At 39.7% G+C, this 474798-nt stretch overlaps 2 protein-coding genes and 1 non-coding gene across 6 annotated transcripts; 1 reads left to right on the top strand and 2 right to left on the bottom strand.

Moving 5' to 3' along the window:
• The first annotated feature begins 15041 nt into the window (after positions 1–15041).
• abca4b (ATP-binding cassette, sub-family A (ABC1), member 4b) lies at positions 15042–340061 on the top strand. 2 transcript variants are annotated; one of them, XM_051933274.1, is made up of 51 exons: positions 15042–15150; positions 19442–19540; positions 34132–34225; positions 49427–49568; positions 55343–55482; positions 56289–56416; positions 91900–92097; positions 106365–106454; positions 142509–142749; positions 143435–143574; positions 155331–155447; positions 161391–161588; positions 166750–166955; positions 171510–171686; positions 180179–180401; positions 185630–185851; positions 190647–190851; positions 195112–195204; positions 195305–195487; positions 205862–206039; positions 210903–211034; positions 211186–211325; positions 220281–220418; positions 222422–222612; positions 230077–230188; positions 240056–240261; positions 241924–241978; positions 244882–244968; positions 251291–251466; positions 257726–257850; positions 261908–262006; positions 269050–269239; positions 270239–270333; positions 275287–275319; positions 282454–282559; positions 284770–284844; positions 287316–287485; positions 287588–287765; positions 292840–292955; positions 296287–296434; positions 299999–300122; positions 303360–303489; positions 306425–306545; positions 307227–307289; positions 307369–307475; positions 312968–313109; positions 323415–323549; positions 324442–324545; positions 330892–330984; positions 332651–332900; positions 339723–340061. In XM_051933274.1, the coding sequence occupies exons 2-51, from the start codon at positions 19475–19477 to the stop codon at positions 339879–339881; spliced, it is 7041 nt and encodes a 2346-aa protein (XP_051789234.1). In that variant the 5' UTR covers positions 15042–15150; positions 19442–19474; the 3' UTR covers positions 339882–340061. The 2 variants fall into 2 exon arrangements, with proteins under 2 accessions (XP_051789234.1, XP_051789235.1); XM_051933275.1 differs by lacking the exon at positions 244882–244968.
• trnal-uaa (transfer RNA leucine (anticodon UAA)) lies at positions 115912–115994 on the bottom strand. Its single transcript has one exon. It is a non-coding gene; the product is annotated as a tRNA-Leu (tRNA).
• Positions 340062–354526: 14465 nt separating the features above from the next.
• On the bottom strand, positions 354527–474351 carry tecrl2a (trans-2,3-enoyl-CoA reductase-like 2a). Of its 3 annotated transcripts, XM_028811108.2 has the most exons (13): positions 474071–474351; positions 426915–426965; positions 403737–403788; positions 398609–398653; positions 393677–393780; positions 391082–391197; positions 390883–390988; positions 375661–375733; positions 371660–371703; positions 362522–362579; positions 360719–360807; positions 354915–354960; positions 354527–354803 (listed from the first exon to the last, which is right to left on the bottom strand). In XM_028811108.2, exons 1-13 carry the CDS (start codon positions 474092–474094, stop codon positions 354676–354678), a joined length of 936 nt encoding a protein of 311 aa, XP_028666941.1. In that variant the 5' UTR covers positions 474095–474351; the 3' UTR covers positions 354527–354675. The 3 variants fall into 3 exon arrangements, with proteins under 3 accessions (XP_028666941.1, XP_028666939.1, XP_028666938.1); XM_028811106.2 differs by lacking the exon at positions 474071–474351 and having other exon boundaries at positions 362528–362579; positions 426915–427177; XM_028811105.2 differs by lacking the exon at positions 474071–474351 and having other exon boundaries at positions 426915–427176.
• Positions 474352–474798: the final 447 nt, after the last annotated feature.

Below are 474798 nucleotides of genomic sequence, written 5' to 3'. Positions count from 1 at the left end.
GTTTATGGCGAAGGAAACTCTGCTCTATATATGCAGTTACTCCTTGCGGTTCATGGGGGTTAGGGAAGCAAGACCCCTGCAAATGTGAAAATCCACAAACGCATGTTGGGCCCATAATTAACTCTATGTTTCAACTTTATTGCATAGAGATGCAAAAAGGTTGCAAGAAACACGAGACAGAATGATCGTTGCTCAAGCAAATTAGGTGTGTGAGGCTGGCAGTTGAGATAAAGATGCGTGGCGCCCCTCAGACAAAGTGCGTAATTCAGCAGTTCTTTGACGTTCTGTAACTTTTTGCAAAGTTTAGCTTCTTAATAAGATACGAAAGAAATCCAAGAAAACACTAAGCACAAAATGATACACGATAAACATGACTCAATCTCCTGTGAACAGCCTCCTGAATGTTATGTAAAGTTTTGTCCTACCATGATGCCGATGTATGTGGGAATCTGTAGAAGTTGTGAGCGATCCTCAGATGAAGTCGTTTTCCGACCCAGATGAAATCCCAAAAGCAAGTGAGCACAGGAGAAGAACAGAAATCAGGAGAAATCTGTAATCTGATGGGTGTAATTGTAATCCAGTTGCTCAGTAAAGTGTTAAAAAAGTGCCAAATGCAATCCTGACAGCTTCTTGTGGCTTACTTTTAAGTCTAGTGACCTCATCTTTCACCCAGCAGCCTTTGCGGCAACTGCTTAAGCTTCCCAGTGACATAGTACTCCTGGGGTTGCTGGGATCTTAGTAGTGTTGCTACAGTGTCATCTGTGGTTTTCTGCAAAACTTGCAAAATAATTTCCACTTAATTATTGATGACAAACCCATTAATAGGCGAATTATAAACCTGAAAATTACTAGCTGTCTAAGCCCGGGGTCCTAGAAACTATTGAAATCGTCAGAAAAAGAATTGGAGGTTTTGTTTTGTCGACGTGCTGACATCACTTCTGCATTAGCAGCTAAACGACTTTGTCTTTCTTCTGTGGTTTCGCTTTGCCAACATGCTTGCATCACTTGTGTATCCTCGGAGGTGGAGCCCTTACCCCAACTACACCTCTCACTTCCAGGCCAGACAGACACACACACTTCCACACGTAGACGTTTATATACAAAATATATATATATATGTATATATAAAATTGTGTGTATATGTGTATATATATATATATATATATATATATATATATATACATATTAATTACATTCATGATATTTGTAGTCTAAATCACAATCTGATTGTATGGGTGGTTACCTACCAGGTAATGCTTGTGGTTGGTCTGCAAGTCAGCAAACATCCGCCACAGTGCCCTCTTCAGTTGCGAGAAGCAGATCATAGAATGTTGCATAGTTTACTGTCAAATAATGCAAAGAGTGCGTGACACGTGTTTCGCCCAAATTCTGTGCTCATTAGGCGTACACACTCCCCGCAGACCAACCACAAGTGTTACCTGGTAGGTAACCACCCATACAATCAGATTGTGATTCAGACTGCAAATGTCATGAATGTAACTACCCTGATCTACATGCTGTCAAAGAAACGAACCACATGCTATGGCACAACATAAAGAGGCTTCGCCTCTGATGCTGACGTCCAAGGTTCGATCCCCGAGAGGGGGTGCAGTGAGTGTGTACGCCTGATGAGCCCAGAGTTAGGGTGAAACGTGTCACGTACTCTTTGCATTATTTGACAGTAAACTATGCAACATATATATATATATATATAATATAATATAAAATTGTGAATAAAAAATGCATAATTTCATAAGTTATTAAATGAAATACAATGTCATCATATTATTGTGGTTCAACAATATAGATAAATGTAGTCATTGTGGGTTTTATTTCAAAATGCCTAATTTTTAAAAAACCTCTATTTAACAAAAGGAACTTTTCTAAATGGCACATTTCCATATGTCTCTTTTATTGTTTATTTCAGAATGCCTCTTCTCCATGATGGTTCAGTCATTTCACAGTCAAGACTAACTGGCAGATCCTATTCCTATTGGTTAGTCATTTATTGCTAAGTGCTTTTTTCCTGAGGATAGCATGGTGGTGCAGTGGTAGCACGTGGTAAGACGTGTTAGTGCTTTGGAATGCCTCTAGACGGGCCACATGGTTATTAGAGGGCAGGAAGATGAGGCTTGGGTAGGTCCCTTTAATATTCCCCTAGACAAGCTGGCAGACGGGTAATAAAGCAGATGCAGGAATGTCAGTAGAGGAGGGTCATAGAGAGCTCAAAAGGTCAAAAGACCTCCAGCACAACAGGGGGCAGCACTTGGCCTTGCATTGGTGAGAGCAGAGGCTGGTGCCCAAATGTATCAAGTGTTTTAGAATTATTCCTAGTAATTGCACTAAAAGTCTAACTAGGATAAGAATTACTTCTACTCCAGCATTAGACATGAGAAGTAGTTATGAAACGTCCTTCACTCACTCCCAGAGAGGAGTAGGAGTTTAATAATTGAGAATGAGTGACGTCATGATTCTATGTTACCATATTGACCCCATGAAGTTTTGTGGTGTTCTGATACTAACACTAAGGATTCACCACCAAGGTAATAATAATATTTAAAATAACAGGAGAAGAATTGGGAGGAGCACACATTAAAGTACGATAGAGCACCAAGGTGCCACTGTGCAACAACATCAAGAATAACTCCATTTACATGCATGACCACCTGTTTATTGATACTGTGATATCACTTGTGATTCTCATATGTGTGCTTATCCACACTTGGGGCAGTGATCTTCTGTGTGTGCCCATTTACATGAATGCAACTTGTTTCAAAATTACCTCCCATTAAGTGGTGTCCAAATGTATAATCCGAGTGTTACCAAATCATCACTTTTGCAAGGTTGCATATTCCCCATGGCCAAAAAAAAGGTAATGTTACCAGACAGTGCATGGCTACTTCATATAGATGGAATGACCACATAATGTATATGATTTGTTACAAATATTTATTGTCAACTCGATATCTTTTTATGAGTTTGTCACTGTCCAGCATTTTCAAAACATTCCATCTTTCCAGGGATGTGCGTGTCGATTTCTTGACTGTCTTCGTCTTCTGGCGGCTCCTAGCGTGTTACAACAGCTTACAAGCTCTCCTAAATCCTGCTGAAGTTAAGAATAGTTTCCTAAATTAGGAAAACCAATAAAATGCTTTTACTCCGACTTGTAAGAGTAGGGTCATATTTAGGGCTGCCAATTCTCTTTCTCTGGAAATGAGGACATTTGGCTTGCAAAATGAGGACTTTTGAGGACGCCTTTCTCTATGACGCCATAATACGCCCTTATACTGTTTTATGGTTTTTTAAAACGATATAAACCTTTAGTAGCCATTTATCACTATAATTATGATATAATGGCCACAGTCACTGGCAAACTAATAACCCATTAAATATTCTGAATACGTCAAGCCTCTTAAATTAACAGACTTCATTCCTTCTATTCTGATTTGGACAGCTTAACTGTCGTAAAAAATGATACACATGGTAAATTCACATCTAGTAAAATAAAAATAATTTGTACTCTTTTCAATTTAGTTTATTTGCTTTTATCTACACTCTTGTATATTTTTCTACTGAAGCTATTTTCCTCAGTAAATCTGGGTTCTTGGATAAATATGAATGGAAATCTTTACATAGCCTGCTACTGAAATTGAGTCATGTGAGCATTAGCCCCTTAACACTAGAATTACCAGAGCCTACGAAAAAACTCGTAGATCCATCCCACCTTAAATCGCTTCGCACCTCTCCATCAGCGTCTTTTGTCCTGTAATTGTGTCGATAAGCAGCAAGCAGCCTGCGATCACATCCCCCACCGCCGCACAGTTTTCTCAGCTCAAGTCTGTTTACCTGCATGTCAGTTGCTTGGAGTTGTATAGAGTGAGAAGTCAAGCAAAATGACACCTTTTATAAATACTATATCGTTATTTGAAACGCATGCATTTCACGTGTGTTCCATGTCTACAACAATCTATGTACAGTAAACACATCGTTACAACAGAAATGTTTTTCATGTTTTAGTAATAATTGACAAAATGTAGACATGAAGTGTACTGTATGTGTTAAGCCTGAAATCCAAATATCAAATAAACACTTTCACAAAAGGTACAAATATAACCGAACAAGTGCGCTTCTATTCAAGAATATAACTGCAGAAAATGAACACACGGTAGGGTGTGACATTGACACGCATTTGCTACGACCGCTTCGGTGGCACAACTGTATCAACTGTTGAATGGTAATAAAAAATTCACAGGTTCGATCCCGGACAAGTCTGTTTTGAGAAGTCAGCTGCTCTTATTCTTACTATTTTAGAGTAAAAACTTACATTTGATTTCAGTCTGTAACAGCCGGTGTAAATGTATGATACTTGTAAAGGTTAGCTTTGGTTTTTTTTTGTTTTTTTAATTCAGTTTTATTCTCTCACTCGCATTCACGATCCCCCCCATCTGACACATACAGACGCGCTATAACAGAGGTGAACTCAGATGATGACGATGCTTCTACATCGGATCAAGAATGCACGTCGTACTTTGTATATGTACACGGGAAGCTCTGCAGTCTACTTGTGACTTTACGCTGTAAGAAGTAAGTAAATAAATAAAAGTAAATAACATTCGATCTGGCTCTTATATACAAAGTACAGCAATGGGAATTCTAGTGTTAATTGAATCTGTTCTGCCCTTTTGAAAACAAGTATATTTGTCATTCAAGCAGTCTGTGAACTTGCACTTTCTTTTCTGCATTATGGGTATTCCTGAATTTATATGAATGAATTATGAAAATATTATTAAATTTCTTGAAGAAGTGACTTATTACTTGATCAACTGATAACTAAAAAGATATGGCATTTATATGAGTAAATGTCTGATTTTTTTTTTTAAATAAATGAAACTTTAATAGTTGACTCATTCATTTACAATAATCCATTTTGGAACAACAGGTGGTAATGAAAGTGTTTTCCATTAAAATATTACAAAGCAGTACTTACTTGCACGTAAATATGATGGGCTGTACCTGGATGTATAAAATTTCTTGTTTAACCAAGCTGCTGAAAGAAGAATCGAAAATAAGATCTCACATAGAAAATTGTAGAAATTGTAATTTCGATTTTGAATAAATTCACTTAGTTATGGCGAATTAGGATGACAAATAATGAAGGAAAGGAACAACATTTATAATGAACTGTCTACTCGCCAAGAAGATAAAGCTGAATTCAAAAGATGAAGTGAAAAATCCACGTTGGACAGACATTGATTATTCTGGTCAATATCTGCATCGTTTACTACTGGAATGGAAGTGAAGATTCTGGGAAAAAAAATGTGTGCACTGCTTCTGCAAATGCTGATTGGTGTACGGCTTTTGATTTTTACCAATGATAAGGACATGGAAATTTTCAAAGTTTAGGAGGCAAAATTCCAGACATTTTCAAAATTTTATAAATTCCTCCCGGACAGTTCCTTGGCACATTAAAAAAACGAGGACATGTCCGGGAAAATGAGGACAGTGAGATACTTAAACTCTTCTCCTACGGATCCGGTCACCTCACCTGGAAAAGGAAAACTAGAGCCAGGCCTTGGGGGAGCTCATAGGTGAGCACATGGTGGTCGAATCTTTACTCATGTGACCCGGCTGGGCACATCCCACTGGAACAAGGACATGCTGTCATCATAACAAATAAAGAAACTAATAATGATAACATAAAATAAATTTGTCCACTGGTCTGTGCTTTAAATTTGTTTTCTGTATGATTCCAATAATTTTGATAATTCTTAGTCAAAATTGCTACATTTGCACATTTCCTGTTCAAATTCATGGGAGAAACGTGAGGTGCGATAGTGACGAGCCTCACTTCACCCTGGACTGCGCTCTCACTCACACACTGGGTTGATGCATGCAATTGGCGCGTGCCTATTGCTGTCTCTCTGTATGTCGTCAATATAATGTTTGCAGACACATTTATTATACACCCTGACTTTCCACAGTCTGGCTAATATCTTTAATGAATTGGACATTAAACTGCAGTGACAAGGCACAAGGTGAGGCAGACAGTACCGTGCCGTACCGAAGGGGGTGGATGTGATCCGAATTGGTGCTCGTTGCTGCTGTTTTTCTACGCAGAGGCTCTCTGCGCCAATAAGTTATTAGAAAGTCAAGTGCACTGCAGCAGTCCGTTTATTTTTATTTTTTGTTCCAACTGACTGCCAAAATGATTAAGACTTTTAAAACTAAAGGAAAATAAGGAGAATTTTTACAAGAAAGTGATGGAGATTTTCATGGAAAATGGACCAAATAAAAGATAAGACCATAAACAGTTTTCAGTTTATAAAAAATTGGGATCGGACAATCCAATATTTAAAAACAAAATTTTGACCTTAAATAAAAACATTTTTTGTTTGTTTTGCTATCCTTTTGTTGAACAGTCTGTATAATTTTTTTTTTTAAAAACAACTAAATATTTCAATTAAGGTCAAAGTTGAAATCCGTTTTTTGTACACCCCTCTATACTTTCGTTTGTATTGAATAAGTATTGTGAATTGTGGAATTGCAATGGCAAATTTAGAACAGGTGGAAGGTGCCGAGCAAATGCGCCCTCTCCGCTCTCTCTCATCGCTATAAAAGTAACGTTCTTTCTTTGCCAGACAGGCACCTTACCTATGTGTGTGTAAAGAATGCGGATGAGATATGAAACATAACCAGTAGTCAATATGTATGCTGCCAATTGAATAGTGAATAAGCTATGTGTTCATATATTTGTGAATCTCACCCTGAAGGAGTCGGCGCCTCACTAGCCATGAACCTCACTGCACGTCACTCCACTGGAACAATGTGGATCCACCACCTGCAGTTGTGCATTGTGGCTTGGCGGACCAATCTCTGGCTACTGAAACCAACTCTAGGGTCAAAAACACAACTGGCAAGAGGAAGACAGAAGCCAGGACAGAGAGAGAAAGAGCGGGTGAGTAAGGGAATATTTGTGTGTACCGCGAGGATGGGAAAGGAGTCAAGGCAACCCCCATGGGTAGGAAGGTGTTCAAACGTGTTAACGCAGGCCCAAAGATACAGGGGGTTTTTTGTTTGTCTTTTAGTGTTCTTGATATTTTTGTTGTTCCCTTCACTCTCCTTTCTCTTGTTACTTTTATATACAAAGGTGTGTTCTTTATTTACCTTTGGCCTTCACCCTTCTCTCCTTTTCGGGTTTGGTGGTCAGCTTTAGCCTTAATGCTGCTGTCCATGCCTCTATGTGTGTTGCTGTCTCTGAGGTATCTTCTTGATGCAGTCCGACCATCTTTCTCTTGGTTTCCTGTTGCTCTTACCTTTGGCCTTGTTGGTGTTATTCTTGGCACAGAAAGTCATCCTATCACACTATTTATGTGTGTTTGTGTATGCACACTCTCCCTGCTGAGAATAATGTCTGCTGTATATATTACACACATACACACTCCTACGTAAAGTCTTAGGCCACCAAAGAATTTAAGTTAATTATTATTATTTGATTTACAATAATTTGATTATTATTATTTGAAGGCAACTTGCAATTTTTGAAGTAATTGGTTGAATTTCTCCAATTAGAGCACATTTGAGACTTTCTCATAGTCACATATACTTAGCATCAGTAGTTGGATTTGAAGCCACAACCTCAGGGTTAAGCCTTGTATTAAGGATTTATTTGTTTGTGTGTAACAACGTCTTATGTTTTTAAGCATGTCAGCGTTGTGGTTTCTGTTAGATTTCTAAGCAGAAGTACTTCACTTCGGTACGCTGCTGTAATGTTTTCTTTTCAAGGAATCTGGTTGTATTTTCTTCCAGGCTTTTTATAGGATTTGCTCTCCTTTTTTTCTTTTCTGTCTCCAAATGATCCCACACATCTTCACTTCTTTTGGGGTGGTCGTTCTCTATTTTCTCTGTTATTCTCTAATATTGTTTATTTATATTTTCTATGTTTCTCTCTTTAGCCATTCACTCCAAGGGGGGGCCGGATTGTGTTTGGGTTTGTTATCATTCAGAGAAAACATTTTGTTTGCAAATCGCTTTCTTGAGGGTCCAGCATGGCAAATCAAAGCCTGAGTATATTTCTCTGCAGTCATCACTCCTTCAATTTTGGTCAGATCCCCTACAGCAGGGGTGCCCAGTCTGAGACCCGGGGGACCCCCCTCTGCCTGCAGGTTTTGATTCTGGTGAGTTTTTTAATCAGTGAGTCATTTAACCTCTAATTGATCTCATTGTTTAATTTGCTGAACTTCATTCTTCTCTTATTCCGCATTTGCAAAAGAGCAGTGATGTAAGATTTATTTTCATAAAAAAAATTTTGTAACACTTTAGTTTAGGTACCACAAAAATGACCCTATTACTCAATTACTCTTATGCAACAAGGCCTTAGCAAAGGCTTCATCTGGCCTTCATCACACTTACAAAACATCAGTAGCTCGATTATTCATCTCTGTGCAGTGTCGAGTATTGACCTCATGGTAAAATTACTCGATAATATGATGGATTCACAGGTCTCAAGAAAAATGTGTCTCAGTGGGTCACATCACAGAGATGCTTTGTAAATGTTATGAAGACCCAGAGAAGTGTTTGTTAAGGTCTGTGACTGTGTAGGTTAGTTGCATGTGTCTTGGGAGTCTCTTGAACCCGCTACCACCGATAACGTACCTGAGGGATGAGCCTAGCAGACGAGGGCACAACACACAAACATAGCAAGGGGTAGGTGCAAAGCGCCAGTGCTTTTATTATTAAACAGTCCAAATCACAGTGTCCAAAGTGCAGTGCTGTATCTCCAATAATTAATCCATAAAAACAGTGAATATCCATGAGATTAAAATCCAGAATTTAAAACAAGAATAAAACCATCAACACAGTCATCAGGTCAATGTTCCTTCCTGTTTTAGACAACACCCTCTTCTTCACCCCAGCTCACCCATTACTCACTCAGCTGGCTGAGACACTTGAGTCCTCACTAACCTGACCTCCATCATGGCTGCCACGAGTGACATCAGCCAGACCGCTCAGGGTCGGTTGTCCTGTCATTTCTCAATGTAGTCTCCATCCTTCTCAATGCACCTGTGCCACCTGCCTGGAAGTGCCTGGATTAATTAGGGGACATTGTAGTGACTGTAGTTCTACCCCCTAGTAGAGAGGGGGCGCTGTTATTCTCTTCTTAATCTGCAGACCAGAAGCTCCAAAAGTCGAGGACAGGTGACATCACTTCCAGTTCCTCCTCTTAAGTCCTGCCCTCATCTGGTCTAAAAGCCTTATAAGCCCAGCCTATTCAATATGGAGTCAGTCAGCTTATGGACTTACGTCTAAGAAGACAACGTAACTATCTTGTTTTTTCAAACCTTTTTGCAAACATGCCTACAATATATATGGCTTACTGTTGGTGCCCCAAACCTTTTTCCACTTTCTTGTGTTTATTTTAAAAATATACTGTGATCATCAAATCAGAGTAGATGACTCTGAGGGTTCAGATGTTAAGTTCATACTTCTCACTAGCTGGTGGATCCATCCATGGAGGAAGCTATCTTGAGAAAAATATATGAATGCCGCATATTTCCTGATTCAACTGAGATGAACCAACAGACCACAGCAATCATTGTTGCTGACATAAAACTTTGGACTTTCTATGATTTGGGGAAAGTGTGGAGGAAATGTTTCTGGCCATGTTTCAGAGTGGAATTTCTTTTACAGCTATGACTCAGTTGATCAAGCTGGCCTGTGGAACATTGAATCTTCATGGGATCCCCTCAAGGTTGCTGGAGATCATGGCCGGCCCTTAACACTGGTACTGTGAGTGCTGTGCCGAGTGGAGGCAGGACTTCTGTGTTCTTCCTAGTTCTGGGTTTTGTCAGTGATGTGTTCTTGCTCCTACTCTGTTCAGTGCTTACATGGACTGGGTGTTAGTCAAGGTCGTGTGGTGCAGCAGCTGTGGGGCATCTGTTGGTGAAGAAAGATTCGTGGATCTTAGCTTTCCCGACAATTCTGTGATCTTCACAGAGTCAATGGAGGCTCTGATTGGAGCTCTGAAGAGACTGAGTAAAGAGTCTGAGTGTCTGGGCTTGGGAATGTCCTCGATGAAAACCAAGATCCAGGCCTTTAATGGGCTCTTGGGCACAGCCATCAGCAGTGTGTCTCTCTGCGAAGAGAATGTTGACCGCATTGACCTCAGCACAGCATTCATGTCTCTGGTGACTCTTCCTATGAAGTCAGTAGATGGATTGGGAGAGCATGGGGGGGGGGGGGGGGGGTTATGAGGTCACTGGAAAGGGGTGTGTGGTGCTCCCAATATCTCTGCCAAAGGACGAATCCCCATCTCTTTAGAGTGCTGGTGCTTCCTGTCTTGCTACATGGTTGCAAGACATGGACGCTATCCAGTGACCCAAGATGAAGAATGAACTCCTTCAGTACTGTGTCTCTTTGGAGAATCCTTGGATACCACTGGTTTAGCTTTGAGTTGAAAGAGCAGCTGCTCATGGAGTCCCAAATGAGGCACATTACCTGCATCAGTTACGCCACTACGGCCAAATGGCGCGATTCTCCAAGGATGATCCGGTTCGCAGGATCCTCATTGTTGAGAACCCAAGTGGCTGGACCAGGCCAAGGGGACGTCCACGTAATACCTGGCTGTGACAGATCGAGTGTAATTTCCGGAGGGTGGGATTGGACCGCGTGTCTGCGTGGGAAATGACAGAGAGAATCCAGTCCAGTGAGTATCAATTCTAGTGCATCTCAGATTCTCAGAATGGAAGCTGACATTTTTGAAGTTACCACCACTCAGTACGCTCTGTGTTATGTGACTCATTATATTCAGCAATTTGTGCCAAAATGTATCAAAGTGACTGTTGACACAGATGGCTGAAGATGGAGTAGGTTACAAGATAAATGACTGTACATGGATGTTACATACTGTAAATAAATTTTACTTGAAGAAATATTTACTGGCATGGCCCAGAAGATCTAGAAGTGATCATTTCAGCAACCCCTAAGAAAAATGAAAAAGTCCAGCACTCGTGCTTCTAAATCATCTCCTTTGTTTCCACAGACTGTTTCCTTGCACCTTTGAGGTAAACTTCACGTGACATGTCTAGGATCCATGACATGTGTGGGAAGTGGTGAATGTGTTCTTAGCACATGTCCTGCCCCTTTGTATCAAACGGGTACCAGTGAAGTATATTTTTCTGACCATGTGCATACAATTTTTTGGAATAGACACTTCTAGCAGGACCATGTCCCATGTCACAAACCACACATTGAAATATTACGACAATCTTGATAAGAACAGGGGCCACTCAGGCCAGCAATCTCGATAATTTGTTCTTGGTAAAGACCCTCAGGTGGTTGGAGTACTACCTCTTACCATATGGAGGAGAGATGCCAAGGGTTCACCAGGCAAACACAAGGGGAGCCCCAAGGATCAGTGCTGGACCCTCTCCTCTTTTTTCTTTACCCCTCCTCACTAGGTCCTCTCATCCAGTCCTATGGTTTCTCCTGTCAGTGCTATGCTGATGATGCACAGCTGTTCCTCCCAAGCACCAGCTCACAACATCTCACTGAGATTCCAACCTGAATGAAGGAACGCCATCTCCGGCTAAACTTGGTAAAGATGGACTTTCTTGTTATCCCAGCTCCTTTGTCCATTCAGCACCTCGTCTTTGTTCAGCTTGACTCACCCCACAAGTCTGTAGGTAACCCTGAGGTGGTGATTGATGACCAGCTGTCCTTCACTGCCGATGTCCCAACAGTCTCTTGGTCTTTGTGGTGTGGCGGGTCCACAGCTCACATCAAAAAGGCCACTTTTTTAATAAAAAATCGCCACACTTGCGGCTTAGAGAGGGGGCATGGTAGTGTGGCGGAAGCGGTTCCCAGGGGAGTTCGTGATGCGGGCGGGTCCTTGCTTAAGTGCCCAGGTGAGGAGTCGTCTGCATCCATAATTGTTCACGGGAGCTGCTAATTGCCACATCTGATCCATGTCCCCGTGATAAATAGAAGCGCGAGGCGGCTAGGGAGGAGAAAAGAAGAAATGAAAGCAACGGAGGTTGCAGGAGAGGAAGGTGGCAGGAAGCAGGGAGAGGAAAGCCGGTGCAAGAGAGAAAGAAGAACGGCTATCGCAGGCTCGCGGGCAGCTGTGCAGTGAGCCTGGGTGTTTGGCTGGCGCCCGAGGAGCAACCGATTGTGGTCGCACCCGCTGAGCATTTTATGAAGAGCCGGAGTGACCGGAAGAAGGATGGCCCTCCGCGTAAGGCCAAGAAGGCAGTGGGAGTCGGGACTTGGGATGTGAAAGCCCCAGCATGAGCGCCCTGGTCGCTGGTGAGCCCAAGTCATGGTCTGGTTAAGCCTACTGGAGCCAGGGATCGGTGAGGCGAACAGACCAGCAGGAAAGTGCAGAGAGAAGGTCAGCTGCAGGTAGGGTGGCTCCCCTGGTGCATAGCCTGGACGGGAGAAGCGGGGGAGTCACCAGTAGAAAGGCACCGGGCTTTGTGTTAAAGGGACAGCTTCCAGACATTGTTTTAACCTCATTGTTTTTAAAAGATTTTTTTTTCTATTGGATTTTAACCTCCACGATTTCACCTTGTTTTTATTGGATTATTTATTTAAGGATTGTGATGCACTGCACTATTTATTTGGAGACTGTTTTGTTGATTTTAATATAAAAGCACTTTGCACTTTTTGCACCATCCCCTTGCTTTATTGTGCCTCATTGTCTAGCTCATCGGTGACATTACTGACGGTGTTGGGTTCAAAGCTCCCAGGAGCTAAATGGGAGCATGGAGCGAACCCGCATCGTTACAGTCTTGCAGATACTCTGTACCATAAGTACTCAACGCCGGTCCTGGAGGTCTGTGGTGGCTGAAGGCTTTTGCGTTAACTATATTTTTAATGAGAAGCCATTTATGTACTACTAAAGCAATAGGTTTCTTTTTTAGTTTTAGTTACGATTCATGATTTACTTATGCTTTTAGTTACATTTCAGAACCCTTAATTGAGCGTTTTAGTTTTAAACTCTGCTGCATTATGGTTTAACTATTGTCTGTTTTCTTAACTAACCATCAGTTAATAATGAGGTGCAGATGACAAAGGAACCACCAGCTCTCCAGCTGACGCACCTCCATTTAAACCTGTGTACGTCCATCATGAAGTCTCTGTGTTAATACAATGTTTTGAAAAAAATGAGGGAGAAGGAAAGGACCAAGAGGCACAAATCGGTTCTGGAGTACAAAACATGGGGATAATGTTCTCAGAAATTGCAAACATCTGCAAATGTGGTAAAGATTTGCCTTGGAAGAATGAAAGCACTAATAAGCCATATAATTTAATATGCAAGTTTCATCATCTACTTTTAATTATGAAACTGGTTGGAATGAAAACCTGCAGCCACTGCAGACCTCCATGACCGGAGTTGAGTACCCCTCCTCTATACAACATCTACAAGATCAAATGTACCTGATGGAGTATGCAGCATAACTACTGGTCCAGGCTTTGGGCTCTCTATCAGAATGTGTCACCAAGTCACTGCAGATGACTCACAATGCAGTGGCAGGTCTGCTGTTCAACCAGCTGAGGTGGGCACATGTCACCCTTCTTTTCAGATCACTACATCGGCCCCTTCCAGCAGCACACATTAAGTACAGAGTAGTCAGTGGGTCGGCACTTACATAAATATGGTGACACTTGTGTGGTCCTAGGCTAGTTCTTGCCCACTCTTGTCTGCATGGTGTCTAGTGATGTGTAGCCCCTAGCTAGTGGAATGACCTGCCCACCTCCATTTGAACTTCTGAGTCCCTCACTGAGCTTAAGAACTGTTAAAGACCCTCTTGTTTGGTGGATTTCTGCCTAACTGATACTGGCTTTTTGTAACCTAGGAAGTTTAACTCGCTTGTGTTTTATTCTGTGCTTTTCACTCGTGATGATTCATTTTGTAACCTTGTCATGTAAAACAGTCCTGAGACAGATGTTTACTCGATTATGTTGACCTCTTTTGTTAGTCACTTTAGAAAAAAGCACCTGCTAAGTAAATATTTTTCTTTAAAGTAACAGCTATGATCATAATTTAAAAAAAATAATTCAATCAAGTCCCTTCCTAATCCCAGTTTATTTATAGTAAAAAAAAAAACTTCCAATCATTCCTCATAGTTGACAGCCCTGGAATCGTCTCCTGTCTTTCAGGTTCCATGAACGTGAAGCGTTTGCTCAGATGGTCCGCGCGGTTCAGTTCAGCTGAGTACCTTTGGGACGAGGGGGAGCACACGAGGTGCACTGCAGAATATGCAGACCAGTGAGCTGCTGTTGAGCAGGCGAGGAGCAAAACCCCGAGGGCTGTTTCCAGCCCCTTGCTGAGCTCCGGCTGTTCTGCTGACCAAAGAGGGCCCTACCTGGTCCTTGACAGATGCATCTAAGACGCTGGCACATCTGCTTTTGCTGCCACACATACCAAAGCCACTTGGCAATGGAAAAAAAAAAAGTTTCCTTTCGCTTTTCTATCCTGTAATATTTTTCTTTTCCACATTATTATGCAAACCTCCTAGTGCTAAAAGCACACAGTTCACTACGTGGGATACTGCAAAAACAAAACGTCCAGCATTTTTCACATTCCTCTTTTCCCCTCAGAAGAAAAACAAGAGACACACTCTTCAAATTTCATCTTTTCTTCGGCTGATTAACATGCACAGACCACTTGAGGAGTTCTGCTCGCTCTTTTTTTTTTTTTTCGGGGGCACAAAGATTTGCTGAGTGATTAAAATTCTGCAAAGGCAAGACGATTTTAGCTGGCAGACCTAATTAGCTGTGACAGTTGTATGTGCGACACAGCGCTGAATAAGGACACACACACACCTTCTGATGTGATTAAGGGAAGACTAACCTCATCATCGCGGACATTAAAGACACCACAAAACAGCCCAAAAAGTGTGTCCCGGCTACGGCCCGGTGTCATCATGCTCATCACGAGCTTTGTCTTTCATTAATGAAACGTACAAGAGTGTTATTGTTTAAACATAGTTGTCCATATTGTAGAAGGAGATTAGCACAATCTGATTACAAGGGAAATCTGCTGTAGCTGAGGCAGGAGCTTTGTAAGCAGTGTGTGCCTCTTGGCTAACGCTCTCACACTTCTGGCCAACGCTCATTGCCTTTCAGCTTGCTCAGATTTGCTTGTGGGTAAGAAATTTTGTTATTTCTTGTTTTGTTTTGCTTTTTTTGGTTTATACAGATTGACTGAAGACGTCTTTATTTCACTTCGATTATGGAGTAAAGTCTGTTTCTAAAATTAAAGGCTTAATCTAAAACTTCAGGCCATTCATCTGCTGAAGCAAATAGTCCAGTTGTAATGTTTTGTTGTGCTACAGCGATAAGCGGGATAACAGTGAATACTTTGGCAAAAGAGTAATGGGAATGGAAGTACTGAGGAAAAGAAAGTGAGGGAGGCCAAACTGGAGGTGAATGGACAAAGTAAAAGATCTGAAGGAAGAGGGTCTGAGTGGGGAGGAGGTGGATCAAGCACATTGACCCCACATACTGTAGAAGTATGAAAAGAAAGATGAAGACTGGGGTAGGCCTCAACTCCCGCAACCATGAACTGAATTAAGCACACTCAATGATGGACGCATGTATGGAATCAAAATTTAGCTTGCATAGAATACAGATATGAGTCTAGGTTATGGTGCTGCTGCTTCACAGCTTCAAGCAGGATAGGTAAAGTGTGCATGTTTGTGCTAAAATTACTTAGTAGTTTAAATAATAAAGAGTAGTCTTTTTTTTTTATTTTACTGTTTATGTTAGTATTGTATGAAATTATTTAGGTGTAGCACATTGGCTCAAAGATAGGTGATGTTGCTCCATGGATTCTGGGTTTGAGTCTCATGACTGCTCATTGTCAGTGTGGGGTTTGCAAGTCCTCTCTGTGTTTGTGTAGGTTTTCTACTAGGCAGGTCAGCTCTCATTTTATATCATCAGGTTCAATGGAAATTCTAAACTGGCCCCTGACTGGGTGTGTGCATGAGTGGTCCTTGCGGTGGATGGGTGCCCAGATATTTCCTGCCTTGTGCTTAGACTACTAGGATAGGTTCTAACTACCTTGACCCTAAATTTAAGAAACAGATCCATCCATCCATCCATTTTCCAACCCGCTGAATCCTAACACAGGGTCACAGAGGTCTGCTGGAGCCAATCCCAGTCAACACAGGGCACAAGGCAGGAACCAATCCACCGCAGGACACACACAAACACACCCACACACCAAACACACACTAGGGCCAATTTAGCATCGCCAATCCACCTACCCTGCATGTCTTTGGACTGTGGGAGGAAACCGGAGCACCCGGAGGAAACCCACACAGACACGGGGAGAACATGCAAACTCCACGCAGGGAGGACCCGGGAAGCGAACCCAGGTCTCCTAACTGTGAGGCAGCAGCGCTACCACTGCACCACCGTGCCTCCCTAAGAAAGATATAATATAATATAATATAATATAATATAATATAATATAATATAATATAATATAATATAATATAGGTAGCGCTGCTGCCTCACAGTTAGGAGACCTGGGTTCGCTTCCCGGGTCCTCCCTGCGTGGAGTTTGCATGTTCTCCCCGTGTCTGTGTGGGTTTCCTCCGGGTGCTCCGGTTTCCTCCCACAGTCCAAAGACATGCAGGGTAGGTGGATTGGCGATGCTAAATTGTCCCTAGTGTGTGCTTGGTGTGTGTGTCCTGCGGTAGGCTGGCACCCTGCCCGGGGTTTGTTTCCTGCCTTGCGCCCTGTGTTGGCTGGGATTGGCTCCAGCAGACCCCCATGACCCTGTATTCGGATTCAGCGGGTTGGAAAATGGATGGATGGATTATTATTATATTAGTTGTCCATTGCGGCTCTGCCCACATAGTAGTGAAACAGGACAAACTATAAAAATCAATTAAAAAAAAATGTATTTATATAGACAACATATTTGCATCCTTTGAACAATTACGTTCCAAATTCAACCTCCCAGCTACACATTTCTTTCACTATCTTCAAATTAGAAACTTTGTTAAACAGAAACTGCCCGATTTTCCTCACCTCGTACCCTTGACCATGCTGGAAAAAATACTGCTTAATTTCGAGGAATTAGACACCATTTCCGCATTATATAAAATCCTGCGCCATAAACCGCAGAATATAATATAATATAATATAATATAAAGACTAGCCAACCTGCCTGAGGGACCTAGTTTGAAGTCTTAGCCCACCGAGGATGTTCTGTATGTGGAGTTGCACTTTCACCAAGTGCCCGATTTCCACTCACATCCCAAAGACACGGGCGCTCAGTTAAGAGGAGGCTCTGTGCTGGCACGGTTGGGTTTTGGTTTGTGTGTCTGCCCCATATTTCAATGGGAAGGTTAGATCTGTTTGAAAATGTATGCAATATGTTCTGTTATATTTTGTTCTTATCACTGTAGATTTATTATAAGATAATTAGAAAATTATGAATATTCTAGCTATGCTTACCTTTCAGAAGCAGGTAATAGAATAAATGTAAAAATCTTTGATTTTTGATATCTTTTGCGGCACTTGTACCCTCTGTGCTCCTCCTATGCCTTTCCTCAGTATCAGTATTTCTCATCCTGTCTCTCCCGTCTCTTCTCCTCTCAATCGCGTTTCTGTAAAGGCCTTCTTTTCTGACTCTGTCATTTGGAGGCACCTTGTTCACCTCCTGTTGACTTTTTGACTACCACGATTGGTAGACAGGCCCCCATTACCTGCTGTGAAAACATCATTTGTATTCTTGCAAATTCCTCCCATCTTTGAAGGCAATTCGGATTGCACCTCTTTAGTATTTAGCGACCCAATGTTGTTCAATAAGTTATTCTTTCAATTGTTTTTGAAATGTTCCATTTTAAATCCTTTTTCATTTTAAATTAAAAAATCAGTAATTGAAATTGAATCACCTAAATAGGCTGACCAACCTACAATACGATGACTTGTTAATCGAGTGATCATAGAAGATGTACTATATATGAAATCAAACAGCAGAGGTTGGTTCCTTGGTGTTTTGTGTGCATTGTTAGATGCCCAGTAGATGAAGGTTGGGCCTTGGAGTTTCATACGTGTAGAAACTGATAATTTTGTTAAATTTAAATTTTTTAGCAGGATACAGAGCAGAAAAACAAGGCTGTTCTGGGAAGAACGTGACATCTGGTCACCCTAACCCTAAAGTATTGTGCCATCGTGTGTCATCTCTACCGAAACCACACTGACCAATCAGATTGCTTAGGGGTACATAACTCACACGCACACACACACACAGAGTAGTGTTTTATTATATATTGTTGTAGATTGTATATATGTATACAATATTTTTCAGGTATTTAAAAATGGCATGGGAGTTTATTCAAGACATTATGAAAATTAGTAAAGACTTTGCGAAATGCTTTTGATCTTCATGTTTGCTCACATTGGAGATATCTACAATACAAGATTATATGTACAGCTTGCATACTGTATATCCTTTCTTAGAGAGATTTCAAGATATTTTCCATGTCATTTAAAGATATCTGAAATGCATTTTCAGATATGTTTCAAAAGAAAGGAAGCACTCTGAATCTTTTGGAACATCATTTTGAGCTCTCTGAAACCCAGTCATACATATCTGACATGCTTTTCCAATTATCTCAAAATAGTTTCCTCCTTATCTGACCAACATTTTCTGACATAACTTAAAACAGACAGCAAATTCAGCTAAAAGACAGGCATTTTTACAGTAAGGGACTCAAAGGTGCCTTGTAATGCATTTGATATGGAGGACAAAGTAGGACAATGTGAGACATCTCCATGGTTGAATTTAGTTACCTTGAAAGGCAGAGGGGGCCTAGGAAGTTCAATGTGTCTTCATTCTGATTGTGGGGGTCGGTGTGAGTGTGGTGGCTGCATTAGAACTGCCATATCGTGGCTCTACTAGACTGAGCCAGAAGTCCAGTCTCGTCCGGTCCGGTCCGGACTGGTCATGTTCTCCTGTTTAAGAGGGTTTTTTTCTTGCATATCCTCAAGTTATGTCGGTTGATTGTGAACTTCAGTCTGTGAGTGTGCATGTCCTGCAATGGGCTGGCTTGCCCAAAGTTGCTTTCTGCAATCCTAAATTGCATTGGACATGTTTGGAAATGGATGGGGGGGTGGTGGTGATTGGGGGGTCAGTGTTCCTGGTGTCCCTTCCTGTGCTTATTCCTCCAATGTGCTTGCCCCTGAAATTGGGTATTGAATTAGACAAGTTACTATTAATTATTGATCAATTTCACCACAATTCATTGGAAACAATTAATTAACGTGACCAAGCATGACACTAATTAACAGCAATAAGTTTGGTTCAATTAATCCTTTAGTTTGGAGTTTTAAACTTCAGTTTGGTATAGATAAAACATTCTTACAGTGAAGGTGACGTCAAAGAGAAATGATCTAATTAACTGCTACTATTGCCTTTCAGCACACTAATTCATTTAATAAAGACGGAGGAAAGATGACCACTGGAGGTCAGGTCACCCTGCTTTTGTGGAAAAATTGGACCCTTAGGAAGCGGCAAAAGGTAAGAGATGAACTGCATTGTGGGGCCGGATTTCCACAGATAGAGGCCATGGTGGATATTAGACTCCTTACTCACACTCAGATTTAAAGGGTCAGTTAGGGAGAATGGGAAACGGTCAAAGATGAACATTGTTAATGAAGGGGAGTGGACACTGAGGCGAGTGTGAGTTGACTGGTCACTACGTAACAAAATGGAAAGGCCTGTCTATGGCCTGGCGTTGTTTCACAGGGCAGAATTTGAGTGTGGCTGCTGAGCTCTTACAGTGACCGAGGCTTTTAGTGAATTCAAATATCCACAGTTGCTATCTCAATCTTTTAAGAAATGCTGGGTGTCTCACGCGCTCCTAACATAATCCAGAAGTGTCTCATGATACAAAACCTGTCTTTCTAAATTACATTTACAATTATCGTCAGGCAAGCTTTATGGCATCCACCACAAGAAAGGAGGCATTTTCCAAGTGGCCTGTTTCTTGTAGAAGTTCTTAAAAGTATGCAGGGGTCAGCTGATCACGTTTAAAGTCGGTGTCTGCACAAGAAGGAGGATCTCCACACTGTAAACACATTAAAAACGTTTAGTCATCAAATCCCCTTACCTACACTCCCCCCTTAATTCTTGGAAAGGGAATTCATTTTAAATACTCCCAAAAGTGGGCTTCATGCTGGGAAATTTGAAAAACTGAGTCAGGCTTAAGAATCTTTAATGCATTTCTGACTGCACAAGTGAAACGCGTTTTGATTTCAAGGACAATTCACTGCTCAGGTCTGCTCACTGCGGAGGGTAGCATGTTCTCCCCGTGTCCATGAAGGATCAGTCAGGGTATTGTCCTATTTGTGACAATAAATTGGGTCTAAATGTGTGAGTGGACCCACAGGGTGGGTTCCTATCTTATGCCAAAATGTTGCGGTGATAGGCTTCAGCCCGTGTGACCATGTATTGAGCTTGGAAATGAGATGTATTCTCTGGAAAAGAAATCAAAATAATAAAATGACCTGGGGATTGTGAGAGACGGGGAAATGGAATCAGCTTCTTTACAGCGAGTGTTGGTGAGTGGTACTGAAAAGGACCCTTGGCATCTTCAGTGGCCTCTTCAGTGGCCCCACTGCTCAGGTGTTCTGCGGTTCCATGTGTTCTCAGCTTATTATATTTTTTGGGTTTTGTTTCATTCTGATGGCCGTCTTCTGTGGTTCTGAGGGCGCTGCAGTGTTGCTCCCATTGCCTTTTCTCTCGTTACGGTCCATGTCTCCCAAGGTCATAACCTACGGGTAATTGCAGCGATGGGTTTAAAAGGTCACCCATTTCACTGCGTCTTCATCCAACTTTGTTTAAAAGCTCTTCGAGAATTCCTTGCTTCCAAATTGATTTTTGAGCTTACTGACTGCTGCTTCGTTCTTCTGACCTCGAGTTTTGTCCTTCGTTTCGGCCACATTGTTATGTTTCTCCTTGATCTTCTGGTTTTGACCTTTTTTTCTGTTTTGTGTGTGTCTCTCTCTCCCTATTTGCCCTTTAAATGTTTTGTTGGTTCATTGGCACTACACAGCTGATTTGTCCTTTTCCCTGATTATACACACCGCACAGCTCCACCTCACTCTGCTCACCCTGGAGTCTTAGGCCATCTGTAGGACACCCTGACAGGCCAGGGTCCATGTCTTAGGCTCAATGCTGGGAGACCGGATCAAGTGCGTTCTAAGGTCTGTGTCTGTGCCCCCTCAACATGGCTCACGGAGCTGCTTTCATACCAGCTTCTCCAGTTTTTCCCACCCTCTCAGACAGGTCCTGGTCACCTGATGAGTGTGTCCCTCTCAGGTCTGCACTACTTGATATGTTAAAAGAGTAATTTAAAATGCAGTACTTTTCTGCTAAAAATTCATCAAGTAAACTGTGTAAAGCTCAAAGGATTAATTTCTTCTATGTTTTAATTTAAAATCCCGTCAGGTCAGGTTGGGGAGCATGCACTGGTACACGACAAAACAGGATCCTGGTTGGCAAACCCCCCAGGCAGACATACAATCCAGTCCCACCCTCCAGAAGAGACCCTCTGTCTGCCACAGCCAGGTGTTACGTGGACTTCCCACTGACCTGGCCCAGACACTCGGGATCTCAACGATAAGGATCCTGTGAGCCAGATCACCCTCACATGGCCGTAGTGCTGTAACTGACGCTCCTTCACAGTGCAGGTAATGTGCCTCATTCGGGACTCCATGAGCAACACAAAGTCAAACCAGCGTAACCTGAGGATTCTCTGAAGAGACATAGTACCAAAGGTGTCCAGTCTTCATCTCAGGTCACTGGGTAGCATCCATGTCTCACAACCATACAGCAAAACAGGAAGCAAATGGACTCTAAAGACTTGGACCTTCGCCCTTTTCCCGAGATATTGGAAGTATCACACACCCCTTTCCAGTGACCCCCATGCTCTCCCAATCTGTCCACTGACCTCATAGGAAGAATCACCAGAGGCATGAATGTCGCTACCGAGGTAAGTAAACCTCTCAACGAGGTCGACACTCTCTCCGCAGACAGACACACTGCCTGCTGATGGCCATGCCCAAGAGGTCATCACTATGAAAATTACAAATTTCTCAGTAATGTAAAAAATGTCCTAGTGGTATTTTTATGTACCAACCAAAAATCGCTGATACATTGTAATGTAGTACTGGCACAATACTGTAAATCTTAGAAAGTTAATGTTAAATTCATTTAAGTCTTTTCTTACTTTCTATACAACATCAATATCTTATAGCTGCCTAGAATATGGTTTAGCCTTTATTTAACATGGAACAGAACATTCTTGGCTAAATCTGTAGAACAGAGTGGGGAAACAGTCCTGCTGCTGGCATGGACTGTTAGATATGATTGTAAATAGACTAGGAGATGGCATACGGCATTCTGACCGTGTTTAACGTTTCTAATGTGTTCAACTTGCTTAACGTGCCTCAAGCACGACTGTATGACCAAACTTAAGGAATAAAACAAGACATATAAGCCTTAAACTGAACATTTCTTTTCTTTAATACCAAATTTTTCTCAATTTTTAGTCTGTGAAATAATTTGAACACTCGTCACACTGGTTCTTGAATCATCCTATGAAGCAAACTGAGAGCTGCAGAACTTTGGCAAATTTGTAAAAGGCAGCTACAGGCACATCCACCATGTGCGAAGCATCTGTAAAAGAGACTGCGCCCTCTGCAGGCGGAGGCTCTAACAATATTAAATCCAAGTAAGATGACCAAAGTGGTGGCATTTCCAGTTACAGACCATACAATCATCCTGTGAGAAGAACCTAAGCAAACTGGAGAGGAACGTTAGTCAGAAGCTTTTGGTTTCAGTTTACAGTCCAACCAATCCTTTCCTCACTGTCTTGGTGGTCCTGAGCCTATCCCAAGAAGCATGATGTAAATCAACCATGGAGGGTCCACCACCCCATTACAGGGCATGTAGCTTCATTTATTTAAAATTTCCAAAATTCTGCAGTTTCACGGAATGATTCAGGCAATAAGTGTTATGTGCATGAAAATAATTCCACAGTCCAAGTATCTCTGTTTAAAATGTTTTAGTAAATTTCAAAGCAGAAAACGTTCACAAAAGGAAAGTTCTTGTATCGGATGTTTCCGTTTAATGACTGGATGTCTTTTTACATGTCATTAAGTTCCTGTCCTACACTTGCAGGGCATACGCCAGGGCATACATGCATATGTTCAGAAAGCCGGATGCCATTGTTCTGTTTGTAAGCAAATCTAACAATCCAGACTCCTTCCTAACTGGATTATTAACAGTCTCTTAATACAGAAAGAGCTGAGAAAGTTCTGTTACATGTCAGCTTGCAGGGCCTAAAGATTATACCATTATCTAAGTATCTATGTAGGCCATGTAACTCCATTCAAATGAAGCCAGCACAACACGTATGCGAATTCCCACATTAATATGAACTTTCTAAGGTTGGCTCTTACAGGGCGCTCTCCCACACAACCCTAGATTTACTCTCAAAGTGCTTGCTTAGAGCTGCCATTGCCATAAGATGCACGTCTGAGGCATGTCGGATTAAGCCCCCTTGATTCATCTGGTCAGACTGGCTGGGTGGTCTTTTTAATGTCATTACTTAGGTTTTTTTGCATGTGCACAGTTTTGGTAATCTATGTTAATAGTTACAGTGGGAAAGGAGTGCAAATAAAATAAGCTGAACACCTGAGAAACAGGCTGGCACATTTGTAGCACTCCTGCCTCGCAATATGGCATCCCAGATACTCCCTGCGTGGAGTTTGCATGTTCCCCCTGGGTCTCCAATACTCCACTTTTCTCCTACTGTCCAAAGACATGCAGGTTAGGTGGACGGACGTTGCTAAACTGGCCCCAGTGTGTGGTTGGGGTGTGTGTGTGCGTGTGTGTGTTAGCCCTGTGATGGAATGGTGCCCTGTCCAGGGTTTGTTCCTGTCCTGTGCCCTCTGTTAGCCTGGACAGGCTCCAACACCCCTGCGACCTTGCTCTGGATTAGATGGGATAGAAAATTAAATGACCTGAGAAACAAATTCTAAAATGCTCAAAATGATTAAGTAAGCACAAAATCTAAATTGGGAAAAATGATGAGAAATTAAAAGCAAGTGTTTGAAAAACAGAAAAAAATTAAGAGGTCAAATAAAAAAAAATCAATCATGTTAAAATAAAATGCCCAGAACTTTATAAAATAATATATGAAATGTTAAAGGTATCAACTTTTAAGTCAAAAGGCTGAGAAAAATCTAAAAAAAACACTTCTTGGAAATGGCAAGTACAAGCTGAAAAATAAGAAGTAATAGTGATTGGATGTTAAACCTGTCAATCAACATTATGCTAGTTACAATAGAGAAAGAAAAAATAATTAAAAACAGGCTGTTAAAACATTAACTGTCTTCATAAACTCATTGACTTGACTTTCACTCGGTTCATCCTAATAAGATTTATGGTGATAACATGCCATGCTGGACACTCCAGGCCTCTCCATCCTCTGCATTTATTCCTGGGGGATTCCCTGGCATCCAAGTTGAGATGAAAAATATCCAGGTGTGCACCACTTGAGGTCCACAATGCATTCTGTGAAACAGGACATTATGGGATGTGGATGTTGTGCAAACACCATGTTATATTATAGAGTACTTAGCAAAGCTTTTTGAGATACTGTAGTACTGTATGCCGATTTTGATTAAATACAGAGAGATAACGTAACAACACTCCAGATACGTGCGATACACCAGATTGGGTGCTGCTACCTACTAGTCGAAGTGTATGCTGTTATATGGTAAAATTTTTATTTGTAAGTAGGGAAAGTTCACATAAAAATAACAATAGAGAGTACAATACAGTGCTGGCAGAGCAGTCACTTTGCATACAAGAGACATGAGATACACGTGTTGTGTGTGGACTGCTGTTGTATTTGCTACGTCCAGTTACGTCTGATACGTCCCATTCTCCGATTGGGATTTCTGAACTCCGTTATGACATTATGGAATCAAAGATGTATACACGATTGGACAGCGGAGCATAGCTGTAATCTCTCCAACCTGTCCACCCACCGGGATGTGCTTTGTACATGTCCCTTGGGAAGCATTCCCAAGTACATACATAAGAAAATCACCTCAACCAGCTCCTCTTGATCTGGTAAAACAGATATTCTGTTATGAGGGTCTCTCATATTGTTGAGCTCCTTATCTCGTGAAGGTTCGTGATCTTAGCAACCTTGAAGATGAACCTCATTTTGGCCGTTCTACTCACACTCTCATGTTTTCAGTTGCTACCGAGTGGGCCACATATTTTGAGGGAATGGATCATAAAGTCCCACTATAGAAAATAAAAATAATCATCAAAAAATAAAGTTTTATTTGTATATATCGGTAATAATAGACACATTTAGTAAGTGTATTTTCATTTTTTGTATATTTTTTGCCATATAGATTACTCCCTTGCTTTCTAACTTTAATTTTGGTATTGTTTTTACTTGTTTATGCAGCCCCGTAGGTTTGCTATTGTTTTTTGTGACATTGTGATCATTACATTATACATTCATGTTGATGTTAGTCTGCCTTATCCCTCAGTGGATTCACAACGTCTGGTTTCATCTAGCATAGTTAGTTGATCTTCCAGGAAGGCCCTAACGGTAGGTTGTTTTTTGGCCTTTGAGTCTTTGATGAACGTCCTACCCCTTGATTCCTGGGTTTTCAACCCCTTTATGTCCCTGACTTTCATACAATCTCCTGGTCTTTTCTCACAATAATTCTCATACACTTACACGTCTCATAAGAATTCCAAACGTATCTCATACTGTGTATGTTTATAACACACTGGTGAGGCCTCATCTGGAGTACTGTGTGCAGTTTTGGTCTCCAGGCTACAAAAAGGACATAGCAGCACTAGAAAAGGTCCAGAGAAGAGCAACTAGGCTGATTCCAGGGCTACAGGGGATGAATTATGAGGAAAAATTAAAAGAGCTGAGCCTTTACAGTTTAAGCAAAAGAAGATTAAGAGGTGACATGATTGAAGTGTTTAAAATTATGAAGGGAATTAGTCCAGTGGATCGAGACTGTTATTTTAAAATGAGTTCATCAAGAACTCGGGGACAAATTTCACACATATTGGGAAGTTTTCCTTTACACAAAGAACCACTGACACTTGGAATAAGCTGCCAAGTAGTGTGGTAGGCAGCAGGATTTTATGGACTTTTAAAACTCCACTTGATATTATTTTGGAGGATTTAAGTGGATAGGACTGACGAGCTTTGTTGGCTGAATGGCCTGTTCTCATCCTGATTGTTCTAATGTAACAGATGTTATTGAATATAGGAAAAAATATTAGATTATTTCCATGCAGAAAAGGAAAGAAGAATGAAGACATAATGGTTTGGGCTGATTAGCCTTTTAACAGGTACGCAAATGAGAAGAAAAAGGCAGGTAGCATATAAAGGAGAAGGACAAGTCTAGCGCAGATGAAAGGAGAAGGTGAGAATAGGTGTGAAAAGCTGCTATTAGTGTTGATGAAGAGAGAGATTAAAAAGCTGGTCACTAAGACCTGGAGAAATATGTGATACCAGGCTGAGAATGGGCTTAGCTTCTGTTGTTTTACTTTTGACGAGTCTTTGAAGCCCCCTGAATGAACACAAACAGAGAGAGCAGAGTGGCTATGATCAAGAAATGTGAAGTGATCTACATTTTGCCTTTGTAATGTCTTCTTATAACAGCTGAAATGTGTGCTCTGAGATGGTTGGGCACTTTCTTCAACAAATGCAGTGTAAATGATTACATCTTGCCTGAAGAAGGGGCATGAGTTGCCTCGAAAGCTTGTAAATTGCAATCTTTTTAGTTAGCCAATAAAAGTTGTCATTTTGCTTGATTTGACAGGCGAGAGGCCTGTTGATAATTCTGAATTTAACAGAGGGACCGGATACAAAGGGTATTGTTGGTGACATATTTACAAGTGACATAATGGTTCCTGTTAACAGCTCAAAGTGCCTGGTTGGGAATGTGGCTCTCCTATGTAAACTGAATTTGCTCAGATTAGATTTCCCTGTGGAAAGACTGATCTGCAAAATTGGGAAATTGAATTTGGGTGACCTGTGGGAGAGAGATGGTGTTAGGGTTAAATGAGGGGACCAGCAAGATGTTGGTTTAATTACTGGAGTTCTTAGAGTGGAGGCTACACAGTCTGCTCCTGGCTTGAGTGAGGGTCCTGTCCACATGAGAAGAGTATACTCTATCAATGAAGAGACCACTCATTCTGAGTGCTTCATTACAGACGTCAATCTTAGCACTACACAGGTGGTGGAGTCCAAGGAACTGTCAAAGAGGAAGAGTTTTTAGTATGCCATGGTGTGGAGAAGGTAACTGCGGGAGTCAATTGCCTTGTAGATAGGCAGAGGTTTTAAGTCCTGGAAAGCTGATAGAATGAGTGATATCAAAAATGGTAGAGTTGTGGTGAAAACACCGATTTTAAACAGAGAGATGGATGGAGACTAGTCAAATCATTCATTAATTCTTGTAGCTGGCAGCACCAACACGATTGTCAGTATATCTGCTGTACAGGTCTGGTACAAAGCCTAGGTAGGATGAAAAAAAAAATTCAGCACCACCGTGATGCCCAGGGTGCCCACATTCTCGGCATCTTCCAATTCCAGGGACATCGATAGTCATAACTGAGGATGGACTAAGGCGAGTGAAGACACAACAACAGTTGTCAGTGAACGTTCAGAGTGCAAGTATATTCAAATCCATGAAAACAGTGCAAACCCAATAAATACGTTAGAACGAAGAATAAAATCAAAGTCAGAATCGGCTTTCCTCCGTGCAAATCTCCAGTACAACTCTCTGTCTCCTCTCCCCTGCTCACCCTGAAACTGGCCCACCATCTGGCTCTCATCCCAACCACCTTCTATCACTGTCTGTTGGGACCCACCAAGCCTGGCTCACTTGCCCTGCTACCTGCATTAGTGTCCGCAGGATACCTGGGGCCCTCCACTACTCCTGCTCCAAAGCTCAACGGGAAAAATCCACAACTATGAGCACTGATCCCCTCACTCCAACATGGGGCCTCGCTAACGACTTTGCCTCTTCACATCCACAGTGGCTCAACCAGCAGATTCTGTGCTCCATCTCTCTTTCTGTTTGCCTCATTTTGTTTTCTTCCTTTACCTGTCCTACGTAGATCTTTAATGCTTCCAAGAGTGTAGGTTGAATTAAATAATCCACAGAGCACTAATGAGGGCTGACCATTCACACGCATGTGAATAAGTAAGCCGCCAATTCCCCCATTAAGCACTCCACGGCTGCTCATCTGTTCTGTGCAAACTCATGGAATCTGAGCTATTTTGATAAATACCAAGCATCTGCACTGGTTCTCTGGTCACAGCATGGTCCACTAGACACATTTCATCCCATCCACCCAGCCAATGGAGATGTTAGCAAAGTTGGGTTCAGAGTTAGGTTTGAGAGAGCTAGAGCTATCAAAAGAGAAGGCATGGAGGGTAAGAAGCAGTCCTGCCAGTCTGTTGAGGGGGGCTTATGAGAAGGTCCTGGACTTGGATGTCTGTTGAATGCAAATATGTATGTTATAATGGAAGGTCCCTGCTACCCCAGGAGGACTGGGAAGTGAAAAGGACAGGAAAGCCATACAATATATGTATCAACTGCAAACACAACTCTTTGCGTTGGACTCACGTAGCTAACAGTAAATGGCACACATGTCATCTGCAGCTCTGTTCACCTCGCCTCCATCTCACATCTCTGGGACTTACAGGACAGGTTACGTTAGAGGAACACACATGAGTGCGTGTGAGTGCAGCTGTGCCCTGTGATGGACTGGCACCCAGCCCAGGGTTTACTCCTGCTTTTTACCTGACGCCGCAACCCAGAAGTGCCTGACGTGGATTTCTGAATAGATGGGTGGTGGTGCCCCCACATTATATTCCTCAGTAGATGCAGTTTTCTGACACACATCAGACCTAAGAAGAACAGAAACATGTTACATCACCTTCCAAATAAAGACATTGTGTTGCAGGATTTGTACTATAATGAAATGACTTTGCTATAATGCTGTACTGATTATGAATGATTAATATTAATTAAATTACTAATGCTGTGCTTGATCAAGATGCTCCTTACATTCAATGCAAACTCAGTGACCTTTATGGAAAGATCATTTTTCTGTTTAAAGATCTTATCTGCAGTTGCAAATTTTCTCCATTCTTTTTCAGGTCATAGTATTAATTTAAACCAGCTATCTTTTTTTATATATTTAATACTACATTAATAATATACTCTATATACACAATTGAAAGCCATACCAATTATTCAGAGTTCAGAACTTGGGCACATTTGGTTTTTATAGCCCTATAAACACTTTCAGGAGTTTTCTGTTTCATATTTCACTAATTTATATGCCACACTCCCTAAGGCCGTACCTTTCAACAGATCTTTGTACTCACGGAGGACAGTTGGAATTTATACATATCGCAGGATGCACTTGTGAGATGTCTCCAAGCCCCGAGTAACTTCAAGGAGACCAAAGTGGATCTGAAGAGGAGTTTTATGAACAAATTAATATGTAAAGAGAAAGGAAGATTACAAGGAGAACTCAAAGTAAAAAATAATAAATAGCAATAAGCTTCCTGGCCCTCTAGGTATCTACTAAAGAGTATAGGCCCACTGTGTACAGGACGAGGGGCCTAAAGCACTGGAATGGCACAATACAGATCCACAGGACTCCATTCTCACCTCCCACACCTATTTTCCATTATCTCTGGCCTCTCGTCTTCCTGTTATCTGAACCCTTGTCCAACTCTGCTGCTGAGTCAAAGTGCGGTAGATTTATGGCAGCAAGGGCTTTTAACTTCTACCCTCAAACCTCATCTGAATTCTCTTATGGCTACTTGGAATTTCTGGGATGAGGCCAGTCTGCATGTAGACCAAGGGCTGGAAGCTAGAGCTCCACCTAGTGGCACCCTACATGTCTGCAACTCCAGACCAAAAGTTGGTTTTAAAAGGCCAGAACACCATGACATTCCTTCCAATATAGATTAAGATCCCCTGGGACAGCAGTGTCATTGTCACTTCTTATAGCCTTGACTGAAATCTCTTGCAATTTTCAATGAACTAATCCACTAAATATATATATATGAACATTTTATGTAATTGAAATATTAATTAATAACATCTTCAATGTGATTTCCATCATTTGTGATGCAAAGTTTGATGCACTTTGCAGGATTCACATGAACCCAAAGCATTAACTCTGCCTGTTTCTTTAAATGTTCTAACCACCTTCACAACGGTGGAATGTCATTTGGGGTCCTTCTGGGATGACATGCATTAAAATCAGCTGCTATCTTTCAATTTGACCATCCTTCAAGTCCACTGAGAAGTACCAGTTCAATTCTTTCTTTTTTCTGTGGGGCAAAAAAAATATAGTTAGTTATAAATAGTGCTATTTTCTATGTGTCTAGACTTTAGGGACATCCTGTATATATATTGTGGACCACAGAGGCGCATACAGCCGCCCTAACCCGACACAGGCAGGCAGACACAAGTTCTAGTCCAGCACACACGTTTATTTACAGCTGGGGGGCTCTTGTCTCTGCTCCCCAGTACACTAAAGCCCAGTTCTTTTCTTCTCTTTCTTTTTCTCTCTCTCTCTTTTCACCTCCTCCACTCCTCTCCCAGCAAGCTTCACCTACCTCCTCCCGACTCTGACTCCTTTAATGATGGCCCTGGGAGTGTTCCAGGTGGCTCATTAATTGGACCTGCAATCACTCCCAGGTGTGGTGAGAGCCCAATGAAGGGCTCTGCTGCTCCCCATGGTGGCCCCCATGAAACCCAACAGGGCTGAGCCAAACTCCAATTCCCAGCATACCCTGTAGTAATCCATGATACCACAGCTGCCCAGGAGAGCTATCCTTTAGCCTACCGGGGAAGGTCTCCCCCTGGTCCTTCCATACAGTTGGCATCCTGGCCAGGTAATGGCCATCTGTCACAAAATATATATTGTTGGGAACAGCATGGACACAGACAGATGGACACCGATGGTTCACCAACCAACCCATGTTTATTCATTTTAACACAAATAAACAGCACACACACCCCAGTGCTGCAGCACCAATCACCCCAAAGCCCAGGCCTCACAATGCCTTTTCTCTCTTCTGACCACCTCCACTCCTCTCCTCTGAGCTCCGACTCGACTCAAGCCATCGAATGGAGGGAGGCGGCCCCTTTTAAACCCACCCGGATGTGCTCCAGGTGCCTCCCAATGAGCGACTGCTGGCACTCCCTGGTGTGGCGGAAGTGCCAGCTGTGCACCCGGAAGCACTCCGGGTGTCAATGGTCTTCTTCCCCACAGCACTTCCGGGTGTGGCGGAAGTGCTGAGGGCCAGGTATCCTTAGGCATCTGGGCTCCCCCTGGTGGTGACCACGGGCCCCTATAGGGTTGCGCTTCTAAGCTCTGTTCCTGTGGTCCCCAAAGCCACCAGGGCGGTCGCTACCTCATGGTCTGGAGAAGGCGTAACCCCTCCTCTGGTCCTTCTGGGCATCCCGGCTGGGTACAACTCCCAGCCACTTGCCACAATATATATATATATATATATATATATATATGTACAGTATATATACCAAGAACTTCATCTGCTGGGCGGAAGAGTTTTTTTTTTCATCCTACCTAAGTTTTGCACCAGACTTTTATAAAAGATATATTGACAAACATGCTGGTGTCAGAAGCCAGCTACAGGAATTCATTAATGATTTTCCTTGTTCTCATCCACCTCTCTCAGGTTCACAGTACACATTTCCACGACAACCATTTTCAGATCTCAGTCTTCCTATCAGTTTTCCAGAACTATTTCAAGCCAACCAACTCACACAGTTATCTTCTCCATAGCTTCTTCATCAATGGCATATTCTTTCTCATTGCTTAGACTCTGCCGCCTCTGCAGTGACACGTTTGTGTTCTGTAGTACTCAGAGTGAGCAGATTCTTCACTGATAGAGGATACCCTTCTCATATTGTGAATGGGGCCTTTAATCAGGCTAGGAGTAGATCTTCTAACATCCACTCTAAAAGGAACCCAAATAATGAAACCCGCATTCTGCTGGTCCTCTCATTCCTCCCTAACAGGTTATCAGACAAAGTTTCCCAATTTTGCAGAGTAATCCTTCTACGGAAGCCTTTTTCCCTAACCCTCCCTTGCTCTCCTTCCGTTGACCCTCCTAACCTACGCACACTTCTCGTCCCACAGCTCAGTTCCCACAGGAAGAGATACATTCCTCACTGGGCACTTTGAGCTGTAGCAGGAGCCGCTGTATCACTTACAAATATGTCACCAACAATACCCTTTGTATCTGGTCCCTCTGGTAAATTCAATATTAAACAACAGGCCTCCTGCCAGTCTAAAAATCATATTGACTGTGTTTCTGGGACAGTTTTAAATTGAAATCAATCATCTTAAACTTTCTCAGCCTTCATTGATGGACTAGTCTAGGTAACATGGGGAGGTAAATGCGATTAAGTTAAAAATAACACATTATACTTTTGAATAAATCATAAGCATTAATGCTTAAACATTGACAGCTGGAATATGTGCAGTATATCCACCTTAATAAAAGGACAAGTGTGTGTGTGTGTGTGTGTGTGTGTGTGTGTGTGTGTGTGTGTGTAGCTGTGTGTCTGTCTGATTGCTATGTCTCTGCTATGGGATTCTTAAAAGAAGTTCTAATGTCTGTGATGTGCCATATGTTGGAATGAAAAATGCATGCATTCTATTACTATATACATTGTAAAAATCCATTCCATTAGATGGTGCACTGCAAATCTTAATGCTGAATATGCTGAGGTCTATGCTGACTACGAAGATTCCAACCTGGGTAGCACACGGTATGCTGCTCTCTCTCTCGCCATATATATATATATATATATATATATATATATATATATATATATATATATATATATATATATATATATAATAGTTTTAGGGTGAAGCACGTGTTGCATACTCTTTGCATTATTTCACAGTAAACTATTCAAACATTCTATGATCTGCTTCTCACAACTGAAAGAGGGCACCGTGGCGGATGTTTGCCGACTTGCAGACCAACCACAAGTGTTACCTGGTAGGTAAGCACCCATACAATCAGATTGTGAATCAGACTACGAATGCCATAAATATATATATACTGTGTATATATATATATATATATAGTCATGCACTGATTTATGCCTGACTTAGCTGAGGCTATTCATACTTATGGCCAGTGTTCCCTCTAATATATATACACTGTATAATATATATACACTATACACTCATGTATATATACTGTATATACAGTATATATATGTTTTTTTTTTTTTATTAATGAGCGGATGTGAACAATAGATTAGGTGGTACTATCCTTTAACAACCAATTTCTTCAGTCCTTCAACACTACATGAACTTTCCCCCGTTATGTATCCTCCAATCACCATGAACTAAGCACCAATAAATGAACCATAAGTTTTCCCTGTGATGTAACCAACACCATGAAGCTCCAATATGTGAACAACTGAGACGGGTCTCCCATTGAGTATCCGCGAAGCATCGACATATAAATGAAGAGCTCCATGACACCTTAAAAAAAAATCGGCAAGACTCTAATATCTATTTCTGTTTGCCATCTGTTAAAGTATTCATATCAATGAGCACACCAAACCCACAGAGCCTCAGTTGAAATGGCCTGTACACTTTGTGAACGACATTTAGAATATGAGTGTACAGTAATGTGGGGTGGCTTTGTGGCTAAGGATCTGCGCTGGTATCTGGAAGGTTGCTGCTTCAAATCCTGTTACTGCCAGAAGGCATCCTACTCAGTTGGACCGTTGAACAAGGCTCTTAACCTGAAAACTGCTTCAGGGTCCTAGACAATGGCTGACACTGCAATCTGACTCCCAAAGCTCATGTTAAATGACAGTTTCTCCTTGGGGATTAACAAAGTACATCAAATCAAACATATACTGTTATTTTAATGTTTTCAAATAATTGTATAGAGCACTGGGCTTAAGGGTGGAAGTGCACTGAGTTGAATTCTTAATGTTTCCTTTCCTCTCCCTGAACAGCTTCGGTTCCTTATTGAGCTCTGCTGGCCAATCTCTCTCTTCCTCGTCTTGGTCTGGCTGAGGAAGGCTAATCCACTTTATCGCCAACATGAATGTAAGTCACTTTTTAGCTGAAATCATTTTTATGGTTTATTTTTAATTATCATTTCCTTTGTCATTGGCATTTGTGTGGTTTAAATGAGGTTTGATTACAACTGTTTCTTCTAGGAAACAGCAAGAAAGAAATTTGTGTCATGCATTTCATAGCTCAAGTGTTACAAAGTATAACTCTGCAGAGTCACTCAGACTAACAGATCTATTGAAACCCTGTTGGCTTTATGTCATAGGTTTGTAACACAAAAATGATTATTCAGCCCAGGTTCTTGGCCTGAGTCCTTCCTGCGTGGAGCTTGCGTGTTCTCCGTGTGTCCTTTGGGAACTCGGGTTTTCTCTCACTGTCCAAAGACATGTAGGTTAGGTGAATGGGTGATGCTAAATTGGCCCAGGTATGTGTTTGTGTGTGTTGGCTCTGCCCAGGGTCGGTTCCTGCCTTGTGCCCTATGCTGGCTGGGATAGGTTCCACAACCGTGACATGACATGATTGATGGTTGTACTGGTGAATCCAAATCTCAAGAAGAGATCAAAGCAATATACCCAAGCACCTTCCGAAGAATGTGTGCAGCGCCCATAAGTGTGATCTCCTGCACTTCACTCTCCAACAGATGGCCCAGGAGCATTCTTAGATTTTGATCAAATCCTTTCTTAAGTGTACCTAATGCTCCTGCTATCCTTAGTGCAGTTCTTATCTTACAATTCTAAGGATTTCCAGGTCCTTATGTTGACTGATCTTTTCAGTTTCCTTCAACATGATGTTTAAACCATATGGAACAGCTATATTGATCACCAATATTATTATCATTATTATAGCAGAATTCTCTATTCGATGTGGCCTACAAGAACAAAATATGGATACATACAATTTGAATGAGCTTAAATAGTTTGAAAATGCAAAGTTAACAAGCAAAAGAGAACAAAACTCAAAGTCAAGCAAATGTAGTGCAGTGTGACATTTAGCCCAAGGCTATGTGAAGAACTGGAACTCAAAGAAAACCAAAGTCACTTGATGCCGGATTGAGTGAGTACAGCTGCAGATATGTCAGAGGAAAGCAGAGAGGCAGAGGGTCTAAACTTCCCATGATGCTTTGTAAAGAGGTGAGCGTCAAAGAGATGCCTGAACATCGGTAGACTGTACTGTAAGCAGTTTGGATGGTGAGGTGCGCTCATTCCTCCTGTGTTTGATTCCAGAGAGGCTTCAGATTGGTGCTACGCATAGCAACAACTTTTACAGCTTGGAAAGTTTCTTTTAATTTGCACTGGAGGATCTGCTTCATTTAATTAGAAGACACATGCCTAATCATAATCAATTCATCTATCCATCTCTCCATTTTCCAAACCTGCTTTTCCACATCTGCAGGGAAGGTGGACCCTATCCCAGTAATTGAGGGAAAAACATGGAAACAAATTAATTTTGTGAAATTAAAATCGACAGGACATTGAGGTCTTGGACCCAAGTTCTACCCATTGTAATGGAAGTGTTTGAAAGCATGAACATCAGTTTTAACAAAAATGTTGAGTTGCTTCAAGGGAAGCAGTACATTACAAAACTGCCAGAGACTGCAGATAATCCTAATCACTTTCATCACTAGTAAAGCAATGGGGATTCCCAAATACCCTGGACCACAAAGATTTGGTTTTCTAATCACTTTTGAGGGTATCTTATGGATTTCGGCCTGCTGATCATAAAAATCACCCTATTTTATGATTTTCTCTCATGATATAAGTATACATATACAGTACAAGTGCAACTGGAACATCTGTGGTGGTCTACAAGTAGAGTCACTCCTACTAGGAATGCCCCTCAGACATTCCAAGTACTGCCCCAGGGACAGCCACGCTGATGATCTTCATTACATTGAACAGAACGTGCTGCCCTGGAAGCATTTGGTTCCATGGCAGAAAATGTACGGCACATGAACCACTTGTCCACCAAACAAAGATAGTTTTGCTGCCTCTTCATAATAAACTTGGACTAATGAAAAAACATTTGTGAAAGCGATGAACAAGCAAGGTGAAGGATTTTGATACCTGAGACAGATGTTTCCACTAATATATGAAGTCAAGATTAAGGAAGGTATTTTTGTTGGTTCTCGTCATCAATGGCAAGCAGTTCAAAGATCTGCTAGTGGGATCGGAGGAAATCATGTGGAAGGCATTCAGGGATGTTGTTGAGAATTTTGTAGGTAACTACTGGGCATAGAACTCCATCCAGCTGGTTGTGAACGTCAAGCGTCAAGCATACAAAACCATGAAGTACAACATGTCAGTAAAGATTCATTTTCTGCTTTCATGCTCAGACTTCTTCCTTGGTAATCTCAGTGCAGTCAGTGATTAAATGGTGAACGGTTTCACCGGGTCATTGAAATAATGGAAAAGCGGTATGAGGCTAAGTGGAACCCATCAATGCTGGTCGTCAGTTGCTGAACTCTGCAATGGGGCAGCTTCAGATACCGAGGACAAACGACAATCGGCAGCAAAACTTTTTATCTCATTTGAACTAATGCAACGTGTCAGCATCATGAAGTGATCGAACACGTTAAATTCAATAGAAATTACTTTCATGTTTCTCCAAGTTCTTCCAGTCAAGCCTAATGCTGTCTATTGTAATCACCATAAATATTTCAGAAAGCAAAACATTTAAAAAAATGTGTTCTCTGGTGTTTTTATAGGTCAGTCAGTCATTTTCCAACCCGCTATATCCTAACACAGGGTCATGGGGGTCTGCTGGAGCCAATCCCAGCCAACACAGGGTGCAAGGCAGGAACAAACCCCGGGCAGGGCGCCAGCCCACTGCAGAACACACACACACACACACACACACACACACCAAGCACACACTGGGGACAATTTAGGATCACCAATGCACCTAACCTGCATGTCTTTGAACTGTGGGAGGAAACCCACGCAGACACGGGGAGAACATGCAAACTCCATGCAGGGAGGACCCGGGAAGTGAACCCGGGTCTCCTAACTGCGAGGCAGCAGCACTACCACTGTGCCACCCTTTTTATAAGTGAGCATGTTCATTTTTATATTTGGAAAACATGACTGTCAAGGCTTCTGAGAGCTGGATTACAACATTGCCAATGAGCGGCCACTCAGGCTACTTTACCGTGTAGAGTATGCTGAGCTGTTTTATTGTGCGACTCTCAGCTGGTCCACGTTGAGCCAGTCTGGAGGGGTGTTCATGAGTGATCCATTGATTGTAGGGGGCAGAGTTTTATGTAATAAAAAACACGATGGAAAGAAATGTGATCCTGCCAGAAAACCTAAAGGTTTCTGAATTGAAAGTGGCAAATAAAAGAGTAAATCCTACTTCTCTTAAGGCTCTAATAACACAATAAAAGCCTACTTTGACTAAGCCTCTTTCTCAGGAATGAAAAAAAAAACGCCTCTCTGCCAACACACAGAAAATACGGGGTCAAAGCAAGATGATACAGCCTCATGAGTGCAACTCCGCGCCTCTCACTTCTGACACTTGCCAGAATCCGCCACTCCTCTTTTATATTACTTCACTCTCAGCACCATTGAGGACTTCTACTCGCCTCTCACCTCAAGTCCTGAAGTGGCAGGGGGGTGGTGGGCTGTGATCTTCCATAATGGCTGGAGGTCAGATCAGAGGGGAGGGGTCAATAAGTGTCTGAAAAGCCCTTAAGGCTGGTGCCAGACAAAGCCCCGAGCACTCACCTAACAGCGCTGCGAGAAAACAGAGGATCACAAGGGTGGCACTTACCTGAAGTACACTTGTGGATGGAAAAGCATCTTCTTGACGGGATCATCCTTACAAATGTGTGTGGGGTTTGGAGAAAATATATAGTTACACGACACTTACATGCATTGAGTATCCAAATTGGCACGACTGGTGTTTGACTTTGGATGTCTGCTCTGCAGTCACCAGGTTTCTCCATGCTTGGTGCTAAAGCTGCCAGGATTGGCTTCAGCCTACGGTGAACTTGATTAGAGAAGTTATATGTTATATAGATGATTTATTCACTGTTATTTTACTTCACTTGACCAAGAATAATTCATGATTTTTCATTATATTCTTCATTTAATGACCACGTCAAAGGTGATCTCAGGACAAAGAACTTCCCAAATGCTTACGCTGCAACCAGGAAAAAAAAGTCAAAAAATCCGAGTCTGTATCTAAAGAAGCTTCTCAAAATAAATTATCTCGGCTTATGTAAGCACTGCATCAATCCTAAGTCTCTTTGTGGTTTAGGGAGCTGTTTACATTTAATATCTTAAACAAATGTTGTAATTTCCAGGTCCAATATCTGCTTAGTTCTGCAAAAAAGCAGGTTTTTATTAAATAGTGATTATGCTGCACTCCTTTATAAGGGCAATAGCTTTAGACTTGAATTTAGGATGTATTAATAAACTAAATGTAGTATTCGTATATATATATATATATATATATATATATATATATATATATATATATATACAGTACTGTGCAAAAGTTTTAGGCAGGTGTGAAAAAATGCTGTAAACAAAGAATGCTTTCAGAAATATTAAATAATGATTGTTTATTGTTATCAATTTACAAAATGCAAAGTGAGCGAACAAAAGAAAAATCTAAATCAAATCCACATTTGGTGTTACTACCTTTTGCCTTCAAACCAGCATCAATTCTTATAGGTACACTTGCACAAAGTCAGGAATTTTGTAGGATTCTAGTCAGGTGTCTGATCAACCAATTCTACCAAACAGGTGATCATCAATGTCACACGTAGGTTGAAACACAGTCATTAACTGAAACAGAAACAGCTGTGTAGGAGGCTTAAAACTGGGTGAGGAACAACCAAACTCTGCTACCAAGGTGAGGCTGTGGAAGACAGTTTCATGTCATGGCAAGACTGAGCACAGCAACAAGACACAAGGTAGTTATACTGCATCAGCAAGGTCTCTCCCAGACAAAGATTTCAAAGCAGACTGGGGTTTCAAGATGTGCTGTTCAAGCTCTTTTGAAGAAGCACAAAGAAACGGGCAATGTTGAGGACTGTAGACGCAGTGGTCAGCCAAGGAAACAGTGCAGCAGATGAAAGACACATCAAGCTTATTACCCTTCGAAATCGGAAGATGTCCAGCAGTGCCATCAGCTCAGAAATGGCAGAAACCAGTGGGACCCAGGTACACCCATCTACTGTTTGGAGAAGTCTGGCCAGAAGTGGTCTTCATGGAAGAGTTGCAGCCAAAAAGCCATACCTCCGACGTGGAAACAAGGCCAAGTGACTCAAGTATGCACGAAAACATAGGAACTGGAGTGCAGAAAAATGGCAGCAGGTGCTCTGGACTGATGAGTCAAAATTTGAAATATTTGGGTGTAGCAGAAGGCAGTTTGTTCGTCGAAGGGCTGGACAGTGGTACAATAATGAGTGTCTGCAGGCAACAGTGAAGCATGGTGGAGGTTCCTTGAACATTTGGGGCTGCATTTCTGCAAATGGAGTTAGAGATTTGGTCAGGATTAATGGTGTTCTCAATGCTGAGAAATACAGGCAGATACTTATCCATCATGCAATACCATCAGGGAGGCCTATGATTGGCCCCACATTTATTCAGCAGCAGGACAACGACCCCAAACATACAGCCAAAGTCATTAAGAACTATCTTCAGCGTAAAGAAGAACAAGAAGTCCTGGAAGTGATGGTATGGCCCCCACAGAGCCCTGATCTCAACATCATCGAGTGTGCCTGGGATTACATGAAGAGACAGAAGGATGTGAGGAAGCCTACATCCACAGAAGATCTGTGGTTAGTTCTCCAAGATGTTTGGAACAACCTACCAGCCGAGTTCCTAGAAGAGTACCTAGTGTACCTAGAAGAATTGATGCTGTTTTGAAGGCAAAGGGTGGTCACACCAAATATTGATTTGATTTAGATTTCCCTTTTGTTCATTCACTGCATTTTCTTGATTGATGAAAATAAATGATTAACACTTCCATTTTTGAAAGCATTCTTTGTTTACAGCATTTTTTCACACCTGCATAAAACTTTTGCACAGTACTGTATGCATATGTATATGTGTGTATATATATATATATATATATATATATATATATATATATATATATATATATATATATATATATATATATATGGTTGAAATAGTTTACTGTCAAATAAATGCAAAGAGTACACGACACGTGTTTCGCCCTCATTCTGGGCTCATCAGGTGTACACACTCCACTGCACTCCCACTCGGGAATCGAACCTCGGACATCAGCGTCAGAGGCGATGCCCCTAACGTTGCGCCACGGCGTGTGGTTCGTTTATTTGACAGCATGTAGATCGGGGTAATTACATTCACGGCATTCATAGTCTGTGTCACAATCTGATTGTATGGGTGGTTACCTACCAGGTAACGCTTGTGGTTGGCCAGCAATCTGCTAACATCTGCCACGGTGCCCTCAGTTTGTGAGGAGCAGATCATAGAATGGTTGAAATAGTTTACTGTCAAATAAATGCAAAGAGTACACGACACGTGTTTCGCCCTCATTCTGGGCTCATCAGGTGTATACACTCCACTGCTATATATATATATATATATATATATATATATATATATATATATATATATATATATATATTGTGGCTCCCGGCTGGGGTTCATACCCGGCTGGGACACCCAGGAAGACAGGAGGAGAGCTTATGCCTCCTCCAGACCACGAGGGGGCGACTGCCCTAGTTGTATTGGTGGCCACGGGTACAGGGCTTGGAAGCTCAACCCTGTAGGGGCCCGTGGTCACCGCCAGGGGGTGTCCCCGTGCCTGGAGGACCCTGGACCCCAACACTTCCACCACACCAGAAGAGAGGGGACACCTGGAGTGCTTCCAGGGAGACAGCCGGCACTTCCGCCACCCTGGGGCGTGTCCGTGGGAGAATGCCAGTGCACACCTGGAGTACATCTGGGTGGAGATAAAAGGGGCCGCCTCCCTTTTTATTCAAGGCTGGAGTCGGGTTGAAGAAGGACCTGGTTAGAGAAGAGAGAGAAGGAGGCAGTCCGAAGAAGTGGCATAGTGTGGTTGGCCTGGACTTTGGGGGAGATTGGGGTATTGTGGCACAAGAATTGTAAATAGGACTGTGTAAATAAATGTGTGGTGGTGCTTAAAAACATGTCTGCCTGTCTGTGTCCGGGGCTCTTTCCACACTGGCGTAGTCGGTAGGATGCTCTACCTGATACAAGGTGGGGACCTGTTTCTAAAAAGAATGTTGTGGATGGCCCGGTGCAGCAGGAGAGGCCCAGGGATTGTTATTTGCACCATAACCCGGTAGTGCGTCTTAATCACAGCGACACAAGGAATGACGTGCTTCCAGGGTGAAGAAAAAGGATTTTTATCTGACCCGGAAGTGTCCCATGTCACGTGGACAGAGAAGGCGCAACACTTCCAGGTCAAGGACTATAAAAGGACGATGGGAAATCCCAGACGCTGAGCTGAGTTGGGAAGCAGGGTGGCTAAGCGTCTGTGAGTGGAGGATTGTTTATTATTGTAGTGATTATTGTTTATTGGAGTGGTGTGTAGTAGTGGTGCTTTGTGCACTTATTTATAATAATAAATATTATTATTATTGGACTTTTATCTGGTGTCTGACGTCTGGTCTGAGGGTTCAAGGAGTCGATAGGGCCTCTATTGTCACAATATATATATATATATATATATATATATATATATATATATATATATATATATATATATATATATATTTATTATGCTGTATATATATATATTGTAAATGTCGCAGGAAATGGACAGGCCACATTAAAAGAAACTGGAAGGTCAGGCTCTCTGACCAGATGGGAACAAGAATCCTTATCCGGCAGGGAGGCCAGTATATTGGAAGGACCAGGGGAGACAACAATATCTGGGTACTGCATTCCCCAATACACAAGAGGGATTCAGGTCCTCTTCGCATACTCACAGGGCATCATAGGAGCTGGAGTTGCAGAATACAGCCCTGTTGGGTTCTGTGGGTGCCACCAGGGGGCATTGCAGGGGGATATGGTCCCTACTTTGTGTCACTCCCATGTGAATTGGAGGTGCTTCCGAAGGACCCTGTCCTAGCCCCAGAAGTACTCCCAGGTCAAAGATCAAATTAGCCGCTTCACCTTGATCAGGAAGTCAGAGTCAGGAGGTGGTAGACGAGGCTTGACTGGAGAAGTGTGAAGGAAGAGGAATGTCTTCTGTGCTTCTTATACTTTGATTGTCTTAAACTGCGTGTTAAGGTAATGTTTATTAATATAAGGGACTTTATTGAACCCATGATTAATTTGGGTGTGATTTTGTCTGGGGCTTGGGGCTGAGTGGCAACCCTTACTGGTTACTATACAGTTTATATATATATAGTGATGTGTGGGTCACAGATTTGCACAAGAGAGAAGGAGGTCAGTCCAGGTTTCTGAAAAAATCATCTTTATTGTTGTGAAGACAGGAGCATTCTCAAAGCATTTATTCAAATGAAGTCTGTCACTTAATCACACGCAGCATAGAAGAGGTGATGGTGTCGTCATCCTGCATTTGCTCCCTTCTCACATAAAAAGAACATATAGCCTTCCAGCATAAGAGAGAAGACAGAAAGAAGGGAGCAAGTCCAGATAAGTGACCAGTTTTAAATATTCCTTGCATCAACTGTCATGCAGTTGCACCCACCCAAACACACACACACACACACACACACACACACTGTAAGTACCTGAGTGGATGGACTGGCTTTCGCAACTGGGGTTGAGGATAATTGCCTACCCGTCCGAGAGGTTGCAATGTAAGGATCACAGAAATAGAGGCGCAACCCGACCAGGATGATCTTCAGTTTCTATCCCAGTTGTTATGTACAAATAATGGATGGATAGTGAGGGACAACTGGATATTGTAGTTTGTCCTCCAGCACGAGAGGTGGCAGTGCTCCTCTGAGTGAGTCTCAGTTCAGACACCCTCAGATTTGCCTGGGACATGTTCTGCAGAAGAGCGATCTGGGTCTTTAGGTGCCAAAAGGGGACGCTGTGAGGAATGGACCTCCCTATTTTGGGGATTGTCTGTATGACCCAGAAGGGCTTCCACCAAGCAATGCCGTGACAATAGGAGCTCTCCTGAGTCTAACATCACACCTCACTCAAAGAGTCAGAATCAGGAGGAAGAGAACATTGCTTGCAGGGGAGTAGTTGAAAGAGATGCAAGAACTTACAGTATTTGTGTGAGTATACTGTGCTGGTCTGACTTAAACCTGTTAAGGCATTTTGTAAATAAATGTAACTTTAACCTGAAATTGCATTTGGTTGAGTTGTTTCTGGTGTTTGGGGCTGTGGAGCGCACCCTTGTAGCCACAACACGTACGCGATGGATTCGAAAAGTATTCACACCCCTTCACCTTCAGCAAACTTTATTGTGTTGTAGGTTTAATTTAAAATGGATACATTTGCCATCAGTCAACAATAACAGTAACAGTAACTCATAATGACAAAGTGAAAACCTCTTTTCAGTGTGAGATGTAGTCCGAACACCATCAGACAGACACCGACAGTTCTATAAAACACACGGTTTATTTACAGTTTAAACCCTACACACACACAGTGCCCCGCACCAGTCACCCTTACACGGGCCTTTAAACGTCCGTGGGCTGCCTTTCTTCCTCTCTCTGGAGCTTCGTCCTCCTCCTGCACCCGACTCTGGCTCCCTGACTGTAGAAAGGCGGCCTCTTTTATGCTCACCCGGATGTGCTCCAGGTGCTCTCTGACGTCCTTTCGTCCTTTCACTTGTTCCGCATGAGCACCCGGAAGCACTCCGGGCATCCCTGGAAGGTCCTCTGCCAACCCTCCCAGGTGGCCACGGGCTCCAGTGGGTTTGAGTCTCCACGCTCCGTCCCTGTGGTCCCCACACTACCCAGGGCGGTTGCCCCCTCGTGGCCCGGGGGATGTATAGTCCGCCTCCCTGTCCTTCCAGGCGTCCCAGCTGGGTTTGACCCCCAGCCGCCTGCCACATCAGAAAGGTCTGCAAATACTGTATATACTCAAGTATAAGTTGGGTCTTGAAACCCGAAAAATCGATCATAAAATCAGACCCCGTCTTATACTCCCGTTCAAAAATGTGACACACATTTTTTTTTTTTACATCTTCTTTCCTCCTCCAATCTTGCATCAGTTTCTCAGTTTCTTTTGTTGCAGCAGTGCACTTATCAGTTTCTTTTACTAATTCAACACCATTTAATTTAGATCCAGCTTCATATTTTCTTCTGATCGAGTGCTCCATCGTAGATAAGGGATGCTTTGACAATAAAGGTGTATGAGGGTGTGAGATACAAAAAACACAAAACAGTGCAAACGTTGCTTCAGAATAGTTTGGATATAACTGTGTGGTCACGTAGGCACAATAGAGAGAGCTTAGGAGCACACGCTGATACAGCGCATTGCTGCACCCGCATAGAAAAAAGAGACGGTGTGCTCCGTGGTTACTCTGTCAGGTGGGCGTTAGCATATCATAATCTCTTGGACCAATAGCGTGAGTTTCCTGCATTCAACTTATATGACCGACATTATAAAATGCCAGAAATTATACGTTAAAATCAAGTCCCGACTTACCTGTGAGTATATACAGTATTTTAAAATTCAAAAACTGAAATCTCTTATTCATATAAGTATTCAGACCCTTTGCTGTGGCACTTGAAATTGTTCTCAGGTTCTTCCTGTTTGCTTTAATTTTTAATTTTCTTGGAGATGTGTCAAGATTTGGAGTCCATCTCAGGCAAACTGCCTTGATTAGGCATCATTTAGAAAGACACACCACTGTGTATAGAAGGTCACACAATTCACACTGTATGACAAAAGCCTTGCCATGAAGTCCAAGGAGCTCACTGTAGACCTCAGTGGTAAAACTGGGGTATACAGTAGATCAGGGCAAGGTGGCAAAGCATTTCTAAAGCTCTGAGTGTTCCCAGGAACACAGTGGCCTCAAGAATTGTGAAATGGTGAACATTTGGTATGACCAGGATACTGATCATGGAGGTTACTATAATAGAGCATCAGAAGTCCTCTGCTGAGATGGGAAAACCTGTCAGAAGGACAACCATATTAGCAGAACTCCAACAGTCAGATGCTTACGGTAGATTGGCTAACTCCTGCTTGGAATTTGACAAACAGACTATAAAGGACTCTGAATGCATGTGAAAAAATAATCTCTGGTCTGATGAGAAAAAAATTGAACTCTTTGGGCAGAACTCCAGCACTACGCCAAGTAAAGACCAGGCATTGCTCATCACCTTTCTAATATCATCCATGTGGTGAAGCATGGTGGTGGCAGCATCATCTTATGGGGGTGCTTTTAATTGGTTAGAGACGGGGAGACTGGGGAGGAATGATGGAATGGAGAATGCAGCCAAATATAGAGAGATCCTTGAAGAAAACCTGCTTCAGAGTGCATGCCACCTCAGACTGGGGCGACGGTTCATACAGACAAGACAAGATTGGAGTGACTTCAGGTCAAGTCTCTGGCTGTCTTTGAGTATCCCAGCTAAAGCCCAGACATAAAGCTCACAGAACATGTGTGGACAGACCTGAAGATGGCAGTTTATAGATGCTTCCTATCCAATCTAACAAAGCATTAGAGGACCTGCCAGGAAGAATCAGATAACCTGCCCAAATCCAGGTGTGCAAAACGTGTCAAGACACCCCGAAGAAGGCTCAAAGCTACCAAAGGGGCTTCTACAAAGCTCTGAACTAAGGGTCTGAATACTCGTATGAATGAAAGATTTCAGTTTATGATTTTTTTTTTTAATAAATTTGCAAACCTTTCTGAAAACATGTCATTATGGGTTATTGGGCATGGACTGATATGAAGAAATGGCAAATGTATCCATTTAAATTTAAATCTGTAACACCATAAAGTGTGCAGAAAATGAAGGGGTCTCATACTTCTTGAATTCACTGTATTCTACACACACACACACACACACACATGCACACACACACACACACACACAGATGCATATTGTCTTATATAATACGCTACCATGCCAGTCCGTTTGTCTGTCCAGGATTTTAAATCATCTGTAGCCCGCAAACTGTTTGACCCATTGACCTGAAATCTGGTACACATATACTACGTGACGTCTACTGTACACTTTCGGGTTGATGATTGACCTCCAAGGTTATTCCTCTTTTTATTTTTATTTTATTTCTATTGTAGATTCAACTCGTAGCAGCGGCCAGCAGGCCATTCTCATCCCTACCACCTTCGCCATCACTTCCCCTACCACTTCATATCTTAAATCATTCTTGAGGTAGAATGAAGCTTAAGTGAACAATTAAAGAAAACGTACTCAGTAATTGCAACACAAACACTGACTTAATCAGTTTTAATGTGAAAAGATGGCAACGAAAGAAGTTAAGAAGCGGGCCGCTAAGGTGGAGAAAAGAAGAGCTGCTCAGGAAGCAGCAAGCGCATCAACCTCTGAGCAAATGAATGTTAAACGTACAGAGAAAGAGGATGAAAACTAGGAATGCTCAAGTCAAGTGTTTTCAGTCCACGTTATCGTGCAGTGCGCTGTTACTGGTATATATATAAGTTACTGAATACTGACAATACTGGCAGAATGTGTTTGTTGTGTATCAAATTAGGGGATTTATGGAAAAGACTATTTGACAGTCAAGAATGGCACATCATTTTTCCATTGTACAATTTGATTTTCAGTTAAATGCCATATCTCTAATTCTTCGCATAGCATCTTATGATGATGTGGACTAGGAATGACACTTTGTAAAATACTCAGCGCTGCTTGCTCACAGTCCCAGGGTTCTGCCTTTAAGTCCCACGAGGTCACTGTCTGGGTGCAGTCTCCATGTTCTCCCTGGGTCACTGTGTGTCGTTTCTCCAGGTATTTCCACTTCCCTCATAAATCTCAAACCAGTTCAGTTTTGGTAAACTGGTGACTGACCAATCATGACTACTGGTGAGTGTGTATCTGTGGTGTCCTGTCAGGTCCTGTGCAGGGCTGGTTATTCCATCTAATGTTTTTAGGGCACTTCAGTTGAATTAGTGGGGGAAATTTGGAAAATGGATAGAGAGATGGTTGTTTAAGATGTAAAGTCTTAGATGACTCCACTTGCTTTTTCACTGCAGATGATAATAATAGATAATAGATAATAAAAAAGAAGGTTGTAAAAGCACATAAGTGCCCAGATTTCCTTCCGAACGATTTCATGTGAAGAATTTTTTAATGCTTGGCAATGTTTGTCTTTACAGGCAATGAAAATAGTAATGGCAATATTTTATAATATGTTAGTATATACAGCATGTATAAATATTTATAAATAATAATTTAAATATAAAACAATCAAAGAGACACATTTTACCTTGGGCATTCATTTAAAGACACTTGTGGTTTCATGTAATAAAAGGCCAGTGTCTGCCTGCATAGCCTATGTAGGTGTTCAAAAAATGTTAAAATTGTGTGATGCTGTGAATGCGGTGAACGGGTCCTCACTGCTGGACGTGGGGTGAGGCGGAAGGCCGCAATGGTCTGGGGCTTTGGTGTTAGTAGGAGTTCTGCACGAGAAGGAACTCCAGCTGGATGATAGGATCTGCATGTGGCAGAGCAGATGACAAATAAGGAGTCAAGAGCCCCGATGGTTCACATGTGGGAAAGGCAGACGTGTGAAGGAAAATGGCCAGCGATCATCCCGAGTGTGTGAGCAGTGAGAACAAAGAGAGATAAGGCCCAGCTTGTCTTGGTGTTTGTTAGCAGTGTATTTGTTTGTTTTTGTCTTTTTGGTGGCATTCCCCATGGCCCCTAACAATAACAAAATTGCTATTTGTGCCACTGGTGTTAAGAGATTTGCCAGTTGAATGTTATGATGGTAAACAGTAAATACAACCAGCTGTCTGAAAATGTGATGTCTGTGTTATGTTATGTTACGTTTGTTTGTCTCCTTCATTCCCATGCTTATTACTAGCAAATAAGTTAAAATGAATGGGACCGCTCACATCTAATGGTGAGCCTCTCTCATATGCTAAGAGTCAGATATCTGTCCCCACCCCACCCCATCCCATTCCGTGCCATGGGTGAATACGGGTGCATTATGCTCTCTTTTCCAGGTGCCCCGAATGTAATGTTTTGGATTAAAGAATTTTAGATGGCCATCTTCTAGGATTAATGCAATCACGTAAGAATAGATAGATGTGTTTCATCCAGGATGGTGTACATCTGTGGCACAAGTTGCCCTAAACGTTACATGTTCTTCTTTATTCCTAGATTATTTGGAAACTTGAAATACCTGGGCATCTTTCTCTCAAATGGCCTTGCACACTGACTTGAAATGTCTCTCCCACAATTCTGTACTCAGTGCAAGTTGCCAGTTTGTGACTTTGCAGCATTTCAAGTATTAATCTTGCCATAGGAGGAGGAGGAGGTTGGGATAACCCATTACTGCAACCACCACACGATGAACCACGTGGATTGGGACACCTCAGTGCCACGGTAGAACAGTGTGAGGCTTTTTTTAAAGTGGCCATAGTGCCACTCATGCCACCTTCCCCCCTGTTTTCCCTGTGGAGGACCTCAATGCAGGGCTGGATGCAGATTAACGTCATATCCAGGACAAAGCAATTGCAGGTTAAGGGCCTTGCTCAAGGGTGCAATGGAGTGGAGTCACTTCTTGCATTTTACAGGATTTAAACCAGCAACCTTCCAATTGCCGACTCAGATCCGTAGCCTCAGAACCACCACTCTGCCTGTGCATAGGCTTTCATTAAAACCTTTCTCAGCTATAACTTACCACCCAGAACTTTCTGATGTTTGGCCTTTCCCATGTATTTGGCTTTGTGCACATCCTTATAGGCCTATCATGTGAGAAATTGCATCATTTCAGCACTGTCATATTTAGATGTTTCTGGCTGTAGAGCGTCAATACATATGGAAAGCTACACTCATAGCAGTGTTTCCAGAAGTCTCTTCTATAATGCATTGCCAATATAAAAACATCAATGGACCCTTCAGGCAGCATTCTGCAATATCAGCGCTCTCTGTAAAACTGGAAAGTGCAGGGTGGAAAGAATGAAGCGGTGCTTTTCAGATGACTCATGAGTGCTGGCATGAAAAAGCATGTCATGGATGGTTTATCTCTACAATGTACTGCTGACCATGTAGACTTCTGAGGAGTAAAAACAAATCAAGCTGTGTCAGCTGAATATGATTTTCTTCTCTGTCTTCTGCAGGTCATTTTCCCAACAAAGCCCTGCCTTCTGCTGGAGCCTTGCCCTGGTTACAGGGAATGTTTTGCAATTTTAATAATCCTTGTTTCAAATATGCGACCCGTGGTGAATCTCCTGGTGTGGTTTCCAACTACAACAATTCCATGTAAGTGTTCTTTTGGTTTTTTTCCCAGATACTTACCTCACTTTCATATTCTGCTGTACCCACATGCGTTTGTCTTCTCTCACATTGGGGTTGTGTTATTAAGGCAATGGGGACACCAGTACATCAATGATGAAAGCCAAAGGGAACATCTTCAGGTGTCTTTCAGGTTTCTGAAGTATGACATTCAGTGCAATAGTGCGCCACCTATAGGTCATTACTGGATAGGAAAACACTTTGGTGCTCAGTTAAGCACAAGCTAAACCGTTATTTGAAAGAGTGACTTTTCAGTTCAAGGATTGTCTTCCTGACACAAATGCAGTGTAATTAATGGGAATCTCACAGATGGCTCTGCTATCTTTGGCAAATACCACAAGTGGTCTGGTGGCTTAGGATTTGATCTAAAAACCACAAGCATGCAAGTGGAGTTCTCACCGCTTATTTGCTTCATGACTCAGAGCTCCATCTGTTCACATATGGAAACACATAAGTTACTTGGGTAGAAGCATCAGTTACATAAATAAATACACACATGGAGCAGATTATTAGGAACATCTGCTTATTCATGCAATTATTTAATCAGCCAATCATGTGGCAGCAGCGCAAAACATTAATAATAATAATAATAATTCATTACATTTATGTTAGAAGTTTCAGTTAAATGTGACGTCAGTGATTTTGACCGTGGCTTGATTGTTGGCGCCAGACAGGCTGGTTTGAGTATTTCTGTAACTGCTGATCTCCTAGGATTTTCACGCACAACAGCTTCTAGAGTTTACTCAGGTTAGGGGCACGCGCTGATACAGCGCATTGCCACACCCACCACATGACAAACCACGTCAGGATCCCAGATTAGGACCCAAGTGCAGCCGTGCAATGTTAGGTTTTTTATGGTGGCTGGACTGCCAATTTTGCCACCAACCCCCAGGTTTTTCCCTGCAGGTTGGAGGGCCTACATGCAAGGCTGGATGCAGATTAACTTCATAACCAGTACAGAACCCAGGACTCAACTTTTGGCGTTTACGGGATTTGAACCGGCAACATTCCGATTGCCAGTGAAGATCCCTAGCCTCAGAGCTACCACTCCGCCCCAAGAATAATACAAAAATATAGAAAATATCTTGTTGATGAGAGAGGTTAGTGGAGAATGACCAGACTGGTTCAAGCTGACCGAAAGGCTACAGTAACTCCGATAACCACTCTGTACAACTGTGGTGTGCAGAAAAGCATCTCAGAATGCACTGCATGTTGAACCTTGAGACAGATGGGCTACAACAGCAGAAGACCATGTTCAGTTCCACTTCTGTCAGACAAGACCACAAAGCTGAGGCTGTAGTGGGCATGGGCTCACCAAAACTGGACAGTTGAAGAATTGAAAAACGTACCTTTGGTTTGATGAACCTCGATGTTTGGCGATAGGATCTCACAAATGATAGGACCAGAATTTGGCACCAATAGCATGAATCCATGCACTCATCCTGCTTTGTGTTAACAATCCAGGGTGGTGCTGGTGGTATAATTGTGTGGGGAATGTTTTCTTGGAACATTGTGGACCCATTAATACCAGTGAATCATCATTTGAATGCTACACCCTATTTGAGTATTGCTGCTGACCGCATGCATCCCCTTCATGGCCACAATTTACTTATCTTCTAAATGGCTACTTCCAGCATGATAATGCATCATGCAACAAAGAAAAAGATGACTCAAATTGCTGTCATGAACATGATATTGAGTTCAGTGTTCTTCAGTGGCCTTCCCAGTCACTGGATCTGAATCCAATAGACCATCTTTGGGATGGGGAAGAATGGGAGATTTACAGCATGAATGTGCAGGTGACAAATCTGCAGAAATTACATGATCATGTCAACATGGACAAGAATCTCAAAGGAATGTTTTCAAAATCTTGGGGAATCCTAGTCATGAATAATTGAGGCTGTTTTGAGAGCAAAAGTAGGCCCTACCTAGCATTAATCTAGTGGTCCTAAGAGTCTGCTTAGTGAGTGTATAATGCCAATGTGAATGTGGTTTGACATTATTGCTCAGAGAGTTGTCGATTCATCTTCAACTTCCAGAAACCTGGGTTCAGTTCTCAGCCACATTCTGTGTAGAGTTTCATTGGAGTACAAAATTAATGAATTATGGGAGGTACGCTAGTAGTGCTAATAGTGTTGTCTCATGTACTTTTTCACAATACAGTGAAATTCCAACTTGTGTATGTCTGACCAACGTGCTGTTATGAATTGCAGACTTCACAAAACTCCAAAACTAGTCATCAAAACTCCAGTAAGGCCTAAAATGAAACATTATGCCTCCAAAACACAAAGTAAGCCTGGACTCCCAACCTAAAGAATGAGGCTTGCGGCCTACACACCAAAAAGTGGGAAAAGCGTATATTTTCAGTAGAAGTATGTCAGAAAAACGCTACTGGGGCTCCTTTATACCGACAGCAATACATCTTGTGGAAAACAGCCCGGACACAGAGATGTAGACATGGTTTTAAATCACCCAACACACGTTTATTTATACAATAACTATTATTTACAAGGTGCACACACAACCCCCAAACTCCCCTAAAGTCCAGGCCCTCTCACAGTGCAATGCCTCTCTTTGCCGCCTCCACTCCTTTCCTCCAAGACTCGGTGCACTTCCTCCCGACTCCAGCCATCGAATGGAGGAAGGCGGCCCCTTTTATCTCCACCCGGACGTGCTCCAGGTGTCTCCCAATTAGCTTCCGCCGGCACTCCCCAGTGTGGCGGAAGTACAGGCTGCACACCCAGAAGCACTCCGGGTGTCCCTGGTCTTCTTCCCCCCAGCACTTCCGGGTGTGGCAGAAGTGCTGAGGGCCAGGGCTCCTCAGGCATTGGGGCCCCCCCTGTTGGTGACCACGGGCCCCTATAGGATTGACCTTCCAAGCTCAGTTTCCCGTGGTCCCCAAAGCCACCAGGGCGGTCGCCCCCCCGTGGTCTGAAGGAGGCGTAAGCCCTCCTCCGGTCCTTCTGGGAGTCCCGGCTGGGTTCCACCCCCAGTCACCTTTGACAATCTGTATAATGACTCACTGTGACTGCCAAGTTAAAAATTTTCTTTCTTTTTAATTTTTTTACTTTACAATTATTCTGGTGTGTACTCAGACCAAAGTGTGTATATTTATTTACTTACTTACTTATTCACCTATTTATGTATTTATTTATCTACAGAGCTTCTGTAAAGCTAAATTCCCTCTGGGGACAAATAAAGTTTGTTCTATCTATCTATCTATCTATCTATCTATCTATCTATCTATCTATCTATCTATCTATCTATCTATCTATCTATCTATCTATCTATCTATCTATCTATCTATCTATCTATCTATCTAAGAGAGGAGGGAACCATGAAAACCCATGGACAGTGTTATGAAAGAACTGTTTAACATTTTTTTTCTAGTTATGTACAGTATTTGGATACATTGAGACTCTAGTTTAGGTTTTGCTGAGTCAAGGAATCTACTTGATAAGTTTATTCCTTACTGCAACCTCTAGTTTAAGGTTTTTCATTTTAATGTGGGCTGTTTTATCCATTATTTTGTTTATGTTATGATTGCCACCATTTTGTTTACCTATCACTAACATGCTAATGTGGTTACTAGGGACAGGGTCAAGGAGGTTGAGATCCTTATGCTAACTGTGCGACGAGTTACAAGGCCCCCCTTCAATTCACTTAGTTATTCAACTTTGTGGATCTAATCTAACCTTTTCCATTCCTTCTTTGCTGAAATCTATTTTCAGTTAAAGTACCAAGCTCAGACCCTTGTTATATATTTTTTTTGATTCACTGTTTGGCTCCGTGGCCACATCCATTTAATTTCCTGGTTTAGACCTTCATTTCATTTTAACTATGTCTCTTCTTCTTATCTGCCTTGAAAAAAATCTTCTAGCGGTTTTTAAAGGCATAACAGCCAAATATATAAAAACCAATGTTTTGATAAAAATAATAGCATTTATTCCCAAGAAATACTCAATAGTCAAAATATAGAATGTTTCTTCTAAGGAGGCAACTCACAAAACAATCCAAAAAAACAAAGTAAAGTCTTAAATGCAAGCAGAGAGTCTGAAATCAGAAAATCAAAATCAGAACCCACAAAGCACAAAGGGAATCCAAGAAAATGAGCTGAACAAAAGTCAACAGGTAAACAAATGTCTCATCATCGAAATGCAGCCCGTTCAGGGTTTATAAAGGCCAAGGTTCATCTCCACAGCTGCAACATCAGGGGGCCCTACCCCTTAGGCTCAGCATATAAAAGATAAGGAACATCACAAGCACAATAACTAACAAATTAGCTGAAAATGCAAAATTATTAATAAACAAGTGTGATAAGTGCTCCATGACACAGAACAGATTTCACATAAATAATCAATTTCCAAGAGTGTGCAGGCTCAGACTGGGTGCATGTGTGGGCATGACTGAGCTGCTCCAAGGTTGATTACAGTGCTTGGCCATGGTGCCGAAGCAGGAGCTGAGTCTGTAGACAAAATTTTTGGTGTACCGGTCTATCTAACTCCCTGTCCTCATCAATGAGTTGTGGATAATGGCTGAAGGAATGAGATCACAAGTTCAAGCAACAGAAATGAGGTTTCTTCAATGGGCTGCTCGGAGCTGACACTCAGTAATAAGTTGAGAAGCTCATTGTTTTAGGAGAACCGAGAGTAGAGTTGCTGCTCCTCCAGGAGCCATTTGACGTAGTTTGGACATGTTGTAAGAGTGACCCCCTGGAAGGCTGCCCTTAGAGGTTCGTCACACTGGGTGGAGACCCTACAGCAGACTCAGGACACGCTGATGGGATTATGCCTGTGTAATGGAAGAAATTAGATATACTATATTTTTATAAAATGCAAAGTTGACTGACTGACCAATTCACTCATCAACAAAAGCACTTTTTCGCTTTTAGTTAAAAAGTGGAAATTTGGCAGAATTATGCATCTATGTCAGTAGGTATCCACTAGCAAAGGACATTTCAATATGTAAATATTTAGGGGTAAACCCAGCTACAATAGAAAAACTAAATACACTTTGACTGCTTTGTTTGAAATTTGGTAATGTTAAAACAAAAAAAATAATTAGCTAACCCGAGTTTTTTTATATGTTGATAATAAAGTTTGAGTGAGTATTCTTAGCAACTATATCCTCTTTCTGCTGAGTGCCAAGAAGGAAGAGAAGAAATCACACAGAGAAGGAGGGCTGCTGCTTTGTGCAAATTAAGACCACTATCAGTAGCAAAGTGGAAGGACGAAAGTTCATCAAAGCTCAGGTTGCACCCTTGGACACACGCAGAACTCCTTATTCTGTTGCCTTCTTCTTACATCTCGCAAAATTAAAATTTGATGGAGTGGGGTAATGTTGTCCCCTTTGGATTGTCAAGCATACTTATTTTAATATACAGTACTTTGAAGAATGGGGTGGGGGATGAGGGATCCATGATGGTGACATGCATGCAATATTGTGGAGAACTGGTGTGTCCCCTTGGACATCAGACCACGATGTGGTACTACGCTGCAGTTCACAAAGCCGAAGGAAAGTGCCAGTATGGTGTACCAGCCCACTTCAAGCCCTGGGTACAAAAAGCCTGGGTAAGATAGAGCCAAACTCTCCACAGAATTCTATTCTATTGCACTGTTGTGCACTCTCATGGTCACTCATACTGGGCAATAAATGATTTGTACTATTATCATTCACTGTAGGTACTTGATATTGAAAGTACCATTTAATCTTTGCTGTGTCTACTCTGTTTTTTGTTGCAGACTGGCCAGAGTCTATGCGGATTCCCAAGAACTTCTTTTTGGAAACCCAGAACTTCAACAGCTTGGAAGGGTGTGGCAGGAACTGCGCATCATGACAGATTTTATGGAAACAATCAGAACCAATCCATCACGGATCTCAGGCCAGATTCTTTTTTCATTTTTTAAAGCATTTCCCTCTTACTTCTTAATTCTTTAGTTCCCAAATATATCAACATTTCAAAACACAAGTAGTGGCTGTGTATAGCGGCAGAAGTTATCTTCATATTCATTTGTAAGATGTTTGGCATGAGGACAGCGGGGTGTCACAAGGGATAGTACTATTGTCATAAAGTTTCAGGGGTCTGAGTTTGAATCCTGACACAGTCATTGTCTCTTCTCCTTGAGTCTGTCTTTTTTCTGTGTACTCCAGTTAGATGAACTGGTGAATTTCATTTGGTTTGCACAGTAGTGCTGGTGCCTTTTAATAGACAAACATACCATGCAAGTCTCATTCCTGCCTTGCACATAATGCAGCTGAAATAGGCTATGGCGTCCCAATACTATTAACTTTTTGAATTGAAAATGAGGCTCTTGACCAATGAATGAGGAGGAGAGGCGGGTCTTCAATGGAGAAAGTCAATCCCATGTGACTTAGTATGTTTAATAATTACAAGTTTTAATAATGCCACTTAACATTACGTTAGCTTATTTTTTTATGAAAACTGCTGAGTATACAGTATTCACAAAAATGGTGTTATTGTAGCATTAATGTATTTTTAAATTCATTTTTACTTTTATTAATGTGAGCAGCACTAAGCAGAAATTGCTATTATTTCCATACTTGTCTATGTTTAGTAAATTTATTTTTTTATGTGGGAAAACCACTGTGTAAAAATACATTGTCCATGTTTTTGTAGTAGTATATGTTTAGTAAAGGTAATTTTATTTTTTTCTACAAATCTTCCAGGGCGAGGAGTGAGAATACGAGATATTCTGAAGGATGATGAAACTCTGACTGGATTCTTGCTGAAGGACGCAGGCCTCTCTGACTCTGTGGTCAATCAGCTCATCAACGCTCAAGTGCGCACTGAACAGGTGGGTGCTCCAGAGGGCTTCACTGCTAGTCACTAAGCTAGAGATAATTATCAGTGTTGTCAAAAGATAAAGAAAACTGGAATAAGTTTTTCATTCCCAGGTGTCTAATACATCAGGAATACCCAGGAACCCCTTTTCAGTAAAATGTTAAGGATAATGTAATGATTTAGAGTTTCTAACCAATTTAGTTCCCATTTTTTGAACAATTCCATATGTATTTTGACCTTTTCTTGCTGTTGTAATTTTTTGTATGTTAAATTTGTTTATTTTTTTGCCGTCATCTTGTTTATCATGGGTGCCACCAATTTTGTGGTGATTTTGGGTCTGTCAGTCATTTTGTTGAGAGCAGTACAGTCCCGTTGCCACTGCACGAGGCCTTGAGAGGAGGTATGTCGTGACGTCATAACACAGCAGGTGCTGGCACGCTTCTTCTGTTGTCCAAGATTTTGGATTCCAAAGCAAAAACCGCAGCAGTGCACATTATTGTGGGAAGAACATTTTGTGAGCTAGGACTCAGTAAAAGTTTAAAGTTTTGCTTAACGAATTTGGCTTTGGTACTTTCAAATATTTTTGTCCTCTGAGTTGTAGGCTCAGTCCATTTTGGATTCTGAGTTTGCCCTTTTCACCTCGTGATAATTACTCCATTTTCCCTCTGATGTTTTCGTACGCGAATATAAACAAGTTATTTTTGCATGTATCCTCAGACCTTAAATGTCTGCTAGTATTTTCATCCATCAAAAACAGTATCTTTCACTTAAAGGAGTACTCCATCCAAAAACTCTATTTTAAGTATGTTACTTACCTCGAAGTCTGATATAATGGTGACCAATGCAGCACTAAACGATGTGAAATATGTCCATGAGATTAACAAAAAAAAAAATCTCCTCTTACTCACGTCGCATAATCCACATGTCTGTTATCCAGTCGTATGCACAAAATGTGCAAAACAAGTTTTTTTTTGCTAAAATATTGTTAAATGTTTACTTCTGGAATAAGCAGCACAAATAATAACCAGGCAAGTAAGGCGTCATTGGAAAGACTTCTTGAACTGAAGACCTGCCTCCCACACTCATTCGTTGGTCAAGAGTCCTGTCTTTGGTCCAAAACATCTTTCCCATGAAGCTTTACTTTCCTGTTTATTTTTTTTTTCTTTTAATTTAATGTACGTATATTTTAAACATAGTTTGCCATTGGTCTCTTATATCATAAACTTATTCTTCTCCATTTTGCATGAAAGAATGAGATTAAAATTTTTTTTGAGTCTCTTTGCACAGTACATTGGGGTCAGTAATTTATATTAAAAAAATGTCATTTTTGGGTGGTGTACTCCTTGAAGTGAAGCTGTGAGGTAGCCTCCTTAGCCACTGTCCCATTGTGATTTCCATACAAGCAGCTATGTTTGTTAATCTAATTAAGGAAAGTAATGGAAATAAAATGCAGTGTTTGAGGCAGATATCATCAGTCTGAAGAGCACACATTTAAGTTTATAATGTTTTTAAATTATAGGCCTCCAACCAGGGCTTAGTAGAATTTGTCAAGCTTACATAAGAAAGTAAAATTAATGTGACCTTTTCCTTTGGTACATCTGCCTTTAAAACACACAGCCAGAGGTGAACACCACTGAGTCTTCACGTCTTGAACATTTTCAGTCTCACGCACTGTAAACTGAAGCCGCTGTTTGAAGGTATTAAACGACTGCGGTGACCGTCAGTGGCATTGCTTTAGCAAACGGCTCATTGCACATTCACAAAAAACTAATAGCAATGGAACGTCGACAAGATTTGAAACTCTCCTCCCATCTGCCACTCTAGCTAAATGCCCAGTTTTATGTAGCAATTTCCTTCATCAGCCTGAAATCTGTGACATGCAGTAAGTGGTCAACAATTAAAATTAAAAATAAAAAAATGATAAAAGGTATGCTCAGTGTTCTCGATGACTGATTATGTCATTTGAGTTCCAGTGTTACTATGAAGAAACACTTTTGGTTACCACTGATTTATGATGAGGGATATTCTGATGGCCCTGCATGATGTGCTGTCACTGAAAATTGACGAGGTGGAGCAAGTTCTCTTAAAAAGAGTAAAAATATATGTGGTTACCTGCACAAGCCTTTCTTCCTTAATGATCATAACACATTCACTTTTTTTTCATCAAACTAATTACATTCTGCCTATAAACCCTTTAACCCTTTCATAGCAGGTGTAATAATAAGACAAAACAAGGTCAGAGTGTTGGGGGCACCTTTCGTCAAACCCGGCATAATTGAAGGATGATAAAAAACTTACATGTAAAATGCAAAAAAGTCTTTTCAGACAAGAGTCTCTTTCAACAACCCACAAAGATGGCGGTTATTCTGGTTATGATAAAACCGGGCAGGAAGAGGTGGGTCCAGGTGGGTCGGACCCTGGAAGTGACATCAAGGAAGGAGAGCTGTCAATCTTCCAGTCTGCAGAAGAAGGAAAAGAGAGACTGTTATCCCACAGCGCCAACCACTGTCTTGGCGGAGAATGACCATCACCCAAGCCCTTAAACTGTCTCCTATGCGCACGTGTGTGACACACAGCAGAGGTAGCAAGGAGATTTGTCAGAGGGAAGAGGATGTCCTAAATTGGCTTTAAAATAGGTTTTCTCTGGATGACTGGTGTTTATGTGTGTGTGTGTGTGTGTGTGTGTGTGTGTGGATGTGCTCAGTGATGGACTGACATCCAAAAAATGGATGGTAGATGTCTTACATATGATGCTGCCAAAGGAGGCTATCCAAAAGTGACTTGGAAAATTGAGATACAGTATGGACGACATCACATGTAAAGTTTGAATAGAATGCTGTGCATATGCGAAGGGCTGGTGCTCTTTAATGAGACCATTCATCAATGAAAATAAGCTTATATTATTAAATTCCCTTATTAACATTCATAACATTAAGGTAAATGTATCAATAATTTTTCTTAAACATATATATTATATATCTATTAGGGTGTCAGGATGGTGCAGTGGTTAGTGCTGCTACCATGAATCTTATTTGATCCTGCAGTGTCATAGGTTTAAATGACACCCATGTCTGCATGCTGAATGGCGTGAGTGAGTAAGTGGACCCAGAGAGCAACTGGCACCCCATCCAAAGTTGTTTCTAGTCTTGTACTTAATTCTGCAGCCCCCCACATTCCATAATTGGGTATAGCAATTTCTGAGAGAGTATATATAGTACAGTATGTAAGTCTCACAGATATACTAATTCGAGGTCTACTGTCTAACACTGCACAGTTCCAAAGACTCAGGTTCAACATCTGGCCTACTTAATAATACATTGTCACGCTTGGGTTACAAAATTGCACAGAAGACCAGTAGAAGTTGAAGAGACTGGAATTTTATTCGAAACACTGCAAACAAACATTTATCTTTCTTTTTTAAAAAAAAGGTATTTCACACGTGCTCCTTGCAAAGACTTAAAACCTCCGCTTGTCAATTAAAAGCGACCAAGGATTTCTTCTTCTTCGGAGGAATATGTGTCAGGAGCAGGAGGGGTCTGAGAGAGAGAAAGAAGCAGAAAATCAATTTAAGCAACTGAGAGAAGCCCGTACAGGCTTTTTGACAAGGCGGAGTACCGCGCGGGAGGCAGATAGAGTCGGCCAGAATGGAAAGGAGAAATGTGAAGGTAGACTGTTTATGTTTCCTAGGGGTTTCCTAGGTTTCCTGTGTCTTTTTTGGGGGTACGATTAGCTTTGCAGCTCACACCCCCTCCCTCAGCTTTATTCACGTTTTCGTGAATCGAGCGATTCTCTACACCAGGTTCAAACAGACGAGACAGCACATCAGCATTAATGTGTTGAGAGCTAGGTCGATGTCTGACTTCAAAACTGTAAGGTTGCAATCCTAGGAACCACCTCATAAGACGAGAGTTTGTATCTTTCTGACGGTATAACCACTGAATTGGAGCATGATCACTTACTAATGTGAACTTACGTCCCCATAAGTAATAGCCTAGTGCTTCTATAGCCCATTTAATTGCCAAACATTCTTTCTCAATAGTTGAATAATTGCGTTCTCTTGGGAGTAATTTCCTACTCAAGTATGTGATAGGGTGTTCTTCATGTAATAATAATGCATTTTATTTACTCTATAGAGCACCTTTTCCATACTTACTCTTTGCGTGGCACTATGGTTCTTCTGAGATCTGTGGGGACGTTTCTTTAGGTAGTCACATTTTTTTAAATTTCCAGCTCTAAACTAGCTCAGTATGAATGAATATGGGAATGTGAACATGTGTGCCCTACAACAGACTGTCCGACTGTCCATCCTGCCACATACAAGATGCTACAGGGATTGGCATAGGCCTATTTGGGTGTGGGGATACAAAATGATATGATATAAAATGATATTATATACTGTATACTCACTGAGCAAATTCTTAGGAACACTATACTAATACTGACCAGCATCTCCTTTTGCTCTCAAAACAGCCTCACTTCTTCATGGCATGGATTCTCCAAGGTATTGGAAACATTCCTTTGAGATTCTGGAACATGTTGACATGATTGCATTTTGCAGTTTTTGCAGATTTGTCGGCTACATATTCCTGCTGTGAATCTCCCGTTCTGCCACATCCCAAAGGTGTTTTGCTGGATTCTGATCTGTAACTGGGGAGGCCAACTCCAGAACACTGAACTCATTGTCATGTTCATGAAGTCAGTCTGGGACAACTTTTGCTTTGTGACATGGTTTATTATCATGCTGGAAGTAGCCATTAGAAGGTGGGTAAATTGTGAGCTTAATGAGAGGCATGTGGTCAGCAACAATGCTTCAATGGCATTCATGCAATGATTGATAAATGTTAATGTGCCCAAAGTGTGCTAGGAAAACATTCCCCATACCATTTCGCCACCAGCACCAGCCTGGACTGTTAACACATAGCAGGTTGAGTGCATGGATTCATGCTGTTGGCACAAAATTTTGACCCTAGCATCTGTGTGCCGATTCATTAGTCCAGGCTACATGTTTTCAGTCTTCACCTGTCAAGTTTTGGTGAGTGGGTGTCCACTGCAGTCTCAGGTTTCTACTCTGTTTAAGATTGGAACCCGACATTGTCCTCAGCTGTTGTGGCTCATCTGCCTTAATGGGTGACATGCTGTGCATTCTGAGATGTTTTTTCTGCTCACCACTGTTGCACTGAGTGGTTATCTGAGTTACTGTAAAAACCAGTCTAGTCGTTGTCTTCTGACCTCTCTCGTCAACAAGATGTTTCCATCCACAGAACTGGCGTTCACTGGTTGTTTTTTGCACAATTCTGAGTAAATTGTAGACTGCTGTGTGTGAAAATTCCCAGAGATCAGCAGTTATAGAAATACACAAACCTGCCCATCTGGCTCCAAGAATCCAGCCATGGTTGAAATTTCTGAAGTCACATTTTTTCTCATTATGGTTGTTTGATGTGAGCATTAACACTTCTGATCGGTATCTGCAGGATTTTATGCATTGAGCTCCTAGCACATGATTGGCTGACTAGATAACTGCATGGTGTACAGGTGTTCATAATAATTTGCTCAGTACGTGTATAATGTAATGTAATATAACACAAAATATTACCAGATCCAGTATCTTGAGTTCAAATTATGCAACAAAATGTTTTCTGTGAGGAATCTGCAGCTTTTTCTCTAGGTATACTAGTTTGCCTCCTATGTTCCCAAACACATGCCGGTTATTTTATTTGTCAACTCTGAATCGGCCCTGTGTGAGTGTGAGTGAGGGTGTGTGATCCCAGTGAATGACTGATGCCCCATTCAGGGCAATTTCCTTGCACCCAGTGCTGCTCAGGTTTTGAATCCCACAACTCTGAAATTAATGAAGTGGGTTTGAGAGTTTTTCAGAGAGATGAGACGAGACATTTTCAGAGAGATAATTTCAAGTCCCGCGAGACGGTTACTCGGTGAAATAACTGAACAGTGAAAAGAGATTGAATATATGGACATAGGTGATATGACAGAAGTATCTAGATATTGTTTGGCTTTAAAGTTTAAGTCAGAGACTTGTAGATCGTCTAATTCGTGTTGCCATCAGGGAAAAGTTGTGTTTCTTCCCAATGAAGAGGCATATCTGCAAGAAATAAAAGATTTGTTATTTGGTGAAAGTGAAATCAACAAACACTACAGGCAAAATATCTGAATCTACAATAATCTGTTCGTGTTCACGTCATTCAATGCTCAAAACATAGATTTACATAATTCAGGACCATACGCTATGAGAATCTGTGGTCCCACAACAATTAAAGCTACTTCAAGTTTAATTTCAAAGAAACCATAATTCGGTCAGGTTTATATTTATGATCACGGAGAAGCAATGTAACATAATAATACATTTTAATAATAATAATACATTTTATTTATATAGCACCTTTCCCATGCTCAAGGCACTTAGCATAGAGTTAAACAATTGGACATATTAGAAATTCTACAGTCAATAATGGATACAAATCCATACGTCCAAAAGTATTGCACTTTACACGAAATTTATCTGAAAAACACAGACAAAGAAGTTTTCTTGGAATTCTATATACAATACAATGCAATACAATATATTTTTGTATAGCCCAAAATCACACAAGAAGTGCCGCAATGGGCTTTAACAGGCCCTGCCTCTTGACAGCCCCCCCAGCCTTGACTCTCTAAGAAGACAAGGAAAAACTCCCAAAAAAAACCTAGTATGGAAAAATGGAAGAAACCTTGGGAAAGGCAGTTCAAAGAGAGACCCCTTTCCAGGTAGGCTGGGCGTGCAGTGGGTGTCAAAAGAAGGGGGTCAATACAATACAATATAATACACAGAATAGAACAAATCCTCAGTACAGTATAAAAATAAAAATTTTAGAAGTACGGAGCTGAATTTAACAGTAGATGATATCACATAATAAGATTTGGATATATTTAGAGTCCTGGAGACCTCATCCATCATGCGGCCTCCCCCATTTGACCATTCCACAGCTGAAACAGTGCTGGGACAGCCAATCTGATGAAAAGACCCCTCTTTCCCACGATTACTGTGATCCTTCATCATTAAGTAATGGTTTAATGACTGACAATTTTAGTGCTTCAGGTACTGTGCCATGCAATAATGAACTACTGATAATGTTTAGACTAGGCGCTGCAAGAACATCCAATGCACTTTTTACTAGTTTTGTTAGCACTGGATCTAGAGAACAAGTAGTGGGCTTCATTTTAGAAATTAAAGTTAAGACTTCCTGCTCAGTTACAGGATTAAAATTATTAAAGTGCTGAATGCAATGTGAGACAGGGTCTGCTAAGCTAGTATTTGGTTTGTACTGTGATGCAGATATCTGGGATCTTATATTTTTAATTTTCTCATTGAAGAAGTTCATAAAGTCTGTACTGCTAATATCTGTTGGAATTTTGCACTGTTGATCTGAATTTCATTTGTTAATTTAGCCACTGTTCTAAACAGTACCCGAGGATTTTTATTATTGCTATCTATTATTGTAGAATAGTATTCTGAGCGAGCTTTAAAGAGAGCTTTTTTTATATTTATATTTATACTCTCTGTCCATGCAATTTGAAAGACATGTAGCTTTGTTGTTCTCCATTTGCGCTCCAGTTTTCGACACTCTAATTTAAGAGCTTGAGTGTTTTCATTAAACCAGGGAGAGTTTTTATGTGCTTTGATCACTTTTGTTTTAATGGGAACCACTGTGTCCAGAGCATCTCTCAAGGTCACATTATAATGTGATGTTAGCTCATCTAAATTGTTTTCTGTGTTTACATTTGATGTTAACTGATCTAAATGGTTTTCCACAATTACACTGTACTTACTCAAAGTATCTATAAATTTTGAAGCAGAATTACAATCTAGATGTCGCACTGTCTTTGTTTTAATCTGTGAGTGTGTTGGCAAGGGCAGGACTAAATCAAATGTAATTAAGCAGTGATCAGAAATAACTTCATTTAATGGAGTAATATTTAAATTTTGAATTTCAACTTTGTAAGTTATAATTAAATCTAATGTGTGGTTATGATTATGAGTTGGACCTTTGACAATCTGACAAAATCCTACTGAATTTAACAAATAAGTAAAACATTTGCTAAAAGTGTCAGTTTCCACATCAATGTGTACATTAAAATCCCCCATCAGTACTACGTGATCATAATTTATAGCCAAATCAGATAGAAGGTTGCTCAATTCAGTCATGAATAATGAATATGGCCCTGGTGGTCTGTAGACTAGTACTATAATTGTGTTGGAATCTGTTTTAATATTTAAAATGAATGCCTCAAAGGATGTAAAGTTGCCTAAATTTTTAGAAGTGATTTGCATTTTGTTACAATGAATTATTCCAAGGCCCCCTCCTCGACCAGAATCTCTAGACTTATGAAGGAACGAGTAACCATCTGGTGACGCCTCAGCTAGGGGTACAGTGTCACATTTACTAAGCCAGGTTTCAGTGAGAAGACACAGATCAGATTTTGTACTTAATATAATATCATTTACCAAAACAGCTTTAGTGCCAAGAGAGCGAATGTTCAATAAGCAGCATTTAAAACTGCATGGTTCTTTCTGAGCTGGTGATATATTTTTTGTTTTAATTTGAAGTAAATTTCTATTACAGATGCCCCTGGTGAAGGGTCTGGTTTTATCCCTTGGTCTAATTATACACCTTATTTTTTGGTTATCAATTAATTTAAGGTTTGTATCAAGACTAAATTTACTGGATGCCCCACGACAAGGATTATGGGTAACAGCTTCAGGAAAGTAACAGGTGGGATAAACAACAGCCTGTGATTTAAGATCACATGACTGTGGCCTGGATGGTGCTCTAATCAGTCAACCAGGCAGTTTTGCTGCCATATTTTGGGATAATACATAAGATCCCTCCAGTTAGGATGAAGACCATCTCTTTTGAAAAATCCAGGCCTTTCCCAAAAATCATCCCAATTGTTCACAAACGCTTTGCTTTTATAGCTTTTATATGAATCCGAAAGATCATGCTCGCATATATAATAAACCAACATGTAATGAATTGTCAGCGACAATAGTTTCAAAAGACGGAGATATCAAAGACAGAGTTGATATTTGTGTTTATCCAAAAACAATGATATTTCAAAAGATGATCCACTGTGGCAACTCTAACAGGAGCAGCCAAAAGAAAAAAAAAAGAAGATCCAAAAGCACAGCATGATTCATTGCAAGTGGCAGATCCGGGAAAGCGAGTAGGTCCCCATGGGGGTTGGCGAGTGAAGCAAGCAGGGGGCAGAGCCCCCTAGTAATAATATAATATAGTCAAGCTCTGAAAATAAAAGGCATACATCAGGCACCAAAAAGGCTTTATGACCATTTTGTGCATGCCAGGATTCCATTATTAATCCTCCATCCATGCATCTGTTTTCAAACATCCCCAACTACTTTGAATTCTACGAATCCAGAACCTAACCTTCAGCAACGGGTGCAAATGAAGGAGCCAACCTGACACTTACTTACCAGCCACACCAAAACAAAGTAATCCACTCCCTCCCTCACACTGCAGCCATAAGCAGCCTATTCAAAGCTAGATAATGCACATTCTCAATAGAATGAGCTCCCACCAGGGTCAGTGCTAGAAATCAGGAGCTGTGAGGTGACAACATCACTACCTGTTGTGTTTCCACTGATCAAACTCGAAATTATAAAGTGTCTTTTGTTTGCTAGTGTGCTCCGTCACAAAATACCGTATGAAACGCTTAACCACACAGGATGGTAAATTCAACAGCAGGACGTGAATAAAACTCAAAGTGAACTGCATATAATGGACCTGGAGCACGCTGTGAATTCAGCCTCAGTCAGAATGTTAAGATCACTGGGACTTCTGTGACAAACAGAGGCATTTAAGCGTGCTTTTTCACTTTCTAGATTGTGGTTTGTTAGTGCTGTGTCATTATGAATTTTTTTCTTTCTTTCTCATTCTTAAGGTTTTCTCCCGTGGAGTTAAACACAAGTGAAAGGTTTCTATTAACCCCAAGAGTTCCTTATTCAGTTTCATGTTGCGTTAAACAAACAGAGTGTGTTCTGCCAGCTAAATTATTAATGCAGTCCTCTCTGATTTTGTATGGGAAGGCGGCCCGGCGGCAGTTTAAATAATTGTATCCTCTCGGTCAGATGCAGTGGTTTCCTTGATCTAAAAGCAGCCTGCCTCACCGGTGTGGAAGACATCCTGTGTGGGAAGGAAAGACACGCAGTGCTGGTCGTCTTCAAAACAAAGTCTTGGAATGACATCAGTATGTGAATAGATTTCAACGTGCTTTCATATGTAAATGCGTAAAAACAAGTCCAAACCGTCCAACCTTTCATTGACTTGGCCTTTCTCAGGCCTAATTGATTCCCAAAAAATGGCTTTCTGAAGAATATGCAAGCTGGGTAATTCCTTAGCAACTAATCACAGGACTGTTTCACAGCTTCTTGAACACCTTATCCTTTTTTGTGATAATGATGACACATAGCAATGCACATAAAAAAAGAGATAATAAATCAAACCTAAGCTTTTGCAAGCTGTCCATGTAGTGGGCCCTGTTTAACCTCAGATAAAGGTTTGCTGGCCAGTGACATTTCTCCTTTCTTGATTCAGGGCTATGAACTCAGCACTAATCATATTTATACTTTTTACACAGCACAACAACTGAACTTTGTAATCCCATTCCAATTCTGCTTTTATAAACTTCTATGGCAAGGAGTCATGCCAGGCTTCAGTTTGAAACATTGCGAAACATTCTTGTTTAGCGGAAAAGCAGGGGCTTGAGACTGAGAATGGATTTGAAAGATTATGCTATCAGTGGAGGATGCGTTTCTCGAGACATTTTAAATATTCCTGATTTGACTTTTTAGAGATAATTTGAAAAAATCTTTACATATGTATAAAACTGAGGAAATCCATATATACTTGAACCCTCCTAACCTAATTCAAGATCATGGGAACCTGGAAGAAAACACAAGCAGGCACAAGGAGAACATGCAGACCACCTAGACAACATCCAAGGGTGGGATTCAAACCCCAGATGCTGTGCCACCATGCCATTTCTAAAACTGAGAAACTATTAATTAGATACATATACTGTAGGGGGACCAGATATTCTGTAATTTCCCCTGTATTAAACCTAATTTAGGTGTCCACCTTTAGAAGGTGCTATCACCACCAGTAAGGGGATTAATGCCATAACCATACCATATTTAAAGTCAAACCAATATTTTAATTCACCTCTGGAAGAGACTGATATCCTATAAGACTTCTTACATTACAATCGTGCTCTTGTAGGTTCGTTCAAAGACATTTCTCTTTTGGAAAGCCCATCTTTCAGTTGGTTCTCTCTGTGTATGTTGTCTCAATTGAACTGCACAGTGCACCCATCAAAGGGTGGCTTCCCTCCTTTGGCTACACCTGGGGGGTATTTTTCGTACGTGGATTACTCGCTTAGCCGGATGTAATTGTTGACGATTTGGCCTGATCCTGGATCTGTCGGTTTTTTGAAACTCTTGCTGGAAGTGTTGTCATAGCAACACATCCAAATCCGCAAACCTGCTCGGAGCAGGTTTGTTCTGCGTAAACAAGGATTAGTTTACACACGTGATCAGTGACGGTGCGTGGAAGTCATCCAGTCATGGCTTCGCCGTTCATGAATGAGCGACCAATTGATATTGGTGCGCAAATTATATGAAGAGAATTTCATATAAAGAGGGTTTTGTGCGATCGGCAAGATCCTTTATTGCCCCCGGAGGAAATTCTGTACGAAAGATACCGCTTTAGCCGAGGGGGAATATTGTACCTCAAAGATTTATTAGCTCCGTATATTCGAAGTCAAACTCGGCGAAGTCGGGCTCTCACAACCACACAGACAGTAGGCATTGCTTTGAGGTTTCTTGCAAGCGGCACTTTTTTATATACTGTAGGCGATGCGGAACATCTATCGAAAAGTGCAGTTTGCCAGGCAATTCGTAAAGTCTGTTTGGCTCTGAAACATTACCTTCAGGTTTTCATTGTGTTTCCTGGACACCTGCGTGTGCAGACAATAAAAGAGGCGTTTCATGTCATTGCAGGTAGGTAATACACAGGCTAAAACACCCACAGTTCCATAAAGAATCCCACAATCAGCCTAACATTCTCATTACCAGGATTTCCAAATGTGATTGGGACACATGGAACTGATCAGAGTGGAGTTTGATCAAACATTATTTGGAAAATGTACCTCTCCTCCTGATGAATAATCAGACACAGTGTCTTCATCAAATATTTGACCTTCGTTAATATCTCGTTGGTCAGACACAGGTTCAAGGGATATGACATTCCCTGCAACTGACCCAACAAAAAAGAGGGCTATATGGAACATACCTATAGCACACATGGAGGACAAATATGCAATGACCATCCTTTACCTGAAATGAAATGACCACTGCATCCTGCCACTGGTTCTGAGGAGGAGCTTCCCCCTGGAATGCCCTCAGAAACAGGGCGATGGGCATTTTGCTGGAGAGCCAACTCTTCTGCAGGGATTAGGTCTGGACCGCGTGGACCTCCACCTGTTTTTTGCTTGTCTGCCTCCTTATTAGCTTTAAAATTAATGTTTTTTATATTATATATGATTCTTTATATCAACAATTCTTTAAATAGTTATATACCAATATTTACCAGTTTGAAGTATATTCTTGTACTTCACTTTAACCTGTTCCCATGTTCTCCTTGTGCTCACATTTGATCTGGAATTATGACATATTAAATAATAATTAATCTGACACATAGGAAATGAAACGCTGCATTCAGTAAGTACAATGCACACTACTTAGCGTTTAATTTTTTCGGCCACCTTTTGCCAGCCGTCTTTTCTGGTCTGGGCTGCTTTTGCAGTGTTACCCCTTGTGTATATTAAATCTTGAAATTCTTCGTGTCCTTCGAATAAAAGGTCTTGCGCTGCGTGTGTGAAAAAAAAAAAATGCACCTGTTCTTTCGTCATTTTGTTGCAGCCTATCAAAGACTTGCTGATCATGTTTTCTAGACTCAATATATATGGGCTTTTCACTCAGCGCGGGCGCGCGCATTCATCTCGTATGATTAGATCCAGCTAGACTAATCTAATACACGGCTGCATTTGAAAAAGCGACTTATCTGGATGAGTTTCACTGGCATTAACTCATTCAAGATGAGGCACCTGATCTCGGATGGTTTAAGCGACATCCGAAAAATACCCCCCTTGATATGAACTAATGCTCCCTCTTCTAGTGGGTCTTTCTAGAGACCTGTCTTGGGTCATGTGGCCAGAGGAGGTACATCTGGGTATCATTCTGCTGACCTCAATATACTATCATTGTTTGAGAGGATAATGTTTTAAGGAGAAGAACCAGGAACTGAAACATTGAAAAACAAAACACTCACATGGTCATAGGTGGAAAGTCAAAATGCTCTCTAGTCTAGTCCAAAAACAGAACATTAGAATTAAAGTCAAAAATTAGTAGCTAAAAGTTTGTTACCAAAAGATATAAAAGAAATCATGAGATTATCCAAAAACTCAGAAACAAAAACAGCTGCCGAGATAATCTTTTAGTTTCTCAACCTTACCTAACCTAACATGACCTTTGAAACCACGCTCCAGAAACCTCCAGAAGACTCACATCAGAGCAATGAAATCCACAACATGGTGTCAGAAATGGTGCAAAATTACTTTGGCATCTTTAAATAAGGATCAGATATAAAAAATAAACCAGATAAATGGAATCCCTTTAGTTCAAAACTCCTCAATAATCACAGAAAGGGGTGAAAAAGACTACATAGATCACACTCTTTGAGGTGGAGGGAACTGCAGCACTTGACTTATTATTGAAAAACTCCTTTGTTGTGTTTTTAGACATGACCAATGTCTCAGTGTTGGAGCTCGATCAAAAAAACTGCTTTGACTGAAAATACAGTCTTCACGTGGTGAACCGCCAACGGAACTAACACAGAACATGTCTGTAAATTATACTGCACCTGTTAGTGATGCTGTTAGTGACATGACTAACTGGTTTGGTGTAATATTTTAGTGGTTTTCATTCTGTGAAGTGGTCTGCTTCCTTTTTCAGTTGGCTTTGATGCTCTGATCTTTGTCATTTACAGTGCGGTTATAACAGCCACTCCAATCAAAGTGTCTGTGTGGGACTGCCTTGTAGTTCTGTGCAGTTACTTTGTGCAAGGAGTGTTAACATGGGGTGAACATTATGGATTTATAGCAGAGACTTTTAAAACATGAGAATTCAAAATATGTAAAGACATAGAAAATGTACTAAATCAAACCCCTGCCTCCTCAACCATGCCAAGCACTAGATCACCTCACCACACCCCACGTGTCCAGTAGTGTTTCATAAAGAATCTAGTCATCCTATAACCCCTCAAGATCACATGAAATTTTTGAAACAATCACTTTTAGCTTGGTTTAGACTTTTGTAGGGCAATATTTATAAAACATAGAAAATGCAGATCGATAGACAGATAATAATAATACATTTTATATATACAAGGTGCCTTTCAGAGAACTCAAGGACACCAAACAAACAATAAATAAATAAATAATTAAAAGACACAATTATAAACAACTTAAAACATCAGAAAATCTAAAAATTTAAACCAAACAAAAGCACTATAATCAGAAGGAAAAAGAAAAAGCCATTTTAAACAGATGTGTTTTAAGTTTACATTTGAAAAATGAATATGATTTGATGTTTCGGAGCTCCGCAGGTAATGAATTCCAGAGCTTGGGAGCAGAACGGCTGAAAGCTCTGCTCCCCATGGTGGTTAGACGGGCGGGAGGGACGGTTAGATGGGTGGAGGAAGAAGATCTAAGGTTATGGGATGGAATGGCAACATGAAGAAGGTCAGACAGATATGGAGGGGCGAGGTTATGGATGGCCTTAAATGTTAATAGCAGAATCTTAAAATCAGTACGAAACTTGATCGGGAGCCAATGAAGCTGCTGCAAGACTGGAGTAATATGGTGAATAGATGGGGTTAGAGTGATGATACGTGCTGCAGAATTCTGGACTAACTTATGAAGAGATTTATTAGGGAGACCAAAGAGGAGTGAATTGCAGTAGTCCAGCTGAGAAGTGACAAGACTATGAACAAGAATGGCAGTGGTATGAGGAGTGAGGGAGGGGCGAATGCGATTAATATTACGTAGGTGGAAGTAAGCAGACCGGGTGATGTTATTAATGTGACATTGGAAAGATAGAGTACTGTCGAGGATGACACCCAGACTCTTGACCTGAGATGATGGGGAAACGACAGAGTTATCAATAATAAGAGAAAGAGGAAAAGAGGAAGTGGGTTTACTAGCAAGGTAGAGCTGGGTGTCATCAGCATAACAGTGAAAATTAATGTTATATTTGCAAAAAAATATTGCCAAGGGGAAGAAGGTAAATAATAAAAAGAAGAGGCCCCAGGACAGAGCCCTGGGGCACACCAGAAGTAACAGCGATGGGTTGGGATGTGAAGGTTTTAAGCTGTATGAACTGAGTGCGGCCTGAGAGGTAGGATCTAAACCAATCAAGTGGAGATAGATAGATAGATAGATAGATAGATAGATAGATAGATAGATAGATAGATAGATAGATAGATAGATAGATAGATAGATAGATAGATAGATCTTTATTTTCTTATTTTCCCCAGGGGGAAATTTTCCCTATTAGAGAAGCTCAAATAAATATATATGTATTACAATATTATGAAATACATAAAAACCCTATCAAATATACACCAGAATGGATAAAAAGAAAGAAAAAATAATAAATAAATAAAACTTCTAACTTGACGGTCACAGTCCCATTGCCATTGCGATAAAGAAGCCCCTGTAGTGTTTCTTGACACACCTGTGCTGAATAATTTGTTGACAGAAAATCCTCAGTGTTCGTGTGTCAGAGAGAGGATGTGCAGCTTTGTTCATAATGGCACTCGGTTTTGTTTTCATTCTCTCCTTTACTACGACCTCCAGGGGGTCCACAGTGCGTCCCATAACTCAGCCTGTCTATTACATTAAGTGGGTTTCTCTTCAAATGATGTTACTGGTTCAGCCCTTTCTTATTTAGTTTCTCTGTGTTGTGAGACCAGTCCATCCTGTCAACCCTCGAGTACTTGTAAGAACACACCACCTCTACATCCACTCCTTGAATAGTGACCGGGCACAGAGGATCTTTGGTGCAGTGAAAGTCAATAACCAGTTCCTTGGTTTTGGTGAAGTTAAGTTGCAGACAGTTGTTTTTGCACCAAGAAACAGAGTTCTCCACCTGACTGCCGTACTCTGTCTGTTCCCCCTTATTGATACACCTTATAAGTGCAGAATCATTTGAGGATTTCTGCAAGTGACATGAACTGGTGTTATATTTAGAGTTGGAGGAGTACAGAGTGAAGATAAAACCCTGGTGCTCCAGTGTTGCTCACATCCACATCAGAGACATACGCCTTGAATCTCACATATTGCGGCCTGCAGTACAGGTAGTCCATTATCCAGGACACCATGGGCTCATCCACCAGCACATCTTTGAGTTTAACCCTTAACAGGGATGGCTGGATGGCATTGAAGGTACTGGAGAAATCAAACAACAGAAACCTCATAATTCTTCCAGCTTTGTTCAGGTGAGAATAAGCCTTGTGGAGTAGACAGATCATTGCATCCTGCACTCCAACCTTTGTTCAATTAGAACTTAAAAAAACAAACAGCAAAAAAACAGAGCAAAATAAGCACTATCAATCCAAGGAACTACGTTGTGGACGTTTTTGCTTTGTTTTACTTGGATGCACATAATGTGACTATAAAAGTTATTCCTCCCCTTAGACCTTTCATATCTCTGTGTTATAATATTATAAAGTAACAGCGCACTGCACAATAACGTGCAGCAAATCCACTTGACTTGAGCATTCCTAGTTTTCATGCTGTTTCTCTGCATATTTAGCATTCGTTTGCTCAGAAGTTGATGCGCTTGCTGCTTTGTAAGCAGCTCTTCTTTTCTTCACCCTCCGCCCACTTCTTCTCTTCTTTCGTCGGCATCTTTTCATGTTAAAACTGATTAAATCAGTGTTTGTGTTGTAATTACTTAGTTCATTTTCTTTTATTTTTTCACTCAATCTGCTTCAAGAATGATTTAAGATATGAAGAGGTAGGGGAAGTGACAGTGACGGTGGTAGGGATGAGAACAGCGCTCATACGCATGTGCCGTACGGCCGCCCTGCTGGCCGCTGCCAAGAGTTGGTTCTACAATAAAATAAAATAAAAATAAAAAGAGGAATAACCTTGGAGGTCAATCATCACCCTGAAAGCAGATAGTAGACGTCACGTAGTATATGTTTACCAAATTGCAGGTCAATAGGTGAAACGGTTTGCGAGCTACATGTGATTTAAAATCCTGGATAGACAAACGGACAGCCACAGTAGTGTATAAATATTAGGATAAAGTAAAATTATGATATCTTTACCTGGAACATTACAACCAATGACCGACACTAAACTCATATTTGATTCCTATATTTATCTGCATTATCTCCAGGCTCTCTAGATACTCCCAAATTCCAAAGATGTACGGGCTCATTTGATTAGTGGCTAAGAAAGGGTGTGACTTGCAATATATTGGTACCTCGTCCAGGATCTCAGATTAGCTCTGTCACCCTAAGGAGAATGGAAAACTGTGTGAAATACTGAATGAACACACATAGCAAATTTGTATAAAAAGCTCCTTGACAAATAATTTATAAATAGTGAAAGTATTCGCCTGCTTTGTTATTACACACATAAAGAGTTCATGGTGTAATCAAGCTTTTAAAAGGTGTAAGACATTTCACTAGCAAGAGAAGTTCATTGAGTCTGTTGAAGCTTATTTAATAAACTAATAATCTATGCTCTCACAGTATATCGTCCAGACATTTGTATCTGCTTTAGCTACATGACTCTGAGTTTCACTTGACCCAATGTGTAAAAATTCCTAATAACCCTTGAGGCCCAAACACAAATGCACCGACACACTCCTGGGTTTAAAACATAAACTTTTATTCAACAGAATTCCTTAGCACAGCAATATAATTCTGTCTTCTTCTTTCTCTTCTCCACTACTCATCCCAGATGAGTGTTACTCATCTCCTTTCCCAGGTCTGACTCACTTGGATAAGGCAGTGCGGTTCCTGTTTATTGAAGACCTGAGAGGGCAACTGGGTCATACGGAAGTCCCCGTAAAGTAGAAAGTGCAACTCCCTTCAGTACCCACAGACCACCACAGGGCTGCCCCTATGGACTGCAGTTCACAACATACCCTGTAGGTGTCCGATTGGGTTCCAAATCCCAGGGGTACTGCCATCTAGCTGGTTGGGGGACAGTTAAATGAATAGAGCTAATCCCAGCAGGGACACCAGCCCATGCGCACCGTCCATTACACCCTTTATATAAGGGATTCTTAACCTTTTTTGAGCCACGGACCCCTTTAAGAATCTGATGAAAGGTATGGACCCCCTTCCCCAGAAATATTCACATAAACAGTTTTGCATGCAAAGAACATAATGTACTTTATTTATCGAGATTTGATTGTCTCATATGACATTCACAAAGTATTATTAAACTTTAAAGTAAACAATCTAAAAAAACACTCCTTTTTTATGCAAAAAGTAATGGCCACTCATTATAATTGTGAAATATAATCCTATTACTACTACGTTTTCTACTACCATTACTACTACTATTACTACATTTACTCTAAATCAGCAGTATTGTGAATATAAATGTTAATTTTTATCTGACCCTCACAGACGCCTTCATACCCATCCACAGACCTCAGGTTAAGATCCCTTGCTTTATATCATAACATTTCACTCCTCACCTTTAAGTGCATGAATCTTCAGTCTACAAGAATAGTTTGTAGCTTCAGGTAATTGAGACTATCTCAAAGTTATTCTTGTCTCAGCTCTGGATTTTCTTGGATGAAAGTTAGAAACTCACTTGAGGTAAAAAGTCAAAGCTAAGACTAAGCAAACATGAAATCGCAAGCAAGAGAAAACTAAGGGACAGTTGTGGTTAATGAGTAGTCAATGGACAAAGAGACTGGCATACCATATATTCATTCAGGGGATTCTAAATTTACTGGAGTCAGTTTTTTTTTTTTTTTTAATTATAGTCAAGTTATTAACATCTGGAGAAGTCTGTTTTCACCTTGTGGTTATGTACTGTAAATTTTGTGTTCTATTCAAAAGCAAAAACTGAAGTTAATTAACAGGCAGTAAAGTCCATTGAGTGAATTTGCACCATCGCCACTGTGTATTGTTGGGTCATTCCAGCTAGAGTCCAGTTCAGAGTTTACCGGACCACAGCACTCAAAAGAACTCAAATCTACCCTTTTAGGAAGTGAGAATGTGGTATAGAAGGTCCACGGCTCAGAAGAAAAGCCCAGTTTTTAAAAAAATAATCACCTCACTTGCGACTTAAAGAGGGAGCATGTTAGTGTGGCCGGAGCGGTTCCTGGATGCTATGTGAGGCAGGCATTTCCTCGCTTATATGCACAGGTGAGGAAGCGTCCACATCTGTAATTGAAGCCGGGAGCTGCTAACCGCCACACCTGAGCCATGTCCCCGTAATAGGAGAAGCGCGAGGCGGAAGGGGGAAAACGGTAAAAGAAAGGAAGAGGCAGAGAGCGAGAGCGCAGCAATGGAGAAAGAGAATGGATGAGCCAGCCCGATGTGAAAGAGAGAGGTCAGCGCAGTCAGGGGTCCCAGATGGAGCGAGTGATCGATGTTCGTGGGACAGGATTGTGCCCACTAAGTTAATAGAGTGGGTACGATCGGGGAAAAGTCTGCCCTAGAGATCCAAGGGATGTCTTTGAGTGCGAGAAGGAAAACAGGAGGACAACCGACCCCGAGCGGTCAGGCAGACACCTGCGGAGGCAGCCATGATGGGGGTTGGTAGAATGAGGGCCGCGGTGGCTGAAATCTCTCCCGCTGAATATACCTTAGATGAGCTGGAGAGACTGGGAAGGAGCAGAGCTTGGCTGGTGTGACCCCAATGTTGTCAGCAGGATTTTAATGCCGTTTTAACCTTGTTTTAAACGTCTGGGATTTTTTACCTGGTTTTATTGGATTATTTATTTCTTTGAAGCACTGCACTATTTCTTTGAACACTTTGTTTTGACTGTTTTTAAATAAAAGCACTCTTGCACTTTTTTGTACCATCACCTTTGCTAAGTGATGTCTTCACTGTCCAGCTCATTCGGTGACATTACCCGACAGTTTTGGGTTCGAGAGCTCCTGAAAAGGAGATGGGAGCATGTAGTGGGACCAGCATTGTCACAAGGCGACTTTATTATCAGACTGCAGCACTCAAATTTACCCTTTCAGGAAGTGAGATGACTTTATTACCAGTTCGTTTTAGGCCAGTTCAGTGATGCTGTGTCCCTTAGTTTTATTTTCAAACAGAGTTTTTCTCTCTGCTGGCTCTTACTCACCTTTGTCTTATGTCTGTCGCAGCTTACGGTGAGGATGGCGTGCAGAGTTTGAGGTGCATCACACACTCGAGTTAAAATATTTCAGCGAAGCCTTATCAAATTTAAAGACTTTCCAAAGTATTTGTTTACTACTTATTATATGGCTCATACGTTTATCCAAGGCGACTTAGAACATTTTAGATACCATTAGTTGTATTTCTATTGTTTTTTCCCCCAATCAGAGCACAAGCAGATGAAGCGACTTGCTCATTGTCACACAGTGTCAGTACAGCTATCCCTTGCAATACATTGGGATTACAGGCATGGGACCCCCACAAATATGTTTTGGACCCTCGATTACTGTGTATTCTAAGTTTATTGTGCTAAATAAGATGCAAAAATTTGCTGTAAATATGAGACAGAATGCTTACTGTGCAAGCAAATCACGTATTTGTGAGACTGGCTGCCGAGACAAAGATGTGTGTGTGCCCCAGACAAAGTGTGCAGTTCTGCAGTTTTTAAAGGAAGTATATCTTTTTAAAAAATGTAACTTATTATAATAAAGCTGTGTGTGTATTTATGGTAATAAAATTGTTAATATTACAGAACGCTATTACAAAACGATAAACGCTCACAACATGGTCCAGATGCAGATGATGGTGGTGTGGTTATGAAATCAAACCGCCTGTGAAAAGCCTCCTGAAAGTTAAATCAAGTTTTGTCCTACCATGATGCTGATGTAAGTCAAGATTTGTAGAAGTCGGGAGTGCTCCTCAGACAAAGACCCAAATGATATCACATGAACAAGTAGGCACAGGACATGAACGTAGTTTACATCCAGAGGAATCCATAATCCAATTGTGCAGTGAAGTGCACTGAAATAAAAAGACTCCACCGATCCTGTCCACGTCTTATGGCTTCCTTTTAAAACTAGTGCCCTCATCTTTCACCCAGCAGCCTCTTGCTGCAAACACTGAAGCCACCTAATGATGTGGTACTCCTGGGGTTGCTGGGATTTGCAGTCCATTTAATTACTGCTACAGACTTATCTGTGGAATTCTGCAATAGATTGTAAAACTATTTCATTTTAATTATTGATGACAAAACAGCAAATAGGCAGATCCATGAATCTAATGGGCCAACCAGTACTTGGATTTGAACCCCCAACCTCAGGGTTTGAGGTCCAAACTCTTAACCACCACCCCACACTGCAGTTCTGTCTTGGTGATGTTTTGCATATACCTTGCCTTTGGGTTTGGGGGGGTGCAGGACATATCAAAATTTTTGTCCACTGTCCATTAAGGCCCATCTAAAGGACACAGTGAATCCATGGCCGTGTTCTTTAATTGTAGCTGTTGACATTTAACATCCAGATTCCAAACTGGTGTTTCAGTAGCTTCTCTATGGGTTACCCTTGGTTTTGTTGGACAGCCAGTTTCAATTTTTTTCACTTCTCTATAGTAGACTTTCTAAATACCAAGGCCTCTACTGTAAAATGTTTTCTATTCTTCTATCATGACCACAACAATGTGCCAGGGAACAGAAAAGAAGATGACTGATGAAGTGAAATGCATAATTCAAAAGAGTAATCTTAAAACAAATGCAATAATCTGTTAACAAAGGCAGAAGCAAGTCTAGAGAAAAACTTGAAAAGGAAATTAAATCAAAGTCAACACCAGAATCCAGAGCAAGAGCAGTAAAGGGTTTTTAATAAAGTTGTTAATTTGTTTAATTTTTTTTGTGGATCTCCTGGTACTTAGTAATTGCACAGCATCACACAACTGGACACATGTAATAGCAGCGCCCATGAAAGAACACACTCACAAAGTGCTGATGTGGTAACGTCATAAAGATAATAAGAAAAATGTCAACAATAAAAAAAATAAAAATCCGTTGCACACAACACAAAGTGAAATTGATACAAAACTGTTAGAAATACATTCTGAATACTTACTTGAAATGTTCTTTTGTCTTTTTCTGGCATTTTCTTTTTGTAATTCTGGGAGGTGGGTTGGTGCCGTGTGTCCCAACATAAAATTCAAAGCTCAGGTTACTTTACCATAAAGTAAAAATTAACTTTTGGTTAATAATGGTTCGGTCTCCTGTGCCCCCACGTAAGCCTTTATTTTTGTCACTTGTAAAATGAAACCAAAGCAATTCAGACATGTTTTTTTTCAACACTTAATCAGACGTTTCTATGCAATGTTAAAATAAATTGCAAGTATGTGAGAGACAAAGCAGGGGTTGGTTAGGCTGATCTCATCTGGTCAAGACAGTCTGCCTAGGGTGCGATGACTTCCAACTGTTTTCCACAAGGCTGATGCACCACTTGCTTCCTGTGTGGTCTAACAGCTGAATTTGGAATTAGTCATGCCAGGATTTAAAATGAAACCTTAACGGCCAGTGTGATTCACTCTAAAACCTGGCAGGGTCGTCTATATTATCTGGCCTCCTACTGACCAGTGGTCATTAACCAGTGGGGTTGGCATTTGCAGCTTGCACCTGTGTGGGTATTGTGCTGCTGATCTTTCATGCCATGAGTGTGAGGACTATTCATAATGACTTGCAAAATAATCATGATTAAAGAAATCCTATTTTATTCTGGGTGTTTGCAGCAAGCAGTTCTTTCCAGCAGTACTTTCTGCCCAGAATGTTTATTTACCCAAGGCCTGCTGGAATGCTAAACGTTTTAAAAGCTGTGTAATAATTAGTCTGGGGTATATGCTGTTTATCTGTTGTTTAAACACGTTTGTTGAACTGAGATAATGCTGACACCACTAACCTTGACTCACTGTTTTAGAAGATTAGATGACCTGGCTTTTCTCTTGTGAAATTTCAGATGACATTGTATCCTTTGTCATGAAGGCCAACACTGAAAATTTTCTCATTGCATATCAGAGGAAAAAAATAAAACTTTACACTTTATTGTACTAGTGACATAGAGTCCAACCGTTCTCCATTCCAGCAATGGTCCAACTGTTTTCTTGTTAGGGTCATGGGTGCCAGACAATGTCCCAGGAGCCAAGTGTTTAAAGTTGTCCTTCCAGTACACAGCAATTGTCTCTCATTGTGTTTGAATGAATAGTGTAATAGTGTAAGTGCTAAGCATGTTTGGGCCCTGCCTGTAACATGGGAAACAAACTAGGGAAAACCATCAGGGGTGTGTTGATCCCAATGTCCCAAAGCAGCGACAAGGATAATGGATTGTAAAGACTGGTCCCATCCTTCTTATGAGATGTAAAGCCAACGTCCTGACTCACTGTGATCATAAAACATTTCAGGGGCATTTTTCAAAAAGAGTAGCTTGTTCCACGATGCTCTGGCTAAACTGCCCATCACAGCCTGATCATTCTGGCCGCCAAATCGTCATCTTTCCATTATTGGATGAGTATCTCTCTCTTTCATCTCTCTAGTGAGTGTACTGGCATAAAATGGCTGCGGTCACATCATCCAGATGGATGCCGCATATTGGTTGCTATTTTGTGCATGTAAAGCACTTTGAAAAGCGCTTTGTAAGTTTAATTATCTCCAATGAATCTGTGGTTTGGGCATTTTATACTTATTCTGCCAAGGAAGGATTGACAGAAATTGTGCTAAAATAAGGGGCCTAAAGAAGAGGCGTGAGCCAAAAGACAAACAAGATTTGTAACTGGGAAGTCAAACATACATAGGCTGCAGTCAAGGCAAAGATAAAAACCCTAAATCATTGCCAAAAACACACATAAGTCATTCACCAGGAACAATAACTAAATAAACACATGCTATTTTTTTGGTATATCTCACAAACTTAGATGAATAGGAAGTGTTCGTGTTGACCTTTATAACCCTTCAACCTGAGATGTCACAGATGGTCACTAACTGGTTGATTACCTAGCAACACAAGAAAAAAATGCTTCATAAAATTGTGTCAAAGAAAATTTAAATGATTTAATAATACCTTTTGAATGAAAACTAAAGTCAGAATCCTTGAGTATGCTTCAGTTGAAAAAAATACATTAACTATAGACATTGTGAAATGAAACAAATACAGGGAGATGTCAAAGGGTGGGAGACCAGCTGGGACCCCACTTACTGTGCACAAAAGTAAAAAGAGATATTGGACGTAGGTATCCTTCAGTGCTTCTCCTTGAGGCTCGGGATATGAATTAGACTCTGCTGCAGAACTTCATTTGGTTCTGTTGTTAACCCCTTAACCGCCCTCTGCCGGATATATCCGGCATCGTAGCTTTATTGCTGACGCCTTACTGCCGGAATTATCCGGCACATTTGCCTGTGGTTATGTGAATGCCTGGCGCGTAGTATAACTGACAGTTTGGCGTGGGCATTATTACTACGTTGTATTTCGACAACTCTGCGGTTGTATTGGCCGCTCACATGATGTGATTCGAAAGTGAAAGCTGTGAATATGGCGAAACGTAAACTGACTTCAAGTGAGGTTTTGCAGGCGATTTTGGACAGTAATTCTGATCATGATTGTAGCAGTTCTGAAGAAGATTTTAGCGACAATGATGATCAGCAACGTGCGCTGCATGATACTGTGAATGACGACGCATCGGATGATGGCGATGAGTGGGTGTATCCCCAGCATCTCAACTGGACTGCTGCCCGTTATCTGAGCCAGATATGAAAGATCCAAACCGTGACCGCTTGTTCAAGCTACGTCCTTTGATTGACCATTTATTTGAAACATTTCAGCAGGTATTTCAGCAGGTAAATACTGCTTGAATAAATGTAAAGTAAAAAAACGAAAATTGTTCAGATTTCTCCTGGCATGGGGAATATTTAGGGAGTTGGTGGTTAAAGGGTTAATCCAGAAATTATGCTGAATTCTGACATTGTTGTTCTTTAAAAAGCTCTCAGAGCAGGAGTGGTGGAACTTCCAGAGCGAAAATGGAAGTGACGTTAACAGTTGCTGTGAGACTCGTTCTCTTGTCTGTGGGTGAGAGAAGAGAAGTTGTTAATAACCACATTTCCCTCCCAACACTAGTGTCACTAGTGTTGTGTGGATGCTCCTAATGCGGGCGTGTGCATAAGGCAATATAAATATTCTGAAAACAACTCAGAAAAGGCACAAAAAGTGAAACAATGCGAATCATAACAGTGTTCTGTATGATTCATTTTTGGACTTTTTAGACTTGTTTTTCTTGTTGTTCATTATTTTTTATTATTATTGTGGTTATACTATTTTGTTTCGTACCTCTCTTTGCATGACTGTGGCTATATTGTTTATGGTTCCTGGACCTGTTGCCATTCAAGTGAGATTGTGTCTCACCTATATAAGATGGTGGCACACAATTTCTTAAAATGAACAGTAAAAATTAGAGTTGGAGTCAATTAAAATGAGCTGGTATGAAGACTGTGCAATATTTCTTTTTGACTACTATTTTTGGTTAAATGCAGTGATTCTTAAATGTTTTTTTATCACCCAATTTTGATGTTTTTGTGTCTTTATGACCTAAAATTAACCTGAGGAGGAGAATCGCCGCCAACAATCATCCCAGGAAGGTTCTCCTCGGAGAATCCCAGACACATGTTGTAGCGGTGGAATGGCATCTATCTGCAGCAGACCCATCATAATACATTCTGCAAACCATACGTGACCCCATCCCATTGATTTCAATTGTGACTCAAGACTCTGCGTGACTAAAAATCAGACAACATGCGTCCCAGAGTTTAAGAACCTATAGTTTAGTGCTTTGGCTTTGACAATTGGTGTTGACAGGTTCTTCTGGTCTTCTGCTTGTACCCAGTCAACAATTGTGCTAGCTTCTTTTTGTTCTAACCCCCTTCTGGTCATTCTTTTATTGCTCATATTATTCAAAGTACAGCATGTGTTTGCATGGACATCATAACAAATAGCAAACAAGAAGAGTGCTGAATTGATCACTTGGTCATTTTTTTCCCACAATTCATTTACAGTAATATTACCTCTTTATATGTAATAAATCCAAAAGTAAAATAGTCAACATTGAAGGTAGCAAACAAGAAATTGAGAAGTTTATAAAATATATGTAATAAGGAAAAGTAATTCAAAATAAAATTAATGCCACAAAAAAATCTTAGTGAATTTCTTGGACGAGTAGCTGTACCATCCATCTTCCAGCAGTTGAGAACAAAACTAAGCAGGAGTGCAATTATCTGCAGCAGGGTGTCTCTGATTAAGTACTTAAAAAGAAAGCCAGCAGTCATAATGACACTTAAAACTCAGGGTTAAAAACCCCCCTCAGTCAAACTTAATGTGATGCGTAGAGGAACACTGGCACACTTTGGCTCAGATATCCAGCTGGAGGTTTCACAGACAAATTAGGTATGGCTATAACAAACGGTTGGGGGTGCCATAAATTTTTCTTTTTTAAGAAACACAGGCAGACAGCCAGAGACTGCCTGAGAAGTTGTAACAATATGCATTCCCCAGTCAGAGACACTTATCCACAAAAAGCTTAGATTATGAACACCCTGAAAATGCTAAATTTACGACAATGTTTCTCATGCTGTTCCAAGAGCCTTGCCGGTTAGTGTAACCTGTTTCTATGCTCATGTCACTCCTCCACTTCTCATCTACCCAAATTAACTGTAGTCACTCACAACCTCTAACTATTATCTTCATTTAGTTTGCATCTTACGGAAAAATAGTCAGTAAATTTTCTAAATGTTTATTATTTGCTTGTTGTTCAGGTTGGCTTCTTTGTTTTGATTGATGTACTCTTTGTTTTTTAACAGAGGAAGCCATTCTCGCCTTATCAAGTATTCTCAATACTTGGCAATAAAGTAGAGATCAAGTTAAGCCTGTGTCACATTAGACAGCTTTTCCCTTGATTCTCAGTCTTAGCCTTCATTTACATCATTTTATCCATTTGGAGGCCGTTGGTGGCACTTTCTCATTAAACCAATCGCCTAATGTGACGTGCCTAATGACTGAGACCAACAAATCTGTGCCTGGCTAGGCTAAAAACAAGCATGTCTGATTTTGTCTTTGGTCACAATGGTGGGCTCTTCGTGTGTGAGAGCTGAGAACTAATGAGCATTCAGCTGGCAATGTATAGAATATAGTGACAAGGAGGCTGAACACACCATAGCTATTAACGCTTCACAAATCACCGGTATGGCACTGTCTCTGTCAGGTCAAACAGGTCCTGTGGACCTCACAGATAGAAGAGGTGCTCATCTGTTTGATATCTTGTATTTAACATACCATAGCAGAATGGAAAAAAGAACCCACTACAGCTATTTACACTTCGTAAAGCATCGGTTTTATCAGGCAGCGCGCTATTTGCTGTCAGAAAAAAGGGTGCTGAAAAACTTCTAGAAGATTGATGCTTATTTGTTAAATGTGACATGAGTTATGATTTTTCAGTTGTGTAATTTGAGATGGCACAACAAAGAATCATTGACAACAATCGGCAAATCTGACATAGATTAGGTCAGGTCAGGTTGAGGAGCATGCACTTGTACAGCTCGTTGCCGCACCCACCACACAATGAAACAGCTTGGGATCCTGGTTGGGAACCCCCAGGTAGATACGAGGTCCAGTCCCATCCTTGGGAAATGACCATCTATCTGCTGTAGTAAGGTGTTATGTGGGCGTTCCTTTGCCCTTGTCCAGCCACTCGGGTCCTTGGCAATGAGGATCCTGTGAGCCTGATCACCCTCGGAGAATCGCGTCACATGGCCGTAGTGCAGGTAATGTGCCTTATTCGGGATTCCATGAGCAACCACTCATTTGACACAAAGTCAAATCGGTGTTACCCAAGGATTCTCTGAAGAGATACACTTATGAAGGAGTCCAATGTGGAGTACTAAATGAGTCCAATTTGACACAGTCCATGACATAAAGTCGCATAATGTGACATTGACTTTAGATTTCTGAATCACAAATTAAAAAGCTGAGAGGTCTAATACAAAAAGCAGAGCAACTCACTGGCTATTAGTTACTGATGGTGTGGAAGAGCTTAAGGAATATTAATATTAATATTTACTCTTTAATTTAATATTTTTTTGCTGCTGGAGTATGTGAATTTCCCCCTGGGATTAATAAAGTATCTATCTATCTATCTATCTATCTATCTATCTATCTATCTATCTATCTATCTATCTATCTATCTATCTATCTATCTATCTATCTAATAAAAAGTGTTTGTTTAATTAAACTTATCCCACATAAGGTTACATGGAAATTATCAAGACACAAGATATTAAAAACGATTAATGAAATGCAGAAACATAACAGTCAAGGTGGCCAGTCACTCACAAGACCCCATCATCAACACACCCAGACTCAACAGAAATGAAACGATGCAAATAATTTTACAACCTTATTGCAAGATTGGGATATTATTTCATTTTTGGTATTTTTGACCATTTTTCACTCTTTTAATTTCATTGTTTGGATCTTGACATTATCATGATGTCATCTTAGATTTTTTTTTTCATAGCTACAGCCATGTTGATGGTGATGATGTTTGTGGCTGTAGAAACATTTGAAAGATTTCCTTCACACAGAGAATTATACAGACATGGAATAAGTTACCAAGTACTGTGATAGAGAGTAGGACTTTAGGGACGTTCAGAACTTGATTTGATGCTATTTTGGAGGAGTTTATTAGATTGATGTGTTTTGTTGGGCTGAATGGCTTGTTCTCATCTAGATTACTCTGATGTTTTAATTAGCAGACCAGAGTGTGTGAGAAGAAGCACACAAGCTCACAAGTGTCTTCATTTACATTGATACTGGCCCAACTGTCTACTCTGTAGGCAAACATCAAGGTTCTGAACTTAATGAGTGCTGCAACAGCAAGCCAGAGGAGTGACCTGACCTATTTATAATAATAGTAGTAATAGTAATAATAATAATAATAATAATGATAATAATAATTTTTATTTATCTAGCACCTTTCCCTAACTCACGGTGCTTCACAGAGTCTCATAAAGAAACAGCAGGTACATGTCACATTGTATACAGATGTGTTCTCAATACCACATTAAAACTGATAGATACAAGATATACAGGCATTAGAAAGAATAAAAGACAATAAACCAGAGTAAAATACTAAATTTAATATGAAAACAAAAGCCTAGCAAATAACATCATTTGTTATATAACACATAAAAATTAAACTGAGCATCTGGACAGAGAGGAAGACTGGAAGAGGAAGCAGAATATCAGGTTAAATTAAAAGCCTTCCTGAACAGATTAGTTTAAAAAGTTGTTTTTTAAAAGAATGAATGGAGTCAGCTGATCTCATTAAAATCGGGAGGACATTCCAAAGTCTGGGAGCAATACAGCTGAAGGCCTTGTCATCCATAGAGTTCAGGTTAATGTGATGCACAACAAGATTACCAGAATCAAAGGACCTTAGTGGGCAAACAGTAGTATAGTGATAGAGAAGGTCACTGATGTAGTCTGGTACAAGGTCTTTTGAAGCTTTGTACATTATTAATAGAATTTTATATTCAATCCTGTAAGACACAGGGAGCCAGTGAAAGCGAAGTAGGGTGGATGTGATGTGCTCACTGTTTCTGGTTTGTGTAAGGACTCTTTCAGCAGAGGTTTGAATCTACCATTATGGAGTTACAATAATCGATGCATGACATGATAAAAGCATAGACAAGTTTACCAGCTTTAGAAAAGAAGGGGAATGAGCGAATACAGGATATGTTATGGAGGTGAAAATATGAAAGTTTTTTAATTGGTTTATGTAAATAAGAAAGGGAGGGATCAAAAATGATACCAAAATTCTTTGCGTCAGAAGAAGGTCTGATGAGATCACCATCAAGAGTGACTGAAAAGGAGCTCATTTCCTTAAGTTGCGCTTTAGTGCCAATTTGCAGTAGTTCAGTTTTGTTGCAATTTAATTTTAAAGAGTTCTGCTCCATGCAGGTTTTAATTTCACTGAGGCAAGTTGTGAGCTGAGAAAACTCTGATGAAGTTGCACTTTTGACAGTGAAATAGAATTGAGTGTCATCTGCATAAAAATGATAACCCAGTCCAAAGTTATGAATGATATGGCCAAGTAGAAGCATACAGATACAGAAGGACAGAGGGCCGAGGACAGAACCCTGAGGAGCTCCTTGTGTGACTGGCACTGAGCTGGATCTGCTGTTGTCAACACTAACAAACTCTGGATTATCAGTCAGACAGGACTTAAACCACCAGAGGGCAGTGCTAGAGATACCCGGCACGTTCTCCTTTTTGGACAGTAGAATGTCATGTCTGACAGTGTCAAATGTTGGTGATGTACAGCATGTTGTTATCTGAGCATTGGATTATTTTCAAACCAAATGTTAAATTTAGTAAAGGTCAAGAATAAGAAAATAATAAGACCTGTTACAGTGTTTTTTTGGCTATGAGATTTTGGTTTAGCATTTTGACAATCAGTTTTGATGGTTTCTTTTTGTTTTTTGACCAAATTGCCTGGATAATTCTGCCAGCTCCCTTTCAAGCTCCCAGTCAATTTCTATCACTTCTTCCATTCCCATTACCCTGGTTCTTTGCCTGAGAATCATTATAACTGCTTATTATAGTGACCAAAAATTAAAATTTATTGCTGACATCTATAATAGCGTGGAATAAAACAATAAAAGGAAAAAAGGAAGAAATTTCACCGGAAGCAGTGCACTTACAGAGTGTAGATCTGTAATAAAAGTTGTATTTTCTTAGCTGGAATGCAATGACGTCTTAGAAAGAACAGCTGCATTAAGGAGCTCTGACATCTGTTGTACAGGGAGAGACATTCTAGCACCAGATCGTGTTTCTAAACCACTGAGCTTACTTTGTACATTTCTCAATTTCATTTATACAGTGAAAATATATTATCTTAAATTTTAAAGTTGTCAAGCTTGGGACATTTGAAACTGCTTATTTGGTTCAATGAAAATCCCCCTGCTGCAAATGCATTCCTGAATGTCTTAAGCTGTCATTTATGACTAATGTAAGGATAATGTTTCTGCATTATTTATATTTCAATTTAACCTTACATACACCATTATCACCATGCAGTGATATAAATATGGTGCATGTCAAGCTTTCCATGGTATTTTAAGAGAAAAAGTGAAGCCAGATACTTTTTCTCCTGTATCTAAACTTTCACCTAACATTTCATTGAAGGGATCTCAGATTAAGTTGTTGTTGAAAGAAAGACATTCCAAACTTAAATGCTGAAAAGCCTTTATGTTGATTGAAAAAATACACCAAAGAGGATATTCCTTGAGAATTTACATTTCTGAACTGTTTCCTGAAATGGATTCCTTCTGCATCGTCTTCCTTTAATTCTTGACCATTTTTGTTATATGATGGATTCAGAGCATATTCACAATCTTCGCTTTCTGCACACTTTATTGTGTTGTGGATTTAATTTTAACATGGATACATTTACCATTTTTGATCATCCATTTAAATTCAATAACCAACAAAGTAAAAACATGTATTCAGACAGCTTTGAACAGTGAGCAGACACAGAGGTGAGGTGAAAGTCAATAAGCAGTTCCTTGGTTTTGCTGATGTTAAGATGCAGACAATTAGAAACTAAGTTCTCCATCTGACTCCTATACTCTGTATCATTCCCCTTATCAATACACCCTATAAGGGCAGAATAGTCTGAGAATTTCTGCAAGTAACGTAACCCGGTGTTATATTTATAGTCAGATGTCAGCGGAGTAAAGAGAAAGGCAGACAGGCCTGTTCCTTGTGGTGCTCCAGTGTTCCTCACATCCACATCAGAGACACAGTCCTTGAGCCTCACAAACTGTGGTCTGCCCAACAGATAGCCCTTTATCCAGGACATCATAGACTCATCCACCAGAACATCTCTGAGTTTACCCCTTAACAGGGATGACTGGATGGTATTGAAAGCACTAGAGAAATCAAAAACATAGTCTTCACAGTGCTGCCAACTTTGCCCAGGTGAGAATAAGCCTTGTGGAGCAGACAGATAATCTCATCCTCCACTCCAATCTTTCTCCGATTGGCAAGGTGCCTATTTGTTTAGTTACATGAGGGTTTCTAGTACTATGTTACCATTTTGACAATTATGACAACAATCTTGGTGATCACAATCCTAAAGAAGCATTGGAGACAGAAAAGAAACTTGAAAGTTGAAGCTTCACTGTGCTTGGAGAAAGCATGTTATCAATTTCTTCTGTTGGAATCAAGAAACAGGAAAGACCGTTTGCTAGGTTTCTTCCTGTGGAGAAAATCCAGAACTGTGCAGAAATGGGGTGTTTTAGTTTGTCTTTATGTAAAATATAAGCAGCATGACACACTTACACAGCAGTAGAAAAAAACACAGGAGAACACGAAAGGCTTTATCTTCTTATATAATACGCTACCGTGGCGTTCTGTTTGTCTGTTCAGGATTTTAAATCACCTGTAGCTTGCAAACCGTTTCACCTATTGACCTGAAATTTGGTACACATATACTATGTGACCTCTACTATCCGCTTTCGGGGTGATGATGGCGCCCACAGTGAAACATCACATGCTCAGGTTGGATGTGTGATAATTGTCTAAAAGTATTTTCAACAGTATGTGCTAAAATGGAGGCGGTGGTGTTTATCACATTTCAAACTTATTTGTTTTAAACAGTAAGAATCTTCCTGTTTTTCGAAAATTTTAATTATATATGGCATAAGGTGCTCGATTAATGACCCTTCTACACAAGCTGTTCTAAAGATCTCAATATGATATATATTCTGTTTTGTAATTAAAGTCTTGATTTTTAAGTTGTCTTGCGTAAAGGCATCAGCTAAACATGGTAATACTGTATTTTGAAGTTACATTAATGAAGGTTCTGCAAATGTTTTTTTAGCTGCTTGGCTCAATTTCTTTTTGGCTGTTAACTTGTTTAAGAATTTTGTAAGAACTGATATTCTGGACTTAGGACATTCAGTGAAAACTAAGTAAAGAAAAAAGTAAACAGTACAGCTTCTCTGGTGCTAGTCCTAACTCTCTGGAACTCTTTTGCTTTCCTCTGGGCACTCATCCAGTTACCTTTTGCTCAATATCTTTGCTCTTTTTGGGTTAGCTCCAGATGATTTCCTTCCATTCCCTCCAGTGTTGCCTCATTCTTTTCATTCCTCCCATGTGTCTTTCTCATGGGTTACCTCTGAACAACAATCCCACCTTTGAGAATGATTATTGATTTAGTTCACCCCATCTCTCTGTCAACTCCCTGTGGTGGCCTTTAAATACCTTTAAATAAAAATAATACAAGGCCACACCAGCACTCCTATTCCTGCTCAACTCATAAGGTTTGACAGATAAGGATGCTGCTATTGCTATATGTGTTATCATATACAGAGGGATGGGACAGATGTGGGGTCCTGGAATTAAATTCTGAGCCCAGTTGTCATCTGTACGGAGTTTGCATGTTTGCCCTGTGTCTGCATTGAGTGTCCTTGGGGTACTCTAGTGTTCCTCTCACATCCCCAAATATATGTGTGTCACACCCTCAGTAAGTGACCCTGAGTAAGCTGGAGTGAACCCTGAAACCCTGAACTGGATTAAGTGGTCTGAGGATTTTTTTTATATTATTTAACGTGATATGGTGTGTGTGTATATATATATATACATATATATAATATATATATATTTATATCTTATATATAAACGTCTACGCATGGAAGTGTGTGTGTCTGTCCAGCCCGGAAGTGAGAAGTGAGTTGGGGTAAGGGCTCCACCTCTGAGGAAACAGAAAACTCACTTAGCCGCTAATAACACAAGCGAGGCGAGCACATCAGCAATCGAAACCTCCGAAGAAAAAAACAAAGTCGCTTAGCCGCTAACATCGGGAAAACGGTATCCCTTTTACTTTTCCTCCCGCCGCTAATACACAAGCGAGGCGAGCATGTTGGCAAAACGAAACCTCCTAGGACAAAGATGCACAAAGAAGTTCCTTTCAGTTACCTGACATCTCTACATTTCAATTTTTCTTTTGACGATTTCAATAGTTTCTAGGACCTCGGGCATTTTACAGCATGGGCTTACACAGCTAGTATATATATATATATATTATAGATTAGGTCATTTTCTGAATATAAAGAGCCACATGTAAAATATAAGGAGTGAATTTTGAAGACATAAGGTGAAGTCTGATATTTGATGATACATGTGAAGTGAAACCTGAATATATAAAATCAAATTTTATATATTAACTAAAATATATATTGACCACAACAGGGCACTCCTAGGTACAAGCAGAGTTTATTTATTAATTAGTTTAAAGGGAGTAGAACAAGAGGAACAACCAGATCTAATTAATATATATAAAAAATATATATACATATATTGTGGCAGGTGGCAGGGTGTGGTCATCAGCTGCCTCCCCTCATTAAGGACTGGAGTCGGGTGAGGAGAAGGATGAGGTCTGGGAGGAGGCAAAGGAGAGGCCCGAGACGTGTGAGAGAAGGCTGAGAGAGAGAAGCCTGAACTTTGGGGGAGCCTTGGGGTTTGTTTGTGTGGCACAAGACTTTTGTATATAGTTGTAAATAAACGTGTGGTGGTGCAAATTAACATGTCTGCTTGTCTGTGTCCGGGGCTCGTTCCACAATATATATAATATGCATCTACATTTTACCTAGGCATATGTACATTGCAACCCATTGAGTAAAAACAGTTTGATGTTACTAAAGTTAATGAAAACAAAAAACTCCAATGATGAGCCATAAGTGAAAATAAACCTCAGGAGGGTCACAGTCTGTAGACGGTAGCAATCACATATAATGGTCAGGTCTGGTGGTAATCAATTTCTGCATTAAAATGCCAGAATGACCTAGGCCAGCTGGTTGCCCTCCCGCAGCTGGCCACACAGTTAGCACAGTTGATAATAAAGGTATCCAAGCTCTCCACGTTTCCACCACCAGTTTCCACAGTAGCCCAGGTTGCCGGAGAATAGGCGAAGACATTCTTCTCTTTTAGGCAAGATAAAAATGTGGTTTTCACAATCACTCTCTGGACAAGGAGCAAGTTTTAAAGTCTGAAGTTCAAGTGAAGCAACAATGGCATTCAGTTGTATTTTCATCTTAACTATGTCATTGTGTTTTCTTTTTTTGTCCAGTTCGCATATGGAGTCCCAGACTTGACCCTGAAGGATATCGCCTGCAGCCAGAATCTTCTTGAACGCTTCATCATTTTCCCAAGTCGCCGTGGGCTCTATACAGTGCGAAACGCCATGTGTGCCATGAGCCAGGCACAGCTCCAGAAGATTGAGGATGTGCTCTATGCAAACTTTGACTTTTTCAAGCTCTTTCGTGTCGTAAGTTCTTTTTGCTTCTCCTTTTTAAAAATACAAGATGGGAAGATGTTTGATGGGATTAGCATTAAACAATCTCTATAACAAAATAGTTGCTTACTTTTTATTTTTAGGATGATTCTTGAATGAGATGCAAAGAATGCTACTAGTATTTAATGATAGATTGTTCTTTTCATTTCAATCCAGTTCATATATAGCACTGTTCTCTGAAGATGGGCTTAGATTACATGTACAGATCTAATATATAAACTGAGTGTGTGCTTGTGTTTGTGTGGTATATAAATCCACAATATTAATCTTGTACCTGCCAACTTTTCCACAGACTAACCCATTTGTATGCGGGAAACCACAGTCTATGTTTCGTTCCAAAATGTCTTCCTTTGGAGTACTTTATTTTGTGACCACACCTGCCCCTGTCCCTGTGAGACATTTTTGAGATTTGGCACTGGTAGGCAAAGATGTTCCCCCCAATGGGTTTAGTCAGTGAATTTTGATTGGGGGCCAACATCTGTCCTCTAGGAAATGTATTTAAGTGATTTCACCTGCAATTTATTCTACTCTGGGCAGTGCCGGGTATGCCCGCTAGTTCAAAAATAAAAGATGGCATTGTAGGTCACCATGCAAGTGACATAGCAAGGGCACTAGACATGCTCTGAGTGCAGGCAAGGAAACTGGCATACATGTGAATGAGAATCAGCCTGGAGGGGTAGGCATGTAATTTGGGTTGGCACTCCAGCAGTTGTTAAGGTTAACTGACTTGACAAGAGAGAAGAAGCAAACCCTGGACAGGCAAGAGTACACAATGCCAGAATTTGATAGGAAAAATTGCAATATCTTGTATATAACAATCACAACCGGAAAAGAGGGCAAGACTCACTTGTGACCTCACATAAAATGCCAGCCATCCATCCATCCATTATCCAACCCGCTATATCCTAACTACAGGGTCACAGGGGTCTGCTGGAGCCAATCTCAGCCAACACAGGGCGCAAGGCAGGAAACAAACCCCAGGTAGGCCTCCAGCCCACCACAGTCACATAAAATGGAATCGACTTAATGCAAAGGGAGCACACACAAACCTTTTCACTTCAAATATAAGAGATTGTACGCCACACAGCAGTCGCCTAAGAACAACAACACTGACATGAATTTCTGTTGCACATTTTCATACAAAATACGTAGCTCAAAATGTTTTACAAGATGTTAAAGAAAAAGAAATTACACATAAAAATGAATAAGAAGTATGCAGAAATAAATAAAGAATAATTAATGAATAAATTAATGAAACAATAAATCAATAAACACTTACATAATACAGAGGAACAAGTAACAGATAAAACCTTCTTTGTGGATTAAATTGCTAAATTAATTTATAAAGTCTCTTAATGATTATAATGATAAGCCAGATGGCTAAAAACCCAACACTCTTTGATGCCTTCCACAAGCCTGGCACTTGTAACAGAGAGAGAAAGAGAAGCATGACCAGGAAGAATAAAAAAGAAGAGCGGGTCAGGCACTCCATCTTGTAGAAGGGTAGTTTTGCTTCTGATTGGCTTTTGCATTTGTGTTTTCCCTGTAATCATCCCACATTGTGTTTGTTTTGGCCTCCTTGGCATTTTTATGGTTCAGGGACAGGTTCAGAAGCACCCTTTGTCTTCATGCTTTTTAATGGAATTGGTAGTTTCAGAGGAAATTTGGCCAAATGGATAGATGATAATGGAGATCAGTCTGTTTATTTGTCTGTAATATGCAGCTTGTTCTTTCTTAAAAAATGACACAGACAGTATCAGTGGTGGCTTGTAAAATAATTTGGGCGAGGTTCAGTTTTTGGTGGGGAAAACTGAAGTGGCACTTATCTATTATACATATACTGCCTTTCACATCTATTTATTATATAGTTTATTTTCTATCTATCTATCTATCTATCTATCTATCTATCTATCTATCTATCTATCTATCTATCTATCTATCTATCTATCTATCTATCTATCTATCTATCTATCTATCCACATGCTCTTGTGGTTCTCATCATAGTGTCAATGCATATCTTGGCCTGTTCAGTACCAGACCCATAGGACAAATCCGGGCTGAAACGTATTATATCCTTTCCACCATGCTGCCCAATCTGATGCCAGCTTTTCCATTTTTACTGTTTTCCAAAACTTCAGTCCATGACATCCACAGTCCCCTTATTCTTCTCAGAACTTGCCCTATAGATGTAGAAATTAACAGGTGCACCTGACACCCAAATTTTATACTACACCTGTCTGTAAATCATATGCCAACTTGCCCAGTTTCCCATTCTGCCAATACCCACACCATAATGCCTGCACCTCCACCTCTGTAATTTTCCAATAATGTGGACTTCCATCTATCGTATTACACATCCATAGCATAAATCCAATCCAAACCTTATTCTGCCTCTGCTAATAGAGTGCCCGGTCCTTGACCATTCCCACTGTATTCCATAAATCCACATCATACAATCACCAGTTGTAAGAGCCAATCTTAGAAAGTTAAAGTTTTCAGTTAAACTCATATAAATGTTTGCTTAATTTGAATAGAATATAAATTTCTTCCATGGTCATAGACAGTGGTATAGTCTTTTCCCCCTATAAGTTAGTAAGAGATAGACCTTTCTTGCTATAACTGAGAAGCAGTGTGAGAATTGAGTCAGTTGTGTTTAGAACAGGTCCCAGTAAGCAGGGATTTGAAAGACCTATTTTCAACTCAGAAATGGGATAGGCTTACAGTTTTCTGACCATCATCATTTTGAAATGGTTCAGAAATGTCTGAAGTGATTTGCAACGATCTGAAATGTAACAAGATTTAAGCTTTGAACAGAACTTTTTCCTTTTTTTTTTGCCGTTTTAATTTTCTTTATTGTGTGAACTGTTTTACATTGAATTTTAACTAAAACTTTTAAAAACGAAGATATTTTGTCTGCGGAATCATTTCGGCACATCAGGCTTTTGTTGAATCTCATTTTTAAGTTAGATTTGCTGAACTTTGACAATTTTGGGAAGACGCAGCTACACCAGTCCTCTGATTTTTCTCAAGTCCTGCTTCTCAGTTTATCATTTATCATACCCATAGAGTCATTCCTATCCTACTTTTATTCTACACTTGCTGCCAGTCTGCCCACTCCTATGCAAGTTTGTCAGGCTTAACTCACCTGGGCACAAGTTCACATTGTAAGATCCACAGACCCCCACATCTTAAAGCACAACTCATCCCTCAATGTGTCTTGTACTACACCTACAGGACAAGTACAACCTAAATCTTATTCTGTGTTTATGGTCAGGATACCTAAATTTCTTTGAACATAAATTTTGCCCTCCTTTCCTTCAGGCCTGAAAATTTCTCAGTTACTTTCTGCCAAAATTGAGTCATTTCACCAAGCTGGCCAAAAAAGTTAGCCTCATGCTATTATCTAGATTAGTGTTTCCCAACTGTTTTTCTTGTAGTGGCATAATTTTTGTAACCAAAATCAACCCAAGGCATACCATTATTTTACCAACCATAAACACATATACAGTGTATCACATACACTCGCTCAACTGCCCGAATAAAACCGAAAAAAAAGGAGCTCTGAGATGAGCATTCACAGACATGGCACTTACTGAGCACTTTGGTGGCATCTCCAAGCTACTTTGCCCCTTTGCCTGCTCCTATCTGCCTCAGAGGCAACTCATATGCCCATTATCCACCAGCCTTGTGAGGCTCACTGCTGACCACACATCGAGGGCAGATGGACTCTAGCAGCCAGGAGACACGTCCACAGTGCTCTAACATGGCAAATGCGGATCTGCTTTTATGCCAGCTTCTCCAGTTAGACCTATCCTCCACAGGCATGTCTTGATCAACCTGCGGAGTCAGAGTGTAAGCTCTTCCTCGATCACTTGCCTGCTGCTGAATTCTTAAGTCAGGGTGGTCCAATACAAGCTCCTTTATCTTCTTTTGTTCTTCAAGTGAACAATTTATGAAGGAGAGTTTCATTAAAGAAATAATTGAATTTCTGAAATTCCACTTAAAGTTGCCATCTCCCTAGTCAAACTCGCTCATCTGTAGTTATGTTACTGGCAAGTGTGAACTGTGAACCACTAACATGAATATGACATAGTGTGTTGGCGATTGTCCAATCACATTAGAATGTCCCTGTCATGGTAAGTAAACCTCTCGACAACGTCGACACTCTCTCTGCAGACAGACACCATGCTGATGGCCGTGCCTAAGAGGTCATTAAAGGCCTGGATCTTGTTTTTTTTCCAGGTTACTCAGAAGTCCAGACACTCCGACTCCTCACTCAGCCTCTCGAGAGCCCTGATCAGAGCCTCCATTGACTCCGCGAAGATCACAGCATCATCAGCAACATCAAGATCAGTGAATCTCTCTCCCCCAATAGATGCCCCACAGCCGCTGGACCCCATGACCCTGCCGAACACTTAAGTCCATGCATGCATTGAATAGAGTAGGAGCAAGAACACACCTGTGATGAACCCCAGAATCAACTGGGAGAAATACAGAGGTTCTGCCTCCACTCTGCACAGCACTCACAGTACCAGTGTACAAGCCGGCCATGATATCCAGCAACTTGGGGGGGACCCTGCAAAGTCTCAGGATGTCCCACAGTTGATTACCTGATGCAATACAACACATTTGTGATGGCTTATGGGTACTTTGAACACACACAGCCCACCGCTCTGCCGTTAGTCTCGTTGAAGCCAAGATCAAATGAACGTGGACGCTCTGCTGTGGGATTACACCATACTGTAGTTGAACAACACAGCACAGTGACATTTCTTTGAACAGAGAGAGTGAAGCCCGCTGAAATGATTATTGATTGGCCGTGGGTGTGGGTGTGGGTCGTGAATGGACCCTGCAATGGGATTGGGACCCTACAATAAGAATTTCATGCTGTAATGAAATAAAATTTTGTAAAAGAAGAAAACACGTAAACAAAATATAATAGAAACAACAATTCAGTATTTCAATTTTTGGATGTGTTGTAATTCTTCTGGGCGGCACGGTGGTGCAGTGGTAGCGGTGCTGCCTTGCAGTAAGGAGACCCAGGTGTGCTTCCCGGGTCCTCCCTGCGTGGAGTTTGCATGTTCTCCCCGTGTCTGTGTGGGTTTCCTCCCACAGTCCAAAGACATGCAGGTTAGGTGGTTTGGCGATTCTAAATTGGCCGTAGTGTGTTTGTGTGTGTCCTGCGGTGGGTTGGCGCCCTGCCCGGGATTGGTTCCTGCCTTGTGCCCTGTGTTGGCTGGGATTGGCTCCAGCAGACCCCCGTGACCCTGTGTTTGGATTCAGCAGGTTGGAAAATGGATGGATGGATGTAATCCTTCCACTGACATGTTTTTCTTAAACAGTCTTTAAGTTATAATGATAAAGGTTTTCCTATAGAAAGAATTTCAAAACCATTCCATAACTTTTATCTCATAAAGCAGAGTTCAAAATGTCAACCAACTTGTCTTTGGAATATGACTGCTACTGTAAGTTGAAACTGAAAAAGGTTATCGATCTTTAGTGACTGTGTAGAAAATGAGAAAAGCTCACTTTTTCCATATTTTAGTCAATTTTATCCTGACATTCTCTTCATACTCAAAGATGGAAAAATATCAATAGACTCTTTTCTAAAGCCAGCATCAATACACTTCAAACCAAATCTAAAAACAAAATTTTACAGTCATTTTATCCTTTTAAAGACCCCGTAGGATTGTTCATTTGATTTAGGTTTTCTTTATTTTTTACACAAAAGCCTTCTTCCTGTACTTGGATTGCAGGTTTTCATTTTTTCCAGTTGTCTGATTTCAAAGACAAAAGAACACACTCACTCGCTCGGTTTCGCTATTGTTATCCACAAATCAAAAGGGACGGCTTGATACACAATAGGTTTGCATGTGGCTGACGCTGCTGGCTCACTTCTATAAACCACTGACAAATATTTCCGGTTAACTGTTTCCTTTACTGCAATTTAATATGCTTGTGACCCAGCTTATGCTGCTCTCATGATATCTGTGACAAGTGTTACTTTGTTTTTTTTACTTATTATTAAATGCAGAGATATCAGAGTCTGGTTAATTAATGGCTTCATAATGTGTCCATTTGAGTGAGAGTGGGTGTACAAGTGACTGTCACCTGTGATGGACTGGCATCCCATCCAGGACCCACTCCTCCTTTACACTCAATGCTGCTTAAACGGGTTCTCCCCACCTTGAACTGGATTAAGCTGGTTTGATAATTTCTCTTTAACATTTCGAAAAACAACCTAATGATCTCATAAATGGAGTAATACAAGACTTTAACTGACATTTACACTTACAGTGGATGTAGAAAGTAGTCAGACCCCTTTACCTTTTTCACATTTTGTTTGGCTAAAATCATTTAAATTCATTTTCTCCACACATCAAGCAACACTCAATACTCCAGAAAGGCAAAGTGACAACAGGATTTTAGAAATTTTTGCAGATTTATTTAAAATGTAAAACTGAAATCTCATAATGACACACAGATTCAGCCCCTTTTCTTAGTATTTAATAATTGATTACACTTCTGGCAACGATTACAGCCTGGGGTCTTGTTGAGTATGACGAGCTTTACACACCTGGACTTGGGGATGTCCTCATGGCCTTCTATTCTTCTGTACAGATTCTCTGAAGCTCTGCCAGGTTGGATGGAGACCATCAATGGATGGCTATTTTCAGGTTTCTCTAGGGGTGTTCACTTGGGTTCAGGTCTGGGCTCTTACTGGCCCACTCAAGGGCATTCATAGAGTTGCCCTTAAAACACTCCTGTGTTGTCTTTGCTTTGTGCTTATTATCATTGTTCCATGTTGGAAGATAAACTTTTGGCCCAGTTTGACGTCCAGAGCGCTCTGGGGCAGGTTTTCGTTAAGGATATTTTTGCGCTTTACTCTTTTCAGCCACTGAAAAATACCCCAGGGCATGATGCTGCCACCACAATGCTTTAATTTTTGGAAAGGTCATGAGCAGCCCCCAATTTCCTCCAGACATGATGCTAATCTTGGTTTCATCAGACCAGAGAATATTGTTTCTCACAGTCTAAGAGTTCTTTAAGTGCCTTGTAACAAACTCCAATTAGGCTTCCATGTGCCTTTGACTTTCTGTCTGGCCAGTCTGTCATAAAGCTCTAACCTGTGGAGCGTTGCTGTGATGATTGTCCTTCTGGAAGTTTCTTCCATCTCCTCACATGTTCTCTGAAGCTCAGCCAGAGTGACCATTAGGTTCTTGTTCACCTCTCTTACCATGACCCTTCCTCACATAATTGCTTAGTTTTACCAGGTAGCCAGTTGTGGCTGTTCCTAACATCTTCAGTTTTAGAATTATGAAGGCCAATGTGCTCTTGAAAACCTACAGTGCTGCAAGAATTTCTTTGTAGCCTTCCCCAGATCTGTGGCTCAGCACAGTCCTGTCTCTAAGCTCTGCAGGCGGTTCCTTTAACCTTATGGCCACCTGGGTTTTATTCAAGTGTGGGACCTTCTATAGACAGGTGTGTACCATTCCTAATCACGTGCAATCAACTGAATTGACTACACGTGGACTACGAACAAGGTGTATGAACATCTCAATGATGATCATTAGAATGGGACGCTCCTGACCCAAATCTCAAGTGTGAAAGCAAAGGGTCTGAATATTTGTATCAATGTGATAATTCAGTTGTTTTAATCTTTAATAAATTTGCACATTTTTGTAACATTCTGTTTTAACTTTTTTAGTCTGGAATATTGTGTGTTGGTTTGCGTAGGGAAAAAATGAATTTAAATGATTTTATTGCAAGGCTGCAACATAACTAAACATGAAGAAAGTAAAGGGGTCTGAAAACATTTTGAATCCACTGTAGTCCGCCTAAAGACAAAACCAGTATGTCGTACTGAACTCTTTAGTAGCTGCTGAACTGAATTGTATGGCTACTTGGACTGGATGTATTATTACCTACCCTAAAACCAGTCTATGAGACAACAATGGCAGTTTATAAAGGAGTACAATTGTACTATTCTGCCATAAAATTGAAAGTCAGAGGACAAAGTGCATTAAAGAGTCGAGTGAAATTGAATTTCTGGGAAATGATATTGGAGTTTAGCTGAAACTGCTTTCGCATGAGGTAAGCAGCTCCACATCATTGCACTTTAATAACAGTTAACGTACAGGACTCTTTCAGAGCTGTGCTTTTACTAACATTCAAGTGATGTTATCCACCTGAATAAAGTTGAGGTCACATTACACGACATTTTGTCTTGGACTATGCTTGATTTGCCGATCACAGTCGCTGATCTCATCAATATGTCATGTCAAATTACACTATTGAAAAATCCCAACCCATGTCATATTTACCAACTGAGCGTCGATCTTCCAGCACAGTCATGTTTTGCCCCTTTTTCTGACAACCAATAGCATGTTGCCTGACAGAGCTGGAACTTTACAAAGTGTTAACCGCAGCAGCGTCTCTGCCATTTTTCTTTCTTCCATTGTGTTATGATATGTAAAATACAGTATGAGACATCAAGCAGATGAGCTCCTCTTCTGTTTGTGAGGCCCACAGCTGCCTGACAGAGTTGACGCTGTTCCAATGCTTTATGAAGGGTTAATAGCTGTGGTTTATTCAGCCTCATCGTTGGGACATTCTGTGCATTATGCTGCCTGCTGAATGCTTATTGGTTCTCAACTCTTGTATGGATAGAGGCGGCCCTGCGACCACAGACAAAATCAAACATATTTGTTATTATTCTAGCCAGAAGCAGACGAGTTGGTCTCAGTCGTTAGATGTATCACATTATGCGATTGACTTCAAGGGAGTATGGCATCAACTGCCTCCGACTGGCTAAGATTATGTAGATGAAAATCGCAGGAAAAGTCGTCTAATGTGACATAGGCTTTAGAGAACATACAGTCGCTTAGGTCATCTGAAAAAGTGTGTCCAGACAACAGGGGAGTTTTTAGGGGTCAGTTGTGTCAGCTGTTGAGGCCAAACCTAATCTCAGTTACAATACTTAAACAAGGTCCATGGTTCTGGGTGGTCTTTAAATGACAGCTGCACAAGTTTGAGGAAGCAGCCTCCATTCATCTTAACCCATCCAGTGTAATACAAGGGTACACAAGACAACAGCCTACTCACTCACACACCCACACTCACTCTAATCAGCAATTAGTCTTACAGTATATGGATACTGAGTAAGCAGAAAACCATCGCATCATGTTCTCTTAGTTATTTCATTCACTTTAAGGTTCATGAGGGCCTAAGCCTATGCAGACTACACAGGGGGAAAAGCAGAAAATACCCAGGCCATGGTACCATCTGTGATCTTTGCGAAGTCAATGGAGGCTCTGATCAGAGCTTCCGATCGACTGAGCGAGGAATCTGAGTGTCTGGGCTTGCGAGTGTCCTGGAGAAAAACCAACATCCAGGCCTTTAATGACCTCTTGGACACAACCAACAGCAGTGTGTCTGTCTGCAGAGAGACTGTCGACCTTGTCGAGAGGTTTAATTAGTTCAGCAAGACATTCATGCCTATGGTGACTCTTCCTATGAAGTCAGTAGATGGATTAGGAGAGCATGGGGGGTCATGAAGTCGCTGGAAAGAGGTGTGTGACACTCTCAATATCTCTGCAAAGGGATGAAGGTCCAAGTCTTTAGAGAACTGGTGCTTCCTGTCTTGCTATATGACGACAAGACATGGACGCTATCAGTGACCTGAGGTGAAGACTGGACTCCTTTGGTACTGTGTCACTTCGGAGAATCCTTGGGTACTGTTGTTTTGACTTTGTATCGATTGAGCAGTTGCTCATGGAGCCCTGAATGAAGCACATTACCTGCATTGTGTGGCGAGCGTCAGTTACAGCACTACGGCCATGTGGTGCGATTCCCAGAGGTTGATCCGGTTCGTAGGATCCTCATTGTTGAGGACAGGAGTGTCTGGACAAGGCTAAGGGGACACCCACGTAACACCTGGCTGTGGCAGATAGAGGGTTATTTACAGAGGGTGTGACAGGCCGTGTGTCTGTCTGAGGGGGTTTCCAACCAAGATCCTGAGCTGTTTCATCAATTGATGGGTGCAGCAATGCGCTGTACCAGTGCATGCTCCCCAACCTGACCTGACCTGATGGTACTAGTCCACTACGGTACAATGAGATGCAAAACTTACAAGCATTTTGTCATCCCTTTGGACAGGGAGCATTTAGAAGAGTTGTGACAAGAGTGGGCCTTTCAGCCCAACAAGCTTCACCATCCTGTTCAACCAAGCTTGTCCACAATAACATCAACTTGAGATTTGAAGGTCCCTAAAATGTGGTGATTTATTCCATGATTCTATGGTTCTTTATGTGAAGGAAAATTGACATTTGTGTGAAATTTGGTCTTAACAAGTTTTCAGCTGTGTCCCTCCGTGCCTTTTGCAGAATTTATTTTAAAGTGATAGCCTGTACTGACTCCCTTCATAACTTTAAATACTTCAGTCATATCACCTCTTAATCTCCACTTACTTAAACCGAAAAGGTTCAGCTTCTTCAGTCTCTCCTCATTGCTCATACCTTTTAGTCCTGAAATCAGCATAGTCTGTCTTCAAAGGAAGAAAGAGCAACTGGAAGGACTTGGGGTCTTCGCGCCATTTTTTTCACACAATAAATTAATTGTAACATTTTTTATGTAATAATTGAAAAAATGTAAAATCAAGCCCCAAACTTCAGACTCAATTACACCAACTCAGTCATGGGTTCAAATCAAGAGTGCTTTTATTTTGCATGGCTCCTTTTACAGCCTCTTATAATCAAACAACCGTAATAATGTCTGTCCATTTGTCCTTCCCTCTTCCTTCACTCTTCCTCGTCTCCTCCAGAGAGTGTTGTCCTCTTCTACCCAACTCTGACCTCTCGAGTGAGGTAAGGTGACCTCTTTTATACTCGACCCAGGAGAATCTCCGGTGCCTTACCAGGCCAGTTTGAAGTTCCACAGAACATGAAACCCTTGAGGAACACGAAAAGGCTCTGTTTCCGAAATATGTGCCCTATGTAGTCCTGTGAGTGTCCAAACTGGGGGTAGATCAGGGGAACACTGCCACTTATACTGAGAGACTGACTGTTCTTTATATGCCGTGTCCCTAATCCATCCATTATTTCCTCACCCTGGCTAGGGAAGGGAACAGGAACCATCCCATGTGAGATGCACTTCCAACCAAACCATCTTTCCCTAACGTTTTGTCAGCTGGGTAAGGATTCATCCTCAATCCCACTCTGGATGCCAGTCCCTCCACTCTGGCATTTACAATAATCGAACAAACAACAAGGAGCTATGCACACTGCCTTCCATTTGCACCTTTTATCAAGCCTGCTATGCCATCTTTAATTCGTCAGAAGGAACATTCATTTCCAGGCATCAGCCCTTCCTCTTTAGTCTGAAGTCTTTAAATCAAATAACATTTATTTTACGTCAGACTGATGACAAACTCCAGACAGACACACTACAAGTGGACTTGACGCCATACTCTAAATTCTCCTAAATCATTTTAACATCCCCTCCAGCTTTGCTCGATGTGCATACAATAACAGACTCACAAATTGGACAAAAGGTATTTCTGCACCCCCAAGGGAGCCCAGCAATATGAGGGCCATTGTTTCAAAGCTGGCTGGCCTTCTGCCCTTTCAACAGACTTTCGAAAGCTTCCTCGCCCCCCTCCTCCCCACTGGTGCTCCTGATGCTTGTCAGTTCTTTCCTCATGTTGTACGACAAAGAGACGCTTGTCCTATTTCTCTAATGGGATTAGTTCATACACACCTCTCACATGTTAGAAAACTTCCTAAAATAACAGCCATCTTGTCACTCTGAATGAAATGATTCTCAAAAATGAATAAAGGAGAGATTTGCCCCTTTTTCAATGTAGCACAGTTTCAACTTGACTGACTATTCCCTCCCCACTGTGCCTGTTTGATGGAAACTTGACCCGTTTCGAAGAATCTAAATGTGGCGAGAAAATGTGGAATGTCACAGGAAGGATGTGATATTTTGGAGTTTTTGTTAACAAAAAGCGCTTCCTGAATGTTCACCATTACATTTGGTGGAAGTTATAAGGCAAGCATTAGTAAGAAGATGTGGTGGGAGGGGTGCCAGAATTAACAAAGGCATTAAAAGTAAAACTGTAGCTTTATATGATAACATGGTAAGGTGCGTGTGCATTTGAAATGTTACATGTGGCATCGACATTGTCTCTTTCAGTGAAACTTAGTGAGAAAATGGACAACTGGGTTCTGTGACTAGACTGCTGTTTTGTTCACGTATTTGTCATTTGGATGCTTTGAAAGTATAATTAGAAAAGTAAGGTCATTAGTATTAACCATTAGGCATAATATGGGACAAAGTCACAAAGGATAAAATGACTGTTCCTTTAGCTCAGTCAGATAATCCACCAGAGACACAGCGCAGGCTTAGCTTGAAACCAGCAGACAATTTTACAGTAGGGAACAATGGTGTCACTGCTGGCATAAGCAAGGCTTGTCAGCTTCGATGGTGAATTGGGCGGGGGGTGAGGGGTCATGTTTGGGTGCACCCAGTTTTATAAGCAGTAACAAGCAACTGGTAAAAGGAGCTTTCCTTTGGCTCATCTGGTTAAGTTCTTGAGGCATATTGTCTTATGAAGTTCCTTGGACAAAGCCAGGTAACACAGCTAATAATAATAATAATTCATTTTATTTATATAGAACCTTACCCATGCTCAAGGTGCTTATTTAAACAGCAGGGTATATGTAACATTGTGTAAGAATATTCTCTGCATAGAACACTAAACCGATAAATACAGGATAAATACAGGTGGTGTAATGGGAGCGCTGGAGTCTCGCAATAAGGAGATTATGGGTTTGCATCCTGGGTCCCTGGGTTCTATATTCCAAATCACCTTCTCAATCATTTGGACTGTGTTGTTTGCTGTAAGAAAGATGCAAAACCTGTTAACTTTGTGGAGGCTGCCGCCAGCCACATGTCATGAGTATAAGTTGACTGCTCGCACCCAATGCTGAACCCATCATTTTTTGGTCTTCATATCACATAATTGCCATCTGCAGCTTGCTTCACACTCAGCAGATGCTGCTGCCTTTCTTTTTCTTTCTGTTCTGTTCAGTCTTATATATCCATTAGCAATATCAGTAATACTACAAGTTTTTTTCTTTTTTTTAACGCATGGTAAATTGAAATCTGGCAATCTTTGTGGCCACAAGACACATTTTTACCTTTTGAAGTTCACCGATGACCCATATACAGCAATCGAAGAGCCCTGGCAATTGAAATGACTACAAGTGGAAGAAACAAGTTTGGTTAGAGACTGGGTAAAATATCACTCAGCAGGGTTCATTGGATGGGTGGAAGGGTTTCAGTTAAAATGGCATTTTTTTTTCCTTCATGTTCTTGCGACATAGCGACGGCCATGTCAGCAATGATCTTACAGTAGGCATGCATGAAAGTTCTGCACATGTCTGCTACAGCTCTGTGATGTCATGTTGGCCTCACAAAGCATCATGGGGCACTTAGTAAAACTGTCTGCCTTAGCCGGCCACACTGTGAATTTCCAGGAAGAGCATATTCACTGCGAAAAACGCTTTTGCAAATGTTGCTGATCAAAACTAATTAAGACCAAAATCAAGATCAACATCCTATCTCCAGTGGTTTGTGACTAATAACTTGGCAGAGGGACATAGCCCTTTGCATTTTATATCTATAGATTTATGTATATTGTACATACATTATACAATTTATACATATATTTATATATATTAAAATTGTACTGTATGCATCCATTTCTAGCTAAATTCTGTAAATGGCATTAAGTGTTTTGTGCATCAATTTTATGTATTGTTGTGTACTATTTTCAACATATTCTCTGTTGTTCAGTGTGGGGATTGTATGTTCTCCTTGTTTCTCTGTCAGTGTTTCTCTTGGTACTCCAGTTTTTTTTCCCATGATCCTTAGACATGCAGAATAGGTTAACTTCTGTCCCTTATGAGTGAGTGGACCCTGTGATAAACTGGGACCCTAACAAGGGCTGGTTGCTTCTGTATCCCTGAGGCAGATATGATCATAAACTTTATTATGTGGATGGACTGATGGGTGAATTTGCCAAAGAATGTTATTAGCCAACGATAGGTTAGCATTCTGGTAGGATTAGTTCCAAGTTCATGACAGCATTTTTGAAACCTGCAGCTTTTGAATGGATGGATATTTTATGTTTATTTTTCTATGTGTTATAATAACTTATTGCCATTTTTTTACAGCTGCCAACTGTGTTAGATCACCGCTCACCTGGAGTAGATTTATACTTCTGGGGCAGGGTCCTGTCTAACATGTCTGACGTACTCCGAGAGGTAAGAAATACTGGCATCTTATGGATTATCTGCATGGCACCACGCCCAGTTCTTAAACCTTGAGACTTTCATTTCTAATTAAATATGATAAATGACTGCGGCTGAGAGTGGGCAATGTGGCCACCTAACAGTTATTGGTTCCTGGTTCACTTCTTATATAGGACGCCATTTGACATTTATTTACATTTCTGTACAGCTTTTAGGTCCTTTCCATTCTTTTCCTGCCTATGGCTGCATTTGCTGTTTGCTTTTTGCCATCAGCTTAGGTGTTGATCTCTCTTGACCATGACTGGGAAAATGTCAGTCCGAAAAATGGATGGTTTGCCATAGAAAACTCATAGGACTATATGCCATTTTAGTTTTGAGTATGTACAGTAAATATGTAAGAGGCATATCAGCAGCCATTTCAGACTTTTATTTACAAACTGGGTGTGGTGACCAACAGCATTCCATTGTGATCCAGAATGAGGCTTTTCTCCTCACTGACACTGTGACAAATAATTGTGCAACAGTATACAGGAAACAGACCCTCCAAATCACTGGGGTGAGAAGTGCGGAAAGGAGAGCAAAAATGACACATCGGGTATGCATGTCGGAGAGGGAGATGAGATATTAATGCAAAGAGAAGAAAACAATATCATATACACCATGGGGTAAACAGTATTGTGCTAAGAGCAAGCTCCTTGTCTGCTGTAAATTCCTCATGTACTAATACAGCATTGTGCTGTGGGGTCAATCAACCAGCTTGCGACAACAATTCTGAATTTGCAATAAAGGAGGCAACTGAAGTAACTGTGGAGGAATTTTGGAAACATTCAAACTCCTCAAACAAAATGGCTGAAGTGAGATTTGAGCCTGTAACTCCAATTGATACTTCAAGGCAGTGACTTTGTTTTCGTGTAGTATGGAGGTCTCACTCCTACACTCAGTCATCCAAGAGCTTCAAAAACACAGGGCAGGAGAGTGCTTCCATTCAGTTAGAAGATCAAAAAATATACTTGAAATTCATTAAAGACTGGCATCCCATCAAGGGTAGTTTCCTGCCTTTTATGTGTAACCTCCAGGGCAGCGTGCAGCTCTCCATGACCCTGTAATGAAAATGCAGGTTCAGGAATTACATTTGAACCAGCAAATAAACTACATCAGCCAGGGATACTCTTGAAGGTGCATCATGAAATGACTTTGAAATTACTAAGCTCTCTTTCTTTTAAGTATTTACTTCTTAAAAATGTGCAGATTGTCTGATTTGGGGCATCAAGAGGAATCATGGAATAGAAAGCATCAGACTGGTACTGATGACACTGTATTTCAGTACTAGCATGTAATTGAGTATTTGAAAAATATTTACGAGTGCTTTTTAATAATGTATAATTATGAAAATTAACAATGGCAAGAGTATAATATGACAAAATGTACTACCTATCTAAAACAGGTTGAAATCTAAAGGATCAATGTAGACCTCATTGTTAACATCTGTAGTGCACCATGCAATTCATATGTCTCTGTTAGATGCCATTTGATGTGGGATTTGTAAAAGAAGTGTTAATGTGTGTGATGTGCCATCTGTTGGAATGACAAATGCAATGCATTTTACAATAACAACAACATTTATTTATATAGCACATTTTCATACAAAAAGTAGCTCAAAGTGCTTTACATAATGAAGAGAAGAAAAATAAAAGACAAAATAAGAAATTAAAATAAGACAACATTAGTTAACATAGAAAGGAGTAAGGTCCGATGGCCAGGGTGGACAGAAAAAACAAAAAAAAACTCCAGAAGGCTGGAGAAAAAAATAAAATCTGTAGGGGTTCCAGGCCACGAGACCGCCCAGTCCCCTTTGGGCATTCTACCTAACATAAATGAAATAGTCCTCTTTGTAGTTCGGGTTTTTCACGGAGTCACTTGATGCTGATGGTCATACAGACTTCTGGCTTTTAATCCATCCATCATTGTTGGAACATCATGGAGCTTTGGGTAGATGGTGGTGGCGCACGCCACCACCAACAGGACACTGGAAAAGGAAACAGAAGAGAGAGTAGGGGTTAGTACAGTTTTTGAATGAATAGTTATTATAATGAATTGGATATACAGAGTATCAGGATTAATTTTATTACTAAAAATGTTTGTGATGCTCCCTCTTTTGGAATGACAGAGATATAACAACCGGGCAGATGCAAAGACAGACACTTTTACTGAGGTGAACAAACGCATTTTGATATTCATGCCAATGCAGTGTTTGCCTGGGCAGACACATTTGCAGGGCTGTTTGATTAAAGTCATGAAGAGCATGGGGGTTTGTCAGTTTTTCTCTGCCTACATTCAAAACTATTCACAATACATTTACATGCCATAATCATACCAGTACAGATATTAAGGACAGCAGGTCATTTTAACTATACGTATTTTCTACTGTCATAAATTTGAATTGTGAAGATGTAAATTGAGCATCATTAGCTCCACATCTTCATATGCACTGAAGATGCTTTTTTAATTTTGATTTGACATCCTTTGTTAATCCCTGTGGGGATATTGTCTTTTCACATGAACTTTAAGGCTCAGCCATTGTTCAGCGCCCTGCAGCAATCTGAGCCTCGCTCAAGGGCCCAACAGAGAAGGATCCTTTCCGGGATTTGAACCGGCAACCTTCCAGATACCAGCGCAGATCCTTAGCTTGTAGGTCGTTATAGAGGTACTGGTTACTTTTTCAACATCCGCCATGATGTTATATACAAATGTGTATGTCATTATGCAATCCCCAATCATTTTTTTTTAAGTTTAGCATAAGGAGGAACTGATTTCTGGAATATGCAGATGCTTTGTTCATCAATGTCTATAAATGATGACACATTTTATGATTATCACTCCCATTCAAAGGCAGCAACAATATCCTTCCCAAAGCATGCCAGCATAAAAAACATCAATGGATATTTTTTGAATTGCTAAATAGATAAAGGTTTAAATTCCACTTTTTTGTCCATTGCAAATGACCTTATCTTAAAAAGTTACTTTGGAAAAAAATAAACATTAGTGTTTAACAGGCAAGATAGTCCAAGAAATCTACCCCTGTGTTAATACTGACATTAATAATTAACTGTTGATCAATTAACTTGTATATTTAAACTTACTAATCTTATCTATTACATGATTAATTTCAATTTGGGTTTGAAAGTTTGTTGTTCAGCTCTTGTCTAATAGATAGACATTTTAAGACATTTTGCCCATTTAATTAAATGCATTAGGGTAGTGAATCAGCTACCAGTCAGATCATTGTACTTTCAAGAACAGAACAGATGCCTGCTCATGAAGCTGTCCAAATGTGGATTGGATTAGGAGCATATCAAGCAAAAGGGTGATGGCATTTGTTCTAATCTGTGTAATATGGTGCCGAAGTACAAAAGCAGCATATACTGCATACAATGGAGTGCCACATTGAAAATAAAATCGGGAGCAATCTCTGGAAGACTTTCTCATATACTCGGATATGGGGATGGATATATATTATGTTCATTAAATAACCATCAACAACAAAAAGTAAAAAATAAGTCTCTCATACATCACTCGTAAAATAAAAGGTGGGCGCTTTTGCTAAGATTTGAAGAAGTGTTTTTTGAATGTTGATTGATGAAAAGCGCCCACGCTTTTATTTTATGAGTGATGTATGAGAGACTTATTTTTTACTTTTGAGTACACTTTTTAACTTAATATAAGCGTGGTTTGTAAAAAGTATTTTTTTTATATATATATATATATATATATATATATATATATATATATATATTATTTTCAACTTTTTAGTCTTGGGTTTGTTTTAGTATAATTTTGTAAATAATATTTTAACACTTGGGGTGGCGCAGTGGGTAGCGCTGCTGCCTCGCAGTTGGGAGACCTGGGGACCCGGGTTCGCTTCCCGGGCCCTCCCTGCGTGGAGTTTGCATGTTCTCCCCGTGTCTGTGTGGGTTTCCTCCGGGCGCTCCGGTTTCCTCCCACAGTCCAAAGACATGCAGGTTAGGTGGATTGGCGATTCTAAATTGGCTCTAGTGTGTGCTTGGTGTGTGGGTGTGTTTGTGTGTGTCCTGCGGTGGGTTGGCACCCTGCCCAGGATTGGTTCCTGCCTTGTGCCCTGTGTTGGCTGGGATTGGCTCCAGCAGACTCCCGTGACTCTGTGTTCGGATTCAGCGGGTTGGACAATGGATGGATGGATATTTTAACACTTCCTTTAGTATTTCTGTCTGTTACTAGCGCCATCTATTGGTGAAATCCTGAACTATTCTTCATATGAAAATTTCATTTCTTAATTAACATGGATTAATTGATCAATTAGTGAAACGGATTATTGATTCATGTATTGTCATCGGAAGTGAGTACGTGTGTAAAATTTCAAGTCATTTGGACAATAGGAAGTGGGTTAAATATCGATTACAAGATTTGTACCTGATAACAAACAGGTGAAGTTACAATAAGCGTGGTAAAAAGATCAGAGTGCAGCAACCTAATATATTGGCAACATTAGCAAGGAAAAGCTTTCTGTAGCTAATTCATTATATTGAGCCGGGGTAACTGTTAGAATGGAGAGCACATAAAATAGCAAAAGGGTGTGAGGCCTCCAAAAGATCCACAAAACCTAAAGATAGGCCTCACGCCAAACAGGCTTCAGGCTCTGGTTCCGGCTCAAAAACTGGGAATGGTCTTTGAAAGATCAGAATACTTTAAGTGTCCTAAAATACACCAAAATGCCTCTCAAGAGAAAGGTGAACTGTCAAAACTTTGACTTGAGGAACCACTGTCTTTATTTGAATATAATCAAAACAGGGCAAAAATGGCAAAACATCAAGAAAAAAGGCAAAATGTTTGCCTAAAAAGGCAACTCAGTACAAACTAATCCAAATCTGAAATCTAGTAACTGTAAGCACAAGAGAGAAGCAAGAAGTGAAAAGCCAGAAAAAGATAATACAGTGGAACCTTGGGATACGAATGCCCCAATGTATGAGTTTTTTGAGATACAAGCCATCACTAGGTCTATTTTTTGCCTTGAGTTACGAGCCAAAATTTGAAATACGAGCCATCAAAGAGCATTCCGAGGAACTGACGACGGAGGAGTTGATGGAACTACAGACGTGGCAACATACGGAGGTTCTGCAGGAGATCGGTATGGTGGAGGAGGTTATCTCTTAAAGTGAGATAAAGGAAGTGTTTGCAATGTGGGAAAAAGTTTCAAACTTTAAAGAAAAGAAACACCCTGAAAAAGTTACAACTGATCGTGCAGCGGCGCTATTTAATGACACTTGCCTAATGCTTGCCTTTATTGAAAAGAAACACCAGTTACAACTGATGGTGCAGTGGCGCTATTTAATGACACTTGCCTAATGCTTGCCTTTATTGAAAAGAAACACCAGTTACAACTGATCGTGCAGCGGCGCTATTTAATGACACTTGCCTAATGCTTGCCTTTATTGAAAAGAAACACCAGTTACAACTGATGGTGCAGTGGCGCTATTTAATTACACTTGCCTAACTCATAAAGGGGAGGACTAAACAAAGCTCCTTGGACAGGTTTCTATTGAAACGCTTTGAGAATGAAAGTGACGAAAGCATGGCAAAAAGAAAAAAACTAGTGAAGAAGAAAATTAAGTTAAGCAAAAGTGAAGTGAAAGAAAAAAGCATTACAATATGCTAATCGGCTTCGCCAACATCTGTTTATTTCTTTAGATTCTCTGGCTGGCACGAATTAATCTCATTTCAATTAATTTCAATGGGGAAAATTGATTTGAGATACAAGCATTTTGACTTACGAGCTTGAGATACGAGTTTAATTCGTTCTGTGACTGAGTACTCACAGGGAATACTCACTCACTCGCAATATACAGGCTGAGGGCAGTCCTTCAGTGGTGATGCCATTGGGACCCCGCCTCTTTTTTTTTTTGTTCTTTATTTCGCCTTATACAATTTCTTGTATTATTTTCGCATACCCCTTGGGGTCAGAGCGCAGGGTTAGCCATTGTACAGCGCCCCTGGAGCAATTACATGTTAAGGGCCTTGCTCAAGGGCCCAGCAGAGCAGTGGCCTTTTTTGGCAGTGACGGGGATTCGAACCGGCAACCTTTGGGATACCAGCGCAGCTCCTTAGCCTCAGAGCCACCACTCCGCCCTTTTGTGGGCTTCACCCACAAAACACAAGGAATATAAGAGAAAACGTCATACATCGATTGATACGACATCTTAAATAAACAGAATGATACTTACACACTTTATGATAAATACATACTACTTTAGAACAAATAAGACACGAAAAAACAAAATAAACATAAGTCAAGGAAAACGCCCTGACTGTCCATCTAGAGACGTATCGCCAGTGATATTCAAAGATAATTTACCAAAAACACGTAAGAGCTGAAAACCCAGCTAGGCCCTGCCACTAATGCTGCTTTCACGTGCAATGGGAATGTTTGGAGTCACCACTTGGGACGTCTCTCATTCTCACCTCATTATGTTCACCTGAATTTCTAGGTAGTGTTTTCAGAGAAACAGGCCCAATTTAGACTCACCAATTGACCTGACCCGTTTCCCACAGATGGCATCTTTTATGGTTGCAAATGTGATAAAAATCTAAGGGAGCAAGATCAGGGTTGTAGGGCTCATGGGAAAGAACAGTCTTCAACTTCATAAGTAGTTAGATTTGTGAGGATTTCAACAACATTTTTATGAAACTGAGCACCTCCTAAACACTTCAGCAGCCTATTAAGAATGTGAATGTACAGATCTGAGTTAACAGGTTTGACCATGTGTGGCATGATGCTTCCCCAAATCACTTTTTTTCATCTCAAAAACATTGTCCATGACTTTCCCTGCTGAAGGGGTTACTTTTTTTTCTGAATAGAAGTTTGATAATGCCATTCTCTCACCGACTTTTATTTCTCATTTCAAAATGATAGATCCGTGGTTCACATTGAGTAGAAATTTGTGACCAAAAATGTTCACCCTTTGCTTCATAAAACACAGCTTTATGATAAATGGTTAGGCTTTGTGAAACTCAACACTTCTGAAATATTTAAGGCATCAGTAACATTTTTTGCACTTCCAATAGATACTTGGACCTTATCTTTAAGCTTTCTTTGTCATAATCCTTCAGTCCTCTTTAATAAGTTCATAAGAGATGGCTCTTGTTGGCTGTCCAGAATAAAGCCTGTCAGGGAGCTCCATTTGGCTTTTCTCAAATCTTCCAATTCATGAAACCCAATAACTAAGCATCTTTTATCCACATCATCTCCATATACATTTTAGCTATTGTTGAATCATAGTTATTGATTCTTTTGTCTTCCATAGAAAATTCAGTAACAACCTGCTGTTTAAAATGCATATTACCACATCATGCCATTCAAAGTGCCACTTTATGCTTTTTCCATAATGATCATGGCATTTTAAATCAATTACTTAAGCTGCAGAAGTATCTGTTCATTTTGATTGAAGAGTACAAAGTGTTGCAAATTTTTGGGTGGTCCTCATACACTGATCATCCGCAACATTAAAATTGTGTAGGCCCCCCTTGTGCTGCCAAAAGAGCTCTGACCTGTTAAGGCATGGACTCTGAAAGACCTCTGAAGATATCCTGTGGTATCTGGCACCAAGATGTCAGCAGCAGATCCTTTAAGTACTATAAGGTGTGAGGTAGGGCCTCCATGGGTCAGACTTTTTATTATTATTATTATTATTATTATTTCCAAGCTTATTTAAACTTCACCTGTTTGTTATCTGGTACAAATCTTGTAATCAATACTGTATTTAACCCACTTCCTATTGTCCAAATGACTTGAAATTTTGCACACTTACTCACTTCCAATGACAATACATATAATCAGTTTCACTAATTGATCAATTAATCCATGTTAATTAAGAAATGAAATTTTCATATGAAAAATAGTTCAAAATTTCACCAATAGATGGCGGTAGTAACAGATAGAAATATTAAAGGAAGTGTTACAATATTTTATTACAAAATTATATTTAAACAAACCCAAGACTAAAAAATTGAAAATAATATATATATGTTGCATAGTTTACTGTCAAATAAAGCAAAGAGTACGCAACACGTGTTTCGCCCTCATTTTGGGCTCATCAGGCGTACACACTCTACTGCTCCCCTCTCGGGGAATCAAACCTCGGACATCAGCGTCAGAGAAAAAGCCCCTTTACTCTGCGCCACGGCGTGTGGTTTGTTTATTTGACAGCATGTAGGTCTGGAGTAATTACATTCATTGCATTCGTAGTCTGAGTCTCGACGACCTGAATTGTGTGGGTGGTTACCGCAAAACACATGTTGCATACTCTTTGCTTTATTTGACAGTAAACTATGCAACATTCCATGATCTGCTTCTCGCAACTGAAAGAGAGCACCGTGGCGGATGTTTGACTTGATCGTCCCGCCCCCTTTCCTCTGATTGGTGGATTTAAATGATTCACCCTGCCCCCTGTCCTGTGATTGGTGCATTCCAACCTGCCCCCCAGCCCCACCCAGACCCCGCCTTAATCCCACCCCAACCGCCTGATTGGTTCAGGGTTTGTGTCAAGAGCTGTTTGATGGATGCTGCCTCTGCATTGCTCCCCAGTCTGTCAACACCTGTTTGTTGGCTGGCACCCCCTCCCTGCCCCTTCTCCTGACGCCCTTTACTGTATATCAAAAGAACGACCTTGCCATGAACCCAAGGCCTGATCGACATGTCCAGACATGTTCCTGCTCATACCCAGCTGGTCAGGTATCCCTTATAGCCGCTCCTGCATATCCTCCCAATGGTGCTGTAACATGCCCCTGCATCTATCTATTATTTTAATATTATCACGAGATTAAAATATCTATCTAATCTTTGCTTTATAATTTGTAAAAAAGGAAAGCCTGTTCTATCTAAACTGCTTTTAATTGCTCTCTGTAAGCCGCAGTTCGAGCGAAACAGCCTTCCCCACCTCACAGAAAGCTATCTTGCAGAAAGGCACAGGTTGACAGGTCCTGCGGTGAAACACCTTCACCATCTAACAAAAAGAAACGCTAACAGGCACTGCACGTTCATGGCTCAGTGTGTAGAGAGAGCAGCCTCATTTCTATTGCTTGAAGCTGACAGTCCATCCTTTGCTGAGAAAACAGACTCTCGTTTTGTGGTTTTTAACTTTTGAAGGTAAAGGATTTTAAGTATTGCATATAAAGCACGAGATAACTAGTTCGACATAAGCCCTTTTAAAAATCACACAGAGGTAAATAGTATACAGCAATTCCCTTTTAAATCATGTTTGATACGTATAAAAATCTATCTGTCTAAAACAAACCCTTTTCTATCAAATACACCACATTTTACATAATCAAGTACATTTATGTATGTATTTTCAGCAGATTTAAGGAGCCACACTGCAGAAACATTTCGCTTAACTTTCTGAAGGTGAGAGCTGTACCCAGACACACTTGTATAACAAGCTACCAGAAGTGGGGATTGAACCCACGTGTGTATTTGCCCATTGAATCTTAAGTCCAATGCCTTAACCACTCGGCCATTCTGGTGGTAGAAAAAGGTGGATTAAGCACTCTTCGCCACTCCAGGAAAACGGTGATCATTCTTTCAGCTCCTTCAAGATCAGGTGGAGACTCATCTTCTCTTCCGAAGCGGGAGGTCAGAAGGGTCGACTTCCACTTCAGCAGCACACAGCTGTGTGCCCTACTCAAACATTATGTGAAATATGTGGGGAGGCAAAATGGAGGGGTGGGGGGATAAAGGGGGGAGAGAAGGAGAGCAGGTTATATCTAATCTATTCTTATAATCCTTATAATTATAAATATCAATGCAGCAACAGGCTAACATGCAACAACTCCTGGGGAATCTTGAAACTAAGATTAAAACTGCCATATTACCAATTAAAACTATAAAATGACATTAAAAACTCAGAATCAATGTCTCCATGATGGGACAGTTAACTTTGTGAGCTGGAATGTTAAAGGCCTGAATCACGAATTAAAGAGAAAGAAAGTATGCTCTCACCTAACAGGCTTAAACGCTAAAATAGTATTTTTACAGGAGACCCACTTACTAACCAAGGATCAGTTCAGATTACAAAAAGACTGGACTGGCCAAATGTTCCATTCTAGCTTTATAAAGAAAACTAGAGGGGTGGGAATTCTCATACATAGAACAGTTCCATTTGTAGCATCAGAGGTAGTGTCGGACCCAGAAGGGAGATATGTGATGGTCATGGGCAACTTATATAACAGTAAAATGATTTTGATAAATGTTTATGCACCCAATGTTGATGATAAGGAATTCATGCAAAATCTATTTGCATCCATTCCCAATGTGAACACTCATAAAATTATAATGGCTGGGGACTTTAATTGTGTTTTAAATCCACTCTTAGATAGGACTCCTGTGACAGGGGGGACGACATCTAATACTGCAAAGATAATTACACAGTTTTTAAATGATCACAACTTATCAGACCCCTGGAGGTTTCTTAACCCAAACTCAAGAACATATTCGTTCTACTCACCAGTGCATTATAGCTACTCAAGAATTGATTATTTTTTTATAGATAATAATTTCCTGCCTACAATTAAATCATGCAAATATGACACAATTGCTGTCTCTGACCATGCCCCTCTAGTCTTGGAGCTAAAATCAATAAGCCCCTCGTACTCACCTCGCAGATGGCGTCTTAACCCTCTTTTATTGGCAGACGAGAACTGCACAGAATTTATATCCAAACAAATCAGCTTCTTCCTAGAGACAAACACGTCTACAGAGGTTTCTGCAGGAACACTCTGGGAAACTCTAAAGGCCTTCCTAAGAGGCCAGATTATTTCATATCTTTCCCATAGAAATAAATTAGAAACCAAGAAAGTGTCAGAGCTAAGAAATGAAATTACTAGAATAGATGAAGAACAAGCCAGGCGTCCAAGTGAAGCTCTTCACAGGAAAAGGCAGGCCCTGCATACAGAACTTAACATCTTAACAACTAAAGAAACTGAACAACTTATTTATAAGTCTAGACAGCATTACTATGAACACGGAGAAAAAGCTAATAAGCTTTTAGCTCAACAAATTCATAAACAAGAAGTTCACAATGCAATACCAGTAATCACCAACAAGAATGGAGAAGAAATCATCGACCATAATAAAATAATGCACACATTTAGAGATTACTATAAGTCTTTATATTCCACTGAGCCCAAAGAAGACAACACGCAATCTAATGCATTTCTGGATAATTCACAAATACCACAAATAGATGCTTTAAGTGCTGAGGAACTAGATAAACCTCTAACGCTAACAGAATTACTAGACGCTATAAAGTCACTACAAAGCGGGAAATCATCAGGCCCTGATGGTTACCCCGTAGAGTTTTATAAGAAATTCTCCACTCAGCTAGCTCCACTCTTATTGGTAACATTTACAGAAGCTAAAGACCACCAAATACTACCTCAAACATTTCGACAAGCATTAATCACCGTCTTTCCTAAACAAAATAAGGACTTGTTACAATGTGCATCATATAGACCAATTTCACTCCTGAATAATGATGTTAAGATACTCTCAAAAATCCTAGCTAGAAGGATGGAGAAAGTGCTGCCCTCGGTAATATCACAAGATCAAACTGAATTTATTAAAGGCCGACATCTATCTTCAAATCTCCGACGCTTGTTTAATGTTATATATTCACCAGCAAAATCAAACACCCCAGAGATATTACTATCATTAGACGCAGAAAAGGCATTTGACATGATCGAATGGAATTACCTTTTCACTGCATTGGAGAAATTTGGGTTTGGCCCGAATATTTGTGCTTGGATTAAACTACTGTATACCAGTCCAGAAGCTTCAGTTTGTATTAATAAAATTTGCTCAGACTACTTTAAACTAGAACGTGGTACCAGACAAGGATGTCCCTTGTCGCCACTGTTGTTTGCAATCGCTATTGAACCACTGGCGGTTCACTGCCGAAATTCTCATCAGATAAAGGGGATTGTCAGAGAAGGACTGGAACGGAAAATTTCTCTATATGCAGATGATATGGTCTTATATATATCGGACCCAGAAAACACTGTCCCTGCTGTTTTAACAGCACTAACAGAATTTCAAAAGATATCTGGTCTTAGAATTAATCTGAATAAAAGTATACTCTTTCCAGTGAACTCACAAGCATATAATATTAAATTAGACACCCTACCTTTTACCATAGCAGATCAGTTTAAATACCTAGGGGTAAATATCACAAGTAAACATAAAGCTCTTTATCAACAAAATTTTGGCGTCTGTATGGAAAAAATTAAGCAAGACTTGCATAGATGGTCAACCCTTCATCTCACTCTAGCCGGAAGAATTAACATTGTTAAGATGAATATCCTTCCTAAACTTCTCTTTTTATTTCAAAACATTTCAATATATATCAATAAATCGTTTTTTAAACAGTTAGATTCAATAATAACCTCATTCATTTGGAACTCAAAACACCCACGTATCCGAAGAGCGACCCTACAAAGACCTCAGGCAGAAGGTGGCATGGCTTTACCTAATTTTCAGTTTTATTACTGGGCAGCAAACATACAAGCCATAAAAACCTGGACACAAATAAATGCACATACACAGGCTTGGTCTGCAATAGAAGTAAAATCCTGTAGTACTTCTTTATATTCCCTGCTCTGCTCTCCAATAAATGAAAGTTATCGCAGATATACTAATAACCCAATTGTGCTTTACTCACTCAGAATATGGAACCAAATTAGGAAGCATTTTAAGATGGAAAATCTTTTATCAGTGGCACCTTTGCAAGGGAACCACCTCTTTCAACCTTCGCAAGTATATCCAGTTTTTAATACCTGGAAAAGTTTTGGGATTAAAATGCTCAGAGATCTTTATATAGACAACATATTTACATCTTTTGAACAATTACGTTCAAAATTTAACCTCCCAGCTACACATTTCTTTTACTATCTTCAAATTAGAAATTTTGTTAAACAGAAATTGCCCGATTTCCCCCACCTTGCACCCTCCACAATGCTGGAAAAAATACTGCTCAATTCCGAGGAAACAAACACTATTTCCGCAATATATAAAATCTTATTAGAGTCCCTACCTTTCAAAGATCCAGAGGACATTGGGAAGAAGATCTCTTAATCAATATATCAGAAAAGGAGTGGAAGGTAGCAAAGCAGAGAATTCACTCGAGTTCTATATGCGCAAAGCATAGAATTATTCAACTAAAAATTATATATCGAGCTCATCTGTCTCGCTTAAAACTGTCCAAAATGTTTCCAGGCCAGGATCCAACCTGCGAGCGCTGCAACCAAGCTGCTGCCTCACTGGGTCACATGTTCTGGGCCTGCACCAAACTAACATCATTTTGGACAAAAATTTTTAAGTGCCTCTCAGACAGCCTTAGTATCACAATCCCTCCTAACCCACTAACAGCTGTGTTTGGTGTCCTTCCAGATGGACTTGAATTGGAGAAGGACAAGCAAACGGTGATTGCATTCACTACACTCTTGGCACGCAGACTTATTTTGTTAAATTGGAAGAATCCTAATTCTCCTCTTATAAGTCAGTGGGAAACTGATGTTTTATATTATTTGAAATTGGAAAAAATCAAATTTTCAGTTAGAAGATCTGTACAAAATTTTTTCAAAACTTGGCAGGATTTAATCAATATTATTTTAGAATAAGAGAATTAACTATTATTGTATTTAACTCCCTTCTCCATCTCTTATTTATATAAATATTTACTTCTCCCCTTCTTTTGTCTAATGTTGCCTTATTAAAAAGCTTAAAGAAATTTTCCTTTAGCTAAGCTCTCCTTCTCAGGGGTGGGGTTTGATTTGTTTTCAAATTTGTTGGGTTATAAATGGATCTGTTTGTATGGAATGATTACAATGAAAATTAATAAAATAAAAATATAAAAAAAAAAACATTATGTGAAATACTTTATGTAAGATTAACTTTACTTTTGCTGATATGTGTAATTGGGCAGCTGACACAAGAAACAGGTTCACACATACAGGTCTTTAACATAAGTTCATATCTTCCTGTTGTAAATATAAAGCAGTCTTAAAATGGTTCAAAGGGCACACAACTGCTAAAAGAAATCACTCTCCTTATTATAAAGACTACTTTAAAAAAATCCTTCTCTTTTCGGTATACAGTCATATGAAAAGGTTTGGGAACCCCTCTCAGCCTGCTTAATAATTTACTCTACTTTCAACAAAAAAGATAACAGTGGTATGTATGTGTTACCGGCTTCACAGTCTAGGGGAACCTGGGCCAGGTACAAGCCACTGTTGCTGCAGGGTGTAGGCACAGTGATATGGTGAAAAGCATAAAAGAAACAGGCAGCAGTCCCGAGTCTCCGACCATACTTCTCTGTTCTCTTTATTCTCCTTTTCTCAGAAATATATACAGTATATATGCTTCAATTTCTGCATAGATCAACATGGCAATCAGTGAACACAATGGTGCAAGCCAATTTCCTCTGCATAACAAATAGTGTAAACACATTTACTTTGAGTACTTGATTAGAAACCAATGTCCCCAGAACTTGTTAATTTTCCAAGAAAGCAGACAGTTCTGTATCCCCACATTGTGTGTAGATGAGATACTAAATCAAAGCAATCTGACTATTCAAAGCAGGTGACTCTTTAACAAGACAGGTAAATATTTATGTCCTGTAGATAGCCATAAGCAATAACCTGTAGCAGAATTTTCCAGAAATTCTGCCTTTTCTTTAAAACACAGGTTTATAGCCCATTACACTAAGCAACACACAGAAATGTCATTTTCTTTAGAATACTGAATTCTAGCCCATTACACATGTCTTTCATTTCCTAGGAACATCTGAGTACTGGGGTGTTTTCCAAAAAAGATTTTTAGTGAAGCAGTATTTAGTTGTATGAAATTAAATCAAATGTGAAAAACTGGCTGTGCAAAAATTTGGGTCCTCTTGTAATTTTGCTGATTTGAATGCATGACACTGCTCAATGCTGATTACTTGCAACACCAAATTGGTTGGATTAGCTCGTTAAGCCTTGAACTTCATACAGGTGTGTCCATTCATGAGATATAAAGGTATTTAAGGTGGTCAATTGCAAGTTGTGCTTCCCTTTGACTCTCCTCTGAAGAGTGACAGCATGGGATCCTCAAAGCAACTCTCAAAAGATCTGAAAACAAAGATTGTTCAGTATCATGGTTTAGGGGAAGGCTACAAAAAGCTATCTCAGAGGTTTGAACTGTCAATTTCAACTGTAAGGACTGTAATCAGGAAATGGAAGGCCACAGGCACAGTTGCTGTTAAACCCAGCATGTCTGGCAGGCCAAGAAAAATACAGGAGCGGCATATGCACAGGATTGTGAGAATGGTTACAGACAACCCACAGATCACCTCCAAAGACCTACAAGAACATTTTGCTGCAGATGGTGTATCTGTACATCGTTCTACAGTTCAGCGCAATTTGCACAAAGAACATCTGTATGGCAGGGTGATGAGAAAGAAGCCCTTTCTGCACTCATGCCACAAACAGAGTCACTTGTTGTATGCAAATGCTCATTTAGACAAGCCAGATTAATTTTGGAACAAAGTGCTTTGGACTGATGAGACAAAAATTGAGTTATCTGGTCATAACAAAAAGCGCTTTGCATGGTGGAAGAAGAACACTGCATTCCAAGAAAAACACCTGCTACCTACTGTCAAATTTGGTGGAGGTCCCATCATGCTGTTGGGCTGTCTGGCTAGTTCAGGGACTGGGGCCCTTGTTAAAGTCGAGGGTCGGATGAATTCGACCCAGTATCAACAAATTCTTAAGGATAATGTTCAAGCATCAGTCACAAAGTTGAAGTTACGCAGGGGATGGATATTCCAACAAGACAATGACCCAAAACACAGTTCGAAATCTACAAAGGCATTCATGCAGAGGGAGAAGTAGAATGTTCCGGAATGGCCGTCACAGTCCCCTGACTTGAATATCATCGAAAATCTATGGGATGATTTGAAGCAGGCTGTCCATGCTTGGCAGCCATCAAATTTAACTGGAGAGATTTTGTATGGAAGAATGGTCAAAAATACCTCCATCCAGAATCCAGACACTCATCAAAGGCTATAGGAGGACAGCGTCTAGAGGCTGTTATATTTGCAAAAGGAGGCTCAACTAAGTATTGATGGAATATCTCTGTTGGGGTGCCCAAATTTATGCACCTGTCTAATTTTGTTATGATGCATATTGCATATTTTCTGTTAATCCAATAAACTTAATGTCACTGCTGAAATACTACTGTTTCCATAAGGCATGTCATATATTAAAAGGAAGTTGCTACTTTGAAAGCTCAGCCAATGATAAACAAAAATCCAAAGAATTTTTCATATGACTGTAAATTAGTGTTCAGCCTGACACTAACCCATTACTCAGCTTTCCGCTTAAAATGGGTCAAAGGGTACACAACTGCTAAAATAAATCACTCTTCTTATTATAAAGGCTGCTTTCAAAAACTCCTGCTCTTTTCGTGTATATACAGTGTGGCACCCGGCTGGGTTTGTCGCCCGGCCGGGATGCCCAGGAGGAGCGGAGGAGGGTTTGTGCCTCCTCCAGGATACGAGGGGGTGTCCTCCCTGGTTGCTTTGGGGGCCATGGGTACAGAGCTTGGAAGCTCTACCCTGTAGGGGCCCGTGGTCACCGCCAGGGGGCGCCCCGATGCCTTGGGAGCCCTGGACCTCAGTATTTCCGCCACACCGGGAAGTGCTGGGGGGAAGAGTATTGGGGACACCCGGTGGACTTCCGGATACACCAACAGAGCTTCCGCCACACAGGGGTGTGGCTACAGAAGCCCTTAGGATGCACCTGGAGCGCATCCGGGGTGTATAAAAGGGGCCGCCTCCCTCCAGTCAGGGGCAAGAGTCGGGTGGAAGAGAACGAAGCTTGGTGGAGAGGAGTGGAGGCGGACCAGAGACTGTGAAAGGCATTGTGAGTGTGACCAGGACTTAAGGGGTGATTGGTGCTGAGGCACTGAGTTTGTGCGCACTAATTGTATAATAGTTGTAAATAAACGTGTGTGGTGAAGAAACAACATGTCTACCTGTCTGTGTCCAGGCTGTTCCTCACAACAGTATAAAAAAGAGTTCAGACCTGTCCATTACACAGCTTGCCGTTAATACTGAAAGATGACTCCGAATCTCATCGAAAGACAAAAAGGTGCGTCTTCAATATCTTATTAGAACAATGTTTTCTATTTATTTATTTTTATGGAAAGGACTAAATGAAATATAATTATTGTTAATACAGTCTATTCTCCTGAGATTCCCTGCAGTCAAGATCACGTTATGGCATATTATTGATTATTATACACATCAAACAAGTATGTTTTTAAAAAACCTATTGCTGAATCCTTAAATTTTATCCTTAGGTCAATATTTCCAAGTTGATTCTCCGATCTATTACTACTTTAAAACGAGAGGGGCTGGGGATTTAAAATCCAAAATGACGTTGATCAGAGGTTATCGTTAATTATTATGCTCGATACCATCTCTCTGTGTGTAGGCGCGTGAGCACGCTTATGTGTGTATAATATAAGTTGTAGCATTTTATATTTACTTATTATGAACAAAGCTGCACATCCTCTCTCTGACACACGAACACTGAGGACTTTCTGCCAAAAATGTATTCAGCACAGGTGTGTCAAACACTACAGGGGCTTCTTTATTGCAATGGCAATGGGACTGTGACCGGCAAGTTAGTTTTATTATTTTCTTTTTCTTTCTTTTTATCCATTCTGGTGTGTATTTGATAGGGTTTTTTTTGTTTTTCATAATATAGTAATACATATATATTGAGCTTTTGTAAAAGGGCAATTTTCCCCTGGGGAAAATAAGAAAATAAAGATCTATCTATAATCATAATTCTTTGCATTTATATAGCACTTTTTCTTACTACTTAAAGCGCTCAGCAATTGCAGGTTAAGGGCTTTGCTCAAGGGCCCAACAGAGCAGAGTCTCTTTTGGCATTTACGGGATTTGAACCAGCAACCTTCCAATTGCCAGTGCAGATCCCTACCCTCAGAGCTATCTATGTGTATGATGATTAATGTACAAATATAATGTTCATATTACTGAAGCAAGCAATATTAGTTTTTTCTGTTACCGAAACGGGTATTCCAATCAATTAGTTTTTGTCTCGGCGTCTGAAAATTCAGTCAGGGCCTCTCCTCTGAGAATATTCAGGAGTGGTTTAAAAGCACAGGCAGGTTGTGCATTAGCTCTGACATAACAAGATGTCAGTACAGTATTTTGAACTACTTACAGAATGGGCCGCTTGTGAAATACGTACTCGTTCGAAATGGGCTCACACAGTAGCAGGTGATTTTTTGCAGGGGGCCACCTTAAAAAAAAAATGAAACATTTTTGCTTTGTAAACACTCATCTGGACAGCCGGTTGGAGACAGACTGCCTGAACCCTGAACAGGGCCCAGGAGCTTATATCGATGCAAGTGCTTAATAGAAATACTGCAATGGTGTTTTCATTCATTTCGCTAAATGAAATGAAATTATTTTAATACAGACTAGTCGCCCGAAAGTCCGGATGATTTTTAGAATAATTGTAGATTATCTATCTATCTATCTATCTATCTATCTATCTATCTATCTATCTATCTATCTATCTATCTATCTATCTATCTATCTATCTATCTATCTATCTATCTATCTATCTATCTATCTATAATAATACTTTGCATTTATATAGCGCTTTTCTCACTACTCAAAGCGCTCAGCAATTGCAGGTTAAGGGCCTTGCTTAAGGGCCCAACAGAGCAGAGTCTCTATTGGCATTTACGGGATTCGAACCGGCAACCTTCTGATTGCCAGTGCTATCTATCTATCTATCTATCAAATGGAATTTTTATATTTAGGCCCTACATGCTTCTATTTATCCATCTGAACCAGTCATGAAATGGGGTGATGAGGATTAAAATGTGCAGGGGATTAATTAAGCGTATGAACGGAGTGTGAGGTTATTTGTGTATATGGACGGTTGTATAATGGAAAATTTGTTGTCACACATTAATAAAGGTTGTTTTAAAAACAAAAATCTATATATCTATCATATAAATAGATGTTGCAAGCCATTTATTTGCGTATGTACCGTTGCAGTGACATCCAGCCAGAGCTGCTATAAGACTCACGGTGGTGAGAGGGTTACCCTTGAAACTAATATCAGATCATTTTGTTTGAGCTTCTGTGTGCATTTGAAGGGGAAATGTTGTTTTAAAGAGCGCATGCATTTTGTTTTCTAGATGACAACCCTTTACAATCTGAAACAGCTTCTCAAAGGGCTTCCCCTCATCTGTCCACTCGCAGTAAATGTCATTGTAGGTTTCAGTTTATCGAAGAAACACAGGTTGTATACATAAAGCCAGATTTTGTGAAAAGATGTATTTAACTGAGAAGGCCAAACTTTATTTCCAGATCCCAGTCCACCGGGTGTTTTAACACAAGTGCTGGACGGTTTAGAAAATCTATCAATCCACAAAACTGGCAGAACCTACAGATCACTCTGAGAGCAGCTTTCAGAATTCTCCTCTACCATCTGAGTTCAGCCTTCGTTCAAGTTTTCTGCATTCTCCTCCGTTATCACCGACGCCCTCTGATTGCAGCTGCAGTTCAGCCCTCCTGCAATCCCCTTTGCCATCAACACCTCACTCCGACTATGGGCCTCAGCGTAGAATTCATCATTCACCCCGATATTCCCTTCATCAGTACAACGAGCGGAGCCTCCAAGAAAGACTGGAGTGGGCGCAGGTGACTGCAGACCTTCACCAGTTGCTGGTTCGAAATGTAGAATCAGAGTCTCCTATGTACATTTCTAGACCCGAATTGAGGTTATATATGATACATATGTATGCTTTTTACATGGTTCTGAACCAAAATTAAAGGATAGGTTTTATATTCCTTTTTCATTAAAATAACATTGACTGCAAATTGTTATATTCTGTGTTCATAACTGCAACCTTTGATTAAATTTAGGTCATGCCTGAAAACAGGTATAGCGGCAGCAGCAGCGGCACCGACAGTGACCCTGAAAAGCCTGGAGGGGCTAAAGGTAGGAAAAGACCGTCCGGTGGAAACCTGAGACTATTACAACTATGTCTGATAACCCTGAATATTCTATAACGCCCCCTAAAATCCCCACACCGTCGCAATCTCCTCAAATTTTTCAAGCACCATCCATCCCCAGTTACACAACCAGTCAACAATTTTGACATCATTAATAATTTGCTCCAGGTTCTAAATTTTGATCAAATAGCCATCTTGAACACTCTGCTGGAGCTATTGAGGAAAGCCTATTCTGACGCCAGAACGTCTTCAGATCCAGGTCCTTCACAACAGCCTAGCACCCTGGACACGATTGTAGAATTCCCACAACCTTCTGTCTCAGGTACAAGTAGATCCCCACTGCAACACTTACCTGTTGATGACTTAACAGTGTCAGATAATTCAGTCTTACATCCTCAGACCGCAGCCGGAGTGACTAGTCTGTCTGGGGCAAACTTGAGTGTTGACGCTAACTCTCCACAGCCATCTACCTCGCATACGGTGAATCCTTCGTCTCCAGAGCCGTCAGTAATCTCCCCGCAGCCCTCTACCTCTAGATTAAATGATTTGTCTATAACTGAGTGTCCAAAATTTAACAATATCGAGATTAGACACCGTTTCAAGTTTTCAGAGGCCTACAAATTTAATTCATTTGCCGAAGTTTTTAATCATATACACAAGACCCTTCAGCAAATATTAGACCGTTTTGCGAGCACTTTGAATCCTAAGGGTCTAGTCCTGCTAGAATTACATGCCGATTCTCTCAATCCTAGTGTTTTTTCCCTAATCACCGCTGGTACACTTTCTGTTGAAGACTTTTTTAACCAAATTGAATTACTTCTCCAAAGTCATGCTACTATTTTAGCCGATTCAAGTCTGATGCTAATCGTTCAGGTTGTGAGGGCCCCATCTGGTGGTGGGGGGCCTAGGCGTAAAGCATGTACCATTTTCAATGATATACTCGTTAATGGATCTAGTGCATAGTTTTGTAAACCGCAGTCTCGCGAAAGAAATAACGGTTCATAGCGCTCAGATTCATAGGAACAAAAAGAACCTGACATTGCAAAATCACCCACTCAGAAAAAGAGTCAGAGTGGTGTACAACAAAAGGGTTCTATTGCCTGATTTCACAACTCTCCCCTATGGATACTAAAGAGGGTTTTGATGTTAGATTTCAGCACCCATACTCAAAAATTGTCTCTGGGCCCTCCTGTTCTGGCAAATCACATTATGTGAAAAAGCTTTTGGAGCATGCGAACCATGTGCTTTCTCGCCGCCCTGACAATATAATCTGGTTTTACAGCTGTTGCAGCCTCTGTACGATGAACTGTTAGCACGTTTTCCAAAAACAAAATTTTTTTTGGAGGGGATACCTTCTTCCTTAAGCAATGATGAACTACTGCCACCTGACAGAGTTAACTTGGTGATCATCGACGATTTGATGGAACAGGCGAGCCGTAGCGAAGAGATAGAGTGGGCCTTCACAAAATATACTCATCACAGGAATTTGTCCGTCATTTACTTGGTCCAAAATTAATTTTTTCAAGGCAAGAAAAATAGAACAATAAATATGAATACCAATTACATCACCCTCTTTAAAAACCCTCGAGATAAGCTGCACATTACCAATTTAGCGCGCCAAATATACCCTGGGAGGGTTAAATTTTTCTTGGAGGCCTTTGAGGACTCTACGAGGGCCCCTTACGGTTATCTGTTGGTGGATCTGAAAGCCCATATGCCTGACGAATTTCGTTTACATACCAGATTGTTTCCTTCCGACTGGCCTGCGGTTTACATCGTGTAAAGATAAAGACGTACGATTTTCCAAGTATTTGAGAAAGAGCTGGGATGTCGTGCAGAATAAAAAGAAATCTCCCTCTGCTCAAGACCCTGCATAGGGTTTCCTGTCGCTGAAGAAAAGCGGTGGTGAGCGAGGCTCCGGACAATTTAATTTACGCTCTGGCCAAAATAGCTCTCAATATTTAATAGGCAATGTACCACTGACGTCCAGACAGTTCAAACTGCTGAAGAAGCATCATTGTGCCGTTAAAAAACTCAGCGATGAAAAACTTACCGTTAAAAAGAAAAAAAACCCTTTTAAATCAGAAAGGAGGGTTTCTCGGAGCCCTATTAAGCGTGGCCATTCCTTTCATTACTAGTTTAATAGGTTCGAGAGTATAAATATGGAATGCACTTGCAAGATGTACCTGGTACCTCAACAACAAATGGCTCAATTGCAACAGTAGGCCCCTGCTTCCGGCATCCATTTAAGCTCTATGGAAAGTGAACTGGATAAACAAATGAAATGCATACTTGAACACAGTGACTTGAGTGCCGATGCAAAAGTAAAACTTTATACGACCATCTTGCAAAGATACCTTACCTTTGTGAAAAAAGTGGATAAAGAAACCGGTGCTCTGATACTATTGCTGCCTGCAGAGAGCAAGGAGGAACCACCGGGTAAGATCAAAGAGTCTCCTAGTACCCCAGAAGATCGGGTGTACGATGAGATTTTGAAAAGTGCGCAGGATAAATCAAAGAAATATTCCATACTTATTTTACAGAAAATGTCACATTGCACTAATATAGCTTACAGGAATGGCTTGGGAGAGTTTGTGTTTCATGGAGAGCCATTAGCCGGTACGAATATGGTCGATCTAATGAGGAACTTGACCACCCATCACAACATACCATCCTATCGGAGACGTAGGGGATGGAAGGAATTTGTCAAGGCCATGGCCGGTTTGAACATTCCAACATCCGCCGTGCCAAACGCTGACACGAGAGAACTTCTGGAGAGCTTCAAAACTTCTGCCACGGACGGTGTCACTGCCGCTGCTTACGATATACCTGTTGGCAAGAAAACCAGATCTCGCAAAAAGAATGAATGGACTCCTTATTGAAATGTAAATATATTTGTGTTTAATAAAAAATTAAATTTGATTACAGAGTCTGCCTATTCTTTATTAAGATAATTACAGGTCATAGAACTTTGCATACAGGGGTGATCCTGAAAACCTCTGGACAAGGTTCTGACAAATTTTTGAACCATATAATCGTTCTTGGTGACTTCATTAAAATACAGGTTCATGACATGTTTATAAGAGCATCCTTTCCTTCTGTGATGCAGGAAAAAAATACAGTGCTGCCCGCAGACGGTGGAAAACCAGCTTTGAAGCTGTCGAGTATGGTGAATAATTTCTTTACAGTTTCTGTTTAAAAAGCTGTATATTTCCTCAAGAAAATAGATAAAGTCTGGTGGGCCGCTGTAGGAATCGAAAAATTCTCCAGGGCCGTCTTCTCTGAGATTATTGCCAACCAGTGTTCTCCGGGTTGATTTTGATGGTGAGTATTGACGATGATCATGGCTGGGAGATCCGTAAGTATTTTTTCAGGCAGTTCGTCTCACGGCAACACCCTGTAAAATAGATTTTCTGCGTTCGGGTTACAGGAGATAAGTTCGGTGATCTGCAGGGTGTTCATGATTTTTAGTAATCATAAAGTATGTTTCGTCTGTGGTTTATTTCAATAATACTGTCAAAGACGGTGTAGGCTATTAGATTCACAGTGTGGGGTAGTGGTACCCGAAAGTGGACTTCAAATCTCCGTTCCCAGTTTTCACCAATGAGAAATGGTCTCCGCATTCTTGATCGGGCGTCAAATCAAAGGCTAACAGGGTGTAGCCCCGGGAGAAGTCAGTACGGCTAATGGATTAGTTCCATCGGCAGGTCTTTCAAATGCTTTCCGGAGGACAACATGAGGTTGTAATATTCTCAAGTTGTGTTGTCATTAGCAAAATTGGGCTGAAATGGCTTAGCAGGAATCTGCTCTCCGTCCAAATACAAGGCGAGAAAACTCCACATTGTTATGCTTGAAATTGAAGGGGTTTCTGGCGTAATCCCCTGAAAAGGCATCATTATCCACCAAGCCTATGACCACGTACTTGGGCAGCTGACCCAAGAACAGGTTCCCCTGATTGCACACTCGTATCCCAGCCGGCATACTGAGAACTTTCATATTCACTCTTTCCATGGGGTACTTGGCATTGGCGGACGTGAGAGCATGGGCGTGCATCTTTGGACATCAGACAGAATTCATTTTTGCTCCGCATCATTTTAATTCTGACATACACACCGTTTCAAATTAATTTTTCTTGAAAAAATAGGTCGCAATGAATATGTCTAAGGAGTTCTACTGTTTTACCCTGGGATGTATAACCGCTTCTTTTTTGAATCCCTCATTCGGACCGTCCAAGGCCATGTCTTCATGTTCGTTGACTGCGTCTTTGTAAAAATAGACCCACCGCAAATTGAGAAATGAGAGTTTCATTGCTGTAATTTAGCAGCCCCTCGAAAATGTCCCTGTACGGGTAAAGGCTGGAACTCTGTGATATTAAGCGATCTCCCAAGGTCACATCCACTTGGGAAAATAAACCGGCTATCGGATAATTAACAAAGGCTACCTTGGCAGCAGCTGCAGGATTAGTTCCATCGGCCTTGGCAATTTTGCATCTGATGTGTAGAAGCGTGTTATTCAGGTCCAAGTAGTCTTCACCGATTCCAAGTAATCAGAAACTCTAGTGGCGCAGCTTCAGATAGAGCTGAGAGAGGAGGTACCTTGACGTAGATGCCTTTTCCTATGCTAGTCTGCGTATAGGGCACAGTAAAGAAGTCCGGTTCGGATTTCACACACTCTTGAGACAATCGACGAAAGAAAGACATCTTGAGTTAAAAAATGCTTATCGATTAATTTTTTCTGTGGGCACCGGACTTATCCTTGTGGCAGAGAGAAGAAAATGATGTAAAAACTGAACGGCGCGTCTTTTTGATGATCGGTTCTGCGTGTGACCCGGGAGGTCTCTTACTCTTAGTTTTCCTCATCACCTTCAGCCCCGAACCCTCTTGATTTCCTTTGCTTCCTCGAGTCATCGCTCCGGACATGGATCCCTCCACCATGTCTTTGACAATATTCTTAGCGGCTGATTTAATGTGTGGTTTGACAATTTTGAATCCTGTTTTCAAGAGAGGCAAAGCTGTACTAAACAGCCCGCAAAATATCCCACCAATCCCAGAACTGTACATCACGGGGAGTCCGTTGCCAGCTTGGGATTCATAATAATACACATAAGGGCTAGGGTCCTGGTAAGTTCTCATCTCTGTATTAGTTGTGCATACATCGCTTAGCGGGTCTGATGTAACTTGACTATGACCTTGCCAAACTGAAATGGAACCGATTTGTTCTGATCCATCTTTATTTGAATGGTCAAAGTATCAAACTGAGTTTTGCTGACCGGAACGTAGTGCGACTTGTCATAGGTGATTGTGGTGATCTTGTTCATCTCATCCTCAATATGTACGCATCTCAAGAGAGGTACGTACCTGTCTCCAACTCTATGGTGAGACACAATGTTTCTGTAGTCGTACAAGGTATAAAACCCTGCTCTATCCACGGGGTAAGGAGCCTCATTCACAATGCCTAAAGTTATGTCCAAATGAGCTCCTAGAATCATCTCCAACTGCCCCCTGACATGAACATGAGTTTCATCCTTCACAGAGTTTACGACGTAGAATCTTCGCTCCAGCGCGCTGTAGCGGAATCTCTTTGTGTTTTCCGGTATTGTAGTGACTGCTGAACCGGCCTTGATGGATATCGGTTCTTTTGTAGCAATGTCATTCATCTTGGATGTAACATTCTTGATGCTAGAGTAATAGCCTACAGGAATAGTGTAAAATCTGGTTATTCGCGGAGACACACCAATAAATTCATTATCCGGTTTGTCTAGGGTGTTCCAGGTGCGCGGATACTGAATTTTGGCCAGTCCAACTTCCCAGTTGCCCTGTAGTTCAATTGGGGTGGCTAATTTGATGGTAAAATTGGCGATGGTATTATTAGGGAAAACATCCCAGGAAGAATTACTAGGGAGAAGAAAGCTTTTTCTCTCCATTGTAAACACACAGTCAATGAAATACTATTTTTGATTCTCAGTATGTAACGTCTTGCGCGTAGCTTTCAGGGATCCAACTGTTAAACTTGTCGAGCCATCTGAACCATTTCACCAAAATATGCTTTTTTCTATTGATATTTTTTTTTTCCAAAATTTTTTCAATCCTGAAGATGTCTGTACCTCGAATCTTTTGTAACTCAGTGTCGTAAAAGGACCCTATAATGTCTTCACTATCATAATCTTTGAGCTTGTAGACAGGCGGATCCCTCAGTACTAGTTCAGAAACTGTAAATACCTCATCTGAAAATGTTTGTTCATATCCCTTTGTAAAAGTACTCCGGGATTTCGACACTCTCACCATATCTCTGACTTTGAATTTATATTTTGGGGTTCTTCTTTATTTAGTTAGATCGTATAATGTTTTAAAGACTTTCCAAGAATTGGAACTATTGACCTCGGCAGGGGCCATTTTTATGCCGCGGTGATAGCTCAGATTATAAGATTTCACCAGTTCCTGTAGTTCTTGCAGATAGGACCAGGTATTGCGGGAGCTGAAATATCTCCACATTTTGGTCTTCAGAGTTCGATTGAATCTCTCAACCACCGAAGCCTTTAATTCACTAGTGGTGGTGAAATGTTTTATCCCGTGTTTATTTAGCAAGCTTTGAAATTCCCAGTTGAGAAACTCTTTACCGCTATTGGTCTGAAGTTTAACAAGAACTCTACCTTCCTCCGAAATGTCTCAAAAAGTCCTCGTCACTTCTTTACCCGTTTTGTTTTTCAGAACCCAGACCTAGGCATATTTAGAAAGAATATCTACACAAGTCAATAAATACTTGAAACCTTGGTTATAGTCGGCCAGGTCTGTCATATCCACAAGATCAATCTGCCATTGTCCGTCTATATTGGAAACATACACCTTATTCCTTTTAAAATGGATTCTGGCCGGTTTATGTATCGTGTAGGTGTATTGCCCAGATAACCACTCGGACACCTCTTGATCTCTAATATTGTGACCCAATTGCAAGAGAGGTCTTTTCAAGGATTCTTTAACCCCCAAGGACCCAGCCTTCTCAGAGTTATATGTTTTTTCCAAGACCTGGTCCACCACTGGTGATAAACCAGACACTGACACAACTTATCAACTTAGAAAACATTTATTTAGCAGTCTGAGTTATTCTTTGAGCTTTAAAAGCTTCAAAGAGTTCTGAAATTGCAGGGTCTTTGATCTGGCCCCAGTTGATAACAGGCTGAGTATTTATTATAAAATGGGAGGGGCGTGGCTTAGAATAAAGGCAGGGTTTTCATTTTGTCATCGCTCAATTCTGTCAATGTTTCAGAAAACTTAGTCTGGTACTTGAACGTCGCTTCAGCTTTCAGAAATTCCTGCATTGAATACTAAAGGTGGTGGGCGGTTTCCCTTTTCATCATTGCCTGATTCTGACCATGTTTTGGACGACTTAGTCTGGCCCTTGTCTGATGCTTCAACTTGAAGAAACGCAAATGTCTTTTAACACCTTTCATCTGGTCATTCAAATAGAGCCTGCGGATCCGATGCTTCACTGGGGCATTGGTAATAGATTTAATTTCTTCACAGAGTCTTTGGAGCCGAAGAAGATGAATTGCTTTTTATATACACAACTTTTAGAAGGGAAGGGCTTATTTGAGTGTGTTCTTTTGACCTATCAGAGGCGGATAATTCATGTCTGGACATATCGATTAGGCCTTGGGTTAATGGCAAGGTCGTTCTTTTGATATAAAGGGCCTCAGGAGAAGGGGCAGGGAGGGGGATGCCAGCCAACAAACCGGTGTTGACAGACAATACAGAGGCAGAATCCATCAAACAGCTCTTGACACAAACCCTGAACCAATCAGGCGGGTGGGGTGGGGTTAAGGTGGGGTCTAGGCAGGATCAACACCCATCAAACTGCTCTTGACACAAACCATGAACCAATTAGGTGGATGGGGTGGGATTAAGGTGCCGTGTGGGCAGAAACAACACCCATCAAACTGCTCTTGACACAAACCCTGACCAATCTGGTGGATGGGGTAGGATTAAGGTGGGGTCTGGGCGGGGTTAGGGAGGGGTAGGTTGGAATTCACCAATCAGAGGACAGGGGGAGGGGCGATTAAGTCATCAATCATTTTTGATTGACATTGTGATAGAAGCACCCTGCCTTAATACTACTGATGTACATGTTTTGCAACAATCTTTACGAAAGTGATATTTGTCAACATAGCATCCACATGAATGCCAAGTCCCAAGGTTTCCCAGCAGAACATTGCCCAGAGCATCACACTGCCTCTGTCATCTTGACTTCTTCCCATAGTGCATCCTGCTGACATCTCTTCCCCTTGTAAACACACCCATCCATCCAACATGATCTAAAAGAAAAAGTAATTCACTAGACACGGACACCTTCTTCCATTGCTCCATGGTCCAGTTCTGACACGTTTGTGCCTATTACAGAGACTTTAGATGGTGGACAGGTGTCAATATGGGCACTCTGATGGTCTGTGAATATGCCACCCCACACACAGCAAGCCGTGAAGCACTGTGTATTCTGACACTCATAACCAGCATTATGTTTTTCCACAATTTATGCTATATTAGCTCTTCTGTGGTATCATACCAGATGGGCTAGCCTTCTATCCCCAAATGCATCAATGAGCCTTTGGTGCCAATGACCCTGTTGCCTGTCTTTTCTCGGACCACTTTTGGTAGGCACTAACTAATGCATACCTGAAACACTCCACCAGACCTGCCATTTTGGAGACGTTCTGACTCAGTCATCTAACCATCACAATTTGGCCCTTGTCAAACTCGCTCAAAACTTTGCCCAGTTTTCTGCTTCCAACCCACCACCTTCAAGAACTGGCTGTTCACTTAATATGTAATCTCACACTTGACAGATGTCATTGTAACAAGATAATCAATGCTATTCACTTCATCTATCAGTGGATTTAATGCTACAGCTGATGTCATATGCAGTCTTAAGTTAGAAACCATAAGATGACCTTAAAAACTCATTAAATTTGTATTATGGACTTTTTGTCCTACCAGCCTCTGATATTTTAATTTTCTGCCATAATAATAGATAATTCTTAAGTCAGTGTGTGATATTTCTGCTCTGCTGTAATTATTGTGAAGTGGAAGCATCAACAACTCAACCGTGAAGTGGTAGATCATGCAAACTCCCACTGAGGGGCTGCTGAATGCTGAAGAGCATAAAAATTGCCAATCTTCTGTTGCATCACTCACAACAGAGTTCCATCCTGCTTATGAAACAAGTTTAGCATAAGAACTGTGCTTCAGGAGCTTCATGATGTGGGTTTTCATGACCAAGCCGCTGTAAAAAAGCCTAAGATCACTACGCCCGATGTCAGGAATAGGCTGGAGTGGTATAATGTACATGACAACTGGATTTTGGAGCAGTGGACATGTGTTGTGTGGAATGATTAAACAAGCCTCACTATCTGGCGGTATGATGGACAAATCTGGGCGTGGTGGATAACACTACCCTCCGAACTGTATAGGTCCTACTGTGACGTTTGATGGAGGAAGGACAATGGTCTTGGGCTGTTTTTCAGGGTTACTGTTAGACATTTTTGTTCAAGTAATGTTACAGAATATAATGATATTTTAGGCAATTATGCACTTCAACTTTATGGCAACAGTTTGGGAAGCCCCTTTATCTCTTCCATGGTTTGATATGTTTGGTGTGGAGTAGCTCAAGTGGCCTGTGCTGAGCCTTGACCACAATCCTATTGAACACCTTTGGAATGAAATGGAACACTGATTTTGAGTTAGTTCTTCTGATCCAACATCAGTACCTGACTCACAAATGCTCTTTGACCGAATGGGCACAATTCCTACAGGCACATTCCATAATCTTAAAGAAAGCCTTCCCAGAAGAGTGGAGGCTGTTATAGCTGCAAAGATGGTGTCAAATCCATATTAATGCCCATGCTTTTGGAATGGGATGTCCCAAGATGAGGCCTATAGGTGTGATGGTCACTTGTCCACAATATTTGACAATGTAGTGTGGATAGATATATTGTACTTTATTTGACCCTAAGGGGAAATTGTGTATATATAATGTTGTGGGGAACAGCCCAGACACAGACAGGTAGACAAGATGTTATCACCCAACACACGTTTATTTACATTATTCTCATCCATTACAGTGCACATTCCCAGTGCCACAGCACCAATCACCCCTTAAGTCCTGGCCACAACACAATGCCTTCTCCAAGTCTCTGGTCTGCCTCCACTCCTCTTCACCAAGCTTCATCCTCTTCCACCCGACTCTTGCCCCTGACTGGAGGGAGGCAGCCCCTTTTATACACCCCGGATGGACTCCAGGTGCATCCTAAGGGCTTCTGTAGCCACACCCCTGTGTGGCGGAAGCTCTGTCGGTGTATCCGGAAGTCCTCCGGGTGTCCCCAATCCTCTTCCTCCCAGTACTTCCGGGTGTGGCGGAAGTGCTGAGGTCCAGGGCTCCCAAGGCATCAGGGCGCCCCCTGGCGGTGACCACGGGCCCCTACAGGGTTGAGCTTCCAAGCTCTGTACCCGTGGCCCCCACAGCAACCAGGGAGGATGCACCCTCGTGTTCTGGAGGAGGCTCAAGCCCTCCTCCGGTCCTCCTGGGCATCCCGGCCGGGCATGAACCCCTGCCGGGCTCCACAATGTACAATATATAATACACCATATATTACCACTTCAGATAAGGATGAAATACAAGAGAAAATGTAGCTTTTAAAAGTTCAAACAAATCACTGCTTGTGAATCTTGACTTTAACAGTTGATAAAAATTTGCATTCCAGGGAAATTCAGAGTATGACTCTTTTTCTTGGACACCTGAGCCAGCAGATCCCTTGGGTGTCTTTCAAAGCTTGTTTCACTTTGTGGCGGGTTCTTTAACATTTTATCAGGCAAGGGGTGATGAAGAGCAAATTAATCTAATTATTCCTACTAGCCATATATTAGGTTGCAGAGAGAGTCATAAATAACAGGTTCTGGTATTTCTGTGGTGCCAGCCTTATCACATTCATTCAGTATATCATTTTCCAAGCAACTGAAAAAATAAAAAAAAATCAAATTCTCTGGAAGTTTCAAGATCTCATGAGAAAATGGCCCCTCTTTTCAGTATAAAACTAACTTCTTTGGGATGATATGAATGAGAGCCTGAGCCAGCTAGAGTTAGGACGGTATGGGATGGGACTAGTGATGGGCCAACTGGGGAAAGGTGACATGAAGGCAGTTAATTTCATGTGTAGGCCATATTTAAACCTTGAGCCATTATTCACTCGTTTTTTTGTACTCATTTATTCATTTTCAGACTTGCATAATGCAGATTGGGATCATGGAGGCCAAAAGCCTATTTCAGCAGGATCAAATGCAACGCAGGAGCCAGCCTCAGATGGAATACAAGACCATTCACATACACATCCACTACTACTTCCTCATACCCATCAGCGCAGAACAGCCAACAAATCTATTGTGTCCGTGTTTGAGATGTGAAAGGAAAACCAGAATACTGACAGCCAAACCTCTTGTAGATATGGGGGAGAACATGAAAGCTCTCCAGAGTGACCACACCAAGAACTGAACCCAGTGTAAAAGCCAGCCCTGACACAGACAGACATAGGACACAAGTTCAAAGCACACAGGGCTTTTATTTTCATTTATACCTTGTGGGCAATGCCTTCCCCATTCCCACAAACTCAACAGAGTCCAGCACAGCACAATGCAATACAATAAGTCTTCCTTCTTCTCTCTTTCTTGCTCCTCCACTCTCACTCCAGCAAGCTTCATCTTCCTCCTCCCGACTCTGGCTCCCGGACTAGTGGCTGCTCGCTCCTTTTATAACGCACTTGGAAGTGCTCCAGGTACTTGATGACCTATTTCTGGCAGTACTTCCGGGTGTGGCAGAAGAGCTGCTGTGTAGGGCTGAGCAGCAGCTACAACACCCCCTGGTGGCAGCCACGGATCACTAAAAGGCTGCACCAAACTTCAACTCCAATGAAGCCCTGTGGGAGTCCTAGGCACTGCTGCAACCCAGGGAGGCTACCATCTAGCGTCCTGGGGGAGGTACTGCCCTGACCAGGCTTGCTCCCCTGGTCCATGCAAGGGAGAGGTGTCCCGGCAGGGCAAGGGCCCTGGCCGTCAGCCACACCAGACATTGTGAGATGTGAGGCAACACAGTTAACACTGTGTCACCCTAAATAATATAATCCATCTATGAAGCCTGTAACATTCTTAATCCATCTCAGGGTGCCCAACAGTGAGTACCTATCCTAGTAACATTGATGGGCACCTCTCCATCACTCTTACTCATTGTAAAAAAGATTAAAATCAGAAAACTGGCCATCATCATCACTTTTGCTGTACAGTACAGATATAATTCAGTTTAATGTTCTTAGTCCCACATTGCTCAAGCAGTGGGTTTGATTAAACTTAAATTTTAACCACAAGTGTGCACAATAAGCTGGCACCATTCTTCCTTACCTTGTGACTTCTTGTTTTACAATCAATACCCATCATAAATTCAGGTATTATCCATATTTTCATATATTGAACCTACTAAGAAAAGTGCTATTTAAATAAAATGTATTATTATTATTATAATAAAAATGTATTATTATTATAATATTATTATTATTATTATTATAAATCTAGTTTTAGGATTTGTGGGGAGTCAAAACCCATTGTTAGGAAAAATATAGTGTTGATAAAAAGTAGGCATGAATCACTGTGATGAAAGCCTGATGGAGCCTGTCACTGTGCACTGTGGCAAGACTGACAAATCTGAGAAGCCGGGGTCTTAAATAAGTTAGGTTAATTTGCATAAGTCAGTCAAGAAGTATTTCAGTTTACACCAGTCAGCATACAGATAAATGGTATAGTCTTTTAATATACCTAGGTCTTAGTGCTATCTGAAGGTCCCAAAAACTGTTAAACACATGAATAGTTATGGGAAATTTATGGCTCATTGAATAGGACTTCCTACATAAGTAAGTTATAACAAAAAACATATATATACAGTATATATTCATTGCATTCGTAGTCTGAGTCTCGACGACCTGAATTGTGTGGGTGGTTACCTACCAGGTAACACTTGTGGTTGATCCCTGAGAGGGGAGCAGTAGAGTGTGTATGCCTGATGAGCCCAAATGAGGGCGAAACACGTGTCGCGTAACTCTTTGCTTTATTTGACAGTAAAACTATGCAACATTCCATGATCTGCTTCTTGCAACTGAAAGAGGGCACCGTGGCGGATGTTTGCCGAATGGCAGAGCAAGCACAAGCGTTACCTGGTAGGTAACTACCCACGCAATGCAGGTCATCGAGACTCAGACTACAAATGCAATGAATGTAATTACTCCGGACCTACAGGCTGTCAAATAAATGAACCACACGTGTCGCGTACTCTTTGCATTATTGGACAGTAAACTATGCATTATATATATATATATATATATATATATATATATATATATATATACACATATATATATACAGTACTGTGCCAAAGTTTTAGGCAGGTGTGAAAAAATGCTATAAACAAAGAATGCTTTCAAAAATGGAAGTGTTAATCATTTATTTTCATCAATCAACAAAATGCAGTGAATGAACAAAAGAACAAATCAAATGAGAACAGCATCAATTCTTCTAGGTACACTTGCACACAGTTTTTGAAGGAACTCGGCTGGTAGGTTGTTCCAAACATCTTGGAGAACTAACCACAGATCTTTTGTGGATGTAGGCTTCCTCACATCCTTCTGTCTCTTCCTGTAATCCCAGACACACTCGATGATGTTGAGATCAGGGCTCTGTGGGGGCCATACCATCACTTCCAGGACTTCTTGTTCTTGTTTACGCTGAAGATAGTTCTTAATGACTTTGGCTGTATGTTTGGGGTCGTTGTCCTGCTGCAGAATAAATTTGGGGCCAATCATACGCCTCCCTGATGGTACTGCATGATGGATAAGTATCTGCCTGTATTTCTCAACATTGAGAACACCATTAATCCTGACCAAATCTCCAACTCCATTTGCAGAAATGCAGCCCCAAACGTTCAAGGAACCTCCACCATGCTTCACTGCTGCCTGCAGACACTCGTTATTGTACCGCTCTCCAGCCCTCTCGACGAACAAATTGCCTTCTGCTACAGTCAAATATTTCAAATTTGGACTCATCAGTCCAGAGCACCTGCTGCCATTTTTCTGCACCCCTGTTCCTATGTTTTCGTGCATACTTCAGTTGCTTGGCCTTGTTTCCACGTCGGAGGTATGGCTTTTTGGCTGCTACTCTTCCATGAAGACCACTTCTGGCCAGACTTCTCCGGACAGTAGATGGGTGTACTTGGGTCCCACTGGTTTCTGCCAGTTCTGAGCTGATGGAACTACTAGACATCTTCCGATTCCGAAGGGTAATAAGCTTGATGTGTCCTTCATCTGTTGCACTAAGTTTCCTTGGCCGACCACGGCGTCTACGATCCTCAACGTTGCCCGTTTCTTTGTGCTGCTTCAAAAGAGCTTGAACAGCATATCTTGAAACCTCAGTCTGCTTTGAAATCTTTGTCTGGGAGAGACCTTGCTGATGCAGTATAACTACCTTGTGTCTTGTTGCTGTGCTCAATCTTGCCATGACATGAAACTGTCTTCCACAACCTCACCTTGGTAGCAGAGTTTGGCTGTTCCTCACCCAGTTTTAAGCCTCCTACACAGCTGTTTCTGTTTCAGTTAATGACTGTGTTTCAACCTACGTGTGATATTGATGATCATTAGCACCTGTTTGGTAGAACTGGTTGATCAGACACCTGACTAGAATCCTACAAAATCCCTGACTTCGTGCAAGTGTACCTATAAGAATTGACGCTGGTTTGAAGGCAAAAGGTAGTAACACCAAATATTGATTTGATTTAGATTTTTGTTTTGTTCACTCACTTTGCATTTTTGATAACAATAAACAATCATTATTTCTATTTCTGAAAGCATTCTTTGTTTACAGCATTTTTTCACACCTGCCTAAAACTTTTGCACAGTACTGTATATATATATTCGTTATTTTGTGTTAGAGAGCCTGCAGAATGGATTGTGAAGGCCTCCGGGCAGACTTCTTTGACTTTGACCCTGCCTGGCAACAAATGATGGCTGAAATGTGATTGGTTAAATGCTTTAATATCAAAATACATGTCTGGAAGCAGCACAACCATCGGAAAAGCTATGAAAGGAAGCGGACAGACTATTTGGAATTATTTAATAAGTATTTATGGACAAAATATAATTAACATCAGTTTGTGATTCAGATATTTTTTTAGGGGAGCAGAGAAGGCCTTGCAGGCCCTGACGGCCCACCACTGTAAGAATCCTATTCTAGCAACGCAAACCTTATTGCACTAATTTACATTTACTAAATTATTCAACACTCTTAACTTGGGTACACCAGAAAAAAAACGAGAATCTGGAAAACACACTTGAACATGAGGCTAAATCCACAAAGACAGTGATGAAGTTGTGGACCCAGTTCTTAGACGTTGAGAGGAAGGACCGTTACCACTTGGGAACCCTAAGCAAGCTGTAACAACAGCAGTATCTTTGGTTACCAACTTTTCAGTAATTATTTTACTTCTTCACGTTTACCTAAACACAGTGGGGCAGTGGTGGCACTGCTGCCTTGCCGTAAGGAGATCAGGATTCACATTCTGAGTCCTCCCTGTGTGGAGTTTGCATTTTCTCCCTGTGTCTGCATGGATTTGCTCTGGTTTCCTCCCACAGTCCAATGACTACAAGATGTGTGGCTTGGTGATGATAATTTGGCCCTAGTGTGTGGCTGGGTGTGTGTCTAGAAATGATGTTAAAGGCCTGATAATAGCATGTCTACCGGTACAAAAAAGTGAATTTATTAAGCTGACTTCAAACTCAGTGTGTTAAAGGTGTGCACTGTTAGGACCTCTTCCTTAGAATAGGAGTTTTCTTTACATTGTTTAAAGCTTCTCTATCTTCTTGCAGCTGGCTAAGAGGAAGAGTGTCCAAGACCTGTTCCAGGTGCTACAGCCTCTTATTCAGGATGGTGGTCCTTCGTCTTTTACACAAATCATGAACTCTTTGTCCAGCCTTTTCTGTGGCTACCCTGAAGGTGGAGGATCGAGAGTGTTCTCCTTCAATTGGTATGAAGACAACAACTACAAGACCTTCTTGGGAATCAACACTACGAATAAACGTTCTGATTATATCTACGATGATACTGCATGTAAGTTCTTGTTCTTTTGTACATTAAGGTTAAAGGGACTGTATGTAAAACCAAAATTGTAATAAAATGCTGCAAAAAAAGTATTTTGACGCTTAGTATCACAATGTTCTTTAGAGTCCCCTCAGTGATCAATTAGGCACATTTGCCAATTTATTTTGCCTCTTTCTCTGTGTGAATTATTCAAATCCTGAATTTGAATGCATACATTCAGGTCCTGCATGTTAATGTTGCCTCCAACGCCCCCATAGATATCCTTTGCTCAGCATGAGTCGATGTGCTAAATATAAAAATAAAATATGTATTACAATACAATACTCCCACGATACAAAATAATATTTAAATAATATTATTTAGTTAGCGGAACACTGAAGGTGTTTTTTGACTTTTAATTTGAAAATGTGCCAGGCTATCAGATAATATAAAGTGAATGGGCAGTTAAAATTTAACACATTTGGAACATTTGTCAGCCTTCCACAGAAAGCTCAGTTACAGTTTGCTAAAAAATAAAAGGGTGGGGGTATCCACTTCAAAAGTTCATTTTGAAAAATAAGAGGAACCTTTTTTTTTTTTGTTTTGTTTTTGAAATATTTCCCCCCTTATGCCATTGTGTGTCCGTGTTTGATGTGTGCAGAAAGGAAGCCTCGGCCATTGTGTTTTACTTTTCATGCCTTGTTTTGTCTTCCAGCCCCATTCTGCAATGCACTCATGCAGAACCTGGAGTCTAACCCTATCACAAAAATAGCCTGGAATACCATGAAGCCCCTACTAATGGGGAAGGTCTTATATGCCCCCGAATCTCCAGCTGTGCGCACGATTTTAAAAAAAGTAAGACATCTCTTTTCTTTCTTTCTTTTCTTTTTTTTTTTTTTTTTTGCTGTGTATTGATTATCCCAAAATGAAGGGCATGCTGAGTGGAATTTGTTCAGTTGACCTTTGGTTTCTTCCTTATTTCAGTTTTTCTTTTCTCATTTTCTTTGATAAGGAGGTTTGCAGTTCAAGGTGAGTTGGCCTTTTGTCAGACACTTCAGAAAAGGCCTGTGACCTTCAATGAGATAAACAGGATAAAAATAGAATGGATGGAAAATGTGGATATTTGGATACTATTTACATGATTAATAAAGTGTACTGTGAAGACCAGGGCCGGCAAGAGGAATGTTCTTCTATGTATGGGTGGGGGGCAAACATCAACACACCACAACCCAAGCGTGTATCCCCTTTAATTTAGAGACGAGGCTCTGTGGTAATTGCTGAAAAAGGACTAAAAAGTTAAAAAGAGTTTGAAGCAGTATGATATTCATTCAGCATCAGAAATTAGGGTGAGCTTGTTTCTTAGAATGTTTGATATAAAAATCACTTTGCTTTCTTAATGAAATAGATGTGCACACTCATCCGCCCACCAGCTTTAGAGCCAAGCTCATAACTCTGGATGTCTTACTGTACAATCCCACATGCAGTGATTAATCTTCTGTGTCGGACTCCAGCACTTCCCCTACGCTGCATCTCTGTTCCTTAAATTATTTATGGTCACTTCTATCTCAGCTTGTGGCTTATTTAAAACACATTGAGCCTGAATGTGAGGACTAGTCATCAAGTTAAACTTGACAAGCAAAAAGCTCCACAAAATGGACTCTGACCTGCAGCCACAAATAAAAGATCAGAGTAGTATACAATCAGTCATGTCAGAACTTGGTAGAAAGTGTTGAAACAAACATTTGCTTTTGAATGGGAGTGCTCTTGTTGCTCTGATATTGTTTAGTTGGTTAATCAAAGGCTATGTCCTTCTGGCATTGGGATGTTTTCTTACATATTTTTTTTGGTTAAAACTTCAAATTATCTAACCATCCATCCACCACCAGCGAGTTAGAATCTACACCAACAGCAATGCAGGCATGCGCCCTAAAGCAAACAGCAGTCCATTGTAGAGCACACACACTGCATTTCCTTATAATAAGCTGCCAGTATGCCTAATTGTTTTAGAATAATGTCGAGGAAATCAGTGATAACTTCTTTCAAAACCGCAGATACGTGCAGGTCTGGTCAGTTGGCGGCTCTAATCTGACCCAAGTGGGAATGTCTATGACAGCATTACCCACAATACACTGATTTCTTATTATGCCTTGCACCATATACTATTGCAATCCATTGCAATGTAAAGCTATAATATAATATAATATAATATAATATAATATAATATAATATAATATAATATAATAAGCTGCGGTGGGTTGGCACCCTGCCTGGGATTGGTTCCTGCCTTGTGCCCTGTGTTGGCTGAGACCCCCGTGACCCTGTGTTTGGATTCAGCGGGTTGGAAAATGGATGGATGGATAATATACTAAGGACGGCACGGTGGCGCAGGGGGTAGCACTGCTGCATCGCAGTAAGGAGACCTGGGTTCGCTTCCCGGGTCCTCCCTGTGTGGAGTTTGCATGTTCTCCCCGTGTCCGCATGGGTCTCCTCCCGGTACTCCAGCTTCCTCCCACAGTCCAAAGACATGCGGGTTAGGTGCATTGGCGATTCTAAATTGTCCCTAGTGTGTGTGGTTGTGTGTGTGTGCGTGCGCGCCTTGTAGTGGGCTGGCGCCCTGCCCGGGGTTTGTTTCCTGCCTTGCACCCTGTGTTGGCTGGGACTGGCTCCAGCAGACCCCCGGCCGTGACCCTGTAGTTAGGATATAGCAGGATGGATAATATGATAAGACAGCATAGTAATGCAGAAGTGAGTGCTACTACCTCACAGTTTGAGACTCCTTGACTTGAATTTTGCCCAAGGCCATTCTGTGTGGAGCTCTTGTGGTCCCCTGCCACATTCCAAACATGTACAGTTCATGTTAGATCAACCGGCATTTCTAAATTGGTCCTTGTGTTGGAACACATCTCCCAGTTAGGGTGTTTGGATTGTGCTTTGTAAAAAATACTATTCAGTTCAATTTTATTGTCCCAAAAGGAAAATTTTGGTCTGTCAGCAGGTTTTTCCAGAGAGACCATGACATAACATTAAAAACACATCACAAAGAATTCTGACTATTAGAGTAGGTTTAGCTTGGGTCGAAATATGCACCTTCAAAGGATAATTAATGAATCATATTTTATCATATCATTCAGCAAATTGGCCTGGTGGTTAGCTTTCAAAGTGTAGTAATTCACTCATTGGAAATGGCTAAAGTGGTGTGAGGCCTCCAAAATGGTCAGGAATCTCCACTGGTCTGCCCAGAGAAAGTGCACACAGAGACAGCCTGACATCCACCCAGACTGGGTGGCTTTGGCCTACACTTGGGCCAAAATGCACTTCTGAATGAAAGTTCAAAAATGTCCCGATAATACTGAAAATATCCAAATAGAGAAGGGATGACCTTAAACCCTTGGCTAGGAGAAAAAAAGAGCAAACAAATAATCTTTTAAACTAAAATATTTATTTCAAAATTGCTCTGTTTAACAAAAGAAGACTCAAACAGCAAAAAAGTCACAAAAATTGTGACTTGGAAACAAAAAGCATATTCCAGCTGTGCCTAGAGCCCCAGCTTCAGACAATAGGACAAGCCAGGCCCACACAGCTGCTTCATGGCATGGCCAGTGGTGCTCAGTATATATTGTGGACACCAGGGGGCACACTAGCTCCCCAAACCAAGCATAACACAGGCTTTTATTCCGCTGTGGGAAACTATTTACTTTGTTCCCACAGCTGCTCAGCTAACAGAGTACAAAGCGCAATAATTAAAAAAGCCTTTTTCTTCTTCTTCTTGTCAATTTCTTTCTCTGTCTCCTTCCACCTCCACTCCTCCTCCAGGAGTCTTCATCTCTCTTCCTCCCCATTCTGGATCCTCGAACAGTAGTAGCAAGGTTACTTTTATCTTGCACCTGGGAGTACCTCTGGTGGCCTATTAGTGCGGTCTGGAATCACTTCTGGGTGAGGCAAAAGCCCAACAAAGTAGGGATCCACAGTCCCTGCAGCACATCCTGGTAGCACCCACAGGACCCAATAGGGCTGTGCTGAACTCAGACTCCCATAGACAGAGCCCTGTGGGAGTCTGAGGCATCGCTGCAGCCCAGTGGGTGCTGCCATCTAGCTCTCTGGGGGAGATATTACTCTGTATTTGCTCTATTTCCCCGGCCCTTCCAGTACATGGGAGACCCAGCTATCCACCACTATATACATGTGTATATATATATATATATATATATACAGTATGTGATATGTGAGTCCCTGTCTTTCTCCCCAAAACACGAGGCTGAGTCTCGGTACTTTAGCAAAACCAACTTTATTCAGCTTGAAACAGGAGCAGCACCTTTTTTTATTGTAGCGGGATCTACCACACTCCTAATCACAGACACAGCAATCAGGCAGGGTTGTGGCCAGGTTAGTGGCCAAGTTATACTGTTCCCTGTAGTTATAATGTTCCTTGCATCACCCATCGATGACAAGTGCATATGGTGTGACCGTGGTTGGCTCGGATTTGCTATCGCGGCTAGCTGCTACAGTGTTGCGAACCTGCAGTTGCCCTGGCAACCAATAGGCTGTCTTCTACAGACGCACCGATCGCGCTTCGGGACATTCTTTGGCATGTCGTCCGATTGGGGGCAGTCCCAAAAGAGTTTAGAAACCTTATATATATATATATATATATATATATATATATATATATATATATATCCATCTTACTAAACCACAGTTAATTTATGCACGGCAGACGCACCGAGGCGCATGCATACTGCACCGTGACGCCCGCCCCAGAGTCAAACGCAGCGGCTTCCCAAAACGCGGCGGCTTCCCAGAGTCAGTAGATGGCGCCTAAACACCACAACCTGTGAGCGCCCAAACAACACAACCTGTAGGGTCAAACGCAGCGGCTTCCCAGAACGCAACAGATTCCCAGAGTCAGTGGGTGGCGCCCAAACAACACCACCTGTAAACTAGAATTAATGAACGAAGGCGCCCACACAAAGAAACCGCTTTAGTTCAAATAGGGTTATTGAATTAAATGGAAACTGCCCACACCACCGCATATACCCTCCATGATATTTCATCACGCAGAAACTGATTGCCATTCTTGGATTTCCGATTCGCTAGCAAATCGTGGGCTTACTTGTATATGTATAATTTGTGGCCATTTGTTGTACTTTGTTTTGTTTGAGGTTATCATTCCATTTTCATCTTTTGTTGTTTGAGGAACAGTGACTCAGTGATCCACAATAATCAGCCCAGCATACGTGTCAGACACTTCCCTAGCCCTCTGAGATGCTTAAAAGACCATTGCACTCCTTCCCCATTGACTTCAGTGCAATTTGTGGAGTTCAGCGAAGTTTCTAAACATTTATGAGATTTCGTAGAACTCACGGTGAAGCAAACTCTGTTGTGTTCGCTCATCACTAATCAGCAGCAATTTCCACAGCAGATATTGCAAGTGTGTCACTAAGGTCATGCCAGTGTGTGTACCACCCAGTATAATCCAATCCTTGAGACGAGTGTGCCATACTGGGTAAGGCTTTGAGCTTTGCTACTGACACCATGAGCAAGTCACTTCACCTGCTTGTGCTCCAATTGAGAAAAACAAAAGAAATGTAACCATTAGTATCTCAGATGTTGTAAGTCACCTTGGATAAAGGCGTCAGTTAAATAATAAATTATAATAATGAGCTGGATTTCCCTTCATGGTTGTTTCCAGCCTTGTGCTTGATGCTGCTAATACGTCTTTGTCTTTGCGCCACCTTGTTCTTAAATTGTATTAAGTGGATTGAATAATGGATAGATAATCTAATTGAATTGAATCTCATCTAATCCACATGTTTGATAGGAATTGAGAATAAATTCATCCGAAGTGCTCAGTGTTATTTACATTTAGCAATAGTGCATATGAAAGAAGAGCTTTGAAATGCAGACACACTCCCACTCAATTTGCATTTAAATAAAAGAAATAAAAACATAAACATTAAGATGCTATTTTATTTCGTTCCCTGAAATGTATATGTAAGTAACTTTTTATTTGCCTTTGCTTGTCATTATTCCTTCTTCAGTTTGCTAGGATGGGATGTAAAGGTTCTCCTGATTTACTCTGTCGTTTCCATGGCTTCAAAATGCACAAGGGCTTTTTTCTTTACTTATTGGTTTTAAGTGTTTATCGCTTTGTAACAGCATACACTGTTTCACAATAAATAAAACTGATAGATTGAGTCTGCAAAGTTCATTCAAGTGTTTTTGAATTCACAGAACTTGCCCCCAGTGAAAACAGCACTGCTGCCATAAGTTTCAATAGAGTGAGCACTCTCATTTTCAAAAGATGAGGCATGTGAGTTTTTCGTGCAAGAACGCTTTCCGTTCAAAGTGTTTTCCTGCTTTTCAAAAGGGAATGTAAACAGAAAACATACAGCTGGCTGGAAATGGTCACTGCTTGCTGTGCTGGATGTTCAGAGCCCACAGCTGTGCAGACTGGCAGGCCCACACGGAAACATGAAATGGGAGTCGATGTTTTGTCAGATTAGGGGATGCTTTAGCTTTAACTAACTTCAGTAATTAGCTTTCAGATCCCAGATTGAATGGAGACTCAGAGGAATGTCTTTTTCTTTGGGGACATTTCAACACTTTTTGTTCTGCATTTCCTGCTATTTGAATCTGCATTTTTTCACAGACAGTGGTGCTGCACCGAGGCTTGACGTAAGCCAAAAGACATAAAAAGGCGGAGTTAGAGAAGTTGCACTAACTTTGCTGATGATATAAACAGCATCCAAAACCCCAGTGAATGCATACACAGTCTGTTCAGTGTAGTCCAAGCCCTAGATCACCTGCTGGGATTCAACTAAAAGCTCCTTCATTGGTAGTCTGCTCCATTTTTACTTTCAGTGGGTGTCTCGCCAGCATTGTAACAGTTCAGTGTCCATGTTTCAGTTGAATTAGTGTGCACTAATCACACATTTCAAGATCTTCTGATTATTTTGAATTAATCTGATTTGGCTTTCCATGCACTTAATATTGAAAATTGTGTAAAAAATAAAAGGTTAACAGCAGTAGCTGAAGTGTCAAAACATACATGGTGGGACTCAGGTTGCTGAATTGTGGATGATCAGGAGTCCTCCCTGCAGATACATTAGTTAAATAATTAGGTCATTTGCTCTGTATTTTCCATTCATCTTCACAATATACAGAAAGAGCTATACGGCATGACATAATGAAAGGGGGTCCCAAAGGGGACACAATATGAAACTGAATTTCTTCAATTTTTCTAAAGTATTTAAATAAAAAGAAAGGAAGAGCTTCACATGTTGACATGCATGTCAGCTGGTACCACCCAATCAAAATCATACTACATTTTGAATTTGTTCTATGAACAAAAGAGGTGAGTAAGAATGGCACTGTACTCTGTATATGTGACAATATTGACAATATTAATGAAGGTGCACAAATTCCGATTCATTTAAATGAAGATCTGTCTACAACTTTGGTGTATAATGATATCAAAATTAATCTTACCCCAGATTTTTTTTCTCAAACGATTAGCCACGCATTCTATGAACAAAACATCTCCTTTATCCATCAGTCTAGCCATTCCTCAACGCTGATATTTTTGCTATCATTAGCTGCACTAGCACCTGCTTGCTGAGACTGCTGATGCTGCTGACTGTCAGTTTGTGTCTCGACTCGATTGTTAAGTGATGATTTTTTTTCTGCCCTATTCTGTTGTTGCCCTTTAGTAACCAGGCAAACATAATCACAGACATTTCTTATCCTACTTGTCACCAGTAGGACAAGAGAGCAGCTGGAGAAACACAATAATGAAACCTTTGCGTAACTTAGTGCACTCTGGGTAATGAAGTTTAGTGAGGACTACACTTCCAGCATACAGTACCTAGAGAGAGTTGCAGAGCAACACAGCTGGCATAATATTGCGATGAGCTTGTGAGAAACGTTGGAGTGAAAGAAAAGGTGATGATACGCCATATAGTAAAACCTAGACGTGGCAGTGCTGCATACTGGAGAGTACCTGCTGACTTCAAAATACTGCTGGAACACAAGGAAAACTCCCAGGACTCCAAAGAACAAATCACAGAAGTGCCATTACAGAGTACCGGCCCACTTCAAGCACTAGTTAACAGCAGATATGCTTATTCTAGTCTGCTAATTTCTAAATGCAATGCTTTATCACTACAGGGTCTCTTACAGCCCCCCTTCCCTTCCCAAACAAATTTGTATAATATGATTCCTGGGCATTTGGAACAGAGACTGGCCTCATTGTATTGGATTTTTCATGCAATTGTGGGTTGCTCGGGACAGAAGGATTAGATGCTTGTCAAGGATCAATCCTGCCAGTTTATGGCAGGCCCGCCCTCACACACACATACACACACGTACATTCTCTTGTTTATCATTGATACACACAGAGGTGATGTGTTGTATGTTCGTCAGACGTGCAAGTAAGAATTTCTCTGTCCTCTTCACTTGTGCTGTTATTACTACTAGTAATAATAATAATACGAATACTACAATCAAGTTGGGCAAATTTAGAACATTCAATTAATGTCTTTGGAGATGGAAAACTAAACTGCAGAGTCCCCAGAGAAAAACCCATGTAGACACAGGGAGAACATACAAATTAAACACAGACAAAGTCCTCATTTCCAATCAAGAGTGTTGGATGTGTGGTGCAGCGGCACTAAATACTGGGTCACCATGCCACGTGGTACCCCTTAACATCAATGAAAAAGCTATCCGTCCATCTTCTGAACTCACCTATTCCAGTAAAATTCAATGGTGGACCAGAGCATTGGGTACATCAGTCTGTCGCAAGAAATGAATCACTTTTATCAGGAAACTGTATAGTCACCAACGCATTTGAAGCTATAAGGAGAGATTGAAGGAGTTGAACCTTTTCAGTTTAAGCAAATGGAGAAATGGCTGGAAAGTTTATAATTATTACCATATTGGACAAAGCAAGTCTGCAGAATTAATGCATAATCCAGCTTACCACTCTCAAACCAAATCATTGGGGGCAAGCAGAAACCAGCCCTGAGTAAGGCACCAGTCCATTGCAGGACTAACACACAAACACATACAGTTTGAAATTAGAAATTAGTACATAGTACATAGGATCCCAGCTGTTACTTTAAAATACATTTTTTGAAAAGAACACAAGGACAATGTTGGGAACTTGTAAAGGGCAAATTTTGCATAATTGTAAAAACTGAACCATAGATACATGGAATAAATTACCAAGTAATGTGGTGGAGAGCAGGTCTTTAGGGACCTTCAAATCTGTTATTTTGGACAATTGAGATGAGCAGGATGGGAAGCTGGTTTCACTAAATGACCTGTTCTTGTCACAATTGTTCTAATATTCTAATATCTCTCTGTCTATAAAGTGATAAGCCGTCTATTCACCTGGCATCCATGTCCCGGCCTGGGAATTATCTCAGAGTCAGTCAATCCACAAGAGGAGAGGTTGGCATGCACTGATTTAGCGTGTTGCCACATCCACCACATGACGAACCACCTAAGGACCCCAAATTAGGACCTGCTGCTGCTGTGCAACAGGTGACACTTCATCTCCACACTAGTTTGAATGAAATGGGACAGTGTGAGGTTATATTTAAAGTGGCTGGAGTGTCAATCCTACAACCAACCCCAGAGTTCTCCCTGCAAGTTGGAAGACCTGCTTGCAGGGCTGGACACACGTCATACCCATGACGGAGCAATTGCAGGTTAAGGCCCAACAAAGTGGAATCACTTCTGGCATTTACAGGATTCAAACCGGCAACCTTCCAATTGCCAGCACAGATCCGTAGCCTGAGAGCCACCACTCCCTCAGGAGTGTGTGCTCCACACACCGACGTAGAATGTATGATAGTAATGGCTACAGTGTTTGTGTTTCTGAAGGCACGCACCCCCACCCTGTCGTCAAGCTATGATGATATTGAGTGGCAGCCGTTACCCATTTATGAAAGTAAGAGTGTGAACGCTCCTTAAAGCCTGTAGTATCTGCACAAAGGGGCACCATTTTTGCTATTGAAGAGGCGCACGCTCAAGTCATTGAGCCACACAGGTCGCCAAAGTCTAATAAAACTGACTAACCGCTACAGACAATGAAGGGCGATGTTCGTCAATCCCGCCTAAGGCTCCAAATGGGTTTCTGTGTAATGTCTTCTGGTGTCTACAAGAGGGCCGGAATGTCCAATGAACAAAGGCAAATAGCCAGCATAATAGTAAACCGTGTGACGTATGTCCGTGCATCACAGCATCCACAACAAGGCTGGAATGTGTGATGAAGAAAGGCAACAAAAAGCACAAAGAAAGAGAGATGTGAGGGCTAGGTGGAAAAAAATGTAACAAGACACAGAAAGAATGCAGAATTTATGGAAAATGTGGTGAACAGAGGTTTATAAATGCACGATGTGTTTGAAGCAGAAAGACTCACCATTGTAGCATTAAGCCTGTTTCAATAAATGGATGTTTCGCTATGCTAGTACTGTATTCTGATATTCTTTAGACTGAGGGGGAAATGGAGTCCCCATACTCAGTTTGCGATCTGCAGCAAGTATCTCCATGTGCTCCTATTCTCATTTAATGTGGGTCTTAAAGTGAAAGATTACATTTATACCAAACTTTAGGATTGTTGTGTATTTGCCAGGAAAGTTGCTATATAGAAGAAGTATGGAAAACTGCAAGTTATAAATAATGTGAACCTTGTTTATAGTGAACACAATCAAAAATGGTAAAGGGAGAATCAGGGTGGCACGCGTTTCTAGATTACTGGGTTTGAATTCTGTGCCCATTTGCTGTTGTTTGTGGAATTTCACATTGTCAGTGTCTGAGGGTTTATCTGAATACTCTGGTCTTCCACTGATGACCTAAAGATATGCAAGTTGGTCAATTTTAAATCCACACAGTATGAGTGAGTATGGACATCTGTGTGAGTAGGCCCCATGATGAACTGGTGTCCTGTCCAAATATGGTTTGGGCCCACACAATTGTGAACTGCATTAGTTAAGTTTAAGAAGATCTAAGAGTTTTAATGCATATTATGTACATAAAGCAGCAGTAGGAAATTTGGGTTATACATTTTGTACAATGGATTCAGAAAGTATTCACATTTATTCTGTTTATTGGCTTAATTTTAAGTCAATCGATCTACACTCAGTAAACCATAATGACAACTTGAAAATGTGTTTTCAGAAAATTTGCAAATGCATTAAAATCAACATAAGTATTCAAACCCTTTGCTTTGGCACTCCAAATTGTGGTCAAGTGCATCCTGTTTGCTTTTACTGCCCTTGAGATGTGTCTAGAACTTGATGGTAGTCAACCTGTGGCAAACTGAATTGATCTGACATCATTTAGAGAGACACACACCTGTGTATGTAAGGTGCCACAATTCACACTGCATGTCAGTTTAAAAACCAAGCCATGAAGTCCAAGGAACTCTCTGTAGACCTTCTTGATCAAATTGTGGAGAGGCACAGATCAGGGCACCGGGATAAAACCATTTCTAAAGCTCTGAGTGCTCCCAGGAGTACAGTGGCCTCAATAACTGTAAAATGGAAGAAGTTTGGAATCACCAGGACTCTTCCTAGAGTTTTTCATTTGTCCAGACTGAGTAACTGGGCAAGATCAGCCTTGGTCAGGGAGGGAAGTATGAACCCAATGGTCTCTCTGGCAGAGCGTCAGAAGTCCTCTGCTGAGATGGGGGAACATGTTGAAAGGATGAACATCTCAGAAGCACTTCATCAGTCAGTCGTTTATGGAAGAGTGGCTAAATGGAAGTCACTCTTGAGCAAAAGGCATATAACTGCATTTAAATGACTCTGAGAACATGAAGAAAAAGAATCTCTGGTCTGATGGGATAAAAGTTGAATTGCACTTTCTAATACCATCACACCAGTGAGGTATGGTGTTAGCAGCATCATGCTAAGGAGATGCTTTTCAGTGGCAGGGATAGGGAGACAGGTCAGAATTAATGGAAGGATGAAAGCCCAAATACAGAGAGGTCCTTGAAGAAAACCTGCTCCAGATAGCATGCAACCTCAGACTGGAGCAGCGGTTCATCTTTCAGTGTAACAACAAACCAAAGAATGAAGCCAAGATATCACTGGAGTGACTCTCGGGGCAAGTATTTGAGGGTCCTAGAGTGGCCACTTCACTTAAACCCCACAGAACATCTGTGCAGAGACTTGAAGATGGCAGTTCACAGAATCTTTCCATCCAGTCTAATATAGCTTGATAGGATCTGCCAGGAAGAATGGGATAAAGTGTGCAGATCCTGGTGTGCAAAGCTGGTAGAGACTTACCCAAGAAAACTCAAACTTGTGATTTCAGCCAAAAGAACTTCTAAAAAGTATTGAATTAAGGGTCTCAATATTTGTATGAATGAGAGATTTCAGTTTTTGATGTTTAATACATTTGCAAACCTTTCTGAAAACAAGCTTGACAAGTCATGTTGTCATTATGGGATACTGAGTGTAGATTGATTGGAAAAAATTAAACCTACTGCAAAATAATGTGCGTAGAAATTTTGAATTTTCTCTGAATCCAAAGTAATTTTATATTATTGATAAACCATAAAAGGCAGAAATAATCATTAATAATAATATTTTATTTTATAGGCAAACACCACATTTGAAGAGCTGGAAAGGCTGAGGAACATGGGGAGAGCCTGGGAAGAAGTAGGACCTCAACTGTGGGCCTTCTTTCAAAGTAGCGTGCAAATGAACATGATCCGAGTGAGTTCCTCTGTCATTTAAAATGAATGCATCATCGATGGGGATTGCTGAGATTACTTTTTTGAATGTCTTCATTGAAAAATATTCCGGAAAAATAACTTGGCAAAACAGTGGAGGTTCAATATTTGTTTAACGTGTGCTTTCTTATTGGTCTTCAGACACCAAAATAAAAAAGAGGAAAGGAGAACAATTTAAAAAGGGTTCGGCTCAGTTACTGAGTGCTTACGTGCAGATCTTAAAACACTGATTTTGCTTCAGGAAGAACAATGCATTGAAAGGCCAGCATGGAAGAGTGGAGAGAAAAATCTGCATCAATGCAGGAAGGAAGTGGTTAGCAGGCAGAGCAAGTTGGGGATGGGGGTTACTAAATTAACAGGAAAGTTTACAGACCTAAAGGAAGGCATAAGATGTGAATTTTCTGTCCTTTTTTCAGAGATTTTGTCATTTTGTGTAAACTATCAATTCATTATGTTGTCATTATACCTTATCACTCAGCATCAGAAATGGAGTGGCAGTATGTTACATGATAAAACAGCATTGTGTACCAAACACTTGTTACGTTACGTTGTAGAGGACTGTAAGCCTGACACAGAAGATCACTGGCTGGGGTCTCAGTGTGCAGGTCATGAATACTGAACTGTGTATTGTATTGTAAGAAACTTGTTACTATTTTGTATTAATATATGAGTAACAATTCTATTGTGGCAGTAGCTGTACTAGCAACATATAGTAATAAACACCTTTATCTTCAATAAATATCAATAAATATGCAATAATGTAAAATACCATATGTATCAACAATAAAAGTAATAAATCTATGGAATAGTTTACTTTGAATTAGTAGTGTATGTGCTTACCAGTGGCTTCACTGCATTAAGGACAAATAAGGCACTGCCCCTCATCACCCAGCAGATGGCGCTGTTGCAAAAACTTCAATAAATAGTATGTTTCCCTCAATAATTGAACTTTACATGTTAGAGTTAAAATATCTCTTAATACTGTTCTCTGATTGTTTAACTATATGACAAAACTTTAATAGATTGTCATCTTGTATGATATTTTTACAGCCTTATTTGGCTGACATATTATCATAATTGATGCTGGCAGGCTAATACAGTATACACTGTGAGATGCCGTGTTTCTCCCACACTCAGTCATGCAAGGTTTAATTGATGACGTCTCCTTCCTCGGCTGCCTTCCAACACAGTTTCTGTTTCGATTTTTCTATGGCTCCTTCCATATTCAAGTGCTTTTTTTCCTGCTGCGTTCCCTGCCTGCACATTTGCACTTAATTTCCCCAAATTTTTCAGCCAGTTCAAGCCAGGATCCATCCAGAGACTCACTGGCAGCAACGTACCCAGGCCAATGGATTTAAGCTCTGCTTTTTAAGTACTTCATCATTTCTTTCTCATTATCACTCGCTCAACAACACACACATTGTGTGGCTTCTTAGGATGGCTCTGCTCCATCTGACAGCATCTCCTTCCCAGGTTTGTGTGGCCCCACCAGAATTTTCATTGCAAAAATACGTAATGGAGTCATGGCCGCAGGTTAGATAGGTGTACACAAGTTCATAATTCATTAGCTTGGGGATGAAAGCTGCACTTCTGGTGGAGCCGAATAGATCGTGATGGTATTGTTTCTAGAATTTCTTCATCCTGTAAAGCACTTTGAGCTACATCATTTGTATGAAAACATGCTATATAAGTAAATGTTGATGTTGTTGTTGGAGGACAGCAAGCAGTTTGTGCCTGAGGTGTGAGGGCCATTGCTTTCATCAGGCATTTGTTGTAAATGTTGCATATGGAGGGGAACACAAGTTATTTTAACAAGTTAAAAAATCATAAATCCATATCAGTGATGAGATTTAATAGAGTCAGTGTAGATAAACATAATTACATTGCAATAGAAATAGGCAAGTCAAATCTTAAAGAGAAAAAAACTAGGGCTACATCCACAATAACACATTTTCATTCAAAAACAATCTCCGTCCATGCTTTGCATTTTTTTCCCTGTCCATACTGAAATTCCACAAAAACACATATGATGGTGTTCTTCACCTTAACTGGTCCTGTACACATCAGTGGCTAAATTCTTGAAGGGACTGTGTAGTGAAAAAATGTAGAGGCCAATGTACTTTATGTGTTTTGAAAACTAACAACACAGGCAGGAGTCTGAATGTGTGTTTATAGCAAAGAAAAATAAATTCTTTAAGGAGCCGCAGTGAATTCTCTTTGTGTCCTATTAATGTGCTGATTACAGCTGAAAATGACTGTCTTTGGAACTGGTGACAGTCATCTTGTTAAAGTGACAATAATAAAAGTGTTTAGCTCTATGTTCAAGCACGAGATGATTGATTATAAGCAGTGCACAGCAATCAGAGCAAATCTTGTAACAAACAACATTTGTAAAACTAACTAATAGAGAAAATAAGTGTGTGCATACATCCATCCATCCATCCATTTTCCAACCCGCTGAATCCGAACACAGGGTCACGGGGGTCTGCTGGAGCCAATCCCAGCCAACACAGGGCACAAGGCAGGGAACCAATCCCGGGCAGGGTGCCAACCCACCGCAGGACACACACAAACACACACACACACCAAGCACACACTAGGGCCAATTTAGAATCGCCAATGTGTCTGTATCTTCACTTTATTGCATTGTGCTTTTGTGGCTCTCTCTGTCCTGTAATATTATGAGCTCGGCTGCATTCCACACCCACTCACTTCAGTAGGTGCACAACAAGCCGTGACGTCACTTCCGGTCCCTGCACAGTGATGGCACTTTCCGGCCATCTCTGATGACATCACTTCTGGTGCTATCATAATGACATCACTTCCAGCCAGCTCTAATGTCATCACTCCCGGTGCTGCCATAATGACGTCACTTCCGGTCATTGCAGATGATGTCAGTTCCTCCATGTCATATCCTTCCTCCATTTTGTATATAAAAATGCCTTCAACTGAATGTACGATGTCTCCTGTGATCTTTACTTCATTTCACCACATTCTTTTTTCATCTTTGTCCATCTGACAATATACGGGGTCATTCCCCAACTCTTTTTGAGTTTTTTGCGAGTGATTATTTATCACAGTATGCTATTTTAAATGAAAACGCGTTAGTGTGGAAGGGGCCTAACATTCTGGTAAAGGAGAGTGGAGATAATATGTGGGACAGAACCATAGGTGCTTCCAAAGGCAACTGTCATAAATTTGGGTTTTATTCTTTCTAGTATCCTCTTTATTTTGTTCTTTATGAATATTGCTTTGTTTTCAGATAACATTATTCATTTTTAATATAATTTTATTTCACTCCCATTTTGGTCACCTGGCCATGGATGTTGCCACTTTATACTTCTTTGTTGATGAAGATTATGGGCTTTCATGGTTCCCGGGAGTACAGTGTACAACATCCCAGATTACAAAGGAGAGTTTGTGAGCTTAGTGATTCTAAATCTATCATGTAAATGCTTTCAGAGAGGACTAACCAGCTTTTCTTATTGTATCAAAGGCATGAATTTCACTGGAAGCTAATCGGCATCTGTTTCACAAACATTTTGCTGAGTGAAGCACTGAGTTTTACCACAAAGTCAGTTTCACGTGAATCATTTTGCTCACCACAAGTGCCAAATCCACTGTCTTTTGAAGTTCTTTGCATAGATGGAGACATCCTAAAGGACTTCTTTAGAATAACAGAATGAGCTACTATACATGCAGCATATATCTGACACATTTCTTCCATACTATATTGTAGAGCTGGTATCGAGTTCCAGAATAGATATTTTGCTCTTTATATAGCTCTTTTAGGTGTCTTGCTATCCTTAAAGGGACTGCTCACCATTACTGCACTAGATGGAATTCTGTTTGTGACATTGCTGGTTTGCCGTTTTTACAGGCACATGTTTCCTAGCGCTTAATGGGATGCCAGCTCATTCTGTGGGTGACTCATCCCTGGCTTGTTCAAAGTTGCTGTCCCCAGTAAAAACTTCCAACTTCTTGAAATGTCAAACAACTTGTCAAAATGGCAGGGTGGTCTTCATTTCTGCTCTTGTCATGCAACTTGTGACACAATTACATCAGCAAAGATCTAGAGCGCTTCACTGTCAGATGGCACAGGATGTTGAGTGTTGCACTGCAGGGAGGTGTTACTTCATATTTTACAATTATCTGGTTTGGTTCATAATGCCAGGGTAGGCTCTGGCTCCTTGCAACCCAAAACTGGTGTAAGAGGGTTCATTGAATAAATGCTTCGGAATGGGCAGAAGGATGGGACTCATGGTTCATAGTAAGTAATGCTGCTTATTTCCATTAGAACATTAGAACAATCTAGACAAGAACAGGCTATTCAACCCAACAAAGCTTGCCAGTCCTATCCACTTAATTCTTCTAAAAAAACATCAAGTCGAGTTTTGAAAGTCCCTAAAGTCTTACTGTCTACCACACTACTTGGTAGCTTATTCCAAGTGTCTATCGTTCTTTGTGTAAAGGAAAACTTCCTAATTCAAAGACACAAGAAGACAGAGCAGATAGTATAGATTTAAGTAAGAAATAAATGAGGGTTGTTTAAAGCGTTTCATAAAACCATTGCTAGGATAGTCGGTGCAGTTAATGATTCTGGAATTGGTATTATGTTCCAGTTGGAAAATTGTATGAACAATCTTTTGATAAGTATGTGAAAGGTAAAGAGGATATAAATCAACATAATACTGAAGAATCTGCTTACCCTTTCACTTGGTTTTGATATTTTTTCCTCCATACCCTCTGTGGAATTATTACAAGGCATGCCTTGTTCTGTAGCCTGGCTATTAATTAATCTGTCAATTCTTGTTTTACATGGCAGACAGTATAACAAACCAATTACTGTACAGGATGAAAGCATGCATGACAGAGATAGAATAGAGAGGAAAATACAGAGTCTGCATGACAGCACGCCAAACCAGAAAACAAAGAAAGATAAAATGAAAAGTCACACCTTAAAGAATGTCACTTTCAGAATGCAATAGAAAATAAGGTACAGATGGAACTGGTAAGACCTAAAGGTAAGTTACAGTTAGGGGAGCGATATGAGCCACGCAAGCCTTCATGTTTTAATGTCAGATTCAAGCTGATCCTTGTATTGTTCAATTTTGTTTCACATTTTTTCTGGAGTATTATCAAGTATAACTGCTGTTTTAAACCATCTGAGAAAAACTGCTTTTGTTATCAGTTAAACGTTTATGAACAGTATGGTACTGTAGTGGTTAACATTGCTGCTTCCCAGATCCAGCACTTTGGATTTGAGTCCTGTGCCTGGTCTTTGTCTGTGTGGAACTTGCATGCTCTTCATGTGTCTAGGATTTTTCACGCTTATTCCAGGAGAAATGTTGCTTAGGTGAATTGGTAATTCCAAATTGGACTTGCATTAATCAACAACAACAATAATAATAATAATAATAATAATAATAATAATAATAATAATAATAATAATTGTTAGTGTCTTTGTGAAGTCTACACCTGTTCTCATATTTCTATGGGAGTTCCTCACTAATTTTGGAAAAGATTGTTGATTATATTATTTGGCAATTCCAAATTGGCCCTGAGTGAGTGTGGGTGTGTGCACGAGTGGGCCCGTGATGTACTAGCATCTTGTTTTTCACCTTGTGCCTGATAGGAAATGAATAAAAGTTTTCTTTCACATTTTTAATTATTTACTGGTTTGGGTTATGTCATGTGCGCAATGCTGCCAGGATAAGCTCCCATCTAATCCATACATAACCTGAATTGGATTAAGCATATTTAAGAATGCAGAGAGATGTGTAAGGTTTGAAAGTGAATGGATAGATGGACAGACAGACTTAGACATCTTCATTTTCATAGACAAGTCATTTTAGGTGAATGAAGATCAAATCATTTTATTTTAAAATAATTAATTCAAGACTGCCCATCACTTCCTCTTTTCCAGGACACTATTAGAAACCCAACCGTGGCAGACTTCATTGACAGACATCTTAAGGATACAAACTTTTCATCCAAAGATGTTATTAATTTTCTCCACAATGGACCATCAAGCAGCCGACCTGCCAACATGCCAAATTTTGACTGGAGGAACATATTTAATTTGACTGACCGGGCTATCCGTTGGTTCAATCAGTATGGTGAGGTAAGATGCTATTTGTTCATTGTTACATAATTTTGTAGACCTTTTATGTTAAATAAGAATTAAAAGTAAATAAAGTTTGGTGGGTTGGTGAGGTAGATACTGTTTTGTCATTGTTAAAAAATTACATTATGTAGACCTTTTATATTAAATATAATGATTTTATTTTTAATAAACCTGTATTATATTGTTTAATAATGATATTCATAAACATTTTATTTAAATAATTCACTTCCTTCCATAGTATATCAAAACTTGTTGTGGCCACCTAACAAACAAAGAACAAGAAAGGGAGCAACATTAAAAATCATTCCAAAAGGCCTCACCCTAGGCAGCCTAAGCTCTATAGATGCACATATTCCCTTGGCAGTCACAGTTATTGGGTACATTATATGAAGCATTCAGGGTGGCATGTGTTCCTTGTTTGTTATCACTAGTGTTGTGGATTTCTTTTCAATAAAATTCTAAAGTCACTCAACAAAGGGTTTGGTGTGTGTGTATAATATATATAATTTTAAATCAATATTTGTACTGGAGAGCAGCAAGTGAACAAGTTTATAAGGGCATTGACAAGAAAGACAGCTAAAACGTACTCAGTCATTCAATAAACTGTGGAAGGTTACTAGAAAAGTATATATCTTATCTCATAATCAAAGTTAAGTGGGACTAAAGGAGATCTTTGTTCGATAGATAGATAGATAGATAGATAGATAGATAGATAGATAGATAGATAGATAGATAGATAGATAGATAGATAGATAGATAGATAGATAGATAGATAGATAGATAGATAGATAGATAGATAGATAGAATTACAAATATAAATAAAATTTCATACTGTTCTTACTCACGTGGACAAGGGTAACTATTAAATGAGGTTGCTGTTTATTGATTACAGTTCAGCCTTCAACATTATTTTTCCCTCAAAACTTATATTTTAGCTTTAGGACATTTAGCTAGGCAAAAACCAGAAGGTCAAAGTTGGGAACCGTACTTTATCTACACTGACTCTGAGTACAGGTGCGCCACAGGGTTGCATTTTCATCCCCCTCTTATATTCCTTGTAAACCCATGACAGCACAGCTCCACTTCCATCATCGGGTTCACTGATGATACATCCATTTTTGGTCTCATCAACACCAACGATGAGATGTCATAGTGAGGAAGTGAGAACCCTGTAGAGGTGATGCCAGGATACTAACATATCTCTTAATGTCAATAAAACCAAAGAGATGATTGGGAATAACAGGAAGCAGAGGAGGAATGCCTGCACTCTCCTCTACATTCATAGCATAGAGGTAGAAAGGGTGAACTGCTTTAACTTTCTTGGAGTACACATTACTGACAAATTCACCTGGTCCTTACACATACACAAAATTATCAGGGCTGTAGACCAGCATCTCTGCTTCCTCAGGATGCTAAACAAATCTGTCTCGAACCAAGTTTTTCCTACAAACTTTTACAAGTGTACTATTCCAAGCATTCTGTTCTCCTGCATTAGGGTATGGTTTGGCAACCGCTTGCTTCAGGACTGCAAGGCTCTTCAAAGGGTGGTGAAGACTGTGGAACACAATACTGGCAGGGAGCTGTCAGCCATGCAGGACATTTACCATACACACCACTGAAGGAAGGCTCTCAGGATCCTTAATGACACCAGCCAACCGGCATCCAATCTGTTCAACCTGATTCCATCTATTAGGCACTTCCAGATCATCAGAGCATGTTCCATTAAATGAATTGAAAGTAGCATCTGCAATTTCTCCAAATTTTCTATCATCTTTGAATTTTACAAATATACTAACTATTCCAAAATCAATGTTATTAATATAAATCTGAAAACGTAAGAGTCCCAGGATAGACTCTTGAGGGACTCCACAGATGACCTCTGTCATGTGGAGCATTCCCCTCTTATCTGTACTCTTTGTCTCCTGTTGGCTAACCAACTTGAGGTCCAGCTTTGTAGGTTACCTCTGATGCCACCAGCCTCTAGTTTTATAATTAACCTTCAGTGTTCGGCCTTATGCAAGGATTTTTGAACAAATAAGCAAATGATGTTTTTTGCTTTGCGTTTGTCAGCACCTGATGAAGCCAGTGATGTATGAAGATTTACCAGCAGCAGTGAATTCAGTGTAATCTCTGCCCTTTATTTCTTTTTCCCATTCTGTTCTGTTTTCAACTTTACTGTATGAGGAATCAGATAGAAGAGTTTCTTATCTGTTTGTGGGGTTCAAAGACCCCATGCTGCCTGACAGAGCAGCGGTGTGAGAAGTTTTAATAGCTGTGGTGCATTCAGCTGCATCTCAGCCATTTTTTATTTTTTCCATTCTGTTTTAGTACATGAAACACGAGACATCAGACAGAGAAGCTTCTATTTGTGATGTTCAAAATATGTGTGTTCCTTATTCCACATGGCTACATTCAATGCATTGTACATCCGGATTAGCATTCATTGGTTGTCAGATCTCCTGCATATACAGCCTATCCCACTGACTAAAGAGAAAATCAAATGGGTTTGACTTTATCTTAAAAAGTCACAGACTAGTTGGTCTCAGTTATTAGGTATGTCACATTAGATGATTTTCTTCATGGGACTGCTTTGCTGACTGCTTCCAACTTGGGCTTAAGAAAAAAACATGACCTTGGTTAAGTGTATGAATGAAATTGGGCTTTCCTTTACTACAAGTGTATATAATGTGTAACCATTAGAAATTTGTTAAATGGTGAGAAATAAATAAGAGTTGTACAGGATATGTACGAAGGAAGTGTGACTGTGGTGAAGTCTGCGGTAGGAGTGACGGATGCATTCAAGGTGAAGGTGGGGTTACATCAGGGATCGGCTCTGAGCCTTTTCTTATTGGCAATGGTGATGGACAGGTTGACAGATGAGATTAGACAGGAGTCCCCATGGACTATGATGTTTCTGATGACATTGTGATCTGCAGCAAGAGTAGGGAGTAGGTTGAGGAGACCCTGGAGAGGTGGAGATACGCTCTAGAAATGAGAGGAATGAAGGTCAGTAGGAACAAGACAGAATACATGTGTGTAAATGAGAGGGAGGTCAGTGGGATGGTGAGGATGCAGGGAGTAGAGTTGACGAAGGTGGATGAGTTTAAATACTTGGGATCAACAGTACAGAGTAATGGGGATTGTGGAAGAGAGGTGAAAAAGAGAGTGCAGGCAGGGTGGAATGGGTGGAGAAGTGTCAGGAGTGATTTGAGACAGACAGGTATCAGCAAGAGTGAAAGGGAAGGTCTACAGCAGTGCTCCGCAACCGGTGTGCCGCGGCACACTGGTGTGCCTTGAGCTGATACAGGTGTGACGCGGTCAAATAAGACAATTTTCTAACTAAATAATATTTTAACGGTCCTCCTTAGAAACACAAAAACGAGAATACGTGCAATGAAATATTCGCGTAAATAGCCTTTTAAAGGTTTCATAATTTTATGTGTCATTTCTCTGAAATAATAAATCCCATCGCCTGGCGCCTGTCGCCTACGACGTAGGCCCTACGTAGTCGCCAGACAACTCCGTAGTATGCTTTGATAGGCAGATCGCTCCGTGTCCTCACCTAGATTCAATTCAAGCCGACGTATTAGTCGTGCTACGTCGCATTCACTCGTCTTGCGACAGTAGTTATCATTCATTACTATTAGTTGTGTTGCTGAATTGTGTATGGTTAACGTTCTTCGTGTGATTCATATTTAGTTTTATACCCCTTTAAATATGGATAAATTTTTACGTGGAAAAGATTCGTCTTCACGTACAGATGATGAAGAACCCAGCACAAGTGTTGCAAAAAAACAAAAAACAAAGAAGATTGTGAAAAGGAAGTACAACGAAGACTACATTCGATACGGATTCTCGTGGTGTGGTGACGAAACGGCTCCAAAGCCACAATGCATCATTTGCGGCGATCAGCTATCAAACGAGGCAATGGCACCCAGTAAACTAAATCGCCATCTAAATTCAAACCATCTCAGTTACGCCAAAAAAGACAAACAACTCTTGTGTTAATTAAAAATGATAAGCGGTCATGCTTAAAAGATCTTGACCAAGAACTTCGGGTTGCGCTGTCAAATATTGAGCCGAATGTAAAACTTTTGTGTTCATTGAAACAAGCGCAGGTATCACATTAATCAGTCATTATGTTATAATAATTATTAAGATTGCATAAAAGTTAATATAGTATAGTTTTTATGTATGTATACTTATAATAAATGTATACTTATAATAAAAAATGAAAATTTATTGTAAAATTTGTGTATTAAATTCATATCTATATATCAGTGGCGTAGCTGGAGATCATGTTGCCCGGGGCGGTGAAAAATTTGACGCCCCAAAGCTGAAAGAAATTTTTTTTTTTTGCGCCTCCTCAAGGAACAAAAAAAAAAGAAAGTACCGTAGTTTGGAAGCCCCTAAACAGCTGACGCTCGGAGCGGACCTCCCCCCCAGCTATAGCGACGCCACATATATATATTTTAGCTTTTGACGTGCCGCGGAATTCTAGGAAGAACTTTGGTGTGTCGTAGGTGAGAAAAGGTTGCGGAGCACTTGTCTACAGGACGGTAGTGAGACCAGCTATGTTATATGGGTTGGAGACGGTGGCACTGACCAGAAAGCAGCAGACAGAGCTGGAGGTAGCAGAGTTAAAAATGCTAAGATTTGCACTGGGTGTGACGAGGATGGATAGGATTAGAAATGAGGACATTTGAAGGTTAGCTCAAGTTGGACAGTTGGGAGACAAATTCAGAGAGGCGAGATTGCATTGGTTTGGACATGTGCAGAGGAGAGATGCTGAGTATATTGGGAGAAGGATGCTAAGGATAGAGCTGCGAGGCAAGAGGGTAAGAGGAAGGCCTAAGAGAAGGTTTATGGATGTGGTGAGAGAAGACATGCAGGTGATGGGTGTAACAGAGCAAGATGCAGAGGACAGAAAGATATGGAAGAAGATGATCCGCTGTGGTGACCACTAACGGAAGCAGCCAAAAGAAGAAGAAGAAGAAGTCAAAACTAAATGAAAAGATTTGCTATGTAAAGGAAAGCAAAATTGTGTACTCTTGTTGATGATGACAGTCTAGAGTTATTTATGCTCTTTCTACATGTCAGCTGACTTCATCACTCACATTCATAACCGCCTCCTCCTCCTTCTTTTTGTCACCTCTAGTGTCTTAACCTCAATAAGTTTGAAGGCCTTCCTGATGAGGGACAGTTAATTCACCAAGCTCTCTATTTACTGGAGGAAAATAAATTTTGGGCAGGAATTGTGTTTCTTGACATGTATCCTTGGACGAACAAACTGCCACCGCATGTGAAATTTAAAATCCGCATGGACATTGATGCCGTGGAGAGAACAAATAAAATCAAAGACAGGTAGGTTGATATTACCTTTCCTCTATCAAACTGGATAAGCAGAAGCACGGACAACAAGGATCTTTTTTTTTTTCAATCTTTTAAAATTTTACCAGGGTGTAATCATTAAGTGGATAACAATCTCATCAATTCTTTCTTACTATGCAGAATATTATACTAAAATAAACAATTTGGCTCAGATCTCTACCTATCACTGAGCTCTTTCTGTTTGGGATTTCTCTGAGTGCTTCACTTTTGTAACACATGCTATTGGCGCCTTTAAATTGGCTCCGTGTGAGCGTTCCTTGTGATGGACTGATGTTCAATCCAGTGCTTGTGTTTGTGGTAACCTGTGGCTCCCTTTGACGCCATAATGGACTATACTGGTACAGAAGGTTAACGGACTGGCAACCCTGTGCAATTTTAAATTTAACTTATCCAGTTAAGGCTTTATTTCCATGGGTAGCAAGTTGGCCCAATAGTCAGTGCTGCTGCCTCAAAGATTCAAAGTTCTGAGTTTTAATCCAGCATCCAGTTGCCTTCTTTGGGGAGGTCTCAACATTTCATCGTGGATTCTCTCTGGGATCTCTGGATTTCCTCTTGCACCCCAGACATGTCTGCGTAATTGTAATTAGCAGTTCTAAATTGGCCTGACGTCCATGAGTTTGCTCTGCTTTCCAAGGCTGGCTCCTGCCTTCAACTTGATGCTGCAGGGAAAGCTCCAACCTTCAACAACCCAGAATTAGATTAAGCATATTTGGCAATATTATGCTACGTACCTTACTATATCCAACCATCCATCCATTTTCCAACCCGCTGAATCCGAACACAGGGTCACAGGGGTCTGCTGGAGCCAATCCCAGCCAACACAGGGCACAAGGCAGGAACCAATCCTGGGCAGGGTGCCAACCCACCGCAGACCTTACTATATTACATTTGCTTTTTACTGTGTCCACCATTTATTTTGTATGACCCTGCATTGTGTCTGCTATGTGACTCAGTCAGTTTACTAAGTTGATGTTATTTCTTTTCATTCGACAAAGAAGGAAAGAATGGTGGTGCAGCGGGTAATACTGCTGCCACACAACTCTCTTATTTTGGGTTCAAATATTGAACATAGTCACTGTCTAGGTGGAATTTGCCTGACCTCCCTGTATCTACATGAGGTTTTGTTCCCACATACCAAAGGCATAGTGTCCATTGGTGTCTCTGTATTGGCTTTGTGTGAGTAAGTGTGGAGGTGCTCCATCCCTGATAATGGAATGTAACTCCATCACCCAATGACACCAATACAAAAAAAAATTGCAATGTCCTGTACTCTGTCTGACTTTGTGCACACTTTGGATGAAACCTTGTCTTCTTTATTTCATTTTTAGTAGACTACAGTATATTCATCATCTGCATGACTACAGAACTTCACATCCGAATCCCAACACAATCTGGGGTTTCTAGTTTAGCCTCCAAAGGTCTGTTGTTAGTGTAATTGTTGACTAGGGCCAGCACCACCGTTAAGGCGAATCAGGCATAGGACACAGAGCATGGTTTCTGGGGGGTCCCAGCCACATGGTTTAGCTACCAAATAGTCGGTTGGCGCAATAATAAACTTGGCCTAGGGTGAAAAATAACCTAGCACCGCCACTGTTGGTGACTCTACGCCGGACCATTGTTAATACTGATACCCCACCCAGATCAGGTTCCTTACATTGCAACCATTGCTGCCTTGCTTGGCTCTGGTTCTCCATTATCTTGAGTAGAAGAAAAGAGTTTGTGAAAATGAATTGATTGGGTTGGATCAAATTCAATCAAGAAATACCTTCCCATAAATAGAATAATTGAAAGCAGAAAGCAAGCAAGGAAAATCTCAAGTTTATTAATAATATGTGCTTAAGTGACTGCTTATGTGGCAAAACTTGCCTGGTAGCAGGATATGCATGAGGATAGCATAAGACAGATGAAGTCTTGCCATAGGCTTCATACCGATGCAGAGCTGGAAACCCACAGAGGGAAAGATTCATCTGTGTGCTTGTAAGAGCACAAAACAGAAGTATCCTCTGTTCATGCAAAAGTGATCTAAGTAAGGGATATCATCTGAGCAAAAGAGTGAGAGAAATCTGAAATGGCAGATTGGGGGATTCCTTAGTGCTAACCAGTGGCAGTGATGGGGCAGCAAGAGAACCTATAAGGGCCTGACTTCTTGCTTTCAAGGATAGACAACCTTGGCACAATGCTGTGCCACTATTCCATTACTGGACTGGAGTTAAGTATAAAGACTCTTTGTAAGATTAGCCAAAATCAAACACAATTCTTCTTAGGAACGTGGATGGCAGCAGGCAAGCTCAGGAAGGAATTAGTAACATTCTACTAAGTCCATGGGGTGATCATGCAGTGGGACCTTATATATACAGGTGTGTGCCTTTCTGAAGGATGTCTCATGAATTCAGTCTGCCACTCCAATTAAACTCTAGAAACGTCTCAAAGAGAATTAGAGTGCCACAACAAAAGGTCTGAATACTTACATGAAGATAGATAGATAGATAGATAGATAGATAGATAGATAGATAGATAGATAGATAGATAGATAGATAGATAGATAGATAGATAGATAGATAGATAGATAGATAGATAGATAGATAGATAGATAGATAGATAGATAGATAGATAGATAGATTCTTTATTAATCCCAAGGGGAAATTCACATACACCAGCAGCCGCATACTGATAAAGAACAATATTAAATTAAAGAGTGATAACAATGCAGGTATACAGACAGACAGTAACTTTGTATAATTTTAACGTTTACCCCCCCGGGTGGTATTGAAGAGTCGCATAGTGTGGGGGAGGAACGATCTCCTCAGTCTGTCAGTGGAGCAGGACAGTGACAGCAGTCTGTCACTGAAGCTGCTCCTCTGTCTGGAGATGACACTGTTTAGTGGATGCAGTGGATTCTCCATAATTGACAGGAGCCTGCTGAGCACCCATCGCTCCGCCACAGATGTCAGACTGTCCAGCTCCATGCCTATAATAGAGCCTGCCTTCCTCACCAGTTTGTCCAGGCATGAGGTGTCCCTCTTCTTTATGCTGCTTCCCCAGCACACCACTGCGTAGAAGAGGGTGCTCGCCACAACCGTTTGATAGAACATCTGCAGCATCTTATTGCAGATGCTGAAGGATGCCAGCCTTCTAAGGAAGTATAGTCGGCTCTGTCCTTTCTTACACAGAGCATCAGTATTGGCAGTCTAGTCCAATTTATCATCCAGCTGCACTCCCAGTTATTTACAGGTCTGCACCCTCTGCACACAGTCACCTCTGATGATCACAGGGTCCATGAGGGGTCTGGGCCTCCTAAAATCCACCACCAGCTCCTTGGTTTTGCTGGTGTTCAGTTGTAGGTGGTTTGAGTCACATCATTTAACAAAGTCTTTGATTAGGTTCCTATACTCCTCTTCCTGCCCATTCCTGATGCAGCCCACGATAGCAGTGTCGTCAGCGAACTTTTGCACGTGGCAGGACTCCGTGACAGACATGAATGACAGATTTCAGTTTTCTGATTTTTAATCTTTTCGAAAACATGTTCCCTTTGTCATTACAAATTATTGAGTGTAGATTAATGGACAAAAATGGCAAATTTACACATTTAAAATTTAAATCTACAACACAATAAAGTGTGCAGAAAGTGAACGGGTCTGAATAGTTTATGAATCCACTGTGTTTTGGAATGTGAGAGAAAAAGTTCGAGGAAAAACTCCAGACAGAAATTAAGGAGAAAACGCAAACTCCACACAGACAGCAGCCAGGCTGGAATTCAAACCAAGGACACTGGAGCTGTGAGGCGGCAGTACCAACTGACCAATATGTACATAAATATATACAAAAGACATTTTAAATGAATAAACAATATAAGGAGAAAACTTTTTAAATGAATAAACAGGGTAATTTTACTCTGGTATGTCTGAAAAGAAAGTTAAGGTTATAAGTGGCTTTTTTTGGTGTTTTAGGGAACTGCAATTGCCAACTGCTGTTAAAACAAAGAGAACATGTCCTGGCCTTATATTGTATTGTTAGGTGTTATCAAAAGAGCATACTGGGGCAGGGCAAGGCAAGGGGTCTTAAAAAAATCAATGATAATATGGTTGGATTCTGCAAGCAAGAAAATTCAGGTAACATAACTGATATGACAATGACAGAGTGTGGCAGGCAATCAATTATCTCTTGACAAAATTCAATAGTTGAAGAAGGAGAGTGACATTGTGTGGGAAAATATTAAAAATCAATCTTTTTATTTATTAAGGTTTGAATAATATACAGTGGGCAGTTAATCAGATATGACATAAAAACAATAGTGTGGCTTTCTTGAATTTCTACATCTTAAATGGGGACCCCTGTTTAGATAATGCTTTGCTATTTTCCATTTAAAAGGATGTGGTGAAAGTATCAGCTAGAGTCATAAAAACAAAAGTATGGGACTCCAATGACATAAAAGATGTCAAGTCATGTCCTCTGCTCTGTTTGCTTGTAGCAGAGCAGACTGTCACACTTTTGCTGTTGTCGTGATTTTTGCAACTTTTCCCTCTGTAGATATTGGGACCCTGGGCCACGAGCTGATCCCATGGATGACCTGCGCTACATTTGGGGAGGGTTTGCGTACCTGCAGGACATGATTGAGCATGGCATTATCAGGAGCCAGACTGATAAAGATGTGACCTTGGGAGTGTATGTGCAGCAAATGCCCTACCCTTGCTATGTGGATGACCTGTGAGTAAGCTGGACAAAACTGTCCTGTTGGATGTGCTTCTTGTAAGAGGGAGAGTTCTTGAAAATAATTAAATCGAGTATGCTTCATTATCAAGAAGCAGCTTTACCTTGACATCTGTTACTCTACAATGGACTCTCACATTTTCAACATAGTTACAGTACTTACTGTACCTTAATATTTGTAGCTGTGTTCATTTAAAGCAAATGATATTACCTAGTAATTTTACAATATTCTAAAGATAAATTACAGTATGTTATGATTGGTATTCATTATTATTGTTCATTGCATGTTATTCTGAACCTATTTTGATCTTCTTGTTATGCAAATGTGTTTTTTTTTTTGGTTTGTAAAATTCAACTGTTTACTTGCTTGTCATTTTAAGATAGTTATTCATTTTTTGCATCTTTTTCCTATGCCATTTTGGTTTTCTTGCCAGACCATTTTGAGAAGCAGTTGCTATGATGTTGCTGCTCAGCTTCACCATGACAGGATAAAACATCAGTGCCATGCATTTCCTTGTCATCCAAGTTTGCAGAAAAATCAAAAGAAATACGTGTGGTTATTATTTGTACTTAATATTAGTTATAAGAGGTTCTGACTTTTGATTTTTGATTGGCATTTAGGTTTTGATATAATAATAATCCATCCATCCATTATCCAACTTGCTATATCCTAACTACAGGGTCACGGGAGTCTGCTGGAGCCAATCCCAGCCAACACAGGGCACAAGGCAGGGAACAAATCCCGGGCAGGGCGCTAGCCCACTGCAGTATAATAATAATAATAATAATAATAATAATAATAATAATTCATTACATTTATATAGTGGTATTTTCACTACTTGAAGCGCTACCACACTTGGAATACATGGGATGCTAACCCACAATCTCCTTACTGCAACCACTGCGCTACCTGTGTGGATTCTTAAGATAGGACAGATAGGACAAGATAGGACAGATTCTTGGTAACAATCTTTTACTTATATGTTTCACGCTTCTTGTGCCGATCAGTTCCATTATTTCGACGTTTGCTTCTTTTTCATAACAAGTTGCTTTGAGAGAATGCAGATTTTGTGAACTGGATCATTGCAAGCAAATCCAAAAAGATGTTCCTGATGTTCTCTACAGTAGATGATAGGCTATGAGCCAGGATAAGTAGGCTTTAGACTTTTTAAGCCACTCTGTGTACATAATATTTAGTGATTTAATGATTCCTGTTAAGTCCCTGACACAATTCTGGTCTCAAATGGCCAATTCCAAGTTAATATTCTTTAGCAATGGTTCTCAACCTCTTTGGTCTTGTGTCCCAGTTTTATCTATTTTTGTTCATTGATGATCCTGTACAACTTTTAATGTAAACTAAGCAACATTTTACAGTGAATGGCACATTTTTAAAAAATAACAATAAATGCATATCCAACATTTAAATATAGTACATATAATAGAGGCAATATGCACAGTATTCATCCAAAAATAACTTGACACATGGGTGTTTAATACTGAAGCAAATGTAGTGTCCATTTGTCATGTTAATGGGTGCCCTGAGCTTGTCTGATTTTTCACAAGATTATCAAAATCTGTGGTAAGTAAAGAGAGTGTGGAGAGGAAGATGTTAATTTGCTTTAGGATGACTTGTCTAGAATTTTATTGCACGGGGTTGCACAAGCAAAGATGAGCTTTTCTGCAGTGTGCGCTTTCTCGTATTTAGCAATTAGATGTGCAACAACATGATGCCTGGAGTGTCTGCTGGCTTGTTATAGAAACACGCTAGAAAGATTTTTAACAAAGTCTAAAGATTTTCAGTTTTTCATTTACTTCTGAAAGTCATGCTTTGTTTCCAAATGTATATCAGAAGGCTTCATGCTTCATTTGGTAATACCACAAAACAGAAAACACACAGCAGCCATTGTTTGCAATGGTTCACTAATCTATACCTCTGAAAATCTGGGTTGTATCCTCTTTTAACATACCTGTTTGGTTCCAATTTTTGAGATGAATCTTGTAAGGCTGATTCAGAATTGGAAGAGTTCAAAATAGGTGGTGCTATGGACATCTGAAGGACTCGTCCATTTTCGTTGTCTTTCTTAATGAAGCGTGCAGTGCATTGCAGGTTGTCATCTGGTCATAACTGCACTTATGTCAGTCGTTTCAATTCCCCAGAAAACATGAGCAACATGTTCCTTTAGGTGCAGAACTGAAATATGGAATCAGTAGCACCCTAAAACACTAAAGCAATGTTTGATTTATTATTTTCTTTAAGGGAAGCTAAAAACCCATCTAGGACATCCAGTGACCCACGGGCTGAGAAACACTGTTCTATAGTCTCTTTCCTGATGTGTCTTTAGAGACACTAGTATTTGAAGAGATTTCTCACTTTAAACCTAACACACTGTAGAGCCATAAGATAATAAGATGAGGCAATTTAATCAATATTATTTGTCAATTCTTATTCACCATACACTTCCAAATTAATACTGTATATACTTGCGGATAAGTTCTCTCGCGGATAAGTTGGGACTTGATTTTACCGTATAATTTCTAGTATTTTATAATGTTGGTCGTATAAGTCGAATGCGGAAAACTCACACTATTGGTCCAAGAAATTATGATATGCTAACGCATATATCGCATGAGAGAGCAACCACAGAACACACTGCCTTTTTTTTTCTATTTATTGTGCATACGTGACCACACGGTAATACCCAAACTATTCCGAAGCAACGTTTGCACTGATCTGTGTTTTTTGTATCTCACACCCTCATACACCTTTATCGTAAGAGCATCCCTTATCTATGATGGAGCATTCAATCAGAAGAAAATATGTAGCTGGTTTTAAATTAAAAGTCATTGAAGTGGAAAAAGAAATTGGTAACTGCGCTGCTGCAACAAAATTCAATGCGTCTGAGAAACTGAAGTGAGATTGGAGGAGGCAAGAAGATGTAAAAAAAAAATGTAAGTGTCACATTTTTGAACAGTCGTACAAGTCGGGGTCTGATTTCATGATCGATTTTTCAGGTTTCAAGACCCGATTTATACAAGAGTATATACAGTAACAGTTCTATATTTGAATGAACCTGGGGTGTTTCTTTCAAATTAGATCATTATAACAATCTAGATGAGAACAGGCCATTCTGCTCAACAAAGCTCACCATTACTATCCACTTAATTCTTCCAAAATAACATCGAGTTTTGAAAGTCCCTAAAGTCTTACTGTTTACCACACCACTTTGTAGCTTATTGCAAGGGTCTATAGTTCTCTGTGTAAAGAGACACTTCCTAATGTTTGTGCAAAATTTACCTTGAACAAGTTTTCAGCTGTGTCCCCAACAGTTTTATAACTTATACCATTTATGTATTATTTTATTTGTAAAGCAGTACTTCCTCTCATTTGTGCAAAATTTACCCCTAACTCACTTCTATCTGTATGCTAATGTTCTCGTGAAAGAACTCGTTTAAAGCAATGCAGGCCCCTTCCGCACTTAGCTCCCTTCATAAAATTGAACACTTCTGTCATATCACCTGTTCACCTTCATTTTTGCAAATCCAAGTCCTTCAGTCATTTCCCAAAGCTTAAACTCCGCAGACTTTGAGTTAATAAAGTGGCTCATCTTGTGACGTTGTCTAGTGTTGATCCAGCCCTAATATGATAAGAAGATTTTAGCTGAACACAGTATGGCAGATGTGACCTCACACTACTTAAGGATAACCCCTCTCCATTTGAACTCCACAAGTTGTGTCTGGTAACCCCTTATCCTATTACGCTGTGCAGTTGAAGGTAAAGTTGAATCTACCAGGACACCCAAGCCATTATTGTAAGAGGCACTTTCTGTCTGTGTCATAACTGCTGGTATGTTCACTTCAAATTTGTAAAACTTTTTATATATTTACATTCAACCTATTTTACCACACACCTGCCATAATCTGTATTTTGGGTGGAAGGACTAAGACACACATTAAACATTCAGTTCAATAGCATACTCTATTTTGAAAAAAGGCAACATCATACTCTAAGAGTGAAAAACAACTTATTTGTTTTCCATGCCTTCAGAACAAAATTTTAGAATTAGAACCGAGCATGACTAGCTTCTTGCTGCCAGGTGGGCCACACTTCCCTTTCTTTCTAGGTGGGTGCTCCCATTATAAATTTGAACACTTCAGACAAATTACCTGTAAACCTCTATTTGTATAAATCCAAGTCCTTCAATCATTTCCTACAGCTTGAACTCCACAGCCTTTGAATCATTATAGTGGCTCATCTTGTGACGTTATCTAGCATTGGCCATTCTCTAATATTGCATATTTATTATGATGATTACAACCAAGTCTTGGAGTCTCCCAACCCAGAAAGTGGAATAACAAGACAGACATAACAGTTGCAGCTTCTTCAGCTGCTTCCCCAGTGGCCTTTTCTGTTTTCATAATAGCTAGTTTTGGGGTTACAGGACACATCTAGAGAGTCAGCACCCATGAGAGAGTGAGAAACCATACTGTTTAGGCAGGAGGCAGTGCTGGTCTTAGGATCCATTCCTGCCTTGTGCCCAATCCTGCCTATTGCAGGTTCTGGCCAATCATGACTCTGAGCTGAATTAGACAGACCGGATAAGGAATCGCAATACTAGGCATGGCTACACTCCACCCCATTGTGAAAAATGTTAATGCATGTAATATTTAACATCACTTATGAGTTAGCAAATCAATATTTATTTTATATCATTCCTTTCATAGTTCTCACTATGGCACACACGCAAGAATTTAACCCATGAGTGTTCTAGGCATTTTCTTTATATATTTAGCACCCTTTGTGTAGCTGGTTCTCCTATCAGGATGACTTGTGTGAACACCCTGAGACCCTCTTCACAAAGGGGTCTTCACATATGCAAGAGAAAAAAATGCCTAATAATAAGAAAAGTCCAAATTTTCACCAACAGTGCTGTTACTCATTGCAATCCTGTATCCAGCAAACACCAAAATCCTCTTTGATTTCTCTTGATTATAAATGTCTATCCAATCAGACCTAAATATAAAGCTTTTAAGAAAAGAAAAATGAGACCTGATTGTCTGATAGTGTAATAGGCCACTTTTATGAGACTTGATGTGTTACTGTGCCACTATAAAGATATAGTCCATGTGGACAGTCATTCCAAATGAAAGCTTAGTGAACAGAATGAGGTGTAGTGATCACAAAATTTTAAAAAGAGAGAAACAAAAGGCGCTGTTGAAAGATTTGAACAAGCATGTTGAACAAGACTTAAAAACTACAGTTGAGACTAACAAGAGTGTCCTTACAGATAGTCAGGAGAGGGCTGATGTCACCACTTCTAGCAGGTTTAGTATGAACAAGCAGTCCAATTCTGTAAAGTCAGCAACAAAGACGTGAACAACAATGTGGCAGACAAAGAGGCCACTGCAGGAGAGGAGAAGAACTGAAAAGTGCCAAACCCGAACAAAGAAATCCTCCTTTCTGGTCTTTTAGTTCATTTGGTGTAAATATATGACCCTAAAATGCTTAGCTACCTTCTTGACACAAAGTGGCATAAGCCTTTTAAAAATGTTTCATTGATGTTCATTAACCGCACTATCTGAAGAAAGATGATTTCCCAGAGATGTGATGTTGCACTCAGGAATTTAATTGTCACATTCATTGAAATGGGGTGTCACAGTTGTTGTGTCTTACAACATTCTACCTTATATAAAATTGAGAAACGTTGTGTGATAACCGCTTTCTATGTTTTTCTTTTTATTGTAACTTGTATTACAAAGAGCACTTATATCAATGTGCTTTCGCACTCATAATGGTTAACAGTATACATACACCACAAAAAAGTAGATCCATTAACACAATATATTTAACAACAATGGCATAGTGCTAGTGTTGCTGCCTCTTAGTAAGGAGACCAGGGTTTGCATCCCAGGTCATTCCTGGTTCTCCGGTATCCTCCTACAGTCCAAAGACATTCAGTGTTGGGTGGATGGGCAACATTAGAATTGATCGTTTAGTGTGTGAGTGTGAGTGTGAGTGTGTGTGTTCACCCTGTGATGGACTGACACCTTGTCCAGGGTTTGTTCCTGCCTTGCGCCTTATGCTAGCTGGAAAAGGCTCCAGCAGCCACAAACTCCCCCCCCCCCCACCCCATTTAGGACTAAGCAGATTGGAAAATGACTAACGTTCATTGAAATACAATAATGAACATTACTATAATAATGATAATCTCTCTATTATATAAAAAAAATCCTGCAACACTACAAGACTCTTTGGAAGATTTTTTCAAGGCCCGTGAGATGAGACTTTGGCCATGAGATTTTTTCAAGTCCTGCCCTCCTCTCAACCACGCACACGGCCCTGTCACCTCGTTTGACAGACTCAGTTTCTGTTCTCTCAGCTCTTATAAATTTTAACGTTTTCCTCACTTTAAGTTCCCAATTAAAGAAGACTTATTATGTCGAAATCTTATTGAAGAATTTCATCACAAAGGGTTATCAACATAAAAATGAGTACATGGGCAATCCTAGCACTGAGAAACGATGAAGTCAAATGAATTAACGCCAAAAATGACAATCGGTTATACAGCAAATTGGTTAAATGCGTATCAATAGGCTATACTGAAACAGTTGGTGGTGATGGTGTGGAAAATGAAAACATCAACTTACAATATCCCAAAGAATATCTACAACCGTTAACACCGTACGGTCTTCCATTACCCGAATTACTGTAGAAAGAAGGATGTATCTAAGAAAGATAATGTAATACATCTTCCGCGGATAACATTACACAACAAAGGAGATCTTGATATGCCATTCATATTAAAATGTTAACAGTTTCCCATTAGAATAACTTGCAAAGACAATTAACAAATAGAAATTAATAGAGGGAAGAAACAAAATCACAGGCAGTTATATGTTGTGTTGTCACGATGAAAGTCCAAACACAGAATCAAAATATAATGTAATTAAAAAAATTGTTTTACTGAACTGCGGTGGGTTGGCACCCTGCCTGGAATTGGTTCGTGCCTTGTGCCCTGTGTTGGCTGGGATTGGCTCCAGCAGACCCCCATGACCCTGTGTTCGGATTCAACGGGTTGGATAATGGATGGATGGATGTTTTACTGAAGTTTTGCAGTAAAAGTGTAAGTTTAAAAAGTATTTGCATGTTAATTTCAAAGCCAAACTGAACAAAATCGTATTTCGCAATGAATAACGCTAACACAACATGAAACATAATTTATTTTCAAATTATTACGTTTTACTCTTTTTTAATGTGGTTAATTACTCGCTGTGATGTAAAATAGCTCTATTATGCATATGTAACAATTCCCATGAAAATAATAATCTGTTTAAATTGTACATCTGCATCCCCATACACGAGTGACAGAACCACAAAGAAGCTTGTGTGTAGCACAGGCACGGGGGTTGGCAAGCGAAGCGAGCAGGGGGACAAAGCCCACTAGTACAATAATAATGAAAATACAATGATGAACAAAACAGGACAGTGAAGCTGATGCGATGTGACATTTTGGATTTTCTTTCCTACTTCAATCCAGTACCTGCTTTATTATTGACATAGGTGATTTTTATAGTATATGATATGGGTGTAACAAGTGGCGGTAGTGGGGTGAGGTGGCAGTGGGGGGCATGCTGAGGCCCGTGGGGGTTTTAATCCGGCCTTGGCATCATTTCATGTATACAGCCGAAATGCAATTAATTACACGTATTTCTTTTTTTTTTTTTACATTTGGGGCCAAGCTCAGGGTCACATCATTTGTCAAAAGTAGGTATTGAACTGCTGCGGTGGGTTGACACCCTGCCCGGGATTGGTTCGTGCCTTGTGCCCTGTGTTGGCTGGGATTGGCTCCAGCAGACCCCCGTGACCCTGTGTTTGGATTCAGCGGGTTGGAAAATGGATTGATGGATGGATGGTATTGAACTGATAACCCTGTGATTTAAAGTCAAGGACACACTGTAGTCCTCTGTTGGTCTGTTGATGTCAAAAACTCTTAGCTGTCTGTGAAAAGGATGGCAAACCAAGCTGTTAAAAGCTATACAGCCGCAGAAGTTATGATTATGGGAAATTAAATGTTTCATCTGACAATCAAAAATACTACTATTAATTAATTTGGCTGACACCTTCATGCAAGGTGACTTACAAAATTTGAGATGCAATTGGTTACATGTCTTTTGCTTTTCCAATTGGAGCACAGGCAGGTCAAGTGACTTGCTTATGGTCACACAGGGCCGTTACCACTAAGCCACACTGCCTGCAAAGAATACCACTGACAGCTCTTCTGTAGATCTCCATTCAGATCTTGTATTTTTTTTTCAAATGAAGTTATGCAGTGGACAATCCCCTGGACAGTCTCTCTCTGTGAAGCCGGAGAGGTTGCAAATCATTTTTTGAGTAAATGCTAGCTAGCCAGGCCTTCTAGTGGCCATGTCATTGTATGTTCATTTATGTTTCTCTTCTTTGGCTTTTATCTTTTTTCTGTTTCACACTGCAGCTTCATGCTGACTTTGAACCGCTGCTTCCCAATTTTCATGGTTTTAGCCTGGATATACTCTGTGTCTATGACAGTGAAGAGCATTGTTCTGGAGAAAGAACTGCGTCTGAAGGAAACACTAAAGGCCATGGGAGTCACCAATGGGGTCATCTGGTATACTTGGTTCCTTGACAGTTTCCTTGTGATGGCTACTAGCACCGCTCTGCTCACCTTGGTCATTATGGTAAGACAAGTGAAAAACAGGAATTACTGGCTCTCCGTAACTTTATCCCTACGGGCTGGAGTGATCAACAATGGTGGGATTGCGTGAGGTTCTCATTTCCTCGCTAGTGAACCATTCACCCTTTTGAACGTTTTCTCTTACAAGCATTTGGTGCAAAGGCTTCTGACTATACAGGAATATTTAAAGACTGGAGTACGTTTAGCATAGCAGCCATTTAGTTTTTTTTCCCTTAGCTGTATGATACTCATATTCTCTTGCTTATTTGTATCTTCACACTGTCCCATTTAGATTTCAGTGACACAGATATATTCACACTCTCCAGTACAATTCTTTTTGGGATCACTACCAAAGTGTGTGAAAAGCTGGCAAAGGCATGAGGAGGGGTGGCCAGAGGGCAACTTCCTCACAAAGAGAGAGGAAGAAAGCAGGTTCCTGGAGCTATGGGGTGGTAGTACCAACCACAATGCTACTAACCTTCCTGGCAGTTTTGAATACTTCCCTTTTTGACACTGAGGGCCTTTTTAATCTCCCTTGTTCTTTACTGTTGAACCTTCTCGTGGAACACAACACAATTACTGTCTTCAAAAACGGACTTCTCTGTATGCTTCAGTTATGAACACCAGCATCCGCATTTCTGTTCGAGGTCAGGGCTGGCAGTTGTCTCTTGACTATAGCATCCTGCATTTGCATCTCAAGTCCTGTTAACTTCCTTGTTGAGTCTGCATGTTTTCCAGAGTCATCATGAGATTTTTCTAATGATATTCTGGCTCTCCTCTCATATGTTGAAAATGCATGCCTGAAGTTAACCTGGTGACTCTAAACTGAAATTTGTGGGAGTGCGATTGACTTGGTCTTACAATGTACTTACAGCACATCCCACCCAGAACTGTTCTTGCTTTGTAATCAGCGCTGCATGAAATCGGCTCTGGGCATCTCCCATGACCCTACACTGTATCAAGAAAATCTGAGAATGTTTTATTATTTTCCTACTCTTACTTTAAAGTTTTTTTGCCTGTTAACACTTTATTATTAATTATTTTTTAATATTCTTGATTGCTTTATGACAGCGCTCACAAAAAAAAGACATTTTATTTATTTATTTTTGCCTAATTAATTTTTCCAATTAAGGTTAAAATATTCTTACTTCAACAAACACAAATTTTCAGAAAGGCATTCATACAATTCATTCCATATACAATAGTGCCCTCTTGTGGTAACAGCATGTTACGTCCTCTCATCTTTAAAGCTTCCCTTTTTGAAGAAGTCAAGTAATCAATTTCCGAACCACTCCCTAAAAATGAACTTGCATGGCTTAGTTTATAGACGATGATACAAATGTGGATATATAAATATATTGTAACTGTTAAAGCCAGAGTTCACAAAAATCAATCTTGTATCTCAGGCATAAATCACAAACTGCCATTTTTACCTCAGCTGAAGACAACACTGAGCTGCTCCACATCTTGAGATGTAAACTCACCTCCTGCTGTCTCCATAAAAAGTGAAAGGGCGACTTTCAGCCAGTTGAGGTCTATCTGGTTTCCTTCATAACACACTCTTTGCACAGGCCAGGATGGTGACCACCAGTCAGCACACAGCTGTTCATATTGTTGTTCACATTGCTCACCTATAGGCGATGGTGGAAGTACCTTCATGCATCAAGGTAGCACAAGTGTAAATCATGCCATACTTGTCTACAAGCTCTGTTTTACATGTTTGCTTTCTTAAAAGAGTTAGGACCGCTTTTTATATTCTCTTGAATGGAGGCATAATGTCTGAATGGGTTGTTGTTGTTTCACATCTCATTTGTTTTCTTCCTCTTTATTAAGGTGAGGACAACCTGTTGACTTAGTACAGGTCAAATCACAGGCTACACTTTTAAAAAAAGAAACGTCTCCCGTGCCTTGCGAGTTTTTTAAATTGACATAAGAGAGGATATTGTCAGCTGCACACTTTACACTTGGAATGTCACAATGTGGCAGAGATATTTTCAGCATTTCACAATCCAGTTGGTGACAGTGTCTGAAATCCTCTCCCTTCAATACATTTGCCCACAGCTTTGAGTTATAAACACTATGGTGATTATTTTATTTTTCCAATGGTGTGTATATGTCTTTCCTTATCATGTGAAATCAAATGAGCTGACCGCAGATGATGTAGAAACATCTCAACTATGGTCAATAGAACAGGACACACCTGAGCCAAATATCAAGTGTCCTAGCAAAGGGTTTGAAAATGTGTGTTAATGTGATATTTTAGTTTTTATATTTTTAGTTAATATGCAAGAATTCCTAAAATCTTTTTCTCGTGTTGTCATTCTGAGTATTGGGTGTGGTTTGAGAAGGTAAGAAACTAATTTAAATGATTTTATTAAAAAGGCTGCAACATTTTGCACGAAGGGGCCTGAATACTTTCTGAGGGCACTGTATATAAGTAGAGCACAATGCAAACTGTACATAATTAAATATTTTACTGATATACATTTATATCATAACCAAAAATTTATTAAGGCCTTTATAAAAACACATGATCATGTTGACAGCTATTTGGTGAACGCTGGGTTACACAACACGACACATTACACCAAGTAATTTAAAATTTTGTGTCTGCCACATTAGTTTGTGTTAACAATGCATTACCCAAACTACTTCCATGGAGAATGACACTGCCACGTCTGGATGGTCAGTGGTGTGGTGGTATAGCAATTATCCTAGCCATGTTCCCATCTGTATGCCTAACAAAAAAGTGAGAAATTACACTAAATATGTGTGGTGGGTGCATGTGCAGTCCCTGTCTGCTTGGAAGATTCTCTAGTAATTAATTTGTGCAAGTGTGGCATGGTGGTGCAGTGCTTGGCGCTGCTGCCTCATGGATTAGGCAGGCTATGTTTGTTGTTTTTTGTGGAGTCTGCACTTGTTCCCATATCTGAGTGGGCTTCATCCCACTCTCTAAAGATATGAAGTTTCTATTAGGTAGTGAGTGAGTGATTGACAGGCTGTATATAGTGATAGATTATCTCACTCAGTCATTCTTTAGCCTGCTATATCCTAACACAGGGTCACGGGGGTCTGCTGGAGCCAATCCCAACCAGCACAGGGCGCAAGGCAGGAATAAATCCCAGGCAGGGCGCCAGCCCACCACAGTGCACACACACACAGACACACACCCACACACCAAGCCCACACTAGGGACAATTTAGGATTGCCAATGCACCTAACCTGCATGTCTTTGGACTGTGGGAGGAAACCGGACCACCCGGAGGAAACCCACACAGACATGGGGAGAACATGCAAACTCCACGCAGAGAGGACCTGGGAAGTGATCCCAGGTCTCCTTACTGCGAGGCATCAGCGCTACCACTGTGCCACCGTGCCGCCCAAAAAGATAGATAGATCTTCATATTTCTGGTGTCACGGCTGGAAATTGAAACAGAAATTCCTCACTCAATCTACTTTATTGTGGTGTCCCTGCTGTGGGTGTCTTCTTAATTGTTTTAATTAATCACCAGCACTGTCAAAGGAAAAAGAGATAATTAATTAAATGAGTAATCAAACATCATCCTACACTGGGTTCAGAGTAAATTTCCTGTAGTACACCCAAAAATTGATCCCTAAATAAATGTTCACAAAATGTATAAATGTTGTGAGGAGAAAAGAGGCTATACAGGGTGAAGTGTAGGGGTCCCCAGTGACAACCCTGTTTAAAGGTGACAACTCTAATTTGAAAAAGAAAAGAAAAGAAGGAATGAACTCCAAACACACACGGATGATTAACAATCATTTTCCCTCTGCAGCTCTGAGAAGATGCAACTTTTGCCCTCCTTCCTCTGAGACACCTTGCTCATTCCAGTCTGAACCATATAAAGGCTACAGTTCCTGGAACGTGGTGTCTCAGTCTTGACCCAAACCTCCTGCAGGATGGAGCTCCATACACAGATCCTTCACAAAGAGCTATCAGTGGCTTAGGACCTATATTGTTCTGTGTTTGTTCCATCTTCTACCCATATTTACTTTGAAGAAGTACTCAACTTTTCCATTGTGTGATCACGGGCAATCTTTTTTAAAGAACTCATTCATTCTCAGAAATATTTGTGAATTTCAACCATCTGTATTTTGACAAAGGCATATCGATCGATTAGATAGATAGATAGATAGATAGATAGATAGATAGATAGATAGATAGATAGATAGATAGATAGATAGATAGATAGATAGATAGATCTGTTTTCTCAATGGGTAATTTAGTTTACAAAAGCTCAAGAAATATATAAACATTATAACAACCAACAACAATAACTGCCCTCAAATGTATGAAATATTCCAAATGAACAATACAAAGAGATAGGAGAAAGATAAGAAAACAGCTGCAGTGAGGTTTTTATCAAGGCATATTGCCATAGGTAATAAAGGAGTGGCAGTAGTACTTCTTGACACACTTTCTCTGAATAATTTACTTAGTAAACATGTTCAGTTATGGTGTGTCATTGAGGGGATGCACAGCTTTGTTCATAATGGCCATTGGTTTTATTTTAATTCTCTCCTCTCCAAAAGGTCAGAAGTGCGTCGCTTAACTGTGTCGGCCCTTTTAATCAGTTTGTTGGTTCAGTGGGCTTCTCTTGAAGTGATGTTACTGGTTCAGCACACCACAGTGTAGGAAATCACACTGGTCATCACAAAGTTATCAGATATGTAAGGAACAAAGAGCCTGCACTGCCCTTTCTTATATGGCTCCTCTGTGTTCCAAGACCAATCCAGGCATTATAATTTGATCATTCCACAGTGGTGCTGTGTGAGAGATGGTGTGTGTCCTGTGATGACTGTTTCCTGATTTGAACTCAAAGCTACTCTAATAGGTTCTGATCCTACAAGTCCATGACTTGAATTAAGAGGGTCTTTTTGAGGTTTTGATAATTTGTGCATAAAAACTGCATACTCAGCACATGTTCAAATCAGACAGATCCAAGTCCAGAATTGCCTTATAAGTACTTAGAGGGTATGCTCAATTGAATTATTGTGAAAATGGCTCAGTTGATGGATGGACAGATACATGAAGATAATTAAGGTTTATTTTTAGTTACAGTGTACTTCTAAAGCTGAATTGGCACTCAAAATTGAAACATCTAATCAGGCATAAATGGTATTCCTGGATTTCTGTATGATATTTGGTAATATAAGCTGTACCGTTCCTGTTTACCTAATCTTTATTCTTTCTGTCTTTCTGTACTTCAGGGTGGAAGAGTTCTGAACTACAGTAATCCTGCCCTTCTGTTCCTTTTCTTGTTAACATTCACAGTAGCAACCATCATGCAATGCTTTCTAATGAGTATATTTTTCAATAAAGCCAACCTGGCAGCTGCTTGCAGTGGAATCATCTACTTCACGCTTTACCTGCCGCACATCCTGTGCTTTGCCTGGCAGGACCGCCTTACAAAGAACATCAAGATACTGGCTGTAAGCACTTTTCATGTTGTTTCATTCTTATGCTGTGTTGTCTAGAGGTCAAAAAAAGTACACTACCTCAGATCAGTTTATCCTGATTAAGCAATATTGAAAAATTCTGAAACTCTTAGCAAGTTGCTTTATCGTTTTCTTTCAGGCGTTTTGATTAAGTATTCTCAGTCAATGTTTTTATACATGTACAAGTGCGCTGTAAATTTGGACACTATTTCACAATCTTATGAGCCAGCACCGGCGACTCAACACGACACAGATAAGTGTGGGACACAAGTTCAAGGCACATACAATTCATTTTTTTCTTTTTCCTCATGGGAAATGCCTTCCCTGTTTCCCACAAGTCCCAGCACAATCTCACAAGCACAATACACAACTCTTCCTTCTGTTCCTACTTTCCTTCTTTTCTTTCTCCTCCACTCCTCTGGTCAAGCTTCATCTTCCTCCTCCTGAATCTGGCTCCCTGAGTAGTTGTTGCTTGTCCTTTTATTCTGCACCCAGAAGTGCTCCAGGTGATTGATAACCTAGTTTCCTGCGGCACTTCCGGGTGTGGCAGAAGAACTGCCTAAAAGGGCTCAGCAGTTCCTACTGCAGAACCCCCTGGCGGCGCCCATGGATCCCACCAGGACTGCACCAAACTCCAACTCCCATGGAGCCCTGAGGGAGTCTGAGGCACCACTGCAACCCAGGGGGGCTGCCATTTAGCGTCCCGGGGGAGGTAACTCTCTGGCCACGTTTGTTCTCCCACTCTTCCCAGCGTGGAGGCGTCTCGGAAGGACAAGGGCCCCGTCCGCATGCTACAATATATATTTATATACAGTATATTATACAGTAATCCCTCCTCCATCGCGGGGGTTGCGTTCCAGAGCCACCCGCGAAATAGGAAAATCCGCGAAGTAGAAACCATATGTTTATATGGTTATTTTTAGAATGTCATGCTTGGGTCACAGATTTGCGCAGAAACACAGGAGGTAATAGAGAGACAGGAACGTTATTCAAACACTGCAAACAAACATTTGTCTCTTTTTCAAAAGTTTAAACTGTGCTCCATGACAAGACAGAGATGACAGTTCTGTCTCACAATTAAAAGAATGCAAACATATCTTCCTTTTCAAAGGAGTGCAAAGCAAGCAGTCAAAAAAAAAATCAATAGGGCTTTTTGGCTTTTAAGTATGCGAAGCACCGCCGGTACAAAGCTGTTGAAGGCGGCAGCTCACACCCCCTCTGTCAGGAGCAGGAAGAGAGAGAGAGAGAGACAGATAAAAAAAATCACTACGTGCCCTTTGAGCTTTTAAGTATGGGAAGCTCCGTTCAGCATGTCCTTCAGGAAGCAGCTGCACACAGCCCCCCTGCTCACACCTCCCTACGTCAGCGCAAGAGAGAGAGAGAGAGAGAGAGAAAGTAAGTTGGGTAGCTTCTCAGCCATCTGCCAATAGCGTCCCTTGTATGAAATCAACTCGGCAAACCAACTGAGGAAGCATGTACCAGAAATTAAAAGACCTATTGTCCGCAGAAACCCGCGAAGCAGCGAAAAATCCGCGATATATATTTAAATATGCTTACATATAAAATCCGCGATGGAGTGAAGCCGCGAAAGGCGAAGCGCGATATAGCGAGGGATCACTGTATATACACTCATAGGACAAATCATTAGGTACACCTACAAGCCTGCTTATCAATGTAATTATCTAATGAGCCAATCATGTTCACCACCACAATGCATAAAAGTGCACATCAAACACCGGAATGGGGAAAAAAATGTGATCTCAGTGATTTTTCCCTTGACCATGATAGTTGGTGCCAGATGGGCTGGTCTGAGTATTTCTGTAACTGCTAATCTCCTTGGATTTTGTTGTAAAATGGTCTCTAGAGTTTAATGAGAATTGTGCAAACAACAAAGCCCATCAAGTGAGTGGAAATTCTACGGATGGAAACACCTTGTTGATGATATGAAGTCAAAGGACAATGGCCAGACTAGTTTGAGCTGACATAAAGGCTTTGGTAACTCAGATAAACAATTCGTACACATGTGGTGAGAAGAACAGCATCTCAGATTACACAACATGTGAAACCTTGAGGTAGATGGGCTACAACAGCAGAAGACCACATCAGGTTCCAATCCTGTCAGCTAAGAACAGAAAGCTAAGGGTGCAGCGGGCACAGGCTCACCAAAACCAGACAGCTGAAGGCTGGAAAAATGTAGCCTGGTCCGTTAAATATTGATTTCTGCTTAGGCACACTGAAGCTAGGGTCAGAATTTGATGCTAACAGCATAAAACCATGCACCCAACCTGCCTTTTGTCAACAGTCTAGGCTGGTGGTGGTGTAATGTTGTGGGGATGTTGTTTTGATACACTTTGGGCCTGTTAATACCAATCAATCATAGCTTGAATGGTCTGGCATATTTGAGTATTGTTTCTGACCATGCGCATCCCTTCATGGCCTCAATTTACCCATCTTCTAACGGCTACTTCCAACAAGATAATACACCATGTCACAAAGAAAGTCATCTCAAACTGGTTTCATGAATATGACAATGAGATCAGAGTTCTTCAGTCATCGGATCTGAATCTAATAGAACACCCCTATCATGTGGCAGAACGGGAGATTCTCAGCAGGGATGGGCAGCTGACAAAAATCGTGTGATTTGCAGTAATTGGGTGATGCAATCATGTCAGCTTGGACCAGAATATCAACTGAATGTTTCCAACACCATGTGGAATCCATGCCGTGAAAAGTTGTGGCTGTTTTGAGAGCAAAAGGAGGCCCTACCCAGTAATAGTGCAGTGTTCCTAAAATTTACTCAATGAGTATTTATATATCTATTGATTACCAACAAGGTAGAAACTGGTTGTAAAGCAGTGGCTGCCATATTTAAGATCTGAAGTATCTATCTATCTATCTATCTATCTATCTATCTATCTATCTATCTATCTATCTATCTATCTGTCTGTCTGTCTGTCTGTCTGTCTGTCTGTCTGTCTGTCTGTCTGTCTGTCTGTCTGTCTGTCTGTCTGTCTGTCTGTCTGTTGTGCAATTATTTGTGAAGTAGTAGGGATTAAACCTTGGTCATGGTCCTAATAAAAACTTTATGAACAAACTTGTTCTGGAAAATCAAAAATATTTAGGTAGTGGTAAATTAGGCAAAGTGACCTTCGGTCATGTGTTTATTATACAGGGTGACCCATGAAAAAGTGGCCCACCTCCACCGAGACGACTCCCGTTTCATCTGCTGCCAGATAGGTGGCTGCAGTCGTATTGCCTGCCTTGCTTCCTTGCTGTCTGACCCCTGGAAACCACTTTTGTGGTAGAAACACAACCATTGTTACTTCCAGCAAGATGGTGCGACTTGCCATTCTTCCTGCATATCTATGGCTAGTATTCAGGAGCATTTCCCTGATGAAAGGATTATTAGCAAGGGTTTATGGACACCACGATCGCCTGACTTAACAACGTGAGATTATTTCTTGTGGGGTCATTTAAAAGGCTCTTGTATGAGACAAATCCGCGGACTGTAAATGAACATTGAAAATGCGATACAGAGAATCAATCCTATGACGTTGCAATGAGTGTACATGAACATGCTGAAATGGGCACAGAGATGTATTGATGCAGAAGGAGATCACTTTCAGCATCTTCTGTAAATGTGAGTACCAAATTTGATCATTTTTCTCTTCACCACGTAATGCAGTCGTCTCGGTGGAGGTGGGCCACTTTTTCATGGGCCAACCTGTGGCAAAGTGAACCAAATAATATGACAGAATCAAAAGCATCAGAACCATCAAGCAAATTGTAGAAGGTGATTAAGTGATGAAGGAAATAATAAAAGAAAACAAGATGCTGAAGCACATAGACAAACAAGAAGTAATCTTGAATATAGCCTAATATGTTCTGGAAATTCAAAAAAATTTGCCACTTGAATGGTGACCAGAAAAGTTTATTGTAATAAACAATAGTCTCCACAAGTCCATCGATTGATTATGCCCAGGACAGTACATACATGATCAGAATTTGCTATCAAGTGTAGTATTGTGTTTATTGATCATCGAACATCAAACTTACTTACACATAAATAAAGGACAGCAAAGTGACCTGTGGCCATGTTTTTACGGCAAACTCATTTCAAAAAGCAAATGATAACCACCATAAAGGCAGAAAGAAAAAGAAGACCAGCAACATCTGCTGAGCATCAATGAGACAAATGTGAAAGAAAAGGCAAAAAGGATGCTGAACCTCACTAACAAGCAGGATGTAACCCTGAATATAGAGCAGTTGTGCAGGAGATTAACACAATGGCTCATAGGCATGCAAGGATACACACTTCAAGAACACTCCAGAGACAGAAATACATGGCAACAATCAAGAAGGTTGTCAAATATGCGAAACTTTCAGCAATAAGAAAGCATGTCTTTTAAGTCCTTATTTTGAGGTTTATTTGAAGGCCACTACTTGTTAAAGTTAGACCAGCGATGTGCTTTATCTCATGCTGAACATATCCATGTTGAAAACAAAAGAATGTGCCGCTAAAACAGGAAATTCCCACTTGCTCCAGATGAGCCACCAGAGGTAATAAAATACATTAAGACTTCACGAGGAACTGAAAAAAGTAACTAGAATGTATAAGACAGCTCCTTACCTTTAACTTTGTTTTTATTTGCATTTTAGTTTATGACTGAAGGTCTACATGTTTCACCATTATATATACTGTAAATACTGAAGCCATTCTTTGTCTGCAAGTCCAATTTAAAATAACGTAGATTATAATTTCTTGTTTGTGCCTTACTGTTCATTGCAGAGTCTACTATCTCCTGTTGCCTTTGGCTTCGGAACAGAGTATTTATCCCGCTATGAAGAACAGGGACTTGGATTACAGTGGGATAATATCCGTTCTAGTCCACTGGAAGGGGATAACTACAGTTTCTTCCTCTCCATCAGAATGATGATATTTGATGCCATTTTATATGGGGCTCTAGCATGGTATCTTGATAATGTTTTTCCAGGTGCGTACAAAAAAGTATTTATTTTCAAGATTTTGCCAAAAAGCAGAGAAATATAGTAATAATTTGACTCTATAAATGACATTAAATAAATTTTTGGACAGCTAAGTTTTCAATCATCTTTTTGTTTGTACTTCTGAAACCATTGTGTCTAATTAGTAAAAAAAATATATTATTTCTATGACCTTAATTTAGCTTAAACCGGTTTTAGCATTTAGTTTATTGCGTTTATGTATAACTTAATAAAATATTTCTATGCATTCCGCGAAGCAACTTCAGCAGCTTGGACCCTGCAAATTTTGGAATGAAACTCTTATTTAGGGCGGCACGGTGGCGCAGTGGGTAGCGCTGCTGCCTCACAGTTGGGAGACCTGGGGACCTGGGTTCGCTTCCCGGGTCCTCCCTGTGTGGAGTTTGCATGTTCTCCCCGTGTCTGCGTGGGTTTCCTCCGGGCGCTTCGGTTTCCTCCCACAGTCCAAAGACATGCAGGTTAGGTGGATTGGCGATTCTAAATTGGCCCTGGTGTGTGTTTGTGTGTGTCCTGCGGTGGGTTGGCACCCTGCCCAGGATTGGTTCCTACCTTGTGCCCTGTGTTGGCTGGGATTGGCTCCGGCAGACGCCCGTGACCCTGTGTTCGGATTCAGCGGGTTGGAAAATGGATGGATGGAACTCTTATTTAGTAGGCATTATCTGGGTAGTGGGCTTAAAAATGAGGGCATCTAAAGGTTTTTGCATCCCAATGGCCGCTTCATAGATTATTCTCTGATTTAATCTTGGATGGAAAATACAGACGGAAGTAGTAAGAATTTTGCCAATCTTAAATAAGGAATTGAGGAGTTTACTACTACTTAATATGCAGTAGACAGAAATCAAATTGCAGCAAAGTGTCAGAGTCCTATGCTTATGTGGCGCTTGTTCATTCTCCTCATGACTATGTGGTTTTCTCTTGAGCTTTGAGTTTAAATGCACAGGTCTGTGTCAGCTTTGCACATCTGGACACTTCCATTTTTCTCCCATTCTTCTTTGCCAACCTGCTCAAGCTCTGTCAAGTTTCATAGGGATTGTCAGTGAACAGGCTTTGTCAAGTCCAGACACATATTCTCAATTAAATTGAGATCTGTACTCTAATTTGGTCACATCAGGGTATTAAAACTGTTGTTTTGAAGCTGTTCCTGTGTAGCTTTTGGGTATATGCTTGGGGTCGCTGTCTTGCTGGAAAACAATTCTTCTCCCAAGGAGTAGGTCTCTTGCAGACAGCATCAGATTTTTTTGCAGGATTTCTGTGTATATTGCAGCATTCATTTTATCCTTACAAGCCTTGCAGGGCCTGCTGGAGAGAAGCATCCTCACAACATGATGCTCCCACCACCATTCAACACAGTGGAAATAGTATGTTTTTTGATAATCTGCAGCGTTTTGATTTCATCAAACGTGGCATTTAGTCTGATGGCCAACAAGCTTAGGTTTGGTCTCATCAGACCACAAAACCTTCATCCACCAAACTTCAGAGTCTCCCATGTGTCTTCTGGCAAACTCTCCGTGTTTTTCTGTTAACAGAGGTTTTCGCTTTGCAACTCTCCCATAAAGCCGTGACTGGGCTACAGCTGTGTGCAATTTCAGTCACTGTAGCTTGTAACTTCTTCACAGTTATCAGAGGTCTCTTGGTGGTCTCCCTCACTAGTCTTTTTCATGCACAATCACTCAGTTTTTATGGAGGAGTTACTCTAGACATATTTTCAACTGTACCATACTTTTAACATTTCTTGATGATGGATTTAACTGGACTCCAGGGGATATTCAGTGACTTGCATATTTTCTTGTCTCCGTCCCCGACTTGGGTTTTTCAATCACGTTTTTATTGAGTTGCTTGGAGTGTTCTGTTGTCTCCATTGTGTAGGGTTAGGTCACTATACTTCCTCACCACTTGTGGGACCTTCCAGATAAGGTGCAATTATAATACAGTCAAATGAGACCTCAGACAAATGATTCACATTGTACAAATTATGTGACTTCAAAAACCAATGGGCTGCAACACTAATAATTTATTTCAATCATATTAAAGGTTTGAATACATATTGTATTTGATCGATTGCATTGTGTTTTATTTTTGTAAGTAATTTAGACCACTTTGCAGAGATCTGTTTTCACTTTGGCATTAAAGAGTCTTTTTTGGTTGATCAGTGTCAAAAAAGCTAAATTGAATCCATTGTGATTGAACGGTGTACAGTGATCCCTCGTTATATCGCGCTTCGCCTTTCGCGGCTTCACTCCATCGCGGATTTTATATGTAAGCATATTTAAATATATATCGCGGATTTTTTACTGGTTCGCGGATTTCTGCGGATAATGGGTCTTTTAATTTCTGGTACATGCTTCCTCATTTGGTTTGCCCAGTTGATTTCATACAAGGGACGCTATTGGCAGATGGCTGAGAAGCTACCCAACTTACTTTCACTCTCTCTCTCTTGCGCTGACTGTCTCTGATCCTGACGTAGGGGGTGTGAGCAGGGGGGCTGTTCGCACACCTAGACGATACAGACGCTCGTCTAAAAATGCTGAAAGATTATCTTCACGTTGCTACCTTCTGTGTGCAGCTGCTTCGTGAAGCGACATGCTGCAAGGTGCTTCACATACTTAAAAGCTCAAAGGGCACCTATTGATTTTTGACTTTGTCTCTCTCTCTCTCTCTCTCTCTCTCTCTCTCTCTCTCTCTCCCTGCTCCTGACAGAGGGGGTGTGAGCTGCCACCTTCAAACCAATAAATCAATGGTGTAACCGGTAGGAGGCACCACCAAACCCTAAACCCCAGACCTAATAATGCCCATCACAGTCACAGGTTCAAATAATGATTTAAACCACCAGACATAATATAATATAGCACATCCAATATTCATACAAATCAATGAAACGCTTTCCTGTCCTTTTGTCTCCACTCGAGTGTTGCCCACTGACTCCTTTAAGGCAATCGGTTCCATTTATGCTAGACCTGCTAAGGCTTCCGGTGACCTGTCATGAAGTATGGGGAGCACTTCCAGGTTGTTTAGGAAGCAGAGCAATCCTTTACTGGCAGTGCCCCCATGTGGCACCCCAGAACTCCAACAGGGCTGCACTTCTGGAACTCCATTTCCCATGAACCCTTGTAGGTGTCTAAGCTGGGATGCCTACCGAAGACCACTGCCACCTAATATAGGGGATGTAACTGCTTTTGGGTTCCAGCTTTTGTTTACCCATCCCCTGGCACCTTCCATCTTGGCAAGAGGGCATGCTATTGTTCAGCCAGGTTGCCTTTCTGTCCTCAATGGCACTCACATCTCCAGTTATTTGGCAATATAATCCAGTAACAGACAAGGGTTTGTTTTTCTAATATATTGGCCATAACATAATAGTCAGCAGTATATCGATGTGTTGCTTTCTCTTATTATTTGCCAGTTTTCATTTAAAGATATGTGCATTCGGGGTGGCACGTGGCGCAGTGGGTAGCGCTGCTGCCTCGCAGTTAGGAGACCCGGGTTCGCTTCCCGGGTCCTCCCTGCGTGGAGTTTGCATGTTCTCCCCGTGTCTGCGTGGGTTTCCTCTGGGTACTCCGGTTTCCTCCCACAGCCCAAAGACATGCAGGTTAGGTGCATTGGCGATCCTAAATTGTCCCTAGTGTGTGCTTGGTGTGTGTGTGTGTGCCCTGCAGTGGGCTGGCACCCTGCCCAGGCTTTGTTTCCTGCCTTGCACCCTGTGTTGGCTGGGATTGGCTCCAGCAAACTCTCGTGACCCTGTAGTTAGGATATAGCGGGTTGGATAATGGATGGATGGATATGTGCATTCGTTCAAGTGTGTACATTGCGCCATGATTAAGCTGGTAATAAAAGTCCATGCTGAGGTTACCTTTTAGGTATGCTTTTTGGTTGTCAAAAGGAGAAGCTTATTGAGCAATTTTGTTTTGCCTGTTACAAGGCTTCATTAATCTAAGTTTATTATTCTGATTATATTCTGTCAGCTCTCTACTCACAAATAAATAATCTACCTCACTCTGCATGATCGCTCCTTGGACCATCTTACAAGCACAAAAATAATATGCAGTGTAGCCAAAGCAGACACTCCTTCACAGAGAAAAGAAAGACCCCGTAGCTTAGCGTAGCTAATGCATTAACTAGGTGGAGGAAAGCCAAAGTTTGTCAGCGTGTTGGTGACGGGACTGAATAAAGTGACTCCACTCTGTAACCTCATCTGTACTCGACTGTGAATTATAGCAGATATTTTCTTTCATTTTTAGGACAATATGGAATAGGAAAGCCTTGGTACTTTCCTGTTCAGCGTTCATACTGGAGAACAGTTGGAAATCCTGCACATGAAAAGCCAGCAAAGGGTGAGTAAGTGGGTTTAATTTACATATCTGTCCTATTGTGGACTTATAACTTGTAAAAAAGAAACAAAAACATATTTTATGAATGTCTGTTGGTCTCTAGAAGAAAAAATGGAAGAGAAAAATGAAAATGAAGAGAAAAATGGAAGAATCTCTGGAGCAGATGACAAAAAGGAACTAGAGAAAAAGATCTGCAAACACAAAGAAAGGCAAGAAAAATTGGAAAGAGAGAATGAAGAAAAGCAGCTGAAAAACCAGACTGAAGAAAATGGAGAAAGTCAAGATGGTAACTTAAATCCAGGTACATTATCAAATGTTTAATGTTTAATACTTTCTTCTGATTCATTCGTTGTTTTGTTTTAATAACTTTAACTTTATGACAGCCCTCTCTATGTTTATAGGATTATAGGGTCATTATTGTTTCATGCACAGAATGCAGTGAAATTCTCACTGGCATGTGCTGATCAGCATGCAATGCACCGTCCCTCTTTGATATCAGGATTAATGTGTGATGTGACATTTATTGTCTTACATGGATAAACAGAGTGAATAGTTCCAGAATTAGGCAATAATTTGCACACTGGGTTTCTTTTGTAATAATGTATAATTCTTTACAGTATATAATTATTTTTATTTAATATAGTAATAATTAATGGAAATGCCACCTACTCTGGAATTTGTTTTCACTTCAATAACATTTATTTTCCAACCAATCTTATTCTAATATCTTGTCACTTAGGCAGATGAAGAATACATGGCAGCATTAAGAGTCATGTTACAATTTTTTTAGTTTATTTTGACCCAAGTTGACATGAAATTCATCTTCTGCACTGTAGTTGACTGTTTATCTTAAATTTACAGTTTTCTCTCTTCTTCTAGTAGTGATTTCTTTCAGTTTTCATTCAAATACAGTTTTCTGAAGTAAGAGTCACTAAATTTCTTAATATCCTGCTCCATAAGCAGTCATCTTCAAAGCTGTAAAGTTAGCACTGTGATTTGTGGTCGTACTAAATACTCAACATCGTCAAAGAATTACATCATGAAAAACAAAACAGCAGGAATGACAGCGAAGTGTATGGGATAAAGGAGTTCTAGGAAAATGTGTTACATCTAATGTACAAAGAGTTTGAAAATGCCCTGCCAGAACCCATGGTTGATGAGCAATTTGAAGTACAGGAGTCGTCATCAAGTCAATGCTCTTGCCATCTGAAGGATGCTTGCATTGCCGCAAACAGCATAGTAGAAGTGTGCTTCTCAAGTCATTTCCATTATAAAAATGAAGAAAAGGCTAACAAAAGGGTATCTCAAAAAATACAAATGAAGGAAGTCCATCCATCCATCCATTGTCCAACCCGCTGAATCTGAACACAGGGTCATGGGGGTCTGCTGGAGCCAATCTCAGCCAACACAGGGCACAAGGCAGGAAACAATCCTGGGCAGGGTGCCAACCCACCGCAGGACACACACAAACACACACACACACCAAGCACACACTAGGGCCAATTTAGAATCGCCAATCCACCTAACCTGCATGTCTTTGGACTGTGGGAGGAAACCCACGCAGACACGGGGAGAACATGCAAACTCCACGCAGGGAGGACCCGGGAATCAAACCCAGGTCCTCAGATCTCCCAACTGCGAGGCAGCAGCGCTACCCACTGCGCCACCGTGCCGCCCCAAATGAAGGAAGTGTGAAATGCAATTGCTGTGATTACCAATGTAGCCAGAGCTAAAGTTAACAAATACAAAGAAATAATTAGCAAATTTAAAGAATTTAAATTAGAATAAAGAATTTTTTGCTTGTAATGATAATGGGGCTAATTCCTTAAATAAAATAGAAATCTCACAGTTTAATGTGCTATATACAGTACTGAGGAGCTGAATAAACAACTGAGGCTTTTGGAAATCCAAGATGGTATACATTTTTTACAGACTGGGAAAGCCAGCCGACTATCCAGCAGACTTCTAATGTTAGACATGTTTAAAGAAGCCAGATGAAATATTACATTAACTTTTTGGCATTGTAATAACAAAAATGTGACGATTTTTGGCTTAAGTTACTGTTTCCAAAAAAGAATGAAAGCCACTTAGAGTGTGAATCCTACAGACCAATTTTTCTGCTGATCATCAATGTCAAGATCCTGGTAAATGTTTCAGACATCACTATCATACCTTCAATGATTGTTAAGTGTAATATATAATTCCTAGGATCTGAGCTTTGCTCATAAATTGTACAGATCTCTTCATATTTCTGGTGTCACGGCTGGAAATTGAAACAGAAATTCCTCACTCAATCTACTTTATTGGGGTGTCCCTGCTGTGGGTGTCTTCTTAATTGTTTTAATTAATCACCAGCACTGTCAAAGGAAAAAGAGATAATTAATTAAATGAGTAATCAAACATCATCCTACACTGGGTTCAGAGTAAACTTCCTGTAGTACACCCAAAAATTGATCCCTAAATAAATGTTCACAAAATGCATAAATGTTGTGAGGAGAAAAGAGGCTATACAGGGTGAAGTGTAGGGGTCCCCAGTGACAACCCTGTTTAAAGGTGACAACTCTAATTTGAAAAAGAAAAGAAAAGAAGGAATGAACTCCAAACACACACGGATGATTAACAATCATTTTCCCTCTGCAGCTCTGAGAAGATGCAACTTTTGCCCTCCTTCCTCTGAGACACCTTGCTCATTCCAGTCTGAACCATATAAAGGCTACAGTTCCTGGAACGTGGTGTCTCAGTCTTGACCCAAACCTCCTGCAGGATGGAGCTCCATAGACAAATCCTTTACAAAGAGCTATTTGTGAATTTCCCATTGGGATTAATAAAGTATCTATCTATCTATCTATCTATCTATCTATCTATCTATCTATCTATCTATCTATCTATCTATCTATCTATCTATCTATCTATCTATCTATCTATCTATCTATCTATCTATCTATCTATCTATCTATCTATCTATCTATCTATCTATCTATCTATCTATCTATCTATCTATCTATCTATCTATCTATCTATCTATCAGTGGCTTAGGACCTGTATTGTTGTGTGTTTGTTCCATCTTCCACCCATATTTACTTTGAAGAAGTACTCAACTTTTCCATTGTGTGATCACGGGCAATCTTTTTTAAAGAACTCATTCATTCTCAGAAATATTTGTGAATTTCAACCATCTTTATTTTGACAAAGGCATATCGATAGATTAGATAGATAGATAGATAGATAGATAGATAGATAGATAGATAGATAGATAGATAGATAGATAGATAGATAGATAGATAGATAGATAGATAGATAGATAGATAGATAGATAGATAGATAGATAGATAGATAGATAGATAGATAGATACTTTATTAACAGCCATTTCTGTTATATTTCTGCTTAATTTTTAACTTTGGGCCACAACATTGCAAATACCAATCTCATCTCACTTACCCCCACTTCCTCTTGCCAAAATACAACAATTGCATATTGGAACAAAAGTTCCAGATAAAAAGCCCCTAAAACATATAAGGAAACTGCCATACCCATGCTAATTCTTGTGGATGAAAAAGGCACACTGACAACAGGCAGATAATATTTCTTTAGTTCTCTTTATTATTCATCTGGAGTCACAGTAAGTAGAGATTCAAAGAGCATAACTTATTGCCGCAAAGCTCAATTTGAACCCTGATCAAAAGTCAGGAGGGGTTTTTTATACTTCAGCATCTCATGATTAATAAGACAGAAAAACATCCTTATCATCTAAGTAGAGTTAAACAATATGTCTGTTGAGCTAAGCATTATCTGTGTTCTCAAAGCTAAGCACAGGAGAGACGCCTTTGCATAAACTACATGTACTTTCTGCAGCCTTGTGACCTTGTCCCTGAGACATTCACTCTGAGAAAGGGAAAACAAGAAACAGCTTAGATTTTATTCATGTGGACACTATTTCTCCTGAATCCTGGAATAACATATTTTTGTTAGTTCATAAGCCAAAGCGTCTCTCACTGGCAAGTTACAAAATAGTTATTATAAAAATTCTAATTTACTAAACACACAAAATACATGGTGCTGAGGAGAACATTCTTCTTCTACATTCTTTACAGAATATGAACATCAGAGGCTTAAAGTGACTAAATTCATGATTCCAATAATCTTGAGGAAATCAGATCTTATGTGCTACGAATTGTAAGACTTCAAATTCTGTTGAGCATACAGTACTTTTTAGATAAATACAGCTGTTGAATTAGGTTAATGGAATCTTGGGACACAATTGGCAAATTGTTGACTTTAGAAAATTTCTAACAGATATCAGTATTTTTTATGAACATGACATTCACAGGTTGTGGTCATTTCAAAATATTTCTTCACAGTGTGAACAATTAAAGTCTCCATTTCAGAACTACATGGGTTAGACTGCTTCATTATTGTTAGATAAATAGCTAGCTGCTTGAGATAATTAAAATGTATGGATTATGTACAGCAGACATGAAAAATAATGAGACAAAGGCAGAATAGCTGATTGAGATAGGAGAAGACTGTAGTGTGGGTGCAATAACCTTTGGTGGTGTAATTTGTTCTTGGCAGAGATGTTCTATTTTGATTTAAAGCATGCTTTAATATTTTTTCTGCATTCCCAGGTAGTACCATTAATGTAATGAGTTGATTATTCATCAGGAATTTAATGTCACCCAGCTAGATGACAAGGCAAATGAGGCCCAGGCAATTCTGCTATTGAATTAAATCTACGCCTAAAGCTGTCGACAAATAAATGAATTTCAGGAAGTGTTGTGAGCGTTTAAGAGTGCAACTTTGTCTATATAGGCAATATGGGGACAATTGAAATACATTAATCCTGATGCGGGTTGTGTAATTTAGGTGTGTCATGCATTCTTTTTTTATTTTTAATCCTTGGAAGTATGCTTGGAGACATTTACAGGGGCGTTCAATATACAATTTTGAAAGCAAAGAAAAAACAAATTAAATGTGCTTAATTGTTGAGCAGTTGATATCTCAGGTTGCTGTAGGCCTTTTAATAAAAAAATGTCCTGGGTTGTGTTATATCAGTATTTCAAGATTTTTTATTTTTATTGTTACATTAAATTCTTTCACTGCAGTTGCAAGGAGGGAAAGTATACAATAGTGCATGGCAAAATATACAGAAAACAGAAAGGACATAAATAATGAGAAAGGCAGATGTTAAGTAGTGCAATATTTATAATATGCAAATATTAAATAAATGTAACAAGCACCAACAGTACAGTATGAGAGTTTCAGTGCAATATGTGAATTTCAGACAGTGAGGACAGGTAATTATTTATAACCTGTGGTGATAAAAGAGAACACAAACTATATAAAAAGATTTGGGATAGCCACCCCTTATACTTGGAACAAATATTTGGCAAAAAACAGGTCTTTACAGACTGGTGTCCAAAACAGAACTGTGAAACAAAATGAAAATGGCGGTTATATAGGTGAGCCAGAGGAGGTGACGTCAGAATGGACGGAACAGGAAGTGACATCAGAATGGCCGGAAGCAGAAGTGATTTTGCTAGACCCAAGCTGGATTTCTTTTGTCTGGTCTGCAGAGGAAAGAGAGGAAGGATGATGCCCACTCAAGCCCTTTAGCCTCCTCCCATTCACATGTGTGACAGAACTTGAGATGGGATGTATAACAAGGAATGCACTGATATCGGTTACCAGAGGGCCGAGCTTAAAGGAATACTCCACCAAAATGATATTTTTTTTAATATGTTACTTTCCCCATGCACTTTGTAGTGATAGATGAGAAAATATGTAATCTGTTTTGTCGTAGAAAATACATAAGGGAGATTCTCATAAATGAGATAAATACATGACTAACTCTAGACAGTGGAAAATGTTGTGAAAAACATCCATGTAAAACAAATATTTGACATAACTCTTGTTGCTTAATCCACATGTCTTTTATCCATTTGTTAGCTGAACATGTACAAAATGTAATGTATACATTTTCGCTAAAATATTCTTAAATGAGTACTTCTGCAAATCTCAGCTCATGCAAAAACAGTAAACTTAATGACTTTTGGGAGGGACTTTTAGACTGTTGGTCAAGAGTCCTGTCTTCAGTTTAAAAAATCTCTCCCATGAGTTTTTGAGTTTCCAGTTGACATTCAGGCTGCTAATTCAGGAAGTAACTATTTAACAACATTTTAGCAAAAATGCATTCCTTTAACGTTTTGAACTAGTGACTGCATAAATGACATGTGGTTTATGTGGCATGAGTAACGATTTTTATTTTAACATGGACATCTTTCACAGTGTTTGCCAATGTCTATTGTGGGTCACCTATCAGTCCTATTAATGAGAGTCTCTCTTATGTATTTTCTCCAAGATAACATGAGATTAAAAAGTTTTCTCAGAACCAGTGCAAAGTTCATGGGGTAAGCCATTGAGATATGACATGTGGGTCGGCCCCTCGCTACCAGGTCCTTCCGAGGAGTTTCTTATAAAAAAAATGTTTTGGGTCGAATTATTGCTTTAAAAGAGTTGATGAGCTAGATGGCTTGCATCTGACATAACAGTGGATGGTAGAAACAGTCTGTGGCTGATGCTGATCTGCTCCGATGATTTTAGAGGTAACTTAAACAATTCTCTGAAGTAGTTTTTGATCTTGGGACATCAGGTTCCCACAGTCATGCAACTTGTCAGAGTATTAAAGGTTAGGGTTGCCAGATTAGAAAATTAGAAATACGGGCACTCTTAAAATCTCTGTCAATATTACTATATATATAAATTTATATATGCCCCCTACACACCCAGACCAATATATTATATAAAAGTAGAGACATAAGTTAAAAACATAAAGCAATGGTTTTAATGGGTTATGAGGAAAACAAAAGTAAAATCATTTGAAAATTATTTACTGAAAGTGCAATTACATACACCACACTTTGTTGACACTGTGTACAGTATTGCAATGCTGATACAGAACTGCACGGCTGGAGCGCAAAACGGTAAGAGCGTCGCTGTCCTCTGCCAACCATAGCAACTGAACAAGTTGCAAACAGGCAGCAAACACTAGTTACCTTGTTACATTTGGGTTATTGTCATCAAGAGAATCTGAGAAAAGAAAGTATAATTACTTATAAAGTTACAACTAAGTACCGTAAGAAGGTAGTAAAAATATATTTTTATTACGAAATTTGAAAATGAACTAAATACGGGACATTTGGGTGCCCCTGAAAGGTCAGTACTGGACAGGGGACAAAATTATCAAATATGGGACATGTCTCGTATATATGGGACGTCTGGCAACCCTATTAAAGGTTCACCAGTGATTTAATTCCTTTCTCAAAACTCTTTATTCGCTTCAGGAAGAAAAGCCTCTGCTGTGCCATCCTGAGGTTGTAGGCTGTGTGGAAAAGCAATGAGAGGGATTTGGTGAGGTGGACTTCCAAGAATCTGAAGCTATGGAATGCCTCAATAGGAGAATTATTCATGTAAAGTGGAGTGTGAATGACTTTGCTTTTCCTAAAGTCTGCATTAGTTGTCTTTGCCTTTTCGATTTTCAGGAAGAGAGTTTTGTCACAGTACGACATAAACATTTTCTGAACTTCTATCCTGTAAGCAATCTTATCATCATTTCTAATGAGGACAATCAAGGTGGTATCACCCACAAACTTGAGGCTGTTACTCTCTTATTTTGCACAAAATCATAGGTAAGGAAGGTGCAGAGCAATGGGCTGAGACATCAGCCTTGTAGGATGTCAGTGTTGGAAACCACAATACCTGTTTTCAGATTTCAATGTCTGGAGCCTGATTGTTAGGAAGTCTGATATCTATCTTCAAATGGAACTGCTCAGGCTGAGAACTCTAAGCTCTAGCAGCAGATTAAATGGCATAATGGTGTGAAAAACAGATCTGTAGATGTTTCCTAACATAGATATTTTCCTTTTCCAGCTGTGTCAGAGCAATGCACAGGGCAAGGGATATGGGAACATTCACAGATCTGTCTTGCCGGTATGCAAACTGTAATCAAACTAATGTTTGATTAATGTACAGCATGATCAATATTTCCAGTCATTTATTCACTGTGGTGGGCCAGTGGTCATTAAGGCAGAACAGAACAGATGTTTTTGGTACACAAACCTTTGCAGTTTTCTTAAAACACAACAGGACCGTGGTCACATTTGTGACAACTGGATGGCACATGGCTTAATGACTTGCCATGTGATTCCTTATGGTGTGTACTTTATTTTAGACTAACATTAACAAGAGTTTAGTGATCTTTAGCTATCAAGTGACAGATGAAAAGTGCTTACTAGAATTAGATGGTAAGGGAGTGTTTACTTCCTCCATAAGTAGTATATAAAAAAGTGTTGGAACGAAATTGAAATTTCAACAGATTTAGACATTATAGTCAGTGTGTGGATAGTATTTCTGTAGCATAAGTAACTTGTGGAAAGGTCCAAAGAAATCAGCCAAATCAGTCACTTTTAATACAGGCCTAAAATACTAGAACTTTATTGAGTTTGAACCATATTTGGCCACTTAATCTTTAGAACAGTTGGCTTCCAGATCTCAATCAACACATTTTGAGATGTTGTCAACTATTTCTCAGTCTGATATCATGTACATTTTTTTACTGAAAAAAGTTTCAGACAATGTTAGCAGGGGTCAAAAATATACACAATATTTGCTTTGAAACTATTTTGAAAACCTATTTGAGGAATGAAAGAAATCATCAACTTGATGACTAGAAGACCTCAACTGTAAAGATGGCAACACCCTATTTGTTTCCAATCTTCTAAATTTGACTGATGTCTATACAGTATTTACTTCTGTGAAGTGAGCACTGATGCTGAATTTACTAATTATGAATCTGAACCGTTGATGTGCAGCCATTGAGATGTGATGTGGGTCAGCCCTCGCTGCTGGGTCCTTCCGAGGAGCCTCTTAAACCCTTTACCACATGTAATGTAATCAAGGGATGAGCCTAGCAAATGAGGACACGCATGCACATAGCAAGGGGTAGATATGAAAAAATGCCTTGGTGCTTTTATTAAAACCATCAAAAAAACAAAAAGTGTCCAAAACAGTGCAGATCTTCAGTCAAAATATAAATAATCCAATAAAACAGTGAAAAACCATGAGTTTAAAAGCAAAACTTAAAATGAGAATAAAAATCAACAGTCATCGGGTCAATATGCCTTCTACTCAGATAAGCCCAGCACAATGCACTCTTCATCTCCCCAGCTCACCCATTATTCTCTCAGCTGGTGGAGACTTTAGCAGCCGTGGTCCTCACCAACCTGACTCCCATCTTGGCTGCCACAAGTGGCATCAGCTAGACCGCTCAGGGTCGATTGTCCTCCTGTCTTCCTTCTTACAGCCCTGGCATACCTAAGATCACTGGGGTAGGACTCCACTCTGATTCTTCCCACTCCACAACAATAAATCAGTGAAGACAATCCACCCCCAGAGTGACAATCCTTCAATCCATTGTGAGAACATTCACTGTGCTGAGTTTCACACCCTGACTGTTTTTCTCACGGTTCTGCTTCTGTCTTTCACTTCTCCCCTTCTGTCCCATGCAGGCTCCTCTTATACTAATGCTCCTAACAGCACACAGGTGCAAACGCACCACATCCTCCGAGGAATTAATGAGGCACCTGCCTGACGTGTTCACTCACACACGTCTTCGTGATCAGGCAGGCGTCCCCCAGCCAACCACAGAGCAAAGCGCACTCACGTGCGATTAGAGCCTGCACTCTTGCACGGCGCGATTATTTTTTTAAATTCAGCACAGCGCCACAGGCCACTTATCACATGAGAGTGAGCTAATAATGGAGGAGGTTGTGTGACGGTTATTATTGTGTGACAAATATTATTTCTCAGTGTGTTGGAGGACATGGGCAGAAGTGCTTGCCTCCACCTTTTAGTTTAGTTTTAGTTTAGTTAGGTCTGGTGGAGTTAGTAAACCTTTCATTTGTTCCTTTTTTGTTGCTGGTGTTTGTTTTGTGTGTGTGTGTGTGTTTTTTATTTCCTATTTATTCCATACGAATGTTCTTATTTTCTGTGAAACCAACATAGAAACAAAACAATGAAAAAGTGATGAGTTTTCCCTTGCATTACATACAGTAGCTCTGGCACATACAGCCTACCTATGTTTAAAGTAATATTTAAAAGATTATTGTGATACTAGAATTTATCAAGAAAACACCCCTCCAACTGTGCTTTATATGCTCATCATTTACCAGTTTTGATGTTTTATCATGAAGACAGGAGGAAACAAATCATTTTTTGATCTTTTTCTAGAGATACATTTATTATTTCAGTTCAGCACCCTATTCATCATGCTGTAGCAGTAGGCAAATAAAAAAGCGATGAAGCCTTTGATCATTGAACACATAACTAATCAAATAAACCATGGGTGTGCACTGCAGTAGAAAATAATTAGAGGTAGAAAAGAAAACAAATGTTTTGTTGTCAACATATTTTATTGTTTGGGTCTTACTGAGCCCATAAATAACATTATATGTGAGCAGATTTCAGCTCTGATTGCTGCTTCCAGCTTCTTTGATTTTGCCTGTGAGCTTCTTTTCTGTCTTTTAATATCTCATCAGCTAGAAAAGTGTTATACACCAGAATTTTTCACTTTGGCTTTTTTCATATTTCTTGTGTTCTTCACAGCTAACCCTTTTTTTGAAACTGACCCCTTGGGCCTAGTAGTAGGTGTGTCAGTTCAGAATTTAGTGAAGAGCTTCCGCGGTGCCAGCCGGCCAGCAGTGGACGGCCTGAACATCACCTTCTATGAAGGGCAGATCACATCTTTCTTAGGACACAATGGAGCTGGAAAAACAACAACTATGTAAGTCTAATGGTTAGAACCATGCAGAATATTTATACTGATCTGAAAGTGATGGTTAATTGTATCACAAGGGTATGATAGGGAAATGTGAAAAAAACATTTAAACTTGTAAAAATACAAGAAAATTGTTTCAAAGTCTTACCTTATTTCCTAACTATTGTGCAGAGAAATTTTTAAAAATAAGAAACTTATTAATTTTTCATTTAAAATGAAAATGAAAATATAGTGCCTATAAAAATATTCCACCCCTTACCAGTATTATACCACATTTAATCATGTTGGACTTGCATAGTTTTTTTTGACACTCATCAACATTGAAACAGTCTTTAATGTGAAGGTGGAGACAGATCTCTCCAAAGTGGTCTAAATTAATTACAAATATACAATACCAAATGACTGACTGTATAAGTATTCACCCCCTTCAAGTCTGAATTTAGTTGATGCACCTTTGTCAGCCATGACAGCCTTCAGTCTGTGTGCATAGGCCTGTGTCAGCTATGAACATCCAGGCACTGCCATTTTCCCCATTCTTCTTTGCTCAAGCTCTGTCAGGCTGCGTGGAGGTCATGAGTCAACAGTCTTTTTCAAGTCCAGGCACAAATTCATAGTTGGACTCAGACTCGGCCAGTCCAGGACATTAACATTGTTATGTTTAATCCATTCTTGTGTAGCTGTGGCTTAATGTTTGGGGTTGTTGTGTTGATGGAAACTGTGTCTTCTACCAAGGTGCAGATTTTTTGCAGACTGCATCAGGTTTTCCACCAGGATTTCCCTGCATTTTGCTGTATTCACTTCTCCCTCTACCTTCACAAGCCTCCAAGTGTCTGCTGCAGAGAAGCAGCCCCATAGCATGATTCTGCCACCACCCTGTTTCACAGTGGTGATGGTGTGTTTCTGATATTGTGCAGTGTTTGGCTTACAGCAAACACTGAATTTAATCTGAGAGGCAAATAACTCCATTTTGGTCTCATCTGACCATAGAACCTTCTTCCAGTTGACTTCTCCCATGTGTTTTCTGGCAAACTCTAGCTGAGATATCATGTATTTTTTTATTAATGGCTTTATCTTTGATGTTTTCCCATAACGTTGCAATTGGTAAAGCACACAGGTAACAGCTGTTGTCTGCACAGCCTCCTCGGTCTCAGCCACTGGAGGTTGTAACTTTTTCAGAGTTGTCATAAGTGTCTTGGTGGCCTCCCTAACTAGTCTTCTTCTTGTACGATTATTCAGTTTTTGTAGATGGCCTGCTCTAGTCTCATTTAATGCTGTGCCATACTCTTTCCATTTCTTAAAGACCAATTTAACTGGACTTCAAGCGATATTCAGTGACTTGGATATTTTCTTGGAATTGCTTGGAGTGTTCTTTGGTCTTCATTGTGTAAGTTAGGCCACCATAGTGACTCACCACAAGTTGGCCCTTCCATTTAAGGTGCATTTATACTGCAATCATTGGAAAGCCCAGACAGGTGATCTCCATTGCACTCTTAACCTCACTTTCTGCCCACAGCTATGAGAGGGATTCTTCTCCAGACATCCTGGACTGAATACTTATACTCTTCAAGTCTTTTAGCTATTTCTTTATGATATATATCCATGTATTTATTTATTTAATTCCGTCTACCTATTGATTCATTGTATTATATGTCCTGTGAGTCTGTATCTTTTTTTTGTTTGTTTCTGCAACCTTAAAATGTCCCCTTAAAATGAATAATGTTTATCTAAACTAATCTAATTATGCAAGTTCTTAAGTCAATCGGCTCCACCACTAATGCTTTAGGTGTCATATTAAAGGGGGTGAGTACTTAAGTTGTCAATTATGTTGCGTTTTATATTTGTATAATTAATTTTGTCCACTTTTCAGAGATCTGTTTTCACTTTCACTTTAAAGACTCTTTTTCAGTTGACCAGTGTCAAGAAAGCCAAATTAAATCAATTGTAATTTAATATGTTACAACCATAAAATGTGAAATATTTTTATAAGCACTTCTAAGTACCTGATATCAAAAAGAACAAAAAATAAGGCAAACATACATTCACATATGTCTTTAATCATGTTTTATTGCAATTTTTTAGAAAAAAAAAGTAATGTTTGGCAGTCAGTCATTTGAATGGTTTGTTCTCAACATGTGTAGATAGATAGATAGATAGATAGATAGATAGATAGATAGATAGATAGATAGATAGATAGATAGATAGATAGATAGATAGATAGATAGATAGATAGATAGATAGATAGATAGATTATTAATTCCAAGGGGAAATTCACATATATACACATATATAAAGCATAAAATTACTTTGTATAAAGCAAGTTATTTTGATGTAATATTCATTAAATGTATAATACTTGGCTCTTATTATATGCGTGAATGCTTCTGTTAATACATACTAATAGCAACATATTTTAATAATACAATGTAGTAGATATTATCAACATTTGACAAATTAAGGGATAATAAATAAAATAACATTGCGAAACCTGAGTTCATAGAGGAATCTCCATGCAGACAGAGGCAAAAGGAGCTAACTGCACACCAACAATGACCCGGCGCAGAGTATGAACCAAAGACACTGGTTCTATGAAGCGTCAGCACTACCTACTGCCTCACCAAAAATAATTCATAAGGATAAAACTAAACCAGTCAGAGTTAATCAAATAGTGCAGTATTAAGTTGGAATTCATGCAAGTGACAACTGCTGTAAGCTCTCTTTGCTTGACGTGTTTTACTTTAATATTTTAAGAAAATGCTCACTTTAAATGTTGTAATACATTATAACATACTGTATATAAATATAAAGCTCTGCTACCTTGCAATTGAAGTTATAAAATTAATTGCTAAGTGGACATGCTTAAGTAGATGGACATAAGGATATAATGCAACATTGGCAGGGCTGCTGGCCCAAGAAGCGGCTCTCAAGAACTAATGCTGGGCAGAGTTAAAGTCTCAGTCCAATGAGAAAAATATAGATAGAGTGCTAATTAACTCAACAAGCATGCCTTTAGAGTATTGGAGGAAAAAAAAATAATTTCTGAAGAAAAATGGCATCATACTGAACACAGGTTGTGTGTAGACTAGGATTCAAACCAAAGACTCTGGAGTAGTGAGACAGCAGTGCCAGCACTGCATCAGCCATAATCTATTAGCTGTTGACCCATTCAAGGATGATTCCAGCTTTGTGTCTTTGTTTTTTTATTTATATAGGACTTAAAAACAACAGTTGCTGACCAAAGTGCCATACAATAAACAAATTACAACACACACAATAACTATTAAACAAAGATACAGAAACCACAATAAAATACAGTATGGTATTAATAGCAAGACAAATCACATACTCAAGTGAAAGCCAGGGAATAAAAATAGATAGATAGATAGATAGATAGATAGATAGATAGATAGATAGATAGATAGATAGATAGATAGATAGATAGATAGATAGATAGATAGATAGATAGATAGATAGATAGATAGATAGATAGATAGATAGATAGATAGATAGATAGATACTTTATTAATCCCAATGGGAAATTCACATTCTTCAGCAGCAGCATACTGATACAATAAATAATATTAAATTAAAGAATGATAATAATGCAGGTGAAAAACAGACAATAACTTTGTATAATGTTGAATGTTAACGTTTACCCCCCCCGGGTGGAATTAAAGAGTCGCATAGTTTGGGGGAGAAATCTCCACAATCTGTCAGTGGAGCAGGACAGTGACAGCAGTCTGTCGCTGAAGCTGCTCCTCTGTCTGGAGATGATACTATTTAGTGGATGCAGTGGATTCTCCATAATTGATAGGAGCCTGCTGAGCACCCTTCGCTCTGCCACAGATGTTAAACTGTCCAGCTCCATGCCAACAATAGAGCTTGCCTTCCTCACCAGTTTGTCCAGACGTGAGGCGTCTTTCCTCTTAATGCTGCCTCCCCAGCACACCACCGCATAGAAGAGGGCGCTCGCCACAACTGTCTGATAGAACATCTGCAGCATCTTATTGCAGATGTTGAAGGACGCCAGCCTTCTAAGACAGTATAAAATAAGCTTTAAGGTTAAATTTAAAATTGGCCAGTGTTCAGGCTGACCTAACATGAAAGGTCAGAGAATCCCAAAATCTTGGAGGTGACCACTGAAGACCCACAGTCTCCCCTGGGCTTCAGTCTAGATGTCGGTTCAACTAGAATAAACTGAACTGAGGATCTGAGTGATCCAGACAGCCTCTGAAGGTGTAAAAGATCTGTGAGATATGGTGGTGCTAGTCCAGCTAAGGGTTTGAACACAAATAAAAGAATCTTATAGTCAATTCTAAACTTAACTTTAAGTCAATGGTGAGAGGCCAGTATTGGAGATATATGATCATACTTGTGTTGGCCTGTTCACAGGCAGGCAGCAGCAGCATTTTGGACCATCTGCAAGTTGGAGAGAGATGCCTGACTAACTCCAGTGTAGAGCAAATTGCAGCAGTCAAGTTATGGCGATATAAAAGCATGTATTACTCTAAAAAATTCATTAAAAGATAAAACCTGCTTAAATTATTCAAGATTCCTAACTGTAAGAATTACTGCTTTAACAAACTAATTTATTTACTTATCAATTTTAAAAACATTGAGGGGGTTATGTGGAGTTTTATGTAACTAGCCAAAGGCCCATGACCCATATGAGAGTTAATGTAACCAAATAATAGGATTTCAGTTTTTGCCTCCTCATGATTCTGGAAAATTAAGGACATTCGTAGCTTGATGTCCTCGATGCAGTTTAATCAGTGTTCCATAGAAATTATCATTATTATGTTTTAGGGAATAAAATTTGATTATCATATGCATAGTAGAGAAATTAACAACAAAACGGTGTTCTCTTTTCAGGTCAGTGCTCACAGGTTTGTACCCCCCAACATCAGGCACTGCCTACATCAACGGGAAAGACATTTGCACTGAAATAGACACCATCCGGCAGTCAATGGGCATGTGTCCACAATACAACATTCTTTTCCACCAGTAAGTAAAGTGTTTCCATTATTAGTTCATAAATGTTTAAAAATCACTTTGAACTTTTAAATAATAAAGTTGTTTCCTGGAAGGACTGACTCAACTTTAACAAACAATGGAAAGACATTTTTTTTCTTTAATATTGTGTTTATCTTTACAGCTTGACTGTCACTGAACATATTTACTTTTACTCCCGGCTGAAAGGAAAAAACAAGGAAGAAGCTGAGAAGGAGGTGGAAGATATGATAAGAGACATTGGGCTTCCACACAAACGGAATGAAGAAGCTCAGAATTTGTCAGGTATCCAGTTAGCTTTTTTTCAGAAATTAAAAATGTGGTTCCATCATTAGCCTGTAAGACAGCATGTTAAGAGATTCATTCAGTCATTCAAATCACTTTTATTCTCCGGGATCACACCTCCCCATATACAACGAGAAACTAGTTCAAGAGTAGAAAGGTTCAAGCAACTGATGGACTCCAGACACCCACTTCACCATCACCAGGAGGTAAACTACACCTTCTCGTCGGAGCTTCACCGCAGTGGAACCCTTTAATCCAAAGAAATCTAAAACACATAGGCTCGAGAGGTGGTGAGAGACTGACCATAGCCCTCCCAATGAAGCTCTTCCTACACCTCAAGAGCATCTACCCAATGGAACATCCCTCTCTAGGAAAGACTGGGTCATGCTTAACCGAGCTAGGTCAAAGGTGGGCAAAACCTATTTAGATGGGGTCTCGCAACAAGTGCTGAATGTCCTTGTCGTGAGCCCACCCAAACAATGGACCACATTCTCCATGAATGTTCCCGAGGCCCCTTCATGCACCGATGAAGATCTTAAGGATGCTAATGATGCCACTCTTACCTGGATACGACAGTGGCGTGATAAGATATGATGATGATTCTCCTAAAACTAGGGTGGGCAATGTCGGTCCTGGAGGGCCGCAGTGGCTGCAGGTTTTTGTTCCCTCCCAGTTTCTTAATGAGAAGTCAATTATTGCTGATGAAGCACTTATTGCTCAAGTAACATTTTGATGCTTCATTTCAGTGGTCTCGCTTGATAAGGTTCCCCACCCTTAATTGCTCATTTCAGTCTTAAACAGCTGCATTCACTGTTTTTAATAGCTTCTTATTAGTAAACAGATGCAAATGACAATAGAGCCTGCAGTTCTCCATCGAACTTGTTTCAATTTACGTCTGTGTGGATTCATCAGGCATTATTTGGTTTAGCAGAACGCTTAATAGAAAAATACCTAACATTGCAGACTAACAAGCCATAAAATGAAATAAGGTCTGAAATTGGCAAGGATTGCTTTCTAATGAACTAATTGGGTTGAAATAAAAATCTTCAGCCACTGTGGACCTCCAGGGCCGACGTTGCCCACCTCTGTATTTAAAGAATAGAATAGAATACAATACAATACAGTTTATTTTTGTATACAGTAATCCCTCCTCCATCGCGGGGGTTGCGTTCCAGAGCCACCCGCGAAATAAGAAAATCCGTGAAGTAGAAAACATATGTTTATATGGTTATTTTTATATTGTCATGCTTGGGTCACAGATTTGCGCAGAAACACAGGAGGTTGTAGTGAGACAGGAACGTTATTCAAACACTGCAAACAAACATTTGTCTCTTTTTCAAAAGTTTAACCTGTGCTCCATGACAAGACAGAGATGACAGTTCCGTCTCACAATTAAAAGAATGCAAACATATTTTCCTCTTCAAAGGAGTGCGCGTCAGGAGCAGAGTCTGTCAGAAAGACAGAGGAAAGCAAACAAATCAATAGGGCTGTTTGCTTTTATGTATGCGAAGCACCGCGGTACAAAGCTGTTGAAGGCGGCAGCTCACACCCCCTCCGTCAGGAGCAGAGAGAGAGAGAGAGAGAGACAGAGAAAAACAAAGTCAAAAATCAATACGTGCCCTTTGAGCTTTTAAGTATGCGAAGCACCGTGCAGCATGTCCTTCAGGAAGCAGCTGCACACAGAAGGTAGCAACGTCCCTATCGTCTAGGCGAACAGCCCCCCTGCTCACACCCCCCTACGTCAGCGCAAGAGAGAGAGAGAGAGAGAGAAAGTAAGTTGGGTAGCTTCTCAGCCATCTGCCAATAGCGTCCCTTGTATGAAATCAACTGGGCAAACCAACTGAGGAAGCATGTACCAGAAATTAAAAGACCCATTGTCCGCAGAAACCCGCGAAGCAGCGAAAAATCCGCAATATATATTTAAATATGCTTACATATAAAATCCGCGATGGAGTGAAGCCGCGAAAGGCGAAGCGCGATATAGCGAGGGATCACTGTAGCCCAAAATCACACAGGAAGTGCCGCAATGGGCTTTAACAGGCCCTGCCGCTTGACAGCCCCCCAACCTTGACTCTCTAAGAAGACAAGGAAAAACTCCCAAAAAAACCTTGTAGGGAAAAATAGAAGAAACCTTGGGAAAGGCAGTTCAAAGAGAGACCCCTTTCCAGGTAGGCTGGGCGTGCAGTGGGTGTCAAAAGAAGGGGGTCAATACAATACAATGCAGTTCACAGAACAGAACAATTCCTCAATATAGTAAGAAATAAAAAATATAAATTTTAGAAGTACAGAGCAGAATTTAACAGTAGATGATATATCCCATAATAAGATTTGGATTTGTGTAGAGTCCTGGAGACCTCATCCTTCAAGCTACCTCCCCCATTTGGCCATTCCACAGCTGAAACAGTGTTGGGCCAGCCAATCCGATGAAAGGACCCCTCTTTCCCACGATTCCTGCGATCCTCCATCTGGGATGACTTTTCCTTAGGCAGGCAAAACAACTTGGCAGGTGGGCCGTGGCACCAAGTGCCACATTTGAGTACCGAGAAGAAAAACAGAATAAGTGAGGGTTAGTATACAATTATAACTGTCATGTTACTTATGTTTAAGTGCTAATGACTAACAACAGAGATGCAGTCTGTACAGTTAATCAGCAGCTCTAGTCAGGATATGCTAAACTGAAGTAGTGAGTCTTCAGCCGGGATTTAAAAGCTGAGACCGAAGGTGCATCTCTTATAGTTGCAGGCAGACCATTCCACAGTTTAGGGGCCCTGTAACTAAAAGCTCGACCTCCCACTGTTATTTTATTAATCCTTGGAATCATAAGCAGACCGGCATCTTGAGATCTTAATGTGCGCTCAGGTTTGTAAGTCATGATAAGTTCAGACAAGTAAGCCGGACCTCGACCATTTAATGCTTTATATGTTAAAAGAAGGATTTTGAAATCTGCCCTAAACTTAACCGGGAGCCAGTGTAGGGATTTAAGAACTGGAGTTATGTGTTCGTATTTTCTTGTTCTTGTAATAATTCTCGCAGCCGCATTTTGGATTAACTGGAGGCTGTATAAAGAATAGTTTGAACATCCAGTGAACACCGCATTGCAGTAGTCAATCCTACTAGAGATAAATGCATGAATTAGTTTCTCAGAATCCTGTTTATTTAAAAAGTGCCTTAATTTCCTAACATTTTTAAGATGCAATAGAAGAAACTAGAAGGATAAAATACTAACCAAATCAGACCATGAACTAAAAGTAGTAAATATAAGTGAACTGAGTAGTGGCCATTGTCAAAACTAAATTTGTTTTGGCTGTCTGGATATACTGACCTTTATGGCGTGAGGCAGGATGGACTGAATAAGGCAGCAGAAGATGAGATGTAGTCAAGAGTGCAGATAAGTCGAAACCAGAAGATCAATCTTATTTGCTGTCAGTCTCTAAACTAAACCTTTATATGGAAAATATCAGAACACTAAATGGTTTACCTGCAATCACCAAACAAAAAAAGATCACTAAGGTTTGAAAGTTCTGTCCATGATTTCTAATACTTAGCAAGTGCACAGCAACAGTCTTTATGTGGCCACATATGAAGTCATTTGCTGCACACTCATGGCACTCCAGTATAGCAACAGCATAGAAAGTGTACATGAAACCACACAGCAGTATAGTAAGGTAGTAAATAATTCCAACCTATAGAATAACACTCTGATTGTGAAAATTAGATTTGGGTTCTTCAGTGCTTAAAAAAAACAATGGAACCCAAACTAACCACAGAAAGTGCAAAAATAGTCAAAACACGACAAAAACAAATTGGGATTCTATTTTTGCACAAATTTTACCTTATTATGCCAGGGACTGGTGCCCTGTCCAGTGATTGGTCCTGCCCTTTCTCCCTATGCTTGCTGGGTAAGGCTCCAGCTTCCTCACGACCCTTCTTAGGATACAGTGAGTTTGGAAAATGAATGTAATTAATTATTAATTTTTGTGCACTTGTTCATTTTTTATCGCTGTGGCAGTGATGTTATCACACTACAATTTTAATGCATTTTAATGATGGTGGCTATTTGTGTTTTTAACTCCGCCATTTGCCAACCTTGTGCTCACCAGTGTTGTTTCACATGTTATCATTACTGGGTTTCTTTAATAGAGGGTGGTAGGGTGACATGTACATTAATATATTGGAATCAATTTTTAAAACAAAGCAAATCTATGCTTTGTTATTTAGGGGGGATAAAATCCAGATTGTGAAAGGACTTTCTGCTTGTTTATTCCTGACTTTGATTTTATGCTGTTAACAATTATTATTTTTACTGTTCTTTGGCATTCTTACCCTTTTTCTGGTCATTGACTTTTTTTCTGCACTGTTCTGCTTTTTTGCTATACCTCTTGTCATTAAAAAGAGCAGAAAGGTACTTCCAAGTAGAATTTAGTGTTAATATGATACTTATTTCTTTCTCTACTTGTTTGGTTTGTGTTCTTGAAAGGTCAGTGCATGTTCTCCTGTCTCCCATTATAAAGAATGATGCCTGCCTCCTTGACTTTAGTTTTTGCCTCTCCTGTTGATGTCATTCGCATCACCTTATTCAACCTCCAAGGGATTATAACAGCAATAGGCTGAGGACTTCCTCTTATTCTGTAACCCAACCTGCTACATAATGTCATACAGTTAAAGCTTAATAGATCCACTGGAGTCAGTCAAATAAAGGCCTCAAAGACATGGTCCTGGGAGGAGCTCTTCCTAAAATGAGATGATATTCTATAACAACCAGGCTGTGTGTCACACCAGACACATACATTTACTTGTGTGAGAGTATTCAAGTTGTGACCATTATTCCACTTTCCACTTAGGCCAGGGACCAGAATCAGGCTAATGAGAAGGATTCCATCTGTTCAATATTTCAAGCAATGATGTTCAGTACAGATTTTAATTGAACATTAATTATGTCAGACAAATACCAATCCACACCAGCAAACATACATTAGAAAACACATATTTTTTATTCATGTAATACTTCTTTCCATACTAAAATGGCATTTTTAACCACTGAAACTGTATCATTTTGAAAATGATCTCCAAAATGTGTACGCTTGAAAACAGCAGGTCTCGCATAGCAGTACTGACCGGGAAAACAGATATTTTTTGAATGCATTGTTCTGATAATTCCCTTTTTGAGCTCAACTTTGCTTTCAGGATTGGCCTTTCCTAATGTCTTGGCTTTAGCTGATGAGTACTGCATCTTGAAATACTCATATACAGTATTTATTTTAGCAGGCCTCTCAGTCTATATTTTCCAAGGTTTTGGCAACCTTATGCTCTCTCGTAACCTTTAGAAGCAGTTGCACTTCATCGTCTGACTAGTCAAAGAAGTCCATTTTGATTTACAGTACACTTTATATACAGATGAGTGCTGGGCTTTATAAAAATGCAGATGACACAGACGTGGCGGGGTTTTTAGGGGATGGCACTCTGTCCAGTCAGCATTTTAACAAAGATGTGGAAGGCTACCAAATGGTGCTCTAAAAATGTCCTTTGTAACGGACAACCAGGACTCCCACCCGGCCGGAATTGTCTTCATAATGTAAGGACTGGGTTGAAGGAGCTTGCATGGGGCAATACCTCCCACAGGATGACAGAAGGCAGCCCCACTGGCTTGCTATGGTGCCACAGGTTTGGAGCATGGAAGCTCAACCCTGCTGAGGCTCATGGCCACTGCTAGAGGGCACATGGAGAATGGCAGAGCCTTCCTCTGTTGGGCTGCCACCACACCCAGAAGTGCGGCTGGAAGGAGATTATGGAACATCTGGAAGCACTTCTGGGTGCTCTATAAAGGGCGCTGCCTCACTTCATTCAGACATCTAAAGGAGGTGAACAAAGCATGCTGGAGGAGTGGAGGTGATGAGAGAGACAAAAGAGAAAGGAGAAAAAGAAGGAGAAAAAATAGACTGTGTATTTATTATGCTTGGTGCTTTGTACTGTGCTGCTGTGGGAAAAGCACTTCTCTACTGAATTAAATGTGTGCTGTTCTGAACTTCGGCTCTGTGTTTGATGGGTCAGGGATTTGGGGAGCTGTACGCCCCCTGGTGTCCACACATTGTAATAAAAAATATGATTATTGATTTTAGGAAAGACAGAGTTTCAATTTTTGGAAATAAATGGCAAACTTGTGAAATGTGTTACGTCCTGCAAATATTTAGAGGTGGAGATTGATAACCAATTATGATGCAATCAAAATGCTTTGGATACTGCTAATAATTTCCAGAAAAGTTTGTTTTTCTTGTGTAGATTGAAATACTTTTGGGTGAACTGCCAAATTCTCTGCATGTTTTACTTATTCATTCTGTGGAATGTTCTTTTCTTTAGCTAAATCTGTGTCTTTGAAAACATCAAGCAGGGCCATCTTAATGTATGGGCACAATGGGCACTGGCTGTGGGCTCCAGGAGCATAGGGGCCCACAATGTTTCTGACGCCTATGTATGTTTTTGTTTTGCTATAAAAACAGGAGCCCCAGCACACTACATTGCACATGGGCCTATGATGCTTGTAAGATGGCCCTGGCAACATGCAAGTTCAAGACAAAGTCAAACTCCAGTGTCTGATTAAAGCAACAAGTAGGGACACTGGGAAGAAACAAAAATTAGTGCAACAGCTACATGAGGACCTGGTTCTTAAAAAATTCCATCAAATCCTCAACAATCTCACACACCCAACAACACTGTAAATTGAATTTTAGCTCTGTGTGTTAAACAGACTCTTACAGTATCGAATCAGAACATCCAGATATAAGAGATCATTTATACCCTCAGCAATTATATTGTTTAATGAGAACAGGTAACTAAATGAAATACACGTCCAGCTCTGACATGGCAGAGTCATATAAGCCATTATATAAATGGGTATAAAGTGGTGTGTTTGTATATGTATGTATGACTGTTTAATATATGCATGCATGTCGGTGTTCAGATACGAGGTAAGACACAAAAATAACCGGATTAGTAAAAAAAAAAAAAAAAATTCTTGATGAATTACAGCATTCTAAACATTGTCCCCTTCTATATACTTCCCGTCCCGATCTCTACCCCGCTCCATACATATCTTCTATTGATTGAAACAGTGCTGGAAGTCTTCTTGCTTGAGGCTCTTCAACAGGCTTGCCATTTTTGTCTTCACATCACCCATTGAAGAAAAATGTGTTTTCTTCAGGTCGCTTTTGATTTTCGGGAACAAGTAAAAATCACAGGGAGCTCAATCGGGCGAATAGGGAGGATGATCGAGGACAGGAATGTTTTTGTCAATCAAAAACTGCTTTATGGAAAAAGAGAAAATTTGTGAGAAATTTGATATTGATTCACTGTTCAATTTTTTCACACAACATTATCGCAGCAACTCGTGTAGTGATTGTTGTACAAACACTGACTGGGCTATTCACATGGTGTACCTAGCCGGTCGGCGGTTTAAGAGGGTGTGTAGGAGGGGATATAGTTCTATGATTCACGTCCGGCCGGCCTCCAGATGGTTTTCATGGAAAGCCGCAAGCCCAGTCCGTTATTTTTGTGTCTCACCTCATATATGTGGTTCTTTATACTGCATTTCTTCTTCCTTGTCTTTTTGTATTCAGAACCAATGTCTATGTAATTTTATTGTTGATGCACAAACTAAATGAATTCCCCTATATGGGAAAATAAACTTTAAGTTGAGTTAAATTGAGTTCAGGCTGACTGATGGGCCATGAATTCCCAATAGGCAAGATTTAGGTGTGTTTGGTATTTCAGTGTACATGAAAAACTTTTAGGGTCTTCTTCTTCTTTTGGATGCTTCCATTAGGGTTTGCCACAGCAGACCATCTTCTTCCATCTCCCCCTGTCCTCCGCATCCTGCCTTGCCACAACCCACCACCCTCATGTCCTCACCCACCACATCCACAAACCCTTTCCCAGGCCCTCCTCCACTCCCCCTACCTGGCAGCTCCAACCCCAGCATCCTCCTCCCAACATACCCAGCATCTCCCCTCTTCATACTGATCAGAAAATGCGAGTGTGGATGGAAAACGTTTAAAATGAAAATAGCATGTTCACATTTATCCATGATAGTGTGGACTAAACCTTAGAGAACTGCAGCCATTTCTGGCTACAAGAGAGCTTTCCAGAGTGACATGATTGCTTTGGTATCAATGCCAACTGCAATTCACAAAGGAGGATCAATTCCTCAGTATGCTTCCTTACATTCAGGACCCCGTGTGGATCTACTTTCAAGTATAAATGGAGGCATTGTCCCCAATAGCTTTGAAATGGAAATAATGTGACTAACACCCCGGTTGTCCTTTCCTTTCTTAAGTGTACTGTAATTTTGGACTGTGATAGCTTAGAATCTTTTCTTAGCTGCCGATATACAGTATTCATAACACACAGTGATGTGAAAATCCCAGCACAGCCTCTTCCTTCTTTGAGGTGTAGAGTTTTACAAACTAGTCCTCGCCAAGGCCTTGGTGTAAATAAATCTAATTGCAGGTTGCCAACAACACATTTCACTTTTCCATTATTTATTCAGCAAAAATGTAAAAAAACAACCATGTATGGAAAAGTAAATACACCCTTACAGCTTCCATATCAGTTAAGAAGGCAACTAACAAAGGTGTTGCTAGTCAAGTGCACTTGATCAGCTGATGGCCAGGAAGGGCTACAGTATATCCTCTATAAAAAGACTGGTTCTTTGGCAGTTCAGTCTGGTGTTCAGGTTTGTGGTAACAGTATGGCAAGGACCAAAGGCACTTACAGTGATCTCTGAGAAACTGATGCTGTTCATCAGTCGGAGGGTTTATCAGGCCTCGTGTTGGGTGCCACAAATACTGAAGTGTCTGCTTTTCATTCCCACTGCTTATCAAAGACTTATTTGAAACATTATTATTGCTTAATGGATTTTAAATATAACTGCATGTGCTTTAATTTAAACTGAAATTGTTTCAGGTGGTATGCAAAGGAAGTTATCTGTTGCTATGGCCTTTGTTGGAGGCTCAAAGGTGGTCATTTTGGATGAACCCACTTCTGGTGTTGATCCCTATTCAAGGCGATCCATCTGGGACCTGCTACTTAAATACCGATCAGGTAATTCCATCTTCTTCAGTATAGCATGTCACTGATGCTACATTGTTTCTATTATTTATAAATTATATGTTGATATTCATTTATGCATAGTGTAAACATTCAGGAAATATTGTGGGCGGCACGGTGGCGCAGTGGGTAGCGCTGCTGCCTCGCAGTTGGGAGACCTGGGAGACCTACCTGCGTGGAGTTTGCATGTTCTCCCTGTGTCTCCATGGGTTTCCTCCGGGCGCTCCGGTTTCGTCCCACAGTCCAAAGACATGCAGGTTAGGTGGATTGGCGATTCTAAATTGGCCCTAGTGTGTGCTTGATGTGTGGGTGTGTTTGTGTGTGTCCTGTGGTGGGTTGGCACCCTGCCCGGGATTGGTTCCTGCCTTGTGCCCTGTGTTGGCTGGGATTGGCTCCAGCAGACCCCCGTGACCCTGTGTTCGGATTCAGCGGGTTGGAAAATGGATGGATGGATGGAAATATTGCATTATTTGCAAAGTATTTTATGCACATCTACCAAAGCATGGAGGTGCATCAGTTATGCTCATGTACTTTTACACTTTATGGCATTTTGAGGATGTCCTAAAAGTCATGTTATATTAAAATGAACATTTTATTGGAGAATACGCTGGGTGCTGCAGCTATAACATTGCCTCAGGCAGTATGTCTGTATTATATTATTTTTGAAAACTATATTCTGTCTGAAGCATGAATGAACTTAGACCAGCATGTCAAACTTAGTGCCTCGTGTGAGAAAATAATGCAGCCTGGAAGAGATGTTAATGAATTTTTATCAAGATGATTTGATTACACATTTCCTAATTTGTAGAAACATGTCCAGTATGATTAATTCACGCAGATTACAAAATTTATAGAAATATTAGGTGGCATTACATTTTTGTTCAGCAATATTGTTGCAAGATTATTAGCAATATTTCAGAGCCCTGAGTTGAACTCCAGTGCCTAGGCAACATATGTAAGCAGTCTGCACATTCCCTCTGTCTCCATGTTTTGTTTTTTTTCTCATTTCCCTGTGTTCAGGTCAGTAAACCAGGCCTTCAACCTCTTGGTCACAGTCATCAGCAGTGTGTCTGTCTGCGGAGAGAGTGTCCACCTTGTCAAGAGGTTTACTTACCTCAGCAATGACATTCATGCCTCTGGTTACTCTTCCTATGAAGTCAGTAGATGGACTGGGAGAGCATGGGGGGTCATGAGGTTGCTGGAAAGGGGTGTGTGGCACTCCTGATATCTATGCAAAAGGACGAAGGTCCAAGTCTTTAGAGTCCTAGTACTTCCTGTCTTACTATATGACTGCGAAACATGGACGCTATCCAGTAGCCTGAGTCAAAGACTGGACTCCTTTGGTACTGTGTCTCTTATGACAATCCTTGGATACCGCTGGTTTAACTTTGAGTCAAATGAGTGGTTGCTCACAGAGTCCTGAATGAGGCACATTACCTGCATTGTGAGGGGGTGTCAGTTACGGCATTACAGACATGTGACGCAATTTCCCGAGGGTGATCCGGTTTGCAGGATCCTCATTGTTGAGGGCCCGTGCAGGTGGACTAGGCCAAGGGGATGCCCACGTAACACCTGGCTGCAGCAGATAGAGGGTCATTTCTGGAAGGTGGGACAGGACTGGACTGCATATCTGCCTGTGGGTTGCCAACCAGGATTCTGAGCTGTTTCGTCATGTGGTGGGTGCGGCAACGCACTGTACCAGTGAATGCTCCCCAACCTGACCTTACCTGTGTTCGGTGCATAGATTAAAGACATGAAGGTTTGGTTCCTATCATTTTTAGATTAACCTGGTTTGACTGAGTGAGTGAATAAGTATGTAATACATTGGAAAGGAGGATCATTCAGGGTTGGCTCCTGCCTTGAACCAAGTGCTGCCTGCATAGCCTGTGGCAGCGTTTAACAAAAATGGAGTGAATGGGTCAGAAAAGGGATGAAATAGTGGATTCGAGCCTAATAAGCATTTATCACAATAAATTCTCATTTATTTTCATTTCCAGGGAGAACGATCATTCTGTCAACGCACCACATGGATGAAGCAGATCTCCTTGGGGATCGAGTGGCCATTATCTCCAAAGGGAAATTACTTTGTTGTGGGTCTCCATTGTTCCTGAAAAACTGCTTCGGTATTGGATTCTATCTCACTCTTGTTCGCAAAATGAAGACTGTCAAAAAGAAGACTGCATATGAGGTAGCTTTAAAGCAGTTTGTTATGACTAATATAAATGTTTTATGTATTCAACAATTAATTCTACATTGAGGGGGTTAATTCAAACAGGTCTGATGAAATTCTTCTGTATTTAAAGTCAGAATGATTCAGTTCTGGGGATTTCATAATTTTAGGTGTAGTGATGTCCCATTTTTACATTTTGTGTTAGAACGTAAGAAATTTGATAAACGAGAGGAAGCCATTCAGTCCATCAGGCTTGTGAGTTTAGCTAATAGCTAATATGTCCCAATATCTCACCTCTACATGTCTAAGCAGTTTGTCCAGATTCCCACAACTCTATGTGTAAAGATGTGTGGCTTCAGTCCAAAATGCACTTGCCATTCATTTCCACTGGTATCCTAGAGTATGTGGTTCAAGTTGAAAGAATGCTGCTGATCCTGCTTTATCAGTGCCTTTGAGGATTTTGAAGATCTGTATTAGGTCCCCACTGGGTCTCCTCTGCTCGAGACTAAACAGATTTAATTCCCTGAGTCTGTCAGAGTAGGACATGTCCTTAACTTCTGGAATGCATCGAGTTGTCTCCTCTTCACAGCTTCAAGTGCTGCTATGTCTTTCCTGTACTGTTGTGGCCAGAACTGCACACAATAGTTCAGGTACAGCATCACTAGTGTGTTATATATTCTGAACATGATGTCACTTGATTTATATTCAGTTTTTACTATTTAACCTAACATTTAATTTGCTTTTTTAATCACTTCTGATGAAAATTTTGTAGGAACATAAACCCATAAATGCTTTTCAGAGTTTTCTTTTTTAAGACAAATAAAAAAATGATAATCATGTGATATGAACCAAACATTTTTATGTTCTGAAGGTAATTAAAATGATCTATTTAACTTCATATTATAAAATAATTGCATTTAGTAAATGTCATTAGGATATATTGCGAAAAAGCAAATGCAAATTGTCAAGCAAAATTAAATAATTATTAAAATGCAATTACATTATGTAATAAAATGCTTTTTTAGGGATGTATAGCACTGCAGTAGCTGGCATTTGCACCTCATGGTACTCAGATGGAGGTCTCATATTTTTTCCTGTGTTCACATCACTTTTCTGACAGTATCCAAAAACAGGCAAAGACTGAATTGCCCAGGTGTTTGCTAGCATGGCCTACACAAACTGATCGCCTGTTCAAGGGCCTGTCCTGCCTTGTGACCCTTTTTTCTTTTCAGAGACACTATGTTGGATAAAGTAGGTTCAGAAAATGAATAGATATATATTAGTGGCCATCCATCCAGCCAGACTTGTGCTGGACCTTAAGTCTATCCCAGCTACATGTTTATTAAGAAAAATGAAAGGTAAAAAATATGCACAAAGAGACGGGATAAAACATAAATGAAGTAGTAAGTGGAATACAAAGCTTAGAATTCAGGTCAGTCAAGTTATGGATGTCTTGTGGTTGTGTGATGAGTAGGAGTCTGTGTGGTTTGCATTAGTCAGCGTTTTTTTGTTTTATGGAGAAATAACTGGCAGTACTAAAATGAAGGGGGCAGTGAAGATTATGCCAGGAAAACAAATGGTGAAAGTGTAAAAAAAAAAAGAGTGGGAAATAAAAACTTGGAGCGAGATCAGTCACTCTTAAAGCAACTTTGCTGTGAATGCATTTGCTTTAGAGGTTCAAAGTATTTGTTTTAGGCTCCATTATTAGTTTGTGTGTATCTACCTATTTGAATAAGGCAATGCAGTTAATGAGTACAAAAAGAAGAAATGTGTTCCACTATATTTATCAGTCCGATACAAATCAATCATAAAGAACATAATAAAAAGTAGACCTATACCCTCAGATCAAAATAAAGTCATCAGTTATAAGCAAACAGTGTGAAATGTTAATCATTATCCAAAAAACATGTTATAAACAATACAAATAACTCAGTCTCAAGGTATTTATTGACTGTCTGTATTAATCTTTAGGTAATTAACTTATGGTATGCAGAAGGAAGTCATTCATATGTTCCTGTACTTTCAATAGCAATCCCTATAAAAAGGGTGTTTTCCAATTTAGTTGACACATCCTGAGCTGGACGTTTTATGAAGGCTTCTAATGAGGCCTTTTAAGCAGAGCAGTTCAGGACATACAGCTCTTGTAAAAAATATTAATATGTAAGCACACAGCTGGATATTGAACAGGAAGTACAATATATAAAGAAAAAGGTACAGGTTAGCTAAAAAACTGTCCATTCATCCATCTACCCATCCATTTGCCAAACCCACTTATCCAGAGCAGAACTGTGGGAAACCTGAAGCCTGTTCCAATAAGCATCAAGTGTAAGACAGGAACAATGCCCAATCACAGAGCCAGCATATCATCACAGATACAATAACAATACAATAAACCCATTTTGTTATATAGTGCTGTTCATTGATTGCAGGCACAGAGCTCTGTGAGCAATTCTCAGTTTAAATATAAGAATAGATTATACAAATTATTTAATACACAACTGGTACACATATAAATACAGATTTGTTAATACACACAAAGATCAAGGTGGAAACTGATTTAACATAAATGGTATCCAACACTATCCATCAGTTAATGAATTGATGAAATATGGCCATTTGACAATGGTGGAGATTAAAATTGTAAAAGAGAAAGTCAAAAATAAAGTCACAGTACTGGAGACCTCAGCCAACTGGCTGCCTACCTGCACCTGGGTTTTCTATAGTGGAGGCTGTGCTGGCCATTCAATCTGATGAAAGAATCTTTCCATCCGATGATTCCAACGCTCCTTTATTTAAGGATGACTTTTCCCTATGCAAGAACGCAGCCTGGTAATAGAGCAGTGGCACCAAGTGCCACATCCAGATATCAGAAAGAGAAACAGAATAGGGGAGGGTTAGCAACGATTTAAAAATATTGTGATACTTATATTTCATTACAAATGACAAACAGAAATGCAGTATGCAGGGCTAATCAGCAGCTCTAGTCAGGGTATGCTACACTAATGTAGTAGGCCTTCAGCTTGGCTTTAAAAGCTGAGACTGAAGGGGCACCTCTTATGATAGCAGGCAGATCATTTTACAGCTTCGGAGCCCTGTAACTAAAAGCTTGACCTCTCACAGTTATTTTATTATTTCTTGGAATCATAGATTCTGCTCTTTTCAAAATCTCATTTGACATAGCAGCTGTACTGTCTTTGTAAATAGCTCTTTTTTTGTTCATCAGATCACTTGCTTCTCAAAGGTTAAATATATCTGTAACAATTTCATTACGTTTTTAATTTGAAAAATGGTATATGTATTTATGTTGTCCACCTGACTAAATGTAATGTACATAACAAGAATAATGAATGAGTTGAGCCAACAAAATGTAAAGAATGTTTGATTTATTAGTATGAGACTACCAAGGTATTACTGATCCAGTCCTAGTACTAATGGATGAGTGAATGAACATGAAAGCTGCTGCAAAGGAGAGCAATATGCAGTTGGAGAACAGTACACTGTGTGGTGTAGTGGTTAAAGCTTTGGACTGCAAACCCTGAGGTTGTGGGTTCAAATCCTGCTACTGACCCTGTGTGACCCTAAGCAAGTAACTTGACCTCCCTGTGCTCCAATTGGAAAACCAAAAGAAACGTCACCAATTGTATCATAAATGTTGTAAGTAAATGTACCTGCTGGTCTTATGCCGAACATACACATAATTTTAAGCCCAGTTTGTAGTAGCCGAGTCGGCCCAAATTTCATCTTCTTTGGTCATCGTTTCACATCCAGTATGGTTGCATTTGCGATGCCTAATTGCCTCTCACGACTGGAATGTTGTAGGATCAGAAGGATTTTTGTTAAGTCAGAAATTTCATTCAGCTCTCTTGTAATGGGAACTTCCCATGATCTGATTTTCAGATGTCACTATCAAATTTCATTGTACATTGCTCACAGTATAATATTCTATATTGGGTATTGCTGCTGTCATGAAATCACATTTTTTGATTTTAAAATGTCAATATCAAATAGCAGCACACAAACAACTAAATGGCCAATGACAAAGGCATCTTAGGAACTGGAAGAATCCAAAATAAATACACACAACGGTGAATTGCATAGACCATGCAACTCTAATTCTCACTATAAAAAAGCAGGCTGATATTTGTCCATGCCTCAACCACCCACATGTCTGGTTTCTCCTGTTTCCTTTATTTTTACATTCATGGCACAGTACGGCAAAATTCAGGAACACAGCTCTTTTCTTTGTTGACATTTTAATAAGCCTGTGGCCATCATTTTTTTTAACCTGATAAAAACTGTCCAACCATTGTGAGACTTGCCCGGACACCATCAGACAGACACCACATCTTTGTAAAATGTACGTTTATTTCTTGCTCTTTCATTGCACACAGTCCTGCACAGCACACTGTGCTCCTCGCCCCAATCACCTTTCTCCTGGGCCTTTCTCTCACTGTCCCTGGGCCACCTTTTCCTATCTCCACGGGAGCTTCATCCTGCTCCCACTCCCGACTCCAGCTCACTGATTGGAGGGAGGCGGCCCCTTTTATTCTTACCCAGATGAGCTCCAGGTGCTCTGCTTGACGACACTTCCTTGTGTGGCAGAAATGACGTAAGAGCACCCAGAATCACTCTGGGTGTCCCTGGAAGGATTGTCGTCCATGGGTCTGGTGGAAGTAGATGTGTCCCGGGCTCTCTGAGGCTCGGGGCGTCCCCTGGTGGTGGGCACGGGCCCCAACAGGCTTGAGCCTCCCTGCTCCCCTTCCGTGGCCCTCTTCTGATCCAGGGCGGTTGCCCTCATGGCCCGGAGGACAAATGTGCCACCTCTCGGTCCTTCCAGGCATCCCGGCCGGGTCTGACCCCCAGCCTCCTGCAACACCATGTACATATCTTGTCTGGGCACCCAAGTGGCATGTCAGTCAAACTGAACAAGTTGGTACAGTTTGTGCCCCTGTACAACTGACGACTATTGTGCAGTGTGAATAGTCGCTTGCTCATGACTTCTAAAAATCACACAGTGTACGCCCAGCATTATACAGATATTCTGTAACCTCTCAAAAACAAGACTGGAATGAACTGCTGCTAATGAAATCTTGGGAAAATTAATCTGATTGATTGTAAGATACTAGTAAACTTTAACTTATCCTGCCCCATTAGGTACAGATGAATGAGCTGGTGGTAAAAACTTAGTGAAATGAAAACACTGCAGAGTAAGAGAACAGTAAGCAGCAAAACTCTTCATTTAAATGTTTGTTGAATGTAGCAATAACATGAGCCAGAGGCTCACATTTTAAAGTACCTTTGATTGATATCAGTATAAAATTAGCAAAGTCTGGTACACTGCTAGCAGTTGAGAATGAGTAAGCTGTTGGTACAATACTACTGTGAAAAAGGTAAAATATTCCAATGACACAAGTATTCAGATCCTTTCCTCTGTACTTAGATGAAGCCCTTTTGGTGGAGATTACTGCCTGGAGTCTTCTTGGGTATGATGAGATAAGCTTTGTACTTCTAGATTTTGGGGGTTTATGTCATTCTTCTGCAGATCCTCTCAAGTCCTGTCAAGTTGGATGCAGACTGTTAGTGTACAGCTATTTTCAAGTCTCTCCAGAGATGTTCAATAAGATTCAAAACCTGGCTCTGACTGTGCACCTCATGGACATTCATAGAGTTGAGCCTAAGTTACTTCTGGGTTGTCTTTGCTCTGTACTTGGGGCCATTGCCCTGCTTAAAGGTGAACATTCTGCTCAGTCTGAGGTCCAGAGTGCTCTTGAGCAGGTTTTTATTAAGGATAATGTATTTCTGTACTTTGCTTCACTCAACTTTTTCTCAGCCCTGTCTATTCTTTGAGTCCCGGCCACTGAGAAACAACTCCACATCAGCATGCTTCACCCCTCGAATGGTATTGCACAGGTGATGAGCCGTGCCTTGTTTCCACCAGACATGACACTAATCTTGGTTTCATTATACCACATTCTGAGACTCTTTAAGGTACCTTTTTGCAAACTCCAAGTGGGCTTTAATTTGTCTTTTACTAAGAAGAGGCTTCTGTCTGGCCACTCTGTCATAAAACTCAGATTTGTGGAGCGTTACAGTGATGACTGGCTTTCTGGAAGTTTCCCCACACAGGTTCTCTGCAGTTCAGCCAGAACTCTTGTCTTGGTTATCTCTTTGGATGGATATACTGTGTGGTCATTGGGACTGAACATGGATGATGTCTGCACTTGCCATTTACAAGAAGGCTGGTGGCATCACTGGGGACCCAACACACCATGGACACTGTATGTTTGCTCTTTTACCTTCTGGAAAACATTACAGAACAATTTGCACTCACACAAAATGATTATGGGAAGGCTTCCTTTCAAAGAGCTGTAGCCTTCCTCAGTTCCAGTCTACACTCTCAAAACCTTAAAGAGCTCTGAGTATAGTAAGTGCCTTATACTATACATACTGTATCATTATCCTTCTTCCTAGTGCTCTTAAGGATTGCTTAAACTTTGAACATTTTAAAGTAATGATAGTGAAATAAGACTACAGTGTTTTATTATTTTCTTCCTATATCAGGTGTCCAGGAGTGACAGACCACAAGGTGAGAGTCTTTCCTTTGTTTATTAGAAGGGGCTCACCCGGATAGTGCCCCTTCTAATAAACAAAGGAAAGACGATAACAGTTGCACTAAGACACAACAATAATGTTGGGTGCAGCAGCCCAATGTTACATTTTCAATAAGCAGTTAAGTAATTTGCATAGGAGCTCTGTCACTGTCAAAGGCCATGTCCAAATGATTTGCCACCTTCTGGGGGCCGTCCTGATTCAGAGTGCTGCGCCTGGAATGGGTGGAGCTTGTTCTGGACATTGTAGGTGGGACTAGGCATCCTCACTGGGCAGCTTCTTAGAGCTGCAGGTGAAAGAGAAGAAAATGTGAACATTAGCACAACCTCTTGATCCCAGAGTGGTATTACTTACCTCAGTCGAGCGTCGAAGGTGGTCACCAGGTGCACATGTGTGACAATGGTTATAAGTATTTTACTATATTGGTATCAATTTTTAAGTTTCTATTGTATTTTGTATTTAGCATTTTACAACCCTGTATTACCTGTTACAGTGTATTTTGTATTGTTTTATGTTATATTGTGTATTTTATTATTCTATTAGAGCACTGTTGCCTTGCAAATGTCCATTGTTTGCATTACAATGACAATAAAAAGTATCTCTAAGAGAAGTAACAGCAATAAACTGTTATGATTGGGAAGTTAACAAATTAAAATATAGGAAATTGAGTTCAGAGATGAAGCCCTGGCAATATCATGGCAGTAGGTAGAAAAACTGAAGAAAAACGCACATGATGCAGGAGAGAACGTACAAACTCTGCACAATGAATGAGTGAGCACAGTGTTAACCACTGCACTGCAATTTTACAGTTACTTCCACACTTGCATCATTTCAGTTCTGTCTTTCTTTTCTTTTAATTCTCTCATAAACTAGAATGACTGTGGTTGTGACTCCGAATGTTCCTGCACTTGTTCTACTTGCACTAAGTTCAAAGAGGTCCAGCAGGCAAATGGTCAAGATCCAAGTTTTGAACAGGAGCTAGATGGTAAGCTAAAGAAGAGCTAATGTATTGCATAATGTTCTGAATATATAAATTGTAGTATCAATGTGTATAAAAAATGAAAATTTATTTCTGGGATGATAAACAATTAAGCAACACTAATGAATGGTGGTTACAAGTAGTGCTGTCAGTTCACAAATTGTGCTTGAACGTCTGTTTGAGCACTAGTGGTACGCTCATGTTAATGGACTGCTTCCTCAGGTACTGTAGTTTGTAGGGTCTGCATGGCACTCTGTAGCCAATTCATGTGACAAAGAAGCCAAACCTTTAAAGTTTATTTAAAAGGTAATTTGAGATGGACATACGAAGAAAGAACCATTATAAAACAAGGGTTAATCAAAAAATGTAATATGGTTAAGGAAGCTGGCCCACATGTCTAGAGACCTGGGTACTAGTCCTGTTCTGGTTATTGTATATGTGAAGTTTACATGTTCTCTCTGTATCTCCTTGGGCTTTTCTATGGATGCTCATCAAAGGCTGATCTAAAACATGCATACTGTGTTAACTGGTGTCTCTTAACTGTACTGATATGAGTGATGTAAGTGTGCTTGAGTTTATCCAATATGGACTGGCACTGATTTCAGGGTTGTTTCCAGGTTGTTTCCTACCTTGTACTCAAAGCTGCTGATTTTGGAGCAAAAGCTGATGGATGGATGGAATATTATGCACTATATGGATACATTTCTCTACTGTGGTGTACAGTAATCCCTCGCTATATCGCGCTTTGAGTTTCGCGGCTTCACTCTATCGCGGATTTTATATGTAAGAATATCTAAATATATACCGCGGATTTTTCGCTGGTTCACGGATTTCTGCGGATGATTGATCTTTTTATTTCTGGTACATGCTTCCTCAGTGTGTTTACATTGTGGCGAGTGGCTGGGGGTGGTATTCAGCTGGGACGCCCAGAAGGACCGGAGTGGGGCTTGTGCCTCCTCCAGACCTCAAGGGGGCGACCACCCTGGTGGTTTTGGGGACCACGGGAACGGAGCTTAGAAGCTCAACCCTATAGGGGCCCGTGCCTGTGGAGCCCTGGCCCTCAGCACTTCCGCCACACCCGGAAGTGCTGGGGGGAAGAAGACCAGGTACACCCGGAGTGCTTCCGGGTGCGCAGCCAGTACTTCCGCCACACCAGGAAGGGGTGATGGAAGTTCATCAGGAAGCACCTGGAGCACGTCCGGGGTGTATAAAAGGGGCCGCCTCCCTCCATTCGATGGCTGGAGTCGGGAGGAAGAAGGCAAGAGCTCGGTGGAGAGAAGTGGAGGCGGCGAAGAGAGGCATTGTGTAAAGAGGCCTGGGGCCTCATGCATAACGCCGTGCGTAGAATTCGCACTATAACATGATGTAAGCACAAAAGCCGAAATGTGCTTACGCACAGAAAAATCCAGATGCAGGAATCTGTGCGTTCGCTAACTTCCGCGTTCTTCCGCTACATAAATCCCGCTCAGCGTGGAAATAAACACACGTTTATGCACTTGCTGTCCCGCCCCAACTCCTCACAGAATTATGCCTCTTTGAATATGCAAATCAATATAAATAGCCCTAAAGCCCAGCGTTCTGTGAAAAGGCAATGGCAAAAGTACGAGGAAAAATAGAAGAATTTCAGCAAATACCAAGTGAAGGAAAGGAAAAACGTACTATTTGTTGGTTTAAACAGTTATATAAGCAACAAAAGGAAGTTGATCGAGTGACATAGCGTGTCGGAGAAACTCGAAAGCTCAAGTTCACAAAGTCGCACAGTGCCCGAAATAAAAAAGTTGCCACATATCAAAGTCGGCATGAAAAGGCGACTCGTAGCCCACTGTCTGAGTGTCATATGAAAGCTTATTAGGGTACAGTGAAAAAAAAAAGGCACACAGTGTGAAAAAAGCACGAAATGTCAACTTTAATCTCGAAATTTCCACTTTAATCACGTAGTTTATTTTGTCATTAAAGTAGAACATCATAAACTTCATCTTAAAATAATTTAATTTACTAGTTTCTCAAATCCCATCGTAACTAAAGTAGCACGTTAAATGCTTTGTTTTGTATTTGATCTTATATGTGCTCTATGTGCCTGAATCACTACATGCTCTTCCTCCGACAGGACACAGAATCCATTACGTTCGTAATATTACAGCTCTTTGAGTAATTAAAATACTAAGAAGGATACGTGATATCATTTTCATGATGATATGAGTTAAAGCATGTTATTAAACATGGGAACACGGTGGCGCAGTGATTGTTCATGTCTTACGCAAGATGCTTGCTACGCCATGCGCGACTTTCAATGAAATGCTTTATTACAGAAGTACTGTCTTTTTCAAACATACTAACCTCCAATTCCTGTCCTTACTTTTCTTTCTCCAAATACCCAATCGCCACACAATCAGCTCTGTAATAGACGTTAAGCCATCTGTAAGCTTAGAACGCTGATTCTTCAAAAGTTTTAAGGAACATCGAAATATCTTCATAATGTTTAATTATTCTATCCATCTATCCTTCCAGTGTCGCGCCAGCCACAGCATGAATACAGCGCGAGGCAGGAACAAACCGTGAACGAAGCTCAAGCTCGCTAGTGGTGCGGTGCCATGTAGTTAAAGTTAAAGTTTTATCTGTATAATATAATCAACTTATTTTGCTGCATTTCATCTTGAAAATGATATTGTCATCATATGTAAATACGCACTTTATAAAGTGGCTCAGGTTGTGCAATATTATAACTGTATCATAAGTACAATTACCACACGGTAACTTGCAAGTACAAACAGTTCTACAAGGAGCACTTGAGCCGCCGTCGTGGATGTGGATCTAAGAAAGAGTAACCACACAGGAACAGTAACACTGCTTTGACGCTGGGTGCCGCCAGTCTGCAAAACCTAATGGAGAACTTGCGTACGACAGGGTATGAGGTACCGTGGAAAAATGCGTGGCTTTATGCCAAGTATAGGTTTTATACATTGCGATTTGAACATGGAGACGTTCTTACGCAACATTTCTGTGCGTACGCACCGTTTATACATGAGGCTCCTGAGCTTTGGGGTGAAGGGGGTTGTGTGCACTTGTAAATAGTCATGTAGATAAACGTGTTGTGGTGCTTAAAATGATGTCTGCCTGTCTGTGTCCGGGCTGTTCCCCACAACATACATAATTTCAATGAATCCTTACCTAATATCTAAGAGAATATAAAAGGTTTATGCTGTATAACTGTGCAGGAAATGTTTATAAGAGTGTGGGAGAGTTTATAAGGGCTTAAAATATATAAAAATAACCATATAAACATATGGTTTTTACTTCAAGGGGGGATCACTGTAAATCATTCTTATGTTCTAAACTTCCGGTCATACAATTCTTACAGTTAATTCTACTCAATGCTGCCAACAGATGAGTAGGGCCAGGGGTCAGCAGTACTTGGAGGGAGAGCCTGTGGTGGGGCACAAACATTTAATTGACACTTGGGTGACACTTCTCATATTAGTAGGTTCTCATGCCTTCCTTAGATGGTTCTCCACATGTGACCCTGCCTTTCCTTTCAAACTCCATAGATGAGCTGTTAGGTTAGCAGTGACTGTAAATTGACTTGGTGTGCATGTGTGTATATATAATAATAGTAGTAATAATTCATTACATTTATAAAGCGCTTTTCAAGGTACTCAAAGCACTTTACTCAGTGAGCGGGGAGCCACTTCAACCACCACTAATATGCAGCATCCACCTGGATGATGCAACAGCAGCAATTTTGCACCAGTGCATTCACCACACATTAGCTGTTTGGTGGTGAAGGGGTGAGAGGTAGTTAGCCAACCAGAGACAGGGGATGATTAAGGAACCAGAATGACCAGGCCGTGGTGAACAATTTAGCTAGGACATCAGGATACACCCTACTCTTTACAAAGGATGCCCAGGGATCATTAATGACCACAGTGGTTTTACGTCTTGTCCGAAGGATGTCAACATTTTTACATGTCTCTGTCACTGCACTGGGGCATTGGGATCCACATTCAGACCACAGGGTAGGCACCCCCTGCTGGCCTCACCAACACCTCTTCCAGCAGCAACCCAAGCTTTTTCCTGATTGGTCTCCTACCAAGTACTGGCTGGGCCTGAGCATGCTTAGCTTCAGATGGATGACCTGTTATGAAGTGTATGCGGTATGACTGCTGACATATGGGTACCTTCAAAGGTTTGGCTCCTGCGTTACTCCAATTGTTTCTGGATTAAGATACGATACTCCTCAATTCTGTCTATTTAGAAAATATGTCCATGAAGGGATGTACAAAATTATTCCACTAGTTTTTCATTTTTTAAAGGCTTCAGTGACAGTGTAATTATATTACATAATCAAAAAAACACTGTCATAGTTTTATTGGTTGTTGTTATTATTGACTCTTTATAGAATATAAAATGAAAAATTAATCAATGCTCATGTCATTACTGTAGATACTGGTATTATTTAATCGTCATTGTGCTATTGCCAGCCCTTTGAGACACCTGCCTGTGTAGCACACTTCTATTCACGTGTCCTGTCTGCATTCTGACTATGGCCACACATTCCATATTCAGTTTGATTTACTTGTGTGTCATTGGTCTCAGGCCATGACTCCCACATACATTTGATCTCTGACCATTCTTCCAATAAGAAACAGAGAAATAGATGAGAAATAGCCTTCTCCCTAGAGCTGTGATTTTCATCACACCTCTCCAAACTCAATACTCCTCCTGCTTATAATAACTGTAATATAAACATTAAATATGCAATATAGAAACACACATATAGACACATTTTACCTTCACATCTGTCACACATGCAAGGAACTTAATGGTACTTTGTATATAGTAATTTAATATATGCTGCTTTCTTCATTACCTGTACAATTGTCTTATTGCAGTGTTTTATTGGTAGCTTTTTCTTTGAAAGTTGTCATCAGAATTTTGTTTATATGAGAGTATAATGACAATAATCTAAATTAGACTAAATATGCAGTTTTAATGCCAATTGCAATCACCACACAAACCTTAGCTATTTTTGGCATATTTAAATATACTTTCATATTTATATTATAGTTGTGTTGCCCACCTTCACCCAGGAAATTTCCCTTGGGCCTTGATTACAGTGTTAGTCGTTAATTGCTCTGTGCTTCTTAAATGGGCTTTCTCTTACGCCGACAGAAGCATGCAGGCACTATTCTCCACATAGAATACATTACATTCATGATATTACAGGTCTCTGAACATTTTAAAATACTAAGATGTACACTTGATATCATTTTCACAATGAAATGCATTACATACAAATACATTTCAATTTTTTTTTCTGACGATTTCAATAGTTTCTAGGACCCTGGGCTTTTTACAGCACAGGCTTACACAGCTAGTGTACTATAAATGTTCTCCAGGGCTGGAAGCTGTATCCCGATAATCCTCTGTGCATTTAACACAATCCGCTGTAGAGCTTTCCGATCAGCTGCTGTGTAGCTGTGATACCACTCACAGATACAATGGGTTAACATACTCTCAGTGGTGCACTGAAAGTAACAACGCTAAAGTAGCTATGGTATTTGGAACAGTTTGTTCATTATTTAGTTATAGAGTGATTACAATCAAGTGCCTTAAATTTGTAAATGATAAGCAATTAATTTCAGTCTATATGATACAGCCCGTGTCATGGATGTGAATCTAAAAAAGAAAGGGAGACCACAGAAACAGTAACACTGCTTTGACACTTTGTGCCACGTGTTTGCAAAAGCGAGCAGATAAGTGTGTACTCATGGTGTGAGTTCAAGTTCAAGTTGGGAAGCATGCACTGGTACAGTGCGTTGCCGCACCCACTACACGTCGAAACAGCTCGGGATCCCAGTTGGCAACCCTCAGGCAGACACGCGGTCCAGTCCTACCCTCCGGAAATGACCCTCTATCTGCCGCAGCCAGATGTTACATGGGCGACCCCTTGGCCTGGTCCAGCCACTTGGGTCCCCAACAATGAGGATCCTACGAGCCGGATCACCCTCTGGGAAATGCGCCACATGGCCGTAGGGCCGTAACTGATGCTCCCTCACAATGCAGGTAATGTGCCTCATTCGGGAATCCATGAGCAACCGCTCATTCGACACAAAGTCAAACCAATGGTACCCAAGGATTTTCTGGAGAGACACAGTACAAAAGGTGTCCAGTCTTTGTCTCAGGTCACTTGATAGCGTCCATGTCTCACAACCATATAGTAAGAAAGGAAGCACCAGGACTCTAAAGACTTGGACCTTCGTCCTTTTGTATAGCTATTGGGAGTGCCACACACCCCTTTCCAGCGACCTCATGACCCCCCATGCTCTCCCAATTCGTCTACTGACTTTACAGGAAGAATCACCAGAGACATGAATGTCATTGCCAAGGCAAATAAACTTCTCAACAAGGTCAACACTCTCTCCGCAAACAGACACACTGCTGATGGCTGTGCCCAAGAGGTCATTAAAGGCCTGGATCTTGATTTTTATCCAGGACACTCGCAAGCCCAGACACTCAGACTCCTCACTCAGTCTCTCGAGTGCCCCGATCAGAACCTCCATTGACTCCGTAAAGATCACAGCATTGTCAGCAAAGTCAAGATCCGTGAATCTTTCTTCACCAACAGATGCCCCACAGCCATTGGACCCCATGACCTTGCCCAACACCCAGTCCATACAAGCATTGAACAGAGTAGGAGCAAGAACACATCCCTGACGAACCCCAGAATCAACTGGGAAAAACACAGAGGTCCTGCCACCACTCTGCACAGCATTCACGGTACCAGTGTACAGGCCAGCCATGATATCCAGCAACCTCGGGGGGGATCCCACAAACCCTCAGGATGTCCCACAGGGCAGCTCGATCAACTGAGTTGATTGCTTTGCGAAAATCGACAAAGGCTGCAAAGAAACTCTGCCGATATTTGCGTTTGCGCTCCATTAGAACCCTCAGTACCAGGATGTGGTCGATGGTAGACTTCTTAGGCGTAAAACCAGACTGTTCCTGTCGCTGGTAGGTGAGAAAGTGATCAGAAATCCTATTGAGGATGACCCTATCAAGGACTTTACCCGGCACAGAGAGCAGTGTTATCCCCCTGTAGTTGCTGCAATCCAGGCGATCACCCTTCCCTTTCCAGATAGGGATGACAAGTACCATTTTCCAGTCAGTTGGAATGATGCCAGTCTCCCAAATGGAAGCAAAGATTGCATGCAATGCCAGGAGGACAGCCTTACCACCAGCCTGGAGAAGTTCACTCCGGATACCATAGATCCCTGCAGCCTTTCCCCGCCTCAGCTGGTTCACCACCTGTGCAATCTCAGTGAGACTGGGTGGTTCACAGCTAATTGGAGGATCAGCCTCAAGAACCGTGGACCCAGAGATATCCAACGTCCTAGGCGTAGGATCAGCTATGAACAACTGCTCAAAGTAGCCAGCCCAGTGGGTCACAACTGCAGTGTCATCTGTAAGGACCGTTTCATCAGCTGCCCTGACTGCGACTCTCTGAGGAACAGATTTAGATGTGCGTAATGCTTCGATTCCTCTCAAAGCAGGACGTGGGTTGCTAGATCACAGATGGTGTGTCACTTGCTCATAGATTCCTCTAACAAACGCCTCTTTATCTGCCCTCAGAGCCCTTGCAGCCATTCTTCTCAGTTCCCAGTACACACCAGAGTTGCCATTGAGCCATGTGCTGTGACTCCTTTCGATGATATCCAGGGTGCCCTGTGAGATGAAACACCTCCTTCTAGGAACACCAGTAACACCAACACAACCCTCAGCAACCTTCAGGGTCTTGTCACGGAAGGTCTCCCACATCACATTAGGATCGGCAGTCGTACCCAAATCTACAAGTTCCTCACACAAACTGCGTGCAAACACATTAGAAACAGCCTGGTCTTGGAGTCTGGCCAAGTCCAGGCTCATTTTCCTAGTAGGTGGTAACCTACTGGACCTAAGCTGGATCCTAAGAGTAGCAACAACAAGTTTATGGTCAGAATTCACAAACTGGGTACTTCTGTAGACCCTACAGTTTTGCAAGAGCATCCAGCATCTGCCCACGAGGATGTGATCGATCTCCTTCACTGCACCACCAGTATTGGAGTACCAAGTCCAACAATGCGGTTCAGGGTGCTGGAACCAGGACTCAGCGATTCACAGCCCCTGACCTTTTGCAAAGTCAAAGAACATGGAGCCACTTTCACCACGGTCACCAGACCCATGGGGACTGAGACAATCCTCATAGCCAGCCCAGTGTCAGTGCCAGTGGCTGCATTGAAGTCGCCCATGACCAGAGGAGTGTCACCCCATGGGCACCCATCAACCACTGAGCGAAGCTGCGAATAAAATGTCTCCCTCATCGAGACATCACTAACCACGGTCGGAGTATACACTAAGACAACAGACAAGGCACCCAGAGAGTGCTGTAATCTGAGTCCCATAATACGCTCGTTGAAAGGAGTGACATCGGACACCATCGGAAGAAGCAAATCCACTACAGCAACAGCTACTCCCTGAGTATGACAGCCATCAGCCTGACCAGACCAATAAAAGGTGTATCCACCTACAGAGATCTGGCCAGTCCCCAGTCTGCGCACCTCAGAGAGTGTCGCCACTGAAATGCGGAGTTTACGCAGCTCCTCCGACAGCAGAGGAAGATGATCATCTTGCCGGAGAGACAAGACGTTCCATGCGTCCACCTGTATGGGCCTCCTCAAATTGGGACCCGAGTGCTGCCATGCAGCGAGTGACGCCTCAGCATCACACCAGTTCCGATCCCCAACAGACCTGACCCTATTGGCTCTCCAACGGTTTCGACTCTTCTGGGGATGGGGCTCCCAAGGGCTCTCCCCCATCCCCTTCATGATGCGAGCAGCCTTCTTATGGGTGGCTGCAGCAGAGCTACTACCGTGGAGAGCAAAAAGGAGTCCTTTCTGTCGTCTCGGAGCTTTGTAAAGTTTTTTTACGGTGGCCGGAGTGCTAATCCTGCCACCAACCGCCATGATTTCCCTGCAAGTTGGAGGACCGCTTGCAGGGCCTGATGCAGTTTAACATCATACCCAGGACACCCATGGTGTGAGGCTGCTGTTAAAATCTGCATAGCTTTACACTAAGTTTAGCTTTAATACATCTCAAAGTGAGCATGAAAACAGGCGTATGCAACATTTTTCTGTGTGCATACTGTTTATACATGAAGCTCAAGTACACTAGCAAAACGCAAAACTAGAGAAGACTCAGTCAGGATGGATAAGGAGAGAGCAGTTGTCTTTGACCACCACCTGTAAAGCCATTTCCTTTTAGGGGTTTGTCTTGCTGTTGTCTCCCCAGTCCACCTGTTGTCACTTTCATTTGCACCAAAGCAGGTGAAGTTGAATCACAAGCTCTTATGCTTCCTAACTGGACAGACTGATATCCCTGAAGCTTAAATGACTTGGTCTAAGACTTGATGATTAAGTGTTCCCTTAATTTATTTTGAGCTGTGCATTTTATATTATTAATACATAATAATAAAATACATTAAAGATCATGAACTATTTTTTGTTTTATTTTTCTGTTCTGTTCCTTATTGTAAACTTTGGATTGGCGTTTATTCTGAATTAATAAAGTGAATGTGATGTTTTTATATTGTTTATCTCTATTATAACTGAAGGTTTATGTATATTTTGTATTGCACTTTACCTTGTTGCTTTGAATTATATTCATGTGTGTTTTGTAAAACACTGCATTTAGGCACACTTTATAAATGGTGCTATTTACAGTAATGAAAAAGTATAATGTTACTTTGTGTGCTTTCATCTGCTGCCAAGCTCTGCATATGTCACAAATATTATCAGAGTAAAAGCTTTGTTAGTGCTTTCTAACTTCTTTTTATTGCAGGTGACATTGACAGCATAACCAGCTTGATTCATCACCATGTTCCAGAGGCAAAACTCATTGAGATGATTGGTCAAGAAATTACATTTTTGCTACCAAATAAGGACTTTAAACATCGGGCGTATGCAAGCTTGTTTCGGGAGCTAGAGGAAACTCTCAGTGATCTGGGATTGAGCAGCTTTGGAATATCTGACACTTCCCTTGAGGAGGTAAGCACTTTGGACGTCACAGTTCAGCTGTTCAATTCAAAACGTTCTAAAAAAAAAGACAAGATCAACTTGAATAAGATACATGTCTCACATAAATGTGGAAGATAATCTACTTATTGACTGACTCTTTCAAAGCTCACAAGTGTCCGTGTGGATTTCCTCCAGGTTCTCAAGTTTCTTTCACATGACAGAACGTGCAGCAGCTTAAGTGCTGACCCCAAAATGGCTTAGTATGAATGATGTGTCCTCTGACAAACTTCTGCTTAAAACCCAGGATTGCTTTCTGACTTGAGTGTGTCCCGTCTGCAGATGGCTTCTATCCCCACTCTGATGCTACTGGATCTGGCTTTGTGTGCCACTTAAAAAACAGTTAAGAGAAAACAGAAAAATAGTGCACAAAAGGTGGTATTAATGTAAAATGTGCAAACTTAAACGATTAGAAATACAGGACCCTAAATAGCAGAAATTCTGAAGTAGCTTTTCCAGTTCTTATGGAGCACACTGTACTTATAAATTTCTTGCTCTAACTCCTATTGTCTAAAAAGCAACATAAGCAACAGTTTACACTTTAATTTCTATCTACTGAGTTTTTTGAACAATGACAACAATCTAATAATGTACATTGTAGCAGTTTGAGGCCCTTATCGTCCTCTTGAACCTTCTGACTCGACTCCAGACACCAGGTAAAAGTCCAAATACTACCTTTATTTGAACAATAACGTGCACAAAGCACCCTCCACTCCACAACATTCATAAATCAATAAACAATACACTAATCAATCCTCCACACTCCCAGACACCTTGCCACCCTTCCTCCCAGCTCAGCTCAGCGTACTGGTTTCCCAGAGTCCTTTATATAGTCCATGACCCGGAAGTGTTTCTCCCTTCTGTCCATGTGATCTTGAACACTTCCGGGTCAGATAAAAAGCTCCTTTCTTCAACCCGGAAGCACGTCGTTTCCTCTTGTCATGTGATCATGACGCACCTCCGGGTTATAGGGCAAGTAAGAGTCCGGCAACCTCCCCACAGCGACTCCTGGTGGTCCCCATGGTATCCAGCAGGGCTGTGCATATAAACTACAAAGTCCATGAGGCCCTGCTGGAATTCGGGGAATGTCCACGCTGTTGGGAGAGCTCCACCTGGCGGCCTGGGGGTGAGGGCCGGAATATTTAGTCGGCCACCCACCACAACATATATAAGATTAATAAGTGATCAAACATCCATCCATCCATTTTCCAACCTGCTGAATCCGAACACAGGGTCACAGGGGTCTGCTGGAGCCAATCCCAGCCAACACAGGGCACAAGGCAGGAACCAATCCCGGGCAGGGTGCCAACCCTGTATACTGCATGTATAAGTACTGTACATGCAGAACTTATATAATACTGATATAATAAATTTAATATATTATAAGGTGTTACAGTGGCACAATGGGAAGTGCTGACACCTCACGGTTTCAAGAATCTGGGTTTAAATCCAAGATCAGTTACTGTCTCTATGAAGTCCACATTGGTTTTCGTGTCTTGTGTTCAGGGCTTATATGCAGAAGGCTCCAGAATTGTATAATTGGATTTAGAAATTTAAACATTTTAAGTCGTTCACTATATTGGGGCACAGAAATTATTTAAATCCTAATATTGTTTTCTTGTTTCCCTCTTGCAGATTTTTATTAAAGTTACTACAGATGCAGAAACATCCACTGCTTCGAACAGTGCAGGTAATCTTAACTAATTAAGTGTGTTATCAGATACTGTATTAAAATGAATAGTTTAGAAATGCGTACAGTAAAAGTCATGGCAAATTTTTTTTTTCCAATCACTGAGGCTTTGTCTCGCTGCATTTTATATCACTCTCTGCACTCTTGACATTTGGTTTCAGGAGTATAAAAGCCAATGACTTACCCATCTGAGCTAAACTAGCAAACAGAAAAGCCCCAATAAATGTAGTCAATGAAAGTCAACACTTGCGTCAGGCATGGATTTTGGGTATCTTAATTTAATTGCTTTTAAAAAGACACTACAACTTAGTAATTTCCTGTAAAATGTTTTATTTATGTCTATGCTCATAAATGTTTATTTTAATATTAAATGAATACTTGTTGTAAAATGTCTCGTTACAGTACTGTAGAGGGTTTTTATCCCTTTTTGTTTAGAAGAGGAGCACCCCACCATGCTCAATATTCAGTTGCTTATACAGCCTGTTAAGTTTCATGCCAGTAGCCAAACTCTCTCTGATTGCACTAATGCTCAGTAGCATCTCACTATAATTAAGCAACTTGTTCAGTCCATCATTGACTGCAGCTTGTAGTGCACAAACAGAACATGCTGCCAATGCCTGATTCATGTATTGGGTGAATTAGCAGCCACAATGTTTCATGTCTTATCATGAACAAACACGTAGCACTTTTCCTGTTAGTCAATACTGCAGCAGTTAGCTTCTCAGCAAGGTGGTCAACAGGTTTCACCCATCAGTCTTAACCAGTGGGCTGGCACATTATTGCGATATACTTCTTAGTTGTTCGCCCAGTCATTAAGTAAGTTATGAATGTGAGTTTATTGACTTTGGCTAGCATCTTGGTACAATGTTTTTCTGTGTTACTGATTATAGTGCATCTGTGTTAAATGTGGCACCCTGCCTCAAGAAGAATGATTAGCTGCCTTAACCTCGTTTATTAATCACGTCTTGTTCTGTCATCTATTAATCACATGTCTTGTTCACGCAATGTACACTTCCTCTTTGCTAGTCCTGCCAATATGAAAGGTTGCTGTAGTGTCAGCTCAAAAGTACCATTCTAGTTTTGTATATATAATACATTGTAGTTGTGCTGCTTTTGGTTTTCTGCACATTGTTATAGAGTCTGCAGAAAAATTAATCACACTTTCACTCAAAGTGCTCTTCAATCTGAGCTACATTTTGCATGGTTAATTTCTGCTGTAAGCATCCATTTTATTATCAGATTTTTAAATAATCATATCTTAAATACTCCACTTGTGTCTCTATGCAAAGTAAGTCTGTATCAGGTAATTTAATTTTGCAAGGCAAATTTCAATTAATTGCATAGTCAATAAGATTGTTTACTTTAAATTTGGTTTATTAAACAGTGGTTACTCTCTAACATCTCTAATATGCAAAAGTGTGTGTATGTGAATATATACAGCGGATTCAGAAAGCTTTCAGAATTTCTTCTCATTTTGGTTAAATAATTTATTAAATCATTTAAATTCATTATATATGGGAGAGCAAGGGACCAGGAGAAGGGCAATTCATACCCCAGGATATGAGAGGACGGCCCCCTGGGTTGCATCGGGGCCATGGGCTTGGGGCTTAGAAGCTCAAACATGTTGGGGTCCATGGCCACCGCCAGGGGGTGCCTCGACAGCTCCTGTCTCTTTTGTCTGCCTGGTACATTTCTTTACATATATTGGCATTTCCTTTGTCTCCTTTTGGGCTCACATATGTCATTCAGTATCTTCTTTTATTATTTTTAAGCATTTAGATATTACATCAAACCTTCTTTCAGATCTCTTCATGCTACTGCTTAACTGCGACAAACACAATGTAATCTGTCTCAGTGTTCTAGTATTTAAACCCATTCTCACTTCTAACAGGAAACTCCTAAGCACCATGTTGTGGACAACTGGCGTTTCTCATTACATCCATTTTCCAACCCGCTATATCCTAACACAGGGTCACGGGGGTCTGCTGGAGCCAATCCCAGCCAACACAGGGCACAAGGCAGGAACCAATCCCGGGCAGGGTGCCAACCCACTGCCGGACACACACGAACACACCCACATACCAAGCACACACTAGGGCCAATTTAGAATCGCCAATCCACCTAACCTGCATGTCTTTGGACTGTGGGAGGAAACCGGAGCACCCGGAGGAAACCCACACAGACACGGGAAGAACATGCAAACTCCACGCAGGGAGAACCCGGGAAGCAAACCCAGGTCTCCTAACTGTGAGGCAGCAGTGCTACTACTGCGCTACCGTGCCGCCCCTTCCGCATTACATTGACCTTCAATTGCCCGTGTCACAGATTAATGGTGAATCCAGCAATTTATTTGAAATGTGGATACATCTGCTTGGTAGTTTAAATCCTGTTTTTCTGCTGGCCCCAATACTTTCTTTAACCAATGTTCCTTTTCCCTTTTCCGTGTAGTTAAATTGTAGTCCATCCTTTTCTCAAGGGATTGGGTTATCCCTTAATTTTGTTCCATGGCTCATGTTGGGATGGAGCACAATGAAATAAATTAGAATAGGCTGGGTTGTTTTTTCTTTCATAGATGTTTCATTTTCTACATTTCTTTTTGTTATTGTGTTCTTCATTTAATTAAAAATTAATAACAAAAAGTTCTGTCTGTGACATATCTGTGCTTTAATAGATATTACTTCCCAAAGGTTTGATAATCCAAGCACCCAATAAAATAAAACCAACCCCAAACTTCCAGGATGATTAAACGAAACATAGTTTTTTGAACTCATATCAGAATCCAGCTCAGTTTGCGATGGTAGTAAATCTTTCTTCCAAAATTGTTAAAAAGAAAACTTTTAATCCTTTTGGTTGACTCGTTTTTTATTTTTATATTGTATGTATTTAACTAACCCAAACTCCAGAAGAGTGGATGTTACAGCAGAGGAGAGCTCGAACAAGTATTTCCAGAGACAGCAACGCTGCAGTTGTTAGTTCTCAAGTTGCTGAAGGTGAATAAAAACCCTGCAAAGCTTTGATGCGGCTGGCAGTGCCAAAGGCAAAGCGCTAGCAGGATCATAGATCTAGAGTTTGAATCTTCCAGCTTCCTCTAGTGTAGTGTTAATTACTAGTCAAACCACTGCTACTGCTGCTGCTTATTTATAATATATGTTTATGGGCTGCTGTTCTGCAAGATAAGCTTGCTTGGGTTTGCTATGCTGTATTGCTGATTTATTTAAGTATAACCATTAAGGCTTTAGAGGTTCCATATCTTACTCATGATGCCACTGTTTGTTCATTTTGAAGTGCCACAGCCAAATTATTATGAAATTAGCAACAGTGCATAGACTCTGAAAACCCATGCCCTTGAATTGAATTCAGCAGGTTTGAGAATGTTATACTGGTAATAAATAATACTTTCTCTTTTTGATTATTTACCATTGTCGAGAAATGGCTTCTTTTTAATATTTGGTAAAGCCCTACAACCTCGTTTATGACATACAAATCAGTTTGACAGTATGAATATGCTTAAACGTGTGTGGGGAGGTTTAGTGTTTTAGACTAATTCACTACTGATTCAGGATATAATTTGTTTTTTTAACCTTTTTTTATAAAAGCAACTCTGAGACTTTTGAAGTTTTTTATCCTGAAAACTGTTGTATTACCATGAAAGGCTCTATACTGGCCTTCTAGGTTCTGGTTTATTGGTGAACAAGAAGAAATGCCTTTAAATTGCACCCTAGCTTATTAACCTTGTGTTACATTCTGACCTATGGATACCAGGAAGCTGGAGCCTGTCCCAGCCAATGTAGGAACAACCCCTGGACAGCCTTACATGTATTATGTGCTTGGAAACAGTTTTCTTGAACACTCAATAGAAAGCCTACACCTCTACTGTCTTCTCGATTTCTGAAATTTCAAAATATATGCACACTTTTCAAATGTCAAGGAACTTCCACCAGCTGAACAATGTTTAGTTATGGCTAGTACTATTAACATGTTCCTAGCTGATTAGTGGTACATTCTGTCTTTAAAGTTGGTGGTAACCTTTTACTTGTCTTGAGAACCTTTTTATGCAATATGTCTGATTATATATTTTAGTTAGAAAGGAGACTTTTCTATAAGCAAAAAAAATAATCTTTACCCCCTCATTTTCTCCTTCCTTGTACTTCCATTCCAGTTTATCTTTTGCCCATATATTCAGTGTTTCTCCTCATCACATGTCCATACCACTTCAGCCTACTTTCCCATACTTTCTTAGTTACAGTATCTCTCCCACTTTTGTTGTACCTCTGATTGTCTCATTTCTTATTCTGTCTTTTTTGTAATTCCAAACATCCATCTCAACAATCTCATTTCTACCACATCTGACTTCTTCTCCTGTGCTCCCTTTACTGGCCATGTTTCAGCTCCAAACATAATTGCTGGTCTTACCACTGTCTTAAAAACCTTGCCTTTAATCTTTGCCTTGATCCTTTGATCACACAATATTCCTGATACCTTCTTCCAATTTTTACATCCACCATGCACTCTGTGGCTTATTTCTGCATCTAGTTTTTCATCTTGGCCTGCCACTGATCCTAGATATTTAAATCTATCCACTCTTTTCAGTAGTTCTCCCTGCAGGCTAACTTCTGAGTCATGATCATCGTTAAACCATATATATTCTGTCTTCTTCATATTTATCTTCAATACTCTATCTTCCAAAGCCCTAAGCCATTCGTCCAACTTCACCTCCATTTCTTTTTTTCTGGTGCTACACAACACAATGTCATCAACAAAAGGTATGCATCAGGTGGACTGGAGTACTGGTCTTTTATCCCATGACTCAACACATCCATAATTAGATCAATGTGATAAGATCTTAAAGAAGATCCCTGGTGCAAACCTACTCTAACTGGGATCTTGCCTGTTACCTCAACCCTGCTTTAACCCGAGTCTTCACTTCCTCATATATATCCTGGACAATCCTCACATACTTCTCTTACTTTCTGTCATGCACCACCAGACTTCTTGATGTGGTGCTCTATCACAAGTCTTCTCCAAATCAATAAATACCATCTTCACAACTTTCTGTTATTTTTTCTATGCTTCTCCACGAACTGCCTCAATACAAAGACTGCATCAGTTGTTCCTTTTCCTGGAAAAATATCAAACTGCTCCTCTCCTATGGTGGTCTCTTCCCTAAGCCTTCTCTGTATAACTCTTTCCCAAATTTTCATTGTGTGTGTGTCAACACCTGTATTTCTCTATAGCTTCCACAATCCTGATTATCACCCCTCTCCTTATACATGGATACCATCACACTGTTCCTCTACTCCTCTGGTATTATCTCCGGTTCATAAATCGTCTGCATTAGATCTCACAACACATCTACTCCCTTTTCTCTTAAACTTTTCTAAACTTCTCCTCGTATTTCCATCCATCCATCCATCCATTGTCTCCCGCTTATCCGAGGTCGGGTCGCGGGGGCAGCAGCTTGAGCAGAGATGCCCAGACTTCCCTCTCCCCGGCCACTTCTTCTAGCTCTTCCGGGAGAATCCCAAGGCGTTCCCAGGCCAGTCGAGAGACATAGTCCCTCCAGCGTGTCCTGGGTCTTCCCCGGGGCCTCCTCCCGGTTAGACGTGCCCGGAACACCTCACCAGGGAGGCGTCCAGGAGGCATCCTGATCAGATGCCCGAGCCACCTCATCTGACTCCTCTCAATGCGGAGGAGCAACGGCTCTACTCTGAGCCGCTCCCGGATGACTGAGCTTCTCACCCTATCTTTAAGGGAAAGCCCAGACACCCTGCGGAGGAAACTCATTTCAGCCAATTGTATTCGCGATCTCGTTCTTTCGGTCACTACCCATAGCTCATGACCATAGGTGAGGGTAGGAACATAGATCGACTGGTAAATTGAGAGCTTCGCCTTGCAGCTCAGCTCCTTTTTCACCACGACAGACCGATGCAGAGCCCGCATTACTGCGGATGCCGCACCGATCTGCCTGTCGATCTCACGCTCCATTCTTCCCTCACTCGTGAACAAGACCCCGAGATACTTGAACTCCTCCACTTGGGGCAGGATCTCGCTACCAACCCTGAGAGGGCACTCCACCCTTTTCCGGCTGAGGACCATGGTCTCGGATTTGGAGGTGCTGATTCTCATCCCAGCCGCTTCACACTCGGCTGCGAACCGATCCAGAGAGAGCTGGAGATCACGGCCTGATGAAGCAAACAGGACATCATCTGCAAAAAGCAGTGACCCAATCCTGAGCCCACCAAACCGGACCCCCTCAACGCCCTGGCTGCGCCTAGAAATTCTGTCCATAAAAGTTATGAACAGAATCGGTGACAAAGTGCAGCCCTGGCGGAGTCCAACTCTCACTGGAAATGGGTTCGACTTACTGCCGGCAATGCGGACCAAGCTCTGGCACCGATCGTACAGGGACCGAACAGCCCTTATCAGGGGGGCCGGTACCCCATACTCTCGGAGTACCCCCCACAGGATTCCCCGAGGGACACGGTCGAATGCCTTTTCCAAGTCCACAAAACACATGTAGACTGGTTGGGCAAACTCCCATGCACCCTCCAGGACCCTGCTAAGGGTATAGAGCTGGTCCACTGTTCCGCGACCAGGACGAAAACCACACTGTTCCTCCTGAATCCGAGGCTCGACTATCCGACGGACCCTCCTCTCCAGGACCCCTGAATAGACTTTTCCAGGGAGGCTGAGGAGTGTGATCCCTCTGTAGTTGGAACACACCCTCCGATCCCCCTTCTTAAAGAGGGGGACCACCACCCCGGTCTGCCAATCCAGAGGCACTGTCCCTGATGTCCATGCAATGTTGCAGAGGCGTGTCAGCCAAGACAGTCCTACAACATCCAGAGCCTTGAGGAACTCCGGGCGTATCTCATCCACCCCCGGGGCCCTGCCACCAAGGAGTTTTTTGACCACCTCGGTGACCTCAGTCCCAGAGATGGGGGAGCCCACCTCTGAGTCCCCAGGCTCTGCTTCCTCATTGGAAGGCATGTTAATGGGATTGAGGAGGTCTTCGAAGTACTCCCCCCACCGACCCACAATGTCCCGAGTCGTGGTCAGCAGCGCACCATCCCCACCATATACAGTGTTGACACTGCACTGCTTCCCCTTCCTGAGACGCGGGATGGTGGACCAGAATCTCCTCAAAGCCGTCTGAAAGTCGTTCTCCATGGCCTCCCCAAACTCCTCCCATGCCCGAGTTTTTGCCTCAGCAACCACCAAAGCCGCATTCCGCTTGGCCTGCCGGTACCTATCAGCTGCCTCCAGATTCCCACAGGACAAAAGGGTCCTGTAGGACTCCTTCTTCAGCTTGACGGCATCCTTCACCGCCGGTGTCCACCAACGGGTTCGGGGATTGCCGCCACGACAGGCACCGACCACCTTACGGCCACAGCTCCGGTCAGCTGCCTCAACAATAGAGGCACAGAACATGGCCCATTCGGACTCAATGTCCCCCACCTCCCTCGGGATGTGGTCGAAGTTCTGCCGGAGGTGGGAGTTGAAGCTACTTCTGACAGGGGGCTCTGCCAGACGTTCCCAGCAGACCCTCACAACACGTTTGGGCCTACCACGCCTGACCGGCATCCTCCCCCACCATCGAAGCCAACTCACCACCAGGTGGTGATCAGTTGACAGCTCCGCCCCTCTCTTCACTCGAGTGTCCAAGACATGTGGCCGCAAGTCCGACGACACGACCACAAAGTCGATCATAGAACTGAGGCCTAGGGTGTCCTGGTGCCAAGTGCACATATGAACACCCCTATGCTTGAACATGGTGTTCGTTATGGACAATCCGTGACGAGCACAGAAGTCCAATAACAAAACACCACTCGGGTTCAGATCGGGGGTGCCATTCCTCCCAATCATGCCCTTCCAGGTCTCACTGTCATTGCCCACGTGAGCATTGAAGTCTCCCAGCAGAACGAGGGAGTCCCCAGAAGGTATGCCCTCTAGCACACCCTCCAGGGACTCCAAAAAGGGTGGGTACTCCGAACTGTTGTTCGGTGCATACGCACAAACAACAGTTAGGACCCGTCCCCCCACCCGAAGGCGAAGGGAGGCTACCCTCTCGTCCACCGGGTAAACCCCAATGTACAGGCTCCAAGTTGGGGGGCAATAAGTATACCCACACCTGCTCGGCGCCTCTCACCGGGGGCAACTCCAGAGTGGTACAGAGTCCAGCTCCTCTCAAGGAGATTGGTTCCAGAGTCCAAGCTGTGCGTCGAGGTGAGTCCGACTATATCTAGCCGGAACCTCTCAACTTCGCGCACTAGCTCAGGCTCCTTCCCCTTCAGAGAGGTGACATTCCACGTCCCAAGAGCCAGCTTCTGTAGCCGAGGATTGGACCGCCAAGGTCCCCGCCTTCGGCCACCACCCAACTCACACTGCACCCGACCTCCTTGGCCCCTCCCATAGGTGGTGAGCCCATGGGAAGGGGGACCCACGTTGCCTCTTCGGGCTGTGCCCGGCCGAGCCCCATGGGTGCAGGCCCGGCCACCAGGTGCTCGCCATCGAGCCCCACCTCCAGGCCTGGCTCCAGAGTGGGGCCCCGGTGACCCGCGTCCGGGCAAGGGAAAACGCCGTCCAAAATTGTTTTTCTTCATAGGAGGTTTGTTTAACCGCTCTTTGTCTCATCCCTCACCTAGGACCAGTTTGCCTTGGGTGGCCCTACCAGGGGCATAAAGCCCCGGACAACAGAGCTCCTAGGATCATTGGGACACGCAAACCCCTCCACCACGATAAGGTGGCGGCTAAAGGAGGGGTCTCCTCGTATTTCATTATTTTATTTTTCAAATGATCATTTGTTGTTTGCCTCCCTCTTTCTCCTCTCTCTTCCTTTCCAAACCTCCTCTGTTGTCTTCTACTCTGCCCAAATCTGACCCTCAGTATGGAAGTGTGGTTTCAACACTGCCAATCGGAAATTCTTAGCAGTGAGGAGAAAGCCACATTTGGGTCTAAATTACTTTAAGGAATCTCCATCTTTTACACTATCCCTTTTAAACCCATCCCAATATATGTGGATCTTTTGTTCTCTTATATGTATGTATGTGTGCGTGTGTGTATGTGTGTATGCGTGTGCATGCATGTGTGTGTAAAATCTGTCTGTACCTCTGTTAATTTGTCAATTTTTCACTCTCTTATCAGGCAAATCATCTTTCTCAGATGGAAGTAGACAAGTAAACTAAGAGATTGTGTTATTAAAATCATATTGCTAAAGTGTATAGTAATATGTCAGATTTGCCATTTGATACATGAATAAGATATAAGGAAAGAATTAACACAAAAATCTTAATTTGACGACGAAAACTTTAGATGCCAAAAATGAAGACGTAAACCAAAGAGCTCCTGACTCATCAGCTGTCGACAACGGTGGTGGAAAAGGCTCAAAGCAGATCAAAGGGACAACACTGGTCATCCAGCAGTTTGGTGCTCTTCTGATTAAGCGGTTCCATCATGCCACCCGCAGCCAGAAGGACTTTCTAGCACAGGTAAAATCTTTTCAACTGATTTACTGTTAAATGCTTTGCAGTTCCTGAAGTTCCAATGCTCAATATATTAATGTTAGCCTGTAAAAGCTTTTTTTTAAAATGTATATTATTGTTTTTTACAATATGTATATTCTATTAATGTATATAGTTGGCAGAAGTCTTTTTCTGCAGGTCAGGGGCTTTTCATGGTTACACAGGAAGTCACAGGTAGGACCATAACCAGTAATCTTGTGCTTAAATGTCCATATTTTGTATTAATGCTGCTGGGTTCAGCTGAGTCCTACCAAAAGGTATTAAGGAACAGTTGGTCCAAATTCAGAATCAGTGATGTCCTGGTGGCTAATTCAATAGCTGTGTTGCATATTAAATGAGCACTATTGGCACAAGTGGTTCAAAATCAGATAAATATAATAAATCTGTTGTAACCAAGAGATAAAAAGAGATGATAAATGTTTGGGACACCATGAAGGCTAACCCTGTACATTCAAATAAACCATGAGGTACGGCGCATTGAAAAAGAAAAAGAAACATTGTGATGATGCAAGTCTCCAAGATAGACTGACTAAGATGGTATTGCTTGCAGTGATATGGGTTTTTGGCAGGAAGAGGCAGAAACACCAGAAGTGCCATGGTTGTTAATCTTCAGGTCTCCAGAGAAAATTCATTAATCAACAGTGCCCTCTGGCTTTCTGGAGGAAGATTACAATTATCCAAGCCCTTAAACTGTCCCCTATGCATACGCATGTGGCACTATGTATATATAATAAACAAACCATGCAATCACAAAGTAATAGGAAATGAAGTCCAAGTTAGCAGTCCACAATGAGTAGATGATCCACTGTTGTTCCAACACAATCTGATGCAAAAGGCTGCAATTCACACTGAAGCTTGGCCAATATGTTTCGAACTAAGTAAGTCTTCTTCAGGGCTGTAAAAGACTTTGTAAACCTGTTGGGTGTACATGTAGCCACCAAAAATAAAGTAATTTACTATTTTTCAACATGACATTTTAGATTTCTGTAGTAATATAAGTAGTACAAATGATCTTAATCAATTTGTAGTTATAGAAGTGATTCCATGTATTAATGCAAGGGAGGGCCATGCGTAATGTACATCTCAGCTTGAAAAATTAAAATAAAAGTCAAAATACAGGGCAAATATGAATAAGTAGAAAGTGTACAATATTATTTAGTAGCTCACCTACCTATGCAGGGACTAACAACAGAAGTTAATAATAAAATTTAACAGAAAAAATGAGGAAAATCCCTACTAAAATAGTGAAAAGTCACAATTGTTGAGGTTTGCCATTTAGGTGTTAAAAGGTAACAACTTAGTTCAAATAGTTTGCTGACCCCACTCTGTGCAACAATTTCAATAAGAATAACGCAGCTGCACTTCACAGTTCAAGTTCCCACTAAAGTGTCTTGTTATGTGACTTTTGTGTTCTAAGATTCTGCTGTGTATATGTTACCGGCAATATACGAAAAGCAGGCATTGTATAGAATGCCTAGGTAATATATAGAATGCCTGGTGTTTTGGGGCAAAGTATGAAATGTCCAAATTATTTCAATACTATATATACTTTTCCTAGGCATTATATAGAATGACAAAAGTTATTTAGGCAAAGTATTGTCTTTTGGCATTGCATAGAATGCCTAGGAAATGTGTGACATGTTAATCATTTCATACTTTGACGTCCAGTTTTCGGCATTCTATACAGTATATTGCCTAGGCATTCTATACAGTGCCTGCTTTTCATACATCATACATACACCAGTAACATACACAACGATGAGATTTTTCAAAGTCAAAATATGGGTAAGGTCAAAACAAAATGTAAATAACCCCTTTCAAATTGCAGTCAGAATGATGCGTCAATGTTATATTGATACATTTAATTAACATTCAGTCTGTCAGCTTTGAACATTTTATTGCAGCTTAAACAAAGGAGATTTCAAGTTTTATCTATGTGTGGTGTTTAATGGGCTGTCAGTCTCGATTGAAGTTCAATGTCTTGACTACCCAATCTCTGTGTTCTTACTGAGTATGGTTCGTAGATGCCCTAAAAAGTGTTGCTTTTTAAGTGAAATTTGGTCTTAGGCCACCTCAAGTTCTTCTGTATAAGTGTAAAATTCAGATGTGTGGCTTTTGTTTTTAATTTATTGATACTGTATATATGAAATCCTGAATGGATTAAGCAGACATGAACAGGATAGATGGATATATGTTATAATCACCAGCTTACTGAGTCAGTGTTAGAAACATCCTCTATGAGCTCCTAGGAGCTGGATGAAGAACCAGCAAAGCAGAGTAATAGAGTGGAACACAATGGAAAGCAGTGTGTATGTGCAAAGGGCAACCCGTACTGCAATGTGTCAACTGTTTACCCATGAATCTGCCATCCTACACCCTCAGTGCAGCTTCTTACTCATAATACTTGTTTTCTGTATGTTTCATAAATCAAAGGTAAAGAACTCTTTGTGTTTCTCTGTGTCCCGACTCCAAGCTGCTGGTGACTTTTCTAGCAGTAACTGCAGCATACTCTTTGATAAAATCTATAACATTAAGAGCAGTATTCAATTATAACATTGCCTTCATTCTTTAAATTTTTAATGGAATCTTAAAACCTTTCTACATTTACTGTATGAAATAATGGCAGGGAAACAGGAAGCACTAGAAAGCAGGAGGTGTAGCTGACATTAGTATTATGTACATACTGAAAATGATCTAAGTGTAAGTGCTGACCTGCTTGTCCAATTTAACGGCAGACTTTCATAACATTGTGTACACTGTTTTACTGTGTTTACTTTTGATTTATTCATTGTGTATTTTACCAAATGTAACTTATAAATCTGAAGAGCATAGTGCATCTCCTTATGCAGTGTACTACCAATGAAGTGCCGCCAGAAAAAAGGAATACCTTCATGAATCAATGGCTAGAACTGAGCTAGCAGCATAATGATCTGCAATTTAGTGTCCTAGCCAGCAGGCCAAACAGTTTTTAAATGTTAATAGTATATTTGATATGCATGGCAGTTTCTAAAATATAGAGTGAAGCTTTATGCTCTAGTAATGTACTGTATTCATAGTACACACAGATAGGAGGAGGAAGAGCAAATCAATCTCAGAAAAAAGGTGGCAACAATCATTTTGGAGAAGACTTTTTACTGCTGGTTTGTGTAACCTCTTCGGCAGATTTCTGTTACTTCTGATGTCCTTCCTCCTCCTTCACCATCCACTATTTAAACTCTTAAGGGGCTCTGAGACACCCAATATTCTCAGTCCAACTTCCATTTAATTTCCTAGTGCACCAGGATTGTTTTGCACAGGGTGGGAGGAGTGAAATTGACTAAATAATTTAAGTTTATAGTGAAAGTAGGACAGGGAACAAACAATTTGTTACTGGGGTACACTGGGGGTTTATATATATATATATATATATATATATATATATATATATATATATATATATATATATATATAATATACTGTATCTCTATTATAAAAAAAATCCTGGAAAGCAAAAGTGAGGCGACAATACATGATCTTTTCGGAAGTTCTTAGAAGACATTTAAAAGACCCGCGAGATAAAAGAGACTTGCCACGGAGCGTCTCGTGGGGACAGTAAACATGAGACTTGGTGCCAAGAGATTGTCCCAGGGCCGTCTTGCAGGGATGTGGAACATGAGATTCTTGCAAGATATGCCCTACTTACAAAAGATATCATATAAGAGCACACCCATCAAAAAGCACTCAGTCGTGTAAAAGCACGTAGTACACACAGATCATGTGCTCTCAGTACATATAAAACATATAAGAACAATACAGAGAACAGTGACCCAAAGGCGTTGGAGAGAAAAAAAGGCAGATAAGAGATTATGAAAGCAGTGGAATTCGAAAGGCTCAAACAAACGTTGGCGTGACACACATGCAGAGAAAGGTACAGAATATGAAAGCAGTAAAATTCGAAAGTATTGTAGCGTCCCAGCCAGGTTGAGGGCTTTTTGGTTTTAAGTGACTGTTAGGTCCAATTGAGGGAGGGCGGAGTACAGCATGGAAGACTGATAGCTGGGTATTGATTGATGCGGTAAGGGGGTGGGGGCATTGTAGAGGGTGCTAGAAAGTTGTGTTTGGGGTTAGGAAGTCGGCGATTGTTCAAGTAAAACTTTTGTGACACTTTATCATGTCAGAACCAGGTGTAATTGAAAAAATAGCAGGACAAATCGAGGTCAGAAATAAAAGGCGCAAAGAGTAGACAACAAAGTCTTTTCACATTCGCATCATTCAATGCACAAAAAGTGTATTTACACAATAATGGACCATACGCTATGAGAATCTGTGGTCCTGGAACAGTTAAAGCAACGACAAGTTTAAATTTCAAAGAATACACAATTCGGTCAGGTGTATATTGATGATCACGGAGAAGCAATGCAAATTTTACCAGGCAAAAAGAAAGGTAATATATATATTCCGTGAATAACATTACACACCAAAGGAGATTGTGATATGCCATTTGTATTAAAATGTTTACAATTTACCGTGAGAATAGCTTTTGCTATGACAATCAATAAATCACAGGGACAGACATTAGAAAAAGTCAGATTATTTATTAGAGAAACAGAAACAATATTCACTCACGGGCAGTCATACGTTGCGTTGTCACAATGTGTCTCGAAAAAATATTGTTTTTAATGAAGCTTTAAAGTAAAAGTGCAAATAATGAAATTGAAACAATTCCAAAGAAAAAAAAAAAATGACCAAACACAGGGGTTAGCGAGAGAAGCGAGCAGGGGGCGAAGCCCCCTAGTATATATATATATATATAAACGTATATATATATATATATTGTGACAACTCCACTTAGGGCGTGCCAGCCACCCAACCAGACACAGACAGACGCAGGAGGCACACTGAAAAAAATATAAATGCTTTTTATTTTGTTTCTTCACTTGTGGGCAATGTCTTACCTGTTCCCACAAGTACAACACAATACAAAGCCCTAACATAGTTTACTTTATTTCTCTTTTCTTTTCTTCTCTTCTCCATTCCTCCTTGGCAAGCTTCGTCCACCTTCCACCCAACTCTGGCTCACCGAGTACTGTCTGCTGGCTCCTTTTATATGTTACCCGGTGAAAGGATCACCCATACGGGCTCAGGAGCAGCTGTAGCACCCCCTGGCGACAACCCCGGATCCCAACAGGGCTGTAGACAACTTCATCTCCCATGAAGCCCTGCTGGAGTCAAAGGCACCGCTGCAACCCATGGGGGCTGCCATTTAGCATCTGTTCTGTCCACACTTGCTCCCCTGGTCCTCTCAGAGAAGAGGCATCCTGGCCGGGCAAGGACCCCAGCTGTCTGTGAATATATATATATATATATATATATATATATATACATAAAATATTGTAAGGGACACCCAAGAAGTAGAAGGATGGGAGAAGGCAGCCTCTTTAGTGCACTGCTTTCCCCAGGACGCTAGATGGCAGCTCCCCCATGGGACTTGGAGCTCTTTATCTCAGCCATGTTGGGTACCAGGGGGACCGCCAGGTGGTGCTGTAATAATGGAGGAGTCATATGGCATGGGGTTTCTGCCTAACCCGGAAGTGCTTGCAGACCACGTGGGAGGAAGAGCAGAAACACTTCCGGGTTGGCCAATAGAAATGGACTTGCCAGCCTCACAGGGAGGAGCCAGAATTGGGAGGAGGAGGTGGGCGAAGATTGCTGGGGGAGAAGTGGAGGCAGAGAAAGAAGAAGAAGAAGAAGGAAAGTCTTTTGTTTTGGACTGTGCATTTGGTGCTTTGTGTACTGTGATCTGTGGGGAGCAAAAAAAAACGCTTCCCCATGTGAATAAACGTGTGCTGTGTGGCAAACGCATTTCTATGCCTGTCTGTGGTGGGATAGGGTGGCTGTACACACCCCTGGGGTCCGCAATATACTGTATATGTGTATATTTTTATATAAATATATATTTATACATGTGTGCATAGATGTACTGTATATATTTATATTTGTTTTAATTTAGTCAATACCAAGAGAACTTAGTTCATATATTTCATATTTGTCCTTAAATTTTCAGAAAATTTCTCAATAAATGTCAAACTTATTCTGTTTGCCTGCTTGGCATAGCAAAAGAAAAACAGATCGATATGTGTATGTATATGTGTATGAACATATTTTGGGATCTATAAAAGAGATTATGACTCTGTCTTACTTAAAAAATTATATATACATGCAATCATTCATTTTTTTTCCAAAACAGATTGTTTTGCCTGCAACTTTTGTGCTCCTGGCATTGGTCTTTACTGTTATCATTCCGCCTTTTGGAGAATATCCCAGTCTAATTCTTCATCCCTGGATATATGGCCAGCAGTTTACATTCTTCAGGTTGGCTGCAGTGTAAAAACTGTTATTAAAATCATTTTGAAATATATTTTTGCTTTAAATGTACTCATTAGAGTTCAGGTTTAAACCTCAAGAGATTACAAAGATGTATAACTTCTTGTCTCAAGTAAAATATAGAAACAATTATGATAGAGTGATATCTGAATAACAAGTAAAATTACTGCAACATAATAAAAATATCTAATGAAAGTGAAATATAAAACACAAAACCAAAATATTAAAAGCATGAAAATAATTAATTGTGTTAATTGAATTTGACTGTCCCTTCTTTGTGCCCACAGTAGTTGGTGTTCCAGTGTCTTGGGCTCACATGCCAAGCCCGTCACTGTGTCGAGTTTACACATTCTTCTCATGTTCAAGTGATGTAATGTATCCTCCATATTACTAAACGAGAATGGTAAACCGGATGGACGCAGGGACATCCGGTCATGGGCCGTGGACGCAAAAGACGTACTGCGCAGGCGCCCCACAAATCCCCCCCCCCTCCAAGCAACGGAAACCGGATGGAATGCAACGTGAAATAAGAAATGAGGCGCCGCGCCCATAGCACACAGAAAAAAGGAGTCATACGCCGGCGCTGCACACAGCACCGCACGAAGCCCATTGCACATGAAACGGGACACACACAAAGAAGAGGATTGAGACCCACGACACACAAAGCCCCCCTCCAGTAACTGAAATAAGAAATGAGGCGACGCGCCCCTAGAACACCACAAACAAAGGAGTCCCACGCAAGCGCCACATAGCACACGAAACGGTTCGCACACAAAAAAGACGATTCAGACCCACGAAACACAAACACCCCCTCCACTAGCAGAAATAAAAAGTGAGGCAACAAGCCCCTAGCACACAAAAAAAAAGAAGACACGAGCGCCACACAAACCCCATTGGACATGAAACGGGACAGACTACGGACATAGCACACGAAACGTACACAAAAAGGACGATTCAGACACCCGAGAGAACACTAACATAAATAAGAAATGACACACAAAGCCCCATTTCTGAACGAAACGTCCGTATTAAACATACGTCATCTCAATACATTCACACTATGCAGCATAGGTGGACCTCATTACAATGTGGCACTATTAATCGTTCAACCGCAGAAAAGGCTCCATATTAACAGTGAGTGCGATCCTCCTTATTACTTATCCATATTTCTAACGCTGAAGAACAAACAAGTCATGAATTCACGATCACGAGTACAAAACGATACGGCTTGGGTAACGGGACCAAACACACGAACCCGCATGAAAAAAAACAATACACGTCGGCGCCTACAACGCGCTTCTGAAACTCCGATAGAGAAAATGTCTCGGCTCCAAAAACGCAAAGCTCAACTAACACAGTTACAGAAACGAACCCAGATAGACAGACACAATGAACGTAAACGCATGCAGCGCGTGTCTCAAAGTGCTGCATCGAAACAGGCACGGGTTCAAAACGAAACACCTCCCGTCTCAGACATACAGAAACGGCAGCCAAGGGACAACATAAATAAACGCAGACGTCTACACCGCACATCTGGAATGCCGGAAAACAAGCAGGCAAGGCTCCAAAAAGGGAAAGCTCGACTGACTGACATACAAAAACGGGCAAGGCTCAATACAAACAATGCACGACGTAAACTACAACGGGCTTCTCACACAGCACAGGCGAATCGATTACAGCTCCAAAACAGCACGTCCCAAATACTGGACATGCAACGACGCGCCTCTAAAATGGCACAAGCAAAAGATACACGTCACGGACATCAACGACAGACACCTGCTAAACGCTTGCGCCAGTTAGCTGACAACGCGTTCAATAATGAGTCCACTATTCATGAAAATTCATTGGGATTAATGAATGTCATTTCCAATCATTGTCATTCACTTAACTTCCCTGAAGAAACAACTGGCAATACAAGTAATGAATTTACACGTTGTGGTCAAAAGGGTCAAATTAGACTGCCTCCTTTACATTCATATCTTTAATATCTACAGAAGCTTCTAACTAACGATGTACCTGAAAGTAAAAACTTTATGAACTGCATTAGATCCTACAATAGTTCATTTGCTTTTGCATCTACCGGAGTAAATATCAGGCCACCAAAAGGCAATGGCCCATACTGCTTTCGCGTATGTGGACAAATATTACATCGCATTGGAACAGTGCACCCTCAAACAAATCAAGAACGCAAATATCCACAAATCTACATCTTAGATCCAGATGACGCAATCTATCAACGAATGAACCTTCCTGAAAACAAACCATGCACGGAGCTTATAATGAGAGACGTCACTCATATCATAAACAATCACCCATTAGCTAAGTCTATAAAAATGCTACATGAGGTTGAAAAGGAGGCCAATACAAAAGCAACAGCGGAAGGTACTTCCTGGAGAGGCACAACTCTTTCTAAGCTCTGACAAAGTTGACTCTGATGACGACAATGACCATCTTAATTTCCCCTTACAATATTTAAACACTATTAACCCAGCCGGATTACCACAACACAATCTTAGCCTTAAAAACGGAACAATAATCATGCTATTAAGAAACCTTAACACTAAACAGGGTTTATGCAATGGCACACGTTTAATCGTCAACACCATGACACACAATGTTATTCAAGCGACAGTTCTTACAGAATCACATGCTAACAATACTGTTCTGATTCCTAGAATTGACCTTACAAGTTCTGACCTGGAATTACCTTTTACACTTAAACGGCGACAATTCCCCATTAAACCTGCATTTGCCATGACCATCAACAAATCAGTTCATCTGACGTTAAAGTTAAGGTTATAAGTGCTTCATGCCAAAGAAAACTCATTCCAGGACAAGACACCATCTTTACTACTAATGTTGTGTACAAAGAAATTTTCCAATAAACCTTTACACTGTGCCAAACACTTTATTGTTTGCTTTCTATATGCATCATCCACACCTTCACACTGTGCTATATCTCATTCATACATCTCACTCTTTGTCATTTCCCAACACCAGGGGTTGGTGAGCGAAGCGAGCAGGGGGCAGAGCCCCCTAGTGTCTAAATATTTTGGATTCACCCCCATTCCAAACCCTTTAATTACAGCTAATATGAGAATGAGTGTGTGTGTGGGTCCATACAGGGTTGTTTCCTGTCTTGTACCCAGTTCTACTGAGAGTCTCCCACAGCTGAGCTTTTGACACCTCAGATTTAAATTACTGAGGGCATGATGAAAATAAATAAATAAATAAATAAAATCCTCCTTAAAGTAGACTGGGGAAATACAGTATAAAGCAAATAAGAGATATACTTATATGGTATGAGTTTTATAAAGATTAGGTGTGCAGTAAGGTGTGAAAATGGAAGTTTAGTACACTAAAAAGAAAAGCTGAGCAGTCACTGTGGTCTTTAATATGTGATTGATGATGCACTTTACTTCCACATATTGTCTGTTATGATTATCTCATTGTCCATAGCTAAGACAATAATCTGTCTTGGATTACAGAAGCCATTTAGATTTGACAGTTGGCCATGTTCCTTTGTCAGGTCTCCTAAATGCCCTTTGTCATCCTGTTCACTTCAGGCCTCCTCTCATTAATCTGCCTGGAACATTTGCTTGTGTGTTTCCACCATATGTCAGTTAGTTCCCTGTTCATTTTGCTACTTTATATGAATTGACTATTCTATTCTATGCTATTTAATATTGATTTTCTTTTTATTTTCATTGTAACTTTACAAAATTAAGTACAAAAGCCTAAACAGAAAAATTTTAATAAAGGTGTGTCCACTATGTTTAACTTCCAGAAATATGGCATTCTACTTGTTATACAGTTAATATTATGTTGCTTTAATACAATTTACCCTTTTACATATCATTGTTAAAGTAATTTAATCAAAAATATTATTTTATGATTCCATCTCATTGCTAATTACAATAGTTTGTTTTAAAACTTTTACCTGTATAATTTTAGTATTTGGTATGGCACTTTTAATTGTAGTCACCCCATTGTATCTTAGTTGACTTCTGATGCATAAAATCTGCACATTTAACTTATTTCACAGCAATGAGCAGCCGGGAAGTGAAGCAATGGAGCAATTTTCTGATATGCTGTTAAACAGGCCAGGATTTGGAACTCGCTGTATGAGTGATGAGCCAATAGAGTAAGTATTGTGGAACAAAAGCTGTAAAACTGAAAGCAGTGGCACAAAGAGGGGACATGGAGGGCCATTTGAGAGTGCCATTAGATTACTCTTAGGCTACTCTTTGAAAGATATTTTTATGTTCATTTATTCATTTTTCAAATCCACTTGTTGTTATTTCTTATCCACTTTTGTTTATAAGGGTTTACCTATCAGGAGGAAGAGAGATAAAAGCTTTAAGAGAAAAATGTATGCAAGGTGAAGTAGTGAGTGTTTGTGATTGAATTTTGGTGGATATTAGAGAGGAAAACTGTTAGCCATGCACAGGTTTATCTCTCTCTCTCCATATTGTGACGTGTGAGTCCCTGTCTTGCACCCCAAAACACGAGGTTGAGTCTCAGTACTTTAGCAATGCCAGCTTTAATCAACTTGAAACAGGAACAGCAGGGTTATTTATTGTAGCGAGATCTACCACTCTCCTATACACCAACACAGCAGTCAGGCAGGGTTGTGGCCAGGTTAATGGCCAAGTAATATTGTTCCCTGCAGTTATATTGATCAGTGGATCACCCATTGACGGCAGGTGCTCATAGCGTGACCGCGATCTTTTCGGATTTGTTTTCGCGGCAAGCTGCTACAGTGCTGGGAGCCTGCAGTTGCCCTGGCTATCTTCCACAGATGTGGTGATCGCACTTTGGGATGCTCTTTGGTATGTTGTCCCATTGGGGGGAGCCCCAAAAGAGTTTAGAAACCTTACAATATATATTTATTTAATTCTAAGGGTAGTCTGTCGCTACTGGGGCTAGAACTTTGATTTCAGTCTTGTTTGAAAGCTTATGATCTGGAAAATCGAGTGGAAACTTCAGCAAAATGACCTATGCTCATGAGTTTATTACTGCAAAGTAATTATAGGTTTATTAAGGCCAATGATGTGATGAAGAACACCACAATAGGAAGAAGAAGAAGAAGAAGAGCAGCACCATCTGTTGAATATCAAGTGTGGGATACAAAATGCAAGAACGACAAAGACAGAGAAATGCATGCTGACAGTCATGTGGAGAGGTTACTGTTTACTGTTTACCTCCTCCAATAATAACACAAGATTCTGAACTACATTGACAAGCAAGATGAAAACCTGAAAAGAGTCCAACTGAGTAGCAGACAAACTCCAGCATACAGAATGCAAGAACACCCCAGAATCAGAAATGTACAGCAACGTTCAAGAAACTTCCAACCATACAAAAGCATTGTTTCACAGCCTTACTTTGAGGGTTCTCTGAAAACCACTACATACCTACTTAGAAAAGAGGTGTCAACAGCTACTTATTTTTACGTTCGATTTTATTTGCGTTTTATTTTAGGACCGTGGGCCTGCATGTTACACTAAATATTTAATATTTTCTTATGATTTTTCAGCTTGAATTACTCCTTTTGTTATGCTCAGTGATTTTTTTTGTACCAAATTGATGTCTTAGGTGTTATTTTGGGTTCAGGGTCTGTTTTTTAAGAAACCCATTCAGTTCATAACCCAAAACACTACAAACAATTACAGTTTTAGTATAATTTACAAAAGTACAAATAAAATTCAACAAAACATGCAAATACTTGACATACATTAATGCACGTAGAAATATACAAATGTACATAAACTGGATTCAAAAAGTATTCAGAACCCTTCACTTTCTGCACACTTTTTTGCGTTTGTTATTGAATAAAACCGATAAAGAAAAAGGTCTGGGGGCACATCCGTAACCCAGTATAAATGTGAAATTAAAGAACTGGTTAAACTTTTTACCAAAATGATAGAGATGTCTTTTCAGACGCAAATCCAACAGAGAACTGACAAAATATAGCCAAACTTCCAGTCACATGGGTCCCAGGCAGGAAGGGGCGGGTCCAAGAGGGTGGGCAATGGAAGTGATGTCATTGGCGGAATGGCCGCCCATGTTCTGTTCTGCAGAGGAAGGAAGAGAGAAGGCATTAAAACACAGTGACAACCCCCTGGTTTGGTGGATAACTACAATCATCAGAGCCCTTAAGCTGCCTCCCAAATGCATGCACATAACATGTTGCAGATTTAACTTTAAATGGATAAATTTTCCATTTTTGAAGCATACCCTAATTAAAGCAAATAGGGTGCAGTTGACCACAAACTTGGAGTGCCCCAGCAAGGGAACTGAATACTCATGTGAATGAGAGATTTCAGTGTTTCATTTTTAATCAATTTGCAAACCTTTCTGTAAACATGTTCACACTTTGTCATTATGGGATATCAAGGGCATTTTGATGGTCACAAATGTCAGATGTATTCATTTCAAATTAAATCTACAACACAATAAAGTGCACAGAAAGTAAAAGTTTTCAAATACTTTCTGAATCCACTATATATATCAATAGGCTTTTTAAAGATAAATTAAGCTTTTAGTGCACCTTCTTCTTCTTCTAAATATTAATAATCTTTAGCATATTATCTTGTTTTTAAATTAAAATCATAAATCAAGTGAATGTTATTATATATAAAACAGAAGTAAACAACAAAGTTGCTCAAGATCTTATGTCATTTATTTCCTGCTCTGTAACTCCTTAATTTGCTCATTTTGAGCTGATGCTTTTTTCTTTGTTCACTTGCAGCGTCTTATTTTCACCACAAGATGGATGTAATGGATCATTTGCATGGTTCAGATGCTTTTGCTGTAGCTTTTTCAACTGACGATTGCTCACCTTTCTGTAAAACTACTTTATCAAAACAATCAGTTAATCAGTTGACTGCACTATAGATTTTATTAATTCATTTTTAATATATATACAGACCAAGTCAATTTAGTAAAAAAATGAAATAAGAAACAAAATATGTGGTAATTTTAGCAAGTGTTCCTTGGAAATTCAATTTTCTCTTTTCCATTATGAAAATCTAGAATATGAAGATCTGTCCATCTCTGGTGGACCTTTTGATTTGTACCAGTCAGTCTCTAACTCATTCACACTTATAGGTGAAAAAATGAGAGTGATGGCACAAGTGATGGAAGTGAGGGTCCTTCTCAGAGTTTCTGGGCTTACTGTCTGTGGAACAGTGTGGAGTTTAACGATATGAGAGTACTTCAGAGTAGAACCACTGTTTGGTGGATTGACAGGTGGTAGATAGGATGGTATTCTGTTCACCTCTCTTCAGGGTGTACCAGACATGTCCAACTGGGGAAGACTCAGGATATGATTAGGGGATCACAAAGACACACAACAAGAAAAGTAGACAGAAAGTGAAGTGAATTCTGATTTTGTTCCAAATGGAATGATGGCACAGTTCTTAATGCTGGTGCCTACACTTTCCAAAATAGAGGTGTCAAAGTGATTCGTCAGAGCTATGCATAGGTAGAACCATTTTTGATTACCAAATGAACCGTCCACATAAAGGTTCCAGAAAGAAGCTTTCTTTCTTTATTTCCATAACAGGCCAAGAATATAGATGAGAACAGATTTGTGAAACACTAATGGGTTCCTGATTTTAAAGACCCTTGCTAACTACAATAACACATTCTAAGTTCAGGTTTTCTTAAACTGTTTGCATCCTGCTTGTACCGATTTCAGCAAGAGGTCAGGAAAATTCTAAACTTCAAAACAAAGACTGAAAAAAGGGTCATAAAAACTCCAGAAAGCATGTATGAATTATATTTATATTTTCAGAAAATCCTGAGAGAAATTAAATGCAAACAGGAATTATAAACTCTGCTATGTAGCCTACTATTCGTTAAAGATTTCTGTTTTGTCTTCATGCTAGAAACCTATCTCAAGCTCAAAAAGCTATTTTCATATGGAAGGAACCCTTCACAAAATTTAACGGTTCTTTGTCATGCAATTGTTACAGTATATGAAGAACCACACAGCCCAGTTCAAGTGTCATTAAAGAACCAGTGTTTTTAAGAGTGTACATTAATTTTCAAGCCCAGTCACTAAACAGTGTGGTGCATGCACACTGATCTTGAGTCACTCAGTGTATTTACATGCACACACATACATGAATTACGGGAATAACCTGATTAAGGCAGAAACCTGGTTTCTTAATAATCCACCTTTACATAAGCAAGCAATTTTCTGGAGTTCTCCTTTGGCAAAACACACCAATGTCATTAAACTGCACAAAAAAAAGTTAGAACAGAAGAAATTTGATAAATGAGTGGTGACCACTCAGTCTATCAAGCCCCTTTGTGTAGCTAATAGCTAAGCTGTCCCAGTAAGAGATGAGCTGTCCCAATAACTAAGCTGTTTAAACTGTCATCCTCTTCCACTATGAATCGGAAAATAAGCATGACTCTTGTGATCTTTTTCTTGTGTGTTATAGATACATTTAGTCAATCTGATGCTTTATTTATAGGTTTATGTTACCGGATTGCTGGCTCTTTTCTGCTTGGCTGTGTGATTGAGCCCTGCAAAAGACGTTTTCCATGTGTTTCTTTCCTAACACCCAGTGTTGCTGCAATAACAATAACGGTATTTTACTTCAGTGAGATAAGTATTGTTTTAGGGTACTCGTTACTTTAAAAAGTAATCAGACTTCTTAACACACGATACTTTTAACATGCTACTTTACTGCTCCTGAGATTGTGTTGCTACACTTAGCACTGTACATTCAGGTCATCGACAGAAACTTAGTGAATTCTGAAATATTAAAACCAACTATTTGAGCCAGGAAATTAGCCAGGAATTTACCTCTGGAAATGTATTTCTTTTCTACCCGTGACAGCAGAAAGTGTGTGTGGAGTAAATACATGTGCAGGCAACAGACATGCGTAGATTACCAAATCCTGAACAGCAACCTGGTTAGGACTTCACGTGGCCACATTGTAAGGTTATTTGTGGAGAAATCTACATCTGTTTATCACGTTTGTCAGAGACCAATAACACAATGTCTATAATCGGAGTAAGGGTGGCATTTCGGAAGTCCAGTTTCTGTTAATAATCAGGTTATTGAAGCGCATAGAAATATGCTAATTGTGTCTTTTTTCCATTCCAGGCACTGAGGTGTCCACTCACTTCATGCAGGGTTGTGATACAAAGGATAATAGGTTTTTAATTTTAATAAATGTGCTAAATTTCTAAAATCCCGTTTTCACTTTTTCATTCTGGGGTATTTATTGAGTGTTGCTTGATGTAGAGAAAAAAAATAATTTAAATTACTTTAGCACAAGGCTGAACAAAATGTGAAAAAAGTGACGGGGTCTGCTTATTTTCTTAATCCACTGTATAACACATAACAGTCTCAAGCCCGCTTATTCCAACGTAGCCTCTCAGTAGAGCACAATCGAAATATACTGGCACTCTCCTGCGCCTCAAGTGTGGTTGTAACGCTGTGCACCTCAAGTGTTTTTCGACTGGAGACACTAATTGACACTGAAGATTTCAATGCCTCGTGGTGGTGCTAATGCTTAGAAAGGATAACTTCTCATTTCTCTAGTGTATCAATGGCCATCGTAACACCTTGGGATCATTTCCTAATTCTGTGACATCCATAGACGTTTTGGTGGGCAGTGGCTCGAAAGGGGAGAAGGGGAACTTTACAGAACAGAGTTTACTGCATTTTAATTCTGGACACAAATTAGTTCCCAATTTTATTTCTCTGTTTTTACTTTTATTGGAAATTTGTGCGTTACTTTACATCTATTATGGAAAAAATGAAAAATATATGTCCAAGATTGTTGATTATTTCAGATTATCAAGGACAACACATTTTAACAAGATGAAGGAGCAAATGAAAGAATTTTCATTTAGTTACTGTATATGGACATTAACAGCAAGAGTTCAGCATCATAGCACATCAAATCAAAGATTTTTGTCCTTCAAAAAAATGACAGTTTTGGATCTGACATTGAAGAAGCCACCAGAACTAATCATCTGGTACCATATATGACCATTATGTATTGTGCATTAGACTTTCAACAACAAATTATTACAGTATGATCTAAAACCCTGAAGTACAATCTAAAACTATTTTATATACTTAATGTATTAAGACATTTTAGTAACAAAAACAAAAGAAAATAAACAATATAGTGTTTTTCTTTCTAGGTGTTATAGTAAAAATTACTGTTTAGATTCTGTCTCTTGCCCCCTGCATACTTGTCACTGGAAGAAATGGGTTAATATAAAGAAAAGAGAACCAATTATAAAAATAATGATAACGTTTAGTCATTCAAAATGAACTGCATTATACAAAACAAATAAAACTGTCCAGAAATGCTTAACTTAGGGCATCGTGCAAATGGTATCCTATGTGTTTAGGCATACACTGATATAATTGATGTATTACCAGTAATGGTGCACTGTACGATAACGTGCAGTGAATACACTTAACTTGAGCATTCATAGTTTTCATCCTCTTTCTCTGTATGTTTAGCATTTGTTTGCTCAGAGGTTGATGCGCTTGCTGCTTTGTAAGCAGCTCTTCTTTTCTCCACCCTAGCGGCCCGCTTCTTCTCTTCTTTCATCGGCATCTTTTTGCGTTAAAACTGATTAAGTCAGTGTTTGTGTTGTAATTACTTAGTACGTTTTCTTTAATTTTTCACTTAAGCTGGCACTTAAGTCTTCAATCTGCCTCAAGAATGACTTAAGATATGAAGAGGTTAAGTGTTGGCGAAGGTGGTAGGGATGAGAACTGCGCCCATACTCATGTGCCGCATGGCTGTCCTACCGGCCGTTGCCGACAGTTGATTCTACAATAAAATAAAATACAGATAAAAAGAGGAGTAACCTTGGAGGTCAATCATCACCCCGAAAGTGGATGTAGTATATGTGTACCAATTTTCAGGTCAATAAATCAAATGGTTTGCGAGCTACAGGTGATTTAAAATCCTGGACAGACAAATGGACAGCCACAGTAGCGTATTATACTGTATATAATAATAATAAAACAACTTTGTCAAGCCTTCCCATACACTATTTTGTTCATTTGTGATTTTGGAAACCTAATATGAACATTTATTATGACACCTTATTTGTTGTTTATTGTGTAGTTGCTTGAACAGTCAAGGGGTATTACCTGGTATTTAAGTGTAAATTTACTTCTCCTTCTTTAGAAACTATACCTGCAACAGCATTGCGAGTAACTGGGAAAGTCCAAATCTTCCTCCATCTGTTATCAGCATCCTTCAGAGTCAAAACTGGACTTCAGCTAATCCCTCACCTTCTTGCCAATGCAGCACAATGAAGAAATTAAAAATGCTCCCAGAATGCACTCCAGGAGCTGGGGGAGTGCCACCACCCCAGGTACATTTTAATGACACAAGATGGATCTGTCGTGATATTTTTTGTGACATAGATGCTGTCATTTTGTGATTCTCGATGTTTCACATTGGTGTAATATGACATGTTATGTCATCTTGTTGTTATGTGGTTGAATAATTATGTTAATCTATATTACTTTGTGGTGGCCGTGACCTAGCATCTGATTTTTATAACTGAACAGTGTGTCATCTTTTTTATGTTCTTAATTTTGCTGCCTAAGATGTTTGAAACATCCAGTTTTAAAAGCTTTCATTATGAACTATAAAAACAAGCAGATTGTATCTGACAGAATATGCAGTACAACTTCTGGTCCAGGCTTTGGTTTTGATTCTGTGTTTACATGAAGAAAGAGAGATAGAGGTTGAAAGCATGCACTGATAGCGAGTTGCCGCACCCGCCACATGACTAACCACTTGGTTTGGGACCGGAGTGCAGTGGGTGACACCTCAGCACCACACTGGAACAATGTGAGGTTTTTTTGGTGGCCGCAGTCCCAATGCGGCCACCAAGCCCCCAAGTTTTGCCAGTAAGTTGGAGGACCTGCTTGCAGGGCTGGATGTTAATTAACGTCATAGCTAGGATGAAGCAATTGCAGGTTAAAGACCTTGCTCAAGGGCCCAATGGAGTAGAGTCACTTCTGGCAATTACAGGATTCAAACCAGCAACTTTTCGATTACCAGCACAGATCCCTAGCCTCAGAGATGACACTCTGCCCTAAAAAAAGAAGCACTTTAATTTTGTGAGGCTTTTATGTATTTGTTTTATCTCTACCACTCACCTTCTAGGTGTTTTATAACCAGGTTGGTATCACCATGTACCATTTTCTTCCATTGGTTTTGCTGCTTCTGTTAAAGTTCTATTTATTCAAATATACTAATTTCTTCTGCAGCTAATGCTTACTGTCATGCAGTAATACCTATTAAGAAGTACTGTACATCATATTGATCAGGTATATTCTTGGTTAATCTACTTGTTTTCCAGAGAATGCAGCCTACCACTGATGTTGTACTTAATCTGACAGACAGAAATATTTCTGACTACCTTGTGAAAACATATCCAACATTGATCAAGACCAGGTATTCTTTATTCTCCTAACAATAAAATGAAGAAAATAACTATTTTTAAGATTAACGTAAATACTGCATTACTATAAGTTAAAATTTGTATAACTTATTATTATTTAGATTATAGAGTCCAACAAATTATCCATGGGTTCATTGACCAGGCTACCACAGACCAGTGGTGTATCATCAGATGTGTTTATCGATGTATTTTTTTGTGTATTGTAGGGTTTTGACATGTAAAGATTCTAATCCTAATATTTTTTGCACTTGGAATTAAAGTGACAAAGTTGAAAAATGTTAAAATGTTATTTTGGTTTATTTATGTGATGTCTTGTATGTCATGCTGATGGTGTCACAGAAGTGACAATATAAATATGGCAGTGATCATATGATGCGTTATCCCTTAGTGCACGGGTGTCGAACTCCAGTCCTGTAGGGCTGCAGTGACTGCCGGTTTTCATTCTCGCCATCTTCTTCATTAGTGACCAGTTTTTGCTGCTAATTAACTTCATTTGCCTTAGTTTTAATTAACTTGACTTGGGCCTCTTAGTTGTCTCTTTTTCCTTAATTGCCGGGCAAACAATAATGAGACACAAAACAAGCTGCCACATGACCAGCTCACCTATGCCCATCACGCAATATTTGAAAATAAAGAAAGGTGAAGATCTCGATAAGGTCGATCTCTCAGGTCACCAAAACATTTTGAAAAATCAACAGCTTTGAAAATGTCTGCAGTGCCAGAATGAGAGCGGCAACAAGCCATGGAATTAAGTGACGGGTTTAATAAACAGCAAGAATCGGCTTCTTATTAAGAAATAGGTTGGAGTTTGAAAACCCAATTTAGCTGGTCATCTGTTGGCTCGTTTAACATCTCATTTCCATTTGGCTGTCATTTAATGAAGAAATGAATAAATTCAGAGGACTGAATCCTTAAAAACAAGGCTATTAAAATGAAAGGAAAAGAAGTTAATTAACAGTGAAAACTGGTCACTGATTAGGAAAAGCGTTAGAATGAAAACCTGCAGCCACTGCGGCCCTCCAGGCCCGGAGTTTGACACCCCTACCTTAGTGGATAAAACAGCTTTGAAAATATCTCTTAGCATTAAGCAGCTTGTCTTTCAGTTAGGCACCAAGCAGTACAATTGTTTATTTTTGTTTTGACTTCATTCTGAGTTTTGAGTAATTCCTTTGTCCTTTGGTTCCTAGTTGCCTTTTTTGTTATATCTCATGGTTTGGACTCATTGTTTTCCCAGATTATGTCTCAAGTATCATGTATCATAGATAGATAGATCTTTATTGTCATTGTCACTTTTACAAAGGAACAATGAAATTGAAGGTGCAGTTGACTCAGTGTGAGGCATAAGAGTTAAAAAGACAAGAAGAGAGAAAATAATAACAAACCAAATAGTAATAAAAGTACTGATGCTCACAATAATTCTCAGGCACTCCAGAATGTCCTCAACATACTGAGGTATCATAAGTGACTCTGAGATGATACATTTTATTACAGAGCTTACTCGAGGAGTATGAAGCTATTAAGGAACAACATAATAAGTCTGCTACAATAGTACTACATTTTAATAAATGAAGTAGCAACCTATAAGTGAACATGACAAGCTTATAATCAATATGTTAACACTTGTATTCCTAAACCTCAAATTCTGCACCCGGAGTGATTTTCTGGGGACTCAAAAAATTCAGAGATTTTATAAATAAGTATGAGGTGATTTTTTGATCTGTAACCCCATGCTTACTCATCTGATTGTGCTAAAATGGCCTTGTTGTGTCCCTTCTAACAGACAAGCCACTTGAATGGGCCACTGCTCGTTATGCAAACAAACACCCCAGTACATTCATTTTAGATATTTTTCTGAAGGTATTTGCATGCTTTTTTGAAAAACTAGACAGAATTTGTACTGCACGTAATAAATGATTACTCACGTACAAGTGAAAAATCGATCATAAAATCAGACCCCGACTTATGCGCCAGTTCAAAAATGCAACACTTAAATATTTTTTTTTTTCATCTTCTTACCTCCTCCAATATCGCACCAGTTTCTCAGATGCATCAAATTTTGTTGCAGCAGCGCAGTTACCAATTTCTTTCGCCACTTCAATGACGTTTAATTTAAAACCAGCTTCATATTTTCTTCTGATCGAATGCTCCATCGTAGATAAGGGATGCTCTTACGATAAAGGTGTATTAGGGTGTGAGATACAAAAAACACAAATCAGTGCAAATGTTTCTTCAGAATAGTTTGGGTATTACCGTGTGGTCACGTAGGCACAATAGAGAGGGAGAGGTTAGGAGCACACGCTGATAAAGCGCATTGCTGCACCCACGTAAAAAAAAGAGGCCGTGTGCTCCGTGGTTACTCTCTCAGGTGGGCGTTAGCATATCATCATCTCTTGGACCAATAGTGTGAGTTTTCCACATTCGACTTATACGACCGACATTGTAAAATACTAGAAATTATACGGTAAAATCAAGTCCCTATTTATCCGTGGGAGAACTTATCCATTAATATATATGGTAAATCTTAAACAAACCTATTGGATATTTTATTGTTATTTTCAAGACATTTGTTTCAGATTCTGGCAAAGGAGATGCCAGTTTAGTTAATTTATTTAGGAGTGGCTTACCTAATGAAATCAAGGGCGAACAGGCAAAGTATGACCTACAAAAAATGAGATTTAGCCTAGAAGATCAGAGAGATTTGTAAGGAAAGGAATCAAGAACATAAAATGGTAACATTTTTCTGCTTTGTAACTTAAATTCCAAACAAATAAACATCTGAATTAGAATCTTCATATGTCAAAACCCAAGGGTTCCTAAAAACACGCATATAAAAATGACTAACACAAGTAAACTAAAAATGTGCTACTTAAAGCTACTTAAATAATATCCATCCACTTTGTCTGATATGGATAAAGTCAGAGACTACCCTGGCAGCGTTGGGCACAAGACAGGGGCCAAACCTGAAAGAGACGCCAGTCCATCATGAAGCGTACACCCACATTCATTCACACCATACCATCTTTGAGATGAAAGTTAAAATAAAGAGCAGCTTTTAAGGTACGTGGTGTGGCGTGCCTGATGTAAACTCACAGGCACACTAAGAGAACTTGCAAATGCCAGCTGAAGAGTGACCAGGTCACAAATTCAGTTCAGGCCCCTGGAGCTATAAGGCAGCAGCATTAACTTTAATGTCTTAACATAATAACACAATGATCTAAAGACAGACATTTCCAAATAAGTGTGAGTTCATGTAAATAAGTCCTGATAAAAGAAATTTTGTAATCAACCATTTTTGGGATACTTCGTGCTGTATGACAAGTTTGCAGGGCCGTCTAAGACAAATCTAATTTAATGTAATTGAATCAAATATATTTTTGGTGGCAGTGAGGCTGCTGGTGTTTTTGCACAAGAACCAGACATGGGAACAGAATTAGCTTAGCTGTTAGCTGAGTGAGACCAGCGGCAGCATGCTTAGCAAAGAAACAGGCCGTGCATTGAGAGTGCAGCTGGCATCTGTACTCCTGAGGTTTTGAAGCACTTAGCTGCAAGTTGACAGCAGACATGATCTGTCAAAGTAAAGTGGGATTTGTGTGATATAAGCATTGTGTTAAAGTTTAGGTCTGGTAAATAAGACCTACAGTATGAGACCTATGAGAATTGAAAATGCTTGGCTTGTTCACTTTAGCTCTGGTTTCAAATTTACTTAAATTCTTAGATGGCTTAGTGCAATCGCCATACCACTCTCAGGGATAAATTTTTGCATCAGATGATCTGAGTCGAGATCTCATTTAGATTCAGTTCAATTCGGTTTATTATTTTCACTGAGTATAGGCACTGTAGAAATGTGAAATGCAAGTGTAAATTTTAAAACTTACTAAATGCAGAATTAGTACTCAGAACGACACAGATCTGTTTACATTTGCAGAAAACAAGTATAATCTGAATAACATAAATGGAAACCAACAACATCTGTTCATTAATTCAACTATGCTCAACTGAAAAAAGTTTATCATTTAGATATCTCTAAATGCAATCCTCCAACATTAAAAATTGTTCCCCAGTTTGTGGCTTCACCAAACTCCACAAACCCAACATGAAAGGTGATATATTGATGCTATTCACTGTTAAATGCTGAATAGTAACCGTCATAATAATGTGAGTCACAAAGAGAGTGACACAAGCATAGCTCAAAATTAAAACTATTCACATCTAGCAGCCCACTCAGGGCCAGGATTCCTTACTATTTACTGGGGGCAGTTAGTTTCTTTCCCCTGTTTCTTTCACTCCTCCCCACACAGCTCTCCTCATCCTTATTCCCCCCTTCCTCCTCCTCTCACTTCTTAGCTCTGTTAGCTCTGGCAGAATACAGTCAATTTAGAAGCCATTCACTATCAGGTTTTTCAGATAGAATCTCTTATAGTTTAAACAAACTGGATGACCTTCCAATATAATGATACCGATATGTCCCACTATCTTCCTACTTTGTCCATGTACCCCATGACCTGAGATTCTGCTAATAGACCTAACACATTGGACTGAACCTGGTTTTTCTAATTTTTCCACTATTTATCTTACTTCAATAAATCCCTGATGTTCCTTGTTAGCTTGGAAAGCATAGTGTGGTTGTCACCTTGTGGTGCTCTGCCCTTTCACCTTTGATTACCCTTCCTTTGTGCTCATTCTTCCTTTTTTCATAGTCAGGTTTTTCCTTTTTCAAGTTCACAGTCTTGCCATTCTGCTCAATTCCTGGTCAATATTCAGCAGGAATACTGGAACATTTTCACAATTCTAATTTTAATTTTCTGCTCATCCATGGAATGACATTTTAGAATTAAAATTTTAAAATTTCAATGTGACACTTGTCCTGTAAGTAAATGTTTATTGTTTCTATATGGAAAAAAGAAGTTTTTTGTTGAACATGGCTAATATCTTTGTTTTGTTTGCAGATTAAAGAGCAAATATTGGGTCAATGAACAAAGGTAATCTTTATTAAAAATCGAATACATTCAGTAACACAATGTGCCAGAGCTGTTGTTTTATGTTTGTTTTCAACTATTGAATGTTGTATAGCATTTGATGCACATTTTCTTTAAGTATTTAATCATTTTGTTGCTTTTGCAGCTATTGGTTTAATGAAGTCAGCTGATCACGGACTGTAAACACTTTTTGAAAACTTTATAGAGTTTTAAATATGTCAAGTAAATTAAGTAACCAATATAACAGAAAATATGAATATGTAAGTTATTAAGAATTTGTTAATTGAAAGACATAGTAACAGGGAAAATATGCCCAATGGTTTATATCCATCAGTCTTTTTATCCATCTCTCCATCCATTTAGCCACTTCCATTAATTCTGCAACCCACTCAGTTCATTTTGGAGTTAATGCACCGTTTTCAAAATTGTTTATCCAACATAAAAGGTTAAGACAAATTCATATTATTGTTTAGGCTAAATTTGTGTAAATCTGGGCAATTGTAAAAAAGTATATGAAATGGTCACTTGAAGACAATTCTTCATTAATGAGACAAATTGTATTCTGCATTTATTCATTAATTAAACTGGCATTTACAAAAGTTCCATAGCCCAATGAGCTGAATTAAAAAATGATACTATATTAAGTATGTCTGACTGACCATATGATAGCATGAAAAGAAATAAGAGGAGATGCATATCTGCTCCAACTAGAATGTACAGTATACTTCTAGTAGATTGAACAGGAGGCTAGTGCAATGGAAGGATGTGGGGGTGAAGGGGTGTTAATACGAGTGAATATTTTGCCCCCCAATACACTAGATAATGGCATCCCTGGGCTTCAGTAATCATTCGGATACTCACAGGGTGTGCTGGGAACTTGAGTCTTGGAGTACTGACCTGTTGGCTTCTCTGGGGGTGTATGAAGGTGCGGGTCAGCCCCATGCTACCGCATCCTTCTGAGGAGCCTCTTAAACCCGCTACCACAGATAACGTACCTAAGGGATGAGCCAGCAGGTGAGGACACGACACACAAAGCAAGTTGGTGCAAAAGTGCTCCAGTGCTTTTATTAAGAACAATCAAAAACAGTGTTCAAAACAAAGTACAGTGCTCAAAACTCTTCAACAGATAAATAATCCTTTAAAATAGTGACTGTCCAAGAGTTAAAAATCCAGATTAAAACAAGATAAACACTAACAGCTTTTATATTCTGTCGGACAAGCTCAGCACCTCTCCAATTGCTTGCTCAGCTGGCGGAGGCACAAGCAGCTGCGGTCCTTACTACCTTACTCCTATCTTGGCTGCCTCCAATCAGCACTGGTCAGAACGCTTGGGGTCAGTTGTCCTCCCATCTTCCTTCTTGTACCCCTGATGTACCTTGGGTCCCTAGGGTAGAGTGCCACCTCAATCGTTCCCACTCCTCAACAATTAATCAGTGGAGATGATCCAACCCTAGAGTGCTGGTCCTTCGATCCCTTGTGAGCCTACGACTGCACTACCTTGCCCCCACACTGCCTGGCTTGTCCTGCTGTTCTCATGTCTCTGTCTCTTTTTTTTTTCCTTCCCTCTGCCTCATGCAGGCTCCTCTTATACTAACGCTCCTCACAGGGCACAGATGCAAACGTACTATGCCCCCCAAGGAATTAATGAGGCACCTGCCTGAGGAGCTCACTTGCATGTGTCTTCACGATCAGGCAGGCACCCCCAGTTGTCCTCTGAGTGAAGCATGCTCATTAGAGTCTGCACTCTTGTGGGTACACAATTATTTAATTGAAATCAGCACAGTGCCACTGACCACTTATCTGCAGGGGTTTAAAATCCCGGCTTCATGGGACTTCCACCTGACTCAGAAGTGCTTCCAATGGACTGTGTCCTATCACCGGAAGTACTCCTAGGTCTGAGATAAAAGGAGCCACTCCGCCTCACCTACGGGAGTCAGAGTCAGGAGGCAGTGGGTGACGCTCATCAGCTGGGCAGAAGGAGCAAAAGAATCTTGTCTTTATATTAGCATTCTGATGGCTAGAATGAATTAAGAGTTTTGGAAATCTGCTCTTTAAGTTCTGGCCACAATTCATTGTCTTTAAGTAATATTTTTACTTAATATCCACAGACCAGCAGAGGCAGACAGGATTAGGAAGCTAGTGCTATGGATCAGTCCTTGAATCTCAAGTAAGAAAAAATGATTTAGTTGGGACTTAATTCAATCTACACTCACATGCCTATGATGATTTTTCCATTTGATCTCTTCAAACTATTCCTTTAAAAACAAACAAAAGAAAAAAAAAAAAAAAAAACAATTAACAATTTAGTTGTGTGTTGGCCCAAATGGTGTCCTATGTATGTATGTTCATTTTTACAAGATTATTGCACCTTTTTGGGGATACACTGTATTTTTATTTGATATTGCCTTGAATATTGAGAATATAAAAGCCATTCTAAGTGCTACTTGAAGAAGCTAAGCTTCGTTAGCCTGTGTATCAAGATTAATGTGAATCCACTGTACGTGAGAAGCAAAATAACTGCACTATATTGATCTGCTAGATCTTTTTAACCTTACATGTTCATATGTATATCTATCTATCCAAGAATATAAAAAAGACTGAGGTGTACAATTTGCCTTCAAATGAAATCCGTGTTATTCACTGGGTGGAAAAATTGGTAGTTAAGAAATTACAAATTGCATTATTGTGGGGTTAATGGAGATTACCAGGTTCATTATGTGTTGGCCTTCTTTCACACCCTTAGCTCAATACACACAGACCCTGTCCACTTAAGCACTGATTATGAGTGATGCCTGCAGAGCCTGCCACTCCTCAGTGCTCTACATAGGATTTCAGTAGACTCAGTGTGAACAACATACGGGTGGTTCCTGATATATCCTAGACCTAAAGGCTTAGTCTCCAAGAATAACCTAGACACAAACAGGCTGTCAGCCCTTCACGCTATCCACAAATATAACCTAGAACTAAAAGCTGGGACACCCTGGTCTCTGAGAATTACCTACACACATGGAGGCAATTCCACTTACCAGTCAGTGATATGTTACTCCCACCATTGTGTCCTCTGTTGAGAGTGTCCTTCATCAGCCTTCTAACCTGTGAGAAAGAAAGTGGCAAGTCCCCCAAACTAGGTTCCCTCTATCTATTTTATTACCTCAAGCACCCAAGATGTACAAAGTATAGAAATTTAAAAGCAAAGTAGTAATAGTCAGTCATTTTCCAACCCACTATATCCTAACACAGGGGTCTGCTGGAGCCAATCCCAGGGCACAAGGCAGGAACAAATCCCAGGCAGGGCGCCAGCCCACCACAGGACACACACACCCACACACTAAGCACAATTTAGAATCGCCAATGCACCTAATCTGCATGTCTGTGGACTGTGGGAGGAAACCCACGCGGACACGGGGAGGACATGCAAACTCCATGCAGGGAGGACCCGAGAAGTGAACCCAGGTCTCCTTACTGCAAGGCAGCAGTGCTACCACTGCCCGCAAAGTAGTAATAGATAATAGTAAAAGAAATACATTATAGAAAATAGTGACTAATAGTAAAGTCTGAATGTAAAGTCATAATAAAAATACAAACTTCCTTTGCAGTCAGAGAGCTTATCTTCCATAAAGATAAATGTATCATCTGTGTGAGACGAGACGTTATCTTGTTGGGAGGCTTTTAGATTTATCAGTCAAGCTGATACACGGATGGCATATTCGACATGCAGGTGGATGGACTCCTTCTGATGGAATGAGGTCTTTTCTCTATCTGTTATCTCTTTTGTCTCCTGGATGAGCCATTCTTTACACCAAATAGCAATGTGCGATCCTGGACCTTGTAATGCTACAAATAGATAATTGGCTTGCTTCTTTGGTGATGAACCGCTCTTCCTGAAAGCTTTGATCACAAAAGAATGTGCAAAGCTATTTATCTTATCAAGGTTCTATCTGTTACACACTGAGTTGTAACCTATCTCGTTATTCTAAGATAGCATGAGTTATATGCTTAGATAACAATAAAGGAAAATGTACATAACGTAAAAGAAGAAAATATACGCAATGCATAAGATTAAGTTACTGAAGGGAGCTGGAGAAAACAACTAAAAAACATTTCTTTTGAAAAATGTGAGATGGTAAGGGATTATTGGTGTGATAATTTCAGCGCATAGGAGAGGGATGTTTCTACGTAACACAATGCACTGTGACCTTTCTATTATTATGATAAAGTGAATCAATTTAGTTAATGAGATTGAATGATATAGTTATTATTAGACTTTCAGTTATTTATTCTATAATGAAGTACATAGCTGCAGTGACTAAATGATTTGCTGCCTGTAAGTCACCATTCATTGGCTCCTGGCCCACTGAGGTGGTTATTTAGCTCCGCAGGGTGATATGCTGTTCAGATACAGGAGGCACACATTTGTATTTTAACTGGTACAACGGCTTAGAGTGTCCTCTAATGATTGTACTGTGAAAGTAACTCATTATGGCATTCAGGTGCTACATTACATATTGTAAATATTGTCAAAACATTTTCCTCTTTTTTGATATAAGAAGAATTACTTTTCTCCATTGTAGGAGGGGTTCTCCGGTCTTTAGACTTATATCAAGGTAACTGAATCACAATCATTTTAAGAAACAGAATAATACAATTTATCTATAAACACAAGGATTATAGTAATATGATAACTACATATATATGTTGACATATAAGGACAGGACACAGACGGACTAGACAGGTAAACAAGTAACTGAGAGAGTCTGGCAGTTTATTAGCCATTTAGAGTTGGCACAATTTTACGATACCAAGTCTTTAACACTAGAATTACCAGAGCCTACGAAAAAACTCGTATATCCGGCCCACCTTAAATCGCTTCTTAAATCCATTCATACCTCTCCGCCAGCATCCTTTGTCCTCTAAATGTGCTGATAAAAGACAAGCTGCCAGCAGCCGGCTATTCTATCCCCCCACCGACTTAGAACGTGAACGAAGTTTTCCCAGCTCACGCCTTGATTGATTATGTGGGAGTGAAGTGGAGTTTTACAGTGGAAATAAGAGATCATTATTCTAAAGTAATCTGTGTAAACACATTGTTAAAACAGAAACTTTGTCATATTTTAGTAATAAATGTTACAAAATGTAGTAGGCATAAACTATAGAATGTGTAAAGCCCGAGTTCCAAAGATCAAATAAACACTTTCACAAAAGCTTCAAGGACACTACAACAGCCTCCATGGCGTAGCGTGTTAAGATTTGCCTCTTAGAACACAACAGCTCTGCCGCCTCTCAGACCTTAGTTCGATTCCCCGCTAGGGATAAAATGTTGCTTTTTTTTTTTTTTTCTTTTTAACCTCAAACGGACATAAAATTTATAAATTGGTATGCACTGTCAGTTAATGAGATCGTTATATTTTCATGTGGGATGCTCCTTTTAAAATATTTTTTTAACAATTGAGACTGCAAAATGTTATTACCTGCCCATTACAAAAAGACACATTTTGTCCTTCTTCTTTGCATTCATACTGCACAAACAGAGTGAAAAAGTGACTAGTGGCCTACTAGTAGACCTTTAATTTGATCAAAATGTCTGTAGATTTTCCTAAACAGGAACCTTGTTCTTGTTACCATTTGGCCAGGTCTTGTGGCCTCTTGTTAGGCTCTTTGCTTTTATTCTTTTTCTCTCTTATTAGAGAGTCAGGAACTCTGGCAGCTGTGCCCGTGTTTTGTTTCTATCCATGGAACTACTCTCTGTCCTGCAGTTAACCACAGTTTCATGCCAATTGGACTTTTAGTTCTTTTGGTGGTTGGTTTTATCTGTTATCTGCCTTTCTGTTTTCTTCCACCTGGTATTTTCCAGGTAGGCACCCCGTCATAGTGTACGAGAGGTTCTAAGCATATATTTTTCCGTCTAAAATTCTGCCGTTGTGATGTTTCACATAGATAACTGTAATTGTGAACTATACTGTGTATGCTTATACTTACCAGTTCTGCACTATAGTAGAGTCTGACCGAGTGTCACACCATGAACGTTTAAAGTCTCAGTCATACCACCTGGAGTTTTACCCCTTTGAAGAAATACTACCACAGTGTTATGGTTTCATTTTCAGTTTTTATTAATGAATTTTATGCAAAAGCATCCTCACACAGGCACAGTGTAATCAACTGGCACAGCAAGGAAGAGGAAAGCAGTTTTTATTATAATAAATGGAACTAAAACAATGCATATATACAGTATAAGCATACATGGCAGTCCAGCATTGTTTACGTCAAAACATAGTTTTGTAATTTGTTTCAGCTAAATACAAATATGGGTTCTTGACACTTTTTGACAGGAATTCTCAGCCTATGTACAGACACAGGGACATTTCACTGTCTATGATGACAACTTTTGTTGCCACTCCAAGATAATTCTATGGTTATTGATCAATCAATATTTATTGTATGCTGGCACTAACTGCATGCACCATTGGCAAGTGCTTTGCAAGGCTAAGAAAATATTAGGAATAAATACATACAACAGATAAAAAAAATGAACCACTGCTAGACTTCAGGAAGACCCTGACAGGTTCTATAGAAGTCTTGAAATGAAATACACAAATGAAGGATAACTATAATATAAACTTAGAAATGATGGTACACAGCCAACCTGAAAGATAAAGTAAAATAAAGAGCTAAACAGATTAAGAATAGAACTTTAAAACAGGGTACAAAGTAGAGTGAGTGCTGTGATAAGAAATGTTTCATCATACACATTTTCAACCACAATACTTTTTTACCTGTGGGCATGCTTCAGTAAACACCTGAATTGAACACTGATGCTACCCAAAGTGGTTTTGCTACTTCTATCCCATGAATCATACAACTTTTGCGTTTTTATACTGAGTTCAGTTCTGAAAATAATTCTGCTTGAGTACTGGGGGCTTATCACATATAGCAGTTTCCATTTCATAGCCAGCACCAGGTCAGACCACAAAACCCCGGGTTATACTTGCTTTTCGTCCAGCAGATGTTAATTGTCCCCAGTTTAAGAATTATATTAATACATTATGGATTCTAGATGCCTTCAGTTGTTAGGCTTCTCTCAAACACATATTGTCAGCACTGTGAAATGAGCTGCTGCTAATAATAAACCTTCTTTCATAGGTATGGAGGAATTTCATTTGGGGGACAGCTGCCAGTACTCGATGTCAACACTCAAACTGCAGCTGAAACTTTTAGCCAAATTGGATGGATGCTTAATGTGACAGGGGTAAGAAGACATTGACATTGTTGTTGTTTATCTAACTTAGTATAAACTAATAGGTGAAAATGGATTCCATGGTAAAATGTAACGTGAAGTTTACAAATGTAGTGTTTGGACCACTGAGCTTTTAACAGATTAAGGTTTTTTCTTTACATTATGGAATTATTAACAATTAACCTTCACTTCCTTAATTCATTTTAGCAGATGCATATTGAATAAGGCTGTCAAATTATATGGAAATCAAGGCTATGTATATATTCAATCATATTTAAATGTAGGTGAAAAAGTCTAGGTTTTACATGTATGTTTGCTTACTATGTGCGCTTTATATTTATACTATTATTAATATATTTTCTTATTTCTTGTAAAGCAGGAAGTGTATTTTCATTTAAAACACCTACATACTGACTTGCATGGGTGAATTCTTATGCAATCTATGCGATCAGTTATTTTGTGTTTTATATCTGTAAGCAGTAACAGCACACTACATGACAACGTGCAGTGAATACACTTGACTTGAACATTCCTAGTTTTCATCCTCTTTCTCTGTACATTTACCATTCATTCTCTCAGAGGCTGATGCACTTGCTGCTTCCTGAGCAGCTCTTCTTTTCTCCACCCTAACGGCTCGCTTCTTCTCTTCTTTCATCGGCATCTTTTCACATTAAAAATGATTAAGTCAGTATTTGTGCTCCAACTACTTAGTATGTTTTCCCTAATGTTTCACTTAAGCTGGAACTTAAGTCTTCAATCTGCCTCAAGAATGATTTAAGATATGAAGAGGTAGGGGAAGTGATGGTGAAGGTGGTAGGGATGAGAATGGCGCCTGTACGCATGCACCACACAGCCACCCTGATGGCCGCAGCTGAGAGTTGATTCTACAATAAAATAAAATAAAAATAAAAAGAGGAATAACCTTGGAGGTCAATCATCACCCTGAAAGCTGTAGACGTCACGTAGTATAGGTGTTCCAGATTTCAGGTCAATAAGTCAAACGGTTTGCGAGCTACAGGTGATTTCAAATCCTGGACAGACAAACGGACAGCCACGGTAGCGTTTTATATAAGACGATTATCCTAGACCACTTTGCAGAGATCTGTTTTTCATCATGGAATAGTACCTTTAACTTTCAGCAAAGAGTGGAACTCAGGTCCTTCTTTTATAGCCGTATAGGAGGAAGAGGTAGTTGGGAGCATGCACTGATTGCAGTGTGTTTCTGCACCCATCACATGATGAATCACCTGGATTGGGACTTGAGTGTACCCATGCAACACGGGTGACACCTCAGCACCACACTGGAAGAGTGTGAGGTTTATTCAGTGGCTTGAGTGCCAATCCTGCCACCAACCCCCACATTGTCCCTTGCGTATAGAGGATAAGAATTGAAAACGATAAAGATGTTCAAAATATTTTCTACTTTAGTATCTATCTAAGCATTATTCCATTATTGAGCAACTGTAACGCAAGCCAGTGTTGTGAAAAGATGCATAGGATTAAAAAAAGTACATTAGAGAGTAGCACCAAATTCCACAGATGCAGTTGCCTACTTTAAAGGTAAAATGGAATACTGCCTACATGACAGTGTGAGGTATCAGTTCCTGGAGGGCTGAAATGGCTGCAGTTATTCATTCCAGTGACTTTCATAATAAGTAGTAGCAGTTGTTGTAATAGTAGTAGTAATTACTGCAGTTAATGGAACATTCTTTTTGCCTTTGATTTTAATTCACTCACCTTTTAAGATTGCAAATCCTAAATCACTATTTTTTTTCCTTAACTAGCTGGCAGATAACAATACATACTGAGCTGCTCTAGGTTCAAAACATACAGATGACAAGACAAACAATATCAGAAATGTCAGGTGTATCAGAGTTAGTGTGCTGCAAAGCCACATAAGCACACAAATTAACACAAACTAACGTGGCCCATTAATAGCAGGAATGGGTCTGTAATTGTAAAATTGGATACAGTGCAAACCAAAAGCCACTGCGACCTTGCAGGACTTGAGTTAGGGGCCGCTGCCTTACACCGTGCAAACTAGAAAATGAGAGGCAGGTTAGAGAATCACATAATCTCAGCAATGACTATATGAAATGGAGTGGCCCCTAACTCAAGTCCTGCAAGGTCGCAGTGGCTTTTGCTCTATCTTTGCTCTAAGAGTTGTTCGTGTCTACAAGTCAACAACAGTCTTCAATACTGTATTCTGTATATCTCAACAGGGAAGAATTAGCAAAAAAGTTCTAATGGAGCTGCAAGATTTCCTTAAGGATATGGAAACTGAATACAATGTTAAGGTAAGCATTTCCTTGGAAAAGTAGATACGTTCTTTAGTTGTGACTAAAATGTTGGAAATCTACAACAAATTTAAAGGAGAAAAATCAACAAAACATGTCTTAAAATGAACCTATAATTTCAGTTGTTATATTCAATATGAGGAAATATAAGCACTTGAGATGGGATTGACTTGAAGAAAAGATGGAGATGTAGTAAGTTTTTCTTGTGATGAAATCAGAAGTGTCAGTAATACACCAACTCATGTGTGAAGTGTTCCCCCACATAGTGCCTTTGCATCTTAAGTACTGTGTTACAAGTAGGACTAGAGTGCTAAAGAAAGCCACTAGAGTTATTCTGGCAATGTTAATTAGCGTTCCCTAATTTTAATTATTTATTTTGTCTTTTTTCTCTTTCTTCATCATGTGAAGCACTTTGAGCTACGTTGTTTGTATGAAAATGTGCTATAGAAATAAATGTTGTTGTTGTTGTTGGCAATGCAGAGCTTGAGCTATGACAAAAGACTGAAGACAGAGTTAGATCTTTTCACTTTAAGTAAATTAAGAGGTGATATAATAGAATTGTATAAAATGATGAAGAAAATTGGTAGGGAGGATGTTTGGGCATTGTGCTTCTTTTGAGCCCAAGTTTTTTCTGCAAGAGGCTTCAGTGTAGAGCAACATACTGGCTACTATGGACTGGTAGGACATTTCTAGCAGCTTGCTGCATTCATCGAAATACCTCTTTTGGAAGTACAGTCTGCTCTTTCCCATCTTATGCAGTGCCACTGCATTTTCATACCAGTCCAGTTTGTTGCTTATGTGAACCCCAGCTACTTGTAGCTCTGCACCACTTGCACATCTTCCATTTGGCTGGTGATTGGTCTCAAAGGCTCCTTGGCTCGGTGGAAGTCACCCACCAGCTCTTTTGTCTTGCTGAGCTTGAGTTGCAGGTGGTTCTCTCTGCACCACATGACAAAGTCCTAAACAACCTTCTTGTAATCTCCATCACTCTCCATTATTAAGGTAGCCTATGATGGACTACTCATCTAAAAATTTCTGTAGATGGCAAGCTCTGGGACTGTGCTGGAAGTCTGTTATGTAGAAGATAAACAGAAAGGGAGACAGGACAGCTCCCTGAGGTGCTCCAGTGTTACTCGCCACCATTTTTGACACACAGTCCCTCATCCTCACAAACTGCTGTCTGTTAGTCAGGTAGTCCATGATCCAGGAAACTGTCTGGGCATCAAGATACAAAGGTGTCTAAGAGACCAAGACTTCCCACTCTGTCCTAAAAGCAGAATTTTGTTTTGAAAATGTGAGCACCACAACAAGATAATAAAAAAGACTGCAAACATCCAAAAATAAGAAATACATACATACATACTATTTTAAAAGAGCAGATTATGTATCACTCATGTGATCATTAACATTGTAACTATAGCAAATTAATCATACAATACACAATAATCCATCCGTCTATTTTAAGTCTTCTTAATCCAGTTCACTGATGACCATCACATAGCACTCTAATGTAATTCTTTCTGGGCCAATTTAAAGTCAACTCACTGCACACACCTTTGGCATGTGGGAGGAGACCCCAAAATACCAGCAGGGAAAAAAACAAGCAAACACAGGTGGAAATAAGTGGAGAGAGAATGTACAAACTCCACACAGGTATCTGCCGAGCTGGGATAGTAATTTAGCCTAATGGAGTGAAGATGTTGCAATGTCAATACGTCTCAGGCCATTAGCATCCTGTACAAAGCACTTGCAAGGCACTTTAAAGGTAAAGAAAAACACAATTCAAATTAACAAGATAATGTAGAATACAAGATGATTCAATAAGTGATAAATTATTTTACTGTGATGGGTAGAATTGGCACCCTACTTCTTTAGCCCCGAGACTGGTTATATTGGTTTATAGCCGACTCTACTTTGTTACTTTAAGGTGGCCTCTTTCCTGTGTAAAGTGCCTCTTAATGGCTCAATATGAAATAAGATTTACTCGTTGAGATACTGATTGTAGGTTCACATGCTTATGTGCCACCCAGTAGGTTTTAGGGAATGGGAGCACAGAAAACAGTGCTAAGGAGTTCATCACGTAAGTTGATATGTGTTTTCTATTAAATAAAATGAAGTCCTGTATTTTAATATATTCTTGCTTATCGTGGTGCTGGAGAGTGTCAATGTGTAGCATGCTGATCGCAGTTTCATTGTACTCTGCCCACATGACAATACTTCCACTATTACTACTAATGCTACACACTAACCACTGTACTACGCCAAATACAAAAATGATGCCCTGCAGAAAATTGTTAGAATGGCTTCACAAGAAACTGAACTTTAATTTAGATATTTTTTCTGTTTTATATTTTTCTCAAGGCACTTTACAATGAAAAATAAGAGTACAAGTCAAAGTAAAATGAACAAGACACATTGATTATTATTAATGCTTTTTTGCTTTGTGAAGTTCACTCTATTTCGTTTTCCAGGTTTGGTTCAACAACAAAGGATGGCACTCCATGGTGTCTTTTGTAAATGTAGCAAACAACGCAATTCTCAGAGCAAACTTACCTTTTGGTAAAAATCCAGAGGATTATGGAATCACCGTCATCAACCACCCATTGAACCTGACAAAGGAGCAGCTCTCTGAAGTCACAGTGTGAGTAATGCGGGATACAGATCTGCAGCAAGTGCAACAATGATGATACATTTAATATATTTCCTCAGTTTTTTGCCAAATAAAGTTTAAATTGATCTACAGGCTTACTACCTCTGTTGATACCGTGGTGGCGATCTGTGTAATCTTTGCCATGTCCTTCATCCCTGCAAGTTTTGTCCTCTACCTTATTCAAGAACGGGTCACCAAAGCCAAACATCTGCAGTTTGTCAGTGGTGTGAGTCCATCTGTTTACTGGATAGCAAACTTCTTCTGGGACATGGTAAGCACTTCCTTGGATAAGTTACTCCCTTAAAAATAAGAATTCACAACTTGGATAAGCATTGAAGTCTAAATGACATCTTAAAAGCTGCAAGAAAATAAGGCCACTTCCTCCACAATGTCTCTCTCGGTGGTAGTAGTACCTGTCTCGGAGCTGTGCAAACACTTTGAACATACTGTGTCCAATATTAAACCCACCAGATCATTCTGTGCATGTTTCAGTATGGATACAACCCTTGTATTTCTTACCACTGTAAATAGATTTATAATCCATATTTATTGCATACAAGATGCCTCCACTTTGTTATTTTTATTTGAAAAAGACAGAACAGGATAGACACATAATGGCTGTGCTGTGGTTAGTTTTGCCACCCGGCAAGTCCCAGTTTGGTTGCTGTCTGTGTGGAGTTTGCATGATCTCCCTGTGTGCATGTTTGCTTTCTCCAATCACTCTAGTTTCTTAAAACCTCTCAAAAACATGTACATAAAGTTGATTGGTGACTCTAAGTTGTCTCAATGTGAGCAAATGTGCTCTTCAATTGACCAGATTGATCCAGAATATTTTGGATCTTAGGTCACTAAGATACACTCCAACTCCCTGTGATTCTGAATTGTAGGTGGCAGGTTTCAAAATGGGCAACACAATTATGTAGCCATAATTATTTGTACCTTACAGCTCCAGAGTACGGATTTTGAATCCCAGCTTGTGCTCTGTGTGGAGTCTGTATCTTCTCTTCTGGGTAGTCACGTTTACTCTCACAATACAATGATTTGCATGTTCGACTGACTGGCAACTATAAATTATCCATCTATAACGAAGTGTGGGTATGAGTAAGTGTATCTGCAATGAGCTAGCATCCTGTTTTGCTTTACACACAGTGCTGCCAGGGTAGGACCCTGCACCCTGTTACCCTGAGTTGAAAACATGGTTTTTAAAATAGGTGAATGGAGCGAGGGCAACTGATGTAAGGGTCCTTACGGATGACACTGCAGTTGTGACCCACTGGGCTGGCTACTTTGAGCAGTTGTTCAAAGCTGATCCTCCGGCTAGGACGTTGGATATCTCTGGGTTCACAGTTCTTGAGTCTGATCCTCCCATTAGCTGTGAACCACTCAATCTCATTGAAATTGCACAGGTGGTGAACCAGCTGAGGGGGCGAAAGGCTGTAGGAATTTGTGGCATCCGGGGTGAACTTCTCCAGGCTGTCCTCCTGGCATTGCAAGCAATCTTTGCTTCCATCTGGGAGACTGGCACCATCACAACTGACTGGAAAACGAGACTTGTAGGCCCTATCTGGAAAGAGAAGGGTGATCACCTAGATTGCAGCAACTACAGGGGGATAACACTGCTCTTGGTGCCGGGTAAGGTCCTTGCTAGGGTCATCCTCAATAAGATTCATGATCACTTGCTCACCTACCAGCGACCAGAACAGTCGGGTTTTTACGCCTAAGAAGACTATCATCGACCTCATCCTGGCACTGAGGGTTCTTATGTAGTGCAAACGCGAATATCGGCAGAGTTTCTTTGCAGCCTTTGTCGATTTTCGCAAAGCATTTGACTAAGTTGATCGAGCTGCCCTGTGGGACATCCTGAGGATTCGCAGGATCCCCTCGAGGTTGCTGGATGTCATGGCCGGCCTGTACACTGGTACTGTGAGTGCTGTGCAGAGTGGAGGCAGGACCTCTGTTTTTCCCAGTTGATGCTGGGGTTCATCAGGGGTGTGTTCTTGCTCCTACTCTGTTCAATGCTTGTATGGACTGGGTGTTGGGAAAGGTTGTGGAGTCCAGCGGCTGTGGGGCATCTGTTGGTGAAGAAAGGTTCATGGATCTTGACTTTGCTGACAATGCTGTGATCTTCGTGGAGTCAATGGAGGCTCTGATTGGAGTGCTCAAGAGACTGATCGAGGAGTTTGAGTGTCTGGGATTGTGAGTGTCCTGGATAAAAACCAAGATCCAGGCCTTTAATGACTTGTTGGGCATAGCCATCAGCACTGTGTCTGTTTGTGGAGAGAGTGTTGACCTTGTTGAGAGGTTTACTTACCTGGGCAGTGACATTCATGTCCTGGGTGACTCTTCCTATGAAGTAAGTAGATGGATTGTGAGAGCATGGGGGGTCATGAGGTCGCTGGAAAGGGGTGTGTGGCGCTCCCGATATCTATGCAAAAGACGAAGGTCCAAGTCTTTAGAGTCCTGGTGCTTCCTCTCTTGCTACAGTATATGGTTGCGAGACATGGACGCTATCCAGTGACCTGAGACGAAGACTGGACTCCTTTTGTACTGTGTCTCTCCGGAAAATCCTTGGGTACTGTTGGTTTGACTTTGTGTCGAATGAGCGGTTGCTCATGGAGTCCCGAATGAGGCACATTACCTGCATTGTGAGGGAGTGTCAGTTACGGCACTACGGCCATATGGCGCATTTCCCCGAGGGTGATCCAGCTCGTAGGATCCTCATTGTTGGGGACCCAAGTGGCTGGACCAGACCAAGGGGTCGCCCACATAACACCTGGCTCCGGCAGATAGAGGGTCATTTCCAGAGGGTGGGACTGGACCGTGTGTCTGCCTGGGGGGTTGAAAACCGAGATCCCGAGTTGTTTCGTTGTGTAGTGGGTGCTGCAACGCACTGTACCAGTGCATGCTCCCCAACTTGACTTGAATGGAGAGATAACAGAGAACAGACTATATTACCTTGTGTTCTTTTCTGCCTGGCCTTAAACCTTGTAGTAGCTGCATTTCCTAGCGCTTGGACAATTAAATGGAGTTGTGAATTTGTTTTTTCTGCGTGGTCAAGCAGGGAGAGAAGTTAGGGATACGAAGGGAGAAACAGAACACCAACACACTAGAAATATCTAACAATACATTTTCATGCTCTCCTCATTTGTCTGACAGCCCAGTGTTACAAGTAATGTAAGGTTTAACCAGGCAGGAGAAAGCTTCTTTACAGAGAAGGTAGACTTGACTTGATGACCCATTACTTCCATTTTCATGTGCTTAATTACCAAATATTCATTAAGCTTTCACTAACATTTATTTCTTAGTGCTGCAATATACAACTTGAGTTACAATGAGTGGGTATATGATGTCTTATCCATTATTTCCCCCCTGTCTCCAGGGATGCCATTTTAGTGTTATTCTGTAGCCACCAGCATGCCAGATGTTTAACACACCAATTATTATACCATAAGGAATCCACTTGAGGAGACAGAATATGGGCTTTAATTTAAAACAAGACTCCCAAGAGTACTGAAAAGGGTAAAAAAACCACATATACATACAGATAGCCTTGTCTCATGTTTTTTCCTTGTGATTTTTTTATTTGTTTCAGTGGGTTTATCAATTACATTTTCAAATGATTCAATATTAGTTTTGTTTATTTCCATTCACTGCCATTTTGTCTTGTGGTAGTTATTTTGTATTGATGGCTGCCATGGACAGAGGTCCTAAAAGTCACATGCATTACATCATCTATGTGATGAAATAAAGATTGGTGCAATGGACCCGCAATTACCCAAATTTGATGGATTCCAGTAAAAACATCTTTGTTTTCATTTATTCATCTTCCTTATTAACTTCTCGGCTCCTGACTTACACCTTTTCTTTTTCGATTACAGTTCATGGATATGTTTTTTGTCATGGTAGGGTATTAGGGTATAGTCTTTATTATGTAAACCTTAACAAAATGTCGCTAAATCCCAGCTATAGCCTTCATATGTTATACTGTCTTTTATATCAATGACCCCAGGCAATAAGACAGAGGGTCAGAACAGGCAGGGGGGAAAAAAGTTACACATTCATTTATGTATTATAGACAGTATGCCCAAAATTATAAACAATGTATTAACAAAATAATACAAATTGATATTAGAGGAGCAGGTGACTTACTGTCCTATTGTTTGGTCTTGTGCTCAGCCTGGCATGGCCTTTGATGCAGCATGGCCTGTCTAAATTTGGCTTCAGCGAGAGATGGCCTTGTCCTCCTTCATAGATAGAAAATAGGAGAGAGATCAAGCCTTTGTATCAGCCCTAAATTAATGGAACCCCGCGGCTTCTTGACACACATTTTGAATCACAGCCCACATTCTCCGCAAGTCCTGCTTTGCTTTCCTCTTGGAGGGCAAAGGGTGTCATCAAAGACCTCAAAAGCAGGGCCCCCTTAGGTGCGGGGCCTGGGGGGGTTCGCCCCACTTGCCACGCCCAAACGCCACTCTTGCACATAATGTAGACTGTAAAGTGTTTTTTTGAAACATATATTTCTATTTCTGTTCCTATTTTAGGATTAATATCAAGTTTTGTAATCTCCAATATTGCTGAGGCTGTGTGCCAGTGTCTCTCTCGCTGAAGGCATGTTTCACTGGTCAAGCACTGCCCTCGGAGATTTGCACATCTGTTACCTGCTATGGTGGTGAGCTGCAGTGCACCTCAGTCATGGTGTTCTGTATGACTCTCCATGGTGGCAGTTAATCAAGACAAACTGCCTAGGAATATTTTGGGCAAGGTTAAAGAATTAAGACAAATCCTACATGAGACACCACACCACCTTGCCCATAGCAGATAAATAATCCTCTAAACTTTCAACCACCATATGCCAACATACATTATAAGAAATTATGACACAGATGTAAATAATAATTATGAAAGTGTAGTGGAATGTTGCTGTTAGTCATTCATTTTCTATCCTTGCTAATTTCTTTGTGAGCTCAAGGTGCCAGACCCTATCCTGGTAGCACTGAGTACAACCCCATAACCTACAGTGGATGAGGTGATCACACTTGCGCGCACACACACACTCCTCACATCTGAACTGTTTAGAGCACTTAAGGTGTTGGGGGAAAACCCATACAGAAATTGAGAGAACATGCAGACTTCTACTCTCCTGGAACAGTAGGGCAAGAGGACCAGTCACATTGTTACCATAGCAGCGTTAGTATAATAATGCCAAAATAGAAATATTGCAAATATGTAGTGTTTAAACACTTAATGATTCAATTTCAAGTGAATAAAACATTACTGATAAATCAGAATTATAATTAGTTATTTTAATGTATTACTGTTTCTGATACTGTGTCTTCTTTTTCCAGCTAAACTATTCAGTAAGCACTGCTCTGGTGGTTGGGATCTTCATTGCTTTTAACAAGAAGGCCTACACTTCTCCTGCCAATCTTCCAGCACTTATCGCTTTACTTTTGCTCTATGGGTAAGTGACCTACCAATGCCCGACACAAATTATAATGAGCTGTCAGCCCAGGATATATGTTTTATTATAACTTGTTACAATGAAATATCACTTAGTGAGGCCTGCAGAACAGGTGACCTTGCACTGGCTGGCAATGTCACCAAAATTGTGGGTAGGCAATATATATGAATTACATATCTGAAGCTCTGTTCTCTTGTTAAATAAGCAATGCCGTATGCGTCTACTAGGGGAATGTAAGTGATATTCTAATAATTCATGGTAGAGGACAGTTGGTTGTCCACATTGACATTTCTGTCTCTGAAGATGATACTATTTCCATTAAGGGTGCCACAGTGTTTAGCAGTGTTAGGTCAGAGTTAGGTCATTATCTGTGTGGGGTTCGTGTGTTGTTTCCATGTGTGGGTGGGGTTTTCACCCACCATCGTAGAGACAATTTTAATTTTCTTCTGTAAGAGTATGGGCAAGTGTAAGTGAGTGTACCCTGAAAGAGACTGGCACTCACTTTAAAGGTTTCCTACCTTGCACCACATGCTACTTGAATAAGGTCCCTGTGGCCCTGAAGCAGGTATTAGAATAAGTAATTCATAACCAATGAATGATCTCGGCCATCCTGGACTCTTTAGAGTTGACACTTGCTTTTTGATAGTGCATGAATAGCTGTTTAACTTGTTTTCTTGTTATTAAACTCATCAACGGCAAAGTATTATATCATAAAATGTAAGATTTGATACAGCAGTGTATCTCAGCCTTCCTGGTGTCATGACCCACTTTTTCCCATATATGTAGCTTGATTGTTACAGTGGGAGGGGGATCCTCTTCATGAAACACCTTGACCCCACTACCCATATAAACAATAGCAACTTGCAATCCCAATGTCCCCAATTTCAATGACCGAGTGCTTGAGAAGCACTGTGTTAAATGGCAACACTGCTTATCGTTCAGAGTTCGGGATTTAAATCTTGGCTCCCCCAACACCGATTGTATTAACAGGTTGGATATAAAATGATTTCATTACTTTAATAATGGGTTAAAAAACAAGATTTGTTAGATAATGGAGTTAAATGAATAAAGGAAACACTAAACATCGTCAACTACATTGTGTACTACAGTGTTATAGATGTGTATAAATGTGTATATATACCGTCTGACTTTTGATATACAATATATATATAGATAGATATATATAGATTACAAAAAGAATATAGATTCTTTTTGTAAAGTACATTTAAATGATAATAAAGCAAACTACAAAAGTTGTTACGTACAACTAAAATTAATTTTTAATACATCTGCATGATGGTGCAGCAGATACCTTTGCCCCTTTACCACATTAGTGCTCCAGCTGAGATCTTGGTCGGATTGCCCTTTGTGTGAAGTCCCTTTATGTTTGTAGGCGCTGTTTCTCAGTGTAGCTGGTCTATTAATCAGGGGCTGTCTTTTATGTCAAACAGAAGTAATTTGATTAGATTTCTTAGGCTACATCCACACTACTATGTCTTCATTTAAAAACGCTGACATTAGCCTCCATTTTCACCTTTTGTCCACAATCCACCGGTATTTTTAACCTCTAAAAATAAAGACTTTTGAAAATGCTTGACAGAGCTGTGTACTTCTGATAACGGCAGCTCGGTGTTGCCGTGTGGGCGCTCCGGTTTCCTCCCACAGTCCAAAGACATGCAGGTTAGGTGGATTGGCGATTCTAAATTGGCCCTAGTGTGTGCTTGGTGTGTGGGTGTGTTTGTGTGTGTCCTGCGGTGGGTTGGCACCCTGCCCGGGATTGGTTCCTGCCTTGTGCCCTGTGTTGGCTGGGATTGGCTCCAGCAGACCCCTGTGACCCTGTGTTCGGATTCAGTGGGTTGGAAAATGGATGGATGGATGGATTTCATTCCCTGATTGATCAACTTTCATAAAAGAAAAACATACTCCAACATAGTGGAAACAAAGGAGTAGCTTTCCATGGCATTTGTGTTGCTTAGCTGCTTGTGTCTAAATTCATTTTGTACAGTTTAAATGCTGCATACATGTGAAAAAGGCATGTAATTTTTCCTTTTGCTACTATTTTGGGATAAATCCAATAGCTGGTGATGTTACCAGCCCTTCTGGCATTCTTCTGCCAATGCACGCAAACCCAGTTTAGATGAATGCTTCCGTCAAATGTGCTTTCCGTTGTTATTGTGTGGGTGGAGATACCTGTATGAACGATTTGAAAATGCTAGGGTGGACAGAGATTCAAAAAACACCTTTTAAAAATGAAAATATAGTAGTGTGGACAAAGTGTGGGTGGAGTCTGATGATTTTTATCTGTCTTGCGATTAACCTTATTTAGCCCCAAACATAACAATATTTAGAAAAATTAGGCGTGTTCAATAGTTTTACTTCACAGATCTTCATTCTCCCTGTCTGACTGCCTGTTAACACTCTCTTTTGAAATCATTTTGAATGAGGAGCTCAGCAGAAGAATAAGAGCCTCGTACAGAGGCCGTGTACAGATCAACAGATCAACTACAGTTTAGAAAAAGAATAAAGAGCCAATACTAGCTGTTAGATAGTAAAATAGACCTGGATCAACTAGGCCAAGTTGATTTTTATCTTTTAAATTCAAAATTGAGTACAGAAGCATACAAATAAAAGATGTCAGACTAATGTAATATTGTCAAAGCTGCTAAGTCCAGTTCAGGGCTGTTTAAATTTCATTGGTGGGAATGAACCCTGGGTGTCTGTGCCTGCTATGGACTAACAAAGAACCATCTTAAAGTCACCAATTAAGCTAACATATATTTTTACAGAATATGGTAAAATTGCAACCTTTAGGCAATTTCACACAGTCACAAGGAAAACATGCAAACTTCACAGAAACATATTAGCAATGGAGTCTGGTCATTAATATTATCATATTTGGCTGACACCTTTGTCTAAAGTGACTTACAGCTTCTGAGCTACAACTGGTTACATTTCTTTTGTTTTTTCCAATTGGAGCACATGTAGGTGAGATGATTTGCTCATGGTCACAAAGTGTCAACAGCAGGCATTGAGCCCACAACTTCAGGGTTTAAAGTCCAAAGCGTACGTAGGATTAGTCTCTAACTACAATGAAAATTTGCAGCCACAGCAGTCCTCCATGGGCTGAACTGAATGGCCACGTTGAAGGTTTCCTTCCCATAATTCTAGGATATTCTGTCTGTATAGGTCCAATGTGAGCACATTTTCATATGTCATATCTAAGACAGATTCTTGCTTGACAGTCAGTTGACAACCCTACTTTGGACATATGACTTAGAAAATGTAACGTATATGTGAATGCTGTGTTCATGTTTCATTTTCTGTTTTTCAGATGGTCTGTCACACCTTTGATGTATCCTGCTTCCTACCTGTTCAGTGTACCCAGCACTGCATATGTGGCTCTTTCTTGCATAAACCTTTTCATTGGCATTAACAGCAGTGCTGCTACTTTTATCCTGGAACTCTTCGAACATAATAGGGTGGGTAATAAAAAGAATATTAGGGAAAAAAAGCTTCTGCCTTTACCCTTAGACAGGGTAAAGGCACCATATTGGCACAATGGTTAGAGACATTGTTTTATATCTGTAAAGACCTTAAAATCCCAGCCCAGTTATTCTGTTTTCATTTCAGTTTTTTCCCTCCTCTCATGCCTATTAGGCCGATAGGTAAATCTAAACTGACATTTTATCTGAAGTGCTGTCCTGGATAGACTCCTGTTCCCCACATCCCTATAAATGACTTAACTGGTTTAGAAATCAGAAAGATTATTCCTTATTATAATATTATTAATTCAGCAGTGACACAGAATATTCCTCGCATTCTAATTAACAATTGAGCAAATGAACAACTGAACGAGTTCATTTGGGGGTTTTGTTATTTTCAGCCGCGTAATTTAAGTGTTGCCACTCTTATCTTCCTTTTCCAGCATGGAAATATGCTTTGCCATTTTATTCACTTGCTATGGTGGCTCTGAGGCTAGGGATCTGCACCGGCTATCAATAGGTTGCCAGTTCGAATCCTGTAAACACCAGAAGTAACTCTATTCTGTTGGGCCCTTCAGCAAGGCCCTTAGCCTGCAATTGCTCCATCCTGGATATGACGTTAGTCTGCATCCAGCCCTGCAAGCAGGTCCTCAAACTTGCAGGGAAAACTCGGGAGTTGGTAGTAGGAATTTCACTCCTGCCACCGTAAAAAAAAACCTCACACTTTTTCAGTGTGGTCCTGAGGTGTCACCTGTTGTATGGTTGCACTCGGGTCCCAGTCTGGGTGGTGGGCTGGGTGCCGCCACATGCTGTAATCAGCAGGTGCTCCCAGCCTACTCTATGGACTTCCATGCTTTGTGCTTAGTCCCATATTTCTTCCAATTTAAGACACCCTCACATTTAATATGTAGTCCACTTTCAACAACAAATTTTGAGGAAAAAAAATGTACCAGTAAATGTACCAGTTTACCAAGTTAATTTTTTCTCCTTTCATTGAATAATTTTCACTTGGTAAGCCCCTGCACACTGAAACAGTTTCCCTTTCACAAGCCCACATAAGCAAATTTTCTGTAGGAATGAAACAGAGACCAAAAGTTGGCAGGTTGAAATCCAAGACCCCCATTTCATCCATTTGTCTATTCATTTGCTTAACTAACCTATCTAGAGCAGGGTGGCAGGGCAGCTAGAGTCTATCCCAGCAAATACTGGTCACAAGGCAAGAACAACACCCAGACAGGATGTCAATTCATCACACGTACACACTAGCACCAATTTAGCACTGGCATTCGACCAGTCCTGCATGTTTTTAGAGGAAACTGGAGAATCCAGAGGAAACCCACATTGACAATGTGAAAACTCCATATTGGGAGCACCCGGAATGCAAACCCCAGTCTCCTTTTTGTGAGTTAGCAGTGGGACCATTGCACCACCATGCAGATGCCCCATTTACTGACAGGTGCAAAAATAACTTAAAAAGAAAAAATCACCAGGATTGACGGGGTCTGATTTTAGTATTTCCTATTAGGAATGCACAAGTTTTGTGCATTTTTTGTGGCACAAGTTCCATTACCATCAGTCACAGCACTAAGTGCTGACTTCTAGGCTGTCTGCTTGTTATGTAATTGGTGGGGTGGAACCTTACAAAGCTTAGAATCAACAGTAATATAAAACAGTGCCATTAAGAAAGAAAGAAAGAAAGAAAGAAAGAAAGAAAGAAAGAAAGAAAGAAAGAAAGAAAGAAAGAAAGAAAGAAAGAAAGAAAGAAAGAAAGAAAGAAAGAAAGAAAGAAAGAAAGAAAGAAAGAAAGAAAGAACAAGATTGCAACCTCAACAGGGTAGATTTAAATTATTTAATAGAGTCCAATGAACAAATATGACGAGGCAGTGAGTTCCAGAGTTTAGATGCAGTGAAAGACCAGTCCAAGTCCCTAACATCAATTGTGCTAAGGTTACAGTCAGGTACAGAAAGTAAACCTGCTAATGAAGATCATAAAGACAGAGGCGAAATAGAAATAGAAAGTCTGTAAGATAGGTTGGGCCAAGATTATGAAGTGCTTATATATTAAGTGCAAAATGAAGGGTATCCGATGCGACACAGGAAGCCAATGAAGTGGAGCAAGTAGAGATGTGACATGTTCAGTAAACTTAGAGCATGTAATAATTTGTGCTGCAGAGTTCTGAATGAGCTGAAGTTGATGTACAGGTTTATTGGGAATGCCAGACAAAACAGCATTGCAAAGGTCTATGTGAGATGTATTCAAGGCATTGACTAGAAGTTCTGCACTGTGCTGTGTTAACACAGGGCATAGTCTACAGATGTCTCACAAATTGAGCAAAACAGTCTGGGAAACATTATTTATGTGAGCAGTGAAAGAAACTGTGTTATCCAGAATGACATCAAGGCTCTTGGCCCACGTAGAAGTTGGTATAGAGCAACCAGCAATCAAAGGATCGAAGCTGCAAGACTCTGCCAGTGTCAGTTAGAGACCGAATAAGGAATAACTCTGTTGTACTGCAATCAAGTTTAAGAAATGTATTTGTCATCCATGTATTAATGTTATTGGGGCATGCAGTAAGGGTAATGGGGGAAGAATGGAAGTAGGTTAAGTGAACATGTGAAGCTGTGTATCATCAGCATAACAATGACAATGAATATTGTAGTGACAAAAGATATGAAGGGGAAGAAGGTAAATAATAAAGAGGAGTGGCCCCAATACTGACCCTTGTGGTACTCCATAGTAAGCTTCTGAGGTCTCTGACATTTGACCAAACTGTGCCCTATGAGTGAGATATGAAGAAAACCATCAATACACAGTATCACAGACTCCATCTTTGGCCAATCATTCCATAATGAGCTGATGGGATTGAGCATCAAAGGCTACGCTGAGATAAAGACGGGTGAGGATGGAAAGTAAACCAAAGTCTGCTCCACGGGAGAGGTCATTGGTGAACTTAACCAGGGCAGTTTAAGTGCCATACTAGGGACATAAACCAGGTTAAAATAATTCAGAGAGATTATTATTAATTTCCTTACAATAGTGGAAGCTGAAATACGCGCCCAAGAAGACATTAGTATAGAAATTCTCTGTCTGTTATGCATTTGGTTTTAATCACAGGTTGCATTTATTCAGTGTATCCTCTCCCCCTTAGTAATTTACATCTGTTTGCCTATCAATTATCTCAGTTTTTACCTGTCCAGCCTTGTGCCCTTGTCTTCATCACATGATCTTGTTTGATCTTCTGTGATCATTACATAAGTCGATTTAAAGATGGAAGGATTCATTTGCAGTACATATGCACCATTTCCAGTGTGTAGTTTGATTTTCTTGGTCAGAGTCCATTTACTAAGTGCACGGCTCCCCAGCATCATGTAGGAGCCAGCTGAACTGAAGGAATATTCTTCCAGCCCAACAATCTGTGACACATATAGTATATTTTCTGCAACATTAATACTTTTTAATGTAATTATTTCTTTTAAAAACTTTTTTAAAGAGCAGAAATAAAGGCTGTTGGACTGCTCTTTCACACATTCTATCTGACTGTTTTTTATTTTCTATTTTAGTTTCTGCAGAAATTGAACACCATTTTGAAGAAGGTGCTGATAATATTCCCACATTTTTGCTTGGGCAGAGGTTTGATGGACTTGGCCATTAACCAGGCAGTGACCGATGTTTACTCCAGGTTTGGTAAGTCATGTTGCAGTTTTTCCAACATTCAGGTTCAGGTTAAAGTACCCAGATAATTGGGCCTGTTGCAGGCACCGCACAGAGAGATGATTTCAACAGCTACTCACACTATAATTGTACTTCAAGTATGTGGATTCTTTCTTTAATATGACAGCCTATTATAAAATGATAGACGATTTTTCTGACACAATGCTTAGAAAAATATGTTGCCCCATTAATTTGACAAAACTCTAGAAAGTGACATGTACTCAATAGAGAAAGTGTAAATGGAAGCATTTTCTCAAAGAACAACCAGCAAGTAGGTCAAAGCAAATGGGGCCTGAGAAGCCCAGTCGATTGCAGCTTTTTATTCATAACATAACATAACGTAACATAACATAACTTTGTGAAACCTGCTTCAGTTCAGGGTCACAGGGGCCAGGACTTTTTCTAGCAGCACTGTAGTAAATAGCTTTGTACTGGGTGCCAGTCTTTCGCAGCATACTATGCCTAATTTAGGGTCACCAGCAAATCACCCTGCACATCTTCAAATATCCAGAGAACAACCCATGTAGCCATGGAGAGAATGTGCTGACTCCACACAGATAATGACCAGACATGTGATTTTCACTCTAGACAATGTTATTTATGAAGCAGCACTAACCAATAGGGTACCATACCTTTCTTATTATACTTACCATTCTTTAATTGAATAACAGAACTACTTATCTGAAATACTCTAATTTGAAAATAGCAACCATTATGTCTTAAATTTGTTTGGGGACGTTATCTACTTGCATGCATTCCAGGGCTTCTGTTCAGACAGGAGAGATGGACTGATGAAGGTTTGTCATTATGGCTTCAGTGACAGCACTTTTTTACCTTAATTTGGCTCCTTCTTTCTTCATTGACTTGCTGCTTTAATTATTCAGGGTAATTATGTTCAGGGCAACCCAGGCTTTAATGTATTCTACAGAAGAGCTTCCTAATTCTGCATCACATGTGCTTAGTTTTATGCATCATTAAATGCTTCATTTAAAGTAAAAAAATATATATAAATAGAGCAAGTCACTAATAAAGATCATAACAACAGCTACACCATAAGGCAAACTTCAGGGAATTAAAGAAGTGACATTATCTGCATCTATATGAAAAATGAAAAATTACATAATATTCTCAAACCTTCTTAATCTACTTCAGGGTCATCACATATAGGGTATGCCTGAAAGGGGCTAAGCAGGTTGGATACAGCATACAACAATAACGTGAAATGACTGGGTTGGGCACAAGTGGTAGGCGTAACATACCATAAAGGAAAATGTAAGAAGGTTAGCTGGGAATTCAATGCAAAGAAACAGTGTGACCCCAGTTTGACAAGGAGCTTACAATCGATTTAGAAAGTATTTAGGCCCCTTTTCTTTTCTCACATTTTCCTTTGTTGTAGCCTTTTACTAAAATCATTTAAATTATTTTTTCCTCACATCAAGAAAAACTCAGCACCCCAGAATGACAAAGTGATACGGGATTTTAGAAATTTTTGCAGATTTATTTAAAATAAAAAACTGAAACCACATAATAACACAAATATTCAGCCTCTTTTCTTTGTACTTAATAATCAAAGCACTTTTGGCAATGATTATATCCTAGGGTCTTCGTGGCTATGATGTGACAGAATTTTATGAATGATTTGCACTTTTATTCAAATATCAGATATGTGAATGTACATAAGGGATGTTGTCACCCAGTGTATCGGCTTTGTGAGGCAGTTTCCCTCTGTCCTTTGATTCCAATGGCCACAAGACTGTGAAAGATACCATTAACTAACCCTACCAGGATGCCCATCTGTCCACACTTTCCTTTACATTGCCCCTTGGTCCATTGAGTTGGACCTTAAATGGTGAGGTAGCCAGACCCGTGAGGGTATCAGTCGAGAAGATATTTGGCCGAAACGCTGTTCCACCTTCCTGTCTCCTGTGCCAATAAGAAAGACAAGTTTCAGAAGTGGTATGGGATGATCAACAGGTGATAGATAGATAGATAGATAGATAGATAGATAGATAGATAGATAGACAGACAGACAGACAGACAGACAGACAGACAGACAGACAGACAGACAGACAGACAGACAGACAGACAGACAGACAGATAGATAGATAGATAGATAGATAGATAGATAGATAGATAGATAGATAGATAGATAGATAGATAGATAGATAGATAGATACTTTATTAATCCCAAGGGGAAATTCACATACTTCAGCAGCAGAATACTGATAAAGACAATATTAAATTAAAGAGTGATAACAATGCAGGTATACAGACAGACAGTAAATTTCAGTAATGTTAACGTTTACCCCCTAACCCCCCCCCCCCCCAAACGGGTGGAATTGAAGAGTCGCATAGTGTGGGGGACAATTTCCTCAGTCTGTCAGTGGAGCAGGACAGTGACAGCAGTCTGTCGCTGAAGCTGCTCCTCTGTCTGGAAATGATACTGTTTAGTGGATGCAGTGGATTCTCCATGATTGACAGGAGCCTGCTCAGTGCCCGTCGCTCTGCCACGGATGTCAAGCTGTCCAGCTCCATGCCTACAATAGAGCAGCCTTGTTTTTCCAATACATTGATATTGTTCAGTGTTTGGTCCACCCTGTTAAAATGGCAGAATTGCTTTTTATGTCTAGTTCTTTGACATTTCACTTCTGTAATTGAGGACCTCCCTTTTAGCGTCCTGAAGCAGAGGGAGAAACCTGCCGTCTCTATGTCTTTGTAGTGTTGAGGCCTCCTTTTCTGTTGTACCCTCGCCTGGGGTGGGACCTGTGGATGATCGTCTGATGACTTTCCCTCAGATGCCCCGTCTCTTTGCTGTCTGCTATTAGATATAGTAGCAGAGGTGTTTATTTATTCTTTAAGAATTTTCTCAGAGGTTCATCTGCTCTCTGACTCCCCTCTCCCGATCACAGGAATAAAGTCTAATCACCCGCATCCACTTACTACTCTGAAAGTTTAGTTCTGTACTGCAAAAAATTAAGTTGGATTTCTGCAGGAATGGAGACCTCTAAAATTAACCACGGATTTGTTGTTCAGTGTGCTAATTAATTGGATGTATCTGAACAAGTGATGTGGCCCACAGGAGAGAATGGTGTCAGCCTAGCTTCATTAACTATTTAGACAGGCCACAAATTCTTCTTATCCAGAGTTGAACAGAGTTTGGAAAAATGCTGTTTTGTGTATCTGTTTTACCATTATGTTTTTATTCAAAAGGAGAGGATCATCAGCTAAACCCTTTTAACTGGGATTTTGTTGGAAGGAATCTTGTTGCCATGGCAACTGAAGGTCTGGTATATTTTGGTCTGAACATCCTCATCCAGCGTCGCTTTTTCCTCAAGCCATGGTAAGAGAAAACACACCTATCTGTCAGAGTTTTCCATTTTATTGATATACTTGTGTCAGTGCCTAAATTAGTTACATTCGGATGCAGTGAAGTAGCACCATGTAGGAGGCTTGTGATCTTATTAATTATTAAGTAATTTCACTAATTAGGCCTGAAGCCAAACTGTTGCACATTACTGCATTAAAAGCTAGGAACACAATCACCAACCTCTTAGTAAAGAAACTGAAATGAAGTGGGTGTTTAACGCCCAGCATGAATTTAAACTAAACTGATTAATCCATTTTTAAATAATTGTTTTTCAAAACTCTCAGTGGAATCTCCTTGCTACGGTGTAGCTGTTTCAACAGAAGGCAGGATATAAAATGTTGTTTTACAGAAAACTCTGGATTTTCTAGAGATGGCAGTCGAGTTCTCATGGGGTCCATCTTTCCAAGCACTTCTTAAATGTTTTGTTTACCATAGGGAGGGGTCCAATCATTCATCTTCAGATGAATCTGTTAGATGTTTAATTGCGCTGGCAGAAACTATATCTCAAGTACTGTATATAACATTTTCAAACTTGCTTATATCATATCATGGAGGCACAGTGCCACAGTCTATCCTGGGAGCTTCATCCAGTGCATAGCACAGCTTATTCACACACCTACTCACACAAGGACAATATAAAATTACTTGTGAACCTCCCTAATATTTTTGAATGTGGGAGGAAAACTGACAGAGGTATGGAAAGAATGTGCAAACTCAAAACAGACAGCGAATAGGCACAGGATTCAAAGCCAGGATTGTTGGATTTGTGTGGCAGCAGCACTAACCACTCTGTTACTTTGCTCTCCATTATAAATAATTGGTTTTAGTTATTAAAGTTGCAATTTAGCTTGAGAAATTGGGTCAGATTTTAATTTGTAAAGATCAATAAAACACATTAGGAGTCAAAAGAGCTACTCTGGCGCCTATTAATAGCTGCCATCACTATTGCAGTGTATCTGCCTGAGAGGGAAGTTAAATAAAACGGAGAAAAGCAAAGAAGAACAAATAGTTTCAAAGTATTTAGAGAGCTATGGCTAAATTACAGTCAACATATGGGAGAAGTGCTAGCCTGAGGGCATTATAGAAATCAGCTGAACACCAAGCTTTTGGATTATGAGATGAAGAATGTGGTCTAAGCACCCCCAAATAAAATAAATAAAATGAATACCGTGCAAATGTTGTACATTTGTAAAAACACTTGTATTTGCACATCCCCATTAAAAGTACAAAACTAGACAGATGGTATTAGTGCCAAGGTAGATGGACTGGCATCCCTGCCAGGCATGAGGGTCGTTCTTTGTCCAAACAGGATACTGTAATGGGAGGACAAAGGTAGGCAGGCATCCTGGCCGGGTTGGTTGCTTTTGCCTTTCTTGACCAGAAGACTGTAATGGATGAACAAGGGGAGATTTCTTCCCCAGTATGCTAGATGGCAGCAACCCTTAGGTGGATTTCACAGGAGCACACCCCGAGGGGAATTGGTATTTGTAGTTCCAGTGGGTAACTCTGCTGGGTGTGCTGCAGAAAGGAGTACAGTAGTCCTTGTTTTAAGGAGGTTCTGCCTGACCCAGAAGTGCTACCTGAATGCAACATGCTGGCACCAGAAGTCCTCTCAGGTTAGGTATTGAAGAACCTACTCAACTTTATCCGGATGAGTCAGAGACAGCAGGCAGAGGGCAACACTCACCTGTAGAGTGCAAGGAGGGAAGAGAATGATCTGTGATTGTGGAAGAGGATCTTGTTCCTGTGTTTTATAAACAAAATCCTTTCTTTGAACAAGGGGCAGTGTTAGGTGTGTTGGTGTCTGGTGTTTTGGGCTTGGTGGCCCCGGTTACTGGTTACAATGAACTGAACTTTATTTTGTCCCAATAGAAAAATGTAACTGGAATAGAATAATTAAATCTGTTTGGACAAGGTAAGGAATAAACTAATATTTGTGAATACTGACTTTCTTATTTTGTAACAGTTTTATTAAGAGCAGCATAGTGGCACCTTGGTTAGCACAGCTTTCTCATGAATCCAGCATGTCTGGTCATTACCTGTGTGGAATCTGCAGCTTCTTCATGTACTATATATTTGTATGGTTTTTGTTGGTGGTTCTCTGGCTTTCTTCTCACACCCTCAATGTCCAGTGTGTTTAAATAATTGGAGATCCTAAACTAGTCCTCTCTGACTGATAGTGTTGGTGTTTACAAGATTGTACCCTACAACTGTATGGTGCTCTGATCATGATTGGTTTTTGCATTATGCCTAGTGTTGCTGAGATAGGCTTTGCCCCCCACTAAATCTGAACTAAATTAAGTGGCTCTGAGAATGTATGCTTTTATTTTGATTACAAATGGATAGAATATAGATAGATAATCTGCTGGCCACGGTGATTAGTGCTGTTACATGACTTTACCTGATTACCGTATGATGTTTGTATGTTCTCTTCATAGCAATGTAGATTTTCTCTAGGTGACTTTGACCAACATGTTCTTCATAACCCAACTGATGAGTCTAAATTGGCTGTGCATGGTGCTCCCTGTATTTCCCGGGGTAAGCACACAATGTGCATCCTACCTACATGTGCCCATTCACATCAACTGACTCATCTTGATCCAGAGAAGCAGAGATTCTATTTCAAGGTCCTCCTTTACTGCTGCGCTCCTCACTCCATCATGAACAGTGAATCCAGCAGCCCTATAGGAGGAACCTCATTTTGGAAATTTGTAGTTTTATTTTTTTACAATACAGTTGTCAGATGACTGATGTGTAGACCATCCAATAAATCCACAGTTTCAACCATGACTGAAACGTACAATAATAATACTAGCAAAAAATCATTTTCTTGAGGTTGTTAGCTTTGTTAACATATCAGTTCTCTTTGTTCAGATTATTGATGTTCTCCACGTCTTGTTTCTCCCAGGGTGTCAGAGAGCAAGAAATGCTCATTCACTGATGAAGATGAAGATGTAGCAAAAGAGAGAGAAAGGATTGTCAAAGGTGGCAGTAAAACTGATATTCTGTATATTAAGGACCTTTCAAAGGTAAAAAGCGTTATTGAGTAGATAATGGGCAGCGGTTAAAAATGTGATTACATTTCACACATGTGAAAGTAAGACATGCTTCAGAAAATACTGTTGGACGATGCTGTTGGAGTATCTCACTTCATCTGTCACTTAGAATGTTTATCACAAAAACTTTGGCAGTTGCTAATCTTTATTAGACAGTTACATCCTCTGGCTCATGTCTTATGTTATGTAAAAATAGACACTTTAGTAAATTTTACACTGCTGTCCTATCCAGCCTTCATTCCTACCTTGGGCCTGATGCTAGTGAGATAGGCTTCATCTCTCCATAACCTTACACTTGGAATACATATGTTCAGAAAAAGAAAGAATAATTGGTTATTTCAGATAAAAATGATGTATATTGCTTGTGAAGTACATTAATGTCATAAAACATTTTTGCTTAATTAGGTCTATATTTAACTGAAAAAGTCACAGCAAAGTTCTGTTTTTGCAGCCCAGTTAAACTCCCAAGGCTCTCAGCCTAAATTTTACCACCTTGGTTTTAACCTTGTTTCTGACAAGGTGACATTACCTACTTTGTCTGGGTTAATAATCCTTGTGTTTCTGTCCTGAGGAAATCATTCATCCAGTAAGAGTCTGCAGTTCAAAATGGTAAACCAAATGCTGAAGCAGTAAATTGGCCTTTTCTCCTTCTAGACTTACATGGGTAGATGCAGACCAGCTGTGGACAGAATTTGCATTGGAGTCCCTCCAGGAGAGGTACGCACCTTTATCCCTGTTACCGAAAACTCACTCTTAGTGTGAACTGTTCTAATAATGAATTCTTGTTTCTTTATAGTGCTTTGGCCTTCTGGGTGTGAATGGTGCTGGAAAGACAACTACTTTTAAAATGTTAACTGGAGACACGGATGTTACCTCTGGGGAGGCCACAGTGGCCGGTTATAGGTACAGAACATGTTTATACATCAATTCAGCAATGTCATTGAAAGAGAGAGTGTATTAGAACGGCTAGTTCATCCTGCTATGTGAAGAATTAAAATTCCCAAACAGACTTTGATTTCTGTCAGCTTATGTCAGGTGTTATTTCTGTGGGGATTCAGGGCCTACACTCTAAAAATATTTTTAATATTGAATTAAACTAATCATTGCAGTCAGGACATGTAAAAGTGTCAAAATGATAAGGTTCCACTGCAGTCTATGGAGAGGAGATGGGGAGTGCTCTACGGTATATAAAAATAGATAGAAAATTAAAGAATGCAGTAGGAACAAAATGATAATTCAGCTATCTATCTATCTATCTATCTATCTATCTATCTATCTATCTATCTATCTATCTATCTATCTATCTATCTATCTATCTATCTATCTATCTATCTATCTATCTATCTATCTATCTAATTACCTTCATTATAAACTTAGTCAATTAAATGGAAAGTAAATGAATATGAATTGCAGGGATTACAAGTCTTGCTAATGTAAAGTCACACTAATATAATGGGAAAATAGGCAGATGGCAACAGACAAGAAGAAACTTCAGTTAGCAGTATTCCAGGCTAAAGTAGTCCATGGTGGATTATAACAGTCAAAGTCACAGTTGTGATGACCTCTACTAACTGATCTCATTTCCCCTCCTGGGTATTTTACAGTATCATAAGCATAGCCTGAAATGAATAACAAGAAATTGAAGAAGTTGTGTCTGTTATGTTTCAGCCAGGGTTCCTCCACTGACCGGGGTTCAAATTCCTATTTTATGTCTTTTTGATTGATGTTTGAGTGTGTTCATGTTGTTAGTTTTGTCATTGATTTGCATTCCGTGTTTTTTATTAGTTTTGTGTATAATTTTACTCCTGTGTATCCATGCTATACTATATTCCATGTATTTTGTGAACACCTGTCCATCGCCATCAAGGGACAGTTCTATGAAGGTTAAGGAAACAAGCAGTCCCTTGCAGTTCATTGAATGTGCTTAGTGGTGTTGGTGAGTTCTTGTGTTTATTACATTGTTCTTCTGTATTCCCGGATTTTGTGACCCTTTTGCTGTTTTTGTCCATTCTTTTAGATTTTGTATTGAGATTGGTTTGTTACTGAATTGCCTACATCGGTCAACTCCTTCTGTGCCTTTTGTACTCCTCTGAGGATTTGTTTACAAGCGCATTTGTTATTGATAAATTACTTATTTATAAAGATTCTTTGTTTGCCATTTCATGACTAGTTGAGTTTTGACAGTTTCCTATCCACTCTAATGGGAAATTTGGTTGATTTGGGAACTCTCTTTGGTTTCTCTGGAGGCCTCATGCCTTTTCAGTGCTGCTGGAGCACTACAGAAGCTTGGCAATGTAGCATTGGCACATAGTACTACAGCAAGATACTTTTTACGCTGCCAATTTTTTTCACAGGTAACATCAATTTGCAATATTTAGGTGTTTTTATGTAATGAAATCCATTGCTGGTCAAGTGGGTGACATGTTATTTTTGAGAGGTAGGATGTCATCAAGGTGCCACTATTTGGCAACTTCTGTTGCTTGATGACACAGAAGGAATTTTAGGTCAAGCTTAGGACTTTTGTTTTGTTTTGTTTTTTTCAACATTTTTTTCTTTTTATATTGCACTAAGTTCAACTTGTTTTCTCATTGTTCTTTTGCTTATTTTAAGTAATACCTATCAATTAAGTCTGATTGCTGAAAGCATTGAAAATCTCTAAATGACAAAATCGTTTTCATTAACTGATTGTGGCTTGTGTTTAAACCTCAGACATAACACTTTTATTTCTATTTATCTGTCTAAAACAGGGGTCTGCAACTCCCGTCCTGGAGGGCCACAGTGGCTGCGGGTTTTCATTATAACCCTTTTCTTAATCAGTGACCTGTTTTTGCTCCTAATTAACTTCTTTTGAATTAATTTTATTTGACTTGCTCTTGGATACTCAGGCCTCTTAATTGTGTCTTTTTCCTTAATTAGCGGCCAAACAATAATGAGATACAAAATGAGTCAAAACATGACCAGCAAACTGTGTCCATCATACAATATCTGAAAATAAAGAGGGATGAAGGTCTCAGGAATGTTGATCTGCTTAGGACCCCAAAACATTTTCACAGTGCTCTTAGAAAAGAGAAATATCAACAATTTTGAAAATGTATGGTATTCCACAATGAGAGCAGCAACAAGCAATGGAATTGAAGAACGGGCTTAATTAACAAGACTTGGTGCCTAATTAAGCTACTGGTTGGAGTGAAATTGGTTGGAGTCTGAGGCCCTGACTTAGTTGGTCTTCTGTTGGCTCACTCAGTTCACATTTCATTTCTGTTTGGGTGCCATTTAAGGAAAGAAATGAAGCAATTCAGAGGAATGATGAAGAAATTCAGGGGAAGAAATTGTAAAAAATAAGTCAATTAAAATTAATTCAAAAGAAGTTAATTAGCAGCAAAAACAGTGCACTAATTAAGATAAAGGTTAGGATGAAAACCTGTAGCCACTGGGGCCCTCCAGGATCAGGGTTGGGGACCCCTGGTCTAAAAGATGATAGATAGATAGATAGATAGATAGATAGATAGATAGATAGATAGATAGATAGATAGATAGATAGTATCTTGTATAGTATCGTACAGTAAATTGTCACTAGCCGGTACTCAAAATTACAGCTTGATAGCTGAATTATCATTTTGTTCCTACTGCATTATTTAATTTTTCTGTCTATTTTTATATACCATAGAGCACTCCCCATCTTCTCTCCATAGACTCCAGTGGAACCTTATCATTTTGACACTTTTACATGTCTTGACTGCAACGATTAGTTTAATTCAATATTAAAAATATTTTTAGAGTGTAGGCCCTGAATCCCCGCAGATATAATACCTGACATAATAAGCTAGATAGATAGATCTTGTGATTGTCACTAATCATCTGTCTACAGTGCCTTCAGAAACTATTCAGACCCATTCTATTTTTTTCACATTTTGTTATGCTGCGACATTGGGTTAAAATTGTTTAAATTAATTTCTTCCCTCCTTAAACAACACTCAATATCCCAGAATGACAAAGTGAAAACAGAATTTTAGGAAAGTTTTTCATAATTAATTAAAAATAAAAAACTGAAATATCATATTGACATCAGCATTTAGACCCCTTTGCTATGACACTTGAAATTTGGCTCAGGTGCATCCCATTCTGTTGATCAACATTGAGACACACCTGTCTTTATAATGTCACCCAGTTGACGATGTGTATCAGTGCAAAAGCCAGGTCCTAAGGTCGAAGGAATTGCCTGCACAGCTTAGAGACAGGGTTGTGTCCAGGCACAGATCTGGGGAAGGCTACAAAAGCATTTCTTAAGCATTGAAGAATCTCAACACAGGTCTCCATAATTTTTAAGTGGAATAAGTTTGGAAAAACTAATTTGTCACAGAGTTGGCTTTCCAGCTAAACTGAGCAATCAATGGAGAAGGGCCTTGGTAAGAGAAGTGACAAAGAACCCAATGGTCACTTTGACTTTGCCCTAGAGAATCTGTTGGGAATTGGGAGAAACTTCAGAAGGACATCCACGACTGCAAGACTCCATTAATCTGGGCTTTATGACAAAGTAGCAGGATATATAATATCCTGTTTGCTTTTTATGAAAATGCACCTAAGTGACTCTCAGACAATAAGAAACAAGTTTCTCTGGTCTAAAGAAACCAAGATATGAACTGTTTGGCCTCAATTCTAAGAATTGGAGAAAGCAGGCACCAATTATCTACCACTCAGTACCATTCCAATGTGAAGCATGGTGGTGGCAGCGTCATACTGTGGGGCTGTTTATCAGCAACAGGGACTGGAAGACTAGTTAGAGTTGAGAGATATTTGAATTGAATGCAGAGATATCTTTAATGAAAACCTGCACCAGAGCACTCTGGACTTTAGACTGGGCCAAAGACTCAATTTCCAACAGGACAATTACCCTAAGCACAAAGCAAAGCTTAGTCATATACTCTGGGAATGTCTATAAGTGGCCCAGCCAGAGCCCAGATTTGAACCCAATCAAACATCTCAAAAGAGACTTGGGGGAAAAAAAACCTGTCCACTGACTGTCTCCATTCATCCTAACAGAACTTGGGAGGATCAACAGAGAAGAATGGCAGAAAATACCCAAATCCAGGTTTGCAAAGCTTGTTGCATCATTCCCAAGAAGACTCCTGGCTGTAGTCACTAACAAAGTGGCTACAACTAAGTCCTGAAGAAATGGTGTGAACACTTGTGTCAATGTGATATTTCAGTTTTTAATAAATGTGCAAAAAATTAAAAACTCTTGTTTTCACTTTGTCATTTGGGGTATTGAGTGTTGTTTGATGACGGGAAAAAAATAATTAAATTGATTTTAGCATATGACTGCAACATAACAAAATGTGTAAAAAGTTGAAGGAGTCTGAATACTTTCTAAAGTCACTGTATGTGCTAGTTAGAGACAAGCACATATTATATCTATTTCTTTGTATATTATTAAAGATAATTTTTCCAAAATATTGTAAACTGTTTTGTTATTCATGCACTTTAACCTAACATCAAGAATTATTGTATAAGCAGGGGGAGTCAAGGACATGACCGTCCAAGACTAAAGGCAGAGCGTATAATGTGCTTCTCTCTCCTTTGTGGATCTCTTTTACTTCTAAGCTCATGCAGATCTCATACTGTATGGAGTCTCTAATTAAGCCTTACTTTTACTGTATGACGCAAGACTAGTGAGTGTGAGCAGATGTTTAAATAGGGAAATGGTATATAGGAAAGTGTGTTTGAAGTTTACAAGGTTCAATTTGTTAGACTCCACCAAACTTCTAAATTTACCTAAAAAGCCATCCAAAACCACTGCATAACCACCCACCCGTGAGATGCCTCTTATTCCAACCTTCTCTCTGCTCTTTTTCTTGTGTCGCAACATGGCAGTCCTGCTAGCGCATGCAGTATGATAAGCCTGGAATATGATAAAGTGTGTAAGGATGTATGCAGCAGAATGTGTCCTCTTGAGATGGAAGTGCAGTGCACTATAAGAAAATAAAACAAGAAGGTCCAGCACAAAAGGTGTATGGTTTTCTGTGCTCAGAATGTGATGCCATACAATCCTCTTCCACTTTTTACTGAATTTCAAAGGAAGAGCTAAAGTGGTATTGACAGTCTTACACTTTAACGAAGGTAGAAGGAAGAAAAATGGTATATTGAAAGTGTATGGTTCCCTAAACTTGATGTATATGATGATATGTTTAATTTTTTTATTTGTACACTTGGCATATATTTATAATGTAATATATGCTTTTGATTTTGTATAACAGTATAAAATGAAATTCTGAAAAATCAAATCTTTGTAATATTATATAATTTTAAAAGTACAATAGTGATAGATTAAAGTTTTGAGACATTTTGTTTTTGTTGCCTTTGTTCTTTTGTTTATTGCTGGTCATTCTGTGTTGCAGCATCCTCAGCAGTATTCTAGATGTCCATCAGAACATGGGATATTGTCCTCAGTTTGACGCCATTGACGAGCTCCTGACGGGCCGAGAGCACCTTGAACTCTATGCACGGCTCCGCGGTGTCCCCCGCAAAGAAGTGAGCAGAGTGAGTGTCATCATTGTGCAATACAGTTTTTAACTTTTACCAATTTACTTTCACTGTGTACATTAAGTCAAATGAGACAACATATGAGACATTATATAAATGCACAGAAGTCCTTGATCATACTCAAATATAAATAGTAACATTTTTTGTCTTAACTGTAATGTAGCCTTCATTTTTCTGCATCGCTAAAAACCCTCCTTTCACTACCTGTCTTTGTCAGGTGATTTGCTTCCTTCTTATCCGTTTATAATCCCTCACCTGAATTACTGCAAGTTGCCTTTCATTATCTTACGTCAGAAAAATAACCAACAAGTTCAGCATACTCTTAATCTATGCCCAGACTACTTAATTTTCATTTAAACAGAAATGATCTCTGTCCACACTAGCATTTTCACATCCATCCATCCATTTTCCAACCCGCTGAATCCGAACACAGGGTCACGGGGGTCTGCTGGAGCCAATCCCAGCCAATACAGGGCACAAGGCAGGAACCAATCCTGGGCAGGGTGCCAACCCACCGCAGGACACACACAAACACACCCACACACCAAGCACACACTAGGGACAATTTAGAATCACCAATCCACCTAACCTGCATGTCTTTGGACTGTTGGAGGAAAGTGGAACGCCCGGAGGAAACCCACGCAGACACAGGGAGAATGTGCAAACTCCACGCAGGGTGGACTCGGGAAGCGAACCCAGGTCCCCTAACTGCGAGGCAGCAGCACTACCACTGCACCATCTTGCTGCCCTCAGCATTTTCACATTGTTTATGAAAATATCTACGTAAACATTAAAATAACCTAAAGCGCACATGACATAAATGTTTGTCTACTCTAGGCATACACACATTGGTGGAACAATTCTTGAACAAATGGTAATGCCACCAGCTATGGGATGTATAGCAAAATTATAGTGGCTGATAAATTATTTGCAAGCACCGGGAAAGCAATTTCTCTATACTCACCATGTTGAAATGTGGGTTTCTTTCGTCAAGGGTTACCAATCAGGGAATGACATATTATAATGATCAAGATCCAACCAGAGAAGGGTCATGTAATAAGCAAGAACCAATCAGAGCACGATTAGAGTCTCCGTTTTCAAAATGCTTTATTTTCATTTGACCAAACTGCAACACTGAGCTGGTGTTTTCAGAAGTATATGGCTCTGGTTTTTGGGATTAAAAATGCTGGCATAGTGTAGATGAAAGGCGAAAATGGAGACTAATGTCTGCTTTTTAAAATAAAAATGTAGTAATGTGGAAGTAGCCTTAGGAACGCGTTTTTTGAATGTTATTAGTTTTGTTTTTTTTATTTTGTAATTTGTTATTATTATTAAGGTGATAACATTACAGTGATATTAGTGTCTTGGCTAGTTTATTCTTAGAAATGACATTTATTTCAGGTCAAGTGTTGATCATGCAACTCTTTACGTGATATTATAACACCACTTTAATAAAGATTGCCTTATACAGTGGATGTTGTCCAACCTTTAAGACCCTTTAAGGCAGGCATGCAAAACCACGAGTGTTTGTTGGTCAATTGCAAGGAACGCTTGGCAAAAAACAGTTATTAATTAATAAATAAAAGGATATTTGACCCAAGAACATTGCCTGTTACTCCCACATGACCTGTACTTTCACTACAGTGCATACTGAAAGAAACAGGCTGATAAACTTGTCAACATTTTCATATATATGGAATGTTCAAAATGTTTACACACTTTTTTAAACTCTATTAAGAATTTCAAAAACAAAATGCAACACTTTTCTACATAGTCACCTTCCTTTGTGATGCAATTCTCCCAGCGTCATACCAACTTTTTAATGCCACCAGCAAAAAATGTTTTTGCATTCACCATTTCCAACGAAAATATAAAAGTGCGGAAACTTTTTAAATGTCCCATGTATATATATATGTATATATATATATACATACAGTACAGTATATAGTCACAGGAACGACAAAGAGACATTAGAAAGGTTTGGGGCAGCCATCCATATATTTCCCAGCTGCAAAATCTATCAAAAATAACAGACATGTTCACAAGACTGAGTCCTGACCTTTAAATGCAAGTAGAGGAAGTGATGTCATCAGGGCTGGAACTGCCTGATGTCATTGGTTGCCCCGGAACTGGGCGGGACTTCCCAAGAATGGTATTGAGAGAGAGAATCAGTGCACTTCACCGCCCCCTGGTCTATATATATACTAGGGGGCTCTGCTCCATGCTCGCCAACCCCCGTGTAGACCCTACACACTAGTCATTTTTTGGATCTGCTGCTTGCAACGAATCGTGCTGTGCTTTTGGATAAACATGAATATCAGCTCTGTCTTTGATATTTCCGTCTTTTGAAACTATTATTGCTGATAATTCGTCACATGTTGGTTTATTACATTTGTGAGCGTGATCTTGCGGATTCATATTGTAATCCAAGAAAACTTCTTTGTCCGTGATTTTCAGATAAATTCTGCATGTGTATCATGCCAACCTTTTTGAACTTCTTTATGATGTTCTACTTTGTCTTGTACGCTTTGTCTTTTATTTCCTCCCCCACTTGGACCTTTTAGATTTTCAATTCATCTCACGGGACTTGAAATTATCTCTCTGAAAATGTCTTGTCTTGTCTTATCCACTGTATATATATGTAAAGAAAATGAGTGAAGTAAAGAGACCAAAACTTGCCACAGGGAAAGGAAACATGGAGATTTTTTTTTATATTTTTGCATTCTAACCTGTAATGTTAGTGTCTACATGAAAAAGGGTAATTTCAAAACCATACACAACATTTATAAAGTGGACTTTCAATCTAAAAGTGAATTGCACAAAAATGTGGGAATGTTCAAATCTCAACTAAGAGCACAGCAGTCAGTTACCACAAGGCCTAAAAGAAGAGGGGAAGCAGCAGCCAAAGTCATTTGGTGATGGAAAGGACATTAAAGAAACTTTTGTTAAGGCTGCTGACTTCCTGTTTGGGGATTTTAAAAACAAAAATGAAATTGTACCTGCTATCAAGGACAATGGTTTGCTAGGAAATCCTATAACAAGGTGATGTGAAGCAATGGCGAAAGACCTTGACGATCAACTGAAGAGGGACAACGTTACTTACATGTTTGTTTTCCTGTAATTTTTATGACTCAATCAGTTTGATTGGTATGGCACAGGTTTGTATTTTTATTAGAATGGTGGTTATCAGCAAGTATTGTGAGAAGAGATTTTATATATGAAATATGTATTGGACTTTGTGATGAAGGTCATCTGTTCCATTGGAGAAAAAAAACAAACAGTGCAAGGCTGCTTTGCTAACAGCTGAAGGAGGCAGACGCAGACCACATGGACTTGTTGCTACAAACCAACATTGCAGTGACAGCAGACGTACATTTTTGATAATTTTCACAGTGCTGTTCTCTGAAATCGAGAGTTTTTCAAGTCATCTAAACATGTTGAATATGTCCAATTAGGGGGTGACCAGTGCCTTCTCGGTTTAGCATTTTTCCAAGACCTAAATTTCAAAATAAAAATGTCATCACTATGATCAGCAGTGTTGATACATTAAAAAGAAATAGGGGCTCTCAAGTAAGCTCCAATGGCAGTTGTGCTACTTTAATCATATACACACGGAGTGCGGCTGTCTCAATGACATCAGACAGTTCCTGGACCCTGTCATCCAAGTTCAACCGAAATGCCATTGTCTTTGCATTATTCCAACCTGTTCCTGCGAACATGTGCTTCTCATTTTTCCCAGATTTAAATGACGTGGGTCTAGCTTCAAAAGTGGGGCCACTTCTCCACTTCAGCACAACAGCAGTGGAAAATGAAATTCTCGCTCTTCCAAATGACATTCAGGTTAAAGCCAGCATAACACCAAAGGTGAGCAGGGGGATCTAGGAGTTGTCTTTTGGAGGAGAGGTATCCCAACATAAGAAGATGCGCCTTTTACTTTTCAGCTTTTTTTGGATCGACCTGTTTGTATAAGTCTGTCTTGTTACATAATCAAGTCAATGTGTCTGCCTTAAACTTAAATCTAACTGATGCTATCCTAATAATGAAAACCTAGCAACCACTTCAAAGCACCAGTCTCATATTAAGGTAACATATTCTTTTTTTTAATGGTAAACTTTTCTGCTCCACTATAGCTTTGTTCACTTGCTTTTATTTGCTGAAGATGCTTATGTTAGTGATGGACATCAACAACAACATTTATTTATGTGCTTTACAAGATGAAGAAAGAAACGTTTATAAAAAACAAAAATAAGATTAGGTAATGCTAAGTTAAAAAAAATAAAGGACAGAAAAAACAAAACGCAAAAAAAAAAAAAAACTCCAGATGGCTGAAGAAAAAAAAAACAAAATCTGCAGGCGATCCGAGACCACGAGACCATCCAGCCCCTAATGGGCATTCTACTTAATATAAATGATCTAAAACAGTTCTCATGGTTTTCAGACTTCACCTAAAAGAATTCAATGATGCACCCAGAGCCTGGTTTTGTCACATCAGTGCTCCAAATGGATGCCTGTAGATGAGGTTGAATTAGTGAATAAAAAAGTATATATTCAGATATGTGGATGGATATTCAAGGAGTAAACCGCAAGACAATGATTATATTTTTATATTATGTACATTAAAGAACTATCAACAACAAACCAAATCAAATTAATAATATATTGAACAATTGTTGTAAAAGTAAAGATAAGTAAATCGTATGAATAAAAAAGTATTACTTCTGGTTAACGGAAATAGCTTAAAAGTTGATAGGAATCTACATTTTGTACCTAATACTTGTATGCAAAATTTGGTTGACCTAAGTGAAAGCGTACTCAGGTTATCGGGTTTACATACACAACACACACACGCACAGACAGAAATTGTTCCAAAAATGTTATTTTCGGACTCAGGGAGGTCTAAAAGGTTGAGATTCATTAAAATCTCGAAATCAGATTTTTGGATGATTATAATACTTTCCCTATGAGAAAGTTAATTGAATTTCGAGAGGTCTAAAATGTTGAGATTCATCAAAATCTCGAGGTCGAATTTTTGGATGATTACAATATTCTCCCTATACAAGAAAGTAAAAAGTAAAGATATGCCTTTTAAGAAAGAGAAAGAGAGACAAAGAGAGAAAATACTTTGAAAAACATGAAATGTTTTGACTTTGTGTTCTGGTTAGCAGTTTGGTTTTGGTGTAATGGTTTAGAGTTTCTGTGTGCAAACAGACATCATCAGTGACGGAGAATCCCCTTATTGATCCTTTAAAGCAGGGGTCTTCAATCACAGTCCTGGAGGGCCGTAGTGGCTTTGGTTTGTTCCAACCCAGTTACTTAATAAGAAGCACTTATTGCTCAAGTAACACTTGTGCTTCACTTTAGTTGTCTCGCTCTTTAAGATTTTGAACCTTATAGCTTATTTCAGTCTTAAACAGCTGTATTCTCGGATTTTAATTGCTCCTAATTGGCAATAACATGCAAATGACAAAAGAGACCAGCATTTCTCCATTTATCTTGTTACCATTTACACCGCTGTGTATTTATCATGCACTATTGGGTTTAATTACATACTTGGAAGGAAAGTGAAGAGAAAAAAAGTGAAGGACTGAGAATAACTCCTCCATTTTAGCCTTCAAATCATTTGGATGATGTCCTTAGAAAGGGGAAGAAAATCTAGGATATGAGAACGACCTGCCATGACACAGTTAAAGCACTAACAAGCCATGAAATTAAATTATTGGCAAGAATTGCTTTCTAATTAAGTAGCCGGGTTAGAACAAAAACCTGCAGCCACTACGGCCCTCCAGGACTGTGATTGAAGACCCCTGCAAAAAGGAAGGATTTTATGCACCTGTGCTGCTCTTATTTTAAAATCCTGTCAGTTTGGACTGTCATTTTGTTTAATATAATCTTCAGTCACATAACACTGCCATTGCTTTTGACTACACTGGCTTCACCACATATTTACTGAAATATGCTGCTAGCCATAGACATGTTGACACTGTCAATACCAATGACCCAGAGTTCTTGTCTGCTGTATTCATGTTGTATGAGCCTGTGAGACAACTATGGTCTTTTGTAGTTGTCTGTTTTTCTCCCTGTACAGTTCTTTCAGTTCATTAACAGTTACAGTTCATTTAAACGATGTCACTTCTACAGGTACATACCTCATTGGTTTGGTAGTGAAGATGTGTTGCAAATGGCAGCAAAGATTAAACATTTATTAGTCAACAACAGCACTGGGTAATTTAGATTTTGCTTTCTGGACATTTTTGGGTGTATCTCGATTGATTTTTCCCTGCTGATACAAAAATTACCCTTCATTTTTCTAATTATGTACCATTTTATTGGAATCAGTTATGCTTGTCATGACTGCCAGGCCAGTTATCTGTATTATTGACCCTACACCTACTTTGCCTTTTCTTCTTACTTTTATCACCAGTATCATCAACACATCTCTTTATATTGGCTTTGTCTCTGCCAGCCTAAAGACGGCTATTGTTACACCTGGACTTGACCCTGAGGATTTTAGAAACTATCGACCTATTTCAAACCTTCTTTTTCTTAGTAAAATCCTAGAACATGCTGTTGCAGGTCATTTAAAAGACCATCTTGCCTGTTTGAGGAATTTCAATGTGGTTTTAGGGCCAATCTTAGTAGAGAGACAGCACTCGCCAGGGTGACTAATGATCTCCTAATCGCAGCAGATCATGGTCTTTTAACACTAATGATATTTTTAGACCTCACTGCTGCTTTTGATACGTTCCATCATGACATCCTTTTGTTTATACTTAAGAATGATTTAAATATTGCTGGAAAACCACTTGCATGGTTTAAATCGTACCTTAAAGACTGTCAGCAATTAGTTGCTGTCAGTAGGTTTAGGTATGACCCATCTTATTTGTTCCAGGGTGTCCCTCAGGGATCAGTTCTTGCCCTTCTGCTTTTTATCATTTATATGCTTCCTCTCTGTGCCATTATTGGATGGCACGGTCTACGGTTTCATTGCTATGCTGATGACACACAGATTTATTTATACACAGGACTTACACAAACATTACCTCCTCCTGCATTAGTTGCCTGATTGACTGACATCAGACAATGATTGTCTGAAAAAATTCTCTGACTAAATTTAAATAAAACTGATGCTTTAATTATTGTATCTTCAGGCACTTTAAAGAAAATAGACAATTCCTCAGTAAAACTCCTTGGCTTTATTACATTTTGGTCTGCACGGGTTAAATATCTTGATGTTATTCTTAATCCTACACTCTGCTTTAATCCCCATATTAATAATATTACCAAGGTTTCCTTTTTCCACCTTTAGCAAATTTCAAGGCTGCGTCTGTTGCGCTCTGATACTGTAGCTGAGACACTTATTCATGCTTTTGTCACCTCATGACTTGACTATTGCAATGCAGTGTTGTTTGGTATCTCCACTTGGAGTCTAAACAAATTACAATATGTACAAAATTCAGCAGCAAGACTTAAAACCCTGGGAGCATATTAATCCTATATTTTTAAAATTATACTGGTTACCTAGATAGATAGATAGATAGATAGATAGATAGATAGATAGATAGATAGATAGATAGATAGATAGATAGATAGATAGATAGATAGATAGATAGATACTTCATTAATCCCAAGGGGAAATTCACATACCCCAGCAGCAGCATAACACACAGTAACTTTGTATAATGTTAAATGTTAATGTTTACCCCCTGGGTGAAACTGAAGAGTCGCAGAGTGTGGGGGAGGAACGATCTCCTCATTCTGTCAGTGGAGCAGGACAGTGACAGCAGTCTGTCGCTGAAGCTGCTCCTCTGTCTGGAGATGATACTGTTTAGTGGATGCAGTGGATTCTCCATGATTGACAGGAGCCTGCTCAGCGCCCGTCGCTCTGCCACGGATGTCAAACTGTCCAGCTCCATGCCTACAATAGAGCCTGCCTTCCTCACCAGTTTCTCCAGGCATGAGGCGTCCCTCTTCTTTATGCTGCCTCCCCAGCACACCACTGCATAGAAGATGGCTCTTACCACAAACGTGTGATAGAACATCTGCAGCATCTTATTGCAGATGTTAAAGGACGCCAGTCTTCAAAGGAAGTATAGCCGGCTCTGTCCTTTCTTGCACAGAGAATCAGTATTGGCAGTCCAGTCCAGTTTATCATCCAGCTGCACTCCAAGGTATTTATAGGTCTGATTACCCTTGCACACAGTCACCTCTGATGATCACGGGGTCTATGAGGGGCCTGGGCCTCCTAAAATCCACCACCAGCTCCTTGGTTTTGCTGGTGTTCAGGTGTAGGTGGTTTGAGTCGCACTATTTAACAAAGTCCTTGATTAGGTTCCTATACTTCTCCTCCTGCCCACTCCTGATGCAGCCCACGATAGCAGTGTCGTCAGCGAACTTTTGCATGTGGCAGGACTCCGAGTTGTATTGGAAGTCCAATGTATATAGGCTGAACAGGACCGGAGAAAGTACAGTCCCCTGCGGCGCTCCTGTGCTGCTGACCACAAAGTCAGACCTGCAGTTCCCGAGACGCACATACCTGTTCCCTTCCATATTCAAAAAAAACTTCCCCTTTAGTTTTTAAGGTGTTTCATAGTCTAGCCCAACCTTACTTGTTTCTTTAATTTGTCCCTATACTACATCACGTGCACATTGTTCTTCTGACTCTTCTCCATTAACCATTCCATTATGCACATTGGGCGGCACGGTGGCGCAGTGGGTAGCACTGATGCCTTGCAGTTAGGAGGCCCGGCTTCGCTTCCTGGGTCCTCCCTGTGTGGAGATTGCATGTTCTCCCCGTGTCTGCGTGGGTTTCCTCTGGGTACTCCAGTTTCCTCCCACAGTCCAAAGACATGCAGGTTAGGTGCATTAGCGATTCTAAATTGTCCCTGGTGTGTGCTTGGTGTATGTGTGTGTGCGCCCTGCCCAGGGTTTGTTTCCTGCCTTGTGCCCTGTGTTGGCTGGGATTGGCTCCAGCAGACCCCCGTGACCCTGTGTTAGAATATAGCGGGATGGATGGATTATGCACATTGCACACTATGGGCTTCAGGGCTTTTAGTGCATCAGGCCCACTGCTTTAGAATGCCTTGCCTTTGGAGCTCCTATTTTTAGTTTATAAATCTAGACTTAGAATCTTTTTAATATTGCCTTGAAAGGTGCTTTTAAATAACATTTATTACTATGTTTGTGCTTTCATTTCATATTATCAGTATACATGATGTATACAGTACAATAGCTGTGGTGAAAAAAAAGAGGCACTGGTAGTAGCACTGCAGCTCAGACATACGAAATACTGCGAATGGGACAGCCATACCGAAGAGTCTCATTACATTAAACAGAACTGGCACTTCCTAAGGACTTGGTTTCAGGGCAGAAGAGTGTGGCACATAAACTACTTGTCAACAAAGATAGTTCTTCCTCCTCTTCATATAAAATGTGGACAGATAAAAAGTATCATTAAAACAATGAACAAGAATTTGATACTGGAGACACATGTTTCTACAAATAACTAAAGCCAAGATTAAAGAAGGTAGCTTTGTTGGTCCACAAATCAGACACATTATCAATTTAAAGCTGCAGAAGAAATCACATTGAAGGCTCTCACAGATGCTGTTGAGAATTTTCTTGGCAACTACAGAGCATCAAATTATGTCCAGCTGGTTGACAGAATGCTTCAAGCATACAAAACCATAAAGTCCAACATGTCAGTAAAGATTAATTTTCTTCATTCACTATTGGTCTTCTCTCCTGTTAATCTCAGTGCAGTCAGCATGTTGAAAGGTTCCATCAAGATATTGCAACAATGGAAAGGCAGTATGAGGGCAAGTATATTTCGTCAGTGCTGGATAGCTATTGTTGGACAATAAATAAACAGAAGCATCAGATGCTGTGTACAAACGGAAATCAGCATCAAAACATTTTTTGCTGAACTGAATGAATGCACTCTTTCAGCATTATTAAGTGAATAAACACACAAAATCCAATAAAAGTTTATTTCTCCAAATTCCTATGTATTCCTAGTCAATCTAAAATGGCATTTGTGTTCAGCTTGAGGCTGTCTATAGGAAACACCAAAACGTTTTCAAGAAGTAAAACCTTTCAAAAAATTTGTTGTTCAGTACGGGATATATTTCCATGTCAGCACAATCCAAATGAAACAGAGCAGAAGAAGCTGCCATCTGTGAACTGTGGTATTAGAAATGTGAAACTGAGTTCTGAATTTAACAGTACCACATATAGAAAGCTTTTTTGTCACTGTAATGAATATAAAACCATTTTCAGAATAAGTAATGAGTATTTTAATTCTAGGTGGCAGAGTGGGGAATCCAAAAGCTGGGCCTCCACAACTATGCCGATTACAGCGCTGGAACATACAGCGGAGGAAACAAACGCAAACTCTCCACTGCAATCGCGCTAATTGGCTGCCCTCCTCTTGTTCTGCTAGTACGTATCCACATGGTGCATTTGACTCTTTGACATTATTATTATGTAGTGTTGTAATTAATTATTATTTGTTTCTTATTTTATCTGTGTAAACTGTGAATTTCTAGCGAATTTGAACTATTCTGGTTACGGCTTACTAAGTCCTAATTCTATCCACTAGTTTCCTATCTAAGCATTTACTTTTCATCCCCACTTTTTAATTTTAAATGTGTGCTTCTCAGCAATTTGAACTATTTAGATTATGCATTATTAAGTCTATTTACTGGTTTCTCATCCATTATTCATATCCACTTGTTTCTTGTTTTTAATATCTGGTTTCCTCAATCATTTGAATTTATTGGGTTATGGCTTATTAAGTCTGTTCACTGATCTTCCATCCATCCACCCATGCCTCATTTAATTTTTGTATTTGTTTCTGATTTTATCTGTGTTTCTCAAGAGTATGAATTCATGCGATAATGGTCATTAAGCCATAGTTAAGTCAATCTAACAACTGATTTAATTTTTTTTTTATCATAATAAATTTTTTTCAATGAGATTTAGAGGTTAATGGCCACTTAAGTTTTTGTTATTATTTTAAGCATGTTATAGTTTGAATTATTGGAAATATAGACTCCACACTTACCAAACAGTGTACAGGCACCACTGCAAAATATCCTTATTTTTTTATCTGCTGTGAAGACATGGTGGTGTTAATTAATAAATATACTGTTTAAAGACAATGAAAGGCATAAGCTGAAGTATAATAATAGTGCATAGTAACTCAAATATTAACATGGATGTTGTGGAGGGACAAACACACCCACACTTACAGGATGTACTATAATTTAAAATCTTAGTGCTTTTCTTGATTTTCATTTTGTCTATTATTTACAACAAATGGCAACTTAAGGATGAGCCCACTACTGGCATGGACCCACACTCACGACGCTTCCTGTGGAACTCCATTATGAGTGTCATTCGAGACGGCAGAGCTGTAGTTCTTACCTCTCACAGGTACAACTGTTACTACTTACTGGCACTTTCCTGATGAATTTTACTTTACATAAATCCAAGTAATGCAAGGGCATTGTTATTTGTAAAACTAACATGCATGGGAATGAATGGCAGGACTTACCTTGCACAGGGTCATCGCATTACTATGCATGGAATAAATTTACATTTTACAGAGAACTTTGTAGTCAACATCAAACAAATAGCTAGGGAATATTCTGTATAGAAACAATGCTAATCATGTAAATTGATGAAGATACACATGCCGGATTTCAGTTTTATCAAATGAAGAGCATCATTTTCTACAGAATGATAGGACTGGATATCCATTGTCATACAGTCTCTCTGTCTTGCATTCTTAAATAAAAGTACATGTCCTCTGAAGCATTTCTCTCCAGGTTTGCCCTAGCATAACACAATCATTTACTGACATCTTTGCATTTAATTTGTCTACAGGAGGACCTGGTATCTCACCTAGGTTATCCGTCTCCCATTCCGAGGCATGAGGTGAGAGGTCTGGAAGCAATGGTGACCATAAAGATCATTAGACTCACGTCTCAGTTCCAGACCTCTATGCCTGGCACCCGGTAATGGGGCTTTAATAGCTTTGATTACCTGGGTGGGCCTGAAGCCCCTGTCGTCCTGTAGTTCACATCCTTAACCCTGCTTTATCCTTCAATGAAACTTGTGGGTTTCATTCACTTCCTCCCCTCTGAGACCAAAAGAGTCTGCTAAATTTCAAAACATTTCTATTACATGTTTAAGCACAACATAAAAATATAATGCAATCAGATTAGATAGATCATATGAAATTTAATAAGCTAAATTATTTCCTGTCTTACACATACAGTATACTTTTTACTGTGTTATAGAGGCTGAGTAGTAAAGAAAATAAGTCTTGCTATCCTTTAAGACCATTCCAGATCTGCCCTTCTCTTCTTTATTCATAAAAGGTCATTCTTCCAACATTTTATGGTAACTGAGCATTCTTCTTCAGCACTTCCTTTTTTGTATCCTTAAATTAGTAATTTCTACAATCAAATATGTTTATAAAGTGTACATTTCACTGTGTGATTAGTTTACATGTTACATTTTCTCACTTCATGCCCCATTATCGGTTTACGATTAGTGGGAGCCTAAGGCTACTTCTTTTAATTACTTTAAAAAGCATACCTATTTAATATACATACTGTAAATATATGAATCAAACAAAAAATCATTACAGAAAAGACCAGAGATGGTGTATGTTACATCTAAGGTAAAGCAGTTGGTTAATAATGCTTTGGTATGGAATATAAGTCACAAACTAGGACCATGATGTTCATGGATTTACCTACTTTGTCAAGGCCTACTGGCAGGAGTGTCTCAATGATCTGATTCAGCAGATGTTTGCTTAATTTCTAATTTTTTCAAATGAAATCCAAAAAGCTCAATACTATTCTTCTTGTCTTTAGACCCTGAGTATCACTCATCTATTTGTAGCAGAAATTGTTTCTTAGACCGAGCCTTTGCTAGTGGCTCAAGATGGCTTGTCTTTTTGTCACATTACTTAAATTTTAATCTCCCATGTAGTTATCTGATCTTTGCTATTTATTCTTCTCTCTCAGTCTTGCCGCATCTCATATTAGTTGTGCATCCGGTCAATATATTGGCATTATTCTTAACCCATTTCCTTGGTTTATTTACAACACTATTATTTCTTTGCTCTTCCCAATGGCACTAAATGCTGCATGTCCTCAGTTTGCCTCCAGGTTGATAGCTGTCTTTTAAAATTATTATGATCTTAGTGCTTTTATTTTATTGTGACTAATTGTTATTTTTTTAAATGGTAGTAGTAATTGTACATTCTTTCTTGGTCTCTAGCACAACATCTTGATTACATATGGACTAATTATTTTATACTAACTCACCTAGCTGATTTGTGCCCAATAACTGATTTTCACACACATGCATTTCTCCAATCATATTGCAATGAATCTTAAATTTGGTATCACCTTGGCACAGAGATTAACGCTTGCACCTCGCAGCTTCTGAGTCCTGGGCTGAAGCTGTAGCCTAGTCACAGTCTGTCTGATATTGCATGTTCTCTTTGCCTCCAGGTACACCAGTTTCTTCTCACACTGCAAAGACGGGCTGGTTATGGTAACTGATGATTCTAAGTTGGCACAATATGAGCTAGCATGGTAGCGTTGCTGACTGACAGCCCACCCAGAATTTATTCTTGCTTGGCAACTGATGGCCCTGGAATAACAACAACAACAACAACATTTATTTATATAGCACATTTTCATACAAAAAGTAGCTCAAAGTGCTTTACATAATGAAGAAAAGAAGAATAAAAGACAAATAAGAAATTAAAATAAGACAACCTTAGTTAACATAAAAAGGAGTAAGGTCCGATGGCCAGGGTGGACAGAAAAAACAAAAAAAAACTCCAGAAGGCTGGAGAAAAAAATAAAATCTGTAGGGGTTCCAGGCCACGAGACCGCCCAGTCCCCTTTGGGCATTCTACCTAACATAAATGAAATAGTCCTCTTTGTAGTTAGGGTTCTCACGGAGTCACTTGATGCTGATGGTTATACAGACTTCTGGCTTTTAATCCATCCATCATTGTTGGAACATCATGGTGCTTTGGGTAGATGGTGGTGGCACAAGCCACCACCAATAGGACACCGGAAAAGGAAACAGAAGAGAGAGTAGGGGTTAGTACAAATTTTGAATGAATAGTTATTATAATGAATTGGATATACAGAGTGTCAGGATTAAATTACAGTGAAGTTATGAGAAGGCCATGTTAAAGTAATGTGTTTTCAGTAGTTTTTTAAAGTGCTCCACTGTATTAGCCTGGCGAATTCCTACTGGCAGGCTATTCCAGATTTTAGGTGCATAACAGCAGAAGGCCGCCTCACCACTTCTTTTAAGTTTTGCTCTTGGAATTCTAAGGAGACACTCAGTTGAGGATCTGAGGTTGCGATTTGGAATATAAGGTGTCAGACATTCCGATATATAAGACGGGGCGAGATTATTTAAAGCTTTATAAACCATAAGCAGAATTTTAAAGTCAATTCTGAATGACACAGGTAACCAGTGTAGTGACATCAAAACTGGAGAAATGTGTTCGGATTTTCTTTTCCTGGTAAGGATTCTAGCAGCTGCATTCTGCACTAACTGCAAACGATTGATGTCTTTTTTGGGTAGTCCTGAGAGGAGTGCATTACAGTAATCTAGCCGACTAAAGACAAACGCATGAACTAATTTCTCTGCATCTTTCGATGATATAAGAGGTCTAACTTTTGCTATGTTCCTTAGGTGAAAAAATGCTGTCCTAGTGATTTTATTAATATGCGATTTAAAATTCAGATTACAATCAACGGTTACCCCTAAGCTTTTTACCTCCGATTTGACTTTTAATCCTAATGCATCCAGTTTATTTCTAATAGCCTCATTGTATCCATTATTGCCAATCACTAAGATTTCGGTTTTTTCTTTATTTAATTTGAGAAAGTTACTATTCATCCATTCTGAGATACAGGTTAGACATTGTGTTAGCAAATCAAGAGATTAGGGGTCATCAGGTGCTATTGATAAATACAGCTGTGTGTCATCAGCATAGCTGTGGTAGCTCACGTTATGTCCCGAGATAATCTGACCTAATGGAAGCATGTAGATTGAGAAGAGCAGCGGACCCAGGATAGAGCCTTGTGGAACACCATATAGAATATCATGTGTCTTTGAGTTATAATTACCACAACTAACAAAGAATTTTCTCCCTGCCAGGTAGGATTCAAACCAGTTTAAGACACTGCCAGAGAGGCCCACCCATTGACTAAGGCGATTCTTAAGAATATTATGATCAATAGTGTCAAATGCGGCACTCAAATCTAAGAGGATGAGAACAGATAAATGGCCTCTGTCTGCATTTACCCGCAAGTCATTTACTACTTTAACGAGTGCAGTTTCTGTGCTGTGATTTGTTCTAAAACCTGACTGAAATTGATCAAGAATAGCATGTTTATTGAGGTGCTCATTTAACTGCATAATGACTGCCTTCTCTAGAATTTTACTTAAGAAAGGCAGGTTAGAGATGGGTCTATAATTTTCAAGAGAAGAGGGGTCGAGATTATTTTTCTTAAGTAGGGGTTTAACTACCGCAGTCTTAAGACAGTCTGGGAAGACCCCCGTATCTAATGACGAATTTACTATGTCAAGAACATTATCAATAAGCACACCCGATACTTCTTTGAAAAAATTTGTTGGTATTGGGTCAAGGGCACAGGTGGATGGTTTCATTTGAGAAATTATTTTATGTAAATCAGGTAAATCTATCCTAGTGAAAGACTCTAATTTATTTATTATGGAGTACTGGGGTTTCGGGGGATCCTTAGTGTTGGGGAGATATACTATGTTATTTCTAATATCATTAATTTTTTGATTGAAAAATACAGCGATAGCCTCACAGGTTTTACTGGAAGTACTTAGGAGGCATTCCTTTGAGTTACCTGGGTTTAACAGATGATCAATTGTCGAAAATAAGACTCTGGGATTACTAGCATTGTTATTTATAATCTTAGAGAAATAGCAGTGCCTCTCAAGACGGACTGTGTTATTGTATTCTGTTATTTTAACTTTTAATATCTCATAGTCAATAGTTAGTTTAGTCTTCCTCCATTTACGCTCAGCTCTACGGCATGTTCTCTTTAAATCAGACACTCTTTGGGTCTTCCAAGGTATAACAATGCTAGAAGATTTTTTAACTGTCTTTTCAGGTGCAACTATGTCAACAGCAGCCCTCACTTTAGTATTAAATCTTTCCACCTTACTATTTACATTCTCCTCGCTATTATAGTTGGCACTATAAACGGACTGATTGGTTAGAATGTTTGTAAGTTTTAAAGTTGCTGATGAGTCAAAGAAGCGTTTTTTAACAATATGCTTCTCATGAGTGTTTTCTATCATTATTTCTATATTAAAAAGTAGAAGAAAATGGTCTGAAAGACCCTGTATCAATGACCTGCTTTATATCAACTTTTAGTCCTTTAGTAATTACTAAGTCTAACGTATGACCTGCTTTATGTGTAGGCTGATTAACGAGCTGTCTCAAATCAAAAGAGTCCAGGAGGTTCATAAATTCTTTTACTTTTTGGTCACATTGATTATCTACATGAAAATTAAAGTCGCCGACTATTAAGAGTGCGTCATAGTTCGTAATTAAGATTGACATCAAGTCAGAGAATTCCTCAAAGAAAGACGCGTTGAATTTAGGAGGTCTATACACGGATAATACTAGAACGTGAGAATCTCCCTGAATAACAATGGCGAGATACTCAAAAGACTTGAACTTACCAAAACTGATATTTTTACATTTTAACCTGCTAGAGTAAATGTTTGCTAGCCCTCCACCTCTCTTTCCTTGGCGATCAGCACGAGTAAAACTGTAATCCGGAGGCGCAGATTCGATTAAAACAGCTGCGCCATCTGAGCTAAGCCACGTTTCACTTAGTGCAATAAAATCTATTTTTTTTTCACTAATAATGTCGTTGATAAAAAACGTCTTGTTAGTTAAAGCTCTAATATTTAATAGTGCCATATTCAATGTTTCGGAGGAGCAGAGATGAATACTATGTGCGTTATTGATATAGGGAACAGGAATTAAGTTATTTTTATTAGCGCCGCTCTGTGTGTATTTTTTATTTAATCTATGATCTGTTTTTACAGTTTTAATACATTGTTCATCTAAAGTAGTAACTTTAATTAAATTATTGGCGTTTATGCCGTATTGCCTAGATTTTCTATGTGCATTAAGATTGGTTATTACAGTATTTATGTTGCGCACTTTTATGGAAGATTTTTTTAAACAATTATCATGACCAAACACAGGAGTGGCATTTCGGAAGGGGTTAAAAGCAGAGATAGATAGTCAAGATAAACGAATTACCTTCGATATGTTTTCGGAGAGGACCCGGGCGCCGAAGCTGTTCGGATGCAGGCCATCACGCTTGAAGAAACGCGGTCTTTCCCAAAAGAGGACCCAGTTGTTAATGAACCCGATGTCTTGATTCTTGCAGAAGCCCTGCAGCCAGTTGTTTAAACCAAGCAGACGACTGAATAGGCCCCAGCCCTCTGCAAATGTTCATTGCATTTAGCAGTTTTAAAAAATGAATAAGTTCACATTACATTTGCACCTTCTATTGCATAAATGTTCATAAAGATTCCAAAATTTAAGTTCAACATAAAAAAAATTGTTATATTGTGCTTTCTATGAGCATGGAAGTCCACATATACCACCTGCTTATCAACTTCATTCATCTGCTTCAGTTTTTTATTTATACTTCCCCTCAATTCTCCTCAGTATGGAAGAGTGTGAAGCGCTGTGCACACGTCTTGCTATAATGGTGAATGGAACCTTTAAATGCCTTGGGACCATCCAGCATCTCAAGTACAAGTAAGTAAAATTAGTAGGAATAAAAATGTAAGGAAAGATTAATTAAATCTTTATTATTATTATCATCATCATTGGTACTATAGCCCTGTTTGAGCGCCAACCTTCTCAAGTCTATTTTTCCATTCCCTTCTATTTGTAGACTCCCTTTGCCAATGTTTTAAACCTGCTAGTCTAAAATCTTTGCTCGCTCCATCCCTCCATTATAACTTTAGTCTTCCTCTACTACTTCACTCTGTCAACAGGTCCATCAATTGTTTTATGGGGGGTGGATTAATTTTATTTTATTGGTGTCCAGGCCTCTGAGCCATAAGTCAGCACAAGGAGAATTAGGGTTTTATACAGCCATATCTTAGATTTTAGTTTTTAAAATGTTTGCTAATTCCACTGGTTTACCAGCACATTTCTTCACTTGATTTCATGAGATATGCCATTTGTTGGATTGATTAAGGATTTGAGGTAAATGAATACTTTTTCCACTTCAAAAGTAGGGTCATCTGCTTTTATATTGTCAGTTCTGGGTGTTTTGCATGGGGTTGATATAATAATTTTAGTTTAATCATCATTTATTCCTCCTGCTGCACTTATGAGGCTGGTAAATTGTCCTTCAGGCCTTTTCCAGTTCTGGATATCACATCCATATTATCAGTGTATGCAAGGGTTTGTTTTCATTTATAACAAATATTTGGTCTTATGTTTATCACTGCATCTCATATTACATTTTCTCTTATTATAATTTTATATTATAATAAGTCATATTATGATAATTTATTACATTTTCCTACTAGGGTGTTGTACCATGTTAGCCATTATGAATGCAGTGAGAAGTCAAGCAAAATGACACCTTTTATTAGCTAACTAAAAAGATTACAATATGCAAGCTTTCAAGGCAACTCACCTTGCCTGAAGAAGGGGCCCGAGTTGCCTCACTACGTTTTTATTAAATCATCCATCATTTTTTGAACCCAGATTGCCATCTCATTGGTCACAGGGATCCAGTGCCTAATAATAACAATAATAATATGACTTATTATTATTATTATTATTATGTGCTTCACAGACTTCTCATCTAGGATTAGTTCTTGCATTGTACCTGATCCAGCAGGAATAAGCCTGTTCCTCCATGATGCTGGTTGGATCAAGCAGGTTTGAGAAGGTTGAACTATATTATTATTATTATTGTTGTTGTTGTTGTTATTGTTGCTGTTACTAATGGCAATAATAATAACTTTAGTTAGCAGGCACCTGTAAGGTTAAAAAATTGTTTATTGGCATATCCAATTAAATCTGTGGTACCACTGTATAAACGTTTCAAGTTTTATATTTTTACAATTTGTTATTTCAATAATAAAGTTTATTATCCTGAATATGAAAAATACATATGCAAAAATCACATTATAAATGTTTTATGTATTATTTGAATTTTAGATTACTTTAAAATTAATATATTCTTATGCAGTTTATTATATAATTTTTCCTAATTAAGAAACAAATAAATAAATCTGCTTTCTTAAATTTTTATTAATCAGTAGGAAGGTGGCAAAGGAAAATATCAGAGCCAGAAATCCACTAAAAGAACACTCTGATCCTTAGGGATTTCAAGTCAGCTAGGGGAGTCAGCCTGTTGACATCTCACAGTATGTCCTTTCATTTACTTCTTGGGTTTCAGATTTGGTGACGGTTATGTTGTCACCATGAAGATCAAGTCAGCAAAGCCTGGAGCACCTCCAGATCTCAACCCAGCTGAATCTTTTTTGGAGGCTAACTTTCCTGGCTGTCTACAGAGAGAGAAACATTACAACACGCTACAGTACCAAATTCCATCACCATCACTGGCTCGCATATTCCATCTTGTTGCATCCAACAAAGAGAAGCTTAATATTGAAGATTATTCCATCTCACAGACTACTCTTGATCAGGTAATTCTTATCAAATTGCTTAATTGAGGCAGTCATTGCCGTGTTATGTTGAATGCTTATTCTTTAGGAGTACCTACAGATCCTATCCTAAATCCCAGACATACTGAGCAAGATAAGATTTAGCTGCCTCTTGAGTATCCTTACTTCTTTGCACCTCTTGATATGCTTCATAAAATCATGATTGCTAACATCAGCTAAATATTAGAACTTCATTCATCTGTACAAATATATAAGATCATAGTGCTACATAACTGGGCAGCAATAAGATGTTACCTTTTGCTTCTTATTTATTTTATGTTAAACAAATACTAAGTTGCTGTACTTCAGACAAAATCTGCTATACAATAAAACACTAGGGTCTGTATGTCCAGTCCCTCTGAGCACTCTGATTGGTTATTTTGACTTTGGTGTGATTGGTCAGTTGAACTTTGCAAATGTGACAAAAGAGGAAGTGCAGGTGCATGCTGGCAATCACCTTTAAAAGTGGAAAGTATAAAAGCACACAGGAGGCAAGAAAGGTGCCTTGAAAATAATGACGCAGTCTGTAAAGCAGGCTTTACGAGAACATGCTCGAGAAAGGAAGTACTGGTGTAGAGACCTTCACACACACATAAATATAGAGGTGTTTTGTCTTGGTAGAGTTCTGTATTACTCTACTTTCCCCTTTTGTGTTATTAATGTGTAGCCTTTGTCAGAAATTACCTCAAATCTCATACACTTACCACTTGTTTATAAGGTAGTGTACTATATAACTTGTCCCCACCTTCCTTTCTACATTTATAACTTCAGGCAATTAGGTGTAGTAAAAGACAAGCAGGAGTTAAGTTACACTTTAAATAATGTATTATTGATAATATTCACAAATAATAAAAATAAGCAAAGTACAAGTGAATATTGGCAACCATACAACCAGATAAATGCTGATGTGTAGTTTCAGGCAGCACACAGACTTTAATCAATCATCATCAATCAATTCAATTTTATTTGTCATTCAGCAGAACATCCAAGATGTGCTGCAGAACGAAAATACGATGCACAAGACATTTATAAAAACACATAGTTAAAATCAGCCTACAATAAAATACTAAAATGCTTCATTTAAAAGACGAACAGCAATAGGAAAAAAACTGTTTTTAAACCTGGTAGTTCTACATTTCAGGCTGCGGTACCTTCTGCTTGAGGGCATGATGGAAAAGAGTTCAGAGGCAGGATAAGTAGGGTCTCTAGAAATCCGCACAGCTCTGGCCAGACAGCGTTGTTTTGCCAAATCTTGTACATTTGACAACGGGGCTCCAATGATCCTCTCTGCAGCCCTCACCACTTTCCTCAGTGCTTTCCAGTCCGAAGCGCTGCAGCTCTCCTGCCACAGAGAGCTGCTGCTGGTTAGCACGCTCTCTATGGTCCCTCTGTAAAAAGTGGTGAGGACTGACTTACTGAGATGGGCCCTCTTTAGCCTCCGCAGAAAGATCAAGCGCTGGTGAGCTTTCTTGATGACGGAAGAGGTGTGCAGGGACCAGGTGAGGCTGTTCGTCACATTAACTCCCAGGAACTTAGTAGACTGCCCAATTTCCACAGCAGTGTTCTTAATGTAGACCGGGATGTGTATCAGCTGTTTCTTCCTGAAGTCGATCACCAGTTCTTTTGTTTTTTCGACATTCAGTATCAGTATCTCTAGTTAAGATATAATTTCTACCTTTCTTCAGATCAGGCCGCATAACTCTCTCAAAATGGCTGTCGAGTTGTGCTCCTCATGGCAATGGTGTGACAGAGACAAGTTTCTTTGTGGCGATGGTGTAAGAGAGATAGGGAGGGGTAAAGCAAGCAAATTTATAGACTCTCTGTCAAAACCCTACAGTGGTACTTGATAGATAGATAGATAGATAGATAGATAGATAGATAGATAGATAGATAGATAGATAGATAGATAGATAGATAGATAGATAGATACTTTATTAATACCAATAATGGCTTCTGATTTAAAACCAAACAGGCAACTTTAGGCCAAACAGAATTCTGGTGCCACACAATACCTTTCACACCTGCCCCCAAAACCATTTGTTGAGCTGATGGCTTTGCTGTGGGGGTTGATTGAGAGATTCCTGTAGAGAATCACTTGCCAAACTGATTTCAGGCACTTCCCCCAACACTGTTGTCAAATTACAAAGACTCAGTCCTAAGCAGGGGGGCATCAAACCATTGCTGTTCGTGTCAACGATATAACACTAATATTACACTGCTTTGTCTTAGTTACAAATAAAGACATACAAAATATTTATCAACTTATATACAAAATTTCACACCACAACAAGAGGAAAGGTGCTGGAAGTACATGCAGAGCAAGAGATAGCAAATATTTTTAAATTATTATATTACCTGTCTTTGACAGATACTCTGGCTAGTATTATATAATACAAAATATGTTTTGATAATCAGAATTTGTGTAAAATATGGGTGAGCATCTACATAATTTTGTTTGGTGTCAATATTAGGCTCAGGGAAGTCAGTCTGGATGGAGTGCCAGCCTCTCTCTCATTCTTGGCTAATTTAAAGTCGTTAGTCACAGTAGACTAGTTGGTAGTTTGTCCTTGTGTGTGTACGCCTTAATATTCTTACATAATGAAGCACCTGCAATGTGTAGGTGATGAGTCTGGTTGCTGAAGTGGAATGTATGTTCAGTAGTTTCTATTGTTAATAAACTGTTGCCAGTATTCAGACATGCTATTTAAATTATCTTAAAAAAATCAATCATATGTCTAAGATGAAAGAGAAGGTGGAGAGAACAAACAGTCCTCCCTGAGAATGGTATCGAGCTGCAATTCAACCCTAAACTCAAACAGCTATAAGGCAGCAGTGGTAACCTGTGCACCAAGGTGCCATCATGTGTAGATATTAAAGATGCAAACCATTTATGACCAAGTGTCTTCACTTTTCAGATAAATATTAATCACAAGTTTAATTGTGTGCCTTGGTATTGTACTACAGTCACTATTCTGATGAGACATACAAATAAAAATGTTATTGTCTTAGGCACAAAAGACAATAAACTTAAACTTGAAATTACAGGAGGACCGCCTAAACAGACATCGTTGATTATGCAGTAAGAATAACATACAAAGCATCACATTACACTTTCATCCGTCAATCCATTTTGCAAGTTCACGTCTATCCCATTATAGTGTTACAAGCAGCCAGAGTGTATCATGTAGCTTCAGGTGCAAGGCAGAACGATGCATGGTCTGCAGGGCCCACCCACACACTCTTATTGGGTCAATTTTGAACCATCGCTGGGCATTGTATGTTTTTGGGACCAGAATATCAAGAGGTAACCCCACAGCGGCACAGGAAGAACAAGGAAACACCATACAAACAGTAACCTGACTCCAGACTGACAAACCCTCCGGAGCTGTGAGGCAGGAGTGCTAACCACTGTGGCAAAGCGTATTTATAAGTTTCACTTATTATATATTAAAAAAAATATATATATATTGTAATATAGACGCTATATAGCGCCTGACCCGGCACAGACTGACACAGAGGCACGTACTTAAACAAAGCAGGTTTTTAATTTTTCTTCAGCCATGGGGCACGCCTTCCCCGTGTCCCACAGGCCCAACACAGTCCCAAAACACTCTCAAACTAACCACAACACTCTTCTCTTCCTTTACCACCACTCCTCCTCAGGCTTAGTCCTCCTCCTCCTGACTCTGGCTCTCCCGAGTGGTGGCGGCTGGCCCTTTTTATACCCCACCCAGAAGCGTTCCAGGTGCTTGACCACCTGGTCCTAATTGCATTTCCGGGTGGGGCTGAAGATTCGACCACCCGGGCTGCAAACTCCATGCAGTTCCCCCTAGCGGCCATCCGAGCCCCCAACCAGGCTGTGGAGGACTCCATCTCCCATGGAGCCATGCGCCAAGTTGGGGAATCATCGACCGCCAGGGAGGCTGCAACCAAGCGTCCCGGGTGAGGTATTGAAGTGTCCATGGCTGCTCCCCCGGAACAGATGCAGCAGGGGCATCCCTGCCGGGCATGGGACCCGGCTGTCCTTTACAATATATATATATATATATATATATATATATATATATATATATACATAGTGCACCGAGGATCTGGGTCATTGTCTGTGTGAAGTTTGAATGTTCTCCCTGTGTTTGAATACGATTTCCTCCTACATCTCAAAGATGGGTGTTATATGTAATAGCACTGTACTGAGTGATTGTGCCCTGCAAGGCACAATTTCAGCTGTGATTCCTCCCTTACATCCCATGCCGCTGGAATAAATGTTAGACACTGCGGCCCTGAACTAGATACTAGAATAAGCAGTTTCATAATTGATGAATGCTTCAGGCCTTCTTGGGCTTTCCAGAGCTGAGGTGAGCTTGGTCGTTTGCAGTACAAGAATTTCTATTTAGCTTTTCCTTGCCTTCTCCTTAACTGTTGACCTTAAACTGGCTGTGTGTCCCATAGAGGGCTGACATCATTTTCAAAGCTCTTTTTTACTGGTAGTTACTGGGATAGATTTAGCGCCTTGCAATCCAGTATTACAGATAGATGTATAGATGGATATTATGGGTTGCACTTAACAGATCCAGTCTCCTGGGTTCATATGCGTTAGGTTGACTGTATGCATTCGCTCCAGGCTTGCTTCCTGCCTTGCACCCAATGCTGCTGGCTATTTATGACCTCAGACTGGATTAAGTGGGTTTGAGGATGTTATATCATGTTAAGTGGATTTTGTCACATCTCTTTATTGAAAAGGCTGAAAAAATATTAAATCATTCAAACATTTTGCATTTTCAGTATCAATTTCAGCTCAGTCGCAGCAAATCTTGCACCAATCAGCAACCCCTTGATGTTCCACAACTACATGATTTAGAGAAATAACGTACCCAGAAATGATTTGCTTTTAAATGTTACTTACCTTACCCCATATAGTGTGTACCGGTGGCTGTTTTTGTGGAGAAAGGACATAACAAACTTTCTGATAGAATAGGACCCAATGGTGACCAATGTCAGGCAACAGCAAACAATCTGAAAACCTCCGTGAACAAATTTCACATTGTTCGTGATGCATAATCCACACATCAAGTCAAGAGTAAGTAACAAAAAATAACTTTTTGTTTGGAGTATTCCATTAACACATGCCAGGAAACTTGAGCAAACTTATAGAGTACATGCATATTTCACATAAAATCAGAGACCTAAAAATCAAACATTTTTAATAAATAAAAACAAAGTGGAGGACTACAGTGAAATTCCTACATCAGTCCAAATGCAATACCTTACCATACTCCGGCACCTTGATCAGCAAATATTTCAACTCAAATGTGACTTTACCATGAGGCTCCTAAATTCTTAGAAAGCATTACAACAGTCTAACTAGAACAGGCCATTTAGCCCAACAAAACTTGCCCTTCCTAACCACTTAATTTTAAAATAACATCAAGTCGAGTTTTGAAAGTCTCTAATGTCCTGCAATCTACCACAGTACTTGGTAGCTTATTCCAAGTGTCTTTGGTTTTCTAAGTAAAGAAAAACGTCCTAATGTTTGTGCGAAATTTACCCTTAACAAGTTTCCAACTGTGTCCCTTTGTTCTTGATTAACTCATTTTGAAATAACAGTCTCGAAACCCACTGGACTAATTCCCTGCATAATTTTAAACACTTCAATCATGTCTCCTCTTGATCCTCCTTTGCTTAAACTGAAAACTGATTCTTTCTGCTTCAAAAGTGATTTTCAACCTGAAAATCTCAGTGAGACTGTGGAATTATTGTAGTAAATAGTGTTAAAAATAACAATTAGATACATATTACAGATATCACTGTGAAATAAGCCAGAAAAGACAAAAGCTGTTAATATTAGTAACAGATTGGCAACTAATCAAGAATTTACCATTGTGGCTATAGCAACCACAATATTAATACAATTTAAAAATTGTGACAAAGATGATTATTTGTATTTTTTTAATCTTGTATTGAATTTATTAAAAACATATAACATTGTGTACAATCAAAAACTAAATTTGAAAACTAATACTAAAACTAAATTCTAATCAACCCCAACCCATGAGAAAGAGATGAAATTTAACAGCCAGAGTAAAACTATTGAGAGTAGTAAAGAGAGAAAGGAGTCTTTTACCCCAATATAAAAGCTTATTCTAAAAGTTTATTGATTAGGTCCTGCCAGGTTTTAAAAAAGTTTTGCACAGATCCTCTAAGTGAGAATTTGATTTTTTCCAATTTCAAATAGTATATAACACCAGTTACCCACTGACTTAAAGAGGTGGGTTACGATTCTTCCAGATGAACAAGATAAACCTACAGTACATGCTAATAGTGTAGTAAAGGCAATTACAGTTTGTTTGCCCTTCTCCACTTTAAGCCCATCTGAGAGTATGATTATTCTTAAACTTTAGTGTATTAAAAGCAAGAACTTCAGCTAGCAGTGGCAGAAAGGCAATATTTGACCATTTTATGGTTACTCACTATACTTATACTGGCCTAATTCTATTATTTATTTTTATGAACAACAAAGTATGTTAACAAAATAAGATCATTGCCATAAAATGTACTTCCAGTAGTGAGGTTAATAAGCAGTAACTTTATAACATTATAGAGTAAATTATAGCATGTCTGTAATTTACTTTGACATCCAGTCAAAAGCCTGTGCATCCTTACAGTGAGAATACTAACAGTAATTAGCAGGTGAAGGGAAATCAAAATTGTGTTGGTTTTCATTTTGTATTTTTTTTTGTGATATTGAAAATGTAGAAACAAAATATAAATTTGCTTGTAAATATATGTGCTTTCAATTTGCTTCAGGTATTTGTGAATTTTGCCAAGCAGCAAACCGGTGAAGACGAAGATATTGTATTGCATCCTCGAGCTGCTGGTGCACGATGGGAGATGAAGGTATCCCCAGTCGAAACTTCTACAAATAAAAAAAGAGGAGGTGCCAACAGCAATTGCGCAAAAAAATAATAAAACACCGTTAGATACAAATTTAGTTTTTTTTGTTTTTTTTTTTTTTTTACTGTAAATGTTTTTGAAATCTGGACTGAAAAATAAAAATGTTTGGGAGAGTGTTAGAAAACATGTGTTTTCAATAGATGGATCTTGATGTAGAAACTTGTACAATAAATGATGCAATGTATTTCTCAAGACAGCGTGTTTACTCTTTGGCACATGTAAACAGACAATACTTCGACTTAAATTGTTTTTATAAACCAGAAAAATTATGTATAATGTTTATTGATAAATTTCTGTGCAATATTTTTACTGATAGAATATGTTATTCTTTGTTCCGTGCTTTGCATATTATTACCTTTGCTCCACTACCAAACATAGAATTCCCACTTCAGTATCCTCATAGATGGAAGAGACTCATCCTGCTAAAGCAAAAATCAACTGCAGTTTGCCCCTTTAAATAGGGGATATGTGGCAAGTGACATTCAAGAGATGGTCTGAAGTCTTTAACAGGTTTGTAGAATTTCCACCAAATGCACGAAGAAAAATGTAAATGGTGTTATCGAATCATGACTTGCTTAATAAACAACATTTTAAGAACCCTTGAATTAGTAAAATAAAAATGATCAGAAATGAGCAGCAGAAAGTAAGTTAAATATGAAAATTTTAGGGAAATAAAAAAAATGAACAGAATGCCTTCTGAAAAAAATACAAAGAAGCTCCATTTTTAAAGATTTAGATAATGATAAAGAGCCCAGTATGCATTAGACAGGTGCCTTGAAGATGAACAAAATCCCAGGGCTTGATTGAATTTTACCAGTGCTGCTGAAAGAAATAAAAGATACCATTTCTGTACCTTTAACCCTTTAACCGCCAACTCCCTAAATATTCCCCAAGCCAGGCGAAATATGAAAAAATTTTTGTTTTTTTACTTTTTTACATTTTTTTTACATTTTTTACATTTATTCAAGCAGTATTGACCACTAAATGTTGTGCAAGTTGCCAGTGTATACACGAAATCTATAAATGTAACCTGAATTCTCAGCTAAGCAAAACATCTTGATACCAAACCGTGCCCTTTTCAATGGTAGATACTGCCGAAACTGTAAGCGGCCCTTCCACGACAATAAACTTTCATCAACTGCAACTGACGGTCCTGGCATGTAGGGCAACTGAAATGCTTCAAATAAATGATCAATCAAAGGACGTAGCTTGAACAAGCGGTCGCGGTTTGGATCTTTCTTATCTGGCTCGTTTCTGTTGTCATTCAAATGAAAGAATTTCAGCAGCAAAGAGAATCGGTTACGTGTCATGACAGCTGCAAAAATAGGTGTTGCATACATAGGATCTGTAGACCAGTACATCTCAATATCTGGTTTTCTGATTATTCCCATCAACATCAAAATCCCAATGAATTTTTTCATTTCGTTTTCATCAGTGTCAAACCAAGCACGAACACGGGAATGTGGAGGTAAATTGGGATTTTTCTCAATAAACTGTGCTGCATACAGATTTGTCTGATGAACAAAATGTCTAATCAAATCAGGTGACACAAACAGCTCATAAAACTGCTCAGCAGTGTAATTGTTTACATCAACAATAAAGCCACACGTTCCCTCAAACGAATGCAGAAAAGGTAGTTCACCACGGGCAGCAGCCCAGCTGAGATGCTGGGGATACACCCACTCAGCGCCGTCATCCGATGCGTCTTCATTCACAATATCATGCAGCGCACGTTGCTGCTCATCACTGTTACTAAAATCTTCTTCAGAACTGCTACAATCATGATCAGAACTGTCCAAAATCGCCTGCAAAGCCTCACTTGAAGTCAGTTTACGTTTCGCCATATTCACAGCTGTTACATGCGAATCACGTCACATGACCGGCCAAAACAACCACAGACTTGTCGAAATACAACGTAGTAATAATACCCACGCCAAACCGTCAGTTATACTACTTGCCAGGCATTCATATAACCACAGGCAAATGTGCCGGATAATTCCGGCAGTATGGCGTTAGCATTAAAACAGCGGTGCCGGATATATCCGGCAGAGGGCGGTGAAGGGGTTAAGCACATACTAGCAATTACTTAAGACGGGAGAACCACCTGATGACTGGAAAGCTGCCAATTTAACTCCATCCCTGAAGAAGGGAGACAAAATGAGTCCGAGTAATTATAGACTTTTTAATACATTATAGGCTTTACTTCTCCCTTACATAAAATTATTGAAAGTAGAATCCAAAATAAATTAGAAGACTACTTATCTTCTTATATAATACGCCACCGTGGCTGTCCGTTTGTCTGTCTAGGATTTGAAATCACCTGTAGCTCGTAAACTGTTTGACCTATTGACCTGAAATTTGGTACACATATACTATGTGACGTCTACTATCTGCATTCAGGGTGATGATTGACCTCCAAGGTTATTCTTCTTTTTATTTTTATTTTATTGTAGAATAAACTCTCGGCAGCAGGGCGGCCATGCGGCGCATGCATACGGGTACCATTCTCATCCCTACCACCTTCACCATCACTTCCCCTACCTCTTCATATCTTAAATCATTCTTGAGGCAGATTGAAGACTTAAGTGCCAGCTTAAGTGAAAAATTAAAGAAAACGTACTAAGTAATTGCAACACAAACACTGACTTAATCGGTTTTAACGCGAAATGATGACGACGAAAGAAGAGAAGCAGCGGGCCGCTAGGGTGGAGTAAAGAAGAGCTGCTCAGGATGCAGCAAGCACATCAACCTCTGAGTAAATGTACAGATAAAGAGGATGACAACCAGGAATGCTCACTTCAAGTGTATTCACTGCACGTTATTGTGCAGTACACCGTTATTGGTTACAGATACAAAACACAAAATAACTGATCGCATAGATCACATAAGAATTCACCCCCCACAAGTGAGCATGTATGTGTTTTAAATGACAATGAACTTCCTGCTTTGAAAGCTATGAATGCTCAAGTCAACTGTATAATGTACAGTGCGCCGTTACTGGTATAAAGATAATACACTAAGCAACACTCAGCATGATATTTTATTAAAAAAAAGAATGCATGTAGCTTGATTAACTTGGACTTTCAAAAGCTCGTTGGTTCCACACTGAAGTTTAAGTTCTTAAGCTGGAAGGCACTGACATCAGAAGAAATTTTCCAGCAAGGTAACAGAGATACAAAGTGCATTGAAGAAGTGAATGTACTTGGATCATCCATGGAGACCTTTTAGAAATTTTTAAAGCTTATTGCAATTTAATATTGTCTTTTTAAATAATATTTTGGTTTAAGAGTGACACCATTTTGGGCTGTCTTTCTATAGTCACATGGCCATGTTGATTGTGGCAGCGCCACCAATTACTGGTCACATTAACCCCCAACATTAAGATGTGTTATATTGTCAAGTATTTAAGCCAAGCATTATCTGCTATCCTAGCTTTGAGATGAAATTAAAAACAAATTCTTTGTAGGCAAGTAATGGAATGGGTCTTTAATGTAGGGTAAGGGTGTCAAACTCAGATCCTGGAGGGCCACAGTGGCTGCAGGTTGTCATTCCTAATACTTTCTTAATTAGTAGCCAGTTATTGCTTCTATTAGAACAGACTTCCTTCACATTAATTTTAATGAACATACCTTTTAAGGCACAGAACCCTTAATTGTTTTCTTTTTCCTTTACAAGCAGCTCTGATGAGAGAAGTTTGTGGCATTGTATGTTTTAAATAAATACACAAAGGCAATGCGGCACAGGCTCCATGCAGGTGTGGGTGCGTGTGAAAGCATGCACAAGCAGACCAGGGTTTGATGGGAGAATTGACTTGCCATTCATTCTTGTGCAGATCTGCATGGTTCAGTAAATTTCCATGTTAGTGCTCCACGTTTTTGTGATTGCAACACCTGCACCCGATCAAATTATAAAAAGGAAGCCTGGGCAGGGAACAAAAAGAAGAGCAAGAAAAAAGAACAAGAAGAAAGGAAAGGAAGGAATCAATCATTTAGATGTTAAAAAGAGAAGGATGTAGAGGCAGGACTGTCGAGGAGCTGCAGCTGTATAGGGTGAAGGCAGGTAGTCAGGAAATGTTCACACCATGAATGTGTAGCCAACGCTTAAGCATCAGGTAGTTGCTCTGGTTGAACGTTTCAGGAGCAGTGGTGACCAACCACTCCATGTAGGCTCACAACTTAAGGCCATGCATTGGCAGTAGACTGGAAATGGAATACGGCTCAAAGTATGGAACAAAGTATGTCAGCGAGAGACATGGGCCAGATGAGGGTTGACTTCACCTGTCAGACTTTGCCTGTCACTGAACAGACCTGAGCCGAGAGCAGCAGGGACATCAGTTATGAGAGGAAGCACCAAGCTTATTTTTCGGTTAAAACACATATCCTGATATGAATTTTAATTTTGATTTTATTGGATTACTTTTTGTTTAATTATTTGACATTTATTAATCTTCACCAGTTCACCAGTTTTTAATCATGGATTACTGATTTAGTGTTTCATGTTATTTGAGAGTAGAAGCACTTTGCACCATACTCTTGTCTATTTGTGTCCTCTTTTGCCTGGCTTATCTTATTTCATGTTATTGTCAGTTCTGGGTTCAAATGGTGTCATGACTGATGGAGCTAACATGGACCACTATAGTAGCCAAACAATAATGAGATCTGAAACAACACATTACAAGTTAACCTACCTGTTATCTGTCCTGGATGGCTACCATGTTCACTCCAATCAATTTCTAAATTAGAAGCCAAATCTTGCAAATCAAGCACATTGTTTAATTGTATATTTTGTTGTGCTATTAGGCAACACTGGTTTCATTCTGCCATGCCAGATATTGGGAGAACTGTTCATTGTTTTTTCTGATAGTATTATTAACATATTTTATGTAGCACAGCAGATCAAAGATTTTGTTTTATGTTCGACTTAAATAATTTAATCAAACAGATATTGTCTAATGTATATGTAGTTCATCTTATCATTGCCTTGCCTTCTGCTTAAGAAAAAGTTTCAATTAAAAGTTCTGAATCTTAATACACAAGTCAATTAAAATCAAGACAAAGTATATCCCATTAGCAGCTTATCAGCAGCAGTCATTGGGTACTAATCAAGAAACTAAATGGAACAGACACATGCTACTATTGCGGCCCTCCATGAGTGGAGTTTGACACCCTTTTTCTAGGGCTGTAATTAAATTCTTTCCCCCTTTATTTTAATTTCCTTGTTTTTAAAGATTCAGTCCTCATTCAGTCAAACTCCATTTCATTTCATTCCAGTTAGTTTCTTAATTAGAAGCCAATTCTTGTTGTTAATTAAACCCATCATTAATGGCTGTAACACCACTGATGTCAATTCCGGTGTTTATCCACCTGGACCCCCTGCCGATTATGCCACTGTAACGAAAGACAAAAGAGATCATAAAGAATTGGGGCACCAAATTGTGAACCCTGTATAACTGTTAACAAAACAACAAACACAAATTCAAAATAATGGTGAGAATGTCTTCTCAGATGTGAGTCCAAGTATTAACTGATTCAAGATAACAGATCTTCTGGTTTCTTCTGGCAGGCAGAGGTGGATCCATGTGGACATACACTGGAAGTGATGTCAATGTTGTTACAGCTTTCAATCTTTCGGTGTCCAATGGGATAAAGAGAAAAGGCATTAGGACCCAGTGCCAGCCCCTAAAGTGGTAGGGAATTAATACCACTAGAGGACTTTAGCTGTCCCTTATGCGCCTACGCATTACAATACATACCCAAAGTCAGACAGAGCTAGTTTAGAGTTTCTATTTACCTGAATCTACATGTTTTTGGGAACTGGAAAGGAAAACATACACAGACAAAGTAGGCCAAGAAAGAAATAGCACATTCATTGTGTCCAGGCCAGGATTTGAACCTGGTATACTGGAGCTGTGAGGCCGGTGGCACTAACAGATATATGCAAAAAAAGTTACAAAGAATAGTTAAAGTATCTGCCTTGTACATTTGATTTATTTATTTTCAGAATTTGAAGGAGTTGTGTAGCTTGAAATTGCAATCTAAAGCTCAGGTAATAGGCATTAATCTCTCTATATATAAAACCCAACATCTGTCTGTCCGCTTTTTATGAGAGAACTACTTAACGGATTTAGATCAGAGTTTTTTCTATAATTTGCTTGAACATTCTGGTTGATTTTGCGACTTCTCACATTGCGCTATGTATCATAGTTATCTTGCAGTACAGATTTATTTGTGCAAAACCGAGATACACGCAGCGGGCCAAGGGAAGGGGGGCAGTGCCCCCCTCACTCACGCACAAGCCTCGGGGCATGTACCTTACAACCACTTAGCTAGAAAAATAAGAGAACTACTCAATGGATTTAAATTGGGTTTTTTCTAAAATTTGCTTTAATTTTGATTTTGCAACTTCTGTCATCACGCTAAGAATTATAGTTTGCTTGCAGGAGCAATATATTCATGATAATCTGAGACAGAGGCTGCGGGCCGAGGGGAGGGGGAAGCGTGATGTCAAAAGTGGAGAGCCGGGCAGAGCCCTCCTCACTGTCGTTTTTCACTAATATGCGGGTGGAGCCATGAGAGACGGCTAGTATGTTCTATAAGGTAAGATAATATCTTCACCTTAATAAATATGTAACATATTTCCGTTGTATTTCTTGTTTGTAATTGTGAATGACTATTTATAATGTTTATATTTATTATTTATAATGATCATTTATTTATAATGGACAGAGGGAGGAGGAAAAGGAAACCTGGTGGTGGAATGAGGAAATACAGGAGACTATATAGAGGAAGAGGATGGCAAAGAAGAAGTGGGATAGTCAGAGAGATCCAGGAAGTAGACAAGAGTACAAGGAGATAAGGCGCAAGGTGAAGAGAGAGGTCGCAAAGGCTAAAGAAAAGGTGTATGATGAGTTGTATGAGAGGTTGGACACTAAGGAGGGAGAAAAGGACCTGTACCGATTGGCTAGACAGAGGGACCAAGCTGGGAAAGATCTGCAGCAGGTTAGGGTGATAAAGGATAAAGATGGAAATGTACTCACACGGGAGGAGAGTGTGTTGAGCAGATGGAAAGAGTACTTTGAGAGGCTGTTGAATGAAGAGAACAAGAGAGAGAAGAGGTTGGATGATGTGGAGATAGTGAATCAGGAAGTACAACAGATTAGCAAGGAGAAAGTAAGGACAGCTATGAAAAGGACAAAGAATGGAAAGGTCGTTGGTCCAGATGACATATCTGTGGAAGCATGGAGGTATTTAGGAGAGATGGCAGTGGAGTTTTTAATCAGATTGTTTAATGGAATCTTGGAAAGTGAGAGGATGCCTGAGGAGTGGAGAAGAAGTGTACTGGTGCCGATATTTAAGAATAAGGGGGATGTGCAGGACTATAGTAACTACAGGGGAATAAAATTGATGAGCCACAGCATGAAGTTATCGGAAAGAGTAGTGGAAGCTAGGTTAAGAAGGGAGGTAATGATTAGTGAGCAGCAGTATGGTTTCATGCCAAGAAAGAGAACCACAGATGCAATGTATGCTCAGAGGGTGTTGATGGAGAAGTTTAGAGAAGGCCAGAAGGAGTTGCATTGCGTCTTTGTGGACCAGGAGAAAGCATATGACAGGGTGCCTTGAGAGGATTTGTGGTATTGTATGAGGAAGTCATGAGTGGCAGAGAAGTATGTAAGAGTTGTATAGGATATGTATGAGGGAAGTGTGACAGTGGTGAGGTCTGCGGTAGGAGTGACGGATTCATTCAAGGTGGAGGTGGGATTACATCAGGGATCGGTTCTGAGCCCTTTCTTATTTGCAGTGGTGATGGACAGGTTGACAGACAAGATTAGACAGGAGTCCCTGTGGACTATGATGTTTGCTGATGACATTATGATTTGTAGCGATAGTAGGGAGCAGGTTAAGGAGACCCTGGGGTGATGGAGATATGTTCCAGAGAGGAGAGGAATGAAGGCCAGTAGGAACAAGACAGAATACATGTGTGTAAATGAGAGGGAGGTCAGTGGAATGGTGAGGATGCAAGGAGTAGAATTGGCGAAGGTGGATGAGTTTAAATACTTGGGATCAACAGTACAGAGTAATGGGGATTGTGGAAGAGAGGTGAAAAAGAGAGTGCAGGCAGGGTAGAATGGGTGGAGAAGAGTGTCAGGAGTGATTTGTGACAGAAGGATATCAGCAATAGTGAAAGGGAAGGTCTACAGGACAGTAGTGAGACCAGCTATGTTATATGGGTTGGAGACGGTGGTACTGACCAGAAAGCAGGAGACAGAGCTGGAGGTGGTAGAGTTAAAGATGTTAAGATTTGCATTGGGTGTGACAAGGATAGATAGGATTAGAAATGAGTAAATTAGAGCATCAGCACAAGTTGGACGGTTGGGAGACAAAGTCAGAGAGGTGAGATTGTGTTGGTTTGGACATGTGCAGAGGAAAGATGCTGGGTATATTGGGAGAAGGATGCTAAGGATAGAGCTGCCAGGGAAGAGAAAAAGAGGAAGGCCTAAGAGAAGATTTATGGATGTGGTGAGAGAGGACATGCAGGTGATGGGTGTAACAGAGAAAGATACAGAGGACAGGAAGATATGGAAGAAGATGATCCGCTGTGGCAACCACTAACGGGAGCAGCCGAAAGAAGAAGAAGAATTGTGAATGACTATGTTTATAAATTCCATATATTTATAAACAGTCTGAATTTTGTATTAGTTTAAAATGGAGAAAGCAAACTGTATGGTGATGGAAATAAGCTGTGAGGAAGATTGCTTTAATAATCAAACTCAATAGGTTAAACTGCAAAATAAGAACTACAGTAACTTTAATAAAGTCAAAAGGACTGATTTACTAGCACTGAACCTTTTAAAGCTGCATAGACGGCTGCTCAAACAAGCTTGAATTGTACCTGTCAATCATAAAAAAATACTTAGCATTTTTAAACTGCTAGGTATTGATTTAAGCTCTGCACCTTTGTTGATTTGAACTTTTAATTTTTATTTAATTCTTTTAGAATTAGCTTTTGGAATTAGAATTCTTTTAAAACTGGAAAAATTGTCTTAAAACATTCTTTTGTATTAGTCTTGGGCAGATGTGTAAGATCAGCATGGGCATCAGTCTGGGAAAATAACACATTTTTGTAATGTATAAATCACCGTGTTTTTTTAAATTATTGATAATTTATGTAATTATTGTTAATTCCACATGGAGAGAGGCCTTTAGGTCTGGGATGCATGCTGCACAGAAAAAAAAACACACAAGAGAAGAGACAAGATGTTCACCATCCCACAGACAAGATGTCTGCATTACTACTGAAATTAACAAGATAAAAGACTTCTGCAGACTGAGGAAACTTTTTAAGCAGCTAAGCTTGAAGGGACTCATCCTCCTCATCATTTGTATCCTTAAGAGTTTATCTTCAAAATACTCTTAAATACATTTCCTACTTTTTGCTACTATTGGTTTTATTGTGTTTTATTAAGCTTGTTTTATTGTAATAGCAGTATTACATTGTTTGGTTGGCTCAGAGTAACGTGTTAGGAGCACCTAGTGTGGATGTCTACCATATTCCCACAGGGGTTAAGGGCAAGAATCTTTGCAAAACAGCAGCACAGTGAGCGGGTGCCTGCTTTGGTAAGTAGCAGAGGTGTTAAGTGACCCTCAGACATCTATTTGGTCTGCTCGTGCCAAGCTAGTTGTGTCTCTTTGCTTGAGGCAGATGTCTGTGCATGGATGAAGCTCTGTGTGTGGGACATTTTAAAGCAGCTACACAGAAGTCTCAGTTTGCTTAATGCAGCTGTCCATATGCAGATAAAGCTCTCTGTGTGTGGCACTATAAAGCATATATAAATGGGGGGTGGTGCGGGGGAACCTTATTATAAAACCTATTAAAAAACTTTAAGCAATTCCCTTTTGGTCACTTTCAACATACTCCCCTTGAAATGCAATCTAGTTGTCCTAGCACTTTTTTCCATTCCTGGTAAATATTTCCTATGCTTAACTTTTATTACAGTCTCGGTAGTTTTTCCTGGATTTCTTCCATGGTAGCAAATCTTCTTCACTTCAGTCCCAACTTTAATTTTAGAAATAAAAAGAAGTCTCAGGGAGTGAGATCTGGTAAATAGAGGTTATGTGACGCAACAACCACATTGTTTTCACTCAAAAACACTTTGAATGACAATATGGTGTGTGCCAATGCACTGTCATGGTCCAAAATCCAGATTTAGGTGCAACTACTAACTTTTTTTTTCCTGGTGCTTTCCAGTAGATTCCGCAGCAGTTCAATGTAATGGCACTAATTAACAGTCTGTCCTTGGGGAACAAACTCTTTATGAATAAGTTCTTCAATGTCAAAAATGTGATGATCGATGTCTCTTGAAAATTTGCCATCATGGCTTGGAGTAAATAAATAAAACTGAAGTCCTCTTCACAACTGTAGCACGAATGGCAGAAATACAGTACATGCTCAATCAACTCAGCAGAATGCCACTCAGCAGACTGATTGACCAGACTGCAGCAGCATATTTGAGAACTACACCCTACGCCCACACTATTGACTGATTCTGGGAAGTTTTCATTCCCCCCCTCATATAGGGTGTCCCACTCGGGAGTACAACTTTAAAAATGCGAATTACTCTGCAACGCGTGCTTGTATCATCATGCAACAAGGTTCAAAATATTCCATATTTAATGAAGAATTGATTCTGTGTCATAAAGAGGCGGGCACTATAGCGGGCGCCACTACGGGGCAACAGGACGGGGTAACGTGCCATACCTCTTATGCCAGTATGGAAGAGATCCGATTGTTTTTTGGAGACAGGGTGATCTCGAAAGGTTTGTGGCCACCTCGATCGCCCAATTTAATTCCCCCAGATTTTTTTCTATGGGGATATTTAAAGGGCAAGGTTTATGCAAGCAAACCCAGGACCATCGAACAACTGAAAGCAAACATCAAGCGTGAAATTGTTTCCATCGACAGTGACATGTTGCAGAGGACATTCTCAAACATGGAGCGTCGCGTTTCCTTGTGCGTGGACGTTGGGGGAGGACATTTTCAGCACCTTTTGTAATGTGGACTTGTTTTCCTCTAAATACAGGTATGTTCAGTTCTTACAGCTCGCCTTTACGTTCACGCTTTCGCGAGTAATTCGCATTTTTAAAGTTGTACTCCCGAGTGGGACACCCTGTATATTTAGTTTTCATACACACACTATAGTTAACTGTAACTCTGCATTGTAGGGCAACTAAAATAATGAACAGAGGAACTTTCACAATAATACACAGGCCATGGAAAGAGTAGATATATGACAAACTAAAGATTACATCTGTGTCAAAGATAATGTCTAATGGATTCAGTTAACTTCAATTTACACCTGAAGAATTGCCACCCATTAAAAGAGCTTTTTTTTTTCTCAAGTTAAAGACACATAGCTTTTACTTGTACACTGTTTTACTACATACAGTAAAAGCGGTTAGCTAATGAAGAAGAATCATTTACATTTGAAAACACCTTTACACTTTGTGTATATACGCTATGTTTACAGGTTACATGTTGTAATGGAGAAATGGGAATTGTTCTTAAACCATGAGGGACACCATACAGTATTTGAAGGATACTTGGAGTTGTATTTGCAGACTTGCGCACAGTATTATCTGCAGTTTTGTCTGTAGGCTACAGAAAGGACATAGCAGCACTGAAAAAAGTCCAAAGAGGAGCAACAAATCTGATCCCAGGGCTACAGGGGATGAATTATGAAGGAAGATTAAAAGAGCTGAGCCTCTTCAGTTTAATGTGTTTCCAATTATGAAGGGAATTAGTCCAGTGGATCGAGACTGTTATTTTAAAATGAGTTCATCAAGAGCAAAGGGATACAGTCAGAGACTTGTTAAGAGTAAATTTCACACAAATATTAGAAAGTTTTTCTTTATTCAGAGAACAATAGACATTTGGAATAAGCTACCAGGAAGTGTGGTAGACAGTAAGTCCTTAGGGACTTTCAAAACTCGACTTGATGTTATTTCAGAAGAATTAAGTGGATAAGACTGCGGTGGGCTGGCGCCCTGCCCGGGATTTGTTCCTGCCTTGGGCCCTGTGCTGGCTGGGATGCGATCCAGCAGACCCCCATGACCCTGTGTTAGGATATAGTGGGTTGGACAATGACTGACTGACTAAATGGATAAGAACAGTGAGCTTTGTTGGGCTGAATGGCCTGTTTATGTCTAGATTGTTCTAATTTTCTAAACATATTAAAGTCAGTTTGATAAGTGTGAATTTAGCTAAGAATTGTTCCTGACATACAGCTAAATTTCAAGTGTGTGAAGGAATTCCTTTCCCTAGAGAATATTAGAATATTATTTGAAACTAGAGTTGAGGCTGTTTGAACACCACGTCTGAGGTGAAAGTTGTCAGACCAAATCTTTCATAAAGATGTTGTACACATTGTCAAGATCTCTCCAATTCACACCTACCAAAGTTTCACCAAACATTGAACTTCACACATGCATAAGTAAATAAAAATGAATAAGACTTGATTAATGAAAACAACCTCAAAAAATAAAAGCAAACAAATGCTGGTTGCATTTCTTGCATCAGAATATTGCTTTATTATTTAAAATAATGAATCTTACATTTTCATTACAGTTAATTTTTTTTTCTGAGACTTACAAAGAAAGATTCCCAACAATTTTAAAGAAAATGTACAATATTTCTAAGATACAATTTGGGTAGAAAAAAAAGAGGAATTTGTTTAGTGATAAAATAAGAGCAACAGTACTGACGGAAATCTGAAAATAATGATAATGTAAGGAAGATATTCATTGAAAAGAAAACTGTGTATTTGAGTTTATTTTACAAACACTACAATGCAATACACCTTGTCTGTGTGCCTCCTGTTTCATTCTGTATGAGAACTGCAGAGAAAACCCTTCACGCTATTTGGCCATGTTTGGTTCATTATTTCTTCTATAATGTGTTACACTTTATTTTCCATATTAGATAAATGTACTTGCTTAGACACCTCTCTCTGCACTCATTTCAGGCCCTTCTGCTTTTCATTGACTCCAAAGTCACATTTTTCTCCCACATAGTTACCCTTTACTAATTCCCTACTTTTATATTAGCTTAATCGTGTGTAGATATTTAGCCATCACTAATTTTGTTTTATTTTATTTGCACTACCATAAGGCTACCTCAAGATGCAGCACAGTATCATTTTTCATCTGTTCTTTTATTTCATTTTTCTAGCAGACAGCCAAACAGATAAACTTTGTTTATTCAAATTATTTAAAAAGTCTTTGCAAATGTACTAAAGATACTCTGTTTTAGTAAAACCCACAGTAAATAGTATGGCACCACTAAATATTCAAAATTTCTTTACAAATCAGGAGGATTCTTTTAATTTGGTAGGTGATGTGCAATTGATGCATAGTATAAAAGCCCTTATCCCAAATTTAGGAAATCCCTGGGATTTTTGTAACTGGATTTATTCAATATTTTACATTTAAAATGAAGGCATGTGGAAAAAAATAATCCACTGTAAACAAGACAAATTGCCTCATGACAAGAAATCGTGAGACGGTAAGAACATTCAGCTGGTCATAAAGCTGCTGACTCTACAGTACTATTTTATAGTAGATTGTTTTTGCATATATAGTAGCTTTGTCTATCTACAACAATAAATTTCAATTATTTTGTGTATGGTATAATAAAGCTGAAGCTTAGCAACTAGATTAAATTCTTGTTGCTGTGCTACATGTCAAAAGGCAATGATTGAAGCCAGCTAAAAATAAAAGAATATTTACTACATTAAATGGGAAACAACACTTGTCGTAAACAAGCAGTTATTATTCTATAAAATGTTAATATTTAAATAAATTTACTAAAGCTTATTTTGGTAATGAAATCATCCAACACATCGCATGTATTCCTTTCAGCATGGAAGATCACTACATAAATAAAATGCATTATTATAATTATTATATTTGATTTACAGAACCAGCCAGACTGGTAAATAGAGGAAGGCAGCCACACTGACGCTGGCAAAAAGACACGAGTTTATCGTATGATGAGGCTGTGAAATTGTGACAAGATATCATGGTAGGGTGAGCATAAAGCAAAAAATTGCTCCATTACAAAAATAAATCACACACAACAAAACACTTTAACATCAAGTGAATGTAGGAATGATGACTGGGAAGAAGAGGAAGGAAGTTTAGAGCAAGACAAAAATGAACAACTGAGCTCAATGCTGACACAAATGGGTCATTGCCAGGGCACTAGATCCTTGAGAAATAATCAACAAATGAATAGGAAATTCAGCAAATTTGCAGTTTCAAGTATATTTTCTTTTTTTTATATCCAGAAAAGAAAGTGTAAAATATATATTTTTATTGATAATAAAAGCAGTGTTTTCTTCTAGAGAAGGAACACTCTTAAATGTTTTGAATTCAAGTAGAGAAACTTTCCAAAAGTAATTACGCTGACTCTTCAAAAGTAACAATATAAAACCCATCATTAAATGTATCAGCTTGCAGCAACTTCATTAATTTCTTTCTCTGTAACTGTACTTCGAATATGAAATGCATCTGCAAAGCAACCATATCTCTTGTTTTTTTTGTGAAATAGAAAAAGATAAATGCTGACCTGGATTCATACAAAGTCATACCATTGCTAAACAATTCTCAATTCTGGTTTGTTATTTATTCACAATGCAGCAGTGTTATAACTTTGGAAATCCTTGTACGAGAGCACAAGTCATCTTTTCAAAGACACAGGTCACACATAGGTGGCATTTATTTATACTTTTAAGCCGGAGCTACTTCTGTTGTTACAGTAAAAATGGAATAATAGGCATCCTGATGTCAGGGTAGTCTTTAAATTCTTTAATGTAGGTGTTGTGCTTCCCTTTGGCCCAGATGGTCATCTGAATAAAGCCAAGAAGTGTGAAAAGTGCAACTGCAGAAAAAGAGGGAAATGTGAGGGACATCAAAACTAATAAATACAACAATTTGTTTTTGTACATTTTGTATTTTCTATGTTGCAGATTTAGGAAAGCTATGTTATTACCTGGAAGGCATTGAGTCATAATTGTAAAGCCGAGCCAGGCTCCTGCCTACAATAAAAAGAAAAAGAAAAGACTAAATAAGTAGCTGCATTTTTTATTTTTTCTGTTACTCTCATTGCATTGCACATTCCACTGTTCATAGGGTTTATAGGATCATTATTATCACATGTACAGAGTACAGTAAAATTCTTACCTGGACGTGCTAATAAGTATTCAATACATCAACACTTTCTGGCATTTTGATTAGTGAATAGAACTACATCACCTTAAAACTTCTGACGTCCTTATTTAAACACTCTGTTTATCCATCGACCTTCTGACAAGCTTATCCAGTTCAGGGTCACAGAGAACCAGTGTTTATCCCAAAAGAGATAAGCATAAGGCCAAACATGGACAGGGTGCCAGTCTATTACAGCACACCAATTTAGAGTTACAAAATAACTTAACCTGCATGTCTTAGGAACACAAAAGCAAATCTGACCAGGCTGTGTGCAGGCTTATTGAATTGTCTCTGATTACGTCCCCACAACTAAGTTTTCATTTAGAAACAGCTTTTTAAATGACAATGATCTCTAAACACACGAGCATTTTTCACATCATTTATGAAAGCATCTTCACAAACGTATAAATGACCAAACATGCATAAGATGTAGCCATTTGTCTATATTGGGTATGCATGCATTAGCAGAAAAATCCTTGAAGGGACGTTAATGCCACTGGACATGGAATTTTTCACAAAACTGTACCAATTTTAAATTATTTGCCTTTTGCGCATGCATGCCTCATTCAGACTGTACAAAAGGTGAAAATGGAGACTGTCTGTGTTTTTAGTTTAGCCATAACCTCAGAATGCCACTATCCTTGTAATGATACTGTATTAGGTTACATATAAAAAAAGCTTTGAGTAAAATAACATTTTTATCAAATGAATGATATAAAAAGCATAGGAGAAGTAGAAGTATAGGGAAGGCAAGAAGGAGTTGCACTGTGTCTTTGTGGACCTGGAGAAAGCGTATAACAGGGTGCCTCGAGAATAGTTGTGGTATTGTATGAGGAAATCAGGAGTGGCAGAGAAGTATGTAAGAGTTGTACAGGATATGTACGAGGGAAATGTGACACTGGTGAGGTCTGCGAAAGGAGTGACGGATGGCAAAAAGACACAAGACCAATATAAATATAGGATCCACCAGCTCCTCAAGCCTTTTCCTCCTCATCCATCAAGTCGATTCTGGTGAGGCTCTATTGTAGGCATAGAGCTGGACAGTTTGACATCCATGGCAGAGCGACTGGCACTCAGCAGGCTCCTATCAATTATGGAGAATCCACTGCATCCACTAAACAGTATCATCTCCAGACAAAGGAGCAGCTTCAGTGACAGACTGCTGTCACTGTCCTGCTCCACTGACAGACTGAGATCGTTCCTACCCCAAATTATGCGACTCTTCAATTCCACCCGGTGGGGGGGAGTAAACGTTAACATTATTCAAAGTTATTGTCTGTTTTTACCTGCATTTTTATTACTCTTTAATTTAATAAATAAAGTATCTATCTAACTATCTATCTATCATTCAAAGACCTCACCAAATCAAAAACTGAACAGTTCAAAAGTGAAATCAAAGATCTGACAAAGCCAATTGATATCTACGCACATTGGGTGCCCAGACTTCCAGCAAGGAGAGTTGCTATCCATCCAGGTATGTAGGGGTTGTTTGCCCCACTCACCTCACTTTGCTTTTGCTCTATGTACATATTAAATAAAAAATTTTGAAATGTTATGAACAAATAAAATTTGTAATCTGCTCCTCTGCTTGCTTGTACTTTATCTAACTGCCTAGGAATTAGAGAGTTAAATAAAAAGGTAAAGTTCTCAATGTAGTCAAGTCAGATTCATTCTGATGGTGACCAGAGGTGGAGCTACCATCTACAGTTGTATCTACTTGACATGCTGGGATGTTTGGGATATTCAGATCAACAAACGCATCAGTTTGAAGACGTCGCTGCTACACAGGCTGTGTGCTGTCTATTCTTGCTCACATACTTTAAGTAAATCTGGAGGATTTCACCAGGTGTCAGTGCTCAAAATCATCACAAGGATTAAGCAACAATGCGGTTCCACTGTGTTGTGAATAAAAATTATTTGCATTCTGATGCTGTTGCAAAAGTGCAAAAAAAAAAAAAAAGCTGCAACAGTGACACAGAATGTCAAGATAGTGTGTGATACCTTTAAATGTATCGCGTCTTTACGGTGGGGAATATGCGACGCTTGTATTGCCTATGTGGGAAATGGATGAACAAAAAGCACCATGAAGACATTTGCATGTCAGCATTTACCGTAAGTTTGATGATTTGCTTCACCACATCGATCCATTTATCAAACATCGAAGCATGCAGATTGATCCTGTTGGAGCTGCAAGCCTACTGTCACATGTTGATAGTAAACAACGATGCTGACGTCACGTACCAAAACTTGTAAGTCCACACCACACATATTATTGCTGGTACTGCAACTCACGCACACATCGCATTAATTTCTGAAGAAGTACTTAAAGGATGCCTCAAAGAACACTGGGAACACGTGGCAGCCATGATGCGTGTGTGTTTGCATTCTGAGCCTGTAGGATAAAGCAGCCCTAAGGCAACACAACAAAACAGGTCAGAATGAAATCGATGTTTTAGGATAACAGCAGAATCCTATCAGCACAGGAACAGATATGCAATTTAAAGGCAGCACTACAGTTGCTGCAATGGCCAGAAGTGAACAGTCTGATGTTCTTCAGCTCTAGCAATGAATACATTTCTCTAAGTTAAAAACCTAGTTTAATTTTCTCAGCTTCATTCACATTGCCTTGAACTGTAGAAGATCAACTTTTGTGTTGAAACTCTGCAGTTTTTTTTTTGTTTTCCTTATTTTTCCAGCTAATAAAACTATGTTGGAATTAGGTGGTAAAGCATTACTTAGGATGTGCCATTCTTTCTTAGACTGCATCTGTCTGCCTTCCTAACTTCAGCAAATACTTTCACTGTATCAATGGGAAATTTCGTTTTTTGTCCATTTCAATTAATCAATGCACTTCTTTTCATTCCAGTTTTCCTCCATCTTTATCAGAATAGATTAGAAATAAATTAATGAAATCAGTGTAGGGCACCATGAGTTTATACAGCTATACAAGTGCCACAATGCATCTATTCAATTTTTTTTGCATGGAAATAACTTTACCTTTTTCCATCCATACATTATCCAACCCACTATATCCTAACTACAGGGTCACGGGGGTCTGCTGGAGCCAATCCCAGCCAACACAGGGAGCAAGGCAGGAAACAAACCCTGGGCAGGGCACTAGAACTTTACCTTTTTCCCAAATAAATTAGTGAGATGCAAGAATTGCATAATGCCACACTGCTTTTTTGGAGATTTGTGTTTGAAATTGGCAACTATCACACTTAAGGCATTGCCTTTAGAACAGACAGCAGCATAGAGTAGCAAAACGTTAAAAATAAATTCTTGTACCCTAAATTTAAAACCAAAACTATGTTCTGTGGTAATGGCCAATGGATCATAATTTCAGAGTGTGTGTGACAATCTGTATGTGTTTAAACTATATTAATTCTTCTTTGATCTTTCCCACTGCATCAGTCATTACTCTTTCCACATTTAGATGTTTACTGTGTGACTGAAACGCCACAGGCATCTCTGGCTTGGCCTAGAGATACACACTTGCTTTCCATTACTTGTTATGACCTCATATGGAAATCATAGTCAGTCAACAGACTTCAAATATTTTATGGAAGATCAAGCATGGTTGTATTTAAAGAATGACAAAAATAAAAAATATTTTGTGTATGTTTTGTATTTCCTTAAAAAGGTCAATTATGCACATCTTGTAATTCAAGCATTAGGAAATAACAACTCAGTCCAAGTCCGCCAAGATCATTTTGTGGAATTTTTTCATAAGAATTTCTGCCCTTCACAGTCTCAAATGCTTGTGTGCTTGGTAAAAGAAAAATACTAAAAACCCCGTGCCAGGGCCATGACAAAATTGCCTGCTTGTTCAGTGAATGATTATAATAACAATGAAGGCTTTGTAACCAATTGTTCTCCTCAAAATACACCTTTCCACCCTCTATTTTTCTGTTCTTATTTTTTTACTATTATAATTATAATCAGAGTAGTCATTTAGTATCCACTGGTTGAATGGTCAACAACTGTAATAGATAGATAGATAGATAGATAGATAGATAGATAGATAGATAGATAGATAGATAGATAGATAGATAGATAGATAGATAGATAGATAGATAGATAGATAGATAGATAGATAGATAGATAGATAGATAGATAGATAGATAGATAGATACTTTATTAATCCCAATGGGAAATTCACAATGAGGGGGATGAGACAAAGCATAAGAGTTAGATGGAAATGTTTGTTTCTTGGTGGAAAGAGAATTGTGTTCATCTTAACATCAGCAAAACCAAGGAACTGCTTATTGACTTTCGCCACATCAGTCTATAAGGTCAGTCACTATTCAAGGAGTGGATGTAGAGGTGGTCCACTTCTACAAGTACTTGGTAGTCCACATTAATGACAGGCTGGACTGGTCTCAGAACACAGAGGAACTATGTAAGTAAGGGCAGAGCAGGCTCTTTTTCTTAGGAGACTGTGCTCCTTTAATGTGGGAAGTGACATTCAGCACATCTTGTATAACTGTGACGGCCAGTGTGATTTTCTACGTTGTGCTGTAGTGGCCTGGTAACATCACTTCAAGAAAGCCCCACCAAATTAACATGCTAATTAAAAAGGCAAGCTTATTTATGGGACACACTCTGGACCCCCCTGTGAAGAAGAGAATTAAAACAAAGCTGAGTGTCATTATGAACAATGCTGCACATCCTCTCTCTGACACACTAACGAGTTTCAGCCAACAAATTATTCAGCAAAAGAGTTTCAGAAAACGCAATGGGGGCTCCTTTATACCAACAGCAATATGTCTGCATAATGCCTCACTGTGACTATGAAAGCACCCAGTCAGAACTTTACTTTCTTTTGAATTTTCTTGCTTTATAGCCATTCCAGTGTGCGTTCAGACCAAAGTGTGTGTGTAAATTTATTTATTTTTATTTGTTTATTTGTTTTGTTTGTTTACTTATTTATTTATTTATTTACTTACTTACTTACTTCTCTATCTATTTATGTATTTAAAGAGCTTCTGTAAAAAGTCAAATTTCCCCCCGGGGACAAATAAAGTTCTATTTCTCTATGTACTGTACAGCTATGCTCTATGTACAGCTATGCTTTTCTCACGTCTGGGTGGGTTTGCTCCGGGAACTCCAGTTCTTTTCTTTATTATGATATTATGTTTTTATTAAAGGTAAAAAAGAAAAGCGAAATCCCCATAAAAGTGTAAATACTGATAAACATGAAGGGAAAATATGTTCATTTTAAACATTTTTGTAAAAACAAATCATCAGCCGGGTTCGCTTCTCGGGTCCTCCCTGCGTGGAGTTTGCATGTTCTCCCCGTGTCTGCGTGGGTTTCATCCGGGTGCTTCGGTTTCCTCCCACAGTCCAAAAACATGCAGGTTAGGTGGATTGGCAATTCTAAATTGTCCCTAGTGTGTGCTTGGTGTGTGGGTGTGTTTGTGTGTGTCCTGCGGTGGGTTGGCACCCTGCCCGGGATTGATTCCTGCCTTGCACCCTGTGTTGGCTGGGATTGGCTCCAGCAGACCCCCATGACCCTGTGTTCGGATTCAGCGGGTTGGAAAATGGATGGATAGATGGATGGACAAATCATCAGATCTCACATACCTCATAGGTGTAATTTGGACAAGATACAAAGAAGAAAAGCCAAGTAAATGGGTTTTTGGTTGGATAAGGAATCTTTCTTGTCTTTGAACCTATTAGGATAAGAAAACAAAGGAATTCAAACTTTTGAAACATGAGCTTCTTGTGTAAGTTAGACAAGAGTCAATAATACCTAGCTTGCCAGGAATGTTTTAATAAAGAAAATGGCCACTGCATTTACTCCAGTAATACCACTGTAATGTGCTTTTTAGTACATAGGCTAAGTCATGTTTTATTAACTAAACACAGTTCATCTAAACACAATGTTTATCACTCTTAAGCTACTTCCGCACTAATATATTTTCATTTAAAAGCAGTGTCTTTAAACAAAAACAATCTCCATCCACACTAGCATTTTCACATTGTTAAAAAAGTAGCTCCGTCCACACTAAAATGACTGAAAACGCATATGACATAGCCATTCACCTACACTGGGCATGTGCACATCGGTGGAAGCAGGAAGAGAAAATGTCTTCCTTGGGTATAGGATTTATCATGAAACTGTAACAACCAGTATACTGTTTGCCTCTTGAGCATGTATACAGCAGTCAAACTGTACAAAAAGCAATTTAGTGCATACAGGTAATCAATACAACAACCAGCACCTCCTCTGTACTCACCATGTTGGAACATTGCTTTCTTCTGTGGAGGGTGACCAATCAGAGAAGGGCCATATAATAAGCACAAACCAATTAGAGTCTGTGTTTTCAAAACTCTACCAATCCACTGCACATCCCTAAGCCAGCATTTTCAATAGAATTCTACTCTGGAGAGTGTTTTTAAAAATCTTCATTTTCATGAGTTAAAAATGCCAGGGTTATGTGGACAAAAGGTGAAAAACGGAGATCAATATCTGCAGCTTTAAATGAAAATATAGTAGTGTTGACGTAGTGTCAAAAGAAGTTCTTTTAGAAAGTGGTGACCCAATGGATTCTGCTTCATTTTTATTGCTCTTTCAATTACCTTGAGGTCTTTAGAATTACATCTCGCTATGCCACGCTAGGATAGTGACAGTGTCACTGTAGCGGGTCCCCCGTTTTTATAGATTCCCTCCAACGACTGGTACGGAAGCTGCTCATCTAAATAACAGCCTGCCGGCTCAGACCATTTTCTCCTGTTGGTTCAGTCGAGCTGCTGTTCTTGTTTCTTGCTAGACGCAGCACCCTTACAGTGTTATATGTAAAGTATGTAGTACTTATATAGTGTCTTTTTGAAGTAATTACTACAAACAGCCTTATGAAGAAATAAAAATATTATCAATCAAATGACACACAATGTACTGATCTACAGATAAAGGCACTGATAAAACAAACTGAGGACAATAAAGCAATGAACTTCAGAGGAAATGGAAATGGTAAGATATAATTATGATGAAAATAATTATGATCATAAGAAAAATAAAACTCCACAAAAAACAGTTTCCTATATGGAATTTTCAATACAGGAACTTATTTTTTATATAAGAAAGTGGTTTATCACCTTTGAGGTAGAGGCAATCACTATGTGTTCTTCTACTGCAGTGCATCTCAGTCCAGGTCCTGGGGCACCACTATGGCTGCTAGTTTGATTCTCACCCAGGTTTCCTCAGGACTAAGTTGGATGCATTACTCTTGGACTATCCACAAGTGTTAGAAATGTAAGTAAAAGAGCTAGTTCAAGGCCTGCCAGCAGTGTTCTGAGCACCGGTACTGTATATACTGTATGCACACAAGCTCCTGAGTTGATGAGAAGATAGAATTAAAAGGAAGAAGGCTGTCTACAGCTTACCATCACCTTTCAAATTGTTAAGAGCTAAATGTATAGAAAAGTTGCCAAGTTCACAGAGCTGTAAGAGAAAAGAAATCAGTCCGTCAGTAATAGAGCCAAGATTATCAATTATTATTATTATTATTATTATTATTATTATTATTATTACTATTATTATTATTATTCATTTTACAAATATTTCACTTATAAAGAGTCACAAATCTTAAAATGTGGTGAAAACCTCTATGGTTTAACAAGGACTCTTTTTTCAACTACAATTTTAAAGTGTCCTAATCAATTTTACTTTCAGATAACCTAAAGCTAAGGCCGCTTTTAGAAAGAACTAGAAGGCCAAAGCTGATGTTCATAGTGATCATGTGTGATCATTCTGATTTCCAACTACATTTTAGGGCCACCAATATGATCATCCTGATATAATTTGAGTGGTGGCACTCTCGAGCAATGGTTAGTGCTGCTCTCTCATAACTCTGGGGCTCGAGTTCAACTCTGAGCTCAGTTACTACTATCTATGGGGACTTTTGTTTTCTCTCCTTATGTTTGTGTGAATTTTGGTAAGTAAACCCAGTTTCAACAACATCTAAAATGAACTACTATGATTAAGTGTGGGTAAGTGGCCTGGGATAGCCGAAAGATGCCAGAACAGGTTCTTACTCCTTACAACCTTGCATTTGAATATCACTGTAAGGTAAACTAGCTGTATGGATTTTTAAATTGCTTGAACTTGTGTCTGCCTGTCAAATTAGGACATCCTAACTTTATTTGTACCATTACATCAAGTTACAGTTGAGAACATATAACTTTTTTATTTTGTTCTCTGAATACAAAAAGTCTAATTCTAAAAGACAGATATTTACCCAGCACTTTTAATCTGTTGTGGAGGATGACTGGTGCCCTTATAGTGGAAGGACTGGGGGAGAGGGCATGCATAAGGCATTATCACCCACTGAATGCTAGATGGTAGCCCCCCTGGGTTGTTGCATTGCCACTGATTCCATCAGGGCTTCATAACCCTGTTGGGTCCTGTGGGTGCCAGCATGGAGTGCTACAGGGAATGGGGAGACCTACTTTGTCAGGCTCCTGCTTCACCCGGATGTGTTTCTGGACCATGTTAACAGGCCACCAGAAGTAGGGTGTCACATAAAATATGCAGACACGGGGAGAACATGCAAACTCAATGCAAGGAAGCGAACCCAGGTCTCCTTACTGAGAGGCAGCAGCACTACCACTGAAAAGTAAAGTAACTATAAAAGGTACACAATATAGAAAATGCATATTTTTAAACAACATACTGTAATTTTATCTGTTCCTGAAATAAAAAATGGTTACATGTATTTTTTTAATAGTAATATATAAACGTTTATGCCACACCTGTGTCACATTCTGAAAATGTGCACTGTGGGAATCATTTTAAAAATTCAAGTCAATGAACACAAGATGGGAGATGCTATTTACTTTAGTTTACTTACTGATTACATAAATGATAATATCCAGCTTCCATCCTTCCATCCAGTTACTGAACCCATGAAGGCCAGTTTTAAAGTTGTGGTCTCCTGTGCCTATCCTGGCATAAATGGCTCAAGGCAGATATTCTGAATGGCACACCAATTCATCACAGGTCACGCTCACTCATACTTGCAAAATTAATCTGCACAGCTTCTTATGTATTGACTGAGCATGTGATTAAAGAGAATATTTAAAAAGCATATTGAAACATTAGCAGTACTCTGTTGCCACCTTGACATTTTAAATCTTTTTGACTGCGCTGCTAAAGCTGCTAGAGAAAAGGGGTCTGCCTTCACTGCACACAGACTGGTACACTTTGCTTTTCTTTCATCATCTAGTGTTTTAAAAGCAAAGTCAAGATGTGTTTCCTTTGGGACATGTTTCCCTGCTTGAGCCCATTAAGTGTGACTGTGTGGCTTATTATCCTAGGACTGGCAGTGCAATCAAATTCAATAACATACAGCAGGCTGCCTCCATAAATATGACTTTCAAACTGTCCCCAACATTGTGTATGCTATGATTTATACACAAATCCATACAATATTTTCTTTTAAACATATTAATGTTAAAATGTTTATTGTTTTTGGATATTCAATTCTTTTCCTTACATATAACTTTAAAAGAATATCATAATTTAAAAATCATGTACAACTCAGTAAATTATTAATAAAATGCTATAATCTTTGGATGGCAATATCATTTTGTCTTACACCATGTGATATGTGGCCGGCCTTTCATCCCGGCCAATACCCCCAGGCTGCCAGGTGGAGCCCTCCCTGTAGCATGAAGGTGCCCCAAATGCCAGCAGAGAATCCTGGACAATGTAGTTTTTATCCCCAGCCCTGTTGGATACCTTGGGGCCAGCTAGAAGGCGCTGCAGGGAGGAATAAAGACTATTTGCCTTACGCCCCGGAAGTACGTCCGAGTCACATGGACAAGGGGAATGATGTGCTTCCGGGGTGAAGAAAGAAGGATTTTTATCTGACCCAGAAGTGTTCCAGAAGTGTTCCAGGTCACATGGACAGAGAGGGCGAAACACTTCTGGGTCAAGGACTATAAAAGGATTGTGGGAAATCCCAGATGGCGAGCTGAGTTGGGAGGCAGGGTGGCTAAGTGTCTGGGAGTGGAGGATTGAGTATTGTTTATTTGATTATTGATTTATTGCGTATTGTGGAGAGGAGGGTGCTTTGTGCACATTTATTATTATAATAAATTCATTCTGGACTTTTATCTGGTGTCTGACGTCTGGTCTGAGGGTTCAAGGGCTCGACAGTGCCTCTAATTGTCACAACCTAATGGATGTTCATTTAACACAGTACCTATTTTTTAAACACAAAAACAAAGAGGAATTGCCCAGAAGCTCAGGTCTAAGACTGATGTTTTCCACGTGAGTCTATGAAACACATTGGCTGCAATCAAAAAATGCACCTTGAATTGACAGAATTCTGCCTGCCAAAACAAGATGAGGAGAGAAACAGAGCAGCAGCTGAGCTACAAATGATGCTCACATCTTGGTTTACTAGAGTTACGAGGAAATCAGCAGATGTTCCTCTTACTTTTCTGTGGAAACATTCCTCCTTGAATTTAATGGTCTATAACAGGGGTAGGCAACGTCGGTCCTGGAGTGCCACGGTATGTGCAGGTTTTTGTTCCAACCCAGTTCCTTAACGAGAACTCAATTATTGCTGATGAAGCACATATTGCTTAAGTGACATTTTAATGCTTCATTTTAGTGGTCTCGCTTGTTAAGGTTCTCCAACCTTAATTGCTTATTTCAATCTTAAACTGCTGCATTCAGTGTTTTAATTGCTCCTTATTAGCAATAAGATGTAAAAGACAAAGCAGCCAGCAGTTCTCCAGCTAGCTTTTTTCCAATTACATCTGTGTGTGTTCATCATGCACGGTTTGGTTTAATAAAACACTTAATAGAAAAATGTGACAGACTGAAAATGATCTGTTTTAGGCTTCAAATCATTTGGATGATATCCTTGGAAAGGAAAAAAATCTACGATATAAAAGCCTTACATTGCACAGACTAACAAGCCATAAAATTAAATAAGGTCTGAGATTGGCAATGATTGGTTTCTAATTAAGCAACTGGGTTGAATGAAAACCTGTAGCCACTGCGGCTCACCAGGGGCCTCATGTATAAACGGTGCGTGCGCACAGAAATGTTGCGTACAAACTTTTCCACGCTCAAATCGCGATGTATAAAACCTAAACTTGGTGTAAAGCCACGCACATTTCCACGGTAACTCATTCCTTGGCGTACGCAATTTATCCGCCCGGTTTTGCAGACTGGTGGCACCCAGTGTCAAAGCAGTGCTAATGTTCCTGTGTGATCACCCTTTCTTTCTTAGATCCACATCCACGGCGGCGGCTTTATAAATACACTGAAATTAACTGCATATTGTTTATTAGTGTAATGCATCTGATTGTAATTAACCTGTAGCAATATAATGGTCAAGGGAATAGCCATAGTATTCCAAATACCATAACTGCTTTAGCATTGTAACTCTCACTGCATCTTCTTTCAGCTGATCCCGTTAAGGGTTGCCACAGCAGATCATCTTTTTCCACATTACTCTCACTGCACCACTCGGAGTATTTATATCACTGTATCTGAGTGGGAAATCACAGCAGCAGCTGATTGGAAAGAGAATTATCGGTACACAGCATGAAGCAGATGTTGCCTGAGCCACAGCAAACGCTTTAGTCCCTGTACGGACTTCGCGGTTTAGAAACAGTTTCATCCCAAGAACTCTAAACGCAATAAATCAGTCCATCAAGTGCTCCTTGTAGAAATGTTTACTTATAAGTACAATTACCCCACTGTAAACTTGCACTACAGTTATAATATTGCACAACCTGCGCAACTTTATAAAGCGCGTATTTACATGTGATGACGGTATTCATTTCTAAGACGAAATGCAGCAAAACATGTTGATTATATTATACAGATAAAACTTTAACTTCATTTAAATAAGCTGTATTGTTAATAATTAAACATGTGAGGACACGATGCCGCAGCGCTAGCTAGTTCAGTAATTGTTCCTGCCTTGCGCTGAATTCTTGCTGGTGCTGACGCGACACTGGAAAGATAGACGGATATAATAATTAAACACGTACTACTAAGATATTTCAATGTTCCTTAAAAGTTTTGAAGAATCGAAATTCTACGCTTACAGATGGCTTCACGTCTATTACATAGCTTATTGTGTGGCGATTGAGTTTTTGGAGAAAGAAAAGTAAGGACAGTAATTGGAGGTTAGTACGTTTGAAAGAGACAGTACTGCTGTGATAAATTATTTCATTGAAGGTTGCGCATGGCGCAGCAAGCCTCTTGCGTGAGACATGAACAAGCACTGCGCCACCGTGTTCCCATGTTTAATAACATGCTTTCATTCCTATCATCATGAAAAAGATCTCACGTATACATGTCAGTATTTTAATTATTCAGAGAGCTGCAATATCACAAATGTAATGGATTATGTGTCCTGTCAGAGAAAGAGAAAGCCCGTTTAAAAAGCAGGTAGTGATTCCTACACATAGAGCACACAGAAGATCAAATACAGAACAAAGCATTTAACATGCCACTTTAGTTACAATGGGATTTGAGAAACTAGTAAATTAAACGATTTTAAGATGAAGTTTATGATGTTCTACTTTAATGGCAAAATAAACTACGTGATTAAAGTGAAAATTTCGAGATCAAAGTTGACATTTCGTGCTTTTTTCCCCACTGTGTGCCTTTTTTTTGTCTGTACCCTAATAAGCTTTCATATGACACTCAGACGGTGGGCTACGACTCGCTTTTTCATGGCGACGTTGATATGTGATTTCTTTTTTATTTCGGGCACTATGCGACTTTGTGAAGTTGAGCCTTCGAGTTTTTCCGACACTCTGTCACTCGATCAACTTCCTTTTGTTGATTATACCACTGTTTAAACCAACAAATAGTACGTTTTTCCTTTGCCTCCACTTGGTATTCGCTGAAATTCTTATATTTTCTCCCGTGCTTTTCCCATTGTCTTTTCACAGAAGGCTATTTATATTGATTTGCATATTCAAAGAGGCGTAATTCTCGGAGGAGTTGGGGCGGGACAGAAGGCGCGTGCACGTGCGTTACTTTTCACGCAAATCGGGATTTATGTAGTAGAAAAACGTGAAAGTATGCATGCGCACAGATTCCTGCATCTGGATTTTTCTGTGCGTACGCACAATCCCGCTTTTGTGCTTACGCCATGTTATAGTGTGAGTTCTACGCACGGCGTTATACATGAGGCCCCAGGACCGACATTGCCTACCCCTGTTTTACATCTTATTGCTAATAAGGAGCAATTAAAACACTGAATGCAGCAGTTTAAGATTGAAATAAGCAATTAAGGTTGGAGAACCTTAACAAGCGAGACCACTAAAATGAAGCATTAAAATGTCACTTAAGCAATATGTGCTTCATCAGCAATAATTGAGTTCTCGTTAAGGAACTGGGTTGGAACAAAAACCTGCACATACTGTGGCACTCCAGGACCGACGTTGCCTACCCCTGGTTTATAATACTTTGAAAGGTTCCATTCTTTTATGGACACCATGTAGTGTTTACAGTAGCATTACATTCTGCTCTTGGAAGAATTTTCTTAATTTAAAATAATAAAACTAACAACAAATAGTCTCTACTTGATTTTAATTAATTTCTATATGCTGCAAAGTTCTTATTTTAATATTTGAAAAGAAATGAGACCCAGTGTTTCATTAACTACGTAAATACATGTACTGTACGGATATGTGATGAAAATGATAGAAATGGTTAAGTAAAACAAATTACAGACTTTGACGTAATTAATAATCAAATTTTGTCGTGCCCAAGGTTGTGTATCAAAATGGTGGGCAACCTCACTTAATTTTTAGGTTGGTATGGAATTTGGAGTGAACAGCATCCGCATCTAGTGGCAACTGTGGACAGAAATGCAAACTAACTCTGCTGTCCATGTGCTGATTCAACATGCAAAGGAAAGCTGGCGAGCAACTTTGGATCATTTCAGTGCAAATGTCATCTATTGCTGGAGAGGGGAGTGCTCTGAAGAAGAATCTATTAAGAATTCTATTGGAAGGAACACAAATGCTTGTGCTGTATAAACCCTTCATTACATTTTAAAATACATTATTGGGATACAAAGAGCACATAAATTGGTCTACTGTTCTGGAAATGTGGACAAATGCATGTGTAGTGAGTAGCAAAAGATGTCTATACAGTAGGCCTACAGTATATTCTTATTTTCCAAACTGAAAGGTATGTGGTGCATTTTTATGGCATGGTATAGGGAGTTATTCTCTTAGAAAGCAAAGTAAATACATCAAGTCACAAAGTTAACTCTGTATGAACATGTTGATGGTACTACAGTCTTTCAGGATGACAAGGAATTAATCCATAGGTCATGAGCGGTCAATGAATGATTTGAAGGGTATGACAACAGAGTAAATCATCTACAAAGACTGATTACGGATTTTAACCCAATGCGAGATTCTAGAGTGGTGCCTGACACAGTGTTTTCCATAATCATCATCAAAACAACAATGATAGATGACACTGAAAGCAATCAGTGTAGTTTTAGAATCTACGACAAAGTGAGGAAGCTGTTTTGGTGGCTTGTTGGTGCTTAATGCTATTTTAAGACAATTTTGCAAAGTGTTTACTTTAAGCTAGATAGATAGAATTTAGAAAAAAAATAGACCCATCCACATTTTACATTATTTACTGTATTGTAGATTTAATTTTAAATGGATACTTTTTGCATTTTTGTTCCATCAATCTGCACTCAGTAACCTATAATGACTCAGTGAAAACATGCTTTTCGAAAGCATCTGAAATTTATTTAAAATCTAAAACTGAAATCTCCCATTCTTTTAAGTATTTGGATTCTTTTCTGTGGCACTCCAAATTGTCGTCAGGTGCATCCTGTTTGCTTTAATTATCCTTCAGATGTGCCGAGAACTTGATTGGTGAACTGTGACCAACTGAAATGATTGGATATCATTTAGACAGGTCCCATAATTCACACTGCATGTCAGGACAAAACACAAGTCCAAGGAACTCTCCATAAACCTCCATAATCAAATTTTGGCAAAACAAAGCTTTGACTGTTCCCGAAAGCACAATGGCCTCAATAATTATGAAATGAAAGATGTTTGGAACCTCCTCTGATGGGAGAGATGGGAGAGCCTGTTGGAAGGACAACAATCTTAGCAGCAATGCATCAGTCAGGCCCATATGACAGCCTGCTTGGAGTTTGCCAATCAAAATTTAAAGGACTCTGTGAACACGAGGAAAAAGATTCTGTGGTCTGATGAGACACAAATTGAAATCTCTGGAAAGGAATTCACACACTATGTCTAGAGAACACCAGGCACTGCTCACCACCTGCCTAATACTATCTCTACTTTGAAGACATGGTGGTGGCAACATCATGCTATGGGGGCGCTTCTTACTTGCTCCACAGTGCAAGTGACCTCAGACTGAGGCGACGGTTCACTTGTCATCACGATAATACCCTGAAGCATACAGCCAAGACAACACTGGAGTGGCTTCAGGAAAACACTCAGACTGTCCTTGAGTTGCCAAGCTATAGCCCTGACTTAAACCCCATACAGTGCCGGATTAACCAATAGGCACATGTAGCATATGCTACAGGCCCCGCAATTTTGGGGCCCCCCAAATGGTGGACCCAATATTTAATGAAAAAGTGTAGCATTGAAAAACTGGTCTTTAAAAATATTATCTTTACGTTTTTAAACTGTAAATTTCTTACACAATAAAACTTTAGGGGCCCAACACATAAAATTCACATAAATATTATAAGATTCTTATTATAATCGAGAGTAAAATAATTATTTAGTCCGGTTTGAACTGTTCAGAATCTAAACTTCAGATGATGCAGACCAAAAGGGCCCCCAAATTTGAAATGTGCTACGGGCCCCCAAAGCTCTTAATCCGGCCCTGACCCCATAGAACATCTGTGGAGGGACCTGAAGATGGCAGTTTACAAACGCTTCTCATCCAGTCTAATGGAGTTTGAGAGAATCTGCCAGGAACAATGGGATACATTTCCTAAATCCAGAAATGGAAAGGGTGGGGAGATTTACCCAAGAAAACTCGAAGCTGTAATTGCTGCCTAAGAGGCTTCTACAAAGTCCTGAACTTAAGATTCTGAACACTCATGAGAGATTTAAGTTTTTGACTTTTAATACACTTGCAAACTTTTCTGAAAACATATTATAAACTTTGTCATGGGTTATTGAGTGTAGGTTGATGGGCAAAAATGGCAAATGTATTCTTTTCAAACTAAACACAATAAAGTGTGCAGGAAGTGAAGTTATCTGAAGACATAGATAGATAGATAGATAGATAGATAGATAGATAGATAGATAGATAGATAGATAGATAGATAGATAGATAGATAGATAGATAGATAGATAGATAGATAGATAGATAGATAGATAGATATGGGACTGACAAAATCCTAGTCTATCTATTAACTTTAGCTCAATTTACAGTACAGGTGTTTCACTGCCTTTTTGGACACTTTTATATTTGCTGCAGTGTATAAGTAATTTTTAATAATAATTCAAAATACTTACTGTAAACAGTGCCAGTGCATAGTTGACCTGTTTATTTCCATAAGCTGTTTAAACATAATAACAGAATAAAAAGAATTAAGGCATTTTTATATACTAATAGAAGTTATAAACACATAGTTTAGGAGGCCTCCAAATGAGGCATGAGGTCACCTGCTGACATGAGAACTTGAAGTGTTTTACCACAGAGGAGGGTAATTCTGGTTACATGGAGATCAAAAGTGCAGTATAGAGTCTGAAATGGACAAGATCCTGCTGGCAAATGGAAAGGTGGACACATTTGTGGGAGGATGAGAGATGATGAGAAATATACTGTGAAGCTCTCTTGAATCCAGGGACAGCAGGCTGGTAATGTTCATATTAAATGAGCAGTTTTAGTCGTGCAGCCCACATACTGAATTTCGAAAATGATAACTCATTGGGTTTAAATTTAGCTACAACACGTTTGACATGCACCAAAGAATAACTGATTGTTGTTGATTTTTAAACAGTTTGATTCAGATGTTGTAATTTGAAAGTCAGTTAAATAAGTGAATAGTTATACACTACAACTGTGGTTTCCGGTTTTAATTTCAGCCAATTTATTAAATTTAATTGAAGTTCTGACTTTGATTGAACACTAGAAAGATTTAAATGAGATCTGGCAATTCAGCTCAACAAAGCTTGTAATTCCTAACCACTTAATTCTTCCAAAATTACATCAGGACTAGTTTTAAAGGTCCCTAAAGTCCTACCGTCTACTATACTACTTGGTAGCCTATTCCAAGTGTCTATGGTTCTCTTGTGAAGAAAAAACTTCCTAATGTTTGTGTGAAATTTACCCTTAAAAAATTTCCAACTGTGTTCATGATGAATTCATTTTAAAGTAAAAGTTCAGTTCACTGTACTAATTCCCTTCATAATTTTAAACACTTCAGTCATGTCTCCTCTTAATCTTCTTTCGCTTAAACTTTTCATCTTTCCTCATAATTCATCCCCTGTAGCCCTAGAATTAGCCTAGTCGCTCCTCTCTGGACCTTTTCTAGCGCTGCTATGTCTTTTTGTAGCCTGGAGACCAAAACTGCACACAGTACTCCAGATGAGGCCTCACCAGTGTGTTATAAAACTTGAGTGTAACCTCCTTGGACTTGTACTCCACACATTGTATTAATATAACCTAATATCCTGTTTGTCTTCTTAATGGCTTCTGAACACTGTCTGGAAGTTGTTAGTGTTGAGTCCAGTATGACTTCTAAATCCTTCTCATAAGGTGTACTGAATTAGCTGGCATGATTTTATTTTCCTTTTGTGAAGCTAGAAGCCCATCACAGTGAGCGTTTCTACTCCTCTAAGAATGCATGCAGACATATATTATTGTCATTCAATAAAAGAAATTGATCTATTAACATGTCCACCATTTTGGTGATATAACTTAATAAATGTTTTTAATTGATTCAAACATGAGTAAAGAGAGGTGAAACTAGCAAAGCCTCCCTACAGAGATGGCATCAAGCCTGCGTCACTGGTTTGTGTGTCTGTTTGTGGATTTTTTGCTAAAGAACACTGAAATAAAAGAAGCTAATATCTTAACAAACAATTTCAGAAATTTCCCTTCTCCTTAATAGTATACAGTGTATATGTTTGTGGTCCTCTCGAGAGGGAAAATAAACTGCATGATAAAAAAATGGTATTTATGTCATGGCAGGAGATGACTTTTCATCTAAATAAACTGTTTGGAGGAAACACCAGCAGCCATAGGGGTATATGAGGACTGGAGATGAACATCTTGGCAGCATAGCAAACAATATAGACATGAAAGACATTGCAGCATGATTTAAATGATAATTAAAAGGCCCATCTGCAGGCAAGGCAGACAGGAAAATTGTTTCTGAGACCTTTAAAACACTTGAAGATTAGAAAGACAGAATAAGACAGTAGTCTCATCAGAAAGATGTCAGATTCTAAAATGACCTTAAAGTGCACCTAATAAATACAGAATACAGAATGATACAGAATTTTCAGTGGAAAAAGAGCCTTCTACTAGTCAACAAACACCCTTTTCATATTTCACAGCAATTAGTGATTCAATCTCATATCTCATATTGCTCCCCTTCATTGGTTAAGAATTTGCTTTGAAGTAACAGCTGAAATCGGGATGACGTTTTGGCATTACTTGAATGTCTTCACTTAACTTTCATTTATTTAGACTTCTTTCATTAAGTTTTCATTCATCTCTTCATGGGATTCCCTCATTTGCTGTTATGTTATACTTATAATATAGAGAACTATACCCCATATTCTAGATGCAATTTGACAGCAAAAGTGCTTTGTATTTTTGAGGTACAACTCGAATGAGTGCCCGATATCCTGTCAGTCTTCTTCATCACGCCTATACTCTGGCAGGGTGTGAATTGTGACATATCCTCTAGGACTCCCAAGTCTTTTTTGTCTGTCAGTCAGTCATTTCCCAACCTGCTATATCCTAACGCAGGGTCGGGGGGGTTTGCTGGAGCCAATCCCAGCCAAGACAGGGCGCAAGGCAGGAACAAATCCTCGGGCGGGCAGAGTCTTTTTTGTATGGTTTGTATTATAGCTGTAATCATTTCAAGCCTTCAGTCTGAATTTTTTCTTTAACACATGTGAATTTTTATAGATGTTTGCTCTGATTAAACTTCAGAGTCTCCATAGAGTATAATAAAAACATTAAGATATTTGCTCAGTTTTATTAGCATGTAATTTTTCAATCTGTGAAAGTACCTTAAAATGTGTCTGCCACACTCTGTGGAGGCCATGATTACCACCACACACCAGCAGCTTTTGTTACATCAGCCAGCAAAATAAATCAATACATTGCTTTTCTTAGGTGCAAGTCAAAAGTGGTGCTGTAATATTTTCTGCATGACCACAATGAAACTTTTTATGCCTTCATTGCCCCACATGATGAGAAGTAAATTAAAATGTATTTATGTTAGTCTTAAATGAACTCCTAGAAAATATTTCTCTATCTGTCTTTAGACAACAACAAAAATTACAGTTTAACAAAAAGCTGTTTATGCCATATAGCGTCCTTTACATTTTAGGTATAGTAAGACCAAATATTCTGTATCTGTTGTCACAGACAACTGCGGTCATTACCTGGCCGGGATGCCTGGAAGGACCAGAAAGAGACATTAATAGTTTCCGGGGCACAAGGGGGCCGCCGCTCTGGATAAAAAGAGGACCACGGGAAAGGGACAAAGAGGATTTGACCCATTGGGAACCATGGCCACCGCCAGGGAGCGCTTTAAACCTCAGGAGACCCGGATGTGATTACTTCCGCCACACTTGGCAAGATGGCGGAGGGATCGGCCAGGGACGCCCGGAGTGCTTCCGGTTCAAAGGGCAGCACTTCCGCCTCACCAGGAAGTGCTGCCGGATGGACGTCATCAGCCACCTGGAGCACATCCGGGCAGGAATAAAAGGGGCCGCCTCCTTGCAGTCAGTGAGCCAGAGTCGGGAGTGGGAGAAGGACGAAGCTCCCAGGAGGAGAGGAGAGGAGAGGAGAGGAGAGGAGAGGAGAGGAGAGGAGAGGAGAGGAGAGGAGAGGAGAGGAGAGGAGAGGAGAGGCGGCCAAGGACATTGTGAAGTCTGGAATTTTGGGGTGATTATTGCTTTGTGCTTTGTGTGGAGTGAGGAACTGTGTTTATTTAATGGAAAATAAACGTGTGTCTTTTATAAAGATGTGGTCTCCGACTGGTGGTGTCCGGGCAAATATCACACTGTCTATGAAATAGCATATTTACTGCATATTTCACTGTGTTAATAATATCGACATTTATTTTTTTCCTACAAATTCAAATTTCACCATTTTATTTTTTTCAATTGCAAAATAAGTGATTCCACACTTGAGTATAAAAGACAAAATAAAGAAATGATGTATCCCTGTTATCAATATTCCTCAAAAAATATAAGGACTGCTATATTGCAACATCTATTCATATACAGTAGATGTAACTGAACACAGAGTTTAAACAAATAATACTTACAGGGTGGAGTGTAGAGAGGATGGTTGATGTAATAAGCCAGCCACGCAGCAAATCCCCAATAATAAATGCAGTTCTGTTAGCAGAAAGACAGCACAAAGGAAAATAAAGACATCAACGTTTTAAATATCTTGGAGTGGTTTTTAACAGCCCTGCAGTCACAACTGGCTAGGGCTCCATCACCCTTGGCACTCCCTTTGCCTACAGTTTTCCCTGGGTGTCTCTTATCATGTCTGTTATCATGCAGCATTACGTGATGGGAAGGCCAAAACATATAAAAGAAGAAGCTTGACAGAGGCTCTTCACTCTGTATTATTCCAGCCAGGGTTCTTCTCCTGGCCGGTGTTCAAATTCCTTTTTTTATTCCTCTTTGTCCATTTTTGTTTCCTCTGTTTATATTAATAGTGTTAGTGGTGTTACTTATTTGCATTATTCAGTGTTCCTTATTACTTTTGTGTATTATTTAGTTTCTGTATATCTATGTATCAATTACTATGTGCCTTCTGTTTTCTGGGTGTTCAACCAAGAGGCCCTCAGCCCTGTAGAGAGAGAGGAAAACCCACAGTCCCTTGTGGTTCATTGAATGTATCCATGGTGTTAGTGAGTTCTAGTGTTTATTGCTTTGTTTATGATGTATTGTTCTGAAATTTTAACCTATTTGCTCTGTTTTTTTTTTACTATTCTTTTGATTTGTTTTTTTGGGGATTTGTTTGCCTAGGACTGCCTTTGCCTTTTGCTTCACTGTTTCAGAGTATTTTTTGTAATAATAAATCTTTTACTTATTAAGATACTGTATTTGCCCTTTGGACTCCACTCTTAAAAATAATGCTTCTTTAATGGCATTTTACGATTCTTTACTAAGTTGTGCAGTTCCTAGTATAATCATTGCTTGACAAGGCATCATTTCATTCTGGGAAGTTGGTATGAAGTTGGTTCTTTGGGCTTTGAAAAATATCCTAAATTTATAAAAAACAAGTAATGTTCAATGTATGGTAGGCTACCTAGCATGACTCTAACAGATTAAGAAAATCTGGATTTAGCCCGTGTTACTGTATGTATCAAGAGTCCTTTTAGAATCATGAGCTATTGGTATTTCACAAAGCTGTTACCATCTGTTCATGGTTGTTACAGATCAGAATAAATAAAGGTGAAGAACCACTTTAGAACCTTTATTTTTAAGAGTGTAGCCATGGTTTGATGGTTCCCTTCCTTTAGTGAGAATTTTTGATTAGTGTTGGGAATGATTGTGCTTAGGTGCCCCAAATTCATAACAAAATCTGAGATTTTAATCATACTGATTTTGTGAAGGCCTCCTGGCTAGTGTTTCTATACTTCATGGATTTTAGTATTTTGAAATTTTTGACCCTTGCTTCCTTTTTCTCATTTTTTATTTTTCCATCCATTATCCAACCCGCTATATCCTAACTACAGGGTCACGGGGGTCTGCTGGAGCCAATCCCAGCCAACACAGGACACAAGGCAGGAAACAAATCCCAGGCAGCCCACCGCAAGGTGATTTTTTATTTTTGCTTAATGTTTTTGGAAACTTTGACAGTTTTTGTCTACTTCTGAATTCTTGTTTGTTTAACTTATTAATGCATTTGGATTTTGGTTTTAATAAGGAAGTTAGCGAGTGCAAATATAAAGCACTGACACATATTTTTGGAAATTGCAGTTCACCCTGGGAAAATTTCTAAGGACTGCAAAATAGCAAATATTATTTTATTGTATAAACAGGGTGATCAGGTAGATGCAAGTACGTACAGACCAGTATACTTAACATACATGACAGGTAAATTAATGGAAAAAAAATATTTTTAGTCTTGAGCAACACAAGTCAAAAACAGGAATTTCACTGAACAGTCAAAAGGGTGTAGATGGGGAAGGTCACATTTTACTGAACATTTTGGAATTTTATTAGGAGGCAACAAAAGAATATTTTCAGAGAGGTACATATTTTATTTTATTTTTATTTTTATTTTCTCAAAGTCCTGGGGCCACTACCATTTTTAATATACATAAAGGTTGGCATATGAAAAAAACATACTGGCTAAGTTTGGAGGTGTGTTGCAAGATCTTTTATATTTGTCTTTTTATTTCTTTACCCTATGATGATATGTTGATAGCCTATCTTCATTTTGAGTTATTTTTTTACATTTTATCATCACTGGTGCCTCATAGCCTAATACATCATGAATCACTTTCTCTTCAGTCTGTCCCTTGCTCCTTTACATGGCCAATCTTCAATGGCTCCTTCATGGGACTAAATACACTTTCATCTCCCTAGTGCACTGCCTGCCTACTTGCCTGCACATTCATGTTTGTTGGTTCCACCCCACACCTCCCACTTGATGTCAGAGGCAATAGTATCTGCACTCATTTTCCCCAAGTCCATGAGCTGAGGCCATCCAAACCAGGATCCTCACGCGAGGATATATATGATACAGCTGCTCATTGCTTACCAAGTTGGGATAAGTTAAGGTCCATAAGATAATGGCTACTTGTAAAAGGTGTTAATGACATGTTCCATTCCTGTGTGGGAAAAACTCACTCGTAAGAAATCAGTGATCACATTTTTTTACAATATAATATAATATAATATAATGTAATATAATATAATATAATATAATATAATATAATTAAGCTGCCAGAAAGTGATTGAAGATACAAATACAAATCCTGTTCACTAGAAATGAAATCTGGGACAGTATAATAAGTCTGATCTTTTATTCTGTGCTTAACATGCTTTATGTGTATGAAGCAATATTTTGGACAAAATTAAATAAAAAATATACAAATAAATGAAAATATGTGGAATATATAAATGAAGAAATAATTAAATGAATCCAGAAAGAAATAAGCAACAAAACTATTTCATGAGACATTTAATTATTTTTGCTGTCATTTCATATTGTTATTATGTATGTATTGCCACCATTTAACAGTACTTTTATTTATTTGTGTTTTTGTTTTTTTTTTTGTCCGTGTGGTCATATGTCACTTTTGCCAGTTAATTTGGCTATATTTCTGCCTTTAGGTTGTCTTTAAGGTTTAGTTTTTTAAGTCTAGTGCAAACAACTACAAAAAATGGGTTCAGGTTTATCTCTCTGCTCAGTGGTGTGCAAGCCCAGCACCCACAACAAAATAAACTATTATTTTAATGTAGCGGGAATCAAGCCAATAATGCTCAAATGTTAAGGTAAAAAATAACTAATCGTGAAAGTTATTTTTTTAACAGAATTGACCAACTACTTATTCATTTTCTGGCCGTAAGACTGCCATTAAGCTAATGATGATATGCATCTCCTGAATGTACTGAGTTCATGTCAACAAACTTAATTAAAAATCGGGAGTGCTCTCCCATAGACTTTCTTGTATACTCAGATATGGGGAAAATATTTGAGGAGTAAACTACAAGATAATGATTATATTTTTATATTATGTACATTAAAGAACCATCAACAACAAATCATATCAAATTAATAATATATTGAACAATTGTTATAAAAGTAAAGTTGAATAAATCGGACTGCATTAATAAAAGGTTAAGTACTACTTCTGTTTAGCAGAAATAGCCTAAAAGTTGATAGAAATCTATGTTTTATACCTAATACTTGTATGCATAATTTGGTTGACCTAAGTGAAAGTGTACTCAAGTTATTGTGTTTACATACATACAAACACACACACACAGACAGATACACAGACATAATTCCAAAAATTGTATTTTTGGACTCAGGGAGGTCTAAAACGTTGAGCTTCATCAAAATCTCAAAACTGAATTTTTGGACGATTCCAATACTTTCCCTACACTTCGTATATGAGAAAGTCAGGGAGGTCTAAAGCATCGAGATTCATCAAAATCTCGACATTGAATCTTTGGACAATTACAATACTTTCCCTATACTTCATATACGAGAAAGTAAAAATGGGTTGAAATCCAAAATATGAACATGAATGTAATAAAGTTTAAATGAAATTAAGGAAAAACACTGATATTACATTTAGTAAATATAAATAATTGTCATACCATTATGGATATATAGAAATACTGAACCAATTAGTAAATGATCACACACTATTCCAAATTAAAGATTTAATAATGAATCTTTTGATTTTAATAACTATGGAGTCAAGTCAAATGCTTTATTTTAAAATGTTATTCAATTAAAAAATCAATACCATTCTAAAGCTCTCTAAGAGCTGTTATTCTTACATAAGATACGTGTTAAAGATTACACTTAATGCGTGTTGTAAATTCATCATTACTTAATGTAATTTCTGTGATTTTGGAAAAAATATATAATATATAACTGTGAATCTAAACAAGGTCAGTGCTTGAATTATAGTATTCTACCCAGTGTTCCCCCCAAAAGGTCAACATTTATGGGTCACAGAAATAATGCACTAGTGATGAATGGACAATGGGGGTGCAGAGTGGGGTGTTGTTTGTCCCCTAAGATGACAGGTGGCAGCAGAAGGGTGCTGCTGCTACACATTTTATTGAAACTCTTATTTACTCCTTTATTGAAAAGGACTAATGAGGTTGCAAGGATGTCTGGGCTAACAGGAAAGAGCTCCAGAAGTATGGCACTAAGAGTTTTGCTGTGTCAAGCCCAGCCACACAAGTATCCCGTAAGTTGAAAGAGTAGTAATTCAGAATTGGGGCTTAAATGGGCCTGCTTGCCACGAGCCAGATGATAAATGAAAGACAACAAAGCAAGAGAGGTTGGTAGTAATTGAAAGAGGGAACAAAGAGAACTGTTTGGTTCTTGGAGTGTAAAAATGAACCAGCCACCCCTCAGGCACAGAAAGTTTAGGCTTTGTTATTTTTGTTTTTATTGTATGTTCTGTTTCATTTTCACTACCTTTGAACAGATAGATAGATAGATAGATAGATAGATAGATAGATAGATAGATAGATAGATAGATAGATAGATAGATAGATAGATAGATAGATAGATAGATAGATAGATAACATGCTATTCATGTACCCAGAAGGATATGTGACTTTTTACAGAAGCTCAATAAATTAATGAGTTTTATTATTATATAGCAAACAACAGCTCCCTCGCAAATACACATAGGAATGTCTAACTAGAAAGAAAATAAAAAGAAATAAAAACATCTGGCTTCGCAAAAGACAAAAAAGAGCATACACAGTTACCATGAGGCATTATAAAGCATATTGCTCTTGGCATAAAGGAGCCCCAGTGAAGTTTCTTCACACACTTCTGCTGAGTAAGTCATTAGCTGAAAGTCCTCAGTGTTAGTGTGTCAGATATAAGACATACAGCATTGTTCATAATGGCACTCAATTTTGCCTTCATTCTTTCTTCCACTACTACCTACAGTTGATCAAGCGTCTGTCTCATAACTGAGCCTACCTTTTTAAATAGCTTGTTGATTTAGTAGGCCTCTCTTGAAGTGATGTACACATTACAATGTAGAAAATCATAATGGCCATCAGAGTTATAGAACATGTACAAAATGGCACTGCCCACATTAAAGGAGTTCAGTCTTCTCTTTCATATCTTATCTCTTCTGTAATAGAAGACCTACCCAGCTTGTCATTGATGTTGACCCCCAGTACCAGTGCACCACCACCTCCACACCCACTCCCTGCTTAGTGACTTGCATAGAGGTGAAAGTCAATAACCAGTTTCCTTGGTTTTGCTGATGTTAAATTGCAGACATTTCTGTTTGCACCAAGAAACAAAGTCCTCCGTCTGACTCATATATTCTGTCTCACCCCCTCTTGTCAGTACATCCCATAAGTGCAGAATCATCTGAGAATTTCTAGAAGTGACAAGACCTGGTGTTATATTTGTATTCAGAAGTGTAGACAGTGAAGAGGAAAGAAGACAGGCCTGCTGCTTATGGTGCACCAGTGTTAGTCACATGCACATCAGAGACACAGTCCTTGAGCCTCACAAACTGCGACCTGCCTGACAGATCATCCATATTAATTTATTTTCAAAAATAAATCACTTCACCCTGGGCAGGCTCTCAGAGCATGTGCTAACAAGCTGGCTGATGTTCTCTCCTCCATCTTCAACCTTTCACTCAGTCAGAGCATTGTTCCATCCTGCTTTAAGACTACGATCATCGTCCCCCTTGCTAAAAAAAGCCAACCACCTGCATGAATGATTACAGGCCGGTACCACTCATTCCAATCATCATGAAATGTTTTGAGAGAGTGGTGCTTGCCCACATTTAGTGCAGCATCCTGGACACCCTGGATCCCCTACAGTATGCCTACCGGCCCAACAGGTCCACCTCAGATGCCATCGCGGCCGCACTACATTATTCCCTCTCCCATCTGAGAACAAAGACTCCTACATCAGGATGCTCTGTGTTGACTACAGCTCTGCCTTTAACACGGTTATCCCCCATAAACTCACCCATAAACCGTCTGCACTTGGCCTGTACCCCACACTCTGTGACTGGCTCCTAGACTTTCTGACTAGCAGCCCCCAGTCTGTGAGGACTGGTAATAGGATTTCAGCCACCATTATCACAAACACAGGCACCCCACAGGGATGCGTCCTCAGCCCCATCCTCTACACCCTGTTCACCCATGACTAGGTCACCTCCCACATCATCCTAAAGTTTGCAGACAACACTGCAGTGATAGGACGCATCACTGGTGGGGATGAGGCAGCCTACAGGAGGGAGGTGGCCAGTCTGGTGTCATGGTGTGAGGTCAACAATCTCACCCTCAACACAGACAAGATGAAGGAGGTGATAGTGGACATGAGGAAGGAGTGGAGACCTCACCGGCCACTGTTCATCCGAGGGCTTGAAGTGGAGAAGGTGAGCAGCATTAAATACTTGGGTGTCTACATCAATGAAGACCTCACTTGGACACTTAACACCACACAGTTGGTCAAGAGGGCTCAACAGCAGCTATACTTTTTGAGGAGGCTGAGGAAGTTTGGTATGTCGACTAAGATCCTCGGCAACTTTTACAGCTGTATTGTTGAGAGCATCTTGACCAGCTGCATCACTGTGTGGTACAGCAACACTACTGCTATGGACCACAAACGCCTGCAGAGAGTGATAAAGACTGCTGAGAAGATCACCAGGACTCCACTGCCCTCTCTGCAGAGCATCTACAACTGCAGAGTCTGAAGGAGAACTGCCTCGATCCTCAGGGACCCCACCCACCCCCAACAGGAACTGTTCACACTTCTACCCTCAGGCAGGAGGTATAGAAGTATGAAATGCAGGACTTCCAGGCTAAAGAACTCTTTCTTTCCCAAGGCCATTAGACTCCTAAATAACTGACTGGAGTTTATAACCATGGTTCACCTCACACAACTGTATTTGACTTGTCCATCACACACCTACCTGCACATTACACTTTATATTTCAATTCTGTTTTTCTACTTTATGCTGCCTCTGTTACTTATGATTTATTTGCTACTTATTATTTATGTTTATCTTTATTGGTTTGTTAACCATTGGCATTTGGTGTGGACAGTAAAGAAAGAATTTCATTGTACAGGGAAACGAGTTTCCTTACTATGCACATGATAATAAACTTTGAACAATTCATGTAGGTCTCCCTAATATTATTCTGGATCCTAGTTGCCTTGTACATGACCCTCAGAAGTTGTGTCAATGTATGTAAGGCACATTTTACTCTTTGATAAATGTTGCTGTTTTATGATGTAAACAAATAAGCATTATCCATCCATCCATTTTCCAACCCGCTGAATCCGAACACAGGGTCACGGGGGTCAACCCACTGCAGGACACACACAAACACACCCACACACCAAGCACACAGTAGGGCCAATTTAGAATCGCCAATCCACCTAACCTGCATGTCTTTGGACTGTGGGAGGAAACCGGAGCGCCCGGAGGAGACCCACGCAGACACGGGGAGAACATGCAAACTCCACGCAGGGAGGACCCGGGAAGCGAACCCAGGTCCCCAGGTCTCCCAACTGCGAGGCAGCACCGCTACCCACTGCGCCACCGTGCCGCCCATAAGCATTATGATGATGTCATTTTTTACACACCAAGGTGTTGAGGAAGGACACTTAGTTGGCATCTGCAGTGCACCAAGATCCCCTACATGATAGTATAGAAAGTAAACTCATCAGTGATCAAAGATGACTACAATGTTGCTGAGGGATCCCAACATCAATGCATGTTTTACTAAACACAAAGCAGGAAACAAACGGGCTCCACAGTTTCATGACTAGTTTTAGAAACCTTTACAAATAAAAATACTGGAAACAAGGCAGTACCCAGGCTTAACTTAGTTGTGTGGGAGGTATCCCTCCTCATTGCATACGTATCTAACTAAATGTATTAAACTATATAAATATATTAGGTTTTCATATCCATTTGTTTATTTCTGGGGTTTGATATCACTAAAGCAAAGGAAAATATTACAGTATGCAGTATGTCCAGCTTTATAGAGTTCTCCAACAGTTCAGACATGCTCAGTTATATTTAAGCGCACCCAGCTGCAGACACGTCCTCTCCAGTAGAGTGGCCTTATGAAGTACAGGACCTCCTCCCAGTGAACTTGACTCCCTGGCTTTATTATTTTTTCTCCTTCTCCTCTTTTAGTTCCCACAGCTGTTCCTTTTATAAATCTTTCTTCCCTCCCCCCATTGTATAATTAAAGACCTGTTGTGTGACGCGTGTAACAGCTGAACTCACTTGCTATTCATCCTAAGGACACTTTTGGAGGCAGATATTGGAGATTTGTATTTTTTTCAGAAATTTTAATCAGGAATAACTGACAGAGAATTTTTCACATTCAGAGTTAGAAGGTTAAAGCTATCCAGGACTGTAGTAGTTTGGAAGACTCTTTTCTGATGCAGTGCACAGTGTAATGTATTTTTGCATGAGCATCCTAAATAAATTTCTTGTTAAAACAGAGTTGACTCCAGCTGTAAAACCTGTCATCTCTACCACACCTTCTACATAAGTTATAGATGCACCTGGTAAATGAGGTTAGTGAGTTCATGTAGAAACCCTTGATGTGTACTTTTCAAAAATCACTGTGCACTGGGGAAACTCCAATATACTGGAACCTAGCAAATGCTATCCCATTATGTAGAACAGTTGACAGAGCTGATCCAAGTAATACAGGCCAGTAACCTTAACATGCATCATGGGTAAATTAATGGAAGAAATTATTAAGTGAAAGATTAAGTCTCACATTGCAAAAACAGGTGTGTTAGTATAATGTGAGCATGGATTTGAACAGGGGAGGTTGTGTTTTACTAATTTGTTGGAACTCTATGAAGAACCGACACAAGCACATGACCACAAAGGTACATATGATATTATTTGTCTTGATTTTAAGAAACCCTTTGATATGATCCTACGTGAGAGGTTAGGGATCAGACTTAAAGAAGTGGGAATTCTGGGTAAAGTGTGTACATAGGTGCAAATTTTAATTAAACATTGAAGACAAAGACTTATTTAGTGAGGAACTTGATCAGAATTAAGTGGTGTCCACTAGGAATCAGCGCTAGGGCTACTGCTCTTTTAAATATGCATAAATGATCTTGATAGGAATACAAATAACACGCTCCTTAACTGGTGTCTTTAAGTCGACAGAACATGCACTAGTCTTGCAGTAGTCTGGTGTCCTACTGCATACTTACTTTGAGGTTAGCCCAGTGCTACCAGAATAGGCTCTGAATCCCTATGATTTGTAATGGGGAAAGCAGTCTGAGAATATAGATGAATACTTGATGCCACTCTACTCTTTTATAATGGGATAACGTAATTCTCCTGATGCCACAATGCTCAATGAAGTGCTTTGTAACAGTATTTATGATAAACATCATATAAAATTAAAACTGGTGGGTTTGTAGAACAGTTTTACTTGCACTTTCCCTCTAGATGACACAACATTATACTGTATATTGTTGTCTTTTTTAACATTCCGTTGCTGAAAAATTTCACGCATGTTAAAGAAGTAACTTCCATCTGTCCATCCATTTACTTAACTTGTTTATCCTTTCATCGGATTGGCTGGCCCAGCATTGAGGTCTCCAGGACTCTGAACAAATCCAAATCGTGTTATGTGATATCATCTACTGTTGTATTCTGCTCTGTACTTATAAAATTTCTATTGCGCTATTATATTGTATTGAGGATTACTTGTGTTCTGTTCTGTGTATTGTATTGTATTTACCCTCCTTCTTTTTGACACCCACTGCACCCCCAACCTACCTGGAAAGGGGTCTCCCTTTGAACTGCCTTTCCCAAGGTTTCTTCCATTTTTTTCCCCTACAAGAGTATTTTTTTGGGAGTTTTTCCTTGTCTTCTTACAGAGTCTAGGCTGGGGGGCTGTCAAAAGGCAGGGCCTGTTAAAGCCCATTGCGGCACTTTTTGTGTGATTTTGGGCTATACAAAAATAAATTGTATTGTAAAGGCAGTCCTGGAATCAGCCTATTTCTGTTTGCGCTCTTCTACCTGTATTGTATTTACAGGTTCACAGGGCGGCTGGAGCTTACCTTGGCAATCATTGGGAACAAGGCATCAGTTCATCATAGGAAGAGGTGTAACTTGTAAAAAAAATCTCATACTGAAGTTTTTAAGGACTCCTATGGTTTCTCTTATTTTTTCCATTTGATAATGTACATTACTCATTGTAAATTAGGGTTACTCTCCTTAGAGCACACATTCAAGTGCATGCAGCATTCACCACTGTGAGCTCAGAATTTCACACATATCATCCTTTAGTGCTGACTTACCTATTTAATAGGCCATTGTGTCTCTAAATTTTGATATCACTGATTGAGGAATGGGCAGCACGGTGGCGCAGTGGGTAGCACTGCTGCCTCGCAGTTAGGAGACCTGGGTTTGCTTCCCAGGTCCTCCTTGCATGGAGTTTCCATGTTCTCAGTGTGTCTGCGTGGGTTTCCTCCGGGTACTCCGGTTTCCTCCCGCAGTCCAAAGACATGCAGGTTAGGTGCATTGGCGATCCTAAATTGTCCTGTGTGTGTGTGTGTGCTCTGTGGTGGGCTGGCGCCCTGCCTGAGATGTGTTCCTGCATTGTGCACTGTGTTGGCTGGGACTGACTCCAGCAGACCCCTGTGTTAGGATATAATGGGTTGGACAATGACTGATTGAGGAATTCAGCTATGTGAAAGGGTGGGTGACCCTGGCCTACTAAGCAAGTCTACTGTATCACAGTATGATATTTGCCCTTTTTGTTAAAGATGTCATGGTACATTTGGTAGCTCACTTCCACGACTTCATGTTCAACTGTTTGTAATGAACAGCAATTACTTTTCAGTTGCTTAGATTTGTGGAAAAAGAAGGAGAACACAATTTCTATCCACTTTGATCACTTTTATGTCTATAAAACAGAAATTTCTATTTTAGAGATATCTCCAGAATTATGATGAAGCCATTTGTTTAATGCCAAATCTTAAGCTTTCATTCAATTCCATTGGATTCAATCATTCACAATTCCATAATTTGGTACTTTATATTAACTTGTTTATTAATTTATATTAAATACATCAATTTCTATTTATTTTTATTTTAAAACTGACTGACCACATCAGTAGGACTGCATATAAGAGTTACATTAAAGGCTCCAGTGAAATCCAGAGAATATACGCCAAATATACATAAAAATATACACTAAATATACATTAAAGCAGCATTCATTCACATCTCTGTACCTGCTCCCTTGTTTTTAACCCCCAGTACGCCTGTCCTGTCGCTGTGTCAAGAAACTGCAGGGTAAGTGGAGCAGTGTGACATGCATAGTAATGCTGACATTGGGCAGGAAATTGAAAACTGGCAAAATGCCAGATTTCCTTGAATAAATCATTTCAAGGAGGTCATCTAATAAATTATACATGCTATAAGATTTTTGAAGATGTTTTGTCCACAGGAAAAAGAGAGCAAACTCACAGTGCAATTAGATTCACGTCAAGTAGATGACCTCCTCTTGGCCTGTTGCGGTACTTGCAAGATTATAATATGTACCATTGCACTATGTGATGAAAGTTAATATCTAGATGCACTGTCATCTGGAACAGGTCTTGGGGGAACCTTTGTATTTGCTGATTTGCATTCAAACAAAGTCTTCAACAAATGTGTAATTCCTCACTTTTTTCAAACTCTAATTTTAATTTTGGCTTGTTCTACAGCCATTACATGAGTTATAAATGTTCTCGGCAATGTTTCTGTTTCTGTTTTTAATGATGTAATTAAGATGAATATTGTTTTCAAAACCTATTGCTTATGGAATTAATTTCTTCTGATCATGGTAAAAATGCTAATGCTTTCATCTTTTTCCACCACTTCCCAAGTGAAGCCAATTTCCTATGAAATGACTCAGGTACAAAATACAAGAACCAATTGTGATTTGTTATAGAAGTTAAGAAACATGAACCTAGACCGCATTAAGAACATAGGAGCAGTTTAAACAAGAGTGGGCCATTCAGTCCATTCACAGCTCAACAGTTTCTAATCTCCTAATATTTCAGAACTTTGGTTCACTTAACATTTAAGATCATCCGAGTGGCAGCCATCAACTGTAACCAATTTTATAAATCTACAGACGTTTGTAAGTAGAAGGGTTACGATTTGTGTAAATGTGAGCCCACCGTGCATTATTTGAAGAGCAAATTGTAGAGCTGGAAGCTGACTTGCATGCTCCTTTCATAGTCTTAAATACATTTACCATTTCACCACTTAATCACCTTTTGCTTAAAGTAAAAGATTCAATAATACATTAAATGTACACCACACTCCTGTAGGACCAGCTCTAGCATTTTTGAAAATAATTTTTTCTACAGTTTTCACAAATTATTCATGTTAATACTAATATAGAAAAATAATAAAAATTATAGTAATATGAAACAGGCATAATATCATCGTGTTACATATGCAAGTCAAGACATCCTAATATGTTATACACTGTATGCTGACCTATTCTGCAATTACACTGAAGTCCAACCTTTAAGTATTTTTGTTCCTTTTCTGTTGTGGTTAAGTACTTGAGAATTCATAACAGGAACATAAATGCTGGTAAAACACTGGGCTTATAAAATACAAGAAAAAAGAAATTTCTGTATGTATCTAGCGCTTGAACTGGGAAGGTACTTCTTGCATTTTCTACATAGAGTTCTGATACCTTTTCTTGGCGTGCCGCTGTGGCTAACGATGCTTCAGCAAACCCTTCCACCCCCTCACCCCACTGTTTAACCCAGTGGTTCTCAAACTGTGGGGCGCGAAGTAACAAAAAGGGGGGCACTAAGATGTAAAAAAAAAAAAACAAGAATCGAAAATATGAAAATTACATCTATTGAAACCAAAACAAATTAACTGAAACTACATTCTGATACTAGAAAAATAAATATAGAGTTAAATAAGTGTCGATAAAAGTTAAGTAGGTATAATAAAATATGCATCTATGATATATCATTAATTAAAAAAGAACAAATTGGTATTAGTAGGCTCCTTTCAAAAAAACGTTAGGGGGGTGCTATTAAAACTGTTATGAAAACTTGGGTCACAAATACTTAAAGGTTGAGAAATGCTGGTTTAACCAAAGTTTCATGGTGGACCTATGTAGGGTTCAGGCATATTCCTATGTTTAATAGTGGATACCATCGACTTTTCTTAACACTCACAGCTTCATGTGGGACAACCACTCTTCAATCAAATGTATTGCATCACCATAACAGAGTATTTCCAGTAATTTGGTTCCACTTCAAGCACTGTAGGTATCGAAAATCTGCCTTACCCAAATTCAAAATAACGATACAAAATAAGGTAAAGGATAAACTTGCTGAAATAGTACTAAAACAAAAGTAAAACTACAAGCTTATACCTGAGAATAATAAAGAAATAAGGATATAAGCTTAAAAAAACAAGGTGAATCCTGGGATTTGTTTAGGTCATCATACCAAGCATCGCTAATACATGAAAATAATACAAAGCGATATAACTGAGTCAATGATAGCTGGACATTAGCATTGAGCTCGAGTGTTCATAAGTAAGGGTCAGCGTTTTTTAAAAAAAAATGCCCCCCCACTTTTGCCATCCTAGGTTTGAGCCACACACAGGCAGTGTGGTGTAGTGGTTAAGACTTTGGACTTCAAACCCTGAGGTTGTGGGTTCATATCCAGGTATTGACGCTGCCTGACCAAAAGATAGTCACATCTCTTGGCTGTGCTCTAATTAGAAAAACAAAAGAAATATAACCAGACTTTGTAAGCTGCCTTGGATGAATGTGCCCACCACATATGTTAATGATAATAGTATGCCTAAATGGTAAATCCAGATCATATTATGTGATATCATCTACTGTTAAATTCTGCTCCATACTTGTAAAATGTTTATTTTTATATTGTATTGATGATTTGTTCTGTTCTGTGTGTTGTATTGTATTGACCCCCTTCTTTGTGACACCCACTGCACGCCCAACCTACCTGGAAAGGGGTCTCTCTTTGAGTTGCCTTTCCCAAGGTTTCTTCCATTTTTTCCCTGCAAGGGTTTTTTTTGGGAGTTTTTCCTTGTCTTCTTAGAGAGTCAAGACTGGGGGTTGTCAAGAGGCAGGGCCTGTTAAAGCCCATTGCGGCACTTCCTGTGTGATTTTGGGCTACACAAAAATAAATTGTATTGTATTGTATTGTAAAGGCAGTCCTGAAATCAGCCTATTTCTGTTTGCGCTTTTCTACCTTTCCTCACAGTATGGACACCAAATCTGCAGACAGTTATCCAGATGTAACTTCTCAAGTGAATAGTTCTGTCTTAAGCAGAATCTTTACTGGTTTGCACTTTCTTTAATTAAGACCCTATATACCCCAGCAGAATATTAGCAGCTTAAATTTCTTCTGTAAAATGCTCAGTTGAGAACAGCGAGGAGTTCATTGGGACTGGCATGAATTCTTCATAAGCTGTATTTTCTAGTTGCAGATTGCTCAATGTGTATTTATATTTAAAACTATCCTATATGCAAGACTTCATATTTTGTTGCATTCAAATGTATATTTTGCCCATGTCCATCTGAAGGATTTTTTTTTTAATTGGAAGTTATCCTACACCAAATTTTAGGACATCTTTCAGTTTAATTATCTACATCACAATAATCTAATACAATGCTATGAAAGGAAAAATCACCAAATCAATAAATGAGCTATTGATATCCCCCTTTCACAGTGATCTTTATCATAAAATACTTTTACAAAGTAATCAAAAAAAGACAAATCTGCATACCTTCACGATACTCCGAAGAGGCATTGTCCCGTGGGAGAATCGATGCACAAATATTGTTTCTATGAGCCTCTTGACATAATGAAATGAATGACACACACACGCCAGGCTGTAAAATGGTGACAAGAGAGAGAATGCATATTAGGAAAGAATTCTTGGCAGGGTGACCTAGTTGATGAAAATAATAAATTATTCAACTTACGTTACAACTGGGTATGGGCTTGAGGTGAATGTGTGCCTATGTTGATAGATATATGGAGGCCGGAAATAAAAGAGCAGGTATATGAAGAGAGGGCCGGCATATTCACACAAGAAAACCTATGTGAGATAACAAAAAGAGCAGAAATTGAAAAGAACCCTGACATCCATGGATCTATGCTGCATGTCGAAGATGCAGATTTAAGTACAAAGATCAACCCTTACATAATTTTTATAATACTGTACAGATATATTTTTAAAGAAACACAAAAAGGACTTTAAATTCAATTTCAAAGTAAATATTAACTCTTCTTTATTGTTCATATTTATTGAATATGATAGTTAAGATATGTTGTAACAGTGCCTCCTACTGGATCCCAATCAAATTATCCACCATTTGTATTTTTTTTTCCGGCTTCAATATTACCTTTAAGCATTTGGTTTAGATAAATCAACACAGCTGGGGAGTAAAGGAATAGTCAGCAGAAAGGAGCTACAGATGAAACACTGACCACCTGAACTGTACAGGTGCTGGTCATAAAATTAGAATATCATGACAAAGTTGATTTATTTCAGTAATTCTATTCAAAAAGTGAAACTTGTATATTAGATTCATTCATTACACACAGACTGATGTATTTCAAATGTTTATTTCTTTAAATGTTGATGATTATAACTGACAACTAATGAAAGTCCCAAATTCAGTATCTCAGAAAATTAGAATATTGTGAAAAGGTTCAATATTGAAGACACCTGGTGTCACACTCTAATCAGCTAATTAACTCAAAACACCTGCAAAAGCCTTTAAATGGTCTCTCAGTCGAGTTCTGTAGGCTACACAATCCTGGGGAAGACTGCTGACTTGACAGTTGTCCAAAAGACGACCATTGACACCTTGCACAAGGAGGGCAAGACACAAAAGGTCATTGCTAAAGAGGCTGGCTGTTCACAGAGCTCTGTGTCCAAGCGCATTAATAGTGAGGTGAAGGGAAGGACAAGATGTGGTAGAAAAAAGTGTACAAGCAATAGGGATAACCGCACCCTGGAGAGGATTGTGAAACAAAACCCATTCAAAAATGTGGGGGAGATTCACAAAGAGTGGACTGCAGCTGGAGTCAGTGCTTCAAGAACCACCACACACAGACGTATGCAAGACATGGGTTTCAGCTGTCGCATTCCTTGTGTCAAGCCACTCTTGAAAAAGAGACAGCATCAGAAGCGTCTCGCCTGGGCTAAAGACAAAAAGGACTGGACTGCTGCTGAGTGGTCCAAAGTTATGTTCTCTTAAGTAAATTTTGAATTTCCTTTGGAAATCAAGGTCCCAGATTCTGGAGGAAGAGAGGAGAGGCACAGAATCCACGTTGCGTGAGGTCCAGTGTAAAGCTTCCACAGTCAGTGATGGTTTGGGGTGCCATGTCACCACCCACAGTTATTTCCATAGCAAAAATGTCAACACTTCTCAGTGCCACAACAGGCAGGAAAGAAGAACGGCAATCACTGGATACTTTCAAAGTGGGTAGATGGTGTTTGTATAAAACTGGTAAACAAAGAATACAAACTGTACTCAGAAGAGTTAAAGGCTATTAAATATCCATTCATTTTTTAACCTGTTTGTCCAGCTTAGGGTTACAGGATGTCGATGTCTATCTCAGCTGTAAAGTCAGAACAAATCCGGCATACACATTCATACACACATTATACATCACATTCATACACACACACGTTATTCATACACACTCATTCATTCCAGGCCATTTTAGAATTGCTAGATCACCTAACTTGCACATCTGTAGGATGTGGGAGGAAAACTGAAGTGCCTAGAGAAAATCTAGTAAATAAATATGGTTGCACACAATACATATAGTTTACTCCACTGCTTTGGCCTCTTCACCACTGGCCTCATGTTGTGGCAAGGATCCCATTCAAAACTCTTGGCTTGACTTACACTTCCCTAAATGGTTCTGCTCCTCAAAAGCTCTAGTCTTTAGCTTCTCCATACGTCCCTTCAGGAAGTTTCCCTTCTGCTTCAATTCTTCTCCATTCTTGTTCCAAAGCTGTGGCATGATCTCCCTTTGTCTATTCGAACTGTACCCAATTTAGTCATGTTTCGGTGTCCTCTGAAAACGTTCCTTTTCATAAAACACTTTAGAACTGTTTCCTTTCTTTTCTATAGGATAGCTGATGTTGTTGATCTTGTGAGTTTAGGATACTGACTTTTATCATAGTCTAGTTGTAGGTAAGAAAAACTGTATATTAGTAATACTAACACTCCCTCTTGCTCATTTTTTATCTTGTTCTCTGTTGCTTTTCATGCTTGCACCTTCTAATCATTCTTGTATATCGTATAACTTGCTTTGTAAGTCACCTTGGATAAAGTTGTCTGGCAAATAAATAATAATAATAAGGTTAACTCTTGACCTCAGTTACCTCAGTTTTATTTCCAAAAACCTTAAAAAATAAAAAAAGGCAAAAGGATACCATTACAAAATATTCATTTAATACTTTCAAAACTTATTTCTGAAATGTTAAAGGGGAGTTGATTAAACACTCATGCCATAATGGAATATTTAGAACCGGAGTTATGTCCCAGCATACTCACCATTGTCCAGCCAACTTGAGCACCTAAGTCTTTGAAATAGAATGTTGCTGTTGTGCCTACAGGGAGATTCTGGAGAATTTCGTCATCTTTTAAAGTTTTCCCCTCTACAGAATGTACAGTTGTGCCATGCAAAAAAAGAAAAACAACAGAAAGAATTAATGTGAACATGGTGACCATCCTTGACTTAGGAAAAGCAAAAAACAATGAACACATAAAATTATGTGTTTAAGAGCTGTGTGCTGCTATTCTTTACTGAAAATACATTAAAGTTGTTCCCTGGCTTATGTTGATTTTCCATTGTATGGTTATTTTTGTTGTCTTTAACTTGTTATATTTCATTTGTTTTGTCATTATGCATATCTTGTAAATATTTTGTTATGTTTATGTATTCCATCCATCCATTATCCAACCCGCTATATCCTAACTACAGGGTCATGGGGGTCTGCTGCAGCCAATCCCAGCCAACACAGGGCACAAGATACGAAACAAACCCCGGGCAGGGCACCAGCCCACCGCAGGGCACACACGCACACACACGCACACACACACCAAGCACACACTAGGGACAATTTCAGATCGCCAATGCACCAATGGTGAGTGCTAGGGATCTGCACTGGCAATCAGAAGGTTGCCGGTTCGAATCCCGTAAATGCCAATAGGGACTCTGCTTTGTTGGGCCCTTGACCTGCAATTGCTGAATGCTTTGAGTAGTGAGAAAAAGTGCTATATAAATGCAAAGAATTATTATTAACCTGCATGTCTTGTGGACTGTGGGAGGAAACCCATACAGACACGCTCCTATGTAAACTCCACGCAGGATGGACCCGGGAAGCAAACCCTGGTCTCCTTACTGTGAGGCAACAGCACTGCCACCGTGCCACCTCTGTTTTGTTGTTGGTACCCTTAGGATGGCAGGCTACCCATACCTCACTGCTGTTGGACTGTCATGGCTTGGATTTACAACGGTGTCCTTGAATACATATTATAGATTTTTGGGCCCTAATGTCACACCTGGTTGACTAATATATCATTTTGCATTAAATTTAAGGATTCCTCTTATTTTCTCTGAGCTATACTATTCTCAGGGGCTTATTGCCCCTGAATGCATAACTCCACCCATTAATTTGACCAATCACTGACAGTGTTGAGCCCAAGGTATCTGTAGTGAGTTTGCTCAGCAGGACCCAATAAGCAAAGATTTTACTGAGTAGTTTCTCCGCAGTGATGTAATTTTATTTATTGCTTGCCAGGTACAGTCAATCCTCAACTTTTGCAGTGGTGAGGTTGCTGCAAAAAGTCATGAAAATCAATGTTAATACATTGACCTTCCAGGTAATAGGGGGTTGGGTTTCCACAACCACCAAAAGATGTAATCTGTTGCTAAAGTTGGCTCAAAATACACTTTTCTTCTTGGAATTCTTCATAACAAAGCATTATTTCTGATAATTTATACTTTTTGTAATATAGTAATCATGAAATAACCCATAAATTGCAGTACACAGAATAAAATTGGTAACATAAAAAACATTTTTTCTCACTGGTCTTTCCCTAGAATACTATTCTTTATGCTAAGATCTCAATAAAAAAACAAAAAACTAAAAAATTTGTCACTGCTTTTGGAAGACACTAAGACTGGTGAGGCTTTGACATCACATTTGACAGACTTCATGGCTGGCAGATGTCGCTGGAGATCGTAAAGGATGCACCAGCTTGAAACAATCATGAGATCCTTAAGGGTCTTGACATATGGAGGCATAGCGGAGGCAAGCTGATGTTTAACCTTGAGGCTGCGATTTGATGATGGGATCGGCAGCCTTGATGTCTCTAACCAGTTTCTATGTTCTTCCTTTTTGTGGATATAATGTTCCATTGATTCGTTAACACCATCCTTATGGCTGACAGTGGCTGCCGACATTCCAACATAAAATTTGTCTAATATCTTTATTTTCTCACTAAGCCATGTCACTGGCTTTGCATGTGTGGGCTTAGAGCTCAAAGGATTTGCACTACAATTTGGAGGCTTAACTACAAACCAAAACTTGATTTTTTTAAGCAAAACAATGAGAGTATGCAACAAATGCAAAGGGGAGATCTTTCTAATGATGAGCTGAACAAAACTAGTGGGGATACTAGCCGCTCCCTAAACTTGTGCCTATCATTTTCTTTCTACTGCGTATAGCTCACAAATCTGCATGGTTGTCAATGCGACAGTAAAAACTGAATGCTTGAAGTTGTAAAAGTTAAATGTGCAAATGCTGATGACTGACTGTAATTTCAACTCTGTCACATCTAGAAGTCATACATTAATAGTACTTTTCTTTTTATTCTGTTGATGTTATAGATGGTGATGGGTGACAGGAGTGCTGGGGCTGGAATTTTGGGGACACATGAGAGTAGTTTAGATTTCAGCTGTATTTCAGTGCTTTTTGTGTATAAGGATTCACGTATAGAGTTGGGGGCTTGATATGTGAATTTCCCCTTAGGGATTAATAAAGTATCTATCTATCTATCTATCTATCTATCTATCTATCTATCTATCTATCTATCTATCTATCTATCTATCTATCTATCTATCTATCTATCTATCTATCTATCTATCTATCTATCTATCTATCTATCTATCTATCTATCTGATATACTGAAAATGTGCATTCTAGTTGACAGTTTTAAAAATAAAGTTCTTCTTTGCAAGTAGAACTTTACTTTTAAAACTGCTTTTTGTAAATTAAATACAATTCATTTAGCCAATCAATCAAATAAAAACACGTAGTAATATGTTTTTACTTTTCCTACATAAACCAAAGGTATTCACTATACATAGTAGGCATTGTGATGAGGTCAAAATTTCAGCTTCAAGTTTTCAGTGGATTTACAGATTTTAGGCATCTTTTAATGCAATTTGACCACTTTTGGCATAATGTTTGTCTTTGTGTTTGTGTGTGTGTGTCTATGTGTAGGGATTTGAGTCTGTGATAACTTTGAAACAAATCACTTAGTATGAATATCTGAATGAAACAGTTATGGCATTGTAAAATGGAAGACACCTACAGATTTTCTGCAAAATTATTCCTGTGCAGTTTTGTCTGCTAAGACAATTACACATACTGTCGATAATGGATTCTGAATGGTGCCAACCTGGGAGCCTTACCCGGGCGGGATGCCCACAGTGTGGAAGGACAGGGGGAGACAACATGCACAGGGCTTTGCCTCCCCCATGGCACTAGATGGCAGTCACACTGAGTAGACAGCATCATCACAGATTTCCCGCACGGCATCATGGGAATTGGAGATTGTTGGCTCAGTCCTGTTAGGCTCTGTGGGTGCCGCAAGGATGTGCTTGGTGGACTGGTGTGCCTTATTTTGTTGAGCTCCAAACTTACCAAGAAGTGCATCCAAGCCACAGCTTCAGGGCACTGGAAGTACTTCTGGGGATTACATAAAAGGAGCTACCTGCCATAACTCAAGGAACCAGAGTCTGGAGGAGGTGGACAACACTTTCATGGAGGCAGTGATACAGAGAGAAAGAGAAGACAGAGAGAGTTGCAAAGTTCTTTATTGTGGCTGTGCCTTGTATTTGTGCTTGGTCCTGTGGGAAACACTTACCTGAAGAGTTTCCCACAAAACAGAATAAAGAATACTCTCGTTTGTAGAAGACTTGTGTCCGAGCATGTATTGTGTTGGGTGTTTGGGGAGCTGGAGCACCCCTTCTGTCCAGAGCACATACAGCATGGAATAGAATGTGATTGGATCAAAGATTGAACTGTAAGTGTCAGTTAATTAATATATCATGTGCATCTCCGAATATGATTCAATCTATCTCTGTGTATTTTAGTGTGTGAGTCTGTGGGCACGATAGCTCATAATGGAGTCACTCAATCTAAAAGGGATATATATATATATATATATATATATATATATATCTGAGACAGGAAAACCAAAGTACCCTGTAAAAACACATCGGACACACAACAGGGTCAAGAATACAAACTAGAGTTGACAGACAACAGAGCTAAGCGCTGTACCAATCTTAAAGAAATCAAATTTATTTTAATGTAACAGAACCTTCTTAATTTGTAAAATACTATACTAATATAATAGTAGCATTATTATACTAAATACTATAGTAAGTGCATGGAGGGCTCACATCCTTCATGCAGAGATTGGCAAGCCTTTAGAACACTCACTATTCTGCATGTGTAAGTTGATATCTCATTTGTCATATTTTATTTTACAACATAAAGGTGACAAGGAGAAGAAATTCTGAAACAGCCGGTTGAAGTTTCAGGCGGTTATTAAACCGCACAAATAATGGACTGTCTTTTGCTTCAGTTCTTTTCTTGGTATTTGCTAATATATTTCCTATTCTATATGGAAACTATACACCGAAATACATTAGTAACCTATTTATTTTTAGTCTTGCTTTTAAATACTGGATTAGAAATATAATTATTCTCACAGAATTCACATAATGCTTATAATGCACTGCTGTTTCCAAACACGAGACATTTGTGGCTTATGGGGAAAAATTAAATAATTCTTATATGTATTCAAGCCAGACTTCAAAGTGCAGTGTTAGTGCCAGATCATATACCCAGCATTTCATTTCAGAAGCTTTTTTTTTCTCCAAATACAGAGTCACAGGGACCCACCGTCTAACCTGGCAGCATTAGGTTGAGGGCAGAAACCAACGCTGAACGGAATGCCAGTGGTTTACAGGGCACAATCTCAGAATTGATCATACAATATACACGTTCAGCTTTAGGAGAGAAAAGGAGAGCACAAAGAAAGTCCGCACAAAAATGTGCAACTCCCTAAAACATTGCAACTGAGTTTGGAATTGAACTCGGGTCTCCACAATGATGAAACCACCAAATTGTGACAGAACTGAATCACTTCAAAGAAAACAAGAAAACTTGGGTGTACGCTACTTACTAGGATCAAGTTTAAGGGCTTGTCTTGATGGATACCACTGAGGGTCTGCAAAATGAACATTGAAACAATCGATTAAATGCATATTAATATAAATCTGTCAACAGATGACAGAGAAAGATGTAGAGGACAAGAAGATATGGAACAAGATGATCCACTGTAGCAACCCCTAACAGGAGCATCCAAAAGAAGAAGAAGTCCTATGATGTGGTACACTCGTATTTTTAATAACATTTTTGCAATCACAACAAATTGCTATTCTTTACATACAGTACATTCTTAAGTTTTCTTCAGTGAAACTCATATTTCAAGCAATGCATTTAAATATATTTGAAAAATTTCAATGGTAAAACACATTTTTTTGGCTGTTTAGCTTACAAGGCTTTACTGGAGAAGTTGTACTATAATAATGCACAGCAATTAAGAATATCATAAAACCTGAACATAACAGGAATAAACTCTGGTGGCAGTGCACATGTTACCACCAGAGGTGGCAAATCCTGTTACTGCAAATGGTGCAGCCTGCTCTGTGGGTACAAGAATGAGAAAAAGGCCTCAGCAGAAAATGAGGTTAGGTAAGGTAGACTTTATTATACCAGATGGAAATTTGTTTTGCAGCAGGAAAGTAAATAACATGAGGCATTGTTACACATATACAAGAAAATAAGCCAAGATACAACTGAAAGCTAGCATTATCATAACTAAACATACTCAAGGTTTGTACAAAGAAGAACCATTCCCTTAATAATAAGAATATATTCCATCCATCCATTTTCCAACCCGCTGAATCCGAACACAGGGTCACGGGGGTCTGCTGGAGCCAATTCCAGCCAATACAGAGCACAAGGCAGGAACCAATCCCAGGCAGGGTGCCAACCCACCGCAGGACACACACAAACACACCAAGCACACACTAGGGCCAATTTAGAATCGCCAATCCACCTTACCGGCATGTCTTTGGACTGTGGGAGGAAACCGGAGCGCCCCGGTGGAAACCCACGCAGACACGGGGAGAACATGCAAACTCCACGAAGGGAGGACCCAGGAAGCAAACCCGGGTCTCCTAACTGCGAGGCAGCAGCGCTACCACTGCGCCACCATGCCGCCCATAATAATAAGAAGTCAAATAACAGAATTCAAAATGCTTATAGCCTTGGGAATGACAGAGTTCATAAATTTGTCACTCTTTACCCCCAGGAACCTAAATCTGCTGTCTAAGGGAAACAGTTGAAATTTAGGAAAAAAATGGATGGCTACTGCCTGACAGAATAGTCAATGCTGTGTTTTAGCCAGGGTCTCCCGCTGGCTTGGGTTCAAATGTCATTTTATGTTTATTTTGTTAAGTGTTGATGTAATCAGTATTGATTGTTTAATTTCTTTTTTGTTCAGGTACGTTCTGCAGTGTTCCATGTGTTTTGTAGGTGGTCTAGCCCATCGCTGGAAGGGACTGCCCTCAGCCCTATAAAGGCAGGGTAACAGAATTCCTTGTGGTTTATTTCAAATACGCTCAGGAGGGGTGAGTTTTCTACTGTGATTTTTTGTGTTTTGATTTTTTTTGACCTGTACTCTGTTTTTTGACTTTGTTTGCTGGACCTGCCTTTGGAATTTGTTTGCCATGGATTGCTTTGCCTTTGAACAGGCATCCCCTGCTGTGCCTGTTGAGCTGTTAGCACTTCACTGTGTAAAAGAGCCTTTTCTGAAAATGTATGTTTTATTTATAAAGATTCTACGTTGCCCTCTATGATACCAGCCAGGTTTTTGACAGGATTTCCCCCTCTAGTGGGCATTTTGGGAACTGTTCTAGAATTATATGCTTGGGAACTCTCGACAATCACAACAGTGAGCTTTCTTTCTGACTTGTTTGTAATGTAGCTTAGTGACTGAGGTCTGTTGATATTCTCCAGTGCAGCAGGTGGCAACAAAGACATTCTGTGTGGAATAAATAGGGACCCTGTTGCCCTTTATGGAGGAGAGAATTTTAGAAAGCTAATTTAGTCTCTTAGCCCTTTTGGAACGAAGCGGTTCACAGACAGATAGCACACCCACAGTGTACTATATAATGCTGAGATTGTCCTAGGAATTTCCAAGGGCCTAAGAAAGCTGTTTTTCACTTAGCTACTAAATATCAGATCTTAAAAACTGCTCACTGCTGTCAACGTCTTTGAGTTTATAGTCAAGTGGTAAGTTGGAGCAAAGGCTTAACTGGCAGTGAGGATGACAGGCCAGAAATGGAAAGAAAAGATGAGAGAATGAGTGAGATAACCACATGATCAGTTACAGGCCCACTCCATGCTTGTACAGGTCAGAAGGGGTGAATTTGTCTGCTTATTGCCTTGCTTATGTTTATTTTTGCATTTTGTGTTTTCGTGTTTCTTTGTTTTCTTTCATGTAAAATGTTGTTCTTTTTTAAATTATTTCATTTATAAATATGTTTCTATGTGTAAAAGTATCTTCCCATATATCCTTTGTATTTTGTGGGTGGTACTGCAAGAGAGGGGACCACCCTGATGTCGCCACCTCTGAGCCTCCCTCTGGCTGTTTAGGTCAGAGGTGAGAGCACAGCTTTGTTATTGTGAAGGAGTCGTAGTGAGCATTGTGTTTCTTGTTTGATTTACTGCTTCTTTTTAATTTCTGCTCTGTTTTTGGGATTCATTGTTAGATTTGTAGGTTGGGACTTGTTTGATATTGGATTGCCTATAAGGCAACTACATTTGCTTTCCACTTGGTCCTTGAAAAGTTATTTTGTTTTTGTCTTTCCAAAGCCAAAGATTTTTGTTATGTTTTGCTTTACCTTGGGATACATCATAGAAATTATAAATTAGTTAAAGGCATTTTCAACTTTAAAATCAGTTTTCCCCTTTCTGGCCTTACTAGGCTGCAGACTCAGACTGTATTTGGGGAGATGACTGGATTTGGGTGAGGTTTGTTGGGACAACCCAGTGGAGATCCTAGTCTATTCTGCTGCTTATCTGAAGGCCTCATGCCCCTTCAATGCAGTTCTCATAAAATGATGAGCTTTCTTTTCTTTAGTTTTGCTAAGATATGTTTATAGTTATTGAATAAAAATACTATTTACTGTGTTCAACAAAAAACTTTATTTTGCTCTTTCAAACTATATTATCTGCAATAGGTTGGTACAAAGGTTGAAGGAAGGATCATGATATTCAAAATAAAGTTGTTTTTTTTTTTCAATTAAATGGATGAAATATATGACATATTTAGTCAGTCAGTCATTATCCAACCTGCTATGTCCTAACACAGGGACACGGGGGTCTGCTGGAGCCAAGGCAGGAACAAACCCTGGGCAGGGCACATGCCCACCGCAGGGCACACACACACACACACACACGCCAAGCACACACTAGGGGCAATTTCGGATCGCCAATGCGCCTAACCTGCATGTCTTTGGACTGTGGGAGGAAACCAGAGCACCCGGATGAAACCCACGCAGACACAGGGAGAACATACAAACTCCACCCAGGGAGGAACTAGGAAGCAAACCCAGGTCTCTTTACTGCAAAGCAGCAGTGCTACCACTGCGCCACCGTGCCGCCCATGACATATTTAGTGACTCTTTATTATTGTCTGGCTTCAAAAACAATACACATTTTGAGTTATTTTTATTTTTGTTTATTTTGCAGTTTTCAATATTATTATGACAGTCACACCTATATGTTTATGATGCTGTGTACTACTGGGTATGTAAGTGATGTACTTCATTTGAGTTAATGGCAGCCATCTCAAGATCAAGATCGAGTTGGGTTTAAAAGGTTGTCCAAACTGTTGAAAATAATGAAACAAGTAGGCTTAAGAAAACAGTTGTCCAAGCGGAAAAAAAAAAAACTCTACGAAATTATTTCAGGTTTTTATCTAACTATCATCTTTAAGCTAAACTAAAAATTGGTTTTGCCCTTTGAACAAGTCTGATGATTTCAGATCTTTTTGACTTTGACCCCACTTTAGTCTACTGTGCAAGCACATGGAAGGATAAAAAAAACACACAGCTTATAGATTTCTGCCCCACTTTTAATACAGTGCAGCCCCACATTTTATTTGATAAAGTGGTTGATCAAATCTGTTTGGGCCCTAACTTAGTGGGGTGGATTTCAGGACTAACTGGTGGTCTGGTGGTTAGGATCAAGCGCACTCACTGGAGCCAGCAGCCATACCACATACACTTCAGAACAGGTCATCAGAAGAGTCCGGCCTGTAAGTGCATGGGAGACCATCAAGGAAAAGCTTGGGTTGCTGCTAGAAGATGTGTTGGTGAGGTGCTTACCCTGTGGTCTGAATGTGGATGCCAGTGCAGTGATGGGGACACTGCTGTAAAAAGGTGCCATCCTTTGGATAAGATGTAAAACCAAGGTCCTGACTCTCTCCAAGATCTTGCCTGAAGAAGGGGCCTGAGTTGCCTCGAAAGCTTGCATATTGTAATCTTTTTAGTTAGCCAATAAAAGGTGTCATTTTGCTTGGCTGTTCTCTACATTCATAATGGCTAACACAGTACAACCCCCTAGTACTAATAACATTGTAAAAATTAACAGTAAATCTGTTGGTATGCAGCAGACCTCCATCACTGAGCTGTATTACAAACAAGTTAGAAAAAAAGTCAAATCAATTCTGACAGACAGTAGCCATCGTCTTTCTTCTAAATTTCACCTACTGCCATCAGGCTGCAAATTTAGATTCCCAAGGATAAAGAAGCAACAGGTTTAAGAACTCTTTAATTCCCAAAGCTTTAAGTTTTGTTACCTGTAGGAATGCTGCTGAATTCTCAATTATTATTTTGTCTGCTGTTAAGGTAATTATTCTTCTTCAGAGTCATGTTGAGTGTATGTACCGTACTTTTGGTAGAGCTAGCTTTCAGTTATGGTGTCTTTGCTTATTTTCTTGTATCTCTTATCTTCTTCTCTTATCTTTTGTACTTTCTTGCTGCAAGCAAATTTCTCTTTGGAATAATAGAGTCTACCTAACCTAACCTAATCTAACCATTTGGTTTGATCCATAAATCTCTTGATCATCTGTCTTCTTAATGAATGATAATGACCCCAATGATTTTCTGCAATAAAGTGTGCTGCCACATATTTAAAAAAATGAAATAATTGTAGAAATAAAACTTCTGGTGACTTACAAGCTCTGTGAAACATACACTTGATTTCTCCAATAGTAGCATTAGGTTCTACCTGTGAAACAAAGCAAAAAAGAGATCATACAGGAAAACATGGGTGCAATTTTATTTTTATAAGAATGAAGAGACAATAAAACAGATAATAAGCTCAACATGGCCCTTGACATAGATTAGCACTGCTTTCTTTTATTTTGTTTCAGTGTGGCCTAAAGTGATATTTTCATGTCACCCACAAAGAATGGATCTGCTTCAAACCATTATAACTCAGTAAACAGTAAATGAAAGACAATCATATCTGTCTGAAATTGAACAGAATTTTATTTTTTGATAAAAAAGTGCAGAAGGACTTCAGGATCACCTCAAAAAAATTAATCTCTGAAAAATTTCAATTTGATTTCTGATCTTCTCACAGTGCAGAGACATCCCTGGTCAGAGTCACCAATGACTTCCTGATGGCTGATGACCAGGGCTCTCCATCACTCCTTATCCTCCTGGATCTCACAGCTGCATTTGATACAGTAGACCATAATATTCTTCTCCATCGTCCCCACCATATAATTGGACTTTCTGGCACTGCTCTGTAGTGGTTCAAGTCCTATCTCACAGATAGGGCTGAGTATGTGGCCCTGGGGAATGCTAAATCTCGTACCCACACTGTCACCTGTGGGGTCCCACAAGGATCAGTCCTTGGTCCAACCCTTTTTAACATCTATATGCTACCCCTGGGTCACATCATTGGCAGGCATGGAGTTTCATTCCATTGCTATGCCGATGATACGCAGCTCTATGTAAGACTGGATTTGACTTCTCTTATACCTCCATCAACCCTTTCCTCCTGCTTGGATGAGATTGAGGCCTGGATGTCCAAGAACTTTCTTAAGATGAACAGCACCAAAACTGAAGCTCTTTTAATTGGTACCCCTCCCCCCCCCATCAATTTCGTTCCTCTGTAAATTGTATTTCCTTTTCTGGTCATACTATTACCCTCTCCCCCTCTGTTACAAATTTGGGTGTCAAATTAGACTCCCATCTGTCATTTGATACACATGTTCATCACCTCTGTAAGATTGCATTCTTTAATCTCCGAAACATAGCTAAACTCCGTCCTTGCCTCTTCCTTTGTGATGCTGAAAAGCTGGTTAATGCCCTTGTCTCCTCCAGGCTGGACTATTGTAATGCACTCCTCATTGAGATATTCAACAAGAGCTTTCAAAAGCTCCAACAAATTCAAGATAGTGCTGCAAAGATCCTGATGAGGGTGTGGAAGTATGAACATATTTCACCAATCCTTCGGTCACTTCATTGGCTCCCTATTCACCTCCGTATTGAATACAAACTCTGTTTGCTCACTCATCAGTGTATTCATGAAAATGCTCGACAATATCTCAAGGAACTCCTTATATTACAATCTACTACAGGAAACTACCGTTTTGCAAATACCTACCGCCTTCACCCCCCTGTGACCAAACTTTGTACAATGGGTGACCGAGCCTTTGCAGTCGCTGCTCCACGGCTCTGGAATGCCCTACCAGAGAACTTGAGAACACAGCAGATTGTGGGCTGTTTTAAAAAACAGCTAAAGACTTTTCTATTTAGGAAATAATATTAACAAGAATGCCACTATTTATTGCTGTTTTATCTCTATTTTTATCTTGTTTTGTCTTATTTTTATGTAGCACTTTGAGATTTACTACTAATGTAAAGTGCCTTATAGATAAAAGAATTATAATAATAATAATAATAATAATAATAATAATAATAATTATTATTATTATTAGAAGGACAAACAAACTGTAATTGCCTTTACTGCACTATTGGCATGTAGACTTATCTTGCTCATCTGGAAGAATCCTAGCCCACCTCTTTCAAGTCAGCTGGTATCTGATGTTATACTGTATATTATTTGAAATGGGAAAAATCAAATTCTCACTTAGATGGTCTGTGCAAAACATTTTTAAAACCTGGCTGGAACTAATCAATAACATTTTAGAATAAGCATTTATATTGGGGGGGGGGGGACGGACGGACTCCTTTCTCTCTTTACTACTCTTAACAGGTTTGCTCTGGTTGTTGGTCTTCCTCTCTTTCTTATGAGTGGGGGTTGATTTGATATTAGTTTTGTTAATTTTGACTTGATTGTGTGGAATGTTACATGCTTTTAATAAATTTAATAAAAAACGTCTTGATATAAGCAACAGTCATAGCTCTACATATACTAAAGGAACCCACTGTTTCTCTTGCAAAGGTTTTAAAAATTCTGATTTTTATCTACGCTGCAATGGAAAGATTAAGGAATTTTAATTAGAATTTCCAGAGATATATTGTTTTAAATATTCCCATCATCCTATGGAAGTTCTTTATGTGCAGTATGTTCAATTTGTGTGTGTTTGTAATCCCTTGTGGTGCAGTGTTTCATACTGCTCCCTTGTGTAGTAGGGTGTTGTACTATGTTAGCCATTGTGGATAAAATAAGAAGTCAAGCAAAATGACACCTCTTATTGGCCACCTATAACGATTACAATATGTAAGCTTTCAAGGCAACTCAGTGTGTGTAAAGGGAAATGTGGAAGTCTCTAAGATTTGGACTGTGGTACCCTACAGTAATACAAGGGGTGCATCGATCATGCAGATGAGACATTGACATTTTACCCTCTCAAGTGCAAACAGCAGAAAAATATTACAAGGAAAGTGCACACTGAAATATGTTTCTACTGTCCTTATTGTGGCTGTGCGCTGGTGACTGTCTCAAAACACATAATAATAATAATAATACATTTTATTTATATAGCGCCTTTCCCATGCTCAAGGCACTTACAGAATATAATAAAGAACGGCAAGGTATACAGTATATAGCATTGTACAAACCGAATAAATAAATAAAGAAGATTAAGACAGTGAATTCTGAAAACAAAACAGACAACATAATTGATGGTCTAGCACACACATACAGGTTACATGAGCATCTTGACAGAGAAGTAAACTGAGAGAAGGGTAATACAGTCAAGTAGAGCTAAAAGCCTTCCTGAACAGATGAGTTTTGAGTTGTTTTTTAAAAGAATTCATGGAGTCAGCTGACCTGATTAATTTTGGTAGGACATTCCATTGTCTGGGCGCTATACAGCTGAAGGCCCTGTCACCCATGGAGTGTAGATTATTGTGGGGTACAACAAGATTGCCAGAATCAGAGGACCTTAGTGGGCGGGCAGGCATATAGTGATGGAGAAGGTCATTGATGTAGTTTGGCGCGAGGTTATTTAAAGCTTTGTAGGTTATTAGTAGGATTTTATATTCGATTCTGTAAGACACAGGGAGCCAGTGAAATCGGAGCAGGATGAGTGTGATGTGCTCGCTGCTGCTGGTTTGAGTAGGGACTCTTGCAGCTGAGTTTTGAATAAGCTGGAGCTGTGATATGAGATTACAAGGGGCACCTGCCAGTAGGGAATTACAATAATCGATGCGGGATGTGATAAAAGCATGGACAAGTTTCTCAGCATTAGAGAAGGAGAGGAAGGAGCGAACATGGGATATGTTACGGAGGTGAAAGTAAGAAAGTTTCTTAATGTGATTTATGTGGCCTGAGTAAGAGAGGGAGGAATCAAAAATGACACCGAGATTCTTTACAGTAGAGGCAGGTCTGATGAGATCACTGCCAAGACAGACTGGGAAGGAGCTCATTTTATTAAGTTGCATTTTAGTCACAATTTGCAGGAGTTCAGTTTTATTGCAATTTAATTTTAAAGAGTTCTGCTCCATCCAGGTTTTAATTTCACTAAGGCAGGTTGTGAGCTGAGAAAGCTCTGATGAAGTTCCACTTTTAACACTGAAGTAGAGTTGAGTATCATCTGCATAAAAATGATAACCCAGTCCATAGCTACGGATAATATGGCCAAGGGGAAGCATGTAAATACAGAAGAGAAGAGGACCGAGGACAGCGCCTTGAGGGACTCCTTGTGTGACTGGCGCTGAGCTGGATCTGCTGTTGCCAAGACTAACAAACTCTTGCCTATCAGTCAGATAGGACTTTGAACCACTGGAGGGCAGTGCCAGAGATACCCAGCATGTTCTCCATTCTGAACAGTAGAATGTCATGTCTGACAGTGTCAAATGCTGCACTGAGGTCTAACAGAATTAATATGCTGGTTTGTCCAGAGTCTGCTGCCATAAGCAAATCATTGGTTACCCATAGCAGAGCAGTTTCACAGCTGTGCTGCGCCCTGAAACCAGACTGAAAGGGTTCCATCAAATTATTAGAGGTTAAGTAGTTGGTGAGTTGGGAAGCTACAACACGCTCGAGAACTTTTGACAGGAAAGGTAAGTGGGAAATAGGCCGGAAATTGTTAAGATTGTCAGCATCAAGACCAGACTTTTTTAACATTGGGGTTACAGAAGCAATTTTAAAAGTGAGCTGCATGGAGCCAGTGTCAAGGGATGAGTTTATTATTGTTGTAACAATCGGGATTATGGCATGAAGGCAGGATTTAAGTAGTGTGCTGGGGATGGGGTCCAGTACACAAGTAGTCAGCCTCATCTTACAAAGCAGGTTATTAACAAACGCAGATGTGACTGGTGAGAACTTAGAGAAGGAGCTGGATGGAGTGGGAAAACAGGGAGAGATATAAGTAGATGATGTATTTATGTTAATTGAATTATTTAGATCTTTAATTTTGTTATGGAAAAAGTGGAGGAATTCCTCACAGACTTCAGTAGAAGAGGTAGTTGGACCAGATGCGGGTTCAAGTAATTTATTAACTACAGACAACAAAACCTTTGGGTTATCAAGGCCACTTTGTATTATTCTGCTGTAATGGGTGTTCTTGGCAGAAGTTAGTGCTTCTCTGTAAGCTCTTTGGTGGTCAGAGAAAGCCTGGATGTGCACGGTGAGGCCAGTTTACGTGACATTCTCTCAAGGCGTCGGCCAGCTGCTTTCATAGATCGCAATTCTGAGTTATACCAAGGAGCTGAGCATTTAAAGGAAACCTCCTTATGTTTTAAAGGAGCTGTTTTATCTAATGCTGAATGAAGGGCTGAGGTATAGTGGTCAACAAGACTATCTAGTGTTGATGGAATAGGTGAAGACATTAAAAGATCAGAAATGGATCCAGAAAGGATAGAGGGACAGATATCTTTAAGGTTTCTGTAAGAAATTTGTCATTTATAGATAAGAGGAGGGACAGGTAATGAGACAGTGAAAAATACTGCTTTATGGTCATAGAGTCCCAAATCAGTGCTGTAAATGTTGGCAACAGATAGTCCAGAAGTGCAGATCAGGTCCAATATATGACTGCCAGAATGGGTTGGAAAATCAACATGTTGTGTCAAGTCAAAATAGTCCAGTAACGATAGGAATTCATTTCTCAGTTTAGATGTGGGGGTGTCAATATGGATGTTGAAATCACCAAGAAGGATAATTCTCTGAGAGTAAGAGCTTAGGTGGGTCAAAAGTTCAATCAGATTGGATAAGAAGGATGCATTGTATTTTGGGGAACGATAAAGAACAACGAGTGAGACAGGAAAAGAAAGCATAGCAGGAGGAGGTAGCAGGATTTGGAGGTTCCAATACACAGCCACAAACAGTAACGCTTGGTAATTTCAGGCGTGATCGCCCCGGAGCCAAAAGCCAGATTAGTATGAACATCAGATCAGTTCCCAGTCGTAGAGTACTGTAAGATGAAACGGGAGCAGATCAGCATAGCGAATTTAATATAATCACGGAGATGGATCATCCCGAGGTCCTAGATTGCCAGGTACAAAGAAATGTTCGTAGGTTCTCGTCCCGTGATCCACAGACTCAGGCTGTTCCCAGTCAAAGTAGAGTCCATAAAATCTGTAAATATTAAGCCAAATCCATATAATTCGAGTCAGCTGTATCCACGAACTATATGTACAATAAAAGAAATAAAACAAGCGTAAGAAAGTGTAGAATTAAGGCAAATTTTGCGAAAAGTGTTATTAACAGGGAGGAGCGGCAACAACATGCGTGCGCCAGCATCCCCTTGCCCTAAATCTGCCTCAGTACAGCAGTGCACACTAGACATACCTCTTCTACTGTATTTATGTTGATGTTTTAGTAGTTACATACTTTTCTTATTTTAAAAAAAATGAACACTTTTGGCCTTTTTTTGGGTGTCAATACAACTGTAAATTATTGTAAATGTTGTGTGGTATGAATTAGTGGTCATAAACATTAAAAAAATCCAAAAAAATGACAGGTTACAATATAAATGATAGAGATGTTAGGAGCACATGCTGATACAGCACATTGCTGCATCCATCGCATAGCAAACCAACTCAGGATCCCAGATTAGGACCCGAGTGCAGCCATGCAACGGGTGACACCTCAGCACCACACTAGTTCAGATGGAATGGAACCCATGTGAGATTTTTTTATGGTGGCTGGAGTGCCAATTCTGACACCAAACCCCAGTTTTTTCCCTGCAGGTTGGAGGGCTGGATGCAGATTAACGTCATACCCAGGACGGAGCAATTGCAGGTAAAGGGCCTTGCTCAATGACCCAACGAAGTAGAGTCATTTTTGGCATTTACAAAATTCGAACCAGCTAACTTCCGATTGCCAGTTCAAATCTCTAGCCTCAGAGTCACCACTCCACCCCCTTATTGACGGCTTGAATTTACAGATGATGTGATGTGATTGGTATTAAGATACAGCAGTTGAAGACCTCAAGAATGATTTTGTTTAAAGGGAGCATTACAAACTCAGATATGTTTGAGAAACCTGGGGCCTCATGTGCTAATACTTCAAAATATTCATAAGCCATTTCTTATTCAAAAGTCAGGATTTATAAAGCATGAATTTGGCACGAAAATTGGCACAAGGTTATGGTATATTTTGACCATCCATAAGTTGTACAAAGGCTTTTTTGGATGTTGGAATTTCAGTGATTCCAGGCAGCAGGACAATGAACTGAACAGAAAATGTTGCTTCATTGCACATTTCAATGGCACATTAGTTGCATTCTGGTGTTCTTGAATGAACTATATCACAGTTAACTGGCATGTTCTCTCAATACAGCTGTCTTCAGTGTTGTTAATAAAACCTAATGCATACATTTAATGTGAATTGCCTCAGTGTGTATCTGTTTTGTTTGTAAAAAGGGTGTGCTGTGTATTGTCTTTATATGTAAAACGCTACCGTGGCTGTTCGTTTGTCTGTCCAGGATTTTAAATCACCTGTAGCTCGCAAACCGTTTGACCGATTGACCTGATATTTGGTACACATATACTACGTGACGTCTACTATCCGCATTCAGAGTGATGATTGACCTCCATGATTATTCCTCTTTTTATTTTTATTTTAAGAATCAACTCTCGGCAGTGCGCAGCAGGGCGGCAGTGCGTATGGGCGCCGTTCTCATCCATGCCACCTTCACCGTGACTTCCCTACCTCTTCGTATCTTAACCCTTTGCGGTCGTTAGGCCAGAAAACTGGCCTTAGTAAAAAGTGCGCTACAGGTCGTCAGGCCACCGCTGGTGGCCCTGCACGTTTCTGACCGATTTGCACAGTCGCCTGGTCGAGAAAAGTGGCCTGTGTTATTCCTACGTGCTTGAAAAAATAACTGCTGTAATTATTGGCGTTTTTTCAATAATTAATTACGACTAATGTAGCGTGACGTTGAAAATTAAATACGTCTGCAAAGGGTTAAATCATTCTTGATGCAGATTGAAGACTTAAGTGCCAGCTTAAGTGAAAAACTAAAGAAAACGCGCTGTTTCTGGTATGACATAACTAATAATGGCAGTGTTGAAGGATATCACCAATATCTGTCTTCAGGAATTGTAACGATTTTTTTGGCTTTGGATGATAACTGATTTATAAGTTGATTTTGACTTCATATAACTGTCATCTTGGAATTGCATGCTGAATTGGAGTCTACATAACAGAAACATCACATAGAAATCAAGCGATTCCTATTCCTTTACAGGTTTTATCACCTGAAGGGTATTTGGCATCAGGCATTTTTCAGCACGAACTGGCTGACTTGTCAGGAATCTCGCAGTCATCCCTGGGCCGCGTCATGCCATCTGTACGGTATGGTATAATTAAGATGCTACCCAGATATATTACATTTCCTTATGGTCAGGCTGAGCGAGCCAAGATCAAAAGGCAATATACAGCAATTGATACTTTTCTTTATGTAATTTGTGCAAATGACTGCACATATGTTACGATAAAAGGCACCATCACAGAATGAATTTGCTTTTGTAACCAGAAAGTACTTTCATTCAAGTAATATACAAGTGATATGTGATGCTTGAGTGTATTTGAGTAACATTTTTGCAACCCACAAATAGTGTAAGAACTAATACCTCAAGTTTAAATTTACTGTTTTATTTCCTTTGTTCTCCCATGGTTTGCAGTAAAAATATCACTCAGGAACATGGCATAATTTATATGGTGATTAGATCATGAATGTTCAAAAGAGACATTTTTTAAGCCATAAATGAATGTGTGATGTGACAGGAAGTCACTAAAAGCTTGTGCTTAGTTTTAAGTTTTAATTTGAGATTTATAAAGAAACTTGGTATGCCATTATTTTTTTGTAAGTTTTTATAAATTTAATTTTGTTTTTGTGCATACGCTATTTTTGTCTTTTGAGCAAAAACAAAATTTAGCATAAAATCTAAGGAAAATTTTACAGGGACCCTGGTCTTTGATATGCGATGGAGCAGAGGTTTTGAATGCTTTTTGAAAGTTGTTATGGGTATCTTTTGAGTTTTTTTGATTTACAAGAAATGTTGGTATTCCAAATAGCATGAGTAAGATTGACATAAATTCATTTGGTTAAAACTTAAATCTATTGTGTTTATTTCATAAATAATAATAATAATAATAATTATTATTATAATTATTATTGTTATTATTATTATAATAGTTCAACAGGAGCAGCATAACATGAACACAACAAAATAAATCTAAACTAATAAGACGAGATCATGACTGTAATTTATGACTGTAATACATTCTTTGAATGTATTGCTAAAGAAAATTTATTTTCAAAGCCATAATAAAATTCCATCAAATGAAGCCCATTAAAGCTTGGAATAAAACTTTCACAATATACTCTGTTGTTCACCACTATCTATGAACTGATTGATGACTCTCCTCTTGTTAACCAATGACTTGCTAAAATGTTCTCTAATCAGGTGTTCTCATGTGACGTCATGTGTTGAGTAACATGGTGACATTACATTATCTGCATACCAGGAATGAATACAATAAACAAGAGTCATGTTTCAATATTTAAAATCAATTATTATATTTAATTTGCATAAAATTTTAGTGATTGTATTAGGCCAGTCAGTTTATTTCAAGGCCTTAAATTAAATGTGTATGTTTTGAGCTAATGGGGCTGATTGAATACAATTATGATATTGCTGTCACTGTCACTGTAGGCTAACAGTTAGGCTGACAAGGCAAACACAAAGCTGCCTTTATAGTAACCTGTGGCAAGATGTACAGTAGACTTGGACACATGTGGTATGGACTAAACTCAATTTTACTGGCATAGATATTCTCTAGCACTGCACCAGGTTTTTTCATGCAGGTAGCTGTAAGATTGAGGGGGTCAACTGCCCTAATAAATGGCCCCTTTGATGATATGTAGTTCACTGTCAAAAAATTACAAAAAAGGATGAATTGAAACAATAGATTTATAGATACACTGGGCTATAAATATATATATGGCGGTGGCGGTGACTAAGTCAGTATGATCAAGGGGGGGGGGGGGGTGTATCGTTTAATAATTTGTGCATATGTCCTTCTTAAGTTGGCATATGCTGGGTTTATGTCCAAGTGTCTGTTGATGGCGTTTTCATCTGATAGCCAAGACTCGGCCAACTCTCTGGTGCTTTTTGTACTGGCCTTAAATTTTACTTTTACATTGTCCCAGTTGAATGTGTGTCCTGTTGATTTAGTATGTGCATATATCAAAGATAGTGCGTCCTTTCTTCTGACGGCGTTGCGATGTTCCTGTACACGTGTTGAGGTTTTTTTTGACGTTTGTCCTATGTATACAGCTGAGCAAGAATTGCATGGAATACTATAAACTGCGTTTCGTGTTTCGGTTGTCGATTTCTTGTTTTTAGCATTAAACAGGACCGTGTGCAGATTGTTCGTGGGTTTATGTGCTATTTTGATGCCCCACTTGGTCAGGGTGCGTGCCGTGCCTTCTGACACATTGTGGTGATATATATCCATCTATCCATCCATTATCCAACCCACTATATCCTAACTACAGGGTCATAGGGGTCTGCTGGAGCCAATCTCAGTCAACACAGGGCGCAAGGCAGAAAACAAACCTGTGGGCAGGGCGCCAGCCCACCGGAGATATCTAAATATATATATATATATATATATATATATATATATATATACTGTATATATATTTATATATATATTTTATACTGTATATATATTAAATATACATATATTAATATATATATAATATAGAAATCTTGCTGGTGAACATCACTTCAAAATGATACTCATTCTGTCACATTTTGGACTTTTCCAAGGGTCACCTCGTAGTCGAGGAATTAGCCGCCATCCTTGTTAGATGAAATCTGTCATCTTAGCTGCTCTGCCTCACTGTCTGTTAAAAATGACAGCTGGTTGTCCTGAATTTCACATATTGCAGTGTCTGGAGAGTTTTCAAAATGTTGTCATCCATGCAGCCCTGCTTTTGTTAAATTTGCATGAATGGCAAACTTATACAGGTTTTTCAAACTTGCTTTCTCTTTCAGACGTTACATTAATAGCAAGCGTGCCGCTTATTGGCTGTAATTGATGATGCGTGTTTATTTGAAAAGGAGTTGCACATTTACAGCTCCTAATTATAAATGTGGAAATCTGAGTCTCGGCTGCTTTGTGGCTATCTTAAGACACACATTTGCTCTGTGCATATACAGTGTGCAAAAAGCAGGCCGTAGCTAATTTCATTTCCATACTTTCCTGTGCTTTTGTAGTTCAAAAATTGCTTTTTTAAATTTGAAACCAAAAAGCTACATCTCAGGCCTATTTAACTTGAGAACAATGGAGTTATTTCTTATATTTTGTACCAGCAGTATAAAGGTACACTGCACTATTTAGAGTATGTGTTACTAGCCACTCACTTGAAGACTATGGGCATCATCTTCACAATTTACATTTTCTGGAAATGTTAAGGAATTTGTAGTTAAAAAATAATTCATATGATAATTTTTTTTTATTCAGCCTTCCATTTGTATAACATTTTAAAAAATGTTAAAATGTAACTGCTTTAAGTCTATATCTCAGGATAATAGAACAGTGTATATATTTTTTAATGTTTTGGCTTTATTTTACAAAGTAGAGTATGCAGAATTCTTACAACTTAATGGTGAATCATGCACTCAAGGACACCAGTGGAAATTAAGAGGAAATACATTTAGGACTGAAGCCAGAAGCAAAGAGTTGTGGGAATTTGGAACAAACTAATGTACAGTAGTTAAAGCAGAAACCTTGACACCCTTTAAGAAGTATCTGTATGACATATGGGGACAGCTTAGCTAAACAATGGTGAGAGAGTCAAGGCTGGGGGGGCCGTCAAAAAATAGGGCCTGTTAAGGTCCACTGAGGCATTCCTTATGTGATTTTTAGGTTATACACAAAATAAGTTGTTGTTGATGGACTGAATTGTCTCCTCTCATTTGTCAAGTTTCTCATGTTCTTATGTTTAATATTTTATAAAGAAGGCTAATTTTCAGGACAGTCAACTTCCATCCATCCATTTTCTAAATCCAGTTACAAAGGCAGGGTCTCAGTAAGCAACAGGCAGGAACGACCCCTGGACAGGAGCACCAGCTCATTGCAAAGTGAACAAACACACTCAGGCACACACAAAGCCAATTTAGCTTCACCAGTCCACCTAACCCGCATATCTTTGGACTGTGGGATGAAACCACAGCACCTGGAAGAAACCCACTCAACATTCAAACTCTGTGCAGGGAACAACACCCATGATGTGAACTCTGGACTCCTTACTATGACACCACTGCACCACCGTGTCACCCACACAGGGAATGGCGAGTATAAAATCGGTCTTCGTTCTTATCCATGCATCAATTACTGATGGGGGCCAGGGTCCTTTCTGGCAACTTTGGACTAAAAGCAGGAAACAATCCTGGATGTGACGCCAGTCCTGTCAGGGCAACTGTATGTGTAAATATAAAACTCCACCAGCCCAAAGTTTTTTTTTTGTTTGTTTTTTCCTCCCCCCCCATCCAAGTTATAGTGTGATTATTGGGAATTCCGTTAAGAATTTTGTTAACAGGATTCTTCTTTAAGCTGAACAATGAGTGGAGCTCCTTTTTTATATGGAGCTATACATTATGAATCCTCATATTTTATAATATTTCAAACCTAACATTAGTCTCAAATCTGTTTAGTTCAGTTCAGGATTGTGAGGAACCAGAGATTATCCTGGTAGCAATAGGATAAAGGCAGGAATCAAACCCGGATGAGGTGCCATTTGATTGCAAGCCCCAGTTGTGCACAAACCCAGTGTTACATAGCCAAATTTGGAATTCCCAATCATTCTGTTGTATTCATGTTATTCTCTGAGTTGGGTTAACAGGCCGGCAAAGTGACAAATATATACAGTACATGTTATAGAGGAAGAAAGAAACTCCTGGCAGAAGTAATGTGCACAAAGCAAAAATAATATCTATATATACAGCATAATATATATATATACTGTATATAATATACTATACATGCAGGGTGGCACAGGGAAAGGAGAAATTTTGGAATTAGGTGTTGGTGACCCTGGGGCGTTGGCAGTCGTTTGGTACCAATGTGACCTCGTTTAGAACTCCTTGCCATTAGTTATAATGGAGCACTGGAGTGGTGCGCAACGAGCGTTCTCTGTGAAACCTTTTAATAAGAATGGTGATAGTGTGACTGCTGCGCAAAGGGGATTTCGGTGTCATTACCAGTTAGGACGTCATAATCGTGTACAGTCTGCTCATACGATTACAACACGGGTGCGTAATTTCAAAGAGATGGGTTCATCCTTAAAAAAGAAGTCCCCAGGTGGAGCCACTTCGCATACTGCCCGACAATTGATGGCAGCTATTTAACAATTGTTTGGAAGGCGTGTCATTTCACGCAACGGTGACATTCCATTTTTTTTTTTCTGTGGGGACATCTTAAAAGCCAAGTGTATCGCACATGTCCTGCAACCACTGCTGCACTAAAAAGGAGGATTCAAGAGGAAATCACTGGCATTGCTCTTGACATGTTACGTCAAGCAAGGTAGAATTTCCACGACAGGCTGTCAGAATGTGTAAAAATGAATATTGAATGAATACTGATTACCATAATTAACTACATATTCTGTACGATACATTTCATCATTAAATATATTTTGTAATGTGTTTGTTCGTGCATTGAATGTCAATTGAAAATTTCCCATTTCCCTGTGCCACCCTGTATATACTGTATATCCATCCATCCATTATCCAACCCACTATATCTTAACTACAGGGTCACGGGGGTCTGCTGGAGCCAATCCCAGCCAACACAGGTCACAAGGCAGGAAACAGACCCAGGGCAGGGCGCCAGCCCGCCACAGATATATTGTATATTTGTATATATAAAAGTAAAAAAAAATGTATATAAAGTATATTTCTACATGTCTAGAGCATATACAGATATGCAATGCTGTTATTTTTGAATAACTATTAAGGATACCTAGCATTCCCCAGGCTGAGGGCATAAACTGTATTTGCGAACAAAATGGCCTACAGTCATTCCCTGTACAAATGGAGAATCTGTGCAAAGACTGGTAGAGATGTGGATTTGTATTCCAGACAAACACACCTTATATATTATACACATTGTGTTACCCAGCCTCATTCAGGTAATTTTGTCAGACTATGGCCCTCAGTAATAATCAATTATTCAGTGCTTTTCTGTATACAATGTTTAAAGTGTTTTGTTTTTTTTTTAAAACCAAGGGCTATTATTATTGGCAGGCTTTGGACCTAGGACTTCAAACTCTGAGGTTCTTGGTTCAAATCCTGCTACTGGCACTGGGTCTCCATGAGAAAGTCACTTCAGTTGTCTGTGCTCCAATTGGGAATGTAACTAATTGCACCTCAAATTTAACTTTGGATAAACATGTCCTTCAAATAATAAGCAATAATACTATTATTAGGTCATTGGACCTGCTAACTCTTGAACATGCTCTACACAATTGCCCAGGAGTAAAACATTCCTGCATTTGATCAACTCCTGCTTTTCACAATGACTTGGATTTCGTTGATGATCATTGCAAAAAAAAACAAAAAAAAAACATTTACACAAAACTGTATTCCTTTGAATTGAAATTGGTAATCAGCCATGTTCCCTCTAAGCTGTGCTATGTTTCCTTTTCATCTGCTGTGCAGCTGTTATCACGCTGCTTACTGCCCCTCCTTCACAGCAGTTTGGAAGAGCTGTGTAGCTGTTATTGCGTCTTTCACCTTTTGGTAATTTACCCATGTGTCCTGAAACTCCACAGGTCAACCACCTGCCAAGTTGTTGTTGATGTGTTGCTGCTTCTTAGCGCTTGACACTTCACAGTGTTCCAGCACCCCCATTCCGACTTATCATTCATGAATTTGTGCGTCATGGCACTCAACACTTCATGGCCGGAGGTTGACAGAGAAGAAAAAATAACGAAGATGAGAGCTGGTCTGCATCTAAGCATGCCAGTAGTCAACAGCAAAAAACAGCAATTGCTAACCAATGAGCTTTGCATCTTCTTTAAGCTTTGTCAGACTTTCTCTTTCCATTTCAAAACATAATCATGTCTCTTTTTTCCTGTCCAGGGCACCACCCCATTTTAAGTTGTCTGTCCATCAATCACTTCTACTGCATCGTTTTACTTGCATAAAATTCACTCTCAGCACATGTTAGTATAATATTAATATTGACTCAGCCAGTAAAACCAACTAAAAGTATTCCCAGGAGATGAGGAATGCATGCACTGTAAGGTTACGAACAATCTGACTAATTTTCTTTTCTTCTATAAAGTCACCAAATGTCATTGAGATCCATCAAGGAATTTTTGAGATTTTGGGGTATTTCGTTTTTCTATTTTGTTTTTTTTTCCTTTACCGATAAATCTTGATATACTGTATTAAAATGTCCTTTCTTAGTGGATTCCTTGTCTCCTAATTGTACAAACCTGACAAATATCAGCTTTTTAACTGAACGGGAAATAGTTATTATGTTGATGAGTGAATGAGTCTTGTCTTGCCTTTTATACATCCATCCATCCATCCATTGTCTCCCGCTTATCCGAGGTCGGGTCGCGGGGGCAGCAGCTTGAGCAGAGATGCCCAGACTTCCCTCTCCCCGGCCACTTCTTCTAGCTCTTCCGGGAGAATCCCAAGGCGTTCCCAGGCCAGTCGAGAGACATAGTCCCTCCAGCGTGTCCTGGGTCTTCCCCGGGGCCTCCTCCCGGTTGGACGTGCCCGGAACACCTCACCAGGGAGGCGTCCAGGAGGCATCCTGATCAGATGCCCGAGCCACCTCATCTGACTCCTCTCGATGCGGAGGAGCAGCGGCTCTACTCTGAGCCCCTCCCGGATGACTGAGCTTCTCACCTTATCTTTAAGGGAAAGCCCAGACACCCTGCGGAGGAAACTCATTTCAGCCGCTTGTATTCGCGATCTCGTTCTTTCGGTCACTACCCATAGTTCATGACCATAGGTGAGGGTAGGAACATAGATTGACTGGTAAATTGAGAGCTTCGCCTTGCGGCTCAGCTCCTTTTTCACCACGACAGACCGATGCAGCACCCGCATTACTGCGGATGCCGCACCGATCCGCCTGTCGATCTCACGCTCCATTCTTCCCTCACTCGTGAACAAGATCCCGAGATACTTGAACTCCTCCACTTGAAGCAGGATCTCGCTACCAACCCTGAGAGGGCACTCCACCCTTTTCTGGCTGAGGACCATGGTCTCGGATTTGGAGGTGCTGATTCTCATTCCAGCCGCTTCACACTCGGCTGCGAACCGATCCAGAGAGAGCTGAAGATCACGGCCTGATGAAGCAAACAGGACAACATCATCTGCAAAAAGCAGTGACCCAATCCTGAGCCCACCAAACCGGACCCCCTCAACGCCCTGGCTGCGCCTAGAAATTCTGTCCATAAAAGTTATGAACAGAATCGGTGACAAAGGGCAGCCCTGGCGGAGTCCAACTCTCACTGGAAACGGGTTTGACTTACTGCCGGCAATGCGGACCAAGCTCTGGCACCGATCGTACAGGGACCGAACAGCCCTTATCAGGGGGGCCGGTACCCCATACTCTCGGAGTACCCCCCACAGGATTCCCCGAGGGACACGGTCGAATGCCTTTTCCAAGTCCACAAAACACATGTAGACTGGTTGGGCAAACTCCCATGCACCCTCCAGGACCCTGCTAAGGGTATAGAGCTGGTCCACTGTTCCGCGACCAGGACGAAAACCACACTGTTCCTCCTGAATCCGAGGCTTGACTATCCGACGGACCCTCCTCTCCAGGACCCCTGAATAAACTTTTCCAGGGAGGCTGAGGAGTGTGATCCCTCTGTAGTTGGAACACACCCTCCGGTCCCCCTTCTTAAAGAGGGGGACCACCACCCCAGTCTGCCAATCCAGAGGCACTGTCCCTGATGTCCATGCGATGTTGCAGAGGCGTGTCAACCAAGACAGTCCTACAACATCCAGAGCCTTGAGGAACTCCGGGCGTATCTCATCCACCCCCGGGGCCCTGCCACCAAGGAGTTTTTTGACCACCTCGGTGACCTCAGTCCCAGAGATGGGGGAGCCCACCTCTGAGTCCCCAGGCTCTGCTTCCTCATTGGAAGGCATGTTAATGGGATTGAGGAGGTCTTCGAAGTACTCCCCCCACCGACCCACAACGTCCCGAGTCGAGGTCAGCAGCGCACCATCCCCACCATATACAGTGTTGACACTGCACTGCTTCCCCTTCCTGAGACGCCGGATGGTGGACCAGAATCTCCTCGAAGCCGTCCGAAAGTCGTTCTCCATGGCCTCCCCAAACTCCTCCCACGCCCGAGTTTTTGCCTCAGCAACCACCAAAGCCGCATTCCGCTTGGCCTGCCGGTACCTATCAGCTGCCTCCAGGGTCCCACAGGACAAAAGGGTCCTGTAGGACTCCTTCTTCAGCTTGACGGCATCCTTCACCACCGGTGTCCACCAACGGGTTCGGGGATTGCCGCCACGACAGGCACCGACCACCTTACGGCCACAGCTCCGGTCAGCCGCCTCAACAATAGAGGCACGGAACATGGCCCATTCGGACTCGATGTCCCCCACCTCCCTCGGGACATGGTCGAAGTTCTGCCGGAGGTGGGAGTTGAAGCTACTTCTGACAGGGGGCTCTGCCAGACGTTCCCAGCAGACCCTCACAACACGTTTGGGCCTACCACGCCTGACCGGCATCCTCCCCCACCATCGAAGCCAACTCACCACCAGGTGGTGATCAGTTGACAGCTCCGCCCCTCTCTTCACCCGAGTGTCCAAGACATGTGGCTGCAAGTCAGACGACACGACCACAAAGTCGATCATCGAACTCAGGCCTAGGGTGTCCTGGTGCCAAGTGCACATATGAACACCCCTATGCTTGAACATGGTGTTCGTTATGGACAATCCGTGACGAGCACAGAAGTCCAATAACAAAACACCGCTCGGGTTTAGATCGGGGGGGCCATTCCTCCCAATCACGCCCTTCCAGGTCTCACTGTCATTGCCCACGTGAGCATTGAAGTCTCCCAGCAGAATGAGGGAGTCCCCAGAAGGTATGCCCTCTAGCACCTCCTCCAGGGACTCCAAAAAGGGTGGGTACTCCGAACTGCTGTTCGGTGCATACGCACAAACAACAGTTAGGACCCGTCCCCCCCACCCGAAGGCGAAGGGAGGCTACCCTCTCGTCAACCGGGGTAAACCCCAATGTACAGGCTCCAAGTCGGGGGGCAATAAGTATACCCACACCCGCTCGGCGCCTCTCACCGGGGGCAACTCCAGAGTGGTACAGAGTCCAGCCCCTCTCAAGGAGATTGGTTCCAGAGTCCAAGGTGTGCGTCGAGGTGAGTCTGACTATATCTAGCCGGAACCTCTCAACTTCGCACACTAGCTTAGGCTCTTTCCCCTTCAGAGAGGTGACATTCCACGTCCCAAGAGCCAGCTTCTGTAGCCGAGGATCGGACCGCCAAGGTCCCCGCCTTCGGCCACCACCCAACTCACACTGCACCCGACCTCCTTGGCCCCTCCCATAGGTGGTGAGCCCATGGGAAGGGGGACCCACGTTGCCTCTTCGGGCTGTGCCCGGCCGAGCTCCATGGGTGCAGGCCCGGCCACCAGGTGCTCGCCATCGAGCCCCACCTCCAGGCCTGGCTCCAGAGTGGGGCCCCGGTGACCCACGTCCGGGCAAGGGAAAACGGCGTCCAAAGTTTTCATTCATCATAGAAGGTTTGAACCGCTCTTTGTCTCATCCCTCACCTAGGACCAGTTTGCCTTGGGTGGCCCTACCAGGGGCATAAAGCCCCGGACAACAGAGCTCTGTTTCTACCTTTGTTTTATGTGTGTTTTAACAAATGTGTATTTATATGTGTCCAAGTTCAGTATTTAGTAGTTAACATAACCTATAATTGTATATTGACTGAGAATTGACTCAGTGAAGAAAATCATGCAAAAGAAGAGTTGTATTGTGTTGTATTGGAATATATGTTGGCTTAGGTGTAGTATTCAAAACGAGTGATCCTCTTCTTTGTTGACTTTTGATATTTTGATGACAGTATGCATTAAAGAATACACATTTTGCATTAGTTTCACTATATTGCTGTGATCCTTCATTTATTAGTCCTAGACATGTTTTGGTTGGCTATGGGCAACATGCTGCAACAGTGATAAGAGCTGCTGCTTCACAACCCAAGAGTCCAAGGTTCAAATCCCATCACTGTCATTGAGTAGTTAGTTTGGTCTTCTTGTGTTTGCATGGATTTTAAACTAACGCCCTTACAACTTGTGCACCAGCCTTATTGGCAGCTCTAAAGTAGCGCATATTGTCTCACCTTTGATAGGCGTTAACAGGGTTGGTTTCTGCTATGTACCTAATGCTGCCATGGAACTCTGAATTGTGTCAAGGGGGGTATTTTTCATACATGGATTACTCGTTTAGCCGGATGTAATTGTTGACGATTTGGCCTGATCCTGGATCTGTCGGTTTTTCGAAACTCTTGCTGGCTGTGTTGTCATTGCAACACATTCAAATCCTCAAACCTGCTCGGAGCAGGTTTGTTCGATGTAAACAAGGATTAACTCACACACTTAATCAGTGTCCGTGCGTGGAATTCATTCAGTCATGACTTTGCTGTTCTTGAATGAGCGACCAATTGATATATCGGTACGCAAATTATAAGAAGAGAATTTTTTCATATAGAGAGTGTTTTGCGCGATCGGCAAGATCCTTTATTTCTCCCGGAGGAAATTCTTTCCGAAAGATACCGCTTTAGCCGAGGGGGAATATTGTACCTCAAAGACTTATTAGGACCTTATATTCGAAGTCAAACTCTGCGAAGTTGGGCTCTCACAACCACACAGACAGTATGCATTGCTTTGAGGTTTTTTGCAAGCGGAATTTTTTTTATAAACTGTAAGCGATGCGGAAAATCAATCTAAAAGTGCAGTTTGCCAGGCAATTTGTAAAGTCTGTTTTGCTCTGAAATATTTCCTTCAGGTTTTCATAGTGTTTCCTGGACACCTGCGTGTGCAGACAATAAAAGAGGCATTTCATGCCATTGCAGGTAGGTAATACACAAGCTAAAACACCCACAGTTCCATAAAGAATCTCACAATCAACCTAACATTCTCATTACCCAGGATTTCCAAATGTGATTGGGGCACATGGGACTGATCAGAGTGGAGTTTGATCAAACATTATTTGGAAAATGTACCTCTCCTCCTGATGAATAATCAGACACAGTGTCTTCATCAAATATTTAACCTTCGTCAATATCTCGTTGGTCAGACACAGGTTCTAGGGATATGACATTCCCTGCAACTGACCCAACAAAAAAGGAGGGCTATATGGAACATACCTATGGCACACATGGAGGACAAATATATGCAATGACCATCCTTTACCTGAAATGAAGTGACCACTGCATCCTGCCACTGGTTCTGAGGAGGAGCTTCCCCTTGGAATGCCCTTAGAAACAGGGCGATGGGCATTTTGCTGGAGAGCCAACTCTTCTGCAGGGGTTAGGTCTGGACCGCGTGGACCTCCACCTCTTTTTTGCTTGTCTGCCTTCTTATTAGCTTTAGAGTTAATGTTTTTTATATTATATATGATTCTTTATGTCAGCAATTCTTTAAATAGTTATATACCAATATTTACCAGTTTGAAGTATATTCTTGTACTTCACTTTAACCTGTTCCCATGTTCTCCTTGTGCTCACGTTTGATCTGGAATTATGACATATTAAATAATAATTAATCTGACACATAGGAAATGAAACGCTGCTTTCAGTAAGTACAATGCTCACTACTTAGTGTTTAATTTGTCGGCCACTTTTTGCCAGCCAACTTTTCTGGTTTAGGCTGCTTTTGCAGTGTTACCCCTTGTGCATATTAAATCTTGAGATTCTTTATGTCCTTTGAATAAAAGGTCCTGCTCCGCTGTGTGAAAAAAAAATGCGCCCATTCGTTCGTCATTTTGTTACAGCCTATCAAAGACTTGCTGATCATGTTTTCTAGACTCAATATATATGGGCTTTTCACTCAGCGCGGGCGCACGCATTTATCTCAGATGATTAGATCCAGCTAGACTAATCTACCACACGGCTGCGTTCGAAAAACGACTTATCCCGGATGAGTTTCACTTGCATTAACTCATCCAAGATGAAGCATCTGATCTCGGATGATTTAAGCGACGTACGGAAAATACCCCCAAGAAGTTTTGATGATGGGTGAATAGATTTGTTTTTTTTTTCTTTCCCCCCAACATATTTTGTTATAAAAATATTGACATTTATGATGAACCTGTGTAATTACTGTTTGATATTGCTATATTTTATCTTTATTTACTAAAATGTGCCAAGAAACGATACTGGGGCTCCTTTATACCAACAGCAATACACCTACATAATGTCTCACTGGGACTGGGACTGCCAAGTCAGAAATTTTCTTGCTTTGTAATTAGTCTGCTGCATGTTCAGATTAAAGTGTTTGTATGTTTATTTATTTGCTTACTTACTTTCCTTCCTATTTATGTAGTTATTCATTTAAACAGCTTTTGCAAAAGCCAACTATCTTTCTAGGGTCCAATTTATCTATCTATCTATCTATCTATCTATCTATCTATCTATCTATCTATCTATCTATCTATCTATCTATCTATCTATCTATCTATCTATCTATCTATCTATCTATCTATCAATTATATAGTGCTCTATCTATCTATCTATCTATCTATCTATCTATCTATCTATCTATCTATCTATCTATCTATCTATCTATCTATCTATCTATCTATCTATCTATCTATCTATCGAATTATATAGTGCTCTATCTATCTATCTATCTATCTATCTATCTATCTATCTATCTATCTATCTATCTATCTATCTATCTATCTATCTATCTATATAGTGCTCTATCTATCTATCTATCTATCTATCTATCTATCTATCTATCTATCTATCTATCTATCTATCTATCTATCTATCTATCTATCTATCTATCTGTCTATCAAATTATGTAGTTATCTATCTATCTATCATGCACAGTGTGTGTTGGTGTGGAAGTTTAATAAATATATTTGTTTTTAATTTCATTTACTTTGGAAAATAAATAAAATGACTGAATGCATTGGAACAAATGAATGGGTTGTAGTGGTCTAGCCTGACAGCACAGGACACAAGACAAGACATCCAGACCATTTAATTTAATTTCATTTTATGATTTAATGCAACAGTGCAAATCTGTCGGTGAGAAGTACAATAAATGAACATTAATTGAACTCAACTTGACATTTTTCAGGAGCATAGCCATTAATTAATTAGAGAAACTACATGAATTATATTTCAGTCTATGATCAATCAGTTAAAACTATCAAAAATATGTTTTAGAGGGGGTTCAAAATCAAACACCCAGCATCACCAATAGCTATGCACACCTATGTTCACGTTTAAGTTTTAATATCAATATCTCTCATTTTTTTCCTTGCTTGATAAACTAATTACACATGAAGAATATCATAATATTTTCAAACTCGCTAAATCCATTTTAGAGTGACTCTTGGCAGCATTGCCCACAAATCAGGAAAATCCATTCAAACATGGGGAGAATGTGCAAACTCCACAGGGATTTTAGCCTAGGATGCTTAATCCGTGTGTAGCTCTTGATGTGTGTGTGATTAGTGGAAAAGGAGCCTTCCAACTGCTTTAGAGCTGTCTTCAGAGTGATAAACACAAATGCCATCTTAGGTGGCCCTTCCTGATGTGTGAAACTTTCACTTCTGCCTTCCCCCACCGATGCACACTGTAGCGGTTCTCTGGAGTATTTGGTTACAAACATTTGCAAGCAATCTACAGTAGTCATAAAAACATTATAAATCATTTAGTAATTTGGTGCAAATTGTCATATTGTGTCTGAGATTAGTTATTTTAGTATTAATGACATGGATATTTTAAAAAAAGGAACAAGTTCTGGTACTAATGTCCAGATGCTGAGTTGAATTTTCCAATTCATATTTGGTTATTTTAAAATAGCCTTTATTTCCTATAATATCATTCATCATCCTAAAACAGCATACAGATGCTTTCCTACTTTAAAGCAAATCACAAAATACAATTAATCAAAGGTTTGCACAACAGAGCAAAATTTCCCCGACAGGAATCTACATCAATCCACAGCAATATTATTTCAGTAAACTGATGAGCAAAGCTGAAAATGAATCATTCTACAGCAGCTTATTGCATACATTTTAGTATACAGTGTGCTATTTGGTTTTTCATGATTGCACTAGCAGAACTGCGTTTTAACACTCTCTCTGCATATTATGCTGCCTATTAAGAATTGGCCATCCCGTTTTAGCTCTGAATGTGCTAGGTCACGACTTCAATCTGATCAAATGAAATCTCTTACCTTGTCCAGAAAACAGAGCTGCTCCTTTGTCTTCGGATCCAGGATCTCCACCTCAAAGAAAACATAATTTTTAATTTTGGCTGGCTCCCCCAGCTCAGTCAGACCCTCCTCGCATACTTTCTTAATGAAATGAGAAACGGCAAATAAATTCCTCAATTCCACCGACTGAGCAGGGGCCATACTCTCTTTTAATGCCTGCAGTCCTTCAGAACAAGCAACATCAGTGCAAAGGTGCAGCGAGAAAGTGCCGCGTACTTGGCCCCTCACACGAAGACTCTAGCCAAGGGTATGCGGCTGGCATGCTGCGAGTGACCTCATTGATATATAAGCTTATGCAACAGGAGAATGAAATTCCTCATGTCCAACTAAAAACACATTTGCAATCAGCCTGCTGAAAGATGCAAATTATTCATTTGGATTATATTATTTTTTTATTTCTTTAGGAAGGGAAAGCTAAGTATGTCATCAGCTAATTGCTACTGAGGAAAAGTTTTGCAACTTTTCGCTTACAGTGACACCATCTAGAAAACTGGTTAGCTCTAGAGTTTCATTATCGTCTGCCTCAGCAGGGGTCAGGTTTATGCTATCCTCATAAAAACCATCCCTGAGATGCAGAAAACATCCACAGGTTCAGTAAGCTATAGTAAAATCCACAAATAATTACAGGAGTCAGTTCTCAGGTTCTTAAAGCCTGTGCTAACCAACTTTATGGTATCCACTGTCACCTGTTCAGTCTGTTCCTAAGGCTCCAGAAAGTGCCATTGCTGTGGAAGACATCCTACATTGTTCCTGTTCCAAAGAAGACAGGCACCTCTTCACCTAATGACTACAGACCAGTGGCACTATACATCTCACATCATGAAGATCTTTGAGAGGTTGGTCTTGGACTATATGGATCCTCTTGTAGTAGACCACCTGGTCCCACTGCTGTTTGCCTATTGAACAAAGATTTGAGTGGAGCATTCAATTATCCATCTGCTGCACAAGGCTTATTTTCACTTGGCAGCACTGTCATGATTATGTTTTTTCATTTCTCCAGTGCCTTGAATACCATTCAGCCATCACCAATGAGGGGCAAACTCAGTGATGTGCATGTGGATGAGCCAATGGTGTCCTAGATAATGGACGGGAAGACTGCAGTTTGTGAGATTCAAGGACTGCGTTTCTGATACAAATACGAACAACACTGGAGCACCATAAGGAACAGCCGTGTCTGTTTTTCTCTTCATTCTGTACATGTCAGACTATAAATGTAACACCAGGTCATTTCACTTGAAGAAATTCTCAAATGATTTTGTACTTATGGGGAGTATTGATAAGGGAGATGAGAAAGAGTATAGGAGTCAGGTGGAGAACTTTGTTTCTTGGTGCAAAGAGAATTATCTGCATCTTAACATCACAAAAAGCAAGGAACTGGTTACTGACTTTCACTGCACCAAAGAACCTCTATGTCTGAGTGTGATTCAGGGAGTGGATGTAGAGGTTACTTGGGGGGGGGGGGGGGGGGGTCCACATCAATGACAGGTTGGGCAAGTATTGGAACAGAGAGGAACAATATAAGAAAGTTCAGAATAGACCATTTTTTGTGTTAGGAGATTGCATTCCTTCAATGTGGGTGGAAAGAATGGAGAGAATGGCGACCTCTTTTACATGTTCTACAACTCTGTGTTGGCCAGTGTGGTTTGTCTATGCTGTGGGGTGCTGGTTTGGTAACATCACTTCAGGTGAGGCCCATCAAGTCAACAAGCTAATTAAAAGGGCACACTCATTTAAGGAACACACTCTGGACCCCCAGGAGGTATTAACAAAGGAGAGAATTAAAACAAAACTGAGTGTCATTATGAACAATGCTGAACATTCTCTCTAACATACTAACAGTGTGGACATTCAGCAGTGGTGTAGCAAGAAATACTACTGGGGCTCCTTTACACCAACAGCAATGTGCTTGCATAACGCCTCGCTGTGGCTGTGACTGAGAAGTCAGAATTTTTTTTTTTAAGGATTCATACTTTTAAGTCATTCTGTTGTGTGTTCAGACCATAGTGTGTGTGCATATTGATATTTATTTATCTAGCTAATGTATTTATTTAAGGGGTTTCTGTAAAAAGCCAAATTTCCCCCTGGAGACAAATAAAGTTCATTTATTCTATCTATCTGTCTATGTGTATGTCTGTCTGTCTATCTAATCTACCACTGGTGCACTTACCATTAATTGCCAGAGTTACTCAATCCTGTTCTGAATCGTGGAAGGGGAGTGGGACATGAACAAACCCTGCATGTGATGTGATTCACATTTCCAGACCATTCAATTTAATTTTTGCTGCCACCCATTACACACTTTAAGAAATGATGACTAAATTAGGCATGCTTAGCTCTCTGGGTATATTAGCAGAAAACTGGTTTACCAGGCATACTTCTCATGCTCCTCAAGGAGGACAAGATCTGAGTTCACAACGCAGTGGTGGAGCACCATGACATCTGTCATAGTGGTATACATTAATGAGACTGTAAATCATGCAACTACACACTACCTTGAACAAATCCCACCACTAGTTCACAGTGTTACTATCAGCTAGTCACCTAATGAGTCTTCAGTATTGTGCAGATGTATAGTGAGATGTTGCATGTTACGTGAAATATTCAAAACTTTCAAGGTGCGTTATTCATCCAAAGGGACACAACTGAAAAGAACCATTTCTGGAACCTTCTTTGACCCTAAACCTTTACCAGTGAAGGGTCAAAGAAATTGAAAACGTATTCCAAAAGTAGCAGGTAGAATACAGAAACTGTACCAGGATGGGGAGTCACACACACACTCATTAAAAAACACACACAAATTAAGAGTTATCACTTAACCTGAGAGTGGCTCAGTCGCTAAGTGTGTAGGGCTGCTGCCTCACAGAACCCAGATGTTGTCTGCCTTGAGTCTACACTTTATTCTTGCTGCCTCATGGGTTTTACTTAGGTTGTTCCAGTTGTACTCCTATACCCCTAAGGACGGACAGGTTAACACCATATGTGATTTTTCCGGTAACATTCAATCGTAGCCTTCATTTATGTCATGTTTGTGAGTCAGAGGCAGTCAGTATTGAGCTTCCAAGGAGCCAGTCACGATTCAGAGACTCACTCCAACTAGTCCACAACTAGCTCTGACAAAGTTAAACAGTGACAGTAAAGTATGTCTTTAGTAATAGGGGCAGTGCATGAAAGCTGACAATCAAAGAATGCTCATCCAGAAGCACAATGCATATAAAGCAGCAATGAGAAATATGGAACATGCATGTGCTGGAACTTAAAACAGAAGAGAAGATTGTCTGTTTGATGTCTCATGTTGTAAGTCCCACCACAAGATGGGAGAAAAAGGGTTGAGATAATAGCTATGGGCCAACTCACCATAGCTGTTAACCCTTTGTACAGCGCTGGCTCCATCAGGTAGCATGCTACTGGAGGTGAGTGTGACTGTGCTGGAGGGTTGTCAAGCAGTCAGTAATATAACATGAAAGACTTTTTTATTCACTTAAACTGACATGATCTGACAATGATATAACAACGGCAGCTGGAAAGTCTGACATGCCCCACAACTAAAAGTTCTTTATATTAATTGACCATATGACTGGATAACAGACATATGGGTTATGTAACATGAGGGTATAGCACTGGTCATTATTGGCTTCTGTTATGTCATGAGCGTCTTTCTCTTCATTCTGCTAGAAAACATGAGATTAAACATTTCTCTCGGTCACCACTACAAAGTACATGGGCTAAGTAACATGTCAAAAGGTTTCATTTTCGGGAAGACTATTCTTTTGATTTGAATCAGTTCTGTCTGGACATCATTATTTTAAGTTAAACCAGCTGAAACAAAGCTTAAGCAAACCAGGGGATATGTGTCTTCTTTACGGATGCTTGAAATGATAAATGCCATTGAACAAACAAATCTTAGTATGGCATTTTGAAATATCCACTATGCAAGTGGTGTCTCTTGTCTGTCTCTCTGTTTGTTTCATTTATCATATTTTATTACACTCCTGTATTATATTCTCCACAATGAAAATAATCAGATTTTATATATTGCTATCCTAGCTCTATTTTCACAGACATAACTTCCCTTTAGATTAACATTATGTTAACAGACTTATGTGAGATAATGAAGGCGTAATTTTTATGAGCTTTTCCAAATAATGTTAAATAAATTTGCAAATCCACCCATTTTTCTATTCACCTTCATGAGGAGTCTAAATCACAATCCTGGAGGACTGCAGTGGCTACTTTTTGTTAGAGCCAATTTCTTAATCAGAAGCCAGTGCTTACTGTTCGTCTAACTTTTTCCTTCATTCTTTGGCTTGTCAGGCCTCTCACTTTATCACACCCAGCATTTCCAATGTTGTTAATTTTCATTTTAACTGAGCATATTGTATAAATGTTTGGTGAATGAAAGCAGACCACTATCTAATTTCTCCACCTTTTTCTTTATGAATATTGTTTTTAAAAAATACTCACACTGGTGCACATGCGATCACATTAGCTGGTTAGCTGTTTGTTGCCCTTCCATTTTAATTGTAATTAGCTGCTTGGCAAGGTTACAAAAATATGTAAGGGTCCTGAATCATTACAAATGTGACAGAATGAAAACATAATGTTCCCATAGCCATATTAGCTGCCTTCTAATTAAGAATTTGGATTGAAAAGTAAATTTGCAGCCACTGTCTCTCCAAAATTGAGACTGGAAACTCTGACCTAAATTATACACCTTCTTTCTTACTTGGTTTTGAGTAAAGACGAAGAAAGCAAAAACCTCTTACACCCTAACTATACTACAGTCACAGAATGATTCATGTACACTGGGTGCAGTTGGTCTGAGTCCAATGCAATCGTATTACCCCCTCATGTAAACTCTACTAAAGGGCTGCTGGGTACAAGTGGCACAACTCAGGCAACAGCCTTGGACGGGCCATCAGTTCACCTAACAACACACTCAGACGCACACTGAGCCAATTTAGCATCCCAAATTTAACCAAGAACTCTTTGGAAGGAAACCACAGAAGCCAGATAAAATTATTTTGGATAATGTTACCTGAGTTGTTAACTGCATGACATGACATTCTGAAATGTGTGTAATTCCAATACAGTGATACAGGGGCACAAAGTCTATCAAAGCAACATTCGAAACAAGGTAAGAAACAGATACGAACGGGATGCTAGTCCATCACTAACAAGAGGGCCAGTTTGAAATCACCAACTGACCTAACACACAGGTCTTAGGGAATATAGGAGAAAGACCCAAGCAGACATGGGTAGAATGTACAAACTGTACATGGACAACAACTAAGTGTGGAAATTGAACTCAGGACACTGGATGCATGACACAGCAATGCTAACAACTGTGCCACTGTCCCAGGTTGTTGATGATCTCTTTTGTATTAACCTTGGAGAGACATATCACTGCAGCAATGGAATAACATACTCACACCTCCTTTTCTCATAGCTGTGTCCTTAACATCGGTGGCCACCTATGTGTTTATCTTGAGGCCTATTTAACAATGCTGGGCTCCTGTCCTTCCAGTCTCTGCAATCTCTAATTTCTCTTCCTTCCTCATCCCTTTTCTTTTATTTAGATATGTGTTTATTGTTAAGGACATGCGGTATCTCAGTTTTCTCTGATTTGCCTCCTCATCCTTTTGACTCCCTATCTCACTCTTTCTCCTGCTCCAAGCATTGATTCTTTACCCTTTAAACAGTATTGCGTAGCTCAGCTTACAAACCTCTCCCCTTAATTTCAGTATGGCTCAGGGTCCTGTCTCCTTCCTCTACTTTGCCTGCCTGGGTGTCCATATTTCATAATATAAAACATTGTTGCCAAAAGCCTAATGATCACCAAAATAAAGTTTATTTATAGATTTTACCTTACTCTCCATAAGTGTTATCTGATTGATCTTGAACCTGATCCTCTTTGCTACTTTTGCTCACTGGGTGTCCCTCATATTTTTAATCTCCACATATTGCAGTTCTGCCCCTCCTGTTTTTTGCCCCTCTGGACTTTTTTTTATCTCACTCCTGATCTTCTTGTTTTTCTTGATATTCCACTATTGCTTTAATTTATTTCCTTTAGATCTATCCACCCAATATGTCACCTGATACCATCAGACCATTGTCTTCTTAGGCGGTCTTGCTGTTAAACGTCTCCTTGATTCACACAAATTAGAACTGGACATCTTCTTGTTAGTTTATTACATATGGCGTTATCTGCATCTCGAATTAACAAAGCACCCATGAAAACCATTGAGGGCTTGCCTACCACTGTTCAGTCTTTAAAATTAGGGGAGTGGGTGTCATCAGGGTATGGATTCTGATACAAATATTTCATACATTTCTGTTTAGATAGATTGCAAATATTGTATTCGTCCTGAAGGTGAAATGTCATGTCAGTCCAGACCAGGGCTAGCTTGGGGGATGTTTTTTTAGCCCGGGGGGTGGTTGGTTGGTTTGGCAGTCATGGTCTGCTGAAACATATCCCAACTAGCAATGGGTGCAAGACAATAATAAACCCTGGACAGGGCCCCAGTCCATTGCGGGACAAATACACACACTCATCCACACAGTAAACACACACAAGGGCCAATTTTGCATTGCCAGTCCACCTAACCTGCATGTCTTGGGACAGCAGGAGGAAACCAGAACACCCAGAGGAAACTCCACACAGGTAGGACCCAGGACATGAGCCCTGGTCTCCTTACTTGTGCCCAATGGGAAATGAAAACTTTAATTGCCTATACTGGAGATACATACATTTAACAATTGATGACAAAGTAAATCTAAAAGTATGTAATTTAATCAATATATGACAATTATTTATGTCCATCCATTTTCCAACCCGCTGAATCCGAACACAGGGTCACGGGGGTCTGCTGGAGCCAATCCCAGCCAACACAGGGCACAAGGCAGGAACCAATCCTGGGCAGGGTGCCAACCCACCGCAGTATTTATGTCCAGTTTATGAATATTATTATTAATATTTCAAGCTCTTTCATTGAGGTGGCTCACTGGCTAGCACTGCTACCACTCCCAGGACCTGTGTTCATGTCTGGCCTGGACACTATCATTGGGTTTGCACGTCCCAATCAATTCATTGTAAAACAGCACTCTTTAAAGACCACATGCACAGGTATAAAAAAATTAAACATTATCAGAAAATACAGTAAGGCCCTTTTCCATACATACTGTGTTTATACACACTTTATAAAAATAATAAGAAATAAATAATACCATGAAAATTTTGTTGATCTCCCTGTCTTTGTGAACATTAATTCTGCAGGCATTCAGATTTTCTCTTCCACATCCCAAATAGTGACATTCTAACTGGTGACAGATAACAGCCTTGTAGTGTATGAGTGTGTGTGCAGGGTCAAAATCTAAATCAAACATGACAATGTCCATCTATTCATTCATCACTAAATCCAATCACTGAGCAAACATAACAATATTAGCGTGTTACTTTAATCAGTAAAACTGTTTTCCTTCCATTTGTGGTTGTACGTCTGTGTTGAAAAGATAACGACTTTCCTTTAGCAGCCAATCGAGTTATTACTAAACAAGGATGCCCCCTGGTGGCTAATGCAAAAGTTCAGGCCGTCATTGTCCCCTGACATTTCATTCATATGGAACACATCAATTTGCTTCTCTTTTCAAAGGTAATATTTTTACTTAATAAATCTTTCAGCTCTCTAATTGTCATAATTTTTCAAACTATTGCAAACACCTTTTGATTTTAAAGATGATACAAACAGGGACATAAAAATGCATCTAAAGTAAATATAAGTTAATAATCAATGACAGTAAAAATTGAAGTAGTGCCCAACATCCACATCTTTCCTAAATTGACTTTTCCTTACTTCATTACTGTGTTAAGCAGTAGGCCCCCTGGTTAAAGAAATTATATAAAATTGAAAACTGGGAAAGTGTGGAGGTATGCTAAAAAATAAGCTTATTATCACATTAGGTGCAGTGATCCTTTTTAGCCGTCTAATTTAAGTGCAGATGTCTTGGCTGTGTAGCTAGAAGAACATAATACCAGCTATTCTTTGATAAGCTTGTCTCCATGATGAGGAGTAAAGTGCAGACATTGTCCGAGTCCACATAATAAGTAGCTACCTACCATAGGGTGGGGACATTTAGCTGAAAGAATAAAGGATGCAACACACATTTACGCATCAGGATCAAACTACTGAGCCAGGTCTTTAGAGAACCTTGACAAAATTTAAGATGTGTCTGGATATGATACTGGGACAGCTTAGCTATTAGCTACACAAATGAGCTTGATGGACTGGATGGCCTCCTCTAGTTTGTCCAATTTCTTAATTTCTTAAAATGTTACTGTGTGTGGAGAATTATCTACAAAGTTCAATATATATACAACTTAACTAATAAATAAATAAAATTTTTGACTTCTGACAGCCTCAGTCTATGAATATTCCATTTGTTTCACATTTTTTGAGTGGAGTTTGCAAATTTGCCTTATGTCTATGTGAATTTTTCTCTGGGTACTCCAGGTTTTCTCTTACACACACACATAAGAACATACCACAAATTTCCAATCACAACAGGTCATTCATTACAACAAAGCTCATCTTTTACTACTCACCTAATCTCTCCAAAATGACATCAAGTCAATTTTTGAAAGCCGTAAAACTGTCTGTCAGCCTACTTCATAACTTATTCCATATATCCATATATTTTGTGTGCAAAAGTTACTCTTCATCTTTTATAATCTACAATTTCTCTGCTTTCCATGTCCCCTATAACTCATGACAGTTTATTAGTAGATCCATGACTTGTGAATTCTTTTATACCCCCATTTGTCACAGTGCTGACATAACATGACCACAGTATGCTAACAGTGAATTTAAAAATAAGGATCTAAAACTGGCTTTGGTGTACTTCTTTTAGAGTACTTGCATGACTACTGAAAGGATTTAACCACTTATAAAGTTCAATTTGATGAATAACTCAAATTCTTAGATTTGCACTGGTATTAACTACAGAAACACTGGTATTGTCCTGGTCAGGGTGTTGAATACTCTTGTCATCAAGAGCTGCAAAGGAGGTTTGTTTTCACTTCGACTAAGCCGTTGTTGACAGAATCATTTATTAAAATCTGCTAGCTAAGGACTTTAAAGAAAGGCTTTCAATGCCTAACTATTAAAATCACAATTATAATAATACCGAAAAAGTTGGAATTTGCGTAAGTTGCCCTAATTCAGTGTATTCATTAGAAATATAATGATTTACTTCATGAGGTAGGTGGCTGTTGCAGGTTATTTGGTCCTGTACAACTGGAGCAAAAGCTTAGTTCACACTGCCGGCAGTAAGTCAGACTCATTCATGGTGGATACGGTACTCCACCAGGGATTTCCTTTCTCATGAATTCTGTTCCTAATTTTTATGTATAGAATTTCAAGGCTCAGCCTAGTAGAGAAGATGGTCCAGTTTGGTGGCCTCTGGGTCACATGTCTGTTTTTTTGTGGATGATGTGGTCCTGTTGGCTCCATCAGATTGTGACCTTAGACACACACTGGGGCAATTTACAGCCAGGATGAGGATCAGAACCTAGAAGTCTTCGGTCCTGGGGTAGTGTGCCTGCTTCAGGTTGGGGATTAAGGGATGCCTCAAGAGGAGGAGTTTAAGTATGTTGTATATTAAGTATGTTGTTCATGGGTGAGGGACAAAGAGATGCCTGGGCATATTTGCTTGACTACTATTCCAGTAACTCAGACAATAACAACAACAACAATAATTTATTTATCGCTTAGCCCAAAATCACACAAGGAATGAGTCAGTGGATTTTAACAGGCCATGTTTTTTTGTCAGCCCCTGCAGCCTTGACTCCCTAAGAAGACAAGAAAAAAAACTCCCAAAAAAATCTTGTAGGGAAAAAAAAATGGGAGAAATTTTGGGAAAGGTGCATTGGCGATTCTTGTATCAAAAAATGGGGAAAATATTATGCTCAAACTGGACCTGGATAAGCATTGGAAAATGGATGGATGAATAGAGGTATAAATATATAATAAAAAAGAATAAGTACATCAAATGCATAAAAAATATTAAAATGCGTGCTTCAGTATAAATAGTCTCAATTGTAATAGAAATGTGTAATTTCTCGCCATCATTAAAGGATCAAAAATAACATCATATTCATAATTAGTGACCTTGAAATAGTCTAAAACGATAGCCCACATGCCTAGGTATGAAAGTTGTCATTTGTAACTTCTTGGGAGTGGCTTTTTGAACTACCAGTAAAGAATTTAATATCAAAAATATATTATCATATTCGTTATTGGCTTCCTCGAAATAACATAAAATGACACTCCACATGCCTACATTACCAATCCACATCTTTTCAAAGTTTTGTGAAAAGGAGTAATTTTGACCCCATTAGGGAATCCCTGTGTGTGGTTGATGTGGCTTGCACAACTTCCAGTCTTTCTGATCATTTTTGCTGAAGACACCTATTGAATTTACTCTTTGTCTTAAGAGGTCTATAGGGCCAAAAATATGAGAAACCCCAAAAAGCACGACATCTTGCTTAACTGGACATGAAGATGAGTTGAACAGTTTATTGCATGTGGATGTTTTCTTGTACCGGCGTAAAAATAAAAAAATAAAATACTTCAAATGGCATTTATAAGTCATTCATGTGAACACAAAAAATCAGTCCTCACCCTCTGCAAAACATTCAGACGGGAAGAGAAACACGAATGACCTCTCCAGAGAGAGCTGAGAGAAGCTCTTTTTAGTAAAGTCAGGGAGAGCAAGAATAAGGGTGCAATCCATTCAGTTGCTGGACTCAGATAGCCAAATTTCAGATCACATGGGGTTCCAGCTTACTGTGATAGCATGTGGCAGGAACCAACCCTGGTTAGGGCACAAGATAATCACAGGGCACATTCATGCATCACAATTCTGCATAGTTAGTAACGGCCTGGATTTAAAACCCAGTTACTTAGAGCAAAGAGTCAGATAATCACAGTGCCACCATGATGGCATCTTAGAGTGATAATGTATTTCTAAAGACATGGTGGATAAAAAGTTTTGCTGCAATGATTTACTATTTGCATTTGTTATGTCTTGGTAGAGCAATATTTTACCCCCTTTTGTATTATTAATATGTAGCCTTTGTCAGAATGCCTCAAATCTCACAGACTTACCACTGTTTATAAGGTATTGTACCATATAACTTCTCCCCACCTTTCCTTCTACATCTATAACCTCAGGCAATTAGGTGTAGTAAAAGTCAAGCAGGAGTTAAGTTATACATAAAATATTGTATTATTGATAATATTCATAAATAATTACAATATGCAAAGTACATTTAAATATTGGCAACCATACAACCTAATAAATGGTGATGTGTAGTTTCAGGCGGCACACAGACTTGTTAGTTACTTAAAATGTTTCTGGTTAAGTCCTCATTTGTGGTCAGCTTTCTTCAGAACAGGCCACATGCCTGTCTCAATATGGCTGCCGAGCTGTGCTCTTCATTGTGTTGTCCTTTTCAGTTCATGGTGTGTGAGATGGTCATTCATCAATTTGGTAAGGGAGAAAGAGTGCGGAAGTAGAGAAAATTTATAGGTTTTCTGTCCAACCCCTACAGCCAATAGGGCATCATAGTACTTAAAGGCTTCTGATACAAGCCAGTTCTAAACAGCCATACTTCAGACCAATTGGGGGATAGAACATCTTCACACCTGCCCCCCAAACCATATGTTAAGGTAAAGCTTGGCAGTTAGGCAGCCTGGCTTTGCGTGGGGGTTGACTGAGAGACTCCAGCAGAGAAACTCTTGCCAAACTGGTTTGAGGCACTTCCCCCCCAACCCTATCGTAAAATTCAAAGAGACCCATTCCTAAAAGGCGGGGGTAAACATGAATGCTTCTCACTAATGTAACACTAATATTACATTGCTTTGCCTAAGTTACAAATAAAGACATACAAAATATTTATCAAGTTGTATGCAAAATTTCACATCACAACAGCTTTGATTGCTGACAAGGACAATGTAACACACTTTGAGGTAAATAGATTCTGTGATTGCCACTGCAGCATTGACTATAACAGAAGTGTTGGGAGTATGCGCTGATAGCATGTCGCCTCACCCACCACACGCCAAACCACCTGGATTGGGACCTGAGTGCAGCAGGTGACACCTCAGCACCACCCTGGAATAATGTCAGGTTTTTAACAAAGCAATCAAATTAATTTATCAGTCGCACCCCCATATATATTCTTGCATATATCCATCTTGTGTTGTTATGTTCTTATGTTATAAATACATTGTATTATTTAGTTTTAGCATGCTTGGGTTATTTGTTAGAAAACAGTCTTATCACCACATCTGGATTAAAAAAGAGTAAGTGAAAGTTATTTAATGTAGACTTTCACCGATTTGTGCACTGTAAAAAACAACTCTTGTATGTATGAAAAATAATAATCTAACTATATGCAAAATAATCATTATTTTAATTAATTAAAATGGGTTTTACCCTTTTTATTGATTAATTAATTCTAATTCAATAAAACAAATTAAGAATAATGTTAACTTGTTATTTTTCTTAAAATGTAAACATTTTTTATAACTTATTCTAAGTAAAAAAACTATACTGTTAATTGAACACATTTATGTTAAGTTAAATTTAATGACACGGCACTTCCTCTCACATTGAAATGTAATGACATGGCACTTCCTCTCACATCGATTTCTTGGTCTTTACAACAACGATTTCAGCTGTAACACTTATCCATAATAAGAGCTATTTTACTACGAATGTGTAAGTATAAAGCATATTAATTCCGTAATGAATAACTAGTATTTCATTTCATATAGGTACAGACGTAAACAATTGTTGATTTCACGAAACCTTTCCCTTCATGTGGGAAACATGGCGAGCAAGGTAGCGTCTTTCTAACAACCTACCTCGTTGGTTTGCTTTAAAAAGCAAGCACGTTTCTCGGATAGTTACGTATGTTCATTTTTTTTTTATCGTTTTAAAACTTTTATTTTACACAGAAAAAGAAAATGACACTTTGAGATGGCTGGGATTGGCTCCAGCAGACCCCCATGACCCTGTAGTTAGGATATACCGGGTTGGATAATGGATGGATAGAAATATAACTCTGTTGTTGTGACTATCTGTGTATGTTCAAATAAATAAAGATATATGGAATTTAAGCATGTATTTGTTATATAGTCATTACTGTCCAGCGTTGCATTATTACTCATTTTTTTTGAGTACTGTAATTCAAATGAAAATCAGAGTAAAATAAAACCATTTTTGCCACTACTTATATTTAATCAAACTCATTTATTTTAGGCAAATTTGAGTAAATTAATAAATTAAGTTCACTCAATAGTGCAGTTTATTAAATCTTGTAATTTGTTGCCTTATTTTTCTTAAGTACTTTTAACGCATTATTTTTTACAGTGTGAACTTCGTTCATAAATTGTAAATATCTCTTTTCATTTCTGAATACCCAGCTGGAAAGTGAATCAAAGATCCTTGAGTGGGCAGAAGTTACAATTTTCACACCTCCCACATTAATTTGCCATCCCTGAATGAACACCTTACTAATTATTTTTATTTAATCAATCACTGATGTTGCCAAAGGCACTACTAATAATGAATTAACTGATTGATTTAAAATCAGTCAATCGGTTCTTCTCAAACCATACAGCATCTCCTACACCAGTCTTTTGCCCAAAACCCTGAGTCATCTTCTGAAAATGAAAGCAACTGCTACGATGTTTAAAGCAGCTAACCAGGTGATGCCTATTTTTTTCAGAATGAATATCCCAAAGACTAAAACTAAAATCAAAAGAAAACCTTTTGTGAGGAGTGTGAGTTGTTTTTCAAGTCAGAGGGCTTAACCATAATTGTAGTTGGACAAGAATTGCAAAAAATCTATAATTTTACCAGAGCCAAAACACTAAGACAAAAACCGACTCAAGACAAAGGAAATATATGATAAAACAAGTGTATTGAAATCAAAACTAAAACACGCAGCTGTTCATCCATATCTCAGATAAAGGAGCTGTGCTGAAGTTTAATAAAGTGTGTTTATGTGATGTAAGTCAGGAAGGAGGTCCCCAAAAACCAGACAAGTTCATTAGCAACCTATTACCTGCTAATAGCAGCTTCTAATATGAAATGTGACGCACTTACAAATTACATTAGAAATAATTACAGTAAAACCTGCAAAACCTTAGTGAACAGTCATATTTATTTACAAAACAAAATATAATATAGTAATTACAATTAATTAAGTGGTATAATATTGTAACAACCAGCGTAAAAAGGAAACACAACTCAGGGGTATTCGAGTTTTCCACGTTTTACTTGGAGTCTTCATTCCTTAACAAATAGTACCCTGACAAAAAAAGAAAGCTTTCCCTTCCAATCAGTTCATCTCCTGCCACTTGCGTTCCTTTTATCTCTAAACTGCAAAAACTCCTTTTATTGTCTCCTGACTCCCTGCTCAAACCTTCAAACCTCTGCCACACCTTCGTTTTTCTCTTAACTTCTCCTGTCACTCATCTCCTAACAGATGTGTCCGTCCCTTACAGAGAAGAAGCCCTTCACCCAGTCCCATCATTAATAGCATTCATTACACACTTTCTGTTCCCCAACAGTGCATCACAAGCTGCCTGCACGTCATAATATATTAACAAAACATAATATAGCAAAATTTAAAAAGAAAACTACAAGACAAGAGAACATTAACATTAATACATTAACATTACCGTCAGTGGTTTTCCATTATCAACACGTTTTTCAATTTTGTCAGCATCACGTTTTATGTCGTTCACTGTTGTTCTCACTACTCCGTAAATTCAAGCAATACTTGAAGCACTTTTGATGTTTTGTAAACGTTCAGTAATTTCAGTTTTTTGTGACAATTCCAACTCCACACGCTTATGTTTATCAGCCATAACAACGTATAGTAGATTAATTATAATGAAAGAGAAAAGCTATGATATGCTAGTAAAACTAAAGGTACATAACTGTCACTGTGATTTCAAAATGCGGCCTGACACATGGTGCTAGGGAAGAACACTATGCACAAGCACAAGGGACAGTTGTTTCAATGTGCATAGCTTGTAGCATCCGACAGTTAATCAATTAACGTATAATCAAGGTTTTACTGTATAATATTTCTCTAACAAAGAAATAAAATTTAAACTCATATATAAAAACAAAGCTCAAAAATGATTCTTTCAAAATCTAAAAATCTTGAGAACCGAAAAAAGGTCCAAAAGACAGAAACATTTTTCTGACCAGCCAAAACTCGTTTCCCAGTTCATAACAGGTATGATGAGAATCAAAGCGATAGGAAGCTGTCAAGGACTGTCCTTTCAGATGGCAAGGGTCTAACCTGTAGCTTATTTCACTGACATCTAAATTTGGTTTTGGGGACCATCGGACTAAAGAAAATCAGTCTTTTTGTGTTTACATTTAAATGACAGGACATGAAGCTGGCAGATACTGTATACCTGTGACTGAAGAAAAAGAACAGATTTTGGAGAGATCATGAATGACTTTCAGGCATTCTTAAAAGAGGTTCTAGTAAACCATTTCATAACTAAGGGACAGTAGGAAGTGTCAGGAGCTTAAATGAAGCTGGTCAGTTCCTGTTGTTGACAAGTCATTGCAGATGAAATCTGGTAAAATGCTCAAACTCTTGAGTATTGTTGATTTATCTTAATTAATGTCTTCCTTGTATATTGTATGGAGAGCTAGGATAGTACATCTTGGCAGAAAGACTTTTATGGTGATCCCAATTTACCCAAGGACCAGAGGGTGCATCCCAATAACTGAATGATCAAACTCCTCGGATATCCAACTGTCAAACTCTGAGTTTGGAAAGAGCTGGATAGTTTCTTGGTTTCTTTCAAACAATAAGTTATTTTTAACTTCTTTCAGGGTTATTTGAAGGGACAAGGATTTATGTCACTTCAGTCTACACAGGATACTTGGATGTGACTTATGACATTCTTGGACCATTAGTGTATTCCATTCAGTTGCTGTATTTACAGAGTGAGTTGTGCCCAGATTCTTGGCATTTATCCACTTAAAAAAATGTACAACACTGCCAAGAGTGAATCTTGTTTTCCCACCTGTTTGTGATTTTCATGGTTATGGATATAATATCAAAGACTTTCCAAACACTGGAAAGCATCCAGGTAGGGATGCTGATGGTTACATCATTGCTATTTATGGACAGTTTTGTCTTTTCAGCTAATATTGACTTCCATCATGCATAGGAGCAGTACAAAAGTGAAAGTTCAGCAGATATGGTGGGAAGTAGCAGCTCCATATGTAGACATGAACCCTTCCATGTTATACACAATTTGAATCAAATATTCTTAATCAGTACATGATCATTTTTAAAATTAAATACAAGTATATACCTAAATGAAGTTGCAAAATGAATGTTAAATGAAGTTTAAATGAAATGAAATTTCCTAAATGAAGTTGCAACGGTAGATTATTAAAAGCATAAGGAAAAGGACTGAAGATAACTAAAGGGTTAACTAAACGTATATGAGGGTTGCCTCTTCTTAAGAGGAACCATCAAGATAACTGATAAGGTTAAAATGAAGTAATTGAGTAATAAACACCCCCCTTAAAAAGCATGCTCAGACTAGTGAGAAAGCCCAAATGCTCCTATCATGAAGCGGTGATAAGATCAATGGGAAAACCAGTAGGACACCCCAGTTAACAAAGAGATGATTTGAATGATGGAAGAATCAACATGTATACGTAGTTACTGGTGGCTGTAGTCGATTGGCTAAGATGATAGAATTCTGCATATTAAGAGTCAAATGCCAGAGGTGGCAGAGTTAAAGATGTTAAGATTTGCATTCGGTGTGACAAGGATGGACAGGATTAGAAATGAGTACAATAGAGGGTCAGTTCAAGTTTGGGAGACAAAGTCAGAGAAGTGAGAATGCGTTGGTTTGGACATGTGCAGAGGAGAGATGCTGAGTATATTGGGAGAAGGATGCTAAGGATAGAGCTGCCAGGCAAGAGAAAAAGAGGAAGGCCTAAGAGAAGATTTATGGATGTGCTGAGAGAGGACATGCAGGTGGTGGGTGTAACAGAACAAGATGTAGAGGTCAGGAAGATATGGAAGAAGATTATCCACTGTGACAACCCCTAACAGAATCAGCCGAAAGAAGAAGAAGAAGAAGAAGAAGAAGAGTCAAATGACGAGATGTGTTAAATAAGGTAAGGGTAATAGGAAAATATAAAGGGGAATTAATTGTATTAATGATTGCTCACTCCATGGACTGAGACATTTGTGCATATCTATGTGCAAATAAAGAATCGTTCTGCATTTTCATCTGGCCTCCAAGAATGATTTATTTGAAAATAAAGGGAGTTTTTTTTGAGAACAGTTACAGCTGAAGCAGACAAACCTTATGTGTCTTAGTGTTTCTATTGACACATGAGAATAAATATCATCCTTATATTCAGCATATTCAGGTTTCTGTTTTAGTGGGTGTATACTGGATGGTGATAGTGGAAGAACATCTACATTTTTGGACAAATCTCTCAATGTATTGGTCAGGCCATAATCCCCTCCCCATATGTTTTCATAAGCAGAAGATTGTGAACCCAAAAAATGAGACAGAGATGAATAACTGAAATGAGGTCTCAACACAGAGCTGCACAGCTCATTTTTGAAGACCACATATTGAGCTGGTTAGTCTCATAGTACCTTCAAGAAGAGCTACTACTAGTTCAGGGGCTTCACCTGAGATGGGAAAGCAGCTTCAAGGATAGCATAAAAGTCACATCCCACTGGGAAAAGGACAAAGAGACAGACTTGAGCGTGACTGGTGCCATCTTGTTCATGATTATTCTGACAAACCAAGACAATTTAGGGGAGAAATTATAAAAAACTGGAAAAAGCAAAATAAAAAAATGTAGGATTTAAGGGAAAAAACAAAAACATTAGCCTTATGGAAGGGGGAACCAATGTTTTAAATGTGGAGAACTTAATGAACAAATCACTGATTAAATGGAATGAAACACAGTATACAGCATTAGTTTTGAGTTGTATACTTTTAACTTGTCTGTTCAAGAGCATGGCAATCTCTTTGTTCAGCTGCCTTATTTAGATTTTTGAAAAGGAAGTTGCCATGGTCTTGTTCACTGCATAACTAATGCTGCTTTTTAGTGTGTCAGAGGTTATTTTTTCATTATTTTATAGGTTTTTAGCATTATTTTCACATGTATATAGAGTACAGTGAAATTTTGTACTTGCATGTGCTGATCAACATGCAATAAGACGACTGGCCACTGTCTGGCCCCAGGAATCATTATGCACTTTTTCCAAATTTAAAGAAGCTAAATATTCATAAGATTCTATCCTTCCTTGACTGGCTATCAAAATCCAAGTAAATGCATCATTTGGCTGCTGGTTCTTTTCATTTTTGACCACCTTGATGCATAGGATTCAGCAGAAAGCTTTTACATAAAAAAATGTTTACAAAAAATCCTTTCTCGCTCTCCTTCTGGGCTGCATACTGCACTATTTGTTGGGGGAAGCAGCGTAATAGGAAGAATTATTTGCAGGTTACATGAAGCAATAAAAAAAATCAATTTCTGGTTGACTTGCTTGGCAGTCTAATAGCAGTGTGGCTTATGGAAGCATTTGCTGTGCTCGTCAGGATTTTTCTCTTAATTTGTAAAGTGCTTTGATAGTAAAATATGGAAGCATGGGCCAGCAAATAACAAAATACACATTGCAGTAGGTTTGTTGCATAGCATCAAGATAAGATGGAAAACAGCCTCAAAAAACAGCCACATTTCTTCTACTGATGTTGGAGCTTACATTCAGTACTGTGGCCATTAAAGGGTAAGGAAACTGAAGAAGGGAAAAGGTGTTATATAAAGAAACATTTTACAGAAATACTGAACACATAAGAGTAATGGTGAATATTGTAACAGAATAATGGGGACAGAATCATCCAAAATATGCAATATTTTTTAAGATTGGAATATGTTTTCATAACATGGGAAAGGCATTGATAAATAAAATATTTTATTATTGTGTGAATTTCCCCTTGGGAAATAAAATATCTATCTATCTATCTATCTATCTATCTATCTATCTATCTATCTATCTATCTATCTATCTATCTATCTATCTATCTATCTATCTATCTATCTATCTATCTATCTATCTATCTATCTATCATTATTATTGTTAATAGAAGCCTAAAAGCAGATTTTGACTGGGGCCATGGAGCTAACTGAAACAATCATCACTTTTCAGCTCTCAGTAATAAGACACTTAATATTAAATGCAACTGTTAATTATTTTTCCAATAAAACAACTACATTTATTTGTATGCCATATGGCTTTTTTTTTGCTAGAATTTTCCACTTTTCTCTCTCTGTTACTAATTTTTAATGTCTAACACCTTTTAGCATGGAATGTGAGAGGAAACTAAAGTACCTGGAGAAACCTTTATGTGGACATGGAATGAATTGTTCAAATTCCACACAGAAAGTGGCCAGACCCAGAAAAAAATAATTGATTTAAAATAAAAAAAAAACACCAAAGAATGTAAGATTTTGAGCTAAACAAAGGAAAAATCTGTATTGGCCTGGTTAAATGTAGTTGATCAAATGATTTTAATGAATAAATAAATACTGTCCTCCTTGTCAAAGCAGTTATCTGTCAGGCATGTATGCCATGAATATACTGCTCGTAGTTTTTGTTTTTCTGAGTATTGTGGTGACTAGTTGGCAGCATCTCTAGGTAAATATTGTTGGGGGAAAAAAATAAAGCACAATATTTCTTTTAGCAATGTCAGCTCAGTTTTACATTTATCCTGTGCTGTAATCACATAGACTGCGTACATCTTAGTGTACAGTAATGTTGGATGTTTATGGGCTTTCTTTTGTTTCCTCTCCCGGGATTGTCTGGCAAAGTGGATGAGTTATTGCAGAGAGGAAAAACCTTCACATTGCACTGGGGATGATTGATCAGTAAATGTGAAATGCGTTTTCTTTAGAGCCTACCTAGAGACCAGCCTGCTTGTGATTGCAGATATGGATGTGTGTGTCAGCACTGTTTTGTCACATCTCTAGACAGTCATAAGTAAGGAGTATCAATGACTGCAAAGTTTCAAACATTTACATTTATTTGAGGATACAAAAGAAGTTGTAGACACAATAGTGTACTGTCAAGCTGGCAGGAATCCATAAGGTCAGTAGTGAGCTATTGCCCCCTGCTCTCTGGACCTGATACCTAGGAGTCCTAATTGTGCTGTAGTCCCACGGTTACTGAGGCAGGAGATGATAAAAATAGGGAGTCTGAGAAGATACTTTTCCTTTTTAAATCCAAATTTATTTCATCATAGTGACAGAAAGTGACCATGTTTTGCATGTTGGGTATAATTGTGTCATTTTTTTCTGTTTGTGCAGTTAATTTCCAATGTATTTACTTATAAACCTCAGAGCAAGTGTTCTGGATACAACATTTAGCCCTTTAAAAATGGAGCTACTATTTTCAACAATCATGACTCTACTGGCAGCACCAGGATAAAGAGAGCTAGGAAAGGGGGATGATTGGGAGGTGTCCAGGCGAGGACAAAATATCATGTCACTCAATGTCTTCTGCCCAGAATTCTTCTGGTCAATGCTAAGTTACTGGAGAGCAAACTGGATGATTTTAGAGCATGCCTGACTTCATGAAGAGATGGCAGATATTGTTGTAGGAAACATGACTAACTGCTTAGACACCACAGACTGCAATAGGCCTACACATTTTTTCTGGCTACTGTATGGATTAGTTTGAATTTTCAGGTATAAGCAGGGGTGGTTAACAATGCATGGTACATGGATGATAAAACTATCGTAAAAGAATCTGCTCATCTGATCTGAACTATTTAGTGATCAAATGGAGCCAATTTGCCTTCTGAGAGAGTTCTCCAGCATTTTTCTCACTGTGGTCTACATCCCTCCACAATACACCGCCAATACTTCTTTGAGTAATCTATGCTACTTCATTACAAAATACAAATGTTTACATCCAAAAGTATAATTTATTCTTCTTGAAGATTTCAATAAGGAAACTTTACTGAGTATTTAATCTGAATATCATTAGCATGTCATCTGTCCCACCAAATGTCCTAACATGCTATTGCACCTTAAAAAAAGACACTTAAGTCCAACCTGTAACATAGACAATCAAATCATCTGTCATTACTCCTGCTTCCAATTTAGGAGCCTGAAATAAAATGGGTTAAATGCTGGACCTAAGAGGCAGTGGAAAAATTGCAAGATTGCTTTGATTCAGTCCATTTGGACTTGCTACATCAGATCTAGATAAGGATACAATCAATGTAATCAGATTAATCAAAACATGTGTCAGAAACAGTGTCTTTGAAAACAATCCATATTTTACTTAAAGAGAAACTGTGGATTGGCAGTGACATCCAAAACTTTCTACTTGAAAATAAAATGTGTAATTCTCTCAGTCCTGTGCTGAAATATTCCACAATGCTTGTAACTTAGACAGATGTAACATTTATAACTGTTGAGAAACATTTCTTGCCGAAAAATGGTTAACTAGTTATATGAAATGATGGACTTGTGACTGACAGCAGATCATTTAACAGCTGTACACATTATGGAGAATCAGTTTAATCACTTCCTTATTCAGTAATGCATCTTGCTTGCCCTAATTAGACATAATAACTAAATAATGAGTGTACTTTATACTTATTAGAAGTAAATATTCTATACAAGGTAATGTTCAAGGTACATGTAATGGTGGTGGTTAAATTTGAAGCATTTGGGAAAAATATGTTCTCACTTGAACTAATAATTGTGTAACTCGTTTTCCAAAGGAATGTCTCCATTCTTATATAAACAATCAAATAGTATCTGCTTGTGAGAAACAATTTTACGTTATTGAAGAAACATTGCTAACCTGCATCGTTCATTTATTAGCGCCTCCAAAGTACCATTGTGTTTGAACAGAATTTTTACATGAGTTTAATAATTTCTTGCAGCAAAGGTTTCAATGAAGTCTACGTATATTACAGTAGAAAACAGAAAAGACAAAGTACAATCATTTAAGGTATATTGCTGTTAACTCTGTAGCTGGGCATTATACACAAATCATTTTTTAAATATTTTTTTCTTAGTTATGCAAAGATTCAAGATTTCCCAAAATAGCATTATCCTATCAGTTTTATATGCCATATTTTCTTTACATACATTAATGAGTTCTCTTAAACTATTTTGCCCACACTTTAAAATTTAGAGTGAATTTCTGAAACAATTTAAATTTCTATCACAGGCATCAAGTTCATTTTTGAATTAATTTTATTTTAATCCTCAGACATTTTACTTTATACACCCTGACTTAAATACCTAAATCATAAATTTTGACTGTCATACAATTTAGAATTTGGTTCAATAGAAAATTAGTATGGGACAGCACTGTGGTTCATGATTAGCAGTGCTGCTCACTGCTTTAAGAATTATAAATCTCATTGTTGCTGTGGCGTCTGTGAATTAATTTGTCCAAGGAATTTTACCCACCCCATTACACCAAAAGCATGCTTTTTAAATTAGCTGAAAATGATTAATTACCCCTTAACGTTGGTTTCTAATTTTGCACCCAGTGTTTTAAAATTAAGTCCAGGGTGCCTGTAAAGTTTAGAAAATGGACTGCTGGAGATAATTTGAATTAAATTGAAGTTCATTGAAGTTTGATATTACTGTCATAGTTAGACTAGTAGTAAAATAAAATATGTAGCATCATCACACCAACAACAATAAAATGATGCTTAAGGAAGGGAACAAGGTGTATTTTGTGAATGTGGATCTGTTTTGAAATCACCATTCCTTTTGGCCTGGCAGAATGTTTTCTTCTTCTTTTTCTTTCGGCTGCTCCTGTTAGGGGTTACCACAGCGGATCATCTTCTTCTATATCTTTCTGACCTCTGCATCTTTGCATTGTTATCGGCATTGTTATCACTCTTTAATTTAATATTGTTCTTTATCAGTATGCTGCTGCTGTAGTATGTGAATTTCCCCTTGGGATTAATAAAGTATCTATCTATCTATCTATCTATCTATCTATCTATCTATCTATCTATCTATCTATCTATCTATCTATCTATCTATCTATCTATCTATCTATCTATCTATCTATCTATCTATCTATCTATCTATCTATCTATCTATCTATCTATCTATCTATCTATCTATCTATCTATCTATCTATCTATCTATCTATCTATCTATCTATCTATCTATCTTGTTCTGTTACACCCATCACCTGCATGTCTTCACTCACCACATCCATAAACCTTGTCTTAGGCCTTCCTCTTTTCCCTTTCACAGGCAGCTCCATCCTTAACATCCTTTTCCCAATATACTCAGCGTCTCTCCTCTGCACATGTCCAAATCAACGCAATCTCGCCTCTCTGACTTTGTCTACCAACCGTCCACCTTGAGCTGACCCTCTAATGTCCTCATTTCTAATCCTGTCCATCATCGTCATACCCAGTGCAAATCTTAGCATCTTTAACTCTGCTACCTCCAGCTCTGTCTTCTGCTTTCTGGTCAGTGCCACCGTCTCCAACCCATATAACATAGCCGGTCTCACTACCATCCTGTAGACCTTCCCTTTCACTCTTGCTGATATCTGTCTGTCACAAATTACTCCTGACACTCTTCTCCACCCATTCCACCCTGCCTGCACTCTCTTTTTCACCTCTCTTCCATAATCCCCATTACTCTGTACTGTTGATTCCAAGTATTTAAACTCATCCACCTTCGCCAACTCTGCTCCATGCATCCTCACCATTCCACTGACCTTCCTCTCATTTACATACTGTACATGTATTCTGTCTTGTTCCTACTGACCTTCATTCCTCTCCTCTCTAGAGCATATCTCCACCTCTCCTGGGTCTCCTCAACCTGCTCCCTACTATTGCTACAGATCACAATGTTATCAGCAAACATCATAGTCCATGGGGACTCCTGTCTAATCTCGTCTGTCAACCTGTCCATCACCTTTGCAAATAAGAAAGGGCTCAGAGCCGATCCCTGATGTAATGTAATGTAATGGCAGAATTTTTTCTATAAGCTTAATTTATTACATTCTGAGCTTTTCATTGATATATAACATTTGAGTGTCACTATAAGCTTAATGAGCCATAGTAGACATTTATCAAACCAATAGGGGTTAGATTCATCATTACTGGATTGCTTTCCAGGGTCCTTAATCTGGGGAGCAGTCTTATTGGGTTTGTAGAGCAGAACATTTTGAAAATGATTGGCGCGCCCGTATAAAATAGTTTCCCTTCTGTAATGAAACACTTTCCTATGGAAGTGTAGCCAAGCAGCATTGCCGGTTCAAAAATGATATGTCTACAATTAAATGAAAAATTCTATAATCCTGCATTCCATCTATAGTAATCAAGCATTTACAACTAGGTAAAGCAACATGCAGTTAAAGCTGGGAATGTTTCACCATCCCTTTAACTCTGTTTTGGTGGGGCCATTACATGACCTTTGCACATTTGAATTAAAGTATTTAGCGGATCACTTTTCTAAAGAGGAAAACAGAAAAAGAAAAATTAAAATCTTCAAGGTTACACAGTCCTCAAGCTGCTGGAGTGCTGATTGCTGGTGACAATTGTAAATTATTTTTATTGATACTAGGGCGCTTTGCTTGCCCACCCCTACCCCCCTGTCTGCGCTTCACGCTGTTGTGAATAGAGGGGCTGAACACACCCCAAGGAGATGCGTCCGCTCCTCCGAAACACCTCTTAAACGGTGGTACAATGGGAAACAAATATAGTTTTTTTTTTGTTGCCTCCTCTTTGCTCGATCAGCTGCTGGCTTGCTGCTGCTGCCATACCGCGTGATCAGCATCTTGTGCAGTGCTTTGAATGTTTAAAAGCCTGTACAGCAGCTGTACTTTTGTCTCACTGCCTTGTCTCTTTTCTCCCCTCAAACACTATTTGATCTCTTTTCACTGTTCCGTTTTTTCACCAAGTAATATTTTCCATTTGTTTGCACTAATGTGGTCTTTACTATCATTTTTTTTGAGACTTCCAAATTTTTCTACTTCCATTATCTCTAACTTGCTCTGCACGTGTATCGCACCAATGTTTTTGAATTCTTTACGACGTTCTACTTTGTCACCTACTCTTTGTGCCAAGAGATTTAACCATGCCCAGTGCTGGAAAAAGACAAAGTCTCGTCTCACGGGACGTGAAAGTGTCTTTCTGAGAAGGTGATGTCTTGTCTCCCTGAACAGGTCTCATCTCGTCCCAATTTTTTTATATAATAGAGAGATGACTTCTTTTTCAAAGGTCAACCACATGTAAATGCGTTCTGGCTGGTTTTCTTTCTTTTGAATGTTCTTACTTTATAGTCCAATGTGTGTTCCGACCAAAGTGTGTGTGTGTTATATTTATTTATTTACTTACTTATATATTTATGTATTTATTTATTTAAAGAGCTTCTGTAAACAAGCCAAATTTCCCCCTGGGGACAAATAAAGTTCTATCTATCTATTATTACTAGATTCATCATGAACTTGGTGGAAAACATCTTGCCCCTGCAGTTCTCCATAATTCATGCCAGGTTAAATTTACTAAGTTACTAAAGTTAACAAACAAGTAAATAAACATCTTCAAAAATATGAGTTACAAAAGCAAGCACATAACAGTCCTAGTCAAGTATCTAAGGCTCTTATTTTTTGTCTGTCTCTGTCATATGAAGCAAATTCTACAAATATGTATGCCCTCCATAAAGACTCTTGTGACTTTTGTATGTTCCTGCATTAAGAAAAGAAGGAAGGCTCAGTTATGGGAGACACACTTGACAAGCTGGAGGTAGTAGCTGAGGAGAGAGACTGAAGACATAACTGATGGTTATTATGAACCGTGCTGCATATCGACTCTCTGACACACTAGCATTGAGTAGTTTTAGCCAACAAATTATTTAGATGTGTGTCATGTCCACAAGCAGAAGAGCACTCATTGTTACTTGATATACCTTTAATAACACCAGTGGTGGCTAAGTGCACCTCATCATGTATCATCCTTGTATTAAATGGGGCTTATTACACCCTAATCATTTTTCTTGAGCTTTACTGTACAACCCATGGAGACTTACATATACGTGATACTTTGTAACATATCTCTGTTCATTAGTTTCCAAAACTACCCCATCGTCTACTATAAAGACTTTTCTGTTAAACAGTCCTCGAGAAAAAGTAGTCTCAAAATCATCTACAAAATAACTCTCCCTTTGACCCTGCAGAGACACTCTGGCAGAACAATCTCACGTTTCACCTTCCTAGCAAAGAGTAGGATATCAATGTACAAAGAGTGCACACCTCTTCAATGTATGTATGACATGGGCTTCTACTAATTTAAACGTCTACTCCATACACTCAAAAATAGACCAACATGCAAGAGATGCAAACATTAAGCTACCTCCCCTAGGCACGCTTTTTGGCTTAAGACTTGACTCTGCTGGATTTCTATTTTTACATATCCATCTGACACCTTTTGAGTTTCTAAAGACCCTCTTCCTCTTATCACCTTCTTTGGAGTCATCCTGAATAGAATACCAATTTCATCCTGAATGATCACACAGTATTTGCCTTTTTTATTTCTAGCTTGCCACCTTATTTTTTTAATCATTTGGAAGAAAATGTAAACTGCAGGCTATAAAGAGATGCTACTCTGCTGGGCCCTTGAGCAAGGCCCTTAACCTTCAGTTGCTCCAGGGGCGCTGTACAATGGCTGACCCTGCGCTCTGACCCCAAGGGGTATGCGAAAAGATGCATTTCACTGCATGTTGTCCAGTATAACTATGTATGTGACAAGTTAATAAAGAATTGTTATTATTATTATTATAAGATAGGTGGAAATGTTTTCAAAATGGATACAATATCCTGTATTTCCCTCCATTTTGTAATAAAATATGTAACTTTATAATCTAAAATTGAAACTCAGACAAAGGAAACACCATAATGCAAGGACAACCATAAAGTGTGGTCATTGGCTCTTGATATGGCTGTCTTAATATGAGCTCTACTACATTATGTAAAAGTTATCCTCTTCATTTGAATGCAGCATTTTAATAATGCCTTAAAATTTCAAATCAGAGCCACATACTAAGCTTTTACCAATGCCAACATCACTCCTCTTTTGCTTAATGGGAACAGGTAAATACTTTCAGTTTCTGGAGATTTTAAAAACACATAATATGAGGATGGATGTGAAAAAGCAACTGCTCTCTGCTTTGTGCGCCTCAAGTCAGAAAACAGAGAAAGTGAATTTTTGAAAATAACAATCATACGCGTCTTGTTAGATACCGTATTGACTTGCAGTGCTTTGTTGATTCGTCTCCTCTTTTTATTCTTAATTACATCATGTCAGCTTTGATCTACAGCGTATGCATAACAGCTGGGAGTTGCAATTTGCCCTGAAAGCACTCTAACCTGTACAGCTCAGCAGAGCTGTCACTTTTTAAATTGCTCTTTTACTGGATGGTGTAATATCCTTCTAATGGATACCTTAGCATGTGCTGAATGTTCAACAAACTCCCTAAACAAATAACCAAAATGCAGCTCCTCTTTAAGCTCATTTTTTAATCACATTGCATTGGATTGTAATGATAAATCTGAATAATGACTAAGCACTTATTATATGCTTCATCAGAAGATGAGCATTTCTTATCTTTGAACATGACATCCTCATCCTGCATGTGGCAAAATGCTGAAGATACGATTTAATCGCTAAAAGTGATCAGCACATTAATGAACAAGTACACATGTAGTTTAGCTTGTACTAAAGAGATATGGGAGTTTTGCTAGCGGGATAAAATTTTTTGTATTTAAAATCTAATCCTATTGAGGTTCATCCCTTATAACACTAAAACATATTTTACATTGAATGTCCCTGTCATTGGGTTCACTTATTCTTTCCATATATCTGACTAAGCATTTATTGCCAATATCTCATATGCTAGTAGTGAAAGTCTAAGTGAATTATTTCCATGTGCATGTCACAGGAAGAATGGGCAGGATGAAAGATTTAAGTAGCTTGGTTAGGAGGCACACCTCCAATCTAAAGGACACCAAAAACATTCAGCCAAAGTGAGATCTATAATCAAAAATAGTTAATTGAATGAATGTGGGTAATGGAGGCATGTCAGAATGTAAGATTCATCACGCCTTGTCTCAGTTGTGTTGTGGTGGCTCATCATGTTCTACTTTTGACGACTCTAAAAATGAGAAATTACAGTTATATTGACCTAACAAACACAAAAAATAGGCACCGGGAAAACATCTCTAGTCTAATGAGTTCTGTTTGTTGCTGGCTCACCCTGACCAGACGACCATCCATCCTGTTGGATGCAAATGCAGAGCAATAGTTATAACTGAGGATGTGGGATGTGTCTTCATGATACACATTTTCCTCTTGATATAAATAAGAACATCACCTACCATATACCTCCTCTCATGGCAGCGGTATGCCAAAGTGTAAATGGGAAATGGACAGTGCCATTCCAGGTACGAAGGGCCTATAAAATCCATATCACAGTATAGGTGATAGTGTAATACAGCGTTTCTCAACCTTTAAGTATTTACGACCCGAGTTTTCATAACAGTTTTAATAATGCCCCCCCCCCCCCAACGTTTTTTTGAAAGGAGCCCACTAATACCAATTTGTTCTTTTTCAATTATTGATATACTGTATCATAGATGCATATTTTATTATACCTACTTAACTTTTATCGACATTTATCTAACTCTAGATTTTATTTTTCTAGTATCCGAATGTGGTTTAAGTTAATTTGTTTTGGTTTCAATAGATGTGTTTTTCATATTTTCGATTCTTGTTTTCTTTTTTTCAATGTTCTTGTTACTTCGTGCCCCCCCTAGGAGGGCCTGCCCCACAGATTGAGAACCACTGGTGTAATATATTGGTATATACTTGCTAGAATGAAACTGATTTTTTAACGAATAACAAATGTATTACTCATTAATGTAATTAACACAGACACAAATCTGTTATCGAAACTCATTAATTGTTAATGCTTTGGTGCTCAAACTGATTCGACTGCAGGTGTTCACCACTCATGAACCAATAAAATTGCACCTTCACCTTCCTCTCTCACTCTCTCTCTCATTCACATGCTCATGCCTCTGCTGCCAAGAAAACACAGCACAAAATGTGGCTTTTTCATGTCCTCCCTATTTGTATCGACTGACCAATCAGATGGCACCACGCAGAACACTGGGAAATTCTCTTAAAGTGGTGGGCTTTCTTACTACACATAATTCACATACTAGGCCACACACAAAGTACATTATCTTTAAGACACTAATACATAAAATCACATTTATTGTTTTCTTTTGCATGCATGATTACAATTTTTAGAGTACAGTAATCCCTCGCTATATCGCGCTTCGCCTTTCGCGGCTTCACTCCATCGCAGATTTTATATGTAAGCATATTTAAATATATATCGCGGATTTTTTGCTGGTTCGCGGATTTCTGAGGACAATGGGTCTTTTAATTTCTGGTGCACGCTTCCTCAGTTGGTTTGCCCAGTTGATTTCATACAAGGGACGCTATTGGCAGATGGCTGAGAAGCTACCCAACTTACTTCTCTCTCTCTCTTGCGCTGACTTTCTCTGGTCCTGACGTAGGGGGATTGAGCAGGGGGGCTGTTTGCACACCTAGACGATACGGACGCTCATCTAAAAATGCTAAAAGATTATCTTCACGTTGCTACCTTCTGTGTGCAGCTGCATCGTAAAGCGACATGCTGCACGGTGCTTCGCATACTTAAAAGCTCAAAGGGCACGTATTGATTTTTCACTGTTTGTTTTTCTCTGTCTCTCTCTCTCTCTCTCTCTCTCTCTCTCTCTCTCTCTCTCTCTCTCTCTCTACCTGCTCCTGACGGAGGGGGTGTGAGCTGCTGCCTTCAACAGCTTTGTACCGGCCGGTGCTTCGCATACTTAAAAGCCAAACAGCCCTATTGATTTGTTTGCTTTTCTCTATCTCTCTGACATCTGCTCCTGACGCACACTCCTTTGAAGAGGAAGATATGTTTGCATTCTTTTAATTGTGAGACGGAACTGTCATCTCTGTCTTGTCATGGAGCACAGTTAAAACTTTTGAAAAAGAGACAAATGTTTGTTTGCAGTGTTTGAATAATGTTCCTGTCTCTCTACAACCTCCTGTGTTTCTGCGCAAATCTGTGACCCAAGCATGACAATATAAAAATAACCATATAAACATATGGTTTGTACTTCGCGGATTTTCTTATTTCGCGGGTGGCTCTGGAACGCAACCCCCGCGATGGAGGAGGGTTACTGTACTGGTAAAACAATTTCTAAAAATCGACACTGTAAGAAGAATTAGAGCATGAGAAACATTAGATTAGTTGTGATGACAGCAGGCCATTCAGTGCAACAAGCTTGTCCATCCTGTTCACCTAGATAGACCAAAATAATGTCAAGTTGCGATCTGAAGATCCCTAAAGTCCTACTTGGTCATTTATTCCTTGTGCCAATGGTTCTTTGCACGAAGAAAAACTTTGTAACATTTTTGTGAAATCTGCCCTGAACAAGTGTCCAACACTGTTCCCAAGTTCATGTTGCAAATTTTTTTTTAAAGTAACAACTGGGTTCTACCAGTTCCCTTCATAATTTTAAATACTTCAATTATGTCTCCTCTTTATCTCCACTTGCTTTGATTGAAAAGGTTCAGCTGTTTCAATTCCCCCATAGCTCATACCTTTCAGTCCTGAAATCAGCCTGATTACTTTCTTCCTGACTTTTCTGGCACTGCTATGTCTTTTTTTTTAATGTGAAGGGCAAAACTGTCTACAGTACTCCAGTTGAGGCCTCACTACTGTGTTATATAACTTAAGTGTAAGTTCCTTTGACTTGTACTCTACACCTTGTGATTTATAACCTAATATCCTATTAGCTTTCTTGATCACTTCTGTACACTATCTTGATATATCAATGAGTCTGCTATGACTCCTTCTCATAAGGGATACTTTCGATTTTCAGACCTCCCATTGTGTATTCAAATGTAACATTTTTACTGCCTACATGTAATACTTTACATTTACTTACATTAAATTTTATCTGCCACAAATCTGCCTGAACCTGTATCATGTACAAATCCCTCTGTAACAATTTAGCCTGTTCGACATCATCTGCCCTTCTGCCTAGTTAGGTAGTTTTCATCTACCTTACTGGATCAACTGGCATGTCACCCATTACAACTTCCAGGAGCAAGAAAGTGAATGTATTATTATGCAATAGCCTACCCTGTCACCAGGCTTCAATTCTGTTTTTGGGCTGATGTGGAACAAACTATTTAGAGTGACAATCCACCACTGGTTAGTTTACTACAATGATCAAGGATCTCCTTGTCACATTTCAGACACAATGTGAAGTCCAAGCCATGTTGATTTCAAACTGTTCTGGGCGCAGTTTTCTTCAGCTGCTAACACTGCTATCCCGTCCATGATAAAATGCTACTACACTACTGCCCACCTAAACGAGTCTTGTGCTCCCATACAGTTGATAGGATGGCTCCCAAATTACTCACTCAAGTATCACATAAAGCAGTCTCTGTACCTGTCAGGATTGTGCCAGGGCTTGGTCTCTGGTTTTGACTTTGCGGAGTAATTTTTGCTTCTTATTTTATCATGTCTTCATTTTCTTCTGTTGTTTTTGGTTTCATTTTCAACTTTTTTGTTCATTATTTTGTATCAGTTGCCCTTTTGTTCGTTAATTTTTTGTATTACATATTTTTTTGCCCAATGGTTGAGCCCAGCCTGGTGGGACTTCCTGAACTATGAAAGGTGTAGTCTGACCTCCCCACTGAACATTTGGTATTAAGGAATAATAGAAAGGACCCATGTGTTGCCCTCAAACACATGTGTTGTCACCCATCGGGATTTTGTTATTTCTTCTATCCGTCTGGCAGTGCCCCTTGTTGGATATCACAATAGTCACTGGACGTTTTATCTCTACAACACTAATAATTATTAATAATTTCTTCCAAAAGGTAAAGTTTTTTTTTAATATTTGTGTGGTGGACTAGTGTGTGAGGCTTTAGGACTATAATGTAAACCACCAGTTAGTTAGTCAAATGATCCTGAGTGGGAACTCCAGTTTTAGAAGTAAGTAAATAGGGACATGAGAAAAGTTTATGGATTTGGCCAGTAGTGTGTGCCACCGAGCTCCAAACCTCAGACACAATTGCACCAACTCAGTCCTAAGTTCAAGTCAAGAGTGCTTTTTTTTATACACAGTTCTTTTTAAAGACTCTCATAATTAAATAACCACGATACCATTTGTTCATTTGCTCTTCCCTCTTCCTTCACTCTTCCTTACCTCCTTCAGCAAGTATTGTCCTCTTGCACCTGACTTCGACTTCTCAAGTGAGGTAAGGTAGCTTCTTTTACACTTGATATGGGAGTACATCCAATGCCATAGAATTACATCTCGGAAGCACTTCCATGCCAGGTTGCAGCTCTACAGAACATTCATGTCCTTTTCTTGTAGCACCAACTGGTGGCCCCTTGAGGAACCCAATAAGGCTATGTTCCTGAACTACAGGTCCCATGAAAGCCTTGTGGGTGTCCAAACTGGGGGCAGCCAAGGAGAACACTGCTATCTAATATACTGGGGGACTGACTCTTTTTTACATGCCATGTCCATCCATTATTTCCTCACCACACCTGGGAAACGGAACAGGACCAATCCTTGCCAGGAATGCACACCCATCCAAACTGTCCTTCCATAATGGCTTCCAGGCCAGGTACAGATCCGCTCTTGATCCCAGTAAAGATGTCAGTCCATCCATCACGGCTTTTATGGGATTTAAATCTCAAAGAGTGTTAGTCTGGAACTCATAATGTTAGGTATGCTGGCTAGTGACTTGTAGCTCCCCACTTCTCGATTAGTTTCATTTAGTCTTAGCAATTTTGATCTACTGATATTCTCATAATTTTAGTAATGACTTAATTTACAGTTTAGCCCTCGGCATTCTGAGTTGATAGAAATAACTTGGTTTTCTCGAAAACATCTCCCAGCCCATTTTAACGCCATCAATGTGGTTGCTCCCAACTGCTCTGAAATGGAGTCAGGACTATGACAAGAAAGGGGCGTGATGACCTTCAGAAGGCTCACAGGCGAGGCCAGGCCTACTTTCCTGCCTGAAAAAGACCACCTGCAATGGGTTTAATCCCAGCTCCCCTTGCCAGCCTCAGCCTACACAGGCCCAAAAGAGTTGTACACCTCCAGACTTAACTTAAATGTCCCAGAAATATCAAAAAGTGTCACAGAAAGTGAATGTTTGGCTGAGGAGGCAACCACAAAGGTAATCTTCATAAATTAAAGAATATTTATTCAAAATAGTGAAAATGTCACAAAGGCTCAAAAAGAAGCAATAAGCACTTGACAAAAGGCAATCCTGAGTAACCAAGTCCCAATACGTAATCCAGAAAAAGAATTCGTATAAGGTGAGCAGAAAATGATCAGAACCAGAAAATGTACAATACTTACAGTACAGAGACTCCAAACTAACTACAATTTACCACAACTGAGCTCCCTCAACTCTGACCTTAACATCCAGAAGGAGTCTCACGAATGGTGATGTCAGGGTGGCCCCGCCACTTGGGGGGTACCACCCACAAAATACAAGAAACATAGGAGAGTATCTGTTCATACATAGAAACACAAACAAGCCGAGCTGAAACATAACAACAACCCACTGTGCTAGGAGACAATATGAAGATGGTGGACAAAATATAAAAAGCAAGCAAAGAGAGTCTGTGCTGTGCTCCATCTGAGCTGCTTTGAGTATTCACAACTGGCATAAAAGCTTAACCCAATTCAGAAAGGCTGTGGGCTGGAGCATATCCTGATAGCACTGAATCACTATTAGACAGAACGGAAGTCCATCAAACACGCAACCACACAACACAAACTCACTCAAAAGAAGCCAGTTAAGTATTGCCAATCAACCTAACTCGAGTGTCTTTGGGGATGAAAGAACCTTTATTCAATTAATATACAAGTAATATGATATGTTCCAATGTGGCTGACTAACACTGTGGTAAACTGGCTCATCTTAACCCACAATTCCTTTCTTTTATCTAATAGTGGTGTGTGAAGCAGACTTCAGGGTCATCCTGTGTGTGATGCTTGGCTTCTTGGTAAGTAAGCCTAATTGACTGGATTGCAATTACATTTAGTATATTACAGACAAATTGTATAATTTTTTTTCCGGTGATAATGGGTACACAACAAGAAAGTGTATATAATGAAAGGCACTCCCACACACTGTTGTACTGCTGTACAGCCCCACAAAGGTTTGCTTCACTGTGCTGGCTTGTGCACAACAAAGTGCAGAAACACAGACTGCCTCTGCCTCCTGAAACAGGCCAAGATAAGCGCATGGATAACCAAGACTATGTTCCTCAGGACTTCAATGCAATTGCAAGACAAAGGTATTTGGATGTTGTATGTTGAATATAAAGACACCTGTATGTATTGCAACATTGACATTTAAGTAGTAAAATTATTTTATTTTTTGACATGTTCAATAAGAATGTTGCTAATGTGTACTGGTGGTGATCTGGGCAGTGCACTGTGGCATATTGCTATTGCTCTCACTTCTTAGCTAGTGACTCCCACAGTGAGGCAATCAAAAAGAATGTTTTTGTGGTTCTCCACTTTAGTCAGTAATAACTCAAGTTCACTTTCACTAAAGTTTCATTTTCTGCATTCTCCCAAGGTTTATAGTAAAGACATCATTCAGGAACATGGCCAAATTTATATGGTGATTTGATCATGAATATTTGTTTAATTCATACACGGTTACTGACAGGTGGGGAAAGGGAGAGGCTAAAAGCTCTGATAACTGACAGGCAGGAATGGGGAGTGGCTAAAAGCTCTGGTTACTGAGGGATGGGATGGGGAGTGGCTAAAAGCTCTGGTTACTGACAGGCATGGATGGGGAGTGGCTAAAAGCTCTGGTTACTGATGGGTGGGGACTGGGAATGGCTAAAAGCTTGTGCAGAAGTGCAAAATTTAATTTAATTTAAAATTTATGAAGGAACTTGACGTGGCACATGGCATAAAACACTTTTATAAATGTAATCTTTTTTGTGTGTACGCCATCTTTGCCTTTTGAGCATAAGCAATATTTTAGTATGGAATCTAAACAAGGTTTTATACATGAGGTCCCAGTGGAAGAACTACTTCAAGTCTATACATAACCAGCAAATCAAAATGCATATTGTAAAACTGTTTTTAGACGGTTGATTCTGTAATTGAACCATCATCATACGAAGACACTTTAATAGTAGAAAGACCTTGTCAGAGTTTATTTTTAACTCATATGTTTCCCTCTTTCACACATCTAATAGCCTCTTTTGACAGCAAAACAGATCTCCAATACAAGGTATTAAAATGGCACGCAACAATAATGAAAAGTGCTCCAACTTTCAAAACATTTAACTATGTCCCTGAACACACCTGAATAGCAAGCCATGTGTACATTTTCTAATTTTTTATTATTTGTATACAAATTTATTTTGTGGTTAATTAATATGGCAAATAGTTCCATACCAAAAACTGCTGTAAGAAAACTTTAAACACTATGACAATTATTAGGTCCACCATATTTACACAGTAAACAAGTTAGATAATACTATCAGATCACATCACCTTTTTTTAACATTTTGTAAAGATTGTGTCCTCAACTGTTCTTTTGTTGAAATAAACAATAATTCATAAAATGAGGAGATTTCCTACAGGGAAAAAGAAGCAATCAGAAGCATAGAAGCGAAGGGCTGGTGTGGTTCTAATCTCAGTGCTGCTATGTACAAAATCAACAAGGACTGTCCATATTGAGTTATTGCCTCACTGAAGTCTGTTTCTTACAGAGTGTGGCTTATTTTGACTGAGAGACAAAGCAATCAAATTATAGAGGTCAAGGTTCCAGGTCAGAGGTCACAGGATTGGGGCAACAACCATATTAAGGTGGAGGAGTTTAAGTGTCTTCATGCATGAGGTTTGTGCAATTAATCAGTGTGCTGAGGCATTGGTTACAATGTGGAGAAATTTAAGATCATATTCATAATAAAATTCTTATTGCTGGGTTTTCTTGCAGGTACTACAGTTTTCCATTCACACCCCTTATAGATGTGCAATTTGGGTTAATTGGTGGTTTCATTTTGGCCTTGAGTGTGAATATGTGTATATATGAATAGGCTGTGAAAAGGGCTGATTCTGTCTTGTGCACGATGGCACCAGGATATTCTCTAACCCTTTGCAACCCCAAACTGGATTCATTTTATAGCATAAGCTTTTCAAAACTATTAAATCCAGTCAGTATCCTAACACAGGGTCACGGGGGTCTGCTGGAGCCAGTCCTAGCCAGCACAGGGCTCAAGGCAGGAACAAACCCCAGCCAAGGCGCCAGCCCACTGCAGGGCACACACACACACACACACATCGAGCACACACTAGGGACAATTTTAGGATTGCCAATGCACCTATCCTGCATGTCTTTGGACTGTCAGACACGGGGAGAACATGCAAACTCCACGCAGGGAGGACCCGGGAAGTGAATCCAGGTCTCCTTACTGCGAGGCAGCAGCACTACCACTGCACCACTGTGCTTCCCCTATTAAATCCAGTTCACAGCTTATTAACTGGGTTCGAGAATATGCTGTCATTTTCACTCTAGCACTATGTTGAAAGATTAATTAAAATAATTATGCAATATCTGTTGGTACCATTTCTGAAACAACAGTTTCAAACATTGGGTATTGAGGGGTTACATTTGTCTCAAAAAATTATCAAATCTGAGAAAGAAGTACCGAAGACTGGAAGGCTGACTGTGTGACGTTACCAGGCTTTGGAAAATCAACATCAGGATTTCTAAGGGTGTGTCAACATCAGCGTGAACGTTGGATAAATGCCATCTGTGCCAGTTGGGCTTTGGGAGGAGAGTCAAGACTGCAGTAAACTGCACTGAGTCTAAAAATCAACAATTTCAAATGATCTCTTTTAAAAAAATGAGAACAAACACTTCATGACAAGTCCAAGTCTATAATATCGCTTCATTTTTACATCCAGCACTACACTTTCCAAAGTAATTTTAAATAGATGGCCAATTCAGGTTGTGATTGCCTTTATAAGTCACAAAGAACAAATGTTTCTTCATGCCGATAACTTAATAAAAATACATTAAAACAAATGTTACCATCAAAACAGTCTTTAATTTTAAGATAAAATAAATATGTTTAAAGTTTGCTAACATTAAGATCTGTCAGTAAATTTTTATTCCTATTTATTTTAGGATCACTTTCATTTCATGCAGCTTGAAAGATCAGGATGCATTCCAGGTTTAGTAACTTCCTCAGGGTCACAGAGAGACATGGAATCAGGACTGAGCCAACAGGCTTGTGATTTAAAGTCTGGGCCACTACACCATACTGACTACCTAAATAACAATAATAATAGACTGCAAATTTCTCAGGATCATATACAGCATAAGAGTACCTCTCTGTAGGATGAGATTTCTAAAGGTAACACCAGGTATTGTCACCTCTGTTTCATATGTGGGCAGCACAGCGGCTCAATGGTAATGTTTTCTGCCTCACAGTCCCCCATCTCTCCGCATGGACTTCCTACAGATGCTACTCTCCTCCAACACCCTGAGCGATCGAAGGTTAGGTGAATTGTTGATATTAAATTTGCCCTTGTGAGTGTGTGGTCACCCTGAGATGGACCGGCTCTGTCCATGGATTATTCCTGTCTTGTGCCCTACAGTTGCTGACATAGGCTCCAGCTGCCCCATGACCCAGCCCTGGATAAGAAATTTAGAAAATAATTAACATAACATGCAAAAATAGTGCCCTGCCTAGGTAGATTTGTGAATGTTATAGTATTTAAGATGAAAAACATTGCCTTCCCATCCACCCATTTTCAGAATACTTCTAAGACTTTGAAATATATTCTTGTTTTCTTTGTAAATGTGATGGTGTGTTTTATAAAGTTCACTATATAAAATAAAGATAAATAATTGATATCCAATGTATGGTCCACGAAGCAATGCATGAAGTTATTCACATACAAATCACGATTAGATATTTATATAACATTTGTTAGGTTTTACAGCTCCTGCATACATTGTGAGTATATCAGCTACCTGTATATTGTATATTGTGTCAAACGTGTGTTTCGAAATTAAGAAACAGTTCTTCTTATTGCACACTTTATTCCTGAAGAAGCAAAAACAGATTTTGAGTCTTTCAGTGACAAATAAAACACAAAAGAATACTAAGCTAATGTTCAATAAAACTCAGATCCTTTACAGTCTTCTCAGACTTAATAAAATTGAGAAGCATCTAAGTCAATACTGTCCCGCTAGAGAGGGACTGGGTCGCCACATTCAGGACTGAGCAAAAACACAAAAGTCTGGGGAAAAAGCCAAAGCATTAGTGAGAGAGAAACTTTTAATGACTTTTATTACTGTGTGATATCAGCTTAGTGCATTAAGGCACTTGAAATGGAGCTGGATATGCAGCTGATCTTGTATCTTTCTGACTCTGTTTGTAGGAAATTGTGTATATATATATAATATTGTGCATTGTGCACATCTTGGAAATGAACCCATCATAAGAGAAGAACATCCAAATAATAAAAAAGACTTTATGACCAACACTTTCCAAACACTCACCCTCACTTGCTATATATTGCCTTTGATTCCTGTATGTCTAATCATTTTCCTCTGATGATGACTCTTGGTAGGGGTTGAAAACTTAGGAATAAAAAAACTATTTTAAGATGCATAACTCATCTTCTCCTTTTGTGGATTTCTACCTACAAATATGTAAACCGTTTCACAGATCTTCACTTCTCTCTCTCTCTTTCTCTCTCTCTCTCTCTCTCTCTCTCTCTCTCTCTCTATATATATATATATATATATATATATATATATATATATATATATATATATCCATCCATTTTCCAACCCGCTGAATCCAAACACAGAGTCACGGGGGTCTGCTGGAGCCAATCCCAGCCAACACAGGGCACAAGGCAGGAACCAATCCCGGGCAGGGTGCCAACCCACCGCAGGACACGCACAAACACACCCACACACCAAGCACACACTAGGGCCAATTTAGAATCGCCAATCCACCTAACCTGCATGTCTTTGGACTGTGGGAGGAAACCGGAGTGCCCGGAGGAAACCCACGCAGACACGGGGAGAACATGCAAACTCCATGCAGGGAGGACCCGGGAAGCGAACCCGGGTCTCCTAACTGCAAGGCAGCAGCACTACTACTGCACCACCGTGCCGCCCCATATATATATATATATATATAAATATATATATATATATATATATATATATATATATATATATATATATATATATATATATATATATATATATATGTACAGTATGTATATACTGTATATATATTCATACTTTGAGTATTCAATCATTTCTGGACTGATGCCTGTCAAAAACAAATTACTCAAACTGATGTTTTTGCACTGTAAAATGCGAGTATACTATCGATTTTAATTTAAACCTCACCAGTAGATACTATTGTAGACATAACTACATACAGTATATCACTGTTCTATAAATATTAAAATCTTGGGAAAATCTTGTCATTGGGGTCATGATGATGACTTCAAGCTTTTATTTCTATAAGCATCTACTGTATATGTCAGGGTGTTAGTGTATAGACATGATAACTGAATCTGACTGAAACTTGTTACAGTTATTATCCTCACAAGCCTAGTGATTCTGAGACAACATCACTTTTTTTCTCTAAAAATTTAATTACATACGCCATATGTGCTGTACACATGCCAATGTAAAAAAGAAACTGAACATTTCAACTTTAATTGCTGCAATAATAGCAACACAATGATAATAATTGGGGGGAAAAAAGAGTGCAAGCAGAGAAATTAAAGGGAAGCAATAACAACTGAATAATGCACACCAATTGTCGAGCAGCACTTTTGGATGTTGTATGGCCGCCCCTTGTGGCCACCCCTGCTTGACACCTCTAGTATGAGGAGTCAATGAACCTCTGAATCTATAGCTGTGGATCAATGTTATTCCATTCCTGCAGAACAAATTGAAAACTTTTTTATGAGTCCACTCCTTATGGCTATAACAATTATTTTCTCATTCCAGAACATTCTTTCTTTCCTCATTTTATGCGGTATAGGGACAGGGTCTAAATCACAGCTTTATGTAGGGAAGGACGTATCTGATTTTTATTTTTACAAAAAGCCATTTCTTTTATGAAGATTATCTTTTTTCGGTGAGCCATTTGAGATGTTCTGATCATCTGATGGGTATACATATTCATACTTTACATCCACTTCTCCAGGACATACGCTTTCGGAGTAATATTACACCCTTTAAAGTGGCCTGGTATGAGAGGGTGTTGATGTGTGTAATAACAGGCCCTGCCATTGACTGGCAGTCAGTCCAGGCCCAATTTCTGCTCAGCAGACTGATGCCCCCATTACTCTGAACTGAGGTTTGAAAATGAACAGATTGATTTTTAACAGCGTGCACTATAACAAAGAGGTTTTGATTTTTAACAGCATGCACTATAAAAACATTGCAACGTAATATCAAACTCAGAAACCAGAATAGAATGAAGGAAATGTTTTAGTACAACTTAACGTGGTACTGAGAGAAACAAGGAGGAGCTGACATCAAGAATCGAGAACAAGACAACATAGTAAATAGAAATCAATTGGAGCAAGAGACGCTGCCTCACTTTCAAGCACAGTGAAGTCCGTTTCAGTGTGTTAGTGCCCATGGGAACAGTTGTAGAAATCAGAAGAGAATAGAGGAGTCTTCGGCCTCAATTTAAATATTACAGGTGAAGGACCTTCACTGGAAAGACTATGAAGAAAGCTCTACACCCTAAGAGGAGATCTGAGAGCACATTGAGGACTTCTTATCTTATAGCTGTTAAGAGTTAATGAAACCAGACCTGATCCATCCTTCAAAGTTTACTGATACTGCATACTCATAAAATCAAACGGACTAGAAAGTGGTTGGTTAGAAAGTGAATAGTTATTCAATAATTATTTTATGCTTTTATGATATCTGAATTCTTTCCCACACCTAACAGCTTTCATATTTTTATTTCTTGTTAAGAGTGTACTTTCAAGGACTGTACAGAAGGTATTATCTGTGTTAATCTACAGTACTGTATATAATTAAGAATTAAACACTGAGTGCAAAGTTGAGCTTGTTAAACTTTGAAATGGTACATTGTAAGAGCCACCCCATTGGGACTTGACTTCTGCCTTACACCTCAGGGTGCCAGGCTAGACTCTGAGATCCTGAAAAGGATTTTGCAGGCCTGATGATGGATTGGTCGATGGTTGGATGGAAGTTGATAGACTAATTGATTTATTTCATGCCTTCACACTTTGATCTACATTATGATATTCAATGCAATTGTCATGATGGCCTTATCTGTCAATTAAAAGGTTTGTTTCATACAAGTATTTGTAAATCCTTCTATTCATTTCTTGAACTAACTTTTTCATTTAAGGTCATAGGGAGCTGGAGTTTTATCAAAATAGCATTCAAGGAAAGACAGGAGACAATAATAAACAGGTTGCTAAACTATTGCGGGAAACTCTCATGCTGATTAGCAATGCAAGTATGAATTTCACTGTACTTCGTACATGAAACAGTACTGACCTTATGAATATTTGTGCACAACTATCTAACCATTTATTAAAAAGTTCATAATCCTAAGGTTCATAGTGTAATGGAGAGTCATAGCATAATGCAGGCCACAAGGCAGGAACCGACCCTGGAAAGGGTGCAACCACAATACAACAGCACACTGAGAAAATAAGGAGTCACAAATTAGCCTAACAACCACCTGTTTGGAATGCATCAGAAAAAAATAAGTACCCGCAGAAAAAACCCTACACACAGGAAGAACACATTCCAGTAGGCATTGATAGTACAGGGATATTAGTCCATTGCAGGCCCTTCTCACATGTGCACCCACACTATCAGTCAACTTAAGTTCAACCAAACACACTTCTTTGACTGTTGTGGCAGAAATAAAACCCACAAAGACACAGGGAGAGCAGACATAATGTTTATATCGTAATAGTGAGTGGGACTATGAGGTGAACTTCAGAGGGTAACCTAGGGGTATTTTGCCTGGCTAGAAGGCCCACATAGAGTAACGGCAGTCAGGAACTAGTAAATCCCCCAATAGTGGGCAGAATCTGCCAGATCCCAAAGTGGATTCTATGCTTCTGTCGTTGCTGGACTATTCACACAGGGTGTAGAGATAGACTCGATCTGGAAGTACTTCACATTATAATAACAGAACTGGTTCTAAGGGGAGCCTTATAATTGCCTCCTTAACCTCAGTCAGAGAACTTGGACCTGTAGTGAAGCAGAGGTGAGAGGAGGTCACAGAATGAAAAAAGGAGCTTAGGTTCACGAATAGGACTGAAGGTAGTATTTTGGGTAGAAGAAGCCTGAGAATAGATGTCAGAGAAGACATGTTTGTTTAGTCAGACCCATGATGCCCATAGTTGGGACCTCTTGTATTTATTTCCCTGTTCCTATTCTTCCATTTTACTCTTAACAGACTCTTTGCCATTAACATCCATCCATCCATCCATCCATCCATCCATCCATCCATCCATCCATCCATCCATCCATCCTCTTCCACTTATCTGAGATCGGGTCGCAGGGGCAGCAGCTTGAGCAGAGATGCCCAGATTTCCCTCTTCCCGGCCACTTCTACTAGCTCTTCTGGGAGAATCCCAAGGCGTTCCCAGGCCAGCCAGGAGACATAGTCCCTCCAGCGTGTCCTGGGTCTTCCCCAGGGCCTTCTTCCGGTTAGACGTGCCTGGAACACCTCACCAGGGAGGCATCCAGGAGGCATCCTGATCACATGCCCTAGCCACCTCATCTGACTCCTCTCGATGCGGAGGTGCAGTGACTCTACTCTGAGCTCCTCCCGGATGACTGAACTTCTCACCCTATCTTTAATGGAAAGCCCAGACACCCGGCGGAGGAAACTCTTTTCAGCCACTACCCATAGCTCATGACCATAGGTGAGGGTAGGAACGTAGATTGACCGGTAATTTGAGAGCTTTGCCTTATGGCTCAGCTCCTTTTTCACCATGACACACCGATGCAGAGCCCGCATCACTGCGGATGCCGCACCGATCCACCTGTCGATCTCCCGCTCCATTCTTCCCTCATTCGTGAACAAGACCCCGAGATACTTGAACTCTTCCACGTGGGGCAGGATCTCGCTCCCAACCCTGATAGGGCACTCCACCCTTTTCCGGCTGAGGACCATGGTCTTGGATTAACAGACATTTGAATATAAACCCAGCATATGCAAGTCATAAAAGAAGAACATCCAAATAATGAAAAAAGATTTTATGACCAACACCCTCAGAACCATACCTTACTAATCCACCCCTCTTACACACACCTACCTCCCCTCATTTGCTATATATTGCTTTTAATTCCTGTATGTCTAATCATTTTCTTTTGATGATGACACCTGGTAGTTGTTGAAAGCTTAGGTATAAAAGACTATTTTAAGAAACATGATTAATTTTTTCTCCTTTTGTGGATTTTTAGGTATATATACAGTATATATATATATATATATAACAGTTTCCATTTATTATTTGGTGATTAATTTATTATTTAAATATTGTTCCAAAGTCAAAGTGCCAGTAGTAATGAATAACTGATTATAGTTGCTAAGAATCATTTCAAGTGCCTTATGATACACATTTTTCGTTTCACCATTGGGAGCAAGAACATATAAATTCTTTCTTGATCCTACTCTGGAACAGGCAACGTATACTGTAGCTGGCCGTGTGAAAAACACGGTTCTTTGAGGTAAACTCCAGTAATTGTAAGTGGGTGTCCTTGCACATTATTCATGGACTTAGCAAATGTAAGACATACTAGAGATGGAATTTGTTTGAATTCGAAAGGGAGTTTATTGGAAATCATAGGTATACATGGAATGAAAATGTCTCTCTCCCTTTCTGATTCCGGTTAGAATAGTAGCCTGGATTATGCATGGATGATGTGACAGTGTTGCCACAGAACCTTGATATATAATTTTTTTTCCAAATTAAATTAGAATTTACTGATTTGCGAATCACGTTCATGCATTGAAATTTTTTTTATCAATCATCAAAACTGTAGCTTCTAGATATTTACTTTTCCTCTCAGTTGGTGATTGTGTTGTGACAATTAATGGGACAGATAAACATTCTTGCTTATTTATTTTAATAATATGTGTGTGTGTATGTATGTTTATGTTTATGTGCATAAATGTATGTATGTAGGTGTATATATATATATATATATATATATATATATATATATATATATATATATGCATACATATACAGTAGATAGATATCCTTTTGAGATTCTACTTTTTATGCTGATATTTTTGATAGAGTATGAGATTGTTAAAGGTGTTTTTTTGCTGTTATATTATTGTCTGAACAAGTGTATTAGTATTACAGAGTTCTCTAATCGTCTGCTTCATAAATCAACAGAGCTCTTGTTTAGCACTCGCACTGCCCCTGACAAATTGTGTAGAGTTAGAGCCGCCTCACAGATGAAAGGCACAGATGTGACCTAGTGAGCAGTTACAGTTGTATGGAGTGCATAGTTGACATTACTCTAACCACGTTAAGTCACTTCACATATGTTAATAAATGAATCTGAGCTCATGGGACATTTTAGTGGGATAAAGTGGATCAAGATAATGGGTGATAAACTTGCATTAATCCCCTCCTTTTTACACATGGTTATTTCAATGAAGGACAGACTATGTCACTAGAATCCTAATTTTGAGCAATACCAGCTTATTCTAAAAAAATTGTAAGAAAGGTACTAAACAATTTGAAATCGTTACTTTCTTTGAAAATGCCAAAAGTATTTCAGTTGCCTCATTAGTGAAAGAAGGGCTTTTGCAAAACCATATTGCTTCTATAAATAGACATTTCATAAGGCACACGTGGAGAAAGAAATTTGACCTGCATTGTGAAAATCAGGCCTGTGATTAAATGCCAGTACAGTGAAATAAGATCTAAAAATGATTTTTAATGTGTAATAAATTCTCAAACAACGGGTTGAAATTTGAAATGTCAAATTTTACTGCAGAAATGTCAGTGGCAATTGAATGGAATTTAAAGTGTCTACATATAATTAGGCTTCTTTTAATACCTACATCCTAATGATAAAATCATACATCCATTTTTCAATCCACTTTTTCCATTAAAGAATTGCAGAGAGCCAAAGCCTACACTTACAACACTGTGTGTAAGTCAGAAACTGTCACTGGCACATAGACACATAGACGTACACATAGCCTCAATCGAATACTCCCTGGGCCAATCTGGGGTCACTAAATAATCTAACAACGATTTTTTTAAAATTTGGGGTGATCCAGACGTACATGCAGAAAACCCATATGTATACAGGGACCGCTTGCAAAAATCACATTGAATGGTTAAGGACTTAAACTAGTATCACTAGAGTTGTCAAAGAATAATAAAATAACTATTTGAATCTGTAAAGTCAGTGTCACTGTATGAAGAATCTATGGAAAAGTTAAGGTATGGCAAATGTTGCATTTATTCTGATTATACATTATTATAATATGTTATAACTTAGAGCCCAATAGACCTGCATTGACTTTAATTAAATAAAAGAAGTTTTAAAAAGATAACAATGATTAATCCAGCCATAAATTATCACTCAAATGTTCATGGCAATACTCATAGATAATAAAAATAAAGATTGTCTTTACCATTTTAAAACTTTATTACATGCTGTGCTTTTTCATTTTCACTGTCATTTACGCATTTGTACACTTAAAAAAATGTATCCTTTAAAAGCAACAAAACAAAGTAAGGTAAAAAATCTGAATGCCATCACACTGAGTCAACATAATAACAATCACAATAAATGATCAGCTAGTTGTGCGCCAACTGAATCACCACCATACAGAGATGGAAAAACAAAGACCCATTCATCCTCCTTAGTGTTACTTTACTTCTCAACAATCTCTAGTTTCTAGTCTGACTTGCCCAGTGTGAGTCCATGCAGGTGAGTGAACGAGACCTGCAATGGACCAGCAGCCTATTCTGGGTTGTTTCCAGCCTTGCACACTATACTGTTAGCATAGACACAGGCCTCCTCCAACCCTTAACAGAATTATATGGGTTAGCAAATTGTGAATTTCCCCTTGGGATTAATAAAGTATCTATCTATCTATCTATCTATCTATCTATCTATCTATCTATCTATCTATCTATCTATCTATCTATCTATCTATCTATCTATCTATCTATCTATCTATCTATCTATCTATCTATCTATCTATCTAAATGGATATATAGATACATATTTTACAATGTGTGAATAACATATATAATACAATGGCATATTTGCTTAGCCTTGTTGATACATTTCTTGACCGTTTCATAAATGTACAGTATCTCATGCTTACAGCACATGCTTAACAAAGACCCATAATTGCAGTCTTCTGTGCCAAAGTATTGTAGACAGAAAAAATCTGAGTAAATTCCATAAGAATACAGATTTTTCGCTTTTATTCTTAGGCTGCTAGAAGTTCCTCCTTTAATGATAGTACCATACAGTAGATTACATGTACTGGAAATACACACCGTGCAATAGGAAAGTGAAAGCACTACCTTCAAAATACAACTAAACGTAACATTATCCGCTGTCCACCGGAGAACAACATTGATTGGAAATGTAGTGAAACTAACCACAACAGCCATGATTTATAAACACGCCGCCTGCCACTTTATAAGAGATACTCATTTTTTTTCTGTCCTGACAAATTGCCCATCACAGACAAAGAAACAAGTGAACATGTATCATCTGGCTATCGGGGAACCTCATTTCTCATTGCCTGTCCAAGCAAATAAATGGTGGCCTTACCTCAAAGAAAGTGACCCTGCTCATCCTCGTGGGCTTTTTTCTCTCCAGTCTGGAAGTATCTCCCTGCAGATCAGCACAGCTCTGCTCCTTTTCCTTCCCTGACAATCACCACGCTCAAACTGTCTTTTAGTCAGCATGCTGTGAGCGCCAGTAATCAAGAAATCTGACACTCTCATTCATGCTTCCACTGGGGACAAGGAAAGCCCTCCACTGGTTAAAATAGAAATGCAAAAGTAACTTATGGTAAGGAATGTGCTTGTAAGAGATGAGGCTCTCAGAAGAAGTGGAGACAGAATAGCACAGAAAGGAGAGTGCTTTCGGATAAATGCATGCAGTCAGTGTCGTCAGGGCAGAGACAAATCCCCCAGTGACTATTGTTCACATAGATTAATTTAGCTATCTGCACGCCTGCTCTAATTTCAGTTTTCAGACTCATCATGTTAACCCTTTACCCTCCCAAAGCACCGTCAGCAAAAAATGGCTCCACGTTAGAAAGAGAAACAGCTGGAAAGGAAACTGGTGCATTAGCCATCCCAAATGGCAAACCCTGAATGAGCTGAGCCATTCATTCATTTGCTGGAATGTCTTAAAGGTCATCGTCAGCCAGAACTTTTTTACTGACAGGGCAAACATTTCATCTGAACAGCTTTGTGATAGGACGGCAAAATGGCATAGTGGTTAGCACTGTTGCCTCTCAATCCTAGGGCCCAGCTTTGTCACAAGTTTTT

The sequence above is a fragment of the Erpetoichthys calabaricus genome, chromosome 10, assembly GCF_900747795.2.
Source record: "Erpetoichthys calabaricus chromosome 10, fErpCal1.3, whole genome shotgun sequence".
Lineage (NCBI taxonomy): Eukaryota > Metazoa > Chordata > Cladistia > Polypteriformes > Polypteridae > Erpetoichthys > Erpetoichthys calabaricus.
This window is presented reverse-complemented; position numbering and strand designations above follow the sequence as displayed.

Coding starts and splice junctions, on each gene's coding strand:
- abca4b (XM_051933274.1), top strand. CDS start 19,475: ATGACCACTGGAGGTCAGGTCACCCTGCTTTTGTGGAAAAATTGGACC. Junction 19,541..34,131: donor CCCTTAGGAAGCGGCAAAAG/GTAAGAGATGAA, acceptor CTCCCTGAACAG/CTTCGGTTCCTTATTGAGCT. Junction 185,852..190,646: donor AGAACATCAAGATACTGGCT/GTAAGCACTTTT, acceptor TGTTCATTGCAG/AGTCTACTATCTCCTGTTGC.
- tecrl2a (XM_028811105.2), bottom strand. CDS start 427,094: ATGGCCCCTGCTCAGTCGGTGGAATTGAGGAATTTATTTGCCGTTTCT. Junction 362,580..371,659: donor ATGCACTGGCACTGTTTACA/GTAAGTATTTTG, acceptor TTTCTCTTACAG/CTCTGTGAACTTGGCAACTT. Junction 360,808..362,521: donor TAACAATTTGAAAGGTGATG/GTAAGCTGTAGA, acceptor TTATCCTAATAG/GTTCAAAGACAAGAAAGATT.